Below are 480,660 nucleotides of genomic sequence, written 5' to 3'. Positions count from 1 at the left end.
CCTACTCCTCCTGCCCTTATTCTGTCACTCACCCACTTACTACTTTTTTTTTTTTTCACTTTTGCAGCACAATCTACTACCGCTCAATCCACTTACACCGCGGCGGAGGTTCCCATGGCAACAGAGCCCTTTACGCAGCTAAGTCAGGCCACTGCGACGGTACTCGATGATGACGTTTTCAGGGTTAAGTTTGATGACGCGGTGGCGTACGGCCTTCTTTCTCGGGTCGGCGAGGAAGATGGCGGAGTATTTGGCCTCCATCTTCGGCACGGAGAAAGACAAGTGAGTGTAGGAGTACTATGGGGTGTAGACTTGGGAGCTGGAGAGAAGCAGAATCTTTAGAAACATAATGGGGGTGCATGTGACTGAAAGCGTAAAGAAAACCAGTGCCGTAATGGGTGCCCTCATTCATTTACTGTAGGGAAGACAGCGCGGGAAGGAGGGAACAGAAGAAAAATGCGCTGTGTGAGGGGAGGAAAGGAGTTTGCGTGTAGAGGTTAGGATACACGGGGGAGTGGCAGATGGAGATGGGTTTGGGAGATGGTGAGGATATATTACTATAAGCACTAATATGGAAACTGGATCTGCAGCCTACCTCTGTGAGGCAACATCATATTTATTTTAGTATTATTTAAAATTCTTATATGCCATCTCCAAGCCAGCAATGGAAGCTGTGTTTACTTATTTTAAATCAAAGTTTCTACATATGCTCAGAGTTATTAGGCATTGTTTTGAATAATGTATATCTTCTGTTCTTTTCACTTAGAGTCAACTGTTCATTTTATTTTAAAATTGGAGCTTGCCGTCATGGAGACCGGTGCTCTCGATTGCACAATAAACCCACATTTAGTCAGGTGTGTTTCTGTTATAACATTTTTTAAATGTATAGCATCTTTTAAACTGTTGGAGTTTGAAATATGTGTGAGTTCTGAAACACAGGGGGTTCTGTATGCTTGCCTATAACTCTGTTTAATTTGAATTTTGCAAGGTTGAATCAGAAACTGTTGGGAGATAATAGGGTTAAGCCTTGTGCCTCCTGACAAAAGGAATTATGCTTACCTAGTTAACAGTCCCCACAGGTTGTGTACCTTCTTCCTGTTGTCCTAGATAACAACATGGAAGTTTGTCTTTGTTTTAAAAGCTGTGTTTGGACCTCTGATAAATTAAGAAAAAAAATAATATATTTTTTTGTTTTGTTTTTCAACAATGTGTTTCTGTAGACTTCCAGATTCAGTTTGCTTAGTTTTGGAGTTTGGTAGCTTTTTAAAAATAAAAAAACAAACAGTTTTTGGGGTGGATGACAGTAGAGGAAAACTCTCTTAAGGCTTATAAAACAAAAGCTGTGTTTTTTCAGCTCACCAGGCTTGACATCAGTGTTTTCAAAATTAAAATTTGTTGATGTTGTGAAAAGCAATACCATAAGTAATACTATAAATCATCCGTAGAACATGTTTTAAGGGGTTATGCCAGTGGTGTGTATGTATTCAAGGTGCATGTGCTGCATACACACCCATTGTTGGACCCGGCCCCATGCCCCTACCTTAAAATGAACTCTGCTCCAGTCTTTGTCCAGGCAGCGGTACTGATAGGCAGCCTGCACTGGGACTACTACTCTGAACTGTACCGGCCCTTTTGACACAACTTCCTGTTTTGTGAAGGGTGCAGCAGTTCAAAGAGGAAGTCACGTTGCTGCTGCCTGAGTAAAGACTGGAGCAGAGATGATTTGAAGGCACCCGAAGCGCATGAGAGACGCACCCCCTGTATGTTTCAACAATTTTTATTTTAAAATATAGCTGCATATTAACAAACATTTACTTTCACAGATTACAGACAATTGAGTTCCACCACATTTGCTCTTATTTCAAATTATCCGGCTAAGATCCCTTAAAGTGATGTGGTTCCCCCCTTCTATTCAATCTACATAATTCCTTTCCTTAGTCGTTATCCTCCTCTCCCCTGATCCCCTCCTCCTCATCTCCCTCCCCCCTCCCGTCAGCCCTCCCAGTAACTCCAATATGCCAAAACTCCCTCAATTGCCAGCTTATAGTATATATTTATAAAGTATTAACAATAAGACTTCGTCCTTTCTGTGTCATCTTATCCAAGCAGCATCCCCATATTTTAAAGAATCGAGTTTTCCTTTTACAATGTCCTTTGGCCTCCTTTGCCTCCCAAACCAACAGTTGATGCACCTTATTGCGCCAATGCCAGAAAGTCGGTGGGTTGGCTACAGTCCAATGTTGCATGATACATTTTCTTGCTACCAGATAGAGTTTTCGACACAACAGTGTTTTATCAGCATTCAATCTCCTTTGTGGCTCCTTCATATCTAACACTAGCTGTAATGGATTCATGTCTCTTCTACTACCCACCACTCCTGTAAGATAAGTAACTATTTGCCTCCAATAGCGTTGTATTGGTACGCAATCCCACAGTGCATGATACAATGAGTTCTCAGAATTATTACATTTCAAACACATAGCTGTTTCAATTCCCCCCGATTTAAACAGTTGGACTTGGGTAAAGTATGCTCTGTGCATTATTCTATACGCACATTCTCTATAATCAGCTCCTCCTATTATGTGTGGAATATCTTTGATCTGCTTCATCATATCCCAAGAGTCCAAAGCCCTTCCCATATCTTTCTCCCATTTCTGCCGGACCTGAGTCAATTCTTTCCCCGGGGCTAGACTCCACAACTTCTGATGTATTTGTGATATGGAGGGGGCTTGTTCAGAGATCTCTTCAAAGAAAGTCTGAATCTTATTACCCAGTTTGTTATTCAATACTTCTTTACTAAGTGATTGTATGTAGTGTTTCAGTTGGCAGTAAGCATATTTGTCACCCCAGCCCTGTTCAGTTTGGCCTATCAACTGTGTCAGTGATTTAATTTCGCCAGTTGCATCTAAAGCATCTGCCAATGCTATTACCCCTAGTTGTTCCCATCTGTCAAAAGTTTTATTTTCCATCCCAGGTACAAAGGCCGGGTTTCCTTTAATATTGATAAGTTCAGTTATGTTCGGGTCCCCTCCTAGTAATGTCCCTAAAAATCTCCATGCTTCTCTTATTGGTTTGAGTAGAACATTATTTCTATGTATATGTGGAATCTCTGTATTCCGCAAGTGCAATAGTGTAATATAACGATAAGGACTAAAGAGCGCGTTTTCCATCTCAAGGGGTGTATGTTCTTGAGTTTGGTAAATCCTATCCCTCACATGCCGTAGGAGGCAGGCCATATTATAAAGTTTAATGTTGGGAATTCCTAAACCCCCCTGTTTCCATCCTCCCAACATATATTTCTGCTGCATCCTAGCTCTTTTCCTGGCCCAGCAAAACCTAAACATTAGTCTATATAGGTGTTTTATATCTTTCTGTAACAATGCTATGGGCAAGATCTGTAGTGCATATAGCCACCTTGGCAAAATGACCATTTTTATAAGACTTATCCTCCCCGACAAAGACAGCGTCAAAGTGGTCCAGGAGTCCAATTGTTGGGTTGTCTGCTCTAACAGTTTTGCTACATTTAATTGATATATCTCTCTCGGCCTAGCCGGTAGCAATATTCCCAAATATGTAAAGAAGTTATGTGTCTGTTTCAAAGGGAATCCATCCAGCCATAAGCATTGGATATCCGCATTAATCGCAAGTGCTTCCGACTTGTCCATGTTCAATTTAAAACCCGAATAGTCTCCATATTCATGGAAAATCTCTAAAAGATTTTCAAGTGTCTTCTTCGGTTTTGTAATTATCATTAACAAGTCGTCTGCAAATGCAGCCAGTTTGAACTCCTGTTTCCTAAATTGCACCCCAGGTACCGCTTTACAATCATATATATCCCTAATGAGAGGGTCCAATTGGAGCGCAAATAACAGGGGTGACAGAGGGCACCCCTGTCTTGTTCCTCTACCAATCTGTATTTCTCCTGATACGTTACCGTTTATCAGTACTTGTGCTCTCGGTAAATAATACAGTGCTCTGATTGCCTGCATAAAGTTGCCATTGAATCCATATTTCTCTAGCACCGAGTACAGAAAGGGCCACTCCACTCTATCAAATGCTTTTTCTGCATCAAAGCTTATCATTAAAGCTTGTTCCTTGGAGTGACCCAATCCTTCCAAGGCCGCCAGAATGTTCCTCATGTTTTTCGTAACTGATCTACCTTGTACGAATCCTACTTGTGCTGGATGTATGAGCTCAGGTAGTATTCTGCCTAGTCTGTTTGCCAGTATTTTGGCAAATAGCTTTGCTTCCTGATTGAGTAGGGAGATAGGTCTGTAAGATGTAACTAATTTTTCATCTCTTTTAGGCTTGGGAAACACCACTATTCGGGCTAAATTTAAATGTTCAGGCATCTTACCTTTTTCTATCCATTCATTAAATACCCTAGCCAAGGTAGGAATCACCGAGTCTCCCATCAGCTTATAAAATTCCGCTTTATATCCATCTGGACCTGGGGCTTTGCCTGTTTTGCTCTGAGTAATGGCCCAGGCCACCTCCTCATCGCTAATCCTAGCATTCAGGCGATTCTGGTCACTGCATTGCAGCTTCGGAATTTGTAGGCCCTCTAAATATAATTCCCCTGATAATCCCTCCTGGTCTGAAGCCTTATAAAGTTGCTGATAGTATGTTTGGAAAGCTAGCCTGATCTCATGATTAGTGTGTATGAGGTTCCCCTCCTTGGTTTTCATAGCTGTTATGTTCCTAGATGCATACCTAGGTGCTATAAGGCGAGCTAGATATTTGCCCCCTTTGTTCCCATGTCTATATAGTTGGAATCTATAATAGGCCTGAGACTTTATTTCTCTCTCGTGCAGGAGTGAATTCAGAGTTGTTTGTAGGGCCAATATTTCCTGTCTAGTCTTGTTACAGGGATTCGTGCCGTATTGCCTATTCAAGTGGTGTAGTTGTTTTTCAAGCCTCATAATTTCTCTATCTCTTGCTCTTTTATATTGCGCAACATAACTTATAATTTCGCCCCTCAATACTGCCTTTGCCGCTTCCCAAAAATTAGTCGTTTCGTTCACTGAGCCTTCATTAAAGTGTTTATAGTCAGCCCATTTTGCGAGCAAATATTCCCTAAATTTTGCTTCTCTTATCAAGTATGCGGGAAACGTCCAGTTGTGCATCCTCTCATCTTTCCCTCCTTCGTTCCATTTCATTCCTATCACCGAGTGGTCCGATATTACACAAGGGTCTATATGGGCCGCCATGATATCTGTTAATAAGTTGCGGGATGCTAGTAAGTAATCTATTCTAGATGATGTTCCGTGTGCTCTGGATTGGTGTGTGTATTCTTTGTCAAGTGGGTGTAGTGTCCGCCAGACGTCAATTAAATCAAGTGTTGTACAAAAATCTGGTAGTCCTCTGGTATCTATTTTTCTTATTTTAGTTGGGGGGTGTGACCTGTCTAGGATTGGATCCCATGTCATATTGAAATCGCCTCCCAACATTGTGGGTAGCGATTCCAACCGTGTGATCTGTTTGAGTACATTCTTATAGAATTTTTGGTCTAGTACATTAGGAGCATAAATGCTTCCCAGAAGCATGTTTTTTCCATTTATCGTAGCTATACCCAAAACATATCTACCCTCTGGGTCTGTAATTATCCTATGCACTTTAGTTGCTAACCCCTTTCGTATGAGTATTGCCACCCCTCCTTTCTTTCCCACGGCCGCAGATGCCACACAATCAGCTACCCACCATTTAGCTAGTTTGGCATGCTCAGTTTTGGACAAATGTGTTTCTTGGAGCATCGCAATATCTGCCCCTATGCGTTTAAGATGCCTCAAGATTTTTGACCTTTTGATTGGGGAATGTATGCCCCCTACATTCCAAGATACTACCTTAATCTGTTACCTTTTTGTATCCATTGTACTGTCTTCTGATAACACTTTACTTCTAGGAGTCGCCGGCCCAGCCTCCAGCCACCCCTTCTATGATGCCATGTTCTTTCTATTAGTTGTGTTTGGATTTTGGCTTTATAATGGGTTACTCTCTTCCCCTCCCATCCCTCTTTCCCAATACTATCTCTATCTACTTGTGTTCTATTCACTATCCTTCCCTTCCCATTCTTATCCCCTCCCTGAAGTCTACCTTCCTCTTCCCCTCCCTGTTCCCCTTTTGAGTTCCCAGTCCCTATTGGACTTGTCACGTGTTAACCCCCTCCTTCCAGTCTCCCCCGTAGTGCATTTTATCTTCTCATGCATTTCAATCTCCCGTAATACCTTTTATACTCTAGTATCAGTGTCCCAGTAACAAGGTCATATACTTTTAACATATAACTGTCCCTCAGAATTTTCATCATCAATTCACATTTTTGACATGCCCCGCCAGGGTTACAGCACCCTAGTCAGCTGTGTCAAATCCAAGCAGTTGTATTTTGTCCTAATGACAGTATAATGTCTATTCAACATGAGATTACTTTAACCCGAAATCTCCTTATTGTCTTATCATTAAATTCTTCTAACAAACAGAACTTTAGTGTATTTAAACATTTTACTCTTAAACCTGGATATTATAGTTTGCTGCGCATTCACCAGCCTCAGAGACACCATATGTAGTTATTAGGAGGGTTCTCCTTTATTTGTCGTCTCCTCTGTTCTTCTCTCCTGTTTTTTTTTTTTTTTTTTTTTCTTTTTCCCGTTCCCGACTGTGATTGTCAGGTTTCTCTATGGCCATGCACTCTTCAGCCACAGCCAGCCATCTTTCATCAAGTCATTATCAGTATGCGCCGTCACCCCTGCCAATTCTGGTATCCCAGAGGAGTGATTTTGGTCCTTCACTGGTGTTGATTTTAATATCCCACTGCAAGTCAGGGCTGATTCCTCATCCGATATAAGAAGGTCCTTTCGCGGCGTCTCCTGTCAGATATTGTCATTATCATTTTCGCAGCTTTCAAACTATTCCAGCTTCTCATTGTAATCCTAGGTTCTTAGTTAGAATTATAATCCAATTGTGTTTATGGTTGGTGCCAGAATTCTGTCACCATGTTTGCTGTGTCTTTGGTATACGAGTTTCAATCTCTCATGTCAGTTTGATTACTTCTTCCGCAATATTCATTCATCTCTAGCTGTTAAAATGCTTTTAACATATTCTTGAGCTTCCGGTAGCGTGTTGCACATGTGCGTATTGGACTGGTAAAATATCTTTAATTTGGCAGGATACAATAAAGCAAACTTGATTTTATGCTGCACCAGCTGGGAGCAAATTGGTGAGAAGTTCTTTCTTTGGGCGGCCACCGCCATGGAATAATCTTGGAAACATAGGATTTTGTAATTGTTGTAGTTCAAGCCGGCTCCCGCTCGCAATTTCTGCATGATGACAGTTTTGTGATGAAAATTTAATACTCTGCAGATAACCACCCTTGGTCTGTTATTATTCTGTCTCACCGGTCCTACCCGATGGGCCCGTTCTATGACCAGTGGGCCCATATCTGTAGGTAATCGGAGTTCTTTTGTAAGCCACGTCTCCAAAAATCCTCGTAGCTCTTTGTCTCCCAACTCCTCCGGTAAGCCTACAAAACGAAGGTTGTTTCTTCTCGATCGATTTTCGAGATCTTCAAGCTTTTCCGCTTGAGTTTCAACCGTTTTCAGGAGCTTGGCATACTGGCATTCCACCGCAGTGACCTGATCTTCGAGGGCCCCCGTGCGCTGTTGAAAACTAGCCACTTCCTGACTTAGTTGAGTCATGTGCGTTTGGAGACCCTCGAGTTTGGCTTCCAGCCCCTGTAGTTTCTTGTCTAAGATGGCTTCCAGTGCTGTAGTGACTTCTCCCACGATTTCTGCTGTCCATGCGGAGCTAACTGTTATGTTCGACGGACTTGCCGGGGCCGCCATCTTGTCTTCTCCGAGTTTGCTCTTTTCCTTGTCTCGTCGGATCGATTTGGCCGCCATCGCCGCTTTTGATCACCAACTAGAGTAGGTATATCGTTAAGATGGTATCTCGATCCTTGCTGAGGTGATTTGGCTTAGGTTTGCGGGATTCCAAACCGGGGTTATCTAGAAGGAGCACGGAGCTGATCTTTTAGCGACCGCTCGCGTGCATGGCGTCACGTGACCTCCTAACGCACCCCCTGTAAAATAAATTTCCTGGCTATGCCACTGGAATATGCATTTGTTATTATAGTACCGACAATACTATGGAATTTGATTTTCAAAATGATTTACTGTGCAAGAGAGTGAGACATTCCTGCCCAGTTAAATCATGCTAAGTGGTTGGGAGGGGATATTCAGCAGCATTTAACTGGATAGTGCTGCTGTATATGTGCTCTGATTGCTGCGGCGTTAGCTGGTTAGTGCTGGGATGGGCTAATGGCAGAGTCTGAGTGGAGCTATGAGTTATGTTGGCATTGGTGATATTCGGTGCCAGTGCTTAAGTAGCAAACCATGCAGATAGGACCACTTAAATAGCAGCCCTAACTCTTGCATGGTTAGCTATGCGGGTACGGCATGAATATCGGCCATATCTGGATAGCTTCTGGGTACCTCTAAAGATCTGGTTATTTAGTGGGTCTTTTAGAAAGGAGTAGTAGCGTTTTAGCACGTGCTACTAATTAGCATGTGCTAAATGCTAGAGATGCCCATAGGATTTTATGGGTGTCTCTAATAAACATGCACTAAAAACGCTAGTGTACCCTTGTAAAAGGACCCCTCAGTACAGTGCCTAGATAGGATTCGGCACTGAATATCGTAGTCTAATTTAACTGGTGGCGGTCAGCATTGCCAAGAGTATTGACCCTCAATATTTATTGTTATAGTGGTAATGTAATATTGTTATTAGAACCATAATTATAGCAGGGTTTTTTTGTCCTCACTTTCAGTTAACACATTTTGGAGTAACAAATTGCAATGAATTACAGGAAAAAAAATCTATTAGTCCTATTGAGAACAATAATAATTTTTTTTAAATTAAGACAGGAGATTAGAATACAAATTGATGTTTGTCAGCATATTATATTAGACAAGCAGTTGAGCAGATATTTTTTGATACTGTATTGAATGTGTGTTGAACCTTGTTTTTTATGTGTGTGCCAGTCCTTCTGTCTATAACTTTGGAATAGGTAGACTAGCTGCATCAAACTAAGGGGCCGATGCAAAAATCCGATGCAAAAATTACCAGGTTGCAAACAGCGACCAGTGCACAAAGGGGATCATATGCAAATGATCCCCTTTTGTGCATTGATTGCCATTTGCGACTGGAAGCTGTCAAATGCATTTGACAGCTTGGACCATATCCCTGGTGGTCCAGTGGACTGACCTGGACCTTCTGTCCCTCCCCTCATTAATGACATGTATCCCCCCCCCCCCCCCCCCCCCCCCCAGACCTCTTAAAAATTTACCTATTGGTTCAGTGGACTCCCAAGCATAAAAGCCCTGACCCCACACCCCCTCACAAGTAAAATCAGCATGGTGGTCCAGTGAACAGGACCCCCAACCCCAAGATCTACCTTGTGGTCTAGTGACCCCTCCCCATACCTTAAAAGTTGTAGGCAGGAGCAACGTTTTTCTCTTCTGCCGCTGGACCTGCCCAGAACAAAATGGTGTCGTGCCCAGTGCATTCTGGGATGCACTGGGCGGGCCTAAGCACCATATAAGGAGTTTTATTTCCTTATATGGTGCTTAGCCCCACCCAGTGCATCCCAGAATGCACTGGGAGGGGGCTTGACACCACCATTTTGTTCTGGCCGGCCCAGAGGCAGGAGGGAGGAGAGGTTGCTCCAGCCTCCAACTTTTTAAAGTTTGGAGAGAGCAGGGCATTGAACTCTTAATTTGATGCAGCTAAATCTACCTATCCCAAAGTTATAGACTGGAGGATTGGCACCCACATAAAAACAAAGTTCAACACATACAGACATTCAATACAGTATCAAAAGCTCTCTGTTGAACTGAACCTAGACTAATGTGTTGACAAATGGAAATTTGTTTTCTAATCTGTCATAATTTAAAATAAATGATATTTTTCTCAAAATAGGGCTAATAAGATTTTTTTTCCTGTAATTAATTGCAATTTTTGACTCCAAAATATGTTTAAATTGAGAGAGGACAAAAAACCTGCCATAATTGTGGTTCTAATAACAATATTACATTACCACTATAACAATAAATATAGGGGGTCAATACTCAGCTGTTGGCAATGTTGACTACCACTGGCTAAATTAGACCAGGATATTCAGTATAGGGAGAGAAGGGGGAGTCACTAGACCACCAGGTAGATCTTTGCTGAGGGGGTGTGGGGTCCACCAGACCTCCAGGGACATCTTTAAAAGTTTTGGGGAGTGCTGGGGGGAGGTAGGGAGCACAAGCAGGCAGCCTTTGCAGCTGCCTGTTTGTAATTCCCTCTTCTCCAATAGCTCCAGAGCAACAGTAAAAAATTAGCTTGTTAAAGTTAGGCGGTCTGGAGCTGTGCATCGTCTGGAATGCTCATTAGAATACTAATGAACTCATTGTAATATATTTGCATGGGGTTCTCGGTGGCTGCTAACAGCACGTAGGAGGCATGGAAAATCCCTTTGTGCGTTACTTGCTAAATAATGTTTTTCTTTAGACTGGCTACAACCAGTCTAAAGCAAAGGTTAACAGCACAGTAAGTTTTGTGTACTGGGCCCTATATGAAGAGGGAGTTGCTGGAGGCACAACTGTCTTTCCACTTTTCAAGGTTAGTGGATGAGTTGTAAGAGGGCAGCATAGGATGCGTCAAAGTTGACATCTTTTGGGGTGGAGGGGGAAAGCATGGAAGGTTGATGGTTTCTGGAATACCACACTTTCTACTTGCTTTATAGTTTGGTTTTGTTCTACTCGTCAGGTTTACCAAAGCTCAGGATATGCTTTAATTTAAAGGCAACATTTACAGCCTCCTTAGGAGAAGGCCCCTTTCATCACACAATGGTTTCTGTCCAGTGCAGAAAGCTACTGTAATCCTCACTATGTGGTTATCACAGGATGTTACTGGCCAAGCGGTGCAAAGAGGAGTTGAGAATGATATTAACTTAAGTGAAAGACACGGCCGCCAGTATATTGAAATGAATACACTGGTTTGATTACTTTCTAGCTGGTTTATTTTGAGATGGCTGTATCTGGATAAGGGCTTAATGAAAAATAAATAACTTTTATTATTCTAGAGGTACTTAAGTACATAAGTAATGCCACACTGGGAAAAGACCAAGGGTCCATCGAGCCCAGCATCCTGCCCATGACAGCGGCCAATCCAGGCCAAGGGCACCTGGCAAGACTTCCCAAACGTACAAACATTCTATACATGTTATTCCTGGAATTGTGGATTTTTCCCAAGTCCATTTAGTTGTGGTTTATGGACTTGTCCTTTAAAAAGGGGTTAGACTGTTTCCTAAACTCTGCTAAGCTAGCTGCCTTCACCATGTAAAATTTGGTTCTACTAAGTTTTGGATTGAATTGGATCCAACTTAGAAATCATTGAATGTCCTAAGCAAACATTGTGGAATAGTTCTATTAAGAGAATTTTGGATGAACTAGCTCTGGTGAAGAAAAGATTTAATTTTAACAGGAAGACCTCTTCCTGGGTCCATGATGACCACCTGCATGTAGGGTTCATTTTTAAAGCACTTAGACACACAAAGTACCATAGGTTACTGTGGTACTTTGTATATCTAAGCGCTTTAAAAATGAGTCCCCTCAATGTTATAAAGCACAGCATGCTTGGAAAAAGAGGGTAGATCAGAATTGTAACAACAATGGGTTGAGAAACAACTTGTTTTTTGTTTTTTTTTTAGAAATCTATTTGCAAAGGTAAAAGAATACTATTCTAAATTAATTGGAATCAGTCCAATTAATCAAAAATTGTTATTCAAGATGGTTGATACATTGTCAACAAATGGCATCACCTTGTTATCCAATTGCAGATGAGCTATTTATTTTAAAACTAAAATTGGCGCAATCAGACAGGAGATGAAAAAATATATGTATTCCAACCAAACAAGGGAATGTATCTAAGGCTCATGTGTGAGCACCTTTCCTTAAAAATAGACTTGGGGAAAGAGGAAGGAATCCCAAAGTGGAAGAGGTTGAAATGTTGTTAAGTAAATTCACTAAATCTCACTGTCAAATGGATATTTGTGCTACCTTTCTTTTGAAATCCCCCTGCCCCCCCCCCCCCCCCCCCATCCACCTTTGTAGTTTGGTGATCAGCATTGATGCATAATTTACTTTTACCAGGTTTGTTCTCCAGGTTTTTTGGTAACATATTGCTTACGCCCATTCTTGAGAATCTAAATATTGTGTATAAGTTATCAAATTATCGTCCAATTGTAAACATTCCATTTACTAAAATTCTGCAAAGTTGCATGGCCACCCATCTGATTCAATACTTAGGGAAACAGGATATGGTTGATAGTTCCAGTTCGACTTCCATAGTCACTCCAGCTCCGAGATGCTTCTTGCTGTTTTGTATCTGATGCCCGATCACTTATGGCTAAAGGGCAACAAGCAGTTATTTTACAGTTTGATCTAGCATCAGCTTTCAGTTTGGTGGATCATGCATTACTGATGGAAATGCTGGATGAGATTGGGATTATGGTCTCAGTGCTAGGTTAGTTTACAGATTTTCTGTCGCGTTTTTATAGTTAAAATGAAGGGGGGGGCTTATTCAACCCCTGGTCGATGAATTGCAGTGTTTCACAGGGCTCCCCATCATCTCCCATCTTGTTCAATATCTATGTGAAATCCCTGGGGAAAAACCTTAGCTAATCTAGGTATAAATTATTATATAGTTATGTTGATGACATCACTCTACTCATCCCTTTACCATCTTCTGTAAATGATTGTTCTAGATCAATTATTATTTATTTATTTTTACTATTATAAAGTATTGGATATCTTCCAATTTTTTGAAGTTGGAGGGAAAAAAGTACACTACTCTGGTTAGGAACAGTTTTTATTTGCTTAGTTAAGCAAAGGGATAGAAATTGGTGATCTTCACTTAGCTTTTGAGACTTCTTTGAACATGTTAGGAATGCCAAGCAAATGCACTGATAAAAAAGGTGTTTTGGAAGCTGAGACAGCTCTGAAAGGTCAGATATTTCCATCAAAACCAATTTCAAATGTTGATTCAAGCTTGTATTCTGACTCAATTTGACTGTTGTAATTGCCTTTATTTAAGTTTGAGTTGCTCTAGAAAAATTATTTTTAAATTATAAACCCTTCAAAACATGGTGGCCAGAATGTTGAGAAACTAACTCCATTGTTTTATAATTACGCTAGTTACCGATCATTGATAGAACTGCTTTTAAATTAAGCTGCTTAACTTTTAAGATACTTTACGGTCAGGCCCCTTTACTTCTTTGCCTACAATTGATTTTTCTCCACACTTGACATTTATGACGAGAAAACCTATTGCTTAATTTTCTGAATGCAAAAAAAGATCAGTTATAAAAAGGTCTTGTCCCAAACAATGGTATACCAAGCAACTTTAATTTAGAATTCTTTGCCATGGGAAATTAGGCCTCAATATAATTATATGATAGTTTGTATGAAGTTGAAAACCTATTTTTTTAAGAAATATTTATTTTGGTTGACCAATGTTCTAAAAATTTGTTTAATCTAGGAGTGCCTAGTTTATGTGATCCACATAAGACCATTTTTTGGTAGTTTGTGGAGTATGTTTCATTTGTATTGTATTGTATTGTATTGTATTTTATTCCATTGCAATACATAGGGAAAAAAGGGAGGCTTTGAATGTGCAGTTACCACAAGAAAGTTTTTGCCAAGTTCAGTGCAGCATAGCCTGACTTGAGCTCCCTGCCCTGATAGCTTTCCTGGGAACAGGAAAAAAGTAGCCAAAAGAACCAATCAGTGGCTGAATAGTCAATTGAAGTTTATTAAAAGCAACCTTTGATTAAAAAAATAAAATAAGGGTGCTTGTATTGTTCTACCGTGTGTTAATAAAAGCTTTTGTTAGCATATGTTAGGACTATACAAGCACTTCAGTTGACTATTCAGTCACTGGTTGACTCTTTTGACTGTTTTCTTCCTATTCCCTGAGTTGCTGTTTGTGGCTTTGTTGTGTCTTTTCTTTTGGATTTATGATAGCTTTCCCGCCAGTGCCTGACCTATGATTTGGCTCACGCACTGACAGGAATGGTGACATAAAAATAAAAGTTGCGATCTGCAAATGTTTGAAAACAACTGCTGCATGCTTCAAGCAATGAGCATGTATATCTCTACTGTATTAAAATTGCATCAGTAATTTGCAGCTCATTGCAAAATGTTACCTTTCCTGTTTATTTGGCTCGGGCACTGACAGGAAAGATGACATTAAAAAAAAAAAGTAGTGTAGGTCTGCATTGGCCCCTTCCATCACATGCTCCAACAAAACTGCCACCCTTGTGACTTGAATGCATCCTTGGTGTCTAGTGCACGCACCCCTGCCCTGACTGTAAAAAAACAAAAACAGAAAATAAGAGAACGTTTGCCTAGTGTGTAACGTGCCCCCCTGACTCCCCCACCCCACCCCCTGGTTTATTACACAGCCATCTTGAAAAAATGGCAGCACCCAGCCCTATATAGAGCAGTTGGGTGCACTGGGTGGGGTCAGTATGCCATATAAGGGAACTTTTCCCTTATTTGGTAGATGCATGGAGACTGCCAGTAAAAGTAAAAATTCCCTTATATGGCAGACAGACCCAGCCTGGTGCATTCCAGGATGCACTGTGTGAGGCTGGACACTGTCACTTTTCAAGATGGTGTTGCTGGAGACAAGGGTGAATGAGCATCGCTCCTTCCTGCTTTTAAGGTATAAACTTGGAGAGGTTGGGGGGTGGTGGATTTGCCAGGGCAAGTGTCGGAGGAGACCAGTGCAGACTGCCCCAACTTTTTTGGGTTTTTTTTTTATGTTGGCTTTCCTGTCAGTGCCTGAGCTAATTGCTGCTCAGGCATTGACAGGAAAGGTGAAATTTCTCAATGCGTTGTGGAGCAGTAATATACATGTTCATTGCATATGCTGTAATAGTTTTGAAGCATTAATTTTGCAGTAGAGCTGTGGTTCTGCTGTGAAGCTTTTTGCATTGGGGGGCTCCCCCTCCAGTAGTCACTCTGGGTGCACAGTGTCAGGATCCAGGGAGAGTGCCAGTCTTGGTTGAGGATTGCTGCAATGACTAGCCTACATGACAGAGGATAGATATGGTGGGTGGTTGAGTGGAAATCATGGTGACAAACCCCTAAAATTAAGCCTGAAAAGAGAGAGTTTGTGATTATAGCTATAAAAATCCCCAGATTATTTACATGCAGGCCTTTCCAGTGTGTGCTCCTTAATTATACCACACTCTTTCTGAAAGTGAATGTTGTTTTGTGCCTCCTCTTAGTATGTTTTAGGTAAGTGAACTCTATATATAGTATGTATAGGAAAATTCCCTTAAAAAGACATTATAAAATCCTACAGAGGATCTTACATTAATGCAGAACTCCAGCACATATGTTTCTAGCAAGTACAGGGTTAAGTAACTGAAAGTATTAATTGATCAGACCCAGTTCAGTAGTTTTGTCTCAGTAGCCTGGCGTCTAGTTTTCAGTATGTGAAGTAGGAGAGTAATAAAAATATGTAGTCTACTAAAGTAAAATGCAACAGGCCATGAATGTTTCCTTACAGTTGAAGGTAGATAAGACATATAAATTATAGGAAGGTGGTTGAACTAAAGGATATGAATTGAGGTTGCGGGGCAGCCGACTCAGGTTTTATATTGGGAAGTACTTTTCATGGAGATGGTGATGGATATCTTGAATGTCTTCTCGTGGGAGGTGGTGAGGATGAAAACAGTGATGGAATTAAAAAAAAAAAAATGCATGGGATGAACACAAAGGAATCCTGTATAGAAGGCATGGAACAAAAAAAGCTTAGTGGTGATTAGATGGCAACACCAGGCATTGGGAAGTGAAGCCAGTGCTGGGCAGACTTCTATGGTCTGTGCCCTGATCGTGGCTGGACAGATTCAGCTTCAGTAACTGCAGAACAAGGCCAGTTCCGGGCAGACTTCTACGGTCTGTGCCCTGAAAATGGCAAGGACAAATCAAGTTCATACTTCATACTGAGTTTATCTTTTTGGGCAGACTGGACCGCCATCATCTACTATGTTGCTGTGTTGTGCTCCTTAAATACTAGTAGAAGTAAATTATACAGTGGACCGTAGCATGGCCCAGCAAAGATAGATTATTGTTTCAGAATTCAAATAAAGATAAAGTATGTTTTGTTTTGTTTTGTTTTTTAATCCAACTCTTCTCACTGTAAGTGGATTCTCCCAGAATTAAAAAGAGTAGTTCATAACCCCCAAAGTATTTTGCCCCCTGCAGAATTTATCTTTTGTGTAGCAGAGGCATATCACAGTCAAGGGCAAATGAGTGCTAGATACAGTAGATAAATCATACAGCCTATCTGGTATGCTCATCCGCACCAGCAATGGCTTTGTTCTTCAATGCAAAACTTGGGTGGCCCTCATTGTCATTTTGGCTTTTTCTGCCATGATCTGCCTCTTTACATAAGTACATAATAAGAGCATAAGTATTGCCACACTGGGACAGACCAAAGGTCCATCATATCCTGTTTCCAACAGTGGCCAATGCAGGCAAGATCCTAGAAAAGCTCAATACATTTTATGATGCTTATCCCAGAAATAAGAAATGGATATTTTCAAGTGAATTTAATAACGGTCTATGGACATTTTCTTTAGGAAGCAGTCCGGACCCTTTTTAAACCCCGCTAAACTAACTTCCTTTACCACATTCTCTGACAACGAATTCAAGTTTAATTACAAGTTGAGTGAAGAAACATTTCTCTGATTCGTATTAAATTTACTACTTTGTAACTTCATCGCATGCCCCCTAGTCCTAGTATTTTTGAAAAGAGTAAACAGACGCTTCACGTCTACCCGTTCTACTCCACTCATTATTTTATAGACTTCTATCATATCTCCCCTCAGCTCTCTCGTCTCCAAGCTGAAGAGCCCTAGATGCTTCAGCCTTTTCTCATAGAGAAGTCATCCCATCCCTTTTATTATTTTCGTCGCCCTTCTCTGTACCTTTTCTAATTCCACTATATCTTTTTTGAGATGCGGTGACCAGAATTGAACACAATATTCGAGGTGCAGTTGCACCATGGACCAATACAAAGACATTATAACGTTCTCACTTTTTGTTTTCCATTCCTTTCCTAATAATACCTAACATTCTATTTGCTTTCTTAGCTGCCACAGCATACTGAGCAGAGCATTTCAACGTATCATCAACAACGACGCCGAGATCCCTTTCTTGGTCGGTGACGCCTAACGTGCAACCTTGCATTACGTAGCTATAGTTCGGGTTCCTCTTTCCCACATTCATCACTTTGCACTTGCTCACATTAAACATCATCTGCCTTTTAGATGCCCAGTCTCGTAAGGGCCTCTTGTGAATACTAATCATTTAACCTACTTCCTATCCCATGACTCTCCAATTTCCTCTGGAGTCTTTCATGAGGTACTTTGTCATATGCCTTTTGAAAATCCAGATACACAATATCAACTGGCTCACTTTTATCCACATGTTTATTCACTCCTTCAAAGAAATGTAATAGATTGGTGAGGCAAGGTTTCCCATCACTAAATCCATGCTGGCTTTGTCTCATTAATCCATGCTTTTGAATATATTCTGTAAGTTTGTTCTTTATAATAGTCTGTACCATTTTGCCGGCTCACCGGTCTATAATTTCCAGAATCCCCTCTGGAACCTTTTTAAAATATTGGCGTTACTTGGGCTACCCTCTAATCTTCCGGTACCACGCTAGATTTTAAAGATAATTTACATATTACTAACAATAGTTCCACCAGTTAATTTTCAATTCTATCAGTACTCAGTGATGAATACCATCCAGTCCAGGAGATTAGCTACTCTTCAATTTGTCAAATTGCCCCATTACATCCTCTGGGTTTATAGAGATTTCATTCAGTTTCTCTGACTCGAAACAAGATATGAAAGTTGTGAAAGTTTCTTTCCTTTTTTTACTTCTAAGTATTTCTTTCTGGTGAATGTATTTGAATCGTAATAGCAATTATGTTACTAGGGGTGATGTGTCAATTTCAGTTATTTCAATTTGTCGTGAAACCAAAATGAGGGGCATTGACATCCTTGCCTTGTGATCTCAGATAGGTGTGTATATAAGGCTATATCATTAACTAAGGGGAATGTAGGGTTAAGTATGGGTGACTAGTAATGGGGGGGGGGGGGGGGTGGGAGTTGATAGTGCTCAAAACAATTTGAGGTGGAGAACATTTTTTTTTTGTTAGGTTCTGATGAGGGCTAGGCATTGGAGCCCCCTTATCTGGGTGCTACGTTTTCATAACAAATGTATGTTGTTGACTTAAGGATCAACTCCATTGAAAGGGATACAGAGACTGACAAAGGGGAGGGGGAGGAAAGATTGAGGGGGCTAATGCACTGCGTAAGGGTAGGGGGCTAGAGGGAAATTAACAATGCTAGATCAGAGGGTTAAATTCAGGAAAGAAACTGCAGTATCTAAAGAAGGGAAAAGGCTCGATCTTGATGTGATCTTTTTCCAGGAAATGCACTTAAAGAAAAAACATGAAGGTTTCCTGATCAGTAGAGAATACCCACATTTCCTTCATGTAGCTAACTTATGGGAATCCAGAAAAGAGGGAATGGGAATCCTGATTTCAGGGCAGTGTGCCGCAACAGGTGGTAAAGGACCCAAAAGGCATCTTATGGTAAAGGCATAGGTAAATGGGATTCAACTGGGTTTGGTGTGTGTGTATGCCTCAAATGTATAGCAGGAAAACGTTTTGAATGAGATGAGGGAGAAAGTAGCAGGCTGGAATATTTGGCCTCTAATTTATTGGAGATGACGCCAACATGACGAATCCAAATGTAGATGTCTCAAGACAGGAATCTATGGAATTGAGAAAGCATAGCAAAAGGCTGGAAAATGTGATGTAGGCACTGCGTATACTGGATGTGGGGAGAATGGAGGGGGTGGAGGAATGACAGGATTACGCTTTCTTCTCTCATGCTTGTATTATGTACAGTATAGATTTAGATCATCAATTCCTGCAGAGGGTGACAGTTGGATATTGAACGGATAACATGGACAGCAGATGCACTGGTCTTGGTACGGTTGGAGTTGGTATGGGTGAAGAAGGAATTGCAGTTTGAGAGATTGAATGAATAATTGGAAAACTGGGAGGTCTCTCGGGTTAGAATAGGAAATTAAAGAGTACTTTGAATTAAAATGACAAGTTCAAGAGGGAGTGTTGTGAAATATCAAGAAGGTGGTAGTGAGGGGGAAATTAGTGGTGCTAGTAGCTCACAAGAATAAACAGAAATTAGGTAGGGAAAGGGACTTGAGGAGTAGAATTAAAGGTATAGAGGGGAAACAAAGGAACATGATCAGGCAGGGTGCTGCAACAACTAGAAGCTTGTAGAAGCTAGATGGTGGGGTTGGCAAATGAGGAAATTGCATTTCAGTTAATTTAAGATGAATCAACAGTGTTTGAGGGCCTCTTTTACAAAACTGCGCTACCGATTTTTGGTGCAGCAAATGAGAGGAAGCCCATTCAATTCCTATGGGCTTCCTCTCATTTGCTGTGCAGGAATCACTAGCGTGGCTATGTAAAATAAGCCCCAAGTTTGGTAATAAGGTGAGTAGATGACTGGCCTGTAGGTTAAGAGCTCAGAAGAAGCAACCGGAAATTGTGAAAATTCAAGGCCTGGGAGGGAGGATGGTTTGAGATAACAAGGGTATATGGGAAGAATTCCTAAAATGTAGTACTTAATTGTGTCAGGATGGGACAAGCGTAGGGGAGCAAGAGACAAAGGACTACTTGAAACAGTGCCCACTACTTAGACTTTTGGAAGGGGAAGTGGATTCGTATAATGTAGAGGTGCTGTATGCTATAAAAAGCCTGAAAGAAGGGAAAGCCTCAAGGATGGATAAAAAGTTTTTAAGGGGTGTGTTGATGCAGTTAATGGTAAGGGTATTTTAATATAGTTCTAAGAGGAGTGCAGTTGGCGGAGTCCATGGATGTGGCAGGTATTATGATCCCTAAGCCAGGCAAAGTTGCAAGTTTCTGCAGCTCATATAGGCCAGTATCCTGATAAATGTTGATTCAAAGGTGTTGGCAAAGGTGCTGGTTAATTGGTTGCAGACAATTACAACAGGGTTTGTTAAGAAGGAGCTAGTCTGGTTTATACTGGGAAAACAGACAAGTGAGGATAATAATAAAAAAAAAAATTAGAATTTAATTTGGAGAATGAAGTAAGATGGAAAGCAGTTGATGCTATTGTCAGTTAATGCTGAAAAAGTGTTTAATCATATAGAGTGGGATTTTGTTTCATTTACTGAGTAGGTTTGGTATGGGTGGGGGGGGGGAGAGATTCACTGCCCAGGTCAGAACTTTGTATTATGTCCTCAAGGGTTAGGGCAAATAGAGGATATTTGAGAGCCTTCAGTTTAGGGGATACTGGTGTCTAGCGATTGACAGAAATTCTCAGACAGTGCCAGTGACTTGTGCACACCAGAGTGTTACAACTTCCGTTCCTTCCCTGCTCGCAGTGCTGTGGCTCAAACTCCGAGAGAGCAGACCGAAAAACGTTTTTTTTTTTTTTTTTAATGTACCATTAAATTCTTGCGGGACTGAGTGAGTTCAGATTAAATTCTTGTAGGGACTGGTTAAATTCTTGCAAGGATGGATAAGATTCCAGTGGTGATGGGGGAGAGGGGGCGGAAGAACAGGTAAGATGTCTGTCCCCGTGCAACTCTTTAGTGGAAACAGGGTAGATTGGCTCTTTAAAACTATTACTGTACGTCCACTGTTAAAGAACTCTGGTTTGGACATGACAATACCATACAATTACAGACCAATCTCTTGCCTATCTTGGTAAAGTTGATTGAAAAAGTTGTTTTATGACAATGTCCATATGTTTTTTTGGGTTTTTTTTTTTTGAGGTGTCGAATGTTTTGTACTTTTTTTTTTTTTTTTTTTTTTTCAGGATGGTTTCAGGTGAAACCATACTAGTGAATCTGCTTTGTCAATTATAGATGTGCTGAGATTTTCTTTCAACACAACTATTTTTTGGTTCTTTTGGATGTTTTGGTCGTTTCTGATACGGTAAATCATACGGTTTTGTTGAATAGATTAAAGGCTTGTGGGGTCTTGGTACCGTGGTGACAGGTTGCAAGAAGTTCATGTTGGTGAGCAAACGTCTAGCTGTAGGGCATTGGTGACTGGTGTTCTGCAGGGCTGTTATTTATTGGCATTTATTTACCCACTGCTGGTGCTAGCACAGTCCCCCTTTTACCACTGGTTAGTAAAAGGGGCCCTTAGTTCATATTACGTTAGAAATTAGACTGCAGCCAACAGGGAATGCTCAAAGAACTTCCCATCAGGTGACCCATGATGACAATCAGCAAATATTCATTTCCTTGTCATCAAGCAGATGAAGCCATTACGTATGGGTTGTGTCCATCAACCAGCAGGGGGAGATAGAGAGCACTCAACTTTTCACAGTGCCTCATGGCCAGCTAGCTCCACTGCCTCTTCAGTATTCTCTATCTCCCCAAGCAGTTGAAAGCGGTGTTTCTGGCTCTTCTGGCCTTTCAAGTGACCCTGGAAGGATTGGCTGTCCGGGTGATGTCGGACAACATGACAGCAGGGCCTACATAAATCGACAAGGCGGCACTCAGTGCAGAGCTCTAGCCGCGCAGGCCGAACAAATTTGCCACTGGGCCGAGCTGCATCTACAGTCCCTGTCGGCAGCTCACATTGCAGGTCAGAGCAACGTGCAAGCCGACTATCTAAGCAGGCATCAGATCGATCCAGCGGAGTGGGAACTAGCAGACAATGTATTCCTGCAGATATGTGCCAAATGGGGCAAGCCAGTGATGGATCTTATGGCGACCAGTTCCAATGCCAAAGTCCCGTGCTTCTTCAGCAGACGGAGGGATCCTTGCTCTGCCGGGTTGGATGCCTTGGCTGAACCCTGTCCCCTGGGCTTGCTATATGTCTTCCCTCCGTGGCCCTTGATAGGGCGAGTGCTCCTATGGATTCGGCTGCATCCAGGAGAAGTGGTGCTCATCGCCCCGGATTGGCCCAGGAGGCCTTGGTATGCGGACCTCCGACAGATGCTGTTGGAGGCTTCCTTTCCGTTACCTCTGGTTCCGCACCTGTTGTCTCAGGGTCCGGTGGCCATGGAGGACGCCTGCCGCTTTGGTTTTATGGCATGACGATTGAGAGGGCGCAATTGAGAGAGAAAGGCTACTCAAGGTAATTTCCACTCTCCTGCAGGCCCCTAAGCGCTCCACTTCCATGGCTTATGCCAGGATTTGGCGCCAGTTTGAAGTCTGGTGTGTTTCAAGAGCGCTTTCTCCGTTGCGGGCTAATGTTTCGCCGATTCTGGACTTTTTGCAGGATGGTGTACACAAAGGCTTGGCCTATAATTCCCTGCGGGTGCAAGTGGCAGCATTGGCCTCCCTGCGTGACAAGGTTGAAGGCGTGTCCTTAGCTGCTCATCCAGATGTGGCACGGTTTCTTAGAGGGGTGCTTCGGCTCCGTCCTCCCGTGCGGGCACCTTGTCCAGCTTGGAACCTGGGGTTAGTATTGAAGGCCCTTCAGGGGGCTCCCTTTGAACCGCTTCGACGTGCTTCAGAGAAAGATTTGACACTGAAGGCCGTCATTTTAGTGGCCATTACCTCGGCGAGACGGGTGTCAGAGCTCCAGGCGCTGTCCTGTAGAGACCCTTTTCTGCAATTCTCAGAGTCAGGGGTCACGGTTCGGACCGTGCCTTCCTTCATGCCTAAGGTGGTTTCAGCGTTTCACCTAAACCAGCCTGTTTTTCTTCCCTCCTTTGTTGAGGAGGAGTTTCCAGATTCATTTGGGCAGTTGCACTTTTTGGATGTGCGCAGGACTCTGTTGCAGTATCTGCGAATTACAAATTCTTTCAGGACCTCTGATCATCTTTTTGTGCTGTTTGCAGGTCCTCGCAGAGGGTCTTCAGCGTCTAAAGCCACTATTGCCCGTTGGCTCAAAGAAGCTATCTTTTCAGCATATCTGCTGTCTGGCCGGGCTCCGCCTGAAGCCTTTAAGGCACATTCCACAAGAGCGATTTCCTCTTCCTGGGCGGAAACCGGAGCACTATCTCTTCATGAGATTTGCAGTGCTGCAACATGGGCTTCTAAGCTCTCTTTCGCCCGACATTACAGGCTGGATGTGGCTGCCAGGAGGGATGCGCGTTTTGGAGCACAGGTGCTAGCGCGTGGTGTGGCTTGTTCCCACCCTATTTAGGGATTGCTTTGCTACATCCCATACGTAATGGCTTCATCTGCTTGATGACAAGGAAGGGAAAATTAGGCTCTTACCATGATAATTTTCTTTCCTTTAGTCATAGCAGATGAAGCCATGAGCCCTCCCTGTATGATTGTCTGTATTACAGTGATTCTGATTTTAGGTGCTGTTCTTGTTTCCTGAAGTTATATTCCTTCCTTGGGGAGTCGGAAAACAGTCTTCAGGATTCTTGTTACAGTGATAGGAGGATGAGTTCATTCCCTCCAGTTCATGTTTTGGGAGGATAAGTTTATTCCCTCCAGGAGGATGCAAGTATTCCCTCCGTTTATACAAAGTGGAGGACGAGTTTATTCCCTCCAGGAGGATGAGTTCATTCCCTCCTTTTGTTGAGTTTATGCCCTTAAGGGGCCATCGTTAAAGTTCATGTTATACCCATTGCGGTTTTCCATACTGCTTTGGAAGCTTCAAATACTGAAGAGGCAGTGGAGCTAGCTGGCGATGAGGCACTGTGAAAAGTTGAGTGCTCTCTATCTCCCCCTGCTGGTTGATGGACACAACCCATACGTAATTGCTTCATCTGCTATGACTAAAGGAAAGAAAATTATCATGGTAAGAACCTAATTTTCCCATTGATGACATATTTTGAATTATGGAGAAGGAAAACTGGTTTGCCCTGTTTGTGAATTTTGAAGACACACTCTAGAATGTGTGTTATATATTGAGGACTGGAACCAGCATTTAACTTAATCTGTACATCCAGTGCCTCCTTTAAATGTCTATGCATCAGGTATTTACACTGGCAAATCATGGCTTTCTAAAATTATTTGCATATGGGTGTGACTTTCACCTTAAATGTTACTATTTATGTGTATAGATGCTTCTGAAATGACTTCCTATGTCTTTAATTCTCTCCCCAAAGAAATTGTTTCTAAGACATATAGAGCATCTAAGCATTCATAGAGGTCTTTTTCAAGACTAGATACTTGTAGCCAAGCCAATAGTTATTCCTTGTCATCTATACCAAACCAGTTCAGACTAATGGGTTGTGTCCATCTACCAGAAGAAGGAGACATAGAAAGTAGTTCCAAGTAAATGGCCCCTTAAGGGTATCGTGCAGCCTGGAATGGTCAGTATTTTCTCTGTCTCCTAGCGGATGGTGGACGGATCATGCAGCTGCTCTGGATTGCTGGCTGTTGACAGTGGAGCCAGGGGTGTGCTGGTAGCCATGTTGGGGCTAGTTTTAGATGATACTCAGTGGTCCTGAGTTCCTCATCTGCCAGCCAGGGTGATATCCAGTGACCCTGCTCCCCTCCCCTTCTCTACCTCCCCTGGCTGTCTTTCTAGCAGGGTGATGGTTGATTGTGGCATGCAGTGGGGGGTTATTCTCTTCTGTGGTGATAGGTATATCTGAATTTCTGCCTCTGAGGTAAGCCTTTATTTATTCCTGTCACTAGTGAAGAAGATTGTTTAAAAATAAAGAAGAAGAAACAACTTTGTTTTTCCTTCTTTCTCTTGCCTGTTACCTGATTTATTTTTTGTTCCTTCTTCTCGGGGCCTCCTTTGTTTTTGGCGGGCGCTGTCCTTGCGTTTGGCTTCGCTTCTCTGCTCTGTCAGGTTTTGTTGGGCCATTTTGTTCCCTCGCTGTGTTTTTGCTCTTTCCCGGCTTTGGCATTGTATTCTAGTGGGCCGCTTGCGAAGTTTCTTTGAATTCGCTGGCTTGTGTCTGATTCTGATCTTGGACCCTTCCGAGCTGGTACTGTTGCTGGAACTTGTACCTTTGCAGTTCGGAGGTCTTAGTCTGCCGTTTCCAGAGTGGGGGAAGTCTTTCGCTGGATCCGTTTGGCTGCAGGCTTGGTCTTTTTAGTCCAGGGCTATTTTTTTCTTTCCTGTGAGCCTTAATAATAAAAACACTTTTTCTACCTTAGGGCCTTTTTCATCAAACCATGCTAGCGATTCTTGTGCGGCAATGCCGACGAAGCCGATTCAAAGCAAATGAGCTTTGTTGGCATTGTCGCACTGAGAATCGCTAACGAGGTATAGTAAAAGGGGCCCTTAGTTTTGTGCGCATATTTTTTTCCATGCATCTTGGTCCCAGTTTCTTTTTCTGATTTCCTGTCTCTGTTCTGCTCTCTTTCCATAGGTGTTGTCCATTTGTACTTTCTATTTTCCTCCTATCCTCTCTCGCTCTTCTGTCTGCCCACTTAGATTTTATCATTTTACTCTTCAGTCCTCCATCTATGTTTCAGCTTCCATCTCCTCTCACCCCCTAGCTCTCCTGTCTCACTCATTCCCTTGCCTTCAATTCCTTTTTTCACCCACCCACCCACATTACTACACTTCTACGCTCTGTAGTCACCATCCTGTTATCACTTATCTCGTGGTCTCTCCCACATGGCTGCACCATGATCAATATCTTCCCAAAGGAATCCTGTTCAGAAAGAATGGATCCTAAGGAGCTTAGCCGAGATTGGGTGGCAGAGCCAGCCGGTGGTGGGAGGCGAGGATAGTGCTGGGCAGACTTATACGGTCTGTGCCAGAGCCAGTAGTGGGAGGCGGGGCTGGTGGTTCGGAGGCGAGGATAGTGCTGGGCAGACTTATACGGTCTGTGCCCTGAAGAGGAGAGGTACAAATCAAAGTAGGGTATACACAAAAAGTAGCACATATGAGTTTGTCTTGTTGGGCAGACTGGATGGACCATTCAGGTCTTTTTCTGCCGTCATTTACTATGTTACTATGTTACTCTCTCTTCTTACACCCTTATAGTCCAGCATTTCCCCTTCTACCCCTCTCTGTTCTGTACACCCGTATGGTTCAGCATATCACCCCTCCCCCCAACCGAATAGGCACTTCTTCAGTGGTCAGGAAGGCTGCGGCTCTGATGGGAGATTGGCCTCAAAAAACCCAGCTCGTTGGCAGGAGAGGAAGCTACAAAATCTCCCAGTGCTATTTTGCTTCCCAGATTGTGTAGGCACCAAACCAAATACCAGAAGTGAAAGTCTTCTAATTGCTGTTTACTGCCTACAAACCCAGGAAGGAGCATGGCATTGAGTAGCCACATTTCCTGTGAGTCCAGCCATCTACTACTACTACAAATAATTTCTGTAGCACTACTAGATGTATGCAGCGCTGTATACTAAACATGTAAGAGACAATCCCTGCCCGACAGAGCTTACAATCTAATCAAGACAGACAAACAGGACAAATAAGGGATAAGAGAGTTACTTATGGTGGGAATGATAAAACAGACATAGGTACTGAACAATAGGAGTTAGGAGTTAAAAAGCAGCCTCAAAACGTGGGCTTTTAGCCTAGATTTGAGGATGGCTAGACATACTGCCTCAGGAAGCCTATTCCAGGTGTATGGTGCAGCAAGATAAAATGGAGTCTGGAGTTGGCAGTGGAGGAAAAGGGTACAGATAGAGATTTTCCCGATGAACAGAGTTCCCGGAGAGGACTATAGAGAGAGGTAAGAGTGGAGACGTACTGAGGAGCTGCAGAGTGAATGCACCTGTAAGTCAATAAGAGGAGTTTGAACTGTATATGGAAATGGATAGGGAGCCAATGAAATGACTTAAGGAGAGGGCTAATATATTCACCACTGTCAATGCGCTCATAAGCGCATTTCTGAGGGGGCCTCAGTTTCCTCGAAGGGGTCTTGGCGGAGAGTGCTCGTTGCTGCAAGACGTTTTCTCTGGCTGCGGGCTTGGGTGGCAGACGCCTCTAAGGCTTGTCTGGTTAAGCTGCCCTTTTGGGGCAAGCTGTTGTTTGGATACTACCTCAGCAGCCTGGTCAAGGAGCTTGGAGAAACTATGCCTCAGCGACTTCCAGAGGATAGGCCCCGTTTGTTGGCTCGCCTGTCCTAGTCGGCCCGAGCTCTTTTCTGAGACATATAGGCTTGGGTGGCAGTCCGGTCAGAAGACATGCTTTTAGCCCCACTAGTCTTCCTTTTGAGGGGACAGGAAGCCCATTGACTCGTTGGGTAGAGCAGTGGTTGTACCCTGACAAACTCAGTGATGTCAGGCTGGTCCACCTGTCCGTGCCCATCGGGGGATACCTTTGGGCATTTTTGTACGTGTGGACCAGTGGGTGCTGGACATTCTTCGCAATGGCTACAAATTGGAGTTCTCCTGCTCGGTTGCACCTATCTTCAGACAATACTACTACGGTGGCCTATATCAATAAGCAGGGGGGACTCACAGCAGTCAGCTGGCTTTAGAGTCCAGCTTGTTGATGACCTGGGTAGAGAGGCATCTGCGCTGTCTCAACGGCTCACACTGCGGGGTTTGTGATTACCAGTTTGTAATATCCCGATTCACCCCTGGAACCTTTTAAAAAATCAGGGTCACTTTGGCTACCCTCCAATCTTCAGGTACTGTGGATGATTTTAATGACTTTTCCTGCTCTTTTCTTAGGTTAATGTATAGTTCTTTCAGATTTGTGATTTCATTTTATATGCTGCAGTGGTTTTGATGGGGTTTAAGCTGGCCTGTTGCATGGTGGAACTATACCTGTTTTGCTATTGGCATACTGGAGAGTTTCAGGCTGCATCTGTTTCAGTATCTCTACCTCTATCTGCTAGTAGGGTGACTGATCCCACTTTTCTGAGCTGGTGTAGCAGAACTCAAAGGAAATTAACATATTTGAACAAATTTTCCTTATATACCTGTGAAAAAATTACACAACTAAAGTATGTGCCTATTTGTATGTGATCTTCAGTAGACATTCTATGGGTGCAGTTTGTGTGATGAGGGCAAGACTGGAGGGACACACATAAGAATTTACACCTTTGGAGTGGGTATAAATTTGAGCATCTGTATTTGTATGCATTTGTGGGGGTAGATCTGGGAGCCAATTGTATATAGGTGCCTAATTGCTTATTTGGGCTACTTATATAGACATCCCGTTAAAAAATCAAGCCCAGTATGGTCATTTGGCTGCTGTGTGCTTGATGGCCAATATAATCAAAGCTGTGTCTGATTAGATGATGGTTCTTAGATGTTAAGTGTATGTCTGTTTTTTTGCCTATATCAAATTTTATTTGCTATAGACCACCTTGGGTGAATCCCTTCATACAAGCAGTTGTTAAATCCCAGTAAGTGAATAAATAAATGTCACAGACAGCATCTGCTGGTCTGTTGGCAAACAAAAAGAAACCATGAATTTGCCAGTAGATTAAAATTATGTGGCTGGTGGGTATTCCTGGCCTTGCCAGCTGAAGCAGAACTGCTGCTGATGGTGGGAGAGGAGAGGGGTAGGTATACTGCACAGTTTCCATCTTGCAAACATCCTTCCACACCCCTCAACTTAAATAATACATTCATTTCTTCCCCCTTCCTAACAAAGGAATCGCAAGGTACCACCAAAGTTTCTGTAACAAATGTATCTACATCAACCATTGAGCACACATGCAGGTCATGGGATGCTAAAATGCGCTTTTCAAGTTAGTTATGCATTTATTAGGCTTGTTCATAGATATAAAGTGTCATTTCCTAGAAGGGCTCTCATTTCAAACAGAACAATTTCATTGAAAGTCATATGGGTTTTGTTAGCAGAAGTGGAAATAGATTAGTAAAGTTTGGATGTCAGTCAAAAAATGTGTAGAAGCCAGGTAAACAGTTTCCTTTTTCTCATGTTTTTATTCCTTTGTTCACTTTTAAGTATTTTCTTTGGCTTTTTTAGTTTAGTTTTCAGCATTTTTGCTTTCTTTTGTTTTTGCTTTTCTGACCACCTGACCTAACTACTACTTCTATTTAGCATTTCTGTAGCACTACAAAGCGTACGCAGCGCTGCACAAACACCTAAGTCGAATAATACTCCCAGGACTGTCTTTCTTCTATGTTTGTGCAGCGCTGCATATGCCTTGTAGCGCTATAGAAATGCTAAATAGTAGTAGTAGTATTCTTATACTTGGGATTTTTCAATTATTTGAACTGTTTTTGGTTGAATTATGACTATATGTGTGTTTCTTGGTTTGATGTCTTGAGTAGAAAAAACACAGCTTAATGTTCAGAAGCATGTTTCCTAAACAGTGGCCGAGTTATAAGGAAAAATAAATAATGTTGGCAAATATGATCTGGAAGTCATAAAATGCAGCCTTCCCCAGGAAGATTGCATATGCACATTGTGACACTGCAGATTAGAACATCTCTCATTCTTTATCAGCAGCAGATGAATCCAGAAACTAGTTTGTTGTGTCCATCTACCAGCAGGTGGAGATAGACCACTGACTTGAATACAGTGATTATAGGACGGGTAGCTCCCCAGAAACTCAGTATATCTCCAGCAGATAGATGGACAGAATTCTTTTAGCTCCTGGATTCCTCTGTTACGAGATTCTCCTGTTTTAGATTGCCTAGTCAGTCGAGCGTGGGGCTGTTCTGTCTGTGCAGTTCCAGCTTTAGGGTGCATACCTGGTTGCCCAAGGTCCTTCCCCCACCCTGGGTGTCCACCTGACCCTGTCCTGCTATTTAGCTTCTGAATCTGCCTCAGTTCCCCCAAAAGAAAAAAAGGCCACTTGCATTTAATTCATTTAAATAGCAAGTCTACTGTGGAACAGTTAAAAAATAAAATAAAAGCGGAGATAACGAGTGCAAGGAGGCTGTGGGGCAGTGAGCTGACTGCCAGCTGCAGGGGAACGGTTCAGGCAGTTTGTTAGTGGCTGTGGAGTGAAGCGTGGCAGAGTGGTGAGTTCCCTTTTTTGTTTTGTTCTTTTTTTCCTGTCTTCACGGTGCGCTGGTTTCAGTCCACAGAGATGTCTGCAGGAAGCAAGAGGCAGCGTCCGGTCTCTGTGTGGGGGAATGTGTGTATTCAGCTGCAGGCGACAATTCGGTTCCACTGGAAGGCCTAGCAGTTTCCTGTGTGGGACACTCCCACATGCGCTCTCCCCTTATGCAGGCTGATGTGGCGGCACCTGTGGTCATGTTGAATGCTGCACAGCAAGGGCCGGTTTCACGGCAGACATTTGGGGAAGTTTCTGACCCTCCTGGGCGTGGTCCCTTGTCATTGGCTGACACGAGGGCAGTGTTCTCAGGGACAGGGATAGGGGAACCCTTTTCCCCCGACTTTGTCCAGCTGCTTCATCAGGCTTATCTGATGAAGAGAGCACAGTAGCAGCCTTGTTCATTTCTGCAGAACTCTTTTGTGGCAGACCCATCTCCACCTTTGGGGCTCGAGCCTCTTGTCAAATGAAGGCATATGGGCACTGCTTCTTAGGTGGGGTCATTGGGCCCCCTCCGCATCAGAGCAAGAGAGCCGTGAGACCACAGACAGGGGGGTGGCTTTATTGCAGTCTCTTGGATGGGTGGTCAACATTCCCGAGAGCCATCTGGTACCTACTCAGATGCTGCAGTATCTCGGGGTCTGCTTCGATAACAATTCGGGGCAAAGTCTTCCTGCGGGATCAACAGAGGGGCATGCTGTGGGAGCAGATTTGGAATCTCCTTTTCACCCTGTGCCTATGTGCAGGTTCTGGGTTCAATAATGGTGGTTATGGTTATGGGTGTGCTTCCCTAGCCTGGGTGCACATGTGTCTGCTCCAGCACTTGCTCTTAAGTTGATGGTCCCCTGTGTTGCAGGATTACCAAGTGCAGCTTTGTTGGACCCCTCAGGTCCGACGCAGCATGCATGTGTGGCTCAAGGACAGCAATCAATGCCGGGGGTTTACCATTCGTGTCCCCGCTGTGGATTTTGGGTGTAACTGACGCCAGTTTGGCAGGCTGAGGTGCTCACTGCAGTTCAGTGCACAAGGCCTCTGGACCGTAATGGAGACACAGTGGTCCATCAGTTGCTTGGAGCTTCGCATGGTCACCTGGGTTCTGGAGGCGTTTCGGGCCCTTGTGGAGGACAAGCCAGTGAGAATGCTCTCTAACAATACAACAGTGGTATTTTATATCAGTCACGGGGGGGCACATGGGCGTAGGCCCACCTGTAGCTCCTATACGCGGCTCACATCGCGGGACATCTCAATGTGCAGGCAGATTTTCTCAGCAGGACCTAATTGGATCTGGCAGAATGGGAGCTGTCCCCAATGGTGTTCCATCTCATGGCACATTGGGGTATGCCGGCAATGCACCTGATGGTGACTAGATCCAGTGCTAAAGTGGCACAGTTTTTCAGCGGGGCTGAATGTGCTCCTGCAACCCTGGCTGGTGGTGAAGCTTCTATACATTTTCCCACCATGGCTGTTGATAGGTGTGGTCTTGCACTGTATCCGACTGCATCAGGGTTCGATGATTCTAGTGGCTCCAGATTGGCCCAGATGGCTGTGGTATTCTGATCTGATTCGCTTGCTACTGGCCAATCCATTTCCACTACAGCTGGTTCCAGACCTCCTCCATCAAGGTCCTGTTCCTATGAAGGAACCTTTTCGCTTTTGAGTCATTCCATGCCAAGTGGTCTAAAATTAAAAAAAAGTTCCCACCATCATGTTCTCCAATTTTGTTCAAGTTTTATCTGTTGCACGAGTCAGGTGTTAAATGAAGTTTCCCAAAATTTGAGGTCTCTAACTGCAATAGTTGCAGATCTAGACTCCCTTTTCTGAAAGGTTGTCAGTCCATGAGCGTGCGACATTTACCAAAATGCCATTTTTGGGGTCTAATAAAATCCAAACACATTTACTGTATAAGAGTGAGTGGCTAAAAAAGTCAAATCCTGTACAGTTTTTGATGCTAATTCCGATGAAATACATTTTAACATTATGGATGCAAAATCCAGTCAAACAAGTTGACTCAAAGTGTACATCAAAATTGGTCGCGACTCATCAGAACATATTTGGACCAATATTCAGACCGCAACAACTTCCATGCAAACAAAGATACGGACTTGAAATTTTGAACAAGCATTATTCTTGTGCTGGACATAATACTGCCAGATTTGCAACTAACCAGCATCTATAACCGCCCTGCAGGATCTCTTCAAAGTTGGCACTGTCAGCGCAAATGGTAAAATATACCAAAGTTCAAAGCCAATTATTAAAAAAGTCTGCCTGAATCAGCTTGTGAACAGTATCATCTGAAAGAGAAAATTGTGCTCTACAACACTGATATGTTTTTGTTTTGCAATGCCACCATTAAGTAGCCATTTACTCAGGTCAAAGTATGTTATATTTTGTGTGCGCGATGTATTGCGTTGGTCCATGATGGCTGAGCCATTACTGGTTATCACATTGAAACTAGCATCCCCATCGCCATAGGGGCCACGCCCGATAGCCATGCAGTAACAGCCACGGGTGGGTATCTTTATTGCAGGATCCCAAGCCTGATTGTGTGTTTCTTTACTGCAGGTTCCCAAGCCTGCCTTCTTCAGTTACTTCACTGCAGGTTCCAAAGCCTGCCTTCTTCAGTTACTTCATCATTCTGAAAGCATCATTGATCTGCAAGAGAACAGTTTCAGGGAAACTATATTGCCGACCAGATGATGTCCCTGATGGAGCTGGAATAACAGCAATGATAAGTTGTTCTGGGATCCAGCAAGTATAGCGTCTTACCGGCCAATAAAATGAAGTAGCGGGACCATGAGGATGCATAAAGCTTATGAAAGCATCTTTTTGTTCAACTGACGTTTCACAAACGTTTCCAATCCACCATAACAGCGCACAATAAACGATTGGACAATCAACAAATAAAATACGAATGAATAAATAATTATATCAATACTTTTAAGCGACTATTAAGACTCAATTTCCTAGAAATGAAGAAAAATTAGCGCATCAAGCGTACTAAATATAACATACTTTGACCTGAGTAAATGGCTACTTAATGGTGGCATTGCAAAACAAAAACATATCGGTGTTGTAGAGCACAATTTTCTCTTTCAGATGATACTGTTCACAAGCTGATTCAGGCAGACTTTTTTTTAATAATTATATATTTTACCATTTGCGCTGACAGTGCCAACTTTGAAGAGATCCTGCAGGGCGGTTATAGATGCTGGTTAGTTGCAAATCTGGCAGTATTATGTCCAGCACAAACATATAATGCTTGTTCAAAATTTCAAGTCCTTATCTTTGTTTGCATGGAAGTTGTTGCGGTCTGAATATTGGTCCAAATATGTTCCGATGAGTCGCGACCAATTTTGATGTACACTTTGAGTCAACTTGTTTGACTGGATTTTGCATCCATAATGTTAAAATGTATTTCATCGGAATTAGCATCAAAAACTGTACAGGATTTGACTTTTTTAGCCATTCTTATAAATGTGTTTGGATTTTATTAGACCCCAAAAATGACATTTTGGTAAATGTCGCGCGTTCGTGGACTGACAACCTTTCAGAAAAGGGGGTCTAGATCTGCAACTATTGCAGTTAGAGACCTCAAATTTTGGGAAACTTCGTTTAACACCTGACTCGCGCAACAGATAAAATTTGAACAAAATTGGAGACATGAGGTTGGGAAGGTTTAGACCACTTGGCATGGAATGACCCTTTTGTCTTACAGCCTTTCGGAGGGGGTTATCACAACACTGTTACAGCCAGCAAACGCTTTACTACAGCTTATGCATGGGTCTGCCATACTTTTTGAAGTGTGGTGCTCTGGATAGGGGATGTCGTCTATGTGGGCTCATTGCCATAAGTTTTGGCATTTTTGCACGATGGCCGACAGAAAGACCTGGCGTTTAATTCATTTTGGGTCCAGGTGGTTGCGCTTGCTTGTTACAGGGTGTGAGTTGCAAACTTTTCCCTGGCTGCCAATCTGGACATCTTGCGTTTTTTGAATGGGAGTTAATAGGCTGAGGCCGCCTCTGCAACCTCCGTGTTTGATTGGAACCTTAATTTTGTGTTGAGGTCTATGCAGCAGGCTCTTTTTGAACCCTTTAAGAAATCTTCATTGAAAGATCTGACGCTTAAGACGGTGTTCCTGTTGGCTATGTCCTTTGTGTGTATGGTGTCTGAGCTGCAGGCCTTATCTTTTTGAGATGCATTCCTCTGGTTTTCGGAGTCTGGAGTTACGATCCGGATGGTTCCTTCTTTCCTTGCATAAGGTGGTGTTGGCGTTCCATCTGAATCAGCCACTGTTACTCCCTTTGTTTGCAGCAGATGACTGTCTATGGCACTTTTCGGTCCTGCAGTGTTTGGACGTCCGCACAGTGCTGCTATGTTATCTGCAGGCAACAAATGAACTTCACAGGTTGGACCTTTTTTTGTGCTGATGTTGGAGCCCCGGAAAGGGCTTGTGGCTTCCAGGGTGACCTTGGTGTGATGGATTAAGGAGGCTGTTTCTTTGGCATATATTCTCGTGGGCCGCCAGGCCCCACTGCTGTTTCTGGCACATTCTACTAGTGCATTGGTGACTTCTGGACGGAGTCTTGAGTTTTTTCACTTGACAACATCTGTTGGGCAGCCACCTGGGCCTCCCTTCATACTTTTTCTAATCATTATCGCTCTGATGTGGCGGTGTGTTGGGAGTCATGGTTTGACACTGCAGTTCTGTCTGTGGGTTCTGCTGATCCCCCCTCCCCCAATATAGGGACTGCTTTGCTACATCTCACTAGTTACTGATCTGGATTCATCTGCTGCTGATTTATATGGAAGGAAAAATTATTTCTTACCTGATAAATTTCTTTCCTTTACTTGAAGCAGATGAATCCAGCATTCCACCCTCGCTGCTGTATTTTGTTTTTCTCCTTTCTGTGGTTTGGCGCTGTATCTTTTTTTCTTATTCTACATGTTAATTTTTTTTTTACAGAAAAGACCACGCGGATATACAATCAGACAGCAATAATGAATGACAAGGTTGATGATACAGAGGAATATCTCCTGGGCAGCAGGCACCGAGCTGGCACTGACCTGTTTGTTGGGGGATGACCTAGGGCCTGGCTTAGTGTGCTGCTTTGTTAGACTATATACTGATTTTCTGGCGAACCTACCTGTCCTATATCACTGTATTCAAGTCAGTGATCTCTAACTCCATCTGCTGGTAAATGGACACAACTCACTAGTTTCTGGATTTATCTGCTGCGATTACAGGAAAGAAAATTATCAGGTAAGACATAATTTTCCCTTTTCGGAAGAAAGCGTTCTAAATGCATGATCTAGGCACTTAGCAAGTTATTGCAAAAGTTCCCCACTTCTGCTGGCATTGGCTATATAAGTTGCAAGGAAGCATAAATTGTGGGGTACCAAGTCTTTTTCTGTAAACACTTTTGAGAGGCTAGAGGACAACGACTGGGTCCTTTCCATGGCTTTTTCTGATGAGTGGGATATCTGTGTGCTTGAACTCCATTTTGCCTTTTTTTTCCTAAATGGAAAGAGGGCCCAGAATGAGGCACACATACACTGATTACCAATGACATTTTATCTTTGATGAAAAAAGATTAAGTATTTCCTTTTTGGTTCAAGATAATTGGAGCAATTGAGGTACTGTTGTGTGAAAAAGTTTAGGCACACCTGGTCAAAATTGTATGTTTCACTGAATCCTTAAGTGAGCTAACATTTTCTGCAGTGTTGTGTAGTAACTAAGTAAATGTAGCTAGTTTTTGTACTTAAAGTTTTGTCACTTTTACTTGTAAAGAAGTACAGGATAACATTGTTACTTTTACTGAAGTAATAATTTCGCCAATTTTTACTACTTTTACTCAGTTACATCTGATGCAGTTAAAAGTTAAAAGTAAAAGCGGAAGCAAGATATAAATGACGATTCCTCAGTAAATCAAATGAAACAGGAAAACTGGGAACAGGATTTTGCTATTTCAAACCTCGTCATTCAAACAATGGATCATCTCATCTTAAATTTTGCTGTTCGGTGAATATAACCTATAAGGACAGTGGAGTTGCCTGTATTTGTTGAATTGGTTACTGGTCTCCATCCAGACACAACAGTGATGAGTTGGGTCACTTTAAAGTGGAGATGAAGCTGAAGCTGGTTGCAATTCTTGCTGAACAGATATGTTGCTACAACAACAGATTTTGTTGGTCATCCCATGGAAAACTTTACATTGGGCTGACTGTCCACTGGATTGATAGTCTTTAGCGAGGAAGCCTGCTTGTCTGGTCTTAAGAGTGAAGGGTTCCCATACATTTGACGTTCTTGCATCAGTTCTTGAAGATATTCAAACAGTTTGTCTGTTGTTCTAACAAATTTTTAATTTGATGGCAATAATTCAAACTTTGTAAAAGCCTTCATTGTATTGGACATCATGACAATGATAATGAAGATAAAGATGAAGATGTAAGTGATAAATTAGACAGCAGTACCTCTAGTGCAGATAATGACAATGATGATAAAGTACTCTTTGCTATACGGAAGTCAAGTGTTTCAGAGATTCCCTGATCAAAATCTTCAGACCTAGTCAGAAGACATCAGTAATATTGCAACCTGGCATGATTTGAAGGAACTTTTTTATCAGGCTGAATAATCCACTTTTTGCTAATGCAGTTGCTGTGCTGGATTAATGACAAGCGCACGCACTCATGTGAGTGACGTCATTTTCAAACATTTATTTTTACTAAAAACAAAGTGAGTTGAACTGTAGAGCAATAAAGTTGTAGAGATTAAAAAAAACTTTAACAATAGTTACATTCATTGTAGTGGCACTTTTTACTCAAAGTATATATTAGATAACATTTCTACTTTCATTTAAGTAAATTTTTTTAATGTGTTCTTCACTGTACTTTTACATTTATTTTTAATTTGAAGTAATTTGACGTAGTAGTTTGATCAACACTGATTTTCTGTTGACAGGCAGGATATAGTCATACATAAGTGGGTGATATCACTGTGTGGTGCAGTAACAGAAGAACAGTTCCTTTAGAGATCAGAACTAAAGTTCCTGAGCATGTGCAGCCATATCTGTGCTTTGGTGTCCTCAGTTCCCTAGTTTATTGTGCTCTGCTGAATGCATGAAAAAATAAATTCACCCTGTTAATTGTTTTTCCAATGTCTTTTGTTGAATTTTTGTTAACTACAGGTTTCTTATCTTTTTTACTTGATGGTTTTGCTTGACTTTTCAAATACAGCCTAATCTAAGCTTGTCTTCGGGCCATACTTGGAGTGGGGGGAAAAAGATTCAGAACGTCAACATATAGAGCAGATGTATGATACAGTGTGTTTGGGTTCTGAGCATAAACAAAATTGAATAGCATTTGTTTGTTTATATAGTGCCACACACGTACATCAAGTAGTTTCCAGTGTATCTTGAATACTTTACAACATAAAATGTAAACATATACTGTAAAAAAAAAAAAAGTAAATTTTAAATCCCAATAACAGAATTAAAACTTTAAAATGAAATTATATCAAAAGTTATTATTACAAAGGATAACTAAACATGTAAAATTACAGTAAATTAGCATGCTGCATTAATGGCCAAATGCTTGAATAAATGTTTCATTGTGTATAGAAGGTAGTCAAATATATAACATTACAGACCAGAGACGGAGCATTCCAAAGAAAAAAAGGTAACGGCTAAGAGATGTTTCCTTAACCTCCTAACCAGATCATTCCAGGACCTGTGGGCTGTGCTTATCAACCAGTGGTTGGAGACAGGAAAAAAAGTCCTGTTTTCTTCACCCAGTAAGAGCATCCTGCAGCCTTAGATATTCAGTATTTCTATGTCTCCAGTGGACCGTGATGGGTGGACTAAGTTGCTCCTGGACTGGTTACTGAAGCAGCTTCTGACTCACTTGGAAAAATGGGTGTCAGTTGAGCAGAGGGACACTCGACTTCTCCCCACCTTCCCCTGCTTGTTCATTGCTATTTTCTTCCTTCCCTAGAAAGGGATTTGCATAGTTAGATGGGTAGCTGCTTCCTCACCTCAAGACAGAACTCTGCAGTGTTTCTTCCAGGTCATAGTAGGGGTTAAGTGGAAGCAGGTAGGACTATATACACCCATACCTCAGTGAGAGACAACTTCCTTTCCTTGGCTAACTCGGAGGTAGCTTGAGTTAGAAGCACTATGTTCAGTCCTGCAGCAGCGCTTCTTTCAGAGTTGCTATAATGAACTTACCAGTTCAGTCTCTGTGCCTGATGTAATTTTTGGGTGCCATGAGGGGAACAAGATGGTGGCATCAAGGCTGGCACTGTAAGCCGTAATGTTTTTCTTGCTGATCTTTTACCTGGATCCCTGCGATTGAGAAGAAGAGGAAGGATGTTTCCTGACTTGCTTTGAGCAACACCTCGGAACTAGATTGTGGCCAGCTCGATTGATTTTTTTTTTTTTTTTTTTTGCTGCATCTAGGCTTCAGGAAATGACTCAACTGGGCAGCCGCTAAGAGACACTTCGAGTATGGGAGAGTTGGCATCTCTTTTGGCATTGGCGATCTCATTGATCCCTGAGAATTGCAAAACCCCTTTACAATCTGGAGCTTTGGGAGTTGTGAAGGGTGAAGAAAGTGGAGTACAGATTGTTGTTGAAGTGGCTGAGTTGCCCTCTGTGACATCCTTGCTGATGGCCGTCTTTGAAGGAGAAGCTCTTGAGATGCCTTCTGTGCTTCTGATAATGCTGGGCAATACTTTTTATTGACTGTAAAAACCTAAAGTAGTTAATGTTGATACTCTATGGTTAGCAATTGATAACCTGGGTAAAGTTCTTTCTGGTAAATTTAAATAAGAGGAAGATCAAGTAAATGGACTTTTGGGAACTGTTGTATAGCATTCAGTTGAAAAAAATCTTATCCTTATATAGCTAGTTTTGTTTTCCATGTTTTTTTCATGAAAAATTTGAGCTATATGTTTAGCATTATTTGATATACTGCATAGATGCAGAGATGTGTAATTTGTCAGCTTTGAATAGCAAGTTTTAATGTGCACAGATCCTTTTCTTAGGATCGTGGAAAAGAAAATAAGATATCTTTTTTTTATTGGACATAACTTAATACATTTCTTGATTGGCCTTCGAAGGTTGCCCTTCTTTGTCAGATCGGAAATAAGCAAACGTGGTAGATGACAGTATATATAAGTAAAACATCCAAGCATTTCATTGAAAGTCTAACAGGGTGTGGGGGTGGGTAGGAGGTATGCATGGGAACATCAAAGCATTTCAGAGAGAGTCTAACAGGATGCATTTTTCCTTTGTGAATGACTGTGGGGTCCTGTGAAATGTTTTGGCATAGCTTGCAGCTGGCTATATTGCAGATTTTCCCTGGGTGTTTTGAGGGAACAACCCGCAGGGAAAATCTGCTACAATACAAAGGAAAAAAAAAAGCCACAGACAGAATCCCCCTTATAGTGACATACAACCCAGAGCTGGAAAAATTAAGAAAAATCATAAAAGATCTTCAGCCTCTACTCCAAGAGGATGAATTACTGAAAGAGATATTCCCAGCCCCACCAATGCTGGCCTTCCGACAATCACCCAACTTGAAACACAAGCTAATCAGAAGTAAACTCCCAACACAGACTGAAAAAGAAGAGAAGGGCACACATCCTTGCAATATATCCAGCTGCAAGCTATGCCAAAACATTTCACAGGACCCCACAGTCATTCACAAAGGAAAAATATTAAACATAAAGGAATATTTCATATGCTCATCTTCCAATGGTGGTATATATCATTCAGTGTAAAAAATGTAACGAAGGATGCAATATTGGAGAAACAGACCAGATGCTAAAGACAAGATTTAATCTACATAGCCATCACATGAAGAATGCTGGTGCCAGCCTGGTTCCCACCCCTGTGGGTCAGCACTTTACAAAATCAGATCACTGTACCAGTGACTTCATAGTAGGAATCCTGAAAGGTAACTTTAAAACAATACAGGAACATAAGACCTTTGAAGTCAGAATGATTGAATATTTTGACACCCAACAGACAAGATTTAACAGAGATCTGGGTTTTCTAGCCCATTATAAACCATAAAGTTGTATTGCTATGTTATCACCCTCCTCTCACCTATCCACCCCCATCCTGTTAGACTGTCTCTGAAATGCTTTGATGTTTCCATGCATACCTCCTACCCACCCCCCACCCTGTTAGACTGTCAATGAAATGCTTGGATGTTTTACTTATATATACTGTCATCTACCACGTTTGCTTATTTCCGATCTGACGAAGAAGGGCAACCTTTGAAAGCTAATCAAGAAATGTATTAAATTATGTCCAATAAAAAAGGTATCATCTTATTTTCTTTTCCATGTTTTATTTTGTTTGATTTCTATTGATTACCTTTAAAAGTGGACTAGCACGGCTACCACACCTCTCTACTTAGGATCATGGAAACAGGAATATTGATTTCCTATCATCAAGCCGATCAATCCATAGACTGGTGGGTTGTGTCCATCTACCAGCAGCAAATACTTCCAACTTGTAGGTGGGAAATGTAGTAATTCCTTCTTTCATTTACAAAGCAATGTTGGCCCCAGGCAGGAGCACTATGTGTACTGTTTGGGACTGAAATTTGGGCAGAGATTTTGGAATCCTACCCATTTTGGGATCTGCTTTAGTATATCCCACAGGTTCTGGACTGGTCTGGTGGAGGACATTGAGGAAGGAGAAATTCTTACCTGCTAATTTTCTTTCCTTCAGGTTTATTGGGGATTTGCTATCCCGCCCATCACAGAAAATGTAGGTGGCCTACAGTCTAAAATTGTAAAGAAAAGGGAATGGAGGGAGGACAAGACATGACAAGAGGGGTAGTAGGGTTTGAACTTTAATTTCGATAGGACAGCAAGGAGCAATATGAAAGCAAGGAACAGTACGAAAGAAGGGTGGCAAAGTCATTCAGATCCATTTTAGAAAGGGTAAGGCATTCGGATAAAGGTATCCAAGACCAAGAAGGTTTTGAGCTCAGATTTGAAGTTTTGTAAATCTATTGGCAGAGAGGCTGCAGTAGTTAGTTTCAGAGCTCTGGGCCTTGGACTGAAAAAACTGCTTTCCTGGTGTTCTCATAAAACAATTCTCAGAATGCTGTTAAATCAATTTTGTGATGAGGATCTTAAAGCTCTCCAAGTAGAATGAGGAGTTAATAAGTGGGAAAGATACGGGACTCGCCATAAAGTTCCCTCAGTCCTACCAGACCAGTCCAGTTGCCCGCCCTAATCTGTTTCAAGTTAATCAACAGTGAAACTCTTCAGGTTTAAGGTTCAGCTTTTTTCTAAAAAAAAATTTGTTTAACTAAAGATATGAGTTTCATTAGAACAGCAACTCAAGCAAAATGGAAAATAGATGGTTCATTGCTTTGTTAGAAATAGTGAGCATCTAAAGGTGCTCTTTATTGAGCAAAGCAGACAGGACATATTTTTCTCCCTCTATCTGCATCTATGTATTGATGGGCACAACCCACAGGTTCTGGTCTGGTAGGACTATAGAAAAGAAAACTAGCAGGTAAGACCTAATTTCTCCTTTTCTAATGTAAGCCAATCTAACTGAAACCAATGATTTGAATGTAAAACTCAACTTGGTGAGTAGGGTTCATGTAGATTTTGAAGATGCATGGGTGCAGTGGCCAAAATGTTTAGGGCCCTGTTTACTAAGGTGTGCTACCGTTTTTAGCACACGCTAAATGCTAGAGACGCCCTTATATTCTCTAGCATTAGTGTATGCTAAAAATGCTAGCACACCTCTAGCATGTCTCAGTAAACAGGGCCCTTACCTTTTGTTTTTCCATTCTGTAAGCAGCCAATAGAGCTTTCATTTATATGATTACAAAGTTTTTAGCAGGTCTTTGGTCATTCCTTGGTACAGAGAGTTAAAAAGAGAGCTGTATCGAATAGTATATTGTACTATTCAGCCGAATACAAATAATGAAACATATTATTTGGCCGAATATGTATACTGAATACAAATAATGGGCATTAGTTTTTTCACATTACAAATAATAAAAGAAGCAACATGAAATCAGAAATCAAGTATTTATTTCAGTAGGATTTAGCACAGTTGAGCCCCGGATTATTCATATTCAAAATTAAATCACTATTTGGCCGAATATGAATAATGTATTTGGGGCACTATTCAGGGCCGAATTAAATATGAATATTTAGTGCAGCCGTAGTTGAGTCAGGTGATTTATTGCCAAGGCATGAATCACAAGCCACAAATCGGCAATAGATAGATAAAATCTGTAAAGACATCTGGTGAAAGTACGTAAGGTGTTTGTGTAACAGTATTTGTACCCCAAAATTGTAATTGTTTTTAGAGGTTCAACTTCAACCTCTGAAATTCTAATCAGACTGCAACATCAAGGAGACATCTACCCAGTGTACCTGAATGTTACCTTCAGCTACTACTGAAACAGGTGTGAGCAAAATCCAAATAAGTAAATAAATATTTAGGTGCTGGAGTACTTCTAATTGATAGTAATTAGCAAAAATAATTCCATTTCATCCCACAGATCAATCCAGAGACTTGGGGGTTATGTCCCTCTACCAGCAGGTGGAGATAGAGAACTTCAGAGGTTTAGTATATGTGGTAATGTGCAGCTGCCAGAACCTCAGTATACTATCTAGCAGGTGGAGGGTCACAACTGTTCAGCTCTGGATTGACCGGCTCATTTCCTTTGCCGCCCCCCCCCCCCCAGAACTAGTAGTAGCCTGGTTTTTGGGGTTGAGGCATATTGCTGGGTACACCTGGTGGTACTGGGTCCCTCCCTTTTCTCCCACCGACGGTCCCACAGCTGTTTGGGCTTCTGAAGAGTGCTGGCATTTTTTCTTCCTCTACTGTCTCTTAGAAAAAAAAAAAGTCAATCCGGAACTGAATTTCAGTGATATCAGCCGGTTGGTGGTGGTGAGTCCAGACTTCTGTCAAATCCATCCGAAGCAGTTATGTGATTTCTGCGCGCAGGTGTCCATGCAGTACAGCGTCTGAGCCTATTTTGGCAGGAACTCCAGGCTCCTCAGTGGTGCGCGCTATGGCGGCCGTGTTTTTTTTTTTTTGTGGAGCAGCGTCCAGTGCCTACGGCTGGCTTGAGCCTGGAAAAGTCTGTTCAGCCACCATTTTCCCTTAGTTTGGAGCCATTGGGGGATGCTGCAGGAGATAAATTCAGAGCAGCTCCCTTTTTCCCTGGAGTTGGTGCTCCTCATGCACAAAGCCTTTTTGTTAAAGGGAGTGGAGAACCCTCAGGTATTCTGTCTTCCTCTCTTCTCAGAGACCTCGTTCCCCTCCAATAGCAAGCTTGCCTAAGTGGCAGTACTTGAAATGTGTACAGGATTCAGATGGGGCATCCGGGGATTCGGATGCAGGGGATGACTCCTCAGGAACTTCTCTTACAGCAGGCGCAGACCCTCTTGGAGAAGGAATTGCCGCCAGATGAAGGGGATGACCCCATGGCGGCGAGACTTTTCAGGAAGGAGGAACTCCTGGAGCTCATTATTCATGCTGTGGAAGTTTTAAATATTTCCTCCTCGGAGTCTGTCACAAAAAGGCCCCCCCAAAGACCTTTCATATCCACGAGGCAATGAAGATCCTCATTTTGGTGCATAGGGATATGCCGGATTCTGGTCTTAGGGATGGTGCGACTGTACTAACATCCGTCAGACGACCTAGCAAATGTACGTTTGCCCACAGTGGACTCTTTGATTATAGCTAATCATGAAAAAGATCACTCTTGTGGAAGGGGGTATGGCTCTTAAGGACCCTCAGGACAGAAAATTAGAATCTTCTCTTGAGGTTGCAGCCTTGTGTCTTCAGGCCTCGGTTTGCGGTTCTTATGCGGCCCGTGCTTGCCTCTCTTGGGTCCAGAAGGTATCTTCACCTGAGGCGCTAGTGGCCTCTACCAGCCCTGGAATCTCCGCTGACCTTTTTAGCGGATCTTCTGTATGATCTGCTTCGAGCTGATGTAGCCTCTAAATCGGGTCTAGCACGTTTACCTTTTAGAGGCAAGTTGTTGTTCAGTGATGAACTGGAAAAATAGTGAATACCCTTGGAGACTCCAAAGGGCAGCATCTTCTCGAGGATAGGTCCCGAACTGCGGGATGGTCTAGGGCATCTTGTCCCCGATTTCGGGAGGCTAAGTGACATCGTTCTAGGTGTTCAGGATCCTTTCAGAGGCCCCATTTTCATCAAAAAACGCAGTCCTTTCGAGGGGACCGTTGTCCCTCATCCCTCAGCTTCAGTCTCTTGAGTGCAACCTGCCTCTAGAAGTGCCCAATGATGGGGCCCTTGTCCATCCTCCACCAGTTACTGGGGGACAGCTGTCCCTTTTTCTGGGGGAATGGGCCAGGGTAACTTCAGATGAATGGGTCTTCGAGGTCATTCGGGGTGGTTACAAACTCAAATTCGCCCGGTCTGTACCTGACTTCTTCTTGGAGTCTCCTTGCAAGACTGCTGACAAAGTGGAAGCAGTTTGAGAGACGTTAGCCGAACTGCTCCATTTGGGTGCACTTCGACCAGTTAACCCACCAGAGCACTGCCTCGCCATTATTCCATTTACTTTGTGGTTCCCAAGAAGGTTGGATCTCTTCGGCCTGGCCTCAACCTTAGATTCGTAAACAAGGCCTGACAGGTGTGTCATATTTGAATGGAGACCATCAGTTTTGTCATTGCAGCGGTCCAGCTGGGAGAGCTCTTGACATCGCTAGATCTCAAAGAGGCCTATTTGCACATTCCCATCTGGTTCCCCTATTAGTGTTTTCTTCACTTCGCGGCCATGCCCTTTGGGCTAGCGATAGCTCCGAAAACCTTCTCCAAGGTCATGGTAGTGGTCGCTGCTTCTTTGTGGAAGGAAAGCAAATACAGGTCCATCTTTACTTGGACAACTGGCTGATTCAGGTGCCTTCTTACGTGGACAGCATGCAGGCAATGGGGAAAGTGATCAACTTGTTGCAGTCCCTCGGTTGGGTCATCAGTTTTCCCAAATGTTGCTGGACTCCCTCACAACCTCTGGAGTACTTGGGATTGACCTTCGACACGCAAGAAAGGACAGTGTCCTTTCTGCAGGGTCGCAGGCTCTGCCTCCAAGTCAACTACAGAATATTCTTTGCCAGTAGGCGCCCAAGGTATGGGCCTACGTGCAGGTATTGGGCTCCATGGTGGCCATGATAGAAGTCGTGCCATGGGCCAGGAACCACATGCGCCCACTTCAGTTATCTCTGCTAAGTCGGTCCCCTCTTTCGGAGGATTACCTAATTCATCTCCCATGGATGTTGTCAACTCGAGCCACCATGCGTTGGTGGCTGGATCCGGCCAATCTGGTCAGGGGTCTGCTCCTTGGTACAAAGGCTTGGCTGATGGTGACTATGGATGCCAGTCTTTTGGGCGGGGGGGGGGGGCAGTGCATGGGACGGACGACAGGGCACTTGGTGCCAGATGGAGGTTTCCTTGTCCATCAATCGTCTGAATCTTGCGATCCAGGGCCATCCGGTTCCAGTCTTATGTGACAATGCGACGCAGTTGCGCATGTCAACAGGCAGGCACCAGGAGTTCTGCTCTAGCAAAGGAGGCAGGCCTTCTATGCAATTGGGCAGAGACCCATCCCCCCCCCCCCCCCCCCCCCCACACACACACTTTCCATGGCTCATATTGCAGGCTCATTGAATGTACAGGCAGACTTTATCAGTCGTCATTGGCTAGATCCAGGGGAGTTGGGACCTCTTGGCTCCAGCATTCGAGAAGATCATGCGGTGATGGGGGCTACCAGTCATCGACCTAATGGCCAGCAGAAATAACGCCAAAGTGCCCCGCTTCTTCAGCAGAGGCAGGGAGTACAGATCTGAGGGGATCGATGCTCTGCTCCAGCTGTGGCCCACGGCTGTCCTCTATGTGTTCCCACCATGGCTATGGTGGGACGGGTAGCAGGATGCATTGCCTGGCACCTGGGTCAGGTGATTTTAGTAGCCCCAGATTGGCTCAGGCGTCCGTGGTATGCGGACTTGTTTTGCCTGTTGGTTGACAGACCTCTGCGTTTTGATTGTCGTAGGGGGCTACTGAGACAGGGTCCCTTGCCCATGGAGGATCCCTCCCCCTTTGATCTTACAGCTTGGCTCTTGATTGGGCGCACTTGCTACAGAAAGGGTTTCTTGACAAAGTAATTACTACAATGCTCAGGTGCGGAAGCGGTCCACCTACTAAGTAAGTTACTTCCACATCCTATGCGCGAGTATGGCGCACCTTTTGAGTCCTGGTGTTCAATGGCACATCTTTTAGCTTCGTCAGCCACGGTGGCTTCTATCGAAGCCTTCTTGCAATATGGTTTAGACAGGTCCTTGTCTCTGGCTTTGTTAAAGGTCCAGGTGACCGCGTTGGCATGCTTCCGGGGCCGACTGCAGAGAACTTCTCTGGGTTCTCACCTGGACATAGTTTGTGTCCTCTGTGGAATAAATCATCTTCGACCACCATGGTTGCCTATTCCTCCATCTTGGAACATTAATCTGGTATTGTGCGCTATACAGAGGACTCTCTTTGAGCCGTTGGGATCTCTGTCATTGAAGGATCTCACACTGAAGACTGTATTTTTAGTAGCCATTGCTTCAGCTAGGCGAGTGTTGGAACTGCAAGCTCAGACCTCTTCCTTCGTTTTACAGAGGCTGGTGTTTCCATTAGGATGGTGTTGTCCTTTCTTCTGAAGGTTGTGTCGTGATTTCATTTGAATCAAGCACTTTTCCTGCCAGCATTTCGCCACGAGGATTATCCGATGAGTTTCGAGCACTATGGTGTCTCAACGTTAGATGCATCCTTCTCAAATACTTGGATGTCACCAATGATTTCTGTCGGTCTGATCATCTTTTCATTCTTCATGTGGGTCGCAAGAAAGGTGAAATGGTTTCGAAAGCCACGGTGGCCTGGTGGCTTAGAGAAGCAATATCGTCAGTGTACTTAGCCCTGGGGAAGTCACCCCCCCTCACACCTTAAAGCACATTCTACCAGAGCACATGCTACGTCCTTTGCGGAGTATTGGTTCATTACTTTGGGTGAGATTTGTAGGTTGGCCACTTGGTCATTGGTGCATACATTCTCTAAGCATTGCAGAATTCACATGCCAGCATGTCAGGAGGCTGCGTTCTGAGCTTCTGTCACAGCCTCTTGATTAAATTTGCTGATGATACAAAGTTATTCAAAGTTGTTAAATCGCGAGAGGATTGGAAAAAATTACAAGAGGACGTTACGAGACTGGGAGACTGGGTGTCTAAATGGTAGATGACGTTTAATGTGAGCAAGTATCGCACCATGGTGCGACTGCACCTCAAATATTGTGTTCAATTCTGGTCACTGTGTCTCAAAAAAGATATAGTGGAATTAGAAAAGGTGCAGAGAAGGGCAACGAAAATGATAAAGGGGATGGGACAACTTCCCTATGAGGAAAGGCTAAAGCGGCTAGGGCTCTTCAGCTTGGAGAAAAGGCAGCTGAGGAGAGATATGATAGAGGTCTATAAAAATGAGTGGAGTGGAAAGGATAGATGTGAAACGTCTGTTTACGCTTTCCAAAAATACTAGGACTAGGGGGCATGCGATGAAGCTACAATGTAGTAAATTTAAAATGAATTGGAGAAAAATTTTCTTCACTCAACGTGTAATTAAACTCTGGAATTCGTTGCCAGAGAATGTGGTAAAGGCGGTTATCTTAGCGTAGTTTAAAAAAGGTTTGGACGGCTTCCTAAAGAAAAAGTCCATAGACCATTATTAAATGGACGGGGGAAATCCACTATTTCTGGGATAAGCAGTATAGAATGTTTTGTACTTTTTGGGGATCTTGCCAGGTATTTGTGACCTGGATTGGCCATTGTTGGAAACAGGATGCTGGGCTTGATGGACCTTTGGTCTTTCCCAGTATTTATTTATTTATTTATTTGGATCCCACATTTTCCCACCTATTTGTAGGCTCAATGTGGCTTACATAGTACCGGAGAGGCCTTTGCAGGCTCCAGTGTGAACAAATACAGGGTAGCCCTTCTCTGATATCTATATGCAGTTTATATTTCTCCAGAGGTACAGGGCATCAAAGAAAAATATAATTCACTAACCATTCCAATATGGCAATAAGTATGGCAATACTTATGTACTTATGCTATGGAAGGTAAAATAAATTCTTACCTGATAATTTTCTTTCCATTAGTCCCAACAGATCAATCTAGAGGCCCGCCCTGTTTTTCGATACGTATTCATGAGGTTGTCCATTTTGGTTGTTTCGCATTGCATCTGGCATTTGTTCCCCCCCCCCCCCCAAAAAAAAAAAAGAAAGAGTTGAATTCAATGTTTGTAGTTTATGGCACCTTTGGTGCTTCTCCTGCAGGAGCCGTTGAGGGGCCTGCATGGCCTTTGGAGACACAGCAGAGGAATTATCTACAAATTTTCTATGAATTATCTGTTTCTTCCACTGATTTGGTATTGACAGTACTGAGGTTCTGGCAGCTGCACATGATCACATATACCAAACCTCTGAAGTTCTCTCTATCTCCACCTGCTGGTAGAGGGACATAACCCACAAGTCTCTGGATTGATCTGTTGGGACTAATGGAAAGAAAATTATCGGGTAAGGACTAATTTTACCTTGTATGTCATCTTTGTAGAAATGAGACCTTAATTCATGAGGCTGAACAATATCTGTTAGAGGATGAACATATAAATTAAAAAGCATTGGTGATTATCAATGGGATTCCGCAGATGAGGAGCCTAGGTGTTGAACACTGATGGTCTCATTTTATTGAATATGACCTACCAATAATAAACCTCTGACCATTTCAACACTGTTGCCTTAATTCCAATTACATCTAATCATCAAAGTAAAAGCCTATGATCAAATGTATTGAAGGCCAACAGATAGCTCCAATAGCATAAGCAAAGTGCCTTGTCTTTTATCCACCCATTTTCACAACTCATTTGTAAGAACTAATAAAAGTAATTCCTTTCCATGGTTTGAAAAGAATCCATACTGGTAAGGATGAAATGCCTGAATACTTTCAGATATCCTAATATTTGGTTGTAAACAATTTTTTATAAGGTTTCCTACAAACGGGACACAAGACTGGTCAGTATCCATTTTGGTTTCATCAAGACCAGATTATTTAAGGATTGGTGTAACAATTGCCCCAAATTCAGAGGAAACAGACCTTGCTGTATTGAAAAAGTTATCATCAACAGAAGCTATTGTGTGAACTAAGTAAGGCATGGTTTCTTCTAGCCTAAAGAAAAGTGATCTAAATTTACATGTCATTTCATAGATAAAGCATGTTACTAAACTCTCTCTGAAGGATCTTAGAGATGAAGGAACAGTCTTAGCTGCATTTCCACAATCTTCAATTACACTCTGGGGATCAGGTGGACCATTATGTTCCTCATTTTGAGACACCACCCTTATAGACAATCAACCTATGGTTATCAAGATCTTATTTAAAACTACCTTTGAGAGAGACCTTTTTAGAGTTGCTAATAGTTGTCCTCATGCCTTTTTAAAAAATTTTATCACTAGAACATCTAATATATTTAAAGAATCTTTCTTGGTGCCCTGTTTGTGCCAAGCAGGAAACTGTCTGGAGCAAAACACAAAGGTTCATAGTTCAGTTTCAGTGCATAGGGTTTGGGGTTCTTCAACATAAACTATCCTTGTGGAGCTAATTACACATTTTGTTCAGCTTGTCTTAAACAGCGGTGATGTGTCCAGCACTGAGTCTGTACAGACTGCTTCCTTGTCTATCAAGCCACCTGTGCAATAATAGTCTAAAAATGTGAATCCATCCACTTTTACTCCAGTATTCATGACAATAGCATATCATAGTAGCATATAAGTCTTCCCCAGCAGGGTTTGCTACCTCTGTCTAACCAACCTTGTTCTTGTAAAATATGCTTATTGACCTTATTTGGGTTAGATATCAGGAGTTGCACAGAGTGAGATCTTATAGTGAGACCCTATAGTCCTCCTCTTAACCTTTTCTGAATTACTTTTCTGCCCCAGGACAGAGGCCTCTGAGTAAATTCCTTGAAGAATTCACGGACCCGGATCTGGATTTACCCAGAAAGTTTAATTTTCTGATGAGAAATTTTCAACTTCTTTCTGATGACTTCTCTCCTCCACCCAGGAATGAGTCTCATTTTGAGTATATCTCCTGCCCAATGCATGTCCACAATCTTCAATTATACCTTGGGGATCAGGTGGACCTCATTTTGAGACACCACCCTTATAGACAACACATGTCATGAGAGGCTCCTTTTCTTCATCAGTAGGAGACGTTCATAGAGGTACCAAAGGCTGCATTGACAATTACTAACCATGGACTTCTACCTCACTTGTGCAGCGCTGCTTCTATAAGCTGTGTACGATCAGATCAAATAGATCATTACTTCAGCAATGCGCCCTCACGATCTGGTACACTGTCTTGTACTGAACCAGTTAGACTACTGCAATTCTGTATACAACGGCCTCAGACAGAAAGGCCTACACTACCTACAATTAATTCAAAATACTGCCATTAAATTAATCACTGGTTCCATGGCGTCCCACAGATCAATCCAGAGACTTGTGGGTTGTGTCCCTCTACCAGCAGGTGGAGATAGAGAGAACTTGCGAGGTTTGCTATATGTGGACCTGTGCAGCCAGCTCTCTATCTAGCAGGTGGAGGGACATCTCTGTGCAGCTCTGGTTTGATCTGGCTACTGGTGTCCTTTGGGTCTAGTTTTGCACAGACAGGGGTTGAGTGGCTGTTTGCAGCTTGTGGTGTACACCTGGTGGTGCCAGGTCCCTCCCGGTCTCCCCCTACCTTTCCTCCATCACCCGGGGCTGTTGGCCTGATCAAGTGTTCCCTTTCTTCCTGACTTAAAAAAAAAAAAAAGTAAGAGACTTTGTTTTTGTTTAATCCTACAGAGGAACTAGATGTTCTGCCAAGTCAGTTTTGAGGCAGGTGTTTGTGGAGCATGTCAGTGCCTTCTGAGGCGGCTAAGCGCTGCTCCTGGTATGGGGGCTGGAGAGCAGCATTGGGGGAGTATGAGTCCTGCCGCCGTCAGCCCGCAGCGGGTGTTCAGTGTGACAGGGGTTCTCCTCAGGCGTCTGGTGAGTCAGAAGCGCAGGGGATAGTTTTGGCGGTTTCCTCGGGGCAGTTACTGCACCGCGCGTTGGTGGGCCCCATTTTTTCCTCTCAGGCGTGACCCGCTCCGCACTTGCTGGTTGATAGACAAGAGGCACAGTGCGCTTCTGTAGCGCAGGCTCCAATGGAGGGAAGCGATGTACAGGGAGCAGGGGAGTCCCTTGCAGTTCCTTTTTCCCTGGATTTTGTTTTATTAATTAACAATGCCTTTATTTTGAAGAAGTCAGGAGCTTTTCTTCAGGCAGCCCCGTCTCTTCCTCAGCAAACTTCGGTTGCTGCAGCCTCTCAGTCTTTCCTGCCAAAATGTCCCCGGGTGGAGATTTTGGATCCCGAGGAGCTATCTGACACAGATGGCCCGGTTTTGTCTCTGGGCGCTCCCACAGAATCTTTGGATTTGGCAGATGAGGTCACCCTGCCCTCTGAGGAGGGGGATGATACGACGGCTGCCCGCCTTTTTCACAGGGAAGAGCTTCCCTCCCTGATTGATAGGGCTTTTGAGGTTTTGGCCATTCCCCCCTGAATCGTCAGGGGGAACAGGTCCGGTGCCCTCTCTTATGTCTGGCACCAAATGCCCACCTCGTTCCTTTCATGTGCATGAGGCCATGAAGATCCTTATTTCGGCGCAGTGGGATACACTGGACAGTGGGCTTAAGGTTGCTTAGCGCTATGCTGCGTCTTTATGCGGTACCTGCTCCTGAGTTAGACTTGCTGAAGGTCTCTACGGTGGGTTCCTTAATCACAGCGGTCAGTAAGAAAACCACTCTCCCTGTGGAGGGTGGCACGGCACTCAAAGACCCTCATGATCGTAAGTTGGAGACTTGCTTGAAGCTGTCCTTTGAAGTAGCGGCCCTTTCCCTGCAGGCCTCAGTTTGTGGCTCCTATGTGGCGCGGGCATGCTTATTGTGGGTACAGAAAGCCTCTCAGGAAGATCTCGTGGCTGTTTTGTCGGCCTTGGAGTCCGGTTTAGCCTTCCTTGCAGATCTTTATGATCTTTTGAGGGCTTCGTCGAAGGAGGTTTCCCTAGCAGTCAACGCGTGTCGCTGGCTGTGGTTGCGGCATTGGGCTGCAGGTGTGGCCTCTAAGTCACGTTTAGCAAGGCTTCCTTTTAGGGGAAAGCTTTTGTTTGGGACAGATTGTGAAAGACCTCTGTGACTCAAGGGCCAGCACCTCCGGGAGGACAGGTCCAAGTTTGTACGACTGGCGGGATCTAGACCTAAGTTTAGGGATACACGGCATTACCGTCCAGGTCGTGGGGCCCTCTTTTCAGAGAGCAAGGTTTTCTCAGAGGCCTCATCCCTTTCGAGGTGACAGGCAGGCCTTCGTCTCCGGTAAGAGAAACCAGCCTGCAGCCAGGTCCGCCCAATGATGGGGCCCTGGTCCATATCCAGCTAGTTATTGGGGGCAGACTGTCCCTACTCCTGGTGGAGTGAACCAGGGTAACATCCGACGAATGGGTCTTGGAGGTTATCGGAGATGGCTACAAGTTAGAATTTGCTCGTCCGATAGTAGACTCTTTTCTGGAATCTCCTTACAGATGTCCTGCCAAGGTGCGGGCCGTTAGTCATACCCTCCTCAACTTACAAGGGCTGGGTGCTGTCTAGCCTGTACCCCCAGCAGAAAGAGGGTGCGGTCGATACTCCATTTATTTTGTTGTGCCAAAAAGGGCAGTTCTTGGCGAACTGTCTTAGATCTCATGTGCGTCAACAGGGGCGTCCATCATCTCCCACCCGGATGTGGTTTGTTTCTTGAGGGGCGTAAATCATTTGTGCCCTCCTCGCGTGCCAGTTCTGCCATCCTGGAACCTTAATCTAGTTCTCAAAGCGCTTCAGTGTCCTCCTTTCGAACCCTTATTGGGGATTATGATTAAGGATCTCACATTGAAGGCGATTTTCCTAGTAGCCATTACTTCGGCTTGAATAATTTCAGAATTGCAGGCCCTCTCTTGCACAGACCCCTTCCTGCGGTTTACGGAGGCGGGGGTATCGATTAGGACAGTTTTCTTCATTTTTGCCCATGGTGGTTTCTCGTTTCCACTTGGGACAGTCTATGCATTTGCTGGCCTTCCGCCGGGAAGATTACCCTGATCAATTCCGGGCTCTTCGCTGCCTCAACGTGAGACGGGCTCTTCTCACGTTGACGAATGAATTTCGTTTTTCTGACCATCTCTTCGTCCTTTTTGGAGGCAGTAAGAAGGGTCATATGGCGTCCAAGGACACCATAGCCCATTGGTTGCGGGAGGCCTTCTACGCAAGCTCAAGCTTCCTCCTATGCAGAGTCCCGTTTGGTTTCTCTGGAAGATATCTGCAGGGCAGCTACATGGGCTTCGTTCCATACATTCACTCGTCATTATTGGGTGGATGTGGCAGCTCGTCAAGATGCGGTGTTTGGCTCGTTGGTGATTTCTGCTGGGTTGGGGGTGTCCCGCCCTACTTGAGGACTGCTTGGGTACATCCCACAAGTCTCTGGATTGATCTGTGTAATGCCATGGAAGGAAAAATTAATTCTTACCTGATAATTTTCTTTCCATTAGTCCCAACAGATCAATCCAGAGGCCCCCCCCCCCCCCGGGTTTACTGTCTGTGGTTTTGTTGCGGTTGGTTAGTTTTTTTCGGGTTCTGAATGTTCTTTCGTTTGATTAAAAAATAAAATAAATAAATATTGAAGTGATGGAAGTATTTTAGGCAATTGGTCTGACAATGTCAGGAGAGTTTTCTATTGTTTCCATTCCACTGCTTTGGTATCGTTGATACTGAGGTTCAGCTGGCTTCAGAAGTCCACGTATAGCAAACCTCGGAGGTTCTCTCTATCTCCACCTGCTGGTAGAGGGGCACAACCCACAAGTCTCTGGATTGATCTGTTGGGACTAATGGAAAGAAAATTATCGGGTAAGAATTTTTCCTTCCAAGAAATCTGATCATATAATGCCCCTCTTGAAAGCTGCACATTGGCTACTGACTACTACTCTCACATAGGCTCACCTACAAGATTCTCATTCTTGTCTTTAAAGTTCGGACTACAGGTCTGCCATCTTTTCTTTCTCAGTTACTAGTACCCTACTGCCCTTTTTGGGCTGTTTGATCTTCGCAGCAAACTCTTCTTGTTATCTGATCTTTCAAGCAGATCAGATACAATACTGCCTGGTGTTTGAATTTTTTTTTTTTTTTTCTGTCAGTGGCCTGGCCCTTCCCTTCCCTTCCTCTGGAATGCCCTGCCCTCCCTTTTACGTTCCCAAATCTCATTGAAATTTAAATCTGAGCTCTAAACAATTTTATTTGAAGATGCGTATAGTTGACACCTAGTCCTTCCTGGAGAGGGCCCGTGGGGCACGCAGGCATGCTATTTTCCTGTTCCTTTTCTATCTCTCTATCCTATCGTATATTATAGTTCCCCCCTGTCTCTTCTTCCCCTTTTTCTTTTTTCTCTTCCGTTCTTCTTTATTTATAATATTGTAAACTGCCCAGAAAACCCTGCTTGATGTACGGTATAGCAAATATTGAATAAACTTTGGAATTTGGAAACTTCTATATGAACAACAGCTTCAGATTGGAAGCACCAGCCAATGTCCAGAGAAGTGACCGCCTGCCTGTCTAATAGCAAGCCCAATACGTTGATATTCATTGTGCTGTACCGGCTTTGTCAGTGCTGGTTTCTTCTTCTCTAAAGGCTCTCAGTTCTGTCTCCATGCAGGCTTTACATTTTTCCAGCATTGGTAAAGCAGATTGGGGTCTTGTGCACCCCAGTTCACAGGTTGTTAGCTCTAGCAGCATTGAAATTGTGCCATTCTCAGTGGCCTGTTAAGGTATTCTGTCTGACATTAGCAATTTTTGTAGTGGCACAACAATGTTCCATAAGAGGTTCACACACCTTCAAATAGAAAAGGTTTTCAAAAGGATTCCTCACAAATGGTTGAGACCCATTCATTTGTTCTACTAACATTCTGTGATACTTTTTATGGCCTAGTACTGCAAACTTCCTTCATCAAGAGTTCATGTCTGTGCACACTCAGCCTATTATGCCTTCATAGACAAGGATCTGTCGTTTTACTATGCCATTTTTTTTCAGGGTTTATGAAAGAACGTCATCTTTTTTTTTTTTTTAAATATCTCTATTGATTCTTAGAGACAAATACAGAGAAACACAAGGGGAATGTGTCAGACCCCCCTCAACACATTAGTACAGAAAAGAAATCACAAACAAGGGGGAGGGTGACCAACCACCATGAGACTGTACGTACAATAGCTATAAAAAAAAAACATTTGCCTCTACTACATTTTTACTTTAACTATATAAAGATTAAACCTAATCCCCCCCCTTTACTGTCCACCCAACATGGTTTCAACAAGCATCATCTGTTAGGCCTTCTGTCGAAACCGAAGAGAGCACTCTGCCCCACAAATCACGGTACTGACGTTGCCCAATGGAGCTAGAAAGTGAGGTGAGCACCCAGCTGGCCATTTCCTTCATAACACCGTTCCAAATGGCTATAGAAGGAGGCTCAGGGTCCACCCAGGCCTGCAAAATGCATTTCTTAACCAGCAGAGTAGCCAACAAAATTAACTTGCACTGGGCGTCTCCCAACCCCTGCTCTCGTAGAGAGGCTGCACACCCCATCAGCACAGCTGCATACCTCTGCTCCACTGTACACTGAAAGATGTTTTCAATGGCACCCAGCACACCTGTCGAAAGTGGGAGTAGGGTCGGGCATTCCATGAAGGAGTGTAAAAAAAGTGCCCACATTCACCTTGCACTTGTTACAAACATCATTATCCCAGAAACCCATGGCCTTCCCTTTTTTTCTTGGTGATGTGCACTCTATGCAGGATTCTATACTGGATATCCTGCAATGTGGCATTAGGGTCACAAGGTGAAGGCTTTTGAACACATCCCCTAGTCTCCTTTCCAATGTGGGCTCAGCAGTATCCAGACTCCCGCCAACTGCACCAAGTAAGGGGCCTTTTTAGGTTCTCGAATCAGCTGATACCATTGTGACAGTTTGTTTAGACTAGAAGTCAGCTGCAAGAAAATTTGGTCCAATTGTGTGAAAATCACCTGCGACTGGTGTCTACGCTCAGCACATAATCTCTCACTTGGAGGTAGGCGAAAAATTGTGAGTTGGTGATCGTCCATGCACGCCTGACTTGTTTGAAAGAAGGGAACTCTGTCCCCCCCCCCCACCGACTGCCTTAAATGTCCCAAGTACCTGCACCCCCTTCCCCTCCATTGATTGACCATCGATACACCTAAGCCTGCAGGTAAGTCAGCATTGCATGTCAGTGTTAAATATGGGCTGGATCCCCTAGTCACTCCTCCATGCTCCCTCCACCACGTCCAAGCATGCTGTGCTAGTAAGAATGGGTTCCCCAGTACACTCCCTGCCTTCCATAGCCTCCACGGTTCCAGAACAACAAAAGGGTCATTCGGAGCACAACAGTTACTTCAGAAATCAGTGGGGGCAAAGAAACCAGCTCCCGAGTGTATTTCATGAATCCATCGTAATAGGGCCGCAACATTATAAGCCCTCAGGTCAGGCATGCGGAGTCCACCCTGAGTCCTGTTATGAGTTAGCTTTGCAAAAGATATCCGGGGACACTTAACATGCCATATAAAAGAGCTGATCAAGCTGCGGAACATGTCGTCCTCAGGTTTACGGACCCAGATTGGGAGCATCTGTAGGGAATAAAACAGTTTGGGCAACAGAACCATTTTGACTAATGCGATCTGGCCCATAAAACTGGGAGGTCCTTCCACTGATGACAATGCCTCCTAACCACTTTCAACCTCTCCATCAAATTTCTCTTATAGACCCATGCCTGATCTGCACTAAGATACACTTCTAGATATTTGATGCCCACTCTAGCCCAGGACAGGGGAAAGCTTTGCAAGGCTGCGCTGGCACAGGGGCAACTTATAGGTAATGCTTCTGACTTTCTGAAATGTATGCTTAGGCCTGGCAATGCACCAAAGTCCTGTATAATAGCCATTACCAGCGGCAGCGTAAAGGATGCATTGTCCAACAGTAGTAACATGTCATCAGCAAATAAGTTTATACGGTACTCCCTGCCTCCCGCAAAGATTCCCTTCAGGGCTGGGTTCTGCTGGATTCTAGCTGCCAGGGGTTCTAATGTAAGAATGAATAGTAAGGGAGACGGGGGACACCCTTGCCTGGTGCCTCCCTTCCATGACAGTACTTCTGTGAGGGAGTCATTTATAATAATCTGGGCCGTGGGGTTGCTATATAGTGCTCAAATCCAGTTCAGAAAATCCCCCTAAATGGCAAAGCGCTGCAACACCCAAAACAGATAATCCCACACTACTTTATCAAACGTTTTTGCGGCATCCATGCTGGCCAAGATTGCATCTCCTGCCTGCTGGCTCCCTTCAAACAGGATGCGGCTAACCTTCAGAATATTGGCAGAGGCGAATTTACCTGGGACAAAGCCCACCTGATCCAGGAGGACCAAGCAGGGAACCAGTGCGTTGAACTGGGCCACCAGCACTGCCGCCATGATCTTAATATCCTGATTGAGCAAATATATTGGTCTGTAGGAGCCCACTAACTCTGCATCTTTTCCTGGTTTTGGGAGGACTGTAATATAAACATGATTTAGCGTTGGGCCCATTGCTCCGGTAGCCTTCAAGTCATCGCACATGGAAATAAAAGAGGGGACTATCGGATCTTGTAATATTTTATAATATTCCGGGCCCAAGCAGTCCGGGCCCGGCGCTTTGGCCAACTTCTATTTCTAGATAATTTGTTGAACCTCTTTCCCCTACAGCGGTGCATTAAGAAGCGCTTGCTGATCAGCAGTTAGGGAAGGGAGTTTGAACCTGGCAAAATTTTTTTTTGCATTTGTCCATGGAGAAAGAGCCCTCACTATAAAAAGATGAGTAAAATCGAACAAACTCTCGCTGTATGGCCTCTGTCCCCATGTGGGCAGTTCCCCTCGCATCTCTAATTTTGCTGATGTAACTTTTTGCTGATCTCTGTTTCACCAGAGACGCAAGAAGTTTGCCCATCTTATTGCCCCACTGGTACAACCTATATTTATACAATTTTACGTTATAGAGTGCCCTAGCATCCAGTAACCCCTGCAATTGCTTTTTACTCTCCAAGTAAGCCCTACGCACAACTTCCGAAGGAGAAAGAATAAAGAGTCTGCAGGCGTCCCTCAGTTTAGACGTTAAATCCCTGATTTGAGATTCGCGACGCTTATTCAAAGATGCCATGTAAGCTATGATTTTGCCTTGGAGCACTGCCTTAGCCGCCTCCCAATATATTCTGGGCCCAACAGATGGCATGTCATTGTCAGCCACATAGTCGCGCCAGCCCTGTCGCAGATAGTTACGAAAACTCTGTCCTGATATAAAGCCAGATTAATTTGCCAGCAGACAGGACCCACCTCTTCCCCCCACTGCAGGCGGACCCACACAGGAGCGTGATCTGAGACATTTGGTTCCCCAATTCCCATTTGGTTTGGCATCCGAATCGGTGAATGGGACTCAAGTATATAGTCTAGGCGTGCGTGGACTCTGTGCAGGAATGAAAAAAATGTGTAGTCACGTTCATCCATATGGAGAAGGTGCCATATATCCATCACCTCTAACTCTTTAGCCACAAAGTTCACCCCCCCCCCCACCCACCCGTCGTGGTGTTTGCTGGGCCTCTTTGGAGGTCGGTAGTCTATCAAGGGATCGCTGGTGATGTTAAAATTGCCCCCTAATTTTAGCTGATAGTCATCAAAGGTCGCTAGGCGGGCTGTCAGGAGTGTGAAGAATCTTTGAGAATAGTTGTTAGGCGCATAAATGCTACAGAACGCCACCTTGACTCCCTGCAGGGATCCCGCCACGACTACGAAGCGGCCCTCTGTATCCTGGTAAAGTCTGTGCATACTAAACGCAATAGATTTTTTTTATCAGAATGGCTACTCCCCTTTGCCTGCCGTTACAAGCCGCAAAGTAAAGATCACCCACCCAATCTCTTTTCAGTTTAAGATGTTCTGATTTCCCTAAGTGCGTTTCCGCATCAATGCTATATGAGCATGCTGTCTCTTAAGGGCTTGCAATATTTTGGTACGCTTTATGGGAGAGTGCACACATCAACATTTAGGGATACTATTTTAAGGTTAGCCATGGGCCATCACTGCCAATGGAACATCATACAGGTAAGGTAAAAACATGCTGGTGCTTGGGGGGCTTCCCAGCTGGGCCTCCCAAATAGTCATACAAATGTGTGGGTGATACATCATATAAAGCAGTCCCACTATGGCCCAAAAATTCCCTTCCTGCTTCGGCGGACTGACAACCCTTGATGTTAATGGAATGGACAGTCCCTCACAGCCCTCCCATCCCTTCCTACCCATCCAAGATACAAACACAATCCCTTTCCTGATAAAACACACACAAACTGCGAAAAGCACTACACACATACCCCCCCATATCATACCAATTCACAGCAGTCACTCCCCTCTTCCTCACCACTAACCTCCCCGCACTCCTTACTCCCTCGCCCTCCCCCACACTTCCCAAAAAATCCCCCCCATTAAACATGCTTCTCAATGACATTACTTGCTATTACTTGCTACCTGTTCTTCTTAACCTGTAAAAAGAGAAGGCAAGTGGCATGCAAAGCTTAGAGAAAGTAACACCAGGGCCTCCTGACCCCTTTTTTCACATCCAGCGAGGCGGCGCTCGGGCCCTCCAGCGGTACCCACTGCTGGCACCGCAAATGCAGATATACACTTTCCTCTGGTTAAGATTCGAAACAGAGTGGCATAGAGTGTTGTACGGTTTTAGATTGTCAGCTTAAAAAATTTAGCGCCATTCATAAAGGGTTCAGAATTCAAAGCAATATCACTGCAATTTGTCCAAAAAAGTTCCTAAATCCGCGTGATCAGTGAAATACAGCATCTTGTTGTCATGAAGAACATGCACTTTGGCTGAGTAGAGCAGCGCGAAGTGAATCCCCTTGTTGAAAAGGCGCTTACAATGGCGCCCTATTTGCATCTTTTGGTCAGAAAGGTGCGCGAAGTAGTCCTGAAACAACAATATTTTCTGGCCCTCCTATTCCATGACCTTTTTCCCTCTATACGCTTGCAATGTTTTCTCTTTATCAGCGTAGTTAAAAATCCTGGCCAGCACCGGACGCGGCTTTTGGTCGCCCTCTCTCGTGGTGCCCACACTATGGACCCTTTCGATGCACAGCACGTTATCAGCGAACTGTAGGCCCAATTACGCAGGCAGCCACCGCTCCACTAGATTCCATAGATCCTTATCCTATACCAATTCGGGAATGCCGATGATTCTGAGGTTATTACGCCTGCTTCTGTTTTCTTGATCGGCCACTTTCTGGGTCAGCTGCGTGCACTTTTGCTCCAGCGCTGCAATCCTTGCGCTTGCACTCTCTGTACAGTCCTCCTGGCGCGATATGCACTCCTCCGCCTGTTGCAAGCGCACACCCTGCCTTTCCAGGGAGTCTCGAATTTGATCTGCAGAGATCTGGAGCTTGGACAGCTTCACCTCGAGGACCACTGATATCTGCTGAACTAACTCCCTGACGAGGTCTGTGTGTAAACCGACCGCGGGTGAGGCCTCTTGCGTCGCCGCCATCTTGGGCTGTAAGCCTTGCATGCACTACTTTTTCCCCCTGCGGGGTCTTTGCATGGTATTTGTGGTTTAGCAACCCACCACAAATAAGCGCTCGTGCCTCCTGATTTCAGCCGGATAACTCAGAACCTGATTGGGGACTAAAATGCTGGTAAATTAGCAGATTTCAGGGCAACAGGAGCGGAGTCGTATAAAGAAGCGTCCGTTCAGCTCACCAGCATCATGTGACCCCCCCCCCCCCCCCCCCAGAACTTCATCTCAGATAACTGATTCAGAAACCTCCTGTGCCCAGGACCTTATTGTCATCTATTTGTCTCTCTGAAATCACTATTTGATCCTATAGGTATTATTTCTGATGAATCTTACCTGAAGCATTATCTTTGTAGTAGCAATTACTTTAGTAAGAACCTTAAGTCACTTTTGAACCTTATATATGGTTTCTTTCATAATAAGGTGCTACTTCAAAAATGTGCCAAATGTAGTTGCATTCTTTCATCTTAGCAAAGAAATAGGTGATGTGTATATTTTCTCCTAAACTGTAACAGCATCCACCTGAAGTCCTTAAATGCACTAGACAGTAAAAAAGTTCTCACTATCTGAAAGGAACTGAATTCATTAGAAAGTCTAGGTGGCTGTTGGTCTACTTTTGATTCCAACCAACTTGGCATTCCAGTGGCAAAAATGGTCCCTAAATGGGCTGTATTCATTTCAGCCATCCACAGGCTGTCATTCCTGTAATCAGTTCATCAAACCTTATCAAATAGGAACCACTTGGATTGCAATAGCTCTCATGAAAACTACTTCCAGATCATCTGTAAAGCATCCACCTAGACCTTGCTTCAATTTGCATTATTGTTCAACAGTCACTTGATATACCGCCTAAATGTGGGGATGCAAAAGATGGTTTACATACTAATCAAACAGAAGAAAAGAGCACCAATATTCAGATAGGACAGGATGATAGAGAAGAAACCTAGAGAAACTAGACTATTCAGACAGGAGACTGACCCAAGTCAAAAAGGTTTTTAATCCTGATATGAATTTCAGGTAAGAGGGCTCTAAACATAATGCCAAAGGCAGGGAATTACTGCCCGGACCAGTGAAATATACCAGTATGGACGGAGAAGTGAATTTGCCCTGAGTTTGAAAGTCATCCAGTTACCTACCTGATTATATCCTGCTTGTCAAAAGAAAAGATGTTTTCTATAGGCAGCAGGATTAATTGGGTTTCTCTGAGGACAAGCAGGCTGCTTGTTCTCACTCATGGGTCGACGTCCACGGCGACCCCCACCTTCGGAATTTTTCAAAGCAAAAATATCTCAAAGCTTTGAGAGAACCTTCTTCCCGCCCAGTTACCTTTCTTTCCACGGTGAAGAGAGGCAGTGTTTCTCGTCTCTTCGGACCCCTCAGAGAACCTTCGGCCGGTTTTTTTGCGGAGTTTTTCTCCTGTTTATTTCTGTTTCCCTTTTATTCTCCTTGCCTTTTACAAAAAAAAAAAAAAAAGAAGAAAAACCTTTATTTCTTTAGTTTTGCCCTTTCAAAGTTTCCTTTCGCTTCCGCCGCGGCCCTCTTAGGCTGCGCATACGCGTTTCTCTTTTTTGTGCTCTCCCTTTTGGCACAATCGCGAATTTTGATCTCGCCGCCGCTATTTTTCCATCCATGTCATCGAGGACTTCCAGCGGCTTCAAGAAGTGTACTGGGTGCAACCGGATGATCTCTGGTACCGACCCCCACGCGTGGTGTCTTCAGTGCCTTGGGCCCGACCATCGCCCAGACACATGTAAGTCGTGTCTTAGCTTGAAAAAGCGGACACAAGCGTCGAGACAAGCTCTTCGGGATCGTCTTTTTGGAGCTTCGACCGGTTCCTCGACGTCGACATTGGTACCGAGGTTGGTGGCGTCGATGTCGGCACCGGGGATGGAATCGACTTCAGGAGCACAGGTAATGACTGTCGGAGACCACCACATGCTGGGAGCAGTGAGCCATCGAGTGGGTCTCCACCTGTCTCAAAGACTCCTGCTGTACAGGCCCACCGGGACCGACCACTCTTGGACCTGACCTCAAGGAGGAGTGTGGATTCCACGTCCTCGTCGGTACCGAGGAGTACCGATGACGTGCATCGAACGAAGGCTAAGAAGCATTGTCATCGGTCTCCTTCCAAGTACGATACCGGGAGCTCCAGGGTGTCAAAGGATTCAGCACCCGTGAAGCGCCGACTCCGGGAGGACCGCTCACCCTCCATTCAAGAAGTGTCGATCTTCAGGCAGTCCGGTACAGCCTCCTCAGCCTCCATGGGTTCTGACACCGATTCCTGCACCCACCCCGCAGCCTTCTTCGACTGGACGAGCGCATCCGAGTCATTCTTCCAGGTCTTCTGGAAGGGTTGCTGCGCCATTCTGCTCCGGTACCGGGGCACTTGCGCCCTCCGTACCATCGATGGAAGCAGCAGCTGGCTCTCTACCAGTGGTGAGGTCTCCGACGCCGGTGCCGCCTGTGGCATCGGCCTCTGCTGCCATCCAGGTCGACTCCCCATCGACATCGTTGGAGGGAGCTTCATCGCCGCCGGCATGAGAGTCGACTTCTCGACATCGCCATCGAGGACATGGTTCCTCGGCGTAGAGACAGGCCTGGTTTCGGACTGCAGTTAAGGAACTGTTGTCTGATACCGATGAGGATGCCTCGTGGGATGAAGAGCAAGATCCCAGGTATTTCTCTTCTGAGGAGTCTTGTGGTCTTCCCTCTGATCCTACTCCTTCACCAGAAAGAAAGCTTGCTCCCCCGGAGAGTCTTTCATTCTCTTCATTTGTCCAGGAAATGTCTGTGGCTATTCCCTTCCCTGTGGTATCTGAGGATGAGCCCAGGACTGAGATGTTCGAGGTCCGTGACTATCCTTCGCCACCTAAGGAGTTATCCACGGTTCCTTTGCATAATGTGCTCAAGGAGACTCTTATGCGTAACTGGATGAAATTACTAAGTAATCCCACCATTCCCAAGAAAGCTGAGTCCCAATATCGGATTCACGGAGAACCTGAGCTGATGAAATTGCAGTTAACCTCACGACTCTATGGTTGTGGATTCCGCTCTCAAGAGAGCCAGGAGTTCTAGAGACTTTGCTTCGGCGCCCCTGGGGAGAGAATCTAGAACCCTAGACTCTTTTGGGAGAAAGGCCTACCAGTCCTCTATGCTCGTGTCCAAAATTCAGTCTTACCAGCTCTACACGAGCATCCACATGCGGAACACTGTGAAGCAATTGGCGGACTTGGTGGACAAGCTCTCTGTGGAGCACGCCAGGCCTTTTCAGGAGGTGGTCAGGCAGCAGAAGGCGTGTCGTAAATTCCTGTCCAGGGGTGCTTACGATTCTTTTGATGTTGCATCCAGAACCGCTGCCCAAGGTATAGTGATGCGCAGACTCTCATGGCTGCATGCCTCTGACCTGGACAATCAAGTCCAGCAGCGGATTGCGGATGTCCCTTGCCGGGGGGATAATATTTTTGACTGCCCCTATCGGACCGACCGTTCACTTGTCTATTAGATTGTAAGCTCTTTGAGCAGGGACTGTCTCTCTTTGTTAAATTGTACAGCGCTGCGTAACCCTAGTAGCGCTCTAGAAATGTTAAGTAGTAGTAGTAGTAAAGTCGAGCAAGTGGTTGATCAGATCACTCAGCAGGAAACCGCTATGGACAATCTCTCCTGCCAGGCGCCTTCTGCTACTACCTCATCAGGTAGACGTTTTTCCGGGGAAGGAAGAATGCTCCCTATGCTTACAATAAGCATAGGTACAATCCTCCTCCTCGACAGCCTTCTCAGGCTCATCCCCAGCGCGCTTGTTCTCGTCAACAGCGTGCACCAAGGCAGGCCTGCAGCTCCCCAGCAAAAGCAAGGGACGGGCTTTTGACTGGCTCCAGTTGAGCATAGCCACTGTAAAAGTGTCCGTGCCGGACAGCTTGCCAGTCGGAGGGAGGTTAAAATTTTTTCACCAAAGGTGGCCTCTCATAACCTCCGATCGGTGGATTCTTCAAATAGTCTGGTTAGGATATTCTCTCAAATTGGTTTCCAAACCTTCAAATGGCCTACCGGGAGCTCAGTCCTTCAGCTTCCAGCACAGGCAGGTACTTGCAGAGGAACTCTCCGCCCTTCTCAGCGCCAATGTGGTCGAGCCCGTTCCACCAGGGCAAGAAGGGCTGGGATTCTATTCCAGGTACTTTCTTGTACAAAAGAAAACAGGGGGGATGCGTCCCATCCTAGATCTAAGGGCTCTGAACAAATTCCTAGTCCCACAAAAGCTCAGGATGGTTTCCCTAGGCACCCTGTTTCCCATGATTCAGGAAAACGATTGGCTATGCTCTCTGGACTTAAAGGATGCTTATACACACATCCCGATACTTCAACTCACAGGAGGTATCTTCAATTCTGTCTGGGAGCGCAGCACTTCCAGTATTGTGTGCTGCCCTTTCGTCTCGCGTCTGCGCCCATGGTCTTTACACAATGCCTGGCAGTAGTTGCAGCGTCACTACGCAGACTGGGAGTGCATGTGTTCCCTTATCTCAACGATTGGCTGGTGAAGAACACCTCAGAAGCAGGAGCTCTACAGTCCATGCAGATGATTATTCAACTGCTGGAGCTACTCGGGTTTGTAATAAATTACCCCAAGTTCTATCTTTTTCCTGTTCAGAAACTGGAATTTATAGGAGCTCTGCTGGATTCGCAGACGGCTCGTGCCTATCTTCCAGAAGCGAGAGCAGACAATCTTCTGTCTCTAGTTTCCAGGGCCAGGGCCTCTCAGCAAATCACAGCTCGGCAGATGTTGAGACTTTTAGGCCATATGGCCTCCACAGTCCATGTGACACCCATGGCCCGTCTTCACATGAGATCACCTCAGTGGACCCTAGCTTCTCAGTGGTGTCAAGCTGCAGGGGATCTAGAGGATGCAATCCAGCTGTCCACCGATTTTCACAATTCCCTTCAGTGGTGGACAATTCGATCCCATTTGACCTTGGGACGACCATTTCAAATTCCTCAGCCACAAAAAGTGCTGACAACGGATGCATCCCTCCTGGGGTGGGGAGCTCATGTCGATGGTCCCTCCAGGAAAAGAGTCTTCACATCAACCTCCTGCAGTTGCGAGCGATCTGGAACGCTCTAAAGGCTTTCAGAGATCGGCTGTCCAACCAAATTATCCAAATTCAGACAGACAATCAGGTTGCCATGTACTATGTCAACAAGCAGGGGGGCACCGGATCTCACCCCCTGTGTCGGGAAGCCGTCAGGATGTTGCTTTGGGCTCGCTGTTACGGCATGTTTCTCCAAGCCACTTATCTGGCAGGCGTAAACAGTCTGGCCAACAGGCTGAGAAGGATAATGCAACCTCACGAGTGGTCACTCAGCATGGGCGTTGTACGCAAGGTCTTCCGAGAGTGGGGCACCCCCTCGGTGGATCTTTTTGCCACTTAGCTCAATCACAAGGTCCCTCAGTTCTGTTCCAGGCTTCTGGCCCATGACATAGCATCAGATGCCTTTCTCCTGCATTGGGGAACAGGCCTTCTGTATTCGTATCCTCCCATACCTCTGGTGGGGAAGACTTTGCCGACAGGCAAGATCGCGGAACCATGATTCTGATTGCTTCCTTCTGGCCGCGTCAGACATGACCCTCTTCTTCTGGAGTTGTCCTCCAAAGAACAGTGGAGATTGGAGTGTTTTCCAACCCTCGTATCTCAGAACGGAGAGGCGCTTCTGCATCCCAACCTCCAGTCTCTGGCTCTCACGGCCTGGATGTTGAGAGCGTAATTTCGCTTCCATGGGTCTTTCTGAGGGTGTATCCTGGGATTTTCTTGCTTCCAGGAAAGATTCCACAAAGAGGTGTTACTTTTTCAAAAGGAGGAGGTTTGCCGTCTGTTGTGATAGCAAAGCCCTAGATTAGAGAGCTGCACGGGAACGGGGTTTGCGGGAATCCCGCGGAACCCATGGGATTCCCGCGGGGACGGAGGCAGTTCTTGCGGGGTTCCCGCGGGGATGGAAGCAGTTCTGTGGTCTTCTCGTAGAAGTGTAAGCTGCACCTGCACCAGCCTCTCATCTACCGAATACCAATTTCTTTGAGTGCTGTCTTCTCCTCCTCTTCTTCTTCTTCCTTGCTTTAACAGCACAAATGTGGAAAGTCTTCCATTAAGGAGGTGGTAGAGTCACAAATGATGACGGAATTCAAAAAGGCGTGGGATGAACACAGAGGATCTCTAATTAGAAAATGGAAGGTATATAAAACCTAACCTTAAATGGCTGCATGTGTGTGGATGTGTCAAGTGATGCTTAGATGGCGACTCTGGCTGTGATGAACTAGGGCTGATACCTGGCAGACTTGTATGGTCTGTGGCTCATACATGGCAATCTGGTTTAGGATGGGCTGGAAAGGGCTTAGACAGCAACTTCAGTGGCTGGAACATGAGGACAGTGCTGGACAGACTTTTATGGTCTGTGTCCCACAAATGAGAAGACGAATAGACTGGAGTGAGCTTCAACGACAACTCCAGTAGTTGGAACATAAGGATAGGGCCAGATAGACTTCTGTGGTTTACATAAGTACATAAGTAGTGCCATACTGGGAAAGACCAAAGGTCCATCTAGCCCAGCATCCTGTCACCGACAGTGGCCAATCCAGGTCAAGGGCACCTGGCACGCTCCCCAAACGTAAAAACATTCCAGACAAGTTATACCTAAAAATGCGGAATTTTTCCAAGTCCATTTAATAGCGGTCTATGGACTTGTCCTTTAGGAATCTATCTAACCCCTTTTTAAACTCTGTCAAGCTAACCGCCCGTACCACGTTCTCCGGCAACGAATTCCAGAGTCTAATTACACGTTGGGTGAAGAAAAATTTTCTCCGATTCGTTTTAAATTTACCACACTGTAGCTTCAACTCATGCCCTCTAGTCCTAGTATTTTTGGATAGCGTGAACAGTCGCTTCACATCCACCCGATCCATTCCACTCATTATTTTATACACTTCTATCATATCTCCCCTCAGCCGTCTCTTCTCCAAGCTGAAAAGCCCTAGCCTTCTCAGCCTCTCTTCATAGGAAAGTTGTCCCATCCCCACTATCATTTTCGTCGCCCTTCGCTGTACCTTTTCCAATTCTACTATATCTTTTTTGAGATACGGAGACCAGTACTGAACACAATACTCCAGGTGCGGTCGCACCATGGAGCGATACAACGGCATTATAACATCCGCACACCTGGACTCCATACCCTTCCTAATAACACCCAACATTCTATTCGCTTTCCTAGCCGCAGCAGCACACTGAGCAGAAGGTTTCAGCGTATCATCGACGACGACACCCAGATCCCTTTCTTGATCCGTAACTCCTAACGCGGAACCTTGCAAGACGTAGCTATAATTCGGGTTCCTCTTACCCACATGCATCACTTTGCACTTGTCAACATTGAACTTCATCTGCCACTTGCACGCCCATTCTCCCAGTCTCGCAAGGTCCTCCTGTAATCGTTCACATTCCTCCTGCGACTTGACGACCCTGAATAATTTTGTGTCATCGGCGAATTTAATTACCTCACTAGTTATTCCCATCTCTAGGTCATTTATAAATACATTAAAAAGCAACGGACCCAGCACAGACCCCTGCGGGACCCCACTAACTACCCTCCTCCACTGAGAATACTGGCCACGCAATCCTACTCTCTGCTTCCTATCTTTCAACCAGTTCTTAATCCATAATAATACCCTACCTCCGATTCCATGACTGCAATTTCTTCAGGAGTCTTTCGTGCGGCACTTTGTCAAACGCCTTCTGAAAATCCAGATATACAATATCAACCGGCTCCCCATTGTCCACATGTTTGCTTACCCCCCTCAAAAAAATGCATTAGATTGGTGAGGCAAGACTTCCCTTCACTAAATCCGTGCTGACTTTGTCTCATCAGTCCATGTTTTTGTATATGCTCTGCAATTTTATTCTTAATAGTAGCCTCCACCATCTTGCCCGGCACCGACGTCAGACTCACCGGTCTATAATTTCCCGGATCTCCTCTGGAACCCTTCTTAAAAATCGGAGTAACATTGGCTACCCTCCAGTCTTCCGGTACTACACTCGATTTTAGGGACAGATTGCATATTTCTAACAGTAGCTCCGCAAGTTCACGAAAGAAAGACCATAATCAAGTATATAATAGCACACTCGTTGATTTTAATGATGAATTGATCATTAGTGTGACTATTGGCAGAGTGGATGGACTGTTCAGGTCTATTTGCTGTCATTTACTATGTTACTATTAATCCTCTTTGCTCCCAGGCTGGTGCACAGACCTCAGCTCTGACACAGGCATGAGAATCAGATGTCACCTGACCTACTGGCGCGTGCATGTGGCGACTTCTCAGCACACAGTGCAAGTGAATCGGAGACAAGTCTTATATGTGCGCACCAGAGTCTTCCAACTTCCTTTACTTCCTTGCCTACAGTGCTGTGGCTCAAATCCAGAGAGATACTGAGGGAGCTGACTGGAATTTTCTTTTATGTACCATTAAATTCTTACGGGGATGGGTGGGGATGGGTTAAATTCTTGCGGGGACGGGTGGGGACAGGTTGGGATGGGTTAAAATTTTGCTGTGACAGTTGGGGATGGGTAAGATTCCAGCGGGGACGGGCGGGGATGGGTAAGATTTCTGTTCCCGTGCAACTCTCTACCCTAGATCCTCGTTCTTGTCCTACACAGACCCTGCTTGAGTACCTTCTACATTTGTCAGAGTCTGGTCTCAAGACCAACTCCATTAGAGTTCATCTTAGTGCAATTAGTGCTTATCATTAACATGTAGAGGGTAAGCCTATCTCTGGACAGCCTATCTCTGGACAGCCTTTAGTTATTCGCTTCTTGAGAGGTTTGCTTTTGTCAAAGCCCCCTGTCAAACCTCCACCAGTGTCATGGGATCTCAACGTCGTTCTCACCCAGCTGATGAAGCCTCCTTTTGAGCCACTAAATTCCTGCCATCTGAAGTACTTGACCTGGAAGGTTATTTTCTTGGTGGCTGTTACTTCAGCTCATAGTCAGTGAGCTCCAAGCCTAGGTAGTGCATGCTCCTTATCTTAAGTTTCATCACAACAGAGTAGTCCTCCGCACGCACCCTAAGTTCTTGCCGAAGGTGGTGTCTGAGTTCCATCTGAGCCAGTCAATTGTCTTGCCAACATTTTTCCCCGTCCTCATACCTGCCTTGCTGAATGTCAGTTGCAGAAAAACAACAAAACAAGTGGAAGAAATCCAGACCAGACTGAAACCACAGATGGTAAGAGCACCAAAAAGGTTTTATTGGGACCCAATAAAACTTTTTGGTGCTCTTACCATCTGTGGTTTCAGTCTGGTCTTTCTGGATTTCTTCCGCTTGTTTTGTTGTTTTTGTGTCTTTTGGCGGGAGATTTGAACTCTCTTTGTTGCTTCTTGAACGTCAGTTGCACACCTTGGACTGCAAGAGAGCATTGGCCTTTTACATGGAGCGGACAAGCCACTTCAGACAGTCCGCCCAAATGTTTGTTTCTTTTGATCCCAACAGAAGGGGAGTCACAGTCGGGAAACGCACCATTTCCAGTTGGCTAGCAGATTGCATTTCCTTCACTTATGCCCAAGCTGGGCTGACTCTTGAGGGTCATGTCACGGCTCATAGTGTTAGAGCCATGACGGCGTCGGTGGCTCACTTGAAGTCAGCCACTATAGAAGAGATTTGCAAGGCTGCGACGTGGTCATCAATCCACACATTCACATCTCACTACTGCCTTCAGCAGGATACCCAACACGACAGTCGGTTTGGGCAGTCGGTGCTGCAGAATCTGTTTGGGGTTTAGAATCCAACTCCACTCCCCTAGGCCCATTTTTATTCTGTTCCAGGCTGCACTCTTATTTAGATGTTTCCTCTTTAGGTCTTTAGAATATTGAGGGAGCTCAGAGAGGTCCTGGCAAGTCCTCTTAAAGATTTGTTTAATAAATCCTTGGAGACGGGAGAGGTTCCGAGGGATTGGAGAACGGCGGAGGTGGTCCCTCTTCACAAAAGTGGGGATAGGGAAGAAGCTGGAAACTACAGGCCGGTAAGCCTCACTTCGGTTATTGGAAAAGTAATGGAAACCATGCTGAAGGAAAGGATAGTGAATTTCCTGGAAGCCAATAAGTTGCAAGATCCAAAACAACATGGTTTCACCAAAGGGAAATCGTGCCAAACGAATCTCATTGAATTCTTTGACTGGGTGACGGGAGAATTAAATCAAGGACGTGCTATGGACGTCATCTACTTAGATTTCAGCAAGGCTTTTGACACGGTTCCCCACAGGAGGCTCTTAAATAAACTAGACGGCCTGAAGATAGGACCCGAAGTGGTGAACTGGATTAGGAACTGGTTGACGGACAGACGCCAGAGGGTGGTGGTCAATGGAGTTCGCTCGGAGGAGGGAAAGGTGAGTAGTGGAGTGCCTCAGGGTTCGGTGCTGGGGGCCGATTCTGTTCAATATATTTGTGAGTGACATTGCCGAAGGGTTACAAGGTAAAGTTTGCCTTTTGCGGATGACACCAAGATTTCCAACAGAGTGGACACCCCGGAGGGTGTGGAAAACATGAAAAAAGATCTGAAGAAGCTAGAAGAATGGTCTAACGTTTGACAATTAAAATTCAATGCAAAGAAATGCAAAGTGATGCACTTAGGGAGTAGAAATCCAAGGGAGACGTATGTGTTAGACGGAGAGAGTCTGATAGGCACGGACGGGGAGAGGGATCTTGGGGTGATAGTATCTGAGGACTTGAAGGCGACGAAACAGTGCGACAAGGCGGTGGCAGTAGCTAGAAGATTGCTAGGCTGTATAGAGAGAGGAGTGATCAGCAGAAGAAAGGAGGTTTTAATGCCCCTGTATAAGACGTTGGTGAGGCCCCACCTGGAGTATTGTGTTCAGTTTTGGAGGCTGTATCTTGCGAAGGATGTTAAAAAAATGGAAGCGGTGCAAAGGAAAGCTACGAGGATGGTATGGGATTTACGTTCCAAGACTTATGAAGAGAGGCTTGCCGACCTGAACATGTACACCCTGGAGGAAAGGAGGAACAGGGGTGATATGATACAGACGTTCAAATATTTGAAAGGTATTAATCCGCAAACGAATCTTTTCCGGAGATGGGAAGGCGGTAGAACGAGAGGACATGAAATGAGATTGAAGGGGGGCAGACTCAGGAAAGATGTCAGGAAGTATTTTTTCACGGAGAGGGTGGTGGACGCTTGGAATGCCCTCCCGCGGGAGGTGGTGGAGATGAAAACGGTAACGGAGTTCAAACATGCGTGGGATATGCATAGAGGATTCCTGTGCAGAAGGAATGGATCCTCAGAAGCTTAGCTGAAATTGGGTGGTGGAGCAGTTGGGGGGAAGAGGGGGGTGGTTGGGAGGTGAGGATAGGGGAGGGCAGACTTATACGGTCTGTACCAGAGCCGGTGATGGGAGGCGGGACTGGTGGTTGGGAGGCGGGTAATACTGCTGGGCAGACTTATATGGTCTGTGCCCTGAAAAGGACAGGTACAAATTCAAGGTAATGTATACACATGAGTTTGTCTTGGGCAGACTGGATGGACCATGCAGATCTTTTTCTGCCGTCATCATACTATGTTACTATGTAGGTCAATCTCAGTTATGTCCTCGCAGTTGCGAGGCCCAGTTGACCTTCTTTGTTGTTTTGAGTGAGCCTGGGTGCTAGGGATACTCCCATCAGTGAGAACAAGCAGCCTTCTTGTCCTCGGAGAAAGCGAAGATACATAGCTGTAGCAGGTATTCTTCGAGGACAGCAGGCTGATTGTTCTCACAAACCCGCCCACCTCCCCTTTGGAGTTTTTGTCCTTTTCTTCTTGCTTTTGCATATAACTGAGTGGGGGACTCGTGCGACGGGCGGGGAGACGGCCGCGCATGTACAGTGCCCGTGCTCCGCGCGCCAGAAGGTTCTCTCACAGCTTTGAGATATTTTTGCTTTGAAAAATTCTGATGGTGGGGGCCGCCGTGGACGTCGACCCATCAGTGAAAACAATCAGCCTGCTGTCCTCGGAGAATACCTGGTGGGGGCCGCCGTGGACGTCGTCGCATCAGTGAGAACAATCAGCCTGCTGTCCTCGGAGAATACCTGCTACAGGTATGTATCTTCGCTATATGGTCCTTTCCTCTCATCTCTGAGATCTGCAGTTGTTCTTGAGCCACGGAACTAACAGATTTGCTGAAGAGACTGCTGTTTGTGTGAAAGGCATGCTTAAAACTTTACACAAGTTCAAATTTCTGGAGGAACTCTTCTGTCCTGGCACTGTGCAATAATGATGCCCACTTGTATGCCTGACTAATACTGCTGTCTATGGAAAACATCTGTTATAGGTAAGCAATTTATCTTAACTCTGCAGGGTACAAAGTTAAACAGCACATTTTCATACAAATTTTAATCCATAATTATTTGCTGATTTTTAACAAGTTGAAAACAACAATAAAAAAAAAAAATAGAATATGGCAGGTAAAAAGTTTGGACACTGTTCTAGATGATTAGTTATTACCTCCTTTTTTTTTTTAAGTTGCTCATGGGGCCCCAGAAGATTTTAGTGAGTGATTAGGCTTTGAGAGAATTCCGTGATAAAACAAATGGGATGGACAGTTGTTTTCAATGACTATTAGTTGTCAGTGAGTACTTTTCTTAGAGGGCACACTATATTTCAAGGCTTTGTGAATGCACAGCTGACACCTGAAGGTGGTTATATTTTGGGGGTCAAGCATTTGAACATATGGTGTCAATTGGTAGAAGGGAAAGATGGGGGGGAAGGGTTGTTGGGAAATTGCTGTTAATAGATCTTGTTGATTAAATGTTAGTTAATAGTACAAAGGGGGGGGGGGATAAAGTTAAAAGATTAATGGAGATGAGTAATATCGTACAATTTCAGTACTTGGTGTGTGTTGATTGATTGTAGAGACATTTACATTATGTAAACACCATTTTTGTGCTTCATTAATAAAAACTGTTGAAACCTAGAGGGCACACTATATGAACATGGCGTACACTCTTTCCTAAGAGGGCACGCGTATGCGATGGTTTGCACATTCATATCCCTCATGAAAGAGTGCACACTATGTGCAAATTGTTTGAGAAAGTGCATACTCTGTGCACATAGAATGCATTCTAGAATCATAACTACACATAGAATCATAACTACATTCATTTGACGACAATGATAAATAACAAACATGAACATGAAAAAACTTTTAAGTGCCTACCAATATACTCTAACCCTTCCAACTTCTCAGCCTGTGTTCCGTTTACTGTCAAGAACACAGGGCCCCTATTTCACTCTTAAACCAGGTAAAGATATAAAAAGATCTCTTGTGCTTCTAATTAGCAGTTTCAACTGCCAGGTAATTGTTAAGAAATGGATGATGTCTTTTTTTTTTCCAATAGTTCTGTGTTAAGTTCTGGAGGACGAAGAAAAATCTCAGACATAGCTGCCCAGAATATAGTCAGATTTGCAAAACAGAATCTATGATCACTAGACTGCTGAAAAGTTTAGCTGACTAGAGTAGATGGCCCCAGGACTGCAGTGTAAGTTTCTTATACAACAGTGATCTGCCTGAGAGAGTTGTCAAAAGGAAACCTCTTCTATGACGTCAGAAAAGTCATCTAATGTAGTGCTTCTTAACCCAATCCTTTGGGCACACTGAGCTAGTCAGATTTTCAGGATATCCACAATGAATATGCATAAGGTAGATTTGTATGCCAAGGATGCAGAGCATACAAGTCTATCTCATGTACATTCATTGTGGATATCCTGAAAACCTGATTTGCTCGGTTTGCCCAAATGACAAGGTTGAGAAGCACTGATCTAATCTATGCAGAAGAAAACATTGATAAGTCTGAATTTATTTTTTTTTAAACAAATTGCTTTGGACTGATTGAAATGAAAATTGAACTATTCAGTCACAACCATACGAGATTATATTTGGAGAAAAAAAAAGAGTGAGGCATTTGAAAAGGAACATCTTGCCAGCCGTTAAGCACAGGGATGAATCTTTTTATACCTTGGAGCTGTGTGGCAACTAGTGGCCCAGGAAATGTTGTGCTGATGAAAGGAGTAATGGATTAAGCTAAATATCAGTATGTCCTAGAAGCTAAAGTCCAACAGACCAGAACATACCTCAAACGCAACCATGAAGTATTTACAGGAAAGAGAAGTGGAGGTTTTAGAATGGCTTTCACAGTCCCCAGGCTTGAATATTTTTGAAAATTTATGAGGAGCTCCCAAATGTACTGTGTACAAGGACACCTAGAGTATTTCTGATCTAAGAGTTCTATAAGGAAGTGGGTAGGGGGAATAAAGTAAAAATAAAAAGAATGTTAGTTTGTTGCTGTTAAATGACCCCCATAGTTGTTAACAGTAAATGTGAAATTTTTCAAAGCTGCTGTTGCTGCCAAATGTTATTAAAAATGCTTTTTGAAAGAATACATAAAATTTTGCATCTGTCATATTCACTGAGTTCTCGTTTTGAATCTGTAAATTATGCATTAAAAATTGAAGAAAGATCAACATTTATCATGTAGATGCTGTCAGGCTCTATTTAGCCTTGGATTTCATGAAACGTACAATTTGACCAGGGTGCCTAGACATTTGTATAACAGTTGCAAATAACGTGATTTTTCAAAGGCTTGCCACTAGATATATTTTTTAGTATCCAAATGATATCACCTCTGCTTCTCACCCAGTGCCTCTCCAGCAGCATCTAGCCTTTTCCTTCACTGAGTCCTGGAACTTCCTGTCTCCCTGATACCCATTTGATTTGCAACTCGTTTTGTCAAAGAGGGACCTATCGGGAACAGTATGGATGATTCTCTGGCTGCATTTTACTTTCTGGTTTGTCATAATCTTTGATTGACCTCTTTGCTCTCCTATTCTGTAAATCAACTTTGGAATAGAAATCCAACTTTTCTGTTACTCAAGGATTTTTATTCTCTACAGCACAAATTTGCTCTATTGTTTTGCATTGCTTATTCTGCCGTGGCTAATACAGCCTTTTGGTTTACCAACTGAAAACATGTTCCCCCCCCCCCCCCCCCCCCTTACCATTTGATTTTTAGAAGAGTGAAACAAAGGTTTCACCTCAACTTGATGCAATCTCTTGAATAGAAAAGCAGAAGGCCAGAACAGGGGAACATAAAATGTAGAAATGTTTTCATCTTGCTGTATTATATACATGGAGAGCTTAATTGCAGATAGGTTGAGTGACCTTTTCCTGGGCATTCTGGGTTGCATTGTGAGCCCAGAGCATCCGTTTCAGGCACTTGAGGCAAAAGTGCTTTTTGAAATAGATCCCACTTTTCTTTAAATTTAAGCCTAGCTGTGTAATATGCTAAATACAGATAAATAAGGTTTGTTTTAATGGCATTTGTTAAAATCACTTTTTTTTAAAGCATAAATCAAAGTGATATATGATAAAAATTCAGTGAGGGAAATGAACTGTATATAACATTTAGGAAAGCAAATACACACGAGGCTATCAAATGTATTGGCGATGACCACAGCATTCTTTAATCGTGTTTCAGGAAAAATGGGCTAATAGCAGTAGAAGCCTTAGGAAAAAAAATAGGTTTTAAGGCCATGGTTTTTTATTTTTTTATTTATCATTTTACTTAATTACATTTATCACATAAATGTAAGGAAATACAGAAATTAATATAAAAAGGAAAACATTTGCTCTCAACAATATACAGTGGGGGAAATAAGTATTTGATCCCTTGCTGATTTTGTAAGTTTGCCCACTGACAAAGACATGAGCAGCCCATAATTGAAGGGTAGGTTATTGGTAACAGTGAGAGATAGCACATCACAAATTAAATCCGGAAAATCACATTGTGGAAAGTATATGAATTTATTTGCATTCTGCAGAGGGAAATAAGTATTTGATCCCCCACCAACCAGTAAGAGATCTGGCCCCTACAGACCAGGTAGATGCTCCAAATCAACTCGTTACCTGCATGACAGACAGCTGTCGGCAATGGTCACCTGTATGAAAGACACCTGTCCACAGACTCAGTGAATCAGTCAGACTCTAACCTCTACAAAATGGCCAAGAGCAAGGAGCTGTCTAAGGATGTCAGGGACAAGATCATACACCTGCACAAGGCTGGAATGGGCTACAAAACCATCAGTAAGACGCTGGGCGAGAAGGAGACAACTGTTGGTGCCATAGTAAGAAAATGGAAGAAGTACAAAATGACTGTCAATCGACAAAGATCTGGGGCTCCACGCAAAATCTCACCTCGTGGGGTATCCTTGATCATGAGGAAGGTTAGAAATCAGCATACAACTACAAGGGGGGAACTTGTCAATGATCTCAAGGCAGCTGGGACCACTGTCACCACGAAAACCATTGGTAACACATTACGACATAACGGATTGCAATCCTGCAGTGCCCGCAAGGTCCCCCTGCTCCGGAAGGCACATGTGACGGCCCGTCTGAAGTTTGCCAGTGAACACCTGGATGATGCCGAGAGTGATTGGGAGAAGGTGCTGTGGTCAGATGAGACAAAAATTGAGCTCTTTGGCATGAACTCAACTCGCCGTGTTTGGAGGAAGAGAAATGCTGCCTATGACCCAAAGAACACCGTCCCCACTGTCAAGCAGGAGGTGGAAATGTTATGTTTTGGGGGTGTTTCTCTGCTAAGGGCACAGGACTACTTCACCGCATCAATGGGAGAATGGATGGGGCCATGTACCGTACAATTCTGAGTGACAACCTCCTTCCCTCCGCCAGGGCCTTAAAAATGGGTCGTGGCTGGGTCTTCCAGCACGACAATGACCCAAAACATACAGCCAAGGCAACAAAGGAGGGGCTCAGGAAGAAGCACATTAGGGTCATGGAGTGGCCTAGCCAGTCACCAGACCTTAATCCCATTGAAACTTATGGAGGGAGCTGAAGCTGCGAGTTGCCAAGTGACAGCCCAGAACTCTTAATGATTTAGAGATGATCTGCAAAGAGGAGTGGACCAAAATTCCTCCTGACATGTGTGCAAACCTCATCATCAACTACAGAAGACGTCTGACCGCTGTGCTTGCCAACAAGGGTTTTGCCACCAAGTATTAGGTCTTGTTTGCCAGAGGAATTAAATACTTATTTCCCTCTGCAGAATGCAAATAAATTCATATACTTTCCACAATGTGATTTTCCGGATTTAATTTGTGATGTGCTATCTCTCACTGTTACCAATAACCTACCCTTCAATTATGGGCTGCTCATGTCTTTGTCAGTGGGCAAACTTACAAAATCAGCAAGGGATCAAATACTTATTTCCCCCACTGTATATTTACATAATTGTCCACAATTGGAAGATCCAAGATCAGGAAAACAATCTTAAAGAAAATAAGAAAAACTCAATATGGTTAATCTTACACTTCACATTTTCTGAAGGAGGAAGGTTAATCGGTTATTGCAGCCGGTACAGTGGTAACTGAAGGAAGTTGCTGCAGAGGATTCTTCATCTGTTTCCACAAACTCTTATAATTTCTTAGGTTCAAACAAATAAGTAATAAGGAAATAAAACACTTACAAGGGAATCGCGCTAGGAAGGTCCCACCTAGGGCAATGATTCCTGGCTTAAAAGCCAAGACTTCACACCTCCCAGTCTGTGATTCCCTTGATGTGTCAGGAAATATATGCATCTTTGAACCCAAAAAACTATCAACCATGTATCGGAAATACAATTTCAAAACATTGTTCCTATCTAAATCAAAGACGAAAGTCACTAATAATAACTCTATCTATAACTTCTGAATTTTCCAAAATGTCAGTTAAACTTACATCTCTTTTCTCTGTTTCAGGAAAAATGGGCTAATAGCAGTAGAGGCCTTAGGAAAAAAAATAGGTTTTAAGGCCGTGGTTTTTAAGAATATAAATTTGTGCCAGTTTAAAAATTTGTGCCATTTTTAAAAGTGTTGGTGAGAAGAGGGACATGCGCACAACTATAGCAAAGGCTGTTTCCTATATGTTCTTTGTCTTAGAGAGAAGGGAGACAGGTTGGGGTGAAGATTCATATTGCCCCTTAGAATGCACCTTAGGCTTATCATTCATTCATTCATTCTCTCTCTCTCTCTCTCTAAAATAATATAAAACTAGGGCAATGTGGCTTCAGGTCAAGGAATAAATGAACACATCCTATTTTACTTGTTCTTCAAAGTATTTGGCGATTTTTTTCACTGAATGAAAAACTAAAATTGAAACATTTGTTTTAGTGTAATTTAGAATTAGGTTGTTATGCTCTCTAGTGATTTTTTTGTTTTTATTTTGTCCTAGTAGTCTATATTGGTCTTATCCAATTCATCCATAGTTTCCTCCCTGAATAGAGAGACTTAATTGCTACTCAGATTTATTTTTCCAATCTTGTTGCCATGGGCCCCATGAAACATCTTGCAGCGTGTGGCCTTTTTCAAGTCTTTTTTTTTTTTTTTTTTTTTAGTAGTAAGCACTTATGAAAATAAATAAGCATATCCACTCAATTTTTGTCTTCAGCTGTAACAAATCACTAGCTCAATAGAGGTAATTAACAGCAGAATATTCCCTCTTATTGGAAATTCTTTTTTGCCTGAAGCTCTATTTCCATAATTGATTTTATTTTTTTCCCATGGACAAAAAAAAGGGCTCATTTCTCTTCCCTATATAGTGATTAGATTCTTAGCCTTTTGCAAGCTGTCTCTTTGCAATTGACTATTGTATGCACAGCAGCCATTAGAATTCCCCTTTTTATTTTTTTTTCCCCACAGACCATCTTGATTCAAAACATCTATCGTAATCCCCAAAACAGTGCACAGACGGCCGACGGCTCACACTGTAAGTCCCACAGTTGGGAGAGAGTTTTTTTTTTTTTTTTTTTTTTTAAAGAATGGTGTTAAGAGCCCTCACCTAATCTATCAGAGACCGATAGATTCTGAGCTGCTGACATAGAGCAGTTGCAAACAGGCCAGTGTGGAAGCCATTTGAGTATGTACCATGAACCTGACAAATGCCTATTCTAGCAGTCAGCAGGAATGGAGGGCATATAGATGGAACTGTGCAAGACTGAGGAGTGTGCTTATTTGTATTTGCAAATAATGTTGGCACTTGGCACAAGATGAAATCTAGTGTGCTCAAAAATAAGAGGATGTCCTTCCACAGAAATGAAACTGTCCTCTTTCTTATCTGTCAGCTTTTTTTTTTCTATTTAATTTTTTAAGGGGAATTGTACCATCTTTCAATGTGTAATGTTTGAGGACATGTGGCAAACATTAATACCAACTTTATATCAAGTTAATTCTAAGATTTTTTTCCCCCAGTCCTAAGCCACTCCCCTGCAGTTCACCTGAACTCCTAGCAGCAGCTGTGTTTAGAGCAGTTCCAGATGTTATGTTACACCATGGAGTCTTATTGGTTTGCAAAATATGCACTGTTAACTTCATTGTCCCGTGGTATTGAGGGAGTTGTAATGCATACACTAACACAGCTGCTCTCAGGTGTGCAAAGAATTGCTTAGGAGCAGCTTACTGAGTTTCAAGAAACAACATTTAAAGCAGAATTCCTTGCATCAATAATAGGGTACAATGTTGCCTTTTGCTTTGTGCATATTTCTTGTTTTAATGTAGCACAATACACAATTTGTATAAATGCCTGTAAAATTAATTTAATATATGTGGCAGATGGTTACCTATTTGGTAAGGATGCAAACTTGCATATACTGAAATAAGTTGCCATGTCCTGTAGTCTTGCATACTCATATTTCTGTAAAGCCAGCTTTAAACCAGTGGAATCTTTGGCATATGTCAAGTTCTTGATATGACTGTCAAAACAAAGAATGTGACAGAAGGTAAGTTACCCACAATGTGTAAGCCTGATTGTTTTTCCTCTGACTGATTTTACTTTTTAATTTTTAAGGAAATGGAGATCTCAAGATATTGGTTACTGTATTTTGTTCCATTTGTTTTTCAATCAAAGCCCACACGTTATCCAGGCATAAGGATGAGACTATTACTGTTCTTTATATATATATATATATATATATATATATATAGTGCCCTAGATCAGGGTGCTTTATAAGTTATAGGTGTATTGAGACCCTTCTCCAGCAAGTTTGCAGTGAGTATCAGAGGAAATTGGAGGTAAAATGCTCAGTTACATTGTGCGTCAACAGCTAAATCAGGGTTTGAACCCTACCTGGTTCCTTGCCTGTTTTTCTAATTAGTAGGCCACTCACTTAAATAGTAACTTCAGCATTTTAATATACCATCAGATAGAAGAAATAACTGTTAGTGGCCTTCACTGTAATTTTATCTCTTATCCTTATTGCAGTGATAATATCGTCTGGTTCCATTCAAATTACTGATGAGTCTTTCATATCCTGATATTAGTTCAACTCTATGAATATGCAAGTATTGCTTCCTCCCGTGTTTTGTGTTATCAAATTTGCATAATAGTCAAAAAATTGATAACACAAAACACGAGAGGAAGCAATACTTGCTTATTCATAGTGTTGAACTTATTCATTGGCAAGTACCATAAAATAGAGTTAACTAATCATAATATTAGATGATAGCCATCGATCAATTCAAAAAATGATGGAGCTTTTAAAGCCATTTTTACCATAAAGTGCATGGTTTCAAATATTGATAAACTGAACAGTTTTGAAATGAGTCACAGAGCGATGACACACAAGCATCCTAAAGGTCTAATTTCTGCAAAATAACTCCTCAATACAGAACCACTTGAAATCAAACTGTTCAAAGAGCCATTTTTTATATAAGTGGTACTAAAGTTTAGGATATAAGTATAGTTCTCAATATGTTAGATTTTGTTTTTTGTTTGAAAATGAATATTTTGGGGGTGATGGGACAGTTATGCAATGTACAGAAAATAAAAAAAAATACAATAACATTATCATGAGATCTCTGTTACATTTCAGTGTTAATTCAAGTTAGGAAGGGAGAAGCAACACAGTGAAGTGTTAGGAGAAAGGCAATAACTTGTTCTGTCTCAGCACCAAGACTTAGCCAAAATTACTACTGCTGCCGGTGAAGTGTGACATTTTTTCATAATATAAGGTTGTTACATTTTGTATTTCAGACCATTGCCCTCTTGAACATTTACCGTAACCCTCAAAACTCTTCCCAGTCTGCCGACGGTTTGCGCTGTAAGTTTCTCCAACTTCTTCACTGCAAGCTCGGGATCAGCTTGAGCTACTCTGCCATTCTGGCTTAAATGGTCAAAGTGACCACACACAAAAAAGATGTTGGGGAAAATATCTCAACATTTATACCTTCAAGTGCTATCTGCCTCTCTCTCTTCTTGGGAATTTTGGAGAGCTGCTACCTCATTTGGTAAAATTAGATTAAAATTGGCACCTTAGGAAAGCAGTTTTGTTGTATGTGACATTAGTCTTTATCACTTTCAAAAATAAAAAAAAATATTTGCAGTGTGTAGTCATGCTTGAAACAAGTTTGTAATATGTGCCCTGGCATTCTGAAGAACAAAGATATTAAAGGTACTTACTTACGCAGTATATGTCACAAAAATATATTTTCTGTGGTATAATAGTATGATTTCTGTGGACAAGCAGGAATGAGTCAGGCACACAAATGGGTGGTATCAAGGTATATCACCAGGATGGAATATCTCTCCCAGAGCTCAGAATCTAATGCGCTCAGTGGTCCTTCTCAGCTCCTCAATTTGTGTTTTCTGCTCTGCTGAACAGATACCAAACAAAACTCTCCTGACAAGTTTTTTTTTGTTTTTTGTCTTCATATTAAAGCTATTTCTGACAGTATTTTTTTGTCAAAATGTTTATTTTTTTTCTGATTTCAGCGTTTGATAGATTTTGAAATCTGGATTCCGGCTGTGCCCAGAATGTCAATATCCACTCCGTGTTTAATCTGATTGGGTGTTTGTGATAAGCAAAGTGAATGCAAGTATCATGCTTGTATGTCTCCTAGAGTACAAAATGTTTGTTGCCTTAATTACCTTCATGCACTATGAAGCTGAAAAGAGTACATCCAAATATGGAAGAACAATAATGTCTCTTGTGCGCAAGTCTGCCAGCTCTGCGCACATAAGTAGAATATTCTGTTGACAGCCCTCAATATCTCTCGCACAGTGGCTTCAAAATTCCATTTGTCCATGAGGGAAGCCACCAGGTGACATAAAAACTGGTATGCTTCCTTGGAGGTTCCCAGGACTTCATCCCAGCTACCCCATGAGCATCTGCACAGGCCTGAAGGGAAGGTGACTTCCTCAAACTCTTCCAAAGCTTTGAAATAAGTAAACATAACAATGCATCTTTTCAGGCCAATCTTTGTTGACTGGATGATTCCTCTGTGCAGCAATCTTCAACATGCATCCAGCACAGAGTTGTAGATGTCATTGATACTGCACAAGACCTTTCCGTGCAGATAACATTGTCTCATAGCAGACTTTACCTGGCCAACGGGCATGCTTCTGTTCAACAGTTTACTCCATCAACTCTGGTCTTAGTCACAATAGTAGGTGAGTTTCTGCTGTTAGTTTGTTACCTCTCCTAGAGCAGCTACATTCCTTCTCACAGATGATGTTTAATGAATCTATGGAAGGTTAGTGCAAAGATCTGCCAAATGTGTAGTACTATGCAACCTAGTGGAGCAACACCTCACTTCGCAGGTGGTAATCCAGCCCAGAGGGATACAGAATTTTCTCAGGGTCTGATAGTATATTTAATACATATATCAGACTTGGATTCTGAACCAGCACACTTACGCTCAATCAAAGAGAGGAGGGAGGCAAAATCTCAAATGGAGACGTTTTGGCATAACTAATTTACCACTCTGGCTCTCTAAAGTAGGCAGAATATTCTACAGGAGTTTTTTCTGATCCTTCTTCCCTAGAGTGAGAAATGAATCTGCTTTGCTATCTTTTATCCTAGATATATGCAACAGATGGCAAAAGCAGTATCTCTTCCACTTCAGCAAGAGGCAGAGCCATGGACAAAGATGCATTTAGTCTCCGGAAGTATATCAGTGCATCAAAACCTACAGTTGTAATTCCTATTTATGACCTGCTTAAGGATCTGCAAGTCCATTTTATGGTAAAATGCACTTACTGTGTGATCTGTTTCCAAAATCATGAATCTTTAAATCTAAAGCCCATCCAGTGGGTTTCAGCAGTCTGGCTTTCATGCTCCTCCATTGTAGCCAGAGCCCTTTTGAGGGAGGGAAAAAAGTGTAGCAAGTTTTCCAATACTCCTCTGGGATAAGAGAGAGACAGACAGCTTCTAGACCACTGCAGAGCTTGGAGGAGGGGGGAGGAATAAGCAGTGCAGGTTTGACTGTCCTAGCTCCACTTGTGTCATTCTCAGTGGAACTTGAAACTCTCAAAGGGAGGGGGAAGCCCCTGGAAGTTCTTGCAGGAGTATGCCTTCCCTGAGCAAGGAACCCATTCCCTAGATGGGAAGCAAGATACCTTGATGGTACCAGTATTAAATATTTTGTGATCCTAGTCTGATGCTTTTCAGCAGCAGCAGCAGCATCCCAGAAAAGTTCCTTAGTAGTGCTGTCCAGTTTGTGATTCGAATCGATTCGCCAATTTGTTTTGGGCAAATTGATTTGAATCAATTTGTTTTGGGGAAAAATTGGACTCCCTGCTATCACCCACGCCACTGCTGCTGCTTCTCAGGAGCAGCAGCAGCAGCAACAAAGGAAACTAAACTTACCACAGGGCCAGACTCAGTATTGGCGCAGGCTGCTGGCTGTGCCTTAGAACAGGAAGTGACATCCAAGGGGGCGAGACCAGCAGCTGCACCAATGGAGAGTCCAGCCCTGCAGTAAGTTTAGCTGCCTTTGCTGCCGCTGCTGCAACACCACCAGCAGTGGTGTCAGGGCAGGAGGGGGGGAACAGAGGGGAGGACAGATGCTGGATTGAGGGAAACAGAGCGGGGACAAGCTGGATGGAAGAAGTAGGAGGAGGAGATATGGCAGAGGCTGGATGGCAAGGGGGCAGAGGAGGGCAGAAGCTGGATGGCAAGGGGGCAGAGAGGAGGAGAGCAAAGGCTGGATGGAAGGGGGACGAGGGATGGGGACAGGAGGGAAAGAAGAATAAGGGGAAAAGCTGAACATGAGGAGCGATGGGGGAATAGAGATGCAATGCTGGACATGGGGAGGGGGAATAGGGACACAGGAGAGATGCTCCACAAGGCAGGTACACAGAGGGAAGTTGAATGATGGGCATGGACAGGGAAGAAATGCCAAATGGATCAGGGGACACTGAGAAACAGGAAAGCGGAAACCAGAGACTGGGACCAACACAATTACAAAAATTAGGGCTCAGCTATTGTCTATACTCAGATGATTTGCAGTTTTATTCTTTCTACAGTGGAGGAGATTGTGGAATTGATGCAGAATTATTTTTGGTTGGTACAATTGTGGATGTGCACGAATGGGTTGTCTTTGAATGTGGCAAAGGCATAGATTTTGTGGCTCTCCCGATTTGGTGAGCTGTGTCTTGTTGCTGGATTTAGTTTGGACTCTTTTGTTCCAGTGGTTACTTCGCCCCTTAGCCTGGGAGTGCTTTTGGATACAAAGTTGTCTTTTAAGCCATGTGGCATGGATGATTAAGATTATTTTTTTTCAAGATGCGGCTGGTATCTCTGCTTAGGAATTTTTTTCTCTTCTCAGAATTTTTGTACTGTGCTGCAGAGTTATGTGCTGCTTCATTTTGTTTATTGCAGTGTTCTGCTGTGTGAACTCTGTGGCAAGGCTTTTTATGGGTTTGAGTTGAGGCGTACACATTACGCTTCAGTTGAAGATGTTGCGTTGGTTGCCTGTGGTGCAGCGTATTGAATTTAAGCTCCTATTGTTGGTATTCCAGGCACGTCGGGGTGTTGCCCCATTGACATGGGGGCAGTGTTTGCAAACTTATTATCCGGGTAGAGCCTCACATTCTGACATCACAATGTGGTCAGCATGACGGTACTTGATGCATTAGTACAATCTGGGGCTGTCAGGATCTCCTCCCCCCCCCCCCCCCTCTTTACTATGCAGTTACACCGAGGTCATTGCTAAGCAGAGTTTTCCAGAAATGGCCTTACTTATTGCAGGGTCACCTTCCTGTGCCTTTGAGGCCTGGTTTTCCAAACTGACTCTGGGTACTTGGAGATATTGCCTCTCCTGTTGGAAGGGGCCTGTCCCCCCCCCCCCCCCCTTTCATTTTCACAGGGACAGAGGGCTTATGACACAGGGTTCACTTGAAGTTGTGTGCCTGGATACGGTTGCCTTCTCACCTGGCCACCTTCTGACCTGGCCCTGAGAGGCATCATCTGAAACGGTTGCTCTGCTTTGGTGGTTGTACCTTCTCTTAGGCCCATAGGTGGTCTAAAGCTCTGTCATTTGTACAAGGGTGAAGGAACCAACAGATCATGAAAGCAAATAGACATGTGGTGCTTTAAAATGTTTAATGTTGCATCGCATGTTTTTGCTTTCTTCAGGGGTGAGATTGAATGAGGATATTTGGCAATTCATGTGGATGTGGCACAGGGTTCTTCTGGATTTGGATTTGTCCTATACCCTGGATAATGTTCTATGGTAGAATCTTAATTTGGTCCTTAGTGCCTAGAGGGGATCTCACTGGAGGTCACCCCTTACATCGCTATTTCTGATCTCTGTTTGCTTGACTAGACAGGTTCTGAATTACAGGATTTATGTAGGGCTCTGCGTTTTTGCCTAAAGTAATTCAACCTAGGCAATCCAAACAAGCTGCCATCTGACTTCCTACAGGAGGCAAGATTCAGGACCCTCTTGGGGGTTTCCACAACCTTGATGGCCGCTTGAAGCCTTGGTGTTATCTAGAATTAGATTACCTTCTGGAACTTCGACATGGTGGTGGTCTAATTCTGGTCCAAGAACAGGAGAGGCTGCCTCTTAATTCGGGGTCTGAAGCTGGCTGTCCGGCTGCTCCCTCTTTGCATCAGAAACCTGAGAGCAAGTGGACTGGTGGCTGCATCCCATTCAAACTCATGTGACACCTGTAGAAACCCAACAGATAATGCTATCGATGAGTTTCCTTTTCAGACTGGGAGTACTAGGTTGCTTGGGAGTGAGGCTGTATCTGGCAGGGATGTATTACAGGGAGCCTTATTTTCTCCTGCCCAGTGTGTATCCCACTGGAGTGGTCTAGTAAGATGATTAACAGGTATGAGGTTTCACCTTTTTTCCTTTCCTTGCACCCTGAACTTGGTATTGGATCTGAACTCTGCTCTGTTCTTGGGATTGCTCAGGTCAGGTTCTTTACCTGCATCTGCTGGTAGAGGGACACAACCCACTGTTCTGGACTGGTCTAGCAGGACTCAAGCAAAGGAAATTAGTAGGTTCATTTTTTTTTTTTTTTTTTTTACTATGATCCGTCACTACCAAGACCCTGCAAAACATACAACTTGGCCTTCCTGTGGGTATTGGATTCACCTTTTCCTTCTATTCTAGGACAAGATCATTATGGATTCCTTGGTTTTGAGCACGGTGAAGGTGAATTATTGACTTCAAGGGCAGATCTAGAGATCAGATGATAGATTCAACTAGAACTCGGTTTACTTTCCTTCCATGCCAAATGCTTGGAGAAAGAGATCTCCGTTCTCTGTAGTTCAGTGCAATACAACTGGTCCCACCACAGGAAATAATTTCCTAAATAAAAGTAGATGGCTTATGCCCCATCTTAAGATTTCAGAGACTTGAACTGTATTTTTTTCACAATGAGAAGTTCAAAATGAATGCTCTTTGCTTTGTTCTACTGGCCTTAAAGGAGACTGGCTGTGTATTCCGGATTTCAAGGATGCATGTATATCGATTTGTCCTTGCTACAAAAAATGTTAGATTCATCCTTCAGATGTACCATTTTCAACACAAACGACTTCCATGCAGCCTGTCATCTTCTCCCAGAGTGTTTACAGAATGCCTTGTATTGTTAGTTGCCACCTGCACAAGCGAGGTCACTTAGTCTTTCTGCATCTCACCAACTGACTAATATTATTATTAACATTTGTATAGCGCTACCAGACGCACACAGCGCTGAACACCTGACATAGAGAGACAGTCCCTGTTCAATAGAGCTTACAATAGTGGCCTCTTCCAAAATCCACGCCCTAGGCCCTCAGGGATGAGGCAATGTATCTCTTCCAGAGTTTAGGCTTCATTATAAGAACATAAGTATAACCGTACTGGGTCAGACTAATGATCTATCTAGCTCAGCATCCTGTTTCCAACAGTGACCAATCTGAGTCACAAGTACCTGACAGAAACCCAAATAGTAGCAGCATTCCTTGCTGCCAATCCCAGGGCAAGCAGTGGTTTTCCCATGTCGATCTCAATAGCAGACTATGGACTTTTCCTCCAGGAACTTGTCAGAACCTTTTTTTTTTTAATCCAGATATGCTAACCACTGATACCACATCATCTGGCAGTAAGTTCCAGAGCTTAACTATTCGTTGAGTGAAAAAAATATTTCCTCTTATTTGTGTTAAAAGTATTTCCATGTAATCTTATTGAGTGTCCTGTAGTCATTGTACATTTTGAAAGAGTAAAAAAAAAAAAAATCGATTCACTCTTACCTTTTCTACACCATCATAGGAGCCAACTTTTCAAAACGATTGGGGGTGCTAAAACCAATGAAATCTACCTCTCCCTATAGTCAAAGAGTTTGCTCAGTATTGGGGTGCTCAAGCACCCACAGAGCTGGCTCCTATGTACATCACTTAGGATTTTGTAGACCTTTAGTCTTTTCCAAGCTGAAGAGCCCTAACCTCTTTAGCCTTCGCTCATATGAGAGGAGTTCCATCCCCTTTAGCATTTTGGTTGCTCATCTTGGAACCTTTTCTAATTCTGCTATATCTTTTTTTTGAGATGCGGAAAACAAAGTTGAACGCATTACTCAAGATTGCACCATGAAGCAAACAGAGACATTATGGTATTCTTGGTCTTATTTACCATCCTGTTCCTAATAATATCCTGCATCCTGTTTGCTTTTTTTGTCACCACGGCATACTGGCCAGAAGAATTTAGTGTATTGTCTATAATGACACGTAGATCTTTTCTTGGGTGCTGACATCCTAAGGTGGACCCTGGGATCAGGTAACCATGGTTTGGATTATTCTTCCCACTTTGCATTTATCTACATTAAATTTTATCTGCCATTTGGATGTCCAGCCTTCATATTTCCTAAAGTCTTCCTGCAATTTTTAATAGTCTGCATGTATTTTAACACCTTGAATAGTTTTGTGTTATCTGCAAATTTAATCACCTTGCTTGTTCCGATTTCTAGATCATTTATAAATAAGGCAACGGTCCCAGTACAGATCCCTGTGGCATTCCTCTCCTGGTTCTCCTCCTATCTCTCCCACCGTACCTTCAAAGTTCACTCTCATGGATCTTCCTCCACCCCCATCCCCTTATCTGTTGGTGTTCCCCAGGGATCTGTCCTTGGACCCCTTCTCTTCTCAATCTACACCTCTTCCCTGGGCTCCCTGACCTCATCTCATGGTTTCCAGTATCATCTCTATGCTGATGACACCCAGCTGTATCTCTCCACACCAGACATCACCGCAGAGACCCAAGCAAAGGTATCAGCCTGCTTATCCGACATTGCTGCCTGGATGTCCAACCGCCACCTGAAACTAAACATGTCCAAGACCGAGCTCATCGTCTTTCCACCAAAACCCAATTCTCCTCTTCCTCCACTTTCTATCTCAGTTGACAACACCCTCATCCTCCCCGTCTCATCTGCCCGCAACCTCGGAGTCATCTTTGACTCCTCCCTCTCTTTCTCTGCGCATATCCAGCAGATAGCCAAGACCTGTCGCTTCTTCCTCTTTAACATCAGCAAAATTTGCCCTTTCCTCTCTGAACACACCACCCGAACTCTCGTCCACGCTCTCATTACCTCTCGCCTTGACTACTGCAACTTACTCCTCACCGGCCTGCCACTTAGCCATCTATCCCCCTCCAATCTGTTCAGAACTCTGCTGCACGTCTCATATTCCGCCAGAACCGATATATCACCCCTCTCCTCAGATCACTTCACTGGCTTCCAATCAGATACCGCATTCAATTCAAGCTTCTCCTTCTTACCTACAAATGCACCCAGTCTGCTGCCCCTCACTACCTTTCTTCCCTCATCTTCCCGTACGTTCCCGCCCGTAACCTCCGTTCACAGGACAAATCCCTCCTCTCAGTACCCTTCTCCACCACCGCCAACTCCAGGCTCCGCTCTTTCTGCCTCGCCTCACCTTATGCTTGGAACAACCTTCCTGAGCCCTTACGCCAAGCCCCCTCCCTGCCCATCTTCAAGTCTTTACTTAAAACCCACCTCTTCAATGCTGCGTTCGGCACCTAACACTTACCGTTCAGTAAATCCAGACTGCCCCTATCGGACTGACCGTTCACTTGTCTATTAGATTGTAAGCTCTTTGAGCAGGGACTGTCCCTCTATGTTAAATTGTACAGCGCTGCATAACCCTAGTAGCGCTTTAGAAATGTTAAGTAGTAGTAGTATTCCACTATTCACCCTCCTCTATTGAGAAAAATGGCCATTTAACCCTGCCGTCTGTTTTCTGTCCAATAACCAATTCCTAATCCACAACAGAACATTGTCTCCTATCCTATGGTTCTTTAATTTTCTCAGGAGTCTTTCATGAGGAACTTTTGTCAAAAGCTTTCTGAAGATCTAGATATCAGTGTTTGAAGTCTGTTTTGCTCTCTGTGAATCTCATTTCTTTTCTAGGTGCTACTCTGGATGTAAATCAGATGCAAACTTTTTTTACAGGAGGACAAAATGTAGACCCTTATTTTGCTTGTCTGCAACATAAAAGAAGTGCCAGTGATCATAGCCAGGCCCTACTTGTGGATGGAGCCACAGGCTGCATCTTTCTGTGTAGTACTTCTGGCTTGATTGTAAATGAGACGCCTTTAATGGGACCTCAAATTCCAGTGGAATCGGCACTTTTATCCTTTTTGTGCCTTCATTTGTCTGTTGATTTGGCTTAGGACTGTTAGTGGTGAACATCCAATACCAATCTTGTGATGGATGCCCCTTTTTTTCTGTTGTGTCTGTGGCTGGGCTATCTAGTATTGTATCATATGTAGGCAGAGGAACCCATGTCTCTGCTTACCACACACAAGGAATATGGTTGAAGTCTGAAAAGCTTCTCCACATAAATCTCTTCAATCTTCTGTGCAATTTATTTTGCTAGAAGAGTAAGTGAAATCCTTGCACTGATAATTAGACACAGTCTCACACTAGGTTTTTAGCTAAGGTAATAATGCCTTTCTACATCAATGAGGAGATAGTGCTTCCTCTATTCTGTCCAAAACTTTATGGCAATCCACGTGAGAGTGCCCTTGGCACTTGATTGTAAATGGGACCCTGATGTACTGCCTCCAAAATAAGTCAATGAGGAAGAAGAAACCCAGTAATTGGGAAGTAGGACCGGGGCTAGGCAGACCTCTGCTGTCTGTGCCCCAAAATTGGCAGGGAGAGAGAGAGATTAAGTGTACCAGTGTTTAATCATGAAGAAGTGGAACCTGTGCAGAGTGCCAGATTCAACTCTGGCCATCCTGTTGGGCAGACTGGATGGACTGTGCAGGTCATTATCTGCTGACATTTACTATGTTAACCTTTGACTCTCAACAGAATTGCCAAAATAAATAAAGCAAAATCTCATCAAATTAGAGCCACTGCAGCCACAGTGGCTTTCCTAAAGTTTACCTTGATGTATATAATCTGTAAAGGAAGGGCCTTGCCCTTGCTTTATACACTTATTTCATGTTACCGTTTAGACAAAGCCACAATAAAGTGTTTATCTGTGTGAAGTAGCAACTCTAGCAATTTTTTTTTTTTTAAATCGTGGGTGGCTCCTAGGTAATAGAGTATTGCAAAAAGAAGTGAGTATCCCTAAGCTTGGGAGTCAGTCACTTGTGTTCCTGAATACATTCTGCTTGTTGATAAAAACACCTGTAACTGTTTTCTGTAGTCAGCAGTACTGATCAGGTACACAATCCCTCCTGCCTCCCTGCAAGTTGCCTGAATGTTTTGATCTTTGTAGCTGAGGTGCTGAGGAAACCACTCTGTACGGAATGGGCTGCTTGTGCTCAGAACTTTGTAGTAAGGTCTGAGCTCTGGGAGATAGATTTAGGTGATGTGTAATGTCACCCATTTTGTGTACCTGCTATTTCTCTGAGGACAAACAGGCTGTCGTATTCTCACAGCTGGGTGATGTCATCTGATGGACCCTGGTGCAGACGCCCACTAGCGAGATCAAGAGCTTTCTAGCCGCTCCCACTACACGCTTGCCCGTGCCTTCTCACCTAATATGCGAGTGCGGGTTCTTCAGTCTTTACGTGGAGTAGGGGGGACGTGTTTTTGTGTTCTCTACAAGTGTGACCAGTTATTTATTTATTTATTTTTTTTTGTGCCTTCCCATGCTGGTTTTCAATTCCTGTCAGATATTTTTCTCTTTATCCCTTCAGGTTGACTTTTTGTTTCTTTTAGTTTTTCCTTTATTTTTTGTGTATTACTAGGCCCTTTTAGGCTGAAGCCCTGACCTTGATTTAAGCACTGCTCTTATTTCCGGTTATAAATTGAGGAGTTTAATTTGGTTGTGATCCTTTTCTCGATATCTAAGAAGACCCCTAGTGGCTTCAAGAGATATGCCCAATACAGTCGAATTCTGTGATGGACCTGCATAACCAGTGCATCGGGTGCCTTGGACCTGGCCATGAGCCTAACTCTTGTTCTCTCTGTTCGCAAATGCGGCTGAAGACACAGAGGGTGCACCTTCTGCTCTGTCTAGCAGCCCCAGGCCCAGTGTTCTTGGCCTTGCCAACCCTAGCGTTCTTGGCCTTGCCAACCCTGTCCTCAGAAGCCCTTGTCAAAGCAAAGGACGAGTTTTTGACTGACTCTTGAGAGCATAGCCGCACTCAAAGTAACTTATCGGTAGGGGGGAGGCTGAATGATTTCCATCACAGGTGGCCTGTTGTAACCTCCGACCGGGTTCCTCAAATAGTCCGTCTCAGTTACCGCCTGCAATTGGCATCAAAGACCACAAAGTTGCCCACTGAGAGCGTTGTCAATAGGCTCTCAGCACAAGCAGGTACTTACAGAGGAAATCTCTGCCCTTCTGCAGGCCAATGTGGTCGAACCTGTGCCACCAGGGGAAGAAAGGAAGGGAATCTATTCCAGGTGCTTCCTTGTGCCCAAGAAAACGGGAGGATTTCATTCCATCCTAAATCTAAGGGCCCTGAACAAATTCTGGTCAAAGAAAAGTTCAGGATGTCTTCCTGGGCACCCATCTCCCCATGATTCAGGAAGACGATTGGCTATGCTCTCTGAACTTAAAGGATGCCTGTACCCATATTTTGAAACTTCCCAGACACAGGAAGTATCTCCGATTTCAAATAGGTAAACACCATTACCAGTATTGTATACTGCCATGTGACCTTGCATCAGTTTCCAGGGTCTTCACCAAATATCTAGTGGTAATAGTGGTGTATCTATGCAGGCTGGCAGTGTATGTGTTTCCCTATCTGGGCGATTGGCTGGTCAAGAGCACATCACAGGAGAGGGCGTTGGAGTCAGTGTGCCTTGTTCAGGTTTTGGAGTTACTAGAGTTTGTCATATAACCCAAGTCCCACCTTATCCCAGTACAGCGATTGGAATATATAGGAGCCCTGCTAGGTACGTTGCAGGCATAGACTTTTCTTCCACAAACGAGGACAGAGACTTTATCATCACTCGCCTAGCAAATCTGAAGTAGCAAGCAGGTCATAGCTCGGCAAATGTTGATATTGATGGGCAACAGTGCACATCATACCTAAGGCACATCTCCACTTGAAAGAAGTCCAGTGGACCCTAGCTTCCCAGTGATCTTGGGCAACTGGGAACCTGACGGATGTCATCCAGATTCCCCCAGAGTTGACTCATGCCCTTCTCTGGGAGACAATTTGGAAGAATTTGACTGTGGGACTACCATTCCAAATTCCACCTCCTCAGAAGGTGCTAAGGACATATACATCCAAAGATGGAAATTGGACTGTTCTCCGACCCTCATCATGCAGAGCGAAGGATCTCTTCCATATCCCAACTTCTAATCCCTGGCCCACACAGCTTGGATGTTGCGAGTGTAGAATTTACAACCTTGAATTTAGTGGAGGCTGAATCCCATATGTTGCTGGCTTCCAGAAAAGATTTCATTAAGAGGTGTTACTCATTTAACTGGAGGAGGTTTGCTGTCTGGTGTGAGGGCAAAGCCTTAGATCACCTCACTTGTCCTACAAAAAACTACTTGAATACCTCTTGCAGCTCTCTGATCCTGGTTTGAAAACCAAATCAGTAAGGGTTCATCTCAGTGCAATTAGTGTTTATCACCAAGTGGGAGGTAAACCCATCTCTGTAAAGCCTCTAGTTGTTCGCTTCATGCGAGGTTTGTTATTGACAAAACCCCCTATCAAATCTCCAGCTGTCGTGGGATTTCAACATTTTCCTCACCCAGCTGATGAAAGCTCCTTTTGAGCCATTTGATTCCTGGCATCTGACCTGGAAAGTTGTGTTTCTGGTGTCAGTCACTTCAGCTGTCAGGGTCGGTGATCTTCAGGCCCTAGAAGCTGACCCACCTTACAATACGTTTCACCACAATAGAGTAGATTTCCGCACACACCCTAAGTTCCTTCCTAAGGTAATGTCAGAGTTCCATCTTAATCAGTCAAATGTTCTACCAAAATCACATGCGCATCCTGGTGAGGGTGTACTGCATACCTTGGATTGCGAAAGATCTTTAGCCTTCTTTCTGGCGTGGGCTAAAGCCCATAGACAGTCCACTCTTCTTTTTGTTTTGTTTGACCCAAACAGGATGGGGGTAGCCATTGGTAAATGCAATCTGCTAGTTAATTGGAAATTGTGCATCTCATTTATGCCCAGGCTAGGCTGACTCTAGAGGGTCATGTCAAGGCTCATAATCTCAGAGCCATGGCTACATCTGTAGCCCTCTTGAGGTCAACCTCCATGGAGGAGATATGCAAAGCTGCGACATAATCATTTGTCCATACATTCACATCTCATTACTGTCTTGGATACCTGACGAGACAGCCGGTTCAGGCAAGCAGCTTCAGTTAGTTTTCTTATATTTCATTAATGCCATTTATATAGTTCAAAGGAGATTACAAAAAGAGCACTAGACCATAAAAATGTCTAGGATATAACAATAATAGAAAAAAGGAATAAAGTCGGCAAAGTTAACACCCTCTACTATTTAGCCACATAGTCAGAAAACAATAACGTCTTAAGACCTTTCTTATACATATCATAGGATGATAAAAGATGTAAATAACAGGTAAAACTCTCCAGAATTTAGCTGCCTGATACAAAAATAATCTTATAAAATATTCCTTCATGAGAATACCCTTAGGACTCGGGAAAATCAAGCAAAAGTAATTTACGATTGTTATATGATGTGTGACCTAATGTATAACATACCAGAGATGTCAAATAAAGAGACATTAGTCCGTGAACAATTTTCCATTAAAAAATCCAGGTTTAATAGTTAACCTTGCCTCAGTAGGAAGCCAATGAAGCTTTCTAAAGAATGCTGTAACTTTTTTAGATTTCTTTAAAGAATAAATCAGAAGAATCACAACATTGAGTCGTCTGCAGTTTACGCAATAGGTATTTTGGCAAGCCCAAGTAAATAATAATACAGTAGTCCAACCGACTAAGAATCAGTGTTTGGACTACAAGGTGAAACTGATCAGTAGATAAGTATTTCCGAATAGCCCTCAATTTTCTCATGATATAAAAAGACGTCTTAATAAGTGAATTTATCTGAGGTTCCAAGGCAGTCCTATAGAATTTGTTCAGTGTTTAGAATCCAACTCCACCCCCCTAGGCCCTGTTTTGTTCTGTTTCAGGCTGCACCTCCGCAACTAGCAAACAAATTGTTTCAGGTTGATTGAATAACAGGTCTCAATGTTTTGAGTCCCCATTGTCCTAGCGTTGTTTTCGGTGAGCTTAGTAGCTAGAGATTCCCAGCAGTTGGAATACGATGGCCTGCTTGCCCTCAGAGAAAGCAAAGTTATTCACCTGTAGCATGTGTTCTCTGAGGACAGGGGGCCAAGTATTCTCACATACCCTGCCACCTCCCCTTGGAGTTGAATTCTTTAGCTTTTTACAAAGACTGATGGACCTGTGCTCATGCATTGGGTAGGAAAGCACCAGTTTGTGCACGGTGGGACACTGCTAGAATGTTCTTGATCTCGCTAGTCAGTGCCCACAACGAGCTCTGTTGGATGACATCACCCAGCTGTGAGAATACTTGGCCTGCTGTCCTCAGAACACCTGCTACAGGTGAGTAACTTTGCTGTATCTCTTACAGGTGAGCAACGATGCTTTTTAAGTCAGAGACAGTCGTATTTATAATTTTATTTCTGTTCCCAAATCTAAGCTTATCTTTATAAATTAGAAATTCATGAATCAGAGCCCTGACATTGATGTAACATAACATTTAGGCTTAGGTTTTAGCTCTGTGCCCGGAATAGTAATGGATACAGTTGATTTTATTGGAAGGGGTTTTCATGTTGAGATTGTGAGGCGCACTGAAAACATTTCACTTTTTGTGACTGAGCTGTCTATTGTCAGTGTTTGGTTTATGGGCTTAAGAGCAACTTTTAATCAGTAATCTTGACAATAAGATTTTCAGCTTACATAGGAGTCAACTTTTTTAAATGTTTGGGGGGTGCTCAACTCAACACATATTACCTTGGCTAAAAAAAAATAAAGCATGGTGGGTTATGGGCACAGCTCACTAGGCTACATTTAAATGTGCAGCATATATAGGGAGGAGTTGTGGCCAAAAGAAGAACTAGGAAAGCACAAAGTCCCACCAGTCTTTTTTTTGTCATTTTGAACCCTTATTCATCTGCATCAGTTCACCCTAATCTCTTTTTTCTCCCCCTGTACCCACCTATTTTACACTCTGTAGCTCTTTTAGTCTAACCTAGCCCTTCCATACACCTACACTGCTTCTCCCAGCCATTTCTAAATAGTTTCTCTTCCTACCTAGTGTATCAATACCACTCTTTTCTCAACCCTCCTGCTCTTTTTTTTTCTTAATCTCTTCTTCCTCTCCCCTTCTTATACCCTCACATTCTACTCCCTAATGCATAGTTTTGACTTACGTTTGGGGGTAGTGTGTTTAGTAGCTTCTGCTGTTCCATTTCACCATCCTATACTTCTGTTTCTTTCTCAACTTAATACTTGACCATAGGTCTTCTTCATAACAGTTCAGCCAAAGAGGAGTTATTTTTAAGAGATTCCTCTTCTCTGAGTACAAGCAGGATAATTTTAAAAAATCCTCTACATGAAAGATGCTATCCAGTGGAGCTCAGTGTAGTAACTTCATTCCAGTAGTGATAGACAGAACTTTTTGTGCTGTTCAACTACACTCATGTACCATTTTCTTCCTCTCTCTGTTGCACTGGACCATGTTAGTCTTACATTTTTCATGAAGGTGTTAAAGACACATTTCTTCATCATTCTCCTTGGCACTTTTTTTCTTGGGTATTCCAAGTTTGTAAGTTCCTTTCAGTGATCCTGTGTGACAGCGACAGTTGGGGAATAGAGTGCGTGGTTGAACAGGCTTAAAGGTTCTGCCTGTTAGTAATGGAATAAAGTTCTAGTGTTGGAGTCAGTTCAATAGTGCCACCTATTTTGTGACGTTTTCTATCTTGCTGTCCTTTGAGAACACTTGCTACAAGTATGTAACTGTTAGACCATGGCATCACATACTGCAAAACCTCCCCCTGGTGCCTAGTTGCCTTCCATTAAAATGCATTATTCAACCTGGTGACTGTAGGACTGGATGAGAAAGGTAGAAGTCACTTGACCCAGCCTGGCTAGCACAGAAATCTTTACCTAACTTAAAACTATATTCCAAGTTTTGTGTCTGTAATTTGACTTCACTCCCTTGTCTCAGCTTGTTCTAGTCTTAAGCTATCTCTCTGCCTTTACCTTTCTTTTCTTTTAAGAATTCCTTTGTCGTCATTTCTTTTTTATATTGTAAGTAAAAAAAAGTCTGTTGAGAAAAGTCATTGTACTGGCTCAAGCAGCTTCATGCTTAGTTGTATGTTAAGAAAGCATATCACACAATTTGTTAAATCTGCAGATTGCCTCTATTTCACACATGATATTCATCAAGAGCAGTATTCTTTAATATTTGGGTCCTACTGTTCAAACTTCTCTGAACCTTTCTTGAAAAGAACACTGACAGTTCAGAAACACTGACAGCATTATCTGGGACTTTTGTCATTATGAAGGAGACCTTAATCTTGTAGTTTCTCCAGTGATAGTGCAAAGACATTCTGTCCTCTTGAATAAAATCACATCCATGCTGCTGTTCAAATTAATGATGATAAAAAGGCCCCCTCAAATCCAATTCATCGTTGTTTATTGGGCCAAACAAGATCTAGATGTGAAATCATGATGCTAAAATCTGCAACAGGTTAGATACCTTGGAAGGTGTGGATAACATGAGGTGGTAACTAAAACTTGGAGAATGGTCCAAAGTATGGCAGCAACAATTTAATGCTAAAATTTACAGGGTCTGCATTTGGGTTGTAAAAGCTCAACGGATTAATACAGTAATAGGGGTTGAAGTACTGTAATGAAGATGAGCAGGATCTAGAGTGATGGTTTCTGACCATCTTAAGTTATCAAAAAAGTATAAAATGTGACATCAAAATTCAGAAAGATGCTTGAGTACATAGATCAGTGATACATAGGAAAAAGGTGGTAGTGATTCTGCATAAATCTCTGGTGAGACCTCATTTGGAGTAGTGTGTGCAATTCTGGAGACTACACCTTCAAAATGATATAGGATGACCTAGAGAGTCACTACTAAAATGGTCAGAAATCTTTGTCATGAAGCATATAGGAACAGAGTAAATATGGATACATTGGATTAAAGACAAGAGAGGAGTAATATGCTAAGCTAAACATTAAATACCTCCATGATATAAATGTACTTCAGGTGGGTCGGTCTCATTTGAAAGGAGGCTTTGGAATGAGGGTCATAAGATAAGGGTGAAAGGGGGTAGATTCAGTAGAACTAAGTCACTGGTTCTCAAACCTGTCCTGGGGGATATCCATAATGAATATGTATGGAAGACTTGCATATAATGAGGTGACAGGCAGGCATATCTGTCTTATGCATATTCATTAGGGATATCCTGAAAACCTGTCTGGTTTGAGAACCACTGATCCAAAGAACTTTTTCTTTACAAGAAGGGGTAGTGGATGTATGGAATAGCCTCCCAGTAAAAGCAATGGTGAAGTTAGGATGGTATCTGAATTCAAGAAAGTATGTGGTACAAAAGCAGAATATCTTTGAGGGAGAGAAAAATGTTGTGTAGGGTTTAGTAGTTGAATGGGCAGACTAGATAGGCTATAGGAGCTTTATCTTCTGTCATTTTCTATATTTCTATATTAACCATTGGACCTGGTTTCCATCACATCAGTTACTTCTAGTACAGTCTAAGACTTGTTTATGCATGACAGTGTGCATTTGTGCTATTTTCATGAAACACATTCAATGAAGTTTGAACAATGGAACATATAGGATAAATGTTGAGCCTGGTGAAGATCCTGTTTGAATTATGACCCTTGTAGGACATTTTTACAATGGTGAGTTTTGATGCAATAAAATTGTTTTGCTGATTGTAGAAATTTATGCATGCCTTAATGCTGGATTGAGTGTGAAAGTAATTGTATTGGTCTGGTGATTTCTAGCAACATGGAGTATTTCCTTGAAATAAAAAAAAAATGTGAAAGATGGGACAAAGTCAGTCTCTGGAGTAGTGGTTAAAACCAGGGATCTTGAAGCAAGGAAGTATTCCAGAGTTTTAATTCTCAGTGTGTCCTTTACCAAATTTGTATTTCATGCATTGAAGGTATGTTGAAGCACCTTGTTTTGTTTAATAACTGAATTGTATCATAGCTTGTTCCCTTAGCCTTAATTAAACGTTACCAGTGAATATGTTGATTTCTTTGACATGCAGGTGTCCATCCGCCTAAATAGGATAGGCAAAATTGAAATCTACCCCTCTGAGAGAGCTCATGAAAATCAAGTACCTTCTTTTTTCCTTTCTCTTTTGCAGTAGCCATCATTGGTTTCTTTTGGGAAAAGATGATCTATATACACAGCAGATAGTTTTATAAGGGTCTTACACACACTGAAGTTGACACGAATGAAAAGTAGGCACACAAAACATACTGCCTGCTTTTACACAGTATAATTGACAAAACAAACAATTGTGCCTGTGCTCTGTCGAGCATCAAAATATCACAAAATATTTAAACACACATGAATACAAGTGTATTGCTTCTTCAGCTTATTGAGAGTGGAGTAGTCTCATATATAACACACGATAAAGATTATTTGATTTTTCACCCAATGACTGGGTGTATTATCTGTGTGTATTGTCTAATCATTGACTTAACCTCCACCACCCTTTGCTAATCTTGTATATGAAAATATATTTCTGTTTATCAATATGCTATCATCTAATTTATGCAGCACTTAGCTTGAACAAGTTGGTGCTCTTAAAACCCCGACAGCATATTGATAAACAGAAATATATTTTCATATACAAGATTAGCAAAGGGTGGTGGAGGTTAAGTCAATGATTAGACAATACACACAGATAATACACCCAGTCATTGGGTGAAAAATCAAATAATCTTTATCGTGTGTTATATATGAGACTACTCCACTCTCAATAAGCTGAAGAAGCAATACACTTGTATTCATGTGTGTTTAAATATTTTGTGATATTTTGATGCTCGACAGAGCACAGGCACAATTACAATTGTTTGTTTTGTCAATTACATTGATTACCATGGCCTCTAGCTCTTGGAAAACTGGTTTCAGTTTCAGTGCAGATGTAGCCACAGATCTATTACAAAACACCCCTAGTCTAACACCATTAGGTAGTGATACTCTGGATACAGAATGGGAGTCCCTCTTATCCAATTTCAAATCGTCACTCAAACTTGAAATGAATAGTTCAGCTTTAGTTGAATACTGTAGAGCAGAACAGATACCGCGAGGTTTGCGTATTAACAAGGCACCTCAAATTTTCAAAGAACAGACTGAGTTCATTACAAAGTGGAACATGATATTAAACAAATGTTCTTTAGACCTCATGCTTTTGATTATTGAACAGTCCAAGTCAGTATTACAACAAGAAAAAGATCTTCTTGACAAGGAATTAGAACGGATTAAACAGGGAGTCTCTGAGCAAGTCTTTTTCTCTAAATACGCACAATTAAAGGAAAATTTAGAACAGTTTAAAGAGACATTAAGGAAAACAAAATTGAAGAAATTATCGAGGGACAAAGGTGATTATTCAAAAGGAAGTGTATATCCATGGATGTACAGCAAAGATAATCAAGTTACAGATACATCAACATCCAGTATGACAGCCACCGGCCATAGACAGGTGGCATTTAAAGCTTTTCAATTTACAGATAGTTCTTCAGGGAATGATACTGATGATTTTTTAGACCACAGACAAACAAGACTGACAAGAACAAGAATAAGAGGCAACAGGAGAGGTATGAACAGAGGTATATCCAGGCCACGTCCACAGACGCGGTCCCAGTTCCAATAGATCAGAATGTAATGAATTTGTCGACACATACCTTTACTTCGACTGAAATTTCTCTGCTTTCCAAAGGCCTTTCATATGTACCTGTTCAATTTTTCAATAATTTTCAATTTAGAATTGACCTTGAAAAATTCATTCGTACTTTGCAACTCAAGATCTTTTTCAATGACAAGGCCAGACATGATTCCTCTTCCCGAGTTAAAGATAAATCCCAATGGATCCCGCCCATCCCGATCGATCCCATAGTATCAGTGTTTAAACAGCTAGTTTTAAGAGATGTGGGTCGGTTACACAACACCAACAATAATATATCATACCGTTTTCATGATAACCTGACCCGAGATGAACGCAAAGCTCTACAATCGTTGAGAAAAAACACTGATATTGTATTTAAACGGGCCGATAAAGGCGGGGCCACTGTAATTTTGGACAGATCTCAATATATAACTGAGATCCATTCACAATTGGCCGATACGACATCGTACGTTAAATTAGATCAGGATCCCACAAAACAGCTCCAAGAACACATATTGGCAATAACCACAAGGGCAGAGGAAGCAGGATTTCTAAACAAGAAGGAGTTCAATTATTTGAACAGGCGGTTCCCTATTGTTCCAGTTCTTTACACATTGCCGAAAGTCCATAAAGACATAAGTAACCCTCCAGGAAGACCGATAATGTCTTCCCGCGGTTCACTGCTTGAACCTTTGTCCCAATATGTAGATACGTTCCTTCAAGACGTGGTAAAAAAAACCCCTACATACATTAAGGACACTACACACTTTCTCAATATATTGCAGGATATACAGTTACCAGATTCACATATTATTATGGCAACCTTTGACATAAAATCTCTATATACTATGATTCCTCAAAACGAATTGTTAGAAGTCATTGGTGAAACCTTAAACAATCGTCCCAGTCCACATCAAGTCCCCACTGATTTTTTTGTGTAAACTGGCAGAAATAGCATTATGCAGTAATTTTTTCTGCTTTCAAGATGAGTTATACAAACAAAAATCTGGGGTGGCCATGGGAGCGACATTCGCTCCCACTCTAGCCAATCTTTTTATGGCCCAGTTTGAAGATAAATGGTTGGCTAGATCTCCTTACAATGACATGCTAGGTACATGGAAAAGTTACATCGACGATATATTCATTGTGTGGTATGGTAGTATCGAACAATTACAGTCATTCCATAGTTGGCTGAATCAATGTCATGCCAGAATCCAATTTACTTTAACGTGGTCAGAATCCAAGATACATTTCCTTGATGTTGAGATTCTCCTTGTAGAGAAGCAATTTATTACCAATGTATTTGTTAAGAGCACTGACCGGAACACTTTTTTAGAATACAGTAGTTGCCATCCCAAAGCATTAAAACGAAGTCTTCCATTTTCTCAGTTTCTCCGCTTCAAGCGGATCTGTACTACAGATGCCGATTACAAGGCACATTCTGAATCTTTTGGCTCTAAATTGTTGCAGAGAAATTATCCACATAAAACCATCAAGAGAGCCTACACCAGAGCCAAGTACAACAATAGAGAATTACTGCTCCAATCTCCACCACGGACACAACATGATGGACAAATTATGACTTTTGTGACAAGATACACTCCGGGTGGAGAGGCTACTGCTGCTATTATTCGCCGCCATTGGGACATTATTCAAGCACACCCAGTGTTCACAAAGTACAACATCAGGACGGCATTTTCACGTTCCAAAAATCTGAAAGAAATTTTAAGTCCAGCGGTTTTACCTATGGTTCCCATTGACAACGCAGGCAACTTTGGCCACTTTAAATGCATGAAACCTCGTTGTAAAACATGCCCCACAACCATTGAAGGGACAGATTTCGTCTGTAACGGCATGAGTTATAAATTAAAGTGCAGAACTACATGCCGATCCACGGGCATCATTTACTACATCAAATGTCCATGTGACAAATACTACATTGGGAAATCAATGAGGTCATTACATGAGAGACTGATTGAACACCGTTCACGAATTACTGCACAAAATTTTGGAGCACCTATGGTACAACATTGGACATCGCAAAATCATACCATCGAAGATCTTAAATGTATGGTGATTGAACAAGTGATTCCCTCCACTAGAGGAGGTGATTTAAACAGAAAAATTTTACAGCGTGAAACCTTTTGGATCTTTACATTGGATACTATAGAACCAAGGGGTTTGAATACCTACACACAATGGAGTTGTTTTTTCTAACACAATATTCCCCTTTTGATATAAGAAGTGAGCAATCCAGTTCTTGCCTCTGGTTGGATGGTTCGTAATAAACACGCACACTGGTTTTTGAACATACCCATATCAGTTCTAGAGTTATCAACAGGCACTAAGTTTAACATAATTTTTTTTCAATGTTTTTCAATTTTCTCTATTTCCTAACATATAGAAAAATCTTTTGATATGTTAAAACTTTTGCCACAAACAAATGGTCAACTAAGGAGTGTTTGCTTGAGACATACAAGATGAATATCAACAGTGGTAGTTTTCCACACTAGTCTCAGACAGGGCACAAGCCTTTTATTTTGTTAGAAGTCTTTGTTAAGGACTTTTATTTTGAAGTTAGCTTCATAATCAGCTGGCACGGCTGAGCATTAACAAAAAGATGCCGTGGCCATTTTGAGAGAGACAGAGTAATGCTGCAGTTGCACTTGAGACAGTTACTTGGTAAGCCACCAGCATTTTTATTTAGAATACAAGTAATTATACAACTAATATGCCTTTTAGAACAATTTTGTAAGTAACTTTGTGCTGCATCTTGTTTTTGGTTTTAGAACTGGTGACTCCCCCTTGAAAAAGTAGCCACGAAACGGGGACCTGTCGGGGTTTTAAGAGCACCAACTTGTTCAAGCTAAGTGCTGCATAAAATTAGATGATAGCATATTGATAAACAGAAATATATTTTCATATACAAGATTAGCAAAGGGTGGTGGAGGTTAAGTCAATGATTAGACAATACACACAGATAATACACCCAGTCATTGGGTGAAAAATCAAATAATCTTTATCGTGTGTTATATATGAGACTACTCCACTCTCAATAAGCTGAAGAAGCAATACACTTGTATTCATGTGTGTTTAAATATTTTACACAGTATACACAGTGGTGTCCCTGGGGGTGGGATTGATGCTTGTGTATGTCTTTTATAAAATACAAGCTTCCTTATCATACCAGACAAGTCCAGAATCAAGCGAGTGTTGTGTCCATAGACCAGCAAATGGAGACGAAAAAGGAAGTAGTTTCACATGATTCGCCCCATTGAGTGAATTCCTTCAAAAAGGTGGTAAATAAATCCTAATAATAAATAAGGGCACCGTGCGATGATACAATATTTAGTATTTATTTTTCTCCAGCAGATAGTAGCGGTTCATTGTGCAGGGTCTGGTCTGGCCAGGCCACACAGGCTTCTAAACCAGGGCATTCTGGTTCAGTTGAGACGTTTCCTTATTTCATAGTGTGTAAGGAAAGGAGACTTTGGGAATACTTGATGGTGCAGAGTACCTTCTATCTGACTTCCCCTTTTTCCCTTCCAATGGCTCTTTGGGATTGTGGTGCCTCTCAGCAATAGCTGTGGTTGGTGACCTGCAGCTTTGTCTTTTTCTTTTTCCCCAGCATGGAGGGTTTCAGCATTATAGAAAACTATAGTTGAGACACAAGAAACTGGGTTCACAGCAGTCTCAATTCTTCATTATTCAAACAAAGGTATTCAAAGGCAGACAGGGGTGTCCATTCCACAATACTCTGTTTACTGTTTACAGCTGTGAGTCAATTTACATAACTCGAATGCAAGGACACCAAACCCCTGGCAAACTCTGTTAAAAGTTGGATTTGGAAATGTCCATTTGACTTCTGAGATCAGGGTGGTTTAGCATTCCCTTTAGCTACAGGACCCTTTGGCCTGCCAAGCTGATGTCTGCACCAGTTTTTCACACTATTTTGCCTTTTCTTTTTACTGTTTCAGCTTTGTTGTTGGGGAATTTGATGCAGCCACAGGCTGTATGAGCCCTCATGCTTTTGAAACTTGTTTTGTGAGGCACAATTTCTTTTTTCTTATTAGGCTATAGGGAGAATTTGGCTCACTTTCCTCCTGCCAATGAAGCATCCTGTTGGTCCTGCTCTTCCGCTTTTGGTTGCAAAGTGTGGGAACAGCAGCCATGTTGTATTTCTCTCTCTTGCAGTCATTCTTTACTTAGTTTCAGCTCATTTCTTTTGTCATTTTTATTGGCTGCTAATTTTTCTCAGGAGTGTCCCTTGAGGGGACAGTTTAAAAAAAAAAAAGAAAGAGGGGCATGGGGGAAAATATATGTCTAAGTAATTTGTTTTCCCTTTTGTAGTTTCAGTTTGGGGAATGGATTTCTATCTTTGCTATTCTCAACACCTTTTTAGTGTTGCTTACCTACGTGAATCACATTTTCTGAGGGAAATATAAATTCTAAACTTCTTTTTTTTGTGTGTGTGTGCTTCACCAAAAGCCTGTTAACTCTCATTTCTAAATATGAAGCAGTATTCAATTGTCACTATCTAAATATGAAGCAGTATGCAATTGTAAATACAGTTCTGAAAGCTGTTTTTTTTTTCTGCTCTTCTTCTCTAATGCCTTTGATGATGACCAAGTACCAAGCAATTTTCATGTGGACATAGAGTTGTAAAACCTGGTCTCCATCTCTATTGTTCTCTTTCTCTTTAGAGGTACCTGCCGTAGTACAAACTTTTTTTCTATATGGAATGACAGTGCTGGCAACTGCTCTCGATTTCTGGTGCTCCTGATATCTGTAGTGATAGCTGCTTAGTTTAAAAAAAAAAAAAAAAAAAAAAAGCCTTTTTTGTTACTTTGGGAAAGTACTTCTCTGCTGCTTTTAATATTACTTTTGGCAGTGGGTGCTTGACTAAGAAACAATTTTCATATACGGATATGGCTGTTTTCTGATCATTTCCAGTGCTTTGATGCTGGTGTATCTAAGCGGCAACTTGCATAACGAAATACTTTCTAAAGTACAATCAAAGTGGTTTGCTATATTATATGCAGGTAGTTTTTCTCTGTCCCTAGAGGGTTCACAGACCAAGAGCATTGGCTGCAAGACAGTGTAAAAGTGACTGCTGCATGGCTATGTTGGAGTGGCTGCTTCAGAATAGCGTGAAAAAGGTTGCTACAGGGCTGCGTGAAGGTGTCTACTGCAGAGCAGTATCCAGCTGTCTGATCTGACTCAAAAGGGCCAGGAGTTCTAGGGAACTATGCTTTGGCACTCCCCAGGTAGAAAAGCTAGAACACTGGATTCTTTTGGGTGGAAGATGTTTCCGGCCTCTATGCTCATCCTCCTGTATCCAATCATACCAGCTCTACATGGGCCTGTTCTTGCGGCCCTTGGTGCGTAGTATGTCTGATTTGGCAGACTCTGTCACACTGGAGCAAGCCAAAACACTTAACCAGTTGGTCAAGCAGTAGTAGGCTTCCGTAAGTTCTTAGCCAGGGGTGCCTACAACACTTTTGATGTGTCATCCAGGATGTGTGCTCAAATTATAGTGATGTGCAGGCTCTAGTGGCTGAGTGTCTCTGACTTAGACCCAGTGGTCCAGCAGAGATTTGCAGATGCTACGTGCTGGGGGGACAATCTTTTTGAAGAGAAGACTGAGGAGGTCACTGACCTCATCAAGAAACGCATTGATACCACTGGATGCCTTCAACTACCTCCTCATCCAGACTGTTTTTAAGCAAGTTGAAGAGGGGATCCTCAGAAGCTTAGCTGAGATTAGGTGGCAGAGCCGGTGGTGGAAGGCGGGGCTGGTGGTTGGAAGGCGAGGATATTGCTGGGCAGACTTATACAGTCTGTGCCAGAGCCGGTGGTTGGGAGGCAGGGATAGTGCTGGGCAGATTTATACGGTCTGTGCCCTGAAAATGACAGATACAAATCAAGGTAAGGTATACACAAAAAGTAGCACATATGAGTTTATCTTGTTGGGCAGACTGGATGGACCGTGCAGGTCTTTTTCTGCCGTCATCTACTATGTTACTCTCGGAAGCATAGGCACGCCGTTCTTCTTGCCAGCCTCAGTAGGCTTAGCCCCAGCATTCTTGCTCTCATCAACAGCGTGTGCCCAAAGCCCAGACTGCTCCCCCAGTCAAAGCAGGTGACAAACTTTTGACTGGCTCCAGCAGATCCATGACCTCAGTAAAAGTGACTCTTGGATGACTTACTGGTTGGGGGAGGCCAGTTTTTTCAAGAAAGGTAGCCCCATGACAAGGGCCCTTGGCATGGAGACTCTGAGTCTTGGATTCTCCTGTATGCTGATGATATACTTCTTACCTTGGTGGAGCCGAATATCTCTCTTCCAGTGATGTCGGCTATGCTGCAAGAGTATGGTGCGGTTTCAGGCTTTAAGATTAATCTACACAAGTCGGAGGCCCTTAATATGAATCTCCAGCCAGCAGGTGGCCTTGCTTCAATCTCGCTTCCCATTCCGCTGGGCTTCGCGATATATCCGTTACCTGGGGATACATCTCACTTGTAGTCTGGAGAAATTATATGGGGCTAATTTTCCCGCCAAGGTGCATGAGCTGTTTTTGGAATTGGAACAGTGGGAGGGATTGACGATCTGGACGCATTAATGCGGTCAAAATGATCTTGCTCCCCAAATTATTATATTTGTTTATGGCACTCCCTATTTCTTTACCTGAAAACTTTTTCCAAGGCCTACAGCGTAGGGTCTTCTCATTCATCTGGAAGAAAAGGCCACCACAGTTGCGGAGTGAGGTGATGTACCAAATGCGTATGCAGGGTGGGATGGGAGTCCCTTCCTTCCTTTTATGTTATCAAGCGGCACATCTTAAAATTTTGGATGACTGGGTCAAGGGTACCAATAAGGCATGGAAACCCCTTGAGCAAACATGGCTGGACCCTTACCCTTTGAGAGCAGTACCTTGGCTACCTCATCGACTCCTAAGGGAAATTACCCTGAGGGCTCCTCTTCTGCTTCAGTGGCCTCTTTCCATCTGGAGTAAGATCAGTGATAAATTTTTCCCAGAGCGTACATATTTTACACACATGTTTATTCACTTTGATTCACAGTTTGTTCCAGGGACCCTAGATTTTTGCTACCACTCTTGGGAGGGTTTGGGCCTTTGTGAACTTGGACATATATGGTAGGAGGGAGAACTGCTCTCGTTTGACGAGATATGCGAGGGATATGGACTCCCTCCAATGCTTTCAAATATTATCAACCGAGACTTTACTTCACGAAGGGTGAGGGGGAATCTGAGTTTGGCAGAAACTTCGCTTGAGCGAGCTTTGGCTAGTGGGGGAGGGAGAGGTGGAGTTTTCAGGATATATAGAGCTCTCTTATCATATCGCAATCCTATTTGGTATTATTATTATTATTAGCATTTATATAGCGCTACCAGACGCACGCAGCGCTGAACACCTGAGACAGAGAGAGAGTCCCTACTCAATAGAGCTTACAATCTAAAAATACAGACAGACAAGACAATTAAGGGCGAGGGAAGTACTGGGTGAGAAAGGAGCAGGGGGAGGGCAATTGAGTAGTGGCTAGGAGCCAAAGGCAGTGGTGAAAAGGTGGGTTTTCAGCATAGATTTGAAAACAGGTAGAGAAGGAGTTAGACGTACAGGCTCAGGAAGTCTATTCCAGGCATAAGGTGCCGCGAGGGAAAAGGAACAAAGTCTGGAGTTAGCAGTGGAGGAGAAGGGGGACGGCAAGAGAGATTTGTCCAGTGAGCGGAGTTCTCGGGGAGGAATGTAGGGAGAGATGAGAGTGGAGAGGTAATGGGGGGCTGCAGATTGGATGCATTTAAAGGTCAGTAAGAGAAGTTTGAACTGTATGCGGAAGCGGACAGGGAGCCAGTGAAGGGATTTGAGGAGTGGGCTAGTGTGGGTATAACGATTTTGGCGGAAAATAAGTCGTGCCACAGAATTTTGGACAGACTGGAGAGGAGAGAGATGGCTGAGTGAAAGACCAGTGAGAAGCAAATTGCAATAATCCTAGCGAGAGGTGATAAGGGTTCTGGTAGCGTATTCAGAAAGTAAGGGGCGAATTTTGCTAATGTTGTAGATAAAGAAACGACAGGTTTTGGCGATCTGTTGAATATGCGCAGAGAAGAAGAGAGAGGAATCAAAGATGACTCCAAGGTTACTAGCCGAGGGGACAGGGAGGATGTGAGAGCCATTAACAGAGATAGAGAATGGGGGAAGAGGGGAGGTGGGTTTCGGGGGAAAAATGAGAAGTTCAGTTTTAGTCATGTTTAGCTTCAGATGGCGTTGAGACATCCAAGCAGCAATGTAAGACAAGCAGGATGAAATTTTGTCCTGGATTACGGTTGAGATTCTATCAAAGTGGAAGAGGGCATTGGGCGTATCCTATGAGTATGTACAAATGTACAATGGGAGCAGGTATTTAAATCCTTACTTCAGGTATCTATCTAATGCCTTAGTGGAAAATGGATACAAAATACTTTATTGTTGGTACTATACTCCCTAGCGATTAGCTAAGATGTTTAATTTGGAATCAGCTCAGTGCTGGCGTCAGTGTGAGCTGGAAGGTGACATGTTTCATATTTGGTGGTCCTGCCCTCATGCCCAGACGTTCTGGACTACTGTTTTGGAATTTATCTTCAGCTTAACTAAGGTTTCTTATCCAATGAAAATGGACTACTGTCTCTTGCACTTTAGACCCCGAGGAGTGAAGAAGCCTATTCACTGTTTAACCACACAAGTATTAGTGGCCAGCAAACTTGTCTTAGCAGTGGCATGGAAGCGCCCCACTCTTCCTGGCCTTCGGATGATCTTGTTCAAATTGGACTATATTCATCTGATGTCTAAATTAACAGCTTTATGTATAGGACACTTAACATACCATAAGATCTGGGATTGTTATGTACAGTGGACCTCGAATCTTGACTCTTCTTTGCTCACATGTTAGAGAGGGGAGGGGTTCCCCTCATGGGGAAGGATAGGTGGGATGGGGCAGAGGATGATATAAGCACATATATTACTCTTTGTTTCTGCTTAATGTTGGCGTATCTGGTTTATAATTGTAATTATATATGACTCTGCTCTTTTGTTACTGTCTTTAAAATAAAAAATAAAATGTGGGAAAAGATTAAAACTATAGCTGCAAAAAAAAAAAAGAAAGGTAGCCCCATGTAACCTCCAACCTGTGGGTTCTTCAAATAGTCTGTCTCGGTTTTGCCATGCATTGGTGACAGAGACCACTAGATTGTCCACCGAGAGTAGATCACTTCAGCTTTCTGCTCAAGCAGGTACTTGCAGAGTAAGTCTTCGCTCTTCTAAAGGCCCATGCAGTCAAACCCGTTCCACCAGAGGAAGAAGGGAAGAGATTCTGTTCCAGGTACTTCCTTGTGCAAAAAAAGACAAGAGGGGTGTGCTCTGTCCTCCTAAGGGCCCTGAACAAATTTCTGGTCAAAGAAAAGTTCAGGATGGTTTCCCTGGACATCCTTCTCCCCATGATTCAGGAAAATGATTGGTTATGCTCTCTGGACTTAAAGGATGCTTGCATTCACATCCTGATACTTCAGCTCACAGGAAGTATCTTCAATTTTGGCTGAGGACACATCACTTCCAGTACCGTGTGTTGCCTTTTGGCCTTTCGTTGGCTCCCAGGGTCGACTTCAAATGTCTTGCAGTAGTCGCAGCATCACCACTCAGACTTGGGAGTCCATGTGTTCCTCTATCGGGACTATCTGCTGGTGAAGAACACGTTGAAGGACTGTGCTCAGGAGTCTATTCAGAAGACTTCGGGAGTTAGGGCTACTAGGGTTTGTTTTAAAGTACCCCAAGACTCATCTGCTCCCTCTCTAGCAATTGAAGTTCATTGGAACCCAGCTGGATAAACAGCCAACTCAAGCTTTTCTCCTTGTGCCACTCAAGTTTGAACCTGTCGGGTCACAGGTTGACAGATGTTGCGGTTGTTGGGCCACAAGGCCTCCACCATCGATGTAACACCCATGGCACGATTTCACATGAGACCTGCCCAGTGGAACCTAGTTCCCCAGTGGTACCCGCCACAGGGGAATCTGGAGGATTTCATCTGAGTGTCACCAGAGCTTTGTTCAGTCTCTGCCTTGGTGGATTATTTGGCCTAATTTGACTCTTGGACTCCCAGATTTCTCAGCCCTGAAAAGTGCTGATGACGGATGCATCCCATCTGGAGTGGGGAGCTCATTTAGATGAGCTTCACAAGGTCCTTGGTCAGCCCAGGAGACAGATCTTATGTTGACCTTCTGGAACTACGGGTGATATGGAGTGCTCTAAAGGCTTTCAGAGATCGGCTGATCAGCCAAACTGTACTCATTCAAACGGACAGTTAGATTGTAAGCTCCTTTGAGCAGGGACTGTCCTTCTTTGTTAAACTGTACAGCACTGCGTAACACTAGTAGCGCTTTAGAAGTGTTAAGTAGTAGTAGTAGTAGTAGTTGTGATATATTAAAAGCAGGGGGGCACTGGATCATGCCCCCTCTGTGTCAGGAAGCAGTCTGGCATGGAATGCTCCTCAGGGCCATTTATCTGGTGGACAAATCCAACAGCCTGGCTGACAGACTGAAGAGGGTCATGGAACTGCACGAGTGGACACTCAGCATAGGCTTTGCCCGCAAGATCTTCAGAGTATGGGACACCACCTCAGTGGATTTCTTTGCAACTCAGTTCAATCACAGTGTCCCTCAGTTCTGTTCCAGGCTCTTGGTTCGTGACAGACTAGTGTCGGATAACTTCCTCCTTCATGGGGGGGGGGGGGGGGGGGGCAGGTCTTCTGTATGTGTATCCTCTCATATACCACTCATGGGGAAGACTTTGCTGAAACTCAAGACTGAGGGACCATGATTCTAATCATACCCTATTTGCCCTGGCAGATCTGGTTCTCTCTTCTTCTGGAGCTATCCTCCAATGATACAGGATGATTAGAGTGTTTTCTGACCCTTGACCTTATCATGCAGAATGAGGGCTCTCTTCTGCATCCCAACCTCTAGTATCTGGCCCTCGCGGCCTAGATGTTGACAGCATAGCTTAGAATTTGCTTTAATGCATCTTCGAGACTCTTGCTGGCTTTCAGGAAAAATTCACAGTTTTTTTAAATGGAGGAGGTTTGCTGATTAGTTTGAGGGCAAGGCCTTAGATCCCATTTCCTGCCCTACACGGACCCTGCTTGAATACCTTCTACACCTTTCCGAGTCTGGCCTCTAGACCAACTCAGTAAGGGTTCACCTCGGTGCAATTAGTTCTTGTGTAGAGGGTAAGCCCATCTCTAGATAGCCTCTAGTTGTTCACTTCATGAGAGATTTGGTTTTCACAAAGCCCCCTGCACATGTGTCATGGGACCTCAGTGTCATTCTCACCCAGCTGATGAAAGCTCCTTTTGAGGCACTTGATTCCTGTCATCTGCAGTACTTGACCTGGAAGGTCATATTTTTGTTGACTGTTACTTCAGCTCGCAGAATCTGTGAGCTTCAGGCCCTAGTAGTGGATGCACTTTATTTGAAGTTTTGTTATAACAGAGTAGTCCTCTGCATGCACCCTAAGTTCCTACCTAAGGTTGTGTCGGAGTTCCATCTGAGCCAGTTGATTGTATTGCCATCATTCTTTTCCAGACCTCATGCCCATATCTGGCAAAAATGCACTGCACACCTTGGACTACAAACGAGCATTGGCCTTTTTCTTGGAGTGGACTGGGCCCCACAGAGAGTCCACCCAGCTTTTTGTTTCTTTTGACCCAAACAGGATGGGGGTCACCATTGGGGAAACACACCATTTCCAGTTGGCTGGCAGATTACGTTTCCTTCACTTACACCCAGGGTGGGCTGTCCCTTGAAGGTCATGTTAGAGCCATCAGTAACTCACTTGAGGTCAGCCTCCATTGAAGAAATTTGCAAGGCTGCAACATGGTCTTGGGTCCATACATTCACACGTCACTACTATCTTGAGCAGGATACTCAATGCGACAGTCTGTTTGGACAGACAGTACTGCAGAATTTGTGGTTTAGAATCCAACTCCCTACCCCCACCCCCCTCCCCGGCCCATTTTATTCTGTTCCAGGTTGCACTTTCACACAATTTGTCTATAGTTTCAGGTTAAATTGTGTTTTGCCCTCGCCGTTGCGAGATTCCATTGACCAGTGTTGGTGGTTTTCGGTGAGCCTGGTAGCTAGGGATTCCCACATGTAAGAATTATTGGCCTGATTGTCCTTTGAGAAAGTGAAGTTCCATATCATCATGCTGATCAATCCATAGACTGGTGGGTTGTGTCCATCTACCAGCAGGTGGAGATAGAGAGCAATCCTTTTGCCTCCCTATATGTGGTCATGTGCTGCCGGAAACTCCTCAGTATGTTCTCTATCTCAGCAGGTGGTGGTCACACACAGCAGCAGCTCTGGCTAGGTCTCCAAGCCTAATCTTTAGGTTTTGTTGAGTACCTGGGGTTGAGGGCTCTTCTTGAGCAAGTGCAAACCTGGTGGTGCCAGGTCCCTCCTTTTCTCCCCCCTCCCGCTGGCTCCGTTTAAAAAAAAAAAAAAAAATGTTGACGTCCTTTAAGGGCGTTTATTTCAACGTTTATATCAGCGTTTATTGCAGCTGCTCACTGGGACACCAGTTCGTTACAGCTCGGAGCGAGAAGTAGGTAATTTTACCTTTTTATAGCGGGCAGGGGGGTTCCCCGTTCGGTCTCCACGTGGCTTATGGCGTCGGAGGGCGAGGGCGCGAAGATTCGCTCCCCAGACCGCGTGTGTGCGTCTAGCGGGGATGCGGGGGTTTTCAAAGCCTGAATCGCCTTTGTTGGGCATCAGTTTGGAGTCCGGTCAGTGTTCCAGTTCTTCCTCCGGTGCGGCGGTTTTTCCCGCCATAAGCGCCCATCCCCCGCTGCTCGCCCACTCCATGTTGGCCGGCCACTCTGCTCGGACGGCTTCTTCTTGGGCCGCCCTCGAGCTGGGAGACGTTAATGCTGTGGTCGCCCTTGATTCGGGCGACGGCGAGAAAGCGGCGAAAGTTAAGCGCCGTTCTTCCCACGCGGCTCCTTCGTGGAGTTTCGCGCCGGACGCCATTTTGGATGCGCAGCATGTTTCTCCCCCGCTCTTGCGAGCGCCGGTTGAGGGTGCGTCTAGGGCCGTGGCCCAGGCGACAGAAGTGCACAGTCTAGGGGTTTCTCCCCTGAGTTCTTTTTGCTACTGTATCAGGCTTTTCTTATGATAAACGCTGCCCCGGCTCCCCCCCCTGATTAAGGGGCTGAGGCCTCCGGAAGCAAACGCCCTCGGGTGGACTTCCAGGCCCTAGAGGACTCGGTCTCCTCTGATGTAGATGAGGGCAGCGTATCTGAGTTCTCCCAACGGTCCTTTGGGGATTCCTTGGAGGAGACGGATTCCCGCTCGGATGGAGCGTATGAACCCTCTGCAGCACGGATCTTTTGCTCAGAGGATTTGCCCAACCTGTTAGTGCAGGCCATGAGCATTTTGAAGAGTTCCTCTCCGGAGGACATCTCTCCCTCAGCCTCTGTTGGCTCTGCCATTATGCGGGGGACTAAGCGCCCGCCTAGAACCTTCCACGTGCATGATTGCACATCTTGATTTCGGCTCATGGGATTTCCCAGAAGCGAGCCTTAAAGTGGCTAGGGCTATGTCCCGCCTCTATCCTCTGCCTGAAGGTGAACGGGAGGCCTTTCTTGGGCCTACCATAGATTCTTTAATCACTGCGGTGACTAAGAAAATGGCGTTGCCGGTGGAAGGTGGCATGGCCCTAAAGGACGCCCAAGACAGGAGTTTGGAGGCGGCTTTAAAGTCGTCCTTCGAGGCGGCTGCTTTAAGTTTACAGGCCTCAATTTGTGGCTCCTATGTGGCCAGGGCGTGCCGGACGCTTGCGCAGCGGCCTTCCCCCTCGGATCCTTCCTTGAGGGCTGATTGGCCAGCCCTGGAATCGGGCTTGGCCTACTTGGCAGGCTGGCTGTTTGATGTCATGAGAGCCTCGGCTAAAGGTATGGCTCAGACAGTCTCTGCACGGCGGTGGCTTTGGCTGAAGCATTGGTCTGCTGACCACGCCTCTAAGTCTTGCCTGGCTAAGTTGCCTTTTAAAGGCAAGCTGCTCTTTGGGGTCGAGCTGGACAAGATTGTGACCGATCTCGGCACGTCTCTAAGGGCAAGAGGTTACCGGAGGTCAGGGTTCGGGCCAATGCGGCCCGCCCTGGTTCCTCCAAAGGACGGTTTCAGGAAGCCCGTCGGTATTGCCGGGGCAAGTCGAGCTCCTCTGCCCCCTCTTCCATCAAAAGGAATTTCTCCCCCAAGCAGCATTCCTTTCGCAGAGACCGCCGTCCCGGAGGTGCCACCTCCGGTCCTCCCCCAGGGTCTTGTACCCAATGACGGGGCGCTGGTCCATGGCCCAGAGCAGATTGGAGGACGCCTATCCTCGTTTCTGGGCGAGTGGACCAGGGTAACTTCGGACGCTTGAGTGCTGGAAGTCATCAGAGACGGCTACAAGCTAGAGTTCTGCCGACCCTTAAGAATCGGGTTTGTGCACTCTCCCTGCAAGTCTCCGGTCAAGCTGTGGCAGTGCAGAAGACTTTGGACAATCTGATCCGCCTGGGTGCGGTCGTTCCGGTGCCAGAGATCCTCTGGCAAGGGACGTTACTCCATTTCTTTGTGGTACCTAAGAAAGGCGGTTTTGTCCGGCCTATCCTCGACCTCAAGGGGTCAATCGGGCTTTGGAAGTTCGGCACTTCCGAATGGAGACTCTCCGCTCTGTTATAGCGGCAGTACAGGCAGGGGAGTTCCTGGCATCCTTGGACATCAAGGAAGCTTACTTGCATATTCCCATCTGGCCTCCTCATCAACGCTTTCCACGTTTTGCAGTTCTGAGGACACTCCCAGTTCAGAGCCCTCCCTTTCGGGTTGGCTACTGCTCCGCGGACCTTCTCCAAGTTATGGTGGTCATCACGGCCTTCCTACGCAAGAAAGGAGTACAAGTCCATCCTTATCTGGACGACTGGTTGATCCGAGCCCCCTCTTATGCAGAGTGCGGCAGAGCTTTAGACCGGGTGATTGCTCTTTTGAGCTCCCTGAGGTGGATCATCAACTGGGAGAAAAGCCAGCTGCGCCCGACTCAGTCCCTGGAGTATCTGGGAGTTCGATTCGACCCCCAAGTGGGCAGAGTGTTCCTGCCAGACAATCGGATTGTCAAGCTTCAGGCTCAGGTGGACAAGTTCCTAGCAGCCTCTTGTCTTCGGGCTTGGGACTATGGGCAGCAGCTATTGGGCTTTATGACGGCCACGATGGAAGTAGTGCCCTGGGTCAGGGCCCATATGAGACCTCTACAGCACTCTCTGCTGCAGCGATGGACTCCAGCTTCGGAGGATTACACTGTGCACCTTCCCTTGGATCTAGCGGTGCGCAAGGCGCTGAGCTGGTGGCTGAGGCCAGACAAGCCGTCCGCAGGAATGCCTCTTGTGACCCCGGAGTGGGTTTTTCGTCACGGCGGACGCCTCTTTGTGGGGCTGGGGAGCCCACTGCTTGGGAAGGACAGCGCAGGGGCTCTGGTCCCCTGCAGAGGCAGAGTGGTCTATCAACCTCCCGGAACTCAGAGCCATTCGGTTGGCGCCTTTGGAGTTTCTCCCGGGCCTGGCGCTGAAGCCAGTACGGGTCCTGTCGGACAATGCCACGACTGTGGCCTATGTCAATCACCGGGGAGGTACCAGGAGTGCCCCTCTAGCCAAGGAGGCCATGAAGCTATGCCTGTGGGCGGAAGCAAACCTGGAGCAGCTGTCGGCGGCCCACATTGCGGGAGTCATGAATATTGCTCAGGCGTTCTTGGACATCTGGAAGCGCTGGGGCCAGCCGAGCCTAGATTTGATGGCATCTTCAGCCAATTGCCAAGTGCCGCGCTTTTTCAGCAGAGGACGGGACCCTCGATCTCTGGGAGTAGATGTTCTTCTCCCACAGTGGCCGACACAGGAGCTCCTCTTTGTGTTCCTGCCTTGGCCCATGTTGGACAGGGTGCTAGGCCAGGTGGCAAAGCATCCGGGCCGGATAATCCTGGTGAGTCCAGATTGGCCCAGACGTCCCTGGTATGCGGACTTGATCAGGCTCTCAGTGGACGGACCTCTGTAGATGCCAGCGGAGCGGGGCCTGTTGCATCAGGATCCCGTGGTGATGGAGGATCCCTCCCCCTTTGGTCTTACGGCCTGGCTATTGAGCGGCAGCGTCGGAGCAAGCAGAGCTTCTCAGACAAGGTCATCGCCACTATGCTCAGAGCGAGGAAGCGCTCTACTTCTACTGATTACGCCAGGGTTTGGCATACCTTTGCATCGTGGTGTGAGGCAGGCTCACTTTCTCCCTTCACTGCTCCAATTTCATCAGTGTTGGCGTTCCTGCAAGAAGGTCTGGAAAAAGGCCTGTCGCTCAGTTCCCTTAAGGTCCAGGTAGCGGCTCTTGTTTGCTTCAGGGGTCACCTGAAGGGTGTTTCCCTGGCATTGCAGCCAGATGTGGTGCGCTTTCTCAAGAGAGTTGTTCACCTGCGCCCTCCTCTGCACGCAGTGGTACCTGTGTGGAATCTCAATCTGGGGCTAAGAGCCTTGCAGAAGCTGCCTTGTGAACCCTTGTCGAGGGCATCTCTGAAAGAATTGACGTTGAAAGCAGCCTTTTGGTGGCTATCGCTTCAGCCAGAAGAGTTTCCGAGCTCCAGGCGCTATCATGTCGAGAGCCCTTTCTGCAGTTCACTGAGGCAGGAGTGTCTATTCGCACAGTGCCTTCCTTCCTGCCCAAGATTGGTCCTCGCTTCCATGTGAATCAGCAGTTCTGTCTACCCTCCTTTCGTAGGGAGGACTACCCAGAGGAGTACTCTGCTCTCAAATATTTAGATGTGAGACGAGTCAGCGTCAGATACTTTGAAGTGACCAATGATTCTGGAAGTCGGATCATCTGTTTGTGGTGTTCGCAGGTCCTCGTAAGGGTCTGCAGGCTGCCAAGCCTACAGTGGCACGATGGGTCAAGGAACCCATTGCAGCGGCTAATGTGGCCGCAGGGAAGGTGCCGCCTATCCAGCTGAAGGCTCACTTCACTAGAGTACAGGTGGCCTCGATGGCAGAGGCCGAGTCCGTCTCCTTGGAAGAGATTTGTAGGGCGGCAACTTGGGCATCGGCTCATACCTTCTCCAGACATTACCGCTTGACTGTGGCTGCTCGGGCGGAGGCCTGGTTTGGAGCTTCAGTGTTGCGGTCAGGGATTTCTGTGTCCTGCCCTGGGTGAGTACTGCTTCGGTACATCCCACCAGTCTATGGATTGATCAGCATGATGATATGGAAGGTAAAATTATGTATCATACCTGATAATTTTCTTTCCATTAATCATAGCTGATCAATCCATAGCCCCTCCCAGATATCTACTGTTTATATTCTGGTTGCATTTAAGGTTCAAGTTTAGTCTTCAGTTCCTGTTCAGGAGGACTTCGTGTTCAAGTTTTTTCAATTGGATTCTTCAGGAGTTGAGACGATTTTGTGTTACAGTGAGCTGCTGCATTCCTCTCTCTCCCCCCCCCCCCCCCCCCCCCCCCCCCCCCGTTTTACGGGGCTGGATTGATGCCTAAATTCTGCCTGCGCTCCCTCCCGCTTCGTGCGGCTGTAGGGCAGCTTTGTACCCCTCCCGCTTCGGCGGTGTTAGGGTCAGTCAGCTCCTCCCGCGGTTGCAGGATAAGCCAGATCCCCCCGCATCGGCGGGTGTCGTGTCCCTCCCCCGCTCCGCGGGGATGAGCTGGACGGATTCCTCTTCCCTACTTGTGTGGGGATGAGCTGGGTTAATTCCCCTCCCCCGTTTCGGTGGTGGTGAGCTGGGCAGTGTGTCCCTTTGTGGGTGTAATTCTCTAAGTGCTGAGTCCTGCGGATGGAGCTTTGATATCGACATACTGAGGAGTTTCCGGCAGCACATGACCACATATAGGGAGGCAAAAGGATTGCTCTCTATCTCCACCTGCTGGTAGATGGACACAACCCACCAGTCTATGGATTGATCAGCTATGATTAATGGAAAGAAAATTATCAGGTATGATACATAATTTTACCATACTTACCTGTAACAGGTATTCTCTGAGGACATTAGGCCATACCCTCTCACCTACCCTTGGAGTTGTCTCTTTACCTCCATCAGGTGTCCAAGGCGAGTTTGTTCCCTTTGAGTCCAGTATTAGAACCAAGTATGTCCTATCCCTATAAGAAAATGCCAATTGCTCACTAGACACAAGAAGGGGGATGCCTCCTGCACTTTCTATTGTTTTTTTTTCCTCCAAGATATAGTCCACTAACTTATTAGGTTTCATGTGCATCAGGTTAATAAATAAGCATGGTTCTTTCCATCCCTCTATCCACTCTGGTTAGGAAGATGCATGCTGTGCTGTGATTCCCTCATGGATCAGTCTCATTGCTGCTATGTTGTGAAGTTGATGATTAGGGACCCCCATGCCTCCCCAAGGTGTTTATCCATTGTAAATTTCTGGTAACTTATTTGATCAATCTTATTCCTCCAAATAAGACCTGACAACAGAGCGAATGTTCCTTTAATCTCTTCCTCTCAATACACACTGGGATGGTCTGCAGGGGGTATAGTATTTGGGGTAGCATAATCATCGTAAGGGTGGGCTTCTCTACCTGTGAGAGACAATGGTAAATCTTTCCAATGCATGTATAATTTGTTAATGTTTTCCAGGGGGTCCAAGATTTTATAGTTTATTTAGAATTTTCTATACTGCCCTGATGGGCAGAACTGGACAGCGCACAGCCTAAAATCAGAAAACAGAAAGCACTCCAACTTGATAATAGGACAAAATACATTCAGACAGGGAGAAAAAAAAATTCTCAAACAAAAGTACACTCAAATACCAAAGCATTGTAATAGCTTAACAGAAAACAACTTGTCATGGTTTATTTTTAGGCCCGAGAGTCTCCTGAATTCCTGTACCAGTTTCAAAGAAATATCTAGGTGGCAAGGGGCCTGATCTAGGTATAAAATGATGTCTTCTGCAAAACATAATTTTGCTTTTAACCCCATCCCCCTATCATGATACTTTTTAGTAGTTTACATTGTCTGATTTTAATTGCTAAGGGCTCTGTGACCAATAAGAAAAGTAAAGACAGAACAGTGGGCAACCCTGGCAGATCCTCTTCTTCAAATCAAAGCTTACTATGAGATTTTTCTGTTGATTAGCAGCCATGGATGGTTACATAGCCTTTGAACCTACCCTATAAATGTGCCAACTATGCCATATTGTAAGCCACACTGAACCCGCAAAAAGGTGGGAAAATGTGGGCTACAAATGCAATAAATAAATAACTAAAAATAAAAATATTGCCCCAGCACCCAGAGTAGGTATTGCCAAGATATTCTGTTGAAGGCATTTTCCATATCTGGGCTAATGCTCATGAAATGCTATTAATGCCCTAGTTAGATTCATAGAGGCATGCTCCCTGGGACAAACCTGATTTAATCGCTGTGTATAATAGATGGTTAGGTATATGTTCAGTCTAGGACAAGTATGATGGCTAATAGTTTTAAGAAGGCAAATGGGTTGATAGGACCCTACCTGGGTAGGATTTTTCCCTGTCTTAAGGAGTAAGACATGTGCCATATTTTGCCTCTCTGTTTCTGGAGCTGCAGTCATCCCATCATACGTGTTGTGCAACAGGTCAGATTGGCTAGGATTTTATAAAATTCAGGACCATACCCATTGGATCCTGGTTCTTTAGTTTATTTTAAATGTACAATGCTACATTTTATTTCCTCCTCCAAAATTTGGGCATTCAATGTTTTGTAACAGATCTGGAGTAAACTGTAGCAATTGCATATCCCTGAAAAAATCCTCCCGAACTTTGTCTAAAGTTCCCTGCAATATTTTACAAATTGTTCCATAATCTGAGCTTCTGTAGTGTAACTTGTCCCATGTTTATCTTAATAGAGGAAACAACTTGCTTCTTTCTGTGCAGGTGAACCACATTGACTAATAATTTTCTGGCTTTCCTTCCCCATCTATGAAATTTACATCATTGATAATAGAGTTCCTGAGCTGCTGTGTGGTTCAGAATGTCATGTATTTGTTTCCTAAGTCCTGAAAGTTTTTGCTTAGTAGCCTCATCCATCCTGATCATTTGACACAAATGTCCTGTAATTCCCTGGATAGGCCTCTTCGTTTCTTTTTCCCAGAGACGTAAGCTATAATGTGATCCCTCATAACTATATTAGGAGTCTCCCAGAAGGTGGCAGGGCTTATAATCTGATGTCATTAGTCTGCTGATGTTCCTGCCATTTTACCCTTAAGCATAAAGAATCTGGATTAGTTTATAGATGAGAGAATTTCCATGCTTGCTCAGTCAGCTCAGAAGTTATGGACAATGTGAGCAATACAGGAGAGTGTTCCACAAGTGTAGAGTCCAGAATTCTCTGATTATTTACATGTGTAAACATATTTTTTGCAATTAGAAAATAATCCAGCCTTGTGTATACCTTATGAGGGTTAGAATAAAAGGTGTATTCCTTCTCATGAGGGTGGAGGGTGCCACAATTATCCAAGATATCTAACTGATGATAAAATTGATGCCTTTCGAACTGTGATCTTTTTTTCCCAACCTTTGGTGGGTTGCAATCTATAGAGGGGTCAGCAGTGATGATGAACCCCCCCCCCCCCCCCCATATCAGCCACCTGGGTAATTAGCATGACAACCCTGTTGGAATAAAAATGATGACTGTAAACATTTGGGGCATAGATGTTACAGAAAAGCAGTCTGTGACCCCATAATTCTAACAAATGGACATATTTATTTGGATTTTGCTCACACCTTTTTCAGTAGTAGCACAAGATGAGTTACGTTCAGGTATTTCCCTGTCCCTGGAGGGCTGGCTCAAAATCTAATTTTGTACCTGAGGCAATGGAGGGATAAGAGACTTGCCCAAGATACAAGAAGCATCAGCAGGATTTAAACCGGCCACCTCTGGATGTCAAAACTGGTGCTCTAACCACTAGGCCACTCTTCTACTACCTACCCTCTTAATCTTGAATCAGAAGAAGGTGGAATGCAATTGTTTGTGCTAATATAACCACCTCTCTGACAATCACTGTATGCAGAAAAACCTCTCCCACACATCCCTTTTTCAATTTCTTATGTTCTACTGTGGTTAGATAAGTTTTCTTTCTGAAACCAGGACAGTATCTTTTTTTTGTTTCTCTCTTTATAAGAGAATGGATTCCATCAACATTTAGAGTAGCAAGTTTTAAATTAACCATATAGAAGAACAAAAATGTATAAATACTAAAATAACACGGATAAAACTAAGTTTCTAATTATAACTAACTCTAACCATCTTATGAATCTTAGTAACTTTAATATTAAGAACAAGACCTATTCCCTTGAGTCATCAATGAAAATCTTGGGATCCACAATAGATTGTTTTCTCACCCTTGAAAACCAAGTCTCTGTTGACCTTGATTGTCTTTCACTCACTTTGGAAGCTAAAGAGATTGAGGCCATATTTCTCTAAATCTGTCTTTCGTACTTTGGTTCAATCCCTTGTCCTCACCAAATTCGACTATTGCAATTCCATCTAGGCTGGACTTAATGGTGGTTTTCTCAAAAAAATTACAAACTGTTCAGAATACTGCGGCTCATCTTATATGTAGATCTCCTTGCTTTTCCAAAGCCGCCACTCTTTTATATGAGCCACATTGATTACCAATAAGATGAGATATCTTTCAAATTGTGTTTTCATTCACCAAATCCTGTTTGGTCAAGCCTCATCATATATGAATAATCTTATTGAATTACCCACTTGTAATGCTGTTTCATCATCTAGAGACTATCTTGTCTTACATTTCCCTATCTATAAGAATTTGATTTATAAAACAATTTACTCTGCTAATTTCTCCTATCAAGGCATCAAAATTTGGAATTCTCTTGCTAAATCAGTTGTAAAAACACATTTCTTCAGTCTGGCTTTTCTGAATACAAAGAACTCTATTTGAATTTTAACCACACCCTTTTCTTAATCTCGTTTCCCATCTAGTCCTGCCTAATTATGCTCTCACCTATCCATCCTTTGTCCTTGAGATAGTCTAAATCCCTGGTTACTTACTGCACGTGTATTAATTTGCTTCGTGAGGTTCTTGTAACTTGTGTTATATTCTGTACATTATTATGTTTTATTCACTTTGTTTGTTTGTATGCCACATTGAACTTGAGTCTATTTTGGGCTAATGTGAGGTATAAATGTCATGAATAAATAAATGAAAAAGCAGTGTGTACGTGTGTCTTAGAATCCAGCAAGCCCCTCTTTTAGGACTACCAGAAACGAACACATCCAGAACACCCCTCCATACTACTACTACTTATCACTTCATACCAACATTAAGTTTCTATTGCATGGTACTTCTTACCCCAGACCCTTCTATCTCCAACCCAAATAACACCCCAGGCATCCAAATCCACACATGCAGCCACACACATAGGTCCCCTCCCCCTATACTGTCTATCACTTCTCCTAACTTTCTTATCCTTTCCACTCACACCAAAAAGTCAGGTCCTCCAAACTCTGCAGACAACCCAATAAATTCCCCTCTTATGTACCAGTTTGGAAAGCGAGAGAACTTTGGAAACAAAGAACTAAAGAAACAAATGGGAGACCCAAAGGAGATAGTATTGTAAAATAATGTTTATTAATATATTCCAAAAAACATCAAGGAGATCGTAAACAGAGACTTGGTTCAAAGATCTCCCCCAGAAACTATACCTAATTCCAAAAGCCCCCCCAATGCCCAGCTCTAACCCTCAAGCCCTACTAATTTTCTCTCCCCCCCCCCCCCCCCAATGCCCTCCCCCTCCCAGCCTCCCTAGGCGTTCCAAGCTAGCCTTAAAGGAAAACACACCATTTGATTTAATAATTGAGAATTCTACTCTGTGGTGTATTCCAGAAGGGCTCCCATGCTGCCTGAAATTGCAGCCGTCCAGCTAAGACCATGTCCGAAACCTTCTGGTGTTCCATAGTAAGCACTATCATTTGCAGCTGCCACTGATGTTCTGTTAGATCATTCTTGGATATGGATATCTATTAAGTCAAAATAGGTTTCACTGCCATCAACACAGGAAAGCTGGTGTAATGTGAATCTATACAGACTAGATATTGGATACAAAGATTATTAAACGAATGGCTATATAAATGAGCACTTCCAAAACAACATGGCCGAAAAAAGCATCCAGAAATCCATATTTAAGACACGATGTAGTGGGACAAAGGCCAAGCAACTGCACCCGCTCTGGTAAAATTTAGAGATTCATATTGATTTTATATTGCATTTCCCACAGATATATAGTCCTGAGATGGAGCAGACTCCCTTCATGCCAGCCAATGGCAGGCCCTCACATATAGGCACACCCAAGTCCAGTGCCTAGGCCTGCTCCAGTCTAGTAAATCCAGACATAAGGGTTTGATCCTTCAGGTGCTGATGATGAAATTTTAAGGGGACTTTTAATTGAGATCCCAAGTAAATGCAATAGAAAGTATCTCCTAATTTTCCAAGGTTAGAGCTCCAGAGTGGCCACATAATGCAGGAACTGCATATAAGCAAAGACCTCTCTATGAGTAGCAAAGGCTTTCAGTTTATCAACTTCCAGTAAAGCCTGCTGCAAATATTGCAAGAAATATGCAGGATTCCACCCTCAGCTGAAAGTTCGGATTATTTCAAATTGGTAACAGGGGAGTCACAGAAGCATCAAATGTTTTTGGTAAAATTGACAGTTCTATAGAGGTACAGGAAATATATGAAGTGCCCCAAAACCAGTCATTGATGTCACATACTGCAACCCACAGACATGTAACAAATGTTCAATAGTCCCAGCCCTTCTTTATCCCTTGGTGGCATAATCGTTCTCATAGGCGAGGTTGTTTCCGTTGCCATAAAAATACTTGTATCATTTTATGGAAAAACTGTTCATCTCTGACTTTTATGCCAGCGGTGGCATTTGAAAAATATATAGTCAACAGGGAGTAATCAAGCATTTTAAAAAGGATTACCCTGCCCATTAAGGAAAGTGGGTATGCCTGTCACACTTGTAACTTGGATTTAGTATCAAACAGCAAAGGGTGAACATTCATGGAATAAAGGACAAGGGGATCAGAGAGAATTAGTCCTCCCAGATATTTAAGATGACCCTCTGCCCACTGCAATCCCGAATCGAGGGAAGGGTCGGAGGAGCTAGAGATGCCCAAATTTAAGGTAAACCCAGACAAAAAGCCATATTCCTCTATAAATTCAGTTGCTAATGGGAGTGATCACTGCGATTGAGTGAGGATTAACAGCAAGTCATCTGCAAATGCTAATAGTTTTAAAATCAAACCACCCAACTGAAAACCTACCACTCCCTCTGTGCCCCTCAAGGTGCTTAGCAAAAGCTCTGTCAGAACAAATAAAAGGGGGGAAATGAACATCCGTGCCTTGTACCTTTTTTAATTGTGAAGATTCCATGCGATCTCCATTCACCAGGAAAAGAAGGTGTGCTTACAATGTTTTTATAGCCTTTAAAAACCACCCCGTAATTCCCACATGAGAGAGGGTATAAAAAAGAAAGTGCCAGCTGATTCTGTTAAAAGCCTTGACAGCATCTACGCTAACCACAAAAGCCATGATACCCCATTTCCGACTATGTACCAAGGACAAAAGGACTTTACGAAAATAGGTGACAGATTGCCAGCCCTTAATTAAGCCAGCTTGACACTCGTTCCCCCCACCCCACCCAAATTACAGATGGCAATAACCACATAAACTATCTCCTAGTACACAGGAGAAAAGCTTCACATCTACGTTTATCAATAAGATGCAGTGGTATGAGTCTAAACGTTCCCCTGCTACCCTGGCTTCATTAATAGGATGATCAAAGCCTTATTGGCATACTGGGATAATTCCTCCTTGGCTAGCATGACATTAAAATAAGCCAGCAGAGGCCTATAAATTTGAATGTTCAGTGGTTTTATAAAATTCAGTTGAGAAGCCCCAGAACAGTAAAACATTTTAGCTTTTTTTTATCGCAGGCTGAAGCTCTGTGGCCTGTAAAGGGCTATTAAGATTAGCAACAGCATCTTTTGAAAAGCCTTTGAACCCCCATACTGCTATAGATGTTCCAAGAAATGCTCACTGGAGAACTCAACATCAGCCCTGTACATGTTGCTATAAAATTCCAGGAACAGCTGGGCTGTCTCCTTTACCTGGGTGGTCAATGTACCATACCTTCTGTCTCCCATCCCTTGTCTTAATTGAGCCAATAATTTGCCTGGATTGTTTCCAAACCTATAAAGGCGATATTGTCAATACAGCAGCATTTTTTTTAGGTGTGAGCATGAAGCAGGATATTCAAGGCGGTATAGGAGATGATGTTGCCTCAGAGGACTGATTTAGCTGCTTCCAAAAGTAAAGAGTGGGGTCCCCTCTGTGTTGGCAATTGATAACTAACACCTCCCATTTTTGAATTAAGTATTTATTTATTAGGATTTATTTACTGTCTTTTTGAAGGAATTCACTCAAGGCGGTGTACAGTAAGAATAGATCAAACATGAGCAATAGGCAATTACAGCAGTAAAAGTATTCAAGTAACAATACAAAATATGGCATGCCATATTTTGTATTGTTACTTGAATATTTAGCCCTGTATTGTACTGGTAGCCAATGAAGTTTTTGCAAAAATGGTGTGATGTGGTCACGTCGCTTGCAACCTTCTGTGAGTCTTGCTGCTGCATTCTGAATCAACTGGAGCTGGTGCAGGCCCTTTGTAGTCAGACCATTGTATAGTGCATTGCGGTAATTCAGTCTTGATGTTACCATGGCATGCACAACTGGGATAAGATTTACCTTCTCGATATAAGGAGAGAGGCAGCTTAGCTGTCAAAAATAGTAGAAGCAGCTCTTGATGGTTGCTTAGATTTGGAGAATCAGAGTAAGTGTTGAATCTAACTGACTTGTGATTTCAGGGGGAGTTCATACTTACCAAAAGGGATTTTGATGTCAGATATGTATCTACTTGTGTTAGGGACCCAGAGAAGCTCGGTTTTACTTGGGTTCAGGCAAAGTTTGTTGTGTTTAGCCCATTCTTGAATTGATGTTAGACAAGTAATCAGTTTATTCAAGGCTGTAGGTAAGTCAGGTTCAGTGGGTATGAGTAGCTGCACATCATCCACATAGATGTAGAACTGAGTGTCCATTGACCGAATCAGCTCAGCTAGTGGCTTGAGGTATATATTGAACAGAATAGGTGACAGCATCGATCCTTGTGGTACCCCGTAGGTCAGTGTCCATGGTGGTGATGAGTTGCTGCCAAACATTATGGATTGTTGCCTGTCTGATAGGATCTGAACCAGGCAAGTACTGTACCATTGATACCTGTTTCTGTCAGTCGTGCTAGCAAGATATTATGATCCACAGTGTCAAAAGCTGCTGAGAATTCTAGCAGTACTAACATCGAGATGAATCCCTTGTCTCGGTTTTTGTGCAGATCTAGCAGGGCTACGAGGACCGGTTCTGTTCCATAACTAGATCTGAATCCAGATTGACATGGATCTAGCCAATTACTCTTTTCTAGCCATTCATTAAGTTGAACACAGACTGTTGGCTCTATGAGTTTTCCTAGAAACGGAATGTTGGGTACTGGCCTGTAACTTTCAAGTTTGTCCTGGTCAAGGTTGTTTTTCTTCAGCAGAGGGCGAATCACTGCCCTTTTTATTGCTGTTGGTAGTTGCCCATTAGAAAGAGAGGTGTTCACAATTTTTGTGGCGCCTTCTATAAGGCCCATACTTGCCTGCTGCACTATCTTTGATGGGCAGGGATCGAGGGAGCAGGTAGTTGGTCGAAGATCTCTTAGGAGTTTGTCAAGGCTCTCCTCTGTCATTAGGTTAAAAGTGTTCCATCTGTCTCTGTTAAGAGGGGGTGAGTTTGTGCACCCCTGGTTGACTGGTTGGGCACTGGGTGGGATTGCCTGTAAATCCTGGTGGAGACTTCTAATTTTGTTGTCAAAGTATGCAGCAAAATCATTGCAGTTCAGTTTAGACTGGGGAGGCTAGTTTTGTTGTGGGGGTTGCAGTAGGCTGTTTACTATACTGAACAGCTGCTTGGTTGAATTGGCAGCCTGTTTAATGCATTGAGAGAAATACTGTTTTTTGGTTGCTGTTAAGGCTTGACGGTACTTTGCCATGTGCTTACTGCAGTTTAGCCTGTCTTCATCCAGGTGAGATTTGCACCATCTCCTTTCCAGTTTTCGTCCTTCGCGTTTAAGGATACGAAGTTCTGGAGAAAACCAAGATGAGCGTTTGTGAGTGGGGCATAAGACTTTTTTTTTAGTGGTGCTGTTTTCTCTAAGGTCTTGGCTAAGCGTATATTCCAGATGTCAACTTGTTCTGACACTGTTGTCTTTTCATCTACATGTGGATAGTCCAAGACCTCTAGGAAATTCTCAGCGGTCAGCTTTTTTTTGTCTCTGATCTCCTTCCAAACTCTGGGAGGTGCCATTTGTTTCAGGTGGTCACTTAGGGAGAATTTAATTAGAAAATGGTCTGACCATGATAGGGATGTTATTTCAATACTGTAGGATAAGTAATAAGTAGGATTGAAATTCCTTGTTTTGTTATAGGTATGATAGAAATCTTCGTCGTCTCTGAACCTGGTAGTAAGGCTCAACCTATATGTCTATCCAAATGGGAGCATGATTAGATATTACTATAGAACCAATACTAGCATCTAATAGGAAATTTGAGAAGAACCCATGGGCTCTTGATAGGTGCGTATAATCTCTGGCCTCCAGATTTATTAAGTGCCAGGGGTCTACATAAGTATTGCCATACTGGGAAAGACCAAAGGTCCATCAAGGCCAGCATCCTGTTTCCAACAGTGGCCAATCCAGGTCACAAATACCTGGCAAGATCCCAAAAAAGTACAAAACTAGGCCACTCCTCAGTGGAGGAGTGGCCTAGTGGTTAGGGTGGTGGACTTTGGTCCTGGGGAACTGAGGAACTGAGTTCGATTCCTACTTCAGGCACAGGCAGCTCCTTGTGACTCTGGGCAAGTCACTTAACCCTCCATTGCCCCATGTAAGCCGCATTGAGCCTGCCATGAGTGGGAAAGCGCGGGGTACAAATGTTAAAAAAAAAAAAAAAAATACTGCTTATCCCAGAAATAATGGATTTTCCCTAAGTCCATTTAATAATGGTCTATAGACTTTTCCTTTAGGAAGCTAGCCAAACCTTTTTTAATCTCCGCTAAGCTAACCACGTTTACCACATTCTCTGGCAACGAATTCCAGAAATTAATTAAGCGTTGAGTGAAGAAACATTTTCTCTGATTTACTACATTGTAGCTTCATTGAATGCCCCCTAGTCCTAGTATTTTTGGAAAGAGTAAGCAGACGCTTCACGTCTACCCTTTCCACTGCACATATTATTTTATAGACCTCTATCATATCTCCCCTCAACCATCTTTTCTTCAAGCTGAAGAGCCCTAGCCGCTTTTAGCCTTTCTTCATAGCGAAGTCGTCCCATCCACTTTATCATTTTCGTTGCCCTTCTGTGCAGACCCATCCACTAAGTTGACAAAATGTGAGCATCAGAATCCGTTCAGTGCAAATGTGAAAATATCAGAGAGAATACAAAGTGTACAGTTCTAACCACAAAACAGAAAAATGTATATAACTAGTGATTTTGCACCTAAAAGTAGCAAGGTGTTGTGTGCCATTATCTCCACTCCATTCATGAATTTGAGGACAAAGATTCTGTACAACTATTGACAACATCTTGAACCCATGAGTGCGAGTCATAGGACTGTATCTGCCATCTTGGTAAATTTTAAGTAATGCTGAGTAAAGAAACATAGCTGATTTTTTTCCCCACTAATTTAACATAGTGAGTAGAATTTGCAGTGTTTTTCCAACAATGCAACTGAATAGCCTTGGAAGACATGCACAGTCACTTTATCATAGGTGCACTGATCCAAATAGCTTTGTAGGTCTTTAAAACCTCCACCTTATGAATATAATTGTGAAACTTGACAATTACTATGCAAGGTCACATTCTGTATTATCCCCCTCACACATTAGAAAAGTGGTTTCCAACCAGCATTCTATCAGGGGCAACAGGCGTTATTCTGTGATAGTTTCTGGTATGCCCAGTATACGAAGGTTGCCATAACTGGACCTTTCCTTGTCATCAAGCAGATGAATCTATTACGAGTGGGTTGTGTCCATCAACCAGCAGGGGGAGATAAGCACTGAAAAATCATAGTGCCTCTTGGCCAGCTAGCTCCATCTACCTCTTCAGTATTCTCTATCTCCCCAGCTGGGTGGTTGCAGCTTGTTCAAGCTCCTTCAGAAAATCTGCCTGGGGTGGCTCCTGTGCTTTTGCCAGTTGTAGCAGGGGTATTGTGGCTGATGGTGCCCACTTTAAAGGCAAATAGGTTAGCCCTTTCCCTGCCTTACCCGGCCTCCGATGTGGAAGTAGATAAATAGGCAAGCCCTGTCCCTGTCTTTGCCCATGCTGTGGATGCAAGCACATAGGTTCGCCCTTTCTCTGCCTTTCCCACGCTACTGATCCTCCAGAGTTGGAAATTTGCCTCTTTCGCTGTTGCCTCAAACTTTTCTCACAGCTTTAAAAAAAAAAAAAAGTTGTGTCACGCTTTGGCGCTGCGATCCCAGAAAAGAGGTTTTCTTCTGATTGTGCAGAGTGACCGGAGCTCGGAGACTCGGTCTGGTGAGGTAAGAGCATTTTGTAGCTCCTCCGGAGAGGGACCGCGTTTGGGACGATTTTGGTGTGAATCCGCCATTTTGAATTTCCGCTTCTTTCGGCGATGGCTGCTGAGAAAGTAAAGCGCTGTTCCGTTTGTGGCAAGCACAAATCTGCAGTGGGGCTCTGTAAGGTGTGCTTTTCAGACGGTAGAGCTGGCCCGAGCATGGCGAGCGATGTTCCTTCCCGCTCCGTGGAACTGGCAGCGGGCGCCATTTTGGAACAGCATGGCGCGACCCCCGCTGAGGCGGAGGGGTTTGAGCCTGGAGGGGCGCCTCATGTAGAGGCTAATAAAAGAGCTGTTTCCCCCGGACTGGAACCGGGAGGCCAGGGTGAGCCATTTTCCCCTGAATTTGTTTTATTGCTGCATAATGCATACATGTTAAAAAGAGCTCTTCCGCAGGGGTCCTCTGTAGCCCTGCTTTCTGTATCCCCTCCAGTGGAGTCTGGCCTTGGATTACCGTCAGGCGTGTTTTCCCCTGACCGATAGCTGCAAGACAAGCGCAGAAGGGTGGATTCCCCTTCAGAGAGTGGCGCGCGCACTCCCCCCCCCCCTGTGGTCGGGATGTGAGGACTCTGAGGGGTCTAGCAGGCCTTCGTGGTCTGGAGAGCCAGAAGATGGTGCAGGATTGCCACCGGATCCAGATGATCCTTCCGCGGTGAGGATTTTCCACCGCGATGAGCTACCAGCGCTTATTACTGATGCCTTGCAGGTCCTCTCTATAGAAGACCCTGTGAGTACTGAGACCTCCTCCAGTAATCCAAGGATGGCAAGTACTAAGAAACCTGCTCGAGCCTTTCCTTTGCATGATTCCATCCAAGAGCTTATTACGGCTCAATGGGCTGACCCCAAGGGGCCTTTGAAAGTCACCAGGGCTATGGGGCAATTATACCCTCTAAGTGAGGAGCATTTGGCGCGCCTAGCAGTGCCTAAAGTGGAGGCCCTAGTCACGGCTGTGACAAAGAAAACTACCCTCCCAGTGGATGGAGAAGTTGCCCTGAAGGACATGCAGGACCGTCGCCTGGAGGCAGCTTTGAAACGGTACTTTGAAATTTCAGGCCTATCCTTACGGGTGTCTGCATGGAGCTGCTACGCTGCCCGAGCCTGCCTTGCTTGGTTACAACAGGCAGTGGAACAGGCCGGAGATGGAGCGGAGCCCCTTACGGAGGTGGCACCGTGGATGGAGTCGGCCTTGTCATTTTTTGCTGATGCCCTTTATGATCTGGTCAGAGCTTCGGCTAAACAGATGGCTGTAGCAGTGGCGGCTCGCCGTCTTCTGTGGCTACGGCATTGGGCAGCTGACATGGCCTCTAAGCAAAGGTTGGTGAAGTTGCCCTTTCAAGGCCTTCTCTTGTTTGGTGAGGAGTTGGAGAAAATTGTGAAAGGCCTGGGGGATGCCAAACCCCAGCGCTTACCTGAGGATAGGCCGCGGCCTTCTTCCAAGGGTCAGTCGGTTCTCTCCTCTTACAGACCTCGCTTCCGTGAAGCTAGAAGGTACCGCCCGGGGCGTTCTGCTGGGTTCACTTTGCGTGCCTGTTTTCAGCAGAGCCTTTCACTCGGACAAACGTTCCGCAGCAGCAGGCTCAAGACCTGGAGTTCAAGGGCGACCCTCTCAATGATGGTGTGCCGGCCCCCTCCTTGATTCCTGTGATAGGAGGATCACTTTCCCTCTTTCTCGAGGAGTGGGCCAAGATTACCTCAGATCAGTGGGTCTTGGACCTGATCAGAGAAGGCTACAGAATAGAATTCAATGCCCGATGTGGTTCTGCCACCAAACAGGCGGCAGTAGAGGAGACCTTGCAAGGCTTGCTTCACATTGGGGCGGTTTCCCCCGTGCCTCCCGCTGAATGCAGCTCTGGCCGTTACTCTATTTACTTCGTGGTGCCGTGAATAGGAGGGTCTTTTCGGCCTATCCTAGACTTAAAAGAAGTCAACAAGTCTCTGAACGTGCGGCATTTTCACATGGAAACCGTGCGCTCCGTCATAGCAGCAGTACAGCCAGGAGAGTTTCTCACGTCTCTGGACTTGAAAGAAGCTTATTTGCACATACCAATTTGGCCCCCGCACCAGAGGTTTCTGCGTTTTGCGGTGATGGGAAAACATTTCCAGTTTTGGGCCTTGCCTTTTGCCCTCGCCACAGCTCCCCGAACCTTTTCCAAGGTAATGGTGGTAGTAGCTGCTTTTCTCAGGTGAGAGGGTATCCGGGTTCACCCGTACATAGACGACTGGCTCATCAGAGCAGACTCTGCAGAAGAGTCATCAGGGTACTACCAGAGTGGTCTCAGTACTGCAATCTCTGGGCTGGGTCGTCAATATAGCCAAAGGTCACCTGACCCCCTCTCAATCTCTAGAATATTTGGGGGGTCCGGTTCGACACAGCCTCGGGGATGGTCTTCCTACCCGAGCAAAGGCAGTGCAAGCTTCAGAATCAGGTCCGTCTGCTCCTGAGGATGCCTCGCCCGCGAGCTTGGGACATTGTCCAGCTGTTGGGGTCGATGACGGCCACTTTGGAAGTGGTGCCATGGGCGAGAGCGCACCTGAGACCTCTGCAGTGTTCCCTGCTTCAACGATGGTCTCCAATATCTCAGGATTATCAATGCAGACTCACGTGGCTCCCTGCGGCCTGGCTCAGTATGGAGTGGTGGCTCTCAGACAGCATGCTACAGCGAGGAATGCTGCTAGCGCTCCCCGATTGGTGCCTGGTGGTAACAGATGCCAGCCTGAAGGGCTGGGGTGCACATTGCCGGGGAAGGCATGCCCAGGGGTTTGGACACCCGAGGAGTCGGAGTGGTCCATCAATCGCTTGGAGTTGAAAGCGATTTTCCAGGCACTTCTGGCCTTTCAATTGACCCTGGAAGGATTGGCTGTCAGAGTTCTGTCGGACAACACGACAGCAGTGGCCTACATAAATCACCAAGGAGGCACTCAGTGCATAGCACTAGCAGCGCAGGCCGCGCAGATTTGCCACTGGGCCAAGCTTCATCTGCAGTTTCTGTCAGCAGCTCATATTGCAGGTCAGAGCAACGTGCAAGCCGATTATCTGAGCAGGAATCAGATCGATCCAGCGGAGTGGGAACTTGCAGACGAAGTATTCCTGCAGATATGTGTCAAATGGGGAAAGCCCGTAATGGATCTTATGGCGTCAAGCACAAATGCCAAAGTCCCGTGCTTCTACAGGAGACGGAGAGATCCTCGCTCGGCAGGGTTGGATTCCTTGGCTCAACCCTGGCCTCAGGGCCTCCTGTATGTGTTCCCTCCGTAGCCCTTGATAGGGCGAGTACTCCTGCGGATTCGGCTCCACCAAGGAGAGGTGGTTCTCATTGCCCCGGATTGGCCCAGGAGGCCGTGGTATGCGGACCTCCGGCGGATGCTGGTAGAGGATCCCCTGCCGTTACCTCTGGTACCGAACCTGTTGTCACAGGACCCGGTGACCATGGAGGACGCCTGCCGCTTTGTTCTTACGGCATGGCTATTGAGAGGGCACAATTGAGAGACAAGGGATATTCCAGTAAAGTAATTTCCGCTCTCCTACAGGCCCGCAAGCGTTCCACTTCTGTGGCTTATGCCAGGATTTGGCACCAATTTGAGGATTGGTGTGCTTCTAAAGCGATTACACCCATGCGGGCTTCTGTCTCAACCGATACTTGACTTTTGCAGGATGGTTTACAAAAAGGCTTGGCCTATAATTCCCTGCGTGTTCAGTGGCAGCCTTAGCATATTTTCGAGGGAAGGTCGCTGGCCTCTCTCTGGCTGCTTGCCCGGATGTGACATGGTTTCTTAGAGGGGTGCTTCAGCTCCGTCCTCCCGTGCGGGCTCCGTGTCCGGCCTGGAACCTGGGGTTACTTTTAAAGGCCCTTCAGTGTTCGCCCTTAGAGCCGCTTAGGCGAGCTTCGGAGAAGGATGCGACCTTAAAGACTGTCTTTTTGGTGGCTGTGACATCGGCAAGACGGGTATCTGAGCTCCAGGCGCTGTCCTGTCAAGACCCATTTCTGCAATTCTCAGAGTCCGGAGTAATGGTACGTACGGTGCCTTCCTTCATGCCTAAGGTGGTTTCAGCGTTTCACCTAAACCAGCCTATTTTCCTGCCCTCCTTTTCTAAAGAGGAGTTTCCAGAAGCCTATGAGCAGTTGCACCTTCTGGATGTGCAAAGGGCTCTGTTGCAGTATCTGCGCATATCAAATGCCTTCAGGACCTCTGACCATCTTTTTGTTCTTTTGTCAGGTCCGCGCAGAGGGTCAACAGCGTCTAAGGCCACTATAGCCATTGGCTCAAAGATGCTATCTTTTCAGCATATCTGCTATCTGGCCGGCCTCTGCCTGAAGCCTTTAAGGCACATTCCACAAGAGCGATTTCCTCTTCTTGGGCTGAAACTGGAGCACTCTCTCTTCAAGAGATATGTAGTGCAGCTACTTGGGCTTCATGCTCTTGTTTGCCCGTGATTACTGGCTGGATGTGGCTGCCAGGAGAGACGCGCATTTTGGAGCACACGTGCTGGCGCCTGGTGTGGCTTGTTCCCACCCTATCTAGGGATTGCTTTGATACGTCCCACTCGTAATGGATTCATCTGCTTGATGACAAGGAAGGGAAAATTAGGTTCTTACCTTGGTAATTTTCTTTCCTTTAGTCATAGCAGATGAATCCATGAGCCCTCCCTCAGTGGTTCATTATGTGATTTATGTTACTTTTATGTTCAGTTTTTCCTGTAGATATGTTCCCTCATTGGGAGAAGTTGGAAAACAGTCTTCAGGATTTCTGTTCAGTTACAGGAGGATGAGTTCATTCCCTCCAGGAGGATGAGTCCATTCCTTCCTTTGACTTATAGCTCCAGTTTTGGGGTGTTCATCCGCTGTGAGGAAAGTTCATGTTATTATGCTTTGCGGTGTAACACTGCTTTGGAAGCTTCAAATACTGAAGAGGCAGATGGAGCTAGCTGGCCATGAGGCACTATGGTTTTTCAGTGCTCTCTATCTCCCCCTGCTGGTTGATGGACACAACCCACTCGTAATGGATTCATCTGCTATGACTAAAGGAAAGAAAATTACCAAGGTAAGAACAAAATTTTCCCATTTCCTAGGTCTTTTAACTTATCTCCTTGCACTCATACCTGCTCACGAAGAGCAGAGAGTTCAGCCTGACAGGCCTGTGAATCATTCTCCACCATGGAGACATGGGCCTCCAGCTCACTAGTGTGGGTATTTATCTCTGCAATCAACTTTTCCAAAGGCTCAAAAGCTCCAGATGGCTCCCCCGATCAAAGGTAAGGGATGAGCTTTTGACTGGCTCCAGGAGAGCATAGCCGCAGTAACCGTAGCTTCTCTGGACAACCTACCAGTAGAAGGGAAGCTGAATTTTTTTCCAAGCAAGGTTGCTCCTTGTAACCTCAGACCAATGGGTTCTCAAAATAATCTGGATGGGCTACACCCTACAACTGGTTTCAGTCCTACCAAATTGTTCACCTAGAGTGTCAAAATTAAGCTCTCAACACCAGGAATTGCTTACCAAGGAGCTCTCCTCCTTTTTGCAGACCAAAACAGTCAAGCCCATTCCACCAAGAGAAAAAGGGAAGGGATTTTAGTCCATGTACTTCCTGGAAGGCAACAGAGAGGGTAATGGCAAATGGAGCTCATTCCGAGGAAAGGTTTTACCAGTGGTGTGGTGCAAGGTTTGGTTCTTGGACCGTTTTTTTTTTTTTTTTTTTTTTTTAAACATTTTTAACATTTTGCAAGCCTTCTTTTCCCCATTTTTTATTTCAGACAGCCTAGGATTTCTGTCAGTGTGAAGTTTTCATCCTGCTTATCCTCGGAGAAAGCAAAGTTATTCCCTGTAGCATGTGTTCTCCGAGGACAACAGGATGAATATCCACACTACTCTGCCCACCTCTCCTTGGAGTTATATTCTTTCAGCTATAGTGTTAGAAACTCATGTGGTCCTGTGTGACAGTGGCAGATGGGAAGGTGCACACATACATGGTGTCCCATCATGAAAACTTCTGGAAGTTGCTGGAGAGCAGTTCCTGTTCATGATTCAGTCAGATAGCATCAATGTGGATATTTGGGGAACACCTGCTACAGGTGAGTTAACTTTGTGTTTTCTGCTAGCCATTTCTTCAGCACAGCATATTTTGGAGTTGCAGACTTTATCTTCTAGAATCCATTTCTTTCCTTTTCGGTGGATTCAGTGTCTCCAGTCTGTTCTGCCTTCTTTTTACATAAGGTAATCTCTCCATTCCATGTCATCCAGGAGATTTGTTTGCCAGTGTCTTCCAAGATGGGTTATGAGGAACAGAGTCCTTTGTGCTCTGGATGTTTGGAGGGTATCAGGTACTTGTAAGTGACCAACTTTTTTTGAATCAAAATAATTTGTGTTCCACATCTGTCAAGGACATGTGGTTTCAAAGACCTCTGCAGTGTATTGGATTAAGGAGACTATTGGCTATGTTTATTTACTGTTGAAGAAGCAGGTCCCTGCTTACCTTGGAGCTCATTCTACTAGGGTTCAGACTTCTATTGATGAGTGCCCCAAAGGATATTGTAATGCGACAGCATGGTCTTCGCTGCTTGCTTTTGTGAGACATTGATCAGATATCCACGCTTAAGGGGACTGTGCATTTAACAGAACGGTTTTGAGGGAGGTGTTTTCCTACCTAGGATGTTGAAGTTTTGTTATATTCCATATGGTATGGATTAGTTTAGTAGGAAGAGGAGGTAAATGACATGTGGTCTTTACCTGCTCATTTCCTTTCCTTGAGTCTTGCTAGATCAGCCCAGTTCCTTCCCCAATTACACACAGGAGTAAAGAAAGCAAAGGTTTAGTGGGCTCCTGTTGTATGTCCCTCTCTCTCTCTTTTTTTTTTCTCTCTCTCCCCCCCCCCCCCCCCTTAGAGTCAAAACAGTCGGTGACCTGGTTATGTTTGGTTTATGTTGTTAAATGTTCTATCATTGTGTTTTCTGGTTTCTGTCTCTAATTGGGAGAGTACGTTTGTTGTTTGGCATGGGCATACTGGAACTTTCAGGTCGCACCAGTCCTTATAGAGTAGCTGTGATGTCACTAAAAGTCATTTGACCTTTGCCTCTATATGCTTATTGAGTGATTGGTCTGGACTGGTCTCGCAAAACTCGAGGAAAGGAAATAACAGGGGGGACCAAATTTTACCATATGTGCCTGTTCTTAGCAGGATCCAAAAAACAAAGCAGGGAAACCCTCTCCGATGACGAATCACAGCAGGCTGACCAAAGATGAATCACCACTGGAGATATAATCCAACAGTCTTTATTGATGTAAATAAAGAAAGGACCCTACACGGGCCGTGTTTTGACGCATACAAGCCCTACAGCAGGGGTCAAACAGTAAGCTCTATAGGTGAAAATAATAATAAATGAAACAGTGAACAAACATATGGCAGTGTACAAAAATGCAAAATATAATTAAAATTTAAACCATACACACAATTACACTTGCCTTGGAGCAGGTGTACATGTGTGTGCGTACTTTTTGCAGAGTTGTTTTTACAGAGGCACATATGTGGCCTTTACAAAGTAGGTGCCATATATGTACCTTTGTGCCTTTCCTGCCTAGGCACCCTGTTATAAAATTACTTTCATGGCTGAGTTCAGCAGGCACTCAGTAGCAAGCTTAGCTTATTTATTTATTTATTTGGTTGCATTTGTATCCCACGTTTTCCCACCACTTTGCAGGCTCAATGTGGCTTACAATACATCATGAGTAACAGAAATACATGAAAAAGTATACATTTAGTGATAACTGAAGGATTTTGGGTAACATGATAATGATAAAACATGATAATATATTAACAAACAAACATATTAAGAAGTATTTAAGAAATATATAAAGAGTTGCATAAGAAAGTATACATTTAGTAGTAGTTACAGGATCTTGGGTATCATGATAGCTGTCCTAATGCACCTATTGATATGGACTTTGGTAGTGAGAGTGGTCAGTTTACTAAATTCAGGGAACACATTACTCCAAACGAAACTGGCAAGCCGATAGTAGTAGAGCATGTAATTCTCTGCTGAGTAATCTCCCTCATTTAATACCATCCATAAAGGCTCTAGTAGATGGAATATATCCTTTTATATATCAACTTGTATATCACACAAAGGAGCGTATTCAGTGACCTTTTCAGGGCTACAGAGCATAATACGCAGGATTTCCTCCTATATGCCCTGTCCACATTCCATATAGCTGAAATCCCTTGGAAAGTTGCTGCTGTCAGATCATTTTTCAAGTCACTTACAAGACCAAGAAAATGATGCCAATGACGACAGTAATTTTTCTAGTGAAGTTAAGGTAAAGGCAGTCTCACTGTCCTGTAAAATGGTCACCAAAAAGTGTCATACCTGAAGGAATGCAAAACATGTATATTCTTTCATGAACATTGATCTTTTATAATCTGAAAGAAACATCTATTTGCTGTCTTATAAAAGTTGTCATGCACTTGTACATTTTTAATCTGCTGTCTAAAAAAAAAAATTTCACAATATGCATTGAAGTATGAGTTTTTCCATGCTCTAATTTTCAACAGGAAACACCAATTAAAGAAATATGCAAAAAGTAAGTATGCATTCAAACCTTTTTGGTTTCTTATTCTTCACACCACTTGACTCAGTACTTGGTAGAAGCCCCTCTTGCAGCAGTAACAATCAGTGTCTACCAATTTTGCACAGTGGATGGTGCAGTTTTTTAATCACTTCTCAGCGTGTCAGACTTTTGCCTTTTTAGTTCTTTTCCTTTTTCAGGATATTTTTCTTCATATTATTATTTTTTTCAATACTAATTTGTTAAATTTGCTTGTTTTTTCTTTTCTTTTATTTGTTTTTTTCAATTTTCGGCCTTTGGGGCCTCTAAGCCCATCTTTTGCCCGGAAAGCATTGAGTGTTCTCGGGTACACAACTACTCAAGCTCCCTGGGCCATAGAGCCTTTTGTCCTCGCATCAATCGGTTTTCCCTCCATGTCAATGAGTGTGTCGAGTGGCTTTAAGACGTGAACTCAATGCAATAGGACTATTTCAGGCACGGACCCCCATAACTGGTGTGTTCATTACTTGAGTCCAGAGCACCGAGACATACAATGTAGTCTCTGCCTGCGCATACAAGTGAGGACCCTTAAAGCCTTTAGAGTCCAGTGTGAAAAACGTTTGGTTCTGCCTCAACATCGACATCCGCATCAAGCATGGCAGGTGATTCGGCATTTGACACGGAACTGGTGCTGATGTCTCTATCGACATTGGGTGCAGTAATGTAACATCAAGAGGGTCTGGCATTGGACTCAGTACCGTGACAGCGAAGGGACTCCATCCTCTTTGTTGGTGCTGCGTTCATTGAGGGACCTGCAGCATAAAAAATCTGAGAAGCATTACCATTCTTTTCCCTCCATGCACTCTGCCAACACCTCCCCTGGTTCGATGTCCTCAGTGCACAGGAGTGGCTGCTCTCCTTCTCTCCAACTTATTTCTCATAGAGAGCTTTTCAGGTCTTTGAGATCTCCTATTCCTGCACAAGCTATTACTTAGGCTGCCTCAACACCTCTTTCCCAGCCGGTACCGATACCTATTCTACATGAATAAATCTGAGCTATGCTCAAGGAGGAGCTTTCAGGGCTACTGTATTCGTAGTCTGTACAGGCTTAAAGGGTGCTTGTGCCAGCATCAGCCCAGCCTGTCAATATATTGAAGAGACAGTCATGAAAGAGGCCTGGTGTCGACTGTTTTGTTGGCACGAACCCAACCGATGCATGCATCAACATTGGCAAAAGAACTTTCTCATACTTTGGAGACTCATCTTCCTTGACGCAGAGCGGATGCTCTGGTTGACACTATCTTCACGTACTTCCCATGAGCAGTACTTTGAAGAGTTGCACTCGGACCACTCCTGTGAGATGGTTCAAGACCCACAGGACCTCTCATCTGAGGAGTCCTAGGGCATTCCATTGGATCCTCCTCTGCCACCTGAGAGATGTAGGTCTCCTCCAGAAAGTATATCCTTTCCTGGTGTTGTCTGTGAGATGACTAAAGCCATACCTTTCAAATCAAAAACAGAGGAAGAACCTTGTTCAGAACTTTGAGGTTCTGGATTATGACTCTCCTCCTAGAGAAGGAATCACTGTTCCACTTTATACAATTATGAAAAAAATGATCAAAAACTGGGAGACTCCACTAACAGTTCAGGTAACCACAAAGAAAATTGATTCAATGTATAGGATACAGAAATCCACTGGGTTTGAGAAAAGTTACTCAAACTTTCTCTAGTTGTAGAATCTGCTTTAAAATGCACTCGCAGTGGAAGATCTCATGCATTTTGCTCTTCCAGGAAAAAGAGCTAGAAGATTGGACTATTTTGGCAGAAACATTTTTCAGGCTTCAATGCTAACCAGTCGCATATTGGATAATCAACTGTATTCCACAAAATAATCTCTAATACAGAATACTCTATCCTTTGCAGAATTCCTCCCCCCCCCCCCCGAGAAAGCTGAGGAATTCCATAAGCTTCATAGGAAACTTGTTGACACTCGTAAATATCTGGCAAGGCAGGCCTTTGATGCTTTTGATGCTTTTCACGCATTTCCACTATAGGGGTAGCAATGTAAAGTTTCTCCTGGTTAAGGGTCTCCAACCTCAAAGAAGTGGCAGACCTAATTAAAAAAAACATACAGATATTATAAAAACTCTATCCAGACCACAAATGTCTGCTGCTACATCTAAAGATTTGCTGCTACATCTAAAGATTTGCAGGAGGATATCAATGCTCAAATTACTATGTCTAAGCGTTGTTACACTCCTCCTCCTCCTCAAAGGACTACGCTCAACGCTCATGTCAAGAGCTGCAGTGAGGTCATAGATCTCAGACACCCTCTATCAAATCAGCCCAATTTTTGATTCCTTCTTAGAGAGCATTGCCACCGTACAATTGTCTGTGCCAACAACTTACAAGTCAGAAGGAGGCTCATCCTCTTTTAAAAGAGAATGGCCTGTCATAACCTCTGACCATTGGGTGCTTCACGGCATTCAGCATGACTACACTCTGCATTGGCAAAGAAGACCTCCTAACTATCCACCATGAGAGTCTTGTTTCAACTCCCTCCAAATGAAAATACTTCGAGAGGAACTCTCGATCCTCTTCCAGCAGAATCAATAGAACCAGTTTTTCCTCTGGACAGGGTCAAGGGTTCCATTCCAGATATTTTCTCATAACAAAAAAGGTAGGGGAGCACATCCAATTCTTAATCTGTGAGACTTAAACAAGTTTCTGCTCAAGGAAAAATTTTGCATGGCATCCCTGGGATCACTACTTCCCATGATATAACTCAGTGATTGACTTTGTTCTGTAGATTCCAAGGAGGCATACAGGCACATACCTATTATCCTGGCACACAGAATGTTTTGTTTTTTTGTGGGACTTTGCACTGTTAATACAAGGTCTTACCATTTGGCTTGGCTTCAGCTCCTTGAGTTTTCACGAAGTGTCTGATGGTGGTAGCAGCAACACTTCGCACTTGGGTCATCCATGTTTTCCTCTACCTGGATGACTGGTTAATCAAGGCAGACTCCCAGGAGTCAGCATGTAACTTCATTCTATCTGCAGTAAGGCTCCTAGAACTCCTTAGATTTATGATCAATTACCCCAAATCACATCGTCAACCAGTTCAGACCTTATCGTTCATATGAGCTCTTCTCGATACTACTCAGGGCCGGGGCCTTCCCTTCTCAACTAAGAGCAAATAAACATACTGACTCATGCCACTCAGCTGTTAAAATCCACCTACTTATCTGCTTGTCGGATGCACCACCTACTCAGTCACATGGCTTCAACAGTCATGTAACACAGTTGGCTCAACTCCATGTCTGCATTACTCAGTGGACTGTCCTCATCTCGGTTGTCCCAAGCCATGGTTTGCTCTCAGCACAAATTCAAGTCACTCTATATCTATGCTACTTTCTTACCACGGATGCTTCCATGGTGGGTTGGGGTGCTTATCTCGACAGTCTCCACAGACAAGATCTTGTTCCCCATGGGAGAAAGGATGACATATCAATCTCTGGATTGTGGGCAGTCTGGAACTTTCTCAAGACTTTCAAGACCGCATTCTCAATCGGGTAATATTTATTTGCACAGACAACCAGGTGGCAAACAAGGGGGAACAGGTTTACCATTTCTGTCGGCAAGCCATGCAGATATGGACTTGGACATCTTCTCAAAATATCTCTCTGAGGGCTGTTTATCTATTTGGTAAATGGAATGCTGTGAAAGACAAATTGGGCAGAGACCTGCAACCTCACAAATAGTTGCTCAACATTTGTGTAGTTCATAGAATATTCCAGCAGTGGGGGACCCCAGTGATAGACCGCTTGTCCTCAGAGCAACAAGCTTCCCCGTTTTTTTCCCAGGATATGTGCACCAAACCATACAGCCCTGAATGCCTTCTTGCTCAACTGGGGAACAGACCTTCTATATGCCAAGGGACCGTGATTCTAATTGCTGCATACTGGCCTCGTCAAATCTGGTTCTCTCTCCTAGAGTTATCCAGAGAACCTTTCAGGTTAGATCCTTTTTCAACCCTAATGATGCAGAACGAGGGTTCCTTCTTCAATTCAGACCCTCGCGCTTTTGCTCTGATGGCTCAGTTCCTGACAACAGATAGTTACATTCCTTAAACCTTCCTGAAGGAGTCTCTAGGATACTCCTAACCACTAGGAAACCACTTAAACAAAAAGTTTACCATTTCAAGTGGAAGAGATTTTCTGTCTGGTGTGCGTCTAGAGCACGCGACCCTCTTACATTCTCTCTTCCTAACCTTATGGAGTACCTCCTTCATTTTTCACATTCTGGCCTCAAAACATAGAGTGCATTATTTTATTTTATTTTTGTTACATTTGTACCCCGCGCTTTCCCACTCATGGCAGGCTCAATGTGGCTTAGTAAGTTTCTTGAAAGGTTTATTTCATACCAAACTTTCTATCAAATCACTGCCTGTGGTTTGGGATCTCAATGTCATCGTCACAGCTATCATGAAACTTTCTTTTGAACCACTTTGTTTCTGTTTGAAGATTAGTGTTCTTAATAGCTCTCATTTCTGCCAGAAGAGTAAGTGAGCTTCAAGCCCTTTTGGCAAACCCACCTTACATCAGGTTCTACCACGACAAAATTGTACTCCGAACCCACCCCAAATTTCTCCCTAAAGTGGTATTGGAGTTCCACCTCAATCAGTCCGTTGTACCTGTCTTCTTCCCTAGGTCACACTCATCTTGGAGAAGCAGCACTGCATACCTTAAGACTGCAAATGTTGCTCTAATGTATTATCTAGAGCATTCAAAACCCTCATAGGAAGTTATCCCAGCTTTTTGTATCCTTCACCCTAACAGATTAGGGGTTCCATTACCAATGTACTGTCTCTACTTGACTGGCTGACTGTATAATCGTAAACGTATACTCGGACTGGGCTGACTCTTCAGAGCTGAGTCACAGCTCACATTATGAGTCATGGTGGCTTCAGTAGCCCTTTTCCGCTCTGCCTCCATTGAAGACATTTGCAAGGCAGCTGTGTGGTCTTCCATCCACACCTTCACTGCTCACTACTGTCTGGAGCAGCATTCTAGACGGGATAGCTGGTTTGGACAAGAAGTTCTGCAGAATCTTTTTATTAGTAAGTCACCCCGCCCCCTTTTTTTCCCACCAGGCTCAATGTCAACTAAGTTAAAAAAAAATAATTTATGTTGTGAGCTAGTGAATCCCATATGTGAGAATATTATGGCTGCTTGTCTTCAGAGAAAGCTAAGATACTTACCTGTAGCAGGTGTTCTCTGAGGACAGTGGGCATATATTCTCACATCCCTCCCACCTCCCCTTGGAGTTGTCTTAGCTTTTAATACTTTATTGCTGGTCCCACATTCAAGCAACGGATGGGAAGTCACCCACGAATGCTTAGTGGGGGCACTGCCTCAGATTTAAATTGACAGTGCACTTTGCAGCGTCCACCCCAGGCTCTATGGATGATGTCGCCCACTGGATAACCAGTGGGACACTGTCATACCAAGGTACAAATCTATATATATAAAAGGCACTTTGAAGCCTCAAGCCGGAAACTTGAGGCGCCCGAGATATCCGGTTTGGCCTACAGGCTCCAGTCACTGTAGCTCCACCCTTGCGTCAAAACGCGATGATGTTGAGGGCGGGGCGGCCCTCGCGTCAAAACGCGATGACGTTGAGGGCAGGGCGGCCCTCGCAATCACGTCACTGAGGGACGAAGGGACGAAGAGGAGAGGTGTGCAACTCGGAACGGAGGCACGGAGGGGGTGTATGCAACTCGGGAGGGAGGACGGGGGGGGGATTACCCTGCTAGCGCCCGTTTCATTTTTGCCAGAAACGGGCATTTCTTACTAGTTATATCATAGTGATAGGGTGGATTGAATTGGTGAAGGGGTAGCTTTGTATGTTAAGGAGGGCCTTGAATCAAATAGATTGAAAATTGTGCAGGAAACAAAACACATCTTGGAATCTCTATAGATTGAAATTCCATGTATAAAGGTGAAAAGGACAGTGATAGGAGTGTACTACTCTAGCCGGATGAACAGACATATGTAGAAATGTTATCAGAAATTAGGGAGGCTACAAACTGGGCAACACATTAATAATGGGTGATTTCAATTAACCCCAAGATTGACTGGGTAAATGTAACAGGGCATGCTAGGGAGGTAAAATTCCTTGACAAAATCAAGGACAGCTTTAATGGAGCAACTGGTACAGGAACCTACAAGAGAAGGAAAAATTCTAGATCTAGTCTTCGTGGAGCGCATGATCTGGTGCAGGAAGTAATAATGCTGAGGCCACTTGATAACAGTGATCATATGATCAGATTTAATATCAGATCTGGAGCAAGTACACACAGGAAATCCAGTACATTAACGTTTGACTTTCAAAAAGGAGACTATGATGAAATGAGAAGAATGGTGAAGAAAAAACTTAGAGCAGCAGCTGTTAAGGTCAAAAATTTACATCAGGTGTGGATGCTGTTCAAAAATACCATCCTGAATGCCCAGGCCAAATATATTCCATCTGTTAGAAAAGGAAGAAGGAAGACCAAACGACAGCCGGCATGGTTAAAAAGTGAGATGAAGGAAGCTATTAGAGCTAAAAGAAAGTCGTTCAGACAATAGAAGAAGGAACTGACTGAAAATAATAAGAAACAGCATAAATAACATCAAGTCCAATGCAAAGCGCTAATAAGGAAAGCAAAGAGGGACTTTGAAAAAGATTGAGTTGGAGGCAAAAACATATAATAAAAAAATGTTTAGGTATATTAAAAGCAAGAAGCCGGCAAAAAAAATTGTTTGGACTGCTAGATGACCGAGGAGTAAAAGGGACAATCAGGAAAGACAAAGCCATAGCGGAGCGATTAAATGAATTCTTTGCTTCGGTCTTCACCACAGAAAATTTGGGTAGGATACTGGTGCCAGAAATGGTATTCAAAGCTGACGAGTCGGAGAAACTGAATGAAATCTCTATAAACCTGGAGGAGGTAATAGGACAATTTGACAAATTGAAGAGTAGCAAATCTCCTGGACCAGATGGTATTCATCCCAGAGTACTGATAGAATTGAAAAATGAACTTGTGGAACTATTGTTAGTAATATGTAATTTATCTTTGAAATCGAGCGTGGTACCAGAAGATTGGAGTGTGGCCAATGTAATGCTGATTTTTTAAAAAGGTTCCAGAGGGGACCCGGGAAATTATAGGCTGGTGAGCCTGATGTCGGTGCCGGGCAAAATGGTAGAGTCTATTATAAAGAACAAAATTACAGAGCATATTCAAAAGCATGGATTAATGAGACAAAGCATGGATTTAGTGAAGGGAAATGTTGCCTCAACAATCTATTACATTTCTTTGAAGGGGTGAACAAACGTGGATACATACAGGCTTATTTTTGAAAGAGAAAGACGCCCATATTTCGACCCAAATCGGGAGATGGGCGCCTTTCTCTTATGGGTGCCCAAATCGGTATAAATCGAAAACCGATTTGGGCGCCTCCAACTGCAGTCTGTCGCGGGAACGGACAAAGTTGATGAGGGTGTGGTGAAGGCGGGACTGGGGCGTGTTTATCGGCCGAGGAGAGATGGGTGCGCTCGGCCGATAATGGAAAAAAGAAGGGTGGCAGAAGCGAGAATTTGGGCCACTTTTTTTGGACCCTTATTTTTCACGAACAAGTCCCCAAAAAGTGCCCCAACTGCCCAGATGACCACCGGAGGGAATCGGGGATGACCTCCCCAGACTCCCCCAATGGTTCACTCAGCTGAGACCTGGAAGTCCCTGAGCCAATCACAACGCGTTCAGCCAAGCTAAACGTGCTATGATTGGCTCAGAGACTTTCTGGTCCTCTCAGCTGAGTGAAGCACGGCCAAAAAGGACGTTTTTATTATTCTGGGATTGAATGATGTCCAAAAAAGAGCCTGCAGAGCATTGGAGCCTGTTTTATTTTTTTAATAAAGCTTCGCTTAAAAAAAAAAACGTCCATTTTGGGCGGCCTTCCCCCCCCCCCCCCCCCCCCCCCCCCCCCCCCCCAGCAATAATAAAAACGCCATTTTTGGCCGTGCTTCACTCAGCTGAGAGATTAGGAAGTAAGGGAGGTACATCCAAGTAAGTAGAGTTGTGGCCGAGTGGTTAGAGCTCCGGTCTTGTAATCCAGAGGTGGTGGGTTCAAATCCCACTAATAGTTTTGTTAAAAAAATAAAAAAGGACGAGCACTTGGATTTTTTCCCCACTTTTTTAAGTTGTATGAAGTCTTTATTGAACATTTATCAAAACAGCATAACAAAATACAGCACTCCAGAACAAGTAAGTAATAGCATAACTGATCAGCTCCAGGTCTCTCTCAGCCAATCCCAGCGCGTTTAGCTGTTACCAGTATCAGCTAAACGCGTTGTGATTGGCTGAGAGAGACCTGGAGGGAGGAACGTCCAAAAGGTTTTGATTTGTGTCCTCTCACATCCCGATTTTCTGGGCTGTAAGACTCCTCCGTATCGTCAGGTTAGTTTTTATTCTCTTGCCTCTGAACTGTACATTAGCTTGTAGCCTGTAAAAAGAATGTCTTTTTAGAGGGAGTTTTTTTTATAGTGAAGGACGTCCATAAAGGATGTCCTTGGCATGCGCAGAGCAGCCACCATAACGCTTGGCTGCTCTGCACATGCTCGACCGGACGACTGGCCGAGTGTTTACCGATAGAGTAGAGAATGCAAGTGAACTACAACGAGCAGCTCATTTGCATTCCCTTTCCTTAATGCCCGTTCCTTACTGATTCGCTAAGAGAATCAGTAAGGGAAGGGCTCTAACGATTTTTTTAGTGCATCTTCCTCTCAATGAGATTCGTTTGGCACGATTTACTTTTGGTAAAACTGTGTTGGCTTCCAGGAAATTCACTATCCTTTCCTTCAGCATCGCTTCCATTACTTTTCCAATAACCGAAGTGAGGCTTACCAACCTGTAGTTTTCCAGCTTCTTCCCTATCACCACTTTTGTGAAGAGGGACCACATTCACTCTTCTCCAATCCCACAGAACCTCCCCTGTCTCCAAGGATTTATTAAACAAATTTATAAGAGGACCTGCCAGAACCTCTCTGAGCTCCCTCAGTATCCTGGGGTGGATCCTGACCGGTCCCATGGCTTGTCCACCTTTAGATTTTCAAGTTGTTCATACACACTCTCTTCTATGAACAGTGCTATATCCGCTCCATTTTCATATGTACTTTTGCTAGTCAATCGTGGTTCTTCTCCAGGATTTTCTTCAGTGACAACAATTAGCAAATTTGCTTTTTCTTCATCATTATCCACATAGTGGTTCACAGGATCTTTTAGTCTCACAATTCCATTTTTAGTCTTCCTCCTTTCACTAATATACCTGAAGAAAATTTTGTCGCCCCTCCTTACATTTCTAGCCATTTGTTTCTCTGCTTGCGCTTTCGACAGATGTATCTCGCTCTCGGCTTCTTTCAGTTTCATCCAGTATTCCTCTCTGTGTTCCTCTTCTTCAGTTTTTTTGTATTTCATGAACTCCTACTCTTTAGCCTTTATTTTCTCAGCCACTTGCTTGGAGAACCATATCAGTTTCCTTTTTCTCTTGCTTTTATTTACTCTCCTTACATAAAGGTTTGTGGCCAAACTTATAGCATCTTTCAGCCTGGACCACTGCCCTTCCACTTCTTATATGTTCTCCCAGCCCATCAGCTCCTTCCTCAGGTATTCCCCCATTTTACTAAAGTCAGCATGCTTAAAATCCAGAACTTTGAATTTTGAGTGGCTGCCCTCCACTTCAGCTGTTATATCAAACCAAACTGTTGATGGTCACTGCTGCCCAGGTGGGCACCTACTTGGACATTTGACACACTATCCCCGATCGATATTGTGTATCTGGATTTTCAAAAGGCATTTGACAAACTGCATGAAAGACTCCAGAGGAAACTGGAAAGTCATGGGATACGAGGTAGTGTCCTATTGTGGATTAAAAACTGGTTAAAAGATAGAAAACAGAGAGTAGGGTTAAATGGTCAGTATTCTCAGTGGAGAAGGGTAGATAGTGGGGTTCCCCAGGGGTCTGTGCTGAGACCACTGCTTTTTAATATATTTATAAATGATCTAGCGATGGGAGTAACTAGTGAGGCAATTAAATTTGCTGACGACACAAAGTTATTCAAAGTTGTTAAATCGCGAGTGTATTGTGAAAAATTTACAGAAGGACATTGGGAGACTGGGCATCTAAATGCCAGATGATGTTTGATGTGAGCAAGTGCAAAGTGATGTATGTGGGAAAGAGGAACCCGAATTATAGCTACGTAATGCAAGGTTCCACGTTAGGAATCACCGACTAGGAAAGGGATCTTGGCGTCGTTGATGATAAAAACCCTCTGCTCAGTGTGCATCGGCCGCTAAGAAAGCAAATAGAATGTTAGGGATTATTAGAAAAGGAATGGAAAACAAAAATGAGGACATTTTAATGCCTTTGTATCGCTCTATGGTGCGACCACACCTCGACGTGTTCAATTCTGGTCACTGTATCTATAAAATATTTTTAAAGTGGAATTAGAAAAGGTACAGAGAAGGATGAAAAAATGATAAAGGGGATGGGAAGATTTCCCTATGAGGAAAGGCTGAAGTGGCTAGGGCTCTTCAGCTTGGAGAAAAGACGGCTGAGGGGAGATATGACAGAAGTCTATAAAATAATGAGTTGAAGTGGAATGGGTAGACATGAATCGCTTGTTTACTCTTTCCAAAAATACTAGGACTAGGGGGCACGCGATGAAGCTATAAAGTAGTAAATTTAAAACAAATTGGAGAAAATGTTTCTTCACTCAACGTGTAATTAAACTCTGGAATTTGTTGCCAGAGAATGTAGTAAAAACAGTTAGCATAGCAAGGTTTAAAAAAGGTTTGGATGGCTTCCTAAAGGAAAATGCCATAGACCATTATTAGGACTTGGGGAAAATCCACTGCTTATTTCTAGGATAAGCAGCTTAAAATGTATTGTACTTTTTTGGGATCTTGCCAGGTACTTGTGACCTGGATTGGCCACTGTTGGAAACAGGATCCTGGGCTTGATGGACTTTCAGTCTGTCCCAGTAAGGCAATACTTATGTACATAATAGAAAGATCTTGGAGGGATGCGATCGGTGGTGGTTCTACCCCTCTTTTTAGATATGTTGTTATCCTTGGTTTATTATCTGGAGTTCTGTGACTTTGTACTAGGAATGGGCGAGTTTTGGGTGAGAGTGGTGGGGAAAACGCTGCTTCAGACATCATACCTTACGCTGCTTCAGACATCATTCCTTTGCATTTCATTACATATGTCCTGTTTTGCCATGGTTTGAATGCAGTGTTGTGAGGAAGGAGGGGAGAAAACTGTATGGTGATTCTTATGTTTTGATGATGGTTATTGTTCGTGCATACTGATGTGTGTATTTTTATTGTTTTCACCAATAAAAAAACGTTTGCTTAAAAAGACTGTGGAGTCCTTGTGGAGAATAAGTATACCCCAGCAGCTTAAAATAAATAAAGAAAAAATCCCCAAATAGAATGTTATGTCTCATTGTATACAACTACACCTTGAATACTGTGTTCATTTCTAGTTGGTGCAACCTGACAAGGTTCAGAGGGGGATGACACAAATAATAAAGGCTCAATAGGTTAGGGATCTTCAGGTTGGAGAAAAGAGAACTAAGTGAGATGGAACTATTAAATAGGAATGTTCGTTTAAGCTTCTCAAGCACAAAAAAGAAGGTACTCCATGAAACTAATGACCAGCAGATTGAAATCATATCATACAAAGTGTTTGTATGTGTGTCTTTTTTTTTTTTTTTTTTGCAATGCAGCATACTATTTGTTTCCAGAGGATGTGATCAAGTTGACTAACGAAACAGGATTTTAAACACAGATTTGGATAAACTCCATAAAGCAGGGCTCAAAAAAGTTTCTTAGTATCTAGCAGTCAGACTTGGAAAGACTGGAATGTTTATTTATACACATTTAGAAATCGCACATTCGTAATTTGCTCAACATGATGCACAGCAACTTATTTATTAAAGTGGTAGAAAAGGAGTAGATATGAGGCTACTGCTCTCTCCATTGCCCACCCACCTGGATCATGTCTTATAATGGAGAGAGGCTTTAGGCTGTGGTTGCTGTGGCAATGGAGGAAAACCTACAATTTGTAAGGTTGTGTGGGTAGAGTGGTGCATCCACCCACGTACTCCCAGAAGCTGCAGCCTTAGCCTTTCTCTACTGCCTATCTGTACCAGTTAGCTGCAGATTTAACCTATCCCCACTCCCAGCAACTGCAGCCTAAAGCCTCTGTTAATCACTTAAACCAGCCACCTCAGCTGCAGCCTTGTCCACATCCTTACCCCCATCAGTAGCCTCCCTGAATCCTCCTTCCCCCTGCCTCACTTTCCCAAAAAAATTGTTTAAAAATTAAAATTTATCCTACCAGCAAGACTGCTGAAGAATCTCCTCAGTAATGCTCCTTATGGGGCCACTTCTTCAGTTGCTAGTTCTCCAAATATCCTCCTTATTATTAAGGCTCATTGTGGGCTGCCTTTCCAGGGTGCCTATCTCATGTGCATTTGTGCTTGTGGTCTCTCGTTCTCTTAGTGACTACCACCCCACATACCCTCCTGTGGCATATACTATCCCCTCTCCCCATAACTGTCTCCTAATGACCACCCCCTTAATTGAATTTCTCTTTCCTCCACCTGCATATCTCCCAGCTCCTGTACCCCAGCACACACAAACTCAGCATACTCTCCCTCCTGTGGCACATAGATGCAACAGTTCTCTCCCTATCACATCCCACAGGAGGCATACAGGTTGCTCTCTACCCCTCTTGAACACATACAGGTTACCCTTTGCCCCCCTCGCACACATACAGCCAGTACTCTCTTCTTCCTCCTAAAGCACACCCCTACCCCTTCCCTCACCCAAAGTTTCAGGTTTATTAGGAGCTCGATATACTGCCCATTGGGGGTAGTCTGAGCAGTTTACATATACTAAAATAACATAAGAGGGTAGATAAAGAAAATTTGAAGGTGCAGGGAATCAGAAGTGGAGTTATAATATTTGATAGAAAAGAGGGACATAGAGAAGAGGGGAAAATGAAGGGGGAGGGTTGTGCTTTGTAGGCTGACAGTGGAGGAGAATGGTTAGTGCAGCGGGCTTTGAGCAGTGGGATATCCCACTGCAGCTCCTTGTGACCTTGGGCAAGTCACTTAACCCTCATTGCCCCAGGTACAAAAACTTAGAGTGTGAGCCCTGTAGGAACAGAGAAAGTATCTGCATATAATGTATACAGCACTGCGTATGTTTAGTATTACTTTAGAAATGATTAGTAGTAGTATAAAATAACAGTGGGAGAATCCATTCCTGTGCATCTGGCGGCTAGTACCTAAAACAGCTCATCCCAACCATCTTAGAAAATGTAGACATGATTAATCAAATGCATCTTTGAATAGAAAGGTTTTAAGGGCAGCCTCAAATTTGTCCGAGAAGGTTTCTAAACAAAGAAAAGCGGGTAATACATTCCATAAGGTGGGACCAGGAACTGAAAAATGCGGCATCAGGGAGAATCATATCTGATTTGTCTGAAAGTGGAGACAACTATGAGATTGGCTGTAGCAATTTGAGAGCTTGAACAGCTCTCCAATTCCTACAGCCCATGTATGGGATCAGCAAGCAGTCCAGAAAGAGCGGAAGTCCTGCTTATTTATTTTTAAAAGAATCTGTATTGAATTTTTATTGTTTAACAGCAAAAGCTATGCAAAATGTACTGAATATGAGTATTAAAGAACAAGTGAAACTTCTTTTGTTTTAGTTGATTTATTTAAGTGTGGGAAAATCAACATTTTCATACTGTTGTATAGAAGAGGAGCTTTCATCTTGGCTTTCTGGAGAATTGTGAGTGCTTGAGGATAACGCAGCAGTTTGAGAAACGGAAATGGGACTTGATATACCGCCTTTCTGAGGTTTTTGCACCTACATTCAAAGCGGTTTACATATATTCAGGTACTTATTTTTGTACCAGGGGCAATGGAGGGTTAAGTGACTTGCCCAGAGTCACAAGGAGCTGCAGTGAAAATCAAACTCAGTTCCCCAGGATCAAAGTCCACTGCACTAACCACTAGGCTACTCCTCCACTACAAGCGGTCTACATCATTTTTGCATGTCGGAGTGTGTTAGAGGGGATGCGATTGCGCTCTTCCATATCATCAAGCTGATCAGTCCATAGACTGGTGGGTTGTGTCCATCTACCAGCAGGTGGAGATAGAGAGCAAACTTTTGCCTCCCTATATGTGGTCATGTGCTGCCGGAAACTCCTCAGTATGTTCTCTATCTCAGCAGGTGGTGGTCACACACAGCAGCAGCTCTGGGTAGGCCTCCAAGCCTAATCCTTAGGTTTTGTTGAGGCCTGGGGTTGAGGGCTCTTTTGAGCAAGTGCAAACCTGGTGGTGCCAGGTCCCTCCTTTTCTCCCCCCTCCCGCTGGCTCCGTTTAAAAAAAAAAAAATATATTTTTAAACGTCTTTAAAGGCGTTTAATTCGACGTTTCTTTAAACGTTCATTGCAGCTACTCACTGGGACACCAGTTCGTTACAGCTCGGAGCGGCAAGCAGGTAATTTTACCTTTTTATAGCGGGCAGGGGGTTCCCCGATTCTTCTCCTCGTGGCAATGGCGTCGGAGGGCGAGGGCGCAAAGGGTCGCTCCCCGGATCGCTGGAGCGCTTCTAGAGGGGATGCGGGGGTTTTACAACCTGATTCGCCCTTGATGGGTGATAGTTTAGTGACCGATGAATGTCCCGGTCGTTCCTCCGGCGTGGCGGTTTTTTCCCGCCATAAACGCCCATCCCCCGCTCCTCGCCTCCGCCATCTTGGCCGGCCACGCGGCTCGGACGGCTTCTTCGGGGCCGCCCTTGAGGTTGGAGACATTAATGCCATGAACGCCCTTAATTTGGGCCACGGCACAAAAGCGGCTAAAGTTAAGCGCCGTTCTTCCCGCGCGGCTCCTTCACGGAGTTTCGCGCTGGACGCCATTTTGGATGCGCAGCATGTCTCTCCCCCGCTATTGCGAGCGCCGGTTGAGAGTGCGTCTAGGGCTGTTGCCCAGGCTGCGGAAGTGCACAGTCTGGGGGGTTTCTCCCCCGAGTTTGTTTTGCTGCTGCATCAGGCTTTCCTCATGCAAAACGCTGCCCCTGCTCCCTCTTCTGATAAAGAGGTTGAGGTTCCCAGAGGTAAACGCCCTCGGGTTGATTTCCAGGCCTTGGAGGACTTTTGTCTCCTCCGATGTAGATGAGGGCAGCGTGTCTGAGGTCTCCCAACGATCCTTTGCGGATTCCTTGGAGGAGATAGATCCCCGCTCGGATGGAGCGGATGACCCCTCTGCAGCGCGGCTTTTTAGCCCAGAGGATTTGCCCAACCTGTTGTTACAGGCCATGGACACTTTGAAGATTTCCTCTCCGGAGGACGTCTCTCCCTCAGCCCCTGTTGGCTCTGCCATTATGCTGGGGACGAAGCGCCCGCCTAGAACCTTCCACGTGCATGATGCCATGCACACCTTAATTGCGGCTCAATGGGATGTCCCGGAAACGAGCCTTAAAGTGGCTAGGGCTATGTCCCGCCTCTATCCTTTGGCTGTGAGTGAACGTGAGGCCTATCTGTGGCCTACCGTGGATTCTTTAATCACTGCGGTGACTAAGAAAAAGGACGCCCAAGACAGAAGATTGGAGGCGGCCTTAAGGTCGTCCTTGGAGGCAGCTGCTTTAAGTTTGCAGGCCTCAGTTTGCGGCTCCTATGTGGCCAGGGCGTGCCGGACTATGGTGCAGCGGGCTTCCCCCTCGGATCATTCCTTGAGGGCTGATTGGCCGGCCCTGGAATCGGGCTTAGCCTATTTGGCAGACTTGCTGTATGATGTCTGGAGAGCCTCAGCTAAAGGCATGGCTCAGACAGTCTCTGCGCGGCGGTGGCTTTGGCTGAAACATTGGTCTGCTGACCACGCCTCTAAATCCCGCCTGGCTAGATTGCCTTTTAAAGGCAAGCTGCTCTTTGGGGTCGAGCTGGACAAAATCGTGACCGATCTCGGCACGTCTAAGGGCAAGAAATTACCAGAGGTCAGGGCTCGGGTTAGTACTCGTCCCGATACCTCCATACCGCCCGGGCAAGTCGGGTTCCTCTGCCCCCTCTTCCTTCAAGAGGAATTTCTCCCCCAAGCAGCATTCCTTTCGCAGAGACCGCCGTCCCGGAGGTGCTCCCTCCGGTCCTCCCCCAGGGTCTCGTACCCAATGACGGGGCCTTGGTCCACGCCCCAGTGCAGATTGGAGGACGGCTGTCCTCGTTTCTGGGCGAGTGGACCACTATAACTTCAGACGCGTGGGTGCTGGAAGTCATCAGAGACGGCTACAAGCTAGAGTTCTGCCAACCCTTAAGAGACGGGTTTGTACTCTCTCCCTGCAAGTCTCCGGTCAAGCTGTGGTAGTGCAGCAGACCTTGGACAACCTGATCCGCCTGGGTGCGGTCGTTCCGGTGCCAAAAAATCAGATTGGCAAGGGACGTTACTCCATTTACTTTGTGGTTCCAAAGAAAGGAGGTTCTGTCCGGCCTATCCTCGACCTCAAAGGGGTCAATCGGGCCTGGAAAGTGAGGCACTTTCGCATGGAGACTCTCCGCTCTGTTATAGCGGCAGTGAAGGCAGGAGAGTTCTTGGCTTCCTTGGACATCAAGGAAGCGTACCTGCATATTCCCATCTGGCCTCCTCTCCAACGCTTTCTGCGTTTTACAGTCCTGAGACGACACTTCCAGTTCAGAGCCCTCCCTTTCGGGTTGGCTACTGCTCCGCGGACCTTTTCCAAAGTAATGGGGGTCATAGCGGCCTTCCTGCTAAAGGAAGGAGTACAAGTCCATCCTTATCTGGACGACTGGTTGATCCGAGCCCCCTCTTATGCAGAGTGCGGCAAAGCTATGGACCGGGTAGTTGCTCTTTTGAGCTCCCTGGGATGGATCATCAACTGGAAGAAGAGCCAGCTGCGCCCGACTCAGTCCCTGGTGTATCTGGGAGTTCGATTCGACACCCAAGTGGGCAGAGTGTTCCTGCCAGACAATCGGATTGTCAAGCTTCAGGCTCAGGTGGACTAGTTCCTAGTAGCCTCTCCTATTCGGGCTTGGGACTACGTGCAGCTGTTGGGCTCTATGACGGCCACGATGGAAGTAGTGCCCTGGGCCAGGGCTCATATGAGACCACTACAGCTATCTCTGCTGCTGCGCTGGACTCCGATGTCGGAGGATTATGCTGTGCGCCTTCCCGTGGACCCAGCAGTGCGCAAGGCGCTGAGCTGGTGGACGCAGACAGACAAGTTGTCTGCAGGATTGCCTCTGGTGACCCCGGAGTGGATTGTCGTCACGACAGACGCCTCTTTGATGGGCTGGGGAGCCCACTGCTTGGGAAGGACAGCGCAGGGGCTGTAGTCTCCTGCAGAGGCAAGTGGTCTATCAACCTCCTGGAACTCAGAGCCATTCGGTTGGTGTTATTGGAGTTCATCCCGGTACTGGTGTTGAAGCCTGTACGGGTCCTGTCGGACAATGCCACGGCTGTGGCCTATATCAACCGCCAGGGAGGTACCAAGAGCGCCCCTCTAGCCAGGAGGCTATGAGTCTTTGCCAGTGGGCGGAAGCGAACCTGGAGCAGCTTTCAGCGGCCCACATTGCCGGAGTCATGAATGTCAAGGCGGACTTTCTCAGTCGCCATACCTTGGAGCCCGGAGAGTGGCAACTATCTGCTCAGGCGTTCTTGGACATCACGAAGCGCTGGGGCCAGCCGAGCCTAGATCTGATGGCGTCATCGGCCAATGGCCAAGTGCCGCGCTTTTTCAGCAGAGGACGGGACCCTCGATCCCTGGGAGTAGATGCTCTTCCCCAACAGTGGCCGACACAAGAGCTCCTCTATGTGTTCCCGCCCTGGCCCATGTTGGGCAGGATGCTAGACCGGGTGGCAAAGCATCCCGGCAGGGTAATCCTGGTGGGTCCGGATTGGCCCAGACGTCCCTGGTATGCGGACTTGTTCAGGCTCTCAGTCGACGATCCTCTGCGGCTGTCAGTGGAGCAGGGCCTGTTACATCAGGGTCCCGTGGTGATGGAGGATCCCTCCCCCTTTGGTCTTACGGCCTGGCTATTGAGCGGCAGCGTCTGAGGAAGAAGGGCTTCTCAGACAAGGTCATCGCCACTATGCTGAGAGCGAGGAAGCGCTCTACTTCTACTGCTTACGCCAGGGTTTGGCGTATCTTTGCAGCATGGTGTGAAGCAGGCTCACTTTCTCCCTTCACTGCTCCAATTTCTTCAGTGTTGGCGTTCCTGCAAGAAGGTCTGGAGAAAGGCCTGTCGCTCAGTTCCCTTAAAGTCCAGGTAGCGGCTCTGGCTTGCTTCAGGGGCCGCCTGAAGGGTGCTTCCCTGGCTTCGCAGCCAGATGTGGTGCGCTTTCTCAAGGGAGTTAATCACCTGCGCCCTCCTCTGCACTCAGTGGTGCCTGCGTGGAATCTCAACCTGGTGCTAAGAGCATTGCAGAAGCCGCCTTTGGAACCCTTGTCGAGGGCATCTCTGAAAGACCTGACGTTGAAAGCAGTCTTTTTGGTGGCTATCACTTCAGCCAGAAGCGTTTCTGAGCTCCAGGCGCTCTCATGTCGAGAGCCTTTTCTGCAGTTCACTGAGGCAGGAGTGACTATTCGCACAGTGCCTGCCTTCCTGCCCAAGATTGGTTCTCGCTTCCATGTGAATCAGCAGCTCTGTCTCCCTTCCTTTCGTAGGGAGGACTACCCAGAGGAGTACTCCGCTCTTGAATATCTGGATGTGAGACGAGTCATCATCAGATACTTGGAAGTGACCAATGATTTCCGGAAATCGGATCATCTGTTTGTCCTGTTTGCAGGTCCTCGTAAGGGTCTGCAGGCTGCTAAGCCTACAGTGGCAAGATGGGTCAAGGAAGCCATTGCAGCGGCTTATGTGGCCGCGGGGAAGGTGCCGCCTATCCAGCTGAAGGCTCACTCCACGAGAGCTCAGGCGGCCTCGATGGCAGAGGCCGGATCCGTCTCCTTGGCAGAGATATGCAAGGCGGCAACGTGGGCTTCGGCTCATACATTCTCCAAGCATTACCGTTTGACTGTGGCTGCACGGGCGGAGGCCCGGTTTGGAGCTTCAGTGTTGAGGTCAGGGATTTCTATGTCCCGCCCTGGGTGAGTACTGCTTCGGTACATCCCACCAGTCTATGGATTGATCAGCTTGATGATATGGAAGGTAAAATTATGTATAATCATACCTGATAATTTTCTTTCCATTAATCATAGCTGATCAATCCATAGCCCCTCCCAGATATCTGTACTGTTTATATTCTGGTTGAATTTTAGGTTCAAGTTTAGCCTTCAGTTACTTCAGGAGGACTTCGTGTTCAAGTTCTTCTTTCACTTGGATTCTTCAAGAGTTGAGACGAGTTTGTGTTACAGTGAGCTGCTGCATTCCTCTCCCCTCCGTTTTACGGGGCTGGATTGAGACATAAATTCTGCCGGCACTCCCTCCCGCTTCGTGCGGCTGTAGGGCAGCTTTGTACCCCTCCCGCTTCGGCGGTGTTAGGGTCAGTCAGCTCCTCCCGCGGTTGCGGTTGCAGGATAAGCCAGATCCCCCCGCATCGGCGGGTGTGGTGTCCCTCCCCCGCTCCGCGGGGATGAGCTGGACGGATTCCCCTCCCCCACTTGTGTGGGGATGAGCTGGGTTAATTCCCCTCCCCCGTTTCGGCGGTGGTGAGCTGGGCAGAGTGTCCCTTCGTGGGTGTAATTCTCTAAGTGCTGAGTCCTGCGGATGGAGCTTTGATATCGACATACTGAGGAGTTTCCGGCAGCACATGACCACATATAGGGAGGCAAAAGTTTGCTCTCTATCTCCACCTGCTGGTAGATGGACACAACCCACCAGTCTAAGGATTGATCAGCTATGATTAATGGAAAGAAAATTATCAGGTATGATTATACATAATTTTACCTTTCAATTTCAAACGACTTATCAAAAGAAATGTTTAGGAGCTTAGAAAATAAAGATTCAAGAAAGTGGGTTGTTACCTTCCGCACCCTCACGTACGCTGAGGATCCTTATGTTGTTCCTTTGAGAGCAGTTCTGGTGATGCAATCCATGCTCAAGTGAGCCAGAAGTTCCAGAGGCTTTGCTTTGGCACCCCCCGGCAGAGAAGCTTGAATTCTGAACTTTGAGCGAAAGATATATAAGTCCTCAATGGTCATTTCCCATATACAGTCATACCAGCTGTACACGAGCCTCTACTTGCACAACCTGGTGCGCAGTATGACTGATTTGGTGGATTCTCTTCCACTAGAGGAGGACGAATCTCTTGGCCAGCTGGACAAACAGAAGGCATGTCGTAAATTCCTGGCCAGGGGCACTTAGGATACTTTTGATGTGGCTTCCAGGCTATCTGCCCAAAGTATAGCGATGCACAGACTCTTATGGCTCAGTGTCTCTGACTTGGACCCAGCAGTCCAGCAGAGTTTGGCAGATGCCATGTGCTGTGGAGGTAATTTTTTTTTGGAGAGAAGGTGGAGGAGGTTGCAGACCTCATCAAAAAGAACACTTATACCATCAATACTCTTTCCCACTTTACGCCTTCTAGGTTTTCGGGAAGTTGAAGAGAGGTTCCTACTACTCACAGATGCGTAGGTACTCTCCTTCTCGCCCTCCTCAGCAAGCTCAGACCCACCATGCCCATTCTCATTAACAGCATGTGCCTAAGGCTCAGCTGGCTCCCCAGTCAATACGGGACGAGTTTTTGACTGGCTCTAGCACAGCATAGCCGCCGTAACAGTGACCAGATGACCTATCGGTGGGATTGCGGCTGAGTTTTTTTCCATGAAAAGTGGCCCCTTTTAATTTCTGACCGGTGGGTTCTTAAAGTAGTCCATCTCTATTATGCCCTACATTGGCATCAAAAACCACCAAATTGCCCTACGAGAGCATATTGCTTCCACTCGCAGCAAAAGGAGGTACTTTCTGCCCTTCTAAAGGCCGTGCGGTGAGCCCAATGAAGACGGGGGGGGGGGGAGGGGGGGATGCATACCGTTCTAGACCTAAGGACCCTGAACAAATTCCTAGTCAGAAGTTCAGGATGGTTTCCCTAGGCACCCTTATCCCAATGATTCAGCCTCAAAATTGATTATGCTCTGGACTTAAAGGATACCTACAGGCATATCCCAGTACTTCCAGGCTACAGGAAGTACCTCAAATTTTGGGTGGGAGAACATCGCTTTCCGTACCACGTGTTGCCATTTGGCCTCGTATCAGTTCCCAGGATTTTCACCAAATGTCTAGCTGTAGTCACAGAGACAGTACACAGACTGGAAATCTATGTGTTTCTCTATGTGGTCAATTGGCTGGTGAAGCGCAGGTCGAAGGACGATGCTTAGGAGTCCATGCGAAGAACTATTCATGTGCTAGAGCTACTAGGGTTCATTTTAAACTACCCCATCTGTTCCTGGTTCAACAAGTAGAGCCCTGTTAGACAAGCAGTAGGTGTGTGCCTATCTCCCTGTGCTGAGGGCAAACCTTTCCTTCCAACCCTTCAGCAATATCTCCCACAAATATATTAAACAGAATAGGCCCCAGCACCGACCCCTGAGGAACTCCACTACTCACCTTCTTTTCCTCCGAGCGGATTCCATTTACCACCACCTTCTGCCACCTGTCGGTCAACCAGTTTCCTATCCAGTTCACCACTTTCTGTCCTAAGTTCAACCCTTTCAGCTTATTCACGCGTCTTCTGTGGGAGACCATATCAAAGACTTTGCTGAAATCCAAGTGAATTACATCTAGCGCATGTTCTTCATCCAGTTCTTTGGTCACCCAGTCAAAGAAGTCAAAATTTCTTTGGCAGGATTTTCGTTTGGTGAAGCCTTGTTGTCTTGGGGCCTGTAACCTGTTGGCTTCCAGAAATTTAACTATCCTTTCTTTCAGCAGTGACTCCATTATTTTTCCTACCACCGACATGAGACTTACCGGTCTGTAGTTTCCCACTTCTTCCTTGTCACCACTTTTGTGAAGAGGAACCACATCTGCTCATTTCCAATCCCACGGAACCTATTAAATAAATCTTTAGGCGGTCCTGCCAGGACCTCTCTAAGCTCCTTCGGTAGCCTGGGATGTATCCCATCCGGCCCCATAACTTTGTCCATCTTCAGATTCTTAAGCTGTTTATAAACTCTTTTTCCGTAAACGGCGCAGTAGCCACTCCAATTCTAGATGTTCCCTAGGCAGCCGACCGTGGTCCATCTCCAGGATTTTCCTTCGTGAACACCAAAGAGAAATAATTAACACGTTCACTTTATCTTCTTCACTCTCCAGCTAGCCATTCTCATTATGTTTCAGTCTCACAATTCCATTCCTATCTTTTCTCCTTTCTCCAATATATCTGAAAAAGGTCTTGTCACCTCTCTTTACATCTTTAGACATTGTTTCTTCCACTTGTTCTTTCGCTAGCCGTATTTCCCTCTTCGTTTCTTTGAGTTTAATCCGATAATCTTTTCCGTGATCCTCTCGTTGTGTTTGTTTGTATTTCTTGAACAAAGCCTCTTTTGCTCTTATTTCTTCAGCTACTTGTTTGGAGAACCATATAGGCTTCCTGCTTCTCTTGTTTTTGTTTACTTTCCTTGCATAAAGATCAGTTGCCATATTTATAGCAGCCTTTAGCTTTGACCACTGATTTTCCACATCTCCTATGCCTTCCCACGCCAACATAAGTACATAAGTACATAAGTACATAAGTAGTGCCATACTGGGAAAGACCAAAGGTCCATCTAGCCCAGCATCCTGTCACCGACAGTGGCCAATCCAGGTCAAGGGCACCTGGCACGCTCCCCAAACGTAAAAACATTCCAGACAAGTTATACCTAAAAATGAGGAATTTTTCCAGTCCATTTAATAGCGGTCTATGGACTTGTCCTTTAGGAATCTATCAAACCCCTTTTTAAACTCCGTCAAGCTAACCGCCCGTACCACGTTCTCCGGCAATGAATTCCAGAGTCTAATTACACGTTGGGTGAAGAAAAATTTTCTCCGATTCGTTTTAAATTTACCACACTGTAGCTTCAACTCATGCCCTCTAGTCCTAGTATTTTTGGATAGCGTGAACAGTCGCTTCACATCCACCCGATCCATTCCACTCATTATTTTATACACTTCTATCATATCTCCCCTCAGCCGTCTCTTCTCCAAGCTGAAAAGCCCTAGCCTTCTCAGCCTCTCTTCATAGGAAAGTCGTCCCATCCCCACTATCATTTTCGTCGCCCTTCGCTGTACCTTTTCCAATTCTACTATATCTTTTTTGAGATACGGAGACCAGTACTGAACACAATACTCCAGGTGCGGTCGCACCATGGAGCGATACAACGGCATTATAACATCCGCACACCTGGACTCCATACCCTTCTTAATAACACCCACAGCTCCTTCAAAATCAGTACATCTGAAATCCTGTACTTTGAGTTTTCTGCGTCCGCACTTCGCCTTTGCCCTTATATCAAACCCTATGTTGTGATGATCACTATTACATAAGTGGGCACCCACCCGGATATTGGAAACACTTCCATTCGTGAGCAGTAGATCCAGCATTGACCCCGTCCCTCGTGGGTCTTCAGTCTACACATATTCATATCTCACTATTGCTTTGAGCAATATACCCAATGTGATGGTCAGTTTGGATAAAATCCATCCAACGTTTTATACACTTTTATATGTTTGGAAAGTGACTTGTCTTATCTCCTCCTCCATTTTACTTTTGAATGTGTAATGTATTTATTGTACTTTATTTTATCATTTGCTGTTATGACTTTTATTTATATATATATATATATATATATATATATATATATATATATATATATACATACATAACTTGAGATGATGTTATCACTATTTTTATGTTTTTATTTGTAGTTTTACTCTGACGCAGCCTTAGGGCGAAACGTGGCCACGTCGGGTACTGCTTTTATCTTGGTTTGAATAAATTATTTCTTTGTTTTTATATATGTGTATCGGTCTACTTTTTATAACAGTCATTCAAATTGTCTACAGTACTTGCTTGACAAAGGTAATACAAGTTTTTAAAAAGAAGCTGATCTTGGAAACTGCTGTCTTGTGAGCTGACATCATGCCAGGCAAAATGGTAGAAACTATTTTAAAGAACAAATTTACTAAACATACTGATAGGGTCAAGGTTTTGATATACTGCCTTTCTGTGGTACAACAATAGCGGGTTACATATATTATATGCAGGCACTTTCTCTGTTCCTAGTGGACTCAGTCTAAGTTTTTCTTCTTATCGTGGTTTAAATGGATAAATCCAGTAAGGATTTTGCCAAGTCTTGCCTCACCAGTCTGCTACATTTTTTTGAAGGTGGGAATAAATGTGTGGATAAATGTGCCAATTGATATAGTGTATCCGGATTTTCAGAAATCATTTGACAAAGTCCCCCGTGAGAGAGTCCTGAGGAAACAAAATTATCTTGGGACCTTTTTCTGTCTCAGTTTAACTAATTTGTTTTTAGCGATGGGAGAGGTTCCACGGGATTGGAGATGAGCTGATGGTGGTCCCGCTTCACAAAAGTAGAGACAGGGAAGAAATGAGAAACTATCAGCTGGTATGCCTCACGTAGGTGGCAAGAAAAATAATAGTTGCTGCTGAAGGAAAGGATAGTTGACTTTCTAGAAGGCAACGGGTTACAGGATCCGAGACAACATGGCTTTACCAAAGGAAAATCCTGCCAAATGAATCTGATTGACTTATTTGACTGGATGACCAAAGAACTGGATGAAGGACATGCGCTAGATGTAATCTACTTGAATTTCAGCAAAACCTTAGATACAGTCCCTCATAGAAGACTTGTGAATAAGCTGAGAGGGCTGAACTGGGACCCATAGTGGTGAACTTGATTAGAAACTGGTTGACCTACAGGTGGCAGAGGATGGTAGTAAATGGAATCTGCTCGGAGGATAGGAAGGTGAGTGGTGGAGTACCTCAGGGGCCAGTGCTAGGCCGATTTTGTTTAATATATTTGTGAGAGACATTGCTGAAGGGTTAGAAGGAAAAGCTTGCCTTTTTGCAGATGACAGAAAGATTACCATTAGAGTGGATATCCTGGAGGAAGTAGAAACCATGAGAAGGGATCTCGAAACATTGGAAGAGTTGTCACTGGTCTGGCAGTTAAAATTTAATAACAAAGCTTGCAAACTAGGGGAAATACTAAATCACCAGAGTCATATCATAAATATACACATTAAGACTCCAGAATTATATCACAAATACAAATTTTATTGCATCTATGTGTCTTTACACGCTGAATGACACATCTATAAAACATATACCAAGACACCACCATTCATTCACCATTCACGCTTCACCAGCAATAGCAACCAGTATACAGTACATATGTTTAAACATCGTAAATATGATTCGTGCAATGTAGCTATTACAGTGCTCAAATATTCATTAGCAAATGCCCATCAAAAATAAACTGGCACTTGTCTTCTTATGTACTGTTTTTTCTATCGGTGCATCCAATAGCGCTAGTCGTAAGTTCTTGTTGAGATATAATACGTCTTGTACCAGCGAATGTGTAATATACTGTATTACATGCCCGTGTGATCTATACTGCATTGGGCACACTAAGAGGCAGTTGAAGAACAGACTGGCTGAACATATCAGCAATATACGTCATAATAAGTCGGAAGCTCCTCTTGTGGCCCACTGGAGAGCATGTAATCATTCGATAGATCAGCTCCACTGTGTTACACTGACGCAAGTTCCTTCATCCAGTAGAGGGGACGATATCAGCGCTCGGTTGCTCATAATTGAGCAACGATATGTCTTCACCTGGGGGACGGTGGCCCCGTATGGCCTTAATCAAGAAGTGGAATGGGTGTAACATTGTGCATTTTTCCATAGATCCCGGGCATGGTTAGCATTGCCTGGTATTTAAGTTGAGAAGCTTACGCCCCTGTCGTAGAGTTCTGTGGTGCGGTTTTCGATCCTTGCTTATGCGAGTTCCCACCTGGCAAGCAGTCACTCAGAAGAATGATAGTAAGTGATATGCATTTGGGTTATTTTGAAACGATATTGTTTGTTAAGGTTTGGTTTAGAGGGTGATAAGCATGTCATTGTAATGTTGTAGGTGAAAAGATGATTCCTCCTGAGGAAGAGTATTGAAATGCGGTCCAGCATCGGGGAATTGTGGCGAATATGAAAAATATCTGCCTTGATGGTGGTATTAGTCACCCTTACAGGTCATTTATCGTCCCCCTGATAAGTCCCTTTCATCCTTCTCAGTGACTTTGATGCCTGGCTTGCCTTCTTCCATGATCCTTCCTCCCCCTCTCTCATCCTTGGTGACTTTAATATTCCTGCTAATGATCCTTCCAACTCTTATTTCCAAGTTACTCGCTTTAACATCCTCCTTTAATCTCCAACTATGCTTCACCTCCCCCACTCATCAAAATGGTCACTGTCTTGATCTCATCTTCTCCTCCAACTGTTCACCCTCTAGTTTCCTTGCCTCTGATCTTCCCCTCTCTGATCACCATCTTATGACTTTCACACTTAAATCTCCTCCCTCCCAGTCCTGTCCTATCTTATCTAATTTATCTAGGAATCTTCACGATATTGACCCTTCATCTCTATCCTCCCATGTTTCAAACCTCCTGTCTACTGTGGCACCATCCACGTCTGTCAACGAGGCTGTTTCTTCTTACAACAATACTCTATCCTCTGCCTTAGACACTCTTGCACCTTTGATGACCCGCCCTATAAGGCGTACAAAACCCCAACCTTGGCTGACTTCTAATATCCGCTACCTACGTTCCTGTACCCGCTCCGCCGAACGCCTCTGGCGGAAATCTCGGGCCCTTGCTGATTTCTTACACTTTAAGTTCATGCTGACCTCCTTCCAATCTGCTTTTACGCGCCAAACAGGATTATTATATCCAACTGACCAATTCTCTTGGCTCTAACCCTCGACTTCTCTTCACCACATTGAACTCTCTCCTGAAGGTGCCCCCTCCCCCAACCCCCCCTTCATTATCTCCTCAGACCCTTGCTGAATTCTTTCACGACAAGGTTCAAAAGATAAACCTTGAATTCTCTACCTCGCCAACTCTCCCTCCACTAGTCCGTTCCCCTCTCTCTCCTTCCCCTCATTCCTTTTCCTCCTTTCCTGAAGTTACTATAGAGGAAACTACACTTCTCCTTTCTTCCTCAAAATGTACCACCTGTTCCTCTGATCCCATTCCCACCTTCTTAATGCCATCTCACCTGCTCTTATTCCTTTTATCTGTCACATTCTCAACCTCTCACTTTCCACTGCAACTGTCCCTACTGCCTTTAAATATGCTGTGGTCACACCTCTCCTTAAGAAGCCGTCGTCTTAGCACCTAAAACAAGGTGACTCATAAAATGGCGCCCTCTGTGCATTTGAGGTGGGCACCCATAATTTAACATTCTGCTACAGTCAACTGTATTAAGGTACAATCATTTACTTGGATCACATTCTCATGTGGCTGGCAAGTTAAGCAGGGTGCTTCCTCCTCACAATCGGCTTCTTTGTCCTGATTCTCCCACTTTCTCTGTTAATGGGAAATTCCCCTCATCATCCTCCTTCGCCAGTGAGGAGAATCAGGAAGCTGCTTCTTTATTGTTCTACTTTTGTTTTCCCCTACACCTAGCTCTGGAGGCTCTGGCAATGCTCTGGATATAGTCATTTCACCATGCTCCTCCTCCATTGTCTCCCCCCCCCCCCCCCCAGGTGCAGTGTCGTCAACTCATTCCCCGCCTCCCAGGTGCAGTGTCGTCGACTAATCCCCCCCTCCTGGCGCAGCAACATCACCCCCCCCCCCCCCCCCCCCGGTGCATCACCTCCAAACTCCCCCCTCCTCCATTGCTCTTACCTTCTGGGGTGCTGAGAGCAGCTGTCAGCTCCGCCGGTTCCCTGCTCCCTCTGCCCCGGAACAGGAAGTAACATCAAAGGGAACTGGTGGAGCTGATAGTCGTGCGGCTGCTCCCTTCACCCCCCCCCCCCCCCCCCGCAGCATGCACCCGGGGTGGACTGCCCACACTGCCCCGCCCTCAGTACGCCACTGATTGATAAGTTCTCCGAGGACAAGCAGGCTGCTTGTTCTCACTGATGGGTGACGTCCACGACAGCCTCTCCATCGGAAAACTTTACTAGCAAAGGCCTTTGCTAGTCCTTGCGCGCCGATGCGCACCGCGCATGCGCAGCCGTCTTCCCGTCTTCCCGGCTCGTGTTCGTCAGTCTTCTTTTCGTCCGCGCTCGGGACAGTCGTGTGTTGCGCCGTTTCGCGCCCCTCAAGTTGACCCTCGCGCGTCTTCGCGTTTTTCTTTGCTAAAAAAAAAAAAAATTAAAAGAAGACCTTTACGATCTTTTCCCCTTTTCCCGTGTTTCCAGTTTTTGACCCCGCTAAGTTTCCTTTCGTTTTCGGGGTAGGGCCTTTTCAGGCCTCGGTTCGGGTTTTTTCTCTCCCTATTTTGGTGCCTTTACCGCCATTACGAGTTTTGATTTCGCCGGCGTGATTTTTTCCGCCCATGTCATCGAAGTCTTCCAGCGGCTTCAAGAAGTGCACCCAGTGCGCCCGGGTAATCTCGCTCACTGATAGGCCGCATCGTGTCTTCAGTGTCTGGGGGCTGGGCACCGCCCGCAGGCCTGTAGTCTTTGCGCCCTTTTACAGAAAGACTCAGGTAGCGAGATTGGCCCAGTGGAACGTGTTGTTCTCGGGCTCTTCGTCGGCAACAGCACCGGGGGCATCGAGTGCATCGACGTCGACAGCTTCAAGACCTTCGACCTCGGCATCGACTGCATCGAGCATCGACCCTCTGCATCGTTGGTACCGAGACATCGAAAGGCTGCGTCGGTGGTACCGGGACCTCTACTAGTGCTGATGTCGTCGGACGGTGGTGCTTCGACTGGAGTGCAGGTGAGAGCTGTCCATTCCCCTGCTGGTGGCGGTGAGCCTTCGGGTGGGTCTCCCCCTACCCTGAGGGCTCCTGCAGTACAGCCCCCCCCCCGAGACCGACCTTCTTCGGCCTCGGCCCCGAGTAAGCGACGGCTGGATTCTACGTCCTCCTCGTCGGTACCGGGAAGTTCCGGTGACATGCTTCGTTTGAAAAAGTCAAAGAAGCATCGACACCGGTCTCCTTCCCGCATCGGTACCGAGAGCTCTGGGTCGCCGAAGGAGTCGGCACCCAGTAGGCATCGGCACCGGGAGGACCACTCACCCTCTGTTCAGGAGGTGTCGATGCGCTCCACCTTGGACAGCCTGGAACAGACTCTGACCTCGACGCCTGCATCGGCTTCCATGTCTTTCTCCACAGCCGCTCTGCACGAGAGTCTCCGGGCCGTTCTCCCAGAGATCCTGGGAGAGCTGTTGCGCCCTTCCCCTCCGGTACCGGGTGTGCTTGCGCCACCGGTACCGTCGAGTGAGGCGCCGGCTGGCCCCTTGCCCGGGGTGAGGTCCTCCGCAATCGGTGCCGCTTGCGGGGTACCGACTGCGGTCGCCTCCCAGGGAAGGCTCCCCGACGACGTCGGCGGAGGGAGCTTCACCGGTGTTGGCGAGGGAGTCTACCTCTCGACGCTCCCACCGTGGCCTTGTTTCCATGGAGTCGAGTCGGGCACGGCTTCAGACACAGGTTCATGAACTTGTGTCTGATACCGATGGTGAGGCCTCATGGGAGGAGGAGGAGGACATCAGATATTTCTCTGACGAGGAGTCTGATGGCCTTCCTTCCGATCCCAGTCCCTCCGCTGAAAGGCAGCTTTCTCCTCCGAGAGTCTCTTCTTTTGCGGCCTTTGTCCGGAGATGTCTATGGCCATCCCCTTCCCAGTGGTTGTGGAGGACGAGCCCAGGGCTGAAATGTTTGAGCTCCTGGACTATCCTTCTCCACCTAAGGAAGCGTCCACAGTACCCATGCATCATGTCCTAAAAAAGACATTGCTGGCGAACTGGACCAAGCCTCTAAGTAATCACCACATTCCCAAGAAGATCGAGTCCCAGTACCAGATCCATGGGGACCCAGAGCTGATGCGCACTCAGTTGCCTCACGACTCTGGTGTGGTGGATCTGGCCCTAAAGAAGGCTAAGAGTTCTAGGGAGCATGCTTAGTTGCCCCCGGGCAAGGACTCTAGAACCTTAGACTCCTTTGGGAGGAAGGCCTACCATTCTTCTATGCTCGTGGCCAAAATCCAGTCTTACCAGCTCTACACGAGCATACATATGCGGAACAATGTGCGGCAGTTGGCGGGCTTGGTGGACAAGCTCCCTCCTGAGCAAGCCAAGCCATTTCAGGAGGTGGTCAGGCAGCTGAAGGCGTGTAGAAAATTCCTGGCCAGAGGGGTATATGATGCCTTCGATGTCGCGTCCAGGGCCGCTGCTCAAGGTGTGGTGATGCGCAGACTCTCATGGCTGCGTGCCTCCAACCTGGAGAATAGGATCCAGCAGCAGATTGCGAACTCCCCTTGCCGAGCGGACAATATTTTGGAGAGAAGGTCGAACAGGTGGTAGAGCAGCTCCACCAGCGGGATACCGCTTTCGACAAGTTCTCCCGCCGGCAGCCTTCAGCATCTACCTCCTCAGGTAGACGTTTTTATGGGGGAAGGAAGACTGTTCCCTACTCTTCTGGCAAGCGTAGGTACAATCCTCCTTCTCGACAGCCTGCGGCCCAGGCTAAGCCCAGCGCGCTCGCTCTCGTCAGCAGCGTGCGCCTCAGCAAGGCCCCACGGCTCCCCAGCGAAAGCAGGGGGCGAGCTTTTGACTGGCTCCAGCAGAGCATAGCCGACATCAACGTGTCAGTGCCGGGCGATCTGCCGGTCGGGGGAGGTTGAAAGTTTTTCACCAAAGGTGGCCTCTCATAACCTCCGACCGTTGGGTTCTTCAAATTGTCTGGCAAGGATACACCCTCAATTTGGCCTCCAACCTCCAAATTGCCCACCGGGAGCTCAATCCTACAGCTTCCAGCACAAGCAGGTACTTGCAGAGGAACTCTCCGCCCTTCTCAGCGCCAATGCGGTCGAGCCCGTGCCATCCGGGCAAGAAGGGCTGGGATTCTATTCCAGGTACTTCCTTGTGGAAAAGAAAACAGGGGGGATGCGTCCCATCCTAGACCTAAGGGCCCTGAACAAATATCTAGTCAAGGAAAAGTTCAGGATGCTTTCCCTGGGCACCCTTCTGCCCATGATTCAGGAAATCGACTGGCTATGCTCTCTGGACTTGAAGGACGCCTACATGCACATCCCGATACTGCCAGCTCACAGACAGTATCTGCGATTTCAGCTGGGCACACGTCACTTCCAGTACTGTGTGCTACCCTTTGGGCTCGCCTCTGCGCCCAGAGTGTTCACGAAGTGCTTGGCTGTAGTAGCAGCGGCGCTTCGCAGGCTGGGAGTACACGTGTTCCCCTATCTCGACGATTGGCTGGTGAAGAACACATACAAGGCAGGAGCTCTACAGTCCATGCAGATGACTATTCGCCTCCTGGAGCTACTGGGGTTTGTGATAAATTATCCAAAGTCCCATCTTCTCCCAGTGCAGAGACTCGAATTCATAGGAGCTCTGCTGGATTCTCGGACGGCTTGTGCCTATCTCCCAGAGACGAGAGCCAACAACTTGTTGTCCCTCGTCTCGCGGGTGCGAGCATCCCAGCAGATCACAGCTCGGCAGATGTTGAGATTGCTGGGCCACATGGCCTCCACAGTTCATGTGACTCCCATGGCCCGCCTTCACATGCGATCTGCTCAATGGACCCTAGCTTCCCAGTGGTTTCAGGCTGCTGGGGATCTAAAGGACGTGATCCACCTGTCCACGAGTTTTCTCAAATCCCTGTATTGGTGGACGATTTGGTCCAATTTGACTCTGGGACGTCCTTTCCAAATTCCTCAGCCACAAAAAGTGCTGACTACAGATGCGTCCCTCCTGGGGTGGGGAGCTCATGTCGATGGGCCTCACACCCAGGGAAGCTGGTCCCTCCAGGAACTCGATCTGCAGATCAATCTCCTGGAGTTACGAGCGGTCTGGAACGCTCTGAAGGCTTTCAGAGATCGGCTGTCCCACCAAATTATCCAAATTCAGACGGACAACCAGGTTGCCATGTATTACATCAACAAGCAGGGGGGCACCGGATCTCGCCCCCTGTGTCAGGAGGCCGTCAGCATGTGGCTCTGGGCTCGCCGTCACGGCATGGTGCTCCAAGCCACATACCTGGCAGGCGTAACAACAGTCTGGCCGACAGACTGAGCAGGATTATGCAACCTCACGAGTGGTTGCTCAACTCCTGAGTAGTGCGCCAGATCTTCCAGGTGTGGGGCACCCCCTTGGTAGATCTCTTTGCATCTCGAGCCAACCACAAGGTCCCTCAGTTCTGTTCCAGGCTTCAGGCCAACGGCAGACTGGCATCGGATGCTTTCCTCCTGGACTGGGGGGAAGGTCTACTGTATGCTTATCCTCCCATACCTCTGGTGGGGAAGACTTTGTTGAAACTCAAGCAAGACCGAGGCACCATGATTCTGATTGCTCTGTTTTGGCCGCGTCAGATCTGGTTCCCTCTTCTTCTGGAGTTGTCCTCCGAAGAACCCTGGAGATTGGAGTGTTTTCCGACCCTCATCACACAGAACGAAGGGGCGCTTCTGCATCCCAGCCTCCAGTCTCTGGCTCTCACGGCCTGGATGTTGAGAGCGTAGACTTTGCCTCTTTGGGTCTGTCAGAGGGTGTCTCCCGCATCTTGCTTGCTTCCAGGAAAGATTCCACTAAGAGGAGTTACTTCTTTCTATGGAGGAGGTTTGCCGTCTGGTGTGACAGCAAGGCCCTAGATCCTCGCTCTTGTCCTACACAGACCCTGCTTGAATACCTTCTGCACTTGTCTGAGTCTGGTCTCAAGACCAACTCCGTAAGGGTTCACCTTAGCGCAATCAGTGCATACCATTACCGTGTGGAAGGTAAGCCGATCTCGGGACAGCCTTAGTTGTTTGCTTCATGAGAGGTTTGCTTTTGTCGAAGCCCCCCGTCAAACCTCCTACAGTGTCATGGGATCTCAATGTCGTTCTCACCCAGCTGATGAAACCTCCTTTTGAGCCACTGAACTCCTGCCATCTGAAGTACTTGACCTGGAAGGTCATTTTCTTGGTGGCAATTACTTCAGCTCGTAGAGTCAGTGAGCTTCAGGCCCTGGTAGCCCAGGCCCCTTACACCAAATTTCATCATAACAGAGTAGTCCTCCGCACTCACCCTAAGTTCTTGCCAAAGGTGGTGTCGGAGTTCCATCTGAACCAGTCAGTTGTCTTGCCAACATTTTTTCCCCCGTCCTCATTCCTGCCCTGCTGAACGTCAGCTGCACACATTGGACTGCAAAAGAGCATTGGCCTTCTATCTGGAGCGGACAGAGCCCAACAGACAGTCTGCCCAATTGTTTGTTCTTTGATCCCAACAGGAGGGGAGTGGCTGTGGGGAAACGCACCATATCCAATTGGCTAGCAGATTGCATTTCCTTCACTTATGCCCAGGCTGGGCTGGCTCTTGAGGGTCATGTCACGGCTCATAATGTTAGAGCCATGGCAGCGTCGGTGGCCCACTTGAAGCCAGCCACTATTGAAGAGATCTGCAAAGCTGCGACGTGGTCATCTGTCCACACATTCACATCTCATTACTGCCTGCAGCAAGATACCCGACGCAACAGTCGGTTTGGGCAATCAGTGCTTTAGAATCTGTTTGGGGTTTAGAATCCAATTCCACCCCCCTAGGCCCATGTTTATTCTGTTCCAGGCTACACTCTCAGTTAGTTGGATAAGTTGTTAGGTCAATCTCAGTTATGTCCTCGCCGTTGCGAGGCCAATTGACCATGTTTGTTGTTTTGAGTGAGCCTGGGGCTAGGGATACCCCATCAGTGAGAACAAGCAGCCTGCTTGTCCTCGGAGAAAGCGAATGCTACATACCTGTAGAAGGTATTCTCCAAGGACAGCAGGCTGATTGTTCTCACAAACCCGCCCGCCTCCCCTTTGGAGTTGTGTCTTCCCTTGTCTTTGTCTTGCTACATACGGGACTGACGAACACGAGCCGGTTCGGGCGGGAAGACGGCCGCGCATGTGCGGTGCGCATCGGTGCGCGAGGACTAGCAAAGGCCTTTGCTAGTAAAGTTTTCCGATTGGAGGGGCTGCCGTGGACGTCACCCATCAGTGAGAACAATCAGCCTGCTGTCCTCGGAGAATACCTTCTACAGGTTTGTAGCATTCGCTTTATTGAGCTATGAATTATCTGCAGCTGGTTATCGCACATTTATATATGCGATAACCAGCTGCTTTTAAAACAAATGATGAGACATCAAGTAGAATTGCTTAATGTATAAATTTGTTGGACCAGTGGATAGGGGTATACTACTTAAAATTAAAGAAAGGGAAAATGAAGTTTTTCCTATTGGGCCAACAAAATGAAATTTGAATGACAATTCTTATAAAAGTGACCCCAGTTTATGTCTGAACATTTTTTAAAGTACTGGGGGTTTGTCTTGCTGCTTTGTTGTCACCTGAAACTCAAATTAATTTTCATGTACAGAAAGCTTTTCCTTCTTAAAGTTATGAAGAATTAGACCTCTAGTGGTGCAAAGTCTTCTACTGTCCCAACTTGACTACTGCAATGTTTTATATGTAGGATGTCTGTAGCAATTTCTTAGAAACTTGCAGACAAATTCAAAATGTAGCTACGTACTTTATCTGTGGAGCATGTAATTTGATTGTTACCGTATTACTGAAGTCTCTCCACTGGCTACTGATTTCTGCTACCTGATGGATAATATTTATTTCCCTATTAGGAGTTAAATATAATTTTATAATATGAAAGTATCTTTCATTATCCCCAACAATCTCAATATTGATTTAAGGGAAACTGTATTGTGAAGATAACATATCAAGCTCTCAGATTTGGAGCGCTATACCCTTAGAGGTTGGGGAGGTTAGATCTTTACTTTTTAAGAAATATTTGAAGGCACATTAGTTCTGTGAGCATTTACTAATGGATAACTGATTCAATTGAATTTTTTTTTTTCTAATTGATATGTAATTCCCAATGTCTGGTTATATTGTTTTGTAATCCACTTACAACTATGTGGTAGTAGTGGAATGTAAAGCTTGTTTTTAATGTAATGTAAACCTTTCCTGACAGCTCATCTACGTTACTGTTTAGAAAAATCTTGAAAAGAATCCAGGTCAAGAATTGATCCCTGCAGCACATCACTGGTAATGTCTTTGTCCTTGAAGTAAACTGCATTTACTACCACCTCTAGGCCTACCTCTTAAAAACTATGCTGTATTGGATTCCAGAAATTGCACTGCTTTCTATTTTAGCAGTTTCCTTTCAATTTATTCACTACTGAGGTCAGACTAACTGACTTTGTTCCCAGCTGCCTCTTTCTGCTTGTGAGAAGAGGAAACACATCTGCCCTTCTTCAGTTCTCTGTGACTACACATGATTTTAAAGAAGCATTTGGAAAGGTTACACAGAAGTTGTCCAGAGCTTAAGTACCCTTGGATGTATCCCATATGGCCCTTTTACTTTGTCTGGCTAGTTCCTCATGAGCATACTCTCCTGAAAATTGTTCAAAGTCTACCTCACTTAATTTCCATGTTTGTTCTCTGCAGTCTTATACTGGCCTTTCATCTGTAAACAGAAATATTTGTTAAGCAGGTCTGCTATTTCCTCACGTCACCCTTGTCTCAGTGCCACTTTTGCACTACCTGCTGTCACTAGCATAACTTTAAAAATTAAAAAAAAGACCTCCATTTTTTTTTTACTTTGACTGTTTTTTTGCTATTTGCATTTTTTTTCCTTTTTTGACTGCTTAACTAGCTTCTTTTCCCTTTACTAAATATTGTTGCTTGCTTTCTTCTTTTTGTGATGTTTTGTGATTTATGAAGGCTAAGCTTTTATTCTTATCACCCAACTGAAGTTAGAAAGAAGTATACAAAAGGGGATGAGAATGTCTATTCATATTGGGGAAAAATTAACTCTTTGATATTTGAAACTTGGCATGAAGGAAGAGCCAGTAAAAACATGCAATGAGTTTGAAAATGGGCCAAATTGTAATAGAGGTCCAGAGAAATTATCCCCCCCTCCCAAAAAAAAATGGCCTAATGAATATCTGTAGATAGAAAATGGAATAAGATGAAACTCTGAATGTGGGAAAAACCAGTAAAAAGATACACTGGTCTGATTTGGCCCATTTACTAACATAGGGGTTCCAGAAAATTGAGCCCCCCCCAACATATGGTCTGATGTGTTTGTGTTCAAAGGGGTTCCAGCTTCTGTTGCACAGAAACTTAGGGCCCCTTTTACAAAGGCATGCTAATGTTTTAGTGCATGCTAAACGCTGGAGGCGCCCATATATTCCTATGGGCATCTCTGGCATTTAGCGTGCACTAAAAACGCTAGCGTGCCTTTGAAAAGACCCCCTTAGTGTGAAATGTAGCAGCATACAGGGCAAGGTATTATAAAAGGTGGAATTTCCTAGTCTTCCAAATCCCCACATCTGCCACCACATCCAGCAAAACTGACCCATCCCAAAAATTTAATCCCCCCCCCTCACAAATATCACACAACCTCACAAACTGACCCATCCCAAAATTGCTCTCCCAAAACTGCCACATCATCCCTCATGTTGCTCTCACACCCAAAAAAAATCTCTTGCAATGGCCCCACCACCTGACATACACCGTCACACCCCAAAAAATATCCCTTCCATGCTTTGAGAGGGGCCAGATTGAGATTTAGGCAAACATTACATGTACGTTATGCACACATGTTTGGGGGGTTGAGGGTCTTCTGTTTGCAGTTCTCTAGCCCTCCTCCCCATGCAACGAGCCTGCCTTTCCTGTTTCCAATCTAATTAGCATCAGAGGTTGTAGTGGGGGCAGAGAACTGGAAGACAGCTCTAGTTATTATTTATTTATTTATTGCATTTGTACCCCACATTTTCCCACCTCTTTGCAGGCTCAATGTGGCTTACATTACATTATGAATAGTGGAAATCTATAAGAAAATATACATTTTGTATTGCTTAAGGATCTTGGGTAACATGATAATAGTAATAGATAATCTAAAGAAAATATACATTAGTGTTGCTTAAGGATCTTGGGTAACATGATAATAGTAAGGCAAGGTAGCAGAGTAACGAGCAATATACATTTAGTATTGCTTAAGGATCTTGGGTAACATGATAATAGTTAAGCAGGATAGTAGAGTAACGAACTAATTTTGTTAGTCGAATTTCTTTAAGCAGTTCAGGATATTTGTGTAATGGTTCACATTTGTTGATCGTTGTGGTATGCCTTGTCAAAGAGATGGGTCTTCAGTAGTTTGAGGAAGTTGGTTAGTTCATGGTCGTCTTCAAGTTGCACGGTAATCTGGAGGAAGTTTCTCCATATGTGGAAGAGAAATGAACCCCCTTCAAAAAATACCCCATTAGGTTTCTATGACAGAATCAGTTCCAAAAGCTAGGGCTGGCCTGTCCACTTAAGGAGGCACAATTTAGAGGATGTTAACTGCACTTGGTCTCCAGCATCCATTTCTTTCATTCTCTCCCTCCACCCTGAGGTGCTCATTGTATTACCTTCCTCCAGAGAAGCGATGCAGTAGTCAGCATCTCTAGACGATGCATCGTGGCTAGTTAGGTGCACGTGCTCAAGGCCCTGCATTGCCACCTGGAGAAAGGATGGGGGGGGGGGGGGGGGTAAGCTGCTGCACACCTTGTAGGGTGAGGGAGGGAAGGAACAAGAGAGACCATGGTGGGGGGGGGGGGGGGGTAGAAATGCTGGAGACCAAAGGGGGGATGTAGAGAAAAAGAGAGATGCTGGATACTACAGAGAAGGTGAGAGTTAAGAAAGGAGATTGGTGCTGGATGCCATGGGAGGAAGAAGAATGGTGGTGATGCTAGACTAGGGTCTGGGGAGATGCTAGAAATGGAGGAAGAGGGCCTTGAGCCTTGATGGGAGAAGAAGCACCTGTGTGAAGGTTCACCTAAGGTGCCAAATACCCTTCGGGTTGGCCCCATACTCTGATTAACTGTAACATAATGATTAAGAATTTGTATCTTTCAATCTGCCTTCCCTTCTTATCTCTCTCCTGATCAGATACACAGAAGACCCATACACAGATGTAAGAAAGCACAGACATACAAACATTTACACATTTCTCCTCTCAAATACATAAACACACTTTTATAGTTCATGCAGAAAAATTACAAGAATTCCATGAGCTATGCTGTGTATGCTGTCCTCACTTGATTTTCTTTTACTACTTTTGAAAATCGGAGCTGCCTCCTTATTCTCTTAGTTTTATAGATTTGTGGCCCTTAAAATATCTCTATTCAGTTTTGCCCAGATATTCCTATCCTGTTAGTGAACCTTAAGGTATCCCCCCCACCCATCTTCATAAAGGTTTCCTGAAGTTTAGGATCGTCACTTTTAAATGAACCATTCCATTGTCTCTTCTATTCAGGCCCAGTCCCTGCCAATGAGAAACATCCTTATAACATGATGCTACAGTACCATGCTTTACAGTTGGTGTCTCCTTGGTGGTGTTTTGTTTGCAACAAGTGTAATGCTTTGTAATCAGTCCAAAAAGGTCTATTTTAGTTATACCACACATTTTGCTGCATGGCTATAATATTTCCTGATGGATCCTTTGCATATTACAAAAACCAAGGGAGTGGTACAGTATAGGAGGTGAAGTACTTTGTGCATGGAAGAGGAGTGGAACCTAGGAGTGATTGTATCTAATGATCTTAAGGTGGCTGAAAAGATAAGAAAGGTAACTGTAAAAGCCAGGGAGATGCTTGGGAGAATGGCCAGCAGGACAAAGGAGGTGATGATGCCTTTGTATAAGTCTGAGACCTCATATGGAATACTGCATACAATTCTGGAGGATGCATCTTCCAAAAGATATAAATAGAATGGAGTTGGTCCAAAGGATGGCTACTGAATTCAAGAAAGTGTGAGACAAGCACTGTAGATCTCTGAGATAGAGAACGACACAGGGACGAGTAACTGCGGGGGACGGGGCGGGATGAGGACAGAGCCCAAAAGCGACTGGGACAAACTTTGTCCCCGTGTAATTTTCTACTTTGAAGCCTTTTAATGAACTGGACTGTTTATGTTCAAGTGATGCCTACAAAGATGTTTTCATTTTTTGGAAAAACAAGCAAACGTACTCTCCACAACTAGCAAAATTTGCATGGGGATTCTGTGCATCCTGCTACCAGCACATCTTCTAAGAAGACAACTTCTATTCCAGGAAGGAGAGATTTAAAAAACCATAACAGGGCTTCATACGGCCTATTTTTTCCCTCTAGGGCATGTAGAACGGGTTGTATTTTATACCACTGGACATTTTAACAGTGTGAATTAGGATTCCTTGGTGTAGTAGAAATCACCTAATGTGGGGGTTGGAAGGGTAGAGGGTGGCAGTGGGAAGGAGGGTTGTTATAGCTGCTCATTGTTGTTGTTTTCTATTTGTAATTTATACACAACAGTTGCACAGCATATTGTTCCTTTTTATACTTTAATAAAAAAAAGATTTAAATATAAAATAAGTGTTCAAGGCTTCTGCAGATGATGACAGCGCCCACGGGGATGGGGCGGGGACAGAACCTGTGAGGATGGGGCGGGGATGGAGACAGAGCCCATGGGGACGGGTAGGGAATGGGGACAAACTTTGTCCCATGTCATTCTCTACTCTGAGATAAAGGAAAAGATTGTAGAGCTTATTAGTTGATATGGATGGGACAGGCTGGATGATCTTTATATGTCAGATAGAGGGGCGGTGATCTACAAACAACACAAAGCAGACTAGCAGGTGTAGAAGTGTGCAATTTATTATAACCAAGCACACAACGTTGTCACATTTTGCCTTTAAAAAGGCCGTGTCAGGGGTGGAGCTGTCAATTTAGACATGTACAAAAAAATCAATCCAAAACTCAGTTTATTTTTATGCATATAATTTTATTTTACTGTACAATTAACTACATAGACAGGTGTTCAAACATAAAAATGAATAAAAAGCAAAATATCAATAGATATATAAGTTCAAAAGGAGTGTAGTTGATGCCCTTAAGTACTCGGAAGTTTACATTGATACTACTCTCACTTTCTGGCCACAAATATCTGTGGTTACTAAAGCTTGTTTTTACTCCCTTCGGTTAATTTGAACTATCTGGCCTTATCTTGATAATAGCTGTGCAACTGTTCTCTATGCTTTGGTTGCGACTAAGTTGACTATTGCAATGTTGTGTAGGCTGGCCTTCCATCAATTGCTCTTTAACTCCAAATGGTCCAGAATACTGCAGAATGTTGCTTACTCATGCTTGTCATTAAGACTATGTATCCCCCCCTTCTGAAACAACACCTTTGGCTTCCTATTAAGTTCTGCATAGTCCACAAAATGTTACATTGGCTTTCAAGACCCTTCATCATGGTACCTCCCATTATCTTGCTTGTTTTATTACTCATTATAGACCTTCACGTGTCCTCCAATCTTCATCTGTTCCGGAATCTTGTAAAGGCCCATCTATTTTCTCAAGCATTCCCTAATTAGGTATACTGGACCTGTGGATTCCTGGGTTTCAGGTCATTTTTGGAGGTGGCGGTACGTTGTGGACCATGTGATCTTTTGTGGTCTTTGTTTCTTTATTCTTATTATACTGTCTTTCCTCTGTGCTGTCTATTTTGTAGTTCCTTTCTACTTCTGTTTTCTCAGAGGACAGGCAGGCTGCTTGTTTTCACAATTGGGTTGACGTCCGTGGCGGCCCAGGAACTGGCAAAAATTTTGCAAGCAAAATAGTCTTTCTGGAGAGTTCCCTCGCGTGAGCAACGCGAACTGCGCATGCGGCGAACATGCCTCTAGTTTCTTTTTCTCCACGGTGAGGTGCAGTTCATTTTTTGCGTCTCTTCTCTCTTAGGCCCAGGAAAAAGTTTTGTGAGACTTGTTTTATTTCTTTTTGTTTTTTCTTTCAAATATTAAAAAAAAAAAAAGTAGATTTAGTTCCCGTACTTCTTTTATATTTTTTCCCTGTTTTTCCTTTCTTTTTCGACGTGGCCGGCCTTTGTCCCTTTTTTTTTGTACTTTTCTTTTTTGGCACAATCGCGTCGTTTGATTTCGCCGAGGCCGTGTTTTCTTCCATATCATCGAAGATACTCAGCGGCTTCAAACATTGTACTCGGTGCAACCGGACCATCTCAGGTACCGATACCCATGCTTTGTGTATCCAGTGCTTTCGGCTTGACCATAGTCCAGCCGCTTGTAGTCTGTGTCTTTGTGTGAAGAAAACGGACACAAGCGTCTCGAGAAGCCTAATGGGAAACGTTGTTTGGGGCTCAGTCCGGACCTTTGACATTGACAAAGGTACTGAGGGCGTCGACATCGACAGGAGCATCGACGTCAGGGAGCAAAGTAATGGCTGCTGAGAGACCAACTCGCGCTTGGAGCAGTGAGGCGTCAAGTGGGTCTCCACCTGCCTTGAGGCCACCTGTTATACAGGCCCCCCAGGACCGGCCTTCGTCGGACCCAGCCTGAGGAGATGTGAGGATTCCACGTCTTCCTCTTCGGTACCGAGGAGTCTCAATGACGGACGTCGAGCGAAGGCTAAGAAGCACCGTCCATCATTCTCCTTCGACGCACAGTACTGGGAGCTCCGGGGCGTCTGAGTCGGCACCAGAGAAGCGTCGGTGCCGAGAGGACCACTCCATCTCAGTGCAGGAGGTGCCGATTCGTCGGTTTCTTGGCAGTCCGGTACCTACTCCCAAGCCTCCACAGATTCTGACACCGCCTGTTCCACCGGCCCCGCAGCCTTCCTCCGATGGCGGCTCTCGACGAGTATATCCGGGCCTTGTTTCCGGAACTTCTGGAAGGCTTACTGCGACAATCAGCTTCGGTGTCGGGGGTGCTTGCGCCTTCTGTACAATCTGCTGCAGCGGTGTCTGGCCCTTCTGTGGTGAGGTCTCCGACTGCGGTGCCGCCTGCGGCATCTGCGTCAGCTGCCACCCAAGTCAACCCATTTCGACGTCGGTGGAGGGAGCTTTGCCGCGGTTGGATTGGGCGTAGACTTCTTGACATTGCCACAGAGGACATCGTTCCTCAGCGTTGAGACAGATCCAGTGTCGGAGTACCTTGACACAGGTTGTATCCGACACTGAGCAGGAGCGCTCGTGGGAATCAGAGGAAGATCTCAGGTACTTCTCTTCTGATGAGTCCTTTGGGATTCCTTCTGACCCTTCCCCTCCGCTGGAAAGAAGACTTTCTCCACCCGAGAATCTGTCTTTTTCCTCCTTTGTCTGGGAAATGGCTATGGCTATTCCTTTACCCTGTGGAGGTTGAGGATGAGCCCAGGACTGAAATGCTCGAGGTCCTGGATTATTCTTCTCCACCTAAAGAGGCTGTGACATTCTCTCGCCATAAGGTACTGAAGGAAGTCCTTATGAGAAACTGGTCCGCCCCTCTCTCTGGCCCTGTGGTTCCCAAGAAAGCTGAGTCCCAATACCGGATCCACGGTGAACCTAGATTGATGAAGGTCCCAATTACCCCACAATTCCATGGTGGTGGATTCCGCTCTCGAGAGCTAGGAGTACTAGAGACTAGCTTCAGCGCCCCCAGCAGAGAAGCTAGGACTCTTGACTCTTTTTTTTTTTTAAATATCCTATATAATAATTCTCACCTCCAACAGGATGTGCTTGGGACCGTGCCTGCCGGAAGTGGTCTGCTAGGCTCTGACCTCAGTGACATCAGTGACAGACAATTTGGCAAAGCAAAACAATCTGAGTGCTGGCCATTAGGACACAGGGTTGATAGGAGAGTTTTAAAAGACTGAAGGAACCGAAAGTGTTAAATGGGGGGAGGGGGGAGTCTGAACCACTGAAAGACATGAACATTTGGGAACAATCTGAATGCTGGCCATTAGGACACAGGGTAGATAGGAGAGATTTAAAAGACTGAAGGAAACGAAAAGTGTTAAACTGGAGAAGGGGGGGGGGAGTTCTGAAGGACTGAAAGACATGCAAATTTGGGACAGGAAAACAATCTCAATGCTGGCCATTAGCACACAGGGTACATAGGAGAGTTTTAAAAGACTGAAGGAACCAAAAGTGTCTCGGGGGGGGGGGGGGGGGGGGCAAGTTCTGAATGAATGAAAGAAATGAAATTTACGAGAGGAACACAATCTGATTGCCGGGCATTGTACACATGGTAGATAGGCCACTTTAAAAAAAAAAATGAAGTACGTGAAAGTATTACATCTTGGGGGAGGGGTGAGGAGGAAAGCGGTGGGGTATCTGGATACTGGGCGTTAAGGGCCACGGGGGGTACATAGACTTTTGAAAGCCTTAAGGAACCCAAAGTGTGGGAAGGAGGAGAAAAGGAGGGGATGGGAACGGGGTGAGGGGCATTAGGAACAGGGAGGGGGCCCTGTCACACACTCTCATTCTCACACACACACACTGTCACACAGTCTCACTCTGTCACACACCCGCACATTCGCTCTGGCTCTCTCTCTCTCTCAAACATACACACTCCCAGGAAAACCTTGCTAGCGCCCGTTTCATTCGTTCCAGAAACGGGCCTTTTTTTACTAGTTTTATTGATAATACGACAATATACAACATAACAAGACAATATCAGCTATCGTCAGCTTGTGTCTATTCTATTGTCCCGCTCCCTCCCTCAGTCAGTGGTGTTTGATTCCCGCTCTTGAGATTGTTCATATGCTGACCAGATGTTCGTGAAAGTTCTCATGGTGCCTTTCCTCTTGGCGGTCAATTTCAACATCTGGTATAGAAAGTCTACTTTATGAGTTATCATTTGCAATGTAGGTGTTTTTGCTTGTTTCCAGGCTCGGGCTAAGGCTATCTTAGTCGCTACAAATATTGAGTAGCCAAAATATTGAGTGTTGTCCACTGGAGAATGAGCGGGGCCGGAAATGGAGGAGGGCAGTGTTCTGCCCTCTTTGGGATGATTGGAGCAGCACTGTGTTTACCAACTTCACCACTTCCTCCCAAAACAATTCTACTTTCGGACATGTCCACCAAATATGGTAGAATGTGCCCTGAAGGCCACATCCCGCCATCATTGTCCCGAGGTTTCCGGATATATCTTTTGCAATTTATCTGGGGTATAATACCACCAGTATAGTAATTTATGTCCATTTTCATTGACAGATTGTGCTGGGGATGCTTTGACGCGAGTATTTATAACTGCTCATCCATGTTGTTCTAGGGTGAGCGAATTGCAACACCCTCTCCCACCTCTTATGATAGTTAGCTTGGGGGTCTGTCCTACCCAATAATGCAAGATATATCCGGGATATACTACCTCTGCCCCCTCCCCTGTGCATTGCTAGTTCGAGGGTTGTTTCTTCTAAATCTAACTCATCTTGTGCTCGTTTTCTAATAAAGTTAGGTAAACAGCAATAATAAACAGGTCTCTCTCCGCAAACCCATATTCTTCTTGAAGTTCCCTAAAACTAATCATATTTCCCTCTGACCATACTTGCCCTAGTGTGTTATAGACCTGCTTTAGCCCCAAGTGTCAAATATCTTTTCTGATCTCCCCAGTGGGAACCCTTCCCGCCCACGTTATCGCTGTTCTTCAATAATATTTCCTTTCCGGGAACATACGTCTTCTAATTTGTAGCCATGTTTGGGAGGGTGTTTAGACTAATAGGTAATCTTTGTATTATAGGTGTTCAGCTCTCCCCCTGGTATCCACAATATATCCTCTATCGCGTACCTGCCTATCCATGCTCTCTCCCAGTGCATCCATTTCTTTATTGCCCCTGGGGCCCACTCTGCCAATATTCTAATTGTGCTGCTTGGTAATACAGGTAAAAATTGGGTACTCCCATGCCCCCTTGGTCAAGTGTTTGATACATCATGGCTCTACCAACACGTGGAGGTCGCTTCCTCCATATGTATCTAAACATCTTCCTATTTAGCTGTGAGAAAAAGGAGGTAGGAATCGGTATAGGCAGCACTAGAAATAAGTATAATAATTTGGGGAGCAACATCATCTTGATAGCATTGATACGCCCTTTCCAAGATATGTTGAGACCTTCCCATCTATCTAATTCTTGAAAGAGTTCATCTATCTTTAAGGGGAAGTTAGCCTGAAACAGATCTGCTATATTGGGGGTGATCTGTATTCCTAAGTATTTGATAGATTTTTGTGCCCAGGCAAATGGAAATGCATCTCGCAGTCTCGGTATCTCTTCACTCGGTACTGTTATGTTTAATAGGGTAGATTTGGTTAGATTGGGTTGAACCCGGATACTACTCCATAATATGTCACATGATCTATTGCTTTTTGTACTGATATTGCAGGTTGCGTGAGGGTAAGTAGTATATCATCAGCAAAGAGCAGAAGTTTCTGCTCTTTTCGCCCTCTTACTATCCCCCCCATTCCTCATCATTTCTCAATACAAGCTAATGGCTCTACAGATAAGCAAAAATAAGTGGGGAGAGAGCACACCCCTGCCTAGTGCCGCGTCTAAGCGGAAATGTAGCTGTATATGATCCATTTATTTTTAATAACGCTTTCGGGTCTTTATATAGAAGTTGTAGCCACTGCAGGGTATCGCCCGTTATTTCCGCCTGCCGCAGCACCGTAAAAAGGAATGTCCAATCGACGCTGTCGAACGCCTTTTCTGCGTCAATAGTACTGCCGGTATTTTCATCCCGTGTATATTGAATAGTATGAATGAGGCTTCGGATATGGACTCTTGACTCTTTGGGAGAAAGACGTATCAGGCCCGCTACGCTTGCCAAGATCCAGTCATACCAGCTCTTCCACGAGCGTACACTTGCAGGACTCGATAAGTCAACTGTCCAGCTTGGTTGATGCACTCCCTGCGGAGTTGGCCAAGGGCTGTTCGCCAGGCGGTCAGGCAGCAGAAGGCGTGTCACAAGTTCCGTCCAGGGGTACTTTTGACACTTTTGATGTGACATCCAGGATCGCTGCTCAGGGTATAGTGATGCGCAGACTCTCATGGCTGCGTGTCCTCTGACCTGGATCATTGCGGGTCTAGGAGCGGGTGGCGGATGTTTTCTTTCCGGGGGGGCCAATCTTTTTGGAGAAAAAGTAGAGGTTCTTGTTAATCAGATTGCCATCGGTAAACGCACAATCTCCAATTGGGCTAGCAGATTGTATTTCCTTCACTTAACGCCCAAGCTGGGCTGACTCTACAGGTCATGGTCACGGCTCATAATGGTAGAGCCATGCTTGCGTCAGTGGCCACTTAAAGTTACCTCCATTGAAGAGATTTGCAAGGCTTGCAATGTGGTCCATCAGTCCACACATTCACATCTCACAACTGCCTTCAGCAGGATACCTGACACGACAGTCGATTTGGGAAGGCGGGTGCTGCAGATCTGTTCGTGGTTTAGGAGTGAGGAGTGCCTAGTGGTAGGGTGGTGGACTTTGGTCCTGGGGAACTGAGAAGTGAGTTCAATTCCCACTTCAAGCACAGGCAGCTCTTGTGACTCTGGGCAAGTCACATAACCCTCCATTGCCCATGTAAGCCGCATTGAGCCTGCCATGAGTGGGAAAGTGTGGGGTACAAATGTAAAAAAAAAAACCAACTCCACCCCCCTAGACCCATTTTGATTCTGTTCCAGGCTGCACTCTCAGCTGATTTTGGTCTCAGATCATCTGTGTTATTCCTCGCCGTTTCGAGGCCCAATGACCAATTTTCATTGTTTTGAGTAAGCCTGGTTGCTTAGGGATACCCCACATGTGAGAACAAGCAGCCTGCTTGTCCTCAGGGAAAGCGAAGATACCTATAGCAGTAAGCTCCCAGGACAGCGGCTGATGTTTTGCACAAAACCTGCCCTCCTCCCCATTTGGTTGTTGTTATTGTATTTTCTTGTTTATATGCTTTTGGTTTAAACTGAAGAGGCACGCTCGCGTGGCAGGTGGGAAGTCATTAGCACATGCGCGGTTTGTTCTACCCACCTGACGGAACTCTCTCGAAAGACTTTGATTTTATTTTGCTTGCAAAATTTTTTTACCGATTTCTGGTCCGCCGCGGACATCAACCCACATGTAAGAACAATCAGCCTGCTGTCCTCGGAGAATACCTGCTACATAGTAGATGACGGCAGAAAAAGACCTGCACGGTCCATCCAGTCTGCCCAACAAGACAAACTCATATGTGTATACCTTACCTTGATTTGTACCTGCCTTATTCAGGGCACAGACTGTACAAGTCTGCCCAGCAGTATTTCCCGCCTCCCAACCACCAGTCCCGCCTCCCATCACCGGCTCTGGCACAGACCGTATATGTCTGCCCTCCACTATCCTCGCCTCCCAACCACCAACCCCTCTTCCCCCCACCTACTCCGCCACCCAATTTTGGCTAAGCTTTTGAGGATCCATTCCTTCTGCACAGGATTCCTTTATGCTATCCCACGCATGTTTGAATTCTGTTACCGTTTTCATCTCCACCACCTCCCGTTGGGAGGGCATTCCAAGCATCCACCACCTCTCTGTGAAAAAATACTTCCTGACATCTTCCTGAGTCTGCCCCCCTTCAGTCTCATTTCATGTCCTCTCGTTTCTACCGCCTTCCCATCTCTGGAAAGAGATTTGTTTGCGGATTAATACCTTTCAAATATTTGAACGTCTGTATCATATCACCCCTGTTCCTCCTTCCTCCAGGGTATACATGTCATGTCAGCAAGTCTCTCTTCATACGTCTTGGAACGCAAATCCCGTACCATTCTCGTAGCTTTTCTTTGCACCACTTCCAATTTTTAACATCCTTCGCAAGGTACGGCCTCCAAAACTGAACACAATACTCCGGTGGGGCCCTCACCAACGACTTGTACAGGGGCATCAACGCTTCCTTTCTTCTTCTCATACAGCCTAGCAACCTTCTGGCTACGGCCACTGCCTTGTCACACTGTTTCGTCGCCTTCAGATCCTCGGATACTATCACCCCAAGATCCCTCTCCCCCTCAGTACCTATCAGACTCTCAATGCCTAAACAAATACATCTCTCGTGGGTTTCTACTCCCTAAGTGCATCACTTTGCCATTCTTCGCATTGAATTTTAATTGGCAACCTTAGACCATTCTTCTAGCTTCCTCAGATTCTTTTTCATGCTTTCCACTCCCTCCCGGGTGTCCACTCTGTTGCAAATCTTAGTATCATCCGCAAATAGGCAAGCTTTACCTTCTAACCCTTCGGCAATGTCACACACACATATATGGAACAGAATCGGCCCCAGCACCGATCCCTGAGGCACTCCACTACTCACCTTTCCCTCCTCCAAGCGAACTCCATTTACCACCACCCTCTGTCGTCTGTCCATCAACCAGTTCCTAATCCAGTTCACCACTTCGGGACCTATCTTCAGCCCATCGAGTTTATTTAGAGCCTCCTGTGGGGAACCGTGTCAAAAGCTTTGCTAAAATCTAAGTAGATTACGTCTATAACATGTCGATGATTCAGTTCTGCCAGTTACCCACTCAAAGAATTCAATGAGATTCGTTTGGGCACGATTTCCCTCTGGTAAAACCATGTTTGTTGCGGATCTTGCAGCTTATTGGCTTCCAGGAAATTCACTATCCTTTCCTTTCTGCATCACTTCCATTACTTTTCCAATAACCGAAGTGAGGTTTACCGGCCTGTAGTTTCCAGCTTCTTCTCTGTTACCACTTTTGTGAAGAGGGACCACATCCGCCGTTCTCCAGTCCCTCGGAACCTCTCTTGACTCCAAGGATTTATTAAACAAATCTTTAAGAGGACCCCGCCCAGAACCTCTCTGAGCTCCCTCAATATCCTGGGGTGGATCCCGTCCGGTCCCATTGCTTTGTCCACCTTTAGTTTCCAAGTTGTTGATACACACTCTCTTCTGTGAACGGTGCTCTATCCACTCCATTTTCAGGAGTACTTTTGCCAGTCCCTTGTGGTCATTCTCCAGATTTTCTTCAGTGAAAACAGAACAAAGTATCTATTTAGCAAATTGGCTTTTTCTTCATCATTATCTACATAGCGTTTTGCTGTATCTTTTAGTCTCACAATTCCCTTTTTAGTCATTCTTCTTTCACTAATATACCTGAAGAAATTTTTGTCTCCCCTCCTTACATTTCTAGCCATTTGTTCTTCTGCTTGCGCCTTCGCCAGACGTACCTCTCTCTTGGCTTCTTTCAGTTTCATCCGGTATTCCTCCCATGGTCCTCTTCTTGAGATTTTCTATATTTCTGGAACGCTAACTCTTTAGCCTTTATTTTCTCTACAGATAAGTATCTTTGCTTTATGGCTTGCCCCAACAGTTGCACCGGGTCCCTGGGTGGTTCAATGTGGGCGGCAGATTGTCTGTCTTCCGTCACAAGTGAACTCGCATCACCTTGGATTAGTGCTTCCTGGAGGTGATCAAGAAGGGTTACTCCCTCAAGCTGGCCTGTCCTATCCCCAACAACTTCATGGTGTCTTCTTGTGGCTCAGAGCCTAAAGTCATTCTCCTAGTGCTGGGAGCAGTAGAACCAATTCCAGAAGTGGATCAATGTCTGGGCTGTTATTCCACTTATTTTGTAGTACTAGGGAATGGAGGCTCTTTTTGTACTGTTCTGGATCTCAAGGAGTCAGTGATTGCCTTTACATAAGTATTGCCATACTGGGACAGACTGAAGGTCCATCAAGCCCAGCATCCTGTTTCCAACAATGGCCAATCCAGGTCACAAGTACCTGTCAAGATCCCAAAACAGTACAATACATTTTATGCTGCTTATCCTAGAAATAAGCAGTGGATTTTCTCCAAGTTCATTTTAATAATGGACTGTGGAATTTTCCTTTAAGAAGCCACCCAAACCTTTCTTAAACCCTCTAAGCTAACTGCTTTTACTACATTCTCTGGCAACGAATTCCAGAGTTTATTTACACATTGAGAGAAAAAATATTTTCTCCCATTCATTTTAAATTACTACTTTGTAGCTTCATTGCATGCCCCTTAGTCCTATTTTTTGGAAAGAGTAATCAAGTGATTCACATCTACTAATCCACTCCACTCATTTTATAGATCTTCCCCTAGCCAGTTTTTTCTCTAAGCAGAAGAGCCCTAGCCACTTTTAGCCTTTCCTCATAGGGAAGTCGTCCCATCCCTTTAATAATTTTTCGTCGCCCTTCTCTGTACCTTTTCTACTATATCTTTTTGAGAATGTGATGACTAGAATTGAACACAATATTGAGGTGCGGTGGCACCACGAACCAATCAGAGGCATTATAATGGCCTCATTTTTGTTTTCCATTCCTTTCCTAATAATACCTAACTTCTATTTGCGTTCTTCACCGCTGCCACACACTGAGCAGAGGGTTTCAACATATCCTCAACAATGATGCCTAGAGCCCTTGCCCGGTCGGTGACTCCTAATGTGGAACCTTGCGTATGTAGCTATATTTCGGGTTCCTCTTTCCCACATGCATCACTTTGCACTTGCTCACATTAAACGTCATCACCCAGTTTCTCAGTCTCGTAAGGTCCTCTTGTAATTTTTCACAATCCTCTTGCGATTTAACAACTTTGAATAATTTTGTGTCATCAGCAAATTTAATTACCTCACTAGTTACTCCCACCTGTAGATCATTTATAAATATGTTAAAAGCTGCAGTCCCAGCACAGACCCCTGGGGAACCGCATTATCTACCCTTCTCCATTGAGAATACTGACCATTTAACCCTACTCTCTGTTTTCTTTAACCAGTTTTTAATCCACAATAGGACACGAACCTCCTATTCCATGATGCACCAATTTCCTCTGGAGTCTTTCATGAGGTACCTTGTCCAAATGTCTCTTGAAAATCCAAATACACAATATCGACCGTCTCACGTTTATCCACTTGTTTGTTCACCCCTTCATAGAAATTTAGTAGATTGGTGAGGCAAGATATCCCTTTACTAAATCCATGTTGGCTTTGTCTCATTAATCCATGTTTTGAATATCTCTGTAATTTTGTTCTTTAGTCTCTACCATTTTGCCCGGCACTGACTTCAGGCTCACCGGTCTATAATTTCATGGATCTCCTCTGGAACCTTTATAAAAAATTGGACTTACATTGGCCACCCTCCAGTCTTCCAGTGCCGTGCTTGATTTTAAAGATAAATAAAATATTACTAACAATAGTTCCGCATGTTCATTTTTCAATTCTGTCAGTACTCTGGGATGAAAACCATTTGGTCCAGGAGATTTGCTAGTCTTCAAATTGTCCCATTACATCCTCCAGGTTTATAGAGATTTTCATTCAGTTTCTTACTTATCAGCTTTGAATACCATTTCTGGCACCGGTATCTCTCCCAAATCTTCCTCGGTGAAGACCGAAGCAAGAATTCATTTAATCTCTCTGCTATGGCTTTGTCTTCCCTGAGTACCCCTTTTACCCCCTCAATCATTTAGTGTCCAACCAATTCTTTTGCTGGCTTCTTGCTTTTAATATACCTTAAAACAAATTTTACTATGTGTTTTTTGCCTCCAATGCAATCTTTTTTTCAATGTCCCTCTTTGCCTTCCTTATCAGCGCTTTGCATTTGACTTGCCATTCCTTATGCTATTTCTTATTATTTTCAGTCTGATCCTTCTTCCATTTTCTGGAGGATTTTCTTTTAACTCTAATTTCTTCCTTCACCTCACTTTTTAACCATACTGGCTGTCATTTTGTTTTCTTTCCTGCGTTTTATATTTAAATCTGTTTATTCTGGAACAAGACATAACTTAACACATCAGCTAGAAACATCCACCAATTCAAGCGCACATTATTGCGATAGTTACAGAACTTTCAGCTGTCTATACAATAATCTCCTGTTCCATACGTTTTTTGTTTCCCCCCTCCCTCCCGCCCTTCCATGTTCCTGCGTTTTAAATACACGGAATATATTTGGCCTGGGCTTCCAGGATGGTATTTTTGAACACCATCCATGCCTGTTGTAAGTTTTGACCTCGCAGCTGCTCCTCTGGTGTTTTATTTTTCAACGTTCTTCTCATTTTATCATAGTTTCCTTTTTGAAAGTTAAATGCTAATGTATTGGATTCCCTGTGTGTACTTATTTCAGAAATTATATCAAATCTGATCATATTGTGATCACTGCTATCAAACGGCCCACGCACCATACCATTACCTCCTACATCAGATCATGCGCTCCCATTAAGGACTAGGTCTAGAATTTTTCCTTCTCTTGTCAGCTCCTGTACTAGCTGCTCCATAAAGCTGTCCTTGATTTGTCAAGGAATTTTACCTCCCTAGCAGCCCGGCTGTTACATTTACCAGTCAATATTGGGGTCATTGAAATTACCCATTAATAGTGTGTTGCCCAAGTTTGTTTGCATCCCTAATTTCTGATAACATTTCTACATCTGTTGTTTCATCTTGGCCAGGTGGATGGTTGTACACTCCTATCACTATCCTTTCCTCCTTTACACCTGGAATTTCAATCCATAGGGTTCCAAGATGTTTTGTTTCCTGCAGAATTTTCAATCTATTTGATTCAAGGCCCTCCTTAACATAGAATGCCCTCCACCAATTTGATCCACCCTATCACTATGATATAATTTGTACCCTGGTATGACAGTGTCTCACTGGTTATCTTCCTTCCACCAGGTCTCAGAGATGCCTATTATATGCAATTTTTCATTTAGTGCAATATATTCTAACTCCCCGTCTTATTTCTTGGGCTTCTAGCATTCGCATAGAGACATTTCAACTGAGTAGTTGACAGTGTTAAATTTGCAATCTTTTGTCAGATTTTTATTTAAAGACACCCGATCTACTATGGTCTCTTTTGCAATCTCACTATTGGGATACCCTATTGAAAGATACCTTGTTCCGAACCATGCGTTTTTGAACAACTGTTGGCCTTTCCCTTGGTTCTAGTTTAAAAGCTGCTCTATCTCCTTTTTAAATGCCAATGCCAGCAGCCTGTTCCCACCCCTGGTTAAGGTGGAGCCCATCCTTCCGGAATAGGCTCCTCCTTCCCTATCACCTCATCCACACATTGGGACTCTGGAACTCTGCCTGTCCTCTTGGACCCTGCACGTGGAACGGGTAGCACTTTTTAAAATGCTATCCTAGAGGTTCTAGATTTGAGTTTCCTATCTAAGATCTAAATTTGGCTACCAGAACCTCTCTCCCACATTTTCCTGTGTCATTGGTACAGGATTATTATACGGCTGCACCCCCCCCACCCCCGCCTCCCCAATTTTGTGTTCATCTTGATGTGTCCAGGCAAATTCTTGACCTCCTTAGACCTACGGAAGTCCATATTCCCTTCGTGGAACATCCAAGTGGTACCTCTGCTTCTGTGTTTTGGTTCACCTTTTTCAATTTTGGGCCCTTCCCTTTAGGCTTGCCACAACACCCCGAACCTTTGAAAGGTGGTGATGGTGAGTTTCAGCGCATCTAAGGTGCCTAGTTATTCGGGTCCGTCCTTACTTGGACAACTCGTTAATTCAAGCCAGCTCGGAGATGAAAGCCAGGTTAGTCATCTCACAGGTCGCAGCCTTTTTAGAGGGTCTGGCCTAGTTGATGAAAACATGTCAAAAGTCACCTGCTTTCTTCTCAGGTCCTGGAGTAGCATATAGTAAATGACAGGAGTAAAGAGCTGAACAGTCCATCCAGTCTGCCTAACAAGATAAACTCATTGCATAAGCTATAATGTGATACTACATATGTATACCTAAGCATTATTTGTCCTTGCCATTTTCAGGGCATAGATTGTAGAAGTCTGCCTGGCACTGTCCTTGTTCTCCAACTTCTGAGGTTGTCATCAAAGCCCCACTCCAGCCCATCCAAATCTGTCCAGCCACAAATCTATTACATCTAAACAGGATTCCTTGTGTTTATCCCACGCATTTTTAATTCTCTTACCATTTTTGATCACCACCAGCTCCTGTGGGAGGGCATTCCAAGTATCTACCTCCCTCTCCTTGGAAAAAGTAGTTCTTGACATTTCTGAGTCTGACCTCCTGCAGTCTTAATTCGTGTCCTCTAGTTCTACCACGTTTCCCGATTCTGGAAAAGGTTTTTTTTGTAGAGTAATGCCTTTCAAATATTTGAAAATCTGTGTCATATCACTTTTGTCTCTCCTTTCCTTCAGGGTATACATGTTCAAGTCAACAAGTCCTCTTGGTCTCTGTGGTCTTGTGATTTAACCCCATACCATTTTTGTCGCGTTTCTCTGAACCGTTTTCAAGTCTTTTTATGTCCTTAGAGAGATACGGCCTCCAAAACTGAACACAGTACTCCAAGTGGGGCCTCACCAATGACTTATGCAGCCTAACATTCTTTATGATTGTAGCCAGTGCCTTGTCACATTGCTTTACCTTGAGATCCTCAGACATCACCCCAGGGTCCCTCTCCTTAATTGTGCTTATCAATCTCTCTCTTCCTATCTGTTACATCTCTTTTGGATTTCTGCATCCAAAGTGCATCACTCTGCACTTCTTGGCATTAAAATTTAGCTATCAGATTCAATTAAGAAACAACTTTTATCATAATATGCTTAAATTATTTTAAATATGATTGGTGCTCACTCTGTGCACCAATCATATTTAAAAAATATAGATTTATAAATCTGTTTAAGCATCTTATGATAAAAGTGGTTTCTTAACTGAATTTGTTGGATCAAGAAACCAAGATAATAAGATACCTCATAATATTCTGTGATTAAATTTTAACTGCCAGACTTTGACCATTCTTCTGATTTTCTTATGGTTTCTACTCCCTCTGGAGTATCCACTCTATTGGCTATCCTTATGTCATCTGCAAAAAGGGAAATTTTTTCCTTCTAACTCTTCAGCAGTGTCTTTCACAAATATATTAAACAGAATCAGCCCCAGCATTGACCCCTGAGGCACTCCACTGATCCACTTCCTTTCCTCAGAGCAGATCTCATTTACCCCCACCCTCTATCACCTGTCAGTCAATCAGTGTTTCCAATCCAGTTTACCAGTTTGAACTTTCAGCCCTCTGTGTCTTATCACCCCTGTCTCTCCTTTCTTCCAGGACATACATAAGTCCTGGCGGGATCTCTTAAGGATTTATTTAATAGATCTTTAGAGAAGGGAGAGGTTCCACAGGATTGGAGATGAGCTAATGTGATCCTCTTCACAAAAGCAGGGACAGGAAGAAGTGAGAAACTACAGGCCTGTAAGCCTCACATCAGTGACAGGAAAAAATAAATGGAATCACTGCTGAAGGAAAAGATAATTAACTTTATATAATCCAACAGGTTCCAGGATCCAAGGCAACATGGCTTACCAAGGAAAATCCTGATAAATGAATCCTTTAATATCCTGGGATGTATCCCATTCGGCCCCAGAGATTGTCCACTTTTCAGATTTTCAAGCTGTTTATATAAATTCTTCTGTGAACGGTGCAATATCTACTCCATTCCCAGATATACTCTAGCAGGCAACCACAGTCCCTTCTCCAGGATTTGTTTTCTGTGAACACTGAAGAGATGTAAGTATAGGGTGTTTGTTTTATCCTCGTCGCTCTTCACATAGCCATTTTCAGCATTTTTCAGCCTTAAATTCCATTCCTAGCTTTTCTCCTTTCCCAATATATCTGAAAAAGTGTCTTGTCACCTCTCTTTACATCTTTAGCCATTTTTTTTTTGCCTTCACTTTCACGAGCCATGTTTCCCTCTTCTCTTCTTTGAGTTTAACCTGGTAGTCTTTTCCATGATCCTCTTGTTGTGGTGGTCTTCATTTCTTGAATATAGCCTCTTTTGCCTTTTTTTTTTCCGGACATTTGTTTGGAGAACCACATAGACATCTTATATTTTTATTTACTTGTATAAAGGTCTGTTGCCATATTTGTAGCAGCCTTCAGCTTGAAGCACTGTGGTTTCACTTCTCCTATGCTATCATCACCTTCTTCAGGTATTCCTCTATTTTACCAAAATCTACATGTCTGAAATTCAGTACTTTGAGTCTTGTATGTCCTGCACTTCCGTTTTTGCTCTTATATCAAACATATCATGTGGTAATCACTAGTGCTAGGTGAGCACCCACTCAGATATTGGAAATGCTCCTGTAGTTGTGACTACTGGATCAGTGTTGACCCTTCCCTCATGGTTTCTGTCACCATTTTGTTTGAGCAAAGCACTTTGACAGTCATCCAGAATCTCTGTTTGTGTCACGGTCTCAGGCTCTCGGACACTGGACCCACGTGAGCCCTTGGACCACTGCTGACAAGCGGCAGCGGTAGACAAGACCCCCCAACCAGGACTGGGTAAACAAGCAAGGCAGAAGAAGCTGTAGACAGGCAAGGCTGGAACAACCGAAATGGAACCACAGGACTGGAACTAAAGCAGTAGGCAAGCAGGGAATAAGCAGGACAGAGCAACCGGTCTTCACCTGCGCTTGATCACCGTTCCCCAGGGCTGAGCCCCCAGGTGCAGGTGGCCGGCAGGGACTTGCTGAATTGAGCTTGCAGACAGACAGGATTCTAACAGCTTGACTGAAAGGGGGTAGGGAAACCGGGTTCTCACACAGGATGCTAGGTACAGAAACAAGCTTGACTAAAACAGGATTAGGGTTCAGGATGCTCACACAGGATACAATGTACAGAAACAAGCAAAGCAGAAGTGCTGCTATCAGCACCAAAAGGGTAAGCAGGGAAGCCAAAAGGGTAAAAGCATGGCAGAAGTGCTCCTAACGCACACCAAGGCAGAAGTGCTCCCATCAGCACCAAAAGGGTAAAGCAGGGAAGCCAAAAGGGTAAAGCAAGGCAGAAGTACTTAACTGCACACACACTAACCTGGACCTTTGGCATTGCAAAGGCCCAGCTGAAAGGGCCAGGTGCATAATAAAGGCAATTACAAGTGCGGTCCACAGGTATGGTGCTGCTTAGTTCCAACAACCCAAGCAAGTTTGGCAAGCAGGAAGGTCCGAAGACTGGAATTACTTCTGAAATATGCTTGGGAAACAGCAGAAAACAGTCTATAGCAGCCACAGGGTCCAGCCACCAGGGGCAAAGTGAGCACAGACATGGAAAATAGTCACAAACAGTTTGTTTCCGATTCTGCAGACAGGATGTTTCAATCCACATCAGGCAATTTGAAATCTCCCAGCAGTGCCTCCCCTTTCATTCCAAGCTTATGGATATCTTCTTGTCAGATCCTTGTTCAGCTTCTCCATTTGTGCCGGAGGTCTGTAGATAATATCCGTTTGGACAAAGGTTCTATCTTCTCTATCCAGGACAATCCATATAGCTGCTTCCTTCCTCAAGTGTCCCTGCATTTCATCCATTCTGATACTATTTTCACATACAGTTCCACTCCTCCACCTCTTTGGCCTTCCCTATCCTTCCTATAAAGATTATAGCCCAGTGGTGATTGCATCCTGTTCATTGGAATCATTGAGCCATGTCTCTGTAATAGCAACAATATCCAAGTCTTCCTCAAACAATCAAGGCTTGCACATCTTGAACCTTTTTACTAGACTACCAGCATTTGTGCTTGTTTCTTTCCATGTGTTGAGTGAGTTTAGATGGTTTTCTATATTAACATTACGCTTCCCCGCTGTCATTATGTTTTTTCTGGGGTTGACTTTCTGAATTTCCTTGTTTCCTTTTGTCAGCTCCACTCTGTAGTTTAAATGTCTAGATACGTACTGTCTGAATTCTTCCCAAGGATCCCTTTCCTGTCACAGAAAGATGTAGTCCATCATTACAGCCAAAATACCAGAAGAGGCCAGTGATTTTGCTCACAGATAAACCAGCAAAAAAGAGACCGTTGGATGTGAAGATCAATTATTTATTTGAAGAACCCGACGTGACCACGTTTTGTCCAAGAAGTCTGCATCAGGGTTTTAAAACCCTGTCAACTGAATTCATATAAAATAATTAAAACGCAAAATAAAAAAATACAAATTGTTAAAGAAATATTTATAAATGTCAATCAGAAGCATCAGCCGTGCAGGGTCATGAGGATAAAAAGACAATGATATCTTACCAAGAAATTATAAACATGCATAGTCTGAAAACATACATAGCCATAAAAATAACATATAACACAGCATTGCCAACTTCGAGAAATAATGATAGCTGAACATGCATTGTGGAAGAGATAAGACAAGTTCAAAATATTGATTTCTATTACTATTACATGTAAGTCCCATTAGTGATCTTAAGAAAAGATAGATTCAGTTCTGTTATTAGGTAAGCAGGCGGGTTATTTAACACCAAAGTAATTTGATTTCCTGATGTCCCTTTTTCAAGAATTCTAATAATATATATATTACCAAAGATTCATAAATCTTTAGTTGATCCATTAGGAAGGCCCATAGTTTCACCAACAGGGTCTGTCCTTTTGAGTTTTAATTAAATATTTTATATGTATTCGTTTGAGTGTTCTAAACCCCTGAGGTGGCCTTCTTGGTGAAACGTGGCCATGGGTTCTTGAAATATATAATTGATCTTCACATCAGTTGGTCTGCTTTTGCTGTTTTCTGGTCCATCATTACAGGAGAGCTGCAGTCCAAAGCAAAGACTTGAGTCCCTCAAAGCTTATGGAATGCTCTCTGTGCTCCAAGCTTGCTATTGTTGGTCAGGTCATTTGTCTCCAGGTGAATTACAATATCGGAATCCTTATTCTCTTCTCTGATCACATTCAGTATTTGGTTGGTACTTCTGGTAGCAGAGGTTCTTGGGGGGTCTGCTTCAATACAGCATGGGGACTAGTTTCCTCCCAGAGATCTGGGCAGCCAAACTGCAGGCCCAGCAGCACAATTTGTGCAAGCTATTGGTTCCCAGGGTTTGGGGCTATTTACAGCTCTTGAGTTATTTGGCAACACTGGAGGGTGGTGCCTTGGGCATGAGCACACATGCAGACTCTTCAGTCAGCCCTTCTGTCTCTCTGGAGCCTGGTCTCTCAGGACTTCAAGCACCAGTTGCTGCACTTAGCCAAGGTGAGAGTCATTCTGGACTGATGGGATAGCTTTCACCTCTGGGGGGGGGGGGGGGGGGGGGGGGGGGGGGGTGTTCCATTGGATTCCTTGAATGAATCATCTTGAGTAGAGAGGTGTGGTAGCCATGTTAGTCCACTTTTAAAGGTAATCAATAGAAATCAAACAAAATAAAATATGGAAAAGAAAATAAGATGATACCTTTTTTTTTTATTTTTTGTTTTATTTTTTTTTTTATAATTTTCAAATAATACAAACCATGTATATTTATACAAAGAATGTTAGAAAATAATATTACAGAATATCTCTAAAACTCTAACTCAATAAGGTAATAATTCTTCTTACTTTGACCACAATAAATCAGACAAGATACTAGGAATTAAACTAAGGAATTATTTTCTTAATAATTAATTGAGAGGAAAAGACACATAACCAACTAGCTGATATTACTAGCATATCAAACTGTGTGATGATTCAGGTAGATCCAATACCACCACTTTCCTCTTTGGCAACCACCCATACCTGCAATTTCTCATGGTCAAGAAACACATAATTAACATCATTTAAAGAAACAAAGCATCTACATAAATATTTCAGTACAAAGATCCACCTAGTGCGAGTATTCGTGGCTTTAACGCCAGAAACTCTCGCCGCCTTTCTGCGTTTCTTTATTCAGATCAGGAAAAACTTGTATCTTGGCCCCCAGGAATAATGCTTTCATATGTTTAAAATATAAACGAAAAATGTTATTCCTATCCGGCTCCAGTGCAAAAGTCACAAGGAGAGTGGTACGGTGAGTTATCACCTCCAAAGAACTTTCCAGAAATTCTGTAAGGTTAAGTCCAGGTTGAGAGCCTTGGGAAGGAGTTCTGATTCCTGAAATATATTGAGCCCTGGTAATTGGTGGAAAACCCTCTACCGCAACTCCCAAAATTTCACCGAAGTACTTTTTTAACATGTCTCTTGCTGGAATCAATGGAGACTTTGGAAAATTTAAAAATCTTAAATTGTTTCTCCTTCCTCGGTTATCAAGAAATTCTAGCTTCCTAGCTAGAATTTCCCTTTCTTAACCATTACTCCTGTTAAGTTCTGCAGTTTTTGTGTCTCTTCTCCTAGTGTCTCAATTTTTCTCTCATTTTCTTGTAGTCTCCCGGATAGGGCACTTTGTTCATGCTTTAATCTAGGTATTCTGTTTTAATGGAGTTTGTTACCTGGGTTAGGGTGGTATTATTCCCTGGATAGCGTCCCCACAGTGTCTCCATCGTTATAACAGCTGGTCTTATTTCCACTCGACTTCTCTCAGGAGCAGCCTCCAGAATCAGGGGAGATATCAGGCTTTCAGCCCTTATACTACCAGCGTGTTTCCGTTCTGGGGTTGAGGTAGCGGCAGGGCCCCCTTCTGCAGCTCGAGATCTCACCACTTCGGAAGGGTCATCGAACTGCTTCCCTGCCGGCACTAAGCTGCTTCCGGGTCGAGGAGGAGCTGTAATCTGAGGCGGGCTTAACGAGCCGCCTCTCTGCTTCGGTCCGTCTGACCAGCATCGGGTCCCGTCAGCGTTGGCGTCTGCGTCTTCAACGCCTGGACTCCGAATTGTTCCAGCGTCTTTTGCTGGGTAACCGGTTTCGCGGGGTCGGAGGAGGCTAAAGCCCCGGTCTTGCCTTTCCTCTTCCCATAATATCAATGGGGAAGAGTGCTGCGTCCCAGGTATGTCCGCTGAGAAATCAGGAGCTCCCAGACGTACGTCCTCTCACAGCGCCATCTTGTCCTCCCGCAGGCCAAGATGATACCTTTTTTATTGGACATAACTTAATACACGAAGAAGGGTAACCTTCGAAAGCTAATCAAGAAATGTATTAAGTTATGTCCAATAAAAAAGGTGTCATCTTATTTTCTTTTCCATGTTTTATTTTGTTTGATTTCTATTGATAACCTTTAAGAGTGGACTAACACGGCTACCACACCTCTCTACTTATTGATTACCTTGAATGAATCGTAATGCCTGCAGAAGCAAGTCTCCTTGGTAGGGGAGCCCGTTGCAGAGGAAAAGTGACCCAGGGAAAGTGGTCTCCGCAAGAAGCCTCTTAGTCCAAAAACCATCTGGAGACTTGAGCAGTATGCCTGGCTCTAAAATAGTAACACCCCCCCCTCTATTGTTCGGGGTAAGGCAGTCAGAGTGATGTTGGCTAATGCCATGGTGATAGCCTATGTCGACAAACAGGTTGCCACTAGGAGCCCTGCAGTGGTGTTGGAGGCAGAACTCATCTGCCAGTGGGCAGAAAAGCATCTGCAAACTCTTTGTTGTCCTAATTTCAGGCTAGGATGATGTCCAGGCACTCACCCAGTCTCTTCCAGATCCAGGGGGGTGGGAGCTGGAGATACAGCCTTCCAGCCCATTCAGGACCAGTGGGCCTGTTAGTGTTTCACCTAATAGTGACTTGCTCCATGGGAGAGCACATCTTCAGCCGCAGGTGGGTGGTAGCCTAACAAGGGATAGATGCTGTTGTTCAGCCCGAGGCTGGCAGAGGAGCCCTTTAGGTCTTCCCTCTGTGCCATCTGATAGGCCGTCTCTTTCGTAGGATCGCGTGGTTCATCTGTGGTTTGTAGATCTAGTGCATCTGTTGATACCCGAACCACTTCCACTGCCCAGGGGCCACAGCCTTGCCCAGCAGGGGCTGGTAGAAGATCCAAATCTCTTTTGGGCCTACAGTTGGCCCTTGAGAGGTGACAGAAAAGCGTGGGTTGTAGCCCAAGGTTATTTTTGTTACTCAAGTATCGAAAGACTTCTCACATCCTTGGTGTATGTGAAGGTTTGGAAGGTGTTCGAACTTTGATGTGCTTGGTGGGCACTGTCCCCTGGAAGGCACAGATCATCACCACCCTTGCTTTCCTGAAGCAGGGTCTGGCTGCGCTTTCCAGTTTTTGGGGTAAGATCCTGGGCACCTAAATGGCTGAAAACTCCTAATAATAATCACCCAACCGGAGCAATAGGCAGTTGAATCTTTCATATATCAACACACATATAACTTTAGACTCCTAAATAGATATTGATAGCGTCAAATATGAATTCTACTTAAATTATAGAGGAAAAGCCTCAATCCTGGCGTGTGCTCCTTGTGTTGTATAACAACGTTAGGGAGGACACCGCCCGATCATCACTGGCTCAAAAACCTCTATTAAGTAACCCACTTCTATTTTCTTATTTTAATCAAATTAAATTTCATGGGTACTTAGCTTGCTGCTAGAAAAATTTCTGGGCAGTCTTACAAACGGAATACAGTCACTATAAACCCTGTCCACGGCCCGACTCGGCCCAAGTTTCGCCTTCTTACTCAGGGTCCGTGGGTCAATTGACTGTATTTCAATCGGCACTAAGATTTAGGAGTCTAAAGTTATATGTGTGTTGACACCTAAATGGCTGCACACTAGTAGGTTGCCCAGTTTTTTGAAAGGGGTCACACATTTGCGTCTGACCTATCTTTCCATCATGGAACCTGCCCTTGGTTCTGTTGATGCTCTCCCTGGCTCTATTTGAGCCACTGAGATCAGCTATCATTAAGGATTTTCTTTCACTTTTTCTAGTTGAAATTCCTTCGGCTTGGAGATGCTCGAGTTTCAAGCTTTGTCTTGCAGGGGGTCGTACCTCTCCTTTTCAGAGGGTTCTGTGTCTATTCACACAGTTCCTTTCTTCCCAAAGTGGGTTTCGTCAACTGGGTGGTCTGTTGACCCTCCTGTGGGGGAGGCTCAGACTCTTCAGCTCGGAGATTGCCTGAGCTGGATGTCCAGTGGACATAATGTCCAGGGTCATTATTCTCAATGGAGAAGGGTAGTTAGTGGGGGTTCCCCAGGGGTCTGTACTGGGACCGCTGCTTTTTAACATATTTATAAATGACCTAGAGATGGGAGTAACTAGTGAGGTAATTAAATTTGCTGATGATACAAAGTTATTCAAAGTCGTTAAATCGCGGGAGGATTGTGAAAAATTACAAGAGGACCTTACGAGACTGGGCGTCTAAATGGCAGATGACGTTTAATGTGAGCAAGTGCAAAGTGATGCATGTGGGAAAGAGGAACCCGAATTATAGCTATGTCATGCAAGGTTCCACATTAGGAGTCACGGACCAAGAAAGGGATCTAGGTGTCGTCGTTGATGATACGTTGAAACCTTCTGCTCAGTGTGCTGCTTGTGCCTAAGAAAGCAAATAGAATGCTAGGTATTATTAGGAAAGGAATGGAAAACAAAAATGAGGATGTTATAATGCCTTTGTATCGCTCCATGGTGCGACCGCACCTCGAATATGTGTTCAATTCTGGTCGCTGTATCTCAAAAAAGACATAGTAGAATTAGAAAAGGTGCAGAGAAGGGCGACGAAAATGATAAAGGGGATGGGGACGACTTCCCTATGAGGAAAGGCTAAAGCGGCTGGGGCTCTTCAGCTTGGAGAAAAGGCGGCTGAGGGGAGATATGATAGAGGTCTATACATGAGTGGGGTTGAACGGGTAGATGTGAAGCGTCTGTTCACCGCTTTCCAAAAATACTAGAACTAGGGGGCATGCGATGAAGCTATAATGTAGTAAATTTAAAACGAATCAGAGAAATGTTTTCTTCACTCAACGTGTAATTAAACTCTGGAATTCGTTGCCAGAGAATGTGGTAAAGGCAGTTAGCTTAGCGGAGTTTAAAAAAGGTTTGGACGGCTTCCTAAAGGAAAAGGCCATAGACCGTTTATTAAATGGACTTGGGGAAAAATCCACTATTTCTGAGATAAGCAGTATAAAATGTTTTGTACTTTTTGAGATCTTGCCAGGTATTTGTGATCTGGATTGGCCACTGTTGGAAACAGGATGCTGGGCTTGATGGACCTTTGGTCTTTCCCAGTATGGCAATACTTATGTACTTATTACTGTGTTATTTGAAGGGGACAAATTAATTTCCTCTTTCCACATCTTTGTCCTTTTCCATGCCCTAGGAAGGGTCAGGCAGCTTCCATGGCCTCTATTGCGAGGTAGATTAGATGGCCTATAGAGTCCGCTTGCATCTATAGAAATAGACTGGTGCCCTTAGGATTAGAAGGGCTCACTTGACTAGGGTCAGGCAGCTTCCTAGGTGGAGGCCTAGGCAGTTTCTCCAGAAGATATTTATAGGTGACGATCTGGGCGTTGCTCCAATCCTCTGCAAATCATTACAGGTCGGTTGTGCTAGCTAGAGCCCATGTGGATTTTGGTAGCGCAGGTCCTTGTTGTGTGTGTGGGGGGGGGGGGGACCTTGTCTTCCCCGTCCTGGTAAATCTACTTGAGTACACCCTCTGTTCAGAATGACGCTGATGCTAAGGAAGGTGAAATTCTTACTTGATAATTTCCTTTCCTTTAGTCAGGCACACCGTTCTAAACCTGTCCTAGGAAGACTGTGGCATGGATCTCATGGGGTACTGCTTTCTCCTTCCTTTCAGACCTCAAAACTAAACACCAACTACAACAAAAATTCTTCTACATGAGGGTAGGAAGTGCCACGATGTGATGATATACTTGCTTAATAATGATTGCAGCTGTAGTGGTTGACGGGGCCACTGGTGTGCATTAAGAACGGACCTTGTTCCTCTTTGGTAGATGCATACTGAGGTTTTCCTCTGAGCACCAGACCTTATAACAGTGAGCTCACTGGAAAGAGTTCAGTTGTTTCTCTACATCCATCTACTGGTAGGAGGTGGATAACACCCACCTGTTGGAAGGGTGAGGCTGAGTAAAGGAAAGGAAATTATCAAAGAAAGACATAATTCACTTTTTGTTTATTCTACGTTAAGAGCAGATGCACCTCAAAATAATTTCATATTCTCTGTTTTGAGAGGTTTCTAAGTGCTCTGTTTATAAGGCGCGTTAGCGTTTTTAACATGCGTACAATTAGCACATGTGCTAACTGTGTAGTTGCGTACAGGATTAACATGTGTACATGGTTAACGCGCATTAAAATGGTAACGGCCTATAACGTGGCTTGGGAGACTTCCTGAAGTAGAGGTAGTCTCGAGTTATATATGGCCCCTCTGGTTGTAAATTCCAGAGTGTGGGGGCTAAGGCTCGGTGGTGAGTTTCACATTGTACAATTTCTTTTGACGAGGGTACAGATAGTGATGAGAGGACCTTAGAGGTCTCAAAAGTATGTAAAGGGCTAACTTATTCTTTAAGTCCCTCTGGCCCATTTTGTCTGAGGATCCTTGAAAATCAAGCAGTTTTAAATTTAGCCCTGTAAGGTACTGGTAGCCAGTGTAGCTTTTGCAGGAAGGGTGTGATATAGTTATGCCACTTGCAGCCTTTTATAAAGAAACAGGAAGGTTTTCTTCTGTATTAATTACTTCTCATTTATGTATTCAGCCTTGTTTTATAATGCTGATTTTAAATCTATCGAATAGTCCCTTTTCTGGTGTATTGGGATAGATTTAAATGTTAGTTTAGCTGTTTAAGGAGGTCTGTTTTAAGAAGTTGATTGGATAGTACACTCTGTAGCTTATCTGTCTTTGCTATACATTGAATGTAGGTGTCAGCTGAATTGTCTTGTATTTTTGCAGGTGCAGTGAGTGATGTGGAGATGCAAGAGCACTATGATGAGTTCTTGAGGTGAGTGACAAGGTGAAGGTTGGGGGGGAGATGTATAGAAATCATTAGAGTCCATAAATAACATTTTTAAACTTGGATCTTTTTAGTTACTGCTGTGCTTTCATAATGAGAATAAACACATCTTGGATTTTATATTTTGGAGATGGGGCGATTATGTTCCTTATATAATTTTCTTTTTGTATCACCAAGGAAGAAAGTTGTCCTTAGTTGACTGCTTTGAAGCAGTTTATTTACCCCAGCTCTCCTCCTCTGTACAGATACTAGTTATAGATTATTTCAGGAGCTGCAGGCTCAACTGAAAATCTTTGGAAAGAAGAATTTTAGTACACTCCCAAAGAATCAACATTGTGAGTGTGATAGTTGAACAACCCACTCTAGAGTATCTAGATTTCATGTACATCTCGGATCTACAGAAATTGGTCCACTCTTTTGTTTTTTTTTCTCACTTGCACTAAGTAACTTTTCTTTGGGCTCTACAAAAACATAGATATTGAGATTGCAATTACTTCAAAATTCTGTTGCCAAGATCATTTTGTTTAAGAAAGAAAGAAAGAAAAATATAATGGCGTTACACCATTATTAAAATCTCTACATTGGCTACTGGTAAAGGCCTGGTGTGCATTTAAAATTTGTTTTGGGAGATATGATAGAGGTCTATAAAACACCGAGTGGAATGGAACGGGTAGGCATGAATTGCTTCTTTTATCCTTTCTGAAAAGAACTAGGACTAGGGGGCATGCAATGAAGCTACTAAGTAGTAAATTTAAAACAAACCGGAGAAAATATTTCTTCACTCAACGTGTAATTAAACAGAGAATATGGTAAAAGCAGTTAGCTTAGCAGGGTTTAAAAAAAGGTTCGGATAATTTCCTAAAAGAAAAGTCCAGAAGCCCATTATTAAGATGGACTTGGGGAAAATCAGTGCTTATTTCTAGGATAAGCAGCACAAAATCTGTTTTACTGGAATCTTGCCAGATACTTGTGACCTGGATTGGCCATTGTTGAAACCAGGATACTAGGCTTGATGGACCTTCGGCCTGTCCCAGTATGGCAATTCTTATGTTCTTAAGTCGATGTATGGGGTTGCCTCCAGTATTTAAGATCTGTGTTGAAAGTTAGATTCAATTCTTTGTCTAATCATTTGATTCATTTAAATGTTTGAATTACCTTTGGCCACAGCAGCTCATTTGGTCTCTTCTTTAAAATATTGAATATTGCCATTCCAATTCCTTGGAATGCATTACCTAACAACATCAGGTGTGAATCAAATTATTTAAAATTCAGAAAACTTTGGAAGTCTTTACTATTTTTCTAAATATTACTCAAAATGATGCCTTACGTTGGGCAGACTGGATGTATGTGCAGGTCTTTCTCTGCCGTCATCCACTATGTTATGTTACTATGTTACATTGATATTTCCTGTTATGCTTGTTTTTTTTTTAATTTATTTTTATAAATGTTACTCAGAATGATGCTTACGTTGATATCTTCTTGTTATGCTTATCTGTTTTTATTTTAATTATTATAGTTAATATGAGTTATGTATTTGTTTTTATCTGTGAATTGTAAACAGCCCAGTGTTAAGTCAAGTGGTGAATTAAAGCTGTTATAGATAGAATTAAGGTGACTCCCCTGTGCTTCTTTCACTAGTTGACAAGATACTAGGATACTAGAGAGACTGCAGCCTGTCTGTCTTCATTCTTCAGGTGTTTTGGCTGTGGACAGCTAAGAGTGTTAATCCAGCTTATAATCGAAAGTGATCGCCGGCCATCTTCCGACACAAATCGGGAGATGGCCGGCAATTTCTTAAAAGTGGCGAAATCGGTATGATCGAAAGCGGCATTTTTGACAGCATTGCCGCTTTCCCGTCGCTTCGCTGGCGAAAGTTCAAGGGGCGTGTCGGTAGATTAGCGAAGGCGGGGCATGGGCGTGGCTACCATATGGCCAGCTTTCGCCGATAATGGGGAAAAAAAAAAAGTGGCGTTAAGCAGTATTTCGCTGGGTTTACTTGGTCCTTTTATTTTCACAACCAAGCCTCAAAAAGGTGCCCCAACTGACCAGATGACCACTGGAGGGAATGGGGGATGACCTCCCCATACTCCCCCAGTGGTCACCAACCCCCTTCCATACTAAAAAAATAAAACTAAAAAACTTTTTTGCCAGTCTGTATGTCAGCCTCAAATGCCGTACCCACCTCCATGACAGCAGAATGTGTTGTATCCTCCGACAGCCTTTCCCTGGTTGTGATGTGGCTCTCGGGTGAGTGTGACACCTTTCTGTTAGGTGCCCTGCAGAGTCACATTAGCAATGCATTGTGGTGGGTGTAAGGTACTGGGCTCTACTCCCTGTTTTGTTTCCTGTTGTAGTCATGCGGTAGTGGCCATTTTTGTAAGCCAGTTTTAGTTCCCTTTCCTGTGGTTACCCACGTTAGAGAATGTAGTTCTTACCTTGAATGGTGCTGAAAGAGGGCATTGTACACCATTGTGCCAGCTCTGACCTACTGCTAATCTTAGTACCAGGGGACTCTTTGCCAGTGGGGCACAACCTCTGATCTGCAGTAACTGTGAGTAAACGTGGTTATTTCAAGAAAGGACTTTTTCAGAGAGATTAGTCTTCAGGTGTGAACTGGTTGTGCCAAAGTTATACAGCAGCAATAAGTCCTAGAGGCTGTATGCAGGTCCCTGGAGCAATTTTAGTGGGTACAGTACATTTGTGGGTAGTGGGTTTGGGGGGAGGTTTGAGGGGCTCAGCTCCCAAAGTAAGGCAGCTATGCATGTGGGAGCTTTTCTGAAGTCCACCGCAGTGACCCCTAGGGTGGCTGGTTGGTGTCCTGGCATGTCAGGGGGCCAGTGCACTAAAATGCTGGCTCCTCCCATGGCCAAATGCCTTGAATTTGGCCGGGGTTTGAGATGGCTGACATAACTTTCCATTATCGCTGAAAACAAACCCGGCCATCTCAAACCCAGCGAACTCCACCGGCATTTGGCCGGGCTAAACCATATTATCGACAAAAAAGATGGCTGGCTGTATTTTTCGATAATACGGTTCCGGCCAGCTGTAGCGCCACCGCCAACATAGATCGCCGGCGATCTATTTGGCCGGCGACGTTCGATTATGCCCCTCATTGTCCCCTGGGTCTTTGGCTTCTGCCACCCTATGGTCCTTCATGAGCAGGCCATAGCATCATATGAAAATTTACCAATAAGATAATCTAACTACCAGGATCATTAACCTTACCCCCCCCCCCCCCCCCCCCTTTTAAAAATTTTTTTTTTAACATTCATTTGGCTTCGCCTTGCTCCTCTTCAGACACCTAATCCTCATGAATCTTATTTTCCACTGCAAATCACTTCAAGTATCAGGTCCACTGTCTCCTTTCTTATGTTCTCTACCTCTGACCGTGCTGTCTCCTACCTTACTGGCTTCATATATTTAAAAGTAATGTTTGCTTCCTTTCAGCTATTCAGTTTAAGCAAACCTATCTCTAACAATCGTGCTTCTATCCCCCACAGCATCTCTTCTACTTTCCTCTCCTGTTCAGGTTGCCACTGACTAATATGTTAACATAGCAGATGATGGTAGACTGAAATAGCCCATCTGGTCTGCCTGGTAGTCAGGGTTGTGATTGCTCTTCCATGCAAGTTAAATCGGTCTTTGAAGTTCAAAAGTATTTTTTATTTTCATATATTTTATATTTGGTCATATTAAAACAATTTTAGATGGATTCAATTGTTTCTAATGCTGACGTTTCTAATGCTTAATTTCAGTCCTCTTGTCATTAACTGATTCTCTTTGATTTTTGCATTCATTTTGAAATCCATGATTTGTTTTTGTCATCTTCAGCTCCTTTTGGAAGTGGTTCTAGGCATGCATCATCCTGTGTGTGTAAAAAAAATATTTCTTGACGTTGCTCGAGTCATCTTTGTATCATACTCCCTAGTTCTACTGTCTTCTTTCTTTAGAAATGGTTTGTTTCTTAAGCATTGATATGTTACAGAAGTTTAAATACTTAAACTTATCTCCCCTGTTTCTCCTCTCCCTTAGTATATATATATAGTCATATTGTTAGAGGGATCTGCAGTTCTGGAATGTCACAAAAACACTTTTCTCCACAATTCAAATTCACACAACAATCCACACTAGGTTTTTCTTCCCACCAGTTCTCAGTCCAAAATAAGCTACTTTCAAAAAGAAAAGTGAGGGTCACCATCCACTGAGTGGTTCAGAGTATTTTTTAATCTGTAACCTCCAGACACAGAGCACAGTGAACAAGTGGCAGCAATAACAGGGTCCCTTTCCATTCAGTTTTTTTTTTTTTGGTAGTGTTAGGAGATTAGCAGGGTGTTGATGGAGACTGACAGGGGCCATCAGACACCAGATATGCCTGTCCTAACACAAGTGCAACTAGATGACCTTGGCAAGGAGGAGCTGCTGGACCAGCCTGCGCAGAGTTCTCCTGGGAAACACCAAACTCTTGTGGGTGGAGGCCTGTGAGTTGACAGAACCGGATTCTACACCGAGATCCGGCAGAGCTATATGGTAGAGCGACAGTAGTTAGACCAGCTACAGCATGAAGAACATAAATTCCAGCTGGAAATGGCTTGTATCCAAAGCTCCAGCCCAACCCCTGCACCAAAGCCAGAGGTGGGATCCATAGCCCGGATTGTGCCCAACCTGTTTGCGCAGTTTGATTATACCCGCGGTGACACAGATGGATATCTAACTGCCTTTGAAAAAATTTGCCGCCTCAATGAAATTACTGAGAAAGATTGGGTGCGCTGTCTGGGAGGAAAGCTTGCTGGTAGAGCGCTTGAGGCGTTCCAAGGACTGTCCATGGAGACATGCTCCCAGTTTGAGGAGGTGTGCAAAGCTTTGTTGAAGCGTTATGCCATAACCCCTGAGACCTACAGACTAAAGTTATGGACTTTGCATAAGAGGGCAGATGGTGATACAGCACCAGCGGTGGATCAGTGGAGCTGAGGTTAAAACCCTGGAAGACTGCCAAAACCTGATGGTCCTGGAGCAGTTTCTTCAGCATTGTTCTCCAGAGGTGAGGGAACATGTTCAACATCACCAGCTCCATACTCCAGAGAAGACGGCTGAGATGGCTGACATCTTTATGGTTAACCATCCCTGGTTGGCAAAGAGAAGCCGTCTGTATCCGCAGCAGCCAGGATCTAAGGACAGCCAGGGCTCTAAGCCAAATATTCCAGCAACCTCAAAAGACAGTCAGCAAACCCTCCAGTGTTTCGCAAAAACCTAAAGTCTTTAGGCACGAATGCTCTTGTTACCAATGTGGGCGTACAGGACATTTCAAAGCAGATTGCCCAGATAATCCTAAGCCTTCACTGAAGAGCATTTCAGTTGTGCACCAAAGCTTGGCAGCTTTCATGGATGACTCCAGTCCCACAAAGGAGGCCCACACAGTTGCTGCAACACAAATGTTACTGGCCATTCATCAAGTAAGGAAGCAAATGGGTTTCCACAACACTATAAACACCCCGGTAACTGTGAATCAGACCCAGGTTGCTGGACTTGTGGACATTGGCTCTAGCATGACTTTATTACAACCAGAGCTAGTGCCAGAAGATACTGTTCTTCCAGGGTGCACTGCAGAAGTAGTGTTAGCCAATGGATCCAGAGAGACCTGTATCCATTGCTTGAGTATTTCTGGATTGGGGTACCAAGCCTAGATAAAGAGAAGTAGGAATAATAAAAAAAACATGCCGGTACCCTTCATCCTAACAGGCCCTGGACAGCAGGCAAACAGTTTATAGTGCCCAAAGCATACTGAGAACAGTTCCTACAAATTTGCACATAACATTCCATTAGTAGAACATCAGGGGGTGACATGCACATGCACTAGATTGATATAGAACTCTATTGGCTGGTTCTGTCTCGAGCCATAGCTGAGTATTGTCGAACCTATGATGCGTGCCAAAGAGTGGGTAAGACCCAAGATCACCCCCGAGACCTCTGAAACCTTTTCCCATTATGAATGAGCCATTTGACAGGATAGCTGTGGATATAATGGGGCCTCTAGCTGTCCCTAGCTGGACTGGGAAAAGATATATATTGACAGTGGTGAGACTTTGCTACCAGATATCCTGACATGGTAGCCTTATCCTCCATAGAATCAGAGAAAATTGCCACAGCCCTGCTAGTCATATTTTCCTGGGTAGGATATCCACGAGAAATACTCTTACACCAAGGGACACAGTTTGTTTGAGCTGATCCAAAATCTGTGGACACACTGGAGTGAAATCTGGCCATACCACCCCATATCACCTTGAAGCTAATGGGTTGGTGGAGAGATTTAATGGGGCATTAAATCTTCCTTTTCTCTCCAAATTACTTGAGCGTGCTGTTCACTGCCGCTGCCTTGATTTTCTCTCCTCACATGCTATTCTTGACCCACTACAATCTGGTTTTCGCCCTCTCCACTCAACCGAAACTGCGCTTACTAAAGTCTCCAATGACCTATTACTGGCTAAATCCAGAGGTCAATATTCCATCCTCATTCTTCTTGATCTTTCCGCTGCTTTTGACACTGTCAATCACAGCATACTTCTCGATACCCTGTCCTCACTTGGATTCCAGGGCTCTGTCCTTTCCTGGTTCTCTTCCTACCTCTCCCTCCGCACCTTTAGTGTTCACTCTGGTGGATCCTCTTCTACTTCTATCCCTCTGCCTGTCGGCGTACCTCAGGGTTCTGTTCTTGGTCCCCTCCTCATTTCTATCAACACTTCTTCCCTTGGTTCATTAATCTCATCCCATGGCTTTTCCTACCATCTCTATGCTGATGACTCCCAAATCATACCTTTCTACCCCTGATATCTCACCTTGCATCCAAACCAAAGTTTCAGCGTGCTTGTCTGACATTGCTGTCTGGATGTCTCAACGCCACCTGAAATTAAATATGACCAAAACCGAGCTTCTCATTTTCCCCCTCAAACCCACCTCCCCGCTCCCCCCATTTTCTATTCTGTTGATGGCGCTCTCATTCTCCCTGTCTCCTCAGCTCGAAACCTTGGGGTCATCTTTGACTCCTCTCTCTCCTTCTCTGCTCATATCCAGCAGATTGCCAAGACCTGTCGTTTCTTCTTTACAACATCCGTAAAATCCGCCCCTTTCTTTCCGAGCACTCTACCAAAACCCTCATCCACACCCTTGTCACCTCTCGTTTAGACTACTGCAATCTGCTTCTTGCTGGCCTCCCACTTAGTCACCTCTCCCCTCTCCAGTCAGTTCAAAACTCTGCTGCCCGTCTCGTCTTCCGCCAGGGTTGCTTAACTCATACTACCCCTCTCCTCAAGACCCTTCACTGGCTCCCTATCCGTTTTCGCATCCTGTTCAAACTTCTTTCTACTAACCTATAATGTACTCACTCTGCTGCTCCCCAGTATCTCTCCACACTCGTCCTTCCCTACACCCCTTCCCGTGCACTCCGCTCCATGGATAAATCCTTCTTATCTGTTCCCTTCTCCACTACTGCCAACTCCAGACTTCGCGCCTTCTGTCTCGCTGCACCCTATGCCTGGAATAAACTTCCTGAGCCCCTACGTCTTGCCCCATCCTTGGCCACCTTTAAATCTAGACTGAAAGCCCTCCTCTTTAACATTGCTTTTGACTCGTAACCACTTGTAACCACTCGCCTCCACCTACCCTCCTCTCTTCCTTCCATTCACATTAATTGATTTGATTTGCTTACTTTATTTATTTTTTGTCTATTAGATTGTAAGCTCTTTGAGCAGGGACTGTCTTTCTTCTATGTTTGTGCAGCGCTGCGTACGCCTTGTAGCGCTATAGAAATGCTAAATAGTAGTAGTACCCTGTTTCCCCGAAAGTAAGACATCCCCCGAAAATAAGACCTAGTAGAGGTTTTCCTGAATTGCTAGATATAAGGCCTCCCCCGAAAGTAAGACCTAGCAAATTTTTATTTGAAGCAGGGCCGCCGAGAGCCGGACAAGGCCGCCCCCCCCCCCCCCCCCCACCCAAGGTTGCCGGGCCCCCCCTTCACCCGCCCTCCGTCGCTCCCGGAACTAACTTTAAATGCCTCCTTTCACCTTCGCAGCAAGCAGTAGCAGGGCAGACCTCTCCTTCCTTTTGTGCCCCGCCCTCGCAGACGTTACATCAGGCGAGGGTGGGACATGGAAGGAAGGAGTTGCCTGCCCTGCTGCTGCTTGCTGCGAAGCTGAAAGGAGGCATTTAAGGTTAGTTCCGGGAGCGACGGAGGGCGGGCGGGCGGGCCCAACCCGATGTTTCCCTGAAAAATAAGACAGCCCCTGAAAATAAGACCTAGCGCATTTTTGGGGGCAAAAATTAATATAAGACAGTGTCTTATTTTCGGGGAAACACGGTAGTAGTAGTGGCATTACAGCATATGTTAAAGACTTTTGTGGAGTAAGGAGACCGGGACTGGGAAAAGTACTTGCCTTACTATTTGCATACAGAGAAGTACCCCAGGAGTCTGCCTGGTTTTCCTCATTTGAGCTGCGTTATGACCGGAGGGTGAGAGGGCCCCTTGACCTAATAAGAGAGCATTGGGAGTGGAAGGTTGACACCTCTGTAATTGAATATGTAGTTAATATGCAGCAGATTTGTGGGCGTTGTTAGAGATAACTTACAGGCAGCCCAAACTAAGCAAAATACCTGGTATGATCGTAAAGCCCAAAATAGAGAGTTTCATGTTGGCCAGCAGGTACATATTTTAGTCCCAGTACATCAGAATAAATTTCAGGCTAACTGGGCGGGACCTTACAAGGTCATCACTGTGTAACTGTTTATACTGGAATTCAGGCTAACTGGGCGGGACCTTACAAGGTCATCACTGTGTAACTGTTTATACTGGAATTGGCGAACGCCTTTACGGTACTATGTAAGGCACATTGAGCCTGCAAATAGGTGGGAAAATGTGGGATACAAATGTAACAAATAAAAATAAATATGGCACCTTAATGATACAAAGTATGTTATATCTATAGACTGTTAAGACAGAAAGCAGCGTTCCTTTCATGTAAATATGTTAAAAGCCTATGTGGATCGCACAGCCATGGTGTTACCTGTGTGTAGCCCACCAGAAGAGTGTCAGTATAGTGAGCCCATACCTGACCTCTTAGCAGAGACATTACCAGAGGGATCTACACAAAAATTTGTAGTGGGAGAGCAATTACTACTACTACTTATCAACCCCCAAATGAAGCAGGAGATTGATGAGATGCTAGCCCTAGGTGTTATAAAGAAGTCTCATAGTCCCTGGGCTTCTCCTGTAGTTCTTGTCCCTAAGAAAGATAGCATAACCCACTTCTTGTGGATTGCAGAAGGTTTAATGAATGTACTGTATCTGACACCTATCCAGTGCCCTGGATGGACAAGTTACTAGATCATTTAGCTGGGGCCCAGTGCCACAGCACAATGAACCTTAGTTGAGGGTGCTGGAAGATCCCCCTAACAGCCGCTTCTCAGGCGTGATCAGCATTTTATTACCCTATTTGGTCTATGAATTTACTGTAATGTCTGATGGACTCTCCAGGAATGAAGAGCCAGAACCGCCCTGACACTGGACTGTCGAGACCTGACCAGCGGTCTGAAGAGGCCGCAGTCTGAGGTCTCTCTTAAAGGGGGGGGGGGGGGATGTGACAAAACAGGGGACTTATCTGTGACTTCTTATGTGAATGTATGACATATTTGTTCCCTAGTGCATTTTCCCAGGCCAGAAGATGATGACTTTTTTTTTTTTTTTGTAAAGCTGTTACAGAGGTGACCATTTTTTTTTCCGCCTGAGCTGTGAGGTAATTTTTAGTCTCAGCTTGGGAGCACAAAGGTAACATCTCCGTCCTGAGACCCTGTTCAAGGCTTGTGAGCAGTTAGTTTCCTGAAGCTTCCCAGGTGCTACCCAGGTAGTGACAATGTGTTTAGACAGTTTTTAATATTGATCCTTTTTTCAGTTACCTGTTATTGTACTGTTACTTTTCCATTGTTTAATAGGGTTCACTGTTCTAATTCTGTGATAGTAACCTTGTTAGTTTTTTGGCTCCATTGTCCTGGACTAAGAATTCGGGTGGTTTGTGTGTTGGGTCTGTAGATGCTTTCAGGAACTGTGGGAGACCTAGTGGTCCCAGTAATCTAGAAATTACTGGGGAATAACTTGAGAGTGGGAGACTCACCCAGAGGCAAATGGGACCCAGTCAGGTGGGGTGGAGGGTGCTAGTATAGAGCACAAGTGGCAGGTGCAGGCGGGCCTGAGAAGTACTGAGGGCAGACCCTCCAGGTGGCCGCAGGGTTTAACCCCAGGCCGGGTGCTAGGCGTTTCGTGATAAGGCCAAATAATGTTTCCTAAGGGGCAGGATAATCCCACAAGCAAGTCCTTTGTTTCATCCTCCTCCTCCTTAAGCTAGAAGCAAAGGTTGAGCAAGGAATTTGAGCTTTACTTTGTCTTGGTTCAAGTCTGTCTTAAGCAACTAGTCCCAGCACTCCTAGTACCTTTAATACTTGCCCTGGATAGAAGTTCCCAATTCCAGGGTTACTTGAAATTTTAAGGCCCTTTTATGTTGCAGTTTCGGAGCTTCATGCTGAAATAATGTGGGGATATAAATGTCATAAATAAATATACATACCATTGTGCCTACAGTCCACCACCCAATTGCCAGAATTTTATGTTTCTGATCATATGGCAGCCACACACTGCACTGGCCTTGTTGTTAAACAATAGCAAACGGAAATTCAAAATCATAGTTTAAGCTGAGACTCACTGTGCTGTAACTTCCATTGGCTCCTCAGGACATAGCTCCCATTCCTCCACAACTTCTATGTTTTCCGCTATCGGCACAGGGGACGTGTTCCCAGGCTGCTCCTCTGAAGGCTTTTTCCCAAGGTGCATTTAGCTGCCCCACCTCGTTCCAGCCTCTCTTTGATTCTAGCATACCTTGTTTAGTCACCCAGAGAAACTGATCTTCATCTGAGCGCCTCTCTCTACCAAAGACTGATGGCTATGCCTTTTGAGAGTCCTGGAATGCTGCACCTGTATCCTTTCCCTGGGACAGGCCAGATCTTCTGATCTACTTTGAGTACTAGTCGTGAGTTTGAGGAACATTAGTGTTTTCCCTGCTGGGAATAGGTTTTAAATTCTGAGACCTACCCCACTGTTTGTTACAATTATACTTAGCTCCATAAATGTCTCATATGACCTTTGCTGCAGTTCTGTTCCATTGTTGATTTTCTCTGTCAAACCTCTAGACTCTTATGGTTCAACATTTTTTATTGATGACAATTCAAAAAAAAAAAAAATTACATCCAATAATCCAAACACCTAAAGATTCAAGGTTAAACATGTATGCATTGAAACCAAATTGACACAGTCCATCATCAAACTTTTAACATTTTAGCCCTACCCCACCCCTTTGTATTTGTATCTTACTTGCAACAGTTTTTTATTGATGAATCTTGCCATATCAAAGGTGTCCCTTTCAATATACAAACCAACGCTATTTTGTGCACAAAGCCATCTATATACATGTCATTCATTGAATGGATCATCAAACATTTCCAAACTTTAACCCCTCCCTCTCCCCCACCCTCCCCACCCCTCCCCTCTCATCGATGCTTTGTCATACATCTCCTATCCCATATGGCTCCCTCCCCCAAGTCAGCCTTTTCCTGATTTATCCAATATATGCAATATAACCATCCTAAATATCCAGTAAACTCCCTTGTCTCATATTATTCCTTCATTCTTTTGCTATCCCACCTCTCCCCTCCTCCCATTATTCATCAAGTCATCTTGAGACAGAGTGAGAGAAAAAAAAATGGGGGGAGGGAGGGTCCACTGGTTCATTTCCCAAAACCATGTTTGCCTGGCCAACTTCTTCTACTACTACTACTACTACTATTTAGCATTTCTATAGCGCTACAAAGCTTTTCCGACTGCAACAGAGCAACCTCACCTTCCCCCATCAGCTCTCAACCGGGATTCAACAACAAACTCCTAGCCCTATGTGGAAGGGATGCAATATATTCACCCCACACTGCTTGGAATTACTTCATCCGTTTAGGTGCCACCTCTAGACTCTTATAAACTTACTGAGATATAGCCTGCAAAACTGAATGCGGGATTCTGTGTGTGGTTTTACACACACACAAAAAAAGCTTGTAACTGAACATTATTGCCTTGTTTTTTTTTTTGTTTTGTTTTCTGCTGCGTATGTCTCTGCATGCATGGTAGCATACCTCTTTCTCTGGCTACTGCCTTATCTCACTGTTACACTGTCTTGGGATAATCAAATATTATTGCTTTTAGTTGTCTTGCTTGATCAGCCTCTACCCCACTACCACATCAACATGTTTGGATTTCTACATTATTCTATTTGTCTTTACATTTTTTTTTCCTTAGCGACCAGTCCAGGACCATTGGGCTATGTCTGTTGGCCAGTGGATAGAGCCAGAAACAAAGTTGTTCTGTGTAATTGCCCCTTAGTGGTACCATGCAGTCTTAGAATGCTCAATATTTCTCTGTCTCCAGCGGATGGTCATAGACACCATACAGCTTCTGGTCTGTTTGCTAAGACACTTTCAAGCCTATTTGGCAGCTGGATTTTGTTGAGCACAGGGGTACTCTAAAAAGGTTGAACTCCTTAAGAAATTGAAGTTTGTCTGGAGCAGAGGTGTAACTCAAAGATCTGAGTTTCCAACCCAACCCCTCCCTTCCCCTTCCCCACTCCCCTTCTTTCCCCCTCATCATGAAGGAAAAGGCTGGTGTGTGAGAAGAGAGCTTTGGTGGCTTATTGGACCTTTAAGTCCCTTCCTCTATCTCCCTGTATTCCCTGTTTTTCCTTTATGTTGGAAGATGGCTGGTGATCTCTTTCGAAAATACGCTGGATGGTGACTTAACAGTACATCAGTTTTAGTGCTCAGCATATGGGGCAGAAACTTTATCAGGGGAGATGGAATCTTAAAGACAATCATTTAGTAATGTGGAGTAACTAGGCCAGACTATTGTTCTGCTTCTGGACACTGAAAAATCAGGATGTCTTGAATGCTTTAAGAGCATTTAATGGGGGAAAAAAAGACAAAGTAGCTCCTCATGGAGTGGCTACCTTATATCCTGAAGGTCATGAGTTCAACACTGACTTGTGTATGATAGTAATTAATATGGAGAGAGGGGCAAGAGTTCTACTGTAGGTCCACTCTGCGTCTGAGCTTCAGTGGTGTTGTATGAGCTGTGCTTTTTGCTCACAGACAAAATACAATCTGTTGTTTTAGCCTTAGCGGCATTCATTCAGAGGCTTACTGTGTTTTCCCAGAGAGTTACTTGTTAGCATTTAGTTCAGTCATCTTCACTTTCAGACAGGGAAGTTCCTTTCCTTTGGACCACATGCAAATTTCTCTCTTCTCTTATGCTAGAGTGTGTGGCGCTATTTCATAATGCTGGTAAAATCTGGATTCATCAGGGTTCTCTGCTGTTTGCCTAGAATTTTAAAGGCAGTAAATCAGTTTGGGGTGGGGAGGGGGTATCAATCCTTTGTGCACCTAACCAATTTGTGCATCTCTCCTCTTAGTACTACTACTACTACTACTTAGCATTTCTATAGCGCTGCCAGGGTTACGCAGCGCTGTACAAGTTTAACATGGGGAAGGACCCTCCCTGCTCAAAAGAGCTTACAATCTAAAGGTTACAAACTATGTAGTCAGTGTAGGTATCATGAGTGGGGAAGGTGGTTATGCGCCAAAAGCAAGGGAGAAGAGATGGGCTTTGAGTAAGGACTTGAAGATGGGCAGGGAGGGCACATGACGTATGGGCTCGGGAAGGCTGTTTCAGGCATATGGTGATGCGAGGCAGAAGGGGCGGAGTCTGGAGTTAGCGGTGGTGGAGAAGGGTACAGATAGGAGTGATTTGTCCTGAGAGCGGAGGTTACGGGTGGGAACATACGGGGAGAGGAGTGTAGAGAGGTACTGGGGGGCTGCAGATTGAGTGCATTTGAAGGTTAAAAGGAGAAGCTTGAACTGTATACGGTAGCGGATCGGGAGCCAGTGAAGTGACTTGAGGAGAGGGGTGAGAGTATCAGTTCATGCGGTAGATAAGACGTGCGGCAGAATTTTGGACAGATTGAAGGGGGGATAGATGGTTAAGCGGGAGGCCAGTGAAAAGAAGGTTGCAATAGTCAAGACGAGAGATGACGAGCGAGTGGACGAGGGTTCGGGTGGTCTGTTCAGAGAGGAATGGGCGAATTTTGCTAATATTATAGAGGAAGAAGCGACAGGTCTTAGCTGTCTGCTGGATATGGGCAGAGAAGGAGAGGGAGGAGTCGAAGATGACTCCGAGATTGCGGGCTGAGGCGACGGGGAGGATGAGGGCGTTGTCAACAGAGACGGAAAGTGGGGGAAGAGGAGAAGAGGGTTTGGGTGGAAAGACAAGGAGCTCAGTCTTTGCCATGTTCAGTTTCAAATGCCGGTTGGACATCCAGGCAGCGATGTCTGAAAGGCAGGCCGAAACTTTGGCCTGGGTTTCGACCGTGATGTCGGGAGTGGAGAGATAAAGCTGGGTGTCATCAGCATAGAGATGGTACTGGAAACCATGTGATGAGATCAGCGAGCCCAGGGAAGAGGTGTAGATCGAGAAAAGAAGCAGTCCAAGGACAGAACCTTGAGGAACCCCAACAGAGAGCAGGATGGGGGTGGAAGAAGAGCCATTAGAATATACTCTGAAGGTGCGTTGGGAAAGATACGAAGAGAACCAAGGAGAGGACGGAGCCCTGGAACCCGAATGAGGACAGTGTGTCAAGAAGTAAATTATGATTGACAGTGTCAAAGGCGGCAGATAGGTCGAGGAGGATGAGGATGGAATAGTGACCTTTGGACTTTGCAAGGAACAAGTCATTACAGACTGTAGAGAGTGCTGTTTCTGTCGAGTGTAGTGGGCGAAAGCCGGATTGGAGCGGATCGAGGACGGCCTGAGAGGAGAGGAAATCGAGGCAGCGGCTGTGGACAGCGCGTTCAAGTAATTTGGAGAGGAAGGGTAGAAGAGAGATGGGACGGTAGTTGGAGGGACAGGTGGGGTCTAGTGATGGTTTTTTGAGAAGTGGTGTGACTACAGCGTGCTTGAAGGTGTCAGGGACAGTAGCAGTGGAGAGAGAGAGGTTGAGGATGTGACAGATTTGAGGGGTTGACTGTAGGAGAGATATTGTTAAGCAGATTGGTGGGAATGGGATCAGAGGAACAGGTGGTGCACTTAGAGGAAGAGAGAAGGCGAGCAGTTTCCTCTTCGGTGATCTTAGGGAAGGAGGAGGAGGAGGCTAGGTTGGTTGGGGGAGTGGGTTAAGAAGTCACAGGGAGAAGAAGGCTTGGAAGTGAATTCAAGGTTTATCTTCTGCACCTTATCACGGAAGTAGTCAGCTAGTGTTTGAGGAGAGAGTGAGGGGGGGTGGGAGCGGAGGGCACTTTAAGTAGGGAGTTGAGGGTGGCGAAGAGGCGACGAGGGTTGGAGCCAAGAGAATTAGTTAATTGAGAATAATATTCCTGTTTGGCAAGGAATAGGGAGGACTGGAAGGAGGATAGCATGAATTTGTAATGGTTGAAGTCTGACAGGGTGCGAGATTTCCTCCAGAGTCGTTCAGCAGATCGGGTGCAGGAGCGAAGGTAACGGATGCAAGGGGTTAACCAGGGCTGAGGATTAGTGTGCTTAGTGGGCCGAGAGACAGATGGTGCTAGGGTATCCAGAGCAGTGGAGAGAATTTCATTGTAGGCAGAGACAGCCGTGTCGACAGATTCGGAAGACGAGATGGAAGGGAAGAGATTGGAGATGTGAGAGGATAGGGTAGGGGGGTCGACGGCCTGGAGATTCCTGAAGGCAGTGCCTATAGTTGGGCGAGGTTGAAGGGGAGGGTGATGAAGTGTGAGGGTGATTAGGTGATGATCTGAGATAGGAAGGACTGTGGTGCAGAATTTGGAAGGTGAGCAGGAAGAGAAGAGAACGATGTCGAGACAATGGCCATTACGGTGAGTAGGGGTGGTAGAGCATAGTTGGAGGTTAAAGGAGGATGTCAGAGTGAGGAATTTAGAAGCGTAGGAGTTGGATGGGTCATCAACGTGAATATTAAAATCACCAAGAATGAGGGATGGAGATGAGGGATCAAGAAAGACGGTGAGCCAAGCGTCAAAGTCAGTAAGGAAGGAAGAGAGAGGGGCTTATCAGGGGGGCGGTAGATGACTGCAACTCTGAGTGGTGTCGGGTAGAATAGCTGGATGGCATGAGTTTCGAAGGATGAGAAGCAGTGAGACTGTGGCAGGGGGAGGGGTTGGAAACTACAAGAGGGTGAGAGAAGAAACCCAACGCCTCCACCGCGTGCGTCTGGGCGGGGAGTGTGGGAGAAAAGATATCCTCCATGGCATAGGGCTGCGATTGAGGCAGTGTCGTTAGGGGTTATCCAAGTTTCAGTTAAAGTGAGCAGTTGAAGGGAACGGGAGATGAACAAATCGTGGGTGAAGGAGAGTTTGTTGCATACTGAGTGGGCATTCCATAGGGCACACGAGAAGGGGAGGGAAGCAGGGGGGGAGAAGGGGAATAGAGATGAGATTGGAGGCATTCTGGGATCGGTTACGTGGATATGGAGAGGAGAGGTGGGGGGGACCTGGATTGGGATTGATGTCACCTGCGGAAAGTAGGAGAAGGAGTAAGAGAGTGCGGAGGAGGGTGGGGGAGGAGGGTCGACGAAGATGACGAAGACGGGATGTGTTAAGGAGGAATGGGGATGGGTTAATGGTGGGGAGGAAGTGTAGAAGGTTGAGAGCTAGGAATGACGAGGGGGGCAGGAGAGCTGGGGAGGTGGTGGGGGGGAGGTAGGGTAGGGGAGTAATGAGCAGGACAGGAGGGGACAAGGGTGGGCAGTGAGTTCCTGAGGTAGACAGTGGAAGGGGAGGGGGGGAAGAGGTTAGGAAGGGACAGGGCGATGAAGAGAATGTGTATAGGGGCCATATATATAGGGGCTAAGGTGGATGCAGGTAGATGTGAAGTGGCTAAGGTGATAGGAGTAGAGGAGGAAGGCAGAAAGGCTAGGACAGGGACAGCAGGAACAGCTAAGGCATAGGGAGTGATGGTGTTTAAAGGAATCCTAGCCAAAAAGCACCTGGAGACTCTGTGCACTTGGAGCGAGGGCCCTGGGAAGCTCGGGGTGGACCTGGAGTCACCCCGGATACAGCTGTGAGGAAATGCAGAAGGCATCAACACTAGCAAGATTGCCTTCAATATGTTCTTACCACCTCTCACCTGGCCTGTAATTCAATACCCGAGATATAATACTAATGATGCATCTAATAAGCATGCATTAGAACATTCAATTAACATAGATAATGATGCTAAAGATTTTCTACAATACAGTTTAACATATAGCTGATGGGAACCTGATGTGTGGTACATAGGCCGTTGGGATAATTAGATGGTTAGCTAAAGTCAAAGCAAGTTCTTTGTATAGTTAAGCAAGAGCTTACTACACACACTAACTTAGATAAGTTCCTCAAGCTAGTCCAGGTGCAGAATGAGTGTATAGTCAGTCACCCTATGTGCTAAAGGTTTGGGAGAAGAGCCAGGCTTTCACCAGCTAACTGAAGTAGAGGTAGTCTTGAGTTTTATGTAGCCCCTCTGGGAGTAAATGCCAGAATGTGGGGGCTAAGGCTTGCTGATGGGTATCACATCATACAATTTCTTTTGACGCAAATACAAATAGTGATGATCCTTGAGAGAAGCTTAGAGGTCTAAAAGGCGTGTAAAGGGCTAACTTATTCTTTAAGTAATTTGGCTCATTTTGTCTGAGGACCTTGAAAATCAATCATACAATTTTACCTGTAAGATACTGGTAGCCAGTTTAGTTTTTGCAGGAAGGGTGTGATGTGATCACGCCACTTGCAGCCATCCATCAGTCATGCTGCAGCATTCTGAATTAGTTAGAGCTGATACAAACTCTTTTTTGTTTGGCCAGTGTACTATGCATTACAATAGTCTAGTTGTGATGTTGTTGCATGGGCCACTATGGTCAGACTCGTCTTTTCAATATATGGAGAGAGATTTTGTAGCTGCCATAGGTGATAGAGACAATTTTTGAAGGTTGTTTGAATTTGTGGAATCAGTGAGTGATGAGTATAGCAGTATCCCAAGGTTCATGACCTGTGATTTTAGGAGGTGTTCATACTTCCCAAAAGGTATTTTGAAGTCGGGTATATTTTCAAAGCACTTAGCCTTCCAAAGTTCCATAGAAACCTATGGAACTTTGGAAGGCTAAGTGCTTTGAAAATGAGCCCCTTAAGAATCTCTGTTTTACTTGGGTTCAGGCAGAGTTGTTGTTATTTGCCCATTCCTGAGTTGCAGTTAGGCATGCAGTCAGTTTACTCAGAGTTGTGGTTAGTTCAGGTTCAATGGATACGAGTAACATAGTAGCATAGTAGATGACGGCAGAAAAAGACCTGCACGGTGCAGTTGCACATCATCAGCATAAATGTAGAATTTTGTATCCATTGACTGAAGCAGCTCAGCCAGAGGCTTGAGGTAGATGTTAAATGAAATGGGAGGCAGTATGGATCCCTGTGACACCCCTCCATTCACTGCCCAAGGTAATGTTTCTGCCAGTCTTGTAAGCATGATGTTATGATCCGGGGTGTTGAAGGCTGCTGAGAAATCAAGCAACACTAGTATGGAGGCAGATTCCCTGTCACAGTTTCTGTGCAGATCATCAAAAAGGGACACGAGAATTGTCTCTGTACATATCCAGGTCTGAAGCCAGATTGACATGGGTCTAGCCAATTACTCTCAGTTCTCCGAGGACAAGCAGAACACGATATTTTCACATATGGGATTTTGACAATAAATTAGATAAATTTAAGAAAGAAATCAAATCAACTAAAATCAAAAAAATACAAAGATATCAGAAGGATTACAGTGAGAGGTATGTATATAATTGGCAAAAAACAGCAAATTTGGATAAAACTCTTGAGAAGGGAAAACGTGTGGGTTTTCAACTGTCATCTAATACATCTAGTGGTGAGGAAGATAAAGAGGACAAAACAGATGGGGAACAGCAACGGGGAGTTTCTACCAGGCGTACAAATCAGCGGGGGTGGAGCAGTTGGAGGTCCCGCAATCGAGGAGAAGCAAGTTACAGAGGAACGAGATCTCGACGGAGAGACGACTCGCTGTAATTAACCTCTCAAGTTACCCGCTTACCCCAATTGAGGAGCGTGTTTTAGCTCGTGGTTTGTCTTTTGTTCCCACCAGTAAACATGTTCCATTTCAATTTAGAGTGGATTTTGAAAAATTCCTGCGAGTACTCCAACTTAAACTCTTTTTTCATAATACTCAAGATACCAGGGGTGCATATTCAGATTGTGTAGCTAAAAGCACCTGGATCCCTCCGGGTCCACCTAATTCTGCGTTAATTATATTTAAGCAGTTGGTTCTCCAAGATGTACAGCAATTAAAGGATGCACAGTTTTGGGGCAGAGCCAATATGTCACGTCAAGAATTTCAGGCTCTACAAGGATTGAAGTCAGAGAAGTCGATTGTGATACGAAAAGCAGATAAAGGGGGTGCTATAGTGGTACTTGATAAATCTGACTATATGGAAGAAATTCAACAACAATTGGCGGACAGTAACACCTATTGTAAGCTTACTGAGGATCCTACTTATCGTTTGATTAAGAATCTGCAGGAGGTTACTAAGGAAGCTCTACAACAGGGCTTTCTCACAAAGAAAGAAAGTCAATTCTTGTGTCCAACCCATCCTGTTATACCTATTTTTTACACAGTTCCGAAGATTCACAAAAGGCTGCAAGCTCCTCCTGGCAGGCCTATTGTATCTTCAAGGAATTCTTTACTTGAACGTGTCTGCAAATATGTGGATTATTTTTTGCGGCCTCTGGTGCAGAATATACCAGCTTATATCAGAGATACTTCTCATTTTCTACAGATTTTGAGTGGATTAAATGTGAGTCAATCTAGTCTGCTAGTAACCCTTGATGTGTGTTCTTTATACACCTTATACCACAAAGAGATGCCTTGGAAGCAGTGAAGAAGGCCCTTGAAGATCGTTCTCGTCCTCGTCCTCATGTGGTCCCTACAGATTTCCTTATTCATTTCACTCAACTAGCCCTGTATAATAACCACTTCATTTTTGATGATGAGCTGTATCTTCAAATTTCTGGGATAGCCATGGGAGCGTCTTTTGCCCCCTCTGTTGCGAACATTTTTATGGGGCAGTTTGAGGAACAGTATGTATATACCAACACAGGGTTTGTTTGGGTGCAGTATTGGGGCCGCTACATCGACGACGTGTTTGTAGTCTGGCAGGGTTCTGAGCAACAGTTAAGGGACTTTGTTCAAAACCTTAATAGTTGCCATGCCACCATCAAATTTGAATGCAATTCCCACGTTGAGTGTATCAATTTTTTGGATGTTCTAGTTAAGAAAGATTGTGGGGTGTTAAAAACAGAAGTTTTTGTTAAGTCAACGGATAGAAATTCCCTGCTGAAGTACGATAGTAAGCACCCTTATCATCTTAAACGCAGTTTGCCCTATTCGCAGTTCTTGCAGTATCGTAGGATCTGTGATACCACTCAACTATTTCAAGAATCGGCGGGGGAGTTACAAAAGAAATTCAAAGAAAGGGGATATCCGGATAAGCTTGTGAAACAATCTTATAAAAGAGCTCTGTTTCAACATAGAGATCTTCTTATTCAAGATAATCAATATAAAAGGACTAACAGTATGGACAAAGTGATTTCTTGTGTTTTGAAGTTTACAGATCTCCTCAGAACTCCACGATTCTAAGAAAACATTGGAATGTTATGCTCACTCAGGAAGCATTTCAGGATCATCATCTTATGCTTTCTTATGCTCGGAATCAAAATCTACAGGACCAACTTAGTGTGGCAGATGTGTGGTCGAATACCACACGACTAGAGGGATATCATCAGAAATGTGGACACTGTTCCATCTGTTCTATAACAGTGGAAAGTTCGGAGTTCAAGTCCACGGATAGCAAGACTTACAAACTGAAGCACAGAACCACGTGCGAATCAAAGAATGTGGTTTATCTTTTTCGGTGTCTGTGTAATTTGCTCTATATAGGTCATACCACTCGTCAGTTTAAAACAAGGGATATAGAACACCGGCATTGCATTACCAATGCCAAGTTGGAAGCACCTATGACTCGCCATTGTGAACAGGCTCAACATCAGTTTAATCAGTTGCAATGCATGATCATTGATCAAGTATTTATGGGTAAGAGAGGGGGGGATTTTAAAACAATTTTATGGCGTAAGGAACAACATTGGATTTACTTACTTAAAACAGTTGCACCTCAAGGATTGAACAGAAATATTGAGTGGAATGCTTACTATTAATGAGGTGTAGTCTGGGAGGTGTGGTTTCCTTTGCTTATTGGACATTGTGATTGGATATGCAATGACACGAAGACGCTATGACGTCATGACGTCAGTACAAGATTTAAAAAAACTTAATCTGATCCAGAGTTCCTGCTCCTGCACCATCTTTGGTATCCATACGATTCAGTTTTAGTTTCCAGCGTCGTTTTGGCTTTACATTACCAGATGGATTTGAAGTGCCCTTCCTGAAGCAGCCACGAGGTTGGCGAAACAAAGCGCTCTTGTTGGAGGGTCGGCGTTTTTTCGTCGGTTGAAGAATTTTTGTAAGGCTCCAGAGTCCTTGGGGGGGAATTCTTGACTGAAGCTGTCCTGTTTGGATTAAGCTAAGTAACTTTTTAGCCATTGTATTTGGCATGCTTGTATGCTTTATTAGGTGAGAGTGGGTATACAAGTGTTTGCCTTGGCTATTTCAGGCTCTTTGTTAAACTTTGTTAAATTTCAGGGTTCTTTTTCCTCCCGGGGGGGGCTCCTTTAAGGTAGTCTTCTTTTGGGCTGGGGTTAGTTTTGGGTAGTTTGGTTTTTGGTGGCCGTTTAATTGTTATTCATAAGAGGGAAAGAGAGTTTTTCATCCCATTCGTTTTTCTCATGTAGCATGAGTTTTTGCGTCTGGGTTTTTTTTCCTCTTTTTCCTTCTTAATAGGAACCCATGATATTAACCTACTCCTGTTTATACAAGGCATTGTGAATACTTCGGTATTGTTCCTTGTTAGGAGGTTTGAGGTTCCATTTGTGTGATACATATTCTTTATATGGGTTGGAAAAATTTTTTTCCATCAGTTTAAAGGGACACCTCCAAACTAACTTTATACATATAAATCAAACTCTTTTTACCAGGTTGGAATATTTTCTATAGAGTTTGTATTCTCCTGTAGTTGTTAGAGCACATATGGGTGGTGCCATCCAATAGAGCCTAGTGCGGACGTGCTCCCTAGCATTCTAACACCAGAAGCTTTTGGAAGCAGCACCATGCATGTGTGTGCTTTCTGACCTGTGAATGCTGCATGGAACTGAGGCATTCTGTGTTTTTCCTCAGTGCTGAGCTAATGTACTTCTGTCATCTAACAGTGCACTCGGTTTGTCTATTTTTCAGCCTTCCCGTCATTGTCTTTTTTTCTTTCTTTTCCTGTAAGTGTTGTATGAGATCTTCTCCCTTCAGAGTTTTTTGTCACTTTTAAGTTTACTATTTTTTTTTTTAACGGCTCGTTCGTTACACCTTAGGCCTCGGCTTATCGGCCATAATTTTTTCCTATATTTTTCAAGATTGAGTTGCTTGATTTCACCGGCTATTTTCCTGGAAATGTTCCAGAAAACTCCCAGTGGTTTTAAAAAGTCTTCTTAGTGCAGCAAAACAATGCCATTCACTGATCCTCATCATTGGTACTTGCTGTGCTTGGGACCCAACCACGATGCTCTTCTTTATAAACAATTCCAGGATGACAAAAGGACCAAGAGTCATGAACAACTGAAAACTATTTGGCACCGAGAAAACTAGTCCATCAATTTTGGTATCAGTCTCTATGGCAGCAAGAGCTACACTGGGGATGCATTGGTATTGGGAATGTCTGCCTGCCTCAACGTTTACACTGAGGAACCTTAAGGATTTGACGTCATCCTTGTCAACGCCAAGGGATTTTGATGTTGGGCTTCAGGAGGAGGCCAAGAAGCACCAGCACTTGTACCCTTCAAGGCACAGCAATAGGAGATCTAGGGCATCAATGGCATAAGTATCCGTTGGGGCCATGAAAGTTGTTCCTTCTCCGCAGATTTGGCAGTGATTCGTCAGCCTCCTATATGTTGGGACTTGGTCTCTGATTTGGGTCAGATACCTTCTGAAGACCTGACTACACTGGCACCGACCCATCCTTTCCTGATACTTCCCCTCGACAATTGGTTCTGGGTTCTCTTGCAGGAGAAGTTGGATTGTATCCTGGCTTGATATCATGCTGGTCTTGCCCTTGTTGCCATCCCAGCCCATACTTGGAGAGACATGCCCTGATTGTGGATGTCAACCTTAAGAAACAAGCATTTCCCACCAGGGTCGCACAACTATTCCCTAACATGGAACTTGTACCCTGCTCACCATTAGGATGGCTACCTCTCCTTTCGTTTTTTCCTTCTGTTGGAAGCAAACCTATAGCACCAAAACAACATGCTTAAGTAAGAGCTCTTCCTTCAGGGCAAGATGTGTTTCTTGAAGAAAGCCTACCTTACATAAAAACATAAGAATTGCCATACTGGGACAGATCAATGGTCCATCAAGCCCAGTATCCTGTTTCCAACAGTGATCAATCCAGGTCACAAGCACCTGGCAAGATCCGAAAACATTACAATATATTTTATGCTGCTTATCCTAAAAATACAAAACCCACAAATGGTAGAATTCTAAACAAACAGTGCCAATAGTTGTTAATTTGTTATGGGGAAGTCTCATACAGTCACTAAGGCAACTATCTTATCACCAATTAGGTGAGCCTTTTATTCCGTGACAGTTATAATCATCGACAGCCCCCAACCTTCCGTGCTGTGGTATAACGTGCAAGAATATTTAGTGTTCTTTTTTTGTTTATTTTACTTTTTAATTCTTTTTTATAATTGTCGTTGTTGTACTCCTTATTGCCAACAACGTTTTGCACGTCTTTACGTCACTCACATATTCAGATATTAGTGTATTATCATTCCTTAATATCAGAGGTGACTTAGTATCACTTATCTGTATGCAATCTCAGGTATGGCTACGGTCCCAACAGGTGCCTGTTTCGCATTTGCAGCTTTGTCAAGGGGAAATCTAAGTGTACCTGTGAAAGCAAAACAGAACACATTCAAACACTCCGTAAATATTGTACTCCTGCTTATGAAATTTAACTCGTGGCTTACAGTCTCTCTCCTTTCGCATGAGTCTCCTGCCTAGGAACTCTAACATGGCGCCGGCGTTCTATTTAAGTAAAACCGGAAGTCTCTACCTCTTAGGAGTACTTCTGGGTATCAGCTGATGATCATCACACATAACAGCCCCAATGAATATATGTATTTAACCCATTGGGCTCAATAGTGCCCAAATGATATATCCAAAAGGTTTCACGTTGTAATAGTCTTCTGTTACGATCACCGCCTCTAGAAATAGGTTCGACGTGGTCAATTACCATACAACACAAAGATTCTATTGTGTGTTTATTTCTTACACAATGTTGTACAAGTGGACCTCCTAGGTTCTGTGCTGTTATCCGCGATATGTGTTCAACCATCTTGGCATTGAGGGACCTACTAGACTTGCCTATGTATACCTTATTACATGGGCAGATAATGTAATAAACAATATATGTATTACGACAGGTTGTTTGATGTCTTAGATGGTAATTTCGTCCCTTGTGACTGAAACTGGATGTCTTGATAATAAGGTCACACGTCTTGCAACCAGTTTTGTTACATTTGAAATGACCTGTATATTTATTTTTCTCCGAGGACAAGCAGGCTGCTTGTTCTCACGACTGGGTGACGTCCGCGGCAGCCCTCACCAACCAGAAGAAGCTTCGCGGGCGGTCCGCACGCAGGGCACGCCCACCGCGCATGCGCGGCCGTCTTCCCGCCCGTGCGCGACCGTTCCCGCCAGTCTTGTTTTTTCCGCGCTGGAGAGAGTCGTGCGTTGCCGCTCTCTCTTATCAGCCCCGAAAAACCGTCGCGTTTTCGCGAATTTCTTATTTTTTGTTTCTGGTTCCCGCGCGTTCCGGACCCATTTTTTCTTTTCTTGGTTAAAAAAAAAAAAAGTGAACGCGCTTGTTTTTCCCTCGTTTTCTAGCGGGGGCGTCGCGTTGCGGCCTTGTGGCCGTGCGGTCGATTTATTTTTCGAGGTGTGATTTACCGCCACCATCGACGACTTTAATTTCGCCGACGCGATTTTTCCGTCGATGTCCTCGAAGGTCCCGAGTGGATTTAAGAAGTGTGGTCGGTGCGGCCGGCCTATCTCACAGACCGACACCCACGCTTGGTGCCTCCAGTGCCTCGGGCCGGAGCACAATATCAAGTCGTGTTCTTTGTGTCTTGGTCTCCGGAAACGGACTCAGGTTGCGAGGCAAGTTCTACGGGACCGTCTTTTTGGAACGTGCGCCGGCCCCTCGACGTCGACCTCGATGGCATCGGTATCGACGGCCGGTTCTTCGGTACCGGTATCGATGTCCGTGAAATCGGCACCGATGGCATCGACCCCAGGAGCACAGGTCCCGTCAGCCCGCCGGTCCTCCGGTGAGGGTAGGGGTGAGAGGCCGCGTGGGCAATTGGCCCCGGTCACTCCCTCTGCCCATGGCCCTCGGGACTGAACCCTGTCTGACCCGGTTCCTCGAGACCGAGGGGGATCGACCTCCTCCTCCGTTCCACCTGGCGCCGATGACGGGCACCGCAAAAAATCAAAGAAGCACCGTCATCGGTCGCCTTCGATGCATCCGGCTATCAGTGCCGGCGAGGAGTCGACGCCGAAGCGTCAGCGTCGAGAGGAGAGGTCCCCTTCGGTAGTGGAGGTACCGACGCGTCAGGGTCCCAGCACTTCGGTGCAGTCTCCTGGACCCGAGCAGCTTCCGGCACCGACACCTCTACTGGCCCCCCCGTCTTTCCCGACAGCGGGCCTGGACGAGTGCCTCCGAGCCATCCTTCCGGGGATCCTGGAAGGGCTGATGCGCCAGGCTGTGCCGGTGCTGGGGGTGCTTGCGCCCTCGATGCCGTTGACTGTGGCGCCGGCGAGCTCTAGCCCGGTGCCGAGGCCTTCGACACCGGCGCCGGTCTTGACCGCCACGCAGGTGGAGTCCCCGTCGACGTCGATGGAGGGAGCTTCGTCCCCGCCTGCGCGGGAGTCCACCGCTCGACGACACCGAGGCCTCGGTCCTCGACGTCGAGCCGGGCCCAGTTAAGGACTCAGCTACATGAGCTTATGTCCGATACCGAGGAAGAGGCCTCGTGGGGGGAAGAGGAGGACCCCAGATATTTCTCCTCAGAGGAGTCTGCGGGCCTCCCCTCTGACCCCACGCCTCCTGAGAGCCTCTCCTTTGCCTCCTTTGTAAGGGACATGTCCATTTGCATTCCCTTCCCCGTGGTCTCTGTGGATGAGCCGAGGGCTGAGATGCTCGAGGTCCTCGACTATCCATCACCACCTAGAGAGTCCTCCACGGTGCCGTTGCACAATGTCCTCAAAGAGACACTGCTTCGGAACTGGATGAGACCATTATCTAATCCCATCATTCCCAAGAAAGCAGAGTCCCAGTACAGAATCCACTCGGACCCGGAGTTAATGCGGCCCCAATTGCCCCATGACTCGGCGGTCGTGGATTCTGCTCTCAAGAGGGCACGGAGTTCGAGGGATACCGCCTCGGCGCCCCCAGGGCGGGAGTCTCGCACTCTGGACTTGTTTGGGAGGAAGGCCTACCAATCTTCCATGCTCGTGACCCGCATCCAATCTTACCAGCTCTACACGAGCATCCACATGCGGAACACTGTGAAGCAACTGGCGGACCTGGTCGATAAGCTCCTGCCGGAGCAGTCCAGGCCTTATCAGGAGGTGGTCAGGCAGCTGAAGGCGTGCAGAAAGTTCCTGTCCAGGGGTATCTATGACACCTGTGACGTGGCATCTCGTGCTGCGGCCCAAGGTATAGTGATGCGCAGGCTCTCATGGCTGCGTGCCTCTGACCTGGACAACCGCACCCAGCAGAGACTGGCCGACGTCCCTTGCCGGGGGGATAATATTTTTGGCGAGAAGGTCGAGCAGCTGGTGGACCAACTGCATCAGCGGGAAACCGCCCTCGACAAGCTCTCCCACCGGGCGCCTTCAGCATCCACCTCAGCAGGTGGACGTTTTTCCCGGGCCCGGCAGGCTGCGCCCTATGCTTTTGCCAAGCGTAGATACACCCAGCCGGCCCGAAGGCCTCGACAGGCACAGGGACAGCCCCAGCGTGCTCGTTCTCGTCAACAGCGTGCGCCTAAGCAGCCCCCTGCGCCTCCACAGCAAAAGCCGGGGACGGGCTTTTGACTGGATCCACGGGAACATAGCCGCCCTCAAAGTGTCCGTGCAGGACGATCTGCCGGTCGGAGGGAGGTTAAAATTTTTTCACCAAAGGTGGCCTCTCATAACCTCCGACCAGTGGGTTCTCCAAATAGTGCGGTGCGGATACGCCCTAAATTTGGCCTCCCTTCCACCAAATTGTCCTCCGGGAGCTCAATCCTTCAGCTCCCATCACAAGCAGGTCCTTGCAGAGGAACTCTCCGCCCTTCTCAGCGCCAATGCGGTCGAGCCCGTACCACCCTGGCAGGAAGGGCAGGGATTCTATTCCAGGTACTTCCTTGTGGAAAAGAAAACAGGGGGGATGCGCCCCATCCTAGACCTGAGAGGCCTGAACAAATTCCTGGTCAAAGAAAAGATCAGGATGCTTTCCTTGGGCACCCTTCTGCCAATGATTCAGAAAAACGATTGGCTATGTTCCCTGGATTTAAAGGACGCATACACTCACATCCCGATACTGCCAGCTCACAGACAGTATCTCAGATTCCGCCTGGGCGCACGGCACTTTCAGTATTGTGTGCTGCCCTTTGGACTCGCCTCTGCCCCATGGGTGTTTACAAAGTGCCTCGTGGTGGTGGCGGCGGCGTATCTACGCAAGCTGGGAGTGCACGTGTTCTCATATCTCGACGATTGGCTGGTCAAGAACACCTCGGAGGCAGAAGCCCTCCGGTCCATGCAGTGCACTATTCAACTCCTGGAGCTGCTGGGGTTTGTGATAAATTACCCAAAGTCCCATCTCCAGCCAACCCAGTCTCTGGAATTCATAGGAGCTCTGCTGAATACCCAGACGGCTCAGGCCTTCCTTCCCGAAGCGAGGGCCAACAACCTCCTGTCCCTGGCTTCGCAGACCAGAGCGTCTCAGCAGGTCACAGCTCGGCAGATGTTGAGACTTCTGGGGCATATGGCCTCCACAGTCCATGTGACTCCCATGGCTCGTCTTCACATGAGATCTGCTCAATGGACCCTAGCTTCCCAGTGGTTCCAAGCCACCGGGAATCTAGAAGATGTCATCCGCCTCTCCACCAGTTGCCGCACTTCACTGCTCTGGTGGACCATTCGGACCAATTTGACCCTGGGACGTCCATTCCAAATTCTACAGCCCACGAAAGTGCTGACGACGGATGCATCTCGCCTGGGGTGGGGAGCTCATGTCGATGGGCTCCACACCCAGGGTCTGTGGTCCCTCCAGGAAAAGGATCTGCAGATCAACCTCCTGGAGCTCCGAGCGATCTGGAACGCACTGAAGGCTTTCAGAGATCGGCTGTCCTGCCAAATTATCCAAATTCGGACAGACAATCAGGTTGCAATGTATTACACCAACAAGCAGGGGGGCACCGGATCTCGCCCCTTGTGTCAGGAAGCCGTCGGGATGTGGCGTTGGGCTTGCCAGTTCGGCATGCTCCTCCAAGCAACATACCTGGCAGGTGTAAACAACAGTCTGGCCGACAGGCTGAGCAGAGTCATGCAACCGCACGAGTGGTCGCTTCATTCCAGAGTGGTGCGCAAGATCTTCCGAGAGTGGGGCACCCCCTCGGTGGACCTTTTCGCCTATCAGACCAGCCACAAGCTGCCTCTGTTCTGTTCCAGACTTCAGGCACACAGCAGGCTAGCGTCGGACGCCTTTCTCCTTCATTGGGGGACCGGCCTCCTGTATGCTTATCCTCCCATACCTTTGGTGGGGAAGACCTTACTGAAGCTCAAGCAAGACCATGGCACCATAATTCTGATAGCGCCCTTTTGGCCCCGTCAGATCTGGTTCCCTCTTCTTCTGGAGTTGTCCTCCGAAGAACCGTGGAGATTGGAGTGTTTTCCGACTCTCATTTCGCAGAACGACGGAGCGTTGCTGCACCCCAACCTTCAGTCCCTGGCTCTCACGGATGTTGAGGGCGTAGACTTCACTGCGTTGGGTCTGTCTGAGGGTGTCTCCCGTGTCTTGCTTGCCTGTAGGAAGGATTCCACTAAAAAGAGTTACTTTTTCAAGTGGAGGAGGTTTGTCGTTTGGTGTGAGAGCAAGGCCCTAGAACCTCGTTCTTGCCCTGCACAGAACCTGCTTGAATACCTTCTGCACTTATCAGAGTCTGGCCTCAAGACCAACTCAGTAAGGAATCACCTTAGTGCGATTAGTGCTTACCATTATCGTGTGGAAGGTAAAGCCATCTCTGGAGAGACTTTAGTCGTTCAATTCATGAGAGGCTTGCTTTTGTCAAAGCCCCCTATCAAGCCTCCTACAGTGTCATGGGATCTCAACGTCGTCCTCACCCAGCTGATGAAACCTCCTTTTGAGCCACTGAATACGTGCCATCTGAAGTACTTGACCTGGAAGGTCATTTTCTTGGTGGCAGTTACTTCAGCTCGTAGGGTCAGTGAGCTTCAAGCCCTGGTAGCTCATGCTCCATATACCAAATTTCATCACAACAGAGTAGTGCTCCGCACCCACCCAAAGTTCCTGCCGAAGGTGGTGTCGGAGTTCCATCTTAACCAGTCAATTGTCTTGCCAACATTCTTCCCCAGGCCTCATACCCGCCCTGCTGAACGTCAGTTGCACACATTGGACTGCAAGAGAGCATTGGCCTTCTACTTGGAGCGGACACAGCCCCACAGACAGTCCGCCCAATTGTTTGTTTCTTTCGACCCTAACAGGCTAGGGGTCGCTGTCGGGAAACGCACCATCTCCAATTGGCTAGCAGATTGCATTTCCTTCACTTACGCCCAGGCTGGGCTGGCTCTTGAGGGTCATGTCACGGCTCATAGTGTTAGAGCCATGGCAGCGTCAGTGGCCCACTTGAAGTCAGCCACGATTGAAGAGATTTGCAAGGCTGCGACGTGGTCATCTGTCCACACATTCACATCACGTTACTGCCTCCAGCAGGATACCCGACGCGACAGTCGGTTCGGGCAGTCGGTGCTGCAGAATCTGTTTGGGGTGTAAATCCAACTCCACCCTCCAGGACCCGAATTTATTCTGGTCAGGCTGCACTCTCAGTTAGTTGTTCTTCGTAGGTCAATTTTCTGTTGTATCCTGGCCGTTGCGAGGTTCAATTGACCTGGGTTCTTGTTTTGAGTGAGCCTGAGAGCTAGGGATACCCCAGTCGTGAGAACAAGCAGCCTGCTTGTCCTCGGAGAAAGTGAATGATACATACCTGTAGCAGGTGTTCTCCGAGGACAGCAGGCTGATTGTTCTCACCTACCCTCCCTCCTCCCCTTTGGAGTTGCGTTTTCATCATTTTTGCTTGTCATTCAACTGGCGGGAACGGTCGCGCACGGGCGGGAAGACGGCCGCGCATGCGCGGTGGACATGCCCTGCGTGCGGACCGCCCGCGAAGCTTCTTCCGGTTGGTGGGGGCTGCCGCGGACGTCACCCAGTCGTGAGAACAATCAGCCTGCTGTCCTCGGAGAACACCTGCTACAGGTATGTATCATTCACTATTTTAGAACATTTATACCCTGCTTTTTGCCACTAAAAGCAGCCCCAAAGCGGTTTACAATGAACTACTGAACAATTTACTGAAATTTGCACTGTTTAAGTTTCTTGGCAGTTTATTCTTTGCTCACATTCACTTTCTACCTGGTAGTTGCTCGACCAAACTACTGTTATATCCACACCTTGCAAGCAAAATGTCTCTCCTTGTTTTCCTCCAAACCACAAGGGAAAGACCCCAGACACTCGGCACACACTGATACATTCTACACAGTGGTTCCAGTGTCTATTCCCACCATAGACAGCTCAGCGGGACTTAATATCTCCTTGAGGTTTCTCGCTCGTGAAAAGGCAGTCCTGACACGATGCTTGTTAAACAGTGGATGTGCTCTCATGTCACAATGCTGCCTGATAATTTTTGCCATCATCTCCCCTCCGGGGGTGTAACGCATGATGAATGTCATAATTGGATCTTCTGGTTCAGCTCACTTCTTAGCTTATAAAAACAGATCCCTGTTATTGTATTTTGCTAGTAGGAATGCTCGTTTCAAAACTCTCTTGGGATATTTCCTTTGCATAAGGTTAGTCCCGAAAATAAGCAGTGGATTTTCCCAAGTCCACCTTAATAATGGCTTATAGACTTTTCTTTTAGGAAGCTAACTGCTTTTACCACATTCTGTAGTGATGAATTCCAGAGCTTAATTCCACATTGAGTGGAGAAATATTTTCTCCTATTTGTTTTAAATTTACTATTTTGTAGCTTCATTGTGTGCCACCTAGTCCTAGTATTTTTGGAAAGAGTAAACAAGTGATTCACGTCTACCCATTCCACTCCACTCATTATTTTATATCTGTTATTATATCTCCCCTCAGCTGTCTTTCTCTAAGTTGAAGAGCCTTAGCCGCTTCAGCTTTTCCTCATAGAGAAGTTGTCCCATCCCCTTTATCATTTTTGTCACCCTTCTCTGTTCCTTTTCTAATTCCAGTGTGTGTTTTTTGAGATACGGTGACCAGAATTGCACACAGTATTCAAGGTACGGTTGCACCATGGAGCGTTACAAAGGCATTTTAGCATCCTCATTTTTGATTTCCATTTCTTTCCTAATAATACCTAACATTCTATTTGCTTTCTTCACCACAGCTCATACTGTAGGTTTTTCAGCGTATCGTCAACGATGACACCTAGATCTTTTCCCGGTTGTTGAACCTTGCATCACGTAGCTATACTTTAGGTTCCTCTTTTCCACATGTCTCACTTTGCACTTGCTCACATTAAACATCATCTGCCATTTGGATGCCCAGTCTCATATGGTCTTCTTGTAATTTAACAACTTTGGCTAACTTTGTGTTGTCAGCATATTTAATTACGTCACTAGTTCCAATTAAGTAGGAAAATGTGGGAAAGAGGTTCTGAACCAAATTTAGACTATTAGGTAGAAAGCTCAAATCCAGAACCTCTAGGGTAGCATTTTCTGAAGTGCTACCTGTTCCAAATGCGGGGCCCAAGAGACAGGCGGAGCTCTGGAGTCTCAATGCATGAATGAGGCAATGGTGCAGGGAGGACCTGCAACATTCTGAGGATGGGGTAGCCTATTCCGAAAGGATGGGCTCCACCTTAACCACGGTAGGACCAGGCTTGCTGGCATCGGCGTTTAAAAAGGAGATAGATCAGCTTTTAAACTAGAAACTGGGGGAAGGCTGATAGATACTCAAAAGCGCATGGTTCGGGATAAGGTATCTTTCAAAAATATCACCAAAACAGGGAAGATAGGGTATCCCGATAGTGAGGTTGCAATAGAGACCATAGTAGATCAGGTATCCTTAAATAAAAATAAAAATCAGACAAAATATTGCAAATTAATATTATCAAGTACTGAGCATGATGATGTAAATAGGAACAGCAGACATAGTTTGAAATGTATATATGTGAATGCTAGAAGCCTAAGCAATAAGATGGGAGAGTTGGAATATATTGTACTAAATGAAATATTACATATAATAGGCATCTCTGAGACCTGGTGGAAGGAGGATAACCAGTGGGACACTCATACCAGGGTACAAATGATATTGTACTGATAGGGTGGTTCGAATTGGAGGAGGGGTAGCACTGTATGTTAAGGAGGGTCTTGAATCAAATAGACTGAAAATTCTGCAGGAAACAAAACACATCTTGAAATCCCTATGGATTGAAGTTCCATGTGTAAAGAGGAAAAGGATAGTGATAGGAATGTACTACCGTCCGCCTGGCCAGGATGAACAATGCAGATACGTTAAAGGAAATTAGGGACGCTAATAAAATGGGCAACACAATATTAATGGGTGATTTCAATTACCCGTGATATTGACTGGGTAAATATAACGTTAGGGCATGCTAGGGAGGTAAAATTCTTTGACAAAATCAAGGACTGCTTTATGGAGCAGCTGACACAGGAGCCAACAAGAGAAGTAAAAATTCTAGATCTAGTCCTTAGTGGGCTACACCTAGTCCTTAGTGGGACGCATTATGTGGTGCAGGAGGTAATGGTGTTGGGGCCGCTTGATAACAGTGATCATAATATGACCAGATTTGATATTAGCTCTGGAGTAAGTATACGCAGGAAATCCAATACATTAGCGTTTAACTTTCAAAAAGGAGACAAAATGAGAAGAATGGTGAAAAAAAACCCACCAGAGTAGCAGCTGCGAAGGTCAAAAACTTACAACAGGCGTGGATGCTGTTCAAAAATACCATCATTGAAGCTCAGGCCAAATATATTCCGTGTATTTAAAACATAGGAAAGAAAACGAAACGACAGCCAGCATGGTTAAAAAACGAGGTGAAGGAAGATATTAGAGCTAAAAGAAAATCCTTCAGAAAAATGGAAGAAGGAAGGCAAAGAGGGACTTTGAAAAACAGATTTCGTTGGAGGCAAAAACACATAGTAAAATTTTTTTTAGGTATATTAAAAGCAGGAAGCCGGCAAAAGAATCGGTTAGACCGCTAGATGACCGAGGGGTAAAAAGGACAATCAGGGAAGACAAAGCCATAGCGGAGAGATTAAATGAATTCTTTGCTTCGGTCTTCACCGAGAAAGATTTAGGAGAGATACCAGTGCCAGAAATGGTATTCAAAGCTGACGAGTCGGAGAAACTGAATGAAATCTCTATAAACCTTGAGATGTAATGGCACAATTTGACAAATTGAAGAGTAGCTAATCTCCTGAACTGGATGGTATCCATCCCAGAGTACTGATAGAATTGAAAAATGAACTTGCGGAACTATTGTTAGTAATATGTAATTTATCTTTAAAATCGAGCGTGGTACGGGCAGATTGGATGGTGGCCAATGTAATGCCAGTTTTTAAAAAAGGATCCCGAGGAGATCCGGTGCTGGGCAAAATGGTAGAGACGATTATAAAGAACAAAATTACAGAGCATATTCAAAAGCATGGATTAATGAGACAAAGCCAACATGGATTTAGTGAAGGGAAATCTTGCCTCACCAATCTTCTATATTTCTTTGAAGGGGTGAACAAACGTGGATATAGATGAGCCAGTTGATATTGTGTATCTGGATTTTCAAAAGGCGTTTGACAAAGTACCTCATGAAAGACTGCAGAGGAAATTGGAGAGTCATGGGATAGGAAGTAGTGTCCTATTGTGGATTAAAAACTGGTTAAAAGATAGAAAAAGAGTAGGGTTAAATGATCAGTATTCTCAATGGAGAAGGGTAGTTAGTGAGGTTCCCCAGGGATCTGCTGGGACCACTGCTTTTTAATATATTTATAAATGACCTAGAGATGGGAGTAACTAGTAAGGTAATTCAATTTGCTGACAACACAAAGTTATTCAAAGTTGTTAAATCGCGAGAGGATTGTGAAAAATTACAAGAGGACCTTATGAGATTGGGAGAGTGGGCGTCTAAATGGCTGGTGACATTTAATGTGAGGAAGTGCAAAGTGATGCATGTGGGAAAGAAGAACCCGAATTATAGCTAAGTAAAGGGATCTAGGTGTAGTCGTTGATGATACATTGAAACTTTCTGTTCAGTGTGCTTTGGTGGCTAAGAAAGCAAATAGAATGTGAGGTATTATTAGGAAAGGAATGGAAAACAAAAATGAGGATGTTATAATGCCTTTGTATTGCTCCATGGTGCAACTGCACCTCGAATATTGTGTTCAATTCTGGTCACCGCATCTCAAAAACGATATAGTGGCGTTAGAGAAGATACAGAGAAGGGTGACGAAAATGATAAAGGGGATGGTACGACTTACCTATGAGGAAAAGCTAAAGCGGCTAGGGATCTTCTGCTTGGAGAAAAGGTGACTGAGGGGGAGATATGATAGAGGTCTATAAAACAATGAGTGGAGTGGAAAGGGTAGACTTGAAGCATCTGTTTACTCTTTCCAAAAATATTAGGACTAGGGGGCATTCGATGAAGCTACAAAGTAGTAAATTTAAAACAAATTGGAGAAAAGTTTTCTTCACTCAACATGTAATTAAACTCTGGAATTCATTGCCAGAGAATGTGGTAAAGGTGGTTAGCTTAGCGGGGTTTTAAAAAGGTTTGGACAGCTTCCTAAAGGAGAAGTCCATAGGCCATTAGTAAAATGGACTTGGGGAAACTCCACTGCTTATTTCTGTGATAAGCAGCATAAAATGTTTTGTACTTTTTGGGATCTTGCCAGGTATTTGTTACTTGGATTGGCAACTGTTGGAAACAGGATGCTGGGCTTGATGGACCTTTGGTCTTTCCCAGTATGGCAATACTTATAGACAAATATGGTTTAATGGGACAGAGTCAGCTTGGGTTCTGCCAAGGGAGGTCTTGCCTCATCAATTTGCTTCATTTCTTTACAGGCATGAATGAACATGTGGGTAAAGGTGAGCCAGTTGATGTAGTGTATCTAGATTTTCAGAAAACTTTTGATAAAATTCCTCCTGAGAGACTCCTGAGAAAATTAAAGAGTCATGGGATAAGGAGGCAAGGTTGTGCTGTGTATTAGGAATTGGTTATTGGATAGAAAACTGAGGGTAGGGTTAAATGGTCATTTCTCTCAGTGGAGGAGGGTGGAGTGCTGCAGGGATCAGTACTGGTACTGGTGCTATTTAACATATTTATAAATGATATGGAAATCGGAACGATGAGTGAGGTGATTAAATTTGCAGAAGACAGAACTATTCAAGGTTGTTAAAACACGTGCGGACTGTGAAATATTGGAGGAAGACCTTAGGAAATTGGAAGACTGGGCATCCAATTGGCTGATGAAATTTAATATGGACAAATGCAAAGTGATGCACATTGGAAAGAATAATCCGAATCATGGTTACATGATGGTAGATAATACACTGAAATCTTCTGTTCAGTGTGTGGCAGCTGTCAAAAAAACAGAATGCTAGGAATTATTAGGAAAGGGTGGTGAATAAGACTGAACATAGTATAATGGCTCTGTTTCACTACGTGGTGCAACCTCACCTTGAGTATTGCATTCAGTTCTGGTCGCTGTATCTCAAAAAAGATATAGCGGAATAAGAAAAGGTTCAAAGAAGAGTGACCAAAAATGATAAAGGGGATTGAACTCCTCTCATGTATGGAAGGGCTAAAGAGGTTAGGGTTCTTCAGCTTGGAAAAGAGACGGATGAGGGGAGATATGATTGAGGTCTACAAAATCCTGAGTGATGTAGAAGAATTAGAAGTAAATTGATTTTTTACTCGTTCCAAAAGTACAAAGACCAGGGGACATTCAAGTTACATGGAAATACTTTTACAACAAATAGGAGGAAATATTTTTCACTGAATGAATAGATAGGCTCTGGAACTCTTTGCCGGAAGATGTGGTAACAGTGGTTAGCATATCTGGGTTTAAAAAAGGTTTGGAGAAATTCCTGGAGGAAAAGTCTATAGTCTGATACTGAGACAGACATGGGGAAGCCACTGCTTGTCTTGGGATTGGTAGCATGAAATGTTGCTACTATTTGGGTTTCTGCCAGGTACTTGTGACCTGAATTGGCCACTGTTGGAAACAGGGTATTGGGCTAGATGGGACCATTGGTCTGACACAGTATGGCTAATTCTTAAATTCTGGCAAGCTCCAGGACTACACCACTTCTTACCCTGGTGTTACCATTGGTCTGACCCAGTATGGCTACTCTTATGTTCTTATACATATGTAGTATGATAACATACTTTATTCTATGAGTTGGGCAGATTGAAGGACTGTACAGGTCTTTATCTGCCGTTATCTGCTGTGTTACTTGCTGCACCTCACGCCTGGAATAGACTTCTCGAGCCTGTACGTCTAGCCCCCTCTTTGGCCGTTTTCAAGTCCAAACTTAAAACCCACCTCTTTACCACTGCTTTTGATTCCTAGCTACTGCTCACTTGCCCTGTCCTTTTATCCTCACCTCTTTATTCCCTTACCCTTAATTGTTCTGTCTGTCTGCCTGTCATATCTAGATTGTAAGCTCTTTGAGCAGGGACTGTCTTTTTTTTGTGTATGGCGTACAGCGCTGTGTATGCCTTGTAGCGCTATAGAAATAAGTAGTAGTAGCAGTGCGTATTTCCTAGTAAAAAAGGTGCCGGTACTCAAATGCTAGGCCACTCTTCAGGGGTGGGGTAATCACTGAGGGACCCATCCCAGAATAGCCAAGCCCCCTGCAACCGGTCACAGAATGTATGACAAGGCAGAATTGGTGTGTAGAGCCTCAGCTCTTTCATTAAAACTTGGGGTCCATGGGTCAATTTTGGCAGACAATGGAAAAGGTGCCGGTACTCAGTACCCCCAAGTACCCCCTCAAAAAAAGCCCTGAGTAGTAGTACTATGAAAACAAATAGGAGACCTATGTTACGTTAGTTTGTAAATAAGAGGGAGAGGAATAGATTTTGACAAGGAGTCCGATTAGCATTAAGTTACGAAAGGAAGGCAGGGAATGTAAAATGACAAAAATATGGAAGTGATGCTGTAACAGAGTAAAAATTATTAGGAATTAGGCTGGGGTATTTGGTAATGGTAGTTGGTAAGCTGCTGTGAAATGTATTTTTAGTTCTTAAATTTTTTTAAATGATAATTCGGAGTGAAGATCCAAGGGCAGAGCAGTCCGTAGAGTTGGTGCGAGAACACTAAAGCAAGAACAGTAAGCAGAATGTAAACTTATCCTCATGGAGGAAGGAACAGCCAAAAGATGCTAATATGCAGGACGGAGGACACGTGATGGGATGTAGAGACTAAGAAAACTAAAAAGAAACAACAGAGTTCAAGAACGTAAGATTTGATAAGCAAGAGTGGTGGTTTTTAAACTGAATCGTAAAGAAAATAGGAAACCAATGTTTCTTTATCAGAAGAGCAGAGGAACTTTTTGTATTTATTTAAGCACCATAAATCAATTTAACTGCAGCGTTTTGGACCACTTGTAACCTACTAAGCTGATATTGGGGAATACTGTAAAGAAGAGAATTACAGTAGTCAAGATGGGACAAATAAAATAGAGAATGAGCAGCACATATTTGAGTTATAGAATGATTTCTGTATTTATTTAGTACATTTATACCCCGCTTTTTGCCACGTGAGGCAGCCCCAAAGCGGCTTACAATGAACTAAGAAAATCAATAACAATGACAGTTGAAGGCGGAAGGGAAGGGATGATTAATACAATATTTAAACGAATAAGCAGCAGGCAGGGAAAAGAAATCAAGAAGAAGGGAAAGAAAGAGAAAAGAATCATGAGTCCAGAATCAGATCATTAAGAACAAAATAACAGAGCACATTCTAAAGCATGGACTGATGAGACAAAGTCAGCTGGATTTAGTGAAGGGAAGTCTTGCCTCACCAATCTACTGCATTTCTTTGAAGGGGTAAACAAACATGTCAACAAAGGTGAGCCGCTGGATGTCGTGTATCTGGATTTTCAGAAAGCGTTTGACAAAGCCCCTCATGAAAGGCTCCAGAGGAAGATAGAGAGTCATGGGATCGGGGGTAGTGTATTGTTATGGATTAAAAACTGGTTGAAAGATAGGAAACAGAGAGTAGGGTTAAATGGTCACTATTAGCATTAATGATGAGATTTGGAGAATAAACAGTAAGGTGATTATCTAAGGTAACCCCAAAGTTTTTCATTGTCTTTAAGTGGGATCTGAAAGTCATGGATCTCCATCTCTGCCCATCTTCAAATCTAGGCTTTAACTCCTAACCCTTATCACTTGGTCAGTACCCATGTCTTATCATTCCCACCTTAGTAATTTCCTTATCTCTTATTTGTCCTCTTTGTCCTAATTAGATTGTAAGCTCTGTCGATCAGGGACTGTCTCTTTATGTCCAGTGTACAGCACTGCGTACATCTAGTAGCACTATAGAAATGATTAGTAGTAGTACTAGCTACCACATAGAAGTCCCTGTGCCTTGTTCTTCCCTCCCCCCCATTTATAATTTATGTTGAAATCATTTTTATTAAAGGTAGAACATTAATGACAAAAACCAGTCTCATAAAATCTCTTATAAAAAGTCATATAAAAGCCCATACAGTTTTACTTTTTCTCCCCACCCTCCCCCTCTTCCCCTCTCTCCAGCCACTCAAAACTTTATCCCTTGGACTTCTTTTTTATAGCCAAGGAGACGGTCCCCTCCAGTCCCCCCCCCCCCCCCCCCCCCTTTCCCTCAAGTAGTTATATTGAATCTGTTTATTGAGCAACAATAAAATAACATTCCCATCCTCGTTGGAACTATTCCCCTTAGCAGTATTCCTTCCCCTTTTCCTTCTTCTTCCCGTCCCTAATGGATCTTCCTCCATAATCTCATACCTCTTCTTCCCCCCCCCCCCCCCCATAAACTTCTCCCTCTATATTCTCTATTTGTCCTTTGTCATATGGTGTCTAGTTATTGATGATTCGGCTTCTCGCTGCTGGCTGTAAGGTATCCCAAAATCGACTCCATGTCTGTTGCAGTTGCTTCCCTTCTGCAGAGTCAAACTCCTTTATTCCGCACCTCTCCAACTTCAACGATTCTATCATTAGGCTTCTCCATTGGCTCAAAGATGGTCCCTCTTTGTCCCTCCAACATATGAGTATTGCTTTCTTCCCAATCAAGGACACCCTCAATAGGAATCTTCAGAGCCCGGGTGGGGCGGGTTTGGCATACTTATACTCATCAAACAGCATCAGGGGTTGTAACATTATCTTCCGACCCCAATACTTCCGAGTTACCTCCAATATTTGCGCCCAATAGCGCAGCACTCTTGGGCACATCCAAAACATATGTCCTAAAGTTGCCGGCTGTTTGGAGCACTTGGGGCACCCGTCGGTTACGCCAAATCTGGCCCGGAATGCCCTATGGGGCGACACGTACAGTTGCAATGCAAATTTATATTGCTGTTCCCAGTGCCTCGTAAACGGAGAGGTATGCTGGATCGAAAGCACAAAATTCTGTAGCGAGCTTTCAGGCACCTCTACTGCCAGGTCTGCTGACCATAGTTGAGCCTTTTGGGCATAGTCCAAGTCCTCTGTGGTGTCTAGCAGAAACCTGTGGTGGAATTTTAAGGGGACCTCGTTCTGTGCTCCCAAAGTCAGTGCAGTGCTGTGCATGTCCTGTACATCTTCACTCAAGTTAATCCAACCAAGCGCGGTGGCATAGTGCTTAACTTGGATGTAAGCAAATACATCTGAAGCTGGGAGAGCGTACTCTTGTTGTAAGTCTCCAAAAGGTCGTATCCGCCCTTCCTCATTTATCAATTGATATACAAAATGTATACCTCTCGAACGCCATCGGGCAAATGCCCCTGAGGTGGTCCCAACTGGAACGTCTGGTTTCCTGAACAGTGGCAAAAAGGGCGTAGACTCCACCGAGATGCCATGCCTTCTGTATAGCCATCTCCAGGCCGCTCTGACCGAGGGTACAAGCGGATTGTTAACAAGCTCTCCGGCCTCCTTCCTGTCGTATGCATCAGCCAACTGAGATGTACAGTAGGGAAAATAAAGGCCTCCACCGAGGTCGCCGAGAAGTGCTGATGTCCTGTTAACCAGTCCCTCATGTGTGTCATGGCTCTCGATATTGTAAGATATCTCAAGTTCAAAAGTCCCATTCCCCCGTGTGCTTTAGGTTTTTGCAATATACTCATAGGCAATCTCGGTCTTTTCCCCCTCCAGAGAAATCTCTGTATCATCGGGTGTAGCGCTTTTTCTTCTTTCTGTCTCAAAAACAATGGGAGCATTTGGAACATATATAGCCATCGGGGGGCCACCATCATATTGACTAGTGCTATACGCCCTGCAAGGGAAATCGGGCTCCCCCCCCCCCCCCCACACACACACAGCTGCAATGTGCGCCCGGTCTCTTTCAGTAGCGGTAGAACATTCAAGTCAGTTGTAACCAGTACCCCCAAATATTTTAACTGTCCTTCCGCCCATTTTAGGGGGAACTGTCTTTTCCATTGCCTGTCAAGTCCTGTACATAACGGCAGCGCCAAGGATTTTGTGAGCTTTAGCTTAAACCCCAAGTATCTTCCATATTCCTTGATCTCCTCAAGTAAGCATGCTAATGACTGATAAGGCGTGTCCAATATCAGCACTAAATCATCTGCATATGCCAATATTTTTATCATCCCATTTATAATTTAAATGTTTCAGTTTTTAAAATAGGTCAGGATGGATGTCTCCAGCTTAAGGTTGTCCTTCTCGCGTATTTTCAAACGGGAAGTATGTACTTCTTTCCTGTTCAAAAATTGCTATGAGATTAACTTTTTTGTGGACATTATGAGCATAGCATGCCAATTCGGACTTAGACATTATTTCAGATATGCCCCTCTAAGTGAATTTCATCAACATATGAAAGGAGTTCCAAGTGATTGAATGAAAAGGGCTAAAGGTAAAAGAAAACTATTAAAAAGTATTGGGCCCAAGATTGAGCCCTGGGGAACCTCACTAGTTAAATCAAACGATTTAAAGAATTGACCTACTGAACTTGAAATGTTCTACATTGTAGATATGAGTGGAACCATGATAGTGCTTTCTCAGATATACTTAATAATTCAAGTTGGTGAAGGAGGATTGAATGGTGAACCAAGTCAAACACGGCACTAAGATCAAAAGAAAGTAAAAGCATTTCATTACCCTGATCTAAGGAGGTACGCAGTAAAATTCTCTAAATCTGGTTTGGTAAGGATGTAAAGCCTTAGTTTTGTCCAGGAAGGATTGCAACTGTAAAACAACCACCTTTTAGAGTTTTGATAAAAAGGGAGCTGAGATACTGGATAGGAATTTGAGAGATCAGAACTATCTGCATGAAGGAAAGGTACCAGTATAGAGACTTGATGATATGATAGAATGAAGTTGTGGAAGAAAAGTAACAAATTTGTTTTAAGAAAGAAGTAGGTATTAGGCAGTGGAAGAGTTGGAGTGAACTATGATGATCTGTAATTCTACGTGAGAGGGAATGGTGAAGTTCGTCAAGAGGTTGTGTAGGGTAGAGATAGTAAGAGATGAAATAAGATTGCTAAGCCAAGGGTGGCATAATAGATTGGACAGGAACAACGAACAGGATAAACTTCTACAACAGTCCGATATAGTTAGTGTACCTTGCAGTAAGTGATCATGTTTTTTACATACTAGATACCAACGGTTTTTTTGTTCAGTTTCCTTGAAAACTAATATGTTTCACCACCTTTTCCAGTTTATTTTCCACCTATTTGATATTATTGGAAATTGATATCCCACAGTACGTTCATATTACTTTTATATTTCTTTACAATTAGTACTGATATGTATATATTCTGTTTTTATATTTATAAATTCATATTCATATATGATGCTGTTCACTTGAAGATGTGATACATTTTTTATTATGTCTGCTTTTAAATACAAAGTACATGTTTTATTTTAAATATGTGTTTTAGTTATGCTGTGCATTTTTATGTTTAATCTTATTTCTATTACAATTTGTATTAATTTTGATTATTTGATTAATTAAATGTCATATGTTTTTACATTGTTACACATGTATGATACATTTATATGTTTTTTTAGAATATCCATTTGCGACCCCTGAGGCAGGTGCTTTGTTGTGCCAGAACACAGACTGTCAGGTCCTTTTTACAAGCAATCAATACATTTTCAAGCACCATCTCCTGAGTTGGTTTTGTCTGTGGTCAGCCTCTACTCCTGTTGCATTGATATAATAGATTGGACATCCATAAATTTCTTATGGAAGGCCAAGGCAAGATCATCAGTATGTAGAGTACTATGTGGACTATTCTGAGAATAGTTTGTAACTTGAAGTATCTTGTATAGACAAGACAAATTGGAATCCCCTTGAAGTAGTGAGGTAAAGTAGGGTTTTTTGACTATTATAGAGTACCTATAATGTGCATTCCTTCTAAACACAAGTGGTGTGGAAGTTTGTTTTTGCCACTGTTGTTCACAGTGACAAAGTTGTTTCGGGAGCCTGAGGCCACAGTGAAACCAAGAGTGCAAGTTCTCATGGTAATGTTGATTTTCCTCTTAGGGTCAGCTTTTTTAAAGGCAGTGATGATAGTGGAGTTCTATATATTAACCTGATGGTCTACAGAAAGCGACTGAAATTTTGATGCATAGGGATCATAGCAGGAGATGAATAGATCAGGTGTGAGAACGCGGATTTTCCTGAACTCTCTTTTGTGGGTGGCACTATATAACTTTTAGCTAGAGGAAAATAGTGAAATTTAAGAAAACAATGATCTGACCAAAGATCAGGATGACTGAAAAGATTAGATATAGAACAGAAAAGAAGAGATTAAGGGATCAAGAATATAACCAGCAGAAATAATACATACTGTGATATGTTGGAAAAAGTTATGGTTGGCTAGAAAAAGAATAAAACCAAAGTTGGAAAGATTTGTAGTGTGAATATTAGTCACCTAGGACAGTAAGATATGTGGATTCAGCCAGGTAAGGTGATAGAACATCATATAGAGCTTGAAGAGAAGTGCAAGATACTGGGAGAGGTGAATAAAGTAATATTAAGATTAGTGGTTGGGTAGTATTAACATGAAAAGACAAACCACCTAGGAGGGAGGAGGAATAGGAATGAAGTATAGGAATGAAGTGTAATTTGGAGGAATATAGAACTACCAGTCCTCCTCCTCTCTTATGAGGGTAGTTAAAGAGGATATATTGATATCAAGGAGGACAAGAGTGCTCAAGATAAAAGGTATCAGACTCTGATATCCATGTTTCAACAAGACAAAATTATCAAGGGAATTGTCAGTTAATAAAACATGAGCAAAAGTTGATTTGCAGTATATAGAGCGAACATTTAACAAGTCAATTTTCTATAATAAAAGTATTGAAGAAGGAGGATGAATCATAGTTATTCAAGTTGCATTTGATAGGAAAGAAGGTAGTGAGGAAATAAAAGGAACTGTAAGGAGTACTGAAGGTCTTACCCTATATGGAGGGAGCTTGTAAAGATTAGATTCAAGATGGCATCCCCAGAAGTCCGGAATAGGATAGGAGCAATCCTGTTTGAATGTACCACAAGAGTCAAAAATAAAAATATTGTGGGAAGATATATATAATGGTGCTCCAAGGGACAGTTGTTGCTGGTGTTCCTAAGTATTTCATAACATGCTAGCAATGACCCGAAATGACACTTCATGTGTTTTTCACAACTGAAGTGGGCATAACTCTTGATTTATATGTGGTTCAGCAATGCAATGGTAAACAGCGTTGTAGCAGTAATGGATCATCTTCAGAATCTGATGAATACTCTGCATATGAGCAAACCTTTAGTGGTTCTGTGACTGTTTCAATTTCAGCATCTGTTTCACCATGTGACACTAGACTCCGCAGCTCCTTCCAGACATTACTTCATTACTCCTTTGGTGTGTACACTTGAGGAGTTTGAAATGGGAGTCCAACGTAGCTGCAGTGTCAGCCAGGACCAGTTTAGCTGTCTGCCCCTTAGAGCAGTACTAAATGCTTGTTTGAAGTAAGCCACATGCTAGATCGTTGTCAGACACTATCATGGCATGATGAAGATGGCATAGGTTTGGCAGTATCGCTGAACATGCAATATATCAATCTCCACCCAGCAATTCTGTTGTATTTTTGCATGGTTCAAGAATGGTCTGCGTCACACGAAGCTTCTCACACTCAGAGGCTGTTAGCAGGCTCAATGTGTGTTTATGCTGAGGGTGAGTCAAAGTTGTGTCACCGCATCTTTGTTCCAAACCAGTCTCGGGATCGTATCTAGAGCAGAATTCCATCTCATGGCCATGTCCTGAACAAGCATTAAGCATTACTTTTTTGCTGTTGCTTCTGTAACTCCACTTGATTTGCAGGACTGTGTTTTTCTACATTTTCCCAAGCATGGTACTGGAAGATTGGAGGGTGGCCAATGTAATGCCAATTTTTGAAAAGTGTTCCAGAGTTGATCCAGGAAATTATGGATCGGTGAGCCTAACGTCAGTACCGGGAAAAATGGTAGAGACTATTATAAAGAACAAAATTAAAGAGCATGTACATAAGCATGGATTAATGAGACAAAGCCAGCATGGATGGAAGGGAAACCGTGCTTCGCCAAAACCTTGCCTTACCAATCTACTAGATTTCTTTGAAGGGGTGAACAAACATGTGGATAAAGGTCAGCCGGTTGATACTGTGTATTTGGATTTTCAAATGGCATTTGACAAAGTACCTCATGAAAGACTCCAGAGGAAATGGGAAAGTCATGAGGTAGGAGGTAGTGTCTTATTGTAGATTAAAAACTGGTTAAAAGATAGAAGAGTAGAGTTAAATGGTTAGTATTCTCAATGGAGACGGGTTGATAGTATTCTCAATGGAGATGGGTTGATAATGAGTTTCCACAGGGGGTCTATGCTGGGACCACTGCTATTTAACATATTTATAATGATTTAGATATGGAAGTAACTAGTGAGTTAATTAAATTTGCTTACGACACAAAATTATTCAAAGTTGTTAAATCGGAAGAGGATTGTGAAAAATTACAAGAGGACCTTACGAGACTGGGAGAATGGGCATCCAAATGGCAGATGATGTTTAAAGTGAGCAAGTGCAAAGTAATGCATGTGGGAAAGAAGAACCTGAACTATAGCTATATGATGCAAGGTTTCACATTAGGAGTCGCCGACCAGGGAAGGGATCTAAGCATCATCATTGATGATACGTTGAAACCCTCTCCCAGTGTGCAGCGGCGGCTAATAAAAGCAAATGGAATGTTAGGTATTATTAGGAAAGGAATGGAAAACAAAAATGAGGATGTTATAATGTCTTTGTATCGCTCCATGGTGTGACTTCACCTCCAATACTGTGAGCAGTTCTGGTCACCGCATCTCAAAAAGATATAGTGGAATTAGAAAAGGTACAGAGAAGGGTGACGAAAACAGGGCTGGTGCTAGGGCTTCTGGTACCCTCCTGCAGCCTATTAGTCGGCGCCCCTACCCATGCAGGAGCGGGATCACTATGGCTCCGCCCCTACAGTAGTCACATCCACAGTAGCCACACCCTTTTACCAGCCACAGCATCTTTGAAAATATTACACCAGTATAGAAGAAAAATAACTTGTGTTTTTTTTTTTGTTTTCATTATAAATAATTTCTGTAAGCTGTTACAGCTCCAGTATACTCAAAATGACACAAACCAAATTAGCATACAGACCAGGAATTAGGAGAACAGACAGTCTTGCCAAATCTGAAAAATAATGTGTTATCAAAATCTCAGAATCTAACAAACAGATCCCTATTCAGACACGTGGTCTTGCAGTCACACATGCAGAACAGAGATAGCCCCTCTTCAAATTCTTCAAAAATTAACCTGAAATCCTAAGAAGTTAGACTCTGCATGCAGCACAATACCAGAAAAACAGAAAGAAACACATTGCTATACATTGCAAAATAAGACAGCAGATGTAAATTCTTATATACGTTCCAAACACTAAAATGAAAATAAAATGATTTTTTTCTACCTTTGTTGTCTGGTGACTTTGTTTTTCTGATCATGCTGGTCCCAGTATCTGATTCTGCTGCTCTCTATCTGTCCTCTTAACTCCGTTTCCAGGGCTTCCTTTCCATTTATTTCTTTACTTTCTTCCTTATTTCTTGCCCTACATCCATAAAGTAAAAGCTAGGTCCTCCGCTGACTTGACTGAAGGAGGTATAGAGTGGATCCAGCTTCTATTTTCTCCATCCATGTGCACTTTTTCTCCTCTCTTCCTTTTCCCTCATCTCATCTCCTTTCTCCCCTCCATCCAGGTCCATCATTTCTTCTCTCCCCCTTCCCTCTCCTCTATCCATGTCCACCATTTTTCCTCTCCTCCCTCCATCCACGTCCAGCATTTCTCCTCTCTCTCCTCCATTCATGTTCATCTCACTTCCTCTCTCTTCCCTCCCCTCCATCCATTCCAGAATTTCTTCTCTCGCTTCTCCATCCATGTGCATCTTCTTCCTGTCTTCCCTCCCCTCCATCCATGCCCTGAATTTCTCCTGCCCTCCCCTCCATCCATGCCCTGAATTTCTCCTGCCCTCCCCTCCATCCATGCCCTGAATTTCTCCTGCCCTCCCCTCCATCCATGTCCTGAAACTCTCCTCTCTCCCCTCCCCTCCATCCATGTCCAGCAACTCTCCTCTGCCCTCCCTCCCATCCACCCGTGTCCAGCAACTTTCCTTTCTCCCCTGCCCTCCCCTCCATCCACCCGTGTCCAGCAACTTTCCTTTCTCCCCTGCCCTCCCCTCCATCCACCCGTGTCCAGCAACTTTCCTCTCTCCCCTGCCCTCTCCTCCATCCATCCATATCAAGCAATTCTCCTCCCTCCCTGGGCCCTGCCCTCCCCTCCATGTCCAGCAATTTCTCCTTTGCCCCTATCATCCCCTCCCATCCATGTCCAGTGATTTCTCCTCTCTCCCCTGCCCTCCCATCCCATCCATGTTCAGCGATTCTCCTCTGCCCTCCCCTCCCGCTCCCATCCATGTCCAGTGACTCGCCCCAGCCCCCACCTGCCCGTCCTCTTCTCCCCCAACATCCCCATTTTCGTTGCTGTTGCTCTGCAGGGTTTAAATCTTTTATTTTACCTCAGATGCAACGGCCGCATCAGTGAAAGCACTGCTCATCTCTAGCCTTCCCTTCGTTCCTCTCAGTGTCCGGCCCTCATAGAAAGAGGAAATTACGTCAGAATAAGGCAGGACACTGAGAGGGAACGAAGGGAAGGCTAGAGACGAGCAGTGCTTTCACTGACGCAGCCGCTGTGACTGAGGTCAAATAACAGATTTAAACCCCCCAGAGTGGCGCAGGAACGAAACGAGGACTATTGGGGAGCTGAGGTAAACGGCAGTAAACTTGGCTTGTGGCGCCCCCCTGCCATGCTTACCTCATTTACCGGGTTCCGCCGGCAATGGACGAAAATGATAAAGGGGATTGGATGACTTCCCTATGAGGAAAGGCTAAAGTAGCTAGGCCTCTTCAGCTTGGAGAAAAGATGGCTGAGGGAAGATATGATAAAAAGTCAAAAAAATAATTAGTGGAGTTGAACGGGTAGATGTGAATCGTGTATTTACTCTTTCCAAAAATACTAGGACTAGGGGCATGCAATGAAGCTACAAAGTAGTAAATTTGCTTATACCCTACTCTGTGAATTAAAATGTTCTCATACATGTGCTGACATTGTAAGTAGGGGATATAAAAACGAAACTGTGGCAAAAAGAACAAAAGTTAATTTATCAGCATAACACAGTAGAACCATATGGTATAAACAAAAATGTAGAATGGTAGGCGGTTTTTTAGGAAGTAGTCCTTTCAAGTACAAGAAGAGAAAAGAATAGCCCTTTAAATACAATGGAACAGCTGACTGGATAAGAAGGAGCCTGAGCGTTTGTCATAAAAACCGCGGCCATTTTGAGAATGTGCAAGGAGGCAGCAGCGAAATGAGACCTTCTTGTTGAAGGGACAGAAGGAATTAGAGAACATCACAATGGGAAAGAGGAAATAAGCAGTGATATGTGCAGCTTGTAGCTGGCAGCTCATGGACAACCCTGAAGCTAAGTACAGACTGGGTTGGATAATGTGAAGATTGAGCACTGCATTTAACCCTATTCAAATGTAAATGAATGACAGAATCAGTTGCAGAAAATATTCTGCTTGGTACAAGGGGAAGCTGTTTTTCAGAGGGCAGGAGTCACTGGTTTTTCTCCTATCAGTTTTTTTTCAGTGACCTAAGAAACCTGACCTCTGAAAGATTTTGATAGTAAATACAAGACCAGTGATAATAAATACTTTCAGAAAACAGCTTGAGCGCATGTAAGAAAATATCATGCAAATGAGTTCTGAATAGAACAGCCAAGCTGGGAAGATTTGAGGTCCTCTTAATAAAAGTAAGAATAAATAAGTGTGATTTATAACCAGCTGCAGTTGTTTGAAGCAGAATATTTTGAACACCACGTGGTAATACAACATTAGAATTAAAGTAGTATACTATGCCATACTTTGTATTGTTGTTTGAATATTTTTACTGCTGTAATTCTGTATTGCTCATGCTTGATTTATTCTTACTATACATTGCCTTAAGTGAATTCCTTCAAAGGCGGTAAATAAATCCTAGTAAATAAATCCTAGCTTTCCCCTGGGTTCTAATTTAAAAGCTGTTCTATCTTTCTTTTTTTTTTAAGGTTATTGCCAGCAGTCTGGTTCTACTGTGATTAAGATGAAGCCTATCCTTAGGATTAGGCTTCTCCATCCCCAAAATGTTGCTTAGTTCTTAACACATCTGAATTCTTCCTCTCAGCACCTTTGTTTTGTCTATGTATTCAGATTCTGGAGCTCTGCTTGCTTCTTAGGTCCTGCACGCTGGAGGTTCTAGATTTCAGTGTTCTACCTAAAAGCCTAAATTTAGCTTTCTGAACCAACCATCCCACATTTTTTTTATGTTGGTACACTCATATACCAAGACAGCCAGCTCCTCTCTAGCACCTTCTAAAATTCTTTCTAGTTAATGCCTGAGATCTGCCACCTTGGTATCAGGCAGAAATGTTACTAAGCTGATTTCATGCCCACCAGCCACCCAGCTTTCTACACCCCTTCCCGTGCACTCCGTTCCATGGATAAATCCTTCTTATCTGTTCCCTTCTCCACTACTGCCAACTCCAGACTTCGCGCCTTCTGTCTCGCTGCACCCTACGCCTGGAATAAACTTCCTGAGCCCCTACGTCTTGCCCCATCCTTGGCCACCTTTAAATCTAGACTGAAAGCCCATCTCTTTAACATTGCTTTTGACTCGTAACCACTCGCCTCCACCTACCCTCCTCTCTTCCTTCCCGTTCACATTAATTGATTTGATTTGCTTACTTTATTTATTTTTTGTCTATTAGATTGTAAGCTCTTTGAGCAGGGACTGTCTTTCTTCTATGTTTGTGCAGCGCTGCGTATGCCTTGTAGCGCTATAGAAATGCTAAATAGTAGTAGTAGTAATGGAATCAACTGAAACAGGCATCTTATCCCTTCCCAGTTGGCAGAAGCCCTTGGAGGCATGCCCTTGATAGGAGGATTTGCATCTCCTGGAGGGCATATCCTGGCTACAGAATCATTTCTGCCACTTTAAAGTGATGGTCTCCTTCCAAATGACCTTTCTTCTCCAAGGTAACACAGAAGCTATCAGAGAGGTATATAGAAGAGACCTTCAGGAACATAGTAGATAAGTCCCACCTCTGGTTTGTCTGCCTCAACTCCTTCAAGTCTGCTACTCTGGAGTTCAGAGAGAAGACTCATTCTCTGAAAGCTAGGAGCTCTTTGCACCAATGTAAACATACAACTCTCACCAACTGGGAGATAATCATATGTATGGCTCTTATTGCAAAAGACTGGATAGCCCCTTCCATCTAGCATTTTACCAGCTCTTAATGATCCAGTGTATGTGAGACACTTTGCATAAGATTGAGGAGTTCTGATTTCATAGTTTCTCCCACAATATTGATGTGCTGAGCTCTGATTGCAAAGGGAAAGAGTGCAGAATGCACATGACCATATTAACTTTTAATTCTTTTGAAACTGTATTGAAGACTTCTTCAATTGAGCTTGCAGGCTCAAGATGGTGAACTTATGACATGCAGGCAAAACGTGCTGCTGTGCCATGCTGAGAAGAGAATCTCTTTAGTGATGAGGTCAGTTTAGCAGTTTCTCTGATAAGTAGCACTGCAAAACAGTCCCTCCAAAATTACTGAGTATATGCATAGGTATAGATTAATGGGACAAAACCAACATGGATTTCAAGAGAAATCCTGACTCCCCCAATCTGCTACATTTCTTTGAAGGGGTGAATAAACGTGGATACAGGTGAACTGGTTGATATTGTGCATCTGGATTTTCAAAAGACATTTGACAAAGTACCTCATGAATGACTTGTGAGGGAATTTAGAAAGTCATGGCATAGGAGAGTGTGTCCTATTGTGGATTAAGAAAACAGCAAGGCAAACGGTCTGCAAAATCCAATGTGGAGAATAAGCCAGCAGATCAGTATAATATCCAAAATATTTTATTGAAGATACCGTATGTTAGACAATTGCCCGACACAGGCCGTGTTTCGCCCAAAAAAAGGCCTGCGTCAGGGGCTAGTCTGTATCTTTCTTAAATAAGAACAATCGCAAATTGCATATCAGGACAAGGATAAAAGGAATTTAAAAAACCAGCACAAGCAGCACAAAACAGCGTCTCCTGCTCTGCTGCCAAGTGATCGGTAAAAAGTCTACGGTCAAAGGCTGGAAAAAAAAGCCTTTGACAGTAGACTTTTTACCAATCACTTGGCAGCAGAACAGGAGACGCTGTTTTGTGCTGCTTGTGCTGGTTTTTAAAAATTCCTTTTATCCTTGTCCTGATATGCAATTTGCGATTGTTCTTATTTAAGAAAGATACAGACTAGCCCCTGACGCAGGCCTTTTTTTGGGCGAAACACGGCCTGTGTCGGGCAATTGTCTAACATAAGGTATCTTCAATAAAATATTTTGGATATTATACTGATCTGCTGGCTTATTCTCGACTATTGTGGATTAAGAACTAGTTAAAAGATATAAAATAGAGTAGGGTTATGTGGTAAATATTCTCAATTGAGAAGGATAAATAGTGGGGTTCCCTAGAAGTCTGTGTTGAGATTGCTGCTTTTTAACATTTATAAATGGTTTAGGAATGAGAATAACAATTGAGCTGATTTATATTTGCTGATGACAAAGTTATTCAAAGCTGTTAAAATCACAAGAGGATTGTGAAAAATTGTAAGAGGACCTCAGGAGACTGGGCATCCAAATGGCAGATGACATTCAATATGAGTAAGTGCAAAGTGATGCATGTAGGAAAGAAAACCCAATCTGTAGCTACATGATGCAAGGTTCCACATCAGGAGTCACTTCCCAGAAAAAGGATCCTGGTGTAATTGTTGTTACATTGAAACACTCCACTCAGTGTACAGCAGCGGCTAAGAAAGCAAATAGAATGTTAGGAATTATTAGGAAAGGAATGGAAAACAAAACTGAGAATATTATACCTTTGATTTGCGTCATGATGAAACTATCTCAAATATTGTGTTCAACTTTGGTTACCACATCTCAAAAAAGATAAGGCGTTAGGAAAGGTACATAGAAGAGCGATGAAAATGATAAAGGGGATGGGATGACTTCACTATGAGGAAAGGCTAAAAAGGCTAGGCATCTTCAGCTTCGACAAGAGACGGATGAGGGGAGGTATGATAGAGGTCTATAAAATACTGAGTGGAGTGGAACAGGTAGACGTGAATTGCTTGTTTACCCTGTACAAAAATACAAGGACTAGGGGGCATGCAATGAAGCTACTCAATAGTAAATTTAAAACACATCACATAATATTTATTCAGTCAACGTGTAAACTCTAATTTGTCATCAGAGAATGTGGTAAAAGCAGTTAGCTTAGCAAGGCTTAAAAATGGTTTAGACAATTTCCTAAAAGAAAAATCCATAAGCCACTATTAAGATGCACTTGGGAAACTTCACTGCTTACTTCTAGGATGAGCAGCATAAAATCTGTTTTACTTGGGATCTTGCCAGGTATTTGGACCTGGATTGGCAACTGTTGGAAATAGGATATTGAGCTTTAATGGACCTTCAGTCTGTCTCAATATGGCAATGGTTATGTTATGTAAGGCCACCACTAAGTCACCCTTCACTGCTTCTAGAAGATGTATGATTAGAGTTTAGAGAAGGCATTACTACTTAAAAGGAAGGTATAATCCACCTTTTTGTTCTCATTAGATTAAACAGGTACCTTTCTCTCATCCCAAAGAACAGAGGGCCCAAAAACTCCTGGGATGGGGTTTTAACTAGCTTCAGGAGAGCATAAATAGAATTCCAGTTCCTCTCCCAGATGACCTGCCACAGAGAGAGAGGCTTAGGTTTTATGGAAGTCATTGGCCCATTATAACATCAGATTGTTGAGTCTTACATATTGTCTGCTGCTTTTCCAAAGTTCACCTACTTATTCTAACACTGAATTGCCCATCAAGTTTATCTTTGTCATGCTCTCAGCATCAGGAAATACCTACCAAGGAACTCCTGCTTCTTGAAGACCAGTGTGGCTTAACCCATTCTACCATGATTCATGTCAGTGGAATTGGCACTTATCAGCACCATGTAGAAGGTAAACTTATCTGTGTACAGCCTTCAGTTGTTGCTTTGTGGGCCTTGTTTCTTTTTAAACCTCTTATTAGGCATCTGCTGTGATTTGGGATCTTGATGTTCTTCCATCCCACTGATGAATGCTACTTTTGAGACACTAGATTCTTATGAGCTAAAGTGGTTGACCCAGGACTGGATTTAACACTATGTCGGGCCCTATGCAGGCATACATTGGTGTGTCCCCTACCATGGACTCCCACTTACTAAATTTATTTTTCCCTCCCCCCACACACAAAGGGTTCTACTAATTTCTCCCGCCCTCCTACCCCCATCTTTTCATTCCTGGCTTTCCCCCCACATTTCACTTTTCAAGAAGTAGCATGGAAAAGTGCAGTGGTTGGAATCAAGGAATAAAAAAACAGAGCTGGCTAAAATGTCTCCCTCCTGGAAATGGGTAACTTAACTGTGAACCTAGGAAGTATGGCAATTCGTTTTCATTCTTCATTGTCTTTGGTACATGCCAGAGATGCAAAGAGTGGACTGCCCCAAAGGGTGAGATTTACAGGTTTTGTGTGTGACAGAAGGTTCACAAATAGAAGAAACAAAAGAAAATGTAGATTGTGCAGGTTATAAGTGTGTTAAATTTAAAAAGAAAAACACAAACAATTGGGTCTTCAATAAGATAGACAGAGTGGAGGCAATAATAGGACTGTTTTGAAAGGAATTCAGCCCAGGTAACAATAGTTAGTAGGGTAAATTCCCAAGGCTGAAAATGCTCCTTCACTTACTGTGAGCACAGATGCTTTTATACCCGTGAACATCTGCATACTATTCCAAATTTATATGAAACTCCCTACCATGCGTGTGTATTTGTGTATGACCCCCCCCCCCCCCCCACGTGCATGCAGTCTCTCTGTTCATACACACCGACCCACTCTCACACAGTTCAGGCAAGATACGACACGCATACATACTCTTATATACTCTTTCTTGGTTCTGTTCTCTTCATGTGCGTATTCAATCAGTGTCCTCCATCTCTTACATTTGCTGCCAGTTTTCCTCAGCCTTTGACAACTCTCTCACCCTTCCCTTATTCCTCTTAATTCCTACCCCTTCTTAACAATCCTCCCCCACCCCAGGACACTCACTGGCTCCCCTAACTCTCTCCAAAGTCTCATACAGAGCCTACCTTATCCCCCACAGACTTGCATTGCGCAGGAATTTATCCCAGGTCAGCCCCCTTTTCCTGTGACTAGAGCAGGCTTCCTGTTGGCTGGATCCTACCACATACTCTGCACTGGAAGGGGGGGGGGGACATTGGAGAGCTATAGGGTCAGTCCATTTCAAGTGGACCTATTCTAGATATTATTCACACTTGACCATATTTAATTTTGATTAAACTTTGTGTGTATGTTCTTAGAAGTCTCAGTCTGCAAAATGTTAGAACACGATTCCTTCTAGTTACAGAATTATGGTCACTAGAATATAAACAGCTTTCACAAGAGCATTGGGGAAGAATGGGTAATGCCCTGTTTAGCATGCATTTGCATGCTCATTGCATTCAGAACAAGTAAGCCCATTGTTACACATGCTCGCTGGCTCTGATCATTGTGCAGGAGCTAGTACGGCACTATTGGCCTCTAGCACCCGCATTTGCTTTTGATCATCTGTCCATCGGTGGGTAAAGCATTCCATAAAGTAGGAAGAAAAATGGGAAGTACAGGCAGCATGAGATCGAATGTGAAGATGAGAAGGAATTGTGAGAGGATTCTGATGTGCAGAACGTTCTCCCAAGCCTTTAATACATATGTAGTGCCTGATTATCCACTCATTCTGTACTGGGACCACTAGCTAGCTACACACCTGTAATTTAGACCAGTTCCTTATATCTTGTTTAACTGTACAAAGAACTTGCCTTGAGGTTAGCCCTGTCCCCCCCCCCCCCCCCCCCCCCCCAATGTATTTTTCACAACTGACTCTGCACAACCCATCTTGTCCCCATCTGTATATCTGCATTTCGCCCCTTGGCTACATGGTAAGCTGTATTATAGACAAGCATTAGCATCATATCTATGTTATTTGAATGTTCTAATGCATGCTTATTAGGTATTTCATTGGTATTTTGCTGACATTGTATTATTATATCTGTGATTTGAATGCAGTGCTGATAAATGTGTATATTTTTTATACTGTTTCATGGTAGTCCTATTAAGTTTCAATTTTCTGTTTTCAAAAATACCAAATTTATTGTGTTTATATTTGGTCATTTTACTATTCTTATGCTGTTAACAAAATTGTAAGTTTTATGTTAAACTGTACTTGCTGTACACAGCCTTGGGTGAATCTCTTCATAAAGGTGGATAATAAATCCCAAATAAAATAAACTATGCATTGCCATGCAATAAAAATGCAAAGTTTGAACAGCCTCATTTAACAGCTTAAAATTCACTCAAGTAGGTCAATTTTTGTGCCGAATTTGAATATTTCATTTTTGAGGTTTTCACCATTTTTTCTTAAATTTGACTTGGCTGAAATATTTGCATAATATAATTTCTCCCAGGACAAGCAGGCTGTATTATCCTCACAAGTGGGTCGACGTCCACGTCGGCCCAGGAACCGGCATTTGCAACAGCAAATAGAAAAAACTTTGCCAGAGCCTTCTGGCGCGCGTGCATGGACTGACTTCTCGCTCGCCACGCAAGCACATACCTCAGTTTCTTTTTTTTCCACAACGAGGTGCGGTGAGTTCGTCCTGTGCTCATTTTTGCTTGGGAAGAAAAGCTGTCTTTTTTTGAGCGACTTTTTGTCGTGTTTTTCCCCTCCTCTTTATTTATTTATTTACTTTTAAAGTGTGATTTTCCCCTTATTTCCTCAGTTCTTTTTGCCTTATTTTAAATTTTCTTTATTTTTCGACGTGGCAGGCTTTAGGCTGTGCTGTTGGATTCTACCCTTTTTTTGTGCCATTTTTCTTTAGGCACAATCAAGTCCTTTGATTTCGCCAGTGCTGTTTTTCCTTCCATGTCATCAAAGACACCCAGCGGCTTCAAACGTTGTAGTCTGTGCAACCGAACCATCTCGGGTACAGATACCCATTCTTGGTGTATCCAGTGCCTTGGGCCCGATCATGTCCCAGCTTGTTGTGCTCTGTGTCTTCATATGAAGAAATGGACCCAACTAGCTCAAGAAGCCCAATGTGAGAAACGTTTTGGGGCTCGGCCGGTCCTTCGGTATCGGTACTGAGGTCAGTGGCGTCGACATCGAGGGACGAATCAACGTCAGGAGCAGAGGTAATGGCTGCTGAGGCCAAGACACGCTGGGAGCAGTGAGGCATTGAGTGGGTCTTCACCTATCTCGACGCCTCCTGCTGTGCAGACCCCCCGGGACTGACCATTGTCAGACCCGACCCCGAAGATACGGACCTCAGTGCCGCTTGCGGCTCCAGAGTTGGCTGCCACCCAGGTCAACTCCCCATCAACGTCGATGGAGGAAGCTTCACCACAGTCCATACAGGCGTCTGCCCTTTGACACCATCATCGAGGGCGTCTGTCCTCAGTGTCGAGGCAGGCTCAGTCTCGGAGCTCTCTTAGGGAAGTGCTTTCTGATACTGAAGAGCGCTCATGGGAGTCAGAGGAAGATCCCAAATACTTTTCCTCCAATGAGTCTTTTGGGATTCCCTCTGAAACTTCCCCTCCACCTGAAAGGAGACTGTTTCCTCCTGAGAGCCTCTCCTTTTTCTAGTTTGTGCGGAAAATGGCTGAGGCCATTCCATTCCCTATGGGAGGATAAGCCCAGGGCTGAGATGCTCGAGGTCCTGGACTACACCTCTCCACCTAAGGAGGCTGTGACAGCTCCTTTGCATAAGGTACTCCGGGAAGTCCTTATGCAAAACTGGTCGTTCCCTCTGTCTGCTCCCGTGATCCCCAAGAAAGTTGATTCCCAGTATCGGATCCACGTTGAACCTGAGTTGATGAGGTCTCAGTTACCCCACAGTTCCATGGTGGTGGACTCCTCCCTGAAGAGAGCCAAGAGTAGTAGAGACTATGCCTTGCCGCCCCCAGGCAGAGAAGCTAGGACCTTGGATTCTTTTGGGAGGAAGACGTATCAGGCCGCTACACTCGCTGCCTGTATTCAATCTTACCAGCTCTTCACGAGCGTTCACTTGCGGAACTCAGTGAGACAGCTGTCAACCATGGTTGATGCCCTCCCTCCGGAGCATGCCGAGCCTTTTCGCCAGGTGGTCATACAGCAGAAGGCGTGTTGTAAATTCCTGGCTAGGGGCGCTTACGATACTTTTGATGTAGTATCCATAATCTCTGTTCAGGGTATAGTGATACACAGACTCTTATGGCTGCATGTCGCTGACCTGGATAATTCGGTCCAGCAGAGTATGGCGGATGTTTCTTGCCGGGGGGATAACCTTTTTGGAGAGAAGGTGGAAGGTCTTGTCAATCAGATCAAGAAGCACAATGATGCTATGGCTTCTCTCTCCTGCCTGGCACCTTCTGCTACAGCCTCCTCAACCAGGAGTTTTTTTTTGGGGGGGGGGGGTGGAGTGCTCCCTATTCCTATGCTAGGCGTAGGTACACTCCGGCATCCCGACAGCCTAGTTAGGCTCAGCTCCAGCTCGCTCGTTCCAGCCTAAGGCCCCTGCTGCTCCCTAGCAAAAACAAGGGATGGGCTTTTGACTGGCTCCAGCGACACATAGCCACAGTGAAAGTGTCTGTGCCGGACGACTTGCCGATTGGAGGGAGTTTAATGTTTTTTTACCAAAGGTGGCCTCTTGTAACCTCCAATCGGTGGGTTCTTCAAAGAGTCCGGTTAGGATAAACCCTCAATCTGGAATCCAAACCTCCAAATTGCCCACCGGGAGCTCATTCATAGAGCTCCCAGCACAGGCAGGTACTTGCAGAGGAAGTCTCCGCCCTTCTAAAGGCCCATGCGGTCGAACCCGTTCCACCAGGGGAAAAAGGGCTGGAATTCTATTCCAGGTACTTTCTTGTGCAAAAGAAAACAGGGGGGATGCGTCCCATCCTAGACCTAAGGGCCCTGAACAAATTTCTAGTCCGAAAAAAGTGCAGGATGGTTTTCCTGGGCACTCTTCTTCCCATGACTCAGGAGAATGATTGGCTTTGCTTTCTGGACTTAAAGGATGCTTTCACACAGCTCACAGGAAGTATCTTCAATTTCAGCTGAGAGCACAGTATTTCCAGTACCGTGTACTGCCCTTTAGCCTGGCATCTGCGCCCAGAGTATTTACAGAGTGGCAAGCAGTAGTCTCAGCATCGCTACACAGGCTGGGAGTGCATGTGTTCCCTTATCTCGACGAGTGGCTGGTGAAGGGCACCTCGGAGGACAGTGCTCGGGAGTCCATTCGGATGACTCTTCAGGTGCTAGAGCTACTGCCTGCTTTCCAGACCATCAACTTGCCTATTTATCAACCCATCAACTACCTCCTTCAACCTCCAGCTGTGCTCCTCCACCCCTACTCACCAAACTGGCCATTGTCTTGACCTCGTCCTCTCCTTTTCCGGCTCACCCTCCAATTTCCACGCCTTAGCTCTTCCTCTCTCTGATCCATCACCTGATCACCTTCACACTTCTTCACCCCCCCTTCAGCCCCGCCCAACATTAACCACTACTTCCAGGAATCTCCAGGCTATTGACCCTCCCACCTTATCCTCTAGTATTTCTAATCTCCTCCCCTCCATCACGTCCTCAGAGTCTGTCGACAAGGCTGTCTCCGCTTACAATGCCACTCTCTCCTCTGCTCTGGATACCCTCACACCATCTATCTCCCGTCCTACAAGGCATACTAATCCCCAGCCCTGGTTGACCCCTTACATCCGTTACCTTCGCTCCTGCGCCTGATCTGCTGGACGCTTCTGGAGGAAATCTCACACCTATTCAGATTTCCTTCATTACAAATTTATGCTATCCTCCTTCCAGTCCTCCCTATTCCTTGCCAAGCAGGACTGCTACACCCAATTGACCAATTCTCTCAGCTCCAACCCTCATCGTCTCTTCGCCACCCTTAACTCCCTCCGACTCCCTTAACTCCCTCCTCAAAGTGCCCTCTGCTCCCCCCCCTCACTCTCTCCTCAATCACTGGCTGACTACTTCCACGACAAGGTGCAAAAGGTCAACCTTGACTTCACTACCAAGCCACCTCCTCCTCGTCACTCTTCAACCCTCTCCCTCAACCAACCAACCAACTCTTTCTCCTCCTTTCCTGATATCACCGAGGAGGAAACCGCCCGCCTTCTTTCCTCCTCAAAATGCACAACTTGTTCCTCTGATCCCATCCCCACCAACTTACTTAACACCATCTCTCATACTGTCACCCCCTCCATCTGTCATATCCTCAACCTCTCTCTCTCCACTGCAACTGAACCTGACACCTTCAAGCATGCCGTAGTCACACCTCTCCTCAAAAAAACATCACTTGACCCTACCTGTCCCTCCAACTACCCCCCCATCTCCCTCCTACCCTTCCTCTCCAAAATACTTGAGCGCGCCGTTCACAGCCACTGCCTTGATTTCCTCTCCTCTCAGGCCATCCTCGATCCACTTCAATCCGGTTTTCGCCCTCTACACTCGACAGAAACAGCACTCTCTAAAGTCTGTAATGACCTGTTCCTTGCCAAATCCAGAGGCCACTACTCCATCCTTATCCTCCTCGATCTATCCGCTGCTTTTGACACTTTCAGTCATGATTTACTTCTTGCCACACTGTCCTCATTTGGATTCCAGGGCTCTGTCCTCTCCTGGTTCTCCTCCTATCTCTCCCACCGCACCTTCAGAGTACACTCTCATGGATCTTCCTCCACCCCCATCCCGCTCTCTGTTGGAGTTCCCCAGGGATCTGTCCTTGGACCCCTTCATTTTTCAATCTACACCTCTTTCCTGGGCTCACTGATCTCATCTCATGATTTCCAGTATCATCTTTATGCTGATGACACCCAGCTGTATCTCTCCACACCAGACATCACCGTGGAGACCCAGGCCAAGGTATTGGCCTGCTTATCCGACATTGCTGCATGGATGTCCAACCGCCACCTGAAACTGAACATGGCCAAGACCGAGCTCATTGTCTTTCCACCCAAACCCACTTCTCCTCTCCCTCCACTCTCTATTTCAGTCGACAACACCCTCATCCTCCCCGTCTCATCTGCCCGCAACCTCGGAGTCATATTCGACTCCGCCCTCTCCTTCGCTGCGCATATCCAGGAGACAGCCAAGACCTGTCGCTTCTTCCTCTTTAACATCAGCAAAATTCGCCCTTTCCTCTCTGAGCACACCACCCGAACTCTCATCCATGCTCTCATCACCTCTCGCCTTGACTACTGCAACCTACTCCTCACTGGTCTCCCACTTAACCATCTATCCCCCCTTCAATCCGTTCAGAACTCTGCTGCACGTCTTATGTTCCGCCTGAACCGATATACTCATATCACCCCTCTCCTCAGGTCACTTCACTGGCTTCCGATCAGATACCACATACAGTTCAAGCTTCTCCTTCTTACCTACAAATGCCACTTAGTCTGCAGCCCCTCATTACCTCTCTACCCTCATCTCCCCTTACGTTCCCGTCCGAAACCTCCGCTCACAGGACAAATCCCTCCTCTCAGTACCCTTCTCCACCACTGCCAACTCCAGGCTTCGCCCATTCTGCCTCACCTCACCCTATGCATGGAACAAACTTCCTGAGCCCCTACGCCAAGCCTCCTCCCTACCCATCTTCAAATCCTTGCTCAAAGCCCACCTTTTCAATGTTGCTTTCGGCACCTAACCTTTACACCTTTCAGGAAATCTAGACTGCCCCAATTTGACTGCCCCTACTTGACTGACTATACATTTGTCCATTAGATTGTAAGCTCTTTGAGCTGAGACTGTCCTTCTATGTTAAATTGTACAGCGCAGCGTAACCCTAGTAGCGCTTTAGAAATGTTAAGTAGTAGTAGGGTTTGTAATAAATTACACCAAGTCCCATCTCACTCCTGTTCAAAAATTGGAGTTCATTGGAGCACTGCTGGACATGAAGATAGCGCGGGCTTATCTCCCCAAGACATGGGCAATCTCCTGTCCCTGGTGTCCACAGTTTGAGCGTCTCAGCAGGTCACAGTTCAACAGATGTTGAGACTCTTGGAGCACATGGCCTCCCCAGTTCATGTAACACCCATGGCACGTCTACACATGAGATCAGCTCAATGCACCCTAGCTTCACAGTGGTATCAAGCTGCGGGGAATCTGGAGGATGTTATCTGACTGTCCACAGACTTTCGCAACTCTCTTCAGTGGTGGACAATCCGGCTCAATTTGATTATGGGACAACCATTCCAAATTCCTCAGCCACAGAAGTGCTGACGATGGATACATCCCTCCTAGGGTGGGGAGCTCATGTAGATGGGGTTCACACTCAGGGAGCCTGGTCCTTCCAGGAAACAGGTCTTCAGATCAACCTCCTGGAGCTATGAACGATCTGGAACGCTCTGAAGGCTTCAGAGATCGGCTATCCAACCAAATCACCTTGATTCAAACAGACAATCAGGTTGTGATATACTACAACAAGCAAGGGGGCACCGGATCTTGCCCTCTGTGTCAGGAAGCCATCCAGATTTGGCTTTGGTCACACCGTCAGGGCATGTTTCTCCAAGCCACTTATTTGGCAGGCTTAAACAATAGTTTGGCCAACAGGCTGAGCAAGGTAATGCAACCTCACGAGTTGTCACTGAACATGGGCGTTGCCTCCAAGATCTTCCGAGCGTGGGGCACCCCCTCGGTGGATCTTTTTGCCACTCAAATCAATCACAAGGTCCCTCAGTTCTGTTCCAGGCTTCAGGCCCATGACAGACTAGCGTCGGATACCTTTCTCCCATATTGAGGAACAGGCCCTACTGTATGTGTATCCTCCCATACCTCTAGTAGGGAAGACTTTGCTGAAACTCGAGGAAGACCGCGGAACCATGTTCCTGATTGCACCCTTCTGGCCGCATCAGATTTGGTTCCCTCTTCTTCTGGAGTTGTCCTCCAAAGAGCCGTGGAGATTGGAGTGTTTTCCAACCCTCATCACCTAGAACGAGGGGTTGCTTCTACATCCCAACCTCCAGTCTCTGGCTATCACGGCCTAGATGTTGAAAACCTAGAATTCACTTCCTTGGGTCTTTCAGAGGGTGTCTCCCGAGTCTTGCTTGCTTCCAGGAAAGATTCCACGAAGCGGTGTTACTCTTTCAAATGGAGGAGGTTTGCTGTCTGGTGTGACAGCAGGACCCTAGATCCTTTCTCTTGTCCTACACAGACCCTGCTTGAATACCTTCTACACTTGTCAGAGTCTGGTCTCAAGACCAACTCCATAAGGGTTCACCTCAGTGCAATTAGTACTTATCGGTGTGTAGAGGGTAAGACTATCTCTGGACAGCCTTTAGTTGTTCACTTCATGAGAGGTTTGCTTTTGTCAAAGCCCCCTGTCAAACCTCCACCAGTGTGGAGCTAGCTGTTGTTCTCAGCTAGCTGATGAAAGCTCCTTTTGAGCCACTGAATTCCTGCCATCTGAAGTACTTGACCTGGAAGGTCATTTTCTTGGTGGTTGTTACTTCAGCTCATAGGGTCAGTGAGCTTCAGGCTGTAGTAGTGGATGCACCTTATACTAAGTTTCATCACAACAGAGTAGTCTTCCGCACGCACCCTAAGTTCCTGCCGAAGGTGGTGTCAAAGTTCCATCTGAACCAGTCGATTGTATTGTCGAAATTTTTTCCCTGCCTCATGCCCATCCTGGCGAAAGCAGATTGCACACCTTGGACTGCAATAGAGCATTGACCTTTTTATGTGGAGCGGACAAAGCCCTTTAGACAGTTGTTTTTTTATCCCAACAGGAGGGGGTCGCCATCGGAAAATGCACAATCTCCAATTGGCTAGCAGATTGCATATCCTTCACTTATGCCCAAGCTGTGCTGTCTCTGGAGGGCCATGTCACGGCTCATAATGTCAGAGCCATGGCTGCGTTGGTGGCTCACTTAAAGTCAGCCTCCATTGAAGAGATTTGCAAATCTGCGACGTGGTCTTCAGACCACACATTCACTTCACATTACTGTCTTGAACAGGGTACCCGACTTGACAGTCGGTTGGGACAGTCGGTGCTGCAGAACCTAGGCTAGTTTTATTCTGTTCCAGGCTGCACTCTCAGCTAGCTATATATAGTTTCAGGTTAATCTGCGTTATGTCCTCGCCGTTGCAAGGTTCAGTTCACTAGTGTTTATTGTTTTGGGTGAGCCTGGATGCTAGGGATACCCCACTTTCGAGGATAATACAGGCTGCTTTCTCCTCTGAGAAAGCGAAGATTCTTACCTGTAGTAGGTATTCTCTGAGGACAGCAGGCTGATTATTCTCACAAACCCACCCACCTCCCCTTGGAGTTATTTGTTTATGCTTTAGACTTAACTCTGAGGTATGCACTCATGTGGTGGGCGGGAAGTCAGTCTGCACTTGCGCAGTGCGTGCTGCACGCGCGCCAAAAGGCTCTGGTAAAGATTTTTCTATTTGTTTTTGCAAATGCCGGTTCCTGTGCCAACGCGGACGTCGACCCACTTGTGAGAATAATCAGCTTGCTGTCCTCGGAGAATACTTGCTACAGGTAAGTATCTTCGCTTTTCATGAAAGTTAAGACTAAGTTCCCAGACAAACTCAAATTTAAAAAAGTAATTTGCTAGCTTGTTGAAACAAGATTGCTTGGCTTTGGATGCATATTTACTGAGATATTAGCTGCAAATATGCAAAATTTTGCCTTAATATTTCCTTAATATTAGGGTTTGCCAGCAAGGGAAGAATGGGGAGACCAACAGAAGAGGTTTGACAGGTCCGGTATTTCCTCATGGAACTGTCAAACCTAAGCCCTCCCCCCAAACACTAGGCCTGAAGGTCTGGTGGACATCCAAGCTCCCAACTCCCAAACACAAAAAGACCTGGTGGTCCAGTGGGACCTTTAGCCCCCACCCCCAACACTAATGCTATCAAGACCCTGATGGTCCAATGGGACCAGTAGCCTTCCACACACCCCCATGGCCTACCTTGAAGCTGGAGGAGGGAGGGACTAGCACTTTCTCCCTCCTCTGTGGGCGCCTCCTCAAACATCCATTTAAGGTTTAAGCCCCACCCAGTGCATCCCAGGATGCAATGGGCAGGGCACTGCCATTTTGAGGAGGCACCCGCAGAGGAGAGAGGAAGTGCTTTTCCCCTTCCTCCTCCAGCTTCGAGGTAGGCCATGGGGGCCTAATTGTCCCACAGGACCACCAGGATCTTTTTTCATTTTGGAGGTGGTAGCTGGCAGTCTCACTGGACTATCAGGGTTTTTTTGACAGGTCTGAGAGAAAATCCTGAACCTGTCAAACCTCTTCTGTTTGACAGGTCTGGGTTTTTTGTTTTTGGTTTTTTTTTTTGCTCCCCGGACCTGTCAAACAACTTCAGTGGAGGATTGTGCCTTGGGTGCATGCCCAGGCACAATCCTTCTGTAGCAATGCCCCTATGATCAGAGCTAATAGCGCGGCTAAATTTGCAAGCTGTTGGCTCTGGTCTTAGTGGCGTTAATGCTGCACTCCGTTAAGGCGCTAATTTTAGATCGCTGTTTGGAACAGCACGGGCTTCTGATTATCTGCACCTGACTCCCGTACAGGGGCAGGTTGTATCTGGTTGTGGGGTCGGGATTTGACTCCCTGATGAAAGAGAAGCTTCAGACGAAATAGGAGTTGCTACTTTCTGAACATGAAGGTCCGTGTTCAAAAATCAGCTTGGTAGCTTTTCCCTTCCCTCTTTTGAATTTCCTTTAAGAGAAAAGCAGAGTTTCATGCTCCTGGCTGTGAAGGGATGGGACCTGCCCATTTGGGCATGTGGCCGCAGGGACTGGATCTACCCCTTTGAGCACGTGGCTGCATTTTGCGATGGCTCTAAGGTGGAAAAAGGACCTCTCTCTGTCATGATCCGCCTTCCTGTCCAATCCTGTTGAAAAGATCATATTTTTTAGTACTAGAATCATCTTTGTTTTGGGACTAGAAAGACCTGTGGCCCAAAGTCATTCCAAAAATAACCAAAGTTATTTATTTGTACTGTAAGTTCTAATTTTCTGCTAAGTAGAATATAGAAGTATTGCTTGACAAAACTGCTTAAAAATCTTCTGTCCTATCTTAGCATTTTGAGGTGAATGCAGTACTAATCCAAAAGCCAGTTTGAAAATGAGCAGTTTATCTTAAACTCCTGGTCTGAGAATTTAAACTAAATCAAAGTGGACCTCAAAGCCTCTTAGATAATTCTGTACAGAATTCGTGCTCCCAAATGGGTGCTTCTCAACTACAATAGGGGCAGTTTATTATCACCGGCTGCTGAGACTTCCACAGGCACCCAAAGTTAGAGGGGAGGTGGATGGATGGCCTCTGGATTTGACAATCGGGATGGTAAAAAGGGTGAGTCTGTTTCCCCTTCCTCGCACTGCCATCATCGCCATACACTCAAAACAAAACGAACAAACCTATGAGCTGCTGCATCCACGTTCTTTATTGTTGGTGAATCCTAAGGGTGGTTGAACAATTAGGTATATATTGTGTTGTTTCTGGCTTTGTTTTGTAGTTTGGACTGCTTTGGGTCCTGTGCCGATCTGTACATCTGCTGTCTTAGATTACGGAAGAAAATGATTTGTTAGGTTTACTAGCATTTTTACTGCTTATAGAATCTGGCTTTCTTGTGAGGGGAGGGGGGGTCAAGGTGACTGCAGCACAGCAAGTGCTTGGCGGGCCGGGTACTGAGATGGAGGAGATTACTTGCGGCGGGGACAGGCTAGATTCCCGTGGGGATGGGTTGGATTTCTGTCCCCGTGCAACTCTGTGTGGATGCATGAAACTGATAAAGGATTCCATTGAAATTTCACATACATTTCCAACCCTCCAGTGATTATCATATATGTATGCAACATACTTGCCAGGCTGAAGATCGATTAACTGAATTTTGGAATAGATACCTGAGCTGTTTGGTGGGGAAAAAATGGCCACAAGTGATGGTCATAACATCCATCTTGTCCCACTCAAAATCTAACTGAGCCATGAAAAACCTCAGCAGTACCTTAGATATAGATAGTTTTTAGTGTAAGGATTTACTGCACCCACCTCTTCATCGGTTCTCAAGAGGTTCAGATGCCAATTTATAATAAATTTATGTATTAGTTTCTAACTCTCTACAATTTCCCCATAGATAATATCTTCTTCAAATAAATCTTGTTTTGACGCGGACTTTAACTAGAAACATCTTATAATGTACACTATCTTGAGCAGAGCATAAGTCAGACTGGGGATAAATCGTTGGCCAAATATTATCTATCTGTAGCTCTTTACTACTGAGGACCGTGTAATTCAAACTGTCTTAAATTTTATCATATAGATTTTTCAGCCTACTTTAGATTCATTTTCAGAAACAGATTTAAGAGTAAGAGCTTAGCCTATAATATTATTCAGCTGCAAAAAGTCACCTGCGTGGCTAAATTACAAGCCATTGGATACTGTTCAAATATAATAAAATTATGAACTTTGGTATTTTTGTCACATTGCTTCATATTTGTGATTTTATTGTGTATGTTAAATTGTAAACCACCTAGTACTTGAGTTAATACAGTCTAGACATTTCAACTGTTGCATTTCGTGAAGGTAAATCTGTTAGATGTTGCTTGTAAGGAGGTGATAATCCGTATAGAATTTGGTAAACAGTCTCGCATATTTTAAAGATTATTCTAGCTTTTGTAGGAAGCCAGTGCAGCTTTAAGAAGAGAAGGGGAAGCCTTTGCAAAGCAAGGAGCACTGCATACAAGGCAAACAGCAGTGTTTTATGCTATTTGTCGTTTTTTAAGGAGAGAAATTTTAATTCATGCATATATGGCATTACAGTACTCAAATTTGGTTAGTACCAAAGATTGAGTGATGGTGCAAAGTGTAGAGCTTGGGAAGAAGGGGTGTATCCTTTTTAGCTTCTACCTTGTATGGAAGATGTCCAAGATTCATCTTTGAAACCTGAGACTCTAATGATAAGTATTAGTCAATAGTAATTCCCAAGATTTTCATTGTTTGATCTAGTGAGTATGATGTGTTATCAGTTACAAAGTTTTTTTTTTTTTAAGGAAATGGGTTGATAGGGATTGGAGAGTATAAGGAATTTGGTCTCTTCTCTGTTAAGTTTGAGCTTGAAATTGGATGTCCAGGATTCCATCAAATGTATGTTGATTTTAATCTCATGTAAAGGAATATAGATTGTATCATCTGCATAGATGAATGGATTACAACCATGAGCTTCCAGTAGGTAACCCAATGGTGCCATCATGATGTTAAATAAAATAGGTGATGCAGGGAGCCTTGTGAAACACCACATTTGGAATATCAAGGTGAAGAGTGTATAAAAGGATGCCGCCACTTTTGTAGAGAATGCCAGACGAATTTCATATTTAATATAAAAAATTTACTCATTTGTTTAGTGTACAAGCTGATTACCATCAATAGGGGTAGTCAGAAAGCATTTCTGTACTCAAAACACATCTACACACACAAGCAATATACAGCAAGCTTAAGGCAAATCAAAAATGCTATAGACAGACAAAGAAAAATTCAAAATGCTTACTTATTTCTTTGTTCCACTCTCCTTATAATCTTCTCCTGATATCACGTGCTTGCAGGCTGTACCATACCATAAATCCTACAGCAGAACATATGCTGCATCTGGTTCCCATTATCGGCCCCCCCTTCTTGCCAGACTTTCTGGAGCCATGCCTTTGGCTGATGTGGGCCCCATCATGTCCCAGGAGATTTAGTGTTGAAACAGCTTGCTCTGCATGTTCTTTGAAGCTTTCCACCTCTATTCTTCCATGCTTTTATTCAACATTTTCATGCTTTCATTCAACATCCTCCCTTTGAGGACTGATATTCCAGGCCTCAACACATCTGTTTCAGCTCCAGTCTGTTTCCTTTCCTCCCTTCTAAATCTCCTCCCCCTTGTTATTTATGATATGCTGTGCCTGCAAGCTCTGCCTTCTCATCATCTTTATGCATCTTTCAATATTTCTGCTGACATATTAACGTTCTATTCATTCCTGATTTCAGTTACCATTATCATTTTAAAAGCATCCTGGCACATCTTTGCAAACATGCTAATACACATGTTACACAGCATTAAACAGATTCAATTGTACTAGGGTACAAAATTTATATCTCTTGAGGTATATAATTTATAGGACAGTGAGCTTCATCACAGGGGAATACACTGTCATTCATTCTTACTTTTCATTAGCTGATGTGGCATTAAGAATTACACAAATTAAAAGCATAACATTCATTGAATCAGTTGTTACAACATTCTGCATGTAAGTGCACTTTATCGGGGGAATGTGTTCAGTTGTCATACTATTAATCAGACACCAACATGATGTCTGTGGGCACTTGTCCATAAGCAAGGCTTGCTTATAAATAGTCTCATTTGTCCAATGAAGGTTTTCATCATCCCTTACATAGGTATTATTGGGATCACAGTCATGGTGCCCACTCAATTTTATCATTGTAGTCCCATACATCATAGCTGGCAAGGACAAGGATGTGGGCACATATGATACAATCAGTCAAATTCAACATCTTGGCCACTGTAACAAGTCTATTATCATATGTGTTCATTGTCCATTAACAAACAACAACAGTCCAATACCATCATGTTTATTCTTTGTCCACTTCAATATTATTAGTTTGTCGAATATCTGATAAATGTATCCAAGAAGTATGACCTTCCAGACGGGCAGCAGTCTGAGTAAGGGCCGTGATAGCAAAAGGTCCTACATACACAGGATCCTTCCATGTTTTATGTGTAAAGTTCTTTCGTAGTACTAGATCACCTACTTTAAAAGCACAAACATCATTAGTAGTCCCTGCCTGTGATGCTACATTTGTTCGGATCATATCACTTGTCAGGTTCAACATAGGTTGTAGCTTTTGCCAGTACTGAGCTGTGCTATCAGTACTTGCTGTCTGCATCGGGAAGAAATGACGTCCTGTCTGAATTTGGAATGGGGTCAATTTAGTACGCCCATTAGGTTGGGCCCTTATAACCATCAAAGCTAATGGTAACAAATCAAGCCAGGTATATGGTTTACCTGCTGTTTCCTTGTTTAAAGCCTTCAGTAATACTCTCAATTTAGTTTTTAAAATACCATTGTAGCGCTCCACCAAACCATTGGAGGTGGGGCGATACACTGATACTTTTCTGTGTGTTAAACCCATAATCGTTTCCATTTCTTTCAAAATACTGTTATTAAAATGTGTCCCGTTATCAGAAATTATTCTAGACGGACACCCATGTCTTGGCATAATATGAGTTACCAGGCATTGTACCACTTCATGTGCTGTCTCCCTTTTACATGGAAATGCTTCTATCCACCTTGAAAAAGCATCCACCCAAACTAACAAATATCTTTTTCCCTGCACTGGAACAATCATATCCGTGAAATCGATATACCATTCTTTTGCTGGGCCTTCTGGTATTGGAAGTGTCCCAGGTGATATTTTAGGACCTCGTTTAGGTATGTTAATATTGCATACCATGCAATTTTGCACAACCTGTTGAATCAGGTTATCAATTTTTAAAGTCCAAAATCTTTGCTCAAATTGTTGCCTCATTGTTTCTCTGTTCCAATGCATGGTTGCATGCCACCCAATCAATACCTTAATCGCCTGGCTCATTGGCATACAAGGTAATCCTTCTTCTGCATTAAACCATTCACTTCCCAATTTCATACATCCTCTCTTCAACCATTTTTCACTTTCCTGTCCCTCTGGCTGCCACATTTCAATCTTATCTACATTCGTAAGTGGCCCTTCCTGTGTCTGTCTAGTATTATACAAAATCTTTTCACTTTGCTTAACCACCTCCGTTGCTGCTGCATCAGCCATTGCATTATTTAGTGCTTCAAAGGTTGGCCTTTCAGTGTGGGCCGGGGTCCACACAACTGCAGTTTTTCTACCTTCACATTCCCTTTTTGCCAAAATTTCAAACAGCAATTTCCAATATGTGTAATGTTGTAGATTTTTACCTGCACTGGTTATCATCCCCCTACGCTGCCATTTTAATATATGATACTGTAGTGAACTTGCAACGTAACCACTATCAGTATATATAGTGACATTTTGAGTCATATCAGTGTGTTGTAAGGCCGTAATAACGGCTAAAAGTTCAGCATGCTGTGCAGTCTGATCAGGAGGGGTTTTATATTGTACTTGCATTATCTTTCTTAAATTCTCATCTACCTGCACGCAGGCAAAGCCTGCAACAGTCCTTTCACAAGCTCCATCTGTAAACCATATTAACCCATCAGATAAGGGTTCAAAAGTAAGACAGTGAAATGTAGGGATTTCTATAGTATCGATCTCACCCTCTTGATCGACAGGAAAAAGCAGATCTATCTTATTTCTCTGTTCTTTAGTTAATGGTATTATCCTTATATCCTGTCCTAAAAGTACTGCTTGATATTTTCCAAATCTAGTGGCTGTCAATGCCGTCTGGCTAGGGCTCAACAGCGTTTTAATCGTGTGGTTGGTATGTATTACAATAGGAACAAAAGGCATTTGTGCTCTCCATTTGCCTACTGCAGCCACTATAGCTGTCAGTAACTTTGGTATTTCTTGCATTCCTTTTTCCACATGATTAAAAGAGCCTGACAAAAAAGCTACTGGTGCATTTACTTCATTATTTTGATTAATCATAGCTGCCCAACTATTTCCCATGTCTTTTACCCATAGATGCACAGGTGATTGGATATCTATTACTGCTAACGGTCCTGGAGATAATAAATCCCTCACAATCTTAGCCAATACCATCTTATCCTGTTCTTCCAATACAATTAGTGTATTCTTTGGTGTGGCTGCGGGCAGTTTCAAATGTTTATAAAGTCTCATTACTTTTTGTGTATAATTTGGTATCCATTGTCTGCAGTAATTTAACATTCCCAAAACAGCACGTAACTGGGTAACTGTTTGCGGTACCGGAGTCTCATTTAAAATAGATATAACTTCCGGTATAATGACCTTATGTTCTGCTGAAACATTTTGTCCTAAAAAGGTGACAGTAGACTGAGCTATAACACATTTTTCCCTGTTACATTTATATCCTAACTCTCCTAATAACAAAAATAATTTTCTAGTCCATTCTAGGCATTCTGCTTCAGTCTCAGCAGACAATAGAATATCTACATAGACAAACAATGACACCGTGTCAGGCAATTGACTCCTGAAATCCTTTAAATCCATCATTAGTTGTTTTGAGAATACCGATGGACTATCAGTAAAGCCTTGAGGCATCCTAGTCCACCTGTATGCCTCATTCTGTACTATAAATGACGTCAAATCCCTAGACTCTGGATGAAGAGGTATTGAAAAGAATGCATTAGACAAGTCAATAACAGTGTTATATGCATATATATTCTGAGTGTGCAGAAGTGTAGCAGGATTTGCACAAATCGGAAATTGATTTCTTGTAATCTCATTTAGCTCTCTTAAATCATGTACTATCCTTACATTGTTTTCCCCTTTCGGGACCGGAAACAATGGGGTATTGTACGGGGATACTGAAGGTTCAATAATACCACATTTCAATAATTTACCAATGTGTTCCAAGGTTTTGGATACTAATTTAGGTCGTATGGGGTAAGGGTCTTGCTTCGGCCCCTTTGCCCCTTCTATTAATTCTATCTTATGGGGTTTTGCATTTATGGCTAGTCCATATGGTGAATCACTTGTACTCCAAATATGTTGTGGTAATTCTTCCATAACCCTTACTTTATTTTCATTATTCAACTGCTGGACCATGGTGAGCAAACTTGGTATTTCTTTATTTCCAAAATCTAAACACAATCCTAATTGAGACAATAAGTCTCTACCACACAAATTTACTGGGCAATCAGGTGCCACTAAGAAGGGTACCACAGCCTCCCTTGAACCGTGCGGTTGGCATTCCAAGCGCACCAGAGTCGGTTCCGTTAGCCTTTTTCTTTGTTCTATCCCCATAAATCCCACTGTTGTTCTATACTGATTTGAAAGCTTAACTCCCTCTGGTTTTGCACATAACACAGAGGTACTCGCCCCTGTATCTATCAAAAATCTCACAGGAGTTCCATATTTGCCAATTGTCAATGTAATAAAGGGCTCCCTTGTGTCTAACCTGAAAATCATTCCCTCTTCCTGACACTGATCTGCTTCCAGTCAATAGCATTGGTCTGGAATATTCTGCCAAGTTGGAAAAGCATTTACAGTACCCTGTCTCTGTACTGCAGCTCCTGGTCCCTGTGATTGCGTCGCTGGCTGCTGTATTGCAGTCTGCGGGGCACTCGCAGGTATCCCTACTACTTGTGGCATTAATCCTTGCTGCGTCTGCATTTGTACTTGGGGCATTCCTGCATTCTGATAACATTCTGAAGCATAGTGACCAAATTGCTGACAAATCATATTGTTCAGATGTTATTAAAGATTTTAAATCACCTCTTCTATTAGACCTACACACAGAACTAGCTAGGACTGTGACTAATTCAAGCCAGATGATCTCTTAACACTGCAGGAATCTCACTTAAAAAAGAGTCAAACAAAGTTAAATTGCAAAGACATTCCACATAAAGAACTAGAAACAGAATAACACATATTTTAAAATAAACAGAGATCACCTTATAAGACAAAATCAAACTTATTTAAATCTAATCTAAAACAATCTTTTAAAAAGGAACAAAACAAATTTCAGTTCTTCCTGACCTGTCTAACCTAGCTTAGCAACAGCCAGACACCGAGAAATCAAAACCAGATGGCCTTCCTTCACTTTACAGGACTGAAAAGTTAAACACCAAATCAATAGCGCTGCAGAAAGAGCAGCCTTAATATTTCCTACGCCCGATGCTGCACACAGAGCTTTAAAATCCCCAATAGTTAATTGAGTTCCTGCTGTTGCCTGTTCTCTCCCATCTAATTCATTATCCCCTCCCTTTTCACTTTCTGAATCACTGGGGGGGTCATCAAGAGCCGAATACCCAGCGCATGGCACAGGGCGCTTTGACTTTGATTCCTTCATTTTATCAGTCGCCCTTATGGGGCACAACGTGTCCCTGCTAGATTCATATGACGGGGGATTATTTCTTTCTGCCTCTTTTTGTATCCTATCTACATCAGCATGAAACAGATCTGCTGCTAAAGAAAATAAATTCCAAATTGTAAGATGCTTCTCTAAGCTTTTCTTCTGCCTAGTTTTATTTTTATTTTCTTGTAAGTAGCTCAGGAGAGATAATAATTTTGGACGATCAAACGATCCATCCTGAGACCAGCTCAAAACAGAATCTTTTGCATCATATTTGATCCATTTCTCATGTATTTTTTCAATCTGTTTTTTTTCTAATGGGAATAATTCTATGACATGCTGCAAAGGGGAGCATTTTTTTGAACTATCCAAATCTAAATACATAGCATATACAGGAGGCTTTTCTTTCTTATCTGCCCCTTTCCCTTTCATTTTATTCTGACTATTACAATTTCTCCTATAGAGCCACAATCTACAAAAATATACTAATGCACTTAAACAAAGAAAATATACAAAAAAGAAAACTACAAAGCTAAACAAACTCATGCATCTTCTTATTTCTCTTTTTAGCAAGCCCAGGAGTTATCACCTGTATGTCCACGTCAGTAGTTTGATCAATCCCACATCAGTGGAGCACAGAAATCATCAGGTTTAAACAACGCTTGCTTTGCTTTCAATCCTGTAAAAAACTTCATTAACAACAACTTAATTTGTCCTTCGTCTCGCCTTCTCTTTTCCGTGTGCGGCCTACTCCTGGCTGGCTCGCCACTTTTGTATAAAAGGATGCCGCCACTTTTGTAGAGAACGCCAGACGAATTTCATATTTAATATAAAAAATTTACTCATTTGTTTAGTGTACAAGCTGATTACCATCAATAGGGGTAGTCAGGAAGCATTTCTGTACTCAAAACACATCTACACACACAAGCAATATACAGCAAGCTTAAGGCAAATCAAAAATGCTATAGACAGACAAAGAAAAATTCAAAATGCTTACTTATTTCTTTGTTCCACTCTCCTTATAATCTTCTCCTGATATCACGTGCTTGCAGGCTGTACCATACCATAAATCCTACAGCAGAACATATGCTGCATCTGGTTCCCATTATCGGCCCCCCCTTCTTGCCAGACTTTCTGGAGCCACGCCTTTGGCTGATGTGGGCCCCATCATGTCCCAGGAGATTTAGTGTTGAAACAGCTTGCTCTGCATGTTCTTTGAAGCTTTCCACCTCTATTCTTCCATGCTTTTATTCAACATTTTCATGCTTTCATTCAACAAGAGATATTACCAGAATATTTTACTTGTTTGAAGAAACAGTGTGTTTTAAGCCTGTAAAATGTATTGTCTATTTTCCTGTCTTAAATATGTCTGAAGTGTATTTCTCCTGTTTGGCCAGCAGATGGTGCATGTCTATGCTTGAAGTTGTTATAAGGAACTGAGTGTTCTTTTTCTTTAACGCAAGCAGTGGTATACGTTTAAAACTTGTTGACCGGGCTCTGATTGACCTGGAGTTTGAAATTACCCAGTAGTGCTGACTGTTGCTTCAGTCTTAGTCTGGAAGAAGAAAGAGACAGATTTTTTTGATAAGGCTCTGTGAACAATTGTATGTCCTGATCTTCCCAGGTACTGTTTAGACAGTATGCAAATGTTTTAGTTAGTTTTCTAATTGATCCATATTTCAGTTACCTGTTGTTGTTTGCCAATTGCACATTTTTGTCCACTGTTCCAAGTTCTGTGAATAAACACAATTGTTTGTTCGTTATGCCTGTCTGAACTGATAAAGAATCCTGGTGGTTTGTGTGTTGGGTCTGTGAGTGCTTTCTGGGAACTGTGAAACCACTGGGAGTGTGGCAACAGTAATATAGAAATCACTGGGGATAATTTGAGAGCAGGAGACTCGCCCAGAGGCAGTTGTGACCCAGTCAGTGGGAGAAGGGTGCTAATGTTGAGCACAAGTGGCAGGTGCAGGCGGACCTGAGCTTTGCTGGGGATAAACCCTATACAGTGGGGGAAATAAGTATTTGATCCCTTGCTGATTTTGTAAGTTTGCCCACTGACAAAGACATGAGCAGCCCATAATTGAAGGGTAGGTTATTGGTAACAGTGAGAGATAGCACATCACAAATTAAATCCGGAAAATCACATTGTGGAAAGTATATGAATTTATTTGCATTCTGCAGAGGGAAATAAGTATTTAATCCCTCTGGCAAACAAGACCTAATACTTGGTGGCAAAACCCTTGTTGGCAAGCACAGCGGTCAGACGTCTTCTGTAGTTGATGATGAGGTTTGCACACATGTCAGGAGGAATTTTGGTCCACTCCTCTTTGCAGATCATCTCTAAATCATTAAGAGTTCTGGGCTGTCGCTTGGCAACTTGCAGCTTCAGCTCCCTCCATAAGTTTTCAATGGGATTAAGGTCTGGTGACTGGCTAGGCCACTCCATGACCCTAATGTGCTTCTTCCTGAGCCACTCCTTTGTTGCCTTGGCTGTATGTTTTGGGTCATTGTCGTGCTGGAAGACCCAGCCACGACCCATTTTTAAGGCCCTGGCGGAGGGAAGGAGGTTGTCACTCAGAATTGTACGGTACATGGCCCCATCCATTCTCCCATTGATGCGGTGAAGTAGTCCTGTGCCCTTAGCAGAGAAACACCCCCAAAACATAACATTTCCACCTCCATGCTTGACAGTGGGGACGGTGTTCTTTGGGTCATAGGCAGCATTTCTCTTCCTCCAAACACGGCGAGTTGAGTTCATGCCAAAGAGCTCAATTTTTGTCTCATCTGACCACAGCACCTTCTCCCAATCACTCTCGGCATCATCCAGGTGTTCACTGGCAAACTTCAGACGGGCCGTCACATGTGCCTTCCGGAGCAGGGGGACCTTGCGGGCACTGCAGGATTGCAATCCGTTATGTCGTAATGTGTTACCAATGGTTTTCGTGGTGACAGTGGTCCCAGCTGCCTTGAGATCATTGACAAGTTCCCCCCTTGTAGTTGTAGGCTGATTTCTAACCTTCCTCATGATCAAGGATACCCCACGAGGTGAGATTTTGCGTGGAGCCCCAGATCTTTGTCGATTGACAGTCATTTTGTACTTCTTCCATTTTCTTACTATGGCACCAACAGTTGTCTCCTTCTCGCCCAGCGTCTTACTGATGGTTTTGTAGCCCATTCCAGCCTTGTGCAGGTGTATGATCTTGTCCCTGACATCCTTAGACAGCTCCTTGCTCTTGGCCATTTTGTAGAGGTTAGAGTCTGACTGATTCACTGAGTCTGTGGACAGGTGTCTTTCATACAGGTGACCATTGCCGACAGCTGTCTGTCATGCAGGTAACGAGTTGATTTGGAGCATCTACCTGGTCTGTAGGGGCCAGATCTCTTACTGGTTGGTGGGGGATCAAATACTTATTTCCCTCTGCAGAATGCAAATAAATTCATATACTTTCCACAATGTGATTTTCCGGATTTAATTTGTGATGTGCTATCTCTCACTGTTACCAATAACCTACCCTTCAATTATGGGCTGCTCATGTCTTTGTCAGTGGGCAAACTTACAAAATCAGCAAGGGATCAAATACTTATTTCCCCCACTGTAAGTGGTCGCGGGGTAACCCCAGGTGGATGGCTAGGCGTTTCATGACAACCTGGTAGGATCTTGATTTTAGGAAACCGTGGAACCAATTGAGGACTGATCCACTAATACCAAAATGATCTAATAAATATATCAATATTTTGTGATTAACCGTGTCGAACACGCTGGACATGTGAAATTATGATTTTTCTACCCATGCTCGGTTCTTTCCTAAAATTTGCAATAAGGGTGCTAAGCTTTCTCAAGAAACCCAATGACTATTCAATACACACTAATAGTTATCTTGCCAACCACTGTAAAACACAGTATCATACAATCTTGTAAATATAATTGAATCAACGTAATCTCTAACAACTTTTAAATGTAAGCCACATTGAACCGAAACTCGTTTTTTGACAATTGCGGGATACAAGTATGAAAGGATGAATAAATAAATAAAATAAAATAAGAACTGTCTCAGTGTTAAAGGATGGTCAGGATTCAGATTGTGAGTTATGAAGAATGGAATAAGCCTGTTGGTAATCCATAAGCTAGTTTGCTACTAAGCCTTCCATTACTTTAACCAATAAAGGGATGGAGGCTACAGATCTATAATTAGATACTTCACTTCTACTAAGCTGTGGATTCTTTGGGATAGGGGTTAGAATTATTTTTCCATAATTTTTTCATCTATTTTTCCATCATCTATATATCCTTCTTCCTCTCCTAGGAGGAGTTTTCTAAAATTGATTATTCAAAAACTGAAGCGGCCCCAAGTGCCGTATAACATGGAAAATGATGCACATATAAGGTGGTGTCTCAGAAAACTTCTAGAATTTTGTCTAGGTTGTGAGAAGCTTTTTCTTATGCAGGCTGCTTTGGACAGCATCATCCAATTGTGAGGACTTGGTTCATGGAGAACACGTGCTACAGCTGAGTAAATTGGTTTTCTTTCTTCTTTCACCCCAGCAGGTCTCTCTAAGCCTCACCCCCTACAGTTTCTCTCGTAGTATGTTTGATGCCACTACTTTGGCTGAAGATGAAGCCTGGCATTTCACCAGCCAGCCATGGAACCTTGCACTTCACTTACCTTGCAGCATTGTGGGCCACAGCTGCCTTCACAAATCTAGCCATGCTGCTGTTTCAGGTCCACAGGTGCTGAAGAGAAAAAAGGCACTGTGTGTTTGAGGGTATTGTCAGCATCAGATTTCCTTTTTCTCCTCAACAGGCACAGGCCAGTGATGCCCTTTAATTCAACTTGGGCTGATGTCAGAGATGAAAGTCAGATAGGCTGTGTCTTTGGTTTGGGTTGCCTCTCTGTTCTTTTCAGTGCCAGTAGAACTGCATTGTGGGGTGAAGTCATGGGTTGTCTACACGTTTTCTAAATGGTCATCCTCAAAGAATAGGTTGGGTGTGCTAATCTTCCCAGTATTTCTTCAATGAAGACAAATGTGAAGAATTAATTTTATTTTTCTGCTGTTGCCTTATTCTTGAGCACCTTTTCCTCCTTGTCTCTTAATGATTTAGTTAACTCCCTTGTTTGTCCTTTCTATTTTCCATGTTAGGCCGTGCTCTTCATTTTGTAAAAGATGTTTCTCTATTTTTAATAGCCTCTTTCTCAACACTCTATGCAGGTAGTGATTTGAAGTGATTTCAACCTATGCCTATCCTTGTTGCTGATGGGCTAAGAAAACTTCCAGAGAAGAACTGCTATTCTCTCACTTCCCTTTCCAGTCATAGCATGTAACCAGAATAGCTCAGTCATGGAGGGAATGGTGGCCATGTTGTCTTCACTTCCCAAATTGGCAGGCCAGCCCAAAGACGGGGATTCCAGGTGTCAAGGGCTATAGCTTACCCGTGGGGCCCCAAGCACTGATTGGCTGAAGGCCCTGGCTTCCTGTGCCTGCTCACATCATTCAAAATTCTTAGTCTTGTCTTTAAAGGTCACTTGCTCTCTACCCTCCGCTCCTCCTCCAACCTCCTTTTCCTTCCTTAATCCACATTTTCTCCATTTAACCATCTCCTGTGAAATTGCTTTTAGCTATCTCTGCCCTCATTTATGAAACTAACTTCCTCCCTCACTCAGGTCTGAAATCTACTTGAAGACTTTCAAGTCATATGAACATAAGAGTAGCCATACTGGGTCAGACCAATGGTCCATCTAGCCCAGTATCCTGTTTTCCAAACAGTGGCCAAGCCAGGTCACAGGTACCTGGAAGAAACCCAAATCGTGGCAACACTTTTGCTCCTTCATGATCTAATGGTCCCACAAATTCCATTGCAGGCTTTCTGCTTCTGATTTACCTGAAAAAAGTTGTTACTGTGAGTTTTTGCTTCTGTGGCAAGTTTCTCTTCATATTCTTTTTTAGACTTCTTTATTAATACTTTGCATCTGACTTGCCAGTGCTTATATTGCTTCTTATTTCTTCATTTGGGTCCTTTTTCCATTCTTTGAAGGACAATCTTTTGGCTGTAATGGCCTCTTTTACTTCATCTTTTAACCACACTAGCTGACGTTTTCTCTTCCTTCCACCTTTGCAAATATGTGGAATGCATCTGGACTGGGCTTCCAAGATGGTACTATTGAATAACGGCGACCAGAATTGAACACAATATTCGAGGTGTGGTCGTACCATGGACCGATACAAAGACATTATATAACGTACTTACTTTTGTTTTCCATTCCTTTCCTAATAATACCTAACATTCTTTTTGCTTTCTTAGCCGCCACAACACACTGAGCAGAGGATTTCAATGTATCATCAACGATGACGCTGAGATCCCTTGCTTGGTCAGTGACTCCTAACGTGGAATCTTGCATTATGTAACTATGGTTCGGGCTCCTGTTTCCCAGATGCATCACTTTTCACTTGCTCACATTAAATGTCATTTGCCATATAGACGCCCAGTCTCCCAGTCTCGTAAGGTCCTCTTGTAATTTTTCACAGTCCTCTCGCAATTTAACAGCTTTGAATAACTTTGGGTCGTCAGCAAATTTAATTACCTCACTAGTTACTCCCATCTCTAGATCATTTATAAATATGTTAAAAAGCAGCGGTCCTAGCAAAGAACCCTGTGGAACCCCACTATCTACCCTTCTCCATTGAGAATACTGACCATTCAACCCTACTCTCTGTTTGCTATCTTTTAACCAGTTTTTAATCCACAATAGGACACTACCTCTTACCCCATGACTCTCCAATTTTCTCTGGAGTCTTTCATGAGGTACTTTTGTCAAACGCCTTTTGAAAATCCAGATATCGGCTCACCTTTATTGGCATGTTTGTTCACCCTTTCAAAGAAATGTAATAGATTGGTGAGGCAAGATTTCCCTTCACTAAATCCATGTTGGCTTTGTCTCATGCTTTTGAATATCCATGCTTTTGAATATGCTCTGTAATTTTGTTCTTTATAATGGTCTCTACCATTTTGCCTGGCACTGATGTGAGGCTCACCGGTCTATAATTTCCCAGATCCCCTCTGGAACCTTTTGTAAATATCGGCGTTACATTGGCTACCGTCCAATCTTCTGGTAGCACGCTTGATTTCAAAGATAAATTGCATATTACTAACTATAGTTCCACCAGTTCATTTTTCAATTCATGAATACCATCCGGTCCAGGAGATTTGCTACTCTTCAATTTGTCAAATTGTCCCGTTATATCCTCTAGGTTTATAGAGATTTCATTCACTTTCTCCGACTCATCAGCTTCGAATACCATTTCTGGCACCGGTATCTCTCCCAAATCTTCCTTGGTGAAGACCGAAGCAAAGAATTCATTTAAACTCTCTGCTATGGCTTTGTCTTCCCTGATCATCCCTTTTACCCCCACCCCCCTCCCACCCCACCCCCGGTCATCTAGCGATCCAACTGATTCTTTTCCTGCTTCTTATATACCTTTTTTAAAAAAGTTTACTATGTGTTTTTAACTGCAGCACAATCTTTTTTTCAAAGTCCCTCTGTTGCCTGCAAAATTGTTATTTTGTTTGACTCAATTCCCTCTTATAATATATATAGCGGGAACCCCCCTCCCTCCCACACACACACACACAATTTGATTCACCATATCATTGCAATATAATTTGTACCCTGGTAACCAGTGTCCCATTGGTTGTCCTCCTCCACCAGATGTCTGAAATGCTTATTAAAATCTACTTCATTTAGTGCTATATGCGCTTACTATCTTATTTTTTAGGCTTCTAGCATTTGTATACAGACCTTCAAACTGCGGTTTTTCCTTGGATCTACAAAATGCTTAGAGGTTGACTAACTTGAGATAAATGCCTAGGATGAGTTGCTCCCAAGATAAAGAAACTTGGCAATGAAGGGATCTCTACTTACAAAGTATATTGAAGTATCCTTTGATGGTTTCACTGATAACCAAAAACAGTAGTTCTGTTACAGGTTTAGCAGATATACCCCATAATCCCCTCTAGGCTTTCTTGCTACTAGTACCTTCTAGCCAACAGGAAGATGATGTGCCCTCATCGGGGGATTAGATACCACCTGTACAGGACTTTTTAGCTATTCTCTAAGATTCTGTTACATATGGCAGTTTTATCTCTTGCTAGCAGATCTTTGAATCCTATATACAGGATATCAATCCTCCATTTTAGCTGCCTTCAAATACAGTCCTTTAGATGTGGAAGAAGAGGCTAAAACAGCCTTCCTGATTGCTTTGGAGGACAAGAAATACACCTGTGGCGTTTAATCATAAGGCACCACATGACTTTTCATTCCTACTGACTTGAACTGAACTTGAGTCTGTGGACAGGAGATGAGGTTCTGCAATCCTGTACCAGTTGTGTGGCATCCCCTGGTATTACATTTCTTCTTCACTGTTGTATTAGTAGATTGTTAGTGATTTGTTATGGCATGTAAAACATTTATTATATTGGATGTAAACCACCTCAAACCTCTATGACAAGGTTGCTCGGTGTTGGTCCTTAAGGTCTGCAACCCAGTCATATTTTCAGGACTTCCCCAGTGAATATTCATGAGATCTATTTGCATGCACTGCCTCCATTGTATGCAAATAGATCTCATGCATATTCATTGTGGAAATCCTGAAAATTTGACTAGGTTGTGGTCCTCGAGGGCTGACATTGAGCACTCTTACAGTATGAGAATAGAAGTGGGTTACAAATGCTCATTTAAATTAAATTAAATCTGTGCCATGGTGGAACATTTTTTTCCAGATTACTAGAGATTGATATGGTTGTGCTTGTCTCTCCCTTTTCTTCCAGGAAGTTTTCACAGAAATGGAGGAGAAATATGGTGAAGTTGAAGAGATGAATGTTTGTGATAATCTTGGTGATCATCTCGTGGGCAATGTATATGTAAAGGTAGGGTATACAAATGCTGTTCCAGGAGCAGCTGGAATACTAAATAATAATCTGCTGTAGTATGTTTCTTCTTCCTTGAGAGAGGTATTTTTTGCAAACATTTAGTGTGACGCCATCCCACAAATTTTGGTCCTAGTTGGTCTCTTAAGGGTAATTATTCAGTCGCTGATGGTCAACATTTCTAATGACGAATGCCGGCATTATGCCCAGATATTTAATGCCGGGCCATGTCCAGGTACTGTTTGGGCCTGTTGGTGCTGGGTCTCAGAACCAAAAACCCAACACCTCACCCATACAAATTCCCCAACTGGTTTCTTAGCACCACCGGCCTGATAAGTACCAAAAAGAACTATGGGCAGACTTATACGGTCTGTGCCAGAGCTGGTGGTTGGGAGGCGGGGTTGGTGGTTGGGAGGCGGGGATAGGGCTGGCCAGACTTATACGGTCTGTGCACTGAAGAGGACAGTACAAATAAAAAAGTAGCACATATGAATTTATCTTCTTGGGCAGACTGGATGGACCGTGCAGGTCTTTTTCTGCCGTCATCTACTATGTTACTTTAAACAAGAGAAGCTTCTCACATTACCAAAGTTTATTCTTACCCAAGAACATGAAAAATAAGAAATAATAGAAAGTAAGGTGTAGCATTTAAGAAGCAGGGTAGTGAGGGAACATAAAAGGGGGGAGCCATGGAAATGGTCGCATATTCATTAGTCTATTGAGATAGACTTAAGGAAGATTTTCATTGACCCCCCTCCGCCTTCCAGACCAGGCATTTATATAGGGTTTCCAGCCTGAAGTACAAAGAACTGTTTTTTTAAGGAACACATCACCCAGGAATACGTCACACAGGAGATGTCATTTGTTTGTTACAAGGCACATAAAAATATATATATGTTGCATTTCCTTAAAAGGTATATCCTCAGTTCTTTGGTGAATAGCACATCCTCAGTAAAACAATTCTTTATCTTACTTCAAAGGATTCAGGATTCCTTTCCCACTGACCCCCTGCAATATGGCATTTTCCTATCCTGTCCTGACTGCAGGATTTCTGTCTTCTCTCCTCTGTCAGGTACCCCGCCCCTGTCACCTGGAAATTAGTTCCACAGCCTAAAAAGTCTCTAGAGGCTCTTTGAACACACTCATCATAAACAGTGAATGATATGACTCATTGTCTTTCAATTACCTGCCCAGAGGAAGGTAGGGAGGGGTGAGGTGCTTACTCCAATGGCCTTGCTTATATCCTTGTAATTCACAGAAAAAAAGAAGCCTTTACCTCTTATGGACTGTAGATTAATTCTTAGATATTAGATATTTAGCAGCACTGAAACTGCCTGGTCTAGGCCTTCATAAGTACACCTCCACCAACAGTACCAGCACTGAATATCTGGTTATGTGTGGTTGGTTGTCCCTTATACAATTAAATGTAATATTTAGCATATGACCACCTAAGGGAAAAAGATAGGGATAAGTTTTATGCAATCTGATTTGTCTGGTTAACTTAGGCAGTTAAATACTGACTCTGCCCCCAGACCATCATCAAAATAGCTGGCTATGTCTCACTTAACATCAATATTTGAGGTGGGAACTTTCCCATTATAGAAGAGTCATGTCCAGTTCCTACAGAGGTTGACACCATATGTATATTCCCCACCCTTTATGTTTGAATACTTTCCTATCCTTTTAATGGCATTCTTTTCAATTTCATTTATTGTTTTTATGCTGTAAATAGCTTTGACCAAGCAGTCCCTTATGCAGTTAAATGTAATATTTAGCATATGACCACCTAAGTGAAAAAGATAGGGATAAGTTTTATGCAATCTGATTTGTCCGGTTAACTTAGGCAGTTAAATACTGACTCTGCCCCAAGACCATCATCAAAATAGCTGGCTATGTCTTTAGCAGTTAGTGCTGATTGCAGTAACCAGTTAATATCAATGGATAACCCCACTCAAGTCATCTAACTCATCAGGAACCTTTTGAATGCCAGACCTTTAGTTCATTGACTCATTTCCTGATATTGTCTTCAGATCATGTTCATCCTACTGTTCAGCTGGGTTTGTGACGTACCACTTGCCTTTCAGCTTTAAGTCAAGATTTAGAAGTTCTTCAATTGCTGCTGTTTCTGTCCTACTTTCTTCCTTTTAAGACTTCTGCTCTTTTTTGACAAAAGCAGCATAAGGAAATGTTTCTTCTGTCAGATTCTTTTTGGATATATGTCAGTTGCGTCTGCCTCATCTTAGAAAATTCGCTGTTCATACTTAAATGTTCGCATCTGCCGATAACATAAGGATGTCAGATGCGCTATGTTAGGTGAGCAGGATTTTTAAATAATGTGCATTAAATAATGAGTCATGAAGCATGGAAATGCACGCAGAGTAGCTCTTATGCAGAATGAATAATTTGACTTTTGTCAAACTTTGCAAGCTGTATTATTCACTGAAAGCTAACAGATATTGTGATCTATATTGGGACTGATAAGTTCAAGTGAAACAAGCTGTTTGTAATTTGGGAGTGTGCCTAGATCAAGTGATTGTGACGTCAATTCAGGAGATGGATACAGGCTTACAGAAAGCACGAATGCTTCAAGGCTTCACTTTTACGGAGTCAGCTTCAGAACGTTGGAGGTATATAGGATTGTGGTATCTCCGAATCCAGAAGGTTCAAAACTTCCAAAATATAATTCTTTAGCCTCCACTGCAGACAGACCCACGAGTTAAGAAAGTTCAAACACTTCAAGTTTAAACTTGTAAGACCATTATTCAACCATTCCATATGTTGATGTACCATCATTTTATCTTTCATAAGTTCAACTTGTACTTTAATACCATCCACACACATTGTTCCAGTGAGGCCAACCATATTGATATAAGAACAATAATTGTTGCCATTCTGGGACAGACAGAAGTTTCATCAATCCTAGTATCCTGTTTCCAACAGTGGCCATTCCAGGTCACAAGCAACTGGCAAGATCCCAAAACAGTATAGCAGATTTTATGCTGCTTATCCTAGAAATAAGCACTGGATATTCTGATTTGAAGGCCAATTTCTCAGTTATAAATTTAATCGCAGCAACATCATTAGGTAGAAATCAAATCATGCACACTAACCAGAGCAGATCAAATAACGTCCAGCATAATTTAAGGAGGGCCTCGACAGAGGAGAGAACAGGGTTACAGGTTCTGTTATAATATCCTCAGTCAGCAAATGCTCAGTTGCCAATCCTCCAAGGCCTCTCCCTGTAATGATTTCAGTACCTCATGAGGAGATTCTTTCTCCCAAGGACTCCTCTCCTACCTCCACTTGTCAGCTGCTTTCTATTCTATACGCCACTCCTCTCTATGTACTGGCTACAAGTCTGCTCCTAGGGAGGCTGTGTCCCTCCCTGTCCAAGAGGTACTCCAGGAGGTTCTCGTTTGGAATTTGGAGTCCCCTGTGTCGGTCCTTGTCCTGCCCAAGAAGATTGACACTATATACCGGATCTACTGCACACATGGATTTGATAAGCCCCAGTTGCCTCATCATTTCATGGTGGTGGAATCTGCCTTCAAAAGAGCCAGGAGTTCTAGAGACTGCTTCGGTGCCCCCAAGCAGAAAAACTAGGACTTTGGACTCTTTTGGGAAGAAGATGTTCCAGGCCTCTATGCTTGTGTCCCATATCCTATCTTACCAGTTCTTCATGAGCATGTACTTGTGGGACTTGGTGTGCAGGTTGCTAGACTTGGCTGACTTTCTCCCACCTGTTACCCAAGCAGCACAAGTCGTGTCATAAGTTTTTGGTCGAGGGCGCCTACAGTACTTCTGACGTGGTACCCACGATCTCTGCCTAAAGTATAGCAATATGCAGACTCTCATGGCTGCGTGTCACTGACTTGGAATGGGTGGTTCAGCAGAAGTTGGTGGATGCCCCATGCCGGGGGATAACCTGTTTGAAGAGAAGGTTGAGGAGGTCACTGACCAAATCAAAAAACATACTGATACCATCTCTTCTCTCCCCTGCCGGGTGCCTTCTACATCTGTCTCCTCATCTAGAAGGCCTTTTGGCAAGACAAGGGAGGGGTGCCTTCTACTCTGAGGCGTAAGTATGCCACCTCCGCTCGCCAGCCTGCTCAACCCCAGCGTGCTTGTTCTCATCAACAGCATGCACCTAAGACCCATGCTGCTCCCCAGTCAAAGCAAGGGACGAGTTTTCGACTGACTCCAGCAGAGCATAGCTGCTGTCAGTGTCGGTCCCGGATGACTTGCCAGTCGGGGGGGGGGGGGGGGGGGGGTGCTGAACCTTTTCCATGAAAGGTGGCACCTATAACCTCCGACCGCTGGGTTCTCCAAAAAGTCCGTTTCAGATATGCCCTAAATTGGCATCAGAGAGCTCATTACTTCACCTCTCATCACGAGCTAGTACTTGCAGAGGAACTCTCTGCTCTTCTACAGGCCCATATGGTCAAGCCTGTTCCACAAGGTGAAGAAGGGCAGGGATTCTATTCCAGGTACTTCCTTATACAAAAGAAAACAGGAGGGATGCATCCCATCCTAGACCTAAGGGCCCTGAACAAATTCCTGGTCAGAGAAAAATTTAGGATGGTTTCCCTGAGCACCCTTCTTCCCATGATTCAGGAAAACTATTGGCTATGCTCTCTGGACTTACAGGACACATATACACACATCCAGCCCACCAGAATTATCTTCTGTTTCAGCTTGGAACTCAGCACTTCAAGTACCTTGTGTTGCCCTTTGGCTTCACGTCAGCTCCCAGGGTCTTTACCAAATACCTAGTAGTAGTCGCAGCATCGATACGCAGGCTTGGGGGTACATGCGTTTCCTTACCTCAACAATTGGCTGGTGAAGAGCACATCAGTGGATGGTGCTCGGGAGTCCATGCAGAGGACTATTTGGGTGCTCGAGCTACTAAGGTTCACTCTAAACTACCCTGAGTCCCATCTTCACCTTGCCCAGCAATTGGAATTCATTGGAGCCCTGCTAGGTACGCAGAAGTTTTGCACTTTTCTCATGGGGCTGAGTGCAGATGCCCTAGTTGCACTGGCTTCTCAGGTTCGAGCTTCTCAGTAGGTCATGGCTTGGCAGATGTTGAAGTTGTTGGGCCACATGGCCTCCATAGTTTGTGACTCACATGACATGCCTTCACATGTGATCTGCCCATTGTACTCTGGCTTCTCCACGCCACAAGAGGTCTGGATTTACCTGAATGTCTCCAAAGCTTGTTCGATCTCTGTTGGACCATTCAATCCAATTTTACTCTGGGATTTTCATTCCAAATTCCTAAGCCACAGAATGTGCTGATGACAGATGCATCTCTCCTGGGTTGGGGAGCTCATATACATGGCTTCACACTGAAGGTGCGCAGTCCCAAGAAACAGATCTCTAGATCAATTTCCTGGAGCTTCGGGCGATCTGGAATACTCTAAAGACTTAGAGATTGGCTATTTTGCCAAATTCTGCTAATTTAAACAGATAATCAGGTTACCGTGTATTACACCAACAAGCAGGAGGGCACCAGATCTCGCTTTTTGTGTCAAGAGGCCATCCAGATGTGACAGTGGGCTCGCAAAGATGGCACGTACCTTCGAGCCACTTATCTGGCGGGCAAAAACAGCCTGGCTGACAAACTGAGCAGGATTATACAACTGCACGATTTATCTCTCAACATCAGTGTTGAGCGATCTTCCGAGCGTTGGGCACCTCATCAGTGGAAGTCTTTGCCACTCACATGAATCACAAAGTGTAAGAACGTAAGTGTTGCCATACTGGGAGAGACCGAAGGTCCATCAAGCCTAGCATCCTGTTTCCAACAGTGACCAATCCAGGTCATAAGTACCTGACAAAATAAACAGTACAATACACTTTATGCTGCTTATCCGAGAAATAAGCAGTGGAATTCCTCAAGGCCATCTTAATAATGACGTATGGACTTTTTTTAGGAAGTTATCTAATTTTTAAAACCGTGCTAACCTAACTGCTTTTACCACATTCCCTGGCATCGAATTCCAGAGTTTAAGTACACGTTGAGTGAAGAAGTATTTTCTCCAATTTGTTTACTTTGTAGCTTCAATGTGTGCCCCCTAGTCCTAGTTTTTTTGGAAAGAGTAAACAAGTGATTCATGTCTACCTGTTCCCCCCGTTCTCTTCCAGGCTAGCATTGGATACCCTCCTCCTTCATTTGGGAGACCGGTCTTCTGTTTCCGTTTCCTCCCATTCCTCTCATGGGAAAGACTTTGCTGAAACTCGAGGAAGACCACGGAACCATGATTCTAATTACTACTACTACTATTTAGCATTTCTATAGCGCTATAAGGCATACGCAGCGCTGCACAAACATAGAAGAAAGACAGTCCCTGCTCAAAGAGCTTACAATCTAATAGACAAAAAATAAAGTAATCAAATCAATTAATGTGAACGGGAAGGAAGAGAGGAGGGTAGGTGGAGGCGAGTGGTTACAAGTGGTTACGAGTCAAAAGCAATGTTAAAGAGGTGGGCTTTCAGTCTAGATTTAAAGGTGGCCAAGGATGGGGCAAGACGTAGGGGCTCAGGAAGTTTATTCCAGGCGTAGGGTGCAGCGAGACAGAAGGCGCAAAGTCTGGAGTTGGCAGTAGTGGAGAAGGGAACAGATAAGAAGGATTTATCCATGGAGCGGAATGCACGGGAAGGGGTGTAGGGAAGGACGAGTGTGGAGAGATACTGGGGAGCAGCAGAGTGAGTACATTTATAGGTTAGTAGAAGAAGTTTGAACAGGATGCGAAAACGGATAGGGAGCCAGTGAAGGGTCTTGAGGAGAGGGGTAGTATGAGTAAAGCTACCTTGGCGGAAGACAAGACAGGCAGCAGAGTTTTGAACCGACTGGAGAGGGGAGAGGTGACTAAGTGGGAGGCCAGCAAGAAGCAGATTGCAGTAATCTAAACGAGAGGTGACAAGGGTGTGGATGAGGGTTTTGGTAGAGTGCTCGGGGAAAAAAGGGGCGGATTTTACGGATGTTGTAAAGAAAGAAACGACAGGTCTTGGCAATCTGCTGGATATGAGCAGATAAGGAGAAAGAAGAGTCAAAGATGACCCCAAGGTTTCGAGCTGAGGAGACAGGGAGAATGAGAGAGCCATCAACAGAAATAGAAAACGGGGGGAGCGGGGAGGTGGGTTTTGGGGGGGGGGGGGGGGGAAATGAGAAGCTCGGTTTTGGTCATATTTAATTTCAGGTGGCGTTGAGACATCCAGACAGCAATGTCAGTCAAGCATGCTGAAACTTTGGTTTGGATGCAAGGTGAGATATCAGGGGTAGAAAGGTAGATTTGGGAGTCATCAGCATAGAGATGGTAGGAAAAGCCATGGGATGAGATTAATGAACCAAGGGAAGAAGTGTAGATAGAAAAGAGGAGGGGACCAAGAACAGAACCCTGAGGTACGCCGACAGGCAGAGGGATAGAAATAGAAGAGGATCCACCAGAGTGAACACTAAAGGTGCGGAGGGAGAGGTAGGAAGAGAACCAGGAAAGGACAGAGCCCTGGAATCACACATTACTTGCCTCGGCAGATCTAGTTCCCTCTTCTTCTGGAGTTATCTTCCAAGGAACAGTGGAAATTGGAGTGTGTTCTGACCCTCATCACGCAGAATGAGGTATCTCTCTTGCATCCCAACCTTCAGTTTCTGGCCCTCACAGCCTGGATGTTGAGAGCCTAGAAATTGCTTCCTTGTGTCTTCTGGAGGGTGTCTTCAAGGGCTTGCTGGCTTCCAGGAAAGATTCTACTAAGAGGTGTTACTCTCTTAAATGGAGGAGGTTTGCCATCTGCTGTGAGAGCAAGACCCTAGATCCTTTTCTTGCCCTTCACAGACCCTTCTTGAATACCTTCTACACCTATCCGAGTCTGATCTCAAAACCAACTCCGTAAAGTTTCCCCTCAGCATAATTAATGCTTATCAACATATAGAGGGTAAGCCCATCTATGGACAAGTTCCAGTTTGCTTCATGAGAGGTTTGCTTTTGTCAAAGCCCCCTGTCAAATCTCCGCCTGTTGTTTAGTATAAAGCTGTCTGTTTTTGCAAATCAGTCAGCTTTGTATATATAACTTATTCCCTTATGTATGATCTAGTAGGGCAATTAGCAAGCTTGTGTCTCCTTGGTCTTCTGAGAGACCATAGACAGGCTTGCTTAGCCCTAGTAATGGGCCATAAACTTTAACAAGTGTCTGTTTGTTTGCTTCAAACAGGCTCTAAACATAACACAGGGATATTTTTCAGTGAAGGACAAGTATGAGTGATAAGTATTCAAGGGAAAGAGGTTACAAAGGGCAAATGATGAATATTTGAGAAAAATACCAAAGAAACAGAATTATGTGAAGGTGATCTTAGAGGTCAGAGTTGAAGAATACCAGATAAGTAAGAGAGAAAATATAAGGCATTAAGTGATTGGACAAAATTAAGCTTCAGTATTCTGCCTAAGCACATCTTGTACTAAGTCAGAATCAGATAGCTTCCAAAGGAAACAGAGAGAGAGAGAGAGAGAGATTATTTTCATTATACTGAAATTTGGACTGATATAAATAAGAATTCAATTTTCTGTAATACTGGGATAAAAGAATTTTTATTGTAACCATTTATTTACTCTAATGAATTTTAGCATTATTATAAAAGAGAAAAACTGAACTGTAAAGTGTTTTTCCTTTGCCAGAAGGGCTTTTTTTTGTCTCTTCTGTTCAGCTCCCCCCCCCCCACCCCCCTTTTTAGAGGCAAGAAGGGAGTGCTCTATACACTGTGTTCCTGCCAAAGGTTGTGTCGGAGTTCCATCTTATCTAGTCGATTGTCTTGCCAACATTCTTTCCCTGACCTCATGCCCATCCTGGCGAGAGCGCCTTGCACACCTTGGACTGCAGGTGAGCATTGGCTTTACTACATGAAGTGGACTAGACCCCACAGACAGTCACCCAACTTTTTGTTTCTTTGATCCCAACAGGATGGGGGTTGCCATCAGGAAACACACAATCTCTAATTGGGTGGAAGATTGCTTTTCACTTATGCCCAGATTGGGCTGACCCTGCAAGGTCATGTCAAGGTCACAATGTCAGAGCCTTGGTTGCATTGTTAGCCCACTTGCAGTCGGCCTCCATTGAAAAATTTGCAAAGCTGCGACATGGTCTTGTGTCCACACTTTCACATCTCATTACTGCCTTGAGCAGGATACCCAGTGCAACAATCAGTTCAGGAAGATAGTGTTGTAGAATCTGTTTGTGGTCTAGAATCCAACTTCACCCCACCTCCTGGGCCCATTTTATTCTGTTCCAGGCTGTACTCTCACTCAGTTTGTATATAATTTCAGGTTAATCTGAGTTGTGTCCTTGCCGTTGAGAGGACCAGTTGACCAGTGTTTTTTTGTTTCTTGTGAGCCTGGATTCTAGGGATACCCCAGTTGTGAGAATTAAGGCCTTTGTCCTTGGAGAAAGCAAAGACATGTGGCAGGTATTCTCCAAGGACATCAGGCCTTATATTATCATACGTATACCAGTGCTCAGACTTGGAATGCACTGCCACAGCAATTAAAAGGGATATCAGACCATCAATTATTCAAAAAGTTCTTAAAGACATTCCTATTTACGAAAGCCTATTCCATACCAAACCCCGCCATTTGACTCTCCTGTTGTAGTTTGAAGTGGAACTCTGATCTAATGGCTCTTGTTGGTCAGTTTCTCCATCCCTTGACTTTTCTGTAAATTCATCCCAACACTGTCATCCTATGTTTTACCTTTCTTTTCTTGTAATTTTTTCTGAGCTACTGTAAGCCACATTGTGCCTGCGCTTGTGGGAAAATGTGGGTAGAAATGCGCTAAAATAAATAAATAAACCCATCTGCCTTCCCTTGGAGTTGTCTCCTTTTCTTAATTTTTTTGCTGTTGTATTTAAGTGCAGTAACCGTGCTCTCACGGGGGAGTGGGGTCAACTTATTCCAAAAGCAGGCATAATAGGTAAAAAAAATAATAGGAGTGTGGACTTCCATAGAACTGCCTGCATTTTGGGCATAGAGGAACAAATTTCATTCTTTGATGATGGAGCGCAATAAGGCTAGGACATCCTTTAAATGTAAGAAGGCATTTTATTTATATGGGAAGTATATGTACAATCTTCATCACCTAGGGCTCACAATTGGGTTCTTAATTCACTGTGAGGGATTCAGGGGATCTTAGTGTGGCCATGTAGTGTGAGGGTTTTGTTTTTTGGTTTATTTTCTTTTTTGGAGGGAGGACTGAGGGATGGGTGGTCAAAGTATTGTGTTTACTAGAGATCTCATTGTCAATTTTGAGTTCGGGATGGGGGATGTTGGTATATGGTTGGGAGGATGATGGGTTTATATATATTCACTAAGGGCATGTTAAAATTTGGATGACTACTATTGTGCTTTTTCATTTCTTTATTGTTTGTATCATGTTAAAGTCATCAATAGAAAAGATTTCAAACTAATGTGTATTTAATGCTTTGTTACTTCCAAATGTAAAAACCCTTCATAGGTTTTCTAAGTTGTTTTCTATAACTAACTCTGTAATGTAGAATATTTTCAGTTGTTGTTTTTCATCCATTTGGATACAGAAAGTGAAAGTGCCTTGGTGCTTTGTAGCTTTTACTATATGAGACATGGGGTAAGGAATAATATATTGTAGAGGAATATATTCGAGTTATTCCCCAAGTTTTCCACGTCATCACTGTGACCCCTGACGCAGGTGCTAGTCACCGAAACACGGCCCGTGTCGGGTCTTTTTGTCAAGGCTCATTCATTAAAGAACTGTGTTCCATTTTTAAAGGCCCGTGGTGCTGTTTTTTTTGTTTGGACAGTTGTTGGAATTGACCAGTTCTAAGTAGAATTATCATCTCAGGATCGTATATGTTTTTCCCTATCTATCCATAAATCTCATGCCTCACTATTCCTTCAAAGTGTGCACAGCCTGTTCTATTCTTTATGTACCTGTGTATGTATGTGAGATATATCTATATATCTATATATCTATATATATATATATATATATATAGAGAGAGAGAGAGAGAGAGAGAGAGAGAGAGAGAGATTTTTTTCCTCATATTTGTATGCATGTGGGAAATTTGATTCACATAGGAATAGGCAGCATATTAATATTTTTTATTGCTGCTACATTTCTCTCTCAGGATCCTTTTTTTGTTTTACATCCAGAAATGATTTGGGAATTAAAATATGTTTGATTTTCATTCAGTTCCGCCGTGAGGAAGATGCTGAGAAGGCTGTATTGGACCTGAATAACCGGTGGTTCAATGGGCAACCAATCCATGCTGAACTTTCGCCTGTTACTGACTTTCGAGAAGCTTGTTGCCGTCAGTATGAAATGGGGTAATAACACGTTTTCTACCTTTATTTTTTTTTTTAATTTTAGTAATACATTATGCACATGCACTCTCAGATTAATTGTGATATTATGTTCAAACTTATTGGTTCTGTAGATGTAGACACCAGACCTCTATCCTATATGTTGAGTGTTTCAAGCTTTTGTTTACAGGGATAAATGTGAGCACGTATATTTATATCCATTCTGTTACTAGGTTCTTAGTGTTTAGGTGAGAGAGGACAGTAAGAATGAGGATATCATAATACCTCTGTATCTGTTGGTAGTGCAAATGCACCTTGAGTATTGTTTGCAGTTCTGATCACTTCATCTCAAAAAGATACAGCAGAACCATAAAAGGTAACGGTAAGGGCAACTAAAAATGAAAAAGTGATTGGAGTGGCTTCCGTCTGAAGAAATGTTAGAGGTTATAGAAGAGACAGATGATAAGAGGATATGATAGAAATATATAAAATCAAATTGTGTGGGCCGGAACAGGTAAATAGAGAATGGTTATTTTCCCTTTTAAATAGAACACTTTCCAAAAGTGCACCTATATGCAAAGTGTGCTGGCACATTTTACCTATAGGCTTCACATCAGTTTTCTAAGGAAGCAATTTCTCTTTGAGAATTAACTCGGGTAAAGTACATGCACAGATTTTCATGGGCTGTTTGTGAATTCTTTTTCTGTGAAAACATGCACATGCACTTTTGGAAATGTAAAGAATTGTATGTAAGTGCACACTTCATCACAATCCCATCCCTGGGAAATGTTCCCTATATGTATGTCTGTGCATGAGTGTTGGAAATTTTTCAAAAGTTCTGTTTCTGCAAGTAAACCCTTGATTCTGCATAGAAATACCTTGTAAACTGTCCTTTTCTTTAACAATTCAAGAGAAGTATTTTTTTTCACTCAGCACAGAGTTAAGTTGTGGAATTCGTTGCCAGAGAATACAGTTTTAAAAAGCGCTTTGGCAAATTCCTGGAGGAAAATGCCATAATTCCTAATTAACCACATAGAGTTGGAAAGCTACTGCTTACCCTTGGTAGTATGGAACAAGGAATGAATCTACTCTTTGGGATCCTGCGACATAATATGGTCTAGATTGGCCACTATTAAAGACAGCAAACTGGGCTTGATGGACCTTTGGTGTAACCCAGAAGCGTACTTCTTATATTCCAAAACAGACTTCCCACTGTTTCTGACACTCTCTAAGACAATAATCTTCCCAAATCTGTTTGAATACCCATCATAACATTGTTTATCTTTTTACTTAAGAGCAGATGAAGAGCAGGGGCTATTTAGATTGTGAAGCTTGCCTTCTTTTTCCCTTACACGTTTGATGATATGACATGTTGTGGATTTATTGTGCTTTTATGTTTGGATTTGTAAACCATTTCAAGAATTATTTTCAACAGGGAAGTGTTTTAGAAATAAAATAATAATGTGGTACTGTTCCACAAGGGAGGGAAAGTAGTAGTAGAAAACTACACACTTGTATTTTTAACCTTGGCTCAATAGAACTAAGATTTATGAGATGTACTAAATGTGTTTTGTAGTTTGTGTTTTAATCTGTATGTGAAGTGGCTCAACTTAGATCCACCAAACTTAGGGGCTGATGCGCAAAGCTTACCATGGTAGGAACATCTGATTTAAACAGGTTCTAGCCAGTCTAGTGATCACATTATTCAGCGTCTAATGCATACAAAGAGGTTCTGTGTGGTTTTTACTGTTCAGGGTAGCAGCCAAAGATAATACTATGCAAATGTATTACAGAGAGCTCATTAGTATTAAAATTAGCATTCCGAGCAATGCACAAATATTTCCGAGTGATGCACAGAAAGGACTGCCTACTTTTAACATGCAAACTTTTCCGTCGGGTCTGGAACTGTCGTGTGAGAGAGACTTCTGGAAGGAGCAGTCTACTTGTATTCTTCAATAGGAAACTTGTTGGAAAGCAGATAACAGCATTAGAAGGGCAGAGAAATAGCTGGGGGGGGGGGGCTTTCAGCAAGGAGGAGATTTTTTTCAATAGCAAACAGTGTTGGACAGCAGAGAACAGGTTAGGGTGGAGAAACAAGCAGAGAGCCCCTGTGATGTCAGCTATAATGTCAGCTGGGGGGGGGGGGGGGGGGACGCTGTAGAAATAAGACAGCCAATCAGCTGGGGAAAGCCCCTGTGATGTCAGCTATGATGTCAGCTGAGGCGGAGAAACGAGCAAATAGCCAATCGGCAGGGGAAAGCCCGTATGATGTCAGTTGGGGTGTCAGAGAAACAAGCAGACAGCCAATCGGCTAGGAAAAGTCCCTGTGATGTCAGATGGGGGAGCTTTCAGCTAGGAAAAGATTCCCAAGCAAAATAATCGGGGGCAGAGGAGAATGCAAGTAAGCTGCAGGGAAGAAGAATGTGGAGCCAGCACCCAGAGCACTACAACGGAAAAGGAACAGGGGGATAGTAGAGCCAGCAAGTACTGCAGGGGAAAGGAAAGAGTACAGCAGTCCTAGCACATGCACAGAAGAGGGACACTTACCAAGTGACTTCTGCGCATGTGCTAGGCACTTTTCCCTACCGAACTGCTTGCTGAAATTGCATGCAGCTTATTTGCATGTGATTTCCTTTGAGCATCGCTCGCTGTTTCCAAATTGGTAAGTTCTACCAAGGATGTAAACACACACGGTTTTTAATGGGGACTTTTGTGCATCAGGCCCTTAGTGTGGAGACAGGTTCTTGAGGGTATTACTGGTTTTCTGTTTTCAAAGTTGTAGAATGATTTTGGGGAGGTGATGGGGGACAAATTTGACTTTCTCTCAAAAAATATATATATTGGGTGTGTGTGTAGGTGTCTTGTAATTCTGAAACTGATGGACCTATCTTTACTAAACTTTGTGTAAAGTAAGACTGCCAACTGGATTCAGATTCGCAGGACAGGGTTGATCCAGTCCTGGGTTTACCCCAGTACATGCTGGGACTTGAAGTCTTGCTTTTCTTAGGGAATACAGTGGGGACATCAGAACTACAAGGCCCTGCTTGCAACAGGGTAAACCCAAAACTAGATCAACCTTTTCCTGCAAATCTGGAACCAGTTGGCAGCCTTAGTGTAAAGTAAGTTCATGATGAAGCATCAGACTTTTCCCCATTACAGGAGAGAAATTGCCCCCATGAGAGCAAAGTTAGAATATTCAACTGAGGGGAGGAAGTGACGTCACCAACAGAAATGGCAGCTTGAGCCTAGAGCTCCGGCAAGCCCCATGCAATAAAGACGACCACCAAGATCAGATAGAGGAACCAGGGTGTTGTTATAACAGATAATCAAGCAGAGAAGCAGGTAGAAATACTATATATGACTTCCAAATCGGTAGCAATCGATTTGTCGACGTTCGCATACCCGGGCCCAACTACGAGCAAGCAAAACAACGCCCCAGAGGAGCAACTGTTGAAATCGCAAATGATGCGAGCTTCGCAGAGCCCCCTGCCTCTGTTCGAGTCGGGTGACAGCCCGAGACAAGAGGAATCATGGCTAATAGAATTAAAAAGCGACATTAAGGCAGTGCACTCGGATCTCGCGGCCTTGGGAGCGGACCTGAGGGGGGAGACCGGAGCACTAGGCACTCGAGTGGCGGAAGCTGAAGAGAGACTAGACGATCAAGCTGAAGCTATGCAGCAGATAACAGCACAAGTTAAAGAAACTAGACAAGAAAGACAACAAATATGGGGAAAACTGGAGGATTTAGAGTACAGAAGCAGGAGATGCAACATATGATTTCGCGGACTCCCAGAGGTGCCTATATATGGGGACTGTGAAGCAGTAGCACAGAAGATATCAAGTGCTCTTCTTGCAGAAACGCAAATTAATACAGACCCGCTAGAGATCCAAGTGGTTCGAGCACATCGGGTGTTGGGAGCCCCAAAGGCGAATAAACCACAAGACCTCATAGCCTGCTTCAGCGACTTTAAGTTAAAGGAGAAAATCCTACATGCCTCCCGTGTGGTACCAGTCTTTAAATGGGATTCATACTCAATAGAATGCTATCAAGATCTGGCAGCAAGCACCCTAAAAAGGAGAGTGGAATTGAAACCCGTTACCCAGTTACTGCACTCAGAGGGAATCAAATATCGCTGGGGGCATCCCTTCACACTGCGCTTCTATAGAGATGGCAGACTGCAACATTTGCGATCTATGGAAGAGGCGATAAAGATTTTTCCAGAAGAAGCTCTTAACAAGGAGGTCAACTATATCTGGCAAACTGTAACGCCGAAACCCATGAAGTCTAGTTGGCAAAGAGTGACAACAGGCAACGGCCGCTTTCAGTGACAACAATCAGAATCTCGACTAAACAAGCCTGAGGAGACAGTCAAGAAATGATATAAAAGAAACCTTGCCTAGATAAGCATGGTAAAACAGGACACTAGTCTAGAACCTGACTTGCTCTGGGTAGAAATTGTTGGAACGCCCAGCAAGATAATCAAATTGTATGTAAGTTGGGGATGGTAGCCCATTTAATGATATGTTTTGTTTAGAAAAGATGTAAGTGAAGGTTGTATGCATGTTAATTATTAATATAGAGAAGTGGGGTGGGGTCGCTCTCCTCCGAGACACACTTATGCAGGTGATGTGGGTGTGCCACCAGGATGGGAAGGGAGGGGGGATCATCGGGGGGAGGGGGGAGAATATAAGTAAGGAACATATAATAGATCCAGGGACCAGGAGTAGATACATAAGATGGGGGGTCATGACCAGATAGAGAACGAAGACAGGAATGGCTACCTTATATCTGTGAGATGAGTACAGTAAAATTTGTGACCCTTAATGTAAAGGGGCTAAATTCACCAATGAAAAGGCAACTCATGTTTAAAGAGATCCAACGCCTGAGTTCAGACGTGGCATTTATACAGGAAACACATATGCAACAGGACAAGGAGTATCTTTGTCGTAATGGCAGATTTCCCCATTTGTACTTTGCATCTAATCATAAAGAAAAAAAAAAAAAAGGAGTCCTAATAGCGCTATCTAGTAGGCACCCTTTGAGGATAAACCAGATAATACGAGAGGGTCGCTACCTTATACTAGTGGTGCAGGTGGGAACAGAGACGATCACCTTGCTTAACATATATGCCCCCAATGAGCACCAAGGCGTATTCTTCACAGAATTGTCGAGGGTCCTGGCTGAACATATCGAAGGTACCCTCTTGGTAGGAGGTAACTTTAATTTGACATTGCAACCAGTGCTAGATAACTCAAGTGGGGCGAGATATTCCCAAACAGACAGGGTCCAACTGCATAAATTTCTGGGAGGCTGGCAGCTACTAGACTTATGGCAATTTAGATACCCTGAATCCCGGGGATACACCTTCCATTCAGCGGTAAATAACTCTTAATCGTGGATACAGTAGATCTATGGTTAGGTCCTCCCAATCTAATTCCTAATATGGGAAACATACAAATCCATCCCAGGACGGTCAGATCATGTGCTGGTAACATTAGAGATAGAATTGGCGGTGAGGGCTCCTGCGGCACCTCAGTGGTGTTTTGATGATGGGCTACTGGCGAATAACTCAGTAGTCGCGAGCTTCGAAACCAAGATCAAGGATTACCTAACTACTAATGATAACTGAGAGGGCTTTAAAGCAGTTATTAGAGGAAAGATAATCGCACTACAGACACGTATTAGAAGACAGACGAAGGCCAATACTCAGAAACTACATGCAGAACTGCTTGCTCTCACAGTGCAGGCTAATCATCGGTCCACTGCCACACGCAATTCAATTGGAACTTAGAGAACTGCAACTGGCAGAGGTAGCAGAACACCTGCAGCGTGTTAGGCAAACACATTTTGAGTTTGGAAACAAGGCCTCGAGACTATTAGCACATAAGCTGAAAAAACACACAATGAATTCTTATATTCAATCTCTTCACGATGCTGAGGGGAAAAACTGTACAAAGCTAGAAGACATTAAGTCAATCTATTATAATTTTTATACTGAGCTCTATCTTGCGGAAGACAACACACAACCGCAAGAGATGCAAGAGTATCTCGAGGAGACAACACTCACCAGACTATCAGGCATAGAGGTAGAGACACTGTCGGTCCCTATCACAACAGAAGAGGTGACTTTGGCTATAAAAGACCTACCCAGTGGGAATGCTCCGGGACCGGATGGCTTCACAAACAGATTGTATAAATGCTATAGTAAACTAATAGTGCCGATAGTGGTCCGAGTGTTTAATGAGATGGAGTTCCAGACAGAGCTGCCGCAAATATCACAGTTATACTGAAGCCAGGGAAAGACCCCCAGAACTGCAGCTCCTACCGGCCGATATCCTTTCTGGGGACGGATTATAAAATATTTACAAAAATCCTAGCAAGGTGACTACAAAAAGTAATGTCGAAACTAGTATGTGTTGACCAAACAGGTTTTATAACAGGAAAGCAGACATTTGATAACACGCGTAGGGCGATCCATCTGATTCACGAGTCAGAAACCACAAAACAACCCACAGTAATGTTATCACTTGATGCAGAAAAGGCCTTCGACCGGGTTCAGTGGTCTTTCATGTTCTCGGTTCTAGATTTTATGGGCATATCGGGACGGTTCGTCACTTGGCTTAAGTTCTTATATAAGCAACCAATAGCTGCCTTGCAAATGAATGGAACTAGCTTGGAACCGATACACTTAGAGCGAGGAACCCGGCAGGGATGTGCATTGTCCCCATTATTATTTGCACTGACCATGGAACCGCTGGCCCAGGCCGTTAGACAGCATTCAGACATATGCGGCCTGGTCCTGGGAGAAGAAACCCACAAGATAATGTTATTTGCAGATGATATATTGCTCACATTGATCAATCCCCGGAACTCATTACCTCAAGTGATACAGTGCCTCCGTAAATACGGGTACCTCTCAGGGTTCCAAGTGAATATGGACAAGTCTGAGATTATGGGGCTGGGTTTGCCTAGCGAGTTAGAAACTTCACTCCACCAGAGGTACCCATTTAGGTGGGTCAATCGCACACTTTTTTTGTTTTTGTTACATTTGTACCCCGAGCTTTCCCACTCATGGCAGGCTCAATGCGGCTTACATGGGGCAATGGAGGGTTAAGTGACTTGCCCAGAGTCACAAGGAGCTGCCTGTGCCTGAAGTGAGAATCGAACTCAGTTCCTCAGGACCAAAGTCCACCACCCTAACCACTAGGCCACTCCTCCACTTAGATACCTAGCTATCAATCTCACACCTAAACTAGTAAATCTGTATGAGGCCAATTTCCCTTCTAAGACCCAAGAATTATTCCTTGAGCTAGAGTGCTGGGAGGGAATGGAGTTGTCATGGTTGGGTAGAGTCTCTGCTATAAAAATGATGATTCTACCAAAGCTCTTGTATTTGTTTATGGTATTCTTTTGCCATCTGCATCGGAAAATATTTGCATATATATGGCATCATAAGCCACCAAGAGTAAGGGCAGATATCCTATTCCAACCCAAAAAAATGGGGGCATGGGAGTCCAAACTTTTGCCCTCTACCATAAAGTGGCACGACTATGGGTGCTGGCAGAATGGGGTATGGAAAGCACCAAACCCTGGCGTCAAATAGAAAGACATTGGCTGAAAATAGGAAACTTAGACACCATATTATGGGCGCCCCGAAACCAGCTCCTGACATGCATAGGGATGGTGCCCCCCGACGGTGCGCTCCCCCCTACAGATGTGTGATATGCGACAGAAGTTTCTACCTGGCAGGAGATATTTTAGCCATATGAAAATACAGACTATGATGGGATGCCCTGGGGGGGCAGTGAATAATGTTTATAGAATTTGGAAACAGGGCCTCACAGCTATAGCCAAGTATGGAAAGACAGGAGAGGTGTGCCCTTCACAGAATTACAGGAGTATGGCTTACCGGCCACCCACCTATATCACTATAATAGAGTACGAGACTGCATAAACAGGCGAGATAAGGGAGAGCTGGCATTAAGGGAGACAGATATAGAGAGGACACTCGGGGGGGGGGGGGGCTGCCATAGGGGATGTGTCTTCCAACTATATAGCGCATTGTTGTTAGATCATACACAAATAATGCGATATATTCAATGTTGGGAAAAAGACCTACAGCTAAGTTATGCACCTAGGAACTGGGAGAAGGCAATGGGATATATGTTGAGAGTATCGATTTCCAGTTCACTGGTGGAAAATAGCTATAAAATGTTATATAGATCGTATCTGACACCTATTAAGATAGCAAAGATGTTTGGACAGGGTGGGGATCATTGTTGGAGAGGATGTACAAAGCCAGGTGATATGTTGCATATTTGGTGGTCATGCCCTAAGGCTCAGGCTTACTGGACTGAACTATTACGCATTCTGGGACAAATACACCCTGAAGGCGGAGACTTGTCTATTACATTTACGACCAGCAGGCGTTCAATCGACAGAACACCGCTTAGCATCGGTGTGGCTAGTGGCAGGGAAAATCACACTAGCTTCGGCTTGGAAGACTCCCCACACACCACCAGTGGCAAAGGTTATTCACAGAATGGATTATTTATACCAGATGTCCAAGCTAACTGCAATAAAGGCTGGTCGGATTATACCATTTCGCAAACAATGGGACAAGTATGCTACGTGGAGACTGAAACAAGGATTAGACCTAGATGCACCCAGAATAATAGTGACCCCGCATAACTGATAGGAGTCATGACGACACAGTAAATTCTTGAAGTGTTGGACACTGGACATAATATTTGTCATATGGGGGGGGAGGGGGGAATGTAAGGTTCAATGGATGTTCACTATCTGATATATATTATGTATGTTGGACGATAAGTTTTGGTATATGGAAAAACAATAAAAAGAATATTAAAAAAAAAAAAGAATATTCAACTGAAATATATGGTAAATTGAACAGAGACTATCTAGAATGTCACAGCTTCTGCTTGTTTCTGTTGTTACCTGTTTTGAGCATGTTTTATGTAAAGGCTTTACGTTTCAAGTTTAGAGCCACGTGTCACCATGATATGGAGTTGGACGCTGAATAGCTGAGCTCCATACAGCCCTCCCTATTGTTGGCAATTTATCTGCATTATCACCAAAACTCTAGATAATCAGCAACCACGTACCTCGTATTTGACAATTGGAATGCGGGAGTGCTGGGTTTGGAGACAGTTGACCTCAAAAACTACTCAATAGGAGAGAGAGAAGCTGCAGCCAACAGACCACAAAATGGCCAACCAGTGCAGTACTGCCACCACCTCGGGTTCGGGGTGAGTGTCTGAAATAAAGGCTGAGGTAACTGCAGCGGTTGAGGCCGCCCTAGCTCAAAACAAATTGCAGCAGATCCATGATTGGGCGGAAGAAGCGCACAAATGATTGGATTTAGAGAATCACAGCAGAAGGAGCAAAGAATCTCTCCTGGATGACGATTTGCTTACCCTTCTTGAAACTTGGATTCCCCAGACTTTGAATCTAGGAGATAGGCTAAAAAAAACTTTTTTGTGTGGAACGTGCTTATCGGGCGGGGCCAGTGCGACAGGCCTCTAACAGGCCGCAACTAGTGGTTTTTAAAAGCCTGAACTTTGCGCATAAGCAACATATTCTGGCTGTCATGTGCAAGAGGCAAAAGCTTTCATACCAGAACTCTCCCATGCTTTGCTTTCAAGATTATTCGCAACATGTGCAACAACTGCATAAGACTTTTATCCTGATTTATACAGTGCTGCTTAAAAAGCAAATAAGATTTGCCCTCCGCTACCCATCTAAATTGCGGATTACACATGATGGATGCACTCAGCTGGCTTAGAGGGTAGGAGAGAATAGTAGATGCTCAGACTTATCTGCAGATCTTGGAAGCTATACCTATGTAACATCAGCTTTTCGGTTGGTGGGGAAGTGCTTCAGTTTGGTTCATATCTATTTGATGCCAGTGGTCATGGATATTGTTTGGAGCAGGCCTTGGTGGGACCTGCAGTTGTATGCTGTTGCTTTGAGGTGGATATCGAATCCTATTAACATTAAAATCTCAGTTTGGGGACCCTGGCTACCAGTGTTGGGTTTTAGCCTTGCAGAAGTATTCCATATAGGGTGCTTGGTTTGGCGTCGCTATAACGACTCTGGGACATTGCTCTGCTTTATGACTTACTTACAGGGTACCAAACTTTGGGACCTGCCAGGCACCCATACAGTCTAGGTTATTTTGGTGGGGTAGTAATAGCATTTGGGTGCAAGGGGGGGACTAGGGCGATATTAAGTGACAGGACCCATTAACCTATTAGTGCCCAATGTTCCCATATGGGCACTTATTATGGGAACATTGGGCACTAATGGGTTAAGTGATGGGCTTTGTGTCTTTTGGGGATATGGAAGGTATTGGGGGAAGCTTTGTTCACATCTATGGGGAGGAAGATTCTTATGGGTTGGGATGGAGAATGGAGGGGAAGCATTATCGATAGTGCTTGGGTTTGTCTTTCAGCTGCTGGCAAACTAATGTTTGGAGAGCACTGTGGCAGTTTAGGGGATGTGGGCTGGGACAACATCTCTGGAACCAACTGATATATCTGTTACAGGTCAATCAATATTATGTAATGGTTTTGAAGTTTTATTCTTGGAATGTTGGGAGTTTTGCTTCTCCTGTTAAGAGAGAAAAAAATTTGCATAGTTTGCACCATAAAGGTGCTTCCATAGCAGTGTTAAGAGACACACCTAACATTGACTGAACATCTGAAATTACATACTTGGTGGGTTGGGGATTATATTGAGGCCCCTGCACAAGGGAAGAAAGCAGTCATTATCATAATGTTTCATAAAAACTTATATGTTGAGAAAAAAGTAGTCCATGTGGATCCAGAGGGTAGGGTCATTGTATCATAGCTCATGCTGATTGACAGGACATCATGTGTAACATATACTGCCCCAAAGTTTTACAGTAAAAAAAAAAATAATAATAAAACTGCACTATTATTAATCTGATACTGCCTTTCTCTCACCATACGATCCTTATTGAAGGAACTTTAATGTGGTAGCTAACCCTGACCTGGACACAACCCTCTTAGAGATAGACTTAACATAACTAAAGAAATCCCATTACTCTGCAAAACTTTGGGGGTGGTGGATGTTTGGCTTGTACTTCATCTGGATGTTTGAGACTGTACCCATCTGTCTTGGACACATGATACTCTGTCTAGGATTGATTATATCTTGGTGGATGGAGCTGCATTTTCTAATGTCATAGATGTATCCATTGATCCCACCATGATTTGGGATCATGCGGCTATATGGGTTGAATTGGCAGGAGTGGGCCCCAAATTATGCGTAAACGATGGATATTTCCATTAGATTTATATCAGGATGAGACCTTTTTGCATTATTTGCTGGGCAAATGGGCTGATTATAAATTATTCAATCAACAACATAGTCAAGACCCTGTCATAAAGAGAAATTGTTAGCTATACAAGCTGCACTAGATGAACTGCTACATCAGCATGCCAAGAAATCGGCCTTATACTATCAGTACCAACTTTATAAATATGGCAATAAGAGTGGTCGGTTCTGGTACAGCAGAGGATGACTTTTCAAAGGGTCCTTCACTACATCATTCCTCTGGAAGGGTAGTACATTGACCCAGATGACACTCACTGGGCAGTGGGGAGAAGTGCGCTCTGCAAAGCGCCAGGCCTCAGTGGATATAGGGCTGAATTCTATAAGCTCTTGTTGGCAGATATTAGACAACCCTTAGCAGCCTTATTTAATACTGTAATAGCAAATCAGATGTTCCCTCCTCCCCTATGACTGGCAGAGATAATTGTTTTCCCTAAACCTGAAAAGGACCCCACTTATCCAGAATCGTATAGGCCTATATCACTGATCAGCTATGAAGCGAAATTATTGGCTACAATTTATCTAACCATCTGGCAAGGATCCTTCCTTCCATTATAGCAGATCAACAGGTGGGCTTTATCAGCAGTAATCGGGCAGTGAAAAATATCCATACTATTTTAGCTACCTTAGAGCAAGTTGGACACGTTGGTCAGTCTACTTTCTTTATCAGCTTTGATGCTGAGAAAGCATTTGACAGTTAATTGGGAAGGTGGCGGACCTCATGCGTCACCTAAGTAGGATTTTAGATAGTGCTGGGGAGGAGCTGACTGTCTTGATACATGTGGGTACCAATGACATAGGAAAATGTGGGAGAGAGGTTCTGGAAGCCAAATTTAGGTTCTTAGGTAGAAAACTCAAATTCAGAACCTCTAGGGTAGCATTTTCTGAAGTGCAACCCATTCCACGCGCAAGGCCCAATAGACATGCAGAGCTCCAAAGTCTCAATGCGTGGATGAGGCGATGGTGCAGGGAGGAGGGTTTTTACATTTGTAAGGAACAGGACAACATTCTGGGGAAGGGGGAGAGCCTATTCCAGAAGGATGGGCTCCACCTTAACCAGGCTGGGACCAGGCTGCTGGCATCAGCATTTAAAAAGGAGATAGAGCATCTTTCAAACTAGAACCTGGGGGATGGCCGACAGTCGTTCTAAAATGCATGGTTCGGAACAAGGTATCTTTCAAAGATATCACCAAAACAGGGAAGATAGGGTATCCCGATTGCAAGATAGCAAAAGAAGACCATAGTAGATCAGGTGACTTTAAATAAGAATCAGACAAAAGATTACAAATTAACACTGTCAACTAATGAGCAAAATGTAAATAGGAACACAAAACATAGTTTGAAATGTCTATATGAGAATGCCAGAAGCCTAAGAAAAAGATGGGAGAGTTAGAATATATTGCACTAAATAAAAAATTAGATATAATAGGCATCTCTGAGGCCTGGTGGAAGGAGGATAACCAGTGGGACACTGTCATAACGAGGTACAAATTATATCGTAGTGATAGGGTGGATCGAATTGGTGGAGGGGGAAGCATTGTATATTAAGGAGAGCCTTGAATCAAATAGATTGAAAATTCTGCAGGAAACAAAACACATCTTGAAATTTCATGTGTAAAGTGGAAAAGGATAGTGATAGGCATGTACTACCATCCACCTGGCCAGGATGAACAGACGGATGTAGAAATGTTAAAGGAAATTAGGGAAGCACACAAACTGGGCAACACAATAATAATGGGTGATTTCAATTACCCCGATATTGACTGGGTAAATGTAACATCGGGGCATGCTAGGGAGGTAACATTCCTTGACAAAATCAAGGACTGCTTTATGGAGCAGCTGGTACAGGAGCCGACGAGAGAAGGAAAAATTCTAGACCTAGTTTAAAGGGGCAATAGATAGTGATAGGAGTGTACTACCGTCCACCTAGCAAGGATGTAGAAATGTTATCAGAAATTAGGGGGGGGGGCTAACAAATTGGGCACAACAATAATAATGGGTGATTTAAATCACCCAGGTATTGACTGGGTAAATGTAACATCAGTGCATCCTAGGAAGGTAAAATTCCTTGGTGAAATTGACTGCTTTATGGAGCAACTGATACAGGAGCCAACAAGAGAAGGAGGTAATGGTGCTGGGGCTGCTTGATAACAGTGATCATAATATGATCAAATTTGATATTAGCTTTGAAGTAAGTATACACAGGAAATCCAATACGTTAGCGTTTAAGTTTAAAAAAGGAGACTATGATAAAATGAGAAGAATGGTGAAAAAAAATTAGAGGAGCAGCTGCAAAGGTCAAAAATTTACATCAGGTGTGGCTGCTGTTCAAAAATACCATCCTGGAAGCCCAGGCCAAATATATTCAGTGTTTTAAAAAAGGAGGAAGGAAGATCAAATGACAGCCAGAATGGTAAAAAGTGAGGTGAAGGAAGCTATTGGAGCTAAAGAAAATCCTTCAGAAATGGAAGAAGGATCTGACTGAAAATAATAAGAACAGCATAAGGAATGGCAAGTCAAATGCAAAGCACTGATAAGGCGAAGAGGGACTTTGAAAAAAAGATTGCGTTGGAGGCAAAAACACATAGTAAAAGGTTTTTTAGGAATATTAAAAGTAGGAAGCCAGCAAAAGAATCGGTTGGACCGCTAGATGACCGAGGGGTAAAAGGGGCGAAACAGGGAAGACAAAGCCATATCGGAGAGATTAAATGAATTCTTTGCTTCGGTCTTCACCGAGGAAGATGTGAGAGCGATACTAGTGCCAGACGTGGTAGTCAAAGCTGATGAGTCGGAGAAACTGAATGAAATCTCTATGGACCTAGAGGATGTAATGGGGCAATTTGACAAATTGAAGTGTAGCAAATCTCCTGGACCGGATGGTATTCATCCCAGAGTACTGATGGACCTGAAAAATGAACTTGCGTAACTACTGTTAGTAATTTGTAATTTATCCTTAAAATCGAGTGTGGTACCAGAAGATTGGAGGGTGGCCAATGTAACGCCGATTTTTAAAAAAGGTTCCAGGGGAGATCCGGGAATTATAGACAGGTGAGTCTTACATCGGTGCGGGGCAAAATGGTAGAGACCTATTATAAAGAACAAATTACAGAGCATATTCAAAAACATGGATTAATGAGACAAGCATGGATTTAGTGAAGGGAAATCTTGCCTCACCAATCTATTACATTTCTTTGAAGGGGTGAACAAACATATGGATAAAGGTGAGCCGGTTGATATTGTGTATCTGGATTTTCAGAAGGTGTTTGACAAAGTACCTCATGAAAGAATCCAGAGGAAGTTGGAGAGTCATGGGATAGGAGATACTGTCCTATTGTGGATTAAAAACTGGTTAAAAGGTAGAAAACAGAGAGTAGGGTTAAATGGTCAGTATTTTCGATGGAGAAAGGTAGTTAGTGGGGTTCCCCAGGAGTCTGTGCTGGGACCGCTGCTTTTTAACATATTTATAATGACCTAGGGATGGGAGTAACTAGTGAGGTAATTAAATTTGCTGACGACACAAAGTCCCCCGGGTATTATTCCACCTCCATACCCTGCTAAATCAAGGAGAGAGCAAGGAGAGGTAGCTGTAATGGAAGGCATTAACAGAACCACTCAGCCTGGCAATGCTCTTTCTGAATTTGGTACGGAGAAAAGCTTGGAAGAAGTAATTCCTACGGAGATAACTTTGGTTTCAATTTGGAAGGTTCTTCAGGACCTAAAGCAAACTGTTAATAAATCCGCTCAAGAAACCACTTCAATAACAGAATCCCTAGAAAAGGTATGTTTTGAAACCTCGGAGAAAATTCTAAAGAATCAAGAGGAGATTAAGACTATAAAAAATACAACTGACTCTTTGATTAGGATAAGCTCGTGATTCACAAATAATTGAACAATTAGAAAATTATAATAGAAGACTTACTCTGAGACTATTCAATTTTCCCAAAGTACCAGGTATAACAGCAATTGATTTATTTAAAAAAATACTTAAAGGAGAATCTAAGTATATCTCCTCAGCTATTCCCCTTGCAATAAAGTTTACTATTTAACATTACCTTCAAAAAAAGATGCACCTGGACAAGAAGGAAATATAATAGATTTCAAAATTTAACTGCAATTTTGGAGAATCGCTTACTGAAGTGGAGACTCGTGGAACATTAATTGTTTCTTTAATATTTGAGCAAGATTTAGGCTCCTTGATGAGACTTTACTTTAAGAACTCAATGAAAACCATTTTGTGGTCAAAAATATGGATCTATCCTGACGTAACTAGAATCACACAGGAAAGAAGAAGGCAATTTTTGTTGTTGAGGGAAAAAGTGAGAGGGGTGGGGGCTACATTCCTGCTTGCTTATCCGTGTAAATGTGTCGTCAAATATTTGAGTAGTAAGTATATATTCTATGATCCAAATCAGTTGCAGATTTTTGTAGATAGGAAAAGCTTGAATAAGGAATAATAATAATAAATTTAGACGAGGAAACATCAGATGTTAAGCTACTAACAATTGGATAATTTCCTAAATGTTTCTACTTAAATGACCTCATAATTATTTTCATCCCCCCCCCCCCTATTATATATTGTGGTCTGAGGAAGAGAAGTGATTGTTTCATTTATGAACGTTTTTGGCTCATGTTTATATTCTTTTCTGGAATGTAAAATGATCTCTGTGTTTCAACAAGTATGTTTTGCAACTTGTAAAAATACTTGAATAAATAAAATACAATAAAAATTTGCTGACGACACAAAGTTATTCAAAGTAGTTAAATCGCAGGAGGATTGTGAAAAATTACAAGAGGACCCTACAAGACTGGGAGACTGGGCATCTAAATGGCAGATGACGTTTAATGTGAGCAAGTACAAAGTGATACATGTAGGAAAGAGGAACCCGAATTATAGCTACGTCATGCAAGGTTCCACGTTAGGAGTCACAGACCAAAAAAAGGGATCTAGGTGTCATCGTTGATGATACATTGAAACCTTCTGCTCAGTGTGCTGCGGTGCTAAGAAAGCAAATAGAATGTAGGTATTATTAGGAAAGGAATGGAAAACAAATGCCTTTGTATCGCTCCGTGGTGTGACTGCACCTCGAATATTGTGTTCAATCTGGTCGCCGTATCTCAAAAAAGATATAGTAGAATTAGAAAAGGTGCAGAGGAGGGTGACGAAAATGATAAAGGGGATGGGATGACTTCCCTATGAGGAAAGGCTAAAGCGGCTGGGGCTCTTCAGCTTGGAGAAAAGGCTGATGTGGGGAGATATGATAGAGGTCTATAAAATAATGAGTGGAGTGGAATGGGTAGACGTGAAGTGTCTGTTTACTCTTTCCAAAAATACTAGGACTAGGGGGCATGCGATGAAGCTACAAAGTAGTAAATTTAATACAAATCGAAGAAAAGTTTTCTTCACTCAAAGTGTAATTCAACTCTGGAATTCGTTGCCAGAAAATGCGGTAAAGGTGGTTAGCTTAGCAGAGTTTAAAAAAGGTTTGGACAGCTTCCTAAAGGAAAAGTCCATAGACCATTTTTATATTGGACTTGGGGGAAATCCACTATTTCTGGGATAAGCAGCATAAAATGTTTTGTACTTTATTTGGGATCTTGCTGGGTATTTGTGACCTGGATTGGCCACTGTTGGAACTAGGATGCTGGGCTTGATGGACTTTTGGTCTGTCCCAGTATGGCAATACTTATGTACTAATGTAATTCAGTATTGAAAGAATTAAGGATTGAACCGATAAATGAAAAATTCAAAATATTAGTACATAACTTGCATCTTTTTGAGTAAAAAAAAAAGACTTTCTAACCACTTTGTTAACCTGAATATCTAGAGAGGGTTGACTGTCTAATTCAACACCTAATATTCTTGAAGCTGAGTGTAATTTTAGATTAAAATTCCAATCTGAACAACAGGGTTATCTTTCCAGAAGGCCAGTGAACCAATCCAAAGGAACTTAGCTTTCTCTTTATTTAGCTTTAACTTGAGTGAGCGTACCCAGGCTTCAGCTGCGCATAAACAACACAGCAAATTGGCCTCTTGAAGTAGATTACCTAGGGTGAAATGAATCGGCACTGTAATGTTGTGAGCATATATAAGACTTCAACTGAAGTGAGCCCAGATGCTTCACTAAAGGTTGCATCAGAATATTAAACAGCAAGGGTGAGAGAGACCCCTGAGCACCCCATGGCTCTGAAAGGTCACCCTGCACCATATACGATCTTGTTAAAAATCCCTTAAACCAAGATAAAACATGATCGTGGATCTCTATAGAATCTAAGAGAAAAAGCAGGATACCATGGTCCAGCAGGTCGAAAGCATTAGGTAAATCAAATTGGATTTTGATGGAACTCTGACCTTGTCTTAATAGCTTCTTACCAGAAGTAATTGGAGAGGAGACCATGGTTTCTGTGCTAAAGCCCAGATGTAATCCTGATTGGAACCTACTACTACTACTTATCATTTCTATAGCGCTACAAGGCATACGCAGCGCTGTACACCAAACACAAAAAGACAGTCCCTGGTCAAAGAGCTTACAATCTAGATAAGACAGAACAATTAAGGGTAAGGGAATAAAGAGGTGATGATAAAAGGACAGGGCAAGTGAGCAGTGATTAGGAGTCAAAAACAGTGGTAAAGAGGTGGGCTTTAAGTTTGGACTTGAAAACGGCCAAAGAGGGGGCTAGACGTACAGGCTCGGGAAGTCTATTCCAGGCGTGAGGTGCAGCAAGATAAAAGGAACGGAGTCTGGAATTAGCAGTAGAGGAGAAGGGGACAGATAAGAGAGATTTATCAACAGAACGGAGTACCCGAGGGGGGGCGTAGGGAGAGACAAGAGTGGAGAAGTACTGGGGAGCGGCAGAGTGAATGCATTTATAGGTCAGTAAGAGAAACGGATAGGGAGCCAGTGAAGTGACTTGAGGAGAGGGCTAATGTGGGCATAGCCTGTGCAATAGTTGGAAATTATCCATAAAAATATCCAGCTTTTCAGTTACCCATCCTTCCATCACTTTAATAAACAGTGGAATGGATTCCACTACCTTTAGGATTCTTTAATATAGTTGTTAAAACAATACTGTCTAGTCTAGAAGGAAAATTACCTGACTGAAACTGCATATTTAGCCAATTAATAAGAAAACACATGAAACTAGGACTAGAAGATTTCAGCATATTGTCTACAATGACACCTAGATCTGGTTAGTTTCTGTTTTTGGGTTTTTTTTTAGTGCTGACCCCCAAGGTGGACCCTAGCATCAGGTAACTATGATTCAGATTATTCTTCCCAATGTGCATCACTTTAATGTCCACATTAAATTTCATCTGTCATTTGGATGCTCAGACTTCCAGTTTTCTAAGGTCTCCCTGCAATGTTTCTCAGTCCGCATGTGTTTTAACAACTTTGAATAGTTTTGGGTCGTCTGCAAATTTAATCACCTATTTGTCGTTCCTATTTCCAGATCATTTCTAAGTATGTTAAATAGCACCGGTCCCAATACTGATCACTATTCACCGTCCTCCATTGAGAAAAATGGCCATTTAACTCTACCCACTGTTTTACATAGTAATATAGTAAATGATGGCTGATAAAGACCTTGAACGGTCCACCCAGTCTGCCCAACAAGATAAACTCATTTTACATGGTATGTGATACTTCGTATGTATACCCGAGTTTGATTTGTCCCTGCCTTTCTCTGCACAGACTATAAAAGTCTGCCCAGCACTGTTCCTGTACTAAAAGTTCTGAAGCTAACGTCGAAGCCCCTTAAATTTATACTCCAGCCCATCCATATCTATTCAACCATGATCAGGGTTTTACTCTCTAATTACCGGTGTTGCCATCCAATCTCCGCTAAGATTCCATAGATCCATTCCTTCTAAACTGGATTCCTTTGTGTTTTCCCACGCATATTTGAATTCCATTACCATTTTCATCTCCACCACCTTCTGCGGGGGGGTCATTCCATGTATCTACCACCCTTTCTGTGAAAAAATACTTCCTGACATTACTCCTGAGTCTGCCCCACTTCAACCTCAATTCATGTCCTCTAGTTCTACCACTGTCTCCGGAAAAGGTTCGTTTGCAGCTTAATACCTTTCAAATATTTAAATGTCTATCATGTCACCCCCGTGTCTCCTTTTATCCAAGGTATACATGTTCAGGTGGGCAAGTCTGTCCTCGTACGGTTTGCAACGCAAATCCCATACCATTTTTGTAGCTTTTCTTTGCACTGCTTCCAGTCTTTTTACATCTTTAGCAAGATATGGCCTCCAAAACTGAACACAATACTCCAAGTGGGGCCTCACCAACGACTTGTAGAGGGGCATCAACACCTCCTTTTCTTCTGCTGGCTATACCCCTCTCTATGCAGCCTAGCATTCTTCTGGCCATGGCCGTCAAATTGTTTCTTCACCTTCAGATCCTCAGACACCTGTCCAATAACCCGTTCCTAATCCACAGCAGAGCATTGCCTCCTTATTCCATGATTCTTTAATTTTTTTCAGGAGTCTCTCATGAGTATCTTTGTCAAAAGCTTTCTGAAAATCTAGATACAACATCAACTGGTTCACCTTTATCGATATGTTTATTCACGCCTTCAAAGAAGTGAAGCAGATTGGTGACACAAGACTTCCCTTGGCTGAAACCTTGCTGCGTTTGTCCCAGTAAATCATATTTATCTATGTATTATGTAATTTTATTCTTTATAATAGTTTCCACTATGTTACCTGGCACTGACAACAGGCTTGCCGGTCTGTAATTTCCTGGATTATCCCTGGAACCCTTTTTAAAAATCAGCGTTACATTGACCACCTTCCAATCTTCAGATACAACAGATATTTTTACGACAGGTTACAGATCATTAAAAGGAAATCCGCGATTTCATGTTTGAGTTCTTTCAGTGCCCTAGAGTGTATGTTCTCCGGTCTAGGTGACTTACTACTCTTTAATTTGTCGATTTGGCTCAGTATGTCTTCCAGATTCACCAAGATTCCTTTCAGTTTCTCGGCACTGTCACCCTTGAGAACCACTTCTGGTACAGGTAAGTGTCTTACATCTTTTTTTGTAAAGACGGAAGCAAATAATTCATTTAGTCTCTCTGCTGTGGCCTTGTCTTCCCTGAGTGCCCCTTTTGCTATTTCATGATCTACCAGTCCCACAGATTCCCTTACAGTCTTTCTGATGTACCTGAAAAAGTTGTTACTGTGAGTTTTTGCATCTGTGGCAAGTTTCTCTTCATATTCTTTTTTAGCATTCTTTATCAATATGTTGTGTCTAATTTGCAAGAGCTTATGTTGATACTTATTTTCTTCATTCGGGTCCTTTTTCCATTCTTTGAATAATGTTCTGTTGGCTGTAATAGCTTCTTTCACCTTTTAACCATGCTGGCTGTCATTTGCTCTTCTTTCCACCTTTGTAAATACATGGAATGTAGCTGGTCTGGACTTCCAAGATGGTATTTTTAAACAGTGTCCATGACTGTTTTAAAATCCTATTCTTTGGAGCTGTTCCTTTTAGCTTCTTTTTAATAGTTTTCCTCATTTTATCATAGTCGTCCTTTTGAAAATTATATGCTGCTACAGTAGATTTCCTTTGTAACTTTACACCAGATATTAGCTCAAATTTGATCATTTTATGATCACTATTTCCGGCGGACCCTATACCGTTACCTCTCATATTATGCCCTGCATTCCGTTAAGGACTAGATCTAAAATAGCTCCCTGTCTTGTCTGTACCTGTACCAGTTGCTCCAAAAAGCAGTCATTCATTATGTCTAGGAATTTTACCTCCCTAGTGGTCCCTGATGTAACATATATCCAATCAATATTGGGGTAATTGAAATCACCCATTATTATACTGTTGCCCAATTTACCAGCTTTTCTAATTTCTTCATCTGTCTGTCTGTTCTGTCCTGGCAAACAGTAGCACAGCCGTACCAGAATACTCCTTCCCTTCACACATGGAATTTCAATCCATAAGGATTCCATGCTTCTGTGTAGAAAGTTTATTTTGTTTGACTCAATTCCTTCTTTAGCATATAGCTCAACCCCTCCCCCTCCAATTTAATCCACAGTGTCCCATTGATTGCTCTTCTTCCACCAGGTCTCTGAGATGTCTATTATATCTACCTCTTCATTTAGTGTTATATACTAGGCAATTTTGGGGTGGGCCAACAGGTTGGATGGGTGGGCACTAGACAGTGGTGTGCTAGTAAATGTTTAGCAACAGGCTCTCTCCCCGGTCCACCTCTGTGCCCCCCTCCACCTCTGCGGCCCTCCCCCCCCCCCCCCCCAACACCTCTGCACCTCCCCTCAAAATTGCAGAGCTGGCTATAGCCGGGGAGAGAGCCTGGGGGGGGGGGGGGGCAATGCATTACTCTCTCCAGGAAAAAAATTTTTAAATGATCCCAGGCTCCAATCTATTTCATGTTTAATGTGGGATAAAATGCCATAAATAAGTAAATAAATATAAACTTTTAATGTTGAGCACCTGATTCTCAAAGTGGACATATTCCAAACACTATAATGAAAATAAAATTATTTTTTCTACCTTTGTTGTCTGGTGACAGTCAAGTCTGCAGGGGACCCAGCTTTTACTTACAGATGTAGAGCAAGAAATGAAGAAGAAAGGCGGAAAGTAAAGAAATAAATGGAAAGGAAGCCCTGGAAACGGAGTTAAGAGGACAGATAGCAGCAGAATCAGATACTGGACCAGCATGATCAGAAAAGGCTGGGTCCTCCGCAGACTTGACTGTCCAGTGGATACAGCTTCTGCCTATTTTCTTCATCCATGTGCAGTTTTTCTCCTCTCTTCCTTTTCCCTCATCTCATCTCCTTCCTCACTGTTCCCTCCCCTGCATCCATGTCCAGCATTTCTTCTCTCTCCCTTCCCTCTCCTCCATCCATGTCCAGCAACCCTCCTCTCCCCTGCCCTCCCCTCCATCCACCCATGTCCAGCAACCTTCCTCTCTCCCCTGCCTTCTCCGCCATCAACCCATGTCCAGCAACCTTCCTCTCTCCCCTGCCCTCCATCCACCCATGTCCAGCAACTCTCCTCTCCCCCCTCCATCCACCCATGTCCAGCAACTCTCCTCTCCATCCACCCATGTCCAGCAACCTTCCTCTCTCCCCTGCCCTCCTCCATCCACCCATGTCCAGCAGCTCTCCTCTCCCCTGCCCTCCACCCATGTCCAGCAGCTCTCCTCTCCACTGCCCTCCACTCATGTCCAGCAACTCTTCTCTCCCCTGCCCTCCCTCCATCCATATCTAGCAATTCTCTTCTCTCCCCTGCCCCCTCCATCCATCCATACCCAGCAATTCTCTTCTCTCCCCTGCCCCCCCTCCAGCCATCCATACCCAGCGATTCTCTTCTCTCCCCTGCTTCCCCCCCATCCATCCATACCCAGCGATTCTCTTCTCTCCCCTGCCCCCCTCCATCCATCCATACCTAGCGATTCTCTTCTCTTCCCTGCCCCCCTCCATCCATCTATACATACCCAGCGATTCTCCTCTGTCCCCTGCTCTCCCTTCCCACTCCCATCCATGTCCAGTGATTCTCCTTTGCCGCCATCCTCCCATTCCATTCCACCTGCCCACCCTCTTCTTTCCCCAACATCCCCCTTTTTCTTCCTGCCACAGCACCCTGCGTGGTTTAAATCTTTTTTTTATTACCTCCGTCGAAGCGGCCCCGTCTTTGAAAGACCTGCCCGTCTCTAGCCTTCCCTTCGTAAGTTCGTTCCCTCAGAGTCCCGCCCTCGCGGAAAAAGGAAATGATGTCAGAAGGCGGGACTCTGAGGGAACGAACTCACGAAGGGAAGGCTTGATGGGCAGGGCTTTCAATGACGCGGCCGCTTCGACGGAGGTAAAAAATATTTAAACCCCGGGCGAGGGGATGTTGGGTGGGCGGGCCTAGAGGGAAAGTGGCTGGGCCTGGGCCCGTCCAGGCCCGCCCCTGACTCTAACTCTCCCATTTTATTTTTTTAGGCTTCTTTGCATCTACAAGCTGCTTAGAAGTTGACAGGGATAATGTGCATCCTTTACTCTGCTCTTCCTTTAAACACTCCTGGCTTTCTTTCACCATTGTTGAAACCTTTCTATTGAGATTCCCTAAATGTCCTGTTTCAGTAGTATCCTTCAAGGGCAACGCTAAACCATGCGCCCCTGGGCAACTTTCAGCTTCTCCCCCTCCCCCATTCTAGTTTAAAAGCTGCGATGTTTCCATTTTAAATGTTTGTGCCAGCAGCCTGGTTCCATCCCAGTTAAAGGAGTCCATCCTTTCAGAATAGGCTCCCATGTTCCCAGAATGTTGTCCAGTTCCTAACTTAAATCTAAATCCCTCATCCTTGCACCATCGTGTCAACTACATTGAGACGTCAGAGCTCTGTCTTCCTGCCTCTTGGACCCTGCGCGTGAAACGGAGAGCATGTCCGAAAATGCTACCCTGTTATAGCATAGTGAGATAAGGGTCCAGATTACATGCACTGTTAAGTGAAAGCATATCAGCCAAGAATTCAGTAGTGACTAAGGTGAATGAGTCTCAAAGTATAGTACTAATAGTTTCCATCTTGAGTGATTATTCTGACTTCCCTTTCAAGAAGTCTGCAAATTGCTCACAAGATTTGGGGATTTGAATTTTGGATTTAGCTCATTCCTTCTCAGAAATTCAAGGCAAATTATATTCAGGTACAGTATATATTTTCTCACCCTCCCCTCCCCCCTCAAGTTTCCAGTATGTTTGTACTTGTGGCAATGGAGGGTTAAATGACTTGCCCGAGATCACAAGGAGCAACAGTTGGGTCTTAACCTGGCTTTCTTGGCTAGTTGCTCCACTGAGTCGTGATTTCATCAGATGTAGATACACAGTGTAATGCTTCTGCAAGGAGAGGTGAGCCCTTGTACTCGATGAGGGAACCCCTCACCAGGCTGTCGGTCAAAACCCCGAGTTCCCCCTGTGTCTCCCACCGTTCCCCAGGGGTTGAGCCCCTGAGTGCTGGTAGCCAACAGCAGAGAGAACAAAGTCCAGCACAAAGTCCACAGGGTTAGACCAGGCAGCAGAGAACAGAAGATCCAGGGACAGGCAGTGGTCAGTACCAGGCAGCAGTCAGTAGCAGATCCAGGGACAGGCAGAGGCCAGTACCAGGCAGCAGTCAGTAGCAGATCCAGGGACAGGCAGAGGCCGATACCAGGCAGCAGTCAATAGCAGGTCCAGGGACAGGCAGAGGTCGATACCAGGCAGCGGTCAATAGCAGGTCCAGGGACAGGCAGAGGTCAGTACCAGGCAGCAGACAATAGCAGATCCAGGGACAGGCAGAGGTCAGTACCAGGCAGCAGACAATAGCAGATCCAGGGACAGGCAGAGGTCAGTACCAGGCAGCAGACAATAGCAGATCCAGGGACAGGCAGCGGTCGATACCAGGCAGCAGACAATAGCAGATCCGAAAGCACTGCAACTAATCAGCGAACTGAGTAGAAGCCGAAGCATGGAAGGCCTGAGGGCAGAGTCTTAAATAGTGAAGAAATTAGGCCCAAACTATCACAGCTGAAATCAAGATGGCTGCCCCATCAGTGACATGCCCAAATATGGACTTCCTTCCTGAAGTTGCCCTACTCCAAGATGGCTACCATAACCTAAGCTGCCCCCTACTAAGATGGCCACCCAAACCTGGAACAAGATGGCCGTCCAATCCTCCGGTGCCCATACTCTGCAGAGACAGGGAACATGACACACAGGATGCAGCGAGCGGATGGACTATACAGGTTTAGAAGGAATAAGCGATGGGACCATAGCGTCTCTAAATTAAAACTGGTATAAATGCATTTGCACTTGTAACTTACATTCAGAAGATTACTAGAATTAATAATGGTAAGGCTGCCAGGCAGCATTCATAGTCCCCATTAAGTCCTCACAAAGGGCCACACCAAGGACCTTTTGGCATGCAGCCTGCTTAAAGGCCTGCACCTTTGGGGGGTGGTGTCAGCCCTTGTGGGTAATGTTGAGCTTTCAGTGACAGCAGAACCAGAGGTCCTGGCAACAAGGAAGTAGCACAGTCCAAACCCGAGCAGTGCAGAAGTTCTAGATGTTGCCAGGCTATCAAGCAGGCTCATCTGCATTCCCAGAATTAACCAGGTTATGTTGTATCTTAATGTGAGCAAGCAGTGGTGTTTTCAGACATGCAGGCTCTTGACTGAGAAGCATGATTTCTCAAGGGGAAAGAAAGTTTTTTTTCTAATTAAATAGGTCATTTTGTGTGAGGTATATTGAGGCGATTACCTCGTGTCATTCTGTGGGGAAGAATCATGCCTTTGTGGTGGCCCCATGCCCAGAGTAATATCATTAAGCTGTACCCCTTCCAGCTATTGCAGTTTGGGAACTCATAAGCTTCCATCTCTCCCCTTCTAAGCTGCAGTCTACTAGAGTCATGACAATGAAAGGCATCGCTGCCCCTTCCACAGGAGAATGATGCTGGAGGTGTAGCCAGGGGTGTGCTGGTAAATTGTTAACAGGGGGCTCTCTCTCGCCAGCAAAGTAAAAGAGAATTCAGGAGGGGCCCAAGCCCACATTTTGGGATCCATTTGTTAAAGTAGCCATGGAGAACCGGCTCCCAAAATTCTTAAAAACTTAACAAACGGCTCTCGAGAACCTGTGAGAGCCTGCTCCAGCACACCACTGGGTGTAGCACTCCTGTGAGTTCTTCCTCCTCCTGCACAAGTTAACTGCTCTGACCCACATGGAAGGCAAGGGAACAACTGGAAGCGCAAGACCACTGGTCCTTCTCTCTGACCAGACCATAGAGGAGAAGAGCTCTGGAAAACAGAAGGTTCAGTCTTCAAGTTGAGGTCTTAAACTTTAGGAGAATGGAGCTTGAGGACTGAAGGATGAGTTTTGGAGGAAGAAGAACAGTAGATCTGGGAAGAGTAAGTCTTGGGGATGGGGAGTGGTAGTGGAGAAGAGAGATGAGTACCTCGTATAAAAATGTTATGGGGTGTCCTGCACCCTGTAGGGTCAGTTGTATAAACAAACGATTGATTTCTTTGGGGTGACAAAAGTAGTAAGTAAGCTGTGTCTTCTATAGTTTCTTTAGCTGGATTTCACTAAAGCCTTTGTCACTTTTCCACATGGAATGCATAAGAGAGAGCTTAAGCAGCAAGACTTGAATCAGTGAAGTCCACTCTGTTTAAGAGAAACCATGCTTGTTTTGAGATGATATTGTTACCCTGCACTGTATTGAAAATAGTGACAGTGTAATACTCACATGAGTCCAAAATGTATAATGTTCAAATGCAAACTACTTCAACCTCGATCAAGAATTCAGCATTTTGAATACTGGAAATATAATACTGAGTTAAACGTGTTCACAAATTGAGCAAAAGAATTCACGATACTGTTGTGTGTTCAATTTGTGTTCATTTGAAAAAGTTTGCACTAGTATATCATGCTTTGAGAATTAGACTACAGTGTTGCTGAGACACTGTCTAAAATGAACTCACAAGTAGTTTAGACGATTTAACCTGTTCTGAACATGTTGCTATTCCCTACATCGTTTGGGATTTGAAGTTGTTTGTATTTTACATAAATGCTATCACTTTAAGTATTGTTGGAACTGAAGGGGTTGGAGGGGAGGGAGAAAATTGGTCCAGAAGAGAGAGCTTATCTTTTGTATCATAAAATACAGCCATGCTGTTGTTAATTGTTTTCATATCTTTCAATAAAAAATTGTTTTTAAACATAGACTACAGTGTTGCAGAGCCCAGACACATATATCTGTGTTTCTGCTGCTTATGAGGTCCCATCTGCAGTAATCAACAGTGGAAAAACTTTCCTTCTCTCACCAAACACCAGTTGGGTTGAACAAATAAAAACTTTTTAGGCATCACAATAGCATTTTTGCAACAACAGCCTTTCTATCTTTGCTAGATTAAGAGGTTACTGAGGAGCTCCTTAAACATGTTGTGCAACCCACATAAAATGCACAAAATTATGCTCTTTAAATATAATTCCCTCCCCTTTTTATTTTGGTTTTAAAAATAAAATTTCAAGTACTTTAATTCTAAGAATAAGTTTGCTTTCAGATTTAACAATATAAAGAAGAGAAACTTAGATGTTGCAGTGTTATCACATCAAAGAAAAATGAAGCAAGAGATAATGGCTTTTACCCCTTATTAAGTGTAGGATTCCAGTAGAAAAAGAAAATATAAATTAGTCCATAACGGACATTACAATAAAAGACAGAATGTATAAACAATGTAATATAATATTACTTTCATATTAATTTTGTTAATTGATGACTTTATTTTATGCTGATTTATTATGGGGAATGTTGCTATAAGAATTTCAGTGTTTGTACATTTTCTGTGCTGTGCTTTGTTCAGGGCGTGTAAGCAGTGTAGCGAGTAATAATGTTTGTTAAATCCATAGGATACATCCTAACAGAGTTCAGTGGTGGAAGTATTGGTGGGGGGGGGGGACCCTCTGAGGTCACTGCAAACCTATTTCTATGAAATAATTTGAAGTGCATGGAATCAGAGTCTATATCATAACATTCTGGATCTTAGGTTTTTATGTAACACATGCCATACTGGATCAAAAAAGGCCAAAGTTCCATCAAACCCAAATCTTTCTTTAACAGTAATCATCCATTCAGGTCATAAGGAAGAGCCTGACAGATCCCAGAAAGTGGGTCCATTCCTTTTTCCTTCCTCTATAGCTACCTGGCTAATAGTTGTTTTATGGAGTTTTCTTCCAGCTGTGCTAGATGCCTTGACCACATTCTCTGGCAACAAATTCCACAGCTTAGTTTGCATTGAGTGAAAAAAAATAACATATCAATTTTATAAAACTTTTCTTATTTCTAAGCCAAAGAGTTCTAACCGGTTCAGCCTCCCTTCATAAGAGAGCTGTTCCAATCCCATTTATCACTTCTATTGCCATTGTTTTCTAGACACAATGTATAGTTTTTTAGGTGGAGCAACCGGAAGTGAACACAGTATGCAGGGGAAGCCTACAGGGGCTACAAAAAGTCTATGTTCCCTTCCAAAATATTCAACTTTTGTTGCCTTATAGACTGGAAATAAATGCATTAAGATAGTATTTGCTCCACATATCAACATATCTATTCCACATGAAAAAATATATATTAGAAAATAAAATATAAAAAGTACATGGAATAGAACCTACCTTCTTGTATTTATGTAGCAACCTTAAATACTTCAAAAGTGCATGCTAATTAAATTGATGCCAACATTGTGAAATTGTACCAGTTCACACAATGACAGGATAAATTCAGCAGTTCTTATTGATTTCTGTTACTGGGTAGTTCATTTCATAGCAGAAGACTCAACCATGAGTACCAGTGGCTGGTAAATAAACTCTGGGATAAAGTTAAGAAAAGGCACAAATCAGAGGACGAGTTGCACATTGCAAAATCCTTGACTATTCCCTCGGAGCATGGTCAGGACAATTGTTAAGTTGAAGCTTCATGACATCACCTTGACTGCCTGTCAAAACTGGATAACCAAGTAAAGAGACTGGTCATGGAGGCAGTGGCCATTAGAAACTTTGAAAGAATTATATGCTTTCATGGCTAATACTGGTCAGACTATGGCAGTAATATCTAAGGTACTCCCAAGAAGAAATCGACAACACAATAAAACCCTTGAATTCCATTTGAAGTATGCAAGGGAATAATATGTAGTTTTTTTAATGAGTATACGCTATGATTGGGCATATAATTTTCACAATTAAGCATGGGGGAGGGGCTTCACACCCCATTTTGGTCTGCAGTGAGTAACATTAATGCCATGGAAAAAAACATATATAAAGAAACTAGAAATTATCACACTTAAAAAAAGCAATTACATCTGAGGAAATGGGCAGAACAAAATTGTGCAAAAATGCTTGCAGCATATCTGATATATTTCATTTCCATTTCTCTAGTATTGCTGGGGGTAGGGGGAGCGTGAACTGGGTATCTGCTACTGGAGGGAGGCGGAGCACGAACTTGGGTGTCTGTGCTACTGGAGGGAAGGGGAGCAAAAACTGGTGTCAGTATACTGGGGAGCAGGAGCTGGGGAGATATCTGGAGAAGATAAAACGTTGGAGAGCAGTATTGAGAATTTAGTTTTGAGGGGGGTGTCATTGGGAGACAGATACTGGCAGGGGGAGGAAGAATGCCACAGGATGGTATATGGGGGGTGGTGATTGACAGATCTGTGGGTGTATGCGTGCTGGAGGGAGGCAGAGATAGTGCTATGGGTGTTTGTGTGTGTGTACATGTATGTGCTGACTGCTCGATTTTTGTGCTGGCTCCTAGATCCTAAGAAACTTTGTAGAGCCCTGGTCTAAAGTATCAAAAGCTGCGGAGAAGAGCAGTATATCAAGTACCCAATAAACTAAATCAAGAAATACCAAGAAATAATTGGTGTGAAGATCCAAACCTTGATATAACTCATCCAAAGTTTCAATAATCAGTCCTTCAGTTCTGTGGGGTGTACATGATTCATACTGGAATGGATCCAGCTTCTTATGTTATGACAAATACTCATCTGATTGTCTAAATACAACCTTCTTCATAATTTTCACCAGCATTAGCAATGAACCAACTGGACAAAAGTTACTAATCACTTTAAATTCCATTGCTGGATATTTCACTTGAGGACTAACTGTAGACACTTTCAAAATATCAGGAACAAGCCCATATTCTAAAAATTTGTTGATCATAATTGTGACTGTTGGTACAACCAAACAGGCCATATTTTGCAACACTACAAGACTGCAAGGATCAGCAACAGATTTAGTAGAATGACACATTTCCAGACATGATTTCACTCGGCAGAAAGCTGATCCTGGCTTCAGCATATTGCTGTGCTTGAATTGTTACTGAAAGGCACTAGAGAAGGTTGCATACCTAGCCAATTCATCCACATCATGGACTCAAACCCCAAACCTTCAGTTTTGTAGTGTCCACAGAAACAGCCCTAATAATGGGTGCAGAGCAAAAGATACTTTCCCTTGCTATTCACAATGCAAAAATGAATTCAAGTTTCAGGTTTGAATTTTATTTGATATACGCCTTCTGGATGAGCTGTCAAAGCAGTTTATATCACCAAAATAAATATATAAATTTTAGATTCAAGCAGAATAAATATAGAAGAAAACAAAAGTTACATATTTTGGGAGAGGAAAGGCGGACAGATAGAGAAACGTGCTGCCTGGCCTCCGACATGATCACCCTCCCTTGAGGTATCATTCTGTTTCAAAGACTTTGTGAAAAAGGTAAGTCTTGAGGGATGTTTTGAACTGTTAATGGGGGAATGTCATACTTGAATATGACAGAAGGGAGTTCCACAGTGTAGGGCCAACAATATTAAATGTTTTGTCTCTAAAGGTGTCAAGGAAGATCGAACAAAATGAGGACTACGAGAAGATTCTGTTGCAGGAAATGAAGTGCATATGAATTTGAATATTGGATCAAATGAGAGAGGAAGAGTGGATGACCTGAATGATAGATTTTGTGGACTAGTATCAAAATTTTAGATAAAATTCTACTGGTAGCCAGTGTTCTATTCTCAGGAACAGGGTAACGTGATAAAATATTCATCTGCCAGTGATAAGTTTTACTACAGTATTCTACATAAGTTGTAGATGCTTGATTTCTTTTTAGTGCAATCCTTTGAATATTGCATTGCAATAATCTATCTGAGATCTGATCAGAGCATGTATTATGATACATAATGCTTTAGGTTCCAACTGATTGTGGATCAAGCAAATCTGACACATCTTGTAGAGGCATTTCCTAATAACAGGAAATTTGCTGGTGAAAATTTAAGTCTCGAGTCTATAGTTATACCAAGGATTTTTGTGGAATCAGTAGAATGAATTGTAGTGCCTTAAATAGCAATGGATTCAGGGGGTTTAGTTTGTGTTTCTGGTGAACAGTACAGCCTTGGCCTTGCCAAGATTCAGTTGTAGCCAACTGGTTTGCAACCAGTTTGAAAGAGTCGATAGTTTGGGGTTCAGAGTGACAAGGTCTTGGTCCTGACTTGAATGTAAAACAGCCAGGATGTGAATGTCAGCATAGGTAAAGGACATCATTTCTAGTGTTTGTATAAGAGTCACTAATTGGGCAAGAAATAGGTTGAATAAAGTAGGGGCCAGGAGGGAGCCCTGGGGTATGCCATACATGAATGAGAAGGTGTCTGATACATTGTCAAGCCATGACACACAGCATGCACAACCTCCTTTTGTCGCTTTTGCGTGTTGATGCACAGTTGGAAAGATATGAGGAAAACCGAAAACCACTTCTAGGCAACATAAATTATTCCTATGTTTCCTATCCTTTCCAGAAGTAGATGATGACGGCAGAAAAAGACCTGCAGGGTCCATCCAGTCTGCCCAACAAGATAACTCATATGTGCTACTTTTTGTGTATACCCTACTTTGATTTGTACCTGTGCTCTTCAGGGCACAGACCGTATAAGTCTGCCCAGCACTATCCCCGCCTCCCAACCACCAGCCCCGCCTCCCAACCACTATACAGTTGAATGTGGCAGAGAGGTCTAGAGATAAAAGGTGTAAAGTTTTATCATTATCTAATGAAGTTTGAATTGTGGTGAGCATTCCTGTAAGAGCTATTTCAGTGCAATAATATTTGCAAAAGCCTGTCTGTTTGGGATGGAGGACATGGGTCTGTTTGATAAATGTATTAAGATCTAGAATGATAAATTCTGCTATCTTGGAGACAAAAGGGAGGTTGGCAATGGGATGGTAATTGGAAATGCCAGTGTGGTTTTCCATGTCGAAGGAACCACATCCTGTATGAGATCTTAGAGATCATGCTAAAGATATAAGTATTCAGGATTTCATTGAATTTTTTGATCAATGCAGATGGACAAAGGTCTTCTGTGGCTGTAATGGTCCTGACTGCCTTTGTTGCCTGCAAGACCATATACAGGGTAGGTGGATTGAAGGCCGCCAGAAAGTAAGAATCAAGGGAATCACTGAGTCTAGTCTCAAAAGGTGGTGATGGTGACGATGTTTGATCTGTTAGCACTGACTGAAATGTTATTATTTTGTCCAAGAAATAAATTGCTAATTCAGCAGCTGAAGGGGAGTTGGCCAAGAGCCTCAGATTTGGTTTATTTGTAAGGCCTTTCATGATTTTATACAATTAGTCTACACCTTATATTTCCTTTTTATGGGTATCTACAATGTTTGTATTTAAAGGTCTTGTATCCTATGTTTTTTTTTTCCATTTTCATTCTAATTGCCACAGGTGACATCTTGTAAGATGCAGTTTTTCCTGGTGATTTTTTGGGGAGTTGTATTAAGTGGTGCCAGTGTGTTAAGACTTCTGTAACAATCTATTCCAGATTTTTGCCTGAGCTTTTAGAAGGAATACTGCAAACTGTTCAGTGGACAAATTCAGGGTAGTACTAAAGTTCTCCATTGTAATAGCTTCTAGATCCCTAGTGAGGGGAGGGGATAATGGATTACATAAACAGGGTAGAAGAAAGTGTGAATAGCAGGAAATAATAGTCTGTATTGTAATAATAGTCTGTGTATGGTAAAGGCATAGGGGGGCAGGTATACAACATCTGTGTATGTATCTTGGAGAAGGTTCCATCCAAAGCATGAAAGGCATAGGGGAGCAGGAATATAGCATCTGTGTATGTATCTTGGAGAAGATTACATCCACAGCATGACCACCTGAATGAATGGGAGTAGTAATATGTTAGTGGAGATCCCTCAAGTAACAAGAAGCCTTCTGTATAAGGTGCAATAATATCTTCCACAAGAAGAGGCTTTCAATAAGATGGTGAGATTGTGAGCGATGGACACAAACGGTGATATAGAAAACAGGACAGCTAATCATCCACCCCTCTGACCATTGCATTTGGAAAAATAAAAGAAATACCCATCGGGTGTAGCTTCAGCAAGATATGCCAGGTCTGCATCTGTGAGCCATGACTGAACCAGACACACTATATCAAGATGATGTGATAATATAAGGTCCCTAATGAGGAATTGTTTGCCACAAAGGGGAGCGTATGTTAATAAGAAAGAAGACCAGCCTCAATACATAAATCAGGACCCTGTGTAGAATCAACAGAAAGAGGAATTTGTGTAAGAGAAGCTAAAGTCCCTTACCTTGAGATGTGTTGAATAGGAATAGTGCAGTTCTCAGCGGCCCCAGAGAACAACGATTTGAGTACTAGGGGGGGGGGGGGAGTATAAAGTAGAAGTGGAATAAGACACCAGTTAAAAACTGATAATTAAAAAAAGATCCAAAAGGAGCATATTGTCTATGTTAGACAAGGAGAATTAAAAACGGGTGGCCAAATAGGATGTGCATGAAGGAAACTCACAAAGGAGCACATCCTGCAACTTGTGTGTGCTGCTTAGTCATGCGCCACAGTAAGTAAGCTGTCTGCTGGCTAACTTCACCTTCTAGCATCGGGCAATGTGGGAGGGGCCAACTCTGACACATTTGCAGCTAGTTACAGAGGGCAGCAATATCAGTGTACAAATATCCAAATTCTGGTGCAATCTCAGTGTCACAAATTCCGTTTACTACCAGGCACTCTAAGAAGTAAGACAAAACCCTGCAAAAAAACCATTTAGCCAGAGTTGTGTGCAAACATTTTAGGCACGCTGTTCAATTTGTATATTTTGTTGAATCCCTAAGTGAACAGAAACTGACACAACCTGTATACTGTACAATGTTCCATCCAAAAAACTCTCTCCCAAATTACACTAATACATGATAGCGAGCTGTATAGTGACAAATCTTCAACAGTTTCTCCCAGTTTTGTAAAACGTGTCACTATAGAGCTTGCTATCAATTTGTTAGTATAATTTGGGGGAGAGATTTTTTTTGGATGGATCAAATTCTCTTCCTTTGTCTAGAACTGATTTTTTACTGTACAAAGTTCAACATGACATCTTGCTGCAAATTACTGTTGGCTGATTTTTAACAGATTGAATATAACAGGTGCAAAAGTTTTTAGATTACCTTTTCATTTAGTACTTTGTAACACCTCCTTTGTACTTTATAACAGCTCCTTCCTACCACTCTTCTCAGAAGGTAAGAAAAATTTTTAACTTTACTTACATTAATCCCCACTCAAATAGGCCATGCATATTGGATACTTCTAAACCCTTCCATTCTTAACATCTTAAGATTTGTCTTCTTAATGTTCCTTAATGTTCAATCACTGTATACAAATATGCTCTTATTAGGGCATGATCTTTGGACATCCTTTTTTTAACAGAAATTTGATTTTCTAATGCAGAATGAGTCTACCTAATGCAAGTTTCTCCTCCTGGTTACTCATATCTGTTGTGCACTAGACAGTACAAAAAGGGAGGAGGAATTTCAGTTATATACTCCTCCAGAAATAATATTACCGTTATACAATCAGGAACACATGGGCCCATAGAATCTGTGGTGTTAAATTCATCTACCCCATAGATTTTTTTAATCAGCTGTTACCCTCCCTTGATCTCTTCATCTTCACTGTATAAACTCCGAAACAATTTTGTCTTAACTCATTCAATTCACTTGGGTGACTTCAGTATTCACCTCAATGCTCCCTGTAATCACTAAAATAAAGAATTTTTGGTCTCCCTGCAAGATCTAGAAGTTACATAATGCATTAGTATGCCAACTCGTGTTGCTGGTCACAATCTAGATTTAGTTCTTTTACCTAAGCCAATTTCCTCGATGTTCAACAAATTTGCCTTTATAACCTTGGCTTTCACAGACCACAAATTAATTAAATGTACCCTTTACCGCCCACCCCCCAAACAGGGTACCCAGCAGCAATTTACTTGCTACTCTAGAGCCACTCATCTTATTACCATTCAGTCTAAAAGACAACCTTGATCTCTACTTATATCACCTCAGCTCGCTATCACTAGAAGAACACGTAATACTAAGGAATGGTACCCTTGCCTCTACATTAGATAAGATTTCTCCCTTCTGCCCAATTCAGTACCTTAAGAAAAAGAGAAAACCTTGGTATGGATCTAATCTCCACTTTATTAAAAAATAAAAAAGGAACTCCAACACAACTGAAATGGTGAAAACAGAAAACAAAGAAGTCTCTCTTAGTTTGCAAATAGCCTATCTCTACAGACACTCCAATCTGCAAAAAAGACATAAAAATCTTTTTAATAAATATATTTATGGTATGATTTACAAAGCACCAAATTCAAGCAGTTTATATACAGCAGTCATTCATTTATGCAAAGTTCAGCTCCACTACTATTGCATTCACTATCTTCTATATAGTAACATAGTAGATGATGGCAGATAACGACCTGTACGGTCCATCCAGTCTGCCCAACAAGATAAGCTGATTACATTTGGTATGTGGTAATTCATTTGTATACCTGGTCTTGATTTATCCTTGCCATTTTCAGGGCATAGACCTTAGAAGTCTGCCCAGCACTTTACTTGATCTAAAATTTGTGAAGTTAACATTGAAGCCTTCTGAACAGCTCCACTCCATCCCATCCAAATCTACTCAGCCATGATCAGGGCACAGATCTGGCCTTGTTCTTCAACTTCTGAAGCTGAATCTTTCTAACCACAAGAGCACAGACCGTAGAAATCTTTCCAGTACTGGCTTTGCTTCCCAATTACCAGTTTTGCTTCCAGATCTCCACTAAGCTTCATTGGATCCATTCCTTCTAAACAGAATTTCTTTGTTTATCCCATGCTTTTTAAAATTCTGTTACTGTTTTCATCTCCTCCACCACCTGCGAGAGGGCATTCCAGGTATCTACCATCATCTCCTTGAAAAAATACTTCCTGACATTTCTGAGTCTGCCCCCTTTCAATCTCAGTTCATGTCCTCTCATTCTAGCGCCTTCTCGTCTCTGTAAAGGTTTGTTTACGGATTAATACCTCACAAATATTTGACCCTCCTTTCCTCCAGGGTATACATGTTCAGGTCAGTAAGTCCTCGTACGTCTTGCAGTGCAAATTCCATACCATTTTCTTCACTTTTCTCTGAACTGCTTCAAGTTTTATTTGTGTCCTTAGTAAGATAAATAGCCACTTACTTTTCAACTTCTCTCCAACTCTCCCTCAACCACAATCTCCCAAGCCCACTATAAATACACTACCCACAAAGACACACTACCAGTATGCACCACATCCTCTTCCATCCCATGTAGTAAACTGTCCTCCTTCAATCTGCTCACTGCTTCCCACCTTCGAAAAGTTCTATAATAACCATAGCACCCCACAACCTGTTACCTCTACTCAAGAAATTTTATAATCTTTCCTCCATACCTGCATAATTTAATAACTTCCTCCCTCCAAACTGGCATATTCCCTCAAACATAGACCAGAAAATTGGTACAACCACTTTTGCAAACTATAAACCAGTAGCAAACCTATCTCTTGCATCCAAACTGGCAGAAAAGATTGCCGCAAACCAGTTAACACAATTTTTAGAGGATTCCACCTGACTTCAGCCACATCAAGCGTGCTTCAGACAACACCACAATATTGAAACGTTTATCCTTGGTATAGCCACATACAGCTACGTAAGACTTGATCAAGATAAAGCAGTAGCCCTCGTTTCTCTCAACTTATGTACTGCATTTGACCTTTGTGGGTCATGCACTTCTGCTAGATAAGACTTCCGGAAACTGAAATAAGTAGAAACAAACCTATGCTTGTTTCTACTTATACTTAACCAAAAGATCCAATTCAATATTATTCATTGATGCACTATCATACCCTTATTCCCTCACAGGTAGTGCTCCCTCACTTAAACATGGCTTAAAAATAGGGAAAAAGGCTAAATATATTAAAAGCCTTCCCCTGGGTTATACAGCTTGCCATACAGCAAGAACATCCAAGAAGGGAGGTGGTTTTGCCCTATGTCTTCCTTTTTCTTTTTTCTTTTTCCTTTTCCACTCTTTCATCTTCAGAATTCCTTTACTCTGAACTTCTTGCTGTCACTATTACCTCTCCAGTTTCCTTAGCTCTTCTAATCTGTTACATTCTGACTACCATGGCTAAAGGAGACTGGGAGTCACTACTTCAGACCTTGGCAGATGCCTCATCTAGTAGTTCTTGTTGATAAATTAACTTACCATCAGTATATCTCTTCGTTCATGCAGAGGAAATTCTTTAAACTTAAGATGCTTTTGTTCAGTTTGCACTTTTCTTGATCAAAAATTTCAACGCATTCTTGTCTGTTCCCTAGTAACATCCTTTTCCAAAGTCTAAAGATTTCAGATGTCGAACGCCTTCCACTTATTGAAAACATGGCAATTAAATTCATAATATGACCATGTAATTCCATTATTTAAAAAAGAACACTGGTTGACAGTATCATCTAGAATTCTGTTTAAAATACTGACAGATATGGTCAATGTTTTTCTGTAATACCAAATCACTTCCTACTTACTTTCCATGCCCAGCAGACTGAACTGATAAGCATACTCCACTCAATATTCAATATTTAACCGACCAGGAATGGATACTGGCTGGTTAAATAGTGCTTAACCGGCTATGTGCGAATATTCAGTGGGAGATAGCCAGTTATCTCGTGCTGAATATTCTCAGTCAGCACTTAGTGGATAACCAGCTATATCATGTGATATAGCCAGCTGGCTAAATTGGGTGACCAAATTCGGGTACCGAAATACCAGGCTTATCTTTGGCAAGTTTCAACTTAACCGACCGCTGCTGAATATTGACTTGGCTGGTTAAGTTGAAACTGGCTAAAAATAAACTGGATATTCAATGCTGGTCACAGGAAATGGCCCGGCATTAAATATCTGGGCTCAGCACTTATTGCGAGAGTCAACCTGGCTAACTCCAGTGGTCTGAATATCGGGCTCATTATGTCTAAATGTGTTTGGTAAGTTTTTTTTTGCCTTCTGAAGAAAGTGGTCTGAACTGAGGATAACAAACGAGTTAAGGATTCTTGGACCATTTCTTCCCACAAATAATAGTAAAACAAAAACTGAGAAGGGGAAGCAGAGGAGGTAACAACTGGATTTGTCTGCAAACAATATAGACCACTTTCTTCATCCCCAACCCCTCAAAAAAAAAAAAAAAAGTCCCATTGGACTCTTGTACTGATCACTATTGCACTGCCGTGGATCAAATTTCCTACATGCTCAGCTTTGAGTCATTACTGAAAGCTTTTACTTTGGATTTAAAAGTCCAGGCAGCGGCGTCCCGCTCATTATTGTTGTATTTTACCATTGTCTGTGAAATAGTATGCCTGATTGCTGGTGTTTTGCAGGTCTCATTGGACTCTTGTACTGATTACTATTGCACTGCCCCGGATCAAATCTCCTACATACTCAGCTGTGAGTCATTACCACAAGCTCTTACTTTGGATTAAAAAGTCAAGGCAGCAAATGAGCACACACAAGGAGCAAGTAGCTCCTTGGGGCGAATTCTAGGGGCAACTCCAGGAGTAAGTGTTTCAGTTCCTGATCATAGTTGATTGGCTGGTTTACTTCTCCCTTAGTCGTTTTTTTATTTGGTCTTTTTTTTTCCACTACACTTCACGATGACCATTTCATGGTTTGAACAGTTAGCTCTTGTACAATTTTCTGCCTCTGAAGACTATTCTGTTAGTCTGGGTCAGGAGACTTCAGGAAATTGGTCACTATCCATTGGATCAAGCATCTAGCAGATGCCTGGTTTACCCTTTGTTAAACGAATCCTCTCCTCCTACGGTGAATCGACCAACTTCCTTGCACCTTGGATTACTCAGTTGCATGTCCATCTGTTCGAAGACAACTCAGGTGCATGAGTTTTTTCTTTCTCATAACTTTGATATCTTTTGTCTCACTGAGACCTGGCTCAAGGAAAGGGAAGAAACTTTTCTTTATCAAACAGTCCCTCCCCCCTGCATTTGTGACCTATCACTTGGCTCAACATTCTAAGAAGGGGGGGGTGGTTTGGCTATTTGTCTTCCAGTACACTTTGTAGTATGTAAAATTCCATCTATTGAGTCTCTACTCTGAACTGTTAGCTTTGAAAATTACTTCTCCTATGTCTCTCACTATTCTGTCATGCTATTTGCCTCCAGCTCTCTCACAGTCTTCTTGGGAAACTTTTCTTCAGTCTCTGGCTGATGCGTCTGTTCGATTTAAGAATCTGTTAGTACTAGGTGACTTTAACATCCATGTGGATGTTGGTGATATTAATCTTGTACAATACGTGCAAACACCAACCCATAGAGCTGGACGTATTCTTGATTTACTACTTCTTCAGCAGACTTCCTCTCTCTCTCTTTCTAATTTACGCACTGTATCTCTTCCTTGAACGGATCATTGTTTGCTTTTGGCTTCACTGTTTTGCCACCCAATCAATATCACATACACAGACCAGCCCTGCTAGTGACTCTGGTAATCAATTACATCCACAATGTTTTTCAGGCTTAAATCCGATTACCCATTCTCCACTATTTTCTTTACTTCCTAAAGATTTTTTGAACATGGACCTTGAATCTGCTATTTATTGTTGGAATTCTACATTTTCCACTATTTCTACACCCTCTATACATAATTCCTCTTTGCCTCATAAAAAATATAATCCTTGATACCATAGTAGACTATATTTCTTCTTTAAAAAAACAAGCCCATAGAGCAGAAAGGATATGGCGTAAATTACAGTGTAGTATCTCAAAATAGTTACAAATCGGCTAGTCACCACTGCCCTTTACAAATTAAGGGTCCCTTTTACAGAGTGGAGGTAAGCCCAACGTGGGCTTACCACTCACTCTTTCGGGACTGCCATCGACCCAACGTGACCGCCGGCAGTAGGCCCGCCCTGAGCATGTGCCACTTCTGGGGGGGTGGGGGGAGAAAACCCCACAAATGGCTTGCACGGCAATAACCTACTGTGTTAGCATGGGAGCCCTTATCACCACCTCAGTGGTTGATGGTAAGGGCTCTCCATTGCATGGCCATGCGGTAAGAGTTCTCTTACCGCATGGCCATGTGTGCCTGGGGTCTTTTTACCCGCTGCGTTAAAAAGGGCCCTGGCGCGCAGGAAAAACAGCCCCCAGCGCCAGCACAAGGCCCTTTTTCCTGCTGCTTGGTAAGAGGGCCCCTAAACTTGAAAAAAAAAATCTTATTATTCTCAACAGTTGGCTAAGGGAAATAATTATTCTAAGACTCTTTTTTTTTTTTTTTTTTTCTGTTGTCTCAACACTTACTACTGTTGGTTCTTCACCACTGTACCGGTTTTCCCAGCTCCGAATTCACTAGCTTCTTATTTTTCTAATAAAGTTGAAAATCTTAGAGCTCAGGCCCAGTCTTGTTCTGCATTTTCTACCACTGTTCTTTCCCCCACTTCTCCTTCTGTTGCTACCTCTGACAATTTGCCATCAGTCAGTTCTTGGGAACCGTTTTCAATGCCCTTGCTCATTCAATTAACTAAGATCATTTCTTCTATGTGCTTAACTACTTCCTGTTTGACCCATTTCCTTCTTCTTGGATAAAGATAGATAGTCATGGTATCATTCCATTGATTCTCCATTTAGTTAATACTAGTCATTCAACTGGAGTAGTCCCTTCATCCTGGATGAAAGCAGTTATTTGTTCTGTACTTAAAAACCCTACATCAGACCCTTCACTTCCTGAAAACTATCGGCCTATATCCAATTTATGTGTGGTATCTAAAATTGCTGAAAGAATTGTCTTTCAACAATTATTACAATTTACAGAGAGTCATCTAATTATGAATCCCAGGCAAACAGGTTTCAGGACTATTCTTACCACTGAAACTACTGTAACTACTTTAAACAGTGAACTTCACTCATTTCTTGATTCTGGATTGGCAGTTCTATTGGATTCTCTCGACCTGTCCTTGGCTTTTGACCTAGTGGATCATTCTCTTCTCCTTTCTCCTTTGAAATCAGTAGGATTTTCTGGAACAGTATTCCAATGGTTTCTTCTTGTTGATAGGAAATATGTTGTGGTCACGGATTCCTTAATATCATCTCCTAAATCAATTCAAAAGATGGTACTTAATCTATCAAAATCATTAGCATGCTGGATTACTGGCACTTTACTGATGCCTTCCATACCACTCATCTTGTTTAAGTCATTTCCATTATTTCCTTCCATTATTTAGGAATTCTGTTTGACTCTAAATTATCCTTTCAAAATCAGGTGTCTTCAGTGGTTTAAAAGGGTTTTTTTTTTTTTTGCTTCATAATATTTGTTCTATTAGCTGTTTTTTAGACTTTCAATCACTACATACATTACTACACGCCTTTATCACACATATTGATTATTGTAACACAGTATTATATAGGATTCCTGCCTTTCTTCATTGGGTCCAAACTTTACAAAATTCAGATGCTCGTTTTTATGCTACACTAAACGTTGTTATTATGTCACCCCTCTGTTTATCCAACTACATTGGCTTCCGGTTCACTATAGATGTTCATTTAAAATTCTCTGCTTTTCACATAAAGCTCTTCATCTTGCATGTCCATCTTACCTGTCTGTGATTACAATTCCATACACTCCAACTCAATCATTTCATTCCCTTGATTCTCACAGATTGGTTCTTCCACCACCAAAAAAACCTCACTATGAATCTACTCAGCATTCTGCATATTTCTTTTTGGCTCCCTCTTTGTGGAATAGTTTCTAGCCTATTTACGTAGTGAACTTTCATTTATAAAATTGTAATCTTTTGCTTAAAGCCTGCTTTTTTGAATTGGCCTTTGGTACTGCTTTAACGTAATCAGTTGTGTAGCCATGACGACCTACTCTTCACCAAGAATACTGGCTTTAGTAGTTTTTTATGTCCCTGCTTTACTTCATTGAAAAAAAATGGTTGTATGTGTGCTTTATGTTCTGTCCTATTACCAAATAGTGTTCCTTGTTAATTTGTTTTAAACTATTTTTATCTATTTTAACCGCTGTGACACAGTTTTGGAATATGGCGAGCTATCAAGTTTTAAATAAACATATAGGACAACACACTAAGTTATAGGGTGTCACTAATTGTTATTCCAAGGCAATACTCAAAACTGATTAGTTCTCGCTACCTAGTCCCTAGCCTTCCTCAACAAACATGCCATATTACATATTTTTAGGTCTGAGAGGCCGAAAGCTCTCTCCTGTTTGAGAACCTTTAGCAATGCCAGCTTCATTGTGGTTTTCTGGCCCTAAAGGAATTGACATCATCCTATACCAGTGTTGTAAGTCATTTTGCTCCAGGAATAGAGAGTATGGGATTCCAAATATGGAAGATGAAAGGGAATTTAACTCTAGAACAGTTGAAGGCAAAAGAGACTCCACAAACCCTGTCATTAGATACTCTAAAAGAGAAATATGGGTTGGGAGAAAGTGATAAATTTCATTATCTGCAAGTGACCCATTATGCTCAAGATCTTATTTCCCAACCTCCCACAGTAGCATTTGACCAATATTGGCCTCAGGAAGAGACCAGTAAGGGACTAATTGTGGAATAGTATACAGAATATATTCTTCAGCATACCAAAACACCTTTTGTACACACCTTCCAGAAACGGGCATGGGATGCCACAGAAGATTATACAGAGGAGAAATTTTCAGAAAGCATATGGGGAAGGGGATGGTTTAGTTGAAAGTGCACAATTTAGAGAGATGCATTTAAAAACTTGCATCACTGCATCCCCGTTGGTTACATAAAATCTGGCCCAACTGGGAAAGTAAATGTGTGAAGTGTGGACCTGAGGGGGGGGGGGCACATTTATTGCTGGTGGGATTGGCCTCGGATTCAGACATTTTGAGAGATGGAAACATTTGGAACAACTTTTGGGAGGCTGTCTACCAAAAAGTAAGGAACTATGTATTTTGGATTAGGAGGATAATTTGTATTTGGAATGGGACAAATTCTGCTTTTTTGTCAGAAACAGAAAAAACTCCTAAGCCAAACTCTGCTCTCTTCTCCAATAGTTAAAACAAATACAAAATAGAAGAGAATATTAAACAGGATAGCTTGATTGACTATGTGAGGTAGAGTCTCATATAGCTAACACGGCTGTTTTCATTTCACTCAACGGTGAATCGATGCTCGTGTGTATATTTCAATCATTGACTCTTCCCCCACCTGCCTATATCTTTTTCAGATTTCTCATGGACATGCATATACTTAAATACTTTCTAATAACAGAGCACGTATCTGCTCATATTGGTGTGCTCTTGCGCCCCTACAGGTGCCTGTTTCGCTACGCTTTGTCAAGGGGGAGTATCACCAAATCTGTTGTTATAAAGAAAGTACAAAATCATCCTCCATGTCACACAATAGCTCCCTCATTTATTTACAAAAATGCTCCTGGCTCACGGACTTACTGACTACAGTGTCTGTGTGTTCCTTCTCTTTGATTATTCAATATGGCGATAGCATTCTTTTATATCTGCTAAACCGGAAACAGCTGTCTGGTGTTTCCGCACCGGCTAAGCATCAAAAGAAACAGCCCCAATGGACATATGTATTCATCCCTTTGGGTTCTACTGTGTCCAATTGATGAATCCAACATGTTTCACGTTGTAATAACTTTCTATTGAAATCGCCTCCTCTGGTTGATGGAAAAACTTGCTCTATTACCATACATCTTAAATCATCTACCGTGTGATTTTTTGACACGCAGTGCTGGGCTAAAGGAGCTCCTAAATTGCGGGCTGATATACACGAATGGTGTTCTGTCATTGTCTCATGTAGCGATCTGGTGGATTTCCCTATGTACAGTTTTTCACAGGGACATCTAATGTAATAGATAATACCTAATGATCGACATGTGGTGTTACCTCTTAACTTGTATACCTTGCCTTCATTGGAAAAGCTTATTCCTTCTACTGTCACTAAACACGTCTTACAATGTGTTTTTGTACATTTGTAGTGACCAAATCGTGTTGTCTCATTGCTTCCTATAGCCGCACTCGAAATTTCTGGGAATAGAGCTAGGCTAAGTATTTCCTTCAGATTCCTGGAGCGTGAAAAAGCAGTTCTTATGTTATGATCCATAAACAAGGGATGCGATCTCATTATGTCCCAATGGTGCTTGATGATCCCCGCTATTGCTTCCCCTCCAGGGACGTATCTCATCACACATATCATGGTGTGGTCATCTTGTTCTGGCCATTGGCTATCTTGTAGCAGCAAATTCCTGTTGTTGTATCTTGCCCTTGTGTATGCACGCTTAACCACTTTATGTGAATAATTCCTTTGTAATAATCTGGCACCAAAGAATTCTGAGTGTGCCTTGTAATCTTCATCTGATGTGCATATTCGCTTAAACCGAAGAAACTGCAAAAAGGGAAGGCTTTGTCTGAGTGCCTTCGGTGGCAATTTCATGCGGTCTAGGGTGGGCATCCAGTGTGTCTGTGATTATACTTAACAACTCATCCTGTGGGATCATCGTGTACAATGACTTGATGTCAAAAGTGGCCATCAATATTGGAGTGTCCGGTACCTGAACTGCTTGTAAAATGTTCAGGAAATGTGTCATATCCTTGATATATGCTGGGGTTCCTTTCACATAATCTTGCAAGAATGTATCTACATAAACCAAGAGTGGTTCCAGGAGAGAACCTCTAGAAGACATAATAGGTCTCCCAGGGGGACTGTGCAGATCTTTGTGTACTTTTGGTAATATGTACAATACAGGAATTGTGGGTGTCTTTCTATTTAAGTATTGAAATTCTTTACCCGTTAAGAATCCTTGTTCAACTCCTAACTGAGTGATGGTTTTGCTTTCATCTTGTAACCCTTTCGTGGGGTCCCCATCCATTAATTCATATGATGTCAGATAATTGAGAGTCTACTTCCCTCACATACTGTGCTCTGTCTAATACCACTGTTGCTCCCCCTTTGTCGGCCCGTTTCACTACCACCTCTGTTTTATTTTTCAATGACTGTAGTGCCCTTCGCTCCTGCTTAGTCAGATTATCTTTAGGTCTATGGAACTCGGTCCTATAAAATTGATGTACATCTCTTAACACGAGCTGCTTAAATACTTTTACAGCCGGGTCTATTGGTATCGGAGGTATCCAATGTGATTTTTCTCTCACTGTAGAATGTGCTTCTTTTGTATCACTCCCATTGAAGTAAATCCTCAATTGTAGAGCGCGGATAAACTTCTCTAAGTCTATCCTGAATTGAAAAGCATTAAAAGTTTGCATCGGTACATAAGATAGACCCTTTGTTAGCAATGATGTTTCTGCTGCATTTAAAGTCATATTTGATAGATTAATCACATTATGTTCTGTTGGAATTGGGAGCGTGTGCATAGACGTGACCTGGGTTGTCCTCTGTTCGCTCCTCGTTTCTTGCCCCTCGATCTCGTTGACCTTGGCTGTCTGTGCTCTAAAAAATCGTCAGAATTGCTGCCACCTGAAGCGCTGTCAAAAAATTGAAATGCTTTGAACACCACTTGCTTTTGACTTGTCAGAAAAGCATGTTTGATGGTAAAACAATACATATTTCTTTAATGGATAGAAGGCGACCCACCAACATTGATGCTATGGAGAAATCAAATGCATCATCTAATTTATATAGAGATAATATAGTCTGGGTAAAAGGGGAGTGGAAAATTAAGATTTATATGCATTTGGGCTCAGTTCGTGGACTTTCTGCAATCGAGTTTAAGTACACTCCTAAACCCCCTTGGGGTTTAGAGCAACATACTGGTTGTAGATAGGTTAAATTTTTTTATTTATTTATTTATTTATTGCATTTATATCCTACAATATTCCTGCCCATGGGCAGGCTCAATGTGGCGTACAATAATTAATAAGCAAACAACAGTACAAAGTACAGTGGACAAGGTCACAGGAGAGAGAGAGAGATAACGAAGGAGGGAGAGGAAGAGAGGGGAAGTGACAAAATATCACGGAGGGAGCCGCAGGCTAAAAGGATATGGCGCCTGTCGGGTTCTTAGAGTATGCACTGCCAAAAGGTTACTGGTCAATTGTCCCACTAAGGAAGTGACTTTGAATTCCCAGAATTTCTTTGAAGGGAGGAGAGAGAGGAAGGATAAAGGCTAGTATGATATATTTGTTATGAGTACAGATATAGAAGGTATATTGTCATTGGTTCATAGTGTATTATGTTGACTCTTGTTGTTTTGATTTTCCATAAAATACTGGCCCTAGTCTATAAAATAAAGATTCAGGTCATCTCCTATCAACTGGCAAGGCCTTTACATTCCCAAAGTCATCACCTGATAGTCCCCATCTTTCTGTCAAATACAACATGATTTTGCTCACATGAGCCTATTTAGTATTCTCAGAGGACAAGCAGACTGTACCATGTCACATCTGGGTGTTGTCATCTTGTGGAGCCTGGTGTGGACACTCCCTGCACACTGTCTCTTTAAAAGGCCTTTGGCAGTGTCTCATGGCGCATGCGCAGATGCTTTCCTGCCTAACGTGCAAGCACAGGACCTGCAGTCTTTGTTTTTCTGTGGAGCAGAGGGGTCGTATTTGTTGTCTCTCCTCAGTGTGGGTAACTTTAACTTCTTTTCTGGAGCCTTCCCTGCAGGTTTTTTCTCCCTATTTCCTTCATTTTTTCTTTTTTAGTACCCATTGTGTGCCTTTGCTAGGTTATTCTTTATTTTTGGGCTCCAGAGGCCCCCTTAGGCCTGACTGCCAGCCAGGTTGCATCAACCTTTTTCAGGGGTAAATTGCCTTTTTTCACCCTCATCATTGAGCCTTTTGATTTTGGTGTCTGTTGTTTTCCCTTCCATGTCTCAGAAGATTCCCAGTAGCTTCAAGTGCTGTTCCCAGTGTAATTGGGTCATCTCAGTGCTTGGGACCAGACCACAATGCTCGTTCCTGTGTCCTCTGCCTGATGCTGAAGCCACCTTGCAGCCTGGTTCAGACTTCCAATTTGACACTAACAGATTCTCGGGCTGTTTCCACACCAGCAGTGGCCTCACTTTTGCTGATGGCTGCCTTTGATGACCAGTTCCAGGCCGTGCTCCAGGAGGAACTGGAGGGCTTGCTACAGAAGCACAGTGCTTCAATATCGAGGGCGCTTAGCCACAGCACAGCTCCAGACTTTGCCTGTGGAATAGCCAGTGATGCCTTTGTCTCAACAGGCATCAAAGTCCTGACTGTCCCATACAGTCAGTGTTGAGGGAGGAAGCTTCCCTTGGGTGGTAAGTGACTCTGTACTTCAGCACCCTGAGAGGCCAAGGCAGACAAGAACTCATTTCTGTCAGGAAGATTTTGAGTCCAATTCCAGCCAGTTGGAGGCTGTAGAGGAGCCAGATTACTACTTGGAGGAGAGGTCTAATGACATACCTTCAGACCACTCCCTTCTACAGGAGAGAAGGAAGTCTCACCTGAGGCACTCTCCACTGGTTTTGTCAGAGAGATGACAGATTCTATCGCCTTTAAGTTGGAGACCGAGGACTAGCCTAGAGCAAACTTTTTGACTATCTTGAACTATGACTGTCCTCCTAAGGAGGTGGTCACAGCGCCCTTCCATGCCATCCTCCAAGATGCAAAGATGAAGGATTGGAAGACCCCACTCTCTGTGCAGGTTATTCCTAAGAAGGTGGATTCCATGTATCGAATTCGAGAAGGCCCAGTTTGCCCCACCACTCTCAAGAGGGCCAAGAGCTCCAGGACTTATGCCTCAACTCACCGAGGCAGGAAAGCCCAGAGTCTAGATTTTTTTTTTTGGGGGGGGGGGGGCAAGTGTTTCAGTCCTCAGTGTTCATTTCCTGCATCCAGACCTACCAGCTCTATATGAGCCTGTACTTGAAGTCCTTGGTGAAGAGTATATTGGATTTTATGGATACTCTCCCACTGAAGCAGCTCACAGAGCTTCGCCAGCAGGCTACAAAGCAGAAAGTGCCGGACCTACTTATCCAGGGGCACACTTGATACTTTTGATATTCTGTCCAGGCTCTCTGCCTTGGGTGTGGGGATGTGTAGACTCTCATGGCTGCGCATCTCTAACCTCGAACCAGCGATTCAGGAGAGATTTGCAGTCGTTCCAAGCCAAGGGGATTACCTTTTTGAGGACAAAGTGAAGGAGATCGCAGACCAAACATTCTGACACCATTGAGTCCCTATCTCGGCATCCTCCTGCGTCTGCCTGCTTCTGGAGGTTTTTGGCTGGTTAAGAGTACTTCATTTGCCAAGGGGGTTAGAGAAGTAGCTTAGTGGTTAGTGCAATGGCTTATACACCAAGAGCACATTGCAGGATGGGGCAACAGAATCAATGTGCCTAACTGGGTGCTGGAGCTACTAGGGTTTATCATAAGCTACCCCAAGTCCCACCTTCTTCCGGTCCAGCGCTTGGAGTACATAGGAGCCCTGCTCGAAACAATGCAAGATTGGGCTTTTCTCCCACAAGCCAGATCAAACGTCTTGACAGCAACTAGCCTTGCAGGTCCATAGCAGCAAGCAGGCACAGCTCGGCAAATGTTGAGCTTCGTGGGCCACATGGCCTCAACAGTGCATGGCATAACTCCATTTGAGGGCTGCCCGGTGGACCCTAGCTTCCTATTGATCTCAGGTGGCTGGGAATCTAGTGGCTACAATCCAGATTTTGCCAGAGTTAACTCATGCCCTTCTCTGTTGGACAATTCGATCAAATTTGATTTTGGGACTACCATTCCAAATTTCGCCTTCTTAGAAGGTGTTAACAGCAGATGCATCCAACCTAGGCTGGGGAGCTCATGAAGATGGACTTCACACCCAGGGAACTTGGTCTGCTAAGGAAACCAACCTTCATATCAACCTCCTCAAGCTGAGGGCCATTTGGAAAGGCTTTCAGATATCAGCTATAAAACCAAATTATTTTCATTCAAACTGGCAGTGGGAATGTGGCAGTGGGTCCTCTTTCACGGAATGGTACTTCAATCCACATACCTACCAGGAAAGGACAACAGCCTGGCATACAGACTGAGCTGGGTTTTGCAACTGCAGAATTGGTCTTTCAACATGGACATAGCCCACAAGATCTTCTAAGAATGGCGCACCCCCTTGGTGAATCTTTTTGCCACTCATCTCAACAACAAAGTCCCCCAGTTCTGCTCCATGCTCAGATCACACGGCAGACTATCATCACAAATGAGTTGTCTTGTTGGGCAGACTGGATGGACCGTGCAGGTCTTTTTCTGCCGTCATATACTATGTTACTATGTATGTTATGTTCTCTTACATTGGGTGAAGGTACTTCTGTATGTGTATCCTCCAATACCTCTCATAGAGAAGACTTTGCTGAAACTTGATGAATTAAAAATCAAATTCAGTAATTTATTGGTCACAGCAATAATCAAATTATATAATGCAAACAATATTCAAGGTACCAGAATGAGGGAAGCTTTAATGAGGATATGGATCCACAAACAAGAAACAGTCTGACAGATCAAACCTATTTCTGATGAATACAAGTTTCTCCTCACATTATATAATTTAAAAATATGCCTAGTAACTTGACTTTCACACATGATTGATCCTGGTCTTTTAGCTTGCTTTAGCATAAGTTATCAATAAAGTACATCTTCTTAGAGGTTGGTTAGGACTTGCCCTCTTGACCTCTGTGCTCCCCACCTAGGCAGGGCATTGGGCCTTCTATGTTCCCCACCAGGCAGGGCCTCAGGCCATCTGTAAGTCTTGAGGTTTAACAAGTCCTTACTTATCTTATTTTGAGCAGAGGGTTGGCTCTTCCATCTTTAACTGCAGACTTTCCCACCTGTTATGCTGTTTCTGGTCTAACCTCTAATCTAGTTATCATCTTACAGTTCTTATATGAACTTATATATTTGTTTCTACTTTATTTCTGTTATAGTAATTAGTTAGTTGATTAATCCTGTGCTACTATCAACTATTTTATTTTTCCTCAAACTCGAACAAGACCAGAAAACCATGATTCTAATTGCGCCTTACTGGCTGAGGCGGATGTGGTTTCCTGTACTTCTGGAGGTGTCCTTTGAAGATCCATGGAGATTGGAATATTTTTCTACCTTCATCAGGCAGAATTGAGGGATCTCTTCTGCATCCCAGCCTCCAATCCTTGAGCCTCATGGCTTGGATGTTTAGAGCATATAATTTGAATCCTTAAGACTTTGCCGGAGGGAGTCTCCCGCATTTTGCTAGCTTCCAGGAAAGACTCCACTAATAGGTGTTACTCATCTAAGTGGAGGAGGTTTGCTGTCTGGTATGAGGGCAAGGCCTTAGATCCCTACACAAAAACTGCTTGAATTCCTCCTGCACCTATCTGATTCTGGTTTTAAAAACCAACTCTGTAAGGGTCCATCTAAGTGAAATCAGTGCTGATCACCATGTAGGAGGTAAGCTATCTCTATACAGCCTCTAGTTGTTTGCTTCATGAGAGGTTTGCTATTGATAAAGCCCCCTGTCAAATCTCCATCTGTCATGGGATCTCAACATTGTCCTCACCTTGCTGATGAAAGCTCCTTTTGAGCCACTTGATTCCTGTCATCTGACATATTTGACCAGAAAAGTTGTGTTTTTGGTGGCAGTCACTTCAGCTCGCAGGGTCAGTGAGCTTCAGGCCCTAGTTGATCCACCTTACACTAAGTTTCACCCTAATAGAGTAGTTCTCCGTACACACCCTAAGTTCCTTTCTAAGGTGTAGAGTAGGACTTCCATCTTAATCAGTCTATTATCCTGCCAACATTTTTCCCAAAACCATATGCCCATCCTGGCAAGAGTGTACTGTATACCTTACACTAAGAACCTGTCCACCCAGCTTTTTGTTTCTTTTGACCCAAACAGGATGGGAGTAGCCCTCAGCAAACACACAATTTCTAATTGGCTAGCAGATTGCATCTCCTTTACTATGCCCAGGCTGGGCTGACTGGAGGGTCATGTCAAGAATCATAATGTCAGAGCCATGGCTACATCAGTAGCCCACTTGGTCAGTCTTCATATTTGCAAGGATGAGATGATTATCTGTACACACATTCACATCTCATTACTGCCTTAAGCAATATACCTGACATTCAGGACAAGCAGTCCTGAGAAATTTGTTTGTCAAGAATCCAACCCCCCCCCCCCCCCCCCCCCAATGCTACACACATTCACATCTCATTGCTGCCTTCAGCAAGATAGCTGACATGATAGCCGGTTCAGGACAGGCAGTCCTGAGAAATTTGTTTACTGTCTAGAATCCTACCCCCCCCCCCCCCCCAGGCCTAATTTTGTCTAGTTCCAGGCTGCACCTTCAAAGCTAGTTTGTAAATATTTTCAGGTTAATTAACTTCCAGGCCTCAACATTTATAGTCCCTATTCTCCTAACATTGTTGTTTTTGGTGAGCCTGGTAGCTAGGGATTCCCAGCTGTGAGAATACGAAGTACTGCTTGTCCTCGGAGAAAGCAGTTACTCACCGGGTGTTCTCTGAGCACAGCAGGCCAAGTATTTTCATATACCCTTTAACCTCCCCTTGGAGTTGTATTCTTTAACTATCATATATTACTGAGGGACCCACTCATCAGGTGGGAAGGCACCAGTGCATGCGCAGTGGGATGCTACGAGAAAGTATTTGCCTTGCTAGTCAGCATCCGCAAAGGGCTCAATTGGATGATGTCACCCAGCTGTGAGAATACTTGGCCTGCTGTCCTCAGAGACACCTGCTACAGGTGAGTAACTTTGCTTTACAGATCCACCACTATTGAATAGTCTGCCACTATTTCTCCATCTCAAATCCTCATTTGCAAAATTCAAGCTAGTTCTGAAAACCTGTTTCTTTGAGAAAACGTTCCAGCAATAGGCAGTCCGAGAGACTCGGGGCACTGGAAAGCAAAGACACACAAACTTTTCTAATCTATCCTCCCTTTTTCCTTTATAAAAATGGTTAATTTCTTTCAAAGCCTTTCAGCCATCTATTTCTTCTCTATATATCTATCGACATTCATCGTAAACCACTTAGCCAGAACTCTGATAAGGTGGTATATAAAAAATAAAATGCACTTGAACTTTGGAAATAGCTTCCAAATGTTTCCTGTAGCAAATTAAGATAGTTTCTGTTCTTGTTTTTGGATTTTTATCTCCACTTTTCCTTGAAGAACTACTAGCTCAGAAATATTGTTAGGTCTCCTGACATGCACCATATGTTTGAGATTTCCTGTCAGATTCACTGAAACATATAATTTGACTAGGAGTACCTAAATATGTAGCAAACTTATACCAGAACGACAGTAACAGAACCTAAATAGCAACAAATTGTCAAGGCACATGTTGGAATATGCCCTAGAACACCTGTACACCACCTGCTAGAAGGTGCAGATTATAGTCATCAACTTGCTCTGCTTTCCATATTCCTACGTAGAAACTACATGCTGAAATTCAGATCCTCCAGAGTAGCATTTTCAGAAATGATCCCTGTTCCACGAGCAGGACCCAAGAGGCAGGCAGAGCTGCTCAGTCTCAATGCATGGTTGTGATGTTGGTTCAGGGATGAGGGTTTTAGATTTGTTAGGAACTGGGCAACATTCTGGGAAAGGGGGAGCCTGTTCCGAAAGGATTGGCTCCACCTTAACCAGGATGCAACCAGGCTGCTGGCACTAACATTTAAAAAGGAGGTAGAGCAGCTTTTAAACTAAAATATGGGGGGGGGGGGGGGGGGGGAGCCGACAGTCGCCCAGGAGTGCGTGGTTTGGTATGGAGTATCCTTGAAGGATACTATTGAAATAGAATCTTTAGGGAATCCCAATAAAGAGGTTTCAATAATGGTAAAAGAAAGCCAGTAGTGTGTAATGGGAGAACAGAGTAAAATATGCAGATTATCCTTGTCAGCTTCTAAGTAGCTTGTAGATGCAAAGAAAACGCACAATGTGAAGTATCTATGTATAAATGCTAGATGCCTAAAAAATAAGATGGGAGAGTTGGAGTCTTCTCATGTGTCTTGTAATGGGAGACTTCTTACCATCTTGATTGCTTTCTTCTGCACTACAGACTCTTTGTCCTTAGCAAGATATGACCTCCAAAACTGAACACAGTACTCTGTGAGGTCTCACCAAAGCCCTGTATAGATTCATTATGTTTAAATCATGTATATTGAGCAAACAAGGAAAGAAATAAGCTGTAATATAAAGACAACCTAAAAGAATCAGTATCATGCAACATCACAGTTCACCTACAAAACAATCATTTAATGCTGAAACGGAACCCCCTCCACCCTAATCTACCCCCACACTGCAGTGACAACAAATTGCAGAAAGACGGACAAGATTATTAGTTTAGGCCAGCAGTAATATACAAGGGGAAAACACAAAGCATAAGGCCTACAACCATAAAATTAATTGACCATTTCATATTCATGCAGACCAAGTGTATTACTTCCTCCAGATCCCATATACGCCAAGGGTGACCTATCTCAAAGCATGACATTTGAAAGCCAATCGATGAGGTGTTTTTTTTTTTTTTTTCATGGAAAGAGCAGAGAGGGCATTTAGGGTATGAATGTGGCATGGTAGAAGAGAGGGTCTGAGACCTGAGGAAAGGCTGCTGGCTACACTTATTGATATGTAATTCCTATACATTACTAGAAATTACTAGCAGCTAGCAAAATGCCACACCTTGGTTACAGGCAGGCATTCAACAAGTATAAAATAAGGTAGCAGAGAACACTACTAGAGATATGAAGGTAAAAGTTAAATGAAAGCCTCAAGTCAGACTCTACATGTACAGCAATACCTAGATTCATAGCAGTGGCGTACCTAGAGTATTTGACACCTGGGGCCAGTCACTTTTAACACCATCCTCCAAAATCCAGTACTAGGCATACCGAGAATACAAAACACTCAGGACCTATAGAGCAATTCTACCATACCATAAGCAGTAATTTCTACGAGTCACACAAGGAAAAGGAAAGCATCTTAATCACTGCAGTGAGCAGTAGAACATCAATTCACCTATTGTAAAACGAAACCAGCCAGAATAGTACAGATTGTTGATCCTGCACAATGCCAACTGAAAGCCAGACACAGATGCACCCTAATCCACTATAGAATAAGTAACCATAAACTTTCTATTTAGACAAAAATTAATCTGAACCCTCAAGATGCCAGATTCTGCATACAATGCAACACCACGGAAACAGAAAATGTCCCCATGTACTGTGCAAAATATAAAGATAGCAGATGTAAATTTGAAAAAACTAACAAATACTAATCACCACTTTACAAATTAACAAATAGAAATAAAACAAATATAAAAAATAAAATAATACTATTTTATTGGACTAATACAATTAGCTTTCAGAGGCCAAAACCTCCTTCCTCAGGTCAGTATATTGCTCTTACAGTGTCCTGACCTGAGGAAGGGGATTTTGTTCTCCGAATGTTAGTCAAAATGTATTAAAATTAGTCCAGTAAAAAGATTACCATATTTTCATGTTCTATTTATAAACATTTATTAACACAGCTACAATACTACTTTTATCCTAAAGCAAAAAAAAAATATATATATATATATTATGTACAGTTTGTTGTCTCTGGTTTCTGCTTTTGTCATCTTCTCTTCACTCTCTCCCATCCAACACCTGTCTTCGCTCTCTCCCTGTCATCCAGTGTCTGCCCTCTCTCCCTGCCCCTGTCATCCAGTGTCTGCCCTCTCTCTCTCCCTGCTCCTGTCATCCAGTGTCTGCCCTCTCTCTCTCCCTGCTCCTGTCATCCAGTGTCTGCCCTCTCTCTCTCTCTCTCCCTGCCCCTGTCATCCAGTGTCTGCCCTCTGTCTCCTGTACCCTCCATCCATTGGTTGCCCTCTCCTGTCCCCTCCATCCACCGTCTGCCCTCTCTCTTCCTGTTCCCTCCATCCACCATCTGCCCTCTCTCTCTCCCTGTCCCCTCCGTCTGCCCTCTCTCTCTCTCTGTCCCCTCCGTCTGCCCTCTCTCTCTCCCTGTCCCCTCCGTCTGCCCTCTCTCTCTCTCTCTCTCTCCGTCCCCTCCGTCTGCCCTCTCTCTCCCTCTGCCCTCTCCCTTTGTCCTCCATCCGCCGTCTGCCCTCCCCATCCACCATTTACCCTCCCTCTCTCATCCATCCAGGGTCTGCTCTTGCTCTCTCTCTGACCCCTCTTTTCAGCCCCATTATCCCACCTGCCCCTAGTTCCAGCCACAGCCCACTTCTCCCACCTGCCCCCCCCCCCTTTTCAGCCCCATACCCATTATCCCACCTTCCCCTGCTATGGCCCCATTCTCCCTCCTGCCCCTTTCTCAGACCCCAGCTCCAGCCCCTTCTTCCATCTGAACCCCCCCCCACACCCAGTCCCCACCTGCCTACCCTCAGCTCCCTCGACAGCCGCCTCCTCTCTGCCACTCGGCCCCCTACATTTTAAAAATCTCTGAATCGGCGGTGCAGCGCCTTTCGTCTGCCGGTGAAAGAAGTGGATCGCCTCGTCGGACCTTCTCTCACTGTGTCCTGCCCTCCTCTGATGTAACTTCCTATTTCCGCGAGGGCGGGACACAGTGAGAGAAGGTCTGACGAGGCGATCCGCTTCTTTCACTGGCAGACGCAAGGTGCTGCACCGCAGATTCTGAGAGTTTTAAAATGCAGGGGGCCAGGTGGCCGAGAGAAGGGGGCTGTCGAAGGGGCTGAGGTTAGGCAGGTGGAGACTAGGGACTGCAGCACCAGCGGCCTTTGGGTTAGGAGCAGTGGGAGCGGAGCACCCCTCCTCGTGCTTACACCTGGGGTGGACCGCCCCCACCGCCCCACCCTTGGTACACCACTGAGACATAGGGACTGAAATGAAAGTTATCAGAAATTTGCATTTCCCAAAACTAAAATATTTCAATAAATTTAGTAAAACAAAAATTTCTGCCTTTATTACGTGAGCCTTTTATTTTTCCATTCACTTTAGTCCTGGGGTCTCTTTTCTGTTTTTCTCAGTTTTTCATAACTGTCTTTCCAGGATCTCCTGTCTATTTGACATTTCTTTTTGACAGCAGCTCAGACCAATATTGGGCAGACTTCTACGGTCCGAGTCGTGTAAATGGCAAAGATGGATAAGGTTGGAGTGGGCTTCGTTGTCAACTCCAGTAATTGGGAAGTAGATCTGGAGCCAGGCAGGCGTCAACGATCCGTGTCTCATAATTGGCAGGGAGAGAGATTATGTGTACACATATATCACATTTCAAAGTATATGCTATGATTGCAGGAGCTACATATCACTATGGGAGGAGTAGAATTATAAAGTTGATATTAAATAAATTATGCTTGTTAGCAGCGGGGGAGGGGAAGACTTTGTTAGGGTTGAAAGCAAAAATATATAAGTATTGCCATACTGGGACAGACTAAAGGTCCATCAAGCCCAACATCCTATTTCCATTAGTGGCTAATCTAGGTCACAAATACCTGGCAAGATCCCCAAAAAGTACAATACATTTTATGCTTCTTATTCCAGAAATAAGCAGTGGATTTTCCCTGTCTATTTTAATAATTGGTCTGTGGACTTTTCCTTTAGGAATCTGTCCAAACCTTTTTTAAAACCCCGCTAAGCTAACTGCCTTTACCACATTCTCTGGCAATGAATTCTAGAGTTTAATTGTATGTTGAGTGAAGAAAATATTTCTCCGATTTGTTTTAAATTTACTACTTTGTAGCTTCATTCTATGCCCCCTAGTCCTAGTATTTTTGGAAAGCGTAAACAGACACTTCAAGTCTACAGATTCCACTCCACTCATCATTTTATAGACCTCTATCATATCTCCCCTCAGCAGTATTTTCTCCAAGCTGAAGAGCCCTAGCCACTTCAGCCTTTCCTCATAGGGAAGTCGTTCCATCCCCTTTATCATTTTCGTCGCCCTTCTCTGTACCTTTTCTAATTCAACTATATCTTTTTTCAGATGCGGCGACCAGAATTGAACATAATATTCGAGGTGCGGTCGCACCATGGAGTGATACAAGGGCATTATAACGTCTTCATTTTTGTTTTCCATTTCTTTGCTAATAATACCCAACATTCTTTCTTAGCCGCCGCAGCACACTGAGCAGAGGGTTTCAACTTATCATCGCCGACGCCTAGATCCCTTTCTTGGTCGGTGACTCCTAACGTGGAACCTTTCATTACGTAACTATAATTTGGGTTCCTCTTTCCCACATGCATCACTTTGCACTTGCTCACATTAAACGTCATCTGCCATTTAGACACCCAGTCTCATAAGGTCCTCTTGTAATTTTTCACAATCCTCTCGCAATTTAACAGCTTTGAATAACTTTGGGTTGTCAGCAAATTTAATTACCTCACTAGTTACTCCCATCTCTAGATCATTTATAAATATGATAAAAAGCAGCGGTCCCAGACCCCTGTGGAACCCCACTATTTTCCCTTCTCCATTGAGAATACTGACCATTCAACCCTACTCTCTGTTTTCTCTGTTTTAGCCAGTTTTTAATCCACAGTAGGACACTACCTCCTATCCCATGACTCTCCAATTTCCTCTGGTCTTTCATGAGGTGCTTTGTCAAACGCCTTTTGAAAATCCAGATACACAGTATCAACCAGCTCACCTTTATCCATATGTTTGTTCACCCCTTCAAAGAAATGTAATAGATTGGTGAGACAAGATTTCCTTTCACTAAATCCATGTTGGCTTTGTCTCATTAATCAGGAGGGGAAGAAATTCTTAGATTTGAATGCAACGGCATTGTGATATTATGTTATAAGATTGCATCATATAACTGCCTGTATGAAGTTGGCAAGGCAAGTCCCCTGTTTATGATGGTAGTGTTAATCATTAAAGAAGTGGGACCTGCACAAAGTGCGAGATAGAACTCTTTGCACCTTGTTGGGCAGGTTGGATGGGACCGTACAAGTGGGTAGACAATCCGCATCACCCGGGAATCGGTATACTAGTCAGCAAAAAATTTCAAGATCCTTCTGGGACGTGTGCTGCGCCCTACCGCACATGCGCAGAGTGCCTTCCCACCCACAGCGTAACCACGCCTTCTCAGTTTTTTTTTCTCCATGGGAAAAGCAGCAGTGTTTTTTTTTGTTTGTTTGTTTCTCCTCACACGCCCGGGAAGAGCCTTTCTCATGCCTTTCAGTGCTGTTTTTTTATGCTCCGCTCTTTGACCTATTACTTCTTTTATCATTTATTTTTTTAAAAATAGGTTTTCCTTATTACTTAGGGTTTTTTTTCCCCGCGTTTAAGTTTGCTTTCTTTTTCGTCATGGGCCATGTTTAGACCGGTTTTGTGCCTTTCCCTCTTTTTCAGGCAAAATCACGACTTTTGATTTTGCAGAATCCGTTTTCCCTTCCATTTCATCGAAGACTCCCAGTGGCTTCAAGCATTGCGCCCGGTGCAACTGGACCATCTCGTGTACTGCTACACACTCTTGGTGTATTCAGTGCCTCGGACCCAACCATAGTCTGGCAAATTGTGTCCTTTGCCTTCGTATGAAGAAAAGGACCCAAATTTCCTGAGAGGCTCAACGTGAAAAACTTTTTTGAGCTCAGTCCAGATCTTCAAGGTTGGCAACGAGCAAAGAACCAGCATCAGGAGTAGAGGTAGGGACAGCTTCTGTGAGAGCCCGAGATACTGGGAGCGAAGCGTCCACTTTCCTCGAGGGGTCCTGCTATGCAGGCCTTCCGGGACCGAACTTTGTCGGACCCAACACCGAGGTGACGGGAGGATTTGACATCGTCCTCATCGGCACAGAGGAGTTTGAATGAAGTGCATCGGGTGTAGGCCAAGAGTCACCGACACCGATCTCCTTCAACGTACAGTGCTGGGATTTGGCACCCTTAAAGCATCAACGCCGGGAGGACCATTTTCCCTCCATTCAAGAGGTGCCGATGCGTCTTTCTCCCAGCAGCTGAGATCCTGCTCCCACACCCCAAGTGGTTCGATAATATTGAGCCCCAACCGGCCCTGCAGTCTTTACTGATGGCGGCTCTCGATGAGCGTATACGGGCCTTGCTCCCAGAGCTTTTGGAGGGATTGATGCAGCGATGTGCATCGGCATTGGAGGTGCCTTTGCCTGCCATGCCTTCCGCTGTGGCCCCGCCTGGACCACAGCCCGCGGTGAAGCCTCTGACGTCGGTGCTTCTTGCGGCCCCGGTGTCAATTGCCACCCAGGCTGGTACTCCTTCGACGTCAGTGGAGGAAGCTTCACCGGAGTCGAGGCAGGAGCCGGCTCCTCGAAGCCGGTCTCGAGGACATGGATCCTGACCATTGAGGCGGGCCCCATCTCGGGCATCCCTGAGGGGAAGTGCTGTCCTATGCTGAGGAGGAACGCTCGTGGGAGTCAGAGGAGGATCCCAGGTATTTTTCCTCCTATGAGTCCTATGGAATCCCTTCTGAGCATTCCCCTACACCTGAGAGAGGAGACTGTCTCTTCCAGAGAGCCTCTCCTTCACCTCTTTTGTACGGGAAATGGCGGATCCACGGGGAACCTTGGTTGGTGACGTCTCAGTTACTCATGACTCCATTGTGGTGGATGCCACTCTAAAATGAGCCAGGAGTACTAGGGACTGTGCCCTGGCTCCCCCAGGCAGAGAAGCTAGAACCCTGGACTCTTTTGGGAGAAAGATGTATCAGGCCGCTATTCTCATTGCCCGTATACAGTCTTACCAGCTCTTCACGAGCGTTTACTTGTGGAACTTTGTGAGGCAGTTGTCTGACTTGGTCGATGCGCTCCCTCCGTAGCAGGCCGAGCCATTTTGCCAGTTGGTCAAGCAGCAGAAGGTGTATCAAAAGTTCTTGGCCAGGGGCACTTACAACTCTTTCGACGTGGCATCCAGAATATCTGCTCGGGGTATAGAAATGCACAGACTCTCATGGCTGCATGTTTCTGACCTGGTCCAGCAGAGAATGGTGGATGCCCCTTGCTGGGGGGATAATCTTTTCAGAGAGGAGATAGAAGAGGTCGCTGACCAGATCAAAAAGCACACTGAGGCTATGTTTTCTCTCTCCCGCTGGACGTCTTCTGCAGCCGCTTTCTCATCTGGGAGGTATTTAGGTAGGTCACAGAGTGCCCTGTATTCCTGTTCTAGGCGTAGGTACACTCCTGCGGCTCGCCAGCCTGCTCAGGCTCAGCCCCAGCACACTCTTTCTCGTCAACATCATGCGCCCACAGCCCCTGCTGCTCCCCAGCAAAATCAAGGGATGAGCTTTTGATTGGCTCCAGCAAAGCATAGCTGCTATCACAGTGCCCATGCCAGATGACTTGCCAGTTGGAGGGAGGTTAAATTTTTTCACTAAAGGTGGCCTCTCATAACCTCCGATCGGTGGGTTCTTCAAATAGTCCATCTCGAGTACACCCTCAATTTGATTTCCAAGCTTCCAAATTGCCCACTGAAAGCTTATGCCTTCGGCTTTCAGCACAGGCAGGTACTTACTGAGTAACTCTCTGCCCTTCTAGAGACCAATGCAGTCGAACCCACTCCACCAGGGGAGGAAGGGCAGGGATTCTATTCCAGGTACTTCCTTGTGCGGAAAAAGACAGGGGGAATTCGTCCCATCCTAGACTTAAGGGCCCTGAACAAATTCCTGGTCAGGGAAAAGTTCGGGATGGTTTCCCTAGGCACCCTTCTTCCCATGATTTAGAAAAACGATTGGCTATGCTCTCTGGACTTAAAGGATGAATACACCCACATCCCGATACTTCCGGCTCACAGGAAGTATCTTCGTTTTCTGTTGGGAACACATCACTTTCAGTATAGCCTTTTGGCCTCGTGTCAGCTCCCAGGGTTTTCACAAAATGTCTAGCAGTAGTCGCTGCGTCGCTACACAAACTGGGAGTTCATGTGTTCCCTTATCTCGATGATTGACTGGTTAAGAGCATCTCGGAGGGCGGTGCTCAGGGGTCAATGCGGATAACTATTCGGGTGCTGGAACTACTAGGGTTTGTGATAAACTACTCCAAGTCCCATCTCCATCCTGTTCAAAAATTGGCATTCATGAGAGTCCAGCTTGATAAGAAGAATGTCCAAACCTATCTCACAGAGACACGAGCGGACAATCTCCTCTCCCTTGCGTCCACGGTTCGGACATCACAGCAGGTCACGGCTCAGTAGGTGTTGAGACTGTTGGGCCACATAGCTTCCACAGTACATGTTACACCCATAGCACATCTTCATATGAGATCTGCTCAATGGACCCTAGCTTCTCAGTGGTAACAAGCCATGAGCGATCTGGAAGATGTCATCCTAGTGTCCCCGGAGCTTGTACACTCTCTTCTGTGGTGGACAATTCGATCCAATCTGACCTTGGGACTACCATTCCAAATTCCTCAGCCAGAAAAAGTGTTGACGACGGATGCATCTCTCCTGGGATGGGGAGGGGGCTCATGTAGATGGACTCCACATCCAAGGAGCTTGGTCCCTCCAGGAAACGAATCTTCAGATCAATCTCCTGGAGCTTCGAGCTATCTGGAATGCTCTAAAGGCTGTCCCACCAAGTTGTCCTAATTCAGACAGACAATCAGGTTGCCATATATGATACCAACAAGCGGGAGGCCATCCAGATGTGGCTTTAGGCGCACGTCACGGCATGTTTCTCCAAGACACTTATCTGTCAGGTGTAAACAACAGCCTGACCGACAGACTGAGCACGGTAATGCAACATCATGAGTGGTCTCTAAATATGGGCATAGCCGGCAAGATATTCCGAGTGTGGGGCACCTCCTTAGTGGATCTCTTAGCCACTTAACTCAACCACAAGGTCCCTCAGTTCTGTTCCAGGCTTCAGGCCCATGGCAGACTAGCATCGGATGTCTTCCTTCTTCGTTGGGGGGCAGGCCCTTCTGTATGCGTATCCTCCCATACCTCTAGTGGGAAAAACTGTTGAAACTCAACCAAGACCACAGCACCATTATTCTGATCACACCCTACTGGCCACATCAGATCTGGTTACCTCTTCTTCTGGAATTGTCCTCCGAAGAACCATGGAGTGTTTTCCTGCCCTCATCATACAGACTGAGGGGTCATTTCTACATCCCAACCTCCAGTCTCTGGCTCTCACAGCGTGGATGTTGAGAGCCTAGAATTCGCTTCCTTGGGTCTTTCGGAGGGTGTCTCCCGGATCTTGTTGGCTTCCAGGAAAGATTCCACTGTGGTGTTCTTTTAAATGGAGAAGGTTTGCCATTAGGTGTGACAGCTAAGTCTTAGATCCCTTTTCTTGTCCTACACAGACCCTACTTGAATACCTTCTACACTTATCAGAGTCTGGTCTCAAGACCAACTCCGTAAGGGTTCACCTTAGTGCAATTAGTGCTTATCAGCATGTAGAAGGTAAGCTTATCTCTGGACAGCCTTTAGTTCGCTTCATGAGAGGTTTGCCCCCTTTCAGACCTCCACCAGTGTCATGGAATCTCAACGTTGTTCTCAGCCAGCTGATGAAAGCATCTTTTTGAGCTAGTGAATTCCTGCCATCTGAAGTATTTGACCTGGAAGGTCATTTTCTTTGTGGCTGTTACTTCAGCTTGTAGGGTCAGTGAGCTTCAGGCCTTAGTAGTGGATGCACTTTATACTAAGTTTCAATACAACAGTGTAGTCCTCCACACGCACCCTAGGTTCCTGCCAAAGGTGGTGTCAGAGTTCCATCTGAACCAGTCGATTGTCTTGCCAACATTTGTTCCCCGACCTCATGCCCACCCTGGCGAAAGCAGCTTGTACACGTACTGCAGGTGAGCACTTGCCTTTTACATGAAGTGGACGAACCCCGACAGACAGTCCGCCCAGTTGTTTGTTTCTTTTGATCCCAACCTGAGGGGAGTCACCATCGGTAAATGCACCATTTCCAGTTGGCTGGCAGATTGCATTTCCTTTGCTTATGCCCAAGCTGGTCGGACTGTGGAGGGTCATGTCATGGCTCATAATGTCAGAGCCATGGCCGCGTCAGTGGCTCACTTAAAGTCAGCCTCCATTGAAGAGATTTGCAAGGCTGCGACATGGTCTTCAGTCCACACGTACACATCTCATCACACTGACTTCAGCAGGATACCTGAAGCGACAGTTGGTTTGGGCAATCGGTGTTGCAGAATCTGTTTGGGGTCTAGAATCCAACTGTGCCTTCCTAGACCCGTTTTGTTCTGTTTTAGGCTGCACCCTCATCTAGATGTATATAGTTTCAGGTTAATCTGCGTTATGTCCTTGCCGTTGCAAGGCCCAATTGACCAGTGTTCGTTGTTTTGGGTGAGCCTGGATGCTAGTGAGTCCCCACTTGTGAGAATGGTAAGCCTGCTTTTCCTTGGAGAAAGCGAAGATACTTACCTGTAGCAGGTATTCTCCGAGGTCAACAGGCTTCACATTCTCACAATCCCGCCCTCCTCCCCTTGGAGTTGTTTTCTTTATAATTTATTTAATTTTTATGCTGTTGTGCGTAACTGAGAAGGTTCAGTTATGCTCCGCGCATGCACTGTAGAGCGCTTCACGTGCCTCAGAAGGCTCTTGAAATTTTTTGCTGACTAGTATTTCCGGGCGACGCAGGTCATCTTCACACTTGTGAAAATGTGAAGCCTGCTGTCCTCGGAGAATATCTGCTACGGGTAAGTATCTTCGCTTTATCTGCTGACATTTACTATGTTACTATGTTAGAATATAAGATCAGCCATACTGGGTCAGACCAGTGGTCCATCTAGCTCAATATTCTGCTTCCAACAGTGGCCAGTCCAAGTCGCAAGTACCTGGCAGAATCCCACATAATAGCAAGATTCCATGTTACTGATCCCAGGGCAAGCAGTGGCTTCCCCCATGTTTATCTCAATAGCAGACTTGTCCAAACCTTTTTAAAACCCAGATTATGCTAACCTCTGTAACCACATCCTCCAGCAACAAGTTCCATAGCTTAACTATTCATTGAGTGAAAAGACACATTTCTTCCTATTCGTTTTAAAAGTATTATCATGTAACTTTATTGAGTGTCCCTTAGTCTTCGTACTTTTTGAAAGAGTAAACAAACAAAAAAAATCAATTCACTTTTGCCCATTCTACATCACTCAGGATTTTGTAGACCTCTTTCAAATCCCCACTCAACCATCTGTTTTCTGAGCTGAAGAACCCTAACCTCTTTAGCCATTCCTCATACGAGAGGAGTTCCATCCCCTTTATGTTTATCATTTTTATTGCCCTTCTTTGAACCTTTTCTAATTCTGCTATATCTTTTTTGAGATACGGTGACCAGAATTCCATGCAATGCTCAAGGTGAGATCGCACCATGGTGCAATACAGAGGAATTATAGTGTGCTAGCCTTTTGAGATGCGCTTTGCAAGGGGAGTAAGTAGAAATCTATGAGGGGGTAGTAAAATTCTACTTTTTAATCTTCTCTAATAACTGCTGATCAATGGGTATTAGAAATTATTTTGGTCTACTCCTCGAAAAACTGCCAGAGATGACCACCTATCAAGTTGTTCGAGTGGTAAACTGCTACCCCATCATTGCAAAGAACGGGAGGCCTTGGAGACACGAGGGTTTTGTCCCAATCCACCTCCCCCCCCCCCCCCCGCCCAGTATGTCCCCTCTCTGCCTCTTGCCATCCCCCCTGTGTCCAGCATTGCTTCTCTGTGTCTCTCTGTGCTGCCTCCCATTCCAGCATTTCTTCTCCATATCTGTCTCTTTCCATGTCCAGCATTGCTTCTCTGTATCTGTCCTTACGCTCCTTCCCCATGCAGCATCTGTTCTCCATGTCTCTGTCCCACATCGGAGCTGGCATCTCTCACGTTGTATCCCCTACCCCCCCCCCCCCCCCAAAAGCTGGCATTTCTCACACACTCTTCTAGTCGCCTTTCATTCTTCCAAATGAATGCCATTTTCCACTTCTCCCCCACCCCCTCCTTACACTTGACCACCTTGGGACCCATCCTCAGGGCCAGTCAGTTTGTTTACAAACTTCCTATGAGAAACCACGTCAGAGGCTTTGTTGAAATTCAAGTATACAACATCCAGTACATGTCCTTTATCTAGGTCTCTGCTCACCTAGTCAAAGAAGTCTATTAAATTTGTTTGTCAAAACTGCATCTGGTAAAATACCTAAGGAACAAAAAGATAAAAATATTCTTGTTTCCTAATCAAAGTCCTGATTTCAATTCAATCAAAATTGTATGGCATGAGTTGAAGATTGCTGTCTATCAGTACTTCTCAAGAAACTTGTCAGTGCTTGAACAGTTTTGTAAACAAGAATGGTCTAATATTGGCCAAGCTATGTGTGCAAAGTTTGTGGGAACCAATCTCATTATACTGTCAGCTATAATTGCTGCCAAAGGTGCTTCTACCAAGGTAGTGACTTGGGTGGGGGAGACTTATCAATTGTTACATTTCAAGATTTTGTTCCCCACTAAATCATTCTTTCCCTGAAAGGTGTGGGATGTGGCTTGTTGGCTAGAAAAACGTATCTAAATGCATGCAAGTCTGATAAATGTTTATAAAAATAATAATAAGGGGACATAGACTTTTTATAGCCATGTAAACATTCCCAGTGGAGATTAATGGATAGAGAAGTTCAAAATCCTGATGTTTAGATTACTGCTATTTTCCATGTTGTCAAAATTCACTTACTTGCAGAAATATGTTTCTAAAGGTACCAGTCTTGCATCATGGTCATGGAAGAAAGATATTGACTGTAACATTCATAAACTTTGCAGTTTCCAAATGTTAATAAATTAACTGTTCCATGCCTGAAATAGCAGTTGAAAGAGCAACTAATGTTAGTCTTTACCAGGATGGTTAAAAAAAAACAACAACAGAGAGAAGTGTTAAACTTTCTTTTCCTTTTCTAGTCAGTACCTGTAGCTGCAAAGGTCTGGCTTGCACTTCCCTTAGAACCCATGGAGACTTTTCTCCAATGTGGCAGGAGTTAATGGGTTTTCTCCCACCACATTGCTACAGGGCTTTGGCATACCAATAATATATTTGGGTATAGAAAGACAAGTGTAATTGTCAGAAAGGGAGAAGCACTGTTGCCTTTATACATGTGAGATCCCTCTAAGTACCGTGTTGCAATTATGGAGACCACGTCTACAAAAGTACATTCATACATTGTTTCTAGATATGGCACAGCTGGGAGTTGTTTGTAAGTCCTATTTCATGGTACATAAGTAGTACAGCATGCCCTTCAAGATAATTTGTCAGCACAGGATATTTAAGTGGTGTGTTGTATGCTAATAACTTATCCACAGACACTGATCCGTTTAGCTGTGCCATTTATGTTTTGAACTTATCCATGGGCTCTGTTTTTCCCCCCATACCCTGCCAGCCCTTCCTGGAAGCGTACCCACACACCCAGCAGCCTTTTTGGTTAATATGTGTATTCTAATTCCCAGGGAATGCACGCGAGGCGGGTTCTGTAACTTTATGCATCTGAAACCTATTTCGAGGGAGTTGCGGCGTGAATTGTATGGACGTCGTCGCAAGAAGTAAGTAAGCTAGTTAAATCTGAGTTCATTTCAGATAGTGTCTATAGAAGAAAGGTTTTTGATGTTTCATTTCAGCTTTCCATCCTAGCATTATTCTAAGAATATAATGCTTGGATGTTAGTCAGTAACAGCACATGATTTAATATCTCCCCAAGTCAAATTCCACTTTCAAAACTGAAAGAGAATTTTACTTGTAGCCCGAGAGAAGTTCGGTTTATCTCAGTATTTTGTTGCAAATCTCAGAATCCTTGCAGGCAGGGTAATTTTATAAATTAAAGTAAATAAATATTTATGAAAAGACACAAAAGACATTTACAGTTAACAAAACAATATTTCAGCATCAACAAGAACACTATCTTCAAGTAACACACCCTGGAATGTATAGTTATGCAGTATTGCTGTTGTAATCTAGTGGCAAGGGATAATGTGAATCAAGATTTGCAAAAACTACTTTACATTAAAACAGGTTCTTACATAATTGTTTCCCAACCAAGTGCTGAAGGCAGGTCTGGCAAGTTGCTTTTCAGGATAGCCACAGTGAATACACATGAATTTCCTTATAGTCAATATTCAGTACAGGCAGGTCTATCTCATACATAGTGATTGGATATCCTGAAAATCTGAGCTGCTAAATGTGCCTTCAGGACAGGGTTGGGAAACAATGCCCTATATAATTTATGGATGATGTAATCTGCACTGCAAAGAAGAGTAGGGTAGATACTTTGAGCCTTATTTCATTGGTACTCTATTCCATTCAAACTACTGCATGTGATAAACTAGGAAGGTAAAATAGTCTTGGAATTGTGCTGTATGGAGGAGAAATTTAGCACTCCTGGTTAGTGGAAGATCACACTTAGAATCCATAATGTGTAAGTGATCTCATTATTATAGTATACAGTTTATTCTGAATAGATTCCATAGTGGAGGTGACTGTTACAGAATATTGTATGTATATTTTGTACCACAAAGGTAAAATCTCTCTCCAAATGAGCCTCTGTTTCTCCTTTACAAAAACAAAACAAAAAAACACAAAACATGTTTCCTAGGCTCATTTCTGTGTTGTGCATACCTCATATATGGGTCGATTTGCCAGGAGTTAATGGGCTTTCTCCCTGGTCCAGAATGAACCTCTCTCTAGATCAGGGGTGGGTAACCTCAGTCCTTGAGAGCCACAGCCTAGTTGGACTTTCAGGATTTCCGCAATGAATATGCATGAGATCTATTTTCATGCACTGCCTGCATTGTATGTAAATAGCTCTCATGTATATTGGTTAAAATTGGTTAGTGGCCTCTGTAGTAAAGCATATCAGACTTGCCTCAATATGTATATTCTAGAAGAAAGGTGGGAAAGAGAGGATAGAGACATTTAAATATCTCCGTGGTATTAATGTACAGGAGGTGAGTATTTCAAATGAAGGAAAATTCCAGAATGAGAGCACATAGATGAAGTTAAAAGGTTATAGGCTCAGGAATAATCTAAAGAAATACTTCTTTTTGACAGAAAAGGGTGGGTGATGTGTGGAGACAGTGTCTGAATTCAAGAAAGCATGGGACAAGCATGTGGAATCTCTTAAGGAAAGGAGGAGGTAGTGGATGTTGTAGATGGGCCATTTGGCCTTTATCTTCCATCATGTTTGTATGTTTTATTTGGGAAATCCTGAAAACCTGACTAATTTGTGGCATTTGAGGATCAAGGTTGCTCACCACTGCTCTAGATGAAGCATGTCATAGCTCTGAAGATTCCTTTTTATCAGCTACCTTTGACATTAGTTTTCACCAAAGTAATCATATTTGTGTGTATTGCATGCATGGATATGTTCAATAATAAAGCATTTTACACTAGTAGTTACTACCTATATATGACTTACAATAGTAAGAGATTCAAACTAACAAGTTCAGCTGCTTTAATTTTTCTTCTTTACAGGGACACACAACAGACGAGATTAGAAATAGACAAGTTTGTTTAATTATATATATATATATATACTAGTAAAAAAGGCCCGTTTCCGAAACCAATGAAACGGGCGCTAGCATGTGGTTTTTTTTTGTGTGTATGTGTCACAGAGTTATTTTGTGTGTGTGTGAGTGTGTGAGGGTGCGGTGTGTGTGCAGGTTGTTGATGTGTGTCTTTTTTTGTTTTGTTTTGTTTTTTGCTTGGGGGTTGGGGGATGTGCTGTGCTGGCAAAGTGGGTTCGATTGGTGTGTGGCTTTGAGGGTGTGTTTCTGTTGTGTGTGTGTGGTTTTGTCTGTCAAGCAGGTTTGTGGAGGGGGGTCTTTCTGTTGGTGAAATGTAAATGTGGTTGTAGGGGGGTCAGCCTTTGTTGAGTGTTGTTTTTTTTTCCATGTTTTTTTTTTTTGTGTTGTGCTGAGGCAGTAGTGTTGTTTTAGATGGGCGGAAGGTAGAGGAGCACGTTCTTTGTCTGTTGGTATTTTTTGGCCGTTTCAGGGCTACTGTAGGGGAATGCTGGAAGAGAAATGTGCTGTTGGAAGCAGCGCCATCTTTTTCCATTGGGCTGGGGTTCTGGGCATCCTGGAGGTGGGTGACGGCTTGCCTGAGGACGGGGATGGTTGTTTTAAGTTGGCGGAAGGGAGAAGAGCACGGTCTTGGGCCGTCGGGGGGTGATCCGGTATGTTTGGTCCATTTCAGGCCGGCTGCAGGGGAATGCTGGAACATTTATGCGCTGCAGGAATCAGCGCCGTCTTTTTCCGGGTGCTCGGGGAATCCCCGAGGTGGGAGACAGCTTGCCTGAGGCTGGGGATGGTTGGGCACGTCCTTGGCCGCTTTGGCAAAAGGGGAAGAGGAAGGGGGTGGGGAGTTACCCTTACCGTTCAGTGAATCCAGACTGCCCCAATTTGACTGCCCCTATCGGACCGACCGTTCACTTGTCTATTAGATTGTAAGCTTTTTGAGCAGGGACTGTCTCTCTTTGTTAAATTGTACAGTGCTACGTAACCCTAGTAGCGCTCTAGAAATGTTAAGTAGTAGTAGTTACCTACAGCCGCCTGAGAAACCATGTATTCTTTGTTTGTTTTGTATTATTAGTTTGCATTTCTGTTGAAGAAAGAGTGGATGCCTTTCGAATGATGGAGGTGGTGCGTCGGTGTGCGGTTGTTTCGTTAGTTTGGCAGCCAGTCTCCAGCGATTCCTAGGCAGGGAAGGAGTACTCCTCCCCCTTCCTTGGTCGCTGTTTGCTGCTGGCTGGGTCGCGGGTAATCCTTCCAGCTGGGCCGCAGCTTGTCCTGTTCGCCCACGTCCCAGATGGTGACGGGCACGTTGTTTTCCTGCTCCTCTGACTCCATGTCAAGCGATCCCAAATATAGTCTATGCTATAGGCCCTCTGGCACTCTTCAGTACTGGCATTAGGCATTTAAAAATTTCTCCCCCCCCCGGTCTATTTTTGCACATACCCACAGCAGGAATATTCTTCTCTTGTTCCAGCGGTGGTTCTGTGCTCTCCGTGCTGCACAGATAATGAGCCATTCTGCTGGGGAATGCTCCTCCCTTATTATCACGTAGTTTCCTCTGATTGGTCCGTCTTACGTTGCCTAGTGTTGCCTGGGAACGGTGTTGTGATGGTCCTTTGTGTTTCAGAATGTTGAGGGTGTTTTTTCTGATTGGTCCGTCATGCGAGGGCGGGGCAGAAAAACATGGTCAGTGTTGTGGCTTCACCACCATGAATCCATGAACCCTTCAGTGAGTGACTGAGTGACTTCAGAACGTTGTCTTCAGAATGTTGAGGGTGAGTTTTATTATAGTAGATAGATAGATAGATAGATGGATAGATAGATATCTACTATAATAAAACTCACCCTCAACGTTCTGAAGACAACGTTCTGAAGTCACTCAATCACTCCCTGAAGGGTTCGTGGATTCATGGTGGTGAAGCCACTCCACTGACCCGTGCCCCGCCCACGCGTCAAACGTCAGAACGTTGTCTTCAGAACAGTAAACTAAAGGAAGGGAATGGGGATTGCAACCAAGCAGGTGGAGGAGTAGGGAAACACGCAGAGCGTGTTTCCCTACTCCTCCCCTGCCTAGGAAACGCAGCCTACCAATCTCCCAACCCACCCGCGGAAAAAATCTGGAGGGAAACCACCTCCAAAGCTCTGGAGTCCAAATGACTCCGGACACCAGTGTTCGAGGTCCAAACCCCCCCCCCCCCCCCCCAAGCCACCTACCAAAGCTGCAGTTGAAAAGAAGCCCCGCCCACAGAATGCAGGGGGTGCAACACCCCCCCCCCCCCCAAGCCACCCACCATCGCGTTGCTTTGCCGGCGGGGACCCGAAACCCCGCCAGCAGAAGTCCTGTGTTGTCTGCTGAGTCTCACTCCAGCGATCTTCGGCGTTGCTAGCCTGTGCAGGCAGGGCTTCTGTGCGTCTGACGTCCTGCACGTCCAGGACCTCAGACGCACAGAACCCCGCCCTGCACAGGCTAGCAAGCAACGCCGAAGATCACTGGAGTGAGACTCAGCAGACAACTCAGGACTTCTGCTGGCGGGATTTTGGGTCACCCGCCAGCAAAACTACGCGACGGTGGGTGCGATGGCGACGGTGGGTGGGATGGCGGCAGGGGGGGCATCGCGCTGAGGAGGCGCTTCCTTCCTTCTTCAAAGCAGGATCCCCCCCACAAAACTGAACTAAACAACACACACACACTCATATGGCAGTGCTTCCTGAACCCCCCCCCCCCTACACACACACTTACTCACTCTCATTTGGCCACACTTCCTCAACGCCCCCCCCCCAACACACACACACTCACATCTGCCAGCGCTTCCTGAAACCCCTGCCCCCCCCCACTCATCTGGCAGTGGTTACTGAACCCCCCCCCCCCCACACACACACACACACACACACACTCACTCTCATTTGGCCACACTTCCTCAACGCCCCCCCCCCCCCCCCAACACAAACACACTCTCTCATCTGGCAGCGCTTCCTGAAATCCCTGCCCCCCACACACGCACTCACTCACTCATCTGGCAACCCCCCCCCACCACCACACACACACTCAGTCTGTCATATGGCAGCGCTTCCTGAACCCCCCCACACACACACACTCTCTCTCATCTGGCAGCGCTTCCTGAACCCTCCCCCCCCCCCCACACACACACACACACACTCTCATGTGGAAACGCTTGATAAAATGCCCCCCCACACACACACACACACACACACACACACTCACTCTCATTTGGCCACACTTCCTCAACGCCCCCCCCCCCCCAACACAAACACACACTCTCATCTGGCAGCGCTTCCTGAAATCCCTGCCCCCCACACACTCACTCACTCATCTGGCAACCCCCCCCCCCCCCCCACCACACACACACTCAGTCTGTCATATGGCAGCGCTTCCTGAACCCCCCCCCACACACACACTCTCTCTCATCTGGCAGCGCTTCCTGAACCCCCCCCCCCCACACACACACACTCTCATGTGGAAACGCTTGATAAAACGCCGCCCCCACACACACACACACACACACTCATCTGGCAGCACCACACACCCCTCTTCTTCCAAGCTGAAACCCTCAACACACACACACACCCCACACACCCCTCCAACACACACACATTCACACTCTCTCTCACTCTCATCTAGCAGCGCTTCCTGAACCCCCCCCCCCCCCACACACACACACACTCTCTCTTTCTCATCTGCCAGCGCTTCCTGAAACCCCGTACACACACACACAGACACTCACTCTCTCTCATCTGGCAGCGCTTCCTGAAACCCCTGCCCCCCCCACACACACTCACTAATCTGGCAGTCGTTCCTGAACCCCCCCACACACACACACTTACTCACTCTCATTTGGCCCGCTTCCTGAACCCTCCCCCCCCCCCCCCCACACACACACACACTCTCATCTGGCAATGCTTAATAAACCGCCCCCCCCACACACACACACACACACACTCACTCATCTGGCAGCATTTGCAGAACCCCCACACCCCTCTTCTTCCAAGCTGAACCCCCCCAACATACCCACACAACACACACACCCTCTCTCTCATCTGGCAGCACTTCCTGAAACCCCATACACACACACACTCACTCACTCTCTTAACTGGCAGCACTCCTGAACCCCCCCCCCCCCCCCCCCACACACACACACACTCTTCCTCATCTGGCAGCGTTTCCTGAAACCCCATACACACACACTCACTCTCTCTCTCTCTCATCTGGCAGCGCTTCCTGAACCCCCTGCCCTCCCCCCCCCCCCCCCCCCCCACATTCACACACTCTGTCATCTGGCATCGCTTCCTGAACCCCCCCCCCCCACACACACACACACACACTCTCTCACTCATATCTGGTAGCGCTTCCTGAACCCCCCATACCCCTCTTCTTCCAAGCTGAACCCCCCCAACACACACACTCTCTCTCTCTCCCCCTCCTCCAGCACACCAATTGCTTGGGTGCAGTGGCGGGAATCTCAGACAACAGAGAGAGAGGAAGGGAGGTATCTCTGTCACACACACACTCTCTCTCTCTCACATACAATGTCTTTCTGACTCTCACTCTCACATACTCTGTCTCACACTGTATCACATTCACTCTCTATGTGTCACACAGTCACTCACACACTCACTTGGTCTCATACACTCACTCTCACAGAGAATCTGTGTCTCACACACACTCTCTCGCACACACACACACTCTCTCTCACACTGTGTCTCACATATGCACTTGCACACACTCTCATTCTCACACACACACACTGACAGACACACTCACACCCAGACACTCTCTCTCTCACACACTCACACTTTCACTCTCTCTCTCACACACAGTCACTCTCACATACACTCTCCCAAACATCCACACTCCGAGGAAAACCTTGCTAGCGCCTGTTTCATTTGTGTCAGAAACGGGCCTTTTTAACTAGTGTGTATATATATATATATATATATATATATATATATATATATATATATATAGTATCTTTCCTGGGGCAATAGAATCTTATCTTACTTTAGTATCTGAGATTTTAATATTGGGTAATATATAGAATACTTATCTAAGAACATTTCTCTGTAATAAGCTGAGTCAAAACAGATTGGGATTTAGTTGAATTACCTTTCGAAATCTGGGTCTAAAGTAAGTTATAGGTCTGACGAAGTAGGTATTTTCCTGCCCCACAGGGCTTTATAATCTAAGAGCTGGATATTAAAAAAAACTGCACTAACCTGAGCAAAGCATGTTGCTTCTTGTTTAACAGTGACTTGCGTGTGTGTGTGTTATGATTGTCTGATGTAACAGTGTCATAGCACACAAAGAAAAGCAGTACTAAACTAAGAAGTAAGAAGGTGCCCTAATAAAAGTATGGGGATGCAAGATTATTAGCTGCAGAAAACTGTGTGAAAAATCAGTGATAGTGGAATAAAGTTTTAAGTTTAAAATAAAACCCACTGCATGGATCTCTAAGTTGGGCTGTCCTGGCCCTGGCACCTCCAACACAAGAATCAACTTCCAAACCACCTGCCCTGGCACCTCCCAACACAAGAGAACTTCCAATCCACCTGCCTTCTCCTCTAGAAGGTCTTGTGGAGGCATCATCCTTTTGCTTCTCAATCTGCCATCTTGGAAGATGGCAGCCATTTGGCAAATGTCAGTAATATCAGCTGAACCGTCCTAGAAGGTACCTCGAGAAGAAGACAGACTTTGCTTCCCCAAGACAAGACCAGGTAAATATTACTAGTTATCTGAGAGGAGGAGGGAGTCAAGTACTTTGTCAGTTCTTTGGCCCAATTGCCTCCTCTGTCATTATTCTATGCTCAAAAACAAAAGCTCAGGTTGAGGCAATTCAGTTTTTTTTTTGTTTGTTTTTTAGTTTGTCTTTTGAGCAGACAGAAACCTATGCTGTGTTTTGCCAATTTTAGAACTGTTGTCTAAAGTAGGATCCAGTTGAGGCGTGATTACTGTATTTATTTTATTTATTTTATTGCATTTGTATCCCGCATTTTCCCACCTATTTGCGGGCTCAGTGTGGCTTACAATACATTGTAATGATGGAGTACAATTTGTTACAACACAATTATGGTTACATTTTGAGGAGTTAAGTTAGAACAAGGTCCAGGTATCGTTAAGGGGAGTAAAACAATGGAGAAAGATGATTGAACACTAGAAGAACAACGGATACTGGTAGGGCAACAGAACATTAGCAGGAGAACTTTCGGGCTTAATGTTTTTTACCTGTAAAATTTAGGTTTAAGTTTGTTGAAGTTACGGGGGATAGTAGTACTGAGGAGGATGTATTGCTGCATTGTTTACAGTGTGTGTGGACTTCATGTGTTTTGATCTTTTCGATAGACTTTTTCAAAGAGATGAGTCTTTAATAGTTTACGGAAGTCAGTTAATTCATAGTTCGTTTTCAGATTTCGTGGTAATTTATTCCAGAATTGCATGCTCATATAAGAGAAGGTTGATGCGAGGACAAGCAGGCTGCTTGTTCTCACGACTGGGTTGACGTCCACGGCAGCCCCCACCAACCGGAAGAAAACTTCGCGGGCGGTCCCGCACGCAGGGCATGCCCACCGCGCATGCGCGGCCGTCTTCCCGCCTGTGCGCGACCGTTCCCGCTCAGTTTTTTTCCATTCCGTGCTGGAGAGAGACGTGTTCCCGTCTCTCTCTTAGTGAGCCCCGGAAACCGGATTGCGGTTTTTTCTCTTTTCAAGTACGCGTTCGTGTGTTATTTTCTTTTTTTTAAAAAAACTGCGAAAAAGAATTTTCCTCGTTTTAGCTTCGAGGGCGCGTCGTTGTGGCCGCGCGGTCGTTTCTTCTTTTTCGGGTGTGCTTTTCACCGCCACCATCGACGATTTTGACTTCACCGACGCGATTTTTCCGTCAATGTCCTCGAAGGTCCTGAGCAGATTCAAAAAGTGTGGTCGGTGCGGCCGGTAGATCTCGCAGACCGATACTCACGCTTGGTGTCTCCAGTGCCTCGGCCCAGAGCATAATTCCAAGACGTGCACCTTGTGTCTTGGCTTAAGAAAGCGGACACAGGTGGCGAGGCAAGTTCTGCGGGACCGTCTTTTTTGAACTTGCGCCGGCCCTTTGATGTCGACCTGTACGGCATCGGTGTCGACGGCCGGGTCTTCGGTATCAGTACCGATGTCGACGAAGTCGGCGCCGACTCTGGCATCGACCCCAGGCGTACAGGTACCTTTGGCCCGCCGGTGACGGCAGTGGTGAGCGGCTGCGTGGGCAGTCTGCCCCGGCCACCCCCTCTGCTCAGGGCCATCGGGACTGAACCCTGTCGGATCCGATACCTCGAGGCCGGGGGGGGGGGGTTCCACCTCCTCCTCCTCTCTTCCGCCGAGCGCCGATGACGGACATCGCAAGAAAGCCAAGAAGCACCGTCATCGGTTGCCCACGGCGCACGGGACTGCCAGCCCCGGTACATCGAGGGACGACTCGACACCCAGGAAGCGGCAGTGCCGGGAGGAGCGTTCCCCCTCAGTCGAAGAGGTGTCGCTGCGTCGGTCCGCGGGTACCTCGGTACCGTCTCCTGGACCCGAGCAGCTTCCGGCACCCACACCGGCCCCTCTGCCTTTCCCGACAGCGGGCCTTGACGAGTGCCTCCGAGCCATCCTTCCCGGGATCATGGAAGGGCTGATGCGCCAGGCTCTGCCGGCACCAGGGGGTGCTTGCGCCCCCGGCGCCTTTGATGGAGGTGGGCTCTGGCCCGATGCTGAGGCCTCTGACGCCGCTTGCGGCGCCGGTGTCGACTGCCACGCAGGTGGAGTCCACGTCGATGGAGGGAGCTTCGTCCCCGCTGGCGCGGGAGTTCACTGCTCGACGCCATCATCGAGGACGTGGTTCCTCGCAGTCAAGACGGGTCCGGTTGAGGTCTGAGCTGAGAGAGCTCATGTCCGACACCGAGGAAGAGGCCTCGTGGGGGGAGGAGGAGGACCCCAGATATTTCTCCTCAGAGTCTGTGGGCATTCCCTCCGACCCCACTCCTTCACCGGAGAGGAAGCTCTCGCCTCCTGAGAGCCTCTCCTTTGCCTCTTTTGTCAGGGATATGTCCATCAGCATTCCCTTTCCCGTGGTTACTGTGGATGAGCCGAGGGCGGAGATGCTCGAAGTCCTCGACTATCCATCACCACCTAGAGAGTCTTCCACGGTGCCGTTGCACAATGTCCTTAAGGAGACACTGCTTCGGAACTGGTTGAAGCCACTATCTAATCCCACCGTCCCCAAGAAAGCGGAGTCCCAATACAGGATCCACTCGGACCCAGAGTTGATGCGGCCTCAATTGCCTCATGACTCGGCGGTCGTGGACTCTGCTCTCAAGAGGGCACGGAGTTCGAGGGATACCGCCTCGGCGCCCCCTGGGCGGGAGTCTCGCACTCTGGACTCGTTTCTGAGGAAGGCCTACAAATCTTCCATGCTTGTGACCCGCATCCAATCATACCAGCTCTACACGTGCATCCACATACGGAACAATGTGTGGCAACTGGCGGACCTGGTCGACAAGCTCCCTCCGGAGGTGGTCAGGCAGCTGAAGGCGTGCAGAAAGTTCCTGTCCAGGGGTATCTATGACACCTGTGATGTGGCATCTCGAGCTGCAGCCCAAAGTATAGTGATGCGCAGACTCTCATGGCTGCGTGCCTTTGACCTGGACAACCGCACCCAGCAGCGGCTGGCGGATGTCCCTTGCCGGGGGGATAACATTTTCGGCGAGAAAGGTCGAGTAGTTGGTGGACCAACTACACCAGCGTGTAACCGCTCTCGACAAGCTCTCCCACCGGGCGCCTTCAGCATCCACCTCAGCAGGTGGACGTTTTTCCCGGGCCCGGCAGGCTGCACCCTACGCTTACAGCAAGCGTAGGTACACCCAGCTGGCCCGAAGGCCTCCTCAGGCACAGGGACAGTCCTAGCACGCTTGTTCCCATCAACAGCGTGCGCCTAAGCAGCCGCCTGCGCCTCCACAGCAAAAGCCGGGGACGGGCTTTTGACTGGATCCATGGGAACATAGCCGCCATCAAAGTATCCGTGCCGGACAGCCTGCTGGTCGGGGGGAGGTTGAAACTTTTTCACCAAAGGTGGCCTCTCGTAACTTCCGACCAGTGGGTTCTCCAAATAGTGCGGTGCGGATACACCCTGAATTTGGTCTCCCCTCCACCAAATTGTCCACAGGGAGCCCAATCCTTCAGCTCCCATCACAAGCAGGTACTTGCAGAGGAACTCTCCACCCTTCTCAGCGCCAATGCAGTCGAGCCCGTGCCACCTGGGCAGGAAGAGCAGGGATTCTATTCGAGGTACTTCCTTGTGGAAAAGAAAACAAGGGGGATGCGCCCCATCCTAGACCTGAGAGGCCTGAACAAATATCTGGTCCGAGAAAAGTTCAGGATGCTTTCCTTGGGCACCCTTCTACCCATGATTCAGAACGACGATTGGCTATGTTCCCTGGATTTAAAGGACGCTTACACTCACATCCCGATACTGACAGTATCTCCGATTCCGTCTGGGGACACGGCATTTTCAATATTGTGTGCTGCCCTTTGGGCTCGCCTCTGCACCACGGGTGTTCACGAAGTGTCCCGTGGTGGTTGCAGTGTATCTACGCAAGCTGGGGGTGCACGTGTTCCCGTATCTCGACGATTGGCTGGTCAAGAGCACCTCAGAGGCAGGAGCTCTTCGGTCCATGCAGTGCACTATTCACCTTCTGGAGCTGCTGGGGTTTGTGATAAATTACCCGAAGTCCCATCTCCAGCCAGTCCAATCTCTGGAATTCATAGGAGCTCTGCTGAATTCTCAGACGGCTCAGGCCTTTCTTCCCGAGGCGAGGGTGCAGAATCTCCTGTCCCTCGCTTCCCAGACCAGACAGCTCAGCAGGTCACAGCTCGGCAGATGTTGAAACTCCTGGGCCATATGGCCTCTACGGTCCATGTGACTCTCATGGCTCGTCTTCACATGAGATCTGCTCAATGGACCCTAGCTTCCCAGTGGTGCCAAGCCACCGGGAATCTAGAAGATGTCATCCGCCTGTCCGTCAGTTGCCGCAATTCGCTGCACTGGTGGACAATTCGGACCAATTTGATCCTGGGACGTCCATTCCAAATTCCGCAGCCCACGAAGGTGCTGACGATGGATGCATCTCGCCTGGGGTGGGGAGCTCATGTCGATGGGCTCCACACCCAGGGGGTGTGGTCCCCCCAGGAACAAGATCTTCAGATCAACCTCCTGGAGCTCCGAGCGGTCTGGAACGCACTGAAGGCCTTCAGGGATTGGCTGTCCTACCAAATCATCCAAATTCGGACAGACAATCAGGTTGCAATGTATTACATCAACAAGCAGGGGGGCACCGGATCTCGCCCCCTGTGTCAGGAAAGCCATCAGGATGTGGCGTTGGGCTTGCCAGTTTGGCATGCTTCTCCAAGCCACATACCTGGCAGGAGTAAACAACAGTCTGGCCGACAGGCTGAGCAGAGTCATGCAACCGCACGAGTGGTCGCTCCATTCCAGAGTGGTACGCAAGATCTTCCGAGAGTGGGGCACCCCCTCGGTGGACCTTTTCACCTCTCAGACCAACCACAAGCTGCCTCTGTTCTGTTCCAGACTACAGGCACACGGCAAACTGGCGTCAGATGCCTTTCTCCTCCATTGGGGGAATGGCCTCCTGTATGCTTATCCTCCCATACCTTTGGTGGGGAAGTCCTTGCTGAAGCTCAAGCAAGACCACGGCACCATGATTCTGATAGCGCCTTTTTGGCCCCGTCAGATCTGGTTCCCTCTATTTCTGGAGTTGTCCTCCGAAGAACCGTGGAGATTGGAGTGTTTTCCGACTCTCATTTCGCAGAACGACGGAGCGCTTCTGCACCCCAACCTTCAGTCTCTGGCTCTCACGGCCTGGATGTTGAGGGCGTAGATTTTGCTTCGTTGGGTCTGTCTGAGGGTGTCTCCTGTGTCTTGCTTGCCTCTAGAAAGGATTCCACTAAGAAGAGTTACTTTTTCAAGTGGAGGAGGTTTGTCGTTTGGTGTGAGAGCAAGGCCCTGGAACCTGCTTGAATACCTTCTGCGCTTATCAGAGTCTGGTCTCAAGACCAACTCAGTAAGGAATCACCTTAGTGCGATTAGTGCTTACCATTATCGTGTAGAGGGTAAAGCCATCTCTGGAGAGCCTTTAGTCGTTCAATTCATGAGAGGCTTGCTTTTGTCAAGGCCCCCTGTCAAGCCTCCTGCAGTGTCATGGGATCTCAACGTCGTCCTCACCCAGCTGATGAAGCCTCCTTTTGAGCCACTGAATTCTTGCCATCTGAAGTACTTGACCTGAAAGGTCATTTTCTTGGTGGCAGTTACTTCAGCTCGTAGAGTCAGTGAGCTTCAAGCCCTGGTAGCTCATGCTCCTTATACCAAATTTCATCATAACAGAGTAGTACTCCGCACTCACCCTAAGTTCCTGCCAAAGGTGGTGTCGGAGTTCCATCTTAAGCAGTCAATTGTCTTGCCAACATTCTTTCCCAGACCGCATACCTGCCTTGCTGAACGTCAGTTGCACACATTGGACTGCAAGCGAGCGTTGGCCTTCTATCTGGAGCGGACACAGCCCCACAGACAGTCCGCCCAATTGTTTATTTCTTTCGACCCCAATAGGAAGGGGGTCGCTGTCGGGAAACGCACCATCTCCAATTGGCTAGCAGATTGCATTTCCTTCACTTACGCCCAGGCTGGGCTGGCTCTTGAGGGTCATGTCACGGCTCATAGTGTTAGAGCCATGGCAGCGTCAGTGGCCCACTTGAAGTCAGCCACTATTGAAGAGATTTGCAAGGCTGCGACGTGGTCGTCGGTCCACACATTCACAGAATCTGTTTGGGGTTTGAATCCAACTCCACCCTCCAGGACCCGATTTATTCTGTTCAGGCTGCACTCTCAGTTAGTTGTTCTTCGTAGGTCAATTTCTGTTATGCCCTCGCCGTTGCAAGGTTCAATTGACCTGGGTTCTTGTTTTGAGTGCGCCTGTGAGCTAGGGATACCCCAGTTGTGAGAACAAGCAGCCTGCTTGTCCTCTGAGAAAGCGAATGATACATACCTGTAGCAGGTGTTCTCCGAGGACAGCAGGCTGATTGTTCTCACCTACCCTCCCTCCTCCCCTTTGGAGTTGCGTTTTACTCATTCCTTTGCTTGTCATTCAACTGAGCGGGAACGGTTGCGCACAGGCGGGAAGACGGCCGCGCATGCACGGTGGGCATGCCCTGCGTGCGGGACCGCCTGCAAAGTTTTCTTCCGGTTGGTGGGGGCTGCCGTGGACGTCAACACAGTCGTGAGAACAATCAGCCTGCTGTCCTCTGAGAACACCTGCTACAGGTATGTATCATTCGCTTTATTTGAAAATCTTGCAATTAAACTTGAAGGCGCTGCAGCTAGTACAGAATGCTGCTCTCTTGTTGACAGGTGCATCAATGCATCATCACATCACATCTTATCTAAGAGCTTTGCATTGGTTACCTGTCTGGGGTTTTTTTTAATGTAATATTGTATCGTATACAATCAAGCAAATGGCTTTTATAGCAAAGTGGTCATAAAATAAAAGAAAAAAGTGGAAAAAAAACCTTTAAAATAATAAATAGCCAATAATAATCCTGACCACTCAAATCCACCATTTTGAGATTCAGAAATTACGTACAGAGGAGTAAAGGGGAAAAAAAGAGGTCCTATTACTAAGCCGCGGTAAAAAGTGGCCTGCGGTAGTGTGGGTGCATCTTTTAGGCGCCCGCTGAGCCATTTTTCTTTTTACTGCGGCAGGGGAAAAGGACTTTTTTTTAATGGCTTGGGAAATGGGTGTCTGCTGAAATTAAAACTACCGTGCACCTATTTATGGCCTGAGCCTTACCGCCACCCATTGACCGCTAGGCTCATGCAACACACGCCAACTGCTGATTACCGCCGTGAAAGCCCCCATGGCAGAAAATAGAAAATTATTTTCTACCACAGGATTCGGCACGTATCAAACACTGAATTACCACCGGGTGCACGCATTATCCCAGAGGTAGTGCCGATTTGGTGCACTACCCGCACATTAGCCCTCCTGCACTTTAGTAAAAGGGCCCCTAAGAAATTAACCTAACACTGAACACACAAATTATATATACTGAGCTACATGTTCCAAGGAGGCCCATCCCAACTGGTAAGGACTCCACAATAGCATGCTTAATGGCCAGAAAAACAGAAAGGTGAGATAGTTTAAAAAAAAAGACATATTTCAGAGATTGATATGTAGTAACACATTTTCATGGATATCTAAGGAAAAAGTAGCCCTATCTGAAGAGCTCCAGGTCTCATGAGTAAAATTTGCTTTCAGCGTCTCTGAATGTCTCTAGAGACATCTGGAAAGACTCTAATCTTAAATCCAAAAAGTTTTTTCTTCGTTTCTAAAGAATAACTTCAAAAGCCATTCCTTCTCTGGATTAAGAGCCAACACAGAATTAAGGTAGAATTAGTTGCAGATTCACGATTCCAGTAAAGCAGATACAGTGGTGGAAATAAGTATTTGATCCCTTGCTGATTTTGTAAGTTTGCCCACTGACAAAGACATGAGCAGCCCATAATTGAAGGGTAGGTTATTGGTAACAGTGAGAGATAGCACATCACAAATTAAATCCGGAAAATCACATTGTGGAAAGTATATGAATTTATTTGCATTCTGCAGAGGGAAATAAGTATTTGATCCCCCACCAACCAGTAAGAGATCTGGCCCCTACAGACCAGGTAGATGCTCCAAATCAACTCGTTACCTGCATGACAGACAGCTGTCGGCAATGGTCACCTGTATGAAAGACACCTGTCCACAGACTCAGTGAATCAGTCAGACTCTAACCTCTACAAAATGGCCAAGAGCAAGGAGCTGTCTAAGGATGTCAGGGACAAGATCATACACCTGCACAAGGCTGGAATGGGCTACAAAACCATCAGTAAGACGCTGGGCGAGAAGGAGACAACTGTTGGTGCCATAGTAAGAAAATGGAAGAAGTACAAAATGACTGTCAATCGACAAAGATCTGGGGCTCCACGCAAAATCTCACCTCGTGGGGTATCCTTGATCATGAGGAAGGTTAGAAATCAGCCTACAACTACAAGGGGGGAACTTGTCAATGATCTCAAGGCAGCTGGGACCACTGTCACCACGAAAACCATTGGTAACACATTACGACATAACGGATTGCAATCCTGCAGTGCCCGCAAGGTCCCCCTGCTCCGGAAGGCACATGTGACGGCCCGTCTAAAGTTTGCCAGTGAACACCTGGATGATGCCGAGAGTGATTGGGAGAAGGTGCTGTGGTCAGATGAGACAAAAATTGAGCTCTTTGGCATGAACTCAACTCGCCGTGTTTGGAGGAAGAGAAATGCTGCCTATGACCCAAAGAACACCGTCCCCACTGTCAAGCATGGAGGTGGAAATGTTATGTTTTGGGGGTGTTTCTCTGCTAAGGGCACAGGACTACTTCACCGCATCAATGGGAGAATGGATGGGGCCATGTACCGTACAATTCTGAGTGACAACCTCCTTCCCTCCGCCAGGGCCTTAAAAATGGGTCGTGGCTGGGTCTTCCAGCACGACAATGACCCAAAACATACAGCCAAGGCAACAAAGGAGTGGCTCAGGAAGAAGCACATTAGGGTCATGGAGTGGCCTAGCCAGTCACCAGACCTTAATCCCATTGAAAACTTATGGAGGGAGCTGAAGCTGCGAGTTGCCAAGCGACAGCCCAGAACTCTTAATGATTTAGAGATGATCTGCAAAGAGGAGTGGACCAAAATTCCTCCTGACATGTGTGCAAACCTCATCATCAACTACAGAAGACGTCTGACCGCTGTGCTTGCCAACAAGGGTTTTGCCACCAAGTATTAGGTCTTGTTTGCCAGAGGGATTAAATACTTATTTCCCTCTGCAGAATGCAAATAAATTCATATACTTTCCACAATGTGATTTTCCGGATTTAATTTGTGATGTGCTATCTCTCACTGTTACCAATAACCTACCCTTCAATTATGGGCTGCTCATGTCTTTGTCAGTGGGCAAACTTACAAAATCAGCAAGGGATCAAATACTTATTTCCACCACTGTACATCCAAGGGAGCATTAGTCTCATTCGTTACTTACTGAGCATTGGTCTTATTTTTTGATGATAAACAATAGGAAAAGGAGACACATTTTAGAATTAGAATGCATTATTTCTAATCCACCCTCATTTATTTATTTATTTATTTGTTCAGAGCACTTATACCCCCGCTTAATACCACTTAAAGTGGCCTCAAAGCGGCTTACAATGAACTGAGGAAACAAATACATTACAGTGTCGGTATAGAGGGTAGAAGGATCAAAGGGAGAAGGGAAGGGCAGAGTACAAAACAACATAAAATTCACATACAATTAACATGCTCAGACAAATAAAAAATGTAGCGATCCAGTTCCAGTGATCATAACGCAGAGGGAATCCCTCAGTCCAATACAAAGCAGTTTTAGTCAAGCAGGGACATGATATGCCAAGCATAATAGGTTCTCCCTCAAGTGCTTTTTAAACATTGACAGCCAAGACTAATTTTTCAGCTGCAATGGCAGTTTGTTCCACTCTACTGGGCCTGAAATGGAGAGGGCACCAGTTCTTGTCAAGTCCAAACAGAGCCATTGGAGATCAAACACGTTTCTCCAAGGATCTTAAAGAGCATGTTAGCCCATACCACTTAACAACATTTTTGAAATAGTAAGAAGCATCCTGATACAGTAAGAAAAGCGTTTCCATACTGAAACAGACCAAAGGTCCATCAAGCCCAGTGTCCTGTTTCCAACAGTGGCCAATCCAGGTCACAAGTACCTGACAAGATCCCAAAACAGTACAATACATTTTATGCTGCTTATCCTAGAAATAGTGGATTTTCACAAGTCATCTTAATAATGGGTTATGGACTTTCCTTTTAGTAAGATATCTTTTAGGAAGATATCTAAACCTTTTTTAAACCCCTCTAAACTAACTGCTTTTACAACATTCTCTGGCAACGAATTCCAGAGTTTAATTACACGTTAAGTGAAGAAATATTTTCTCCAGTTTGTTTTAAATTTACTACTTTGTAGCTTCATTGCGTGCCCCTTAGTCCTAGTATTTAACAAGCGATTCACGTCTACCCGTTTCATTCCACTCATCATTTTATATACCTCTATCATATCTCCCCTCAGCTGTCTTTTCTCCAAGCTGAAGAACCCTAGTTGTTTCAACCTTTCCTCATAGGGAAGTCATCCCATCCCCTATCATTTTTGTCACCCTTCTCTATACCTTTTCCAATTCCACTATTTTTTTTTTTTGAGATGCGGTATCCAGAATTGCACACAGTATTCAAGGTGTGGTCACACCATGGAGCGATACAAAGGCATTATAACATCCTAATTTTTGTTATCCGTTCCTTTCCTAATAATACCTAGCATTCTATTTTCTTGCTTTGCGGCCACCGCAAGTTGAGCAGAGGGTTCCAATGTATCGTTGGTGAAGACACCTAGATCCTTTTCCTGGTTGGTGACTCCTAGTGTGGAACCTTGCATCACTTAGCTATAGTTTGGGTTCCTCTTTTCCACATGCATCATTTTGCATTTGCTTACATTAAACATCATCTGTCATCTGGATGCCCAGTCTCGTAAGGTCCTTTTGCAATTTTTCACAATCCTCTTCCAGTTTAACAACTTTGAATAACTTTGTGTTGTCAGCAAATTTAATTACTTCACTAATTATTACCATATATAGATCATTTATAAAATATGTTAAAAAGAAATGGTCCCAGCACAGACCCTTCTCCATTGTAAATACTGACCACTTAAGCCTACTCCGTTTTCCATCTTTTAACCAGTTTTTAATCCACAATAGAACATTACCTCCTATCCCATGACTTTCCCATTTCTTCTGGAGTCTTTCATGAGGTACTTTGTCAAATGTCTTTTGAAAATCCAGATACACAATATTGACTGGCTCATTTATCCACATGTTTGTTCACTCCTTCAAAGAAATGTAGTAGATTGGTGAGGCAAGATTTCCCTTCACTAAATCCACATTGGCTTTGTCTCATTAATCCATGCTTATGGACTGGAAAAATTCCTCATTTTTAGGTATAACTTGTCTGGAATGTTTTTACGTTTGGGGAGCGTGCCAGGTGCCCTTGACCTGGATTGGCCACTGTCGGTGACAGGATGCTGGGCTAGATGGACCTTTGGTCTTTCCCAGTATGGCACTACTTATGTACTTATGTACTTATGCACTTGCTCTGTAAATTTTGTTCTTTATAATAGTTTCTACCATTTTGCCTGGCACCAACATCAGGCTCACTGGTCTGTAATTTCCCGGATCATCTCTGGAACCCTTTTTAAAAATTGGCATTACATTGGCCACCCTCCAATCTTCTGGTACCATGCTTGATTATGTAGATAAAATACATATTACTAACAATAGTTCTGCAAGTTAATTTTTCAATTCTATCATTACTCTGGGATATATACCATCCAGTCCAGGCGATTTTGCTACTCTTCAATTTGTCAAATTGTCCCATTACATCTTCTAGGTTTACAGAGATTTGATTCAGTTTTTCTGACTCGTTAGCACTGAATACTATTTCTGGCACCGGTCTCTTTCCCACATCTTCCTCTGTGAAGACCAAAGCAAAGAATTCATGTAATCTGCTATGGCCTTGTCTTCCCTAAGTGCCCCAACTGATTCTTTTGCCAGCTTCTTGCTTTTAATATACCTAAAAAATGTTTTTACTGTGTGCTTTTGCCTCCAACACAATCTTCTTTTCAAAGTCTCTCTTTGCCTTCCTTATCAGCGCTTTGCATTTGACTTGCCATTCCTTATGTTGTTTCCTATTGTTTTCAGTTGAATCCTTCCATGTTCTGAAGGATTTTCTTTTAGCTCTAATAGCTTCCCCACAAAAGTATTCTATGTCATTGTACAATCCACAGTTCTTACACACTTAGACTACTGCAACGCAATCTACTCGAGTTTCAAAGAGCAAGTCACAAATAGACTCCAAATGGCTAAAAATACAGCAGCCAGACTCATTTTAAGGAAGCCACAACACAAAAGGGCCAGCCCCCTGCTAACAGCATTCCACTGGCTGCCAATCAAAGCCTGCATAAATTTCAAACGCTGAACCATGGTCGAGCTCATATTCCATGGTGAAGCACCTGCATACCTCTTGGACATGATCATCCTACCTCTTAAGTTAAGAACACAGAAGTGAGGCAAGAAATCATCTGACCCTTCACTACCTCAGATGTCACAAGCTCCTCTACAAATTCGTTCACTCAGTGAATTTCCTATACTATGGAATGCCCTTCCCAAGACACAAAGATCCATAACACAGTACACTAACTTACCTGTTCAAAACGTTCCTACCCACAGACAACAGAAATGAAGCATCCTCATCCTCCCCCACACAAACTAAGGCCAAGACTTCAACACAACCGAACAAAGCAACCAAATCTGATCAATTGATCTTCCCCGGTACGATAACAAACCACTCTTAACCTCTCCCCAGAACAGCTACCCACCCCTCTCTTCCTACTGATCTCTCCTTCTATACTCTCCATCTATCTCTTATATTTCTTTATTTCCACAAACTAAAATTGTAAGCCACGTCGAACCAATCATACTTGGAAAATGGGGATATAAATGCTGTTATAAATAAATAATAGCTTCCTTTACCTTGCCTTTTAACCATGCTGGCTGTTGTTTGGTCCTTCCTCCTTTTTTAATACATGGAATATATTTGGCCTGAGCTTCCAGGATGGTATTTTTGAACAGCATCCATGCCTGATGTAAATTTTTGACCTTTGCAGCTGCTCCTCTTACGTTATTATTTTCACCATTCTTCTTATTTTATCATAGTCTCCTTTTTGAAATTTAATTGCTAGCGTATACTTACTTTAGAGCTTATATCAAATCTGATTGTTATGATCACTATTATCAAGAACCATTTACCTCCTGCACCAGATCATGCGCTCTCCACTAAGGACTAGGTCTAGAATTGTTCCTCCTCTTGTTGGCTGTGAACCAGCTGCTCCATAAAGCAGTCCTTTATTTCATCAAGGAATTTTAGACCTACTACTATTTAACATTTCTAGAGCGCTACTAAGGTTACGCAGCGTTGTACAGTTTAACAAAGAAGGACAGTTCCTGCTCAATGGAACTTACAATCTAAAGGACGAAATGTCAAGTTGGGGCAGTCTAGATTTCCTGAATAGAGGTATGGTGGTTAGGTGCTGAAGGCGACATTGAAGAGGTGGGCTTTGAGCAAGGATTTGAAGATGGGCAGGGAGGGAGCCTGGCGAATGGGCTCAGGGAGTTTATTCCAAGCATGGGGTGAGGCAGGCAGAAAGGGGGGAGCCTGGAGTTGGCGGTGGTGAAAAAGGGTACTGAAAGGAGGGATTTGTCTTGAGAGCAGAGGTTACGGGTAGGAACGTAGGGGGAGATGAGGGTAGAGAGGTAGGGAGGGGCTGCAGATCGAGTGCATTTGTAGGTTAGTAGGAGAAGCTTGAACTGTATGCGGTACCTAATCGGAAGCCAGTGCAGTGACTTGAGGAAAGGGGTGATATGAGTATATCGGTCCAGGCGGAAGATAAGACGTGCAGCAGAGTTCTGAACGGACTGAAGGAGAGATAGATGCCTAAGTGGGAGGCCAGTGAGGAGTAGGTTGCAGTAGTCAAGGCGAGAGGTAACGAGAGACTGGATGAGAGTTCGGGTGGTGTGCTCGGAGAGGAAAGGGCGAATTTTGCTAATGTTATAGAGGAAGAAGCGACAGGTCTTGGCTATCTGCTGAATATGCACAGAGAAGGAGAGGAAGGAGTCGAAGATGACTCCGAGGTTGCGGGCAGGTTTCTGAAAGAAAGTTCTTCAAACCAGATGACGCGACTCCATGTGCCCCAACAAAAGGAGAGCCCAACTCCACCTCCACCCAATCTCAACATACTCCACCACCCCCAAACCACCAGGCCTCCCAAGGCAGACCACAACAGCCAATATGAACCCACCAGGAAACAGGACACCCCCATCAAAATCTGGACATCCACACTGCCCGGACCTCTAGCATGCCCTGATGTTACATTTACACACAGTAAGTGACGGCAGATAAAGACCTGAATGGTCCATCTAGTTTTCCCAACAGTCATGTTCATTATCAATTCAAGATTAAATCAACAACGAGCACAGTCAATATTGAGGTAATTGAAATCACTCATTATTGTGTTCCCCAGTTTGTTAGTCTCCCTAATTTCTGATAACATTTCTACATCTGTCCATCCTGGCCAGGTGGATGTTAATACACTCCTATCACTATCCTTTTCCCCTTTACACATGGAATTTCAATCCATAGGGATTCCAAGATGTTTTGTGTCCTGCAGAATTTTTAGTCTATTCTATTCAAGGCTCTCCTTAACATATAATGCTACCCCTCCACCAATTCAATCAACCCTATCATTGCGATATGATTTGTATCTTCGTATGTCAGTGTCCCACAGGTTATCTTCCTTCTACCAGGTCTAAGAGATGCCTATTATATCTTATTTTTTTCATTTAGTGCAATATATTCTAACTCTCCCATCTTATTTCTTAGGCTTCTGGCATTTGCATGTAGACATGTCAGACTGTTTGTTGTCCCTATTTACATCTTGCTCAGCAATTGACAGTGCTTTTTATTTAAGGACACCTGGTCTACTATGGTCTCTCTTTCAACCTCTTTATCTGGATGACCTATCTCCCTGTTTTGGTGATATCTTTGAAAGGTACCTTATTCCGAACTATGTGCTTTTCAGCGACTTTCAGCCTTCCTCCAGTTTCTAGTTTAAAAGCTGCTCTATCGCCTTGTTAAATGCCGTTGCCAGCAGCCTGGGCCCCACCCTTGTTCTCTCCTTTCGGAATAGGCTCCCACTTCCCCAGAATGTTGCCGTGTTCCTAACAAATCTAAAACCCTCCTCCCTGCACCATTGCCTCATCCACACACACAGACTTTGGAGCTCTGCCTGTCTCGGGCCCTGCATGTGGAAAGGGGAGCATTTCTAAAAATGCTACCCTGGAGGATCTGGTTTTCAGCTTTCTACCTAAATTTGGCTTCCAGAGCCTCCCACGTTTTCCTCTGTCACTGGTACCCACATGTACCAAGGTAGCCATCTTCTACCCAGCACTATCTAAAATCCTATCTAGGTAATGCTGAGGTCCACCGCTTTTGCACCAGGCAGGCAAGTGACCATGCGATCCTCACATACACTAGCCACCTTGCTATTTACATGTCTAATAATCGAATCACCAACTGCAACAGCCATCCTTGCCTGTCCCTCCTGGACAGAAGCTCCTGGAGACACATCCTCGGTGCAAGAGGATATTGCATCCCCTGGTGGGCTGGTCCTGGCTACAGGATAACTTTCGACTTCACCAAGGTGATGCTGTCCTTTTAGGAGAGATCCCTCCTCCAAAGCAGCACAGCACCCCTCTCACTGCTGGACTGCTGTCTACATCTTAGTATTATACAATTAAAGTATTTTAGAATTAAAACTTGTTAGTGACTAGGGATATTAGATAAATATAAAGAGCCTTATGATCATGTGGTATAATGTAACAAAAGAGAGGGAACAAAGTACAAACTAAAGTCCAAACAAAAATGTGTAATTTATTTAGTGTTTACTTCTTTGTACACAATGAATCATCCCTAACAGCCTGTACAGTATTCAATAACCCACAGGCAACCAGTTCAGTCGCTTCAAACGCACTGTTACATGTTCAGACCTTGATAGGCCAAACAAAAATTTAACTGTGAATTCTGTGCAATCTGATGTGACTGAATAAAATAATTTGGCAGTCCCAGATAGATGACATTGCAGTAGTCTATACTGCCTAATATCATTGCCTGTACCACTTTTTTTTTTTATTATTATTGTATTTATTTATTGCATTTGTATCCCACATTTTCCCACCTATTTGCAGGCTCAATGTGGCTTACAGAGTTTTGCTATGACATAGTCATTACGTGATATCAGATACAATTAGTAATGTACAAAGAATAAGTAAGGGATGAGGGAAGGTGTTATGGAGGATGGGTATAGAAGGTGGACTTTAATAACTGGGTGGATTGGTGAGGTAGTTTTGTGAGGCTATGGGTTCTCTTTGTAGGCCTTGTTGAAGAGGTGTGTCTTCAATGATTTGCGGAAGTTATTTCGTCAATAGCTTTCCACGATAATAAAGACTTCAGTTTATTCATCATTCACATCTTGAAGTATACATTATGGATTAAAGCCTGCACCTGGGATCTAAAATAAAAAACGGAGTGTACCAAAACTCCCAGATTTCTTGCGTACATTGACATTTTAATATATGCTTCCAACAGTGGAGTTGTTTCTGGTGGTTGTTGCTGGATCAGAGACACCACATACATCACTTCAGTTTTCTCAACTTTCAGTTGTAGTCTATTATGAGTCAACCATTCAAGGACAGCATCCAAAATCACTTTCATTCTGGGAGCCACATCCAGATCTAGCAGGTAAAGAAAAAAAATGGTTATCGTCAGTATATACCCAATATGAGACTCCAAAGATTATAACAACCTACACAAAGGGTGCAAATAGATGTTCAACAGTATAGCTGATAATACTGATCCTTGTGGTACCCAGTACTTATATGGTGCTCAGCTGAAACCTCATCATCCACAGATACAACTGCCCTTCTGTTACTCAAGAAGACTCAAACCATCACAGAACAGCCCCAGCAAGGCCACAAACAATTAACCACTGGACTAAAATATTATGAGAAGTCCAGAAGATGAATCATTAATCTGCAAGCAGCACAAAGCAGTCCACAAAAGCAGAACACATGTCTTCTATTCTAAAAAGTTTATTTCCAGAACTTCAAAGTCAAACAATGCCCGATGTGGCGATGTTTCACTTTCCTAGAGGTTGTATAAGTGGCTATAACTATTAGGGTCCCAGAGGGCACTTGCACCTAATAGTTGTTAGTCCAAATTAAAAGAGCAGGAACTAGCAGCTCAGCAGCTATAACTTCCCCTCATTCAGCTTAATGAGGAGGGGTTACTCTGTGAGTAAGAATATTGCTGCTAGTTCCTGCTTTTTTAATTTGGACTAACTATTAGATGCAAGTACTCTTTGGGACTCTAATAGTTGTAGCCCCTGAGGCAGCCTCTAGGAAGGGGAAATGTAGCCATGTTGTTTGACTTTGAAGTGGTGGAAATAACCTTTTTAGAACAGAAAACTTGTGGACTGCTAGAATATTATGATCTATCGTATCAAAAGCTGTAGATATATCCAAAAAGGCAAAAAAAAAAAAAAAATTCATGCTTATTCAAACCAAGGCGTACTTCAAGGAAATCCAGTCTCAAAAGATATTTAGCTCTCTTTTCCCTGTATTAGGAGTCTCGTTAATCTTTACCTACTGCTATTAGGTCAGATAATAGCTACTTTACCTTCTGGAAGAGGTTAAATCTTTTCTCTTTCCAAAAACTGTTATATAACAAACCATTACTATTGTTGTATCCTTTTCCATCTACAACACTATTCATGATACACCTTTATTACTTTTGTATACTCTAATTGGTCTGTGTCATATCCACTTAGGATGTAAACCGTTCTGAACCCTGAAAAGGGGATTTTATAGGTATATAAGCAGAAAGTTGTCCAACTAGTTATAAACAAAGTTCCAATACCTTAGCCAACATTGGCAAAGTAGAGAGAGGACGATAATGTGAAAATATCATATTTCCCACAACATTTTTTAACACAGGATGAATTGTAGCCAGCTTCAATTTTCCTCTGGAACTTTGAGAGTTTCAATTAGTTATCTTGTTAAAATTTCTCTTGTCAAGAGTGCAGCTACTCAAGGAAAATTCAGAAAATGCTAAGATTTATTTTACCCTTCAGATTTGTAACATCTTTAACAATTGTAGATGATAATATCCAAATTCTGACCGTGTCTTTTTTTCCAGCTTCTCAATTAAAGAGCATTTTTAGATCCACCGGATCAACCTTTATTTCCAGCTGCTTGACTCTCAAATCCAAGCTAGTTATCTGAGGTATCATAGTCTTTCCTAAGTCTGCTATCATTTGCCAAATTGTATGAAGACTGCTTTTGGAAGGTTTGGTTAGAAGAAAATCATGTAATTGGTTAACAGCAGATGCATCCAACCTAGGCTGGGGAGCTCATGAAGATGGACTTCACACCCAGGGAACTTGGTCTGCTAAGGAAACCAACCTTCATATCTACCTCCTCAAGCTGAAGGCCATTTGGAAAGGCTTTCAGATATCAGCTATAAAACCAAATTATTCTCATTCAGACTGGCAGTGGGTCCTCTTTCACGGAATGGTACTTCAATCCACATACCTACCAGGAAAGGACAACAGTCTGGCATACAGACTGAGCTGGGTTTTGCAACTGTAGAATTGGTCTTTCAACATGGACATAGCCCACAAGATCTTCTGAGAATGATGCACCCCTTTGGTGAATCTTCTTGCCACTCATCTCAGCAACAAAGTCCCCCAGTTCTGCTCCATGCTCAGATCACACGACAGACTATCATCACATATGAGTTGTCTTGTTGGGCAGACTGGATGGACCGTGCAGGTCTTTTTCTGCCGTCATATACTATGTTACTATGTTTACTCAGTGCTCCTCTGGTCACCATTTCTCCTCTAAAGTTGATATTCCCCACTTCCAAATGCTCACAGAGACGCCCTGAAGGCAAGCTACTAGTGCTACTGTCTTCGGGTTGTTGCTTCCCCTCTTGCTCTTTGACGTCTCCAACACTTCCTGGTAGGGACGCCTTCAGAGCTGTAACCGGCGAGCTGCAGTATTGAAGTCATAGAGGAGCAGAAGACATGGAACCTCTTTTGCCAGCCAGTGTATCAACCAGGCAATACTCCAATCCATTTTTCAGTGTTACAGTTCTTTATAAAACCAAGAATCATGCTAGGTGTGGATACCTGCTTCTGCTGAGGGTAATGGGCAGAAGCTTTCCCTCTATGCTTGACCATTCCAGGAAAAAAAACAGACAAAGCAACAAGAGAACTTCAGCATGTTAGGTTGAGGCAGCCACGTTGGGTCACTCACTTCTGGCTACCAATTCAATTTCATGTGAAAGAAGTAATAAATAGGGCCACAGACCTTTATGTAAGGAGAGTAAATAAAAGCAAGAGAAAAAGGAAACCGATATGGTTCTCCAAGCAAGTGGCTGAGAAAATAAAGGCTAAAGAGTTGGCGTTCCAGAAATATAGAAAATCTGAAGAAGAGGAACACGGGGAGGAATACCGGATGAAACTGAAAGAAGCCAAGAGAGAGGTACGTCTGGCGAAGGCGCAAGCGGAAGAACAAATGGTTAGAAATGTAAGGAGGGGCGACAAAAATTTCTTCAGGTATATTAGTGAAAGGAGAATGACCACAAAGGGAATTGTGAGACTAAAAGATACAGCAAAACGCTATGTAGATAATGATGAAGAAAAAGCAAATTTGCTAAATAGATACTTTTGTTCTGTTTTCACTGAAGAAAATCCTGGAGAAGGACCTCGAGGACTGGCAAAAGTACACCTGAGAATGGAATGGATATAGCACCGTTCACGGAAGAGAGTGTGTATCAACAACTTGGAAAGCTAAAGGTGGACAAAGCCATGGAACCGGACAGGATCCACCCCAGAATATTGAGGGAGCTCAGAGAGGTTCTGGCGGGTCCTCTTAAAGATTTGTTTAATAAATCCTTGGAGATGGGAGAGGTTCAGAGGGACTGGAGAATGGCGGAGGTGGTCCCTCTTCACAAAAGTGGTGATAGGGAAGAAGCTGGAAACTACAGGCCGGTAAGCCTCACTTCGGTTATTGGAAAAGTAATGGAAGCGATGCTGAAGGAAAGGATAGTGAATTTCCTGGAAGCCAATAAGTTGCAAGATCCAAGACAACATGGTTTTACCAGAGGGAAATCATTCCAAACGAATCTCATTGAATTCTTTGATTGGGTAACTGGAGAATTGAATCATCGACGTGCTATAGACGTAATCTACTTAGATTTTAGCAAAGCTTTTGACACGGTTTCCCACAGGAGGCTCTTAAATAAACTAGATGGGCTGAAGATAGGTCCCAAAGTGGTGAACTGGATTAGGAACTGGTTGACGGACAGACGACAAAGGGTGGTGGTAAATGGAGTTCGCTCGGAGGAGGGAAAGGTGAGTAGTGGAGTGCCTCAGGGATCGGTGCTGGGGCCGATTCTGTTCAATATATTTCTGAGTGACATTGTCGAAGGGTTAGAAGGTAAAGTTTGCCTATTTGCGGATGATACTAAGATTTGCAACAGAGTGGACACCTGGAAGGGAGTGGAAAGCATGAAAAAGGATCTGAGGAAGCTAGAAGAATGGTCTAAGGTTTGGCAATTAAAATTCAATGCGAAGAAATGCAAAGTGATGCATTTAGGGAGTAGAAACCCACGAGAGACTTATGTGTTAGGCGGTGAGAGTCTGATAGGTACTGAGGGGGAGAGGGATCTTGGGGTGATAGTATCCGAGGATTTGAAGGCGACGAAACAGTGTGACAAGGCGGTGGCCGTAGTGAGAAGGTTGCTAGGCTGTATAGAGAGAGGTGTGATCAGCAGAAGAAAGGAAGTGTTGATGCCCCTGTACAAGTCGTTGGTGAGTCCCCACCTGGAGTATTGTGTTCAGTTTTAGAGGCTTTACCTTACGAAGGATGTTAAAAAAATGGAAGCGGTGCAAAGAAAAGCTACGAAAATGGTATGGGATTTGTGTTCCAAGACGTATGAGCAGAGACTTGCTGACCTGAACATGTATACCCTGGAGAAAAGGAGGAACAGGGGTGATATGATACAGACGTTCAAATACTTGAAAGGTATTAATCCGCAAAAAAATCTTTTCCGGAGATGGGAAGGCGGTAGAACGAGAGGACATGAAATGAGATTGAAGGGGGGCAGACTCAAAAAAGATGTCAGGAAGTATTTTTTCACGGAGAGGGTGGTGGATGCTTGGAATGCCCTCCTGCGGGAGGTGGTGGAGATGAAAACGGTAACGGAATTCAAACATGCGTGGGATATGCATAAAGGAATCCTGTGCAGTAGGAATGGATCCTCAGAAGCTTAGCCAAATTTGGGTGGCAGAGCAGGTGGGGGAAGAGAGGTTGGTGGTTGGGAGGCGAGGATAGTGGAGGGCAGACTTATACGGTCTGTGCCAGAGCCAGTGATGGGAGGCGGGACTGGTGGTTGGGAGGCGGGAAATACTGCTGGGCAGACTTGTACGGTCTGTGCCCTGAAAAAGGCAGGTATAAATCACGGTAAGGTATACACATATGAGTTTATCTTGTTGGGCAGACTGGATGGACCATGCAGGTCTTTTTCTGCCGTCATCTACTATGTTACTATGTTCAAGCATAAAAAAACCTTATTTTTTAATTTCTGTTCTCTTAATATGGTGGTCTTTTACTATATATATATATATATTTTTTTTTTTTAATGTTAAAATATTTCTCTTTGTAAACTAATATGAATACCACTTTCCATATTTATATATCTGTTTTACTTAACTAAACCATAAGTGAAGAAACCAATAACTAATGCCTGACATGGCCATTGTTTTGCCCCCCTTATTAAACTTCTTCAGGAGCACTACTACTGTGCATATACAAAGGCATAAAAATATATCCATACAAATAGATTCATAATGTGAAGTCTCAATTTGCTGTAATATAACAAGAATTCTTAATCTGGAATAGTCCTCCTTATCTATAAATATTTCTTTGTAAATTGCTTTAAACATGCAGATCTTCATATTCATGTGATTTTTGATTCAGTGAAATGAGAATAATAATATTAAAAAATGCTTCCGTTTCTTTGGGTTTGAAGTGAGTCAGTAATTAAACTGGATCTCTAGTAACTAGATTGTATATAAAAGAAACTGCTTCCAGCAGTAATTTGAAGGTTGGCACAGAGCCTATTGTCAGGGCCCTCAGGGGTTTTGGGTGTCTATGTGCAACCTGATGCCCAGGCACATGGGGTTTAATATCAAACAGCTCTTTCTATTTTAGTCTGTCTAGTGTGTTGTGAAACAACTTATAATTCTACTTTGTGTATTTCAGGCATCGATCCAGGTCAAGATCCCGTGAACGTCGCTCCAGGTCAAGAGATCGTGGCCGAGGAGGTGGAGGAGGAGGTGGTGGTGGACGTGAACGTGATAGGAGGCGGTCACGAGATCGAGAACGATCGGGTCGATTCTAAGCCATGACATTTTTACTCTCTAATATGATAAAAATTGTTGTAGTTATCTGACCAAACAAGTTCCTAATGGGGCGGCTTTTTTTTTAAGATGGGAGAAACTTCTGAATAAAAAAAAAAAAGAGAAAAAAAAAAAGAAAAACCTTTGTAGAGACCCAGTATTCTTGGTGTTTCTTTTGGGCCATTTTCATCATCCTTGTTACTTTACTGAATGGTAATAAGTTAAAGCTGCTTTCAGTTCATTTGGGGATATATATAGTGGTACACTTTGCTTATACTAAGACCTGGTGTGCAGAAGCAAAATGAAAAACCTGCAGCGATTGAAGTCAGCACTAGCTTGTGTCTCCTAGTTCCCATTTGGAAACAGCAGCTCTTTTTTTTTTTTTTTTTTAATAGGACACTTTGCTCCATATTACGGTGTGAGCACAGCCCTCCTGTTCAAATAAAGATTTTTCTTGGACAATTTTGTTTACTTGTGGGCTACCAAAATTTCCAGTAGCATTTAATTTTCCATCTGCAGTAGACAAGTGGGGAATGGAAACCATTGCGTCAAAAGAGGTTATGGCCTGCTCCTGCCTTGTGTACTTTTAAGTTAGTTTTTATGCAGAAAAGGGCAGCTATAAAAATGGCTCTCACTATAGTAATGGTTCTTTCTGAAATGTGTGTTTGAGTGTAGTATAGTGGCATTGTGGCATTTACAATAAAACCTGCTTCCTTTTCCATAGAAACTCTGCCTTCTGTTCTCTCAGTGAATGCAAAAATTGAAATTTTGCTCCCAACTGTCAGACTGAAATAACATAACTGTAATTGGAAGTATACAGTGACAACAAAGCACAAGCTTTCAGATAGCTTTCTGTTCTTTCTAATAAGGTGGCTGAAGCTGCTATGGTCTGTTGTGAGAAACAGTACACTATAGGTGACAAAGGGTCCAACACCACAGGTTACCCACATGCACACTATATACATTCTGCTCTCTAGGCTGCAGCTGTGCCACATTAATACCCATCCTTTGAGGCAGCAGTTTATCCACAGGTGGCTGCTTGTGCTTTCTCTTGGCAGTGATTTGTGCATTTGAAGATACACATGCATTCTGTCAGGTACCAGTTTGTGTAAATAAATCCTTCCAAGTGGCATCAGCAAGTTTTTTTTTATACATACATGTCCACCCTTCCAGGCAGAATGCGTTTTCACTGTGCAGACTTTGCTGGATTTTCAAAGTGAAATTAGATATGTATTTTTGGGTTAAAAACATTCACAGGAAAGCTACACACTTATTGCAACTGCTATTTGGTGTGCTCAAGTTTTTGTTTTTTTTTTTGTTTGTTTTTTTTTTTTTGGGGGGGGGGGGGGGGGGGGGGTTAGATAAAATATGCCTGTACTTTAGAAAATTTCAAGTGTGTATAATGGAAAACTTCAGCCTCAGAAATGCTGCCTCAATCTGTGGGCTATATGTACATACCTTTATAACTATGTATGATAGATATAAAAGCCTGTTTCTATGAGTAAAGCACTACTTTACTCACTAGAGAAATGTGAAAATTAGCCTCCCTAGCCAGCTGGAGAAGCCTCGGCACAGCACTAGTTCAACTGTCCTTAAGACCACAGAGCAATCACATGAATAAAACAAGTATTTTGGGGCTGAGTAGAGCACGTCAGCTCTGATGCCATTAAGTATGCCATCACAGGTTGGTTAACAGGAACAAGATATGACTGTTGTAATAGCTGATTTCAAATTAGCTAGGTCAGTATTAAATAATAATTGGCCAGAGGGACTGGCTATCTCCCACTAGCTAGGAAAGTTATTGTAACCCTCCCTTAGTAACTATAGAGAAAACTGGTGAATGTTATAAATCAGGCTTGTCCTTGAGGGACGTAAGCAGGCAAGCTTTTCAGGATATCCCTAATGAATATGCATATAAGATCTTTGCATTCAACTATGTCCATTGTATGTAAAAATTTGGCCTCTGTGTGGCCCTCGAATACTGAGCATAGACAAACCTGGTATAAATAAAACACTTAAAAATAAGTGTTTAGCCATCACTATAGAGACAGTCATAACCTTATCCTTCACTAAGTGATAAGGAGGTCCCTGGCCGCACCTGTCAGTGCCTCAATGCTGTATTCACTATATGCAAGTGTTTCTTAAACCTAGTCCTAAAAGAACATGTAGCTAGTTTGGTTGTTTTCAGAATGTCTATAGCAGGGGTGGATTTATCTTGAAAACCTGGGTTGTGGCCCTTGACTGTGGTTTCCCACCCCTCTGCAGCCAGTCCTGGAACCTTTCCTCTGCACATCCTGCCCCTCGCTGATGCAATTTCCTGTTTACGCAGGAGCCAGACAGGAAAGGTTCTAGGGCCGGCTGCAGACAGCATGTGTTGATTGATGCTGCAGCAAGGAGAAACACTTGAAGCATTGCAGGGATGGGGTGGGGGAGCTGCTGGCCTTGAAAGGGGCGATCAGGAGAGTTGGACTTGTGGAGGAGGGAGGGTCAGGAGAGATGCTAGAATGGCAGGGGGAAGGGGGCAAAAGAAAATCTGGACCGGGGGGGGGGGGGGGGGGAGGGTGGAGAAGGTGGAAATGATGACGTACCGGGGAGTTGAGATTATTAACTACCAGGAGGTGACTAGGTAGAGACGGGAAGATGCAAAACTACCCAGGGAGGACCCAGATAGAGAAGGGAGAGATGTCGGACAATAGTGGGGAGAGGGAAAGAGATGTGAGTCTGTGGGGAGATAGAGGAAAGAGGGGGAGACAGATGCTGGACTCACAGAGGAAGGGACACATGCACTGGGGAGAGAGAGATGCTGTTAAGTAGGGATCTGGAGGGAAGATAAGGGAGAGATGATGGACATTGGGTGGAGAGGAGAGAGATAGTGATCCATGTGGGAAGAATAGGAAAGATGTTGGGCAGGGAGGATAGAAAGAAAAAGCTTGACATGGGGAGGGATAGGGACACAGCAGGGAGATAGTGGGCATGGAGGAGCCTAGGGACAGGGACATGAGGATCAATGCTGATCAGAGAATATGGACACAGGACAAATGCTAATCAGAGAGAGGGTAGAGACACAGAGGGCCAATGCTGAACTTGGGCCGGGGGGGGGGGGGGGTAGGGACACAGAAGGGAAGTGCTGGACAGGGGGGGGAGGATAGGGTCAGGGAAAAGGGTGATGTTGGACATGGGGGATAGGGACACAGGAGTGATACTGCACAAGGGGGGGTAGGGTTACAGAATGGAGATGGGTAGGGGAAATGAAATACTGACCATGGGGGTAGGATAGGGAGACAGGGAGGATGGATAATGGATATGGAGCGAGAAAAAATGTCATATGGATAGAAGACCTTGGCAAGACAGAGGAAAGTGGAAACCAGAGATGGGACCAATAAAATTAAAAAAAAATCAAATGACCAGACAACAAAGGTAAAACAATTTTATTTTCTAATGTACAACTGCTAAGCTGGTATTGGACATGGCTGAGATCCATGGCAGACATTTAGGAAGGGACCCCAAAGCTCTGTATCAGACTATGCCACCTTCGTGTTCAAGCAGGCTTGGGGCCCCCTACTACTACTACTTAACATTTCTAAAGCGCTACCGGGGTTACGCAGCGCTGTACAATCAAACAAAGAAGGACAGTCCCTGCTCAAAGGAGCTTACAATCTAAAGGACAAAAAAGTGCAGTCAATCAAATTGGGGGCAGTCTAGATTTCCTGGATAGAGGTACAATGGTTAGGTGCCGAAAGCGACATTGAAGAGGTGGGCTTTGATCAAGGATTTGAAGATGGGCAGGGAGGGGGCTTGGCGTATGGGCTCAGGGAGTTTATTCCAAGCATAGGGTGAGGCGAGGCAGAAAGGCCGGAGCCTGGAGTTGGCAGTGGTGGAGAAGGGTACTGAGAGGAGGGATTTGTCCTGTGAGTGGAGGTTACGGGTAGGAGCTGAAGGGGAGATGAGGGTAAAGAGGTAATGAGGGGCTGCAGATTGAGTGCATTTGTAGGTTAGTAGGAGAAGCTTGAACTATATGCGGTACCTGATCGGAAGCCAGTGCAGTGACTTGAGGAGAGGGGTGATATGAGCATATTGGTCTAGGAGGAAGATAAGACGCGCAGCAGAGTTCTGAATGGATTGAAGGGGGGATAGATGGTTAAGAGGGAGGCCAGTGAGGAATAGGTTGCAGTAATCAAGGCGAGAGGTGATGAGAGAGTGGATGAGATTTCGGGTGGTGTGCGCGGAGAGGAAGGGGCGAATTTTGCTGATGTCATAGAGAAAGAAGCGACAGGTCTTGGCTGTCTGCTGGATAAGGGCAGAGAAGGAGAGGGAGGAGTCGAAGATGACTCCGAGGTTGCAGGCAGATGAGACGGGGAGGATGAGGGTGTTGTCGACTGAAATAGAGAGTGGAGGGAGAGGAGAAGTGGGTTTGGGTGGAAAGACAATGAGCTCGGTCTTGGCTATGTTCAGTTTCAGGTGGCGGTTGGACATCCAGGCAGTAATGTCGGATAAGCAGGCTGATACTTTGGCCTGGGTTTCCGCAGTGATTTCTGGTGTGGAGAGGTAAAGCTGGCCAAGGAGTCGTAGACAAATTCCCTGGTTGCACCCTGCTCCTAACACTATTCCTGATAACTGGTATCTTTATATTTTACACATTACAGGGGGAGATGCATCTCTTTCTATTTCTCTGGCAGTATTGTACATACAAGGTCTGACTTCTTAGGGTTTCAGTTTAATTTCTGTCTATCTACATGTGTGTATTTCTAATTTGAGATAACTTGTTCTGTATTTGGTATTCTGTGTGTATGACCAGTGCTAGGTGTTGTATTAGCATGAATTTTTTCGGTAGCGACCTGTAGTAATTTGACCTGTTCAGTTTTCCCAATAGATGTATTGATGTTTTAGGGCCCACAATAATATTTAGGGCATTGCTGTTGTGTGTGTTGGGGGGGGCGCAGGGTCAGAAAGAGGTGAGGGGATGGAGAGATGAACAGACTGGCTGTGTTCATTGGGAGAAGAAGGAGGGACAGATTGGCTGTGTGTGTTGGGAGTGGGCACAGAGAAATATTCTGGCTATAGGTGTGTTTGGGGCAAAAAGAGGTGGCAGCATGCATTTGGGAAACAGAGGAGTGTCAGGTAGGCTGCATTGGGGAGGATCAAAGAGCAGGACAGGCTGGCTGTGTGTGTGTGGTGGGGAGGGGACATAGAGGGGCATTTTGCCTGTAGATATGGGGGGAGCGAAACAAAAGTGGTGTTGGTTCGTGATGGGAGGGGGAACAAAGGGAAAGTGGGAGAAGGCTTGGAGATATGAGAGAGAGACAGAGACTGGGTGAAAGATTGTGGGAGGGGTATGAGAGAGAGAAAGAGTGGGTGAAGGCTTGTGGGAGGTGTGAGAGAGAGGGACTGGTGGGGACCCAGGCCTGAAACAGAGGCAACAGCATGCTTTGGGACAGGAGACTGCTGGCTTTTGGGACAATAGGAAAAGAGCCTTAATAAATCAGTTTCTAAAATAAGTACTGCTGATCTGGAAGGGGATTCGTGCCTGTCCTTCCCTCTTTGTTCCAATGCTACCCCCCCCCCCCCCCCCCCCAAAAAAAAAATCACTTTGGACAGTATTGGAGGGGTAGGGAAGGAAAAGTACTGGGTCTTGACTGCTGGCTCCTAAGTCTTTGGACTGGCGCCTAGATTTAATACAAATTTGTTAAAGCAATGCTGCAAATACTCTTCTTCCTATGACTCTCTTTCCAGTCCATGTCACACACCTAGCCAGCCTGGTTTTTAGGATATCTGTAATGAAAGTGCATGTGAGAAATTTGCATGCACTGCCTCCATTGTGTACAAAACAGTCTTGTGTATTTTAATCATTGACAGCCTGAGGAATAGATAGGCTAGCTGTGTCCCCAGGACAGGGTGGAGACCAAATGCTGAGAATACCTCACAGAGAAAAGAGCATTCTCATTCACAAGCCTTCTAATTTTGAGGAACTTCTACAACTTTATGAAAAGACAAGGTTTATTGAGGGTAAATTACAAATATGAAGAAAATGGGGTTTAGTGAGGGGTGACTACAGTTGCACAGACATGCAGGGAAGGATCAAGGAGGAGATGAGGTAACTTGGAAGGGGAGAGACATACACAAATATTGAGGAGGAACAGGAGAAGAGGACAAATTGGAAAGCTTGGAAACAAGAGACAGGTAAAGAAGGAGAAGGAAACTTATGAAGTAGGAAAACTCCTAAAACCATATGTTTATTTTCATTACCAGTGCAGAAGCTGTGGGTTATGCCCATCAGCCAGCAGATGAAGAAAGACCTGAGTACTTTGTCCAGTAATGGTACCATGCAGCAGCTCCTTAGTATTTTTCTGTCTCCAACGGATCACAACAGCTTAACTGTCAGCTAGTGAACGGGCTTTTAAAACGACTTGAAGAACTGAAAAGAAGTTGAGCCAGGGGTATGGAACTTTAAAACATTTTGAAGTTTGTTTTCACTCAGAGAAGTCTGAGTCCTCCTCCCCCCCCCCCCCCCCCCCAAAACCAGTTTGTTCAGTTAGCTCAACAATTTTACCTTTCTGTGTACCTTTATATCCAATGTAGCAATCATCCTGAGGTGAGCTGACCTGTTTTTAAGTGGTGGGTGGGAGATATTTGGAGCTGATTACCTCAAGGGAGCTCAGGCAGCCCCTTGTCCTTATTTAGTTTTCATGTTGAGATTGACATGCTTGTGCACATTGTTTCTGTGCTCCCACATTAAAAGTCAGGTTTCCCTTTCAACTTTATTTTACCAGTGCCAGTCATTTCATGGAACAAAACATTCCAACTGCAGCATCCACTTTGGAGCAAAGGGACTGGAGCAGTTGCAGAGGCATTCCTGCTTCATGCCCAAATTCCTCCAGTTTTAGTATTAGACGGGCAGGTTGATACACGACATCTACTGGGCCAGGAAGGAGTTCCTTCAGCTGCTTAGGCCCGTATTCATCAGTCACAAAACACAGGAATGGCAATCATTTTAGATCATCTTAGTCTTTTCACAGTCCACTGTGACAGATCAGGCCAATGTCTTCAAGGAAATTTGCCTGGCGTTTCAGTTCCTCTTGAGTCTCAACAGGCAGATTTTCCTTTTTCTTTTAAATTTATTTTATTACTGCATAAGGCTTTTCTGCTGAAAAGCTCTCAGGCAAGCACCACAGCTGCTTCTTGAAGTTATCAGTCCTTCAAAAAAGGGACATCTAACAGTTATTAATGAGTTTGTCAATCAGTTTTGTTTTTTTTATCCTCACTTTTGGACCAAGCTGGTTTACTGGCTTCCAAATTAGTCTCCCTGGCAGAACCACATTGGAACCGCCAGTTGCAGAAGGAGATAATCCTACTGTTATGAAACTTTTTAAAAGAGAGGAGTTATACCAGGTATCATTTCCTGGACATTGGAGGCTTCAAGCATTTCATTTTCTCTAGCAAAGGACACTACCTTAGTGAATGATCTCATTTTAAGGTAGTATTAGAAAGCCTTCAAAAGCTTTTCATTTGCATCAAGCTATTTTTGCTATTATTTCTGCATAGTGAGACTCCCCTGAAACAGGGTTAATGTAAATTCAAACTAAAGTAGATGCTTTATTAATAGCAGTTACAAACAAGACCACCATTCCAATATAAAGAAGATCTGCCTTGAAAGATTTACAAGGTAGGCATTTAGAATCAATTCTCAAGCAAGCATTTGTTATTCTCAGCTCAAGGACTACAAGTGCATATTTGCCTAGAGCATGTCTCCATTGGGTGCAAGGAGGTCATTGAATTCCTCAGTTGGAAGAAGACCAACCTGCTTGTATTACAGATGCACTCAATGATTTGATATGCACTGCTGCCTCTTGTATGCTGCTAGACAGCTCTGGTTGAGAACTTGATCAGCCAGTGTAGCCTCTTAATAGTTTTCCTGTACTTCCAGAACATTCTGCATCTGAATCGTATGAGAGTTTGCTCTACAAATTTGACAGCAATAACTTACAGGAGGTACAAAGAGTGAACCACTGGCACAGAAAGCGCATCTGCTTTTTTGAGCAGAAAAACATTTGATGGCTATTTCAGCAGCTCACATTGCCAGAGTACAGCACATCCAAGTAGATTTTCAGAGCAGAGATTCCCTCAATCTGGGGGAGTGGGAGTTTTTCTCAGCAAGCCTTTGATCAAATAAAGAAGCATTGGGACATTCTGATTTTGACCTGATGGCCTCAAGGGCCAACTACTAAGCTTCCTCACTTCTTCAACAGAGAAAGGAGCAACGATCAGAGGGGCTGAATGCCCTAATACAACTTTGGCCTTAGGGAGGTCTGCTATATGTTTTTTTACATATTCAGTGCTAGGGTAATTCTATGGAAGATAGTATCGCACCTGGGCCAAGTTGTTCTAATAGTGCCTGACTGTCCCATGAAACCTTAATTTGTTGATCTGATTTGCCTCAAGTACATAAGTACATAAGCACTGCCACGCTGGGAAAAGACCAAAGGTCCATCAAGCCCAGCACTCCGTCTCCGACAGCGGCCAATCCAGGCCCCAAGAACCTGGCAAAATCCCAAAATTTAATAACGATCAATGGACTTTCCCTTCAGGAATCTGTCCAGACCCTCTTTAAACTCAGCAAGGCCAGCTGCCGTCACTACCTTCTCCGGCAATGAGTTCCAGAGTCTAACCACGCGCTGAGTAAAGAAAAACTTTCTCCAATTTGTTTTAAACCTACCACATTCTAATTTCATCTTGTGTCCCTAGTTCTATTATTGTTAGAAAGCGTAAACAAACGCTTCACGTCTGTCCGCTCTACCCCACTCAAAATTTTGTAGACCTCTATCATATCACCCCTCAGCCGCCTTTTCTCCAGGCTAAAGAGTCCTAGCCTTCTTAACTTCTCCTCATAAGGTAGTCGTCCCATCCCTTTTATCATTTTCGGCGCCCTTCTCTGCACCTTCTCCAATTCCTTTATATTTTGAGATGAGGCGACCAGAACGGAACACAATACTCCAGGTGCAGTCGCACCATGGAGCGATATAACGGCATTATAACATCCTCATGCTTGTTTTCAATCTCTTTTCTAATTATACTCAACATTCTGTTCGCCTTCTTGGTTGCCGCAGCACATTGAGTGGAAGATTTCAACGTCCTATCCACGATGACTCCCAGATCCTTTTCTTGGTCTGTAACTCCTAAAGCGGAACCTTGCATGACATAGCCGTAATTTGGGTTCCTCCTTCCCACGTGCATCACTTTGCACTTGTCAGCGTTGAACTTCATCTGCCATTTGGACGCCCAATCCCCCAGTCTCACGAGGTCCTCTTGTAATCTTTCACACTCTTCCCGCGACGAGACGACCCTGGATAACTTTGTGTCATCTGCAAATTTAATTACCTCACTAGTTACTCATTTATAAATATGTTAAAAAGCAGTGGTCCCAGCACAGACCACTGAGGGACCCCACTAACTACCCTTCTCCATCGAGAATACTGACCATTCAACCCTACTCTCTGCTTCCTATCTTTTAACCAGCTCTTAATCCATAATAATACACTGCCTCCCATGACTCTCCAATTTCCTTTGGAGTCTTTCATGGGGCCCTTTGTCAAACGCCTTCTGAAAATCTAGATATACAGTATCCACCGGCTCCCCTTTGTCCACATGTTTGTTCACCCCCTCGAAAAAATGCAGTAGATTTGTGACGCAAGACTTCCCTTCACTAAATCCGTGCTGACTTTGTCTCAGTAGCCCATGCTTTTGTATGTGCTCCGTAATTTTATTCTTAATAATAGCCTCCTCAATCCTTTTTCCCGGCACCGACGTCAGTCTCACCGGTCTATAATTTCCCGGATCTCCTCTGGAACCCTTTTTAAAAATCGGTGTTACATTGGCCACCCTCCAATCTTCCGGTACCACACCTGATTTTAGGGATAAATTGCATATTACTAACAGTAGCTCCACAAGTTCATTTTTCAGTTCTATTAATACTCTGGGATGAATACCATCCAGTCCCGGTGATTTACTACTTTTTAGTTTGCAGAACTGCCCCATTACATCCTCCAAGTTTACAGAGAAATCATTTAGTCTTTCTGACTTGTCCGCTTCAAATACCTTCTCCGGCACCGGTATCCCTCCCAAATCCTCCTCGGTGAAGACCGAAGCAAAGCAAGATCAACAACCCACTCAGACTTCTTTAACAAAAGGGTCTTTTGCTTCAAGGACCACTAATAATGGAAGATCCATCTCCCTTCTCTTATAATGGCTTGGATCTTGAGTGATCTCCTCTGAGACACAAAGGTTATTCGGAGGAGGTAATAGTTACTTCAGGCCAAAAAAAATCCATCTCAGTGGCATAAGGAAGAGTATGGTAAAGTTTTGAATATTGGTGTTCAGATTATGCAGTTTCTCCCTTCTTAGTGTCTGTAAGTCACATCTTAGTATGCCTTCAGGATAACCTTCAGAAAGGTTTGGGCTAGGTTCTTTGAAATTGCATGTTGCCGCCCTTACATATTTTAGAGGCTGTTTAGGGACATCTTCCTTGGAAGCTCATCCAGATGTACATTTTCTTAGAGGGATAAATTGTATTCTCAAAGGTCAAGCAGGCCTTTGTATTCTCACAGCTGGGTGATGGCATCCGACAGCATAGCACGGACGCTGACTAGCAAGTAATGTAGAAGCTTCTAGCAGCGTCCCACCGTGCATGCGCTGGTGCCTTCTCACCTGTTCAAGTGTGTGCAGCATTTTTAAGTTTCCTTTTTTTATGCAAGTGGCTAGGAGGCAGCCCCAACCTCAATTTGAACACTGCTCCTTTTTGAGAATTTAAGAGTGAGGAATTCAGTTTAGCCATGATTCTTTTTAATGGCTCAGAAGACCCCCCAGTGGCTTCAAAAAGGTGCGCCTAATGTCGTTGGGTGATTTCTTTCTCGGACCCGCACTCTTGGTGCATTGGGTGCCTTAGACCTGACCATGAGCTTAATTCCTATTCTCTCTGTTTTAAAGCGCAGTTTGAGAACTTAGCAGGTGCAGTAGGTCCAACAGGAGCAACTTGTTGGCTCCTCAAAGGGCTCACATCAACATTGGCACCTGGAAGCACTGACCTCCATGGCTGCTAAGACTTTTATATCCAATGAGAGTTCACTGGCATCAAGGACGTCGCCACCAACCTTGACATCAAGCACTGATCGCAGTCTCGGACCAGTCAGCTTCAGATCCAACACAGAGGATGCATGCGGGTTCATCGTCATCCTCATGGACACCGAGGGACTGGAATGCTATGCATTGGGGAAAGCCCAAGAAGCTAAGCACAGGTCCTCCTCAACAGTGCTGGGAGTGCTGAGGCATCTGAATCACCAAAACCCGAGAAGCGCCGACACCGGGAGAAGTGCTCCCCCTCTTTGGGAGAGGTGTTGGTGTGCAAGTCGCCGAGTAGCAAGGTGCCCGCATCCCGTTCTACACCAGAGATTTCTCAGGTTGCCTCTTCCCACCTCCCCCACCTTTGGTGATGCCTGCCTTCAATGAGCGGTTCCAGACCCTACTCAGAGAGGAGCTGGCGCAGTTGCTGCAGGGATACCACTGCACAGGCATTGAGGGTGCTTGCGCTGCTGGCAGAACAGCCCCAGTCCCCATCGATACTGGTGCAGAAATCCTTCACACCAGCATCTCAAAGGGACTCGACATTGATGCAGAGGAGGAAGCTTCTCTGGAGTTTGAGAGTAGGGCTGTACCTTGAGGCTCTTCTGGGTGTGGACACTGAGCTGAGGTCGGTAATATGACAAAGAATCTGATTGGGACTGCTCATGGGAATCAGAGGATGATCCACATTACCTCTCAGAGGAAGAGTCCTATGGAATACCCTCTGATCCCTCCCCACCTCAAGAGAGATGAAAACCCTCTCCTGAGGGACTCTTTCACTGGGTTTGTAAAGGAGATGGTGGCTGCAGGCCCATTTAAGTTGGAGACGGAGGAAGAGCCCAGGTCAGATATGTTGAGTGTCTTGGGCTATAAGTCACTTCCTAAGGAAGGGGTCACTGTGCCATTGCACCCTATCCTTCAGGACGCACGGATTAAGAACTGTGAATCTCCCCTGTCAGTGCCGGTCACACCCAAGAAGGTGAGATGCAATACCTTATTCAGAAGATTTCTGGATTCGAGAGGACACAGTTACCACACCATTCTATGGTGGTCGAATCCGCTCTCAAACGAGATAGGAGCTCCAAGTCTTATGCCTCAGCTTCCCCTGGTATAGAGGCTAGAATCTTATTTGTTTAGGAGGGAAGCTTTTCAGGCCTCGATGCTCGTTGCCCACATCCAGTCCTGTCAGCTCTACAGAAGCCTATACTTGGACCTTTTGGTTAACAGTACACAGAGTCTCATGGATTCTCTCCATCATGAACAGGCCGCAGAGCTTCACCAGCTGGCCAATAAGCAGATGGTGTGTAGAACATTTCTGGCCAGGGGTGCTTATGATATTTTTGATGTTGCATCCAGACTCTCTGCCATGGGTGTTGGGGATGTGCAGACTCTTATGGCTGTGTGTCTCTGACCTAGAACCAGTGATTCAGGAGAGATTTGCAAATGTGCCGTGCCTAGGGGACAATCCGTTTTGGAGATAAAGTGGAAGAGGTTGCTGATCACATCAAAAAGCATACTGACACCATACAACTTATCTCTGCACCGTCCATCTTGCAATAGAAAATTTTTTAGTGGGCCTTGATGGTGACCCTGCTACTCTGAGGCATAGGTTCCCACCTCCCTCTTGCTCTACCCAGGCTTCCCAGGCCCAGCATCCCAGACCTCGCCAACCCTGTCCCCAGAAGTCCCAGCTGGTTCCCCTCTCAAAGCAGGGAATGGACTTTTGACTGGCTCCAAAAGAATGTAGCCATAATCCAGGTAACCATCCAGGACAGCTTACCAGTAGGGGGGGAGGCTGAATTTTTACCATCACAGGTGGCCCCTTGTAACATCCGACCAAGTGGGTTCTTCAAATAGTCTGCCTCAGTTACACCCTGAATTGGCGTCAAAGACCACCAAATTACCCACCAAGAGCATCTTACATCAGCTCTCAGCACAAGCAGCTGATTGTAGAGGAAATCTCTACTCTTCTGGAGGTCAGTGCGGTTGAACCTGTGCCACCTGGGGAAGAAGACAGGAGGATTGCATTCCATCCTAGGCCTAAAGGCCCTGAACAAATTCCTAGTCAGAGAGAAGTTCAGGATGATTTCACTGGGCAGTTTTCTACCCATGATTCAGGTAAATGATTGTCTCTGCTTTCTGGACTTAAAGGATGCCTATACTCACTTCCTGTGATACAGAAGTATCAATATGTATCGTCAGTTTCATGTGGAGAGACACCATTACCAGTATCGTGCCATTTGGCCTCTTGTCAGGTCCCAGAGTACTCACCAAATGTATAGCGATAGTTGAAGTGTATCAGTGCAGACTGGGTGTGTGTGTTTCCCTACCTAGATGATTGGCTGCTCAAGAGCACATCACAGGAAGGGACAACAGTCAATACATCTAACTATTCAAGTGTTGGAGCTACTAGGGTTTGTCATCAACTACCCTGTCCCACCTTCGGTTTGCCAATTTGAGTACAAAGGAGCCCTGCTAGACACATTGCAAGCGTGGGCTTTTCTTCCACAAGTGAGGGCAGATACCTTAGTGTTGCTCGTCTTGCAAGTCAACAGCAGCAAGCAGGTTTCAGCTCAGCAAATGTTGAGATTGCTGGACCACAGTGCTTCAAAAGTGCATGTCACTCCTATGGCACGTCTCCACTTGCGAGAGGCCCAGTGGACTCTAGCTTCCCAGTGGTCTCAGGTGACTGGGAATCTAGCAGATGTCATCTGGATTCCCCCAGGTTGGCTCACACCCTTCTCTGATGGACAATTCAGTCCAATTTGATTCTGGGACTACCATTCCAAATTCCACCTCAGAAGGTGTTGACAACAGGTGCATCCAACCTGGGTTGGGGAACTCATGTAGTTGGGCTTCACACTCAAGGCAAGTGGTCTGCTCAGGAGACTCAATTTCATATCAATCTCCTCGAGCTCAGAACAATCTGGAATGCTCTAAATACTTTCAAAGATCAGCTGCAGAACCAAATTGTTCTTATCCAAACAGACAACCAGGTTGCAATGTTCTATGTGAGCAAGCAGGGGGGTACGAGATCCTATCCCCTGTGACAGGAATTAGGATGTGGCAGTGGGACCTCCGAGCCACATACCTGCCCGGGAAAGACAACTTCCATATCATCATGCAGATCAATCCATAGACTGATGGGTTGTTCCATCTACCAGCAGGTGGAGATAGAGAGCAATCTTTTGCCTCTCTATATGTGGTCATGTGCTACCAGGAAATCCTCAGTATTCTCTCTATCTCAGCAGGTGTGTGGTCACACTCAGCAGCTCTGGCTTGGTTTCCACGCCTATTTGCTTAGGCTTTGTTGAGTACCTGGGGTTGAGGGCTCTGCATGAGCAAGTGCAAACCTGGTGGTGCCAGGTCCCTCCTTTTCTCCCCCCTCCCACTGGCTCCGTTAAAAAAAAACAGCCTTTTTTGGGCGCCTTTCAGGACTTAACCGACCTGGCCGGGACAACCGCCTCTGGGGCGTCAGCCTTTCCCGCCATAGCTGCCCATCCCCCGTTAGCCGCCCTTCTGCCATTGGCCGCCCATGCTTGGGCGACTCAGCTTGGTTTAGCCTCCCATGAGTTGGGCGATGGTAAGAAAGCGGCGAAGATCAAGTGGCCATGGCCTATGATGGGCAGAATCCTCGGCCGGGTGGCAAGGCATCCAGGTCGGGTGGTCCTGGTGGGTCCAGACTGGCCCAGACGTCCTTGGTATGTGGACCTGATCCGGCTTTCCATAGACAGTCCTTTGCAGCTTCCAGCGGAGCGGGGGCCTCTTACATGAGGGTCCCGTGGTGATGGAGGATCCCTCCCCCTTTGGTCTTATGGCCTGGCTCTTGAGTGGGCGCGGCTGAAGAAGGGTTTCTCAGACAAGGTAATCGCCACTATGCTGAGAGCACGGAAGCGCTCTACCTCTACTGCTTACGCTAGGTCTGGCGTAACCTTTGAATCGTGGTGTGAGGCCGGCTCCCTGTCGCCCTTCACAGCGCCGGTTGCTTCAGTGTTGGCGTTTCTACAAGAAGGGCTGGAGAAAGGCCTTTCGCTAAGCTCTCTTAAAGTCCAGGTAGCGGCGCTAGCTTGCTCTAGGGGTCGCTTGAAGGGTGCTTCCCTGGCGTCTCAGCCAGATGTGGTGCGTTTTCTGAAAGGTGTTAATCACTTGCGCCCACCTCTGCACTCGATTGTGCCTACGTGGAATCTCAATCTAGTGCTGCGGGCCTTGCAGAAGCCGCCCTTTGAGCCCTTATTGCAGCTGTCTCTTAAGGATCTGATGTTGAAAGCAGTGTTTTTGGTGGCAATCGCTTCAGCCAGGAGGGTTTCCGAGCTCCAGGCGCTCTCGTGTAGGGAGCCGTTCCTGCGGTTCACGGAGGCAGGGGTGTCTATTTGCCCAGTGCCTTCCTTCCTGCCCAAGATTGTTTCTCACTTCCATGTGAATCAGCAGCTTTGTCTGCCCTCCTTCCGTAGGGAGGACTATCCAGAGGAGTATCAAGCTCTCAGATGCCTGGATGTCAGACGAGTTATCATCAAATACTTGGAAGTGACCAACGATTTCCGGAAGTCGGATCATCTGTTTGTGCTGTTCGCGGGCCCTCGTAGGGGTCTCCAGGCATCTAAGCCTACCGTGGCACGTTGGGTCAAAGAGACGATTGCGACAGCTTATGTGGCCTCAGGGAAGGTGCCGCCTATTCAGCCGAAGGCTCATTCTACTAGAGCGCAGGCGGCCTCTATGGCAGAGTCCAGATCCGTTTCCTTGGAGGAGATTTGCAGATCAGCGACTTGGGCATCGGCTCATACCTTCTCAAGACATTACCGCTTGGATGTGGCAGCGCTTACTGATGCATAGTTTGGGGCGTCAGTCTTGCGCTCTGGGATTTCCATGGCCCGCCCTGTGTAGGTACTGCTTGGGTACATCCCATCAGTCTATGGATTGATCTGCATGATGATATGGAAGGTAACATTATGTTTCATACCTGATAATTTTCTTTCCATTCATCATTGCAGATCAATCCATAGTCCCTCCCAGATATCTGTACTGATTTTCTGGTTTTGGTTTATATATCAAGTTCGAGTTCAGATTCCAGTTCTTGTTCAAGAGGACTTCGTGTTCAAGTTCTTCCAGTTGGATTTCCTTTGAGTTGGGACGACTTTGTGTAACAGTGAGCTGCTGCTTCTGCCCCCCTCCCCCCCCCCCCCCCCCCCCCCCCCCCCCGTTTTGACGGTGGTTGGATTCATTTCTAAATTATGTCGGTGCTCCCTCCCACTTCGGGCGGTAGTAGGGTAGCCTTGTATCCCTCCCGTTTTGGCGGTGTTAGGGTAAGCCAGCTCCTCCCGCGGTTGCGATAGCAGGATATGGGTTCCCCCCCCCCCCCCCCGCTTTGGCGGTGGTTGGGTGTCGGAGTGTCCCTTTGTGGGTGTAATTCTCTATGTTTGGTGATTCCTGTGGATGGAGCTTTGATATCGACTATACTGAGAATTTCCTGGTAGCACATGACCACATATAGAAAGGCAAAAGATTGCTCTCTATCTCCACCTGCTGGTAGATGGACACAACCCATCAGTCTATGGATTGATCTGCGATGATTACTGAAAAGAAAATTATCAGGTATGAAACATAATTTTACCTTCCTGGTGGACAGACTGAGCAGGATGCTGCAACCACACAATATGGGCATAGCCTGCAAGATCTTCTGAGCATGGGGCACACCGTCAGTGGGTCTTTTTGCCACTCATGTCAACAATAAGGACTCTCAGTTCGGCTCTAGGCTCGGATTATACCGCAGACTAGTGTCATATGCCTTTTTCCTTCATTGGGGGGAGGGACTTTCTGTATGCATATCCCCCAATACCCCTCATAGAGAAGACATTGCTGAAACTCAAGCAAGATCATGGAACCATGATCCTAATTACTGTCTGTTGCCTGAGGCAGATCTAGTTCCCTCTTCTGGAGTTGTCCTCTGAAGGACCGTGGAGATTGGAGCATTTTCTGACCCCCATCACACAGAACAAGGGTTTCCTTCTGCATCCCAACCTCCAATCTCTTGTCCTTATAGCTTGGATGTTGAGAACATAGAATTTGAATCTTTAAATTTGTCGGAGGGTGTGTCTCACATCTTGCTGGTTTCCATAAAAGATTCCACTAAGAGGTGTTACTCCTTTAAGTGGAGGAGGTATGTTATCTAGTGTGAGGGCAAGGCCCTAAATCCCTTCTTGTGTCCTACACAAAAACTGCTTGAGTACCTCCCATACCTCCTGAGTCTGGTTTGAAAACCAACTCTGTAAGAGTTCATCTCTGTGCAATTGGTGTTTATCATCATTGTGTAGGGGATAAGTCCATCTCTGTAGAGACTCGAGTTGTTCGCTTCATGAGAGATTTGTTAACAAAACCCCCCATCAGACCTCCAACTATGTCATTGAACTCAACGTTCTCACCCAGCTGATGATAGCTCCTTTGAGACACTGGATTCCTGTCATCTGAAGTATTTGACCTGGAAAGTTGTGTTCTTTGTGGCGGTTGCTTCAGCATGTAGTGAGCTTCAGGCCCTAGTAGTGGTTCCACCTTATACTAAATTTCACCACAGCAGAGTAGTTCTCCACACACACACCCTAAGTTTCTTCCTAAGGTAATGTCAGAGTTCCATCTTAATCAGTCAGTTGTTCTGCTAACATTTTTCCCAAACCTCATGCCCATATTGATGAACATGTACTGCATGCCTTAGACTGCAAGAAAGCCTTAGCCTTCTATCTGGAGCAGACTAAAGTCCATAGACAGTCCACCCATCTTTTTGTTTGACCTAAATCTGATGGTGGAGGCCATAGGCAAATGCACCATTTTCATTTGGATAGCAGATTGCACATCCTTTGTTTATGCCCAGGTCATGTCAAGACTCATAATGTCAGAGCCATGGATATGTCGGTAGCCCACTTGAGATCAGCCTCCATGGTGGAGATTTGCAAGGCTGTAACTTGGTCATCTGTCCACACATTCATATCTCATTACTGCCTTGAGCAGGATACCTGACGTGACAGATGGTTGGGGCAGGCAGTTCTGCAGAATTTATTTGGTGTTTAGAATCCAACTCCACTCTCTTAGGCCATGCTTGATTTTAAAGATAAATTACTTATGACTAACAATAGCCCTGCAAGATCATTTTTCAATTCTATCTTTACTCAGGAATGTATACCATCCAGTCCAGGTGATTTGCTGCTCTTCAGTTTGGCAAATTGCCCCATTACATCTTCCATGTATACAGAGGTTTGTTTTAGTTTCTCTAGCTCATCAACATTGAATACTATTTCTGGCACTAGTATCTCTCCCACATCTTCCTTGATGGAAACCGAAGCAAATAATTCATTTAATCTCTCTACTGTGGCCTTGTCTTCCCTGAATGCCCCTTTTACCCCTTGGTCCAACCAATTCTTTTTACTGGCTTCTTGCTTCTAATATACCTAAAAAAGATTTTACTATATGCTTTTGCCTCCTACACAGTCTTCTTTTCAAAGTCTCTCTTTGCCTTCCTTATCAGCGCTTTGCATTTGACTTTCCATTTCTTATGATGTTTCCTATTATTTTCATTGGATCCTTCTTCCATTTTCTGAAGGGTTTTTTTTTAAGCTTTAATAGCTTTCTTCACCTCACTTTTTAACCATGCTGGCTGTTTGGCCTTCCTCCTTTTTTAAAACATAGAATATATGTGGTATGGGCTTCCAAGATTGTATTTTTGAATAGCATCCACACCTAATGTACATTTTTGATCTTTGCAGCTGCTCCTCTAAGTTTTGTTTTGGGTTTTTTTTTTTTTTTTTTTTTGGGGGGGGGGGGGGGGGGGGGGGGGTTTGTTTTTTTTACCATTCTCATTTTATCATAGACTCAAGCAAGTTCTTTATCCATTGTGAAGAAAATAAATGTCTACCAGCCTCTAAGGCTACTATTTCCTGTTGGTTGAAAGTGTTGATTTATCAATTTACATTCTCTCTAGTAAGCATCCACCTAAGAGCACATTCTACTAGAGGTTTAGCTTTTCTTGTAGATATTTGCAAGGCAGCAATGTGGTCCTCTCTGCCTGCCTTTACTAAGCACTGTAGGTTGGATGTTGCCATAAGAGCTTTTGAGTGAGATGTTTTGAGAATGGGAAAGGGTTACTGAATCCCTTCCATCTGAAGAAATACTTGGGTTTTGTCTCACAGTTTCTTGTCTGAGCTGGTAGGGGCAACCAGGAAAGAGAAATTAAATCTTATCTGCTAATTTTCTTTCCTTCAGTCCTACCAGACCACTCTAGATCCCTTCCTTTTGGATATTTTTTTTTGTTACATTTGTACCCCGCGCTTTCCCACTCATGGCAGGCTCAATGCGGCTTACATGGTGCAATGGAGGGTTAAGTGACTTACCCAGAGTCACAAGGAGCTGCCTGTACCTGAAATGGGAATCGAACTCAGTTCCTCAGGCCCAAAGTCCACCACCCTAACCACTAGGCCACCCCTCCACTCTTGTTACATTTCACTGTTCCATTGCTGTTTTGATTGTATAATTCAGTTTTACAATGTTACATTCAACATTAACCTTTCATTCAAACAAAGAGAGAGAGAGAGAGAGCAACAGTGTTGAGAGAAGAATGACATGCCATCATTTTATTACTTGGTTACATAAAATACTGAGGAGCTGTGGCTGCATGGTGCCTTTATTGGGTAAAGTACTCAGGATGTCTGTCTCCATTTTCTGGTTGATGGGCATAACCTACAGCTTATGAACGGGTCTGCTTAAGACTGAAAGAATTAGCAGTTAAGACTTAATTTCTCCTTGTAAAGCAGCAAAAAGTTTCTGAAAGCAAGCTTGCCCTGGAACAAACAGTGATCTTTCATTGATATACTAATGAAGGGAATGGAGGTTTTGTGGGGGTGAGAGAAGCTGCCTGCCCTGTAGCTCATACACGTAAAGCTTAAGCAATCACTATTTGGTGGAATTTTTGAAGGTTAGCTGAGGATATCTTTACTGCTGTACACTATTCTAACTAGGGTGCCAAGGATGCTCTCACTTCTCTGTAGTAATCTAACCAGAATGATGAGCAGATTTTCTCTGTGCTGTATTCTAATGAAATAGATTGATGAGATATTATTATTATTTATTGCATTTGTATCCCACCTTATCCCACCTATTTGCAGGCTCAAAGTGGCTTACATAGTATTATTAACATGGTTTTTCCAGTGTATCAAGTATTGTGTAGAGATTAATTAATGGAAGAAAGAGAAGGAAGGGATTTATTAGGGTATTTATAGAAGGTGGGCTTTCATAATTGAATGGGTTGGTGAATTGGATTAGTGGGGCTGTAAGTTCTCATTGTAGGCTTTGTTGAAGAAATATGTCTTCAGAGATTTGCGAAAGTTAGTTGTTTCGTCGATTATTTTCAGTTCTGCGGGTAATGCATTCCATAACTGCGTGCTCATGTATGAGAAGGTGGTGGCGTGCATCAGCTTGTATTTTAGTCCTTTACAGCTGGGGAAGTGTAGGTTGAGAAATTTGCGAGATGATCTTGTGGCGTTTCTGGGAGGTAGGTCCACGAGGTTTAGCATGTAGGTTGGGGTGTCTGCGTGAATGATTTTCTGTACAATCGTACAGATCTTGAATGCAATGCGTTCCTTAAGTGGGAGCCAGTGAAGTTTCTCTCTTAAGGGTTTTGCACTTTCATATTTAGCTTTTCCATATATGAGTCTGGCGGCCTTATTCTGGGCTGTCTGGAGTTTTTTAATAGTCTGTTCTTTGCAGCCAGCATACAGTGCGTTGCAGTAGTCCAGATGACTTATTACCATTGACTGTACCAAGGTGCGGAAGATGTATCTCGGGAAGAATGGTTTTACTCTTTTGAGTTTCCACATGGAGTAAAACATTTTTTCGTAGTGTTTTTCACGTGGGCATCAAGAGTGAGGTTTCGATCAATGGTGACTCCAAGAATTTTCAAGTTTTGTGAGATAGGAAGAGAACAGTATGGTGTGGTTATGGTGGAGATGTTTTTTGTGTTATATTATGAGGTAAGTACAAGACATTGTGTTTTTTCTGCATTAAGTTTTAGTTGGAATGCATCTGCTCAGGTGTGCATTATTTGGAGGCTTTGGTTGATCTTGTTGGTGATTTCATTTAGATCCAGTTTGAATGGGATGGAAATTGTGACGTCATCTGCATATATGTAAGGGTTGAAGTTTTGATTGGCTAGGAGTTTGGCTAAAGGTATCATCATTAGGTTGAATAAAGATGGTGAGAGGGGGGATCCTTGGGGTACTCCACATTCAGGTGTCCATGGGAGTGATCTGTCCGCGTTCGTTGTTACTTGGTATGATCTTGTGGTTAGCAAAATGGAAGAAAACTAAGAATAAAAAATTTTTTAAGAAGTGTGGATACCATAACTGACTGCGTATTGGAATAGCTGAACTTAAGATTAAGTAGCTACTTTATATCTAGTTCTCAATGAAATGCAGGATCTGGTGCAAGAGCTAATGTTGTTGAAGCCATTTGATAGTAGTGATCACAATATATTAAGACTGCAGCTGGGAGCAAATTTTCAAAAAGCCCACAGAGTTGTAAACGACATGGAGGGTTTTAATGTATGTCTTAATGCATTTCTTCAAAGAGAAATAATCCACAGTTTCTTTATTAAAATTAGCAGGTGCAAAATATGCACATTTTGTATCTGCATACTTGGCACCTGTTATTTATGCAAGTGGTAGAGAAGAGCAAAATAGCATGTATACATTTGGAAATAGATTTTATATATGCTCTTTACCTCTCCTAAGCTGAACATGCTTAGAGAAATGCCCCTCTTTCTTGAGGCAACAATGCTATTTGCTTTGGAAACTGAAATTCTCCTAAATACACATGATCTGGCCATCTTAGCAAGATAAGTACCTTTAGATGGACAATTTTTAGTCTGCCCACTTGGGATTCTTTAGGTTTTCAATAACTTTGGGCAAATTAACAGTAAAGTCTGACACTACTAGCCCTCTCCACTTGCCCCTGTCCCCACCCCTCACATACATGCACCACTTGATCAAGAGGTTACCTAAAGTGGTGCGTGTATGTGAGGGGTGGGGACAGATCAAGAGGTTAGCTATTTTCCTGTCACTGCCCTTCATAAAACACTGAATTTTGACTTAATCACTGATGGGAGAATAATAGACTACTGCAGTAGTATTTACCTTTAAAATGGCACAAAAGGGGTTTGAACTGTTGTATCTATATGAAACTTGTGAGTAGTAACACCAATTGTCAAGACTTCAACCTTAGCTACTGTCCATTCACACTTCTTCATATGCTTAAATATTTAAAATTACTTTACAAAAATCTTGGTCTCCTGAAAGCAAAAAAGAAAAAAGAGAGAGATAGAAGTTTATAAAATCATGAATGGTCTGGAAAAGTTAATAGTGAACAGTTGGCATGGGCCTGATATTCAGATGATTTATGCTCCTAACTTTGAAAGTTAGGCTTAGAAATTTACTAGGCCTGAAAATGTACTAGGGCTGAGTGCATACATTTTTAATTTCACTCAACTGTTACATTTAGGAGCATAAAAAGTGGGTGACAACAGGGGTGGATTTAGAGTGAGGGAAATTTTTTTTTTAAGTACATTTTCAGTTAGGGTGCAATTCTACAACAGGTGTTTAGAATTAAGCTTCTGGAAGGCACATGCTAGGAGCCTGGTCTCTATAGTTAAGGAGATGCCTTCTTTTCTTGGTAGAATACTAGCATAAGCAGGTATATACATGCTTAAAATCAGTGGCATAGCCAGACCCAGTATTTTGGATGGGCCCAGAGCTAGCAGATGGGCTCTTCCACGGCACGGCACTCCACAGCTCCCCCTCCACCAGAGATAGATACCCTACATTGACATCTCTCCTGTGGCGTCCTGGCATCTGACCACCCGTCGCTCATCCCATTCCCTCCCTGGTGTACCTTACAGGCATCCCCAGCACCTGCAGTGATTCAATTATTGCTGTCTGCGCCAACTCCGCATGCTTACATCGACTGGGTCTCACCAGACAGGAAATGATGAAAGCGAGGGTGAGACCCAGCCAGTGGAAGCCTGCAGGGCTGGCACAGGCAGCAATAAATGAATCACTGCAGGTGCCGGGGATGCCTTTAAGGTACATCAAGAAGGGACGGTCAGAGGCTGGGACACCACGGAGGAGGAGAGATGTTGATGTGGGGTGCTGCCACAGGCTCACCTGTAGCTATGCCACTGCTTATAATAGGTTCAAGCACTTATTCCAGCTCTAGTACTGGTGAAAGTGTGAGCACCCAAGTGCAGCAGATATGTGTGTAACCTACGCTATTCTGTAAACTGCATGCATAAGTGAAGTGGGAGCCCCATTTGTGTCCTGCCCATACTCTGCCCTGTCTACATTTTGCATATATGTATGTTATTTATTTGGATTTTGCTCACACCTTTTTCAGTAGTAGCTCAAGGTGAGTTACATTCAGGTACACTGGATATTTCTCTGTCACAGGAGGGCTCACAATCTAATTTTGTACTTGAGGCAATGGAAGGTTGAGTGACTTGCCCAAGCTCACAAGGAGCAGCAGTGGGATTTGAACCAGCCACCTCTGGGTTTCAAGACAGGTGCTCTAACCACTAGGCCACTCCTCCACTATGTTAAACTAGTATTTGCAGAATAGTGCTTAGGCAGCATGCTGGCATATACACATTTAATGCATGTGTAAATGTGTGCCTGATTTATAAAAATTGCCTTATTAATGCACAGTTAAGCTATGGTCAAAGCTAGTAGTATAGGTGTATTAAAATAGTTAAAATGAGTTTCTGGAAGACAAGCTTGTCTATTATTTTCAAGGTGGTAGACGTGGGGATTAGCACCTCTTGTAGGAATGGAGTGTGTATCTCTGATTAGAATCTGCTGGATACTACTCAGTGGACTGGCCACTGTTGGAAACAAAGGTACAGGGCTCAATGGACCACTGGACTGACTCAATCTGTCCCATCTTATAGTTTCTAAGGACAAGCAGGATAGCAAGTCCTAACAGGCAGATATCACCAACGGAGTATGGCATAGGAAAATGCTTTTCCAGCTTATGCATTTTTCTGGAAGCTTTTGAGAATTCTCATTTTGCATGCACATCACTTCCTTTTTTTCTCCTGTCATGTGGGGTCTGCATCAGCCTTCTTTTTTCTGCAGAGCCAATCAATTACATTACCTACTGCGCCTCATCAAATTTTTGTAGTCTTACTAGATAGTTACTGATTGTGTTGTATGGTTTGCTTGGTGTCCCTGCTATTTCCTTAGGTAGGTTTTTCAGTTACCTTTCAAGTTGGATTTCTTTTTATCAGAGTAATCATACTTTTTTTATGAGTCTCAACCACTGTGGTTTGTTCTAGCTAATCATTGAGTCATTTAATTTAACTGGCTGTATTTTCAGAAAAAAAGTCTCCAGTGTCTTTACAGTTTATACTTGGTGTGACAAGACCATTTCAGTTACGAATACCCGTAACTAGTGCTTGCAGTATCAGAGGCCTGACCATGAACCCTCTTAATAGCAGTTGTGTTCAGATGTCAGGACTTTCTGACCAAGAACAGCAGCACAAACAAATTTTTTGATGCTGCTAAGTTCCAGTGCATCAGCATTAGAGGTGCAGTGGGGATACACTGACCACCCTCAAAATTCAGCATCAATAGAGGCCATTGGGATTGGACATCCTCCAACTCCTGCCTGAAAAAGAGGAAGGATTCATCGTCATCTTCATTCACATTGAGGTTCCATGATCCCCCAACATCATATGCCTTTTGGAGCACAACAGCAAGAGCTTTGAGATACAGAGCTCATGGGTGTACTTGAAGCATCCCACCCAGAGGACCATGCCAGCCTTCAAGGACCTCAGACCAAGCCACCCATACTCTCCTAGTGACTCAAGATGTGGCCACTCCTACAGGTTCTACACTGTCTCCATCAGTATTTTTCAAGGAGGTGCTCTATAGAACAATAGATGAGTGACTGAAATATATCCTTTCTCAATGTGATGCAGCAGCTTCAGCTTTCAAATCCAGCCAGTCCTCAAAACTCATGAACTGCCTAGAGGAGAGATACAGATGCAATGTTTTCCATAGTCGTATCTGTCACCATTGCCTCAGAAGAGGATGCTTCAATAAAACATTAGCTTATGAGTTTTGAGGGCCGGATTTAAAGTTGAAGCTGCCTTATACAGATGTATGGGTCTCTGCCAGGCTTGATGTCCACACATCTCCCTTGGAGTTTTCCCCAGAGTCTCAGATTTAGCAGGGGGAATTCTGACTACAAACCAGCCAGATCCTCTAAAAAGGAGGGTTCATCTAGTTACCATCAGATTTAACTGCACTTTGTGAAAAGAAAGTCCTCACCCAAGGAACTTCTATTGATTTTATTAAAGATATGATTAAAGCCATTCCATTCAAGAGACATCAAGGAGGAACCCATCTCAGAGGCACTAGATATCTTCCAACTTCTTGATCCTCCCAAGGAAGCTGTGATAGTGAACATTCTCAAAAATGTTCAGTTGAGAAATGTAGAAGATTTCTTCTTGTACATAAAAAAGTTGCTGTATGTGCAGAGTTGCATTTGAGAACCAACAGCTTCCTCACTATTCTATGTTGGTCAAATCTGCTGTTAAAATTGTGGTAATGTGGGTGGGCCCTGGAGCCAGAATAAACTGGAACCACATAGCAGGTTAAGGTGAAGAAAATAATACTTTATGGAAGGTGTCAAGGGTCCTGTTCAATTCACAGGTGGGGAAGAAAAAACTAGTCCTTTCATACAAAAGTGTCTTTCTGTGGCCTGTGCCTGCAAGAAGAACAAAGAAGAATCTGCACAAGGAAACCATAGAACAAGACAGAGATGACCAAAAGCAACATTGGGTGCTGCAGACTTAGTGTAAATGAAAAGAGACACTATGAAGTTGCACACTGAAACAGCCAGCGCTTGAAATGCAGGGCCGCCGAGGGGGGACAAAATTTCCCGGGCCTGGGCCTCCAAGGGGGGCCCGGCCCCAGGGTCAGGCCACTGGCGCTGCAGTCCCTGGTCTCACCTGCCTGCCTCCTCAGCTCCGGGCCCTCTGCATTCGAAGCGGCAGTCACAGATCGCCTCCCTTTGGGCCTTCCTTCGTGTCCCGCCCTTATGGAAACTGGAAGTTACATCAGATGAGGGTGGGACACAGGGAGGGAAGGCCAGAAGAGAGGTGATCTGCGACTGAATGCAGGGGGCCCAGAGCCATGGAGGCAGGCAGGTGAGACTGGGGACTACAGCAGCGGGGGGAGTGACGGGGCGGCAGGGGGGGCCGAGGCGGGGCGGCCTTGCCCCGGCCTAGTCTCTCAGCGGCCCTGTTGAAATGTAATCATGTTGGTGCTGGTGCTTCCTTTGCTTGATTCTAAGGTGGGGTTTTTTTTAGTGCATCTTGGTTTTTCAGATATCAATTCAGCTATGGTTTGACACTGGCTAAGACTCCTGAGGCAGGAAAACATCTAATCCAGCTTTACAACATTTATTGCTTCTGGTTAACCCTACCATCTTGTTCTACTATACTTGCAAGGCCACAGCATGCAACAACACACACTGGGAACTAGTTTGGCACTCCAGAGACACCAGTACAATTGTTAGCAGTTCATTGAGGCTGGCTTGTGACAGGCTGGGTCAAAAGATACCAAGTTTCAAGGTTCCTCCAAGTCACACTTGACCTACCTGAGTGTAGCAGTTGCAGTTCATACATAGGTGGCGGCATATGCAGTGGGGCATCACTTCTTCCTGCTAGGTTTCCTTAACCTAGTTGTGACTCAAGCTTTTATACTTCCTGTACAATGGCCTTCTGGCTCCACCCCTCCTGAGTCACTTCCCCTTTGTGCAGGACTATGGGTTTTAATGTGGCTCTGACATGGGACGGGAAAGTGGCAGCATCCTGTAGACTTCCTCATCGAAGCTTCAAGTCTCAGTCTTGGAGCTGCCGGGGAGGAGGCTCAAATTGGAATCTCTTGGGAAGAAACATTGTGCACAAGAGAAGACTTGCAACTCCGTCACTGGTGGACAAAGGGAAGGAGTGTGGAAAATGCATGATCTATATTTTGAAGATGGCATCAAGAGTTTCTGCTATGGGTATTGGTGCCCGAAGCCTCTTATGATTCTGGGGTTCAGACCTAAAGTTTTAAATGCAGGAAAGGCTTTCAAATGGGCTGTGCCAGGGAGGTTGAGCCTGCTTCTCTAGTAAAAGAACATGATAACTTTAAATCCCTCTCCAAGCCCACTTCTGACCTGTTCTCCAGGAGGATCCAAAGCAGACGGCAAAGAAGGCCCTATTACTTTCATAAGTATAGGTATTCACCTTCTTGTTATACTCAACAGGGATTATACTCATTTCAGACTACAGAGGGCCCAGAAATCTCAGCTGGCTCCGCTGCCAAACTTGGGATGAGTTTTGATTGGCCTGCATGAGAACATAACCAGTGTTTCAGAATCCTTGCTGAATAACTTTCTAGTTAGAGGCAGGGTCAGGTCATTCACAGATCATTATGTTCTAAAAATCATGACATACTGTCTTTATGTGAAATTTAACTAAATTGTCCAGCAAGAATATCACGGTCAAACTCTCCACATCAGGAAATATGTACCAAGGAGATCTGTTCCCATATAGAGGCCATTTCTTGTAAGCCTGTTCCAAGAGGGGAGACGACAAGTATTCCCTGGTCACAAAGAAGGTGGGGGGGAGGGGAGTGATACCATCTCATCCTAGATGAAAGGGCATTAAACAGATTTCTGTTTCAAAAGAAGTTCAAAATAGTTTCCATAGGCACCCTCATTTTCAGCCTTCAAAAAGACAACTAGTTATGTTCTCTGGCCCTAAGGAATACTTACATTCACATTGAAATCTATCCACATAACCAGAAGTTTCTCAGATTTGTAATAGGAAATACTGCTTCTAGTATGGGTCTCTGGCCTCCCATCAGCTCCTCGGGTATTTATAAAGTGCCTTGCCATGATAGAAGCATATCTACAAGATTGGGGATATGCAAGGAGGAAAATAGATATACACTGCCTCCTGGTGGACCATGTATAAAAGGTACATGCCAGTTATGTAATGGTAACACTCTGGTATCAGGATTTCTAAGCCACGTCCCCCTGACTATGCATATCTGAGTTCTTTGCTCCTGGGAACACTGACACAAGGCTGAAAGATTATAAAAAAAATAAAAGCTGGCTTAATTACAAGTAAGAGAAACAGCCAAAAATAAAATTGAGGTAATTAGAATATAAGAATAATGTACACATGCTAAATATAGGGTTACCATATGGCTCCAGAAAAAGGAGGACGGATTGAGCCAGCCGGGTTTTACTTCCATTGCTTTCAATGGAAGTTAGTGCTCAGAGCAAAGCATGAAGCAAATGTTCTTTAAATATTTTTGTGTGAACACCTATCAGCACTGGTTCTGAGAAAGCGCACACTCCCTAGGCCCATCTTCTTATTACACACTAGCACAACCGAGTTTGCATACAACCTGGCAGTGAACCAAATTTCTTCTTCAGGATGGAGCAGGGGCGTAGAGATGGATGCCCAAGATGGGTGGGCAGAAGAACTCCGCCCTGTCCCACAAGTGATTTGGTCTCTCCCTCTCTCGCCTGCATGCCATATGATCTTTGAAACATCCCCCTCCCCCATACCTTTTAAATAGCAGATTTTCACTGGCAGCGAGCAGAAACTAATACACACTGCTCATGTTGGCCCCACAGTCTTCCCTCTGATGCAGCTTCCTGTTTCCGCATAGGCGGGAATACATCAGAGGGAAGGCTGTGGGGCCGGTGTGAATAGTATGTATGTAGCAGGCGAAGATCTACTATTTACAAGGTACTGTATGCAGGAGGGACAGTTGTTGGGAGTTTTTGGCTGGTGGGGCTTGAGAATCCCTGCCAGCCACATCATAGGTGTGCTGCTACTGGGTGGGCCTGAGCCCAAAGTGGGTGGGCCCGGGCCCACCCAAGCCCACCCTTGGCTACGCCACTGGGATGGAGGCACAGGTCACCAGCAGAAGAGCACTGAAACACCCCAATAGTGCAGAGATGAGTAGAGAAGTTCAGTGGAGTTCTATGAGGTGTTAGGAACAAAAGACAATGGCAGCTCAGATCTGATGGAAGCACCAGATAACTTTCGGTCTCCAGGGATGCCTCTTTTATGTGGCTGTAAGAGGGGCACTGCTTCCAAAGACAAGATAATTCATTTTGTTCTGGACATTCTAATTTCAAAATTCACAAGACTGTCCATTTTATGTCATGAAAGATGCAGTGCTTGGATTTCAGAAACATCTGATCCCAGGCTCCAGAGTGGCTGAGGTAACTTGACCAGAAGTCTGTATCTGCACACGAAATCCATGATGCAGTAGTTGCAAGGTGATTTTATCAGCTAATATAGGTAACAGGCATCTTCTTGCAGAAGTGCGAGTGTTGGCATATCTTGAGACAACAGTTCATGCTGTTTGAAGCAGTGTCTGAATTATGAATTACAGAAGGCTGTTATCAAGCTCTGCTTGTAAGCTATATAGGCAGGTACACGTGTTTCCCTATTTTGACAATTGGTTGATCAAAAGCACAATCATATAGGTGCCAGAGTCACTAGAGTTTATCGTAATCCAAAATCCCAATTAAGCATCTCATCTCATAGGAACTCTGCTACACATGATTCAGGCACAAAGTCTCTTTTTCCCCAAAGGATTTCCAGACTGGAATCTGTACTGTGAGAAATTAGAGCCCAAAGTTGTCAGTATAGAGCAGGTTGGGCCACAAGGCATAAACAGTGCACATAACTCCCTTGGCATATCAGAGTGAGACAGGCCCAATGGCTTCGCAAAAGCATCTAGAAAAATTAATAAGCTGAAGAAGTCTTCCTCAATGCTAGCTTCTGTGGGTGACGTCATCCATCTGTGAGGACTTGTACCATGCTGCCCATTGAGAACATCTGCTAAAGGTAAGTAATTTGGTTTTCTTAACCTAAAATTCTACATGTACAGTTAGGATTTTTCCATATGTGCATTACTTTGCACTAATCCACATTAAATTTTGCTTGCCATTTAGGTTATCAATAGAAATCAAACAAAATAAAACATGGAAAAGAAAATAAGATGATACCTTTTTTATTGGACATAACTTAATACATTTCTTGATTAGCTTTCGAAGGTTGCCCTTCTTCGTCAGATTCTCAGCATTGCAAGGTTCTATTGCAGTTACACTCCGCTTATGTTTTAAATGAATCAGTCAGTCAAATCAAATGTTATATACCGCTAAACTCCACTTTTCAGGGTTCAGTGCAATTTACATCCTAAGTGGGCTTGGCATAGACTGATTAGAGAATATAAAGTAATAAAGGTGCATCATGAATAGTCTTGTAGATGGAAAAGGATACTATAGTAGTAATGGTTTGTTATATAACAGTTTTTGGAAAGAGAAAAGATTTTAACCTCTCCCGAAAGCTAAAGTAGCTATTATCTGACCTAATAGCAGTAAGTAAAGAATTCCTTAGTGAGACTCCTAATACAGGGAAAAGACAGCTAAAAATCTTCTGAGACCGCATTTCCTTGAAGTATGCCTAGGTTTGAATAAATGTGAATTTATTTATTTTGTCTTTTTGTATATATCTACATAAGTACATAAGTATTGCCATACTGGGAAAGACCAAAGGTCCATCAAGCCCAGCATCCTGTTTCCAACAGTGGCCAATCCAGGTCACAAATACCTGAAAAGATCCCAAAAAAGTACAAAACAATCTATACTGCTTATCCCAGAAATAGTGGATTATCCCCAAGTCCATTTAATAATGGTCTATGGACTTTTTCTTTAGAAAGCCATCCAAACCTTTTTATATATATATATTTATTGATTTACAATATAGAAACAAGCAAAATAATACTTGTTAGGAAATTAAACATTGGCAACCACAATATCATTTGGAAAATAGAATCTAGGAACCATTAATGCCAGTTTTACTAAAGTCCACAATATTTGAGATTCAAGATATACAAATATGGATATAATTAAGAAAATTTAACAAAGAAATTTAGCTGTGTCGCTGCTTCATACAGAACCCCAATTACTTCAATTAGAGCTATATTCCAACACCTTCCGAAGTCCCTTTAGCCGCCACAAAGGTGGATAATTGTGAGGGTTCAAAGAATACAAACTTATTTGTCTGATATTTTATAACACATTTACAGGGGTATTTAAGAAAAAAAGTTCCACCCAGTTGGAGTACACCACGTCTCATCAATAGAAATCTCTGTCTGCGTTTCTTTTGTAACATCAGGAAAAAGTCGAACCTTAAGTCTGAGAAAGCTCTTCTCTCTATTTTGAAAAAATAGTTTCATTAACCAGTTCTTGTCTGGTGACAGAGCCACCGTGGCTATCAATGTATATGGCATTATTGATTCACTATCTGGGGCTTCCAATATCATCAAGACATCCAGATCTGGTTTATTCTGGGATACAAAATTTTTTGAAGGTAAATAATATATTTGTGTGAATGGAGGAATTAATTCCTCTGTAACTCCTAGTATCTCCTTAACATATTTTCGTAGCATTTCTCTTGCTAGTGTCCCAAATTGTTTAGGAAAATTCAAAAATCTAATATTATTATTCCTTGTCACATTTTCCAGCATCCTGTTTCCAACAGTGGCCAATCCAGGTCACAAATACATGACAAGATCCCCCAAAAGTAAAAAAAAACATTTTATACTGCTTATCCCAGAAATAGTGGATTTTCCCCAAGTCCATTTAATAATGGTCTATGGACTTTTCTTTTAGGAAGCCGTCCAAACCTTTTTTAAACTCCGCTAAGCTAACCGCCTTTACCACATTCTCTGGCAACGAATTCCAGAGTTTAATTACACGTTGAGTGAAGAAATATTTTCTCTGATTTGTTTTAAATTTACTACATTGTAGATTCATTGCATGCCCCCTAGTCCTAGTATTTTTGGAAAGCATAAACATACGCTTCACATATACCCGTTCAACTCCACTTATTATTTTATAGACCTCTATCATATCTCCCCTCAGCCGCCTTTTCTCCAAGCTGAAGAACCCTAGCCGCTTTAGCCTTTCCTCATAGGGAAGTCGTCCCAACCCCTTTATCATTTTCATCACACTTCTCTGTACCTTTTCTAATTCCACTATCAGGCTTATTTTCAAAAGAGAAGGGCAGCCATCTTTTGACACAAATTGGGAGATGGATGTCCTTCTCCCAGGGTCACCCAAATTGGCATAATCGAATGCCGATTTTGGGAGTCCTCATCTGCTTTCTGTCGTGGGGATGACCAAAGGTCACGGGGGCGTGTCAGAAGCGTAGCGAAGGTGGGACTTGGGCGTGCCTAAGACATTGGAGTCCTCGACCGATAATGGAAAAAAGAAGGGCGTCCCTGACGAGCACTTGGACGACTTTACTTGGTCCATTTTTTCTTATGATCAAGCCTCAAAAAGGAGCCCGAACTGACCAGATGAACACTGGAGGGAATCAGGGATGACCTGCCCTTACTCCCCCAGTGGTCACCAACCCCCTCCCACCCTAAAAAAAACTTTTAAAATATTTTTTGCTAGCCTCAAATGTCATACCTAGCTCCATGACAGCAGTATGCAAGGTCCCTGGAGCAGTTTTAGTGGGTGCAGTGCACTTCAGGCAGGCGGACCCAGGCCCATCCCCCCCCCCTACCTGTTACACTTGTGGTGGTAAATGTGAGCCCTTCAAAACCCACCAGAAACCAATATAGGTGCCCCCTTCACCCCTTAGGGCAATGGTAGTGGTGTACAGTTGTGGGGTTTGGGGGGGGTTGGGGGGCTCAGCACACAAGGTAAGGGACCTATGCACCTGGGAGCAATTTCTGAAGTCCACTCACTACAGTGCCCATAGGATGCCCGGTTGGTGTCCTGGCATGTCAGGGGGACCAGTGCACTACAAATGCTGGCTCCTCCCACGACCAAAGGGCTTGGATTTGGTCATTTCTGAGATGGGCGTCCTCGGTTTCCATTATCGCCAAAAATCGGGGACGACCATCTCTAATCGTGGACAATGAGCGACTCCCGGGGGACTTGTCCCTGGCACAGATCGTGGGGTTACCCAAGCCAGGGAGGAACCCGCTGCTGCCGGAGTCATATCGCCCAATATCGTTATTAAATGTAGAGGTTAAATTATTAGCAAAAGTCATGGCCAATCGGATGAAGAAAGTATTGCCCAAGCTAATACATAAGGCGCAAGTAGGTTTTGTAGAAGGCAGAACTATAGCTAAAAATCTCAGGAAAATTATAGCAGCCCTGGAAATGAGGAAGCGCAGAAACATACCGTCCCTACTTATCAGCTACGATGCGGAAAAAGCATTTGACAGGGTACGGTGGGCATTTCTGTTTACAGCAATAGAGAAATATGGATTTGATGGACGATTTATATCCGCGGTCAAGACCCTTTATTATAATCCAAAAGCGAAGGTGCGGGTTAACGGGATGGAATCGGAGGAGTTCCCGATATAGAGGGGAACCCGACAGGGTTGCCCGTTGTCACCGTTGCTGTTCGTACTCTCCCTGGACCCTTTGATCCGAGATATAATAGCTAGCCCAACTATACAAGGGGTACAGATGGGACATCTGGGATTCAAAATAGCAGCTTTTGCAGATGATCTCCTACTGCTGATCACAACGCCACAGACATCTTTGGGGGTGCTCATGGAGACCATAAAGGAGTATGGGGATTATGCGGGGTTTCGCCTAAATTTGACCAAATCAGAGGCCCTGGCCTCCTCTGGAGAGGTGCAAAAGATATGGGACAAGGAATTTCCATTGAGCTGGACAGAGGGATCATTTAAGTATTTAGGGATCTGGATGACTATGGATTTAGAGAAGCTATATGCCTTGAATGTTCACGCCTTGCTGGTAGGGACAAAAAATCAGTTGAGACACTTGGACAACCTTCCCATATCCCTGAGAGGCAGGGTGAACTTAATTAAAATGGTGATATTCCCTAGATGGCTGTATCTGCTACAGACACTTCCTCTTCGCCTGCTGCGGAAAGACCTAGCACAGATCACAACAGGGACCTTCAGTAAGTTTTGCTGGGCAAATAAGAAACCTAAAATTCAGTCTAAAATGATGTTGGGAGGTTGGGGAGAGGGTGGATTAGGACTTCCGGACATAGCCTTATACAACCAGGCTTGCTTACTGAGGCATGTGGGAGATTGGGTGGGCCAAACTAGTGTATTCACACCTTTGGAGACGGAGCGTGCTTATTTTGCTCCTTACGATGTCCTCACTCTGCTGCATGTAGAGAACGATCAGATCCCCCTCCAATTCAAATGTTGTACATTACTGCAGCCAATGTGCGTGGTGTGGCGGGTGCTAGTTAAAAGCATGGGGGGAAGCCGACAGTGTCAGAGTTACTAGCCCTTAGAGGCAATCCGAATTTTGAACCTCAGCAGAGTAACACCACATTCATGCGATGGGAGAAGCGTGGCATCACTAAGGTGGAACACTTGCTTCGAAGGGATGGGGGCCTCCAAACCTAAGAAGAGCTGCAAGGGAAATTAGGGAGTACATGGGGAAGCCGTTTCACCTATGCTCAGGTCAAACATTATATTTTACATTTGGATCAACCTAGTTTGCAACAGAAAATAGGTCATAAAATAGAGACTTTTTTCCAAACCTTGGAGCTGGTAGGAATGACAGTGTCCTCCCTATACAAAGCCTTGGTGACACATAGCCCCCCCAAAAAAGTTTAGCTGCATTAAACATAAATGGGAAAGGGAGTCAGGGAGGGCCCTAGATAGATGGGATATACAGGCCACCTTGAAATCACTACCAACGATTACTATAGATGAGAGACTCCGAGACTGTGGATATCGGGTGATCATGCGGGCGTATGTGTCGGGACAGCAGTGGGGCCATATTAACACCACACAGGAAGCGAAGTGTGTTAAATGTGACCATACACCTCACACCTTATATCATGCCTTCTGGGACTGCCAGGGGTACGGACCTTTTGGAGCCAGATCCATGGATTTATGTCCAAAATTATAGGGGCACCAGTGAGTGGAACTTGGGACCATTTTGTGCTAGACACGCAATCTGCATTTAAAAACAAGGCTAAAGGTGCTAGGATGTTGTGTCGCAAGCAGTGGTGTGCTGGAGCCGGCTCGCACCAGCTCGCAAGAGCCGGTTGTTAATCTTTCTACCGACTTGCGAGCCGGTTGTTAAATATCGCGAGCCGGCTCTGGCTCTCCTCCCTCTCTCCTCCCTCCCTCCGGATCTGGTCCCGCTCACTGATTCCTTGTTCTTCTAATTCTTCGGGGCAGGCAGTCTTGCCTGCCCGCTGCCGATTCATGCTTTAAAAATGGCCGCCAAGACTTCCAGAGGCGGCCTCGTGAGACTTCTGCTGAAGACTCGGTGGCCATTTTGAAACGCGAATCGGCAGCGGGGGAGAGTCAGCTGGCAGTGGGCAGGCAAGACTGCCTGCCCCGAAGAATTAGAAGAACAAGGAGTCGGTGAGGGACTGGATCTGGAGGGAGGGAGGGAGGGAGGAGAAATTGCTGACAACTCGGGAGGGGGTGGCAGGGGAGAGAAGGGAGTCGCTGGGCATGGGTGGAGGGAGGGGAGAGAACTAAGGGTCACGCTGGGTATGGGTGCATGAAGGGCAGGGGAGAGGAGAGGAGGGTCACTGCTGGACATGGGTGGATGGAGGGCAGGGGAGAGGAGGGGAGAGAGAAGAAATGCTGGGCATGGATGGAGGGGAGGGAAGAGTGAGGAAGGAGATGAGTTGAGGGGAAAGGAAGAGAGGAGAAAAACTGCACATGGATGAAGAAAATAGGCAGAAGCTGAGGACCAGAAATGAAGAAGAAAGGAGGAAAGGAAAGAAATAAATGGAAAGGAAGCCCTGGAAACGGAGTTAAGAGGACAGATAGCAGCAGAATCGGATACTGAGCCAGCATGATCAGAAAAACAGTCACCAGACAACAAAGGTAGAAAAAAAATCATTTTATTTTCATTATAGTGTTAGGAATATGTTCACTTTGAGAATCAGGTGCTCAACATTAAAAGTTTATATTTATTTACTTATTTATGGCATTTTATCGCACATTAAACATGAATTAGATTGGAACCTGGGATCATTTAATTTTTTTTTTCCTGGAGGAATGCATTGCCACCCCCCCCCCCCCCCCAGGCTCTCTCCCCGGCTATAGCCAGCTCTGCAATTTGGGGGGGGGGCAGAGGGGGACCGGGGAGAGAGCCTGTTGTTAAATATTTACCAGCACACCACTGGTCGCAAGGTATGCTTGGTGACCCGTAAGAGTGTGCTACAGCGGTGGATATCTCCAGGGCCACCGGAGTATTGGCAATGGCGGAACCAAATACACGAGCTAGCCACCTGGGAAGCTAGGGAGGCAAAAGGGAACCCGAAAAAGAAAAAACACTTCTTATTGATCTGGAATCCATATATACAGGGGTTAAGCCCACGAGGACGTAGCTTGTTGTTAAATACGTTGTAGACCTGCATGGGGACCACTGGTTAAGCGATGTTCTATCTCCACGGAGTAGGTTGACAAGGGGGGGGGGGGGGGTAGGGGCTCACCTGGGTTATCAGAACACAAGCCCAGGGGGGACATCGGGGACAAGGACTCGAGGGGGGGAGGGGAGGAAGGGTGGAGATAAAGGGAGGGGGAGGGGAGGAATGAGGGGTGGGATAAAGGGGGGGAGGGGGATTTCATAAGGGTTGGCTACATGTTATACCTTGCAAATATCGATGGGGAGGCAGTTTGAATTTGGTCCTTGCAAGAAGCTTGGAATATTAAAAAAAAAGGGGTGGGTTGGGGATAAAAAGTTAAAAGATTGGTGCCGATAAGCAATGACACATAATTGCGCAGTGTATTTTAATACAGGAATTTTTTCTTGTGTATCATCAGACTGTGGACCTTGTAAATTTCAGCATGTCACCAATAAAAATGTTGAAACATACATGGTCTGACTACAAAGGGCCTGCACCAGCTCCAGTTCATTCAGAATGCAGCAGCAAGACTCAAAGAAAGTTGCAAGCAACGTGACCACATCACACCATTTTTGCAAAAATTTAATTGGCTACCAGTACAATACAGGGCTAAATTTAAAACACTATCCAGCTTATAATCGAAAGACAAAAACGCCTATATTACGACCTAAATCGGGAGATAGACGTTTATCTCACAAAAACGAGTAAATCAATATAATGGAAACGAATGTTTCAGTGCGTCCGTGTCGGTCGTACGTTCTCGTAAAAACGTCCAAATAAGAGGCGTGTCGGGGGCGTGTTAGGGGCGGTGATACGACGTGGACGTGTACAACGTATAACGAATAGCGAAATGGCTCTGGTTGAGCGGGAAGATGGGCGTAATATGATGGACCCGAAATAAAAGCGACCAGAGCAAGGGGGAAAGCGTCTTTAGACCCATTAGCGATTGTGCGTAGTTGGAGAGTGGCGACATTGTTGGTGGAAGAACTGAAGTGGTGGTTGCAGAGAGAAAGCCGAGCGTGTTGAGTACCTGTGACGTTCGTCTGTGTGCCCTGCCTCTTTTTGTGTCTTACCCTTTGACCGTTCCTTACTCCTACTCCTTTGCTCCATCGCCCCCTTCCCCTCCCCTATCCCTCCTCATTCACTCTTCCCACGTGTATACTCTATTCCCTGACCTCCGTTTGTCTCTGTGTTCCTGTACTGTTTGGCGAGTGAGTGGCCAGAGGGCGTGGTGGCTGGAAGTGACAGATTTGTGTGTGTTGGTGTTTGACTACTAGTCCTAATACTTGCACTGGTGGTGGGGATATGGATGCACTTAATGCACTTGTGGCATGCATGCTACACGAAGAGGCCACCCACCACAGGAGGTATTCACGGCCCCGAGTGTTTAGGCCCCGCACCACCTTCCTACAACTCACTGACCAGCAGTGTCTAACAAGGTTCAGGTTTGATAGGGCCACCATTCGTCAGCTGTGTGAGCAGCTGAAACCCCTCCTTCAGCCCCAGACAAGTAGGAATAACCCCATCCCTGCCCACCTCAAAATCACTTCCTCTCTCTCTGTCCTGGCCACTGGCAGTTTTCAATCCGTATTAGCTGCTAACACAGGCCTCACCCAGGCTTCTATTTCACACTGTCTCACCCAGTTCCTGGATGCCTTTATAACTCACACCTCACACTACATCACTTTCCCCACCACCCCCCAGGCCCTGCACAACAACATGGCCGCCTTCTATGCTCTTGCTAGATTCCCCTCGGTCATCGGTGTGATAGACTGCACACACGTAGCCCTCAGACCCCCCCGGGCACACGAAGCCACCTACAGAAATGGGAAGGCATTTCATTCTATGAACATGCAAGTTGTATGTGATGCCCAGGGGGAGATATTAGACGTGTGTGCCAGGTACCCCGGCTCCACCCACGATGCCTACATCCTACAGCACTCGGGCATCTTCCGCAGGTTCGAGCGAGGGGAGTTCATTGGTGGATGGCTACTAGGTAAGTGCAACATGCATGTACCACCCATACTATACCTCCTCCACTGGGCAACCCTCCGCCCTGGCTTCCTCCACCTCACTCCACAACCCACTATCCAATTCCCCCCGCCCCCCCTGTACCTGCTCCAAGCAATACACACTCATCTATCTCATTCTGCTTTTCTCCAAAGGTGACCAAGGCTACCCGCAGAGGACATGGCTCATGACCCCCCTGATCCACCCACAACCAGGGGCAGAAGAAACCTACAACAGGAGACATCGCAGCACCCCAGGGATCATTGAGCGCACCTTTGGTTTCTTGAAAAACCGCTTCCGCTGTCTGGACCGGTCTGGAGGAGAGCTGCTCTACAGTCCAGAAAAGGTGGCCAAGATCTTTGTGGCATGCTGCATGTTACACAATTTGGCCCAGCGCAGAGGACAGCCTCTCCCAGAGGAGCCACAGCCACCACCAGAAGAGGCCCCAGATGAGCTGGAAGAGGAGCCCCCTCCACCCCCAGCCCACAGAGCATAGCTCAATGCCTACCAGCTTGGCGTAAGAGCAAGACAAAGACTCATTGAAACAAGTTTTAGGTGAAAGTAAGTGAACATTTATTTATTTACATTAAGTGCATGTGTTACTGTGTTCAACCCCACCACCACCACCACCACCACCACCACCCCCCTCCCACACCCACCCCCCTCCCACCAACCCTCACCCTACAGCATGTCCCATCACTTTCCCCTTCCCTTCCCCCGTCCCCTCCTACCCCTCCCACGCCCTTCCTTTGCAGCTGGTGCTGCACGGGAAGTCTCTTCACCCTCTTCTGAGCTGCTGCTCCCAGTGTCCTCCTCCCTATCCCCACGGCAGCCTGCGGCTTCGGCTGCACCGTGGAAATCGGGCCACCTTGTTGGTTCTAGTGGTCTGGCCACAGGACCCAGAATGGCAGCAGATTTGGTGGGTGCTGCAGGAGTGGGTGCAGAGGCCGATGATTGCAACGCCCACCTCTTAGCTGGTGGTTGGTGCTCAGTGGAGGAGGACGTTGATGGCAGGGGCTGCTCCAGCAGCACGGGGGCTGGAGTAGGTACTGTGCCCTGAGGGCACAGGTGTTGGATGCTCTGCTCCAGCCGTTTCAGTTGCTGGAGCACCTCCTGGTGGCCTTCACGTTGCGCCTGGAGGAGTTCCTGGTGGGCTTGCTGCTGTGCCTCCAGTGCTTGGCGCTGCAGCTCGAGTTTCTGGTGCCGGTACTCCTCCAAGTGCACGTTGTGGCGGAGTAATTCCGTGGCCAGCCGCAGGAGTTGCCTCCTTTGGCCGGATGGCCTCTGGCGAGGAGCTGGCCCCTCCTCCTCCTCCTCACCATAGTCCTCCGATGCTGGAGGTGCGGCCTCTGCTGGTGGTGCATGTGCCTGTGCTGCAGGTGATGGAGGCAGAGGCTGGACTGGTGCAGGTGGTGGTGGAGGCAGAGGCTGGACAGCTGGTGCAGGTGGTGGTGGACGCAGAGGCTGGACAGCTGGTGCAGGTGGTGGAGGCTGGACTGCTGGTGCTGCAGGGGGTGGAGGCAGAGGCTGGACTGCTGGTGCTGCAGGCTGTGGAGGTTGAGGCTGGACTGCTGGTGTAGGGCGTTGGCCTTGCAGGCCACTAGGCCCAGCCTCCTCTGAGTCATCACCTGTATAGCACAAGAGTGAGGATTAGTGTTGGTGCAAATAACCCACTTTTGTCTTTCAGCATTCATATACATTGGCATGTCCCCCAACCTGATGACCCAGCAAAGAGATGGTGAGGAGGAATGGAATTGACACGGGTGTGAAAGAGAGAGGCCCACAGGCAGCTGGGTAGAGGTGGTGGATGAGCAGCCAAGAGAAGGACACCACTCACAACGTTGTGGACAAGCTGTTTGTTGTATAATTGTTAAATTTAACAACATTGCAGCATGTGTTGTGTTACTACTGACTTTGTAGACTGCATAGAACTGCTTTATGACCCCCATTACAGGCTCCTTCAGTTGAATGCATGTGGCCCACACTCAGTAGAGCACAGAGGTCACAGAAGGAACTAGGCACAGTTTGTTAATGGGAAAATAGGAGGGAGTAGTAGGGAAGGAAGGCCCCCAAAGTTCTGCCACAGTAGTAACCTACACACACCCATAGGAGCCAACTGGAAAGTAGTATTGGGGTGCTAAGCCCAGTGCCCAAAACTCCTCCCTGCACAGCTACATGATCTTTCCTCAATATTGGGGGTGCTCACACACCCACAGCACCCACCCTGTCTGCTTGCTCCTATAACACACATGACCACTACCACTACTCAAATAGAGCTTAAAATTCAATTAAGATGCGCACACAGGACAAGTAAGAGGAAACCCAATGACAACGGTAGGGATAGGGAGTAAGGGTACAGAGCTAGTGAGTAGGGGTTACCAGGTCACAACAGCATCATAAAGGTGGCCTGTTAATGTACATAAAGACAGCCAGAGACACTCCCCCCACCTCCCTCCTCCTGCCCCCCACTCCTCACCTCCCTCCCCCTGGCCCCAACTTCTATAACACAAGTGTACTGCAGCACAACAGATACCCCAACTGCATAATGAAACACCTACCTGAGTCCTCAGCCTGGCCCGAGGTATCCAGGGAGCCAATCCCGTGGATGCCCTCCTGGGGTAGGAGGGAGTGCACCATCAGCTCCATGGGGGTGAGGTTGGCTGTGTCATGGCCTGGGGGATTGGCCCCCGCCTTCCTCCTAACATCCCTCCTCAGCTTCCGCCACTTCCTCTTGCAATCCTCCACGTCTCTCCCAGCATGGAACACAGCATTCAGGCTGTCCCGTACTGTCTCCCATTCGCACTGCTTTGTGGTTGCAGCCAGCCTCTGCCCTGTGGGAGCAAACAGACTCCGGTGCCGCTGTTGTATTTCCTGCACCAGGAGCTCCACCTCACCTTCTGAAAAATTACCCTTCCGGGTTGGGGGCATACGTGGTGGCATTGTACCAATGGGGTTATCGAAAATACGGAGTGGGCGTTTATATAGTCGCCAAGAACGCCCATTGAGACGGGGGAATAGGCGTTTCTGATATGGGCGTTTGTTTTTCAATTATACACATAATTCCTAAGCGTGCCCAGCTCAGATAGCGATTAGGAACACATGATTTCGATTATGAGTAGATAAGTATGGGCGTCTCCACCTGCCTTCCCTTTCTCCATTGCCATTTAACCTGCCATTTCCTGCACTGAGACCTTGCCGGTTGTTCGTAATAATCATTTACAGGGTTTTACCCTCACTTATATGAAGGTTTGTGTTTAGCAATGTATGCTTGGGTACACCTGTGTATTTAGGGGGGGGGGGGGATTATTGTTGGCCCTCAGCCACCACGCCTTCCATTTCCTCTCTTCCACATCCCCTGAGGCTCCCTTCCTTTCTCCCATTCTCTCTGCCTGGTTGTAGCAGGCAGTGTGTGGGGGCCACGAATTTGCTACACTCACCCCAAATCAAGCACCCCTCGGTAAGGGTAATTTCAATCAGGGAGATGTGCAGCTAATGTTCCAGAAGATAAAAGGCGCACTACACAGTCTTGAAACAGACGTTCATGGTAAGCTCTCATTTGTCTGCCACCTCTTCTCTTTGTGCTCATAGTCAAGGAGTGTGCATTCACTGTATGTATGTATTCTGGAGTCATATCTTAGGTAGCTCTCTTTTCACCAGGTTCCTGTGCATTGTACTGTGGGGTTGGCAGGTCCTCAGTGGTGTGGGCCAGCTGTTGGAACTGCTGTATTGGTTCCCGGTAGGTTCCATCTTCCTTGTTTATGTGCTGTACCCCAGTCCCCATTTATGAAGTGGCCACCCATTCTCAAGGTCCATAGGCGGGGGAGGGGAGAATGATTTATGCAATGGATGTGTTTAGGACATTATGGAACACCTTCCTAAATTCCTCCATAGGTAGTAGGGAACATGAACATTGTTTTTAATCGGTAGCCTGGACAAAATGCTCAAGGTGGCTACAGGTACTGGCACTGAGGCCTAAGACGTGGTGGTGAGAGAGAGGGGGGTGTGTGCAGGTGCCAACCCAAAGTACCTGCAGGTGGCTAAAGCCTGGTGGCTGCTGTAGCCTACTGGTTAGAGCACCAGCCTTATAATCATAAGGTTGCTGGTTCAAATCCCACCTAAGGCAAGTCACTTCACGGACAAACTTTGACACAAACCCAGAATACCTGAATGTAACACACCTTGATCTACTACTGGAGAAAGCGTGATCACAGCTGCAAATAATGAGCACCATTTTTATTTGTGCCCTTCTCTAACACAAGTATTACATTGCAACTGGGATGAAGTACCCATCCATCTATTGGGTTTCCCATTGTTTCCCCTTTTCTCCTCAGCATTATATACCATAGCTGATGTATTCAATGTGAAAATATGAGCCAGCTGTTTGTAGGTCCTTCTTGGGCCCCCCCCCCCCCCACCACCACCAATGTGGCTTGTGGGTAAGGATATGTGTCCATCACACAGCAAACACTGTGTATGTGCTACCTGGGCTTATGTGGAAGTGTCTACTTGGCAGATCACACGTGGTACACTATTAATCTCTTATTGATGGCACTCTGTGTTGTGGGTCAGTATGGTGGAGGGGAGGGAGGGAGGGAGAGATGCTGGCTGGCCATTTGTATTCATGAACACAAATATCCATCCAGGCTCCGCGGCCCAACCCCCCTGCACATATGGCCATGCAGGTTGGAATGAACAGGTGGCCTTCTGTATGGCCAACATTCTCAGACATACATCACCTTCTCATTCACACAGCACATTTAATGCTATGCATATTGCTGCCTCCTTCCTCTCAACTCAACAGCACCATTTGCTGATATGTAATGCACAAGGGAGACAAACACACACACACCCCCTGATAGTTATAGTGTAAGAGAAACATTTATTTCCCCCCACCCCCACCCCTACAAAATAACCCCCAACAATGCCCTCCTCCCCCCCACAACTCCCCACAGAACCCCAACAATTCCCTCCCCCCCCACAGAACCCCAACATTTCCCTCCCCCACCCACTCCCCCACCCACTCCCCACACCCCCAAAAGGCCCCCCCCCCAATTTAAATTAAGGGCGGGCACGCTCTCTGACCAAGGCCCTCTGTAGCAGGGCAATGAGCAGGCCCAGCAGTACCCTTAGTGGGCCCTGGAGCTGCTCATTGCCCTGCCGTAGGGCTCTCACCTCCTGCAGCAGCTGGTGCTGGCCAACTACAAGCTGCTGCTGGCCATCTACCAGCTGCTGCAGGAGGCGCATCATGGCCCCTGCACCTAGGGCTGCTGGAGGTGGGGCACGGGCTGGAGCAGGCCCAGGGCTTGGAGCAGGCCCAGGGGACAGAGCAGACCCAGGGGACGGAGCAGACCCAGGGGAACGCGGTGGGGCAGGTGATGGTGCTGCTGCTGCTGCTGCTGCTGCCGCAGGGGATGTGGATGGCTGAGGGGAGGGAGAGGGCTCTGCTGCTGGTACAGGTGGGGAGGGGGCCTCCATATAGTCCTCATCTATGATGAGCACCCCCTCCTCCGAGCCCGATGACTCCTCCTCATCCTCCTCCTCCTCCTCTTGGCTTTCCTCCTCCTCCTGCTCCTCCTCCTCCTCCTCCTCCTCCGCCTCATGCCTTTCCTGCTCCTCCTGCTCCTGCTCCTCCTCCTGGAGGTGGTGGCCCTCCTCATCTTGCCGCTCGGCATCCTGCTGGTGGAGCCCTGTGTATGTAAAAGGAGTGTGATTGAGATCAGTGCATACAACATGGCTTGCATAGTGCAGTAGCTGGGTGGCGTGAGGCAGGGGATGGGGCAGGGTGTGGTAAGGCGTAGCCTATGCCCATGGGGAATGAGCTGCATCAGATGACATGACACAGAACCCTGGAACCTCCTCTGACACACACCACACAGGACATGTTGCCATACCAAATTCATTGCTGACCAGCATGTTTGCATTGTGAGATGCAACGAGGGGTTGATGGGCAGTTGTTGTAGGATTTATTGGGGGGGGGGCAGTGGGAAGGGTGTTGAGCACAAATCTTTTATGTGAGTTAGGCCATGACATGCAGTAAAAGTAGGGCCTCAGGCAGGTCTACCAGGACACACTAATCAGCCACCACAGAAAGGGGAATAGTAAAGTGAGGCATATCATCTCATTCATCTCGGGGGGGATGGTTGGAAGTTGCAGGCACACTCATGGGAGAACCCCTGCAACCTGCATCGTTGATCTGGGACAGATATGTTATTACTTACTAGTTGGCTATTAGGCAATTAGGCACATGGGAATTGATATTGTACAACACATTTGCATTATTCAAGAAATGTATTTACTAATCTGTACAGGTGTCCTGTTTTTGAATACTTACGGCGAGCCCTGAGGTGCCTTCGCACCGCCCGGATGAGGTCGGGCCTCTCCCGCCTCACACGGCGGAACCGCCTCTTGAGGGACTCCAGGTCCCGGTGGACTCCAAAGCGTCTGTAAGATATAAGTTTGTAGAGCAGGGGTCAGGGGGGGATGGTCCTTTTTGTCCTCTGCACACATTCATTTGCTATTCAAATACCAGAGAGAGAGGGTCAACGGTGTTGAGGGGGGGGGGGGGGGACCACCTCCATTGGTACTGAATCATAGGAGCCATCTTTTTACCATTTGGGGGGGGGGTGGAACCCCCAGTGGAGATGACCCTTCCCTCCATACATACAAGGCATTTATTTTATATTGGGGGTGGTCAAGCACCCACAGCAGCCACCGAGTTGGTTCCTATGCAGATGATGCCAGAGAGGTGGGCATGAGGCCAGACAGTACCGTTTGTATACATTATAATGTATGCTTGTTAAACTACTTTATATGTGTTATCATGACCATATTATAAAGTATGGTATAGGTTTCATTGGTCTCATGTTTCCACTATTCGGATGCGTTGTAAGCCACATAGAGGCTACAAAGAGGAGTTGGAAAATGTGGCCTTCACATAACTAACGAAATTGTCACATAACACTAATATAATAGTCACATAACTAACGAAATACATTCTTGTAGGGATGTGGAAATGGTCTTCCTTTCAATAACATACAATTTATTAGTGATTGTGCATGTTCCTATATTACTCATGATCCTTGCATGGACACTCCAGTTACTGGTGGTAACATTGATGACGGAGCTGTTATATGTGTAGGTACAGGAGGGGAGGGGGGTTGGCCCATAACCTTACCTTTCCAGCCTGTCCCTGATGCGGGACCAGGCTCGCATGGCCTGGAGCCTGGGGGGCAGGTGGTGGTGCTGGACAAAGAGCCTGTGCCGGTGCCTTAGGCACAGGCGCACCAGCAGCAGGCTCTCCTCCTGTCCGAAGTTGGGTTCTCGTCGTTGTGCCATTTTTCCACGTGTTGGAAAAGAAGTGCCTTATATAGACGACCTTGCGTGAGGGACGTCGTTTCATGCACAGCTCCATATATGGATGACCATTCCATATATGGCCCCTATCAGCACGTGGACGCCCTCGTAAGCATAGACGTCTTTGACGTGCACATGCCGGCACGTGTGTGGAACGTGCCTTATATAGATGAGTATGACGCACCCCACCCGACCCTTTTCACATATACACAATATGCATATAGCTGCATGTTCAGTAGGTGTACAGTGCATGCAGATCCGGACATGCAGATGGGCACATATGATGAAAGTATGGGTGGAGCAGCATGATATGTCTGTAGTAGACACATATACGCGTTCCTCATATTTTCCCGTACCTGGATGGCCTGAACAACATGTACTGTACTTGCGGTACACCTATGTACATTATTTTACACACTTTGTGATTTGGTCGTTTGCACCTGCAATAATCGACCGTGTTAGGGCGCCCAATTGAGTCACGCTTATGCGCTCGTCATTTGATTGTTTTCTTACAGGGATAATCGATTATCGAAAAACGCCCATACTATTTTCCGATTATACATGTCTATTTTTGGACGTTTTCGTAAGAACGTCCTAATTCGTACTTGGACGTTCTTTCGATTATGCCCCTCCACGTCTGATCTTCAATGCCCTGAAAGGAAATGGCCCCGAGTATCTGAAGAATAGGATGATCCTCCAAACACCGCCAAGGACACTAAGGTCCTCCCAAGGACTTTCACTAACTACACCATCTCCAAAAGACATTTCACAATGTGATACCCGCAAGCGAGCCTTCTCCGGAGTAGCCCCCACAGTCTGGAATGCATTGCCTGAAAGGCTCCGCTTAACACAAGACTATCTGTACTTCAGGAAGCAGGTGAAAGCTTGGCTCTTTAACCAAGCCTTTAATGGAGGAAGTAACTAACTTGTTAGTCTCACTCACGCACACAAGGATTGTCACGGGCTGCACATACTGCAGTGGGACATGTTTATCCACTCCTACCCTAGCTGAGATGATATTTTACCATCTCTCTGACCTCATGCGCAACTTTCTTCAAATTAGTCACTTTACTTTCTAATTCTTCCTACTTTCTTACTCATCTATATGTTACAACTTTGCCTTACCCTTCACTGCCAATTATAATGTTCTATTACATATTGTGTAGTCATTGCAAGTAGTATACCATTATTCCAAAAATATATAACTGCAAAGAGCAATTCCAATCAGAAACTAAACCATATATTTGCTCTAATTTTTAGATCTTAGTTCTGCATTTAAAACAATTAATGTTATTTAGTTTTTTTTTTAATTTGTAAAGGTCTTTATTAGGCATTGAAAAGGCAATACAACAGCCTATAATACACGGTAAGAAGTGCAAAATACAAAACAATGTATACATAACTTGAATACATAAGGCATAGTATAACAGCTCCCACAGGAGACATACAGAAGAAGCAGTATCAATGCAGCCTTGAATAGCAACCATACCTCAAAATTTTTAAAATGTTTTCAACCCCCAAAGCCTCCCCCCCACCCACTGGAACCCCTCAAAAAAAAAAATAAACCCAACCGTTCATCAATCCTGATTTAAGCAATCAAACTCAAAACCAGTTACCAATTACGGTGAACAAACGGACACGAAAGGATCCCACACCATCTCCCATGTAGACAATGTTTTCTTTTTTTGCTGCTGTCAGGCGTTCCATCTCACATATATACCACACCCTAGATATCCACCCCACTATCAAAGGGACCTAAGGAGACTTCCAACACTTCGCCAAGTTGATGCGAGCAGCATGTAAGACACCCTTTACCAACAAAAATTGATTACCAGTAAATCCCTCTGGTTTCTGACCAAGCAAAAAGATCGCAGGATGCCACTGCACAGATCTACCCACCCAAGTTTGAAGACGAAACTGCACTGCCCTCCAATAAGCCCTCGCCTTAGGGCACGACCACCAAATATGTCCCATGGTCCCCAGCTCCCCATATCCCCTCCAACACCGAGCCGACTCCGTACCGAACATGTGCTGTAATCTCACCAGAGTAAGGTACCACCTATAAAAGACCTTGATGGCACTTTCCTTCAAAGCAACAGATAAAGAAGACTTCATAAGTCCCTTTTCTAAACACAACCAGGAAGCGTCCGACAAAGTAAAGTCCAGCTCCTTTTCCCAGTTCCTCCTATGCAAGATATAAGGTTTAAGACGCAATGCCAAGTGCCCGTACAATGAAGTTATCATCCCCCTAGTACTCCTAGTATCCACAAACATCTCCTCCAAAAAGTGAACCTCTCGAGTCAAACAGGCCTTATAAACAGGGCGCTGCAAAAAATGCTTCAGTTGCAAGTAAGCATAACGGTCAGTAGGCCGAAGCTTATAGTCCTCCACTAGTATATCAAAAGAAACAAACTCCTCCCCCTCAAAAAGCCTCATAAGCCCAGGGTACCATTTAGGTTTGGGACACCAACTGTGTGGCTATCATCATTTGCTCCACCCCCAGCCAAAAAACAGGAAGCTATGGAAACAATTGAGTTGGCTTTGGGAAAACGTCCCAAACTGGTTACTGTTTCATCTAAATTTTTGCTCCAGCTATTCCAATTAGCTCTCTTTAATAATCATTTTATATTCAATGGAGAGCTATATATGCAACTTTCCGGAATAGCAATGGGAGCGGCATTTGCTCCAGCAGTGGCGAATCTGTTTATGGGCAACTTAGAAGAACATTATATATATAAAATGCCATTATTTCAACATGTGTCCTGTTGGTGGCGCTTTATCGATGACATTTTTATGATCTGGGAAGCTGATTTAATTATGTTGGAACAATTTAATCAAGAATTGAATTCATGCTATCAGACCATTAAATTTAAATATTTGGCTCATATATCAGAAATTCACTTCTTGGATGTAAAAATTACCAATGTTGAAGGAAGACTGGAATCAGATATATTTACAAAACCAACCGATCGTAATACTCTCCTGAAATATGACAGCATGCATCCGATGCATATACGGAATAATCTTCCATTTGCACAGTTTTTGCGGTATAGGTGTATATGTGATTCCTCAGCAAAATATAAAAACTCGGCTGTTCAACTAAAAGCAAAATTAGAAGAAAGGGGATATCTGAAAAAAATTGTTAAACATGCGTATAAAAGGGCGTTATTTAATCACAGAGAATTTCTATTAGAGCCCAAACAACATAAAGCAGCAACACAAAACACTCCGTGTATTATGCAATACACCTCCTTATCTCCTAAAATTGCTAACATAATTTATAAACATTGGAATATTCTTACAACTCATAAGGTTTTTGCTGACCAGAAATGTAAGGTATCATATTCTAGACGTGCGAATTTGCCGGACGTATTATGTCATTCTGACATATGGACAAATAGAAAATGATCTCATACTGGTCATGATAAATGTAATATGTGTATTATGTGTGATATCATGGAAGTAAATGATAAATTTTGGGACCTGATTAGCAACAAATGGATTTATATAAAGTGCTGCACGAATTGTACCTCGAAAGCTGTAGTCTATATGATCCCATGTCCCTGTGGCCTTAGATATATAGGGCAGACAAAACGCATGTTAAAGACACGATTAATTGAGCACAAGCACGGTATACAATCTGAGAAACTACATATGCCTCTGTCTAAACACTGTGTTACTATGAAACATTAATTCAACCAATTACGATGCATAGTGATCGAACAGCTGATCAACAATGGGAGACGAGGAGACATTTCAAGAGTTCTCCACCAAAAAGAAAAAAGGTGGATATATCGTTTACAAACAGTAAGTCCCAAAGGTTTAAATGGACAATTAGAATGGGAAGCATTTTATTGACTGTTGTTGATTGAATATCTAAACGTAAAAGATTATGTCATTTTAGGGAGGAGTCATACCTGAGGGCATCCTATATAATCAGTCGCCATTTTGTAGCCATTTGTTCGCATTGATAAGAAGGGAAATTGTTTTTCTGCTCTCTTTCGTTTTTCCCCTGATGAAGTAGCGAAACAGTGGGAGTCCTATAACTGTTGAGAAAGAGAAATGAGAAATGGAGGATTATGGTGTGGAATTTTTTTGAGTTGGAGTGAAAATTGATCCCGACCAAATACACTACACCATTGGAATTAACGGATGTATTCAAAATAAAGACTATAGAGACATGGTGCGAGACCACATGAGGAGCTAAGTATTTTTTCAATTCCGTTTTTTTATATTTGTATTTGGTACCTTTTTGACCTCTTATCTTCTAACTAGCTTTAGAGTTTCAGTGGTTGTAGTTAGATATATAGTTCTAGCATTTGATTCAAAATTAATTGTAAAATACACCCTATATGCCTTTTTTGACTACATACTTTTCTCTCAGTCAGAGTGTTTAGCCTGAGAGCTTTTCTGTGTAGTTTTTTTTTTTTTTGCTGGGGGTGGAGCCAATGATGATAGCCACACAGTTGGTGTCCTAAACCTAAATGGTACCCTGGGCTTATGAGGCTATTTGTTAAAAACTAAATAACATTAATTGTTTTAAATGCAGAACTAAGATCTAACAATTAGATCAAATATATGGTTTAGTTTCTAAGTAGTATACCATGCCATACTTTGTATTGTTACTTGAATATTTTTACTGCTATAATTGCCTATTGCTCATGTTTGATCTATTCTTACTGTACACCGCCTTGAGTGAATTCCTTCAAAAAGATGGTAAATAAATCCTAATAAATAAATAAATAATGAGGTACTTTGTCAAGCGCCTTCTGAAAATCCAGATACACAATTTCAACCGGCTCACCTTTATCCACGTTTGTTCACTCCTTCAAAGAAATGTAGTAGATTGGTGAGGAAAGATTTCCCTTCACTAAATCCATGTTGACTTTCTCTCATTAATCCATGCTTTTGAATATGCTGTGTAATTTTGTTCTTTATAATAGTCTCCAGCATTTTGCCAGGCACAGACGTCAAGCTCACTGGTCTATAATTTCCCGGATCTCCTCTGGAACCGTTTTTAAAAATCGTTGTTACATTGGCCACCCTCCAATCTTCCAGTACCATGCTCGATTTTAAGGATAAATTACATATTACTAACAATAGTTCCGCAAGTTCATTCTTCAGTTCTATCAGTCCTCTGGGATGAATACCATCCGGTCCAGATTTGCTACTCTTCAGTTTGTAGAACTGCCCCATTACATCCTCCAGGTTTACAGAGAATTCATTACGTTTCTCTGACTCGTCAGCTTCGAATACCATTTCTGGCACCGATATCCCACCCAAATCTTCCTCGGTGAAGACCGAAGCAAAAAATTAATTTACTCTCTCCGCTATGGCTTTGTCTTCCCCAATCACCCCTTTTACTCCTCGGTCATCTAGTGGTCCAACCGATTCTTTTGCCGGCTTCCTGCTTTTAATATACCTAAAAAAACTTTTACTATGTGTTTATGCCTCCAACACAATCTTTTTTTGTAAGTCCCTCTTAGCCTTCCTTATCAGCGTTTTGCATTTGACTTGACATTCCTTATGCTGTTTCTTATTATTTTCAGTCGGTTCCTTCTTCTATTTTCTGAAAGATTTTCTTTTAGCTCTAATAGCTTCTTTCACCTCACTTTTTAACCATGCCAGCTGTCATTTGGTCTTCCGTCCTCCTTTTTTAATTCATGGAATATATTTGGCCTGGGCTTCCAGGATGGTGTTTTTGAACAGCATCCACGCCTGATGTAAATTTTTGACCCTTACAGACGCTCCTCTAAGTTTTTTTTTCACCGTTCTTCTAATTTTATCATAGCCTCCTTTTTTAAAGTTAAACGCTAACGTATTTGATTTCCTATGTATACTTACCGTATTTTTCGGACTATAAGACGCACTTTTTTCCCCCAAAATTTGGGAGGAAAATGGGGGGTGCGTCTTATAGTCCGAAGGTAGCATTTTCGGACCTCCGTTCCAGTACTTACATGATTCCATGTGCCCTGGTGGTCTAGTGACGTCGGGGCAGGAAAGAGCCCCCTCTTTCCTGCCCATCGCGCTGCTCTCCGTGCTCCTCAATGCTTTCTGACGGTCTCGGCGAGATTCAAAATGGCCGCCGAGAATCTCGGCGGCCATTTTGAATATCGCCGAGACCGTCAGAAAGCATTGAGGAGCACGGAGAGCAGCGCGATGGGCAGGAAAGAGGGGGCTCTTTCCTGCCCCGACGTCACTAGACCACCAGGGCACATGGAATCATGTAAGTACTGGAACGGAGGTCCGAAACCCGGACAAGACGCACCGGAGCAGAGCACCTAGGTTTTAGAGGAGGGAAAGAGGAAAATTTTTTTTTTCCTATTTCCCTCCTCTAAAACCTAGGTGCGTCTTATGGTCCGGTGCGTCTTATAGTCCGAAAAATACAGTACCTTAAAGCTAATATCAAATCCGATCATGTTATGATCACTGTTATCAAGCAGCCCCAGCACCATTACCTCCTGCACCAGATCATGTGCTCTACTAAGGACTAAGTCTAGAATTTTCCATCTCTCGTCGGCTCCTATACCAGCTGTTCCATAAAGCAGTCCTTGATTTCATCAAGGAATTTTACCTACCTAGCGTGCCCCGATGTTACATTTACCCAGTCAATATCGGGGTAATTGAAATCACCCATTATTATTGTGTTGCCCAATTTGTTTGCATCCCTAATTCCCTTTAACATTTCTGCATCCGTCTGTTCATCCTGGCCAGGCGGATGGTGTACATTCCTAGCACTATCCGTTTCCCCTTTATACATGGAATTTCAAGATGTGTTTTGTTTCCTGCAGAATTTTCAATCTATTTGATTCAAGGCTTTCGTTAATATACAATGCTACCCCTCCTATCATTACGATATAATTTGTACCCCGGTATGACAGTGTCCCGCTGGTTATCCTCCTTCCATCAGGTCTCAGAGATGCCTATTATATCTAATATTTCATTTAGTGCAATATGTTCTAACTCTCCCATCTTATTTCTTAGGCTCCTGGCATTCGCATATAGACATTTCAAACTGTGTTTGTTGTTCCTATTTACATCATGCTCAGTACTTGACAGTATTAATTTGCAATCTTTTGTCTGATTTTTATTTTTATTTAAGCATAGGCACCCCGTATAAGAGGCTTGGGGAGGCTAAGCCTCCCCAGTCCAGCTATGACCTTCCCTGCCTGCTTTCTCCTCCAATGTGGCCCCACCGGTACAGCCAAGAACAAATTGTATCTTCCGCCTTTGCCCCCCCTCAACTCCCCAACATGCCTTCCATTCCATTCCCGACGCAGCTGCCCTGTGTTTAAACCTGTCATTTTAAGTCACAGCCGCAGCTTGAGTCCAGTCTTTCCCTTCCCGCTCAATGTCCCGCTTTCCGCTGATGAGGTATTTCCTGCTTCCGTGAGGGCGGGACATTGAGCGGGAAAGGAAAGGCTGGAGGTGAGCCGCCGCTGCGACTTAAAATAACAGGTTTTAAACGCAGGGCGGCTGCAGCAGGAATGGAATGGTGGGCTGTTGGGGAGCTGAGGACAGGCAGGTGGAGCTGGATTACACCTCAAACTGGGGTTCTGAAAAGGGGGGCTGGGACAAGTAATCGGACATGGATGGGAGGGGAGGACAGGGCAGGGGCAAAGGAGAATTGTTGGACATATAGGGGAGGGGAGGGCAGAGGAGAATCGCTGGACATGGATGGGAAGGGAGGACAGGGGTGAGAAGAGAAATCACTGGACATGGAGGGAAGGGCAGGGGAGAGAGGAGATTTGCTAGATATGGATGGATGGAGGGGCCAGGGGAGAGAAGAGATTTGCTAGATATGAATGGAGGGAAGGGGAGAGAGAGGAGAGTGGCTGGACATGGATGGAGGGGAGGAGATGCACATGGAACATGGATGGAGAGCAGGGAAGAGAGGAGAAATGCTGGATGGAGGGGATGGAAGACAGAGGAAGTAAATGCACATGAATGGAGGGGAGGAGAGTGAGGAGAAATGCTGAATACAGATGGAGGGGAAACTGCTGAATTTAAGGGCTGGATTGGAATGCTTTGCGGGCAGATGCTGCAACAGGAGGAAGGATAGGGACAGGGCTACAGATGGTAGACAGAATGCATAAGGACAAAGGAGGATGGTGGACATGGTGAGTGAAAAAATATCGAATGGAAAGAAGACACCATAAAACAGAAGACACTGGGACCAAAGTGAATAGAAAAACTAAATGCTCAGACAACAAAGGTAGAAAAAAGTATTTATTCAGAATTTATTAATTGGAATATGTCAGCTTTTGGAAATGTGCATCTGTGATATTTTGCACATAAGTTTCAATTTCTCTAGTATTGCTGCATGCCGAGTCTGATTTATTGAGGTAACTACTATGTAAGCCACATTGAGCTTACAAATAGGTGGGAAAATGTGGGATACAAATGTAAAAAATAAATAAATAAATAAACTTTCCAGTTCAGTATTTTGCCTTCATATCTTTTGATTTCTAGTTCCTTCTGTCATATCTGTAGTCATGTGTTTTTCATGTATGATCAAGGTGCAGTATTTTGCTAGCATGTACTATTTGCAGCCCTTTTGGTTTTGTTTTTTTCACTAGGTAATGTATTGGTGTTTTAGAGCCTGGTGTAATTACAGTGCTGCCTTTCCACGCATAAGGTTGTAGCTCATCCTGTCCTTGGAATTAGTGCTGTTACGGTTTGGTAAGGTTCTGAGTGTGTTTTTGCACAACTTTGTGTATAGTGTTTTGCAGTGGAGAGATTGTGTGTTGGCCGTACTAAGGTGACATCAACACTTTAAATTAATTTTAGTTTGTTTGTCATAACATCAGACATGGTTTTATAATATTTTGGAGGATCTGAAGTTGAATTGTTAAAGGTATTAATTGTGACTATTTTACTTTTATTTATTTTTCTGTGTGTTGTCAGACAATTATGGATGTAAGCCCCACCCCTGGCCCCGCCCCCTTTAGCCTCCACAAACAGTTGGGCCACCGACCGCCTATGTATTTAAGGACACCTGATCTACTGTGGTCTCCTTTGCAACCTCACTATCAGGCTACCCTATCTTCCCTGTTTTGGTGATATCTTTGAAAGATATCTTATCCTGAATCATGCGCTTTTGAGCAACTGTCGGCCTCCCCCCCCCCCCCCCCCCCCCCCCCCTGTTTCTAGTTTATCTAGTTGTTAAAGCTGTTGGATGCAGCTGTTGATATGTTGGATCATAATATTTTAGCAGTCCACACATCTTCTGTTCTAAAAAGGTTTATTTTCACCACTTCAAAGTCAAACAGTGATATGGCCACACTTCCCCCTCCCAGAGGCTGCCTCAGGGGCTACAACCACTAGGATCCCAGAGGCCACCTGCATCCAACAGCTTTAACAACTTTTAATTATTTTGTGTCATCTGAAGATTTAATCATCTCTCTCATTGTCCTCTTTTGAGGTCATGGGAAAAAGAGTCACTAATATAATTCTCAGATCTAGAGGCAACCATGAATGAGGCTGACTTTGATTTATTGGTGGTCATGGAGATGTGTACATGGAGAACCATGACTGGGGTATTTGAATATTTGTAAACTACTTTCATAAAATTGCATGAATTGTGATATATTAAATTGAACAGTGAAGTGCTGCAGGGATCTGTACTGGCACCGGTGCTGTTTAACATATTTATAAATGATGTGGAAATTGGAATGAGAATGAGGTAATAAAATTTGCAGATGATACAAAACTATTCAAGGTTGTTAAAACACGTGCGGACTATGAAATATTGCAGGAAGACCTTAGGAAATTGGAAAATTGGTCAACCAAATGTTAGATGAAATTTAATATGGACAAATGCAAGGTGATGCACATTGGAAAGAATAATTTGAATCATAGTTACCTGATGCTAGGGTCCACCTTGGGGGTCCACCTTGGGGGCATAGGCGTAGACTGGGGGGGGCGAGGGGGGGCAATGCCCCCCCAAACGACGATGAGGCGCCGCCGCGCCATTAGTTTAAAAAAAAACAAAAAACACATGCACGCACGCGCTCCTCTCCGTCCGCTTGGCTTCCCTGCTCTCTGTCTGCGTCCCGCCTTCCTCTGACGTCAGAGGAAGGCGGGACGCAGACAGAGAGGGCAGGGAAGCCAAGCGGAAGTAGCGGACGGAGAGGAGCGTGTCCGTCTACCCCTCTCTCTTCCTCCCTCCCTCCCTCCCTCCGCCGCAGGCAGCAGTCTTTTCCAGCGTTCCTGGCAGCGGTAGCGTTGTACACGCTGCCTTTGGCTCTGCCCCGAAGCCTTCTCTTCAAGTTCCTGTTCCCGCATAGGTGGGAACAGGAACTTGAAGAGAAGGCTTCCGGGGCAGACCGAAGGCAGCGTGTACATCGCTACCGCTGCCAGGAACGCTGAAAAAGCTGAAGACTGTTGCCTGCACCGGAGGGAGGGAGGGAGGAAGAGAGGGGGTAAACGGAGTCACCATCTTGGACCTCGGGGGGGGGGGGGAGCAGAGGGAAGATGGATGGGACTGGGAGGGGTGGGAAGCAGAGGGAAGGAGCAGGAGATGGATGGGACTGGGAGGGGTGGGAAGCAGAGGGAAGGAGCAGGAGATGAATGGGACTGGGAGGGGTGGGGAGCAGAGGGAAGGAGCAGGAGATGAATGGGACTGGGAGGGGTGGGAAGCAGAGGGAAGGAGCAGGAGATGAATGGGACTGGGAGGGGTGGGGAGCAGAGGGAAGGAGCAGGAGATGAATGGGACTGGGAGGGGTGGGAAGCAGAGGGAAGGAGCAAGAGATGGATGGGACTGGGAGGGGTGGGAAGCAGAGGGAAGGAGCAGGAGATGAATGGGACTGGGAGGGGTGGGAAGCAGAGGGAAGGAGCAAGAGATGGATGGGACTGGGAGGGGTGGGAAGCAGAGGGAAGGAGTAACAGATGGATGGGACTGGGAGGGGTGGGAAGCAGATGGAAGGAGCAGGAGATGAATGGGTAGGGTTACCACATATGGTAACCCTATGAATGGGACTGGGAGGGGTGGGAAGCAGAGGGAAGGAGCAGGAGATGAATGGGACTGGGAGGGGTGGGAAGCAGAGGGAAGGAGCAGGAGATGAATGGGACTGGGAGGGGTGGGAAGCAGAGGGAAGGAGCAACAGATGGATGGGACTGGGAGGGATAGGACTGGGAGGGGTGGGAAGCAGAGGGAAGGAGCAGGAGATGAATGGGACTGGGAGGGGTGGGAAGCAGAGGGAAGGAGCAAGAGATGGATGGGACTGGGAGGGGTGGGAAGCAGAGGGAAGGAGCAGGAGATGGATGGGACTGGGAGGGGTGGGAAGCAGAGGGAAGGAGCAGGAGATGGATGGGACTGCGAGGGGTGGGGAGCAGAGGGAAGGAGCAGGAGATGAATGGGACTGGGAGGGGTGGGAAGCAGAGGGAAGGAGCAAGAGATGGATGGGACTGGGAGGGGTGGGAAGCAGAGGGAAGGAGCAGGAGATGGATGGGACTGGGAGGGGTGGGAAGCAGAGGGAAGGAGCAGGAGATGGATGGGACTGCGAGGGGTGGGGAGCAGAAGGAAGGAGCAAGAGATGGATGGGACTGCGAGGGGTGGGGAGCAGAGGGAAGCCTACTGGAAAGAAGACACTGAATAAAACAGAAGACACTGGGACCAAAGCGAATAGAAAAACTAAATGATCAGACAACAAAGGTAGATAAAAGTATTTTATTCATAATTTATTAATTGAAATGTGTCAGCTTTTTGAAATGTGATCTGTGATATTTTGCCTGTAAATTCAATTTCTTCCTCCACATTAGCATATTCATTTGCATATGTATATATGCAAATGATATGCTAATATGCTCCGCCCATTCTTTGCCCCCCCAAATGAAACAGTCAAACTACGCCTATGCTTGGGGGTCAGCACTCGGGAAAATGATCTGGGTGTAGTTGTAGATAATACACTGAAATCTTCTTGGTGTGCAGAGGCAGTGGTCAAAAAAACAAACAGGATGCTAGGAATTATTAGGAAAGGGATGGTGAATAAGACTAAAAATACTATAATGCCTTGAATTACTCCATGGTGTGTCCGCACCTTGATTATTGCGTTCAGTTCCGGTCGCCATATCTCAAAAAAGATATAGCAGAATTAGAAAAATTCAAAGAAGAATGACCAAAATGATAACAAGGATGGAACTCCTCTTGTATGAGGAAAGGCTAAAGAGGTTAGGGCTCTTCAGCTTGGCAAAGAGATGGATGAGGGGAGATATGATTGAGGTCTACAAAATTGAGTGGTGTAGAACGAATAGAAGTAAATCGATTTTTTGCTCATTCCAAAAGTACAGAGACTAGGGGACACTTGAGGAAGTTACATGGAAATACTTTTAAAACAAATAGGAGGAAATATTTTTTCACTCAACAAATAGTTAAGCTCTGGAAGCTCTTTGCCGGAGGATGTGGTAACAGCGGTTAGTGTACCTGGGTTTTAAAAAGGTTTGGACAAATTCCTGAAGGAAAAGTCCATAGTCTGCTATTGAGACAGACATGGGAAGCAACTGCTTGCCCTGGGATTTGTAGTATGGAGTGTTGCCACGATTTGGGTTTCTGCCAGGTACTTGTGACCTGACTTGGCCATTGTTTGGAAAACAGGATACTGGGCTAGATGGACCACCCAGTATGGCTACTATTATGATCTTATCTTCTCTCTACATAAAAGGCAACACCAACGTTCTATGAAGCCTCCAGCCGGAAGTGTGAAGGGGGCGAGATATCCGGTTTGCCCAAGAGTGTGTGCCCCGCCCTTGCGTCACAACGTGATGACGACGAGGGCGGAGCAAACACACTCCACGAAACGCCATCTCCCCCTGCCCCTCGCTGGCCATTTTTCACATGCACATGCACACCGCATCGCGGAGCGCCAACGACAGCAGCGGACAGGTCCCTGGAGGGGGGGTTGGGGTACAGCTGGATCCCTGCCCATGGGTGGCTGCAGGGGGGGCCGGGGGATGGAGCGACAGCAGCGGACAGGTGCCTGCCTGCAGGGGGGTTGGGGGACAGCTGGATCCCTGGCCATGGGTGGCTGCAGGGGGGTCCGAGGGATGGAGCGCCAGCGACAGCAGCGGACAGGTGCCTGCCTGGAGGGGGGTTGGGGGACAGCTGGGTCCCTGGCCATGGGTGCCTGCAGGGGGGGCCGGGGAACAGGATGGTCGCTGGACACAAAAACCTTGCTAGCGCCCATTTCATCTCTCAAAGAAACGGGCCTTTTTTGCTAGTGTCCTATAAACACTACACAAGTTGTAATATATCTGAGAGCAATATTTTGCTGACGTTGAATTTCCACTGAGCAACAGTTTGGTTTTTCTTTAATTGCAGCTGCTGTGGACAAAATATCCAGGTTATTAGCATCAATATCCAGATCAAAACTGCAGCTATGTATCTTAATAGGGTGGTAAGCTCTCACCATTATCCAGATAGCACTTAACTTAGGTTTGCAAAAAAGCTCTCTTATCTGGATAACTTCTGTCTCTGCCCCTGGACTGCTCAAGTAATATCCAGATATTGCTGAGGCAGTCTGTAAAGATATTCAGTGGCAAGTGCACTACCTAGATAAATGCTTTTAAATATTGGCCAAACAGTAAGGTCAAAAGGATGAGTCTTCCAACACAAAATCACACATACAAATGGTGGATTCTCAAGGATGTAGTTTATTAAAAGGCAAAAGGACCTGACACATGGCTATATTTCTGCACAAGGAGCCTGCCTTGGGGGTCTGTGAACAATACATAAAAATACCAGTGCATAAAACAACATAGAAATATAAATGTAAGTTTATAAAACAACATAAAAGTATAAATATACAAACAAATAGTATCATAAAAACATTAACATAAGCAAAATTGTAAAACATGTTAGCGTATGTGTAAGAAGATAGAAATATTAGGTACAAACATATTTGTGTGTATATATATATATGTACATTTATATTCATTTTCACAGGTAAACATGTAAACTAAACTATATGCATAAAATAGATATAGGTGTATAAGTATGTATGTAAACATATCTTTTAAATAAAAATGTAGAAGCCAAAATACTAACCAAATTAAAGGAGGGGAGGGGTATGAAGAATACAAAGATAAGACATATATGTATTCAAAGAATAGTAGAAGGGATGTATGCCCCCATTTGTGCATTTATAAAATATAATATATGTAATATGTATAAGCAATAATATGCAAATGCAAATCCAGGAGAATTAAATACAGGCTATGATCTACTCCTGAAAGAGAGATAAATAGGGAAATAAAGTGTACAAACAACTGTACTCACTTTTTAGAAATCGATTACATACAAAAAGAATAATATGTGTATATATATTCACATGCACAGCTGACCTTTTACAGACAAGATCTCCTGCAATGAGCAAAGATGTAACAATTGTGATTATGTATACAGCTTTAGCATTAACTATGAGAGAGGTGACCCCATATATTGGGTAATTTCAAAACGTGGGATGTGATGTAAAAAACGTGTATATAATTGTGACTTTGAAATGCAAAGTGGAAAAAAATCTGTTGGTAAATACTAATGTCAGGAACCTAATAAATCACCCTGAGTAATCCTTAAAGAATACATCTGAAGGTGCATGGTAAGTATATCCGAGGGTGCATCGTAAATGTCACAGTTACAAATTTTTTTTTAATGTAATAAAAAAATTAAAGGTGTGTAAGTAACTATATATGTGGGTGCACTTGCCGGCTGTGTAATGAACAATGAAGGCGCATGTAGATTTTTGGTAAAAGTAATATGAGGAGTGGTATCTTCAATGAAATAAGCTTTACAGCAAAGTTAATATACAAAACATAGTATGACCCAAAAACTGTTCTCTCAATAAGAACCATCTATGCTGGACAGGGGTGTAGCCAGCAGCAGATTTTGGGTGGGCCTAGTCAAGAAGTGGATGGGCACCAAGTGTTCTCCTCCCCCCCCCCCCTCCCCCCCCCCCCCCCCCCCCCCCAATGCAATGAGGCCAGTATCAGCAGCTTAGGAAGCTTAGACTGCTAAAGTGAGCAGTGTTTTCAGCACCATCAGGGGGAGGTCTTCAGCTGGCGAAGCTTGGGATCCCCACTAGCTAGCACTAAATATGTGCTGCTTTTGAGTGGGCCTGAGCCCAAAGTGAATGGGCCCCGGCCCACCTGTGGCTTCGCCACTGATGCTGGATAGGATAAAAGCGGTATGTGCCGAAAAGATAAAACCAAAGTGATATTGGAGGCAAAAGTGATTAACTATCACGGACGTTTACTATGTAGCTAAGAAGTGAAAATATGTATCAATAGACTGGAGTAGCTGGATTCAGCATGTTTGGATTATGGAGGATAATGACAACCTGGGCATTTATGAAAGCGCTTTAGTGGGGGAACTTGCCAAAAATAGTGACAATAAAAAAAAACCCCAAAGAACCATAATGATATAACTGGGAAAGAATTGTGATGTCTGTTCGTAGGACGAGGCTGTCTCTGGCAAAAGCGTGGGAGCAATGAAAAACGCTGCACATGCGATGTGAGTTTAATAATATAGAGAGAACAAGCCTTGTTTTAAAGATTGTTCTCATCGTCAAATGTAAGGAGCAAACAAACTTTGTTATGGTGGTGAACATGCCCGTAGGTGGATTTGAAGGATTGATGGTTATATTACATCAATAAAAAGTCACACTGAAAGCACTGGTGTAGCCAGACAGACAATTTTGGATGGGCACAACATTTTCTCTGCCCCACCCTACCTCCACCTCAAAGTAAAAATTACACTTTCTCTGAAGGAGGCCAGAATTCCCTTTTACCAATCTTGGCACGCAGCAGCATCGTCCCTAAGCCACTGATGCCAGCACCCCATGCACGTATAGTTGTCGGTGGCTCAAGGATGCTGTCGACTGCAGAGCTTGAGAGAAGGGAATTCTGGCTGTCTTTGGATGAATTCCACAACTGGGGATGCTTGAGGATCCCCACCAGCTATACAGCAAGGGCCAGGACTGATATTAGCCTTGCTAGAGCTCAGGTCAGAAAATAGAGGTGAACCCCCTTCCCTCAACCCCTCTCCTCTCTGCCTTCCATCCAATTTCCCTACCTGCCATTACTATCACAACACAAAGGGTACAGGAGTGCACACCACGTGGCAACAATATGAAAATGCTTACTAAACAAACACACTATGAATCAATTTATTGTTATATGCAATGTTTGTTTAATTTTTTTTTTATAATCTTTTTTTATTGACATAAAATCATTATCACAGACATATCACTTCGTCATAACACAATTCACATATGAAATACAACATTCAAACCATTTTTTTTCTTCCTTATGTCAACGGTGAGTATTTCCCCCTTTTTCTCCCTCTATCCCTCCAAGTCCTCCCCCCCCCATACCTTCCCTTAACCCCAACTAGTCCTACCCAACCCTTAAACACCTAACAGTTCAGAATTTTGCTTCTTGTTATCGGAGTGAGTGTATCCCAAAATGGGGACCAGGACTTACAAAATATGTCACCTCTCTTGGAGGCTAGATCACTTATTCCCCTTTTTTCTACCGAACAGCACTGAATCATGGCAACCCTCCAATGCGCCACACTGGGGCCCTCAGCCATCAGCCACTTTTGAAGAATGATGCGCTTTGCCATTAAGGAAGCGGATTTCAAAAATGCTTTGTATCCAGGTGGTGCCGGTTGATGCGTTTTATAGGTGTCAAACAGTAAATCTGGAGTTAGGTGCCATTTACAGGACCACATCCGTGAGACGTGAACACACAGTGACTTCCAGAAAGTTTGAATTTGTGGGCATTTCCAAAACATGTGTCCCAAATTGGCACTTCAAACAATTGTCTGTCTCCCGGAGAGTGGCTTGAAAGGCTCTGTGCGGGGTAATGTGCAGCCGCAGCAGGAATTTATACTGAATTTCACACCACGCTACATTCGCACTTATTCCAAATGCGGAGCTGACGCACCCTGCTATGTGCTCCTGCTTTAGGTGAAGACCCAAATCTTGGTTCCACCCTTGAGTTACCTTAGTAAGGTCCAAATCTTTCGAGGAGTCTCTGAGATGCTTGTGGAAATAATTCAAAGGAATCCGCAGCTGCGCCTCGAGGCCCAACAGTTCATCTAGCTCTTCCCACGAATCTTGGTTCAGCGCTGTTGATGGGGAGGGAGCTGACATAGTGCCGGATTTGGAGGTAAGCAAAAGTCTCCCTTAAGTCTAGACCATATTCAGTACATAAATCTTTAAATGGTTTGATGACCCCCTGCTCTGTTACCACATGGTATATGTAGTGAATTCCGGAAGAGGCCCACCTCTTAAAAGCCACGGAAGATATCCCTGCCGGGAAATCCAGGTTTCCTTGAATCGGAAACAGCGGGGAGACCTCCCCATTTCTGTTACCCCGCTTACGCACCCATTTCCAGGTGGCCCTCAAAGGTGCAAAAATATGTTTGTAAGGGCCTAGATTTGGCGCTTTTCCTGGAGGAGCTTGCAACCAATATGCAAAATGCAATGATTGAAGTAACGAAGTTTCTGTATTGGTGCAAGAGAAAGAATTTCGTGCACGAAACCAGTCTGATATGTGTCTGAGATTACTAGCAACAGCAAATAATCGTAGGTTCAGCAAACCCATCCCTCCTCTAGGTCTGGGAAGCATCAATGTGGTCAGTGTCAGTCTCGCCCTCTTCCCCTGCCACAAAAAGGTTTTTAATCGCTTCTGGAGCCACCTATCCATCACTCCGTGCCACCACAAGGGTACCATTTGAAGCACATAGGTCCATTTGGGGAATAGTATCATGTTGTATAAGGCAATACCACCTGACAGGGAGATCAGGAGTGCCTGCCACCTACGAAATAGCTCCGTTGTACTTTTTTCTAGAACTCTCATGTTCAGATCATGGAGTTTGCTAAGGTTCACTGGAATGTATACTCCTAGGTATTTTATTTCAGAGCAAGCCCATTGAAAAGGAAAGCTATCTCTCCAATTTCTTTGAATCTCAATCTGGGAGGGCAACGCTATTGATTTTTGAAAGTTTAAGGAAAACCCCGTTAGAAATTCAAATTCAGCTAGTGTTTCCAGCAGGTATTTCATTGAATGTTCTGGGCGGGTGAGTGTCAGTAAGATATCGTCGGCGAAGGCCAGAACCTTCACCGACAGTAAAGGGAAGGAAATCCCAGTTATATCTGGGTCGATCATGATAGTTCTAAAGAGTGGTTCTAGGTATAGGAGAAATAGCGCAGGTGAAAATGGGCACCCCTGCCTAGTCCCTCTCTGCACAACGAATCCTGATGATTGTATCCCATTCACCACTATGCACGCTGAAGGCAAATGATACAGCGCCTCAACAGCGTCCCGGAACCAGCCCTCCAGCCCAACATGTGCCAGGACCCGAAATAAGTAGGCCCACTGCACTTTATCAAACGCCTTCTCTGTGTCTAGGCTAGTCAGCAAAAGGGGATCTCGAGTAACCTGGCTGTGGGCTATGGAAAGTAGCACTTTGCGCACATTTATGGTAGGGTGCCGGCCGCGCACAAATCCCACTTGATGCTCGCCCACCAGTTGAGGGAGATACCGTGCCAATCTATCTGCCAACACCCGTGCCAAAATTTTAAGATCCACGTTTAATAATGAAATTGGCCTGAAGGAGTCCACATGGTCTGGTGGCTTGCCCGGTTTTGATATCAAGGTAATTAAGGCCTCATTCTCTCTTGGGGAAAAATATCCTCTCTCCACCACTGAATCATAGTACGAGAGGAGTGGGCCCACTGGCTCGTGCCCTAGGATTTTATAATACTCACTTGAGAATCCATCCGGTCCCGGGGCAGACCCCAATGGTAGCGACTTAATAACATTTTGTATCTCTTGGGCCTCTATAGGGGCAGCCAATTGATCCCTTGCTTTTTGATCTAATCTGGGCATGCCCACGTCAACTAAGTAATCTTCCCATAAGAGTCCCCGATCTTCTCCACTCTCTGTATAACCTTGCTCAAAAAAATTACGAAATAAGTCTGCTATCTCGGTTGGGTTACTAGTGTGAGATCCATCTGACCTTCTCAACAATGGGACATACCGCGATGACGATTTCGCTTTGGCCGCACGGGCCAGTAGTCTACCTGGTTTATTGCCAAATCTATAAAAATTCAATTGTTTTGCAAATAAATGTCATTTTGTTTGTTCATGTATGAGAGAGTTCAAGGCAGTCAGTGATGCTGATACTCTCTCTCTAGTTTCTTTGGTAGGGTTAATAAGGTTTGCACGCTTAGCTGATTTGTAGTCTGCCTCCACCCTTAAAAGTCCCGCTGCTAACTTCTTGGCCCTTGCACTTAAGAAAAATATCACTTCCCCTCTCAAAACCACCTTTGAAGCCTCCCAGAAAATTATGGGCGATGGGGCGGATGCTAAGTTAGTTTCTATATATTGAGTCCATTTCACCCTGAGGTGTTCTATGAAAGATTTGTCATTTGACAAGTATGAGGAGAATCGCCAAAATTTAGCCGGCTCCCCGCCTATATCAAACTCTAATTCCAGTCCCACGAGAGCATGGTCTGAGATTGCAGCTGAACCTATGGTCGCTTCTTTAACTCGAAAGAACCATGATTGGGATATAAAAATATAGTCTATCCTCGACCATGTCTGGTGCACCTTAGATAGATGAGAGTAGTCGCGGGCCGTTGGGTTCAAAAGTCTCCAAGGGTCTACTAAATTGAGAGTTCTACACAAGGCCGGGAGACCAGTTCCCCTGTCCGCGACCACCCTGGCACTAGTGGAAGACCTATCCATGGAGGAGTCCATGACTTGATTGAAGTCACCCGCCCACACCCATGGCGCATCTGTATATCTTTGTCCCAAGGTAGACAGTGATTGGAAGAAAGCCGGGTTATATACATTAGGGCCATAAATTGAGCAAAGGTAGAATTGTTTCCCTTGAAAGACTATCTTAATCAGTACCACCCTTCCCGCATTATCTTTGTATATCAGTTTTGATTGGCACGGTGCCCCCCTTCGAATTAATATTGCCACCCCGCTCTTGCGATTGCCCGAAGAGGAGAAGTGACACTCACCTACCCATTGCTGGCATAGTTTCATATGTTCAGAATCTGATAGTTTTGTTTCTTGTAAACACGCTATCATAGCCTTATGGCGTTTCAATTGTGCTAAAATTTTGCTGCGCTTTATTGGGGATGTAATCCCAGACATATTCCAAGAAAAAATTGGAAGATCAGAATTACCCATACCCCCCAATCTCTTCCATTCTTTTCAGGTCCCCTGCTATACTTACAAACAATGGAGGGGGGTCCGGAGGCCCAGCCCTCTCCGGAAACACCCTCACTGTGACCAGAGCAAGAGGTAGCCATCTCACCACAGTCCTGTCCTCTTCACCACTAACTCTCCAACACACGTGTACACTCATTCTTAACCATTCCCATATCCCTCCCTCCCACCCTTTCGCACCCTTATCCTCTAAGATCCCCCAAAACATCCGCTCAGGCTACTAAGCCTGTTGGAATGTGAGGGTCACGCAGTGTCGCCGTGAGACCCCCACCCCAACTTAAATCATAACATATTTAACTATATGAAACCAACATACATTATTACAGCATAACCACTTTTAGTTACCATCGAAGGCTGGTTCAAGTTTCATCTAGCACATGGCAGTCTCTCAAAGCTTTCTTTGCCTCCTCTACCGAGGAGTAAGTTTGCCAACGATCTTGCAGGGAGACGTGCAGCCTTGCAGGGTATTGTAGGTTAAATTTTATCTTTTTCCCTGCTAGCACTGTACAAAGAGGGTGAAATTTCCTGCGCTGTTCTTGTACTCGCTGGGTATAATCCGGAAATATTAAAACGGGCTGTCCACCATAGTTCAGTGAGTCTCTTCGCTGTTTGAAGCCCTGCAATATCTCCATTCTGTGTTTGTAGTTAAGAACCTTCGCGATCACCTCCGCCTTCCTTCCCACGCGGTGCGCTCGCTCTATAATTAAAGGGCCACAGGAATCTGTCAGGGCCAGCTCTTTCGCCAGCCAAGTTTCCAGCCAGGAGTCTAAGTTTCTTTCAGGCAGCTGTTCCAGCAGGCCAACAATGCGGAGGTTGTTACGGCGAGATCTGCCCTCAAGATCTTCCAGCCTGTCTCCTTGCTCCCTTAACTGTTGTTGTATGGCTCGGAGATCTGGCCCTTATCCTCGAGTATCATCTTCGAGGGAAGACACTCTGGTTTCTAAATCACTTGTGCGTGTCCCCAATCCATCCATTCTGGCCTGGAAACCGTCCAATTTGTCATGTAAGGCTACCCATTTTGGGTCCCATGCCTGAGCGATTGCTGCCGTCAGTTGTTCCTCGCTGAAGCACATGGGCGAAGGAGCCTCAGAAATCTTGTCCCCCATTTTCGCTCCCGCAATGCTCGTTTTCATTTTTTCTTTTTTCCCAGAGCGCAGTGCCATTTCAACTGGCGGTTTTTGAAGATATTTGTCCATAGGCACTAGGCAAACGTGGTCTGCTGAGTTTCAGGTTCGTGTTTCTATATTAAATTAGCGATCTTGGGATGGGGGTCTCGGAGCTGAAGCAGCATGCAGCCTGTTCAGTTCATGGCGTCACGTGACCTCCCTGTTTGTTTAATTTTTAAAGACAACGAGATATCATATATGGCTCTAAAATAAACTGCAGGATCTCTTATAGCACACAGCTGTTCTAGATCCAAAGCTCTCCAATTTGCCTTAATCATTTGCATCCAATGTCTTATTTTATCTTTTACATAAAATTGCATTTCTGCAACAAACTTTTTTTTTTTTAAAAGACAACAAAACAGCAACCAGGTCACGTATCTAGGAATGCAGATTACAACACTGTAGAGACTTGATCAACACACTGACAGACCCTCACCAAATACAGAACAAGGGATCACAAATTAGAAATAAAAATATTTAGACAAAAATTGAGCTGGGAACCCCAAGAGTGGCATAATTGAAAGGGGCACCCAAGTTTTCCTGAGGATGTCCTCGCAGGACGTCCCAGCGAAGGGGCGGGGAAAACTGTATTATTGAAACAAGATGGGCATCCATTTTTTGTTTTGATAATACTGTTGGGGATGCCCAAATCATGAAATTTAGGTCATCCTTAGAGATGGTCATCCTTAGAGATGGTCGTCCCCGATTTTCGGCGATAATGGAAACCGAGGATCCCCATCTCAGAAACGACCAAATCCAAGCCACTTGGTCATGGGAGGAGCCAGCACTCATAGTGCACTGGTCCCCCTGATGTGCCAAGACACTAACCGGGCACCCTAGGGGGCACTGCAGTGGACTCCAAAAATTGCTCCCAGGTACATAGCTCCCTTACCTTGTGTGCCTGGATGTCTCAGCGCCATCTGAAACTAAACATGAGCAAGACTGAGCTTCTCATCTTTCCCCCTAAACCAACCACTCCTCCTCCCCCATTCTCTATTTCTGTGGATAACACTCTCATCCTCCCTGTCTCATCAGCTTGTAACCTAGGGGTCATCTTCTACTCCTCTCTCTCCTTCTCTGCACATATTCAGCAGACTGCTAAAACCTGTCATTTCTTTCTCTATAATATCACCAAAATTCATCCTTTCCTTTCTGAGCACACTACCAGAACCCTCATCCACACTCTTATCACCTTTCGCTTAGACTATTGCAACTTGCTTCTCACAGGTCTCCCACTTAGCCATCTCTCTCCTCTTCAATCTCTTCAAAATTCTGCTGCATGACTAATATTCCTCCAGTGTCGTTATGCTCATATTAGCCCTCTCCTCAAGTCACTTCACTGGCTTCCTATCCATTGCCGCATACAGTTCAAACTCCTCTTATTGACCTATAAGCAGTGGTGTGCTGGAGCCGGCTCACAAGAGCCGGTTGTTAAACTTTCTACCGACTTGCGAGCCGGTTGTTAAAAATCGCGAGCCAGCTCTGGCTCTCCTCCCTCCCTCCGGATCCCGTCCCTCACCGACTCCTGGCTTGTCCTTTTAATTCTTCAGGGCAGGCAGTCTTGCCTGCCTGCTGCCAGCGGACTCTCCCCCGCTGCCAATTCACCCTTTAAAAATGGCCGCCGAGACTTCCAGAGGCGGCCTCGCGAGACTTCTGCTGCTACTACTAGTTAGCATTTCTATAGCGCTACAAGGCGTACGCAGTGCTGCACAAAACATAGAAGAAAGACAGTCCCTGCTCAAAGAGCTTACAATCTAATAGACAAAAAAAATAAATAAAGTAAGCAAATCAAATCAATTAATGTGAACGGGAAGGAAGAAAGGAGGGTAGGTGGAGGCGAGTGGTTACAAGTCGTTACGAGTCAAAAGCAATGTTAAAGAGGTGGGCTTTCAGTCTAGATTTAAAGGTGGCCAAGGATGGGGCAAGACATAGGGGCTCAGGAAGTTTATTCCAGGCGTAGGGTGCAGCGAGACAGAAGGCGCGGTCTGGAGTTGGCAGTAGTGGAGAAGGGAACAGATAAGAAGGATTTATCCATGGAGCGGAGTGCACGGGAAGGGTGTAGGGAAGGACGAGTGTGGAGAGATACTGGGGAGCAGCAGAGTGAGTACATTTATAGGTTAGTAGAAGAAGTTTGAACAGGATGCAAAAACGGATAGGGAGCCAGTGAAGGGTCTTGAGGAGAGGCGTAGTATGAGTAAAGTGACCCTGGCGGAAGACGAGACGGGCAGCAGAGTTTTGAACCAACTGGAGAGGGGAGAGGTGACTAAGTGGGAGGCCAGCAAGAAGCAGATTGCAGTAGTCTAAACGAGAGGTGACAAGGGTGTGGATGAGGGTTTTGGTAGAGTGCTCGGAAAGAAAGGGGCGGATTTTACGGATGTTGTAAAGAAAGAAACGACAGGTCTTGGCAATCTGCTGGATATGAGCAGAGAAGGAGAGAGAAGAGTCAAAGATGACCCCAAGGTTTCGAGCTGAGGAGACAGGGAGAATGAGAGAGCCATCAACAGAAATAGAAAACGGGGGGAGCGGGGAGGTGGGTTTGGGGGGGAAAATGAGAAGCTCGGTTTTGGTCATATTTAATTTCAGGTGGCGTTTAGACATCCAGACAGCAATGTCAGACAAGCACACTGAAACTTTGGTTTGGATGCAAGGTGAGATATCAGGGATAGAAAGGTAGATTTGGGAGTCATCAGCATAGAGATGGTAGGAAAAGCCATGGGATGAGATTAATGAACCAAGGGAAGAAGTGTAGATAGAAAAGAGGAGGGGACCAAGAACAGAACCCTGAGGTACGCCGACAGGCAGAGGGATAGAAGTAGAAGAGGATCCACCAGAGTGAACACTAAAGGTGCGGAGGGAGAGGTAGGAAGAGAACCAGGAAAGGACAGAGCCCTGGAATCCAAGTGAGGACAGGTTATCGAGAAATATGCTGTGATCGACAGTGTCAAAAGCAGCGGAAAGATCAAGAAGAATGAGGATGGAATATTGACCTCTGGATTTAGCCAGTAATAGGTCATTGGAGACTTTAGTAAGTGCAGTTTCGGTTGAGTGGAGAGGGCGAAAACCAGATTGTAGTGGGTCAAGAATAGCATGTGAGGAGAGAAAATCAAGGCAGCGGCGGTGAACAGCACGCTCAAGTAATTTGGAGAGAAAAGGAAGGAGGGAGATGGGTCGGTAATTAGAGGGACAAGTAGGGTCGAGTGAAGGCTTCTTAAGGAGAGGTGTGACCACAGCATGTTTAAAGGCAGCAGGGACAGTCGCAGTGGAAAGTGAGAGGTTGAGAATGTGACAGATAAAAGGAATAAGAGCAGGAGAGATGGCATTAAGAAGGTGGATGGGAATGGGATCAGAGGAACAGGTGGTACATTTTGAGGAAGAAAGGAGAAGTGTAGTTTCCTCAATAGTAACTTCAGGAAAGGAGGAAAGGGAATGAGGGGAAGGAGAGAGAGGGGAATGGACTAGTGGAGGGAGAGGTGGTGAGGTAGAGAAAGCAAAGTTTATCTTTTGAACCTTGTTGTGAAAGAATTCAGCAAGGGTCTGAGGAGATAATGAAGGGGAAGTTGGGGGAGGGGGCACCTTGAGGAGAGAGTTCAATGTGGTGAAGAGAAGTCAAGGATTAGAGCCAAGAGAGTTGGTCAGTTGGATATAATAATCCTGTTTGGCACGTAAAAGAGCAGATTGGAAGGAGGTCAGCATGAACTTAAAGTGTAGGAAATCAGCAAGGGCCCGAGATTTCCGCCAGAGGCGTTCGGCGGAGCGGGTACAGGAACGTAGGTAGCGGATATTAGAAGTCAGCCAAGGTTGGGGCTTTGTACGCCTTACAGGGCGGGTCATCAAAGGTGCAAGAGTGTCTAAGGCAGAGGATAGAGTATTGTTGTAAGAAGAAACAGCCTCGTTGACAGACGTGGATGGTGCCACAGTAGAGAGGAGGTTTGAAACATGGAAGGATAGAGATGAAGGGTCAATATCGTGAAGATTCCTAGATAAATTAGATAAGATAGGACGGGACTGGGAGGGAGGAGATTTAAGTGTGAAAGTTATAAGATGGTGATCAGAGGAGGGAAGATCAGAGGCAAGGAAACTAGAGGGTGAACAGTTGGAGGAGAAGATGAGATCAAGACAGTGACCATTTTGATGAGTGGGGGAGGTGGAGCATAGTTGGAGATTAAAGGAGGACGTTAAAGCGAGTAACTTGGAAATATAAGAGTTGGAAGGTTCATTAGCAGGAATATTAAAGTCACCAAGGATGAGAGAGGGGGAGGAAGGATCATGGAAGAAGGCAAGCTAGGCGTCAAAGTCACTGAGAAAGGATGAAAGGGACTTATCAGGGGGACGATAAATGACCGCTATTCGAAGAGGCAGAGGAGAGAAAAGGCGGATAGAATGGACTTCAAAGGAGGAAAAACAGTGAGATTGAGGTGGAAGAAGGGGTTGAAATCTGGAGGAGGGAGAGAGAAGTAGTCCAACACCGCCCCCACGGCCAGCAGGGCGAGGAGTATGTGAAAATAGATAACCGCCATGGCACAGGGCTGCGACTGAAGCAGAGTCATCAGGGCAGAGCCAGGTTTCTGTTATGGCGAGCAGATGGAGGTGACGCGAGATAAAGAGGTCCTGGATATTGGCGAGTTTGTTACAGATAGAGCGGGCATTCCATAGAGCGCAAGAGAAGGGCAGAGAAGAGGAGGGGAGTAGAGAAATAGAGATGAGGTTAGAGAGGTCGCGGTGAGATCTGTAGAGTTGGGATAATAGTTGGTGAGGGGGGCCAGGATTGGGATTGATGTCAGCCGCCCTCGCTACACCACTGACTACCCTTCTCTCCCCTGCCACCCCCTCCCGAGTTGTTCAGCGAATTCTCCTCCCTCCCTCCGGATCTGGTCCCTCACCGACTCCTTGTTCTTCTAATTCTTCGGGGCCATTTTGAAGCGCGAACCGGCAGCGGGGGAGAGTCAGCGCTGGCAGCAGGCAGGCATGACTGCCTGCCCCAAAGAATTAGAAGAACAAGGAGTCGGTGAGGGACCGGATCCGGAGGGAGGGAGGAGAATTCGCTGAACAACTCGGGAGGGGAGAGAAGGGTAGGCAGTGGTGTAGTGAGGGCGGCTGACACCCAGGGCGGGTCGCCGCTGCGAACCCCTCCCCCGGGTGTAGCGCGGTGCACCCCCCCTCGGCACGTGCACCCCCCATCAGAGCACATTCTTACTACTGACGCTCCGCCCCAAGTGCACGTCGTCGTTGGGAGCTGCGTCGGCTCCGTTGGTTCCCTGCTCTCTTTGCCCCGGAACAGGAAGTAACCTGTTCCAGGGCGAAGAAAGCAGTGAACCAGCAAAGTCGACACCCCCCCGAGCGGCGTGCACCCGGGCGGACCGCCCCACCGCCCCCCTTCCTACGCCACTGCATGCAGGGCAGGGGAGAGGAGGGTCATTGCTGGAAATGGGTGGATGGAGGGCAGAGAAGAGGAGGGTCACTGCTGGACATGGGTGGGTGGAGGGCAGGGGAGAGGAGGGTCACTGGGTATGGGTGCATGCAGGGCAGGGGAGAGGAGAGGAGGGTCACTGCTGGACATGGGTAGATGGAGGGCAGGGGAGAGGAGGGGAGAGAGAAGAAATTCTGGACATGGATGGAGGGGAGGGAAGAGGGAGGAAGGAGATGAGATGAGGGGAAAGGAAGAGAGGAGAAAAACTGCACATGGATGAAGAAAATAGGCAGAAGCTGAGGATCAGAAATGAAGAAGAAAGGAGGAAAGAGGAAGCCCTGGAAACGGAGTTAAGAGGACAGATAGCAGCAGAATTGGATACTGGGCCAGCATGATCAGAGAAACAAGTCACCAGACAACAAAGGTAGAAAAAAAAATCATTTTATTTTCATTATAGTGTTTGGAATATGTTCACTTTGAGAATCAGGTGCTCAACATTAAAAGTTTATATTTATTTACTTATTTATGGCATTTTATCGCACATTAAACATGAATTAGATTGGAACCTGGGATCATTTAATTTTTTTTTCCTGGAAGAATGCATTGCCACCCCCCCCCCCAGGCTCTCTGCCTGGCTATAGCCAGATCTGCAATTTGGGGGGGCGCAGAGGGGGACGGGGGGGGGGGGCGCAGAGGGGGACTGGCGAGAGAGCCTGTTGTTAAACATTTACCAGCACACCACTGGATACACTTATTGGGAAAATTGAACAAATTGGATTACTACTACTACTACAGGTACCAACAATCAACACTAACAGAATATCTGGCCTTGGTCACAACCTGCAAACACAAATACAGGACAAGTGACCACAAACTAAGGGGCCCTTTCATTAAAAAAGCGAGTGCTAATGTGTTTAGCAGCACTAAATGCTGCACATCCTATTTTATACCTATGGGCCACAGGGCACTTAGCGCACACTAATTCCCATTAGCGCATACTAAGCTTTAGTAAAAGGGCCCCTAGGAGTAGAAATATGTAAACACAATTAGCTTGAAAGCCCAAGACGCCAGACTGTACATGCAGCAGAACACCAGAGAAACAGAAAATGTTATATTTCCTTATGAACAGTGCAAAATATAAAGACAGCAGATGTCAGTTCCCAAAACTGACACATTGCAATCAATCAATGGAAAATAAAATTATTTTTCTACCTTTATGCCTGGTAAGTTTATTTTTTTAAGCATAGTGGTCCCAGTCTCTGCTCCTTACCATATCTTAGATCGTTATCCAGGTCCTCTTGTTCATTTGCCATGTTTTCCTCTCTTCCTGTCTTCTTAATTTCTTCAACTCAGACATTGATTTTTTTCATTCTCAGCTTCCTCCGATACATTTTTTTCTTTGCCTCTCATATTTTATCCCTCTTTCTCATCCTCAGTCTTCCAGCTCCCTCTTTTTACTGCTTCTACCTAGCACTCCACCTCTTTCCCCCACCCATTTCTAACATCTCCTCCTCTTCTCTTTCCTTTCCATCAAGTGTACAGTGCAGCATACATCTAGTAGCGCTACAGAAATAAGTAGTAGTATGCCAGGCATCCCTCCTGTCTTCCCTTCCTTCTTACCCAGATTCTCTTCCTGGTTTTCCCTTCCCCTTCCTTCTTATCCAGCATCTCCCCAATCTCTTTCCACCTTCCCTGTTCTCCAGCACCACCCCCTGATTTTTCCTTCCACTTTCACTCCTCTGTGCCCAGAATGTCACACTAATCTCCCTTTTCCTCCCTCCTCCATGCCCAGCATGACACTCCCACATTTCCCCTCCCACATTCCTCAATGCCCAGCACGTCCCACATTTCCAGTTCCACCATGTCCCCCTGATCTCCCTTTCCATCCCCTCCATTCCCAGGCCAGAATGTTCCCCAATCTCTCCTCCCCCATGCCTCTGTGCCTAGCATGCCCCCTCAAAATTCCCCTTCCACCATAACCAGCATGTCCCCCCAATCTCCATTCCCACCTTCCTTCTCCCCAATCTCTCCTCCCACCTTCCTCTGAATCCAGTATGTCACCTTGATCTCCCATTCCCACCTTCCTCCTTGCTCAGTGTGTCCCTCTAATCTCACTTCACACCTTCCTCCATGTCCAGCATATCCCCCGATCTGCTCTTCTACTCTCCTTATGCCCAGCATGTCCCTCGAATCTACCCTTTCACACCTTCTTCCATGCTGCTGTTGCTGCTGCCCGCGCTGGCTCCACAGTTTAAAATGGCATCTGCAACCTCTCACGGTAGTCTCGTGAGAGTTTGCAGCCACCATTTTAAACCACGGAGCCGGCACAGGACGCAAGCTGTGCTGGGAAGAATCACAAGGGTGGATGTAGTGTGCAGCGGTGGCCACTAGACCACCAGGGCAGCTGTAGTGTGCGGCGGTGGCAGCATCAGCAGCGGGCAAAGGCAACTAGGGAGAGCCTCTAGGCCCCCTGGAGCCCCTGGGCCCTCAGGCACTGCCCGGTTGCCCGAATGGTCAGTCCGCCTCTGCCTTGGTGTGGCATGTAATGTGGACAGCTGCAAACACACATCTTGCAAACCTCTTTGAGATACTGAAGCTGGTTCTGCTGTTGCTGCAGTGCTTGAGCTAGGTCTGGAATGGAAGGTTTGTCCAAAGAGCTCATGGCTTTGACTATCTGTCAAGCCCTTGTTGATGTGTAAGTGGGTAATCCCTTGTGCCGCCCTACTACAGGAACCTTCACCTATACCAGTCACGGTTCCCAAAGCATTGAGCTCCAGGTTTGGGTGACCGTCAGGGCTTACGGAAAAAGAGGACAAAAAGGAAGGGGACAGGCTCTGCAAGGCTAGCAGCCGAAGAGAGTAGGTTCCGGGTATTGGAAGGCAGCAGACAGTGGTCAATGTTCCGATCCAGGTCAGCAGGCATCAGAGAGTGGTCAAGGTTCCGGTCCAGGTTTTGGCAGGCAGCAGACAGTGCTCAAGGTTCAATATGGGTCAGCATCAGGTGAACAGGCAGGAAGACAAACATGACTGCCGCAGCTCTCAAGAGGGAGAAGTGTAGCCGAAGCCCTGAAGAACCAGGAAGCCCCACAGAAAAAGAAGCAAGGGCATCTGACATCAGTGCTCCACCCAGCTGACGCTCACGGCTTCCCGTCCGTCCCTCTGCTGGTTTCCGTTCCTTCCATGTTACCCGCAGCTGGCACCGCCACGCCCACCTGTCAGTTCACAGCCGGGAAGTGGAATCTGCAGGACGCAGGGAGGCACGCTGGGGTCCTTTGATGTGCAGAGGTCCACGTTTCAGTGAGTGATCATGACAAATCCTTGGTAGTCTTAATGGATCCTCACCCCCTGACCCTGTTCCTTCCCTGATATTCCAAAAATAAATCCCTGGTAGTCTAGTGGACTTTGACCCCTCTGCAACCTCTCCAGACTTCACCAATGTACCTTGTACAAGAAGGAGTGATTCTCAGTTGCTCCTGCCTCTGCACTGCCATTTTCCAAAATAGCAGTGCCTGATTCTGGGATGCACCATGCAAGATCAAACTGCCTAATATGGGAAAATTCACTTATTCGTCAGTCTGACCCCTATGTGGTGTGTTCCAGGATGCACTAAGCAGGGTCTGATGCCACCATTTTGGAAGAAAGAGGCTGGAGAAATGAGTGGGGTTGCTGCTGCCTCTTTCTCAAGGTAAAAGGTCCACTAGACTAATAGGGATGGTAAAATGATGTATCATACCTGATAATTTTCTTTCCATTAATCATAGCAGATCAATCCATAGACTGGTGGGTTGTGTCCATCTACCAGCAGGTGGAGATAGAGAGCAATCTTTTGCCTCTCTATATGTGGTCATGTGCTACCAGGAAATCCTCAGTATAGTCGATATCAAAGCTCCATCCGCAGGAATCACCAAACATGGAGAATTACACCCACAAAGGGACACTCCGCCACCCAACCACCGCCGAAGCGGGGGGCGGGGGGGCACCCACACCCACCGACGTGGGGGAAACTGGCATGTCCTGCTACCGCAACCGGGGGAGGAGCTGGCTTAACCCATCACTGCCAAAGCGAGAGGGAAACAAAGCTACCCTACTACCGCATGAAGCGGGAGGGAGCACTGGCATAATTTAGTTATGAATCCAACCACCGTCGAAACGGGGGGAAAGAAGCAGCAGCTCACTGTAACACAAAGTCGTCCCAACTCCAGGGAAATCCAAGTGGAAGAACTTGAACTTGAAGTCCTCCTGAACAGGAACTGAAGTCTAAACTTGAACCTGAAATATAACTGAACTAGAACAAACAGTACAGATATCTGGGAGGGACTATGGATTGATCTGCTATTTATTTATTTATTGCATTTGTATCCCACATTATCCCGCCTCTTTGCAGGCTCAATGTGGCTTACAATTCGTCGTGGATATTGGAAATAGAAAAGAATATACATTTGGTTTATGGAGGGTTAGGGTTACATGGTGGTGAAGTACATGGTTGTATTACAGCAAAAGACGTTATAAGACATTCCTATATATATTAAAGATTATACAGTTACATGTGTTGATCTTGGTGATAAATCTTGTCGAAGAGATAAGTTTTCAGTAGTTTGCGGAAATTGGCTAGTTCATGGACTGTTTTCAAGTTGCGTGGTAGTGCGTTACATAGCTGTGCGTTCATATAGGAAAAGGTAGATGCATGCAACAATTTGTATTTCAGACCTTTACAATTGGGAGGATGAAGATTGAGGAATGTGCGAGAAGATTTTATTGCGTTCCTGGGTGGTAGTTCTATTAGGTCTGACATGTAGGCTGGGGCGTCTCCATGGATAATCTTGTGGACTAGGGTACAAAGTTTGAACGTGATGCATTCTTTAAGTGGGAGCCAGTGTAGTTTTTCTCGTAGGGGTGTCGCGCATTCATATTTTGATTTGCCAAATATTAATCTGGCTGCTGTGTTCTGGGCTGTCTGGAGTTTTTTAAGTATTTGCTCTTTGCAACCAGCGTATAGTGAATTACAATAGTCCAGATGACTAAGTACTAGTGATTGTACCAGATTGTGGAAGACGGACCTTGGAAAAAATGGTTTAATTCTTTTTAGTTTCCACATTGAGTGAAACATCTTTTTGGTTATGTTTTGTCGCATGATTCTTAAGTGTTAGGTGTCGATCGATGGTGACTCCAAGAATTTTTAGGGTGTCTGAGACTTGTAGGTTTAGTTTAGGTGTGTTGATGGTGGTGAATTTATTCTTATTGTATTGCAAAGTGAGTACAAGGCATTGGGTTTTTTCTGCGTTTAGTTTCAGCTGAAATGCATCTGCCCAGGAGTTCATGATGTGTAGGCTTTGCTTGATTTCGTTGGAGATTTCCCTTAGATCTTGTTTGAATGGGATGAAGATTGTTACATCGTCAGCATATATATGTGGGTTTAAGTTCTGATTCGATAGTAGTCTGGCCAAGGGTGTCATCATTAGGTTGAATATGGTTGGTGAGAGAGGGGATCCCTGTGGAACGCCGCATTCAGGTGTCCATGTAGCTGATGTAGCCGAATTTGATGTCACTTGATAAGAGCGTGTCGTTAGGAACCTCTTAAACCAGTTGAGAACGTTACCTCCGATGCCGAAGTATTCAAGGATGTGTAATAAAATTCCATGGTCAACCATATCAAATGCGCTTGACATGTCGAATTGTAATAGTAGTATGTTATTCCCATGTGCAATCAGTTGTTTGAGTTTTGTCATGAGTGGGACTAATACTATGATTAATGGAAAGAAAATTATCAGGTATGATACATAATTTTACCTTCCATATCATCAAGCAGATCAATCCATAGACTGATGGGATGTACCCAAGCAGTACTCACCCAGGGCGGGACATGGAAATCCCAGAACGCAACACTGAAGCTCCAAACTGGGCCTCAGCCCGTGCTGCCACGTCCAAGCGATAATGCCGTGAGAAGGTATGAGCCGACGCCCAAGTCGCTGATCTGCAAATCTCCTCCAAGGAAATGGACCTGGACTCTGCCATCGAAGCTGCCTGTGCTCTAGTAGAATGAGCCTTCAGCTGGATAGGTGGCACCTTCCCTGTGGCCACATAAGCCACCGCAATCATTTCCTTGACCCAACATGCCACGGTAGGATTAGATGCCTGCAGACCCCTACGGGGACCCGCGAACAGCACGAACAGGTGATCCCACTTCCGGAAATTGTTGGTCACTTCCAAGTATCTGATGATAACTCATCTAACATCCAGGCACCTGAGAGCACGATAATCCTCCCTACGGAAGGAGGGTAGACAAAGCTGCTGATTCACATGGAAGCGAGAAACAATCTTGGCCAGGAAGGAAGGCACTGGGCAAATAGACACTCCTGCCTCCGTGAATCGCAGGAACGGCTCTCTACACGAGAGCGCCTGTAGCTCGGAAACCCTCCTGGCTGAAGCGATTGCCACCAAAAAGACCGCTTTCAATGTCAGGTCCTTCAGCGATGCCCTCGACAAGGGCTCAAAGGGTGGCTTCTGCAAGGCCCGTAGCACCAGATGGAGATTCCACGTAGGCACTATCGAGTGCAGAGGAGGGCGTAGGTGACTAACCCCTTTGAGAAAACGCACCACATCTGGCTGAGAAGCCAGGGAAGCACCCTTCAGGCGACTCCTGAAGCAAGCTAGAGCCGCTACCTGGACCTTAAGAGAGCTGAGCAACAGGCCCTTCTCCAGACCTTCTTGCAGGAACGCCAACACTGAAGCAATTGGCGCCGTGAAGGGCGACATGGATCCTGCCTCGCACCATGATACAAAGGTACGCCATACCCTGGCGTACGTAGTAGAAGTAGAGCGCTTCCATGCTCTCAGCATAGTGGCGATGACCTTGTCTGAGAAGCCCTTCTTCTTCAGCTGCTGCCACTCAAGAGCCAGGCTGTAAGACCAAAGGGGGAGGGATCCTCCATCACCACGGGACCCTGATGTAAGAGGCCCCGCTCCGCTGGAAGCCGCAGAGGACTGTCTACGGAAAGCCGGATCAGGTCCGCATACCAAGGGCGTCTGGGCCAGTCTGGACCCACCAGGACCACCCGGCCTGGGTGTTTCGCCACCCGGCTGAGAATTCTGCCCAGCATAGGCCAAGGCGAGAACACGTAGAGAAGCTCCTGTACTGGCCACTGCTGGAGAAGAGCATCGACCCCCAAAGATTGAGGGTCCCGTCCTCTGCTGAAGAACCGTGGCACTTGGCAATTGGCCGAGGTCACCATCAGATCCAAGGTCGGCATGCCCCAGCGCTTCATGATCTCCAAGAACACCCGAGCAGACAGTTGCCACTCTCCGGGATCCAAGGTATGGCGACTGAGAAAGTCCGCCTCGACATTCAGGACTCCTGCAATGTGAGCCGCCGACAGCTGGTCCAGATTCGCCTCTGCCCACTGGCATAACTTCATGGCCTCCCTGGCTAGGGGGGCGCTCCTGGTACCTCCCTGGCGATTGACATAGGCCACGGCCGTGGCATTGTCTGACAGGATTCGAACTGGCCTCAGTATCAATACCTGAAGAAACGCTTGAAGCGCCAACCGAATGGCCCGAAGTTCCAAGAGGTTGATGGACCACTTCGCCTCCGCCGGCGACCATATGCCCTGCGCTGTCCTTCCCAGGCAGTGGACTCCCCAGCCCGTCAAGCAGGCGTCCGTCGTAATGACAATCCACTCCGGGGATGTGAGAGGCATACCGGCTGACAACTTGTCTGACATCAGCCACCAACTTAGCGCCCTTCTCACTGCCAAGTACAGGGGAAGGCGAACTGCGTAATCCTCCGAAACCGGGGTCCAGCGCCGCAGAAGAGAGTGCTGTAGTGGTCTCATATGGGCCCTGGCCCAGGGTAGTACCTCCATCGTGGCCGTCATGGAGCCCAACAGTTGCACATAATCCCAAGCCTGAGGAGGCTAGGAACCGGCCCACCTGGGCCTGAAGCTTGAGGCTCCGGTTGTCCGGCAGGAACACTCTGCCCACTTGGGTGTCGAACCGAACACCCAGATACTCCAGGGACTGAGTCGGGCACAGCTGACTTTTCTCCCGGTTGATGATCCATCCTAGGGAGCTCAGAAGAGCACTGACCCTGTCTGTTGCTCTCCCACACTCTGCAAAGGATGGAGCTTGAATCAGCCAGTCGTCCAGGTAGGGATGGACTTGCACTCCTTCCTTGTGGAGATAAGCCGCAATGACCACCATCACTTTGGAGAAGGTCCGTGGAGCCATAGCCATCCAGAACGGGAGGGCTCTGAACTGGAAGTGCCGGCCCAGCACTGCAAAGCGCAGGAAGCGCTGATGAGGCGGCCAGATGGGAATGTGCAGATAAGCTTCCTTGATGTCCAAGGATGCCAGGAATTCTCCCTCTTGTACCGCAGCAATCACGGAGCAGAGAGTCTCCATACGGAAATGCCGTATTCGCAAGGCCCGATTGACTCCCTTGAGGTCGAGAATAGGCCGCGAATAGCCTCCTTTCTTTGGCACCACAAAGTAAATGGAGTAATGTCCTGTGCCACGCTGCTCTATGGGCACTGGGACCACCTCCCCAAGGTGGAGCAAGTTGTCCAGAGTCTGCTGAACTGCTGCCACTTTGAGGGGAGACTTGCAGGGAGAGTTCACGAACCCGTCTCTCAGAGGCCGGCAGAACTCCAACTTGTAGCTGTCTCTGATGACTTCTAGAACCCAAGCATCTGAAGTTACCCTGGTCCACTCGCCCAGAAAAGAGGACAGCCTTCCTCCTATCTGCTGTGGGCCATGGACCAAGGCCCAGTCATTGGGTATGAGACCCTGGGGGAGGACCGGAGGAAGAACCTCCTGAGCGGCGGTCTCTGAGAAAGGAATGCTGCTTCGGGGAGAACCTCTGCTTGAAGGAGGAGGAGGAGCCTGACTTGCCCGGGCGATACCACGGCACTTAGAGGAACCAGGGTGAGCACTGCTGGCCCTTGCCTTGACCTCCGGCAACCTCTTGCCTTTAAAACTGCCGAGATCCATCATGATCTTGTCCAGCTCATCCCTGAAGAGCAGCTTGCCCTTAAATGGCAACTTGGCTAAGCGGGATTTGGAGGCATGGTCAGCTAACCAATGCTTAAGCCATAGCCATCGACGGGCAGAGACTGTTTGAGACATACCTTTAGCCGAGGCTCTCAAAACATCATACAGCAAGTCTGCCAAGTAAGCCAAGCCCGTCTCCAGGACCGGCCAATCCGCCCTCAAGGAAGGATCCGAGGGGGAGGCCCACTGTACCACCGTCAGGCATGCCCTGGCCACATAGGAGCCGCAAACCGAGGCCTGCAAACTCAAGGCGGCCGCTTCAAAGGCTAACTTTAAGGCCGCTTCCAATTTCCTGTCCTGTGAATCCGTAAGGGCAGAGCCAACTTCCACGGGCAAAGCCGTCTTTTTTTGTCACAGCAGTGATTAGAGAGTCCACTGCCGGCCAGCACAAGGCCTCTTGTTCACACTCTGGCAGAGGGTACAGACGAGTCATGGCCATGGCTACCTTGAGGCTCGCCTCTGGAGAATCCCATTGAGCCGAAATTAGAGTTTTCATGGCTTCATGGATGTGGAAAGGCGCTTGGTTCCCAACATAATAGTGGAACCCGCTGAGGCTGAAGGAGGGCCTTCCTCCGGAGAGGAAATACTCAAGATGCTCATAGCCTGAACTAACAGGTTAGGCAATTCCTCTGAGCGAAAAAGCCGCGCTGCAGAGGGGTCATCTCCCCCATCAGGGCGAGGATCAGCCTCCTCCAAAGAATCCCCAAGGGACCTTTGGGAGAACTCAGAAAAGCTGCCCTCATCTACATCAGAGGAGACAGAGTCCCCCAAGACCTGAAGGTCCACCCGAGGGCGCTTGAACAGGGAAGCCTCTTCCCCCATATCTGACAGGGGAGCAGGAGCAGCGTTTTGCAGTTGAAAGGCCTGATGCAGCAACAAAATAAACTCGGGAGAGAAACCCCCGTTTGTGCACCTCTGCAACCTGGGCCACAGCCCTAGAGGAACTCTCAACCTCCACTCCATAGAGCGGGGGAGAGGAGCGCTGCGCATCCAAAATGGCGTCCGGCACATCACTCTGCCAAGGAGCCGCACGGGAAGCATGGCGCTTAAACTTCGCCATCTTCTTACCACCGCCCAACTCAAAGGCGGCCATACCAGAGGCCGTCCGAGCTGCCTAGGCGGCCGACGTCGGAAGGGCGGACATCGGGGGATGGGCGCCTAAGGCGGGAAAGGCCGCCGATGCCCCAGCGGAGGAAAAACCGGCTAAATCAGCAAAGTCCGGAAGGGCGCCCAAAAAGGGCTTCTCTGCCTCTGATCTCCGTGCCTCCCCACTAGCCACGCGATCGCAGTCTGGGAAGCACTTTTTCGCACCCTTACCATCCGATGCCATGATCCACGAGGGAAACGTTCGGGGAACCCCCTGCCCGCTAGGAAAAGGTAAAATTACCTGCTTCTTGCTCCGAATTGTGTCGCAGTGAGCAGCTGCAAGTAAAATCTTTTCTGCTTCAAGATTGTTATGTTTGTTTTTTTTTAATGGAGCCAGCGGGAGGGGGGAGAAAAGGAGGGACCTGGCACCATCAGGTTTGCACTTGCTCACGAAGAGCCCTCAACCCCAGGTACTCAACAAAGCCTAAGTAATTAGGCATGGAGACCAAGCCAGAGCTGCTGCGTGTGACCACACACCTGCTAGATAGAGAGAATACTGAGGATTTCCTGGTAGCACATGACCACATATAGAGAGGCAAAAGATTGCTCTCTATCTCCACCTGCTGGTAGATGGACACAACCCACCAGTCTATGGATTGATCTGCTTGATGATATGGAATTATTATTGGGTTGTTTGGATGAGGGAATGGGGGATGTCTCGGGGTCAACTAGACCTCCAGGGATTATTTTGGATAGTGTTGGTGGGGGTTCCTTGTAGGGTCAGGGGTGGAGGATCATGGAATAATTATGGCTGTTAGCTATTCCACCCCTACTGCATAAGAACAAGCTAATCATTATGCCTCCTCAGACCTGGCGTTCAGGTTTCTGTGTTGTGCTCGTTTTAAATACTTCTGCAGCAGTTCTTTACATTGGGGTGGAATAGCAAATAGCATCTGTTTTAATATGATGGTCAGTGGTGTCTAATGTGAAGTTTTACTTCTGCACAAAATTATTTTTTGCATCTGGTGCCCCAAACTGAGCCACAAAGTTCATCTAAAACTTGTAAAATATTAGGAGAAAATTGCCTTGAGGCTCAGAGTTTATTTATTTGTTGCATTTGTATCGCACATTTTCCCACCTATTTGCAGGCTCAATGTGGCTTACATTATTCCGTAATGGCGATCGCCATTTCTGGAATGAAAAATACAAAGTGGTGTTGCATTAAAGTTCATAAGTGACAGCTAATGGCTGGAAAAATGCAAGTGCAATATTCTTTTACTTTTTTCTTTGTATGAATTTTGGAAAAGGTAAGATGAGTGTTCCAATGATTTAACCTTTAATATACTAAGGGCTTTTTTTGAGGGGGTACTTGGGGGTACTGAGTACCGGCACCTTTTCCATTGTCTGCTAAAATTGACCCATGGTCCCCAAGTTTTAATGAAAGAGCTCAGGCTCTACGCACCAATTCTGTCTTATCATAAATTCTGTGACTGGTTGCAGGGGGCCTGGCTGCTGTGGGGTGGGTCCCTCAGTGATAACCCCA

At 44.6% G+C, this 480,660-nt stretch overlaps 1 protein-coding gene across 1 annotated transcript; it reads left to right on the top strand.

Moving 5' to 3' along the window:
- Positions 1-203: 203 nt before the first annotated feature.
- On the top strand, positions 204-396,588 carry U2AF1 (U2 small nuclear RNA auxiliary factor 1). Its single transcript, XM_030203793.1, has 10 exons — positions 204-282; positions 767-854; positions 79,559-79,625; positions 205,409-205,448; positions 223,644-223,653; positions 287,847-287,945; positions 299,160-299,293; positions 365,866-365,958; positions 367,883-367,915; positions 396,064-396,588. The coding sequence occupies exons 1-10, from the start codon at positions 239-241 to the stop codon at positions 396,200-396,202; spliced, it is 747 nt and encodes a 248-aa protein (XP_030059653.1). The 5' UTR covers positions 204-238; the 3' UTR covers positions 396,203-396,588.
- The last annotated feature ends 84,072 nt before the right edge of the window (positions 396,589-480,660 follow it).

Source organism: Microcaecilia unicolor, chromosome 5 (assembly GCF_901765095.1).
Source record: "Microcaecilia unicolor chromosome 5, aMicUni1.1, whole genome shotgun sequence".
NCBI lineage: Eukaryota > Metazoa > Chordata > Amphibia > Gymnophiona > Siphonopidae > Microcaecilia > Microcaecilia unicolor.
The sequence above is the reverse complement of the archived record's forward strand: the minus strand, read 5'-3'. Positions and strand labels throughout refer to the sequence as shown.

Bases quoted from the DNA above. Each gene is read 5' to 3' on its own strand.
- U2AF1 (XM_030203793.1), top strand. From the start codon at position 239: ATGGCGGAGTATTTGGCCTCCATCTTCGGCACGGAGAAAGACAA. The intron at 79,626-205,408 runs GTAAGTCCCACA...GTATTTTTGCAG, and splicing joins GACGGCCGACGGCTCACACT to GTGCAGTGAGTGATGTGGAG. The intron at 367,916-396,063 runs GTTTGTTTAATT...TGTGTATTTCAG, and splicing joins ACGAGATTAGAAATAGACAA to GCATCGATCCAGGTCAAGAT.